The sequence below is a fragment of the Typha latifolia genome, chromosome 5 (assembly GCF_019914945.1).
Source record: "Typha latifolia isolate L0001 chromosome 5, TyphaL0001v2, whole genome shotgun sequence".
Classification (NCBI taxonomy): domain Eukaryota; kingdom Viridiplantae; phylum Streptophyta; class Magnoliopsida; order Poales; family Typhaceae; genus Typha; species Typha latifolia.
In genome coordinates this window covers 11,900,028-12,447,528 of record NC_133090.1, presented here as the reverse complement: position 1 = coordinate 12,447,528, position 547,501 = coordinate 11,900,028, and the positions used below count along the sequence as shown (strand labels likewise).

General features: G+C 37.1%; 76 protein-coding genes, 9 long non-coding RNA genes and 7 other non-coding genes across 137 annotated transcripts in view; 45 read left to right on the top strand and 47 right to left on the bottom strand.

Annotated features, from left to right (window-relative positions):
- The window catches only part of LOC140788046 (calcium uniporter protein 6, mitochondrial-like), a 3,013-nt gene extending 2,008 nt beyond the window's left edge, over positions 1-1,005 (bottom strand). Inside the window, exon 1 of the mRNA XM_073137139.1 lies at positions 477-1,005. Coding sequence (XP_072993240.1) covers positions 477-905 — 429 coding nt within the window. The 5' untranslated portion in view covers positions 906-1,005. The remainder of the gene's footprint in view (positions 1-476) is intronic.
- Positions 1,006-2,471: 1,466 nt separating this feature from the next.
- On the top strand, positions 2,472-5,866 carry LOC140789160 (cation/H(+) antiporter 15). Its single transcript, XM_073138766.1, has 3 exons — positions 2,472-2,711; positions 2,793-3,791; positions 4,435-5,866. The coding sequence occupies exons 1-3, from the start codon at positions 2,472-2,474 to the stop codon at positions 5,740-5,742; spliced, it is 2,547 nt and encodes an 848-aa protein (XP_072994867.1). The 3' UTR covers positions 5,743-5,866.
- A 782-nt stretch (positions 5,867-6,648) lies between these two features.
- LOC140788277 (2,3-bisphosphoglycerate-independent phosphoglycerate mutase) lies at positions 6,649-12,775 on the top strand. 2 transcript variants are annotated; one of them, XM_073137464.1, is made up of 10 exons: positions 6,649-6,828; positions 7,054-7,229; positions 8,153-8,280; positions 8,490-8,640; positions 8,724-8,927; positions 9,708-10,132; positions 10,714-10,906; positions 10,983-11,078; positions 12,029-12,184; positions 12,322-12,775. In XM_073137464.1, exons 2-10 carry the CDS (start codon positions 7,068-7,070, stop codon positions 12,484-12,486), a joined length of 1,680 nt encoding a protein of 559 aa, XP_072993565.1. In that variant the 5' UTR covers positions 6,649-6,828; positions 7,054-7,067; the 3' UTR covers positions 12,487-12,775. The 2 variants fall into 2 exon arrangements, with proteins under 2 accessions (XP_072993565.1, XP_072993566.1); XM_073137465.1 differs by having other exon boundaries at positions 6,747-6,905.
- Positions 12,776-12,972: 197 nt separating this feature from the next.
- On the bottom strand, positions 12,973-14,827 carry LOC140788981 (uncharacterized). 2 transcript variants are annotated; one of them, XM_073138546.1, is made up of 3 exons: positions 14,756-14,827; positions 13,635-14,102; positions 12,973-13,545 (listed from the first exon to the last, which is right to left on the bottom strand). In XM_073138546.1, the coding sequence occupies exons 2-3, from the start codon at positions 14,098-14,100 to the stop codon at positions 13,511-13,513; spliced, it is 501 nt and encodes a 166-aa protein (XP_072994647.1). In that variant the 5' UTR covers positions 14,101-14,102; positions 14,756-14,827; the 3' UTR covers positions 12,973-13,510. The 2 variants fall into 2 exon arrangements, with proteins under 2 accessions (XP_072994647.1, XP_072994646.1); XM_073138545.1 differs by lacking the exon at positions 14,756-14,827 and having other exon boundaries at positions 13,635-14,653.
- A 270-nt stretch (positions 14,828-15,097) lies between these two features.
- Positions 15,098-16,894, bottom strand: LOC140788980 (NAD(P)H-quinone oxidoreductase subunit N, chloroplastic). Its single transcript, XM_073138544.1, has 4 exons — positions 16,486-16,894; positions 15,737-15,853; positions 15,408-15,493; positions 15,098-15,320 (listed from the first exon to the last, which is right to left on the bottom strand). The coding sequence occupies exons 1-4, from the start codon at positions 16,807-16,809 to the stop codon at positions 15,263-15,265; spliced, it is 585 nt and encodes a 194-aa protein (XP_072994645.1). The 5' UTR covers positions 16,810-16,894; the 3' UTR covers positions 15,098-15,262.
- A 1,799-nt stretch (positions 16,895-18,693) lies between these two features.
- Positions 18,694-18,765, bottom strand: TRNAP-UGG (transfer RNA proline (anticodon UGG)). The gene has a single exon. It is a non-coding gene; the product is annotated as a tRNA-Pro (tRNA).
- LOC140789540 (autophagy-related protein 18d-like) lies at positions 18,766-21,094 on the bottom strand. Its single transcript, XM_073139269.1, has 4 exons — positions 20,346-21,094; positions 19,613-19,796; positions 19,220-19,343; positions 18,766-19,013 (listed from the first exon to the last, which is right to left on the bottom strand). Exons 1-4 carry the CDS (start codon positions 21,069-21,071, stop codon positions 18,890-18,892), a joined length of 1,158 nt encoding a protein of 385 aa, XP_072995370.1. The 5' UTR covers positions 21,072-21,094; the 3' UTR covers positions 18,766-18,889.
- A 1,073-nt stretch (positions 21,095-22,167) lies between these two features.
- On the top strand, positions 22,168-24,327 carry LOC140788116 (uncharacterized). Its single transcript, XM_073137246.1, has 2 exons — positions 22,168-24,027; positions 24,115-24,327. Exon 1 carries the CDS (start codon positions 22,960-22,962, stop codon positions 23,905-23,907), a length of 948 nt encoding a protein of 315 aa, XP_072993347.1. The 5' UTR covers positions 22,168-22,959; the 3' UTR covers positions 23,908-24,027; positions 24,115-24,327.
- Positions 24,328-26,186: 1,859 nt separating this feature from the next.
- Positions 26,187-28,238, bottom strand: LOC140788872 (uncharacterized). The gene is made up of 2 exons (XR_012109108.1): positions 28,071-28,238; positions 26,187-26,452 (listed from the first exon to the last, which is right to left on the bottom strand). It is a non-coding gene; the product is annotated as an uncharacterized lncRNA (long non-coding RNA).
- A 2,675-nt stretch (positions 28,239-30,913) lies between these two features.
- On the top strand, positions 30,914-36,489 carry LOC140788871 (KH domain-containing protein SPIN1-like). Of its 4 annotated transcripts, none has more exons than XM_073138351.1 (7): positions 30,914-31,266; positions 31,383-31,477; positions 33,315-33,466; positions 34,404-34,520; positions 34,628-34,744; positions 35,515-35,658; positions 35,949-36,489. In XM_073138351.1, the coding sequence occupies exons 1-7, from the start codon at positions 31,187-31,189 to the stop codon at positions 36,093-36,095; spliced, it is 852 nt and encodes a 283-aa protein (XP_072994452.1). In that variant the 5' UTR covers positions 30,914-31,186; the 3' UTR covers positions 36,096-36,489. The 4 variants fall into 4 exon arrangements, with proteins under 4 accessions (XP_072994452.1, XP_072994451.1, XP_072994453.1 ...); XM_073138350.1 differs by having other exon boundaries at positions 30,988-31,266; positions 34,401-34,520; XM_073138352.1 differs by having other exon boundaries at positions 31,006-31,278; positions 34,401-34,520.
- Positions 36,490-37,018: 529 nt separating this feature from the next.
- On the bottom strand, positions 37,019-40,706 carry LOC140788183 (V-type proton ATPase subunit E-like). Of its 2 annotated transcripts, none has more exons than XR_012108978.1 (6): positions 40,455-40,706; positions 39,069-39,169; positions 38,405-38,561; positions 37,864-38,060; positions 37,500-37,591; positions 37,019-37,330 (listed from the first exon to the last, which is right to left on the bottom strand). XR_012108978.1 is itself a non-coding variant. In XM_073137342.1 (6 exons), the coding sequence occupies exons 1-6, from the start codon at positions 40,554-40,556 to the stop codon at positions 37,304-37,306; spliced, it is 684 nt and encodes a 227-aa protein (XP_072993443.1). In that variant the 5' UTR covers positions 40,557-40,706; the 3' UTR covers positions 37,019-37,303. The 2 variants fall into 2 exon arrangements, 1 of the variants encoding a protein (XP_072993443.1); XM_073137342.1 differs by having other exon boundaries at positions 37,500-37,599.
- Positions 40,707-41,709: 1,003 nt separating this feature from the next.
- Positions 41,710-45,467, top strand: LOC140789762 (uncharacterized). Its single transcript, XM_073139582.1, has 5 exons — positions 41,710-41,897; positions 41,981-42,076; positions 42,689-42,792; positions 42,943-43,079; positions 45,092-45,467. The coding sequence occupies exons 1-5, from the start codon at positions 41,838-41,840 to the stop codon at positions 45,172-45,174; spliced, it is 480 nt and encodes a 159-aa protein (XP_072995683.1). The 5' UTR covers positions 41,710-41,837; the 3' UTR covers positions 45,175-45,467.
- A 747-nt stretch (positions 45,468-46,214) lies between these two features.
- Positions 46,215-48,358, bottom strand: LOC140788536 (uncharacterized). Its single transcript, XM_073137802.1, has 4 exons — positions 48,057-48,358; positions 47,099-47,331; positions 46,668-46,867; positions 46,215-46,571 (listed from the first exon to the last, which is right to left on the bottom strand). Exons 1-4 carry the CDS (start codon positions 48,204-48,206, stop codon positions 46,510-46,512), a joined length of 645 nt encoding a protein of 214 aa, XP_072993903.1. The 5' UTR covers positions 48,207-48,358; the 3' UTR covers positions 46,215-46,509.
- Positions 48,359-48,385: 27 nt separating this feature from the next.
- On the top strand, positions 48,386-53,806 carry LOC140788537 (ubiquitin-conjugating enzyme E2-17 kDa-like). Of its 4 annotated transcripts, none has more exons than XM_073137806.1 (5): positions 48,386-48,493; positions 49,343-49,421; positions 51,039-51,166; positions 52,669-52,773; positions 53,408-53,806. In XM_073137806.1, the coding sequence occupies exons 2-5, from the start codon at positions 49,352-49,354 to the stop codon at positions 53,546-53,548; spliced, it is 444 nt and encodes a 147-aa protein (XP_072993907.1). In that variant the 5' UTR covers positions 48,386-48,493; positions 49,343-49,351; the 3' UTR covers positions 53,549-53,806. The 4 variants fall into 4 exon arrangements, with proteins under 4 accessions (XP_072993907.1, XP_072993904.1, XP_072993905.1 ...); XM_073137803.1 differs by having other exon boundaries at positions 48,393-48,540; XM_073137804.1 differs by having other exon boundaries at positions 48,405-48,618.
- A 991-nt stretch (positions 53,807-54,797) lies between these two features.
- On the top strand, positions 54,798-61,131 carry LOC140788535 (uncharacterized). Its single transcript, XR_012109033.1, has 5 exons — positions 54,798-54,934; positions 55,273-55,351; positions 56,800-56,927; positions 58,426-58,555; positions 61,101-61,131. It is a non-coding gene; the product is annotated as an uncharacterized lncRNA (long non-coding RNA).
- On the bottom strand, positions 61,043-67,633 carry LOC140788533 (cysteine desulfurase 1, chloroplastic-like). The gene is made up of 10 exons (XM_073137801.1): positions 67,241-67,633; positions 66,912-67,045; positions 66,176-66,335; positions 65,799-65,985; positions 64,273-64,418; positions 64,120-64,192; positions 63,919-63,982; positions 63,449-63,548; positions 61,752-61,910; positions 61,043-61,490 (listed from the first exon to the last, which is right to left on the bottom strand). Exons 1-10 carry the CDS (start codon positions 67,499-67,501, stop codon positions 61,329-61,331), a joined length of 1,446 nt encoding a protein of 481 aa, XP_072993902.1. The 5' UTR covers positions 67,502-67,633; the 3' UTR covers positions 61,043-61,328.
- A 412-nt stretch (positions 67,634-68,045) lies between these two features.
- TRNAI-AAU (transfer RNA isoleucine (anticodon AAU)) lies at positions 68,046-68,119 on the bottom strand. The gene has a single exon. It is a non-coding gene; the product is annotated as a tRNA-Ile (tRNA).
- A 2,076-nt stretch (positions 68,120-70,195) lies between these two features.
- On the top strand, positions 70,196-71,649 carry LOC140789276 (probable WRKY transcription factor 70). Its single transcript, XM_073138915.1, has 3 exons — positions 70,196-70,603; positions 70,788-70,892; positions 71,031-71,649. The coding sequence occupies exons 1-3, from the start codon at positions 70,302-70,304 to the stop codon at positions 71,428-71,430; spliced, it is 807 nt and encodes a 268-aa protein (XP_072995016.1). The 5' UTR covers positions 70,196-70,301; the 3' UTR covers positions 71,431-71,649.
- Positions 71,650-75,120: 3,471 nt separating this feature from the next.
- Positions 75,121-83,413, bottom strand: LOC140788034 (glycerol-3-phosphate dehydrogenase [NAD(+)], chloroplastic). 3 transcript variants are annotated; one of them, XR_012108950.1, is made up of 9 exons: positions 83,026-83,413; positions 82,796-82,932; positions 78,599-78,704; positions 78,162-78,363; positions 77,881-77,968; positions 76,976-77,123; positions 76,528-76,672; positions 76,291-76,440; positions 75,121-75,513 (listed from the first exon to the last, which is right to left on the bottom strand). XR_012108950.1 is itself a non-coding variant. In XM_073137124.1 (9 exons), exons 1-9 carry the CDS (start codon positions 83,377-83,379, stop codon positions 75,499-75,501), a joined length of 1,350 nt encoding a protein of 449 aa, XP_072993225.1. In that variant the 5' UTR covers positions 83,380-83,412; the 3' UTR covers positions 75,121-75,498. The 3 variants fall into 3 exon arrangements, 2 of the variants coding, with proteins under 2 accessions (XP_072993225.1, XP_072993226.1); XM_073137124.1 differs by having other exon boundaries at positions 76,523-76,672; positions 83,026-83,412; XM_073137125.1 differs by having other exon boundaries at positions 76,523-76,672; positions 82,796-82,953; positions 83,026-83,142.
- Positions 83,414-83,664: 251 nt separating this feature from the next.
- Positions 83,665-84,771, top strand: LOC140789024 (uncharacterized). Its single transcript, XR_012109126.1, has 2 exons — positions 83,665-83,960; positions 84,344-84,771. It is a non-coding gene; the product is annotated as an uncharacterized lncRNA (long non-coding RNA).
- Positions 84,772-87,371: 2,600 nt separating this feature from the next.
- On the top strand, positions 87,372-93,898 carry LOC140788249 (vacuolar-sorting receptor 1-like). The gene is made up of 12 exons (XM_073137428.1): positions 87,372-88,132; positions 89,241-89,933; positions 90,049-90,137; positions 90,233-90,302; positions 90,382-90,465; positions 90,558-90,634; positions 90,739-90,820; positions 92,420-92,502; positions 92,600-92,657; positions 92,722-92,850; positions 93,289-93,395; positions 93,493-93,898. Exons 1-12 carry the CDS (start codon positions 87,841-87,843, stop codon positions 93,589-93,591), a joined length of 1,863 nt encoding a protein of 620 aa, XP_072993529.1. The 5' UTR covers positions 87,372-87,840; the 3' UTR covers positions 93,592-93,898.
- A 691-nt stretch (positions 93,899-94,589) lies between these two features.
- LOC140788247 (small ribosomal subunit protein eS26-like) lies at positions 94,590-97,396 on the top strand. Its single transcript, XM_073137427.1, has 5 exons — positions 94,590-94,766; positions 94,854-94,946; positions 95,048-95,132; positions 95,228-95,358; positions 97,079-97,396. The coding sequence occupies exons 1-5, from the start codon at positions 94,764-94,766 to the stop codon at positions 97,145-97,147; spliced, it is 381 nt and encodes a 126-aa protein (XP_072993528.1). The 5' UTR covers positions 94,590-94,763; the 3' UTR covers positions 97,148-97,396.
- LOC140789991 (small nucleolar RNA snoR99) lies at positions 96,528-96,630 on the top strand. Its single transcript, XR_012109291.1, has one exon. It is a non-coding gene; the product is annotated as a small nucleolar RNA snoR99 (small nucleolar RNA).
- A 6,073-nt stretch (positions 97,397-103,469) lies between the features above and the next one.
- On the bottom strand, positions 103,470-106,065 carry LOC140788436 (CBL-interacting serine/threonine-protein kinase 11-like). The gene has a single exon (XM_073137682.1). It carries the CDS (start codon positions 105,005-105,007, stop codon positions 103,628-103,630), a length of 1,380 nt encoding a protein of 459 aa, XP_072993783.1. The 5' UTR covers positions 105,008-106,065; the 3' UTR covers positions 103,470-103,627.
- A 3,538-nt stretch (positions 106,066-109,603) lies between these two features.
- On the bottom strand, positions 109,604-109,685 carry TRNAS-UGA (transfer RNA serine (anticodon UGA)). Its single transcript has one exon. It is a non-coding gene; the product is annotated as a tRNA-Ser (tRNA).
- Positions 109,686-116,520: 6,835 nt separating this feature from the next.
- Positions 116,521-120,337, bottom strand: LOC140789600 (uncharacterized). The gene is made up of 4 exons (XM_073139366.1): positions 119,542-120,337; positions 118,895-119,033; positions 118,080-118,155; positions 116,521-116,920 (listed from the first exon to the last, which is right to left on the bottom strand). Exons 1-4 carry the CDS (start codon positions 119,783-119,785, stop codon positions 116,780-116,782), a joined length of 600 nt encoding a protein of 199 aa, XP_072995467.1. The 5' UTR covers positions 119,786-120,337; the 3' UTR covers positions 116,521-116,779.
- Positions 120,338-120,537: 200 nt separating this feature from the next.
- On the bottom strand, positions 120,538-122,159 carry LOC140789599 (protein LURP-one-related 15). The gene is made up of 3 exons (XM_073139364.1): positions 121,674-122,159; positions 121,002-121,229; positions 120,538-120,908 (listed from the first exon to the last, which is right to left on the bottom strand). Exons 1-3 carry the CDS (start codon positions 121,923-121,925, stop codon positions 120,768-120,770), a joined length of 621 nt encoding a protein of 206 aa, XP_072995465.1. The 5' UTR covers positions 121,926-122,159; the 3' UTR covers positions 120,538-120,767.
- A 2,453-nt stretch (positions 122,160-124,612) lies between these two features.
- Positions 124,613-127,184, top strand: LOC140789439 (protein LURP-one-related 15-like). The gene is made up of 3 exons (XM_073139145.1): positions 124,613-124,907; positions 125,574-125,801; positions 126,939-127,184. The coding sequence occupies exons 1-3, from the start codon at positions 124,632-124,634 to the stop codon at positions 126,996-126,998; spliced, it is 564 nt and encodes a 187-aa protein (XP_072995246.1). The 5' UTR covers positions 124,613-124,631; the 3' UTR covers positions 126,999-127,184.
- Positions 127,185-128,640: 1,456 nt separating this feature from the next.
- Positions 128,641-130,049, top strand: LOC140789158 (protein LURP-one-related 10-like). The gene is made up of 3 exons (XM_073138765.1): positions 128,641-129,033; positions 129,136-129,357; positions 129,900-130,049. Exons 1-3 carry the CDS (start codon positions 128,641-128,643, stop codon positions 130,047-130,049), a joined length of 765 nt encoding a protein of 254 aa, XP_072994866.1.
- Positions 129,136-132,683, top strand: LOC140789638 (uncharacterized). Of its 2 annotated transcripts, XM_073139417.1 has the most exons (3): positions 129,136-129,357; positions 129,900-131,921; positions 131,989-132,683. In XM_073139417.1, exon 2 carries the CDS (start codon positions 130,501-130,503, stop codon positions 131,917-131,919), a length of 1,419 nt encoding a protein of 472 aa, XP_072995518.1. In that variant the 5' UTR covers positions 129,136-129,357; positions 129,900-130,500; the 3' UTR covers positions 131,920-131,921; positions 131,989-132,683. The 2 variants fall into 2 exon arrangements, with proteins under 2 accessions (XP_072995518.1, XP_072995516.1); XM_073139415.1 differs by having other exon boundaries at positions 129,900-132,683.
- Positions 131,491-133,806, bottom strand: LOC140789640 (uncharacterized). The gene is made up of 2 exons (XR_012109226.1): positions 133,416-133,806; positions 131,491-131,982 (listed from the first exon to the last, which is right to left on the bottom strand). It is a non-coding gene; the product is annotated as an uncharacterized lncRNA (long non-coding RNA).
- Positions 133,807-139,616: 5,810 nt separating this feature from the next.
- LOC140789635 (SCAR-like protein 1) lies at positions 139,617-150,962 on the top strand. Its single transcript, XM_073139408.1, has 11 exons — positions 139,617-140,024; positions 141,483-141,646; positions 143,940-144,063; positions 144,141-144,270; positions 145,154-145,221; positions 145,307-146,541; positions 146,656-147,069; positions 147,188-150,102; positions 150,206-150,292; positions 150,394-150,498; positions 150,578-150,962. Exons 1-11 carry the CDS (start codon positions 139,870-139,872, stop codon positions 150,632-150,634), a joined length of 5,454 nt encoding a protein of 1,817 aa, XP_072995509.1. The 5' UTR covers positions 139,617-139,869; the 3' UTR covers positions 150,635-150,962.
- Positions 150,963-151,329: 367 nt separating this feature from the next.
- LOC140789639 (cation/H(+) antiporter 15-like) lies at positions 151,330-154,747 on the top strand. The gene is made up of 4 exons (XM_073139418.1): positions 151,330-151,644; positions 151,732-152,333; positions 152,585-152,993; positions 153,275-154,747. The coding sequence occupies exons 1-4, from the start codon at positions 151,414-151,416 to the stop codon at positions 154,478-154,480; spliced, it is 2,448 nt and encodes an 815-aa protein (XP_072995519.1). The 5' UTR covers positions 151,330-151,413; the 3' UTR covers positions 154,481-154,747.
- Positions 154,748-155,204: 457 nt separating this feature from the next.
- LOC140789636 (uncharacterized) lies at positions 155,205-161,596 on the top strand. Of its 6 annotated transcripts, none has more exons than XM_073139412.1 (7): positions 155,205-157,940; positions 158,109-158,208; positions 158,663-158,747; positions 159,584-159,958; positions 160,295-160,511; positions 160,587-160,755; positions 161,135-161,596. In XM_073139412.1, exon 1 carries the CDS (start codon positions 155,225-155,227, stop codon positions 157,712-157,714), a length of 2,490 nt encoding a protein of 829 aa, XP_072995513.1. In that variant the 5' UTR covers positions 155,205-155,224; the 3' UTR covers positions 157,715-157,940; positions 158,109-158,208; positions 158,663-158,747; positions 159,584-159,958; positions 160,295-160,511; positions 160,587-160,755; positions 161,135-161,596. The 6 variants fall into 6 exon arrangements, with proteins under 6 accessions (XP_072995513.1, XP_072995512.1, XP_072995514.1 ...); XM_073139411.1 differs by having other exon boundaries at positions 161,038-161,596; XM_073139413.1 differs by lacking the exon at positions 160,295-160,511 and having other exon boundaries at positions 161,038-161,596.
- A 1,534-nt stretch (positions 161,597-163,130) lies between these two features.
- On the bottom strand, positions 163,131-166,854 carry LOC140789634 (uncharacterized). Of its 4 annotated transcripts, none has more exons than XR_012109224.1 (4): positions 165,894-166,848; positions 164,723-164,806; positions 164,495-164,577; positions 163,131-163,433 (listed from the first exon to the last, which is right to left on the bottom strand). XR_012109224.1 is itself a non-coding variant. In XM_073139406.1 (3 exons), the coding sequence occupies exons 1-2, from the start codon at positions 166,764-166,766 to the stop codon at positions 164,759-164,761; spliced, it is 921 nt and encodes a 306-aa protein (XP_072995507.1). In that variant the 5' UTR covers positions 166,767-166,854; the 3' UTR covers positions 163,131-163,433; positions 164,723-164,758. The 4 variants fall into 4 exon arrangements, 2 of the variants coding, with proteins under 2 accessions (XP_072995507.1, XP_072995508.1); XR_012109225.1 differs by having other exon boundaries at positions 163,279-163,402; XM_073139406.1 differs by lacking the exon at positions 164,495-164,577 and having other exon boundaries at positions 165,894-166,854.
- A 2,033-nt stretch (positions 166,855-168,887) lies between these two features.
- On the top strand, positions 168,888-170,616 carry LOC140788954 (uncharacterized). The gene is made up of 2 exons (XM_073138503.1): positions 168,888-169,799; positions 169,883-170,616. Exons 1-2 carry the CDS (start codon positions 168,964-168,966, stop codon positions 170,520-170,522), a joined length of 1,476 nt encoding a protein of 491 aa, XP_072994604.1. The 5' UTR covers positions 168,888-168,963; the 3' UTR covers positions 170,523-170,616.
- On the bottom strand, positions 170,584-173,068 carry LOC140788955 (probable xylan O-acetyltransferase 10). Its single transcript, XM_073138504.1, has 6 exons — positions 172,706-173,068; positions 172,413-172,624; positions 172,129-172,300; positions 171,853-172,052; positions 171,407-171,565; positions 170,584-171,109 (listed from the first exon to the last, which is right to left on the bottom strand). Exons 1-6 carry the CDS (start codon positions 172,919-172,921, stop codon positions 170,770-170,772), a joined length of 1,299 nt encoding a protein of 432 aa, XP_072994605.1. The 5' UTR covers positions 172,922-173,068; the 3' UTR covers positions 170,584-170,769.
- Positions 173,069-174,858: 1,790 nt separating this feature from the next.
- Positions 174,859-178,798, bottom strand: LOC140788992 (probable xylan O-acetyltransferase 10). The gene is made up of 6 exons (XM_073138559.1): positions 178,394-178,798; positions 178,091-178,307; positions 175,963-176,134; positions 175,682-175,881; positions 175,436-175,594; positions 174,859-175,322 (listed from the first exon to the last, which is right to left on the bottom strand). Exons 1-6 carry the CDS (start codon positions 178,632-178,634, stop codon positions 174,983-174,985), a joined length of 1,329 nt encoding a protein of 442 aa, XP_072994660.1. The 5' UTR covers positions 178,635-178,798; the 3' UTR covers positions 174,859-174,982.
- A 1,981-nt stretch (positions 178,799-180,779) lies between these two features.
- On the bottom strand, positions 180,780-182,735 carry LOC140789901 (zinc transporter 8-like). The gene is made up of 3 exons (XM_073139805.1): positions 181,971-182,735; positions 181,631-181,780; positions 180,780-181,407 (listed from the first exon to the last, which is right to left on the bottom strand). The coding sequence occupies exons 1-3, from the start codon at positions 182,592-182,594 to the stop codon at positions 181,102-181,104; spliced, it is 1,080 nt and encodes a 359-aa protein (XP_072995906.1). The 5' UTR covers positions 182,595-182,735; the 3' UTR covers positions 180,780-181,101.
- An 8,175-nt stretch (positions 182,736-190,910) lies between these two features.
- TRNAG-GCC (transfer RNA glycine (anticodon GCC)) lies at positions 190,911-190,981 on the top strand. The gene has a single exon. It is a non-coding gene; the product is annotated as a tRNA-Gly (tRNA).
- A 1,789-nt stretch (positions 190,982-192,770) lies between these two features.
- LOC140789274 (protein DOUBLE-STRAND BREAK FORMATION) lies at positions 192,771-196,027 on the bottom strand. Its single transcript, XM_073138913.1, has 5 exons — positions 195,901-196,027; positions 195,581-195,788; positions 194,094-194,237; positions 193,317-193,446; positions 192,771-193,042 (listed from the first exon to the last, which is right to left on the bottom strand). The coding sequence occupies exons 1-5, from the start codon at positions 195,957-195,959 to the stop codon at positions 192,855-192,857; spliced, it is 729 nt and encodes a 242-aa protein (XP_072995014.1). The 5' UTR covers positions 195,960-196,027; the 3' UTR covers positions 192,771-192,854.
- Positions 196,028-198,696: 2,669 nt separating this feature from the next.
- Positions 198,697-202,875, top strand: LOC140787992 (ribonuclease MRP protein subunit POP4). Of its 4 annotated transcripts, XR_012108941.1 has the most exons (10): positions 198,698-198,967; positions 199,071-199,106; positions 199,195-199,268; positions 199,367-199,629; positions 200,198-200,266; positions 200,429-200,487; positions 200,615-200,716; positions 201,779-201,945; positions 202,258-202,370; positions 202,529-202,704. XR_012108941.1 is itself a non-coding variant. In XM_073137064.1 (9 exons), the coding sequence occupies exons 1-8, from the start codon at positions 198,781-198,783 to the stop codon at positions 201,916-201,918; spliced, it is 930 nt and encodes a 309-aa protein (XP_072993165.1). In that variant the 5' UTR covers positions 198,698-198,780; the 3' UTR covers positions 201,919-201,945; positions 202,258-202,875. The 4 variants fall into 4 exon arrangements, 2 of the variants coding, with proteins under 2 accessions (XP_072993166.1, XP_072993165.1); XR_012108942.1 differs by lacking the exon at positions 200,198-200,266; XM_073137064.1 differs by having other exon boundaries at positions 202,258-202,875.
- A 1,033-nt stretch (positions 202,876-203,908) lies between these two features.
- LOC140788516 (ubiquitin-activating enzyme E1 2-like) lies at positions 203,909-211,907 on the top strand. 3 transcript variants are annotated; one of them, XM_073137784.1, is made up of 7 exons: positions 203,909-204,046; positions 204,116-204,547; positions 205,269-205,486; positions 208,174-208,968; positions 209,088-209,956; positions 210,444-210,876; positions 211,067-211,907. In XM_073137784.1, exons 2-7 carry the CDS (start codon positions 204,250-204,252, stop codon positions 211,661-211,663), a joined length of 3,210 nt encoding a protein of 1,069 aa, XP_072993885.1. In that variant the 5' UTR covers positions 203,909-204,046; positions 204,116-204,249; the 3' UTR covers positions 211,664-211,907. The 3 variants fall into 3 exon arrangements, with proteins under 3 accessions (XP_072993885.1, XP_072993884.1, XP_072993883.1); XM_073137783.1 differs by having other exon boundaries at positions 203,910-204,046; positions 204,122-204,547; XM_073137782.1 differs by having other exon boundaries at positions 203,928-204,547.
- Positions 211,908-215,298: 3,391 nt separating this feature from the next.
- LOC140788953 (protein MALE DISCOVERER 2-like) lies at positions 215,299-221,099 on the top strand. The gene is made up of 9 exons (XM_073138501.1): positions 215,299-215,690; positions 215,802-215,937; positions 217,069-217,140; positions 218,545-218,688; positions 218,776-218,889; positions 219,222-219,589; positions 219,670-219,860; positions 219,941-220,073; positions 220,278-221,099. The coding sequence occupies exons 1-9, from the start codon at positions 215,588-215,590 to the stop codon at positions 220,847-220,849; spliced, it is 1,833 nt and encodes a 610-aa protein (XP_072994602.1). The 5' UTR covers positions 215,299-215,587; the 3' UTR covers positions 220,850-221,099.
- A 233-nt stretch (positions 221,100-221,332) lies between these two features.
- On the bottom strand, positions 221,333-222,437 carry LOC140789455 (uncharacterized). The gene has a single exon (XM_073139161.1). The coding sequence runs from the start codon at positions 222,427-222,429 to the stop codon at positions 221,422-221,424; it is 1,008 nt and encodes a 335-aa protein (XP_072995262.1). The 5' UTR covers positions 222,430-222,437; the 3' UTR covers positions 221,333-221,421.
- A 2,912-nt stretch (positions 222,438-225,349) lies between these two features.
- LOC140788951 (probable phytol kinase 2, chloroplastic) lies at positions 225,350-228,813 on the top strand. The gene is made up of 6 exons (XM_073138500.1): positions 225,350-225,760; positions 227,352-227,419; positions 227,500-227,631; positions 227,728-227,840; positions 228,164-228,278; positions 228,376-228,813. Exons 1-6 carry the CDS (start codon positions 225,467-225,469, stop codon positions 228,551-228,553), a joined length of 900 nt encoding a protein of 299 aa, XP_072994601.1. The 5' UTR covers positions 225,350-225,466; the 3' UTR covers positions 228,554-228,813.
- Positions 228,814-229,173: 360 nt separating this feature from the next.
- LOC140788952 (uncharacterized) lies at positions 229,174-230,085 on the bottom strand. Its single transcript, XR_012109117.1, has 2 exons — positions 229,585-230,085; positions 229,174-229,459 (listed from the first exon to the last, which is right to left on the bottom strand). It is a non-coding gene; the product is annotated as an uncharacterized lncRNA (long non-coding RNA).
- A 1,721-nt stretch (positions 230,086-231,806) lies between these two features.
- On the bottom strand, positions 231,807-245,748 carry LOC140788949 (clathrin heavy chain 1). The gene is made up of 30 exons (XM_073138499.1): positions 245,572-245,748; positions 245,179-245,383; positions 242,241-242,329; positions 242,057-242,135; positions 241,810-241,937; positions 241,264-241,362; positions 241,066-241,174; positions 240,736-240,815; positions 240,419-240,646; positions 240,246-240,311; positions 239,618-239,734; positions 238,761-238,958; positions 238,511-238,627; positions 238,313-238,372; positions 237,972-238,058; positions 237,750-237,833; positions 237,546-237,680; positions 237,402-237,464; positions 237,219-237,323; positions 237,026-237,138; positions 236,683-236,935; positions 236,275-236,411; positions 235,911-236,189; positions 234,801-235,803; positions 234,194-234,679; positions 233,856-234,026; positions 233,589-233,774; positions 232,688-232,810; positions 232,490-232,600; positions 231,807-232,398 (listed from the first exon to the last, which is right to left on the bottom strand). The coding sequence occupies exons 1-30, from the start codon at positions 245,614-245,616 to the stop codon at positions 232,237-232,239; spliced, it is 5,118 nt and encodes a 1,705-aa protein (XP_072994600.1). The 5' UTR covers positions 245,617-245,748; the 3' UTR covers positions 231,807-232,236.
- A 1,499-nt stretch (positions 245,749-247,247) lies between these two features.
- LOC140789951 (metal tolerance protein 1-like) lies at positions 247,248-251,226 on the bottom strand. Of its 2 annotated transcripts, none has more exons than XM_073139877.1 (2): positions 251,141-251,226; positions 247,248-248,779 (listed from the first exon to the last, which is right to left on the bottom strand). In XM_073139877.1, the coding sequence occupies exon 2, from the start codon at positions 248,777-248,779 to the stop codon at positions 247,547-247,549; it is 1,233 nt and encodes a 410-aa protein (XP_072995978.1). In that variant the 5' UTR covers positions 251,141-251,226; the 3' UTR covers positions 247,248-247,546. The 2 variants fall into 2 exon arrangements, with proteins under 2 accessions (XP_072995978.1, XP_072995979.1); XM_073139878.1 differs by lacking the exon at positions 251,141-251,226 and adding an exon at positions 249,020-249,568.
- A 3,846-nt stretch (positions 251,227-255,072) lies between these two features.
- Positions 255,073-257,777, top strand: LOC140789795 (jasmonate-induced oxygenase 1-like). The gene is made up of 3 exons (XM_073139634.1): positions 255,073-255,588; positions 255,690-256,023; positions 257,433-257,777. Exons 1-3 carry the CDS (start codon positions 255,137-255,139, stop codon positions 257,676-257,678), a joined length of 1,032 nt encoding a protein of 343 aa, XP_072995735.1. The 5' UTR covers positions 255,073-255,136; the 3' UTR covers positions 257,679-257,777.
- Positions 257,778-257,921: 144 nt separating this feature from the next.
- LOC140789796 (uncharacterized) lies at positions 257,922-261,625 on the bottom strand. Its single transcript, XM_073139635.1, has 6 exons — positions 261,084-261,625; positions 259,598-259,726; positions 259,381-259,501; positions 259,209-259,290; positions 258,418-258,571; positions 257,922-258,328 (listed from the first exon to the last, which is right to left on the bottom strand). Exons 1-6 carry the CDS (start codon positions 261,405-261,407, stop codon positions 258,131-258,133), a joined length of 1,008 nt encoding a protein of 335 aa, XP_072995736.1. The 5' UTR covers positions 261,408-261,625; the 3' UTR covers positions 257,922-258,130.
- A 2,419-nt stretch (positions 261,626-264,044) lies between these two features.
- On the top strand, positions 264,045-265,842 carry LOC140788176 (uncharacterized). Its single transcript, XM_073137329.1, has 4 exons — positions 264,045-264,186; positions 264,924-265,091; positions 265,169-265,419; positions 265,638-265,842. The coding sequence occupies exons 1-4, from the start codon at positions 264,090-264,092 to the stop codon at positions 265,722-265,724; spliced, it is 603 nt and encodes a 200-aa protein (XP_072993430.1). The 5' UTR covers positions 264,045-264,089; the 3' UTR covers positions 265,725-265,842.
- On the top strand, positions 265,833-270,692 carry LOC140788175 (uncharacterized). The gene is made up of 8 exons (XM_073137328.1): positions 265,833-266,027; positions 266,122-266,219; positions 266,349-266,456; positions 266,586-266,786; positions 268,153-269,132; positions 269,219-269,330; positions 269,689-269,769; positions 270,389-270,692. Exons 1-8 carry the CDS (start codon positions 265,916-265,918, stop codon positions 270,467-270,469), a joined length of 1,773 nt encoding a protein of 590 aa, XP_072993429.1. The 5' UTR covers positions 265,833-265,915; the 3' UTR covers positions 270,470-270,692.
- Positions 270,693-274,528: 3,836 nt separating this feature from the next.
- Positions 274,529-276,945, top strand: LOC140789527 (uncharacterized). Its single transcript, XM_073139255.1, has 3 exons — positions 274,529-275,003; positions 275,110-275,259; positions 275,342-276,945. Exons 1-3 carry the CDS (start codon positions 274,725-274,727, stop codon positions 276,716-276,718), a joined length of 1,806 nt encoding a protein of 601 aa, XP_072995356.1. The 5' UTR covers positions 274,529-274,724; the 3' UTR covers positions 276,719-276,945.
- A 799-nt stretch (positions 276,946-277,744) lies between these two features.
- Positions 277,745-289,217, bottom strand: LOC140788853 (uncharacterized). Of its 2 annotated transcripts, none has more exons than XM_073138325.1 (13): positions 289,093-289,217; positions 288,660-288,759; positions 288,426-288,553; positions 288,168-288,324; positions 287,956-288,068; positions 284,140-284,223; positions 284,009-284,057; positions 283,828-283,919; positions 281,800-281,929; positions 281,544-281,620; positions 279,828-281,479; positions 278,976-279,092; positions 277,745-278,900 (listed from the first exon to the last, which is right to left on the bottom strand). In XM_073138325.1, coding segments are annotated over exons 1-13 (3,252 nt in total). In that variant the 5' UTR covers positions 289,095-289,217; the 3' UTR covers positions 277,745-278,349. The 2 variants fall into 2 exon arrangements, with proteins under 2 accessions (XP_072994426.1, XP_072994428.1); XM_073138327.1 differs by lacking the exon at positions 289,093-289,217 and adding an exon at positions 288,873-288,969.
- Positions 289,218-290,936: 1,719 nt separating this feature from the next.
- On the top strand, positions 290,937-296,622 carry LOC140789911 (uncharacterized). Of its 2 annotated transcripts, XR_012109269.1 has the most exons (4): positions 290,943-291,108; positions 294,531-294,816; positions 294,941-296,167; positions 296,358-296,622. It is a non-coding gene; the product is annotated as an uncharacterized lncRNA (long non-coding RNA). The 2 variants fall into 2 exon arrangements; XR_012109268.1 differs by having other exon boundaries at positions 290,937-291,108; positions 294,531-296,167.
- An 8,671-nt stretch (positions 296,623-305,293) lies between these two features.
- Positions 305,294-308,878, bottom strand: LOC140788681 (protein TONNEAU 1a-like). The gene is made up of 8 exons (XM_073138056.1): positions 308,706-308,878; positions 308,254-308,386; positions 307,110-307,198; positions 306,878-307,000; positions 306,194-306,327; positions 306,084-306,109; positions 305,857-306,010; positions 305,294-305,635 (listed from the first exon to the last, which is right to left on the bottom strand). Exons 1-8 carry the CDS (start codon positions 308,790-308,792, stop codon positions 305,584-305,586), a joined length of 798 nt encoding a protein of 265 aa, XP_072994157.1. The 5' UTR covers positions 308,793-308,878; the 3' UTR covers positions 305,294-305,583.
- A 963-nt stretch (positions 308,879-309,841) lies between these two features.
- LOC140788679 (phototropin-1A) lies at positions 309,842-334,094 on the bottom strand. 2 transcript variants are annotated; one of them, XM_073138054.1, is made up of 23 exons: positions 333,890-334,094; positions 332,079-332,938; positions 330,558-330,740; positions 330,166-330,257; positions 329,784-330,063; positions 328,491-328,707; positions 328,303-328,373; positions 328,035-328,141; positions 327,691-327,740; positions 327,478-327,582; positions 326,904-326,963; positions 326,735-326,824; positions 325,261-325,337; positions 323,711-323,795; positions 318,404-318,484; positions 317,510-317,613; positions 316,875-316,924; positions 316,212-316,318; positions 315,676-315,798; positions 314,806-314,857; positions 313,025-313,137; positions 311,177-311,317; positions 309,842-310,141 (listed from the first exon to the last, which is right to left on the bottom strand). In XM_073138054.1, exons 2-23 carry the CDS (start codon positions 332,933-332,935, stop codon positions 310,049-310,051), a joined length of 3,138 nt encoding a protein of 1,045 aa, XP_072994155.1. In that variant the 5' UTR covers positions 332,936-332,938; positions 333,890-334,094; the 3' UTR covers positions 309,842-310,048. The 2 variants fall into 2 exon arrangements, with proteins under 2 accessions (XP_072994155.1, XP_072994156.1); XM_073138055.1 differs by having other exon boundaries at positions 309,898-310,104.
- A 2,531-nt stretch (positions 334,095-336,625) lies between these two features.
- Positions 336,626-336,698, bottom strand: TRNAE-CUC (transfer RNA glutamic acid (anticodon CUC)). The gene has a single exon. It is a non-coding gene; the product is annotated as a tRNA-Glu (tRNA).
- Positions 336,699-336,744: 46 nt separating this feature from the next.
- On the top strand, positions 336,745-338,355 carry LOC140789099 (uncharacterized). Of its 3 annotated transcripts, none has more exons than XM_073138705.1 (2): positions 336,745-336,905; positions 337,960-338,355. In XM_073138705.1, the coding sequence occupies exon 2, from the start codon at positions 337,981-337,983 to the stop codon at positions 338,146-338,148; it is 168 nt and encodes a 55-aa protein (XP_072994806.1). In that variant the 5' UTR covers positions 336,745-336,905; positions 337,960-337,980; the 3' UTR covers positions 338,149-338,355. The 3 variants fall into 3 exon arrangements, with proteins under 3 accessions (XP_072994806.1, XP_072994807.1, XP_072994808.1); XM_073138706.1 differs by having other exon boundaries at positions 336,748-336,905; positions 337,970-338,355; XM_073138707.1 differs by having other exon boundaries at positions 336,903-337,037; positions 337,970-338,355.
- Positions 338,356-340,817: 2,462 nt separating this feature from the next.
- On the bottom strand, positions 340,818-341,759 carry LOC140789400 (uncharacterized). Its single transcript, XM_073139087.1, has 3 exons — positions 341,493-341,759; positions 341,205-341,327; positions 340,818-341,122 (listed from the first exon to the last, which is right to left on the bottom strand). Exons 1-3 carry the CDS (start codon positions 341,727-341,729, stop codon positions 340,919-340,921), a joined length of 564 nt encoding a protein of 187 aa, XP_072995188.1. The 5' UTR covers positions 341,730-341,759; the 3' UTR covers positions 340,818-340,918.
- A 6,268-nt stretch (positions 341,760-348,027) lies between these two features.
- Positions 348,028-366,048, top strand: LOC140788791 (SAC3 family protein A). The gene is made up of 13 exons (XM_073138244.1): positions 348,028-348,522; positions 351,622-352,512; positions 353,635-354,066; positions 354,432-354,530; positions 356,843-356,946; positions 358,219-358,396; positions 358,617-359,093; positions 359,237-359,377; positions 359,610-359,669; positions 363,001-363,131; positions 363,927-364,060; positions 364,142-364,371; positions 365,410-366,048. The coding sequence occupies exons 1-13, from the start codon at positions 348,466-348,468 to the stop codon at positions 365,506-365,508; spliced, it is 3,033 nt and encodes a 1,010-aa protein (XP_072994345.1). The 5' UTR covers positions 348,028-348,465; the 3' UTR covers positions 365,509-366,048.
- An 807-nt stretch (positions 366,049-366,855) lies between these two features.
- Positions 366,856-369,279, top strand: LOC140788661 (small ribosomal subunit protein uS8). The gene is made up of 4 exons (XM_073138031.1): positions 366,856-366,983; positions 368,501-368,644; positions 368,718-368,878; positions 369,009-369,279. The coding sequence occupies exons 2-4, from the start codon at positions 368,512-368,514 to the stop codon at positions 369,105-369,107; spliced, it is 393 nt and encodes a 130-aa protein (XP_072994132.1). The 5' UTR covers positions 366,856-366,983; positions 368,501-368,511; the 3' UTR covers positions 369,108-369,279.
- A 909-nt stretch (positions 369,280-370,188) lies between these two features.
- LOC140788788 (ras-related protein RABE1a-like) lies at positions 370,189-378,740 on the top strand. 2 transcript variants are annotated; one of them, XM_073138238.1, is made up of 9 exons: positions 370,189-370,392; positions 370,506-370,614; positions 377,318-377,390; positions 377,531-377,631; positions 377,728-377,793; positions 377,879-377,976; positions 378,099-378,161; positions 378,235-378,327; positions 378,403-378,740. In XM_073138238.1, the coding sequence occupies exons 2-9, from the start codon at positions 370,542-370,544 to the stop codon at positions 378,484-378,486; spliced, it is 651 nt and encodes a 216-aa protein (XP_072994339.1). In that variant the 5' UTR covers positions 370,189-370,392; positions 370,506-370,541; the 3' UTR covers positions 378,487-378,740. The 2 variants fall into 2 exon arrangements, with proteins under 2 accessions (XP_072994339.1, XP_072994338.1); XM_073138237.1 differs by having other exon boundaries at positions 370,205-370,392; positions 370,499-370,614.
- Positions 378,741-380,278: 1,538 nt separating this feature from the next.
- Positions 380,279-387,277, top strand: LOC140788829 (uncharacterized). Of its 2 annotated transcripts, none has more exons than XM_073138298.1 (9): positions 380,279-380,457; positions 380,763-382,346; positions 383,229-383,455; positions 383,550-383,882; positions 384,050-384,296; positions 385,539-385,667; positions 385,749-385,964; positions 386,053-386,176; positions 386,767-387,277. In XM_073138298.1, the coding sequence occupies exons 2-9, from the start codon at positions 380,796-380,798 to the stop codon at positions 387,003-387,005; spliced, it is 3,066 nt and encodes a 1,021-aa protein (XP_072994399.1). In that variant the 5' UTR covers positions 380,279-380,457; positions 380,763-380,795; the 3' UTR covers positions 387,006-387,277. The 2 variants fall into 2 exon arrangements, with proteins under 2 accessions (XP_072994399.1, XP_072994400.1); XM_073138299.1 differs by having other exon boundaries at positions 380,682-382,346.
- A 5,813-nt stretch (positions 387,278-393,090) lies between these two features.
- On the top strand, positions 393,091-394,509 carry LOC140789068 (actin-depolymerizing factor 7-like). The gene is made up of 3 exons (XM_073138667.1): positions 393,091-393,225; positions 393,660-393,925; positions 394,011-394,509. The coding sequence occupies exons 1-3, from the start codon at positions 393,223-393,225 to the stop codon at positions 394,159-394,161; spliced, it is 420 nt and encodes a 139-aa protein (XP_072994768.1). The 5' UTR covers positions 393,091-393,222; the 3' UTR covers positions 394,162-394,509.
- Positions 394,510-396,394: 1,885 nt separating this feature from the next.
- TRNAV-AAC (transfer RNA valine (anticodon AAC)) lies at positions 396,395-396,468 on the bottom strand. Its single transcript has one exon. It is a non-coding gene; the product is annotated as a tRNA-Val (tRNA).
- A 160-nt stretch (positions 396,469-396,628) lies between these two features.
- Positions 396,629-401,175, bottom strand: LOC140789547 (UDP-glucuronic acid decarboxylase 6). Of its 2 annotated transcripts, none has more exons than XM_073139276.1 (13): positions 400,956-401,175; positions 400,774-400,867; positions 400,432-400,518; positions 399,905-399,992; positions 398,784-398,875; positions 398,364-398,428; positions 398,183-398,271; positions 398,015-398,092; positions 397,811-397,904; positions 397,640-397,706; positions 397,472-397,535; positions 397,221-397,261; positions 396,629-397,068 (listed from the first exon to the last, which is right to left on the bottom strand). In XM_073139276.1, exons 2-13 carry the CDS (start codon positions 400,849-400,851, stop codon positions 396,883-396,885), a joined length of 1,029 nt encoding a protein of 342 aa, XP_072995377.1. In that variant the 5' UTR covers positions 400,852-400,867; positions 400,956-401,175; the 3' UTR covers positions 396,629-396,882. The 2 variants fall into 2 exon arrangements, with proteins under 2 accessions (XP_072995377.1, XP_072995379.1); XM_073139278.1 differs by having other exon boundaries at positions 400,774-400,862; positions 400,956-401,152.
- Positions 401,176-402,338: 1,163 nt separating this feature from the next.
- On the bottom strand, positions 402,339-411,576 carry LOC140788792 (uncharacterized). The gene is made up of 7 exons (XM_073138245.1): positions 411,348-411,576; positions 410,157-410,639; positions 409,590-409,732; positions 408,292-408,387; positions 405,019-405,275; positions 403,300-403,520; positions 402,339-402,887 (listed from the first exon to the last, which is right to left on the bottom strand). Exons 2-7 carry the CDS (start codon positions 410,490-410,492, stop codon positions 402,540-402,542), a joined length of 1,401 nt encoding a protein of 466 aa, XP_072994346.1. The 5' UTR covers positions 410,493-410,639; positions 411,348-411,576; the 3' UTR covers positions 402,339-402,539.
- Positions 411,577-412,550: 974 nt separating this feature from the next.
- Positions 412,551-419,478, bottom strand: LOC140789627 (ubiquitin-conjugating enzyme E2 13). 2 transcript variants are annotated; one of them, XM_073139396.1, is made up of 7 exons: positions 419,316-419,478; positions 419,067-419,169; positions 417,865-417,962; positions 417,680-417,780; positions 415,479-415,556; positions 413,059-413,171; positions 412,551-412,946 (listed from the first exon to the last, which is right to left on the bottom strand). In XM_073139396.1, the coding sequence occupies exons 1-6, from the start codon at positions 419,362-419,364 to the stop codon at positions 413,094-413,096; spliced, it is 507 nt and encodes a 168-aa protein (XP_072995497.1). In that variant the 5' UTR covers positions 419,365-419,478; the 3' UTR covers positions 412,551-412,946; positions 413,059-413,093. The 2 variants fall into 2 exon arrangements, with proteins under 2 accessions (XP_072995497.1, XP_072995498.1); XM_073139397.1 differs by having other exon boundaries at positions 413,069-413,171.
- A 1,452-nt stretch (positions 419,479-420,930) lies between these two features.
- Positions 420,931-424,594, bottom strand: LOC140789871 (vacuolar protein sorting-associated protein 2 homolog 1-like). Its single transcript, XM_073139751.1, has 5 exons — positions 424,382-424,594; positions 424,130-424,260; positions 422,761-422,865; positions 421,329-421,589; positions 420,931-421,223 (listed from the first exon to the last, which is right to left on the bottom strand). The coding sequence occupies exons 1-5, from the start codon at positions 424,416-424,418 to the stop codon at positions 421,086-421,088; spliced, it is 672 nt and encodes a 223-aa protein (XP_072995852.1). The 5' UTR covers positions 424,419-424,594; the 3' UTR covers positions 420,931-421,085.
- A 1,259-nt stretch (positions 424,595-425,853) lies between these two features.
- Positions 425,854-430,480, top strand: LOC140789301 (guanosine nucleotide diphosphate dissociation inhibitor At5g09550). The gene is made up of 13 exons (XM_073138958.1): positions 425,854-426,170; positions 426,557-426,619; positions 426,749-426,832; positions 427,205-427,312; positions 427,400-427,572; positions 427,756-427,867; positions 428,153-428,233; positions 428,319-428,381; positions 428,585-428,686; positions 428,816-428,940; positions 429,459-429,669; positions 429,746-429,820; positions 430,207-430,480. Exons 1-13 carry the CDS (start codon positions 426,084-426,086, stop codon positions 430,258-430,260), a joined length of 1,338 nt encoding a protein of 445 aa, XP_072995059.1. The 5' UTR covers positions 425,854-426,083; the 3' UTR covers positions 430,261-430,480.
- A 787-nt stretch (positions 430,481-431,267) lies between these two features.
- On the top strand, positions 431,268-433,995 carry LOC140788028 (uncharacterized). Of its 2 annotated transcripts, none has more exons than XR_012108943.1 (2): positions 431,268-431,516; positions 432,232-433,995. It is a non-coding gene; the product is annotated as an uncharacterized lncRNA (long non-coding RNA). The 2 variants fall into 2 exon arrangements; XR_012108944.1 differs by having other exon boundaries at positions 431,283-431,516; positions 432,210-433,995.
- Positions 433,996-435,997: 2,002 nt separating this feature from the next.
- Positions 435,998-439,179, top strand: LOC140787960 (dof zinc finger protein DOF3.6-like). 2 transcript variants are annotated; one of them, XM_073137005.1, is made up of 3 exons: positions 435,998-436,589; positions 436,784-437,599; positions 438,800-439,179. In XM_073137005.1, exons 1-2 carry the CDS (start codon positions 436,536-436,538, stop codon positions 437,561-437,563), a joined length of 834 nt encoding a protein of 277 aa, XP_072993106.1. In that variant the 5' UTR covers positions 435,998-436,535; the 3' UTR covers positions 437,564-437,599; positions 438,800-439,179. The 2 variants fall into 2 exon arrangements, with proteins under 2 accessions (XP_072993106.1, XP_072993105.1); XM_073137004.1 differs by lacking the exon at positions 438,800-439,179 and having other exon boundaries at positions 436,784-437,864.
- A 3,889-nt stretch (positions 439,180-443,068) lies between these two features.
- On the bottom strand, positions 443,069-444,777 carry LOC140789959 (large ribosomal subunit protein eL36x-like). The gene is made up of 4 exons (XM_073139887.1): positions 444,641-444,777; positions 444,405-444,524; positions 443,556-443,755; positions 443,069-443,403 (listed from the first exon to the last, which is right to left on the bottom strand). The coding sequence occupies exons 2-4, from the start codon at positions 444,504-444,506 to the stop codon at positions 443,373-443,375; spliced, it is 333 nt and encodes a 110-aa protein (XP_072995988.1). The 5' UTR covers positions 444,507-444,524; positions 444,641-444,777; the 3' UTR covers positions 443,069-443,372.
- A 1,649-nt stretch (positions 444,778-446,426) lies between these two features.
- Positions 446,427-450,848, top strand: LOC140788761 (uncharacterized). The gene is made up of 4 exons (XM_073138199.1): positions 446,427-446,903; positions 447,330-447,412; positions 447,905-449,756; positions 450,054-450,848. The coding sequence occupies exons 1-4, from the start codon at positions 446,741-446,743 to the stop codon at positions 450,749-450,751; spliced, it is 2,796 nt and encodes a 931-aa protein (XP_072994300.1). The 5' UTR covers positions 446,427-446,740; the 3' UTR covers positions 450,752-450,848.
- Positions 450,849-451,008: 160 nt separating this feature from the next.
- On the bottom strand, positions 451,009-453,295 carry LOC140788762 (pentatricopeptide repeat-containing protein At4g21065-like). The gene has a single exon (XM_073138200.1). It carries the CDS (start codon positions 453,064-453,066, stop codon positions 451,210-451,212), a length of 1,857 nt encoding a protein of 618 aa, XP_072994301.1. The 5' UTR covers positions 453,067-453,295; the 3' UTR covers positions 451,009-451,209.
- A 120-nt stretch (positions 453,296-453,415) lies between these two features.
- On the bottom strand, positions 453,416-460,726 carry LOC140788763 (uncharacterized). The gene is made up of 11 exons (XM_073138201.1): positions 460,538-460,726; positions 460,370-460,440; positions 460,229-460,286; positions 459,007-459,113; positions 457,790-457,835; positions 455,909-456,043; positions 455,627-455,716; positions 455,364-455,501; positions 455,172-455,255; positions 454,955-455,019; positions 453,416-454,014 (listed from the first exon to the last, which is right to left on the bottom strand). Exons 1-11 carry the CDS (start codon positions 460,616-460,618, stop codon positions 453,828-453,830), a joined length of 1,062 nt encoding a protein of 353 aa, XP_072994302.1. The 5' UTR covers positions 460,619-460,726; the 3' UTR covers positions 453,416-453,827.
- A 528-nt stretch (positions 460,727-461,254) lies between these two features.
- On the bottom strand, positions 461,255-463,083 carry LOC140789157 (glucan endo-1,3-beta-glucosidase-like). Its single transcript, XM_073138764.1, has 4 exons — positions 462,479-463,083; positions 461,971-462,391; positions 461,569-461,875; positions 461,255-461,464 (listed from the first exon to the last, which is right to left on the bottom strand). Exons 1-4 carry the CDS (start codon positions 463,081-463,083, stop codon positions 461,436-461,438), a joined length of 1,362 nt encoding a protein of 453 aa, XP_072994865.1. The 3' UTR covers positions 461,255-461,435.
- A 391-nt stretch (positions 463,084-463,474) lies between these two features.
- LOC140788220 (uncharacterized) lies at positions 463,475-465,858 on the bottom strand. The gene is made up of 2 exons (XR_012108984.1): positions 464,196-465,858; positions 463,475-463,851 (listed from the first exon to the last, which is right to left on the bottom strand). It is a non-coding gene; the product is annotated as an uncharacterized lncRNA (long non-coding RNA).
- Positions 465,859-466,600: 742 nt separating this feature from the next.
- Positions 466,601-489,036, top strand: LOC140789856 (transcription factor MYB3R-3-like). Of its 2 annotated transcripts, XM_073139729.1 has the most exons (8): positions 466,601-467,084; positions 472,367-472,418; positions 472,682-472,739; positions 484,034-484,128; positions 484,215-484,318; positions 484,910-485,038; positions 486,826-488,021; positions 488,604-489,036. In XM_073139729.1, exons 1-7 carry the CDS (start codon positions 466,930-466,932, stop codon positions 487,880-487,882), a joined length of 1,650 nt encoding a protein of 549 aa, XP_072995830.1. In that variant the 5' UTR covers positions 466,601-466,929; the 3' UTR covers positions 487,883-488,021; positions 488,604-489,036. The 2 variants fall into 2 exon arrangements, with proteins under 2 accessions (XP_072995830.1, XP_072995831.1); XM_073139730.1 differs by lacking the exon at positions 484,910-485,038 and having other exon boundaries at positions 466,785-467,084.
- A 388-nt stretch (positions 489,037-489,424) lies between these two features.
- LOC140788877 (uncharacterized) lies at positions 489,425-495,226 on the bottom strand. Of its 2 annotated transcripts, none has more exons than XM_073138364.1 (9): positions 495,027-495,226; positions 493,761-493,920; positions 493,533-493,610; positions 491,797-491,961; positions 491,653-491,693; positions 490,880-490,946; positions 490,578-490,760; positions 489,774-489,895; positions 489,425-489,688 (listed from the first exon to the last, which is right to left on the bottom strand). In XM_073138364.1, exons 2-8 carry the CDS (start codon positions 493,910-493,912, stop codon positions 489,781-489,783), a joined length of 801 nt encoding a protein of 266 aa, XP_072994465.1. In that variant the 5' UTR covers positions 493,913-493,920; positions 495,027-495,226; the 3' UTR covers positions 489,425-489,688; positions 489,774-489,780. The 2 variants fall into 2 exon arrangements, with proteins under 2 accessions (XP_072994465.1, XP_072994466.1); XM_073138365.1 differs by lacking the exon at positions 495,027-495,226 and adding an exon at positions 494,050-494,186.
- A 1,412-nt stretch (positions 495,227-496,638) lies between these two features.
- Positions 496,639-502,278, bottom strand: LOC140789487 (uncharacterized protein At5g02240-like). Its single transcript, XM_073139200.1, has 7 exons — positions 501,956-502,278; positions 500,412-500,683; positions 500,289-500,325; positions 500,114-500,211; positions 498,074-498,135; positions 497,328-497,451; positions 496,639-497,005 (listed from the first exon to the last, which is right to left on the bottom strand). The coding sequence occupies exons 1-7, from the start codon at positions 502,008-502,010 to the stop codon at positions 496,886-496,888; spliced, it is 768 nt and encodes a 255-aa protein (XP_072995301.1). The 5' UTR covers positions 502,011-502,278; the 3' UTR covers positions 496,639-496,885.
- Positions 502,279-502,790: 512 nt separating this feature from the next.
- Positions 502,791-508,671, bottom strand: LOC140788325 (ATP-dependent zinc metalloprotease FTSH 8, mitochondrial-like). 2 transcript variants are annotated; one of them, XM_073137533.1, is made up of 8 exons: positions 508,468-508,671; positions 508,169-508,400; positions 508,021-508,095; positions 506,825-506,958; positions 506,196-506,681; positions 505,085-505,852; positions 504,313-504,540; positions 502,791-503,517 (listed from the first exon to the last, which is right to left on the bottom strand). In XM_073137533.1, the coding sequence occupies exons 1-8, from the start codon at positions 508,525-508,527 to the stop codon at positions 503,035-503,037; spliced, it is 2,466 nt and encodes an 821-aa protein (XP_072993634.1). In that variant the 5' UTR covers positions 508,528-508,671; the 3' UTR covers positions 502,791-503,034. The 2 variants fall into 2 exon arrangements, with proteins under 2 accessions (XP_072993634.1, XP_072993635.1); XM_073137534.1 differs by having other exon boundaries at positions 504,345-504,540; positions 508,468-508,659.
- A 191-nt stretch (positions 508,672-508,862) lies between these two features.
- On the top strand, positions 508,863-511,101 carry LOC140788327 (uncharacterized). 2 transcript variants are annotated; one of them, XM_073137536.1, is made up of 6 exons: positions 508,863-509,003; positions 509,095-509,181; positions 509,279-509,341; positions 509,472-509,573; positions 510,319-510,597; positions 510,716-511,101. In XM_073137536.1, exons 1-6 carry the CDS (start codon positions 508,926-508,928, stop codon positions 510,803-510,805), a joined length of 699 nt encoding a protein of 232 aa, XP_072993637.1. In that variant the 5' UTR covers positions 508,863-508,925; the 3' UTR covers positions 510,806-511,101. The 2 variants fall into 2 exon arrangements, with proteins under 2 accessions (XP_072993637.1, XP_072993636.1); XM_073137535.1 differs by having other exon boundaries at positions 508,864-509,003; positions 510,319-510,577.
- A 1,058-nt stretch (positions 511,102-512,159) lies between these two features.
- LOC140788328 (peptidyl-prolyl cis-trans isomerase FKBP20-1) lies at positions 512,160-517,348 on the top strand. The gene is made up of 6 exons (XM_073137537.1): positions 512,160-512,386; positions 513,256-513,398; positions 516,117-516,250; positions 516,330-516,409; positions 516,510-516,602; positions 516,950-517,348. The coding sequence occupies exons 2-6, from the start codon at positions 513,290-513,292 to the stop codon at positions 517,098-517,100; spliced, it is 567 nt and encodes a 188-aa protein (XP_072993638.1). The 5' UTR covers positions 512,160-512,386; positions 513,256-513,289; the 3' UTR covers positions 517,101-517,348.
- Positions 517,349-518,550: 1,202 nt separating this feature from the next.
- LOC140789753 (transcription factor BOA-like) lies at positions 518,551-519,551 on the top strand. The gene has a single exon (XM_073139570.1). It carries the CDS (start codon positions 518,660-518,662, stop codon positions 519,332-519,334), a length of 675 nt encoding a protein of 224 aa, XP_072995671.1. The 5' UTR covers positions 518,551-518,659; the 3' UTR covers positions 519,335-519,551.
- Positions 519,552-522,406: 2,855 nt separating this feature from the next.
- LOC140789752 (uncharacterized) lies at positions 522,407-525,702 on the top strand. Of its 2 annotated transcripts, XM_073139567.1 has the most exons (5): positions 522,556-523,059; positions 524,216-524,372; positions 524,633-524,665; positions 524,774-524,868; positions 525,257-525,702. In XM_073139567.1, exons 1-5 carry the CDS (start codon positions 522,631-522,633, stop codon positions 525,491-525,493), a joined length of 951 nt encoding a protein of 316 aa, XP_072995668.1. In that variant the 5' UTR covers positions 522,556-522,630; the 3' UTR covers positions 525,494-525,702. The 2 variants fall into 2 exon arrangements, with proteins under 2 accessions (XP_072995669.1, XP_072995668.1); XM_073139568.1 differs by lacking the exon at positions 524,633-524,665 and having other exon boundaries at positions 522,407-523,059.
- An 846-nt stretch (positions 525,703-526,548) lies between these two features.
- Positions 526,549-528,990, bottom strand: LOC140789864 (uncharacterized). The gene is made up of 2 exons (XR_012109266.1): positions 528,494-528,990; positions 526,549-526,902 (listed from the first exon to the last, which is right to left on the bottom strand). It is a non-coding gene; the product is annotated as an uncharacterized lncRNA (long non-coding RNA).
- On the top strand, positions 528,956-532,522 carry LOC140789863 (uncharacterized). 2 transcript variants are annotated; one of them, XM_073139737.1, is made up of 5 exons: positions 528,956-530,156; positions 530,346-531,152; positions 531,261-531,465; positions 531,583-531,779; positions 531,876-532,522. In XM_073139737.1, the coding sequence occupies exons 1-5, from the start codon at positions 529,346-529,348 to the stop codon at positions 531,974-531,976; spliced, it is 2,121 nt and encodes a 706-aa protein (XP_072995838.1). In that variant the 5' UTR covers positions 528,956-529,345; the 3' UTR covers positions 531,977-532,522. The 2 variants fall into 2 exon arrangements, with proteins under 2 accessions (XP_072995838.1, XP_072995837.1); XM_073139736.1 differs by having other exon boundaries at positions 528,956-531,152.
- A 538-nt stretch (positions 532,523-533,060) lies between these two features.
- On the bottom strand, positions 533,061-541,519 carry LOC140789601 (D-xylose-proton symporter-like 3, chloroplastic). Of its 3 annotated transcripts, none has more exons than XM_073139367.1 (14): positions 541,255-541,519; positions 541,065-541,177; positions 540,902-540,980; positions 540,777-540,836; positions 540,618-540,684; positions 539,940-540,064; positions 539,697-539,798; positions 539,245-539,622; positions 538,998-539,045; positions 538,790-538,852; positions 534,797-534,877; positions 534,475-534,573; positions 533,887-534,024; positions 533,061-533,418 (listed from the first exon to the last, which is right to left on the bottom strand). In XM_073139367.1, exons 1-14 carry the CDS (start codon positions 541,462-541,464, stop codon positions 533,284-533,286), a joined length of 1,698 nt encoding a protein of 565 aa, XP_072995468.1. In that variant the 5' UTR covers positions 541,465-541,519; the 3' UTR covers positions 533,061-533,283. The 3 variants fall into 3 exon arrangements, with proteins under 3 accessions (XP_072995468.1, XP_072995469.1, XP_072995470.1); XM_073139368.1 differs by having other exon boundaries at positions 541,258-541,519; XM_073139369.1 differs by having other exon boundaries at positions 541,261-541,519.
- A 3,264-nt stretch (positions 541,520-544,783) lies between these two features.
- Positions 544,784-545,539, bottom strand: LOC140789156 (probable transcriptional regulator RABBIT EARS). The gene has a single exon (XM_073138763.1). The coding sequence runs from the start codon at positions 545,537-545,539 to the stop codon at positions 544,784-544,786; it is 756 nt and encodes a 251-aa protein (XP_072994864.1).
- Positions 545,540-547,501: the final 1,962 nt, after the last annotated feature.

Below are 547,501 nucleotides of genomic sequence, written 5' to 3'. Positions count from 1 at the left end.
ATTTGGACAACCTTAAAGTCAAATTTGAAGATTATTATTAGACAATATTTAGAGAATTGGATAAGTTTTCAGACGCATCTAAAATAATATTGATTAGATTTCAAATGACAAATATATTGAACTAATGTAAGATATTATTATATCTTTGTGATCTGAAATTTGATTAGTATTATTTAAGATGCATTAAAAAGTTAATTCAATCCTCCAATTTTCATGTCGGTTACGAAAGAAAAAGTAACTGTTGCACTATAGTTCAGACTTCAGGGTAAGGAAAAAAGTGCAGACTTCAGTGGTAAAGTGAATATGGGAGTCAAACCACATGGGATAAATTACAAATAACGCGAATAAAAACCAATTTTTTATGCTAGCTGCTGAAAAGACGACCTAAATTAAGCAAAACAGATCTCAGATCTCTTCATCGAACTAAAATTGGAGGAAAACACTAAACCAAAGAGAATGTGGTCAACTCGGATTACCTTCTCCGGGTGGAGATAGACCTTGTCACGAAAGAGTAGCACCACACCGGCCTCATCCAGGACACGCGCGAACGCCGCCGCCTCCTCCCTCGTCGTCACCAAACCCATCTCCTCACACGCGTCCAGTAGCTCTGCGTACCCAACAATTTCCCCAGCCTCAGGCCCAAGCCGCCGCTTTAGCGCCTCGACGACCATCCGCATCAGCCGCCTCGCCTCCGCTGACTTCACCGACGACGCGGCGGAGGCGGAGGAGACGGAGGCGCATCCTCTCGCCGGCTGCGACGAAGAAGGGAAGGAGGAGGAGGGGATAAAAGGAGAGAGATGGGTCCAGAGGAGGATCGGGTTCTCCGCGCGATGATGGCCGGAGAGTCTCACCGCCACGGATGAGAGGGTTCCGAGGAGGGATCGAGAAGAGGAGAGCGTCCGCATTGGCGGTGAGGGAAAGGGAGAGTGATCGGATCCTGAGGGAGATTTTGGGGAAAGGAGGGGATGGCTCTGGGTATGGCTGTAGATTTGAAGGGATATAGCGGGGGTTAACGGTAGTTGAAGAGTAGTAGACTAGTAGTAGTAAGGGGAGGGTGTTTTAGGAATTCTGTAGCATTTCCTCTTCTTCTTTTTTTTTAATTTTTTTTTTAATTTTTCTGGAGAGAGGTATTTTTGAAGTATTCAAAATAAATTACAAAGTGTCGAATAATAAATATTCATATAATAACATATAAAAAATAATAAAAAATTAAAAGAGACATGTTTTTTTGATATTTTTTTTGATATTTTTTTTCTATATAAATTATTACACTTAAAGACCTGAACTATTATTTATTTCTATGGAAACTTCTTCATTTATGTTTTATGGCATATTAACCTTTTTAACTATATAAAACATTTGAAATGCACCTTTGCCCCTTTAATTTTTTATTAAAAATATCATTTGATTATTTTTTTGACATTTTACAAATTATTAGGCCTTTATTTTATAGAAAAAAAAATAAAGTTTCAAAAGTAAGATGATTATATGAATTTTCCATTGGCATCCTTAAGAAAGTAAAAGATATAGATAATTAAGAGAGTCAAAGTATCACGCAAAATAAATAACATAGTCTACTTAAAAATTGGCAATAGTTTAAGGAGTTTAGATATATATATTTTTAATACTTTTAAGTAATAAAACATGAGGCTATTTGCAATGAAAAATATAATAATAATCACGTGATTTGAACAAATAAAAAATAAAATAAAATAAGAGTATCATCTCTTTTTTTTTTCATTTTGCAAAAAGTACTAAATCCCGGCTTACTATATATGAATCTATTAGATTTAATCTAGTGATGTACAATTAGATTGGTTGCTTTGCAAATGAGATGGTACTTAAATAATTAATAGTTAGGACTAAATGTATAGATTTAAGTGTGACCTCACTTCTCTCCAAAGAAAAATAGATTTAGTTACTTTTAAAATAGAAATTGAGTGGTGATCCTATTTTTTAAAAAAGAAAATTACTTTAGTTTTTCATGCAAATAATTCAAATAATTATTCGGTGGGTAATATTTTGGACGACCAACTAGTTAAAAATATCGATGCTAAAGTTCAGAGGATGGTATAAATGTTCGGTAAAGTGGCTAGTAATGTCTTCTTATGTCTTTAGAAAATAAAAGATTACTTATATTTAAAACAAATAGTTGGTTACGATCGTATCATCTTTCCATTCAACCAGTGGACGTAACTATTGGGAAAAAAATTAATTTCTAGGAAAAAAAAAAGAGTATATGAAGAAGGAGCAATGCATGATGTTGGGCTAGCTCTTGGAAATTTATCATTAGTTATATCCGATGAGATCGGACGACCAGCCAAAACTTGGTTAAAGTCAAAGAGATACATGATCTTTGACCATTTCCTCTATCCCTTTAGCTTCTCTCGTTCCTCTTCTCCTTCCTCTTGACCTTCTCCCTGCCTCCAGACTCCCTCGGACTCGAGATCTATCCCCCAACTGCCACTGCCATGAGCGACGATGGTTCCCTCGGCAGCAACGTCACCACCAGCCAGATCGGCGGCAGCAGCACCGTCATCTGCTACTCTCCGACGATGGTCACCACCGAAGGCATTTGGGAAGGTGACAACCTGTTGGATTTCTCCCTCCCACTCTTCATCCTCCAAATCGTGGTGGTGGTGGTCACCACCCGCGTCCTCGTCTTCTTCCTCAAGCCGCTCCGGCAGCCTCGTGTCGTAGCTGAGATCTTCGTAAGTCGGTTGCCACAACATAGCGTGTAATAATATGTGATGACATGATATGAGAGCGAGCTTTATTTTATTAATGTACAGTCTGGGGTGGTGCTGGGGCCGTCGGTACTGGGTAGGATAAGGACGTGGGGGGATGCGATGTTCCCCGGGAAGAGCTTGCTGATCTTGGAGACGGCGGCGCACCTTGGCCTGCTCTACTTCCTGTTCCTCGTCGGAGTGGAGATGGACGTGGCGGTGATCCGGCGGACGGGCAAGAAGGCTATGATGATCGCGGCGGCCGGCATGGCCCTCCCCTTCGCCATCGGCACCGCCACCTCCTTCGTCTTCCGCCACCACGTCTCCTCCAACGTCCACCAGCTTGCCTTCCTCCTCTTCCTCGGCGTCGCGCTCTCCATCACCGCCTTCCCCGTCCTCGCCCGCATCCTCGCGGAGACGAAGCTCCTCAACTCCGACCTCGGCCGCCTCGCCATGTCGGCCGCCGTCATCAACGACATGTGCGCGTGGGTCCTCCTCGCCGTCTCCATCGCCATCGCCGAGACGCACGGCTCCATGCTCCCGTCCCTCTGGGTCCTTCTCTCCGGCGGGGTCTTCGTGATGATCTGCTTCTACGCCGTGCGGCCGGCGGCACGGTGGCTGACGGAGAGGATGCAGGACGGGGAGGGGGTGAACGATTTCCACATCTGCCTCGTCCTTACCGGCGTCATGCTCGCCGGGATAGCGACGGACGCCATCGGAATCCACTCGGTGTTCGGTGCGTTCGTCTACGGGCTCGTCATACCGAACGGGCCGCTTGGGGTGTTGCTAATAGAGAAGTTGGAGGATTTCGTGACGGGGTTGCTACTGCCGTTGTTCTTCGCGATCAGCGGGCTGAGGACGGACGTGACGAGGATCACCGACCCCGTCACGGCGTGGCTGCTCGTCCTCGTTTTCGTGCTCGCAGGCCTGGGGAAGATCGCGGGCACGATTCTTATAGCGGCGTTCTACTCGTTGCCGTTTCGGGAGGGGTTTGCGCTTGGGTTTCTGATGAATACGAGGGGGCTCGTGGAGATGATAGTGCTCAACATCGGAAGAGATAAAGAGGTTCGTAATTAATCTCCTTTTAACTATAAGAGAATTTTGTAATTTACACCCTATATATTTCTCTTATTGTTATTAACATTCTAGTCGACCAAATTTAATGAATACGCTCGTACGGAGTGGTGGCAATAGTGTCGTTTCAGATTCGGATCAGCGTAGATTTAGTTTGAGCCGCAGTGAACACGAACAATTTGTTAAACAGATTACAAGGTCATAAATAGATTTCGTTTTTTTTAATATATAAATTATTTAGATTATAAATAAATTTATTTATTTATGTTATAAACATATTATTCAAGTCATAATTAGATTATCACATATATTGAATCTCCATGTCATAAATAAATTAAACTAAAATTAGATTAAAAAGTATAATCAGGTTAAGACAAGTTAATCCGTTTTTTTTTTATGAGAACTCGATTATATTAAATCTGAATTCGGTCGGGTTAGACAAGTTTTATTTTTTTAATAAAAATTTGATTATATTAAATCTATACCCGGCAGGGTTATCAGGTCGAATCGGAAATTGCCATCTAAGAGTGTTAACGGTAATAAGAATACAATATAGGGTGTACAGTATACATTTCCTCTTTTTATTTGTTTTGACAATTACAATGTGATCCTTCATAGTATATTGCATCGTCAGGTGTTGGATGACGAATCGTTTGCCATCATGGTGCTAGTGTCGGTAGCTATGACGGCGCTGGTGACCCCGGTGGTGGTCACCGTCCACCGGCCGGCAAGGCGTCTGATGGGATACAAGCGCCGAAACATGCAGCGTTCGAAGCCGGACGCCGAGCTCCGCGTGCTCGCCTGCGTACACAACGCCCGGAACGTCCCCTCCCTCATCTCCCTGATCGATCTCTCCAACCCCACCAAGCGCTCCCCGATCTTCGTCTACGCCCTCTACCTCGTCGAGCTCACCGGCCGCGCCTCTAACATCCTCGTCGTCAACAATTCCACCAAGGCCACCCACCACCGCCCTCGTCACCGCCTCGGCCAACAGAACGGACACATCTTCTCCGCCTTCGAGAACTATGAGCAGCACGCCGGCGGCGTGTCCGTGCATACCCTCACCGCCGTCTCCCCCTACCCTACCATGCACGAGGACGTCTGCGCCATTGCCGCCGACAAGCACGCCACCCTCATCCTCCTCCCCTTCCACAAGCACCAGACCGTCGACGGTGGCATGGAGGCCACCAATTCCGCCATCCGCGCCTTCAACGAGCGCATCCTCGCAGCCGCTCCCTGCTCCGTCGCCATCCTCGTCGACCGCGGCCTCAGCGCCTCCGGATCCAGCGCCACCGCCGCGGCCCGCCATGCCGCCCTCCTCTTCTTCGGCGGACCCGACGACCGCGAGGCCCTGGCCTACGCCTGGCGCATGGTCGAGCACCCAGGCGTCTCCCTCACCGTCGTTCGCTTCTTCCTCCTTGACCTCGACTGCCCTTCCCCCACCTCCGCCGCCGCGGCCGCCAAAGACTCCCGCGCCATCACCATCGTCACCGACAGCACCCACGAGCAGCTGCTCGACGACGAGTACGTTAACGACTTCAAGGCGCGCAACGCCGGCAACGGGTCGGTGACGTATACCGAGAAGGCGGTGCGAAACAGCGAGGAGACGGTGGCGGCGATCCGGAGCATGGAGTGCATCCACGACCTCTACATAGTGGGGAGGTCGCAGGGGGTCGCCGGCTCGGCACTCACGGCGGGGATGGCGGAGTGGACCGAGTGCCCGGAGTTGGGGCCGGTTGGGGATCTCTTGGCGTCGTCGGACTTTGCGATGATGGTGTCGGTGATGGTGGTGCAGCAGTACGTCTCAGCGGCAGCGTTGCCAGGTGATGGGATTTCCGCGATGATCGACAGCCCGGGGCAGCAGGCCGCGCAGCAGTACCTCAGCAATGCCAACCAGAGGATGTCCACGGCGGCGTTCAACGTTGGCTGGAGTAGGAGGTGATGAGAAAAATAAATTAAGCACGTCCAAGAATTAAAAAGCAGTGGTTGCATGAAACGCTGTTGATATGTTAAAAATAGAAGGAAAGTTTTGATTGTCTTATTACGCTTCTCTTTTGGATTTGGCATCATCAACCCAAGGTAGAGAGAAACCTCAACTTGGCTAAAATTTAGGAAAGGAATTGATGGGCCAGTGAGATGCAGCTGATGCCCAATTACTTTTTTATTCATTTCCACTCGGTTTTTAATTTGCTCCGTGTCTGAATTGTGTGTGACAATTGAGATGTCGGCTCACAGAATGTCAAAAACCTTAGTACCTCACCAATGGAAGAATCTGGAAGAAAAAAAAAGACTTCGAACGATTATAGAAGTCAGGTCAACAACAACGGAGGGTCGACTACGGCTCTACCGAATTCAACTTTATCGAGAAGGATGTACAATGGAATATCTCACCGCATATCCCAATCACGTGACCGAGGCCGCCATGTTTGCGCGACTTCGGCAGAAGAGCCCCTCTAATTTGACCACCAATGACAGATCCATAATCCCAGCGGAGGGGGTACCTTTCTGTGTGCTCACGACGTCGGTTTCCAATACGGTGTTGCTTCTAACGTGTCGATACACTTGGATCACGTCGTTTTGTGACCAATGGAAAATCGACGTTTGGTGAGGCTGCAACCGATGGATGACAGTCACGTACACCGCTGTTGCGGAATAGCTTAATTAACGTCGCCACCTCAGCCGTTGGTGGTGGGATTCACGCCTTACCATAAAGCGAAAACCTACCATCTCACCGTCCAATTACGTCGAATTCTTTTTTTTTTAAATCACGTTGAAATTTTTAATATGTGATCTGATATAACAACTCCCACTTTTATTTATATAACACCGGGAGATCTCTCTCCCTCTCTCTCTCCTTCGGTCTTGTTATCTTGTTAGAAGAAAAGTTGGGCGTAAGAATAGTTAGAGCATGACCTTAAAGGCTCGCTTCGGAGATTTCTCCGCCTCGCATCGCCTTCTTCTGCAAGGAAGGATCTTTATTATCCCCTAAGTTCGCAGTCACGAAAACCTAGAAAGGCGATTAATTACCGTGAGACATCAAATCGATCCCTTTTAGAGTTTTAATGCTTCTTTCTTTGGCATCGCTTTGATTGTTCTTCGCTATTGGTAGTAGTGATAAGTGCTTTTTATTGGTTTGGATCTAATCTATTACTTTATAAATGTTATTTGTTGGGGTTTTAGGTTAATTTGGGCATATTGGGATGTTTGAATTGTAGAGATCTATTGTTAAATCTTTGTTTTGATTGTGTTATAGGAGAGTTAGGTGAGATGGGTAGCTCCGATTTCTCGTGGAAGTTGGCGGATCACCCGACGCTTCCCAAGGGGAAGACCGTGGCAGTCGTGGTTTTGGATGGATGGGGAGAAGCCAATCCCGACGAGTACAATTGCATTCATGTCGCTGAGACTCCAACAATGGATTCACTTAAGCAGGTATAAGTGTTCTCGGGGAAAAAAACTCCTTTTACTTAGCGATCTGAATCAAAGATGGCTTATTTTTTTTTCCCATTTAATTGCGCATATTTAGTTGGCACAACTTTAATCTGATTTGGTTCTTTAGATCTGTGGTATAGAACATTACAGTGGCTTGTCTGACTTTTGAATCTAGGTAATTTATGCACCTTTAATCCTGTACACACTTGTATTATGTTTAGTGCTAGCTTTGGCAGTGTTTGAACTTATGAAGGAGTAGCTTTAAGCAGAAACTCATTGATGTAATAATTTTGCTGACTGTTGGACATTCTTTTTACGCTGTAGGCTCATTGTATCTGAATGTAGTAGTTCATTGATCTGGTCCATTGTAGATTTTATTTATCTGATACTCAGTTGATATGAGAAACGGGATATAGTAAGCATTTATTTGTAACAATGTATATTTGATTTGTCACTTGGCTTCATGAGTTAGGGTCTACTCACCTTTTTCTCATTTCCTTATTACCTTTTCTTCTAAATCGTCATTATTCAATTTAATTTGACTGTTTTCAACTTTTCATGTCTAGAGGGAGCCTTTAGGTTGCATGGTTCTAAGCTGCAACCAATGCTGTGTATAACTATACCTCCCCCAATTGACCTATAAGTTTCATTGCAAACCCCTCAGACTCTTATCTTGCTTTGGCTAAGAATTTGGCACTTTTGTTTTGAGGGTTGCCCTCAGATGGACATCCTGTGATAGAATTTGTCAACTCTTCAACTAACATTTTCAACATAGAGTTGTTTCTCCAGCCATTCTTATTGAGTTGGGAAAGAGCTTGGATGGATATGTTTTTATTCATTTTTCTTTGTTGGCTATGCTAATGATTTTGCTGATTTATTATTTTCACCTGAAGCATCCTGTTGACTCTTTCTTCATTTTGAAGGGTGCCCCAGAGAAGTGGAGACTAGTGAGGGCTCATGGAAAAGCTGTTGGCCTTCCTACTGAAGATGACATGGGTAACAGTGAAGTAGGCCACAATGCTTTGGGTGCAGGACGGATTTATGCTCAAGGGTATTTTACTTCCCTCATGACAGATTTTTTTTCAGGGCTATATTGCTAGTTTAAGCTGTCTGTCCTTTTGTAATATGTTGATAGCCAAATCGTTCACTTGCTCAACTTTGCTGCCAGACCACCCATTCTCTATGTTTCCAAATTACAGATTTTTAGCATTATTGTTTTATGTTATGTCAATCGGGGTTGGCTTCTTTTTCCTATTATAGTGCAAAGCTGGTGGATCTCGCACTCGCCTCTGGCAAAATATATGAAGGAGAGGGCTTTAAGTACATTAAAGAATGTTTTGATCAAGGTACTTTGCATCTTATTGGGTTATTGAGTGACGGAGGAGTTCACTCTCGACTTGATCAACTACAGGTATGCATGAGACAGTTGCAGATCTTTTGATTAGTATCATTTTATTTATTATAACATTTAATGTTCTTTTTTTCCCTTTTTAGTTGCTACTGAAAGGTGCAAGTGAGAATGGTGCGAAAAGAATCCGTATTCATATCCTAACTGATGGCCGTGATGTTTTGGATGGCTCAAGTGTTGGCTTTGTAGAAACACTAGAGAATGATCTCTTGAAGCTACGAGAGAAAGGTGTTGATGCACAAATTGCATCTGGTGGTGGTCGGATGTATGTTACGATGGACCGCTATGAGGTACTGCATTCTATTTTTTTTTTCAGTTCTATGGTTTCTGTGTAGATTTATAATAGAGATCTAACGAATGCTTAAGTCTTATTGATAAATGCTTCACACCCTCCCATATTTAAATGTTATTGATGAATTTTGGTTGGCTGAGTATCCTAATTTGATACAAGGTCCCGGATATACCTGTTCATGGGAGGTCAAGCTTTATCCACTTTTGGGCAACTGATTTATTTATTTATTGTTTGTGTACACATATAATAGGGAGTAATGGACGGTACTTTATTCTTGAAGAGGAGAATCAGGAGATACCAATTATTTTTTTACTAGGTGGTTATACTTTTATGTCCAAGAAGGTTCTTATTAATTCTGATGAAAAGGAGACAGTAATATGTTTTTTCTTTTCCTGTTAACTGATTCCACTTTTATGTCCAAGAACATGCTCCTATATTTTGGTTCTTCTTGCATGCTTAAAATCTTATTGTTCATATGTTATTCATGGATTAGAATCCTTATATGCTTAAGGACTTTACTGTCAATCATTGTGGCAAAAGACTGCTTTATGGCTACATCTAAAATTGAAGCTGTTTTATTTAGATTTTAGTCATTTGAATTCTATTTTATCGCTGTAGTGCATTATTTTGTCACTATGATTAGATTTCAAAGTTACCTTTTTTCTGTAGTTTTAGAAAAGCGTTGTAGTAGTGTACACTAAATGGCACATCTTTACGCATTTCTCACCGGTTTCATATTGACTACCAACCAAGTAATTTCATGCTGTGAATCATGCAGAATGATTGGGGTGTTGTCAAACGTGGGTGGGATGCTCAGGTTCTTGGTGAAGCACCTTACAAATTTCAAAATGCCATTGAAGCTGTGAAAAAGCTCAGGGAGCAACCCAAAGCAAGTGATCAGTACTTGCCTCCATTTGTTATAGTTGATGAGAGTGGAAAGGCTGTTGGGCCAATAGTGGATGGTGATGCAGTCGTGACAATCAACTTCCGAGCAGATCGCATGACCATGATTGCTAAAGCATTAGAATATGAAGATTTTGATAAGTTTGATCGTGTTCGCTTTCCGAAGATTCGATATGCTGGAATGCTTCAGTACGATGGTGAATTGAAGCTCCCAAGCCACTATCTTGTTTCTCCTCCAGAGATAGAAAGGACATCCGGTGAATACTTGGTGCACAATGGTGTCCGTACTTTCGCTTGCAGGCAAGTGATATCCAAAATGAAACTTCAGTGTTTAATTTGTTTGGCATGAGAAATTGGTGTTTCTAATTCCACTGTAGTGCATATGGAATCTGCCGGAGCTAATATGTTCCTTTTGGTCTATCTCAGTTCTCTCATTTTGTTGATTTTATTATGGAAGTAGTTTTCTTTATAATTGTCGTCATTATTTAGTATTTACATATATAAAAAGTTTTGGGTGGGGCGGCAATATCCTACCTAGATTCCTTAGTTTGCTTTTTTCCTTAGGACCGGTGATCCATTTAGTTTCGAGGATTGTTGGTGCTCCAGGTTGTTTAGGAGGTGTACATTGCTATAAATCCTTGAGTTTATGCAATCATAAATTTTTAGATGTGTTCCATAGCTGATGTAAGGTGATTCTAATGTTTCTATTCTTATCTTGTCACTTGTTATTTGTTAACTGAAGTGGTAATATATAGTTTCACATAATTATTCATCTGGTGGTAACCATTGTCTAACATGTCGTCTCTGTATAGGTTTTTACTTGTACTATTGCTATGTATCAGTAGCATTATCACTTTAGCTTTTCCATGTTTGTTCCACAGTGAGACTGTCAAGTTTGGTCATGTCACATTTTTCTGGAATGGCAACCGATCTGGGTACTTCGATGCAACAATGGAAGAATACGTTGAAATTCCCAGCGACAGTGGAATTACATTCAATGTTCAACCGAAGATGAAGGCCTTGGAAATTGCTGAAAGAACAAGGGATGCTATCCTCAGTGGCAAATTTGACCAGGTACAGAAATATATAGACTTCATCTGGAATTTATTATTCATTTGTAGGTCTATTGTTAAATTCTCTATGCTAACAGGTCCGTGTCAACCTACCTAATGGTGATATGGTTGGACATACTGGGGATATAGAAGCTACTGTGGTTGCTTGTAAAGCTGCTGATGAAGCTGTTAAGGTAAAAGAAACAAATTTGACAGTTTTACTATGTTTTTAATTTACATATCTGTGTGCTACCGATTTAGTTTTTGTCAAACATTAATATTTCCTTTTGTAAAGTTTCTGATAAAGCTATTAAGGTGATAACAATTATTGATGATTTTCACTATGGTTTTGATTCATAAGCTACTGTTTTTTCAAAATTTCATAGTTGGTTTGTTGAAGACCAACACGTCATATGAACTCTTATATTTTCTTAGAATGCCCTTCAAGATTGACTAGACCCAGCCTTTTATTTTCATGCTGGTGTTGCTGCACATTTATGCTATTATACTGTTTTGGTTATTTATAACAATTTATTTCTTTCAAAGAAGATAAGCACACATTTGAGAAGGATGTACGCATTTGACAATCAGCATTTCTAATAGCCATTTTATTCTGTATTAGATTTTATATGTGAAGAAGAAATATAAACGATTCTAAATTATCAACCCGATCTGGGAATGCTTCTTGTTTCCGTCTGACCTTTTGCTGAAAATTAATTTATTTGAGTTAAAATTTTCCTAAAAATTTGAAAGATGGAGACACTTTGCAAGAATGCACCAATAGCATTCCGCAAATTTCTTCCGGGAGAGCTTTTTTGCTTTTTAATCCTCCATATAGTTACTGTAGTTTATCTAAGGAAGCTTGGTCAAAGGCTAGAATTTTGATATCTATTCTGCTTTAGCTGATGATTTCATTCTTTTTTATTAGGCATTATTCCTGTTCTTTATGAATGTTACTAGTTTGATACTATGTGCTTCTGTAATGATCCAGTGAATATCAGAAATAGCTTGATTTTCATTGTTGATAGTAATACCATGTGGAAGCAGGATATTCTGCAAGATATATTAGATGATCCCTAAGTACTATTATTATTTAGATATTCTTAAAAGAAAACTGCAATATAAAGATGTGCTGCTTTTACAGATGATTCTGGATGCCATAGAGCAAGTTGGTGGGATTTATGTCGTCACTGCTGATCATGGAAACGCTGAGGATATGGTGAAAAGGAACAAAACTGGCCAACCCCTTCTTGACAAAGGTGGGAAGATACAAGTTCTCACTTCCCATACTCTTCAACCGGTAAGCATTCTGCGAAAGATCCTCAGCTTCATTAACCCCATATGAATCTATTTGACTGTTTGTAGCATTCATGTAATAAGAACTCTACACGTTGCCTTTCTTATGGAAGTTCTCAATCGTCACATGAAATTTGGCAGGTTCCAATTGCCATAGGAGGCCCTGGTCTTGCTCCAGGAGTCAAATTCCGCAGTGATGTGCCCGATGGTGGTCTTGCCAATGTTGCCGCAACTGTCATGAATCTCCATGGTTTTGAGGCTCCCAGTGACTACGAGACGACCCTCATTGAAGTGGTTGACAACTGAACATGATGGCCAATGAGATTTCAGTAGTAACCATAGTGCTGTAATTCTGGAGCCAATAATATTTCGCCCCAAATAATTATAGAGGGATCTCTCATAATGCTTTTTGAGAAAACATTTGCTTAAGTTCCCAATCAGCCACAAAACGATTTTGATTTGCAAGCTATGACTTGATTTCTCTTATAATTTTATGTTAGGATGTCTCCCAAAGTTTAATCTTTTTGTGCGGTGGAGAAGTTATGTATTGCAGAGAATATTCAGCTTTTTATTGGAAATTGTTAGCTTAATTGAATCGTAGCAATTAGCATATTATCAGGTGTGACTTAACATGCAAATTCTCTTAGCTGGGCATTCAGGTTCAACAACGAGAGACTGGCAGCGATCTGCATAGCCTTTGGGATAAAATTTTCTTTTGGGATAGACGCCCGTAAAGAAAATGACTGGAGGAATAAATTGCAACTTCTTATTAAAATATAATCACAAACTAGCTGATAGAAAAGTTACACCTTGATACAAGGAAAGCTGTTCACAATTGGCTGTTTCAACTTGATAGCAAGAGACACGTATAACTTGAACTACCTGTTATATGTATAGCAATCGCAAAAGTAGTCAAGAATTGCCATTGAAGTCTAATATCTATGGCAGCTCTCTCAAACGCCTTTAAAAATTAAGGTAATGTAAACAACACTCTTAAGCACAGGAAGCCTCTTAGTACAGTACCGCAACATTGAAGCAAAAGTTAAGAATACGACACAATTTTAACAGAAACTGTTGGTCAGCTGACACTGGGTGGCACTCAAAAAAGAGTTCTTTTCTTTTTTCTTCCTTTTAACTACAATTATACATGAACTTGTAAGTATCTTTTTTGCACTTCTACAACTAGTCTTAAGCTTTTGAACAGTACCCTGACTACTGAGTTTCTCAATTTGGAAAGTTGGGTCTCACAGGAGCAACTGGATATGTCTCTGCAATACCACTTAGGAAAGGTAGCAAATTGCGTGTCTTGATGAGTTCAGATGAACTAGGCTCAACTAGCAACTTGGAAGCAGAAATCTCCTGGATCTGAAACAGAAGTGTTAGGTCATAAATGACTTGCAAACAAATTCTACTATCCTCAGATACATTGCTTTCAATATGTTTAATGGACTCACCATGAAGGTCGAAATTTAACTGCCGGCTAAAAAGACCATCTCTTATCTTCACAATCTTCTTAGGTGCAAAAAGCAATTCTTCTGGGCCAGGAGCAAAGGGATCAAAGATGCTGTCCCTTGGAGTCTGACAGCCTGATTCTAAATCTTCCCCACAAATTTCGGAGGCCGATAGCAATACCAGCATCTCTCTATCAGAACTTGGTGTTGTAGGAGCAATATCTATTCCGCGGTCATGTTTGCAGATCGTAATATCTAGCTCTTCTACGTCGCTGGCATTCTTCAAGCAGTGAGTTTCGGAAGAAACAAAGTTTATCGCAGTCTCAACTTTCTCCACCTTAACTTCAGTCCCCTCCAAAACACCATTCTCATGAGCTTCTTCAACTTCAATTTTCTCCAAGCAGGAAGTTTTGGCAGGAATAGAGTCTGCCAAACTGTCTATCATAACCACCCCACATTTGGTTTCCATGCCTGCAGTTATGCAACTTTTCAGAACCCCATTGCCACACTTGGGACAAGTACCAAAATACCAAATCCAGCCAAAGCCCAAACAGTCCACAAGGCTAATTTCCTAGTCCTCAACACACTAAAACAAGAACCAGCTAATCAAATTTCCTAACTAGAAAATACTTTTTGATCAAATCAGAGAGGTATCTCATAAACAAGAAATGGAAACCCTAGCTTGATCTTTACTGACTGAGAGTAACAGGATCTGTAGTTAGTTCACAAAATTCCTCAATCGATCCATTTCAGATCAATAGATTATACCTGTGCCTCTAATCCTCAACTAAGCCAAACCCCTGATTCGATCTCCATACATCAAAATGATGGAGTTAAACTTAAAACTCTAACCCTTTCTCCTGAAATCTAACCCATTTAAGCTACCTTGACGAGCAACTAACCAAGAATTCTCGAAATCCTCGACAGACATGAGATCAGCGCAGCAAGATTGGCTTTTTTTTTGGCAAGAAAAACAACATAAAAGTCATCCATTTCAAGCGACAAATGGTCTACCCTAGCCCTAATTCTTCGATTCCTCAGCATCCAGAACGGTCCCAACAATGATAAACCATTGCAGAGAGATCATACCACATTAGAAACCATTAGGAGGAAGAGGATCGTACCTGAGGGATCTAGAGAGAGAGAGACAGAGACGGTTTAGAATAATGGCGGGAAAACAAGGCGCCGCGTCCTCCGTAGGGCGAGAGCTCTTGTATACTTAAAACAGAAGGAATGATACCCATCCGACGGCTAGTATTGCATCTGGCATGCCAATAGCCATATTTTTTTTGCAACTCACTACCTATATTTATTCTTATTATGGAAAACGTTTTACGTTTCTTTTGTCACATTTGCGAATTCACACCTCAATTTTTTTCATTTATAGTCTATAGCTTGACAAAAGATCAAAATTCTCACATATTTTCCTCCTATAAAATAAGCAGATTTGTGTTCTCGAGCAAATGTACACAAACAAATTTAGCACTTGAACATCAAGTTAAAATTACAAATGTACATCATGTAATTCTTTGAGACTATGTGAAGCATAAGAATGGAAAATGGGTACAAAATGAGACAGGAGACGGTGAAATTTTCGCCAATAATTTAGTCATCGTCTCTCATTATTATACTTATTCGCTCGAAGAAAGACCTGCAATTTCTTTAAGTGGCTTCCAAACAAATTTCCTCCTGCATAGAAAAATATTATCAATTTACTAGAAAAGAAAAGAAGTATTTATCCAAAAAAAATTCTATAAAAAGTTTAAATTTTCTTACCAATTTCCACACTCGGCAATGACTTTAACTTTAGGGCGAAGGCTCGGCAGCAAGGCCAGGAATTGCAACTCAGCCTTAGAGAGGACCTAAGGAGAACAACACAAGAAATAGTGAAGTGTGACGAAGATGCAATAGCTTGAGGTCTAACAAATTATAGCTAGTTCTAAGAGGCATATATTTTATGTAGTTCATACCTATTTTGTTACAATGGAGTATACATAATTTATATATATAATGCACACTAAAATCTATTATTATAAATTAATAAAAATAAATATAATTAAATTGTAAAATTTCTCTAGACTATAGAGGTAAGTAATATATATAACCTTGGCTTCAATGATCCAAAGAACAAGACCTTTGGCATCTGGAGGCAATAAGGAGAGCCTGTAATCCACCTCAGGAGGAAAATACCACCTTGCTATGGGTTGTCTTCCAAGGTGAGGCTGCACTCTTCAATGGTTCAAGTCAGCAATCATAATAATAACAATGGAAGAAGAAAGAAAGAAAGAAAGAAAGAGAGGTGGTTTACATAGTTCATGTAAAACCTTAGATAAATTGCACAACACATTCAATGGTTAAAGAGACTTTAATTTTTTTATTGGATAATTAGGTAAAGCTTTCCAAAAAATATTAGATGAATAGATGAGTTTCCAAAACTATTTGGAAGAATAAGTGCAGATCTGTTCTCGAGTAATGGTATCATATAAGTAAATAAAACGCTGATAAGAAGAACAAAGTATCTTTAGTAATTTAGAACCAATTCTTTCAAATAGTTTTAAAAATATATCTAATTCTCTAAACAAAAATATTTAGGATATAATATTACATCATTATAATGTTATCTAACTACTTTAAATTTATAGGTTAAATAATTATCTAACGGATATTAGAGCTAGTTTTTTCTGGGGACATGGCTTCAAAACCTGGTTAGACTGTTCTTATTTTCCTGCCATATGGTGAGCACAAGTAGTATTATCACGTATCAAATATTTTTTTTCAAAATATAAAAATATATATATATATATATATATATATCTAGAGAGAGAGAGAGAGAGAGAGAGAGAGGAGTACGGACGGGGCAAACGGGGTGTATCTTGGTAAGGGTCGACTCGGGGTCGCCGAGTCCCCGGGCGGTGAGATCAAGGAAGCGATAACCTTGGTAGCGGAGGCGGGTGAGGTACCTCCCCTCGTACCCGCCCTCATGCGGTGAGTACACCGCCAGCGCCTTGTGCTTCTCCACGTCCTCCAGCCACCGCCCCATGTCCGGTCGGATCAGGTCACCGCCTATCAGGTCCACCAACCCGCACTTCACCGCCCCCGTCCTTCTCCGCCGTCTACCTCCGCCGCATGACGAGGGCAGCGGTGAGGCTGACCGCAGCGCGATGGCGGAGGACGACATCGCCTCTGCTAATTTTTTTTTTTAAAAAAAAAATTAGCTCTGAGATCGTCTCGAAGGATTTGCTTCGTGTGGTGTTGTTTGGGGGTGGGGGGGGGGGGAGAAGGGTAGATGAATTGTGGTATGGGAGAGGAGATAAGATGGGCCCACTTTATGACACGTGGATAATTCGTTCTTGGGCTTAATTAATCTGGACAAGCCCATTACTACTACAACTAATATTGAGAGTTAATTACATTTTTGAATCCTTAACTACCACTCGGTATCACTTATATTCGTGGAGGAAAAAAAAGGTGCATCACTAAGCCTGATAAATAGATGAATAAGAATGCCTTTATGGGTGGAATTATAATTTGTCTCAGCTTGGAGCATTCTAGCAATTTAATTGTAATTTTATATAATGTAGCAGTTTATTTCATGAGTTAACTCTTTTTTTTTTCTTCAATTTTTTTTTTATTACAAGGGTGAATTTTATTATCTAAAAAAGGAGACAAAAATGGGTAAAGAAGATCCAGTCCAAACAGAGGAAAAGTGCTGGGTTTTTCTAGGTTGCTGAAACTATTTGCAATATATGTTAGCCTTCTTTCTTTTAACAATGGAAAAAGAAGATAAATAAATGGAATTAATAAGGTAGAAATATCCAAACAAAAAAAAAAGAAAAAAGAAGAAGAAGAAGAAGCAGTGATGGCCCAATGGGTCTATGGGTAACTTAGCTAATTTGTAAATTACCATTTTATGAGTAACTTAATCTTAAGAACTTATGAACAGAAGAACTCTGCTAGAGTTTAAAAAAAAAAATTCCTCTTACTCAATCGAGGGTGCTCCTCATCAGCATTTCTCCTAGGGTTGATGCTTATTTCTTCTTATGGTAGTAGAGTTAGGAGTTATTAATCGTATTTTCTATGGTTCCTAGTTTCGGCCGAAATGGATTGGGATTGACCGAAACAGATCGGGATAAGTCGATCCCTGTTCGGTCGGGTATCGGCCGAATCAGCCGATACCCGATTCGTTTTGGGTTAAGATCGGTCGTATCGGCCGATCCTGCCCGAGACGAGCATGGGTAAGAGAGAAAGAAAAGAGAAAGGGGAAAGAGAGAGAGAAAGAGGGAAAGAGAGGGAGGAAGAGAGAGAGAGGGAAAGAGAGAAACAAAGAGAGATGGAGCAAGAGAGAGTGAAAGAGAGGGAAAGAGAGAGAGATGAAAGAGAGAGAGGGAGAAAGAGATAGAGTTTGGGAGAGGAAAGAAGAGAGAGGGGAAGAGGAGAGAGAGAGACATGGAGAGAAAATAAAAATTAAAAAACTATCTTAAAGAGGTAATAGTTGTTAAGGGAGAGGAAGAGTTTTTAAGAGAGAGAGTTAGTAGAAGAGAGAGTTAATTAAAGAGAGAGAGTTTGATAAGAGAGAATTAGTGGGAGAGAGTTTGATAAAAAAAGAGAATTAGTGGAGAGAAGGTAAGAATTTTTTTTAATTTGTATGGGAGAGAGAGAGAGGGTGAGTGGTAGAAAATGGGAGAAATTGAAATTGAAAAATAATATTTATTTTTTAGTTTTTAGACTTTATATATAAATAATTTATATTTATATCTTATTATTTATTTTTCTAAAAAATTAAGAAATTTTATGTATTTTAAAAATTATTTTAAAATACAGTGCGATACGGATGGCCGATACTATCGATAGTATCATTTTTTTGGACGGCCATCCCGATACTTTGAACCTTAGTATTTTCCACCGTGGGCCTTTTTATTTTCCACTGTGGGCCTTTTTATTTAAAAAACCTTAATCTTTGGATATCACTATATTATTTCAAAAGATTATATATAACTTTATTTAGTAAAATAAATAGAGATGAAGAAATAGAAAAAATAATAAAATGAAAGACTATATAAAAGGGGCGTTGCGAGAATCGAACTCGCGACCTCTTGCACCCAAAGCAAGAATCATACCACTAGACCAAACGCCCTTGTGATTTCTGATGATTTTATTAGAATATTGTAAACTTTAATTCAAATGCTATATAAAGTTCTCAAACAGAACTGGAAATTTTATGCACACTCTCAAGTAGCAATTATGGAAACAGAGTTCGACTAATATCCCCAGAAGACATCATCAGGTGGCAGTAGTAGCTTGATATCGACTTCATTTAAGGAGAAACATTCTTCCTCTGCCATCTTCCCTCCATTTACTGGATCAAAGCTGCACCTGCGAAAGCTGGACACGAAAGAAAGAAAAAAATTTATTATTATGGTATTTGGTCTTTCAGTAAATATTGCAGTAGGAAGTTTTTTTTTCTAATCCACACTCCATGTTTTTACTCTTTGAAAATTGAGTCAGTATTTTCTAGTTTTTGCCTCAAAAACAATGTATGATGACAGTGCCTTCTTATGTCTGAAAGAGTGGGAGAGGAATTTTTTTACCTGCCATCCATGCTGACAATTAGTAGAGTGTTAGATGATCCAAATGCAGCAATGCATTGCTTCAGTTGTGGTAAGTGGAATTGAGAGAATGACCACTCAGAACTGAAGTATTTTGGCAGCATCCCTGGAAAATTTAACAACTTGCATGTAAGATGATCAACCATCCTCGTTTATACTATCTATTATCTATGCAGTTCATAACTTGAATAATTCAAGGAAAATGTTACAAGAGATCTGCACTTTTGTTTGTGATCATCAGAAGTGTAAAATCAAGTAGAAAACATCCACAGTATCACTTAATGAATCAATTCAAATAAGTAAATGTAAGAGTTCCTTATTCTCTACCACCAGCGACAACAAATGCAGGTATTATGAATCAGTATCAATTCTGACCTTTCATAAAAGACAGTGATGAGCTGACGTTCGAACAGATTTTATGGGAAATTTCATCGCTGACTTCTTGAATATTAAGGCTAAATATGTGAACTGTGCCTTTGTCACTAGAAACTGCCAGCCACTTGGCAGTCGGAGAAAAAGTAATGCTGTATATTTCAGCTCTATCTGCTCCCCTACGCAACTGCATTTTTCTCCATTGTTAGAATTAGAGAAGGAATACATGAAAACAACAGCAAGAAAAACACCAGAAGAGTAGAACTCTGGAAGAGCAAGCGCTAATGTATTCAAATATTTGTTGCTAATTGTTTTAGCATCAAATATAAAACTAAGGCAAGTACTTCAGTAGTGCATTCTAATTCCTACTGTTAATCTTAGTGACAATATAACCGGTTTCTCTCTTTCTTTCATATTTGGTACCAGTTTTCACATATCCCTTTAATTACGGTTTCAAGGACTAGAAAGTCATCCAAAAATACTTCTCCTTCTTTTGTTTTTGAATATTGATTCAAAATGAATAGAGAGTTTAAATTAAATAAGTTCCATCTCTCTCGATTTAGGCGATAATTAGCACAAACTCTCCTTGATATTAATTCTTCCGTCCATCGGCTGGCAGATTTGCATTCCATACCCAAAACCTCGGTATGGAAGAAGATCTCTCAAACCAACAAAAATGTTGCAAAAAAATAGGAGAAAGTAGAAGAGGAATAACACGAGATCTCAGACTGCTTACCTCTTGCAGGCAAGTTCCATCCTCGGTGTTAAAAATTCTTATCAACGTACCCTTGGTGCTTGCAGTCGCAACGAGAAACCCATCCGAGCTCAAACTAAGGCAACCAATGTCAGAATCGTGTGCTCCTATGTACTTGGTCTCCTTCCGATTAAGGTGCTCAACCCGAACTCGTCCCCTATGCAGGCCGAGGCAAGCCATGGTGGAGGAGTAGGAACGAGAAGAGACGCTGCAAATTCCCTTGGGATTACTGAAGGTCTCGATTTGGCGAAGAGGCTTCTGCGCTCCAATTTTGTACACACATACCGTGTGTTCATGAACCACGACGAGGTGTCGATCGTCCACTATCTTCACCGCCATTACTTCATGCTGGAGCACGAGCTCACAGGTGCAGTGGCCCTCCACTGCGTTCCAGAACATCACTTTGTTTCGCGCGAACAGCGGACCGGCAGCGACACCGACAAGAACGTAGGTACCCTGGCGTTGCAGCATCTCGACAACTGCAAAGCCACTGTCTTCGAAATCACTCCGAGATATCTCCGCAAAGGGATCGCAGCGGTAACTCCGGAAACCGGTGTTCGTGCCGACGGTAAAGGACTCGTAGTTCTTACTCCATGACAGGCATAGAAATTCAGTTCCATTGTTGTCATCTTTAGTGTCCAGTTGAGGTTCAGATATTGGAACAAGAGATGATGATGATGATGATGATGCCTTCGCCTCTGAGCTCATGACAACGTTATTTATATGACTCTTCAAGACTGCATATTTCAGACGATTTCAGGATTAAACGGAGATAGATAGGACACAAAATATTAAGAACAATAGATCGATCCTGACATAATAAAGCCAACTAAAAATCTTATCTATACCACGTAAAAGTAGTTAGTTCGCACGAGCACAAGTAGAGAAAACCAACCGTATATAGCTCCATGATTAATACCTTTGCGTCTTTAGGTTCAAGACAAAAAGAAAGATTTACCCAAGAATATACTTGAAACAATGCAAATCCGAGAACCGGTCAACTTAGATCGTGTTAAATTGTATTAGAAAAAAAGAAAACAAAATCAAGAAACAATTTATGATGCTGATCTTAACAACCACGAGCATCGAAATCAAGAATTTTCCAGGCTAGGAGCATCGCAAAATTTGATGAACAATGAATATAATTCAATCATATACATATACAATCATAAATTAATAACAATCCTAACACTTAGGTACCTTGCAACAAATCCCAGATTGGGAACTATAAAATCCGTATGTCTACGATTTCAAAGCGTTACTCTTCTCTATATAGTCTTCTAGTAATAGATCTTAATTACCCTTTTTTTATTTTTAATTATTTTCACGATAATTATGATAAAAGTTCAGATGATGCTTTTGCTCAGTGTTATGTTTATCTAAACTCTAATTTATTTATTTATTTTTTTTTTTTGTGTGTGTGTGAGAAAAGGCAAAATCTGCACTGTTTCATGTGTATCTAAACTCTATTTGATTACTTCATCAACCGTAAGATTGAGATCAGACGGCTTGATCTCGCCCGACCGAGAGTAAACTAGTAACCTCAAACTTTACAAAAAGCCCCCTGGAATATAAAAAGGTTTCCAAAGAGAGAGTCCAGTAAAAGGTCTCGAAGGAATCCAGACGTTGCGAAAAGAGTACTCAAAGAAAAAGATAAAGAGAGCACTAACGGCGTTAAGGCGTCAAGGTGACGCCTTCGACCACGTCCGGCGAAAAATTAGGGGCAATTTGGGGATTTTAGGACTCTCCAGTGGGGTTTATGAATCAGTGTTTTATTCGACAAACCTTCTCGTGATTTATTTCACTCACTCTCTCTCTCTCTCTCTCTCTCGCCTCCGAATAGTTTTCCATTTTTGTGGACTCCTAAATCGTTCTCTCTCTGTTCTCTGACGCGACCTACCGAATCTTATCGGTTTATTCGATAAGAAATCGTTTTGATTCGGCCTCTTCGCTCTCTCTTCCCCGTAAGATCTGCGGTGATATTGTTCGAGGCCTCGAGGATCGCTAGGATTTCTCCGACATTGTCGCGATTCGGGTTTGTTCTGGAAGGATATCTTCTTTTATATTCGTGGGATTGGTGGTAATTCTAAGCTTTTGGTCTGCCGGCATTGGTGGATTCTGGAGGTTGTTGGGGGTTTTCTTGAGAAAAAGTTTTTTCTTTTCATTTTTGGAAGGATTTGGGAGCTTAAGCTCTAGTGCAAATGCATTGCTGAGTTCTGAATCAAGTCTCGGGCTATTTAGGGTTTCGACTGAGCTTGATGCAGGTACATTGGAGAAAGATTGGTCTTTTGGCTTCATCTCTGCTGTGACTTATGATGATATCAGTTCAATTTATCAAGGTTAGAGATCGAAGGTGGAAAGTTGATATCTTTCTGTAAGATCATAAAATATTTGATTGTGCGCATTGCCTCGTCTTAGTATCAAAAAGTAATGAACAGGGCCAGCTGCATGTTACAGTAATTGGATCTGTCGATCTGGAGCTTCTCAGGTTCTCCTTTTCTTGTCATGCCCAGATCCCTTTGCTTTTAAAGCCTAAAAGGGATCTGGGTTTCTGTACTGGATCTAAATACACTCTTTTGGAGAACCTTTAGAATCCATGAAGTCCATTCACCATTTCGTTTTCTTCATTGCTCTCATTGTGATTTTGTCGGCGCACCGATGTAAGGCGCAATCACCTGAAGACTCTCCAACACCTGCAAGAAAACTGGATGCACAACTTCAGGACTATGCTTACCGTGCTTTCATTAATCCTCACACTGGAGTCCCTTATGATGGTGAAGTACCATCCAATCTCACTGGCATCAAGATTGCTGCCCTAAGGCTGCGGAGTGGGAGTTTGAGACTAAGAGGATTTCAGAGATACAAAGAGTTTGATATTCCTGCTGGTGTCCTTGCGCAGCCTTATGTTGAAAGGCTTGCATTTGTTTACCATAGTCTGGGTAATTGGTCTTCTTTCTACTATCCTCTTCCTGGTTTTACTTACCTAGCTCCTGTACTTGGCCTCCTTGCATACGATGCAGAAAACTTGTCAGCTACCAACTTGCCTGAATTGAATTTTGTGTCCTCAGACTTGCCAATATCGATCAACTTCACAAATGCAAGCCCAGTGCCCAGTGGGCTGGTAGCCAGATGTGTGTGGTTTGATTTAGATGGTGTGCCACAATTCAGAGACTTGGTCTCCAGCAACGTTTGTTCGACATACCGACGGGGCCACTTCTCAATTGTGGTTAATTCCACTGGCCTTGCTCCTTCTTCAGCACCAGGTGTATTCCCTGGTCCAGGTCCGCAGCAAGATCACCATAAGAGCAGTTCTAAGGTGTGGAAGATTACTGGAGGCATTGCTGGAGGATTTGTTGCTTTAGTTCTCTTGGTTCTGCTAGGGGCCTGGGTTGGTCGATATACACACGATAGGAAGGTCGCAGAAATGGAACATCGTGCTGCAATTGGAGAGACATTGCACATGACGCGAGTCGGAAACACTCAAGCACCTGTGGCATCAGGGGCACGTACACAACCGGTACTTGAGAATGAGTATGTTGCATAATTAGCTGCTGCATAATTTGTTATGTGCTGCTGCCCCACAACCAGGAACAAGCAGAGAATAGTTGATTAAGTGTTTCATATGTGCAGACCTGGCGTGTTGTCATTGATATGTTCCTTTGACGTAAGAGCAATTTATTTGAATTCTCCATTGGGGTTTACTATCTTGACTTTTAGCATTTATTGGGTTCAGATTGCACATTCTTTTTAGGGAGTCTGCCTTGGCTTATGTATTGTCCTAGTCCTGACTTCAAGGCCATCTTAAGGATTCATCTGGAGGAAAGTTCCTACTGTCATGTAAAGCACATCATCGAGAAGAAGGCATTTTCCCAGTGTGTGTGGTCTGAAGCTCTCAATTATTTGTTCACTTGCTGTATTCAAATCCATCCTTCTAATAAAGATAAACTATTATTTGTTTGTGTCATTTGGTGCCTCTTCGGTATGTTTCTCTGCTCAGTTATAATTGCTTATCTCCTTTGTCTAACTATGTCTAAATGCTCTTTCAGTTATTATGTTTGCACATTATCTTAGAATATTCAAGGCAAAGCATCAAGTATTTTGGTAATCTAAATCTAAATTATTAGGATAAAAATAGAGGTCGTTTCCGCTTAATCTATGGCCTGGTTAAAATCTTATAATTATCGTTATATTTGGCCAAGTTTTGCATACCAACATTTCTTGCTTAACTTGGTTTGATGTCATGAAAACATTCAACAAATAGGCATGATTTGAAGGTGGAGAATTATCAAGGATGTCCTCAAGTTTCCATATTACCATCCTTGGAGGATTATCAGAACTCAATACATGCCAAAACCGCAACCTTTTCCTGTAAAAATATAGAAAATTAGAAACATTAGTAACTCTAATTATTGTAGCAATGATGTAGATGATCAATGTTTACAAAAATCTGGCATTGCATTCCACATGATTATATGACCATTCTTCAGTAAAGTTGGAACTAAAATGTAACATTGTAACCTGTGTTTTTCTAATGTGCTTTTGCATTTGCCCATTTATGCATGGATCAGTGGACCTGTAACCATCTTTTATTAATGCCTCCGCAAGCCATATCTCTTCTTCTTTTCCATTCTGTCATCATGAAGATTGTGAGCTTAGATTTCGAGTTCAGGTCTGAAGTTAAACCGGTTGCAGACTAGTGAACCAAATGGAAGAGATGGAAGTGAATGTCTTTCAAATCTCCAAAGCAGAGTCCTGCTATAGAACAAATAACTACTGATGCCAAAAGGAATGGAGAAATTGCCAGCTTCATTCAGTCAATGAGGTATCTATCTGACTTGACAAGAGTTTTGGAATCTTTCGCTGTCATACTTCATTTGATTAATCATATTACTATACACCTTCCTGGTCAGAGAATAATGCATGAAATAGAGCATTCACTGGATGCATCTCTATGTTTCTGTAACTTTACTGTTTCTTTACCTTTTTACTGTTTCCATATTTACTACTCATTTGTTATATGACAACATACCATCATAATAGAAGAAGATGGTTTAAACGATTAAATGCTGACATTTGAGTGTTTTACTAATAGCTGAAGGAAATCGACATGAACATTTTGTTGTTCCAAGGTGAATGATGATGCATAACGATTCTACTAGTCATCAGATGTAATTAAATTTTTATCTTGGGAGTTTAATATTTCATCTATCTGCGAGTTCAAATACTAACTTAATTACTCTAGTTCTCAAACTGCAAGGCCTTTGCAATTTCCCATCTCTCCATCCGGCAAAGAAAGTGGAGTTATAAACTTATTTATATTACAGGGTGACTTCCATGTTCCAGGCCATGTGAATTAGGACATCAATTTTATTTGATATGAAGATCAACGCTTTACTTTACACGATAATATTTTGTTTACTATGGGTATCAAAAACTGCTCACCGAATTAATGCTTTTTTGTTTGTACTAATCTCCGAAAGTAATTTTCTTGGGCATGCTTACATTCGCATTCATGCGGAATAGATCAACTAGACTCGTTACAAACTCGCTTATTTGGTATAATGTTTGATGACGGTAAAGAAATTCAAGAAACTTAATTTTATTTTCTTTTAAGTCTTTGTTCACTTGCTGTAAAATAAAATTTAGCTTCTTCTAGAATAAATCTCTTTATATTAGTATAGCAACTAGACAACTATTTATTCATGCTCTTTGATACGACTAACACTCATTAACCTATCACAAGCATAATACGCTAAGTTACAGCATTACATCCTGAAGTCAGGATCGGAGCTTAATAAGCAGAATAACTGAGCAATGAAACAATTTGATTAAGTAGCATCCCATTCAATGGCCTTGGTTCAAGAAGACAAATTACTAAGAAGAAGAAAAATCTTACAAACGTTATCAGATGTACAAAAGAAGTATAATGCAAATAACGCAAAAGTGATCCTAGAAGAACATCTCTGGTTCCGAAAAGGGAGTCTCTGTTTTCCTCCTAAAAGAGCTTTATTGCAAACAAAGCCATTCCTGAGCGTCCACATCAAAAGAAGAAGGTACTAAAGGTAGCAGTGCTGCAAGATTGCCAGTATCTGAGATCAACAGACAAAAGTGTTTATGTTAAGAAAAGAGAAAACTGCCATGCTTACATAAGAATGAGAAAAAATAAAATCTCTGTAAGAAATTATATAGCAAAGAGATTCTTAAGAAAGATTGCATCTCATTTAGATGCTGAATGCCCAAACATAAAATCTGCAATAAATTTGAATACCCAGATTCAACCGAACTTCTTCCGAAATAGTTCAATAGATTGAAGAACAGAGGAACTTTGACTAAAAGGATCGGTTTGAAATAGAAAAGCTTTCAGCAGTGAGAACCCTTCGGCAGCAGTTAATTTCTAGATCAAAGATTTCAAAAGGATGATTTCAGGATTAGGCGTCATTCGAGATATACTAGATGACATAATGGCATTGCTTCATCTAATGAGTCTAAAATGTATAGGCCTCGGTATTAGAATTATGGTGAAGCATATTAAAAGTCTTAAAGCTTTAAAATAAATGGACGAAAGAGGATATATATGGAAGATGACTTTATTAGAATCAATTGTCAAGGACCACGAAATATTGAAGATACTACTACGCATAGAATTAGAATAAGATAATTAAAGTGGATAAGCACTTCTACACCTTGTGGTGATCATGATGTATACCACATAAATTAGTGGGGGAAATATTCATGGCTGCTCTAATACCGAGTATGCTTAATGTGACAGACAGAGGATAACATTCAGAAAGTGAGTGCAACTGACATAATAATGTTGAGGATGAGCAGTATCACTGTAAAAAATGGAAGTAGAACAAATTGAGACTAAGATGTTAGAAAATAATTTAAGATGATTCGGGCATATCAAACAAGGACCACATAATGCATAAACAAGAAGTGACTCAAGTTTAGGTTGAAGAGGCCACACAAGGGAAGAGAAAGACCATAGAACAATACAAGGAAAGACCTTTCATCGATGAAAGGAATTCATTTAACAGACAGTGAGCATATTATTCTGGGAATGGGCCACTGTGACATAGCGATAGGGTTGCATGGCGCGCAGAGGTTGAAATACCACAGCGTTGGCCAGAACTTAGGAATTGAGATCTTTTTCATCTACTCCGTTGATGTCACTATAACACTTGAATAATATGTTGTCATTGTGGTTTGAACTTTAACATGCAAACAATTACATATGAAATTGGGACAACCTAAGGAATAGATGTAGATGTGCAAATGACATCATCCACTATCAAGAAAAACTAGTCGTCTAAGAATTTGTCAGCATCTATGATAAACATACTAGTGAAGCCAAACAAGTAGAAAATGTAAGGTAAAAAAAATTATTCCAATATCTTTTTCACAGGATGTGTCAAGTGCGCATCCCTAAAGCTGCGATTCAAAATATGAACTATAAGAACACCAACCCAACGACGAGGTTCCGATAAGAAAGTAAACTACTTCAATTGAACATTCTCCCAGCATACCACAGTGGAAGTGATCGGAAATGTTAAATGAGAGAAAAAAAAAAAAGAACACATAATTTCGATATGTGAGTGACATTTTATAAGTCTAGGGTTTCTTCCACATCTCGACCTTCAGATGTAACGAAGTTGAATATTAACATCAAAATAACAAAAGGAAGCGATTTTTTTTACAGGAACCAACCTAGTTCGCGCAAGCGGAGAGCTGCTCCGCGAGCTTCTCGTCCCTCCTCTCCATCGCCACATCCCAAACGTCGTTCGTTACCTATGTGCTTCGGCTACCAATCCCAGAGCGATTCGAATCAAATCCCAAACAAAATCAAAGAAATAATAGAAGGAAAAAAAAAAATCGATTGCCCACTCTTCCATGAGCCGCTTTGTGGATCAAGTATTCGGCGTTGCCCAAATGGGCCCCCAACTCGGCTCATCTCGGCCCATGAAGGGAGACCCCGCACCTCAAATCTCAATATGGCAATTGAAGGATAATATTGTGAACTTAACTATTCACATGATAACTTAGGAATTGAGAACTTAACTATTCACATGATCACATACAAGAGTTCACCCCCAACCCCAAACAGTAACAGAGTAACTTAGTATACTTTTCTTTTTGACATACTGAATGGAATCATGGGGATTTGATAATAAATATAATTATATATATATTGTTAGGGAGGTCGGGGTTAGATGATGCGCACGTGTGTGAATAAATTAAGTAGAGAGGCAGCTACGGAGCCCCCTTTGTGGCAACCACCTCTTCGTATCTGTCCCTTGCCCCCCCTCCCCACGTGCACTGCCTCACACTTTTCTATTACTCCACCAGAGAATCCTATGCTCTCTCTCTCTATCTATGCTAGTACTAGTGCTGCTACTCTCTCACTCTCTTTTCTCATTTAATTATTAATATAATACTTTAATTTTTTTTAAAATTTTATAAATCACATCCTATATTTTATCTATTTTATTATTCATACTCCGTCTTTAAGATTCTTAACGTTGATGTGTTAAACGAGAATTATAAAGAAAAAATAAGGGGTCGAATTATTAAAGACGAAATAGAAAAAATATAAGGTGTGATTTATAAAATATCATATTTTTTATTAGGTGTTATTTGGCTTAATTTCATAAAATTTTTACATACTAGTTAAGATTTGATAAGATTTTAGATAATAATTGATAAAATAAACTATAATATTGTTATAAATAAACTATAATAAAGAGTTTTTTTTTCAAATGTAAGTTGTATATTTTTAATCCTTTGATGCTAAGCACAGATGAAGCATGAAATTTGGGTTTTGCTTAGTTTAATCCCACTGCGCACAGGCTTTTGTTCTCCCTCCCCCACTGCATATATTATATTCACTTTCATACAAGCACTTTTCACTATTTATTATTGAAGGTGTGACCCGAAATAAATATGTAACGTAGGGTGTGAAATGAATTTTTTTCCTTATTATATATTTGCTTTCACAGTTAGGAGTTATCAAACCTTTGTCAGCTAGTGAGCTAAGGACCAGTAAGAGTGGTCCAAAAAGTCGATGCACTCTAATGTACTTCATTTTTAGTGAAATATATGTCTCTTTCTAGGTTTAATTTCATCACCAATTATAAATATATGACTTACAAATGAGCAAAGTTTCGTCTCCTCGAAATAATTTATTTATTTTTATCTTGGTAAAAAGAAATATCTTGTATTTTATTTTTATTATTATTTACGCTGGATATTTATCGTTCATCTCCTGCATAGTTTAATAATAAAAATTCTTATATATTACGTTTTCATACATATTAGGTGTAAAATAATCAAAGTGAACTCGCTGCTTAGTCAAAAACTGGGACATAGACTCAAGATATTTATTTCGTCGGGTCAAATTAAACTCATAATACAATACAGGAGTCGAATGATAAACACCACACCGATGAGATAAATATAAGATATAAATAAATTTAAAAATAAAATGCACCCAAAATTTCTCAACAAATATTATTTTTCTCATATAAATCACAAGAAAAGAAGAGAGGAATAGATATATGTTATGATTTTATCTTAGGTGAGTGGAGCCTGGGCAGGACTTTCATGCTTTCATGTGAGGACATTAAATGCCCTTAAATCACCATACAATTGCTTGCCCCTCTGCTCCTCCTGTAACCCTTCAAGCTCTGCATAGTTGTCTCCCCTTTGAAAACTACATGTGAAAGCTAGACCAAATTACAAGGAAAATAAATTAAAAAGAAAATAAGAATAAATTGAAAGATGAAAACTGGATCAATTTTTTTCCCCCAAATTAAATCCATCAAAAACCTACAGCAGGGAATGTGGAACCCACCAAAAGAATCTAGACCTAAATTTACAAGATTTTTGAGTGATTGGAAGCATGTCACCTAACTACTTTCCTAGAATTAATAATCTATTAATTCCTTACTTTCTTAAAGAAAAGATCTCTTAAATCTTAAATCACTTATAAGAGCCATCTCCCTCTCCCTCTCCCTCTCTCTATATATATCTCTCATGCAGTCAATTCGTAGGGCCAAGAGATACTTTTAGTGCACAAGAGGATACAAGTTAAAAAAAAAAAGAAGGAAAAAAAAGTTTCTCACATTTTATTTCCACCTCTTTTTTCAGAATTAAATCTTATGACTGCTTTAGTGTTCTTTGGAATTCAAATTTGATAAATAAGAGTACATTTATTAAACTCCTTTGTTTTAGAAAATTGCCATATCTACTTATCTTAGTTAAACATGCGTCTTAATGATCTTAATTAAATCATGATCCTCTTTAACTATTTGAGTATTATCCGTCGGCACTCTTTTTAGCATATCTCGAAATCAATTTCTTCTATTTATAATTTGCGCACGATATTTTTCATACAATATATTCATTCTGAAATGAATTGAAGATATATTTATAATTTTTTTTTTTTTTGGGTGTTCCAAATTTTCAAGAAAAAGAGTGATTAATTTACAAATAATTTGTAGAAAGTATTCTATGTAGGCATAAAAGTTCTACCATAGACCTGGCAGGCAGCTGTCCAAGCTTCCATAGTATAGAAGAACCCAAAGGATTTTTATTGACACCCATTTATTAATTTTTACTATTTTCTCTCTTCTTATATTGACAATTTTTTATGGGGTTGCAGGATTGTCCACATTGAACTGGAAGCCTTATTTCAGCACCCCAAAACAAGCACCTTTCTCCCATCTCACCTCCTCTTCCTCTATTCCTCTCTCCCATCATCATCTCCCTTTGCTCCCTCTCTCCCATCTCACCTCCTCTTCTTTAGTGCCTCTCTATACACCGCCATGTCAGGCTTATATACATACAACTTTTCCCCTGCAAGAACCCTCTCTCCCCAGATAAGAAGCGCACCAGATGTAGACAGGTATGGGAAGATGTAAGGGACGCAGCAGATGTTTGTTTAATCTATCTCCTCTCAATTCTCGGTTTTTAGATTGTATCTGGCGTTTATAAATCTTGGGCTTTTCTTACTTTTATCAGTTATAGTCAGTACTTAGTAGAGCTGTTGGCAGAGCATCAAAAGCTTGAGCCTTTCGTGCAGGTTCTTCCTATATGCAGCCGTTTGTTGAATCAAGGTGAGTTCTTTGGTTGGTTTCTTTGCAGCCCTGCTTGAGTTATTGATCTGGGTATCTTCTCCTTCCATGACTCATTGGGTTTTATTGCTGTGTTTAGTGAATTTACTTTTTTACTGCCAGTATTGCCAACTACTGAGCTTTTCTTTGAATTGGGGATCTCGGTTGATCATGGCTGCAGTTTGACCTTGGTTTCTTTCTTTCCCTTCCCATGTCTGGTGTGGCGGGGCGATTCTCCTTGAGATGGCAAACATCTATATGGGCTATAGCATTGGTTGATGTTGCTTGTGTGCTTGCTTTCTTGTTTAACTTTTTGGATTTCTTGGTGCTAATTGGTTTGGCATGTTCTGTTCTTAGCTCTTCACTTCTGTAGTATCTAGCAGTTGCTTTTGAGTATTCTTCCTATTATCTAATTATTGCGTTGCCTGCTTAAAAGAAAAGGATTCCTATAATGGGCATGACCAATCCATAGGCTGTTAATTGTCAAAGGTTTCTTCTTAGGATAAGTAGAGACCAAAATAAGACATGCTGATTGGTTGATGCACTCCAGTATGTTGCCTCGTCAGCTATGACCTGCAGTACTTAAATCTTTGATTACTGACGATATTTTTTATTACTTTTGTTAACCAGACTTTGATATTGTTAGCTGACAGGCAGCTAACACTAAAAGAGCTTCTGGAACTTATGGTTAGTGTTGTTGTTGTTGGTGGGTTTCTGGTCAGATAGTTTTTTTTGCATTTGATGTATGGAAGAACTTTGTTGGTGATCTTTATGTCTTCTATCTGCATTACACATCGAGTGCAGAATATCTTCTATCTTGATACTTTGTTATTCTCTTGTTAAGACCTTCATTAGGGGATAATCTTTACTTACTAAGTTGAAACACAGATGGAAAGTAGAACAAAGGTGAATACATCTCGTTTAAGGTTATCTTGCAGAACAAAATTCTTAGCCAGATATTTGCCATCACCATCATAATATAACTCTCTTTGTAGCATGGACTGTAAGTAGAACTTCAACAACCTGCTTTTATCCTCTATCTGACCTGCAAAGTTGCTTCCAAATTCTCAGCCTAGTCAAAGTTGGAAAAGAAAGGGAACTGCCAGAGATTTACTTGATTTATTGCAGTATGCTCAGGCAAGCAGGGAGGGAGTAAACTGAAATATGCCCTGCAAATTCGAAGAGATGCCAATCTTTTGTAGATAACGCAAAGATGCCAATGTTTTGTAGGCTGTTATCTGATATTCAACAAGGCAAAGAGTCAAATGAAACAAAATCCTGAATATCTATTTTCCAATCTTATTGTCATGTTGAATATATGGGTTAACTTTGTCGTCCTTTTAAGTTTTTTTATTTCTTCTTTCTGAGTATTGACCAACAAAAGATTTCACTGTATTTTGACATATTCACTCTGAAAAAACAGATATAAGACCAAGTATCTTGCTTAAGATCAAGTTCAGATGGATTGCTATTTATCAGAGTGTTGGTGTTTAAAACTTTAAATTTTGTGCATGTGGAAGAGAATGCACTATCCTTAATGTGTTTTATATAAAAGATGATCTAGATTGTCACATTTACCTCGTGGATCCTCTACTTTTTGTTTTTCCCATAGGATAGAGTTACTTCAGTTGTATCATTGAATCTATGCAGATGCTCTCTGATATTTCATTTTGTCATCTCTTATTGACTGTTTTCTATGATAATAACAGCTTGGGTTTTAAATTTAGGCTAGAATTTCATGTCAGAAGAAAGGCTTCTAGCAGTTGGCATAGATATTTATTTTTCACTCCCTCCCTTGAAATTCTGTAACCTATACTGTACTGAAATTATGTGTTATCAGAGATTATGAGAGTCTCAGGCATGGTACCCAACCATGGATGTGGAGATTTTGATAGGCTACAACATGGGAGTCCCAGTCCCATGTCGTCAACAAATCTTGTACCTAATCTCAGTGGGAGTGGGCTTGGTGCATGGAGTGGGACCCACCAGGAGGTAATACATTTTCATCTCTCTCCATTTACATGAGCCTTTACATTAACAATCATCATGTCTTAAACTTCAGGGCTCAGCAGTTTATGCCTCCATTTAGTTTACTTTAAGTTACTTTGTGAACCATACTGATTTTGCTCATTCTGCTTAATGTGATGAGCTTCTGCAGGCAAACCCTATACATGTTTGAATTTCAATAATTTAGGCGGTTCTAGTGGCAAGAATGAGAGGTTTGAAGCACTATGTTAAAATTCTGAAAAGAAGATGGAAACTTACAGTGGATCAACGATGACAGACTGAAAAAGCAAAATGCAAATTTAGATTTTGAAAGCTAAAGCAGAAGTTAGTATTCCTTCATTCGAAATGGCAGAATTTTAGTTATGATGCCATAATTATAGGTCTTTGCCCTCCTGGCATCTATTATTTTCTGAACCATTAATCTACGGTTACCAATAGCTACAAGAGCTCTATTTTTGGACTTAGGCAACGCTAGAAAGCATGACCGAGAGTAAAGACTATCCCCAAGAAGAAGTCATCTTTCAATTGTTGCTAGCATAACCAGTCTGAATAGAATAAAGTATCACAATGGGATAAGAGAGGTATTAGAGAGGTATGGTGGGATTATATGGTTATTTATGTTGTTCTTGACAATGGGAAAAGAGCAGGACTGTTGGTGATAAAATGCTTCTATAATCAGGACAAAATGTTGATTGGAAAGAGATGTAGCAAAGGGAATTGAATGATTGCTAAGGGATTTGCATGGCTCTATGTGACACTGACATAATATTTTGACTTAATAATAATGATGCTATGTTACTGATATCATTAGTTGTAAGCTGAAATTTATTTTTATATTGGACATTTTCTCAATGAATATACTTTTCTATGATTTCTTAAATTTAGCAATACTGTGGTAAAAATCTTACTTAATCATCAGCAGAGGTTAGGTATTCCTCAAGGAATGACTATCGACTGGCAAGGAGCGCCACCAAGCCCATCTTCTTATATTGTCAAGAAGATTTTGCGCTTGGAAATTCCAGTCGACGCTTACCCAAATGTGAGCTTTCGTTTCCACATCAACTAACTTGTTTTCATAAATAGTCTAGAAATTGACTAATAGCATCAAGGTTTTGATCTATTATTTACTCTTTACATTGTATTCAGTTTAATTTTGTTGGCCGACTTCTTGGACCCAGAGGAAATTCACTAAAAAGGGTGGAGGCATCTACTGGTTGTCGTGTTTACATTAGAGGAAAGGGATCAATAAAAGATCCAGGCAAGGTAACTGAAGTTTACTATTTTTTGTCAGGGTGATATTGGTACATAAATTTATGAAATCAGAATCCATGATATTATCACTATTATCTCCGAGTAGCTTAAGATTAAGTAAAATGAGAGACTTTACTTCAATGAACTTATATGGGAGATATCTTTGTAATGTTTATCTTCATACCTCCTCTTCTAACTGATAATTCAGAAACGGGTAGATCCGCTGAGTCATATTTCTAGCTATAAATATATGGCAAATGGTTTGCGCGTAGTTAATATGGAGCACAAGTACTTGCGGATCTTACAACTGTAAGGAAAATATTGGATACAATGACAATTTATTATTCGAGGTCTAGTCATATAGGCATGTTTAAACAGATGGTAGAATGAAAAATGACTTAGATGGTTTGATCAAAACATATGCAGAAGAAGGATGTAGTCATTCAAGTAGAAGGTTCCTTGAGAGGGAGGGAACAACCAAAACTTGTGAAGAGGAAGTAGTGAGAAGAACCTGGCCCAAAACAGAGTTGAATAGTTGAGACTAAATCCTATATTGCTGTATTGTCCTTTTCCGAATAGAGCTGCTCCATTTATGGGTAACATTTCACAATCTTCTCTTAATTTTAAAATTTTGTGATAACTTAGTCAATATAGTGTTCCGCTCTGGCTATGAGAAATTGAGAACCTTCACGTATTTGTGTCTTTTATATAGGATTGTGTATTCTCTCTCTTTTTTTCTTCAGACTGTTGCTGAATACTATTGCTCTTCTTTCTTCTTGTAGGAGGAGAAACTGAGGGGAAGACCTGGCTATGAACACTTGAATGATCCACTGCATATCTTGATAGAGGCCGAGTTACCTGCCAATGTCATTGATGCAAGATTGAGACAGGCCCAAGATATCATAGAAAAGTTGCTAAAACCAGTGGTGAGAGCTTCTTCTAGACAAATATCTTCTCTAGTCATTCTTCCTGCTAGATATATCTCTCTTAAGCATGTTGTGATCTCTGTCCTGAAATGAATTAAGGATGTGATATAACCAATATTATGCTAACTTAATAAGCGTTTATTATCTAAGTCAAATGAATTTGCCCTTTCTTAACAAGATAATGCATTTGCTTGCCGCCGTCCTTTCCTTTGGTTACCGTGTTAGTTAATTTGTATCTTTATCTTTTCTAAGGAATATTCAAGTTGCTTTCAAAATATTTCCCCCTACAGGATGAATCAATGGACCTATACAAGAGAGAACAACTTAGAGAACTAGCAATCATAAATTCAACTCTAAGAGAGGACAGCCCCCATCCAAGTGGTAGTCTTTCTCCATTTGGTAATAGTGGAATGAAGCGAGCGAAAACAGGATGGTAAAGGATCATCTTCTGCGGCAACTCTGGAACCCTTGTCTCCGACTCCATGTTTCAGGTCAAAACATTCATGTCAACTTACTATTCTTCGGCGAAAATCTATGCAGGAGTGATACACCGTGACTACCTGGTGAGTGGATAGCATTTATGACAGAGGATGCATCCAAGTAGCTTCTGTAACTATGTCTGTCTGTTTGCATGATTAGTGATCCCCAATATTGTGTTATAAACCTAAAACATTCATTTTATTCATTATCTACTGTTGATCCTGCTCTGTGATGGTGTATGCATGAGAGAGATTTTAACATAGATATGCAGGTTCAAAGCCTATGCGCCTTTGTAATTTACCAAACTCTTATATGTTAGAAAAATATTTATTCTGGAGTATTAATATGCAAGTATGAGTATCATGAGATGAGATTCTTGTCTAGATTGCATAAAGTTTTAATCCTCCATATTGCCTAACAGAAATTTATCTACAAAGTAGTATTAGTGGCTTCTTTTTGAAGCTATTTCAATTTGCTTTGCTTAGTTTAAGATGAATAATTACACCATTCTTATAATGAGATTCATTCATTTTATTCTAACCAAATGATTATTGCTATAGAGACTTCAAGGCGTAGCTGCAATAGAACTTTCCTCTTTTATTCAGTATTTTTATATTTATCGATTACTATTTTACTCATAAAAAAAAATACTTCAATCAACTATTATTTTAATAAAAAAATATAATAATAATAATTTATACCGGCAATAAGTATAATTATACCGTATAGAACTGAAAGAATACAATGTCACTAGTTAACATATTTCAAAATCACGATGCTCATCCATGTTTCCCAAAACTATACATATCCAATCAACAATGAAACCCTAATTTTACTCAGGAGACAACCAAGTCCAGTCAAAAGTACCAATCAACTCAAATTAATAAAAATGTCTGAAATCATATATATATATTCTTAAAAAATAGTATACTTCCTAATTTGTTTTCCAATTGGAAGTGGTGCATTTTCCATCCCTTACAACATAGGGCTTACATTTTCCTAGAGTTCATGTTTATTTTCAGCAGATAGGAGGGGAAAAAAAAGAAGAAAGCCTTCCACTGTTTTGCATTGTTTTTAAATCAGACAACTTGCAATGCCACAGAAATTTATTAGGAGGTACATGGCTTGTCACTTATTACAAACAAAAATTGAACAAATGGGGCAGCTAAATCCCGAAAAGCCGTTTCCGAATCTGCATCGAGAATAAGAAAATTAGATAGGAAATACAACACTTTTCCAAACTGCCACAATTATGAAAGACAAGTAAATTGATGAGGATATCCAATGCAGTTTGTTATCAGAGAGAATCATTCTCTTCAGAGAAACTCCTGTAAATAAGTAAGTTTTGTAATGAAACATACCTCAGGCAGTTTCTGTCTGAAAACAACATCAAGTCTTGCATCCAATGTGTTCTCACACACAATTTTCCCATCTTGTGATGCAAGGACAACACCTCCAGAGCTGTTTAATCATGGAAGAGATAAGGTCAATGCTAACATAAGTCCATATAGTCCATTATAAAGCATAGCAGTATTGGTAAAACAAACTAGCCACCATTAATCATGGAAGAGATAAGGTCAATGCTAACATAAGTCCATATAGTCCATTATAAAGCATAGCAGTATTGGTAAAACAAACTAGCCACCATGAGAAATCAGTTCATCTGTCAGCTTGCACTAGAAAGTCATATTAAAATATGGCAGGCGTAATAAGTTGAGGAGATACCAAAATAGTTCGTGAGCCTCTTGATCGACAGGAGGTGGTGGAAGATACACTTTTTGATCAATAGTAACAGTGGGCAGATGAACTTTTGCTTTCTCTGCATATTCTTGCTTAGCTTCATCCAAAATGGATTGAATCAGATGACAGTCAATCTCTCTGCACCGCAGCAACACAGAGGGCTCCTTCAGACGCAGTAAGCTCTGAAGATCAAAACATCAAACAAATGCAACTTCTAAATTGATCCTCCTCAGGAAGAATTGGATGACATCAAATCATGCATAGGGCAGAACAACTAACAATTTGCTAATGAAATGTCACAAGACGAGCAAGCGAACATAAGAAGTAAACTGAAGAAAATTGTCATGTAGCATCTTCAGCGTTTTTTCTGATGCCACTTGATCACATTATCTTTCAATCATAAGAAGGATATTTTCAAAAGAGCACAGTCCCATTCAGGTAGACGAGGAATAAATTTCTTAATCATATCCAATCAACAATTATCTTTACTGTAATATGTATATTAGAAGAAGAGAATTGGATTTACCTGAACGATCAACCCTTTCAAAAGCTTTTTGTAGGCACTCGGATCATCAGCGACACATAAAAGCTCCTTGCTAGCAGCATCCCTCATTGAATTTACCAGATCATCTTGTGCTTGCAGAACTTTGAGACGTGATGCATTTAGCTGCATAGAATACTCGCTGCAAGGAGACTCACATTATAGAAGGAAAATTGCTAAGACAATTTCCTACATCTAAGATAACCAAATCTTCAAACAGAGATCATAGGATCACAAAGACCAAAATTAAAATATGCAAAGACATGTTTTTGATCTGCCCAGACTCTTATTACTATCCTATTTCAACAAAGGCGAGGGTTTTGTGCATCCAGACTCAATTGATATCCATGCAGAAAATCCATCTGGAGCAGGTCAAGTATGACTCTGCAGAAATGTTGTAAAACCACCCCTTGACAAAAGTTAACCCTCTAAATCTTAAAGGAGAAAAGATAAATCCTTCCCAAGACAGCTTTGGAAAGAGAGGTCCCATCATGTCTAAGAATGTGAAAAGGGGAGTAACTGTTAAACAAATTCCATCTTATTGAAAGATACCAACAGACCTACAAAATGTTCTCTGCTTTCATCCAAATAGCTAGAGCCTACGTAACAACAGTAGGTTTATGATAAAATGGAAAGAAGGATCACTCACATTTTTCTACGAACTTCCACCTGCTTTTCCTTGCGCTCATATTCCTGTCGAATCTTTCTTTTCTCTGCTTCAACAAGCTGCAATTTTTCTATATTGAATTCCTGAAGGTTTAGAAAAAAGATGAAAGACCAATTAGCCAAACGTTATATTAGACTGCATAAGAGAAAAACAAGTTCCAAAGGACACTTCTTTTTATAAGCCCATCCACTTCAACTACAAATATTGGACAAGATACAGTCTGAATTAAGACCAACAGATCAGAAGTACTAAATCTCCCTTTAATGCTGAGTACTGATTGAATAAACCTTTAGAGGAGATAACAGGCTTCTTAAAAACTTAATTCATCGTCCTAATTAATATCGAATTCCTAAATATTTTAGACATGGATCATAATACAGCTAGCCTGTTAAGATCATTGAAAAAATTCAGTCCCCATGGAGTAGTTCCTTTTGAACACATCCATGAGGTTTCAAATATATTTAAAACCAACTATAGACGAGATAAAATTCAAATACTTTAATAAGTGGACTCTGCCTTCAGAGCAACAGAATTTCCCATTAAGAAACAATAGCGATGAAATGATCCCTTAAAGAGATTACAGGATTTCCCAAGATACAAATATTGTAGAGTATGTATGCTCACCCTTTAACAAAAATAAGAAATACCCAAAGTTGAAACCCAGCAAATACTTGAGAAAGTACTCTTGATTCCCTTTTACTTTACTTTTCTATAAAGGTCAGATGCCAACTTCATTGAATCAGATACACTAATTTAATTACGGAACAAAACAGAACTTAAAGAAACAACCTGTTATAATAACTAATAGTCAAAGCGAACGGCACAGGCACGTACACACTTGATTGAAATTATTACTAGAAAGAACAAAGATAGGATTTTGGTCAAAAGCATCATAAAGGTGCATCGAATTGAACAGTCAGGCAAATATCAAATATAGACGGGTATAGGTACAAATTTATTAGTTCTCTTCAGAAAGAGTTATTGATTCCGTTTTGTTTTATTGAACATTTAATCACTAGAAAAGAGAAGGAAACCTAAAAAAACAAACAAATAACACAAATAGTATAGGTGCGACAAATTAATCGAAATCTATCAACAGAAAGAAGAAGAAAGCGCGCGAAAGATTGCATTTTTACCAAAAGGAACAGATAGCAGCACCAAACCAAATACTAAAAACAGTACAGGTGCGACAAATTGATCGAAGTCTATCAACAGAAAGAAGAAGAAAGCGCGAGAAATATCTCATTTTTTTACCAAAAGAAAAATAAAGCAGCACCGAATTAAACCAATCTAGAGACAGACACAAACCAAAGACAACGTCTAATCGGAGAGACATAGGAGGGACGACAAGGAATCGCGAAGAATGACCTCTTCGGCGGAGACGTATATCTCGTTGGCTTTTTCCTCGGCCTCTTGCCGGATGAACCGGACCATCTGCTGGATCTGCTTCGAGACATCGGCGTCATTCATCTTCTCTCCTCGATTCGAATATCCGATTCCAAAAGCTAGGGTTTCTCACGGAACTCGAAATCTATGGCACGAGTAGTTTAACTTTGATGGAGAGAGAGACAGAGGTGCTTGAGAGGTGCATGGAGACGGAGTGGAGATAGGATCGTGCAACCGGTGGAAGCGGTCACCCGGGGAAACGCTTTTCCAACTAAAGGGAATCCAAAGTGGATAACTATTCTAGATGTACTTTTATGTAAATAAATTTATCATCTAATACAATTTTTTTTTTATCAAACCAATTTCTATACTTATAATTAATTAAGTATAATTCACTTAAATTACTAAAATAGTTCTCTTATAACAAATATAATAAAATAATCATAACAAGGTGGTAAAATATATTTAACCTAATTAAATGATCCCTTAGAAATTATACATAATGGGGTCTATAGATCAAATGGTGTACTTAATATTATATGGTAGCATCCTGAGAAATAATGCACTAAATAACCTCCAAAATAGTTAGTTCGTATTTAGATTGTAAGTTGATATGTTGGTTGGATTGTAAAGTTCTCTACCTGACAATAACCAATTAATAAACGAAAATGTTTGGCCCTAGTTTGATAAGCATTTAAACAATCTAACCAAAATAGGTGATAAAGTGATAACACCTTTGCAACCAAAAAACTAAAAAAATTGTAAATGGAAGTAGTGCAAACCATGACCCATACAAATGCTATCACATCCTCGATTGTTTTCATTCAAAAGTTTTAAAATATTATAGTTAACACTATATTCTTATAGTCGCCTCTTGAAGTTTTTAAATTCTTTCACAATTGCTATTATATTTAATTTTTTAACATAATTAGTTTTAAAAAATATAAATAATTAATTAAAATATTCTTAGTTCGCGAAGATTAGAGTGCAAAATATTTTATCGCATTAGATATCTTCAAACGACATTCTTAAAGAGCTCAATGGTTTGTATGAAAATTATTTATGTAAAGTATCGTAATATAATATAACTCACTAGAATAACAAAAAAATAATAATAATAAAATAAAAGAAGGAAAAAAATTGTCTGTAATATAATTTTAACAAATGATTATTAAAATTAATAAATGATACTTATTCTAGTGGTAAGTGTAAAAATATCATAATATATTAATAACTCACGATAATAAATGTGTCTGTAAACCGAGAAGACGCCGCAGTATCATGTGGTATGCCGACTTCTGAGTAGTGAGATATCACGGAGTGAGCAAAACCCTAAACCCGAGAGAGCTCGAACGAGAGAGAGAGATGGGTTGGAAAGCTGCGCAGAAGATAATACAACACTGGAAGATCCTTCGAGGAGACAACGTATTCTCGATAACTCTCTCTCAGTTTGGTTAATTTTCACTTCGATTTGTAAATTTTATCCCCTGAATTTTTTTTTGCTGCAGGTAATGATCATAAGAGGGAAAGATAAGGGCGAGACGGGAATCATCAAGCGGGTAATCCGATCCCAGAACCGAGTTATCGTTGAGGGCAAGAATCTGGTAATTTATTTATTAAGATCTGCTGATGTGATCTAAGTAGCTATTTCTTTGTCGAAATAACTGTAAAATTTGGAGTTTTTTTTTAGAATTTGTTAAATGCTTTAGTCATTCATGTCTCAAGTTCCTTCTTTTCCCATGAATCACTATTTTTTTTTGAAAAAGTACTTAGAATTCGTTATTTTGATTATTCTTTTGGTTCTTCACTCAGTTAGACAATTCGATATTTTGTTCTCTATTATTTTCTCGTTTATGTGTTCTCACTCTAGTGGAGTTTTATGCATTTATTCCAGGAATCAGAAACTTCATTTGAATAAGGTCTTTCTTTCTAGTATTTCTGCCATTGATAACTTCTCTGATTTCTCTGTTTTCACTTTTTCTTTATACTGATGAAAAGGGAGTCAATATATTTTCTTCATTGGCAGTTTTTTTGAGAATACTCGAGTTGATTGGGATTCTTGATATCTTCTAACTTGCTTAATTATTTCTCATGAACTTTTGAAATTGTTCATGGGTTAGTAATTTCCGCTGTTAATTTGGGATCTAATAATCTCTTTTACTTTTACATTCTAATGCTGGAACTTGGTAGCTGAGCCATTGCAATTCCAATTGCAGGTGAAGAAACACATAAAGCAGGGGCAAGGACATGAAGGTGGGATCTTTTCAATTGAAGCTCCTCTTCATGTCTCAAATGTACAAGTTCTTGACCCAGTTACCGGGTATGAAGCATTTGATACATTAAAACTACTAAATATAAAAAAATCGTATTTAGCTGTTTCATCCTTTTCTTTTCTGCATGCTCTTGCCATTCCTCTCTTTTCTTTTAATCTTTTTGTTGTTGTTTAACAAGTTGAGTGGTTTCCATACAGGAAACCTTGTAAGATTGGATACAAATATCTAGAAGATGGAACCAAGGTCAGAGTTTCAAGAGGGCAACAAACATCTGGATCTGTCATTCCTCGCCCAGAAATATTAAAAGAAAGGAGAAAGCCGAGACCAACCATACGTATGTCTCTTCAAATATACCTTACTTTTGCTCATTCTTTTGTGTTTTTGTGGTGGTGGTGGTTATGGTGGGTACGCCAAGGGCTTCTCTTTAATTGATGTGTCCTCTTGACCTATCTCAAAAATTGACTGCTGAATTCATCCCTACATTCTTTGGCTTCCTCACCTTCTACCTTTGAATTGTAATTAGCTAAGATTGGACATAAACAAATTCTTCTTCTCGTATGATTAGTTGCCTTTAAATTTGGAATATATCAGGTCAGATAGTTTTTTGCTTTGGAATTTATAAACAACAGGCTGCTTGCTTAGAAAGTGCAAGGCACTTCACTCATAAAGTCTTTTCATATTTGCTGCATAAGTCCATTTGGATGATTCTGTTAATAAAAAATTTCAATCTCCTTCCTCATTTGTGCTTCAAATTTTCTTCTTTATTTGTTATATATGGGTATTATTGACTGGTTGGACTCATTCTTCTTCCACTTCTAGATGGATTCTAGGTGTAGGCCCCCTTCAGGAAATTCTCTATCCCAACTTCCTTTTCCCACTCCAAAGTAACCATTTTTTTGTTAATTGAAATTTATTAGTCCCAACTGTTACTAGGTATGTATATCTTAGTGCATTAGCAGAAGAATACATTCACAAATAAATAATCATGAAAGTTACAACAGAAAAAAAAGAGAAGAAAAGAAAAAAAGTAGAACCACCAAACTAACAAGTCATGGCCTACTGTTTCATCCAAAGCTACTCATTACGCTATTTTTTCTTCTATGATAGGTTTTCCGGAACTGAGTTCGGTGGCCTTGAGTAGTACATCTAATGTGCTTCTGTGATGTAATTATAAGCTTCATTTTGGCGAAGAAAAATCTTTGTGATTTTAGGATCTTTGCAATCTACTTAAAGCAATTGGCCTAGTTAGCAAATTGAAGCTACTGTATTATGTTGACTACCTTTTCTCTTTTTAAATTTTCTCTATTATCTACTTTAGTTCATATTTTCTTGGTGCACAACCTATAGTAAGCTTAATGTAAGGTACAGTTATTAACCATTCATTTAAATATTTCACCGCATCTATTTCCTATGTCCACTGACATACCTCCCAACCAAACACCAATTCCCATTTAAATCATTTTACGGCTATATATTATGGCCACAGAATGCTGATTGATAAAATGCACTATTACATATTCTGCATTGTTGTTCTCCGATTCTTCTATCATCATATGTGGAACTTCATTGATTTCTAAATTCAAACAATGCATAGCTATCACATATTCTGCACGTTTTTTTTTTTTTAAATTCTCGTATCATCGTAACTGGAACTTACATTTGTTTCTAAATTGAAACCCTCCATAGTTGGAAGCTAGTGCTTCTGGACTTCTTATGGCTTAGGTTTTCCTTTTCCTTCTGTGATGTCTGTGACTTTTCATGGTAGACGGTAAGTCTCTCAACAGGCATGTTTAATCATGAGGAATCATGTTTTTAATTATGATGGTGGATTTATGCAAAAGGTTGATGAGAAAATTTTCTTTTATGATAGCAACATTGATAAAATTGAACTGAATATATATATATATAGTCTTACAACAGTATACAATTTAGGTTCCTGGATCCTGAAACTTAAAGATGCTTCTTCCTGATCTTCAGATCCTGAAACTTAAAGATGCTCCTAGATCCTGAAACTAAGACCAAGTACTTGTGCTTATTCATAATCATCTTTAAGCCTGATAATGTGTGATTGAAATTGTATGGTAAATGCTTTTTAATTGCTCAAAAATCCTTCTAATCACGTGCGGCATTTGCTGTTTAGTCAGTGGTTTTATAGATGTTTTAAAGTTTCCTTTATGTTCATATGCCTGAGTTATGTAGTTATATTCAAGTTCTTTATGCATGAATTTTCTGATTTTGTGTTTGTTTCAGCTTTTGCCAGTGTATATAGCCATTATTTTTTTTGATTAAACAATATATTTTTGATGATTAATTGGATGACTGAGAGATCTGGCTTTGAATTTGCAGTTGGCCCCAAGGATACACCAATGGAGCTCGTGCTAGAGAAGACTTATGATGCTAAAGCTGGAATTGGGATGCCTGATCTTTAGACACAGTCACAAGTCCCCAGTGTGGTGCCAGCAGGATCTTTGCTATAATAACGCGCTAATTGAAGATCATCCTTATCATGCTTGCAGATTAGCTAATCCCTACAATACTTTTGCAAGAGAGAAATTATCAACTATTGAGCATTTGCTAGCATTTTTTTTGTTATCCTTCGGGATATGGGATTATTCCTAGAACCCCTGTACGTTTATCATGAGCAAGCTCAGGGAATTTGTAAGCTGTGTTGAAAAGAATGCCATGAGAAGATTGGAGCAGGCTCGGTGTTTATTTGATTTAATTATCTTGAACCTTTTCTATTTACTCGTCTGTTACTGCTCGTGAATTTCTTTTAATCTATCGAAGGTTTTACGCTTCATGGATCTTTTTAATAAAACAAAATATAATTAATATTTATTAATACCTATTTGTCTCTCCTCTAATCTTTCATTTACTATTTATATTTAATTATTATTTCATCTTTAAAAAGATATTCTTTTAATTAATTATAATTTAACTATAAAAAATCATTTTGGTTATTTGCCAAAATATTATCTTAAATTAGTTACTTCTTATTGTCTCTGGTTGAAGAATAAGGAATTTTTATTCATTAAATTAAAATTTCTTATTCATAGCGTATAGCTAATATTATCAAATTTAATATAACTAATATTATGGTTAATATTTTTTTAGTATTAGTAATAACATCCTTATACTTATTTTCTCATTCCAACTTAATGTTAGAAGAAGGGAAATGACTTTATCTTAGTATTGCAATCAAACGTAAAAAAATATCTTCTTTAAATCATGGATAAAAAGTGTGCATAACACTACTTATGAATTATTATTATTTTAATCAAATAATACATTAAGTGCAATTATCACACTACCATACACTACTTAACGTTACAATAGCCTAAAGTTGTATAAGCTTTCTTATGCAAGTCTAAAAAATATGGCTAAACTAGTTTAGAAGTTATTCTACAACTAAATACAACCTAAGATGCTAATTTTATAAAGTTAAAAATCAAAGCTACTGATATAATAATTTCTCCAAAACCAAAAGAAGCCATTAATTGTTTTGGTGAGTATCCAAATGTGGCAAAAGGCCAAAAAGAAAAGAAAAGTAAAACAAGAATAATTACAGAACTTTAAATAATTAATTAAAAAAATAAAAAAAAAAGTTCAAATAATTACAACACTTCAAAACTCTCTTCTCTCCTTAGTAAGACGAATAAAACCAAGTAACTAGAAATAAGATGAGATCTACCTCCAGAGTGCAATCTAATATAGCTTCTATAATGATGCAATCATTGGTCATCCTTGAGGAATTAATACATCTCCTACATCTCTTTTCCCTCATTCTTGCCAGGCAGCTCCACTAGTACAATTTCTCCACTAGCACCTAAAGCATCAGAGAAGAACACAAGTGCTCTCATGTGAAGAAGATGGATAGATTAACAAGTAAATACTTAGTGCAATCGGAGAACAACAAACGTACATCTCTCATAGATCTCCAATGCCAATTGCAACTGTGCTTCCATCTCTTCGGCCAGTCCTGCTACCTCCTCACAATCCTTAGCTGCTTCGGCTGCTAGAAATGATTTCGCCTCAGCATCAGCTACTAGATAAGTTGCACTTCTTGCTGCCTCCTCTAAACTTGCTAACCTCTCTTGATCCCTTCTTTTGGCATTAGAATTTCTAGGTGCAAACGAAGAACAACAATAAGATTCTTGAAGTCTTTTTTTCCTTCTTAGAGAAGTGGGCTTGATTCGAAAGGAGAAGTTCTCGAAAGAGACATAAGAGGTGAGGAAAAAAAAAAAGACCCCATCCATAACCGTCAAATCTCAGAGAGGGAGATTCGAAGATCAGTAGAGGCCTTGCAGATGCAGGCATATTAATTAGAAATGCATATTGGAATGTGTGTTTTACCGAGAAGAAGTTTTGCCATCTGTGGAGCTCCTAGCAGGATCCATTGATGTTGTTGTTGTTGTTGTTGCTGTTGTTGCTGTTGTTGTTGTTTTGTCATCCTTAAGTGTGACAGAGATGGCAAGACTTTGAGTGGTAGATACTTGGGTGTCTGAAGGACCCTTCACTTTTGGTGTCCTTGTCTTTTCTCTTGAGCCCTGACCATGAGCAGTGGCATTCATGTTCCTCCATTTGTCCTGAACTTGTGGAAGATAAGTTCTGATGAAGCTAAAGAGCATAAATTCAAGATTGAACAATATCATCTGCTAATACTCATTTTTTCCATTGGAAAATAACACACTTAGACCACTAATTCCTATCTTAAGAACATATAAAGACGTATAACAAGTAATCAGATAATGTATGATATCTAACAATGATGTTCCATTCAATGCTGACTTCTATTCTATATGTTTGCTCTCAAATATCACCTAATATTTGAAGAAAAACAAAACAAAAATTGGCGCAATTTAACAGATTATGAACCTGTAGACTAATTCATAAGTTAAACAAAGAGCTATTGCTCGATATATGTATATGCTGGATAGCTGACCAATCCTCTCATACGGCGCAATCCACCAATTTCTCAGTAGGAGAAATTCTTCCACACTCCGCGCTGCAGTGGTCACCAAAACTACAAATGTTGACTACTGTAACTAAAACATAATCATATCTGAGAATTAAACCATCGGTAATCTGGATTAGAAGAGTACTTCAGCATTGGATTGCAATTCAACTCATCTAACTACATTTGGGAAAAAGACCCATCCATTAGATTCGACCATCTTGCAATTTCCATGACCAAATTCATCTTTTTTAGTGTTCGAAGACTCGATCTTAACCAACATAACAATAGAAAAGAACCACAATAACGGGAAGAGGAAAAAGATAAAGAAAAAGAAGAAGAAGCTAAAAACGAGACCTTGAGATCAATGTTTGAGCGGTTGGCGAGGTAGCGGCTGAACTCGGCGTCCGTTTGGATCGTCTTCCACTTTCCGGCGCCGTGTTTATTAACTCCGGCCTTCAGTGCCGCCGCCTCTTCCGGCGTCCACTTCAGCTTGGGATTTCCCATCGCTCTCACCAACCGGAAAACTTTCCCGGCCGTCTCTCTTCAAAATATACTCCTTTTTAAATCCTCTAGTATTTCGGATTTGGATTTAGTGGGATAACGGGCCGAAAATTTCTAGAATAGACCCGAATCCGATACCAGAAGGCCGTCGCCCCTCCTACTCTTCTCTTCTTCATCTACTTGTATTCTATCGGCTATTCCGAGGTCAAAATTCCAATCACTTCGTAGTTGACCCGCGCCAAGTCGTCTCCTGCGGTTCTAGTCTCTCCTCCGATCGCGAAAAACTTTAGGTTTCGTTTCTTCCAATCGATTCGGCGATTGCGGTTGCTTCACGGATGTACGTGTTTTGTTTCGCATCTGAATTTGGAGCTAATTTTTTGATGCGTCCTGTTAATCTAGGGTTTGGCATGAGTATGTATGTGATTTAAATATTTAATAAGTTCTTCCGTTGTTGCATTTGATTACGGAAAGTGATAGCATGTGTTAGTACTAGGGGTGAATACGGATCAGATAGTGGCAAACCATATCCATATCCACTATAATTTTGATACGGATTGCTTGCTGTATTGAATTCCGCGATATTACTCAAATCTATTGCATAATTGGTACATATATATAGAAAGTGTTTTTTGGATTCACATAAAATACAAAATCAGGTCTCGTTATACTCTTATTTCAATATTTACATTGTATTTAAATTATATGGATAAATGGATTTGGATTGGATAACATTCTTCAACCCCTATCCATATCTGCTGAAGACTAGATATCGAGAACGATAGGAAAATATCGATCCACATTTCATCGGATCTTATTTGACCCAATTTCACCCCTAGGTATTAGGTTTATGTACAATTTCATAATTTTCAGCATATTTAGTGTGTGAGTCATTTTCTAGTTGCTGATGTATTGGAGTTCTGAAAAGTTATGTTTTAGAAAAAGAAAAAAGCAGAACATGTTATTCTTTTATAAAAAAATCTGTACAAGTTAATAATATGTATGGCTTTTACTTGCTTAATTTGTTTATTATCTCAGATATTAGTTCATTTGCATTTACTTTGGAATCTGTTCCTAGATATTATCTTTAAACATATTCATAAGTGTTTAACAATATGAAATCCTCTTTTTTTTATATGCAGTAGCTTATCATGGCATCAAAGCGAATTTTAAAAGAACTGAAGGATTTGCAGAAGGACCCCCCTACATCCTGCAGTGCAGGTGTGTTCGCACTGCCAGAATAGATTGCTTTATTCTATAGATACCCTTATTAATTTCTTCTATTTTCTGCAAAGCACTATGTAACTCATTGTGCACCACTACTAGTTCTTTTTCCTGTTCTTTTTCTGGGTAGTTCAAGAGAACATAATACTGAAGCTTGTATTGGAATTTGGAGGTCTAGTTCTAGTTCTTTCTCCTAGTAGTTCTGTTGTGTTAATACTTAATACAGGGCATGCTTGAAAGCAAGTTAAGTGAAATTTGTATTGCAGCTACTTGTTGGCAAGATTATTTATCTAATGATTTCTGTGACCTTGTTTGGTGGGTGAAATGTAGTCATTATTTATACTTTATAACACTTGTGGGAAGTCAATTTCACATGTTGGTTCTTATAGATTTTGAAATCTAGTTTTAGAGCCATACAAAATATACTTTCTAGTGCAAATACTAATGTTAGCTGATTATGTTAATTATACATTTGAACAAATGCTAACAGCTCCTGGTGTTGCAAAGGCTTTTAGGAGTTATTCTGAGTTAGGAACTTCGGATTAAAAATGTGTTTTGGGCATGGTCTGAATTGTGGTTCTCATTCTGAAGAAGTGGATGAAGAACCTATGGCTAAGATTATGGATAAGGAAGAGGCCAATCCAATTGTCTTGGAGCAATTTTTCTTCACTTTGTCTCTATCATCAACATTCAAAATCATTCAACGCCGGTAGGATGGGCCAGAGCATTTTGTGAGCGACCTACGAAAGTTAACAATGAAGTTCAAAAACAATGTACTACAAGCTTAAATTTATGCTGGACAATTATGTTGTTCTCAAATTAGAAAGAATTGTTAGCCCAAAATTTAGCTCCAATTATGTGAGGCTTGGGCCAGAATGTTGTTATTGATCAGCTTTGTCTAGGTATTTCATGCATGACCTTTCTGTGATCACTATGTTAGAATTGTTACGTAGGCAGAAAATTAGAAAACCAACCCATACGCAAATTGATAGTAGAAGTTCTTTTTCTGCAATGTTCCAAAAAATTGGATCATGATATTGGAATGCAGGTGGCCAAGGTATTGCTGTTATAAGTAGGTAAGTGTCATCCAAATGTATTTTTTATCCAAGTCTGATACAGTTAAGACTTTTTTGGGTATGTTTAACATAGGAAGATGTAAATAGTAAGAAAAGGAAGCACATTAAGAATAAAAAAGAAAAGGATAGGTTGTGAACTTTTGAAGACTTGCTAAAGATTATGTAGAAAAGTAGAAATCATAACAAAGTGTAGACCATGCCAAAGTCTCAATTAACTTAAAGAGGGAACTTGTATTCTTATTACTGAATAGTGAGTTGTCAAATAAGATCATAAATACCTACATTCAGAATTTTATAACTGTGATTAGGTAGCTAGTCATCGGCATTTTGTGTGTAATCTATTTATTTCTACCCATAATATATGTTAGTATGGTCCACTCAGTATCTGCATTATTCAACTCTAGTAAGCTCGGTCCTTTGTGGATTCAGTTTATTCACAATGGTCAAGGGGATGCATTGGCATCTGTGGCAGCATATGTGGGTGCATGTACAGATGTTTTGACCACCACTTTGGTAATTTCTTCTTTGCTTTTCTCAGGTCCTGCGGATGAAGACATGTTTCATCGGCAAGCAACAATTATTGGACCCAGTGATAGTCCTTATGCTGGTGGTCTGTACTTAATAGATATTCATTTCCCTCCAGATTATCCATTCAAACCACCAAAGGTACCATGATCTAACACTATGTATTACGATTTTGGTATTTTGGTTTATTCTCTTGTGCTCATCCACTTGATGAACAACTTTTACTTGGGTTGTACTTTCAATTAAATATGACTCTTCAGGTGTTTTGTTCATTTGCAACTCAATCTGAAGCAGTTCAATAATTGCTAAGACATTCTAGAACATATTCTATCATCTAGCATGCTGATATCTGATCCATGAGCATTTACTTTAGGTTGATTTGCTTACGAGCTCATATTTTATCAGAGATAGTGCATTAGTTGTAAGTTGATCTCTGAAGAGAGACGCTAGCATATCTCTAAAGTTGTCAGGGTACCCCAAGGAATGTAGTATCCATGCAGTAATCCAATCGTTCATTTGAGAGGTTTGGTTATGCAGTGTGCTCCTTTGACATGCTAATTGTTTCAAAACAAGCCTTGAAAGTGCTTGGAATCAATGCGCATTACATGAAGCCAATTAATGTAGACAGGAAAAGACCTGGAATACTGATTATAATCATTGAAAGTTTGAAGCGGCTTACTATCAGCCCAAGTTAGTATCATCTTGCGATTTTAATTCAGTTTATTTTATGGAGTTCTTTTCTTTTTGGTAAACCTTTTGTATTGTAATCAGTGTCTAACCATAGTAGTATTAGAATGGGCAACCTACTAATTACATTATGGGTTGGGTAAATCTCAGTTGAGAGATTTGGCTTCTGACATATTAGGTCGATTCATGCAGGTTTCCTGCAGGACTTAAAATAATGCAAATTGCAATAATCTTTTGTTCTCACAATGCACTTATTAGTTGTATTCAATAAATTTTTAAACGGTAGCAGGCCAGATATACTGGGGCCTGTTTGTATAAAGTAAGAGGTTACTTGGACTGTTGATTTAGTAGTTTTTGGATTTATTTGAACCGAGTGCAACACAGGAGAGACACATTGTGAGTGCTGTGTATCCTTAAGGGGATTGTGAGGAGGGGCCTTGGAGGTGATTTCTGGAGTGCCAGGTAGAGAGAGATGTCTGGAAGAGAGGTTGTGGTCAACACTCATTAGCTGTTAAGGCGCTGAATGCTGCAGGATATCATGCCAATATGTTGGCAGGCATGTGCAGGCAATCGATCAAGATCAACAACATGTTGGGGCCTTTGTTTTAACTTTTTTTAACCCATAATGGCAGAGAAACTATCTATCTTCTCTCTAGCTGGAAATGGAGCCTCCTTTAAGCCTTATACACAGGAACTTTTAATAAAGAAGAGTTGTCTGTTTATCTGATTATTTGGTAAATATTTTTCACCTTTTTGTCTACTTTAGTCCGGATTGAGGCTTGTCTGTTTTGTGTGACAAATGCTGCTTTGTCACCATATTTTCCAACTGCATATAAACTGATGTCACACAGGATCATAATTTTGATCTGTTTAATTGTCATTCAGCTACAGCAAGTTCTATTAATTTTTTAGGTTTTTTCTAAGTAGATACTCAATGCATGAATTCTTTTCCATAGGTTGCTTTCAAGACTAAGGTCTTTCATCCAAACATCAACAGCAACGGTAGCATCTGCTTAGATATTCTCAAAGAGCAGTGGAGTCCTGCCCTAACAATCTCCAAGGTATAACATCAGTTTAAAATAATGTGGTCCTTTTGTGATGCATTTAGAAGAATCATCGGTTGCAATAACTAATATGCTATTTCTCTGTCCTGGTAATGCTTCTGAAAGGAATGATAATTTCTTGAGTCTTGCTTTTTTATTCCCATACCATTTGGATGTTTCGCATTTATAATTGTGGAAACTACATGTATTCGTCCTATAAAGACAAATTTTGTTTTATTACCGTCAAAACAGTCTTCTCTTGTAGCATTCTAATGTCATTTAGTGAAGTCAAAACTTAGACCTTTTGCTCTTCTTTCAACCTAATTCACCTTTCCAGATGAGAAGTCATTAGTACTTTCTTGCAGAATGACAAGAATAATAACTAAGTTATTGAGAAAAGTTCATTCATATAAGTAATGCTATCTGAAGCATTAACAAGGGGATTGATCCCAGCAAAGATATGTTCCTAAATAACAAGGTGTGATTTTTACATAATAGATGCCTTTGTTGCTTACATCCATACAAATGGATGGTCTGTTCTGCTATGATCTCCCATTGCTCAGTATTGGCAATCAAGCCAGTTTTAGAGATGACTGCATTTTTAATTCTTGATTAGATGATACTAATAGGAGAAATTCATAATTTTCAATAGGTTTTGCTCTCGATCTGCTCTTTGTTGACGGATCCCAATCCGGATGACCCTCTTGTTCCTGAGATTGCCCACATGTATAAAACCGACAGAGCCAAGTATGAAGCCACTGCTCGAAGCTGGACAGAGAAATACGCTATGTGATGAAGGTCCTCATCTTGCTTATTCTACTCAAGTGTCGCATATTCTGGTCAAAATTCTTCGTCCTCCTGTTATGGCTTCAGGCAATTTGTGTGACGTTGTACTTGTAGTTAATTCAGGCAGGTTTCTATGTCACTGTGGAGATTCTCATTTCTCTTACATTTAATAAGATACACACACGCTCATGTTCCTTTGGATGGTGATTTTTACTACGCAATTAATATGTATAAATTCAAGGACGTTTTAAGTTGCGATCTCGAACCGTTTTGGCCTTGAATCATCTTTCTATTAGCTAAAGCTATTTTATATTTGGTTCGGTTTGCTTTGACTAAATATTATTATTTTAAAGGTATTTCGGTGTTTCATTGGAGGCAGGGAGGAATTGAACCTATCACTCTGCGTACCTTTGATAGGTTCTCTCTCTCGACCACTCAACGATCTCAATTCACGTACAGTATATCAGTATGATCTTGAGTAAATTTTTTTTGTGAAATAAGATCGCCAATTCCAAGTTTCAGCAAGTAGAATTAATTTTGCAAATTATTATAGGAAACTAAACTATTAAGCTGTTTTAGAGGAATGGGTGCCATGCATGAGAAGAGAATAGCATTCAACCAGACCTTAAAATGACGTCTAAATCTAATGTGGTGTTTTGCACCTAAATTTGGACATCCAAACTTAAGCTATGAGAGACGAATACGATGATATAACTGGCTAACTATAGTAGAGCTCGTAGGTATATTTCTCATGATCAATATTGTGGAGAAATTATTTAGTGGTTTAGTGGCTTGATTTAGTTTAATTTGGTTGATGACTTGGTAGGTCGGTTAATTTAGCAGCACAGCGATTTAGAGTAGGTCTCGACGGCATTTAGTTTGGAGCAATTATACAGCGATGCATATAGCCTTCGGGGTCGATGAATGTTATAAAAAAAATTTTATTTAGCAATATATTAAAAAGAAATAAAATAAAAAGAGAATATGATGATATAATATAAACGTAAATAGATGATTTTGAGGTAGTATGTGTACTAAAAAAAATCAAAATAGATAAGAATGCAAATCTTAAATCGATAGATGACCTTGAGTTTGGAAAAGAAAAGAAAAGAGTCAAAAATATCTTCAAATTTATAAACTGATACGAAATAGACAGGCCTCGTCCTCCTCTCCTCTTCGTCAACTTTATATCCTACTCTTGACTCTTCTTCGTCAACTTTATATTCCATGTGTTTTAGTAATGATAATAATAAATGTTATATTCCATGGGCGATTCCGAGCCCGAGGTCAGATTTTGCAAAATAGTCGACTCGCTCCAATCTATTTCTTCTGTTTCCGGTCTCCACGAACTTCAATCCGATTCTGAGTATTTATTCCGACTCCGGTTGCTTCTGTATGCTCTCTTTGATTGTTTTCTTTTTCGTCTTGTATGAGTTCATTTATTGATGCATTATGTTAATCTAGGGTTTCCTGGTGCGTTCATATGTGATTTAACCCGTCCATGGTTTTTTCTTTTGTTTGTAGTGATTTTAATAAGTTCTTTTGCTGTCGCATTCGAGTAGAAAGAGGTATTAATTGAGTCATTTTCTGGTTGTTATTATCTTCTTTTTTTGAATTAGTAACTCGTTTTGGATTATGCCAGACTTTAATTCATTTGCATTCAGATTTTATCTCTAAAGTTCTTTTACCTAAATGCTTAATTTATGAAAAATCTCTCTTTTCGATATGCAGAAGCTTATCATGGCAAGAAAACGTATCTTAAATGAACTGAAGGATTCGCAGAAGGATCCTCCTCCGTACCGCACTGCAGGTACAGTCTAGATTAATTTCTCCGTATTAATTAATTGTTCCTTCTATTTTCTGCAAAACTATATGTAATTCATTGGGTGCCACTAATACTTAATTCTTCTTCTGGTTGGTTCAAGAAGAAAGTAATATTCAAGTTTGTAGCATTTCTTTAAGGAGATCTATTGTGTTAAAACTGGTCAAGTGGTCATGCTTGATAGCAAATGAAATTTTTCTCTAATGATTTCTGCAACCTTGTTGCTAGAGGAATGCAGTTCGTTTCACATCCTGTGAGAGACCCTTTTCACACCTTGGTGCTTGTAAACTTGGAAATCTAGTTCTAGAGCCATAAGAAACATACTTTCTAATGCAAATCCTAATGCGGGCAGCTTATATTAATCATATGTTTGAGGAAGTGGCCAAAGTTCCTGGAGTTACATAGAAGTTATTTTGGGTTGGGAACTCCAGGTAAGTCCTATCAGATCTTTTATTTAATCAAATTTGAGGTGCACCGTTGAATAGATCCGCCTCACAAAATGAACAGGGAATAGTCTGTTATAAAGGAGGCAACCCAAAAACAGAGCAAATCATTCCATTTCCCTGATTAATGGGAAGAGGAATTGGTATCTGAATTGTGGGTCTGAAGAAGCAGAGCAAAGATTTCAGATGGCTGAGATTGTGAATAAGGAAGAGGTGGTTCGGTTGACCTGGAGCAAAATATTTATCTTGTCTCTATCATTAGTGTGATGTTTCCTGACTGGACCAAAACATTCAACTCCGACGGGATGGGCGAGAGCTTTGTAAGGAACCTGCAAAAGTTGAAATATAACAAAGTAAAATGAAGCCTATTGTTCTCAATGAAAACAAAGGTTATTTCCCATGTTATCAATAGTATATAGTCAACAAATGAGGAAACCAATCTATACAGAAGTCCATGGTAGGAGTCCATTTTCTGCAATATACCAAACTCAGGTCATGGTATTGCAATGTAGGTGGCCAAGGTAGTTGTATAGTGTCTGCAAGTAGGTGAATGCCATCAAACTATATATGTCATCAAGTTCTGATACAGTTAACTAAGGAGTATGTAATAATTGGACAAGGAAATTTAATAAAGTGCGAAAAGAAAAAGGATAAGCCGTAACTTTGGGTACATATTAAAGGTTATTGTTAGAAATCATATCTCAAATAGTCAGTTAGCGAAACAAAACCATAAATATCTACATTCATAATTTTTTAACTGAGTTTATGTAGCTACTCAGTCTACATACAATGCTCAACCCACTTATTTGTACCTATAGTGTATGTTAGTAGGTGACTCACTCAATATATGCATTATGAAATAGTACTATGCTAGGCCATATGTGGATATTCAGTTTTATTCATGCCTCTCAAGGGCGTGCCTCAGTATCTGTCTTAGCATAGCTGTTTAGACTTTAGAACACTGCCTTTTTTGTAATTTTTTTTTCCTCCCAGGTCCTGTGGCTGAAGACCTTTTTCATTGGCAAGCAGCAATTATTGGGCCCAGAGATAGTCTTTGTGCTGGCTGTGTATACTTTTAAGATATTCATTTCCCTCAAGATTATCCTTTCAAACCACAAAAGGTATCATGATCTAACACTATGTATTATTATTATTATTATTATGTCATTTTGGTTTATTCTCTTGTGCTAAACCACTTAATGACCAATGAGTTATACTTTGAAGTAAATTGTGACTCCTCAGGGCTTTTGGTTGTTCACCAATCAATTTTGAAACAAGAAGCAGTTTCTGTTCATCAATATATAGCGAAAACACTCTGAAATATGTTTTATCATCTAGCATGCTGAAATCTGATTAATGAGAATTTACTTTAGATTGGTTTTATACCTGAGCGTATTCAGGAACCTGTTGGGTTTTTTTTTCCTGTAGTTGAGTGGGCATTCTCATCAAAAATATTGTCAATGGCGCAGTTTGTAATGTTCTTAAGTACTATTTCCAATGGGATAAAATCATAAAATATCTTCAGATACTAAAGTATGTTCTTACAACATAAGTCTCCACATGATCATAACAAATATTAGAAATCCAAACACATGAAGGAAGAAAATGATCCCTCTATATTTTTATTGTGCATAAAGTTCCTTTAGCGCTTAAGGTGTATCACAAAGAACAAAGCATCTGTCAAGCAATCCAACCTTCCATTGCAGGGTTTGATAGTCAGCAATACAAAGCTTTCAATATAAAGTCTTAGGCCTCCTATATGCATTATCCTAATATGCTCTTTTGACATTCTAATTATTTCAAAATAGGCTTTAGAGGTACTTCAAATAAATGTGCACTAGATAAATCAATTTTCATGTATGCAGTTAAACACCTGGAATACTAAACATAAATGCTGAAGTGGTTACTATCAGCCCAAGTATTATAGTAGAATTTTAGTTTAAGCTATTATATTTTCTGAGATTTATTTTAGGTGAACTTTCTGTATTGTAATCACTACTCATAGTCTAATTGAGTAGTATTAGAAATGCACAACCTATTAATTATATTATGGTTTGGGTAAACTCTCAGGGCTTTAACCTTTGAAATCTTTGTTGTCCGTTAATGCAAGCTTCCTCTAGGAATTTAAATAATGTAGTCTGTGATAAATTTGTGTGCTCACAATGAGCTGATCTTAGTCGTATACGCAAGTGAAGGCAATTGATCTAGGTCTACGATAGATTAGGACCTCTGCATATACGCATAGTGGTAGAGCAACCGTCTATCTTTTTGTTTCAGACTGGAAACTGAGACTGCTTTAACACGGAAACTTCTAACAACGAAGAGTTGCCTGCACCATGTGGAGGTAGAATATTGTGTAAGAAGTTATTTCTGAGAACTTGAGATTTAGTTGATTATCCAGTAAGTCCTCTTGTCATCTTTTTTAGGCTTTTAGTCTGGATGAAGCTTGTCTGTTTGTTTGACAAATTATGCTTTGTTATTGTATATGTCACCCATATATAAACCGATGACATACAGGGTCTTATATTTAGGATCATTTTGATCCTGCTAATTGTTATCAAACAAGAAGTTTTTCCCCCTACGTAGAGACTCCATACCTGAATTCTTTTCCATTTTTAGGTTTTGCTTTCAAGACTAAGATCTTTCATCCAAACATCAACTGCTTCGGTAAAATCAGCTTGGTGGTCCTGCCTTAAAAAAAATTTCCATTCTCAAACATCAGCGGAGTCCTGCCTTAAAAATCTCAAAGGTATATTGGCCCTTTCCTAATGCACCTACAAGTATAATTTCCTGCAATGACATTTTATCTATCTCGCTATTGTTTCTGGACGGAATGGTGGTGTAAGTTCTTCATTTTCTTCATTCCCATAAGGTGCTCATTTAGATGTTTACTGTTTAAAATTGTGAAAACTACATTTAATCTGCCTGAAAAGATGATTTCTTTTTTACAATTGTCAAAAATCTTATTCTTCCTCTTTTCTCTTGTAGCATTCTAACGGTATTTAGTCAGGTCAAGACCTAGATCTTCAAACTGTTCTCTGTTCAACATATTCCACCTATCTACATATTCCCTTTTCTTGTAGTGTCTTTACTACTTGCATACAAAGATGAGCATGTTCATGTTCCCTTTTCTCTCCCAATGATGTCATATTCCTACAGAATGAAACCTAATCCACACACACTCTACAAACATACTATGCAAACTGTGGCATTATCTTGTGCATTAACGAGATGGTTTTGAGTTGGAGAGAGAAACTATTAAAGAGTCCGGTAAGTTACCACATTATCAACAACATATCGAAATTCTATAAATGTGTTTGTTGCTTATGTTCCTAACAATCAAGCTGTCTAGGTTTTGCTTTCAATCTGGTCGGTATTGGTGGATCTCATCCACTTCCAGATGCCCATCTTGTTCCTCGTATTGCCCATACGTACGAGAAAGACAAAGCCACCGTCCGAAGCTGGACAGAGAAATATGCTATGGATGCTCATCTTACTAAGAAGAAGAAGTCACACTTTCTGGCCAAAATTCTTCACTCTTTCCTGTTACAGTTTAATAACACGGACATGCTCGTCTTTCGTTTGTCATGCAATTCATGTGTCATAGTTTTGATGGACGTCGAGTTTGTGGTCGCGGATAGTTTGACATTAGATTTATATATTCGAATTATTTTAACTAAAAAATCCTCCAACTTTTAGTGCACGTCTACCTTGTTATATAAAGGATGGTAACAACTCTGGATGTGTTCAATTGAAATTAATGAATTGTATCTTATAAGTTATGACAAATATTAATTCGAAGAATATTAAATATTTGGTTCGGTTTGTTCTGACTTTTTTTTAATAATTAAATCTTGAGTCCAAGTAAGTTGACATCTTTATGGGAATTTATCAAATAGTATATTGGTATGAAATCGAGTGATTATTTTGGTGTTGAAATGAGATTATCACGTTGAGATAATTAACATCATCACACCACTACACACCAAAATTCGAAAGAAGAAAATAAAGAAAGAGAGAGAGAGAGAAGAAAAGAAAAATTAGAGAGTTAGAAAGAGTGAAATCTTCGATTGAAGTCAAAATCCGGGAACACACTAGTAGTATAATTACAACCAACAAGTCTTCATCAAGATGAAGCCACATCATTATCAAACAGAGCATTTCTCCGACGTCTCCTCGCCCTTGCCGTCAACGCCCAGCACCGACATCGGCGAGGTCTCGCCACCGAACTCGCCCTCGTCGCAGTGCTCCGCCACGGCCGCCGGGTTCTCGGTCCGGAAGTTAGTGACGGCCTTCGCGCCCCTCATCCTCACGGCGGCGCGGTCGTACGCGGTGGCCGCCTCCTCCGCCGTGTCGAACGTGCCTAACCAAACCCTCCTCCTCTTGACCGGATCGCGGATCTCCGCCGCCCACCGCCCCCACGGCCGCCGCCGCACGCCGCGGAACACCCTCTCCGCTGCACGCCTCGGCCGGCTCGCCGCCGCCGCGGCCGCGGGAACCTCGAGCACGCTCCTCTTGGCCGGGCGCCCCGAGCGCTCCCCGCCGCTCGACGACGAGGAGGAGGAGTCGGTGGCGTCGGCGTCGGCGACGAGGATCCGCACGATCCTCGTCGCGTTACGCGATCTCTTATCGGATCGGGCCATTACCCGATCGACGGACGGGCTCAGAATTCCATTAAGAGAGGAATAAGAGCTTACCTGAGGAAGAGGTCACGATTAGGGCTTCCAGCTAGGGTTTTCGGGCGGGAAATAAGAGGATGAGTTCAGGGGAGAGAGAGAGAGAGAGAGAATAAATCGAGAATATAAACCACAAAGATGCTTCGGGGCGTTTTAGTAATTCCGGTGGGACACGTCAGTCTAAGCTAGGTGGCTTCGCTCGCCCGACTGCGCAGCACCGTGGAAAGTCGAGGGTCTGTGTAACTGTGTTTTATAATGTCGACACGATTTTGTAATAAGGAGCGGGTCAACTATTTTTCAAATCGGTACCTGGAAAAGATGAGAGTGGGTAACTCGCAAATGATAAAAATGCAGGGTTTGAAGTGCAAATTAGCCTTTACGTATACAAACATACGGCTGGAAACTAATTCACACATAATAAACGAGAGGGTAACTTTAGGACCAGTTGCATCTGATATATATATTTTTTTATTCTTTTCTTTTATGATGAGAGTTGCATCTGCTAGTTGAATCGAGCATAAGTAGAGGACATTCAAGTACAAATATCTATACGAGCGCCATTTTCTGGAAACTTGTTCCAAATAACTCATTTGATGCCTTATTTTTGCTCTATTACAGGTTGCCAGTAATATGACATGCTTCTCAATGTACAGTATCATATGTAAACTGTCAGAAGCAGTAAACAAGTTTTTTTTTTTCAAGCAGAACGCAAACTTCTGTAAGTTGCATAAGTGAAGTTTGGATGCAAAAAGTTTTAAATTACAAGGAGAGAAAAGAAAAAGAAATGATTTTTTTGTGAGACAAGCAGTCGGATATCAGTGTATCTGTGTATGGGGCGAACTGTCTTCAAGTAAGGATATCAATAGCCTCTTTAAGTGCCTGAATGAAGATATCCACCTCTTCTTTAGTGTTGTAGAAGTGAAGGCTAGCACGTGCACTTGCGTCGATCCGTAAGGTGCGGTGGAGGAGCTGCGCACAATGATGTCCGGATCTAATCGCTACTCCATGCTGAAAAAGGAACAGCTTGACCATCAAAAGACTTTCTTACACTGTTCACGTTTACTATTCACCAAAACTATTTCACGCGCAATAACAATAATATAACGTAGACACATCCATATTAAGGCCACATGTTCAGCTTTGAATATTTGGGACAAGGAAATTGCTTGATAGTTCCAATTAAAGAAGGCATACAATTTTGAAGAAAATAAAAGGCATATAATAAACAGCACTTCGTTACTAACATCAGAAATAAAAGTTTCCACGTACCAGGTTGTTTACTAATGTTGCAATATCTGTAGGATGAACATTTCCAACATTAAATGAACAAAGAGGAGCACGGTGAGTGGCAACCGAAGGAGCAGGACCATAGATGTGCACATTTGGAACCGACATAAGTCTGTCATACAGATAGTTTGCCAACTCCTTCTGCAAAGGGGCAAAAATACAAATGCAAATCAAATTCATCACTGAAATCAACCATCTCATTCTGATCCAAATGGAAAATCATAGGACACATGACATGACATTTGCAGACACTGCTCTCACAAATATGAGGCCAAAAGGTCGCATGTTTCTCATCATAAAAAAGATCCCATGATGGTAGAGCTAGAACTACCACCAGAAAAAAAAAAAAAAAAGGAAAATGAGCCAACAAGACTAAATTTTATCACCTAATATCATTGCAACAATGAAGCAATCCCGGTGCACAGATCTCACCCACTTCATGTTCAATGGCCATCTTAAATCACTAAAATCAAACAATAAAGTGATAAACCACCACATATCCTTAATGCCAACAAAATACAAAGGTAAAATGACTCGTACAGAAGTATTATTACTTAAACATCAATTATTCAACAAAATTACTCTGATCTCCATGACAGGTGCTCCAATAAGTCAATTGTAGACTTGACATGAAAACAAAATCCAAGATTGATTAACAATTTTGTCACTACTCACTAGCTATACATAATAACGTTAAAACTTAGCTACTTCTACTTTTTTATTTTTATAATATTTACTTTTTTTTCTCAAAATTCAAAAAGCTTCGCCTCAGTTAATTACAATTCACCGAAGACAAACTAAGATCTCTAATCTTCCCTATAAACTCGGAAGGCAGTCACTCAGATCAGTACATATTAATTCACCGAAGCTTTTTTTCCCTAATAACAAAGATGAGAAGGTTACAAAAAAAATTGGCAAAATTTTATGACAGATTACCAACCTCAAATCAACCCTCCAATGCTCCAACCAACAAAAATCAACCAAGGGAACTTGCACAAAGGTTATGAGGCAATAGGTAAGTAGAATAACCTATTTAAGTATAGGTTCACACAATGCAAAAGCAAGCCCTCCAAAATAGTCCTCTAGACATAAAAATAGCCTAGACTAGGATAATGAGGATGACAAGTTTTGATTTAGGGTAGGCCAAAGAGCCATAAAGATCAAACCTATAAGAATTATTCTTGGTAAGTGAACATTCTATATCTATGAGATGAGATTTATCAAATCTGCAGCATGAAGATTACTAACATCCATTGTTTTAAAAATTTCCGCCTTAACGCCTAGGCTTCCATCCTATATAGAATATAACTAGGCTCCGTTTAAGTCCCACCTAGGTGACCGTCTTAGCATCTCATATCATATTTTAATATGTAGATTGACTTTGAAATTCAGAATTAATGTACATATTGATGAATTAGTGTATTTGAATAGCACACTATAGTTCTTAACAAGAATACATTAGTATATTGTTTAGATTGTGGGTATTAATTTTAACTTCTTCGCTAACTATTTCTTTTATTTGTTTATTTATTAACCGTCTTAAGGCTAGGCGCCGCCTAGGCATCCACCTAGTGCCTAGGAGCTACATGATCCCTTGTCGCCTACAATCTTTTAAAACCTTGCTGACATCCATGTTATCATCACCTCAAAACTATGGACAGAATAATAGACATACTTACCTCATAATCATGGATTCTTTGCATGCCAATATTGGATAAATAATCAATTGCTGCCCCCAATCCTATAGCTTCCGCAATTGCAGGAGTTCCAGCCTCAAATCTGCATTAGCCAAAGTATAATTGGAACATAGCACCACAAGGTCATTAGTATTCCAAACTACAGATAACATCATGCAGAGAGTGATACACGTAAAATTAAAAACTGCCTCAAGGGAAAGAATTTGAATGAGCTAATTTGTCTCATACTCTCATGATCCAGCTTAATATAGGGTATGCAGAGTACTTGCTTTTAGGCAGAAAATATAACTAAAATTTGCACATTTCCAACTTATATCTTATCAGTCATCAATGTACTGAAATGCTTTGTTGTTCATGGTGAAACTTTAAAGAAGATAAATTGTTAATTGTTAACTTTGAAACTTTCAAAAAGAAGGATAAACAAGGATATCAGAGATGTAAAGCAAGATAACCTGGAAGGAGGTTCAGCATATGTGGAGTAATCGTTGAACACATCAGCAATCATTTCACCACCACCTGACGAGAAATCAAAATGTTAACCAAGATAAAGCACAAAAAAAGTATATTATTGCTGAAAGTTATAACAGACAAGGTCAACAGTGACTCAACATCCTACTAAAACCACGTATGTGAAGATAATTACATTATCTTACCTAAAAATGGAGGCATACATGACAAGAGCTCGCTTTTACCATATAAGAAACCGATCCCTGTAGGCCCACACATCTGAGAGATATTTAGTCTTTAACATCCTAAGACAGGCTTTTCGGATCTTATTCAAACTAAGTGGGTCTACAATCACAAACCTTGTGTGATGATGCGACAAGGAAATCAGCGCCAAGCTTTTGAACATCAACTACCATATGTGGAACACTTTGACAAGCATCTACAAGAACCTTCGCACCAACCTTGTGTGACCAGACCACAATATCCTCGATAGGAAGTTGAGAACCTGAATACAAAAAACAAAAATAACCACTGATGCTGAAAATTGGAAATTCTATAGTAATCCACCATCTTCTAGTGGTTTAGTTAGAAACTAAAATAGAGATGGAAACTTCACCGACAACCATATTATCCTTTAGTTAATAACCTGGAATGGAAGAGTTCTCAACTTTGAATCATGGAACATGATGATTTCAATTTTTGGCTGAAATTGATATGTTTCAGTAGAGAATGGTTCAAAACCGATGCAAAATTCACTATTAAGTCGAAACCATCAAGATTGTTGGTTTTGAGTCCCTGATTTTGGACTGTTCTTGGTCAGCACTAATTTGCCGAAGTCCATACATTAAATTGTTCTTTCTGAGGATTTAAACAGAGGAACTTTGAATGTCTCCTTTTTCAGTATTTGGTGGAAAGATCCACCTCTCAAAAGTATTGATATGACAGTTAACCAAATTACATGTAAATATATAATATCATGTGATGTTTGTTGTTCCTGCCACCTAGGTGACATCCAGGGCTTTCTCTATTGTTGTAGAAGGAACTTGAAGAAGATTCTTATTTCAGGCAAAAACTGACCAAAAGGCACATCTTATAAATGACAATACTGTTTGGTGATCTTTAAGTCAAAATATTATTTCACAAGGTGGTTCATTTATATCCAATTTATCTATATAGGACATATAAGGCTGACAGGAGTTTTCATTAACACCACCTCCCAGTAAAGTACATACCAACCAAGCTCGTGTAGTTGTTGTATCTAGCTCAGCTAATAGCAGCAATATGCCATTCCATTTTGAATTCCTTGAAACAATCTATGAGTTAAAGACAAATTACCTACCTCAAACTCTAGTCTCTGTCATGATTTTATACTCCTTAACAGCCAAGGAAATTCTTGTAAGCACCTTCTATTTGCATGACAATGATTTGCATAAGCAGTGCTGCTAAATCTCATGAGTTACATAAAAGGTCCACAAGTTTGCCTATATTAATGGTTCACAAAATAGCAACAATTCCACTTTTGGCACAAGAACTATGATTTTAATTTAAGACAAATGTAAGAACTATGATTTCATATACATTGACGACGTTGAGAGCTTTTTTCACTGTCTGAAGTAGCCATTTTGCATATCTACAAATGCAAGAAGTTATTTTCTCCAGATCAAACTGATTGGGGTAGCAATTTCTTATTTATTGATGTATGCAATCAATACAAGTTTCCTTGCTTCTAGAGGGGTGACAAAATATCAAATTAGGTTATCAATACTTACTTGCTTCCTACAGTCTATGTTTAATATAGGCACACACTTTAGTTGGAATTTGGAACATACAATAAGACATTTAACAAACAAACTAAAAGATGCGGCCCCACAAAATATTTACATACCAAGTGCATTTGAGACATGATGAACAACTACAATCTTTGTCTTGTTTGACAGAAGCTCCTTCAACTGCTTGATATCTGGAACCTCTTCTTCTGTCAATCCGACATACTTCAAAGTTGCACCAGTTTTTTTAGCAACAAATTGCCAAGGAACTATAGCACTATGATGCTCCGCAATTGTAAGTAGTATCTAAAGAAGAGTGAGCACACATAAGCACTTAGAGGTGTAAATATAAAACATACAAGGAAGTATACATAATATCTACTATTACCAAAAAAATTAAAATAAACTGAAACCGCCAACCAAGGCCCTCACAAGCTACAATTGCCAAACTTCAAGACTTGATCCTTAATAAGAAGACCGTAAAGAGAAAATGCACCTCATCTCCAGACTTTAAGTTGGATATGCCCCATGAATAGGCTACTAAATTGATTGCTTCAGTAGCATTACGAGTAAATACAATCTCTCTGCTTTCCGATGCATTTACAAAATCTGCAACTTTGTTTCTCGCTTCCTCATATTTATCTGTTGCCTTCAAACTGACCTCAGAAGTAAAAGAAAAATTAGTCAGGACTTTAAAACTATTTGCATCAAATTTAGATATTTCACTTATATTTTATTTTCCATGTTTAAACATATCATATTGCATAAATGAAATTAGGATAAGCTAAAGATCTGGTTAACATATTCAAAGAGGTTATATCATAAGGCAGGTTGTCATTCTTATTGCTTGTAAGACTCCAGAATTCGAAATTGATTTCTAATTCTTATCACTTATAAGACACTGGATTTAATTGTATTAATGATACTTATATACGTCTCCTCCCTTTACGGTTATTTGTTCCCTTAATAATGCTTCTGACATTTAAAATTAAAAGTTCCTACAACCTTAAGATAGTAAATGTAATTCTCATAATCTTTCATAAGTAATAAGGTAGGTAGTATTTCATATTCATATGAAAATTATTTCCCGTATAGAGAACTAACAGATTTAGGGTTCTAAATTCTCTTGTATAATAAAAAGAATAGTTCACAATGAAATACTTCTGCCCTACCTATGTGAAAAGCTAGAAAGTTGTTTACCACAAACAGATGCAACAGAAAGAATATAGTACCTGAGGGAGTGGATGCCTCGATGAACGTTCGCATTATAGGATTGGTAGTACTCATCTAAAGCCTCGATAACACTAGAAGGTTTCTGAGAAGTAGCGGCATTATCCAAGTACACCAACTTTATGCCATTAAACTCCTACAATTCCAACAATTCTCACTTAAATTACTATGAGACAGCTAACCACAAATTCCAAGTATTGATTCGAGAGTAGTAGTAGTTTGGCATCAATAACAACCACTGTATCGATAATGTAGCTCGAAGTCTTAAACAAAGAGATCGATACTGTCGCAAAACAAAACAAAAAAAAAATCCGTGCGCCGATGCGAATACCTGGTGAAGGATGGGGAAGTCGGGCCTGGTGATGTCGCCGAGCGAAGTGGACTCCGCGACGCCGGAAGGGGCCGGTGTGGAAGCGGCAAAGGAAGAGGAGAACCTCGAGAGACGTGAACAGGATCTGTGCAAATTCCAGCTAGGGTTCGGGTTTCGGAGGAGGAGGAGGGGCCGATAGTGCGAGCGAGAGAGCGGGGAGAGAAGCTTCTTGGAGAAGGAGCGAGGGGTTGGAGACGAAGGGAAGTGGCAAAGCGACGCCATACGCGGACGGATTGGAGCGGCGGTTGTTAAATTGCGTGATAAAATGAAAGGAAAAATAGAAGAATATGATAGGAGGAGGACGTGACAAGCGAGCCTCCCAGGGGCACCGCCTCATTGACATTGTATTCCAGTATTCTTGGTCGGTAGAAAATGGTGTTTACTTGAGTGAAGTAAAAATAAATAAATAAAAATCCTTAAAAAAAAGTTAAAAAGAGAAAGTCAAATTATTTTTTTTAATTTATTTTTTGTAATCAGGATAAAGTTGAATACCGATAGGATACGAATCAAATACTTGTAGATAGGTCACCACTTTTACATATCAAAACATACAAATACAATTAATCTTTCCACCGTTCTTTTTCTTTTGAATATATAAGAACTAGTGATGTTTTTATTCGAAATTTACAGACAATTGATATATATATATATATATATATATATATATATTCGTTATTTAGCTTTGTTAAGAAAAACAATAAAATTGATGGCTAATGATATTAAACTAAATAATTTAGTTGTCTAAAAAGATTCAGTTACTGTGAAATGGCCCATGCAGGTCTCGAACCTGCGACCTTCGCGTTATTAGCACGACGCTCTAACCAACTGAGCTAATAGGCCAATTTGCTGTCATTTAAATTTTTTATCTAATTAAATAAATAACAACCTCTTATTCCTAAATATTATAGTACCTACATTCTAAGAATACAAATACTATTTATTAAAATTATATATTATACCACCCAATAATCCAATTATTAATCTATCTTTTAATTTTTATCCCATTAATATATTAAATCAAAAAATATTTATCATAATTTTATAAAAACAAAATTACATTTATTCTATCTTTTATTTCACTTTATATCACATCAAGATAATTATTATACAATCATTCTACATATTATTACCAGTGAACATAGAAATAGTTATTACTAAAATAAAATTCCTATTTTAAAAATAATAAATAAGAATATCTATTCTTGCGATTGTTTTTAAAAGGAAATACTATCCACTTTAGAGCCATCTTTCGTTAACCTAGCTGGGAATCTTGTAACCTTATTGTACTGCAACTACACCCAGAATCTTCTTTGCAGAATATTTTATGTTGAACTGAGAACTAATTTAGAATGTATGTATATATATATATATATGGAGTACGAGGTGCATCTGGAGTGCCACCAGTTTGATTGATAGCTGATATTTAACTAAAATATTTGGACAAAGTAGTCCAACAACTGCTATTAAGTTAATTTCATCACCGATAACTTGGCATTAAATGTTAATCCAGACTTGCACTATTGTCCCTTTGTACAGTACATTAATAATTGCTTGTCCGTTTGATGGTTTAATTGTTTACTTTTCAAAGCCCAAATGTAGACTTTTCTAAGATGCTATGGTTTACTAATATGAACTCTAATTTTAGCTGCTTGTCTTTTTTTCATCTAGTGCAGGTAGTTAGCTTTTCCTTTTCACAACAAATTCATCGTGTCATTAGATTCGAGTTATATAAGTAGGTTGACATTTATTGTGCTTCTCTGGGCCACTGGGATTACCGTCTTTAATTACCCGTTGGGATCTTTAAGAGATGGTAATTAACATGTACGTGGTAATAGATGCAAAAGAAGAATAGCTCTCAGAATAGGATGAATTATTTGGTAGCTTAATTTTGGATCCACATATCCTCTTATTTCTTTCTCACTCGTTAATTTCTTATAACTAATCCCAGGTGAGAAGATTTGACAGATGAAGTTTCCTGGTTGAGAGTGACGAGTTGAATAAGTATACATATCTACTCTGGAGAGTGCAGTCGGCATACTATGTATTCATTCTATCAACCAGTCACAGTTTGAACGGACTGACTATATCTCTATTCCATCATAAATCTTGCATGGTAATGTGAATCCATCGACAGACCCTTCATTTCAAACAGTCATGGACCCTATATCTATATACTTTATGATGTATTGATGTTGCCAACATTGGTATCCTAGTTTTGATATTATTTAGTGTGTATAGTTTAAAACTAATAGATTATATATATAAATTTATGTTGTTTTTTTTTTTTTGATTAATTTAAGTACTTAGATCAACAGCAGGGGAGTTAATTGAAACAGTATATATAAGAGTCGAAGCACATGCTTGAAGTTGCCATGCACTATTGCGACACGAGGTGACATGAGAAGAAGATATCAATTTCTTGGCAGCGTATAATTTGTTTTGGTCGCAAAAATTAATGGACAGATCGATAGCTCCCCGTAACTGATGTAATAAATTCTACGTCAGATTCCGGGCCAAATCTAAGAACATTAGAATTAGCTTAATCACAAGATTATAGCCTGTCTCTCTCTCTCGATCTGTTTGTTTTATTGTCTCTTCTAGCCGACCTCACAACTTCCGTTGAACGAGTAAAATGGCCATACGTATACTTGTTGACTGACCTTATAAGAGAAAAGCCAAAGACTTTAGTACTCGTAAACAAGCCTATCTACTGGAGCGTGAAAGAATTAAAAGCTAAGATTAACCAGAGGGGGTGCAGCCACTGATCACTGGTGCAGAGAGAGGATCTTGTATCCTAGTGAGAATGCGTGAAGTTTTCCCTTTGACGTACTGACAACATCCACATGACCAAATTGGATCAGTTATGTTGATGTCTGGGTAGCTTTATATATTGGAGAAAAGGATCTGGAGCTCTCACATATCCTGCATACATACAGATATTCTGAGGGACACTGAAAATAGATCTGTAGACTATATATATATATATATATATATATATACGTTGCATTCACCATCTCATCTCATGGCGTCTCCGGTTCCGCTGCCGTTTCCTTTCGATCATCTGACGGTGATTGAGGAGATCAACCGGGGGCGAGAGCTGACGGTGGAGCTCCGAGCGCTTGTTCTTGGGTCAACGCCGAGCGGCGACGGGTGCTCGGAGATGGTGAGAGAGCACTTTGAGAAGATACTCAAATGTTGCACGATGGCTCTCTCCCTGCTGCAATCCGATGGGTGCCGGTGGCCGACGGCCGGCGGCGATGGCGAGGAGAGGAGCAAGATTAGTTTGGCGAAGCAAGATAATAAGCTAGTTGGCCATAAGAGGAGGTATACATACATACATACATACATACATACATACATATTTTTATGTCCACCTTCATCATGCAACATAAGATTTATGCCCATAACTTTTGCTCATCAAAAGCAATCTAATTACTTTGGTAGATATACATAACATCTAGTATCTAATTTTTCTTTTTCTCTCCTTAACTCACTGTAAACTAAACAGGAGGCAGGTGGTGTCTCCAACCGTTATAACAACTGTTCCACACTACGATGGCCACCAATGGAGAAAATATGGAGAGAAGATGATCAAAGGATTCAAATACCCAAGGTCAACCATTGTTCTTTAATTTCAATCTAATTAAAATATCCCGATTAATTAGAACACCTAATAATCTAGCTTCCTTCTCTCAACTTAAGAGTACTACTAATTGGAATCATCGATATTGTCATGGCATTAATTAAGCAGGAGCTACTATAGATGCACCTACAGCAAAGAGCAAGGATGCCGAGCAACCAAGACAGTGCAGAAGGAGGACGACGGCGGCAGCCTGCCTAACTTCGCCGTCGTCTACACATCGCCGCACACCTGCGAGACCGACGCCGCCAACTCGCCGTTCGTCGTCGACTCGTCGTCGCAGAACCTCACACAAGAGAAGCAGCAGCAGCAGTCTTCTCCCACTTCATATGCCACTGTAGAGAACCTGAGCCAGTACAGCAGCCCATGTGTTAGTAATGACCAGCAGGAGGTTGATCGTATGTTCTCCCAGTTGACAGTTCCAGAGGAGTTTGAGAGGGCAATGGAGGTGCAGGAGATGCTGGATCTGGTAGAAAACTTCCCCTTAGATGCATACTGGGATCTAATGTGATTAGTTGGACAAATCCATGCAATTAATCTATTAGCTAGCTAGGGGTTTTGTGTTACTAAGAGATGCTTTAGAAGGATATATACCTTAAGAGTTATTAAACACATAATATATCCTATGTTGTTGTTGTTGTTAGTGTTATTGTTATTGTTGCTGTTATTTTTCTTTTTCTTTGTGAGGTTTGATTAATTAGAAGATGAATGAGAATGTTTGACAAATAAACATCAATCTATGATCATGGCTTCTGGGGCCCTATATAAGAATTAAATTTTGGAAGTCTGGTATCCATACTGGATGCCAAGTAAGTTGACTGTTAAGAGATTCTTGCATCACCCCTGCATGCTAATATGTCAGCATGGGTGAGAACTAAGAAGGTGGCATTTTGTCGATTTCACTGCTTATCAATTATTAGTGGGACCCATATAATTAAAAAAAAATCTAATGGATGATACTTTGTTATCTAATGAGCTGGAAGTCGAGAGAAATTATTTCACCACGTATCTGGTAAGATAAGTAAAATTAATTTTGTCTCTTAAGGAAAATAATAATTCAACACTAATACATAATAATACACATAACTCAGTCTTTTTCCATCATGTTAATAATAAAAAAAATTAATTGAAAACCTAAATAAAAAAATAAAACTTCTCAAAATACTCGTAGAATCTGTAGTGTAATTAATATCAAACGTAATTTTTGAGTATATTTAGGTCGCAATCAGATCAAAATAATATTAATTACTATCTGCTACTATGCTTTGAGATTAATCAATGAACATGAGAAACACGAAAATGTATTCTGTCCCCATCGATCATTTAATACGGTTGATGAGTAGGAAACGTCAAACCAAATTATAGTAGCAAATTCTTGATAGAGAGAGACTATGCTATTGACTGAGATAGGTTGGAACCTTGGAAGATTAATTAATACCTTATTCTTTATATAAGTTTGGTCCTAAAATAAATATACATGCTACGACTACACTAATTAATATCTTATACTTTATATGAGTTTGGTCCTAAAATAAAGATACATTTAAAAAAGAAAAAAAAATATTCCCTCTATAAAATTTTCTTCATGGTTGATCCATAGCTCAAAGTACCCAAAGTATATAACGCTTTTAGGATCAAATCCTCTGATAATTAATTAGAAAATATAAGGCATTTTTAAACTCACAACAGTGTATTCCTGGGGGCAATTCGTCCTAGTAGAATATCTCTGTGAAAATTATTCTCACGTTCATGTGAAGAGGTTCCAAACCTTTGAAAAATAAAACCTATAGTTTTGACTCTCAATAAGTGCCTCGTTATCAAAGAGTTTAGAGTACAAACTCTGGTATCTAGAAATAATATAGTCGTAGGCTAGGTTCTCCTATATAGTTTTAACACTATCAATAAAAATAATATTCTTCTCTTATTTTCTTTTAGTAATCCTACTCAATACATAAGATACTTAGGCTCATAGTTATAGAATAAGACTAATATTAATATAGTATATTATAATTTCTTATACTAGCTTAAGAAAACTTATACCAATATAACTTATTTTAATACATAATAATTATAGTTGCAAATGACTAAAATACCTTTTTATAATAAATAAGAAGAAGAAGAAGAAGAAGAAAAATAGTATATTCTTTCTAAGCAACCTAATTTGTAATGATTTTAGATTAAGAATCATTAATTCCGAATTAAGCACCACGCAAGTAATTTGTGTACGTGGGAAAGGAAAGGGAGATTTAGTAAATGGTTTCTTTTGGACCAGGCCTCGAGGTGGGGGGTGATCGATCGACGTCACCAAGGAGAAGGATGCTGACGCAGGCACGGTGACGTCAGGGTGCGTTCGTCATCATCCTCCCCGGGGAGTTTGTCTACTTGCCTGTTATTTAACTTTACCCCCCAACTGCATGAGTATTTTTAATGCATGGGGGCGGGCGAGGTGGGCGTTGGCGTCTTCTCCTTAATATTCTCTCCGGAGTGGGTCGGACTTGCAAGTTGCATGATGACTTAATTGACAGACGTGGAATGTTATGAACAGTTGATAGATGTTTTTTTTTTTTTTTTTTTTTTTTTGCATGAAAAACCTAGCTGGTTTTCGATTTGGCGAGTTAGTTCCGATTTCGATTCTCGTTGGATTTGAGATTTATTTTTCTATATTGACGGGACAGTATAAGATTGAGAAATGATTCCTGACTCTTCTTTTTATTTTCATCTTCTTGTGCTCCTTTTATCTCTTAAATTTTTTTATTTCTAAAATAAATCTTTATAATTATTGTTTAATTAATAATTAAAAAATTAATTAGAGATAATTGTGAGATAACTAAGATTAATTAAATAACAAAAAAAATATATGACTATATAATTATTTTTTGGTTATTCAATTAACCAAAAAATGACGCACCGCATTATGCTTTTAGTCTCTATGATATGAGTTTTTGATCAATCTACAATTATTGATAAAATAATAATAATTTTTTTTGTTATAGTTTGTAAACTATTTATCAAAGTATCAATTGTCATGCAATAGCAACATCACTGGGTTAATCGTTATCTCATAAAGGGAATTAATAAATCGCTTTCTAGGATAGTAATATATAAATTTATTGTTTTTATGATTTCTTTTTATTATCCTAAAGAAATAGTTATCTTTAATTGATAGAAGTAGCTGATTAAGATAACGACCTTATAGATAGCTTTAGATGTGATTCACTTATAAGAAATCTATGTGATTGTTTATTTGAAAAAAATATATATATATATAGTATTAAAATAATAATAATAAGTGTGGGAATATTTAAATTTGGGAAAGAATTGCAAATGGGTCAAAAACACCCTATAATATTCTTACCAAGTGATCTAGTGCTGATGTGATGTTCATGTAATAGTTCTAGATTATCCGGGATATGCTCCAATAATTAGCCTTCCTGTAGTGTAGATCACAAGTAGCTTTAAACATAGATTATTAATTATAAAAAAAATTTACTAAAATATAAGGTAAATTTTCTATTAGAGATAACATTATGTGATGCGTCATTTTATTTTCCAATGGAAGAAACTTTGGCTTACCTGAGGAATAAATACAAAGAGGTCATTCGTTCTAACTAACGAGAATAATTCGAGCTTGACCTTTAAACTGAGTTTAATTGAAGTCTATTTCAATCGAACTTAATTTAAGCCCCTAATTCGAGTCTAATGTAAATCCTATTCAAGGCGGTAGGATCACGCTTTGAATTAAATAAGGTTTAATTAAGCTTCAAGTTAATAGATCTTAATTCAATTCTCAATAATCACAAACCGTCCAGTCTTATCGATTTGACTAATAACATACGGACAAACATCTGAAATAGAATTCTAGGCTACAAATCTATCGAGAAATATGCTCCTGAGGCCTAATCAATCTTGAATTGGTATTCATTATCCGACGAAGCTGAGAGCGATATCCAAGTCTTTGTTCTTATATCCGGTGTCATCATAATTGACAAGAAATAAGTTATAGTTTAGAAGACGGTAGTTTTGACTTCCGTTTGCAATCACATAGTTCAGAATTTGGAATACTTCCACCCGTCTACAAAGTTTTAAATGAATTAAAGCGAAAATAACGAGCATATCAGTACTGACAGGTAGGATTACATAATATTTGTGCATGTTTGAATAATTATTGATTAGAAAGAGTCTGGCATTTAATGAGACACCGTTAAATGCTTGATGCTCTCAACAAAAACACAATTATTGATTAATAAGAGTATATTCCTTCTACAAACAATACTTTAAGAATCATTCATGTAAGAAATGCTACATGTAATTCCTTTTCTTGCTATCCATGCTCATCTTTCCTTCCAGCAATGCATTACAGAGAAGATCAAAGCAAGAGCACTAGTAATTGGCGGAGCCTGCGTTCAAATTCTCAGACGATATTCGGGCAGATAGTATCATTGATGAATCCTATCGACCACTTCATACTGAACACTTGAGATTCAATTCCAGAAAGTTGTGTGGGTGTGTATTGTATGCCTTATATCAATGAAAAGATATATTTATTACCCTGAACTACATTCTTCAAGTTCTTATGAATTCAGACTTCCTCAACCTGCAAGCAGAAGCCACTATTGCAATTCAGAAATCACTGTTGCAATTCAGAAATCACTATTGCAATATATGATAGGCCAATAAGATGTAAAATAAATGATTTACTCAAACATCGACAAATCTAGGGAGTAATCACAAACCATTATTCTTCAGGTAAGTAAAAGCCTAAGGAACTGCAATAAAAAAAAATTCAGGTGCAACTTATCATTTCTCATCTTCCAAGTGTCGTAGACTGAGGAAATTCTTAAGATCAAATTTCTTTCCTAAGGCCACTTGTACTGAGTTACCAAATAGAAATACTTTCTCCTACATTATACAGAAAATAGAAACTAATTCAACTAACTCATCTATATTAATTCTAGGAGACCAAGGTTCTCAGTTTTAGCTTTTGTCCTTTTCTTTAAATTTTTTGATCGTTTTTTCCTTTCCCATACTGTTCCAGCAAAGAATAAGATTGATAGGAGAAACAAGGAAAGAGAACCCTTTAGGACCATGAAAATATCTGTATGTTTCTAACAGTATTCTTTAATCCTATTCCCCTCTCAGTAGGCATGCCAGTCACTTGAAATAAAGTTTGACTATGTACTGATAAGAAATAAGGACCACCTCCCCATATCTTGTAGTCATAATAAGAAATTTACTATGTTTAAAATAGTTCAATGACAGCTTCCTATGCAAACTATAAAAACATTTTCATAATAAATGCTTTTCTTTTCTTTTGGAGACATAATTTCATTAAGATAAGCTTTACAACAAACTATTTGATTTGTAAGATAACCTGTGGAAGGTTCATCAACTCCAGAACAGCCTTTTTGGGAGTCAACTCATTGTCAATTATGCGTGCAACTGCTGTCAGGACTGGCAATTTTACATGATACTTCTGAGCCAATGCGATGACGGCCCCAGCTGTTGATACACCTTCAGCTACCTAAAACGGCATGATGATGTTAGATCATATTGTCTCGCTTACAAGATACAAGTAGTCCTACTACAGGATAAGTCTCAGAAACCTGACTCGTTGAGCTTAATATTTCATCAAGCTTCTCTCCTGAACCAAGACGCAATCCGACGGTTCTATTTCGTGAAAGATTGACAAAACACGTAAGCATTATATCACCAGATCCTGATAAACCAGTAAGTGTTGTTGGCTTTGCTCCCATCTACATAGAAAAAGGATTACTAGTCAGGTAATGAAGGGCAAGATTTTGCGCAGCTTCAACAGACTATCGTATTAAGTGTAAACCTAGAAATTAGTTACAGAAGTACTTATACATTTCCATGTAACTCTTAAATTCTTCATTGGCGCATATGTATTGATGAGTAAATCTAAAATAGAATGAATATAAGGAGGCATTAAGAAAATGTTGTAAAGCAATCATATATAACACTTCTACACTTTTAATCATGAATGACATCTCTGATATCATGAACTAGATTTACTACTTGCTAACACACTTATATACCTTTGTTGCCAACCATCGTATCTCAGAACAACCTTGCGCAACAAGAGCCGCCATACAATTATTTCCAAGGTGCATTCCCTCAACAATACCTGCTGCTATGGCAAGTACATTTTTAAGTGCGCCTGCAATTTCTACTCCTGTTACGTCACTGAAGCATCACCCAGGTTACATATCATGTATCATATAGGGAACTTCTAAAAATGTCAAAATTCCCACAATAAATGCAGTTCTAAATTTCTAATTGACTCTGTGGAGATGTCATTATTTGTATGTTGCATTTTGTGTGAGCTAGATGAAGGATGAAGCCATTCAAATAAGATAAGGTACTAAAACTTATATGTGAAAGTACATTTTAATTACTATAATTGCCTGACAAGTGACAACCCTTCATAGTTAAGATTCAAGAACTTGGACCCTTTTCTTAATTAGTGTTTCTCCTTCCAGCATAAGTAAGCCTATGTTCGAGTCATGAATATGTATTGCAAGAATAAATGATAGGTGCCACAGAGCAGTATATGGCTATATGCAAAATTTATACTCAGGAAAGGCATGTAAGCCTTGTAATTGAGTTCATCGAACAAAAAACTACGAAAAGAGTATTTTGGTGATCTCCTTTCATTCCAAAAGCCTTGAACTCCATTTTTAGTCTCAGTAAGTGATTAGCGAGTTGGCTGCCTCCATATAGCCAGGTGGTAGCCAACCCCAAATAGTTGGTATGAAAGACTTGGTTCTTGTTGCTATTTTGTACATGTGTCTGCTTTTCTTGAATAAAATATATTTCACAAGCCACAAGGAATAAGTGATTAAACGTCATAATATGGTCTCGCAAGATGCAAAGCCAGATATAAAGAAACTTCCACGGTCATCATGAGATGTTAATGAATAAAATAAGAAAGTCTATCTACCTGGATGTGCTTATCCTCAGGTGTGGAGATGCTAACAATTGCTGAACAGCACTAGCCAACTTTTTGTCCTTCGAAGCTACCACCATTGCTGCAGGTCACCAATTAGATAACAGAAGTGTCTCTTAGCCTTTAGAATGAACAAGTACCTACTCTTTGATATGTCTATCTAGGAACTCAAGTCTTAAGGATAAGAAAAATATCCTCATGTTGATACAGTCTCAGCTTAAGAGCCAAATACACAAGCAGTTCATGCCTGCTTAATGATTAATGTCCAAACAAACCTGTTGGTAATTTGTTCATTAACTCCACTGCAAAGGAGGGCCCGGACAGAACAATAAAAGGTTGGCGAGAGTTTCCCAGTGCTTGCGGAATTATTTGGGACATCATCCTTAAAGTATTAAGCTCCAACCCTTTGCTAAGAGAGATGAATGGCAACTTTGGATCAACATGTTGTGAAATTCCCTCAAGAAAAGATGAACTGAACTGCCATAAAATCAATTAGGTTGGTAGACATTTCTGAAGTTCATAAAGAAAAAGTCCATACTACATGACAACCACACAAAAATATGCAGCTAATAGTTTATTATCGACAAAGAGACTACCATTTCTACTTCTATAGTCAGGGAAAACAGTGGAAAAACCTCACGAGTACATCAAGGTTTATAAGAGAAAGTATCCATAACTGCACCCAAGGTTCCATGATAAGAGCTAAGATTACCTGCACTGGAACAGCATGTAAGCAAAAATCAGCTCCAGCTAAAGCATCCTTTGCATTGGTTGTTGCAATTATGTTTTCTGGCAGCTTGTATTCTGGAAAATAATTGCTGCAGTAAAAATGCATTGAAAAAAAAATATTAAAAGCTTTCTAAAAGCTAATGACGTTTTATTCCATTTTTCTGAAGAGACAAACTAGAAAAATTTGTTAATACAGCAAGAGTATCCAAGAGTGTATTCCTTGAATTAGTATGAAATGACATTCTACATTCTTAAAATGGAGGAAGTTCAATTATCTGTTGAGTAAGTACAAATTACATTACCAAGAGCCATGTCATATTTCAGAACAGTTCAATTTAATAATTCTGTCAATTCTCATACCACTTTATCCATACCTCAACGTTACATCATACCTACTTATCATAATTCCTGTAACACAATTATCTTCATGACCTACTATCTACATATGTAAATGCTCAAACATAATCTACTTAAATATTCATCCATCATCACTACATCCAATACCAGGATAGCATGGTGCAATATTTCATTGGACAATCAAAATAATCTATAATTCTTTTTCTCTTCCAATCCCACTTGGATTTTATCCTTACCAGACCGCATGAACTTCTCTCGCCTCTAATAAGTTTGTTCCTTAGCTTATATTAATATCTCATGAGAAGCATGGATAATCTAAACATAGGTACATATGTTGGAGTATAAATAAGTTATTTATCGTAAGTTGGGTTGTAGACTAAAAGAAAGAGCAAATAGAAAGAAGGCCATACGAGGTTGCTCGCATTAACAAAATAAGCATAAACATTTCGAAGGCATCATTAAACAAAAGTGAAACAAGTCTTTAAATTTTAAAAGGTTTTCTGATCAAGGTTTTGCTTTTCTGACAACATGCAACTTGGCATTTGTCCCCTCATGTATCCAATTGTCACCTAACATTTCTCACTCTGAAAATTACATACATGAGTAAGGCTTGCTAAAATGTTTTAAATTATAAAAAAAATAGTCGGCTCTAAATTAGCAAAATAAGCAAGTTAGAGAAGAGGGAGGTCAGGGTAGGTAGTTCAACTACATTTAGAGGGCAAGTTAGGATGAAATGGGAAACCTACTTTTGAAGAAGATTAATTATTGTTAAAAGTATGATATATATTATTGATCTGTTACCTAACAGCTTAAGCTTTTAAATCAATTGGTTATTTAACATGATATCGAGCCTTGTTTTTCTAGAGATTTAGAGTTCGAACTTTATTTCAATGATGGTCGTACCAGTGGCACGTATCGTGCTATGTCACTATTTATAATATTTTTAACTAAATTTTAAGGATATTTAGAGATGTTTTTGGATATTCGATATGTCAATCTTTGATTTTTTATTTAAATATATATATTAAAACCTACATTAATAGTGTTAATTTTTAGATTATTTCTGTAAATGACCTATTTTATTAAAAATAAAGCAATAGCTAAATATAAATATTATACTACACATAATATGATTAAATACATTTATTAAAACTAATATTAATGATTGAACACTCCATAATATAATTGAACACATAATAACATTAAACACATAGTATTAATTGATAATAATTTAATAATTAAAATTAATATATAGTTGAATGCAGAATGACGAGGAGGATCAAAGACTTCATTTGCTGACACAAAAATAACATAAAAATATTGTATTAAATACTGTCGATAATCTTCAAACTCATCCACCGACAGTATTGCTCTTTGTAACATCTCACATAATCTTCATATAAATAAAAATTTTATAATTCTTCTATGACATGATATAAATAGTCAATATGCACGAAAACAATTAGCACCGTAAGCATATGCAAATTATGAATATGGAGTATAATAAGAGTGTTATGGCTCTGGTAGGTGTGATTAATATGATGGTAATAATGATGAACTCATCATCCTGTAGACGCACCTCTCCTGATATTTTGTTATTTACAGTTTCAAGTCCTTCCCTTATCTAGTTGTAATCATGTTGAGCTTGAGATAATCCATTTTCTTTCTTCTATCTCTCATAAATTCTGCCTCATGTTGTCTAGATTTGGCCTCGTAGTCTTGATCTTGGGTGGCATGTACGAAATTTTTCTACTCTATAAAAATAATATATTTTTGAGAAGATTGTGTAGCAGGGACGCATATCTTAATTCTATCTCATTGCCACTAAATTGAGTCTCGTCATTATCAACATCAGTATCACTATCATCATCATTATCATCTCTAGTCCTATTATCATCAATTTTATCTAAGATTTCTAAAAGATCAATTAATTGTGAAGATGATCTAACTCGACTAGTAATTGGTCGTGAAGATCCGACTTCACTAGTGTTAATTGATGATGATTGATGAAAAATAAGAAAAAGTTAAAAAATAGGCTCCATGTGTTATAATATTTGTTAAGAAAATAACTAAAATTGATTTGATAATTCCTATTTTCTATTATCTATTATTGTGTGGTGGGATTATCGTGCCTTTCATTTGTTCATGTGCGTATATAGGCTGCATGTGAGAGGGTGTATTAAAAGTATGATATATATTATTGGTCTATAATCAATTGCCTAATAACTAAAACCTTTGAATCAACTAATTGTCTAACAATTATAAATGATTGGAATAAATCACAAACCTAAGCACACTTCAAAAGACAAATAATGATGAATAGCAAAGGAGATAGGATGAAGGAGGCAATATGGTCTAATTTGGAGGGGAAAAAAGGATGTTTACACAATTGCCACTAAAAATTTTCAAAACATTATAATTACTACTATATTTTTTAAAATATTATTATTGCCACCGAAATCTTTGTACTCTTTCAAAAATGTTCTTCCCTTAGTTAAATTTAACTTATCACGATTAAAACCAAACTTAGAGTAAAAAAAAATTTTGCCCTCGTATAAATTATTTAAAATAATTCAAAAACTATCCAACATTTTACCCAATATCATAGTACAAGGAAAAATATCTTCTTTTATGCACGACAAAAAAGGTTGATAATATTTTCTGCTCTAAACTTCAAGAGAAGAAATTTTTTATCATTTATATAGGCTTATTAACTTTAACAATATTTTATTAGAAAATTTCGTTAAAAACAAACTATAATGGCAATTTTAAAAGAGTAAAAAGATTTTAGTGACAATTATATATGAATGTAATAGCAATTATGATATTTTGAAAATTTTCAGTTGTAATTATGTAAAACAAAAAATATGATGAAGGTGAGCCTTTTCTTTCTTCCAACTCTTTTTCCTTTTCTTGGAAGGCGAAAATGGTGAACTAGAAAGATGCAAAGCAAAAACTCTATTAGGTGCACCTTCTTATTTTGGCCTTCATTTTGGAGGACCGTCTCATAATAGATCTCATACAAGGGCAACCCATGACTTCAGAAAAATCAAGTACTATGCTACTGTTGACAACAAGCGTATATTATTGAGCATTTGGTAATTACAGATTTGGCACCTGCAAGACAAGCAACAACGTTGATAGCAGTCATTTCCCTTTCCTATCCGCAGAAGTCAGTTCTTCCTTACAAAGTCAACTTCCTACGCCATAGAAATAGTTATGGTAGCTGATGCTTTGAACTAAAGGTGCTATCCACTATGAGTGCTCTTGCACTACAGTGCTTGTCCAGTATGATCTTGCTTAACCAACTGCATCTTGTCCCATGGGCATGCCTTTATAATGGCAGATATAAGCATTTACCAAATATATTTACATATTATTCTAGTAAAACATGACCGGCATTACTAGGTTGAATTTCTGGAGGTAGAGCCGAAATGCTGCGTTTTGGTAATCTAGATGTTTTGTTAATCTCCTGGTGGGAGATTAATGTTTATGTTCCAATGAAACGGTGCTTTTGCCTTTTTCAACCCAAAAAAAAAAAAAAAAATGGCCCACATTAGCTTACAACCCCCTAGTACCTTGTCAACAATTATGACCTCCATTTAACCACATGTTGGCCAGGAATTAGTGATAGAATTTTGTGTATGATAACCCACGACATAATTGATTATAGTTATCTCAATCCATCAAATACAACTGGTAAAATAATCAGCCGACAACGCAATAATTGTCACCACCAGTAACCAGACTATGAGTAATAATTCACATATCTCGATGTGCTTAGAGAGCCTTATCTAATAGAAGATGGATTTAAACGTCTCACCAGTTGAAGTGGGTTTCATTAATAGCTCGACAAATGTGAGGATCCCTCACAAGCACGGAAACCTCCATCTCTGCCTTCTTGCTCGCGAGATGTGCCGCCATTGCCGTCCCAAAAGATCCTCCGCCAAGAATCACAACCTAATATCCACCACAACGGCACTATCATTGAAAGATACGCAAGAGATTCCATATTTCCCACACCAAATTCAGACAAAAGCCAAGAAATGAAACCTTTTTGGTCTTCTCGAGGACGTCGCTCTTGTTCTTGGATCGCCACGACCGGGACCACCGCACCAGCTTCTCCCACGCGATCCGCACCGCCCTCCTCCGGTCCCTGCCTCCCTCCACCCTAGTGCTCGCGATAGAGTTATAATTAGGGTTAAGGTTAGGGTTTTCGGCCGCCGGATCAGGGTCTAGGGTTCCGGCGGAGCAGGGGCAAGGGGGAGGGTAAGAGGAGATGGAGAGGAGAAAGGGATTGGGATGGAGAGTTGGATATCTATGGTTAGAAGGGAAGAGGACTCGGCGAGGATTCGGTGAATGGGAGAGGGGAGTGAGGAGAGAAGGCTCAGCGAGAAGAGCCGCCATTTTTGGATAGATGAGGAGCTCTGTCGAGAGAAGCGAGCTTTATCCTTTCCCGCGCGTACGAAGGTCGACTCAACGAGGGATCGGATCGTCTGCAGAAAGGAATGTATGAATTTCCTGCTGCACTGTACTTGTCTTAGGTTCAGTATAATACCTAAAGTGAGGGATTAATATGCAAATACTCGATATATAATTTTCATAATAACCAAACATTTGGGGGTAATATGCAAAAATACATGGAGGAACCGAGGAAGCACTATAAAGAGAACAACTTTCGGATTACATGGCAACGCGTTAATTAAGAACCTTAGCTTCTAATCCATCAATAGAGATTAGAGAATCTTCTGACCATGACCCATAGCTTGTATTAGAGCAAACGCGAGCGTTGACGCAATACTCCTCCAAAAGAGGCAACTTTTCCCTCTTGTTTGGGGGGTGAAAATCTCGAGCAAGATCTATCATTATCTTCTTCTCGTCCTTTATTTCCTTGTCACTTTCTTCCTGTCTCTAATCCGTTATAGTTATCTACTTATCCATCGATTTGGGTCTTCCATTATTCGATCTGAGGCGCCTCTTGGTCGAAGGTAGTGTGGATCTCTCTTCTTCTTCGTAGTATTTGCAGATTCTCGTGTTAATTTAGCAGACCTTGCTCTAATTTCTGGAGAAATTGGATCCATGTTGCTAATTCGATATTAGTAGCTGATAGATTTTGCTCAAATACATGGATTGTTTCATGTAAAGTTCAAGTTTGCAGCAGATGTTCTGTATTTCCTGCCAATTTTTGCATCGAGATGTACCCATTTGTAGGAGAAGTTTTCACCGGGCTTTAGCAAAAGGGAGTTGCCTTCCGGGTTTTTTTTTTTTCTTTAACTTGGAAACAGGAAGTTGCTTTGATTACATTAAGAACACTGGCTTCTATTACTTTTTGTGCTGCTTTGCCTGAATCCTATTTGCAAACTCGTTCCAGGAACATGGGTCACCACCATCATCATGGCCATGACAGCCCATTTGATGATCCCTTGTTGGTTTGCTGCTGCTGCCCATGCTTTCTGGTGGCATCACTTTTGAGGGGTTTTGGAAGATGCATCTATTCATCCTTCTACCCCTTTCTGCGATGCTTCGGCTGGGATGACTGCAGCCATCACCACCATCACTACCACTCATTTTGATTGATTGATTTGGCTGCAATTGGTCTATGTTCTGTGCTTATGAATGATATGATGCTTGCTATGTTTTGCTATGGACTGGATTCATTTTGTGATGATTTCCTTTCGTATGATTAGTCAAGTGAGATGCTGTCATATATTACATCAATAGGAAGTGATGAACTGAATTTACCGAAAATATTGCTGGCTATTTTATTGGAAATGCACCAGTTTCTAGTTGCATTATAAATTCTACTGTCAACTTTAGATCGTAGGTTTGTGGGTTCTCAGTTTGATGCATGCTGTCATGCAGGTATCACTAGTTCACTACCAGTTCGAAGAATCTCGCTGTCACTAGTTTATGTTGCCAGTTTGTCTTGCGTCAATGTTATTATGCTTTTCTTTGATCTATTGCATCAGAATGTCTTTCTGGACTACTAACTGTAAAAATGAAGTCAGATGAGCTAGTGCCATATATTCTTGATAAAAAGTGATTCATGTTAAGTAATTATAACACAGTAATTATAACACAATAATTAGTAACAAATGCAGGATGCAATAATTATGATATAATGTTATTAGATCTTTTTTTGTTTCTTATTGTGAGAATGAAGGGACAGCTTAGCCTTCTTCATGCGAGGTGCCATAGTGCTGGCAATAAAAACTGTCACTTATTCTTGTAAAGTTTCTTGACATGCCTGTTAGGTGTCTTCTTCTTTTTTCTTTTGTTCATCGATAGAACATGTATCTTTGAGTTCATAACATATTTGTCCAAAGGTTGACTACATGAAGCATTCATGCTCTGCATTTTCCTTTGCATTCCAATTGTTGCTAATGGCAAGCAAAAGAGGACAAGTTCTACTGGTTTTTTTTTCTTTTTTTTGTGTGGTTATTTTGAGGACTCCAATATGAAAATTTATTAGTTTTTCCATGTTTCAACAGCACAATCATCATGTTCTTGGCTTAGCTTTTGTTATGTTCTTAGCATAGAGATGCCACCTATGTTGTTGTGGTCCTAATTATCTGGCATGTCAACCTTGTTTATGCATCTATCTTTGAGTAGAACTTGTCTCGATTGAATTAATATATCTTTAGAAAATAATGGTAATTATAACAATAATAATCTCAGGATAAACTTCACCAGAACTGAACCTTACATTCTAAGTTTTCTGGGTTATTGAATGATACTCTTCTTGACTAGATAAACCTCATCTCCTAACTTAAGAATCAGTAGCAAGACAATGGAGCTGTCAATAGCATTATTAGATGTGTATGAAGTGTTCATATATCAAAATATTCCTTGCACAAAATTTTTTCACTACATACACAAGATAGTAATGCTTATATAGAGTTTATGGTGCTCAAGTATGTTACATATAAGAACCTGAGTAACAGATATTGATATTAATATTTCAATGATAAACTGAATTCCATGCTTCCATGACATGGAACAGATCATCAGATTAGTGGATCAAAGCACAAGTTTTATACTTTGAGACCATTTGTTGTATAATAGTTTTGGATATTATCAGTTTTAGTTTCAATTTAGTGCCAGATTTTGTTGGAAAATTGATTCTATTAGATACTTTGCTTTTGTGGGATTCTCAAGACCAAAGCCAATATCAATTATCCAAAAATAATTCAACTCTATAAAGGCGCACCCTAGGAATCTAAACAACTAAATTAAAATCCTAACAAACCAACTAAACCGTCTTACTTATTTTCTCGGATTAAGTCGTGAATACTAAAGTTATAGATCTAGAGATTGATGATTTTATTCAACTGGTATAACTAAACTAAATAACTAAATAAAATAATTAGATTTAATCTATTGAGCCAAAAATTTTTTTTTTATGTGTTTCGATCTGACTCGGTTCCCATCATAATCTGATTTCAAATATAATAAATATATCAAACAAATGTATATTTTTATTATAATTTAGTTATTTAAAATTTAATCAATACAATCCTTTATAATTGTGTCTTTGATGAATATCTTCAAATGCGACCATTACGATCAAATACAAAGGTAAAATTATTTAGATTACGTGAAATCCGATGCTAAAGTTAAACTCGAGTTTAATTATATGCTGTTAAATTGTAATTTAACTTAACAAATATCATCTTATGATTGTAGACGCTAAAATTAAATTATATATATATATATATATATATATATATACACACGTGCCGTTTTTCTATTGGTGGATGGCCTTACATACCTTGATTGCCACCTAACCCCGAGCCCAAGTTATACTTTGGGTCCACTAATCTCTCAATTATTTTGTAAGATAATAATGTACAATAAATCACGTGCTAGTTGCGCGTGGATCTTTCTCGCAATTTCGTGGCAGATAGCACTTTTCTTATTATTTTTATTTAATGCAGGGGACCACAATCACGTGATAATTAAAATTAAATGTCGCGATATTTGGGTTAGAAAACCGTAACAAGATTCATAAAATGAACTATTTTAATGATGATATCGTAAATCTATCGGTGATATTATGCTAATTACGGTTAATTAATAACTGTAGGATAGGAAGGAGAACTTTATGTCTATATGTTAAACAACCAACCTTCATTGGATTCTACTATTTCGCAATATTTATGATTGAAAAATTAAAATTAAAATTAAAAATTCATTTATAGGTTTCTTAGTTGTTCGATCTATATAAGTAATAAAATAAATTTTTTATCGGATTAAAAGAAAAGAACTATCTATTAAAAATATGGACCATTACAAATTAAAATCTCTAGATTAAGCAAGACCCACTAATCTAAAGACCAATGATGAGTCACGCTTGGGGTTGGAGTTTGGATTTGGATTCTTTTCTTAGGAGTTAAAGTAGGTTTTAGCACTAGAGAACGCCACTCTACACTGGGGAAGCTGCAGAGGTAAACACGTCGCTGTTTCCGCTGCGAAATTCCTTTTCTTCCGTCTCTGTGGCGAAACCCTAAAAGGAACCAGTGAGAGAGAAAGAAAGTGGGGTTTTACTACGACCATCACTCTCTTCTATTTCGAATTCGATCCGATTTGGGCACTTTCAAGTGGAAATTTGGCCTTCCGCGATCTGCGCTGTCGTCAAATCCCGAGCTTTCGAAGAAAAAAAAAATTCGATCTTTGCAAGCCTTTTCTCTTTGGTTTACGGCATCGGGGGGAAAATATTACGTTTATTTTTTTTTGTGTGTTAAATCTGGGTTGAACTCAAGATCGAGTTTTTCGGACTTGGGTTTCTTATGATCTAGCTTTTGGGAAATACTTAATTTGCTACTTTTTCTAGAAATTTGTTTGCGATCCTTGGGTTTTTGGGTAAGGATGAGAGGAAAGTTGCTGTTCTCCATCTGGGTATTGCTTCTATGGGGCTCATGTTTGGGGAGATTTGTGGTGGAGAAGAATAGCCTGAAGGTTACTTCACCTGATAGCTTGAAGGGTACCTATGAGTGTGCGATCGGGAATTTTGGTATTCCGCAGTACGGTGGAACTATGGTTGGGTTCGTCGTGTATCCCAAATCAAATAGGAAAGCCTGTAAGAGCTTCAATGACTTTGATATCTCCTTCAAGTCCAAACCAGGAGGGTTCCCTACCTTTCTTCTTGTCGACAGAGGAGGTGAGGGTTTTCCTTTTTTCTGTTTGATTCAAATTTATGCATTTTTTCTTCTAAACAAGGCAATTTCCTTTTTTTTTTCTTTTTGATTCAGATGTATCTGTGCTTGTTAAGCAATACGTTCTTTCTGAATTTTTCCTATGCCTTCGGATCTCAAGATATTTACTAGATCTGTATTTGCATGTGGTATAACTTGCTCAATCCTTCTAACTTTAAGTAGGTTCTGGTAGTGTTGGTTTGTCAATTTGCATGTTTGCATGCTTCATTCGAGTTAGCTAGTGGACCAATGTTTGGAAGTAAAATCAAGAAATTTACTGCAAGATTCTTTCCATTGTGTTCTGATGGCATCTTCAGCTCATCTCTGCTTATGTGGTCTTCTACTCCTTGATAGTCTCTGCTTTTGTAGCGATTTGATTTATTACTCATACTAGCTGATGCTGAAATTTTCGTCCACTTCAAGGTGTCTGGTTGAAGCTCTTTGAGATGGCTAAGTGGATTGCTTTTAAGAACTGAAACTGTGGGATCATGTTTGTTCAAACAGAAAGAATTGCAAGGATGATTTCGTAAAGAAGTTTAGTTTGTTTGGATGCGATTTAGGTGTAGTGACCGATAATGCCGTGGCCATGTTTGGGTACCTGTTGTCAGAGATGATTATCTCCAAGCATGAACTTCATTCTTGTTGTATTCCCTCTGGAGGCACATTATGCTCTTTTATCTATTCTTTACCAGACAACAACATTTGTTCCAGCATGTTATTAGTTGCATGTTTGCGGAGTTTTTTCTTATCTGTCCATGGTCTAAAATTTGCTAAGGAACAGTTAGATTTGCATTTCATAATTCCATTTCAGTTTCTTCATGTTTGCTTATTTAGTTTGTGATCTTCATGTTCTGCTCACCAAGTATATTGACATTTGTGGACATATTGAAATCATATCCTTGAATGTTTTCTGCAGTGGTTGGCTCCCTTGCATTTATTCTTGTAATTTCTTGGATAGTTTACAGCTTGTACCCATTGATGATAGTTATTATGGACATTGAAATTCCTTAGTTATTATTATATCAGAGCATGACTATGAAATAATAATTCCAGATGTCTTCTTGTTATGAACAGATTGTTACTTCACAGCAAAGGCATGGAATGCGCAGAATGCAGGAGCTGCTGCCATTCTTGTTGCTGATGACAAGGTCGAACCTTTAATAACAATGGATACACCTGAAGAAGAGAGTGGTAGTGCAGATTATCTGCAGAACATCACCATTCCTTCAGCACTTATTAGCAAAGGTTTCGGTGACAGCCTTAAGAAAGCATTGGAAAATGGTGACATGGTTAATGTAAACTTAGATTGGAGGGAGTCCCTGCCCCATCCTGATGAGCGTGTTGAGTACGAATTCTGGACTAATAGTAATGATGAATGCGGTGCCAAATGTGACAGTCAAATTGAATTTGTGAAGAGCTTTAAAGGAGCAGCACAAATACTGGAGAAGAAGGGTTATACCCAGTTCACTCCGCACTACATTACGTGGTATTGCCCTGAAGCTTTCATCCTTAGCAAGCAGTGCAAATCACAGTGTATCAACCATGGAAGGTATTGTGCTCCTGATCCGGAACAGGATTTCAGCAAAGGATATGATGGGAAAGATGTAGTGGTCCAAAATTTGCGTCAGGTCTGCTTGTTTAAAGTTGCTAATGAAAGTGGGAAACCTTGGCTGTGGTGGGATTATGTGACTGACTTTGCAATCCGCTGCCCAATGAAAGAAAAGAAATATACTACTGCATGTGCTGAAGAGGTGATCAAGTCACTGGGTAAGTCGATAGCTGCATGCATAATATATGCTGTTTGGCAGGATCTTTATTCTTTAGTTCTTACATAAGCTGATTCATTCACTTGAAATGACTGTACTTGCTATGTATATAACAGGTGTTAATCTCAAGAAGATTAACAAATGTGTTGGAGATCCTGATGCAGACGAAGACAATCCGGTGCTTAAAGCTGAACAAGATGCACAGGTTTACCCTTGTTCTTTTACTAGAGTATTATTTCACATCGTGGCCATGATCTTATTTATTTTCACCCACTTACATTATTCTGGATGTTCTCTTAGATTGGCAAAGGATCTCGGGGGGATGTTACTATCTTACCTACTCTTATTGTTAACAACAGACAATATAGAGGTGATTTCATAATAATGATTATTAGCGCAAAGTGAGATTATGGACTATTATGAAAACCTCATCTCCTTGTTTTTTTCAGGAAAGCTGGACAAGGGTGCAGTGCTTAAAGCAATTTGTGCAGGTTTTCAAGAGACTACCGAACCAGCTGTTTGCTTGACTGAAGGTTGCTGTGATTTTCTTTAATTCATATTGCTATTTGCTGATCTCATCATGTTTCTAAAATCATTTGACATGATTTTGTATTCATCTTTTTAGGCATAGAAACAAATGAGTGCCTAGAAAATAATGGTGGATGCTGGCAAGATAAGGCTGCTAATGTCACTGCATGCAAGGTAGATGCAGTTCAGCATTCTTATACTTCTTGACAAATGTCATAGTAATACGCATATGCACTTATGTTTTTTTTCTTTTTTCAATCTTTCTCATCTTAATGCAGGACACTTTCCGTGGAAGAATTTGTGAGTGTCCAGTTGTAAATGGTGTAAAATTTTCTGGAGATGGTTACACCCATTGTGAAGGTACACTATTGATGCACACATGAATAATGCAAATTTTCATACATGTACAATTTTTATAAATGAATATATTGAGTGTATGCACATGATAAATGCTAATTTGAGGACCTGAGTAGATGACAATTTCAGTAGTATCGTAACTTTTAACTCTAAAGTTTTCTCTTGTTTTAGAAGAAATGTTCTCTATTTCCAAGTCCTATGTGACTGCCTTTAGATGATTAGCAACCTGATTTGATAAAAGAAGGAAGGCATGAAAACTTCTGGGATATCATGATGGAGTTTCAATGGACATGAAATCTTAACTTTCATCCCTGCAACTACTGGTTGACTTAGATGATCGCTGTTAAGATCAGACTAGAAAAAGTGAATGTGCCCCAGCTGGTTTATTTTTGTCTGAGTTGCCTCCTTCTCACTAGATTACTGATAGAATTCAACACAAGAACAAACAATAGGTAGGTGATCCAGCTTGATAAGAGGAAGGCCAACTATAAAATGGCAAGGAGGCAGTTCTTGTAAATTTATGAAAAAGGAGCAAGATGATTTACCACTACAAAATGATTGGTGTACATTGAAAAGCTGGAAAGCTGCTATGGTGAGGAAGTGAGTTATAAGTGATTTTTACAATCATGGAGATATAACTGGAACAGATGTGGTCTACTTTTCTTATTTTATTGCTTCATCATCATTTGTAAATGGTCTTTTATACATTTTTGATCTTTTGAATGACCAGACCTGTAGAATTTTTGTTTTTGCAAACTTTTGCTGCTTTTAATTTCTTATGAATTTTTTACTTTTAGAAAATTGATCAGATTCTTTTATATCTACATTAGTATGATTACTAATTTCAGTGGGCATGTCTTAAAGTCCATGTCTCATTATGTATTTATGTCCATCCAGATATTTTGGTGTTTTTAAGCATTTCATGAATGAGGCACCTTTAATATAGATATGAAAATAAAATATCCTTTCCTGAAATTCTAAAGTTATTCATGGTTCATATAATATACCATAGATGATGGCTACAAATAACATATGATGGTTTTCAACGACCCTCATGGTGATAATCCATGACCTTGGGTTTTCTATGTGTATCATACTATCTTTATTCTGTTCTTGACCTTTGTTATTATCCAAATTGCAAAGCCTTGATAGACCAAAGAATGCCATCTTAGTAGCGTCTAATTTCTATCTGGAAGAGGCTTTTCGTTGTAAAATATTATGCATCTGACTATTTATATTGTCACATACTCATGTCCTCTCTCCAAATGTTATACCTTCATGAGCAACATTAAGATATATTGAATTGGCCGTGATCAGAAGAGCTTACATGCAGTGAATGATGATAGCACAATAAGTTGTTCGCTTTTTTACGCAGGCTCTCTGAAAATCCCTTTTCTTTAATCTGTTTGTCAGCCTGCACATTTGAGGATATTTGCTATCTTACAGTTCACTGTATGATCAGCACTTCGGATGAATTTATAGGAAAGAACCTGCATATACATTTGTTTCAAACTTCTATATATATTTATGGGGGATTAGTACACAAGATATCTTATATAATGTATTGATGCACCTTTTATAAATAATCCTCTCATTTTTCAGCTTCAGGATCTGGCCGGTGTGAAATTAATAATGGGGGATGTTGGAAGAAGACTAAAGATGGCCAGACGTACTCTGCCTGCATGGTAAGTGATTTAACGGAAGGGCTTTGTTATATATTTTTCCTTCTTTCCAAAATGCAGTTACAATTGGAAGATAACCTGTTTTTTATGGCTCATTCAGAATGAAGGATGCAAATGTCCACCTGGCTTCAAGGGTGATGGGGTCAAAGAATGTGAAGGTACATACAGATAGATAGATATCTGAGTTACTTCTTGTCACTTAACTTGCGAATACTATTTCAGATATTGATGAGTGCAAAGAAAGGACTGCGTGTCAATGTTCCGGATGCAGATGTAAGAACACATGGGGAAGCTACAAATGCAGCTGTGGTGGGGACTTGTTGTACATTAAAGAACATGATACATGCATAAGTGCGTATCTTCCACCTTTATCTCTATTGGAACTCATGCCTTCCCTCTTTTTAATTAACTAGTTTATTTTTTCTTATGTAATGATGTATGACATATCTAGTTTGAGGTGTTGGAAATGCCCCTGCAAATCATATTTCTCATGTGGAATTCTTTCTACAGACTTTTTTTTACATGTATACCCTTTCAAATTTGATATTTATGCCTCTCGACCCTGTTCTTTGGATGGATTCCCATTGGCATAACAATGCCATTAACCTGTTTGTGTGTATGTGTATATAAGTACACACACACACACACAAACACGCAAGAATGAGTTTTTTTCTTGAGAAGGATTATTAACTTATTAACTGCTAAAAATGAGCTCCACATAGTTGTAAACTCCTCCAAATAGTTGTCAAAGATACTATTCTTGATCGTCTAAAAATGCTATACATGCAGGTAAGGAACCAACTACGGAGGTGGGCTGGAGCTTCATATGGGTAATTTTCCTAGGCCTGGCAGCGGCTGGAATTGGAGGCTATGCAGTGTACAAGTACAGGATCCGGGTATGACAGCCTTCCTTGAATAATTATGTTTCATGATTCATTAAACGATGTACACATAATGGATTAAATCTCATGTGGTTATGTCCTTCGTCCGCAGCGCTACATGGATTCAGAGATACGTGCTATCATGGCTCAGTACATGCCGCTGGACAATCAAGGAGAAGCTCCAAATCATATCCAGCATGGAGACATCTAAAGTTGCAAAAGAATATAAGAGCTTAAAAAATGTTGTAATTTTGTTGGTTGATCATGTTAACAGAGATGTCAGCCATAGGCTATGGTTATCATGTTTGTAAATTTCTAGCTCATAGATGCCACCATTTTGATTTGCAAACTGAGATAGTGCACTTAGTTGTCTCCACTTGTGCTACTAAATTAGCTGATGAATAATGTGGTTGGTAGAGAATTTGCCATCTTTTTGATTGGAGGTATTCTAGTGGTTTCAAGATTGTTAGCTTTCAAATATTATTCAGTTAATACTTGATCCTCAGAATGTTCTGTCAGATGCTTCAATGTATTTTTCATGTGATAGTATTGTCTGGTTGTGGTTGTACACAGAATTTAAGGATAAGAATACCTGTATTAAATTGTTGTAGATACTTTTGGGTAGTGTTTAGCTCAGGGATATTTATTATGAATTAATTTTTTTAAATATTTAGTTATTTTAATTAAATTTTGTATAAAATAAGTTACGAACTTTTTTTATATAATTAACATGCTTATTCACAGTTTAGTAACTATTAATTTTTATATAGATTTATTTAAACTAATAATTATATTTTATAACTAAATAATAAAATGTGAAGTAAAATTAAAAATATGTAGTTAATTTATATTTTAAAGATACGCGTAAAGTTATTCTTAAAATATTATACGTCTTTAATTTTCATTTCATTCTTCCATGAGAATTAGAACTAAGCTAACAATACGGAGAGTTGCACCTCTCCTCATACAAAGCAATTGTTTAACTGCATGCAAATCATGAATTAAAGACTTAACACGTAAATAAAGTTCTCGATTTAGAGTTGCTGATATGAGAAAGAGTGCATAATAAATATAAGTAAACGGGAATAATATATAATAAAGAGTCCATATAAATATCTAAAAAGGACAGAAAAGTAATATGCATGAAGTGCAAGGCTTAAGTGAAAAATCGCTCATTATATGTTTGTTTGAGAGAGCTAATAGGGGTTTATCTGCAAAGAGAAGAATCCCCTGATACATCGGACGGCTCGGATGAGCTTCCGCTCCCATAACCCCACGATATAAAGGACGAAGTTGTGCGACTCTTCCCCACGCCGCGCATCAAAACCCTAGAAGAAGCGATCCGAGCGGCCGTCTCCTCCGCTACCGATCCAATCCGCAGCCATGGTAACCAAATCCTAACCCTAATCCTGGCCGGGTCTCCTCCTTCCTTCTTCCTATCTCCGTCGATCTGATCCATCTCCTTCTCTGCAGACCTTCAAGCGCAGGAATGGTGGCCGCAACAAGCACGGCCGCGGCCACGTCAACTTCATCCGCTGCTCCAACTGCGGCAAGTGCTGCCCGAAGGTAAATATCGCCATCCCTTCTTTCTAAACGAACTTTAGGTCTCATCTTATGCCGACAAATCTTTGTTGTGTTTTGATCGTACTCGATTGCTTTGGATAAAGGATAAGGCTATCAAGAGGTTTCTTGTGCGGAATATTGTTGAGCAAGCCGCCGTGAGGGATGTGCAGGAGGCGTGTGTTTGTGATGGTATGGGTGCTTTTTTAGCTTTTGTATTCGATTTTGCTTCCGAACTTTGAGGGACTAACATTTACTTTTTCGGTTTTATACTTGTTTTTGGTTAGGTTATACGCTTCCGAAGCTATATGCTAAGATGCAGTACTGTGTCTCCTGCGCCATCCACTCTCACGTTGTTAGGGTTAGATCTCGAGTGGCCAGGAGGAACCGTGAGCCTCCTCAGCGTTTCAGACGCAGGGTATATTTCTTAGGCTCATAATACTGTTTAAATATGTTCTATTTAACATTATGAGTGTATTTGTGTGAATTATCGGTTGCTTAGACTTAATCATTACTTGTTAAATGGAAATCTTTAGTACTTTGCTAACTTTGTTAGCATAAACTCTGTTGGTTTACTCTCTGATTGTCGTATAATGCTGCTTGACATTTTTTTAGTCTTGTTACCATTTGATGTTGAGATTATTATTCTTATTTCTTTTGACAAAAGGCAAAAGTGCTCTGTTTCGTTGAGAATTAGTGGTATATTATGCAGTAGATTTATTGGCGAATAAACATAATTTCTTTAGCATTGTAAACATAATTTCTTTAGCATTGCAAACAGTTTCCAGTTCCATTTATGCTATGCTTTCTGATTGACAACATGGAAATAAAAGGCGACTTAAAAGAGTTTGCTAGCCGGAACCACAAGAATCCTTAGAATGGGATTCCAACTCAACACCTTGCCGGGTGGTATAGTCGTGGAAACACTTGTTTATTCCATATTTTGCTAAGAAAAACTCGTGTTTGGATCTGAAAAACTATGTCGCTTTCTGCATGAGCTGAATCACAAAATAAATCTGTTATGTTGGTTTTGGATGTCTGTCTTGTTAATTGCCACATTTTTATGGGTAGTTGCTTTTAGGCGTTGCATTTATTGGAATTTCAGCTTCCATGGATGCGTCAACAAAAGCATAGATTAACATGTTAATGGTGCAATTCAGGGCTTTAGATATGGCAACCAATTCTTTTGTGGTTGTTTAACTCCTGCTTGTGCTCATTCAGGTTTTTTGGTTTGCTTATATTGGGAATCACCTTTTGATGTGCTTCAGTGATAAATGGAGTTTTCTCTACACAGCACTTGGTTATTTTCCTGCACTGTTGGTGAATTTTTAACACATTATTAGTTGTCCTCGATTTTATTTCGCTGCGGATGCTAATCTGGTCATTTGGTTTTATTTTGTTGTGGCAAAGACTGGCAAATTGGAGTGGTTCACAACTAAAACATAGGATCATTGTTTGTATCTGTGCTTTCTTGGAATTGTTACCAGATTGACTTTAGTGTATTCTTGATATAGTATTGTTCTTTTTCTTCTGATGCTCTCCTTTTGTAATGTGGGACTGGATGTCTGCCCCATTGACTGATACTACGTATCTCTGGGATGATCTGGTCCCTGATATGTGATACCATCTTCTTCACTTTGTCAGCTAATGTAGTTCTGTTCTTAGCTGATCATTTACTGATGGGACATTCTCGAAGAAGAAATAATACTTCTATTTGTCGGAGTGATCACTTTTTTTTTAAAATGAAGGTAAGCTTATATGCTGTCAATATGAAGCGTGGCGATGCAGATATCTTTTGTACTAAACTACATGGACTTATATAACTAACTTCTTCGAAGTCCCTCAATTTCAACCCCAATTTCTTTGAGGGCCCTCTATTCCCTCAATTTCAACCCCAATTTCTTTGAGGGCCCTCTAGTGGACTATGCTATTGTTATGGTGCTGATACTTACAAAGCAATAAGAAAACCACATTTAACAGGAACCATGATTTTACGACAGATATACATCCTGCTTGCTATATCTTATCTATTACTACCCTGTTGCTTGCTGTAAACCATCATTTTTATTTTTTGATTCTATAATGATACAAGAGTAGTTATACTGCAATTGGCTTTGAACTTTTGTAATTGTTTGCAGGATGATACTGTAAGGCCTGGAGCCCCACGCCCAGGTGGAGCTCCCGCGCCCAACGTGGCTCGCACATGATGGAAGCAGATCATTACAACGATGAGTACTGTTTCTTGGGGGGACCTTGGACAATTTGGGCTGGAGTTTGAATCTTTTTTCTTAGGAGTCAATTTTGTTTTGAATACTTCAGCGCTTATTCTATGGCTTGATGATGTGGATTTATTTGTGTTTGGTCGTCATGATCTAAAGACTATTATTTTCTGATGTTCTGAGAACTATCAAGAAGTTGGCCTCATTTATATTCGGTGAAGCATAATATTTGGTGCATCTTTGATTTGCTTTTGTTGGCTTATTCGGATTTCCAAGTTCATACGACAGGATCGTTAATTAATAAATTTGATTAAATGGTGATGGCAAGAAATTGTCAGGTCTTATCTTTCTCTTTGGGTAGAAGTGGAGTAACCTTAAGAATTGATGTTCCCGGATAGGCTTCATTCAAAGGCCAATATAGGTTTCTCTATGTAGGATTCGATATATCATAATATTGTCATCAAAGACTCCAATTTAGGGAATGACAAGCGGAACGTTGATAAATCAATAATAGGGAAATTTGCATTTTACACCCTATTTTGTATGTTGCAGAACACGCTGTCTTAGAACCAAAATTAAAAATTAACTACATTAAGGATATTACTAAAATATCTTTATCTAATATATCAAAATATTACCATCAAAGACTCCATATTAGTGGATGATAAGTAGAACGTAGACAAATCAGCAGATCTAGCGAACAAGTTTGTTGTTGATTGAATTGTCGTGATAGACAATCTATTTGTAACATTACATATATAGATTGTCAACATTACATTAAATCTACGTTTATTTGCACCAAAATTCACTTAGTTTTCGATTTGACAAGTAAAAGTTTTTTTATTATTTTTCTTACACTTGATTTTTTTTTTCTTTCAATTTTATTATTTATGTCATTTCGTACATCATTAAATATTGACCGAATCCTACAAGAGAGAGAAATAACCCTTTACTCATCTTCATCTCTATCTTCTTCATCTTCTTTTATTTCATATGGTGTTAATTTTTCTTTGTTGCTGCTCTTTTTTTCTATCTTATTATTCTTCTTTTCATAAAACTATAAAATTCTAATTTAATGCAGTTTAAAAAAAATTTATAAGATAATTATTTGAAATTCAAATATTATAAAATTAATTGAATAAAATTGGTGGCATCATCATGTACAATTTTTCTTGAGGTGGTAAAAAAAGATAGGAAAATGAGCGACAGTAGTAGAGGAAAAGCCGAAGAAGAAGATGATGAAAAAAGAGATTAGTATGGGTCATTTATCTTTTTCTCTTGAGGTGTTCCGTTAATATTAAATGATACACTAAATAACATAAATGACAAATTGAAAAAAGAATTTGACTGAAAAATCAAAAACTAAGTGAATTGTTGGTGCAAATAATTCAAAAATCTATGTCTGCAATTATATTTTCATATTTTATTTTTATTTGATTTGACCGTGTAGTTTTTTCTCCCATATTCCAACAAAGCTGGTTTCGAGGTTGGTGGTGCTATCGAAAGACGTATATTGTAACGAAAGTGGCTTTGGTCGTGGCATGGTGAAATTAAGCGTGAGCAGGAATTCTGACTTGGTGCGTCACTTCGATTCGTCTATATCAAGTCAAGTCCATCGAGGTTCGAAATACCCAACTCCTCTCGTTCTCCAGTGTCTAATGGCAGAACTCCTCATCTCCAATCCTTCTCACCATGAGACTCTTCCAGAGAGCTACATCCCCACCGTGTTGCAGAGGCCTCGCCTTACCGAAGTGACCACGGGTACCAGCATCCCCGAAGTCGTTGATACCAACATGGATCAAATGGTTCATGCTTGCTCATCCTATGCTTTCTTCCATGCCACCAACATGGATCATCTTTTTGCCTCCTCTCTCTGTTTTACCAAAACTCAATACCAAGCCATCAACGGTTTTGAGAGTTCTCTCTCTCTCTCTCTCTCTCTCTCTCTCTCTCTCTCTCTCTCTCTCTCTCTAATGGAATGCCCGTAGGTAGGCAGATGGTTTCATTATAGCCTAATGAATGATGCAATTTCAATACCAAGCCATCCCACGGTTTTGAGAGATTGAATGATAAATTTTCACCGATAGATTCCAGAAATTGAAAAGATTAAATCTCAAAAGACGACAGAGATTAGCATCCAAATATACCGACGTGTTAGCTGGTTCTGAAAGTTTTAGATATACTTTTCTATGATTCAACTAGATTTGTGGGTCTAGTGATATTAACCTTTTCTTTTTGTAACATTTCCAGTCATCTCAAGTAGGAGGAGGAGGAGGAGAAAATGGCGGAAGACAAAGTGCTGTGGAGGCCAAGCTGATGCGAATCGTATTCTTCTCCTATACCGTCGCTGGAATCTTCTGGGGTTTACTCATGGCGGCTTTCCCAGCCTACCAAAATATAAATCAACCCTTCTCAACTCCGATCTACGTGGGGTTCATCCTCTCCGTCTCCACAGTCCTCTCTGCCTACGTATTGATGAAGTATTCTTTCGATCAGTTAAAGCGCAATCCCATAGCACCAAACCACCTCGTCTTCATAGCCCTCATCTCCATCTCTGGTGTTCTCTTGTTGGTCTCCAATGGTCTCCTCTTAGTCCTCGTAAACCAAAGAAATGCCGTGCTCGCTACCCTCCTCCTCCCAGTCATCGTCATCCTAGGAATCCTTGTCAACGGTGGTACCAGTACTAGAACTACTACTGATCATGATCATCCCAATATTGCCGATCTCGAGGCCTATGAATTAGAGATTAAGACTACCTTCGACCTCTCCCTCTTCATCAATCTCACCGCCTTCGGGCTACAAATAGGAACTATCTTTGCTTACTTGAAGAATTTTCCGAACCAAGCACATCCTCATCCGCGACTCGATCTCTCTGTCTCCTTCTTGACTTCTACCCTTGGCGTCTTCTCCATGATGGTCACTTCCATGCCCCTCGCGTTCAACCGCAGTATCATGAGAGATCGCCTCGTCGCCATTCTTAAGCCTCTCAGGTACGTCATGTTGGCCTTACTGGGCTTGTCGGCCTTCGTACTCTCTACGGCGTTCCTTGACGGAATCACGGTACTCGCCTTCTTTCCCGAGTTCATTGCATCCGTCGCGTACTTCGCCATTAAATTCCGCCGTGGATCACCAGCAGCTGCTTCTCCGGCGGGTGGAGTACTATTCCGCGCCGTCAACTTCAAGAAGGAGCTAGACCAGATCTTTACAGGCTCCACGACGGCCAATTTAGCGATGTTGTCGGTGCTCTACGCGGTCTATACGGGGGGCGAAGGACATAGCTTGTTCTTCAAGGCCTTTGTATTCTTCGTGGTCTCCGCCATCATAGCCGGTCTTAGCCGGATAGCTTTCGCTCTTAAGCCTCCTGAGACGGAAAGCTGGGCTAAAGCAATGGAGCTGTTGACTTTCTTCTCTCCCGGATTGCTGGAATTAGTTATGATCTCCACGGTTGCCATGAATATCGTCATATCTCTCTCCTAGGTTGACGTAGACTTTCGATGTACTTAGTGTCCAAAAGGTGTTCTATAATAATAATAAAAAAATTAAATTATACGTTAAATTGTGTTATATAGCATTTAATTTTATTAAAATATAATCATTATTTTTACTAACTAATTGGTTTGTCTGGAATCATTGCTGTCGTTTTGCACCGTACAAAGTCTGCGCTGACTCTGGATCTCAGTCAGACCTGCCAACCACGTCTAGAAGATTCATGTAAATTACCCAAATTATCATCCTTATGCCTAAATGTAGAGGTTATCTTCTTCTTCTTCTTCTTTTCCAATTATTTAATGATATGATATTTATATACTATGATTAATAAACATTGGTAACATTAATTTATTTTTAATAACGTATGGTTGGATAGCTCATTTTAGATTTAAAACAGAATATATTTATTATTTAACTTAACAATTAAATTTTAGTTTAAATAATTAGTGTATATAAAAAAAATATAAACAGAATTTAAAAACAGATTGTCTATTAAAAAAGTGGGTCAATATTTTAGTGTTATGCTCTAAAATCTCAGTTCGGTCCGCTCTAATTGTACTCCAAATCAACAAAATTAAAGCTTGAGTCTTAAAAGAGGGCTTTCTAGAGCCTTGCTCTAAATTATTATTATTATTATTATTATTATATTACTTTAAATCTATATTATTGAATGCATTGGGCTCTAAAATGTGATTTTCTCTGAGCTTCAAATTTGGTCTCTAAGTATAAAGCTATCCATTAGAGACATTGGAGCAAATTGGCCTCTGAATTTAGAGATTTGGGGTCCCAATTAAGCACAACGAAAAAGGGCTTTGAAAGCTTGATCACTCTATTCCTTCTGTGTTAGAATTTAATTTCTTAGAAGACAATTATGATGTCTGTGTAATCGAATATATGGATCAAGTCAAATGATCCTCTTTCCATCACTTAAAAGCGATTACTAGAGGAGGGAGAGCGGATTCGGCATGGATTAATCCATCCTTAGTTGATTCAAGCGTGCTATTGACTGTAAATCAGCGTATCAATCTCGCATTTCAAATGACATCCCAAAATTGAAATTATTTAGTGGTGCTCATAGACCAGGTCAGGCTAGGTCCGACCAATAATATCGAGCTCGGGCTTGGACAACACTTACTTAGTCCTGTCTATTACTGGACTAATATTGGAAGAGTTCAAGTATTTAATTATTGGAAAGGAAAAGTATGGGTAGACAAACGGATTGGGTCCATAGATAAGCTGTGTACAATCTCAGTTAACTCATTGTATCTAATTTTAAATAAAAATAAAAAATTAATATTAGAGTTTGGAATCTAATTTTTTGGTAAGAATCTTAACTTGTTGGTTTCATTAATTTAAATTCTTCTCTTAATTTATTTTTATTATCTCTTTTTTTATATTATCAATTATGCAAAAAAGAAAAGGTTGTCAAAGACATTTATATTGTAAAGTACGGCAAAATTGTGAAAAAAAAAATTAAATTTTGTTAGAGGTAAAATAATAAATATAAAGGAGTCAAATTCCACAACCTTTTCACCTGGTATACCTTTTTTTAGTGAAAAAAAATCAAACATTTGATCTTTCCAATGTAGACGTAGTGATGGACACATTTGTTGGCATTTAACTCATGGACTATAAGTGATTTAAGAAATAAAATAAAATTTATATCTAAGGGACAAATAGGCCAAGCAAATTATGCGTGGACGAGTTAGGCCCTAATAGAGGGTTAGAATCCGCAGGCTCGGGCTAGGTCAGACTTAGATAAGGTTAACTCGAGCTAGTCCAATAAACTTTTGGGCCGGGTCAAGACGGGTCCAAAGTGGGCTCGGGTTGGACTTTGGTCCAATTTTATTAAGTTGGACATAGACAGGATAGGCTTCAACTCTATGGGCTTTTTGAGCACTCTTATTTGGACTCAAAACCAATCACTTTTATTAGGACTTATGCTTATTTGTCCTAAGTTTAAAGGACAACATGCCTAAAAATTTACCGAGTTAGAGGAGTTACTATTCTATGGGCTCTATGAAAAACTAGAAACAACATGGTGTTGAGGAAGTGTGGAACCTCTCCAAGCTCGATTATCTTGGAGGCAAAAAGGCTGTTGATCACCCCCAGAAAGAGATGTGCCCAATGCTCATGATGAGTTTGAAACTGCATGCATGGACTCGTCGAAGAAGAAGAAGAAGAAGAAGAAGAAGAAGAAGAAGATCTAGTGTGTTGGACGGACGCGGCTTGGAAGAAGAAGTGCTCTCCAAGGGAAACTCTTAGCTTTTCTGCAATGTCTCCAAGAGATAAGTTGCAACTATAAAAGATTGTAAAAGGCTCCTAAGATATACTAGCAATGACTCATTACCTAGCTACGTTATCTTTTCACCACAATGTATGCAAAGTTTGGTCTAGAGTTCCTCCGGAGTGAGGTGTTAATGAATTTTGATTAAATGATTTCTATCTACAGTCCCTCAGTCAAATAATTTCTATCTACAGTCTCAAACTTAAATTAAGAAAAATAAGATACCTCTTGTATATATCTTCTAATATTTAGACATCGACTGGCTAGTAAGTAATTTTGCATTTATACAAGCCTTCTCCATAACTAAGCTAAGTTCCATTAGCATCATTAAGAGTAAATCAAGCATAAAAAGTTATATAAGTTTGTAATATCAACCACAAGGCAAAAGATTCTTATACAAATGTTCAAGAAGCCCATTACTACAAAAAAAAAAAAAAAAAAAAAAAAAAATAATAATAATAATAATAAGGAATTCCTCCAAACTGAAAAATACATCTTGGGTTAAAAAAGAAGAAGAATAAGTATAGAATTTAATTACCCGACAAAACTTTACCAATCCATTCCATCGTTCCATGCCAACCAAAAACAAAAGAAAAAGAAAAAGAAAAAGAAAAAGAAAAAGAAAAAGCTATGCAAATAATGCATTTTTATATTGTTATATTACATAAACTTATATACATTGGCATTTTAATTTACGTACTTACATGGAGCGAATTGGAATCGGCTTCGCTCGAGCTAGCCGAACAGAGAAGCTGCGGCGCGCCAGGTCCTCTGAGAGCCGGCCAAAGCTTCTCCTTCCAAAAATGCCCTCCTCCCTCTTCCCCCTCCACGGCTGCTTCCAACTGCGCCTCGACCACCGTCAGGTCCCGGTTCAGCCGGTAAACCTCGACCCAAACCATGAGCTTCCCGGTTCGCCCTTCTACCGCCGCGAACCCTCTTCCCGTTTTACCCTTCCTTTTAACAATTAATCCCTCCTTATCCGCCACCTTCCCAACCTTCTCCAGTATCGCCTCCACCGTATTGGGCGATACGAACCGCTCCTTCACCGCTATGTTCTCCACGAACATTCCAGAGAGATCGAATCCCGAGGAGAAGGAGATGATGTCGAAGGCGGTGAGATCCCGTTCTCCGTCGTCGCCGTCGAGGTCGAGCTTATTGTCGTCGGTCTCGGGGCGGAACCGGACGATGCCCTCGATCTGGTCCCGGTCGAGCCCGCCGCGGAACCACGGGTCGTCGATGACCCCGTCGACGGTGATCCGCGTCTCGGGATCTGTGTCGAGGAGGCGGGAGATGAGGTGCCGGAGCGGCGGCGAGGTCCACTTGGGGAACCTGAGCTCGCCGCGGCAGATCTTGCGGTAGAGGGCGATGAGGTTGGGGTCGTTGAAGGGGAGGTAGCCAGCGGCGAGCACGAAGAGGATGACGCCGCACGACCAGAGGTCGACCTTGGCGGCGTCGTAGGGTTTCTTGGCGAGGACCTCGGGGGCGACGTAGGCGGGGGTCCCGCATACGGTTTTGGAGAGGTTGATCTTATTAGAGTTGGCGTTTGGGGAGAGGGCGGAGAGGCCGAAGTCGGAGACCTTGACGTTTCCGGAGTCGTCGAGGAGGAGGTTCTCGGGCTTGAGGTCGCGGTGGAAGACGCCGCGGGAGTGGGCGAAGGAGACGGCGGAGAGGAGCTGGCGGAAGACGGGGAGGGTCTGAACCTCGGAGAGGCGGCCGTGGCGGTGGAGGAGAGAGAAGAGCTCGCCGCCGCGGGCGAACTCGAGGACAAGGACGATGCGGGAGCGGGAGGCGAGGACGTCGAGGAGGCGGAGGACGTGGGGGTGGCGGAGGCGGAGGCGGCGGAGGGCGGAGATCTCGCGGAGGACGTTGGAGGAGAGTCCGGAGGAGAGGACGGAAGGGGTATGGAGGATCTTCAGGGCCACGGATTGTCCAGAGGAGAGGTGGCGGGCATGGTAGACCTTCGCAGTGGCGCCGCGGCCTAGGAGGCGACCGAGCTCGTACTTGCCGAAGAGGATCTTCTTTTCGTTGGTGGGGGCGGCGGAGGCGGTAGCTCCGCCGCCGGGTTCCGGCATGGGCGGCGGCGATGGCTTCTTTTTCTTCTTATTCTTCGATTCCGATTGGGGTTGACAGAGGTACGTATACCGTTTAAGGCGCTGATGTCTTCATCTTTTTGCTATTTTTGATGGGATTTTGTTGAGATCGGGCGTTGGGGATTTTGGTTAAAAATGTGGCGCAAGGAGGAGGAGGAGGAGGAGGAGGAGGAGGAGGAAGCGGGATGAATAAGCCTGAGCTCCTCCTTCTCCCACCTCGCTCCCACCTCGCAGCTACGCGGTTTGCTTTCTGGTTTCAAATTTAAAGGGTGTTTTGACAAGGAATAATGCCCTCTTACCTCATATATACCCCCAGAATATACTTCTTTAAAAAACTTCCAAGAACTACGAATATATATACATATTTTCGTTTGCCCAACAAATGTTTTTTTTTTCACTATTGCATGGAATTGTATATCCTCTAATCAATGCTGATTTATTATCATTTGGGTTGATAAAGGTAAAATCATAAATTATGGAAAAAAGATTAAATATGTCAAACGCATTAGCAGGGTTTTAGATTGATTTTTAGAGGATGGGAAGCATTTGGTGGTAAATAAAGACTACTGTATATATAAGATAACTACCCTACAACTTCCATTTCATTTTCTCCTTATGATGATTAGGAGAAGGCAATCAACTTGACCCTTGATGTATATAGAACTCAAATAGGATAGGGGGGCAAAGCTAATTCATTGAACTTATGTCATTATTTGAGCTTTTAGCTTTTATATTATTGTCAACTTTCCAACACACTACTCAACTCAGGGTGATGAGTGAATCTTACTATTGGGAGTAGGCCAGTTGTCAGGTTCATCTAGTATCCCTAGCAATATTCCTTAATTGATCTCATCTTAGCCGGATGATTTTGATATCAACCTATTATTTTCTTTCAACAGTCTTCAAGCATTCATGACATCCATAGATCAAACTATGTTAAGAGTGTATATTACTGTAGATGTATTAGTTAGTTTTTTTCTTCTTTTGTACTTCATTGATAAAACCATACTAGCAGAATAACAATTATATTACTCGTTTTGTAGTTATGTCAGATGTATCAGTTTGACATACTTCATGGTTGTCTTGTAATGCATAATATATTAGAATTCTGGTCAGAAACAATTTTGACATGTCTCCATTTACCTTGTGTGCTTAATATGGTTTACACTTCGTCTTTTAAATACTTTAATTTGAAATTTCCATTTTTTTCCTTTTAATTAAATCATTAAAAATGCCCCACTCAAGGTGTATATTACAACAAACACATAAAACAGTGTGCCTAATTAGATAAAAGTCCTCAAACTATACTAATGTTTCCTTCGAGAACTTTTTGTGGTATGAATAGTACCTTGTTTTGGATAGGAAACTAACAAATAGAAGCAAAATACTATGTACTTAAGGTCACTTCGACAAAAATGTCCTTAAAATAATATGAAACAATTAAATCTTAACAACCTTTGACTTGCATTTATCAAGTTTCAAAATGATATAGGATTAATAAAATGAAAATTACCTATTCGTTAATTAGAAAAACAATTAAAATTTCAATGGCCTTTTAGTTCAAAATTAGATAGGGCTAGTTGTTTGCTGATCCAAGCATTTCCTTTTTCAAGCATCAAGTGGGTTATGGACCTCTTCTCATGAAAAGGACTCCAAAGTTCTGTATTTGCTTACTTCCAAGACCTCTTCCTTTACACCTTCTTAACCTACCCGAGATAGAAATAAATGCATCAATGAGGATAAAATGTGTTGTTTAAATGCTAAACCATTTTAATTTTTTAACTTTTTATTGAATTGTGGCCATTTATAAAATTCTCTTATAAGAAGACTATCTGCTCTGTCAAACAAAAGAATAGAAACCAGATAGGGAGAGGAGCGGCTCTAAATGTCACAAATTATAGGACTACTATAAACTTTTCACATGAATGCAGAGGCAAGTTGCTTCTAGAAAAATAGGAAGAAAAAAAAATAAGAATTATGTTTAACTTGGGTAAGATTAGTGTCCCAACTTTTTGTGCTCTAACATCATTATCCTCATTTCAATTTTCTTTTACTTTACTTTTGATTTAACTATCCATGGGCAGATAAATTTGCACCAACCACATCTGTGCTATAGTGGGCAATCTTGTGGCTGAAGGGCTTTGATCTGGAACTTGGCTGAGAGTGGAAGAAGGTGAAGTTATATTCATATGAAAGTGCCATAATATTAAGATTGGTTTTGTTGGTGATACTTGTATTTACCCAGTATTGAAGGGAATTATATATTTCGGGATGAACAAATCAAATAGGAATATATCCAGGGAGGAACAGTAGATGCTGATATGAATCTGTTAGAAGAGATGGCAAGAATATCCACCAATTAGAAATTCATTTCTCATGCATGATATTGTCATGCAGATATATGAAGACTGGCACGTTGCATGAGGACCTTTTATCTGATATACCTTATATGGTTGTTCTTCTCCACTCCAATCTCCATTGGTTGTAAAGAGGCATCATATCCACAGGTAAGCCCATAGGAATCAGTAAGTTGTTTTTGTTATTTATTAGAATATTGGAGGTAGTGCAATAACGTAGCTTATAAAATGATATCTCTCATCAATTCTAGATTCAAACTATCTAGATGGTTTATTCTCAATGCTGAAATTATTTCAGGCTGCGACAAGTTATCTGATACTCTCTTCTCTTCTTTTCTTTTTGTTTCTCTTCTGGAAGGGAATATTAATAAAGCTGACACAAAAATAGCACAGACATATGTGAGCATGCTTATGCTTTTTAAGTATTCATTTGTCATAATATTAGGCGAAGCATTAGTAATATCATCCGTATACTTTCCTTATTATATTGCCTCTATTTTTTGAAATCGACTACTGTAGGTGAAATTCCATTTTAACTAATTCCAAATTAAAGGTGATCGTTCCTATCTGATCACTACTCCAATATGGCCCATGACCTGTTCCTCACTATATAATGTCTGAAAAGGAAAAGAGGCTAATAATATAAGTTCTTATCCTTGTCCTCTTTCTATGTCCAACTCTAAGGTATATTTATTTGCCAAATAATAGATAGTTTTATAATCTGTGTCGCATGTCCTGTAGCCTTATTATATAGTGATCAGCTAGCACGGGCCTAAACCCGAATTAAGAAGTAAACAGAGAGCATCTCTTCCTAATCACCTCAAACTATCTGTAAATTAAAATGAGATTCACACACTAATTATTCTTAGTCATTCATGACTCCTCTCTTGTCTAAATGTGGGCCTTAGTTTTGTGATGTTTCTGGAATCTCTAATCATGACGTGATATCAAACATATGAGGTCGAATCCTTAGCTCATTCTTAATCTTTTCCAACAACTAACGCATACTTTTGTATAAGATGATTACCTTATAAGTTACAGGACGATCAGAAACTTCCAATGTGAGCATCCTCTTGGTTTCACACTCTTTCAAATCATTGGATTGAACAATCAATACTTATTTGCAGAAGAACATAAAGCTAAATGTAGATCAAATTTGTGTATGATATGCCAAATTAAATGCTTCTTGTTCTTATCACTATTCTGTATCATTGGAGAAAGAGCAGTCAATTGGTCTTCCAAGATGGAACATTATCAAATAAGATCACAATCTAACCGTACAGATCGATATCACTCACTCTATTATTGCCTCATTACTTCTTCCTCACTTCTGTTTGACAAAGAAAGGAGATTAAGACTACTAAGAACATTTGTTTGCCAATAATATACTCTGCTGACGGTTGCAATAGTTAATTAGTACTCTTTTATTCAGGTTATGTAGGATTCTAACTATGATGGGTTGGACACGTAGCCTATATGTGATTTTCTTCTGTCTTAAGCTAAATATCATTAATTGAGGAGAGTTTCTGACTTCTTATCTCGTCAGAACTATCTTTCAATATTTAAGGTACCCCAGAAGCCAGAAGGTCCTTGTGACGCATGATTGCAATTTTTGTGTAGTGCACTACTATCCTATCATTTAAGAAAAGTTATTTATAGGTGATTTACTGAGGGATAGGTATGTCAATTAATATCTAAAACTCCATCAGCTTAGTTTGAATATATGTCCAGCATCTTTTAAAATATTTCAAGCCTAGAATAATGATAATGATAACGATAACGACAATAACAACAACACTAGCCACTCCTATTACTAACACCCACTCATATAATTATCTAAATAATACCTAAAACTACTTTCTTACTCCAATTGGCACAAGGAAAAAGTTAATGGTGGTATTTGGTGCTCTTTCTGACAAATAGAAGTTTGCCCACTTGTGGCGTAGTGCTCGTCAGTAGATTTTGTCTCAACTCTCAATCTTTTGGGTGATAGGGATTTGGAGAGGCTTTTCCTCCGCAAGCTCTATACCTTGGACTTTGACAATATATACCAGTAGGCCAACGTGACAGATGGTTGGATATATTTATATATACATACATACGTATGCATACATAATCTCCAAATCGAACCTAGAGGAAAAGAAATAATCAACAAGCAAAAATATTATATTTAAAAATAATATTTCAGAAACGACAGGTAATTAATTTCTGAAAAAATAAACGTCGACAGCAGGGTTCGAACCTGCGCGGGCGAAGCCCAACAGATTTCAAGTCTGTCTCCTTAACCACTCGGACATATCGACCTGTTAATAATAAATGAAGATATTATACAAATGGCACCATTTATATATCAGGCTTTTTTTAAAAATATATAATACATAAAGATCAAATGAAATTTAAAAAGTACTACAATTAATGTATGCTTTTAGCTGAAAACCAACTTGCTTTATCAATTAATTTAAATGTGAGCCTTAATAAATTAAGAATTAGTTACACTTGAACCCTTTAAATTATGGTCTGTGTTCATACTGACCTTAATTATTTTTTAATGGCACTTAAATCCCCTCAATTACCGAATATCTCTAACCCAGCCTGATGAATTATCGAATATCTTATTTTTGAATTTTCTCTCCTTGTGTTAAAAGAAAAATTAAGGGTAAATTATTCCGTAGAGGGTTTGTTGAGATTTCATTCTCTATGCACAATCAAATGAGAGAGATTATTCTTTTATAGGAAGCTAATGCGAAAGCAATTAACATAATGAAATAATAGCAACACAAAAAAACAATCATGCACTGAGATTTTACATAGAAAACCTAAATTGGAAAAAAAAATCAATAAGTCTTTGCCCTAACAAACATCTTCACTATGCACAGAAAAGTATAAATCTCCTCTAGATTATACTAGAGGCAAACACACATACTTCTTATTAGACAAACATTTGTTTAGCTACATTATCTCACTGTTTGGTGGAACACCAAAAGGAAAGGATGAGCAAAAAAATCTCACCAAACAAATAGTGAAGAGCAAGAAGTGTAGGAACCTTTGGAGAGAGAGCAAAAGATAACTCGAAGAATTGCATGAACACCGACATCAAAATCTCCGTGCAAAGCAGCAACATCTCTTTTAACAGCACCTTCTTCTACTCACTCGACAAAACTTTTCTTTTCTACTTCCATTTTAACACATATGCTCCCCTAAACTCCTCTCATCATCTATATAAAAGAAAGTTATGAAAGATGGGTATATTTACAAGTTTTTCATTAGGTTAACTTAAATATAATCTCATTAAGCTCAAGCCTAACTCGTTATGAGGATCGAACATAGCAAGACATAAATTAATCGTGTGAACTTTCCCAACCGGAAAAATAAAATGTAACAAAATGAGCATTTTGGAGGTTTTACATAGTCAAGAGTTTCGGTGAAAACTAAATTAGTGTGTTTTATGAAAAATTAGCAATAGTTAGTCTAGATGTAATTATCTCAAAAATTAATCATATTCATTCAAGAGGCCCAATTAATGGACCAACAATTCATTCAAGAGTTAGGCCCAAAGGTTTGAGGCTCCCAAATGGATAGTCCGAACCCGTTTACAAAACTCTAGCCCAAGCTTTTGGGGCCCATGGAAATTAAGGTGGGGCCCAACTGCAGCCTCAAATCCAATTATTGTTTAAAACAAAAAAAAAACAATTAATCTACTGCATTAATTTGATACTAATTTATTGTTAGCAACAATTGTAGCAGTATATTGTTATTTTTATCCACTAAGATTAAACTAATTATGGTTGTGGTTAGGCATTAACTTTCAAATCAACTCAGAGTAATATAGTAAAATAATATCAGAAATTTGCTTCTTCTCTTTTAATAAATGTTGATTTTATTTTAATTTTTTTCATAGAGTGTTATCTTTCCACTTAGCTTCCTATTGGATTATTACACATATAGTTTGATACGTCATTGCGTTTCTATACAAATATTGTTGATTTTATATTAATTGGATTACCAATACTTTCTATCCCAAATGAAAGATTAGCAAAATTTGAATACAAAACTTTGATTAATAGTTGTACATCTAGAAAGAACAAGAAAAATATTTAAAGAGATCTTTTAAAAAAAAAAGAAAGAAAATTAAAGAAAGCACTGTAATTTCTTTTTAAAAAAACATGATTTATAATACTTATTTTGATTTTAATATTTATAGGGCCTCATTTGGCATATGAACTTAGAAAGATAGGGATATACATTGTACTTCTATTTTAAAATTAATTATATATATATTATGAGGCAAATTGGGTACAGACCGATCGATCAATCGTAGTATAAACATAAGTTTTAGATGTACTTGGGAGGAACCTACGAAATTTTGCTCGCCTACTGTGTAACGATACTGAGAAAGAGAAGAAAAGAAAAGAAAAGAAAAGAGAAGACAAGAAGGTCTTCTTTTTCTCTTGTCAATATCTCTTGAAGAAGAAGCAAGAAGAAAGAACAGTAAGAGGTATTAAATATATATCACAAAGTTTTCTTGGATGATGAAACTTTAAAGGACAGTTATAATCAATAAGATCTTGGTAGGTTGGATGCATTAATTAGAGTCGCAACTATAGATTGTGTTGATTAATATTTGTCAACTAACCTCTTCATTCATTCTAAGTCTTTTCCATGTCTCTTAACAGTGGTTAATTAAGCTATACTACAAACTCGTCTATATGGTTATGCAACACCTGCATGTTGATCGCTCCATCTTGCATGTCCTTCTGACACGTCATCTCCAGACATCTAGAATCTTTATTATTATTATTATTATTAGTTATTTTTTGTTTAGTTTAAGACATCTACTACTTCACTGGAGTAACGCATGCAATTAATGGACCCACGTCAAATTATAATGTCTATTTTTATAAAGTGAAGGCCATTGAGGATATCATGAGTAGTTGCCTTTGTTCTTCTCTACGCATGCGGATAATTCACGGGCTTAATTAATCCTAGGATTAAGCTGGTTTTTTTTTTCTATTTAGAAAGGATAGGAGATTAGACCCAATTAACACATTATTAAGATGATGAAAATTTACAATATGTATGAAATTAATAGAAGATGGATTTTGAAAAAGCTCCACTTCCAATCAAATGAGTTAATGATTTAAATTTAATCAGTTTCTATTTGCCTCTTAAAAGAAAATCCTTTAAAGTCAAAGATTTTGAGCCACTGAATTATTAAGAGAAGTAAGTTAAAGAAAAATTGTAATATCTTATGTTAGCAATATTAGTATTTAGTGAGATAATATAATATTTTTATTTTTCTCTTTAAAAAAAATTAAGAAGATTAAGTTGGTTGTTAACATTATGGCAAATACTTCAATGCAACTTTAAAAATTAAAATCTTAATCCAACGGCTATAATAGTCAGTTTTCATACCCGATACCGGTTTCCAGTAACGATTCCAAAACCACATTACGTAAGAAAAAAAAAAGTATATTAGTTAAAAAGATTTAATTATGTGTGCCTAATTTCTCAATTTTCTTATTATACTCTTAAAGATCTTAACCATTAGATCTTTATCAAACTAATTAATAAACAATTAATTTTACGATACGGAAGAAGAGCTCTACACTTTTTTTTTCTTCAGTTAAGATTTCTCTCTTAAATATAATTATGCCTTAATTATAGGAGATATTATTTAATATTAAATAATTTAAATTTGATTATTTGGAGATAAAATTTAATTTAAATATAATTCTCTATCTAAATGTAATTAAATTTTCATCAAGTTAATTATAAAAGACATCAATACCCTTATTTTGATATATATACATTACTCTCAGTTAATAATATATATGTCTTTTACTTAATAAAATATTAAGATAATATAATTATCAAAAAAATAATGTGCAAGATTATATATCTAAAAAAATTACCTACTAAACCAGTAATATCTTTTATTCCTATTATACCCTTAAAGATCTTAACCGTTAGATCTTTATCAAACTGATTGATAAAAAATTAACTCTATGGCACGGAAGAAACACTCTAACATTATATATATATATATATATATATATAATTGTTAGCTCATACCAACTGCTATAGTAATATAATTTTTACAACCAAAATTCATTTTTTGTATGAAAGTAATCATTACTTTTACTCATTCATTTTAAATCGAACTTTTAAAATAAACGTATATAAATATTAGAAACTACCTACCTAAATGCAAACTAGTTAATATCTTCCTCTTAATTGCTTATCGTGCAACTAAGTGAGCTTATATATATATATAAACCTAAGTTGTTTTGTTGTTTTCACGATACAAATACTAATAATTCTCTCAAAATTAACAATAAAAACTAATGAAAAAGGAGGAGGCGATCCAATTAAGTTGTTCAATATATATATATATATATATATATATGCTATTTAAGGTATGTAGCTAATTATTGGATCTCATCAATTAATGCTACCTCCATATCATTGACACGTCGTAAATAATAGCCTCTCATCACCTACCTATCACCATCTTCATCAAAGATTTTGTCAGAAGAGAGAGCGGATGGAAAGCCGAAACAGTTTAAAACTTGAAATAGCTTTCATGGGTGTCTCTTTTTTGTTGCAATCTACTGTCTACATTTTAAACCTCATTGCAAATGTCTATAAATGATCAACCCACTAATTATTATAGAATTGATAGGTGATTTTCTCTATTTGGTAGTTAGTGGCTTAATAGTTTAGTTAAACGGCTCGATTTAGCTTCGAGGGTAGGTCGACAAAATAAGTGTCCCTGTATCTAAGACATATCTAGCCTCTGATCGATAAAAAAAAAAAAATATATATATATATATATATATATTGGATTATCTCGGCCCTTTTCTTTAGATTGAACTATATTGCAATGTTCCTATTGAATAATAAATTAAATTCGGTCGAAATTGCGAAGCAAAGATGACTTGGTACCCAATTACGTGTTGCCAGGTGTGCTGGCTGCATGAAGTTCATGAAATCATGTTTGCAGAGTAATTCCATATTCCTGTAGGGTGCCAGAGAATCCGCTCCTTGTATTGAGGCCTGCCTGAAGTCAATGATGTGAAGAGTCCAACTTAACTTCTGTTGGTAGGTCAATTCCTCTGGGTAATTAATATAGTTACTCGGTCACCACCTTAGTTGGCTTTGAGACATTAAATATAAAATACAATACTAATTCTATGGCTTGCTTTTATGATCCAAGTTACTACTACTATATAGTATATATATATATATATATATATATACACATCTCCTTTTGTAGGTAAGCCAAATTAGAGATGCTCTCTAATAACAATAGTTCATCAGATGACAGCAAGAGCCCCCTCTGGGTGAAGCAAGACGGCAAATTCTACTCACGCCTCCTCTCCAAGGAGAGCTCCTTGGCCAACCCTAGCTTCAGGGTCGTGCCGGGCTCGGTCCCCTTCCTGTGGGAGTCCAAGCCCGGCATCCCCAAGGACGTGGTCACCGCCGTCACCATCCCTCCCATTACTCCTCCCCCCTCTTACCACTTCCATCCCAACTCCACCACGACCAACAACAAGAACACGAAGAAGAATAGAGTGCTTACGATGATGAAGACGAAGACTTCTTGTAGGCTAAGCTTCTTTGCCAGTGCTGTATCTCATTGGCTCACAGAGCAGGGTAAATCTTCCCATATCTCATCCTCAAGTAGGTCGATACTATCACCGCAGGCATCCTTCTGTAAGTCTGAGTCCTCCTGCAGCTGCAGCACGCACCCAGATCGCCAATTTTCGAGCTCCAGGTCGGATTACCAAGGCTCCGACGACGACGACTGCTCTCCGCGATCCTTCTTATGTTTTCGTGTTCGTTCGTCGTAGATCTGTGCGTTAATGTCGTCGGTCATTGTTCGTTGGAAGTACGTGTGGTTGTAAACGATCGATGCGATTGCCTTTAATTGTTTTGTTTTGTTTATATATCGTATGTAAAAATAAACAGCAAAGTGCGTCGTACGAGGCGAGGCATACATGACAAGCTGAAGCTGTGCCTTAATCATTTGCATGTAAAAATTGCCAGCTCGTACGTTTTTTTTAGCAGCAATAGATTTCATGAATGTAATTCGACCAATGGAATCTTTGCAGGCCCAACTGCATGGTTTTTGCTCTCTCTCTTCTTAAATTTTTAATCCAAATGGGAGGAGAAAATTATAACTTCTCCTCTTTCTCTCCTTTTTTTTTTTTTTTTTCTAACCATAATATGGTGTTGAAATAGAAGATTAAAATTTTATTTTCAACGATTTTGAAAATTTCCTGTGGGACACCACTAAATATTTATTTTTCTTATAATCTAATAAATTCTTGTGAACCCGATTTCCAATTGAGTCAAGTCTATTGGAATTGGTAAAGAGAAGTATACATTGTTAGTTGGGTGTCATAAATTTATTATATGCCGCACATTCTGTTACGGTGTTATCTACTATTTGTCCAAGTGTGGGAGGTTAAATTTTTGTATTAAATGTGGTTTAAATCGTCTTCTTAATGTTTTTAATTCAACCATAATGTGTTCCGTTGAATTACAAGAAGCACCTTATCACGAAGTTTTATTTGGAAAACTAAGAGTTACTTAATGATAATAACGGAGAAGAAGGAAAACAACGATGGAGAAGAAAGAATAAAGAATAATAAATACATAAAAAAGGTCAATAATGAAAAAAAAAAACTATAATATTTAATTGGATCAATCGTGCTATCCTCGATTACTCCCATGATATCTTCCATAGGGAATGTTCTGTTCTTATATTTCTAAATTATTTTAGTGCGTCTGGTCATGAGCATAAAATTTAGGGCAACATCTCGCTGGATAGAATGCATCTTATGATTTTACTTAAAATCCAAGTAATACCCCAATAATTAATTGATAAGTACTTGTTTAAGGACTTGTTATATTAAAATTGAGCTAACTATAGTTAATAGTAATTTTTTACTCGGCAATGGGTATGCATTCGTCTTGTATTAATTGCAAACTTGGACGTGTCGAATAATCACAAGAGCCACATAACATTTAATTATCTCAACCGAGATAACTTAAAAGAATAGTACCAACAAATCATTACTCAGGGAGAAGACAAAACTTATTGCTAAGGGACCACTTGGTGAGAAAAAGAGAAACAAAAAGGAGAAATCTAAGATTTTCCATGAGACCACTTCAAAGTGCAAACATCAACATACAAGCTCTTCAGCAGGAAATTTAGAATATAATTGATGGAATTGCATTAATATTGATGGCTACATGGGCAAATTTTACATTTGGGTGGCAACCGGGTACTTCCCAAAATCCCCAGTTACTTGATGTGTGAGATGTGCTGCTGTACATGTGTAAGTGTATTCAAGTAGTATTCTTACAGAGGATAGAACCCTCGATGCTTCTAATCCAACTCGCTCTCAGAAACGACCTCCTCCGGTAATTCGAATGCATCGATCTCTGCAAAGTAGGCTCTCTGTTTCTCCACAAAATCTTGAGGTAACAAGGGTTTGTTAAGAGTTTCCGTCATTCTTCTCCGCTGCCTCTGTTTGTACAACAGCAACAGGGAGAAGAGAAATAACATCAAGATGCATTACAGGTAACGCAAGTTCATAAGCTGCATAAGGCTGCAAAGGTAAAGGAAGCCATGTATAGAAGGAAAATGACAACGGAATGTGTTGATAGCATCATATCAATTATAACTGGCAGACACACAAAGCTTCCTACATTATAGATCATGCGATGGATATAGTTCATATAAAATGCACAGATTTCTATAACAAAGCCAATACGTCCTTAGGTCAATCTGTTTTTTAAATACAATTAACAATCGACTACTGAAAATATTTCATACTTTGCTTTGTCACAGGATAAAATTCATAGCAGGAAAGGCAACAGATCTGTGTATAACAACGTATATTAATTTGAGTCCAACATGAATCAATCTTTTACCATTCTAATAGCCACATATTTGATTGGCACACACACGAACATGAGTCTTTAGTCACAATTATGTTGGTTTGACAATATGTATCACTCTTCATTTAATTCTATTTTAAATTTCTGGTTAAATTAAGCATTGTCATTACCTTTTCTTATTAGTTCCTTTGATACCAGTTTGAGTCTTACCCTTCTTCCCAAGAAAACTTATATTTTATGAAAATCACTCCTCCGGACTGGCAAAGCATATTAATTTTGTTTCTTGAAAACTAGTCTGATCTTCTGAGGTTCATATGCCCAAATGAGATCACCCAAGATGAAGTATATCATTTTTCACAAATAACTATTTCAACTATTTTATGATACATATATTTGCAAGATCAGAACAAGAGTCTTATGCCCCAACTTATGTGCCAGCAGTTATTAGATTAAACTTAACAGTTTTCAGGAAAGACCTTCACACGGCATATTAGATAAAGCGGAAGACCTCTAGCCTCTAGGTACTTTGAAAAACTGTACAACTATTCTTCACTATGAGCCACAGGTAAGGAAATTTATTGAGTACTTATATAGTAAATACAATTTGAGTTCTTAGTTGGCATAAGTATTCAACTTCAAGGGAACACCTAAAGACTCAAAGCTTGAAGGAAGTGGTCAGGACAAAATAACTTGATCGAGAACAACTTAGAAGGAACACAAACTAATGTCTTGCCATCCATGACAAAAATGGAATATTACTAAGGTAAAGGAAAGCAAGGGCAAACCTTCTTGGCTTTTTCACAAGGAACCGAAAATGCCAGTGGCTGACCAAAGTTGTCTTCTCCAAACATCCGCTTTCCCCTAATTAAATAGCACTAGATATAATAATCAGACCAAATAAAAATAAGTACTAAGTGATAAAATTTAGATATTTTACACGCAGAATGCCTCTTTAACTGAACACATGCATTATGAAGCATTAACTGCAATCTAAAAATGCCTTCTGACAACTGCTCATTAACTGAACATATGCACATATGCACACATGCCCACCTAATTGTTAAATAGTAAAGGAGAATATGCTACTTGTTCATATAATCATGCTATAATTGAACTTAATAGATGAACTTTTCCTTTGAACAAGTTATCTTCATGGGCACACAGTGCTTAGCACAATGAGACACTCAAACTCCAACGAGAATAAATATGAACAGCAATCCTTCCCAACTTATCAGTGGGAAATGCATAGATCCTGTATTACCAAGGTTCTGTGTTAGGAGAATACATCAACCATCATTAGCCACACCTTCTTATAAAAACTTTTCAATTGGCAATCAATATATGTTGTTCATTGAGGTTGCTCTCAACCTGGTCTAAGTTCTCCGAACAGTCTCTAATCCTGTCTTTCTCATATTCACTATGAAGTTCACTCCTGCATTATCTATTGATTCTTCCATGCATGAATCACAACAAAGGCCACTAGGATTTTGACCAAGCCATACATAAAGAATAGGCGTTGACATGCAAATATGCAATAACGCAACTGTAATAATCTGAAGATAAAGGTGTTCACAATTTTGTGTAAACTGTAAATACTTACTCAGGACTTTTGATTCTTCCAACAGGAGGACAACTTGATTGCCCCAAGAGAACTCCCTTTCTAGTACACTTTCTTCTGAATGTCTTCTCCTGTTTACTAGTGGAAATCACCGACTTGTCAATTTGAGATTCACTGAGAACTGCAAAGAACCATGAAGCAATAGCAAGAACAAACTATGTAAGAATACATTGACCTAATGAACTGTCGTCATAAACATTAGTTCAATTTCAGAGAACTTGTCAACCTCGTTACTTCAAGAAAAGAAAAGTATGGCTTACTATTAAACAAAATATTTTAGAACAAAGAAAGCAACAAATTCAGAAACAGATGGCATTCCATAGTGTCTAGGTCATGGGCATACTCTGAAGATCAAAATGCAAGAATGGAACAGCCGAGCAATAAAAAAGTCCCAAATCGGGAAGAAAGATAGCTGATGTCCACCCAACCCCAGCAAGATCTACTAGAGCTCATAGATTGCCTACTTCTATACATGGCACAGTGATTCATAAGTTTTAGTGACACCAAAACCTAATTTTGCACTTCTCCAGGTGCGCATCAACCCATTTAACTCACGAATCCCAAAACCCAAAAAGCCACAAAAAGTCACTGCCGATAACCCCCAAAGAAGTCAAAAGAAAGAAATTTACCAGAGTCCCGAGAAGGGTCTTTGGCTCGCGGAGTGGAAGTAGTAGGCATGCCGCGATCTGGACCGCTCCCACAAACGGCGGCGTCGGATCTGAGGATGGCTTCATTAGGGTTCGCCGCTTTGGGTTTCCAATTGGGTTTGGACTTAGGTTTCAGGAGGGAAGGAGAGGATTTGGTGGTGTTTGTGAGGTCGGAGAGAGGTTTTCTCTTGAGCCTCGTGCTTCTTTGGGATCCATGGCTTTCCATTGGAGAAGAAAGGTTAGAGAGAGAGAGAGAGAGAGAGAGAGAGAGAGAGAGAGAGAGAGAGGCGGGAATTTGGAGAAGAAGAGGGGATTAGATTTGGGCTAACAAAAGAAATACAAAAATTGGATCATTAGTTTCTAATTGGGCCAAGTTGTTGGCCCACATGGGCCTCTTGGACCATAATAAGATTATAAAGGCTTCGTTTATTTCTGAAATAATTTTTTGCTAAACCAAGTTCAAGAATGTAAATACTATTCATTCAAATTACCTATATACCCTTAATATTTATCTCATCAATATATTTTATATCAAATCAATAAATATTTATCATAATTTTATAAAAAATAAAATATTTTTTTTCTCATTTTTATATATTTATTTTAAATACCAGTGAACATAGAAATAATTACTGTTAAAATAAATCTCTTATTTTGATAATAATAAATAAGAGTTATTATTCCTTGTTTCAATGTCTAACTAATTAGACAAGGAAAAGCTATTAGACAGAAACTAACAGGATTAAAATGAAATATAAGTACTAATCCAGACACTAATTTAGTGTAGGTATGGTCTTGCCCACCAATTGATTTGTTTCCAAAGTTGCAGTCTTCATGCAATAAACATATCTCAGCAAGGAAGTTTACAATCCTCTGTTTCAATAAATCAACATAGAAGTCACTGCAACAAGGATCAACAGTAAGACAAAGTAAGTGCAGAATAGAATTAACAAGTATCAAACTTATTGCACTTCCTGATCAGCATTAATATGTGCTCATTCACATAAAAAGGAAAGAATAATTATCATACAACAATACATAAAGCATGCATGCATCAAAGTGTGCTTCGCAAAATAATCTTTCCGTCACAAGAACTAGAGAAATCTGAATGCCCAAAACACAAATCCTGCACATAATTTTACATCATTCATATATGAACTCAATAGCCACGATCAAAAGGAGTTCGCAAACGGAGGTAAATAGAAGGATCAATCTCGATTGTCTCTGTGAATCTCATCGAGGATCACGATGAGGGACACGATGAAAGCATAGTCGACATTCGGGTATACGGTGACACCAAACGTATCCTTTCCAAGCAATACGTTCTTGACCGTGTACTGGCGGTTCATCTGCAACATTGATACGATTTCATATATCAATATAAATCATCAATTGCCTAACAAATGGAGTTGTAAAGGACTAGTAATAGGAGCATTCCTTACTTGAGCAATGATGCTATTAGATGAGCCAAGGTAGACTATGCATGACCTCTCAAAGTAGCTTCCTTTGATCTTGAAGTCACAACATTGCTCTCCAGTGTTTGCAGATAAGAACACATCCAGCTCGGTTTTGAGCTGGATGAATGATGACTTCTTTACGCTGTAGAGCAAATCTTTGGCGTCGGTGCTGTCTCCTCTGAACACTTGCCATCTATGATGAGCACTCAGTATCTGGAAGATGATTGTTGAAATTAGAGGAAATGGATTGTATTTTTTGCAAGGTTTCAGCAAGCATATATCAGTATCGTCACAAGAATGAGGTATATTGTTATTAGTATGTTACTTAACTATTTAAGCTTTTCAACTGGTTATCTAAAGATATATTAATGGCTTAAGCTTTTTAACCAGTTACCGGACGAGTATAATGATTCAATTCAATATATTTTATAGGAAAAAGCGACAATAAAACACATTCATTTGGGGGTTTCTTCAAATCTATCAACTGGCTCCCAATAATTCGTCGAATAATTTGTCATTGTAAATCTATCTTAGATCAATTTTAGATCATCTCTTGAGATTGATATCTTAGATCAAATTTAGATCATCTCTTGAGATTGAAGTATGTAAAGGTTTAACTGTTATAGAGATGGAGATCGAGAGGAAGGGGCGGTTGACCTTTTCATGCATGGTGACGAGGGGATTGCCGGCGGCGTCGAGGAGGACGCGGCGGTCGCGGAGGCTGAGGATGCGGCCGCGGACCTTGAGGACGACGGAGCCGTTGACGTCGGTGACGGCGAAGTCGCCGTCGGTCATGCTGAGGGCTTTCTTGGTGACGGTGAGGTCAACGGGGTAGGGGGCGCAGAACTGGGGGCCCACCACGGGGGCCATGACCGACAAGGGCGCGTAGGCGTAGCTCGGAGACGCCATTCTCCTGACGGTGATCTTGGTGGCTATCTTTGTCGGCGGCGACAAAATCAGATCCCAAGAGGAGGAGGAGGAAGATCGATGACCTCGCTTGTGCTTCGACTCCTCTCGTGTCTCTTAAACAAAGATTAAGAAAAATATAGATCTAGTGCGGATCACCACGCACGATTAGATCTTTGCGGCTGTCTTGTTGAATGTTGACTGAAGGCTTCGTTTTCATTTGCAGCTGGCATTGGCAATATGTAAATATTCTAGTCATGATGTGATTTTGTGCCAAAATGTTCTCTTTTTCTTTAATATTCAAAATACGGTATTGCATATTTTTCATATCCTTTTAATTGAGGTTAAAAGATAAACTCTATATGGAAATAGATCATATCATCTCTCTTATCTCAAACTCTATCGGTATTGGAATAGATACATTGATACTTCTTGAATTATATCAGATTTTTATAAAACCTCTTAAAATTTTTTTAGGTTATAATGTCACCCCTAAATATTATAGAAATTTCAATGTCACCTTCTGTTAGAGCAACTTCAACCGGGCTCCAAATTCCCGATTGAACTCCAATGGGGCTTTAAATGGGGCTCCAAATTTGGAGAATGGAGCCGAGCTCTATTTGTCATATCAACTTTTTGAAAATACTAAAATTGCCCAATAATTATTATATTCAATAATTTTAATTCCATTTGTATCTTTTGTTAAATAATTTAGTTAGTTAAATTGAGTATATAATTAGTTTTACTAATCAGTTTTTAACAAAAATAATACCATTGGAAAGGTCTCATCGAGACCTTTAAAATGAGTCTAATATTAAATTATTTTTGAGTTAATTTTAATTTTAATTTTTTTTATTTATAAAAATGAGTCTAATATTAAATTATTTTTGAGTTAATTTAAATTTAAATTTTTTTATTATTTACAAAATTGAGTCTAATAAATTATGTATCCTAAAATATAATTATTCAAAATTATCCCCAATGTAAATATTAAAAATTAAAATACATTAGATATGAAATACATCAAACATGAAATACATTAAAAATAAAATACATCAAATAAAAATTACATTAAAATTTATATTCCTTCATTCCCATGCCTCTGCCATAAGTGTTCAATTAGTGCATTTCGAAGTTCAAAATGAGTCTCTCTATCTTGGATCTTTCTATGTCAAGCATGTAATTTCGATGCGTTTAATTAAAAAATTAGTAATTTAAAATTACTTCTAAAACTATTGAATATTAGTCTTATTTTAAAGATCTCGATGAGAGTTTTCTAACCATATATTTTTTAATAAAAAAATAATAACGCTAAGATGATCTATTAAGTAATTTAAAATAGCTAATATAATAATATATATTATATTATTATTTTAATATATATGGAGCCCGGTGCATTGGAGTGCACGGAGCTCTTGCTCCATTTTTGGCTCTTAGTGTGCCGTGAGAAAAATTGGGTGAGTAAGCTTATGTTGCAATCATATTTCTCATAAATGATTTAGATTGCCTCATAAATCCTTTTATTAAATTAAGATAAAAAGATATATATATTATATTTATAATTAAATTTACTTTATTATCAAAATTTACGTCTCTCTCCCCCATCCATAATCACCTACTTCTCCCTTCATTATCGTCGATAGCCCCTTCACCATCGTCGGCCACCGACATTGCCTCCACACTGTCTGCTTGCGACAGCCAAGAACCAGTCAGCCAACCTCCCCCCTGTTGACTTGCCCTCCTCCCCCTTCCTCTGTCTCACCGCCGGCAGCATTAGCAAGGGGCAATGCTAGCGGATCCAACCGCAGAGCTTTCACCAATAGTGATGGCGAGGGCAAGGGCCGAGCTAGCCGAGTCGTTCAGGTTCGGCTTCTTTGCCAACTTCTTAATCGGCCACTTGCGCATGTGCGTCAGCGAGGAGCCAAGCAGCCTTAGCAATCGTAGTGAACGAGGCTACGCTCCGGCCTCGTCTTCTTGATCAACCGCTTGCGCATGTGTGTCGATAAGGAGGCAAGCAATCTCGGTAACGGCAGCAAGTGAGGTCGCGCTTTTCGACCTTGTCTTCTAGTCGACTACTTGCGCATGTGCACCGACAAAGAGCCGAGTAGCCTCGGCAACGGCAACGAGTGAGGCAGTGGGACGGGGAGGCCGCGGCGAACTCCTTGCCGCGCCATGTGGGACATGGAGGCCGCAATGAGCTTGCTGTCGAGCCGCATGGGACATGGAGGTCGCAGCAAGCTCGCTGTCGAGAGGCCACGAGAGAGAAGATGGTAAGATATTTACTATTTTAATTTATATTTTTTAAATTAATAATATTGTGATATATTAATTAGGGATATAGTTGGTTTAGGGGCGTTACCCATTTCACTTTACCCCAAAGTTTAGGGCTGACATTGTAACCTAAAAAAGTTTAGAGGTCTTCGTAAAAACCGGGTATAGTTTGGGGTGTCATTGTAATTAACCCTAGATATTATAATACTTTAGCACTAGTTTCTTTTTTAAACTTTTTCAGTTTATAAGCCAATCTCAAGTACTATCAATTACCAAATAATCCGAATGAAGGAAATCCCTACACTAGGGCATGTATATGATCGGCTCCTCTCCCACGCGTTGATCAGATCAAAGTCAACTCAGTGACCCTAAATTCAAACGAGCAAAATGCTATACAAATCTACGAGGATCTCCTGCTATTCTCGCCCTCATCCTACCATGGCGATCGCCAATAGTAGATCGACCAAGACTCCGAGCAACGCGCCGTCTGCCGCCGGCTTAAAGGCGGTGGTCGTGGGCTCGCAATTCTGCCTGCCCAACCCCGTGCAGCTCACCGTCGCCAAGCAGAACGTCAGCATAACAGACAGCGACTTCGCCGTCACCAACGTAGACGGTGTCGTCATTTTCAAGGTCAAGAGAGAACTGTTGACCCTCCGGGGTCGATGCGTCCTTCTCGACGGCGTCGGGAATCCGGTGGTCACCATGAAGAAAAAGGTGAACATTTGCAAATACCTACTTACATTATAAGATTTTTATCGTTGGAACCTATCGTAATAACTTTTCCCAAAATCCATATCTTTTATAATAAAAAAAGAAAGAATTGGGTTAATTATAACTCCCCTCACTTCTTCAATATATAAGAATCTATAAAGAAATGTTCTATATTATTCAAACTGATGTCTTTTTAAATTCCTAATTTACTCTAATTAATGTCCACAACGACCTTGTGATCACACAATTTTTGTTTCAATTCTTCTCCTTTTTTTGTTTTAATCTTTATATTTTCAGTTTTATGTTATTACATGGGCATTTAGAATGTTCTTTTAGTAAGGATACATTAGAAATTTCATAAATATGGTTGTATAGTGGTAAAAATATGGATTAACTGAATATTTTCACAAAATGAAGGATTTTAAAATTTTCATCGGAATGAAAAATATAAAGATATTATGAAATAATTTAAGATTTTAGAGTAATTAGTGAGTTAAATATATTTTCATAGTCAATAATGATCGATAAGAGTTAAATAGGCGGCGAATTTATCCAATTGTGACTGCTAATAATCTTCTTAGAGTACATATTAATTCTGAAATAAGAAGTTTGTTTAAGCTGCATGTTATTATGTAGATCACTGAATCGTGAATATAAACGATGTATCAGATACGGACTATACATCACAGATGGCGAGTGTTTGGAGGAGACATCAAAGAAGAAAAGAATTTGCTTTTCAGCATGAAGAGGGCTTCAATTATCCATTTGAATGCAGAGTATGATGTCTTCTTAGGTGCTAATACCAGTGAGGAGTCTTGTGACTTCAAGATCAAGGGGAACTACCTCAATAGACAATGCACAGTCTACCTGGGATCATCTAATACCATCCTTGCCCAAGTAAGAAAGAATTCTAAAAATTTTATCACAAATGCCACAAGTTTTGTTGTCTTTATTATCGTTCACACTATACTGTATAGATATTTGTCGCTCGACTCTTCTACATTTTATTTTGAATGTCTCAAAAGTATTATGATATTAGTTATCTTAAAGATCAGTTACTATAGAATGATCTTTAGTACCATTATGAAAGTTTTTAAGGTTAGATTTTTTTTATATATAATTGGATTATATACACTTTCAAAACATCATAATTATCACTAATTTTTAAAAAATATCATATTACTATTGAAATCTTTGTACTTTTTTAAATATGTCGTTAGTTATATTTAACTAATCATAATTAAAACTAGAATTAGCCCTTATGTATATAATTTAAAATGGTTTAAAAACTATCTGATATTTTACCTAATAAAAAATATCCTCTTTTATGCGAGATGAAAATTATTCATAAATATTTTATACTCAACTTTAAATAAGAAAATTTTAAAATATTTTAGTCATTTATATGTGTTTGTTAATTCAAACAACAATCTAATAGGAATATTTATAAGGGTACTCTTTTTTTTTAATAAAAAGCCAATGGGATATTCTCTATGCCGTTAGCTGATGTAAGTTAACTTCTCAGTGTTTTTGATGCAATAAAAGTAACTAAACTATATAAGTTAAATAATAAATATCAATATGGTAGAATGAAAATGACAATATAGGCAAAACTGTAACGTGTTTTTAATAAATTTCTCAAATAATTAATCATAGACGGTACGTTTAACATGATTTTTTTGGCAATAATATTTTAAATTTTACAATTTTACTAAGAATATCATATTATTCAATTTTATGTAAGTCTATATTTGGTTGCCAGAAAATAGAGTTCAACGAGATGATTTTCTTCTTAAGAAAGTTAAAGAAAGAAAGTAAAATTATTTTTGGTACGTAAGAAAGTCACTTATTTAATTTATGTTTTGCAACTAAACATCAACAATAGATAGATATGTGCTAGAAAGTAAATTTTTTTTCCTCTACTTTTTAGCAACTAAACACTTATAAATATAAATTGGTATATATTTAAAACTTTTGGAAGCAGTTGATTGATTAATCCACCTTGATCATATATATATATATTGGATGGTGCAGATGAGTCGTGAGTACACTGTTACGAATGCATTGCTTGGGAAAGAGACATTCTCGGTGTGACCGTCCATCCGAACATTGACTATGCTTTCATTGTGGCTCTCGTTGCCATTCTTGATCAGATTCACAAAGACGAAGATGACTCGAATATCGCATAGCCCTTGAAATTGTAATGCTAAATTAAGTATTTTTGGACTTGCTACGTTTTACTTGATCATTGAGAAAATTCTCATAACTATTTTCAATCAACCACAAGCCAATTGACTATAAATAGATCTAACAATTGGCCAAGCCTCTTAAGAAATGAACTGCTATGAGCTATGTAATAGGCATATGACACTGATAAAAAAATTGATCAAATATTAACTCTTACTCATGGCTTAGTCATAGATATAGATATGTAGACCTAACTACGAGCAATTGGTGTCTTGTTATGCTTTCCTTCTAGTGTTCGAGGATGCTAAAAGAATAATGGATTTTTTTCTTATTTGTGTGATAATTTTTCATCACACAACAATAAGTTTCCACTATATTTTAGTAGCTCACCATTGGGGATTAGAGTTTCATTCATCTCGCAACATGCAATTGATGCTCAACAATGAGATTGCATTGCCTACTGTGCTCACTTTTAAATGTGTAATATTTATTATTAACAACATGATGTTTTGAGTTAACCAATTTCCAAGAACTCTCTCAAAAAAAAAAGGGAAGAAAACCAAAGATGTGAAATTGATAATTCACCTATTAGTCTAAATTCTAAGCTGATGGATAAATATAATTTTATTATTTTTGCCTCTCGGCATCCACTTTCTTTCTGAATTTTTGTTAGAGTTATCAATAGAAATGGTCCAAATGGAAAAGTAGGCTTGGATATATATCGAGCTTATGAACTTGATGCCGGCTTCATGAGTGCACTTGAGAAGAGAGGATACACTTTGAAACACTTTAATTGGTGTTTTAACATTCTATTAAACATTTAGAAATACGCTATAGAATACTTGAATCACATTCCAATATAGGAATTATAGGTACGCAGAATTTGATGATGAGTTAGGCATAGGATCAGTAAATTGTGGATGATGTGTTAGTTTATCCTTGCCTTATATCTAGAGAAGAACATAATATCCACCACATTTGAGGTAACATTCATAAAAAATAATAATTAATTCATAACCATTCAATATGATCAGTAAGACCCAAAAACTATAAGAAATAAATTCCATATTCAAGCATATTCCAGTGCTTGTCGTGCAAGAATATGTTCCATATTCATTTCGTTATGGCCTTAATTTTGCATCACTCGTCTGATTTCTTTGCCTATAGTTCTGCACAAGTATGTGGGCTATAAGCAGCTTGTATTCATTTCCAGCTGGTAGCGTTTAAATATTCTAACGACGATTTGAGATGAATTAATGCCGTGCTGCATTTGTTTATATTCCTTCTTTATTCTCGAGCAAGAAAACTATTTTGTAAATAGACTATATAATATATACTCTCCTCTCTCTCTTATACTCTAATCTCTATGGATGAATATTGAATAGATATATTAATTCTTTACTTGAAAACTACCAAATTGATAGTCGTTGGTGTTACAAAAGCATTGACCTGATCAAAGTCAACTCATCAATTCCAAAGTCAAAAGATTAACCTTTGCTATATAGTCGATCAATATCTTTCTCCCGCTATTCTTCTCGTTAGATCTGCCATGGAGTTCCGCAATAGATCGCTCATAACTCCGGGCAGCGTGCAGTCAGCCGCCGGCCCAGCAGTGGGCCCGCAGTTCTGCGAGCCCTACCCCGCCGGCATAGCGGCGTCGGCGGGCCCGCAATTCAGCCCGCCGTACCCTGCGGCCGTAGCGACGGCGGAGGCGGTGGGGGTGCAGAATTCGGCGGCGGTGTTGGGGCAGCAATTCTGCCTGCCCTACCCGGTGCAGCTCACCGTCTCCAAGAAGGCCCACTGCGTAACAGACTGCGACCTCACCGTCACCGACGTGAACGGCGTCGTCATTTTCAAGGTCAGAGAAGAACTGCTGACCCTCCGGGATCGACGCGTCCTCCTCGACGGCATCGGGAATCCGGTGGTCACCATGAAAAAGAAGGTTGATCCTTCCAACCTTTTGAAAAAAAAAAAAAAAGAAGTAATGCTTATAATATTTTTAAATCAAGAATCTAACGACGACTCCTTAAATATGACGTGCTAGCTATGGACTACACATGAAAGATGGCGCGTGTTCAGAGGAGAGAGCTCGGAAGAGAGCGATTTTGTTTTCAGCGTAAAGAAGGCTTCGGGTCTAAGAGTCAAGTTTGATGTCTTCTTAGCTGCTAATATCAATGAGGAGCCTTGTGACTTCAGGATCAAGGGGAACTTCTTCGATAGAGAATGCACCATCTACCGTGGAACGACTAATAGCATCATTGCCCAAGTAAGAGATTATAATTTCTAATTTTCCCTTTAAAATTAAGAGAAATTTACATGCTGTGATTTATGGAATATGCGCAGAAAACACCCTACCATTAGATTAATTAGTTAAATTTAACTAAATTTGAGTTGAGTTAACTAAATTAATAAATTACAAAACTACCCTCAACTAAGTCATAATAATGATTTTAGTCATTTTAAAAATAATAACATTTTAGTTATTTTAAAAATAAAGTATATTTACTTAACGGAATATTCTAATTAATTTAATCCATAATATTTTCTATACGTATTCACTAAATTATAAAAGTTCGATTTATAAATAGTAAAAATATAGGGTGTTATATATAAATTTCCCTAAAATTAATATTCCACCCCGCCCCTTTTATCACTATTTTTAGAGAAATATTCGACAGTTAGCATATAAACTTACTTAAGTTAACTAATCTATAGAATTATATCATTATCCCTTTGGGTATTTTGGTAATTAAGAAATATGTCACGAAGTCTGCATACATGCTATATTGATCAAATTGGACGGTGCAGGTGAGCCGGGAGCACACCGGTGCGAATGCAACGCGGGGGAAGGAGGCGTTCGGTGTGACCGTCCATCCGAATTTCGACTATGCTTTCGTCGTGGCTCTCGTTGTTGTTCTTGAAGGGATCTACCGATGGGAAGAGAACTCGGACGATTAATTAGTGCGTATTTGGTTCTAATCCCAATAATTTGCACTTATTAGTTGCTGTCTTTTACGGCAGATGATGTGTGTGTGAATTGCGTACGTGTTACCAAAACTTCACTGTTGAGAACGCTTCTACAATAGATGTTGTTGTAATAAATATCAAATTTCTCCTTTTCTACTGGTGCGCATCTCCTAGTTTGATCCTCCAGTCTCTCCCTCTAGGGTTCTGCATTAACTTAAAAGGGGGATTTCCTAATGGTTTCTACCTCCTTAGCAAAGCGCAGAGGATTTTTTTTCCTAGTTTCCTCGCAATGTTGAGGAGTCGGATGTGTGTTCAGTTGTAGTTTATGTGTCTATCACCTGTTCGTTGAAATGTCCCAGTGGGAAAAGGAAGAAAGCTACAGTTCTCTAAGGGAAAAGAGATAAAACCGTCTCTCTTGTTTCTCATTTAATTAGTCTGCAATATGAGGAGTTGGAAATGGCCTCCCTCTCCTTACAGAGGCAAGTGGGACCAAAGCTTCGGCGAGCTGCAAGCATTTGAAACCTTCAAGAAGAAATTGTTGCGAGAGAGAAGCCCTGCTGATAATTTACTCTCTCTCTTGATCGATTGCTTTAAAAGCTACGAGTCCACCCCTAACCCTGCCGCATACTCCTTTGCCTTTAGTTATCTGTTTCGGCATCGTCTTGTTTGTCATCTGCCTCCGATTCTTGATCATCTTGAGAAAGTTGAAAAGATTGATGTCCCCGAAAGGATATTTGTCGATATAATTCAGAATTATGGCAGAGCTGGCATGGTCCAAGACGCAGTCAATGTGTTCTTCAGAATGCCAAGGATCTGGTGCACGCCTTCTGTGATATCGCTAAATGCATTGCTGTTGGTTTTATGTAAGAAAAAGGAGGGTCTTGCTTTGGTTAGAGATGTTCTGGTGAAGACTCCGGATATGAACATTCGACTTGAGGTATCCACTTTCTGGATTTTGGTTAGAGTTCTTTGTAGGAATGGAAAATTGGGCTCTGCAGTAGAGCTCATGAACATGATGCCACTTCATGGGTGCAACCCAGATGAGAGAATGTACTCTTTGGTACTTCGCTCGCTCTGTAGAGAGGCAGGTTCTGCTGAGGTTATGGATTTCTTGGAGGAAATGCGGAATGCCAGTTTCTTGCCTGGCACATTGGAGTATAATTCTGTGATTGATGTGCTTGTTAGGGAAGGGAAAGTAAATGATGCCTATAATGTTCTTACTCAGATGAAACTGGATGGCAGATGGCCTGATGTTGTGAGTTATAATAGAATTCTATTTGGGTTCAACATGGCAAATAACTTTGAAAAGGTTGATGACCTTTTTGATGAAGTGCTCTTGATAGGTCTTTGCCCTGATCGTTTTACTTACAACACCTACATTAATGGCTTATGTAACCAGGGAGAGTTTGAGCGAGCTTGTAGAATGGTTACGTGCATGGAAAGAGCTGGGTGCAATCCTGATATAGAGACCTTTAACATACTTATAGCTGGATACATGAAAATCAGTGAGATAAGGAAAGCAAAGGAGGTGAGCAGCACAATGTGCAGGAAGGGTCTCCAATGGAACTCTCAGACTTATACTATTCTCATTGATGGGTTGCATAGTAAAGGTCAAATAATGGAAGCATATCAGCTGTTGATGAAGATGCTGCGCAAGGGGTTTGTTCCAGGGCCTTCACGTTTCAATACTTTGATACATGGCTTGACTGAGAAAGGCCATTTCCCTGAAGCAATTGAAATTTTAATGGAGATGATCAGCCGGTCTGTTGCTCCTGATGCCAGGTCGTGGAGATCTTTTCTTGATAGTCTACAATTGAGTTATTTGGAAACCTCAATTTGTTTGGAAGGCATTATTACATAAAGGTAACCGTTTTTAGCTAGAAGTCCCTTGTAGCTTGTGATGGCCTAATGCTCTTGTATTGTTCTGCAGAGATAAAGCTTGGAATAAGTTGTCTCAAACATTTTCCAATAATTCTGAGATTATTACATCCTTTGATGCTATTTGGGTGGCAGAAGTCTTCTTATGGGGTAGTGATGTTAAACTGAGCAATCTGCATATTTACATCCGACATTATATTTCCATTGACTGGGATAACTAAACTGTTGCCTGGGCAAGGCTGGAAACTCTTTTGAGGATTTCTTTTAGTATGCGGGCCTTGGGCTATCGTTGTTTCTTAGTGAAGCAATTGAGGTACACAATGAAATGGTTAACCAACAGTAGACTCTGCAGAGTCGGAGGATGGAGATTTTCATAAGTCATAACTGTGATTGAAGTTTGCGGTACTTGAATGTTCTCAAATGATACTCCAAGAGTTGATAAGAGAATTCAGCAGCAGAGTGGAAAGTGCAGGGTTCTACTGCCAGATTATGAAGATCTATATGGATCGCATCTGCATGAGTATCTTCATTTGGGACACCTTTTGCCACCTTATGTCTTTGGATGGCTGCTGGATAGTACTCGGTAATTGCTTGTAATATGCATTTGATTATTATTCTATTCTCTTGTATCGTATCAGAATGAAGTGCCTGATATGAATGTTCCTTGAGGGAACAAAATTACCTGTTGCTCATTCTTGTACACAGAAATATAATGCAAGAATTGCTTCATGCAACAATTTCTCTCAATTCTATAGCTTGTTACTGCATCATTCCCATATAAATTACAAATAGTCCAGTTATTCTTCTCATGTTACTTGTTTTTCTCTCCTATTGATTGGGTAACTGCAAGTATCCTTCTTCAGTCTGCAACAAAAGTTAGAAAAGATCCTACTACTGATTTTGGATCAAAAGGTGCTTATGTCTTTACCTTTCAGTCACGTTCTTATCATTTAGCCACAGTTCAGCATCACGCAGTTTGCAATTCTTTTTCGAAACGATAACAGAGTTATTCTCATCCAATTTTCAAGTTGACTAAGATGAGTTTTTAATCTAAGTGAGAATCTTGGTTTTGTACTCGTCAGGATCTTATCTTATCGTAATGTAAAAATTATTAGCTTTCTTAAAGTACTGGTTCTTCCCCGGATGGTGACTGAGCTACTTGTTCCTTGGCGGCTGTAAAATCCAAGCTATTTGCCGAAGAGCAACCTACCACTTGATCATAATTTTTACTTTTTGAGAAAATTCTACTTTATACAACTTACTGCGGCAAATATAAGAATAAGAATGTATATACTACAAGTACAAAGCTTATGCACTCTTGAATTGTAGAAAGAACCAGAAGATGATAAAGAGCAAGATTCCATATGGATCAAAGAAAATATTGTAGCTACTTGGTGGACAAATACTGAAACAAAAACTGCAAACATAAAGATTGAAAGAGAATGAAAGATAAACATCAAGGGCTTGATAACAACTTACCTTAAAAATGGATATATATTCAAATATCTCTGATTACGGGCAATGTGTGGTTGATTAGATCAGGTGAGGTGGGCTTGGTGGAGAAGATGGGCACATGAAGAACTAGCTAACTCTTGTGATGCTAATTAGGGACGTTAGATAGTAATGCACGTGCCCTGCTTCTCCATCCTGCACAACTCACCTCCTCATGAACCTTGCAAGTAGCTCTGAGAGTGCTTCTGCCTTTCATCATTTATTTATAACTGTGAGTGAGTTTGCACCACCAACCCTTTTCCAACATTCTTCTCGCACAGTCTACATCTTTTCTCACTGCTTTAGATGGTTACACAGTCAGAAAGGAAGGTGAGCACCAAACTTGGTAGAATGGTAGGGTCCATACTGAGATAACTAAGTAGGGCAATATTTTGATCCAATTCTTTTTCTTCTGATGCCACCTTGGACAGATCAATGCAGTGATGACATGCACCTATGGGGAGTTGACATGTCACAGCTGAGAGGATATAGTGATCCTGCAAAAGATAAATGCTGTCTGAGATCCATGGTGTGCTGAATGCAGGACAAGTGATCCATATAGCAACTTGCCACCTACCACACTTGGCAATTGTTATAAAGATTTGTGAATGATGCTTAATTCCTTTAGCAGTAAGCAACTATTCAGAGTAGAAACTCTTGCTGTTTTGCAGAGTGCAGAATGGAATGATATTAATTGAGTTCTGAAATTTATATCACTATGATACAAAGCTACCTTACAAGTTACAACTCACCATATTTATGAGGAGTTCCCATGAGGAGCTTGGGGGGCATCTTTCATCGCAATAAATTATACTACCGAGTAGCCTTCCCTTCAAGATATCTTTTTGGTATCTAATTTTTTCCATACTTACAGGAAACGATATGCCTTTTGGTTGACCAATAAATTGGTAGGAGGTGGTCCTTTTTTTTTTGTGTGCAGCTATGACAGTACGCCACCACCGATGTTTAACCGATATAAGTTTTAGCATGGAAGACTAGAGTTAATAACATTAATGCAGCAAATTACTGGCATAAGTCTTGTATCTACTCTAATGTTGGACATATCCATCAGTATGCATACTCTTTATTTGTTGACAAGATCAAGCAAGATGCGACTCATTAAATCTCGAATGAAGCTGGATAGAGTGCACCTTATTTCCCAAAATTAGAGAAAAAGTTGATGATCTTAGGACCACCACTGTCTGCAACTCAGTGTAAAGGTGGTCCTGGAGAATGAACATCACATGTATATTGCTCTGTCAATGAAAACCTTTTGAACCGGGAACGTGGAGGGATCGGAGATACTTCCAGATGATAAATGTGATTGTGAGCAAACGCTAAAGGACCACTCTAAAAATTGGAGTGGTCCTATATTTCCTTTCTCTGCCATGGTAATAAAATTCTCTTTCTTATGAAAGCTACACGTTATTCATATAAAGTTCTCTAAGATTGACTCAGATTCTTGGCACAGTAGTTGACACCAAATCAAGTGGAGTTTCTCTTGTTTGTAATATAGCTTTTATCATAACAAGATCATTTCCAACTGGAAGACCTGAACAAAAGAAAAATGTTCTGAAATAAATCAGCTGAAAGTGCCATAGAATTGCTATGTTGTCATGCGATCATATCCTTGTTCTTCAAAATAGAATTGCGAGGAGGCTATCGCATGCAATATATCACTATATTACGATAACTACATTAAGTTTAGTCTTCTGAAAACCATGAGCATTTGGAGGTCCACACAACATTGCATCACAACTAACCAAGTTTCTCAGAAGATTACAGACAGAAAAAGGAAATCATGACAGCACGTCACAACATTGGATTTGCGAGATCCATAAACTAATTTGATCACATGGAATACTTTAAAATGATTGCATCAGATCAGAAGGTAGGTTGCTGCGAAGCAGAAACAGAGCAACTGATTACCTACTATTCAAATCAGGCATGACATTCCTATTTGGACCTTCTCTTTTAAGCCACCGGGAGAGGTATACTATACATAGACGTCCGTAAAAAATAGCTTAAGCTTTTAGATCAATTGATTATTTAATACGATATCCGATAGTCTAGTTTATTTTTGAGGTCTAGAGTTCAATCATCATTTGTACTTATTTAATCCCTATTTTATTATCAATTTAAAGGTATAATTATATATTCTTGGTTAATTACCAAACAGTTTAAGTTTTTGAGTCAACTGGTTATATAACAATGAGTAAAATTTTCTTAATGGCATAACTTATTCTATTGCTTTATCTAGACTGGTCAACTTAGTAGCTGATCTCTTGGTTTGAGTAAAGTCTAGCTAAGGGGTGACAAATAGTAGGTGACTGATTCCATGTAAGCATTATTAGACTTCCTTGATCTAATCCAAGTCAAAAACATCATAAAGAATAACAAAATTAAGCCTGCTTCAAGATGCATAAAAAGCTCTTCTTAGAAGAAAATTTAATAGCACTAATCATGCAGATGGAGTTCATGATGCAAAGGCTCAAGAGATGTGTGTAGACTCCACATTGGAATCCAACATGGAGACAAGATTAGTAACAATAGATACATGCAGATCCAATAAACACAATCATAGATTGAGAAGAAAGAGCATATCATGGAAACATTAATGTGCGTGTAATCATTACACATGAAAAATAAAGCAAGTATAGAGGGATGCTTTTAGGACAACTTTCATTCATTCTTTCTCTCTTTCTTTCTTTCTTTCTTTCTTTCTTTCTTTCTTTCTTTCCACTATGTGCATGTTACAAAGTTCAAATCTTTATGAACATGGAGGTAGATAACAAGTGAATCTCAAGTTGCAGTGCTGATGAACTTTGAGGTAGAGCTGCATGACAGTGAAATCCAAAGTCAAATTAAGTAGAATATTAGTATGGAAAAATAGATAAACAATATAGCTTCTCTTATGTAGGCACAATAGATATGTGTACATATGCATGCTGGCTTTTATCATATATGTTTGGATGGAGAGAATATGAAAGGATACAAGAGAAATTTTTTTTATTATTATTCTTGAGAGAGTTAACCTGATTATCTAACTTATATATCAAAAAATCTATCCCCTTCTTCTAACAATTATGAGATCATGATCTAATTAAAACAACTCTATCGTCTCACAAGAGGTTGGCCAAGAATTTGGGCCTTGATCCGGCCCATAAACAGGCCTCTCTTTTTAAAAAAAAAGGTTAAATTTCATGATTCGGAATGCTTTTTAATCAACCACACTACTCTTTGTTTTGGTTTTTAATATATTTCGAATTCATTTTAGAAAATGATGCCTCTTATTCACACTTGGCTTTGGATTCTGGGAGTTATATATGTGCATTTATTTACCAGAGCACCTGGAAGAGTTTATTGGGAGAAGACAGTAGCTTCAAGGCAAGGCAAGAGTCACGTTGCTCTTCCTCACTAGTAGGTAGAAGGAATGATGCCTCACATGCCATTGTTACTATACTTCACTATATAATGAGTGCTTTAGGATTAAGGATCACTAGCTTTACATTTTTATGCTGCTACTAATTAAGAACCTTGGTGTGTAAACAAAGCTTAGAGTAAGGAGCTCATGCATGCAGCTTGAAGTTGAAGTGGTTGCGGGCTTACATGGAATAATGCATATGATTTAGATATATAAATATGTTTAAAACTGCTAATTCACCGACTATTGTAAAACCTTAATTCTATTAGCGAGGATTGAACTCATGACTTATTAAAAATATGATATATATATATATATATTATTGGTTTGTTGCCTTATCAACTTAATCTTTTAAAATAATTGATGAGTTATTATTATAAAAATAATTTTAATTACTCAAGTGTTGGATAATTAGTTGACATAAAAACTTAAATTTATAAAAAAAATAATGAATTAACATGATATAAGAACATGTTTTTATCTAGAGACCAAATATTCAAATCTCATTTAGTCCCATTTAATTTATATTTTATATTATCTATTTTTATATTTTTATCTCTCGACGTGCGGTATATAAGAGCTACACGTAAGGAGCATGTTAAATATATAATCTATCAGCCTAAATTTTCTAGAATAATTGATAAGTTAGTATAGCCTCTGACTCTGATACCATATTAACTCACAGGCTAAGTATAATTCTAATTTAAATTACTGAGATATAATCACCATCATTTATATGCCACATCAAGGAGCACTGCTCACCTTATCTGTGCCAAAGTGAGACATATATTTTATTCATTCCATGGTAGTTCAGAAAACCTAGCAACTTCCTAGTTAATAGTTACTATTCTTCACTAAAAAAAGTTAATATTCTTCAAACAGTTAGGTAATGTGCCTTTTATAAAGAATGTCCTTGATATAATTAAGAACTAGATTGACTTGGATGTCATTAATTAAGTTTAGGTGGGTCAAATGGACGGCCATGATGAAGGAATCCATGGCAAGCAACATGATTGCAGCTAGGGACAAAACACTTTGCTTGCCAGTTGGCACAATTGCACTACTATTTCTTTTTTATTTATTATTTTATTTATTCTACAACTTTATCTAAAAAGATTTGATTTGGAAAAATAATTTTTTTTATTATGCATACTATTTGACGCCATTGACTGATGGCGAAGGGTTGACCCCATCACTTTCACACACACACACACACAAAAAAAAAAAAAAAAAAAAAATCTTAATATTCATTGAGAATTTAAACTCAGTCTTTATCATGATCCGATAGAATTATATCATTAAGCTAAATAAATGATCACATTAACATTGGGCAAGTTTTTTTTTTTTTGTTTCTCATAGAAATTAGTTATTAAAATTCAATTAACATGCATAATATTTGACCCCAATTTCCCAAATATTATTTCACTTCTCTACGAAGGAAAGCTGATGTCCAGACTCAATGACTCTGGCATGCTAAAATATGAGGCCTAATTGTTCCTAACTTTACCTAATCAAAGAGATCATGCAATTTCACTTTATATCCATCTTTGTTCATCAATACCTAAACTTTATTTGAAGGTTTGGAGTAAAGGAGTTTCCTTGAATTCTCTGGCATTTTCTTTTAAAATTCCTTTTGAGTGGATTTGAAACTATATATATATATATATTTTTTTTTTTTTGTATTATTATATGACAATGAAGCTTGTTCTGTTTTTATATGTCTCTGTACTGATAGATCTGAACAAAGAATATGGATTCTAGTGCAACACCCAATAATGGATCTGGAGAATTGGAGTCTTATCTCCATACTTTTTAATTTTTAATTATAATTTATGATTTTTTTTATTAATTACTGACGATGAGTCGAATGTTTTAAATAAGATATATATAAAAAGACAGTTGAGTTTATTGTGGCTCCTTGTTTATGAAAAAAAAAATCTCCAAAATGCTAGAATATGAAAAGCAAAGATATGTGAAAAAATTCAGACTATTTACTTCAGTTTTTTTAATTGACATAAATAGGCCTCCCATTATCGAATTATAATTTTATGTCCTTTTTTTTTATTAATTTAGATTAATTTATATATTCTCTAATTTAACACAACCGTTTATTATCGATGCATATATTGTTAAAAATTAGAGTGTTCGTTTTACACGAGCGATGCATAAATTACATAAGTGATGCGTTGCGTTTTTTTTTAAAATTTCGATGTGCAAATCGTTGAATATATATTATCTATGTAATGCGTGATATATTTTTTTTAATCTTGATGCACATATTGTTAAAAATTAGAGTGTACATTTTGCATAAACAATGCGTATAAACTACATAAGTAATGCATGATGTTTTTTTGATTTATTAAGATTAAATCAATAAAAAAAAATCTGAGATTATAATTTGGGCCTATTTGTGACGATTAAAAAAATGAAGGAATTTTTGTGTTGCAAATCGCCCAACAAATTCTAATAATCTTTTTCGGATTGAGTATTTTCAGTAATTAAAACAAATAAATGCAAACAAAATAAAAAAAAAAAAGAAGAAGAAGAGAGAGGATCCAGTTGTAGTTCGCCACGACATGAGGAAGCGTTACGTTGCCTCATGAGATGGCGAAATTAATGGGAAGGGCTCCACCATATGCTAACATACATATATGGTGGAGCCGCTCCACCATCAATTTGCAAATTAACCCCTCACACTTAATTCCACTTTACTCCCTATATAAATACATATTTATATGTTCATCACTCTCCTCTCTTCTCAGCTCCCACTCCAGTCCGCCCCACCACTTGCCCAGTGAATATACACTCATTAAAGTCCCAAAATCTCCCCCAAAAAGGAAACCCAAAAGGCCCAGAGAGAGAGAGAGAGAGAGAGAGAGAGAGAGAGAGGGAGAAGAGAACTCCATTTCCTCTCTCTGTTTCTAAGCTTGGTTGGAGGCTCGAATGGCGGAAAACTAACAAAGAAAGAGAACCCATTGTCCCAAATCGAGGTGGGTCTTTTTCTCCTGGGCTGGAAAGATGCCTATGGTACGGTACCAGATAAGAAACGAGTACGGCTTAGCGGATCGGGAGCTGTACGGAGCGGCGGATAAGGATGATCCCGAGGCGCTCCTCGAAGGGGTCGCCATGGCCGGGCTCGTCGGGGTGCTTCGCCAGCTAGGGGATCTCGCCGAGTGAGTTCATCTGTCACGGCTTAGTTGGTTTTCTCGCTATGTGTTAGCGTTAAAGTTGGGATTTTTCGAGGGGATTCGAGGTAGGCGGAGATGGGCTTGTGGGTTTCTAGTTTGATCCCTTGGAGTTGATGCGTAATCGTGGGCGGGTTTGGTAGGTTTTGACAATTTGGGGTTTTTATTTAAATTGCATTTTATTGTGATAGATAGGTATAGCAACTTGTTATCTTTTTAGTTCTATAATGCTCCACTATATTGAAAGTTTACTAAGTCGAGTTAGCTAGATAATGTGGGGACCTGCACCATCTAGGGCAAAATAAAGTTTAATTGTGATTTTTGGGCATCTTACGAACTACTAAGGAAGACGATGACCTTGGTGGTAACTACTATATGAGGACTGCTTGAATCAACTGAGGAAAGGTTTTAATTCTTCAAGAAAACAAGCCAAGAGTGCTACAAAGTTAAGAAGGGGAGCAGAGGGGCCTAGATCTTCCATCCCTATTCTTAGTTATTGATTGGTGATTCTTCTTAATCTTGTGAGAATGGTGATATTTGTCTAGGTCTTCCATATTCTTACTGAACAAAATAGGAAAGAAATATGAAAGGTCTGGACCAGTCTATTGTTCACGTCTTCACACTACAATGCCGTTAACAAAGATTATCATCTTAAGGTCATAATTCAACTATAAATGATGTAATCTAGTAGGTGACTACATCCTGGCTGCTTTTATTTTGAAAAAAGAGCAAAAATTCTGTTTCAATCTGGTGGAGTTTCCCTAAGAAGTTCTCAATTATCTTTCTCATAATCACTAATTTATCATCTTCTTGGCTCGCTGACTTCTTATTGGTCAAGTCATATAGAGCATACAGTTTAGTTGTATGTTATAACATATGATGCAGCACTATTAAACGAAATGAATGACATTATTGTTGAGAGCTGATTTATTGTTATTTAGCAGTGTCAACTGGTAAAAACAATACTGTTGAGAGCTGGGACAGTCAAGCTGCCTTTTTCTAGCATCTTTTGCCTGTTTTAGTAGTGAGTAACAATGACATTCTGAACATAGCACTGATTTTTCTGTCCTAAAAATAATATGAGGGTTTCATGGTTTTCCTTGGAAGCAATATGACAAGCATAACCCCTCTTTGTGAAGGATGTTGCAACATTTATGATAGAAGTGGAAATCAATATTGATAAGATGGGACTTGAACTTTAAGTTATATTGTGAGATGAAGCTTTCACATATATTTTATCTGTAAAAAGAGGATGAAAGAAACTCCTGTACTTGATTGGAAACTTGGTTATCTATATACATCTTATTCTCAACCACAAATGCTTCTCCAGAATCTGTTTCCATGTTCATTTCAATACCCTTTGACTTATCATGGATATATGAACAGTTCCCTATGCTGCACCAATAAATCACGTATTGATGTGATTTTTTACTTTCTCTGCACTAGGTTTGCTGCGGAAATTTTCCATGACTTGCATGAGGAGGTGATGGCTACTGCTTCTAGAGGCCATGGATTGATGCTTCGTGTGCAGCAGCTAGAGGCAGAAGTCCCATCAGTCGAGAAGGCCATTGTTTCTCAGATTAGTCGTTCAAGTTTCACCAACAATGATGGTTAGTAGGAATATAAATTCTCTTTTTTGTGGAAAGGATTTAGGTACCATGTATTAGAGAATGACAAGGTTGCAATGTTTATTCTCATTTAAGTTTGCATAGATCATTTTGGCTTCCATCTTGTAGATATACCCCTTTTAATAGCAAAAGGAACCAGTGAAGTTCAGAGACATGCAAAATCACAAAGATAGACCATATATTAGTTGAGACTTTAGAATACACTGAATAATTATTCAATACTTTACTTTGTGTTTAGCTAAAGCATTAGTAAGGAATTTATCATGTATATTTGTAGCATGCATCACCATTTAGTGTAATATCTCCTTTTTGGTTTGATTATTATTTATTATATAATATATGATATCCAGATATCCATAAGATACAAATTGCAAATTATCTGTGAGAAGATTCACGTAGATAACATGTTCATGATAGATCTATGAGTTTTGCACAACCATATGCTTAAAATAATTGTATTTTCATATTTTCTTTTTTCCTTGTTTCTTTTATGTTTTGAATTGGGCCCTAATATTTAGTTTGAGCATAAATGTTATGACTTTTGCTTATACATAATGTATATGGCCACCTTTTATGAGTCTCGTTATGGATTTACAGTTTACGTATCATTTCTTGCTTATTAAGAGAAGTTCTAAGCGTATCTTAAAAGAACTTTTATATAATGTCATTGCCTACTCTATTAAATTGGAACCCATATTCTGAAACTTAGTAGTGGGATCAGCCACTAGAAAAAATGATACATATTGATTGTATTGACTGTATCAGTCGTATTACTTATCCACCTTAGATTTGACTATTTTTAATTACATAAAAATTTAAATATTATTTTAAAATGCAGGAATTTTTAAGAATTTAGAAAAAAATAACTGAAAAATAAAAAATAAAAAATAGTCAAATATGAAGCCTAAAATATATAAAAAAAAATTCACTCAAAATCATGATTAAATTTCGAACTAAATTTGATAAATTTTATACTTGTAAATTGCTATTGCAGAAGAGATAAAGAGAGAAATCTATCTCTTAACTACTGTTATGTGGTAGTAAGAAAAGGAGAATTAAAGAGTGAGTGAAAAAGTGAGAAGAAAAATGAGGAAAAAAACAAAAGAGAAAAAAAAAAAAAACTAAGTTCATGAAAATGTGGAATAGCTAGAGGGGTTCATTGGATCAACTGCCGGATGAGCTCGATGAAATGTAAGGAAAGAGTAGAGAGTGTATGTGAGAGATAGAGAGTAAAAATTAAAAATGTGAAAAGAAGACAACTGAAGATATTAATTACTAATGTCTCATAGGTAAGATCCATTTTAAATTTGACTTGAATATTAAAAAAATTAGTTTCGGCTGATCCGATCGATACGACCCCAACTAGCCGATCCCAAATTGAAATCAATTACTAGATTGATTTCAGGTCAGGATTGGCGAATACAACTTGGGATTAGTTGATTTTGTGAATCATGGTTGGAACTAAATGCCTGATTACTAGGATTCCTCTAAACATTAAGGATTCAACTTAAATATTAGTTCATTAAGTCCACAAGTCTAATAGATGGAAGTGTTTCATTCCTCCTTACGCGTCCAAAATAATGCCCAACAATCATTTCTGTCACTTGGAAATCCAAGCTATCACCTTTTACCTGTCAAAAGTAACTACTCTATCCCCTCTCCATCGGCTCCTTATGTGCATGAGTCCCCTCTCCTTTGCAATCCAAGAAGGACCATATCATCCACGTTTCCATTTGTGTAATCCTCTCGTATTTGCGCTATCTACAACTGTGGTCTGAGGCTCTGAGCTATATATAAGAGGGAGAAGAAGAGAAAGAAAAACTCTTTCTGTATACTAGCCAGTAGATTAGATGTTTTGTCTATCACCAAAATCCCAGATGCATTTGACATGGTAGTAGGCTTTGGCTAATATTTCCTACAACTAAAGGTTCCTAGATCTACAAGATAGCTGTACAATGATATGGTTACAGGTCTTGTGGCAGTTCTGTTGGAACGTGAACTTGATTTTCAGTAATTTGCTGTTTTTCAACAGCATGATTTTACAGACCTACTTTAAATAACATAACCCTATAAAAAAGATAACTATAAGTTTTCTCCCACTTGTAAATAACCTGCAAATTTTCTTTGTATATTTCCCATTACTAATTTTCTGCCAAATGTACTAGAAGAGGATGTCTTGCAAATTTAATGGGTGAGAACTTATCTGCACTGGAACTTCATCTTATAGGTTTGCACATGCTCTTAGTTTAAGTGTTCTTATGGAATCCTTGTGCAGGTATTGAATGGCATCCGAATCTTCGAATGGATCAGAATCTAATCACCAGAGGAGATATGCCCCGTTTTGTTTTGGACTCATATGAAGAATGTCGTGGTCCACCACGTTTATTTACACTGGACAAGTATGATGTCAAGATTTACCAATTATTTTCTTTGCATATAGGGAAATTTTATAGAGTGGTTATTCTCTGCCTTTCAGGTTTGATGTTGCCGGTGCTGGTGCATGCCTCAAAAGATACTCTGATCCATCTTTCTTTAAGATCGACTTTGCCGCCTCTGGTATGATGGAAACAGATGTTCCAAGAGAAAAGAAAGTTCGTAAGATCAAGGTAAATATACTAAAAGAGAAGTTTAACATAATAACTGTCATATCTCTCTGAGATTTATTTGATATTGGAGGCCTGCAATATTCTTCTTTCTTATAGTTATCCTTCTTATTGTACGACAACTATTTGCTTATTCCACAAAAAAAAAAACTACTGTTTGTCTCAACTACTTTTGGTCGGCTATATATGGATCCTTTCCTCCATTAGCTGCTTGTTCCAACTTCCACATGCAATAAAAATAAGAACAAGAACAACAACAACAATGACTACAACTAGTCAACTACAACAAGAAGGAACTTTTAAGTCCCAATTATAAGGGGTTAATAAGATGGATCGTTTTCCTCCATTTGACTCTGTTTTAGGTCATACGCTAAGCGAAATGCCGTCATGTCTTTTCTCATATCTCTTCCCGCATAATTTTTGGTCTTTACCTCCCTTGAGCACCTTCTACTTAGATAGAAACGCTCTCCTTGCTGGTTCCATATATGGTTTTTTGGACTTTAACCTACCAAAAACATTTTCTTAAGTACCTTGAAGACGAGGTATCTGCATAAAGTTTGATAACAATGCCATCTGCTCATTTTAATCCCATGCTGTCTCCGGATTATTCTATGGCACTCCTTGGTTTTATTTAAGAGTCTTGACATATGGGTACCTAGACTTCCTTTGCGGTAGTTGAGTTCACCTATCACCCTTCTCTGGAATGAAGTGAATATTAATGGTTCTACTTAGGCCATATAAACAAGTCAAGTTAGTGGTTTACTGATATGCAACAGATTTCCTCTGGGACTATGTTGCTAATATCTTTGTGATCATCACACGTTAAAGCCATTAAAATACATCAGTGCCCTATAATATGAGTACTCACCTTTCTTTTGTCTTTCAGAAGAAAGGACCACGTTGGAAGAAAGGTGAAACTCTTGAGTCTCTATTGATTTCAAATGTAAATTCCAAGTAAGTACTTTCTTTCTGCTTAAATTAACAAGGTAAACATGTCAACATGCATAATTTTAAGAGATTATTTGGTTGATTACTACAGTTCGCCGCCTATAGGTTCAGATCAAGTTTCTGAAAAAGCTCCAAGAAGGACTGTAAAATTGAAATCTAGGGACTTGCAGGATTCTGATAGAGTTAGTGGAAGAAACTACAGGGAGCATCTTCTTGAAGTTCTTGCATCTCAACAGAAAGTTTTGTTGGAAGATTCTAAAAGGAAGGTTCCCATCAAAAGAAAACTGAATGGTTCAAGTGAATCAGCACCTGCAGTGCACAAAATTGTGAGTGGTACTTTAGCTTACTCTCAGTCAGACAGAGATGGTAGTCCCATTCTGTCTCCTCCCAAGCAAGAAATGATTATGGTCCCCATAAATGGGTTAAAGATGCGGAAATCAAATGATGCAGAATTGTCCGAAGGACCAGCTCAACAATTTGGTGTACAAGAGACATATAATAACCTTCAAACTTTTGAGCAAGACAAAGTGATATCTGAATCAGAAAAGATATCAGAAGGCAGTACAAATACATACAATAAAGCTGAAAAGAATTCTCTGGAAGTGACTATGCTTGATAAAAAAGTAGTATTAGTTGATTCTGAATACACAACAGATGGTGCTGATGGCTATAGGTCCGATGACATTCGAAGTGAGCAGGAGAATTTTGTCGATGCTCTTAATACATTAGAATTGGAAATAGAAACAGATTCGGAAAGCAAGGTTAAATTAGACCCTTGTTTATTAAAAACAGAACCTTGTGCAATGGATTCTGAGATTGAGGGGCAACAAGAGTTTCTAGTTCAATTATCAGAACCAGATTCCGGGAAAATTTCCAGTAAATCACTAGGGCCAGACAATTTGTTCAACAATGCAATATCAAGCTTTGTCTCAGAGTCTTTGAGCGATTCTTCTGTTGTGCAACGAGATCAAGAAATCAATATTACCTCCAATTCACCTACTAATTTGGCTGTTGGCCTTGGTGAAGCTGATGATAAGACTTACAAAGAGCCATTCCTGGATGATGAGCTTATGGAATTGAGTTCATTATCCAGTTCACCATCTGATACAAGTTGCCACTTAATGGAACCTAATGATCCTAGTGTTCTGTCAGAAGCCAAGGAGGGATCATATAATTCTTGTGATAAAACTCTAACTTATATTACACAAGACTTATCTCCCCAAATAACTGTTCATGAAAGTCAATTAGGAACTGCAGATCAGAATGACATATTGTTTTTCTGTGAAGCTCAATCAGGCAGCAATCAGATACCTGAAGATCTGGATCGTAAGTCATAATTCATTCTATAATCATCTCCAGAAACTTATAGTATTATGTTAGTCTTGTCAAAAACTCTTATCATTTTTTCTGATAGTTTATGGTCTTTGCATGACATGGCAGGCTCACCTCTTCAAAGTAGAAATCTACCTGAGCAAACTCATTTAGCAGAGGATGCTGAAGAGCTTATTCCAGATGATACTGCAGAAACATTAGAAATTCCTAAAGATCTTTCGCAAGAACAGGAGATAAGCATCTCCAAGGAAGTTCTTTTAAATCATGTTGAAGATTCTCTGATTTTGTTAACCTTGCCCAAAGAAGAGGAGTTGCTTAAATCAACTAAAGAAGATGAAGAGTCATCTCTAATTGGCAGGTCACCAACCAACCTTGCTCTTTCCTGGGACAACAATTCTGCTATTGTTCAAGCTGATGACAATGTCATGAGGATGGAGAATTGTGCGTCCCTTGAGGATTTAGTTGGTGAGCTATCCTCTAGCAGTGTGGAATGCGCTGAGGACATTCATAAACATTTGGATGGTAGGTTAACATGCACAGATATTTTTATTTCCTTAGGGACATCTTTCTTGTTAGTTTTCTGCATTTATTTAGTTTTACTGTTGGACTGATATAATGTTTGTGAAAATTGATCATGCAGAGGTAGATTCAGAAGATGCAGAAGTCCAATCTGACAACCCTTATAATTCATCTCAAACACAAGATGGGATAATGCTTGATGAAGATCATACACAGCTTACTAAAGATTTATCACTTCCTTTAAATGTGCATATGGGAGAGAGGCAAAATTCAGTGAAACAAGAAACAGAAGCTTCTTCAAGTGGGACATTCTCACCTATAGAAAATGCTGCAGTCCCATCCGGCAGCCTTGGTATTTGTTCTCAGAAGCACATCAAAGAAATCCCTTTACAGATTAGTGAAGATCTATCACTTCCTTTAAATGTGCACATGGGAGAGAGGCAAAATTCAGTGGAACAAGAAACAGAAGTTTCTTCAAGTGGGACATTATCACCAACAGAAAAAGCTGCAGAGCACATCAAAGAAGTTTCTTTACAGATTAGTGAAGACCTGCCACTTCCTTTATATATGCATTCCATCAAGCTCCAAAATCCATTCAAAGATGAGAAAGAAGCTTGTTCTAGTGCTATGCCTGCTTTTACTCCAGTCATCAGCAGTGTTCTTGTGCAGCCTGATGACTTAGCTACAGTTGCAGAAGAAAATGTCAATTCTGATGGTGATTTAATTGACATTGAAGATACTGAAACAATCACTGTGAGAGATATCTCACTACCTCATGTGTTACCACCTGAAATTGAGCAATCAAATGATGAGAAAGATTGCCAAAGGTGCCCTGATGTTGAATCAACAGAGTCTATGCCTATGACCTCTGGAGAGGAAAGTTTTCTTTTTGATGCAAAATTGCAATCTGATGCTCCTGATAGTTTGGAAATTAATTCTGCTATGCTTGTTGCTGAAGATTCGAAATCTGCAGATGAATCTACAGAAAAAAATTCTCAGAATAATATACTGCACATAAATGAACTCTCATGGAGCAGTGATTTAGCTAAAGATACTGTTATTGTAAATGATAGCTATTGTCATGATCTTTCTTCAAACTATTCTACTGAAGCATCTGATTATCAAGGGCAAATACAAAAAGATCATAGTGCAAGTTCCTGGGCTTTCTATCAGCCTAATTTGGAGGCCAATAGCACATCACATTTGCGGAATGCAGGACTGTCAGATGTTACTCTCTGCACGTCTTCCACTTCTCAGGTGGAAGAAGAACAAGCAGCTAGGCACATAGATTCAGATTACGAGTTACCTATTGAGGATTCATGTGATACTTATAAAGATCATTGTCATGCAATGGTGCACACTCAAACAGATTGGACTCCTAGTATTGATGATTCACTGTATTCATTAGAGGATGAACAAGATTTTAGTTCAAAAGTTATGGTGCAAGATGATAATGGGGGAGAAAACAAGGACAAATCTCCACCTACTGATTTTCTCTGGGAGCCTGCTAGTCCACCTGATCAAGAAGATTTCCAGTCACAAGCTAGTGCTGAATTCTATGTTATGCCATACCATGTTAATGAGGTAGCAAAAGAGGATGAATCTCCAGCTGATGATTTTCTCTGGGAGCCTGCTAGTCCACCTGATCGTGATGCCTTCCAGTCACATTGTAGGACTGAACTTGATGCAGCATCCTATCAAGAGGATCAGTATCTTGATATGGAAGTCCCAACTTACTCTATGAACCTCAATGATAAACCAACACAACAAGATTCAGAACCAAAGTTTCATTCCTTTTCTAGTGATGAAAAGGCTAATGAATTGGAGATACCTCCTCAAAACAATTCCATATCAAAGGAACAAGAGCAAGAAGCTTCTGTTTCTTCTGACCCTCAACTCTCTCCAAGTTCGTCAACACCTAACATTTCAGCCACAATACCAATGCCCTTTCCCAGCAATCTCATTGGTACTTCTGAGAACACCTTTCAACTTTCTTCTATCCCACAGTCTGAAGAACCAATTTCCACTGTTTCCTTGGAAGATCTCGAAAAACCACCACCACTTCCCCCTCTTCAGTGGAGAATGGGAAAGCTTCGACCCAGCTCTTTGCCAGCAAATGATAGCTTCTTTGAACCTGTGAGTGGAACAAATCCATTTTCAGAACCATCAGGCAGTGACAAGAAGCATGGACTTAGTTTGTTAGCACAAGGTGAAATGGTCCTGTCAACAAAGATATTTTCATCTCTGCCTGCGCTGGAGGTTGAGCATCTTCAGCATGGTTTACTAGATCCAGAGGGAGAGAAGACACAGCATCTGAGGTTGTCTGAATTTCCACCAATTGTCGATGTTGAGAGTCGTCAACAAGATAACCTATTTCCAGAGAGGAAAATCGAGCATCCTATGGAAAATGAGAAGCACATATATGATTATGATGCATTGGGTGGATTGGCTTTGCAGCCATCAAACCCGTTTATAGCATTACCAGCACTCCAAGATGAGAATAGTCAGCATCTGCCGTTATTGCAGGGAGAAGAATTTCCAACTTTACAGGATAAGAATTCTCATGTTGATCTACTGTTACGTAATTCAGATTTAAGTAGCTCTCAAGATTCCCAACATGACGATAGAGAAAAACTTCCAACCTTAGAGTGTAAGAGTTCTTATCTCTATGTATCTTCAGAGGCAAAAAGATCTCAAGATTCCTCAAATGATACCCTAAGTTCGGATAGAGAAATTACGCAGCATCTAGACCTGGTATTGCATGGTGTGGATTTAGAAGATGGTAAGGGTAGCTACAGCACTGGGGCATGTGAAGGGCCAATTGGGCAGCATCTGAAGTCATCAGTATCTGGATGGACTGCTGGACCTCAGATGCCTTATCCTGGTTATGCAACTTCAATAGAAGAGAATCCATTTGCTCAATATGATGTTGTACCAACAACAGAAGATGAGAAATTAAATAAGAAGCCTTATTCCATTCGCAACAGGCCGAGAAATCCCCTAATTGATGCTGTTGCTGCTCATGATAGAAGCACGGTAAGAATGCTCATTGAGAAAGTCCCTAGGTCTAAAATTTATGAGTGACTAAAACAAATCCTACTATTGCATTTTTTCACTAAATGATCAATGATTTTTGCAGTTGAGAAAGGTATCTGAACTGATAAGGTCTTCCGATAAGCCAAAGTCAGATGAGAGAAATTCATTGCTAGAGCAAATCAGAAATAAGGTTATTACTTTTATAACATTATGCATGTCTCTTCTTTTTTCTCGTTTTGTATCGGAGTCTCCTCTCTCTCCTTCTCACTTTGAAGTTACATTCTTTATCAGTCCTTCAACCTCAAACCAGCTGTTGTAGCAAAGCCAACCATCAAGGGCCCTGCGACAAACCTAAAAGTTGCTGCCATCATAGAGAAGGCAAATGCAATCCGCCAGGTTGTTCCCTGATTAAATATATCTTAATCTCCTTTTTTTTTTAACTTATCTCCTCTCTGACATCTAATTTATGCGATAGGCATGTGTGGGAAGTGATGAAGAAGATGGTGATGAAGATCGATGGAGTGATTCGTAAGCAGCAATCATTTGTCGTCTTTGAAGCAACTCAAACATATGGGTTCTTTCCTACAGGGTACCGACATAGAGTCCTCTGGAGGACAAATTTATACGGAAATGTGTTGATATATATATACATATACATATATATATATCTTTCTTTCTTTCGTCCAAATGTATCTACGTTCATGTGCATTAGGCCAAACATCTAGAATTATAGTCGAAGTCGCAAAAGGACCATGCTCTTGCAGCTGTATGTAGTTTAAACTTTTTCATGTCTATTTTTTCTTTGTAAGTGTACAAAGTTTCTTGCTTACAGTCAGTGTTTCCTGGGTTGTGCAGGGTAATTACAAGCTAAGGAGAAGTAATTGCTGAGCATAAATAAATATAGAATGTACAAGAAAAGAAAGATATATCTTCGTCCTATCCGGTCTCTTATTGTATGCTAGTCTAGTGATTACATTTGCATGCGGATATATTTCCTACAACCTCCGGGTGTAGACGATCTGTTTCCCCTGGTAACTTGGAAAAAATCCTTTTTAATACTTTTATTATTGAACTACTCTATTGAGGTCAACGTTCCATAAGACAGGAGAAAAAGGAATTACTCCTTGTATCTCTCCCATCCCTTCCATGCACTCTGTTTTACGTCCAGCCACATCTAATTATAGACTAAAGGCTTTTTCTACCATCTCTTTCTTCACCGCACTCCAATTCCTCTCTTCCTCTCTCTTCCTCTCTCTTCCTCTCTCTCTTCCATCCTTCTCCATTCCACCGTTGCAATAGCCGAACGGATCGATGTCGCTCACCGTACCCGCCGTGGTTAACTTGACGGCCGTGAAGCCTTTGAAGACGGCGTGCTACGACAACAACCTGGTCAACTCCCAGGGCATCTTCCTCGGCGACAAGCCGCTCAAGTTTGCTCTTCCCCTGCTCCTCCTGGAGGTCTCCATGATCTTCTTCCTCACCCATGCGGTGCATTACTTGCTTAAGCATCTCGGCCAGTGCCGCATCGTCTCGCAGATGCTTGTAAGATCCTACTCTCTTGTTTTCTTTCGTAGGACACTACATAACATGTTTGAATTCTTCATGCTGACATCACCGGTGGTGTTGCAGACCGGCATACTCCTCGGCCCGTCGGTGCTCGGCCAGTGCGTCGAGTTCCGAAAGACCGTGTTCCCGGAGCGCGCCACGTATATCTTGGAGAACCTCTCCCTCATCAGCCTCATCCTCTTCCTCTTCTCCTGCGGCATCAAGACCGACCTCGGGCTCCTCAAGAAGCCCGGGAGAAGGGCCATTATCATCGGCGCCGCCGGCGCCATCCTCCCCTCGATTCTCTCCCTCGGCCTCTTCTACGGCTTCAACCACGCCTTCCCCAAGGACCTCCGCCAGTCCACCCTCGTCTTCGACCTCGCCACTCGCCTCTCCTTCTCCTCCTTTCCCGTCATCGCCGAAGCCCTCTCCGAGCTCCACCTCCTTAACACCGAGCTCGGCCGCATCGCCATGTCTGCCTCCCTCATCACCGACGTTTGCAGCTGGTTCCTCCTTGCCGCCTTCCTTGCCTCCACCCTTATCATCAACGCCAGCAATCCCACCACCGCCGTCGAGATCGTCATCTCTTTCCTCGCCTTCACCCTCTTCATCGTACTCATCGGTCGCCCCGTCACCATATGGATAACCAAGAAGCGCACCCCTGCCGGGGAATTGCTCGGTGAGGGGTAAGTTTTTTTTTTAAAAAAAAATTCCTAAAGAAAAGTCACAAAAAAGGCAACCTTTAATCAAAACTAAAAGAGAGTATCCCGACCACCCTGTGTATGAACAAAACAGAGAACACCACTTCATCATCCAGCACCACTGGATTCTCTAAATCCCCCTCCTGAAGCAGCCAACATAAAAACTGTGCTTTATTATTAGACAAAAATTATAAAAACGAATATACCTGATACTATGATCATGCATCTTATAACAGATACTTCATAGGAATGCTGATGGTGGCTCTGTTATCAGCACTTGTGACGGAAATGATCGGGTTCAAGTACATACTAGGACCTTTCATGCTGGGGCTGGCGTTGCCCGGCGGGATGCCACTGGGCGTGACGATGACGGAGAGGCTGGACTCGTTCTTCACGGCGATGTATCTGCCGGTGTACGTCGTGCTGGCCGGATATAGGACCGACTTCAAGGAGCTGAAGTCATTTAGCGGGTGGGGGGTGTTGGAGCTGGTGGTGGTGCTCTGCTGCATAGGAAAGATGGTCGGCTCCGTCGCCGGATCGCTCTACGTCGAGATGCCGATGAGGGACGCCATCTCCCTCGGCCTAATCCTCAACATCAAGGGGATCATCGAGATCGCGTTCATCAGTAACTGGGGTGACTCCGAGGTTTGTACTTAATTTGTTCATTTGGTTTACTCATTAATCTCCATCGTATAAGGAAATCTTTAACTAACACCAACACCTTATATTTTAATATTTTTGTGATTCCGCTCTTTCTTTATAATTTCCACATTTTAGAAGTTAATTATAGTATTCCTACCAAAAACTATTTGTGATACTAATATTAACCTGGAGCCTACGAAATGAAGATATAGGCAAAATAACAAAAGTATTGAAATGAAGGATGTTATTTTATATGAGATAAATTGGTCGGTTAACTAATGCAGAAAGCGACGGCGGCGCACTACTCCGCGCTGACCGCGTCCATGATGTTCATCACGGCCTTCTGCTCCCCGTTGATCAAGCTCCTCTACAACCCCTCCACCCGCTTCGTCGCGGGCAAGCGGCGGACCATTGAGCACGCGAAGCCCAAATCCGAGCTCCGCGTGGTCGCCTGCCTCCACTCCGAGGATCACGTCGCCCCTCTCCTCGACCTCCTCGAGGCCTCCCACCCCTCCCGTGACTCCCCCATCTCTCTCACCGTGCTCCACCTCACCGAGCTCGCCGGCCGCTCCGCCCCCGTCCTCCGCCCTCACAAGTGCGGCCGCTGCAACAGCTCTCCTCCCTCCGCCTCCGATCGCATCGCCAATGCCTTCCGGTATTTCGAGCAGCAGTCCGTCCCGGGCACCATCTCCGTCCACCCCTTCGTCTCCGCCGCCCCCTACGCCACCATGCACAACGACGTGTGCGGCCTCGCCCTCTCCCGCAAGGCCCGGATCATCCTCCTACCCTTCCACAAGAACTCTGATGGCGGCGCCAACGAGGCCGCCAGCAACGTCGTCAGGGAGTTCAACTCCTCCGTCCTCCGCTTCGCCCCCTGCTCCGTCGCCATCCTCGTCGACCGTACCCTCCCATCCGGCACCACCTGCGCGCACACCAACAGCCTCCTCCAGCGCGTCGCCGTCTTCTTCCTCGGCGGCCCCGACGACCGCGAGGCGCTCGCCTACGCCTCCCGCATCACCGGGTGCTCCGACATCTCCCTCACCGCCGTCAGGATCTCCCTCCGCGAGGACGAATCCGACGCCCCCAGCGTCACAAAGGACGTGAACGCGCGTGACGAGGCGATGATTGAAGAGTTCCGGCAGCGGCACATCGACAACGAAAGGGTGGTGTACATCGAGAAGACGGTGGCCGACGGGGAGGGGACGGCGGTGGTGATAAGGTCGATATGCGAGAAGTTCGACTTGCTGATCGTAGGGAGGAGGAAGGGAAAGGAGTCGCTGCTGACGAGTGGGTTGTCGGATTGGAGCGAGTGCCCAGAATTAGGGGTGATAGGGGATATGCTCGCCACGACGGACTTCGGCGGTAAGGTGTCGATATTGGTGGTGCAGCAACAAGAGAGGATGGAAGGAGTCGGCGAGAGGGAGGAGGAGAGATTTCTTCGTTCTGGTGTTGGTGGTGGTGACGTTCGAAGGGGAGGGGAGGGGAGGTAGTGAAGAATGGGTTGATACCTCCTCCTACTAGTTACTACTTACTAGTTAGGATGATCAGAAGCGGATCTTCTACGACCCAGGTTGTTGGAAATTCTTTTTTCCTGTATCAATTGATTAATGTGGCAGACTTTGATTTTGGATTGGTTAGCCTAGATGAACTGATTAAAACATTTTGTTTTTCTTAAATGTAATATTGACTGTGTATCATGGTGTGAATTGGATAATATTTTCATCTTAGAAAATATTCACACGACTTTGGGCTTGCAAGCATACACTATGGCAATTCACGTGATATCTCTTCTTTCTCATCTAACACATTAATGCCACTAATGTTATTTGAACACCTAAATACTATCTTACTTAATTTTATTATTATTATTATTATTATTATTATTATTATTATTAAAAACATGCTCATGTTGTATATGTGTTATGAATTCGAATCCTTCACATCATTAATTTTAATCAGGACAATATTAAGTTTTCATTTCTGTTTAATATATATATGTATATAACCTATCCACTTTGTCATCAATTAATCCTCTGATTCCTCTTTCAAAACCTCTCTTCCACCACATACGCTTTCCATTTCTCAACCCAAACGCGTCATACACTGAACTCGTTCAAATCCAAACTCGTTGATCGAATCTCAGCCGTCCATTCCTTCTAATTCCTCCCCCGCTAATAATAATATTACCACACTCCCTCTTTCGTTTTCCTCTCCCCTCTCCTTCCCCGGCCGCCATGAGGCCACCCCCTCTTCCCCTACGCTACCCCAACAAACCCTTACCCTGCGCCCGCTTCTTATCCTGCACTCCCTCATCCTCCGGCGGCGACCGCTCCGCCTCCCTCCGCCGCGATCTCGAGCACCTCCTCCTCCGCCGCCACCTCGACCCTTCTCTCTGCCGCGAAACCCTCTCCCATATCTCTCCTCCTATCTTCGACTCTCTCCTTTCCGATCTCCACCTCTCCATCCATCCGAAGCCCTTGCTTCGCTTCTTCTCCTTTGCCGCCGACCGCCTCGGATTCCGCTTCACTCCGCTATCCTATGCCCTCCTCCTCCACTCCCTCCTGCGATCCAATCTCTTTGCCCCTGCTCGCCTCCTTCTTATCCGACTCCTCGACCCTGCCAATGGCGTCCCCGTCCACGTCACCGATGCCTCCCGCCGCGTCCAAGAGTTGCTTCTTGCCATCGCCGATGCAATACCTTCTGAAGACGCTCCTTTTTCGGTGGCAATTGACGTTTTAGTTCATGTATGCTGCAACCAATTCAAATCCGGTGGCTTAGTTCTCGCTGTTGAAGCTTTTCGGACCTTTGTTAATCGCGGGCTCTGCCCGTCTATTAAGACTTGTAACATTCTGCTGTCATTTCTTGCGAAAACTGGTGATGAAGACAATGCCTGCTTGGTGTTTGATCAAATGCGTAAGTATGTTGCGCCAGATGCATACTCGTATACTCCTTTGATCTCTGTCACTTTCAAGAAAGGGGATGTTGAAAAGGCTGTTGGATTGTTTAGGGAGATGGAGAAGTCGGGTGTTAGTCCGTCCGTTGTGACTTACAATGCAATGCTTGATGGTCTTTGCAAGAATGGAATGTTGGATGAGGCATTCCGGTTCAAGGAGAAGATGATTAAGAGCTCAGTGAGACCAAGCATTGTTACCTTCGGTATTCTGATCAATGGGTTGGTTAAGTCTGATAGAATCGAGGATGTGGGCTCTGCTCTGAAGGAGATGGAAGAGATGGGCATTGCTCCAAATGAGTTTATTTATAATTCTTTGATTGGTTGGCATGGTACAATGTGCCAGTGTACAGAGGCTCTTAGGTTACTCGATGAAATGGATTCTAAAGGGTTGCAACCCAATTCGGTTACTTATAACTTGCTCGTTAAAGGATTGTGCAAAGCAGGAGAGATGGAACATGCGGAACATATTTTCAAAGAAATGTTATCAAAAGGGATGACGATACATGTTGGTCTGTTTAATACTATTATTTTCTGGCTTGTTGGTAAGGTTTTCAGATTGGATGATGCATTAAGGCTCTTCTGGAAGATGCTGCAGAGAAATTTACGACCAAATGATTCTCTTATGACGACATTCATTGAGGAGCTCTGTAAAAAAGGGAAGCATCGAGAGGCAACAGAGTTATGGTTTAAGATTTTGGAGAAGGATTTTGGTGTTAGCATAATAACTTCCAATGCATTAATTCATGGGCTTTGTGATTCAGGACAAATGAAAGAAGCGGTTGGCCTACTAAGGGTCATGCTAGAGAAGGGATTGGCATTGGATAAAGTAACATACAATACTTTGATAAGAGGCTGCTGCAAAGATGGAAAGATGGATGAAGGGTTTAAGCTTCGAGACGAAATGGTCAAAAGCGGGTTTACGCCAGATATTTCTACTTATAATACATTGATACATGGCTTTTGCAATTTAGGTAAAATGGAAGAGGCCATTCAGTTTTTGAATGAGATTAGGAATGAAGGTTTGGTTCCAGATCTTGTCACGTTTGGTATCATAATAAAAGGATATTGTAAAGCAAAGGAAGTTCAAAAAGCGAAAGTCTACTTGAAGCAGTTAGATGATTGGGGTTTAGAACCAAATGCAGTCATCTATAATTTACTTATTGATGGATACTGCAGGGATGGCCATATTTCTGAGGCTACTAATATTTTTGATGATATGCAGAGTAAAGGCATTCTACCAACTAGTGTGACCTATTGCACCCTTATGCATGGGTTGTGCAATGCTGGTCGTGTAGAAGAGACCAAGACAATTCTTGGGAAAATGAGGGAGAATGGTATGGAACTGGATGTCGTAAGCTATACGACATTGATTAATGGATATTGTAGAGTAGGTCAAATGCTTGAAGCAAAAAAGTTATTTCAGGAAATGCATTCTAGTAATATAACACCAAATAAACTCACTTACACAGCTCTGATGCATGGGTACTGTAAAATGGGAAATACTGAGGAAGCATCTAAACTTTTAACTGAAATGGTGCACAACTGTGTTACTCCAGATGCTGTCACTTATAACACATTGATGTCAGGCTTTTGTGCGGAAGGCAAAATGGAGGAGGCTTTTAAGATAGCCGAGGAGATGTCTCAAGGAAATTCGACGTTGGATGAATTTTCTTATACTACATTAGTTCATGGAATGACTAAAGATTGGAGTCAGAAAGAAGGCTCACCCAGTGCTGAAGGTTCTATTGTTAAGCATGGATTTGGACCGTAGAATGTCAAATTCTTTATCTATGGCACCTCTCAGACGTGAAGAACAGACTAAAGGAATTATAGACATCTACTGCATGTTATGAAATGCTAAGAGTCTAAGACTGATGACTAGTCATTCTTACCATGAACTTCAATCATTGATTTTATCTGGAGGGGCCTGTTTGCAAGTAACATCACTGGCTCTCAGTGCCTGTCTGACAGGAACATTTGCTGGCTCCCATGGTGTGGTAGGGGCTATATTTCTATACGTTATAAATCATTATTAATTATTCTGTTTAGTTTGTTTTTTACCCTCACTTAATTCTATGCATATATGATGTTTCTGTAGTTTATATTTATGTTGCTTCTGTAAAGCAGCTAAGCTGTAAGTAATCTAAGGTGACTATTGCCTGCAGGCTAGTATTGCATAAACATCCGATGCTACAGTGATACAGATGAAGGAGACTCTTTAGACATGATGCCTCTCACAAAGATACAGAAGAGCTCAGTTTTAGAGTATGTGTTCTCTTATCTCTTTCTGTTACATTTAACATTTCATTGAAAAAATTCTTGGACCCACTTCTCTTTCTTGGAGAAGTATACAGAACTAGTACGTAAGATGATAGTAGGCTATAAGTTTCTCTAAAATAGTGCATTAGAATTTAGTAGTACTTGTTATTTCTTCTCAATTCCTTCTATCATAATTGTGCTTGTTCATTTAATTCTTCTTGTTGGTCCCATGCTCGAGTACTGCATAAGTCGTAGGTATTATCATTTTTATGGTTGACTGCACTTTTGCCAAATTGCTTTGCTTAAGAAGACATTACCAAATTTTTGTATGGTTGTCATGATGCTGACCAGTCTCTTCTCACGTTAAATAAAATAGTTTCCTACTTTCCTGACCAAATTACTTTGTAATGGTAATTCTGCAGTTCTCTTTCTGGAACTTACTCCTGGCTTTTATTTGCAGGGTGGTATTTCCAATGTTTTCAACTTGTGATTTAGTGATAATTGAGTATTGTTAATTCATTAGTATCTCCAGTGCTGAATAGTTGGTGAGTTGAGCTATTCAATTGTTCTAATTTATCTTCTGTTTTGCTTATTAATATTGAACTCTTGTGTCTTTCTGGTAATATACAAGGAGTTGTACTTAGCTCAGCAATTTTTTTGATTATATATTTTCTTGAATGAAAGTGCATCATTGGTTAATTTATACTCAGCTTGTTCGAAGGTAATATCAAGGTTCAGTATATTTTCTATTTTTGGCTTTGATTAGCCTTGTCGTGTTATGCTATTGGCAGTTCTCAGTCTAAGTCTAAATTGAGAAGGTTTCACAAACTCTTTAAAATAATATTATAAAGTTTTGGTAGAACCTGAAATATAAGCTTCACAATATTGATGTATCAACTATCAAGGGGTGATGTTTCAGAAAGTACTGTTGATTTTAGTAGTTGGTATCAAGTAAGGTATTTATGTAAATTAAGGAAGTTACTGAAAGTGATTATTAACACAATTTTCTATTTGTCGTTCTATTCTTATCATATTCTCAAACTGGCAACCAGAAGGAGATTATATAGATTTTTGATAGTTCTAATTAGGAGTTAGTTTTGGTCATTTTAAGCTTCATTTATAGTATCAATCACTGTTTCATATCAGTTCTGACATCTGCCCCCATGCCACTGAGATGCTTTAATATCCAAATCAACATCATATAATTATAGATGCATCAATAACTTTAACCTATTTAAGGCTTTTCTCTGGATTTCTCACTCTCCATACTTAAGAGTTCATTCAGCATTGGATAATGTCACCTTAATTTTCTACTTTGTTTCACTATTTTCTGCCCAATAGGTTTTATCTTGCAGCTTGTTAATAAGGTTTGTTATGGCAGGTTGTCTACTGCTCAATCCTAGTGTCCTTTGATGAATGAGGGTGATGATCTTTCCTAAAGATTATGTATTCGGATTTATCCAGATTCTTATCCTAACAAAGTAGGCTGGAGCTCTCTTTTTGAAATAAGCGATCTATATATATGGTGGTGAAGTGAAGAAATATGCTCGCATTACATGAGGCTTCTGTCTTTGTGGGGTCTGGAGGGAGCAATATATGTGCAGTTTCACCCAGGAGATGTTCTTCCTGCAGCTCAAACCCACGACTGCTTGTAGTTGGCAAGGAAGCATTACTGTTTACACTAATTGATGCCTTCTCACATAACAATAAGGTTATGAATGATAATAGTGGTTATGGATTTACTGCAACCATTGAGGTACAATTCAATTTTTTGACTGATCTAGTCCTTCACATTTTCATTTCTAACCCACAATATGATTGCTCATTCTTGTAATTATTCAAAAGAATGATGTATGCAATTATAGGGGGAAGTTTGGATTTTAGTACTTGAGATTGCCATTATGAGAGTATGTAAGCAATTGTTGTATATAATTGTTATAATAAGCCCTGTTGGTATCCCATAGGACCTCATATGTTTTTAAGACAACATTTTGTCATTTCTTATCTCAGTTACTGGATTGTTTCTTATCCCTGAGTAAGATGTTTTTATTCATCACTATCACTTTCTAAGTCTGTTTCCTACTATTGTAAGTCATAGGACAACTCAAAAAGGAGAGAAGGCTCTGAAAGAATTGACAAATGTTATAACTGGCAGCCAAATTGACATCAATCCGCTACAAATTGGTCTAAGTTCTCAGTATAGAATTTCAGAGAAGAGGTGGATTTGCCAATTGTTGTTGTGCAACTTACAACCATAAGGTTAACAGGATAAGTGCTAGCATACAAAAGAGGCACCTCTCAGCATGATGGTATTTCAAGTAAACTATGTAGCCACATTTAACCTAAAATTTTTGATTGAGGTCCAGACAAATCTTTTCTTGCAGTCAGCTCTATCTTTGACATCACTTGTCCTTTGGTGCTCCTGTTAATGTCATGGCGTTGCAAGAGGTCTGAATGGGATTTACATAAACTGATTGTTGCATCCAGCTGATGGCCTCTAACAAGTTTGCATCTAGTCAACCGTATTCCAATTGCACACCAGAGTATGCAAAGGTAAATATTGTATTCATCTGTGAAGCTCTCTAGTCCTAGATGTACCTAGGGTGGTCTTAAGCTTTTTGTCAAATAGTATCTGATTTAGTAGGGAGACCTCTAGATATAGTACTCCAGAGCTAATCAAGAATCTCATTGCAACTGTAGATCATGAAATTCAGCTATGCTCTTTCATGATCTTGGTTGCATATTGGAGGATCTATTTATTATATGCAGTTACTAAATTAATTATGAGTTAGGACATCATGTAATGAGAATGTTGCTTCTTGCAATCTGTGACAGGGCATGACAGCAGATCACTAAATTTGAACAATCTTCAAAGAGCTTTTGTTTGTATTTGCTCCTATCTCCTGCTTTCTCAGGGACTTGGTTTCTTCAGGTACATTCGTTCTTTGGTAACATGCAGCAAGGTGGATGAAGATTTTACAGCAAAGGGATGCATTATTCTAGGCTTTGGATGTTTTCCATGTCCACAAGAAGTTGGAGTATTTCTTGCCATACTTGAATAAAGTGTAAACTGGGATATTGATCTGGCCCTTCAGGCCTGGTGGCTGGTTCAAACTTCTGACATCAAGATGAGCTTGCATTGCATGGCCTAAAGCAGAATAACATCTAGTTTGACTCATTTCTAAAGCTGCTTCACAGGTTTTGCCCCATGCTTACTGTACCTAGTCAATCTTGGTGTTCTGATTTATCTTAGTTTTCTTTCACATGTTAATAATACATGTAGCCGTAGAATGGTATTCAAAGTATTGAGGCAATTACCGTCAAATATTTGTCTTACCACCACTTATGATCAGGACTATTTGTTAGTTGAAGTGTCCCTTCAATTATTCTCCCATATCTGTCTCTTGTAGTATTTAGTTGTAATTTTTTGGTTTGAACCCTTACTCCTTGAAAGAATCCAAAAGTCCTTGCATACCATCAGTCACTTCAGAAAGGATCAAGCATAGATTCAAGGTTAGATGTTTTACAGAGAAGATGTGATAAAAGTTAAGCTTTGTTCTCCAACTCTAGTCTTTGCATTTTTATTTTGAGGTTCAGAATGAAAGACACCAATTGGAGACCAAGCTTCTTTTTCCCACAGCTCCTCAGGAATTTCCGCCTATCTTCTGCATGCTCCCGTTTTGCAGGGCTATTTAAACAGGGATCTTCTTGAGGTCTCGTTGAGATTGTTGGCGTCCAGAATAGTACAGTTGGAAGAGTAGAAATATTAAAAAAAAGGTTTGTACAGGCAGTAATCTAAGTATTATTAGTCGGGGCATTATCTATCTTGCAAGACATGGGTGCTTTACTTGCAGCCAGTATTTGCCACTGAGATCAACCGAGAAAAAATATCATTCGCGATCAAACCAGATTTAGGCATTGTTTAGATGCTCTTTTAAACATGACTTAGTCATTTTAGCGATTTAAAACAAACCGTAAGTCATTTTGGTGATTTAAAACAATCCATCTTTGTCTTCCCTATTTTTCTTGTTGTTTGCCCATTAATTTTTCTTTCCAACTTAACTAAGATATTTTATTTCTTTGAACATGTTTTCTCACAGTGACATGGATTTCCTTACGGCAGGCTTACCTGTATACAAAGTGTATCTCCACCTGCCAGTATTAAAGGATGCCATGAACCATATCATTGCTTATGTTATCCATTTACTAATTGCAACATATATAGATTGGTTGGACATTGTGTGTTGTTGATATGGATCTGATTGTGGAGCTTTTGCAAGTGGTAAATGATGTCCTTCAATAAGAATTCGTTTGTTCTTTCCCTCCTACACAATCTTGTAATGCCTCCCCATCCTCATCTATATTTAATAGAAATGAAGTTTCCTGAATGAGACGTTTCAGCACAAAGAAGGAAAAGATAAAATCAAATCAACCCTTGTACTAGCCATTAATGTGTCATCTAATGTCAGTAACAGTTTTTTCGAGTGATGAGAAATGGACAATAACTGAAAAGTGAAAGAATAAACCTTGTTATCCACTAGTTAGAGTAAAGCAAATTCAGCTGAACACCAAACAAGCTCCAGCTTAGTGCCGACCTTTTAACACGTCCCATATTTTCAGTGGAATTTAAAGACAACAATGATGCAAAAAATTTCATTGTCCCATTTCAGAAATGCTACAGGCTAAAGCTGAAATTTGATAACATAGTAGCTAAACAAACTTGGCAGTGGTGCTTAATCTAGTTTCATCAAAGACAAATGACAACCTTCTTTACTCTGCTTTAAGGTGCGGCATCAACAGGTACCAGCTTAGGAGTGTTTAGGAATGTTTAGTTTCATTCAGAAACAATTCTAGCTTTGCTGACAAGAATAAGACACCAGCAGAACTTATCCACTTGGACGCCTCAACAGAAAGACAATCCAAAGAAATAACCAACAGATTAAAACTTCCATCCATTAAAGGAGTTTAATCACCATATACAGATAAACTAATAATCATCTGTCCTTCATCCACACCTGAAGTACCAAATGGAAGTGTCTGAACCAGTCACTCTCCTAATCTCTGTGCATACATATGACATAAGAGAAGTGAATAGCATTGCTGTCATCCAACAATTTTCTTATTACTTCAACAAAGAGGAGCAATATCATAGCATTCCAAAGGTACATCTTTACTCCATTGCCACGCTTGAGTCCAGTGTCTAGCAACCAGTCAGCACTGTAAGAATAGAACTGAAAAACAGGAAAAAAGAATCTATGGATATTATATATACATATACAATTAAAATTTTTTGCTAGTTTCGTTAGGTACAGGTGTAGTAAACTCAGACTAAAAAGGCCATAAATTTAAGTTTTACTCTATAATTATGTGACGGTTTCAAGGAATTCCCCAAATTCCTCCTTTTGGTGACATGAGTAACAACGTATGGTAGGAACCTCACCCATGAGCCATGATAACTGACCTTCATGGTTCATGGTTCACACAGACCACTTAAAACCGCCCATGACTATGCTATAACAAAATCATATGAATATTCCTAGCAGGTATTGAATCATCAGTCTAAGTAAAAGTCATCAGTTGAAGAACTGGGATCTCACAGCTGTTTATATCATTATTGTGATAGTATGTAAACAGTGCAGGGGAGCATGCAAAATAAGAGGACGTCCAAATAGCCAATGTGGCATATCCATCTAATTCTATTTTCTCGTCCTGTCCAGATGAATAGCTAGTTACAGTCCAATCCCAACAATCAATTGATTTTTATGCAAAGGAATTCCCTTCTTTTCAGAAAACAAATTTTGCATTTAAAACTTCCACAGACATCCTTGTCCAATCAGAGAAGAAAAAGAATCTTAGTACAATCCTAGGAAAGGAAAACTCTGGAACCATTGTAGAGTATGACAGTATTTTTGAGCCTCACATAGGACAACCTACTCTCTCACCTCTCATTGTATACATAACTCGGAAAGAAAACAGTCAAAAGCTGCCAAATCATGCATGTTTTGCATTCTCCTCCATGTACTAAGTTGTTACTTTGTCTCACTGATAATATATCAACAGCAAGGAACTTGTGTATTAGTTCTTTGTGAACTCACATCTTTATATCATTTTCTTGTGAGACTAAAAATAAAAGTGTCTTTACAAAGTTTTTCTCTACTGCGAACTTATATTGATTCTTGTTTTTTGGGGGAGAAAAATCAATCTTCAAGCTAGAATTTTTTAAAAGGACTTCCTGGAGTACAATGTTCCCACTAACATAAGGTTGGTTAGAAAAAGATGAAAGCAGCATTACCTTTATCACTAGAGTTTTCAACGACAAATTCGTGCCACCAAGGCAATGATGAAAATTCCTACCAACACTTAAAGGGGATGCCCCTACCATGCACAAAAATGAATGAACAGTCAATGCACCAAAACAACCAAATAGTTCTCTCAAGTTAACTGTATTTGATTGATATATCTTAAAAGAAAATCATCTAGTATATGATGCATCAAGCAAAGACCATATAAAAGATGATACCTTGTCCAGAAAAAAAAATTTCCATCTGATGCATCCTCATTCCAAACCTGCTAATTTGCTTCGTAGTAATAAATTTCGGTTTTCCTGTCAAACATGACAAATATACAACTGCTTAACACAAGGAATTATATCCTAACACAAATCACCTAGAAATCAGTAAAAGGCACTTAGAATAGAAAATTATCAAGGAAAAAATAAGCATAATTGATATCCGAGCCTTGCACTTTGTACTGTTTTAGCCAAACATACAGAGTACTTCTTTGCCAACCAAAACATATAATAGCCGTGGATCATAATTGAACAGCAATATATCATTCCACATGCATTAATTTTCTTTATTTTCCAGATATGATCCAAACAAGGTTGTCCATGTTCTCTATTAAGCTTTTTAATTGACCAACCCTGCATTAATTGGTGTTGATTCCTAAGCAAGTAACTATCATAACCGGAAAGATCGCTTGTGAAACCTAATCATCTATATCGAAACTTGAAAAATCTACTGTGGAACCAGTAAACTATTAAGTCTGCCACCGGAAATCTCAGGTAGCGTCCAAGTAGAATATAATCATATATATATATGTACGAGAATCCAACAACCCAATTTTGTGTCATGCAGCACTCTTAATAATCATGGAGCAATCATGTCAGAACAATCTCAATGTGACATTTCTTCTTCTTAAGCCAGACTGATTTTGACCCTTTCTCCAAGTGCGTCACTTTCTAGCTTCCAGCTTCTATCTTATTTCTCCAGTGACAAGGATCATCCACTCCAAACTCCTTGACTTATGATCATTTTTAAGCATGAAAGCAAGATAGTTCCTAAATCATCCACAAAGCATCTCGTATGATTACCATGCCTATCTTATCACTACGAAGAAATCGATCTGACAGACAAATTATCAAGAACATTCCAACCCTTCACTTTCATCCCTCTAAACAAATACTCACAAGCTTCCCTTCCTATTGAACAATCAACACGAGACCAGACATGTACTCTCTTTTGGTATAAGTAAATTAATACATTCAGCCATTCCATTGTTCTACTGATCAAAATTTTAATGAAGCGTGATTGTTACCGCAACAGAACTCAAGAACTGTGGTTTCTTTCTAATGGGAGATAGAGCACCATAATCCCTCTGATACTAGCTACTTAAGAAAATGTGAAGCTCACCTGCTCAAGAACCCTCGCCGAGCTCTTCTCCACGAGCCGTGCCAATCCCTCAAGCTTAACCAACATCTTGCCATACAAATCCTCCAACTCCGCCGTATACTCTGCTGCCCCTGGCCCAACCATCTGCCCCAACCTCTCAATACCAAATCCTTCTGCCGATGCATCCAACAACCTCTGCTCTGCCGGCCCCGCCGCCTTCCGTGGACTCCCAAGACTCTCCCTTCTCTTATTCCTCCTTTCGCCTTCTCCTTCCTCTCCTCCTTTCCTCAACCCGCACGGCATCCACGGCAGCGCCGACTCCGGCGAGAAAGAACCGTACTTCTCCCGAAACGCCGGGCCCACATTGATCACATCGAGAGATCTCGGCTCAAGGGAACCATTAGGCATGAGGATGAAGGCGCGGTAGTCGTGGGAGTGGATGGATCGGTTGGGGGAAAGAGAGGAGGAGACGAGGAGGAAGACGCGAGGACAAGGATCTAGGGTTAGGGCTAGGGTTTGGGAGACGGCGAGCTCGCGCATGGAGGGGCGGAGAGGCGAGCGGCGGCGCGACGAGAACCAGCCGATGAGGTGGCCGCCAGCGCCGGCGGAGCGGAGGAGGACGGGGGAGGAAGGGTTGATGCGGCCGAGAGGGTCGTAGAAGGACATGGGGGAGCCGGAGAAGAGCAAGGAGGTGATGGATGCGGAGGAGGAGGGAGGAGAGGGTGAAGGGTTTTCATCGTCGATGGGGTCAGGAGGAGGAAGGAGAGAGAAGTGGCCGAAGAGGAGGCCGTCGGAGTCGCCGGCGGCGGAGGAGGAGAGCTGGAGAAGGGAGGCAAGGGTGGCGCTGGAGATGGAGAGCTTTGCTACGGTTGGTGGGAGCTCGCCACCCGCCATTGGAGGAGAAGGTTGGAGAAGGAGACGATGACGAGGTCTCCCTAAATTGAGCTTTTTTGCATGCAAGTCCTTTTAAAATATCTTATTTGTGTTTACTTCACATGTTAGCGTATTTATAGTTTTAACTAAACTATAAATATAAACATCGAGATACAAAATAAACATAAATAATACTACTTTTATTAATAAATATGTATTATGAGATAAAGTTTAGGATGATTTACATCAAATTGGTAACAATCACAGCGTATCCGATGCAATTTATCTTTATAAAATATCTTTATGAAGTGCAAAATTCTAAACTAATAGGAATTCATGCTTAGATAATTTACTTTCTTACTTTGAGAGTGTATTAGAGAGTTTTTTTTTTCAAAAAAAATTTAGAAGAAAGGGTCTCTTGCTGATGAGTTACTCGGCATTTGAACGCTCTCTGTTTCTATTAGATCTCTTTAGGGTTTTTAAGTACTTAGGCTAGCATATAAATATGTGTCTATATGTCTTTTTTTTAATCAGGAATTAGATATTTAGTTGAAATTTATTTCTCTAACTCTATTTTTCTCTAACCCTCTAAACTCTTCGGCTTGGGTTGTTCCCTTCAATCCTCGAGGCTAATCAACTTCTCCTTCTTCGTCCTTTCACTTTCAACAACACCCGCAATTATCTCACAAACTCCATTAACGTACTTTCATAATTTATTCTAATTTATCACGTAATATTTAACCATCAATACTAATTACCAACGCATTCCTCTTGTTCTCCTCATTAATTTAGCTTACTCATACGCCAAATTCTGCCACCGAAATTATATATTAGGTTGTCCTAATTAATTAACTATAAACTCCAGATTTAAAGTTGAGATAAATTCGAAGACCCGTGGAGAATGTGTTACTCTTTGAATCTTGCTCCTTCCAGTAACAGCCGAACTACTTCATAGTTAACAGAACCATCGACTCTGATATTAAACAAGCTCAAGAATCTATATAAATCTTTTAACCTTTTGAATCTGTTTTCAATATGGTCTTTATATCTGATACACCAACAGAATACTAATGGGGTTGGGAGAAGATGGTGAGATAATGACTTTGCTAAGAAGATTTTAGTCCACTATCATGGTTTTGAACAATCCAGACATGAAATTTAATGTATCGGTCATGAAGACGCAAGTAAAATTAATTAGCCTGTACACTGGTGGTTACCTTCAAATTCATTGGTGGGCTCTAACAAATATTCCAGATTCTCTACCAGAAAAAATCCGAGAAGGTTGGGTAATACTTCACATCTACATCTTGTGAGAAATTAGACTAAACATCAGTAAAGCAACCCTAAATTTAGTAAGGGAAATAACGTGAGGACTTTGGATTCGGCTCTGGAATGTCCTTTCCTGGAAGACGACAACGTCAAGTAGTCTCATGTGAATTCGGCGATTTCGTGTCAGATGAATGAGTGATTAGCAAATGCAGCAGCGACTACTGTAGAAACTGAGAATTCTTTTGCTCTCAAGTCTCAAGCTCTGCTTCGTTCATATTCTTTTGCTCTCAAGTTTTTGATTAATTAATTCTCCTATGCTGTAAAAAAATTTAAAAAAATGAATCATCGTACTTAGATTGGAAAAGAACTGAGAAATTTTTTAATAGGAAACTAAAGTTAAATGTCTTATAATTGCAGTTTGCAGAAGGTTGTAAATTTGCCTTCTAATACCAAACTTCGGAGACAGTCAGTTCATATTTGTCATATCCTTTGCAGTAGCAGCAAAATGGATAATTGAGCCATCAGGAGAGAACCAGTTACCTGAAGACAGCCAACTTTTGACTCAATATAGATCTCTTGCATTTTGGAGAGTACCTAAAGGAAAGCCATCAGGTTAATGAATTCCACAAGTAATCACTAGTTTAAAGAAGAATAGTTAGGAAGTACACAGAGTAATTGAAATGCATGCTAAATGCTTGGGAAGTAAGTTATCTCAACTACACAAAGTTGTCTCTCTCTTTGGTTGTAAGTTTCCAAATTAAGAAAAGTTGAAGAGAATATTGTGTACACACAACTAATCAATCTGTCTTAATTTGTTAATCTCCTTCTTCAACTATAGATGACTAAGTTTGCATGATTGGGAAAGGAGAGTTTTAGTTGCCTTCAACTTCATTCCTTTTAAATTCCATGGCGAAGTGGGTCAATTTGGCAAAGCATTCCCCTCTCTCTTATGGCTTCTGGTTCGATTATTGATGTCTGGGGATGGATCAGAAGCCTTCCGCCAGTCAATCAATGGAAGACAAAAGATCCACATTCTCTGAATATTTGTACCTCTCAAGAAGCAAACCAATCTCTCAATCTGTTGATCAACAAAAGCTCCACCTCAAGATTCAATTTCTCCATCTTTGCCGAGTCCTACATCCCCATCGCCCTTTGGACCTCCAATTCATTCCAACAGAAAGCTACAGATGACGGCATCTTAGATGAAGAGACCATGCTCCAATTCTTTTTCAATATCATCAGTGGTGTACTAAAATATGGGCATAATATCAAGTCTCCTTTCAGAGAGTCAGCTATACAAATCTGTGATGATTTTGATGTTGTGTTCAATGTGGCATTCCTCAATCTTGTTCTCCTGGTCTGCATCTACGAAGTTCCCTCTGAGCTACGTTGCAAGTTTGTAGTCGCACTGAGGATGCAGTTAACAAGTTCGAGTTCGAAAGAAGCATCAAAACAACTGATGCGTGTCCTCGGATCAAACCTCGAAGAGCTATGGATGCGATCCCTGAACCTTGGCATCACCAATTGGATAATCGAAGTCCAGGACACTTTCATGTCACCTTCTCCATTGTTTTCGTATGCTCTTTCTGCAAGCAGGCTATGGAAAGTGCAGCTCTATTGCCCAATTGTCGCCATGAGCCTTGAATATCCAAGTAGTACTCTTAAAGATAAAAGGCTGCAGTTCTCGCTAAACTACCAACAGTTCGAAAGTGTGATCCAACTCTCATACAAACTCATCTTCAACGAGAATTGGATCGATGTCATGGTGAACGTTGACAACATAAGGTTTGTTAAGTTATCTTCGTGCACTAGGATCGATGCTCTTTAATTTTTACGTAGAATCTTGACATATTTTACGGTCGTAATAGGTGCGACATCAACCAACTTGTGTCTGAAGATCTCATGGCGAAGCAAGGCTATGGGTCTGAAGAAAAGCACTTCCTTTCGCGCATATGTTTGCAGCTGACTCCAACTCTCCAGTCTGATATCTTGTCGGTTTCGGTGAACAAGTCTACCGAGAATCCTATCCACGAAATCGGCCTAGAGAAGGGCTTCGAGGGCTCACTGCAACCACCCACCTCTATGGGTCTGAGTGTTTCAGCCTCTGAATCAATCACCATGAGCTTGAAGCCATGGAGGTTTGAGCAATCGGTTTACGGAGATAGCACGATATTGAATTGGTTTCTCCACGACGGCGCCAACGGGAAGGAGGTCTTCTCGTGTAAACCGCGGAAGTTGGCCCTTTGGAGTCCTAGATCATGGTTTAGGAACAGGTATACAAGTGCCTACAGGCCATTTACAAGACAAGGAGGGGTTATATTTGCAGGAGATGAGTACGGAGAAAGTGTTTGTTGGAAGGTCTGTGAGGAAGCTATAGGGAAGACAATGGAGTGGGAGATTAGAGGGAGGATTTGGTTAACCTACTGGCCCAACAAGAGGAGGAACTGTCATAGTGAGACTAGGAGATTAGAGTTCAGGGAATCGCTCTATCTCACTATAGAAAAGTAGCATATAGAGCACTAAATTAGTTCTTCTCTCTCTGTAATTATAGTTCTGAGCCTTGAATAAATTGAGCAGAATTCCACTGCAATTGAAAAGCTAATAGCTATTAATATGATTTGGTTGTACATAGGTGCTAAGAATGCACAAGAATGCCCAATTTGGTGTTTATCCTTTAACGAAAGCTATCTCTATATGGTCCAGCGCTCACTTAGTTTACGGACTCCATAAAAATTTTCAAATAAATAAAAACCACCTAAGGGAAGAAGAGCTTGGCATAGAGCAGCTCATTCCAGGTATCATGCAGACCAGGCAAACACCAATGGACACAGTCTGCATAGCTCTCGGGGTTAGCAAGCTTCTCAGGAGGGATGGGAGCCCACTGCTTCTTGTATATTTGTGTGTGTGCATCCCTGCGATATTCAGAGAGCTGGGTGATGTTAAGAAGGGTGATGGGAACTCTACTGGTGCTGAATACATTCTTCAGCACTCTCATCATGCTCTTGCTGCTTCCAGGCCCCCAGTATGATGGATCCTTGATGGGTGTTGTTTGATTGTAGCAGTTGCCATCTTCCTCTCCTCCCCAATCTTTGCTCCTGACAAAATTAATATACATTTTAAGCACCAAGTATAACTAGGAAAAGTTTATACTTGCGTTATATAAGCGATTACGTAATAAACCAATGGCGTTTGTCATATCGTAACACGCCTTGTATGTGACCTCCATGCACTGCTTATAGACAAATGTTGGGTAATAGAAAATAAGATTGGCGAGGATTGACTTAAAAGCTTAAGCGGTACAATGTATATCTAATCTTAAGAATAAAAAGTTGAATCATTCTATTATTTTCTTGGTAAATGTCGAAACTAATTGTTTTTCTGAGTCAACTCACCTCCTATGAGTGGGTGACATGCTGGTGAAGAACACCCTTGTCTTGTGAGGATCCACGTTCTTCTCTACCCATTTCACCATTCTCCTCAATGCCAAACTATAAGCTTCCTCGTTTTCCATCTCTGTTATTTCCTTTGTGTCATCTTGGAAGGACCCTCGCCTGAAATCGAAGAGATCATATAGTAATGGCAAATTGCAACTGTTAATCTGTCACTACTGGAGATGTAAAAGGACTAATTTCCTTAAGACTAAATTATTCTCCCAAAGAAATTTAGTTCGATTTGATTATAGTAAGGGTACTCTGTAGTTTAGTCGTTTAGCAATTTAGTTTATAAGAGTAAGATTAAGCTAAAATCTAAAATATTTAGGAGTAAATTTAAGTTAAAATTGAGCCAAACTACACCCTTATACAAAGAGAGAGACAGACAGACAAGAACAGAAACTTACAAAATCTTCGTCTTGTCATGAGACATCCACCAGAGATACGTGTTGAAGACCAAGATGTCTACTCCCTTCCAATGCTGAGCATGCTTATAGATGGAGCTCACTCGAACAACGGTACCATTGCCCTTGGGTCCGTCGAGTGTATCAGAATTGGATTCGACAAGGAAGGGAGCCCAGTAGAACTCAATCGACGCATTGTAATCCTAAGATATTAATCCAACAACCATTAGCTCATGAACTGAAGTTTATATAAACGAAGCATAAAGCAATAGATGTTACCTTAGCTTTAAAGACTTGGTACGTGTAGTTGCTTTCCATGGATTTTGCACTCTCCGGGATGATTCGATGCAGGAGACAAACCATGGAAGCAAACTGCCCACGGTTCAAGGAATCCCCAACAAACATCATCCGTTTGCCCCTCAATGCCTCCATCATTAAACTAGCATTGAACCTGTGGAGATGGACAAGAAGCCCAATTGAACATCGACGTCTAGTAGTTTGTTCATTTCAGCATTTGCATCGTTAGTTTTGTCTGAAGAACAGAGAGATTAAGTGCCACATACATGGGGAGAGAGCAACCATGAGGCTTCCATCTCCAATGCTGGTAACCATTGTCCGGTCTACCATAGGCTTGGCATGTCAATTGCGGATGGATGTATGGGCACTCCTCCTCGGAGTACAGCGGCCGCGACTTCTCGTTGTAGACCCACTCCCCGTCAAAAATATCACAACCCTTCTCACTCTCCCCGACGGCGAAGGCCGCCACCTCATGGTCCTTCTCTAATCAAACATCGAGTTAGCACACTGAACACAAGATTTATACGTTGCACTTACATGCTTTTGTGGCATCTCCTACATGTTGTTGTTGTTGTTGTTGTTGTTGTTGTTGTTGTTGTTGTTGTTGTTGTTGTTGTTGTTGTGTTGGATGCTTTAATCCCTGAGGGTGAAGAAATGGCTGCCGGAGGATGCAGCTGAAATCTTCGGTGTAGAGGACGGCGACGAAGATGATCAAGGAAAAGGTGAGGAAGTAGAATGTAAGAGAAGGCCTTCTGTGGAGGAAGAGGGGCTTCATCTTGGCTCTAATTCTTAGGATGCAATGTGTAGTGTGACTTTGGTCCTCTGGTTAGGAAGTATTTGAAGGCATTAAGCTGCGGAAGAAGTGGAATTCACGGTTAATTAATACAGGAGAAGAGCAACCTTGTGTGCTGATCTCATGTTTGATAGTTTGAGCGAACAGCTATAATTATAGTTTAGGTACTAAAAAGATTAAGCAATGTATTAATAATAACCTGAAACACGTAGGGATGAATGTAATGCGATTCACGTTTAATTAAATTAATTCACTTGGTTATATTCAAGAATCATCATCACCTAATGTTACTTTTACTTCACATACTTTGAATTTCTACAAAAATAGACGTCCAACGTTAATACCAGAAGCTACATCACCCCCAACTTTCTCACTATGGTCCAAATTTAAATTCTTTCTTACCTAACTCTTCTGATGCGACTCCACATTTGCAAGTTGCTTCAACATCAATTCAAGCACTTCCAAGCCATAGTGACACACCAACAACACTACCTTGACAATTCTTAAAAGTCCAAACCACTTCCTACCAAATTGAGACTTTTCATCGAATAGTAGTGATTAGATCACCAACTAGTTGTCTAAGACTCAAACCATAACCTGACTTCAAATTGTTTTACTAACACTTTTTTTAGCTTTATCCTCTCTTACTTTACCATCTAAACCTTTGTGTTTTTCGAAAGCAATCAAAGATAGAATTGACATTCTGCAATGCAAGTTCACTTTGAAGTTCTCTTAGTTAATCAAACTTAGTCTTCTTATGTTCTCCACCTTCTCGCAATAGTACCATTTGTAATAAGTGGGCTTTTAGAGTTAAAACAAAATCAGATAGTACACTTGATCTTTACAAAACTAGGTTAATTGCCAACGGCTTTGATAAGAAGATGAAGCGGATTGCTCAGGGAGATTTATCCCTGTTGTCAAACCGACAACAATTAGATTGATACTTATTTTGGCAGTACAATTTGTTCAACCTATGAGATATTTGATATGTCTAACACATTCCTTCCTGGCATGTTAGAAGAAGTATTTAGGGAACAACCTCAAAGCTTTATAGATTCCAAACATTCTAATTATGTGTGCAAATTATACAAATTTATCTATAGTTTGAAACAAGCTCCATGGCTTGGTTTGTTCATCTATCGAATTGTTTATTGGATATTGGCTTTGTGGCTTCTATTGTTGGTACATCTTTTTTTACTTTCAAAAATATATTGGTGCACATGTTTGTCTTAGTTCATGTAGATGATATAACTGTTACAAGTAGCAAATTATCCCATGTCTTCAAATTAATTACAAGACTACAAGAGCACTTTTCCATGAGTTCACGAGACCAAACAAAAAAAAAGGTCTTCACCTTAATCAATTAAAATATATTATTAGTGACCATGTACATCACTCAAAAGCATTCTCTTGAAGATACTATCACATTAAGACACATTACTGGTGCACGACAGTATTGAATAATAATAAGGCCAGAAACTACATTTAGTGTCAACCAACTATGCCTTCAGTCGCCCACTACAACACATCTATTTACAGCAAAATGAATGCTAACATACTTGAAAGGGACACGACCAGACTTTTATATGCCTATTTTATAAAAAGGAAATTACATCTTAATGATCTTTGTATTATTCAAGATATATAATTAGAGTCAACTATAACAACCCAACAACTGGAATCTGCTACAATAACCCATCAATCCCATTGATATTTCTTTTTGTTCGGACTCAACCATTCAAACATAAAATTTCTTTTGTATTATTCAAACTCTACTATGAGTGGCGTACATGCATGCATGACATGTAAGTTCTCTATAACTACTGGAACGAAGCTAGAGCTCCATAGTGTCCAGCATTCAAAGGCATGTTCCAACTTTTCTCACACTTAGGGGTCGGGGGACAAGATGTAGATTAGAATTCCAGCAGAAACAACGTTAGTACGTGATGTATAAAAAAAATATATACTTGATTCTTTTTTCTTTTTTTCAGAGTAGGGAATAAATGGCAAGTATAAATAGACAAAAAAGTATAGAAGCATCCTCTATGGGAAGAAGAGCTTAGCATAGAGCAGCTCATTCCATGTATCTTGCAAACCAGGCAAGCACCAATGCACGCAATCTGCATAGCTCTTGGGGTCGGCAAGCTTCTCAGGAGGGATAGGTCCCCACTGCTGCTTGTATATCTGGGTGTGTGCATCCTTGCGGTACTCCGAGAGCTGGGTGATGTTGAGAAGGGTCATGGGGACTCTACTAGTGCTGAATACGTTCTTCAGCACTCTCATCATGCTCTTGCTGGTTCCAGGGCTCCAGTATGATGGATCCTTGATAGGAGTTGTTTGATTGTAGCAGTTGCCCTCTTCCTCGTCTCCCCAATCTTTGCTCCTGCCAAATGAGTGCCATGGTAGATTCATAAGTAGGAAATTAGTTTAAACTTATGTATGCATGTCTCTAAAGGTTAAAAGTGATCCATGCATAGAGCTGCATCAGAAACTCACCTCCAATGAGAAGGAGACATGGTGGCGAAGAACACTCTTGTCTTGTGAGGATCCATGTTCTCCTCCACCCATCTCAACATACTCTGCAATGCCAAGCTATACGCGTCCTCTCTTTTGATCTCTGTGATGTTCTTCAGCTCATCATGGAAGGAGCCTTGCCTGAAAACGACCAAAAGATTAAATCTTTCGTTCTGTGTCAGCTTAAACTTTAAAGGAACTCAGAGAGAGTGAGAGAGCTCGGCATACATGATCTTCATCTTGCCACCATTCATCCACCAGAGATAGGTGTTGAAGACCAAGATGTCAGCTCCCTTCCAGTGCTGAGCATGCTTATAAATAGACTTCACTCGAACAATCCTATCCGTTACTCTGTGAACGACCGCGTCGTCGGAGTTGGACTCGACGAGGAAGGGAGCCCAATAGAACTCGATCGAAGCATTGTAATCCTAAGAGAAATCAACGGGCATTAGCTCTAGACATTAAAGTAAAAAAGAATTGTAAATGAGGCTAACGTACGTAGTCTGTACCTTAGCTTTGAAGACTGTGAGTGAATCGTTGGTTTCCATGGATTTTGCACTCTCTGGGATGACTCGATGCAGGAGACATACCATGGAAACAAACTGTCCACGATTCAAGGAATCCCCGACAAACATCAAGCGTTTTCCTCGTAGCATTTCCAGCATTAGAGTGGCATTGAAGCTGTTCAAATGGAAAGTCCACAGTGAGAGAAGTTTATATTTTACACACTATATTCTGCTCTTATTAGTTTTTTTTTTTTAAACCCCCTACTATATGAGCATTTACCTTGCTTTTATTGCCTGCCTCTAAGAACATCCTCCTACAATTAGTCACTAAAATATTACTTAATTTACCTATACTCGTTCAAGTGCTAACAGGGGCAATGTGTTAGGGTAGCCGGTGGCCATATGTAAGTCCTCTCGAGTCTTGACTCTTCCTCTATATAAGTCCTACGGAGAGGGAAACGTAAAACTGTAAAATTAATTTAAACCCGATATTAAAATAACATATTCTTATTAAGATAATATTAATAAACGTCGACCAAAGGCAGCAATTAATGAATCAATGCACCTAAATTTGTACGATGCCATCCCGTGCTCGGTGCTCTTATTCTTTGAATCGAAGACCACCGACCCATCTCTGCGTGCGTTGGTCTTAGAAGAGGTTAATATAATAATACATGGGTCGATCGATTTGACGACACAACCAATTAGCCGAACGCAACGTCCCCTTCGGTCCAATCGAAGACACGACAAAAGGCCAAGCATCGATGTTGAAGAAGAGCATGCCATGGGTCATAAAAGTAAGTGCGTGCATAATGCAGTGGCAGGATGAGCACCGCATGTGGTGCATGTGCTGATGTGCATGTACACCATCACATGACATGCACCGACACGGACAGGACTTAAATGGTGTTGTGCTGGTCGGAGTATTATCATTGGAAACCTATCTTACTATTTTTCGAAAAATTAATATATATATATATATATATATATCGGCAACATGAAAATAGATTAATTAATCACACAGTTACAAAACGCTCCAGAAACGTACAAGATGGGCCCAGAAGCTCCCCTCCCATGTATAACCATAACACATGATACCAGTAGCATTTGTAAGCTAATCTGCAGTTTAGTTTTAATATTAGGAGAATGATACTACTATGTACACTGCCTTACATATGTATCCATCCATCCATCCATATACACTGCAGGTGTTCTCCATATATTTATATCAAAGTACACTTGGACCCTAGCTAGCTAATAATCGAACAATGTGGTGTCCCAGCTCACCAGTCCTAGGAATCATAGCTTCCAGACTTCAATTCTGGCACTTGAAATCGAAGTTACTGGGTTCTTTTTCTCAACAAATATATATATATATAATCTTTTATAGATGCAAGTAGGAAGAGACGTGTGGGGGCATTATTGACTTCAAATGCGGACCTATAGAGTTGGAGGATGTCATGTAGTATATTCAATATATAATATAAAAAAATGTTTCACTTTCCCAATGGTCCGGTACGGTGTTTTCTCGTAACTTTTAGTTAGAGGAAAGTAATTATAAATATCCATACATATTCATCCCTATAGATTTTAAGAAGGTCTTAATCAAGTATATATTCATCCCTATAAACCACTACCTTTATAATTTGTTCTACGGACTCAAAATTTCGAGAGGGAGAGAGAAATTTTAATTTAATTAAATTTCGAGATAACAAAAGAAAAAGTTTTTAAAAAAAAAACCCCCCCACGGCTGGTTAAAAGTAAAAAATTAATCAAATCGATCTAAGTAAAACCTGAATAGTGCTCGATTTAGGAAAAGCTTGCTATTCGTTTCTAGGTTTGGGCAATGGTGTTTCATTACTTCTCCAACCGGCCTTAGTGACACCTGTCGAATCTGGACCACCTAGTAAGCTTCTCAATCGTCAAGAGGAGTAGAGACATTTTTGTCCAGAAACAAAAACAAATTATGACAAGAAAATAAGGACAATAATTAAAAGGCTCCCTGCAGCTGCCCAACAAATTTGGTTGAATTGCTAATAATAATAATAATTAATTAATGAATAAGAGAGAGAGAGAGAGAGAGAGAGAGAGAGTATAGCAAAAGGAGGAGGAGGAGGAGGTGGTGGTGTACCTTGGAAGAGAGCAACCATGAGGCTTCCATCTCCAGTGCTGGTAGCCATTGTCCGGCCGGCCATGGGCTTGGCACGTCAGCTGGGGTTGGATGTAAGGGCACTCCTCCTCCGCGTACATCGGCCGCCACTTGTCGTCGTAGATCCACTCCCCTTGGAAGATATCACAACCCTCCTCATTCTCCCCAATGGCGAAGGTCGCCACTTCATGATCCTTCTCTATTCAAACATCAAGCTATTAGCACGCCGACAACTCCAGTATCCAAATCTAAGGTGCCACTCTACCGGCACGCATCTCTTCTTACCTTTATTATTTGATACTAGCTGTTGTTGTTGTTGTCCCCCGGGGTGGTGCACAAGAGGGTGACAGAGGATGTAGATGAAGTCCTCGCCGTGGAGGACGGCGACGAAGATGATGAAGGATAAGGTGAGGAGGTAGGAAGTGAGGAGATGAGGTCTTCTATTGGGGGAGAGAGGCTTCATCTTGGCTTCACGCTCTTGAGAAGGAAAGTAGAAAGACTTTAAATTGGAGTCGATGATATCCATAAGGGAAAGAATTAATCTCTCTCTATACTCTTAACTCTCCCCCCCTCCAGACTCGAACCCAAACTCGAGCCAGACCATTTAGCCAGATTTGACCAACTTGGTCTTAGGTGTCATACAATTAAGTTATTGAATTTGTGAGGCTAGAAATGGGATTGGAGAAGTGCAATTCACGTTTTTAGGAGTACAGGAAAGGTACAAAGTAAAGGTTTTGAATCCGCTGTCATAGAAAGCAATTCAACAAACAATTAATTAATGCAAATTTTTATTCGGCTTTGCTGTCTAATTCTTTCAAGTTTCAACCACTCTTCGGAGAGGGGAGAGGGGAGAGGGATTAATGTTCGGTGAATGAGGAAAGAGAGTATTAATGATAAAAAAAATAGAGATTAAAAAGAGATTTGGTGAGATATCAACCTCAGCTGTTGGGAAAAAAGTGACATGCCTCTCCAATATCACCACCCACTCCCACACAATGTCCAAAGAGTGGTTTCAAGCTTTAACCCGATGATAAAATAAACTACTGCCATCCACCAAAACAAAAAGCTTAATCTATTGATTACAAATCGATCCTCGTGGAGGAGGGCAGTTGTTATCATGGGCAAATTTCACAAGGGGTTTGATCAACTAATTGAGATTATTCGGTGATTGCTTTAGAATGACCATAATTGCTGGGTCTTCCGGTGGGAGAATACAACTTCTACTGGTCTCTGGATCTCCCTCTCCAGAAATTGGAGGAGGCGAATGAATGACTGCCTTTATTCTCTCCTTTTTTCCCTTGTTTCCTCCCATGTCATTGAGATCATCTCATGCATTGTTTTTATTTCCAGCTAGAAGTTTGTGAAGATCTGGTGTGGTGACATGCCTTCACATAAATACTTGAGTAAGACCGCTTGATTAATTAAAGTAGGAATCAGTCTTCATAACAAGTTTAGTGGTGAGACAATCATGATCGTTCTAGTTGTCAATTAGCCTTCATGATTAAAGATTGATGCCCATGAGTTGAATACTTCCATACATCCTATAAGTGTGTTAATGGCCCCTAGCATTGATGCCAAAGGGATTGGGTGGGCATAGACTAGTAGATTCTTTATGACGGATTAAGACACTTCAACATAGCTTATAAATATGCTAATGGTCCATAACATAGCACTAATAATTTGTTAAGCTTTCCCTCCAGGCTCCAGTTTAGTGTGCTCCCTAGAACTACTCCAGCTTTAGTCGTTGGAGAATGATCTAATCTTTTATTAATCATGTCAGACTCAAAGCTTTTCTATTCTCTAATGAGATAGTTCTTTTTTGGTAAATATACCCATAAAAGGTTTCCATTCGCGAGTATCTAAATCATACTTATAAGAACTGAATCGAATATTGACTTCTAACCGGATCAATGGATTGCCGGTTTATTCAGTGGGTCACCTAGCATATTGTTTTGTTTAGAATATATTAAATGTTTAATAATATATTTATATGTTAAAATAATTAAGATTTATAAAAATATCTATAAAAGCAATACGATTTTATTTCTTCTATTATTTAGTCATTTCTAATTAATATTTAGGCTAAGCAATCTAATCACTTTTAACTAATATTTAGGTTTGAATTGATATGTCAGTCAGTTTTTACTATGTCAATTATATTTCCGGTCCTATAACAAAATCATACTGGCTTGATGGATAGTTCACCGGTTTGACTACCTAATTCGATCCGGTTTTAATAACTATAATGTTAGAGAATTTCTCACAATAAATCTAAAAAGTAGGTAGATATTTCTAGAGTGAAAAGCCTCATACGAGTTAGTTTGATACATTGCCCATTGGGCCAATTGGGAAGCCCATTACAGCACATAGCTGGACAGTAAATCTTTATTTATATATTTATTTTCAATCACAAACCCGTAAGTTATAAACTATAAGTGAATTTACCTATTAGAGAGATCTCCGTCATGGGTTAGTAAGACTGAATTACTGAGCTACAATGATAATTTAAGCTTAAATCTTTATTTTTCATACTTAATCTTTCTTTGGTACTTATAGTTACTGTAAAAGCATTGTACCTAAGTGTTACTTTAATAGTCAATTAATATCAGCAAAGCAACTGTAGAAACAAGTTTTATTGATGGTTAAAATTCAAAGAGCAAGCCTCCACTAATTTGACAATATAAACGGGATACACTAAGCACTATAATCTTTCAAAATTTCAAACCCAATTACAACTTATTATACAAGAAAATTTTAAAACAGTAATCACACTACAAATGATGTTTAAAGCCCATTGGGCCAAAAGCAGGATCTTCAATTTAAGACCATGTTAAGAGAATAATAAAATCGGTAATGGGCCTTGCTGAAGCCTATTAGGACCAAAAGAAGGCCCATTTAATACGAGTTGAAAGGATAGACAAAAAGCATTGCTACATTTTTCTTATTTCGCCAGACTCTTGTTACTACATTGTGTGAATCAATCTAAAACCCATTCAAGCCCATTTAGCAAGGAGAGACATTAATCCAGCTCCTATTAGTAATGAAACATTTATCATAAGCTGCAACTTTCCCTTGTTTTGCACCCTTGGGTTCATGAAATCTTCTGCGAGGAGGTCGACAAGAGCCATGTAGATTAGAATCCCAGAAGCAACGGAGTTAAGAAGCCCTTCGACGATTAGCGCCGTCGGACTATTTTCGTTGTAAACACTTGATATCCCGATGCCCACCGCAATTCCAACGGGTGTTGTAAGCGAGAAAAACAATATCATCGTAACAACTGATCTAACCTTAAATTTTGCCTGCGAAAGTGATACAGAACGATAGTTGAATAAGACTTAGTTTATAGTTTACTTAAATTATGCTCTAGAAATATCTCACTCCTCGCAAAAGAAGTATCAAATACCATCTCTCTCTCTCTCTCTCTCTTTTCCTTTTCTTGAGAATAACACCGAAACTTATCGACTTGGTACCGATCGAGACTTAGCACCTAAAATTTAATAAAGCGTAGGGGGGAATATATACCTGTACGATGCATCCTCCGAGGCCCATGCCTTCGAAGAACTGGTGGAAGCTCAAGGCGGCTACGAGGGGCCTAATAGTGGAGGGGCTCTCAGATGCTCCTAATGATATCCCAATGATTACCGAGTGAACAATTATGCCCAATTCCAGTACCTAAATAATTCACCAACCGACTGCAGTGAGATGCTGAAGTAATAATTAGTTTAAGATAGATGCACTTTTTACGGATGGTAAGATATGCTATCCTAATGACCAGTAGATATTAAACAAAAATAAAGGATTGAAATTTCAAACTTCCACGCGTTGCTATCACCTTCTCCGTACTACTTGTAATGAGATATACCTGAGAGATGACTCGCTGCCGGATGAGGGGCTCCGGGCCGCTGGCGGCGGCGGCGAGTACGCTGGCTCCATGCGCATGGCCGTGCGTGGCATGCGTGTGCACATGGCCATCGTCACCATTCTCCCTGTCCGCCTTCTCCATGTCGACTGTCTTCACCACCGTGCCCACGGCCGCCGCCGCCTTCTTGGACTGCAACCGGGTGAAGTAGCCGGTCGCGACCGTGTCGACCATGAGCGTGCCCAGGGCCCCAATCATCGCGGCGAAGCCGGCGAACGGGAAGTCCTGCCACGGTTTGTCGCTCAGGCACGGCGACGTGAGATCGTCGAAAGCATCGGGGAGTATGTGGATGAAGCCGGTGGCGAGGATCACGCCGGCCGCGAAGGCCTTGATGACGAAGAAGACGTCTCTCTCGGGGCTCAAGGCGGGGATCTTCTTGCCGAGATTCGGGATGCTGCAGCCGATGGCGCCGCAGATGAGGATGGAGAAGAAGGCGGCGATCTTTAGCGGCCTGGCTTTGGCTTTGTCGCGGCCGGCCTCGTCGGCGGCGCAGTCGCAGTCTCCGCGGGCGAGGAGGGGAACGAGGGAGAGGGCGAGGAGTAGGAAGGCAAGGTTGGTCGTCTTCATCTATATCTATTAGAGAGAGAGAGAGAGAGAGAGAGAGAGAGAGAGAGAGAGATGAGTGTAGAGGAGGACATATGAAGGAACTATATAGAAGTTTTTCTGGGAAACGAGAAGTACGATGCTGTGAAGGTTCCAGTCAAACGTAATTAGCCGATTCTAAAATGACGTATTAATAAGTAATGCTGAGAAATGAGCGAGATAATTCTTTCGTTAATTGATCCTCGTGATAGGAGGGAGAGAGTAGGCATTTGGCAAGTTGTCAATTTAATGTCGACACTCTTCCGGTTGGAAGATAGCGAGGAGTAGCGAGTTTAACTACCGCAGTATACGAACCATAACCATTTTCACACGATTGGGAGATAATTAAAAGGGCAGGAGGATAGAGACTAATGGAATTACGAAAAATAAGGAAACAAACGAAGGATTGACACGCGGCAGGAAATTCTATGATCTTTGACATTGCTTCTTGTTATGGCGAACAACCAAATGATATGAAAAGATTTTTTTTTATTCATCTTTTCTAATCGCTTAAGAAATCGTTTCCCTCCTCCAAGATTTTTTTTTTGTTTCGTCCTCCTCTCTTAAATGTCTATCATGGCTTCGCACTGGTCCACGTAGTTGATAGTCAAACTATTAAAAAAGACCTTATTAATTATAAAAAAAAATTTAAGTATAACTTTATTGACATCTCTTAAATATATGATTTAGTTGTAAAAACGTAATGCTATGTTATTTTCTCAAACTTTAGCGGAATTATTATCTCTACTGTTAATTTATTATGTTACTTGTTATTGGTGAATTGGATTGGGCTTATCTTTCATATCTTCTCTTATTGTATTATATCAATTATTACTAAGGTGTCCGGCTAATCATGCAAAAAAATAAAAATAAAATAAGGATCATGAAGGGTATGCATACTACAAAGGGGTATAAAAGCAGAGTACCCAGTGAAAGAATATCTCTGTCAGGGAGAGCTTTCCTTTGGATAACAGTAAAGGCAGAGGAATGCATTTAATCAATTGGGATGTGGTCGCTTGACCTCGTAGTGCTGGAAGCCACAAGGGGTTACGAGGCTAAAGGTGGTGAAAACTGCTTTGCTTGGCAAGCATGTCTTCCAAACGCTTAATGGGGGTGCGACGACGGAACTGGGGGTTGGCAGTGGTGCGTACCCTGGTGTTGGCATCCGAAGGTCATGCACCATAGACTGTTAAATGAGAATCTGATGATGGTGGAGGTACTCAGTGGGGGTCTTTGGAATGACGAGAGACTTATCAGTATGGGAGGCGAGGAGCTTGCTTTTAACGTCTCGACTCTCCCCGGTGGGTGATGCCACCCTATCAGATGCGTGGATTTGGTGGCCGCGCCCAAAGGGGGAGCCAAGGGCAAACTCCATTTATTCTTTCATGGCACCGCTTGAGGACTCTTGGGGGTGGGTGGAAGGAGCTTTGGAATATTCCGGTGACGCCGAGGGTTAATTCAATCCTTCTGCTCTAGAAAAGGCTCGATACCACCGAGGCTTTGCTGCTTGCGGAGGAGTACTTCACGCCGGTGGGGAAACGTCAACAGAAGAAGACAGGGGCGGTTGAAACTGAACACTGACAGAGCCCTTCAGGGTTTTGGGGTACCAAGGTGCATGGCGTAGGGGTGGTCATCCTCGATGAATGTGCACAATAACTCTGTGTCACACTAATTACACTTGAGAGTATATACGGTATGAAATAGAATACATGGTATTAAACTATAATTTTTTTTTCACTAGAGAACACAAATGTGGACGAACGATAGATATCATTCTAGCTGATTCTTTTGACCAGTTAGAACACGCATGATAAGGACGAAGGAAACGAATGGCTTGTAGAGCAAAGCTAGTTGTTACTTGATGCGAATTGGTTGTCAAGAATCACCAATAATTAGTCCAAGATTACTATTCATTAAGTACACAGTTGAATCCTTCTAAAAGATCATAACTAAAATGCTTGCATAAGAGTACGAACTATTGCGTTCTTACAAGAAATAGAAGTTTCCGTTCTTTCAAGCACTTCTTTATATAGGACTACATCGAAAACATGAGGTGGAATAACCCCTCCAACTTAAGTTAGGATCATTGAATTATTGGATAAGCTCCAAAATTCAAGATTGGAGAACCAAACTCTTTCTCGCTTTCAATTGAGTAAATGAATATTTGGCTTATTCCCCGAAAGTCATATGCACGACTTAGAGGGAAAGTCTTTCATATCTTTCGAGATCCACCGTGCAATAAAATCTATAAAGCCAAAATAAGTCTCTATACATGTAAACATTCTGCATAATAGATTAAGATAAATGTCTGGAAATATTATGCGTAGTAGTTTATTTAATTTCTAATCTATTGGATCTCACCAGTCACCACTTTTAATGGCAGATATGACTTATATTATATCAGAGCTTAATATTTAATTAGTTCTTTCTATTAGATACCACTTTCTTTTGATACGACCCATGCATGTTTGCTTCCCTCCTCAGGTACAGATGCAACTGGGACAGGGAGTGCCAAGAACAAGAAGGCCACGTCATCGAGTTGTCTTTGGCTGCTCGAATTCTTATAAAATGTTTGTGGGTCCAAGAACTACCATAGCTTCGTCATCCACCTACATTCTTAAGGGGGATAATGTACGCCTCCACTCACAGGGATGCCATTAAGAGAGAGAGAGAGAGAGAGAGAGAGAGAGAGAGAGAGAGAGAGAGAGAGAGAGAGAGAGAGTTATATTTCGACAACCCTTTGACTGGAATTCTGTGGGAGTTTCCTATGCCTTGGTAAGGTAGGGGAGGGACCGAGAGGATGATCAGTTTTAGCGAAGGAATTTGAGCAAATTCTTCGGTTAAATTTAAGATTTTATATCTTTCGACAAATCCATTGATGTCACAGCAAGGATTATATAAACAGGCAGGCAGGCAGGCTCTACTGCTCCTTTATATTAAAAAAATAAAAAGAATCCCAGCTGCAACTCGAGCTGGGCAATGAACTACGTCTGCATTTTGATAGCTTCCAATCCTTGTCATCAGACAAGCAAATTAGCTGCAGGCATCGACCAACTTCATCCTCCACTTAACTTCTTCACGCGCTGGCTGGCGAGGGATGAGTGATTATGACATCTTGAATATTCTCAGTTAAAGTTTCTAAGGTTTGGTTAATGTCGGGCTGTGTGTGCTCGGATCAGTGGAGATCGTTGTCGAGCTAATGGAAGTCGGACCCTTTTATGCCTGTATTGCGGTTGGAGCTGGGTGTTACAAAAATGAGCTAATTATTCGCACAGAAATATAATCTGGTTTAAGAATGTTATAGATAGTTTCGTTATTTAACGAACTTGTTTATGTTTGAAAATACTAAGATCACTAATAAAGGAGAATAAGTTAAAATGAGGCTAAATGATAACAAGGGAATGACGAACGTGGCCTAAAGACTCCACGGAGAGAGAGAGAGAGAGAGAGAGAGAGTTTTGGAATCTTGTAATGGCAGAGTGGTAGGGGCCAAAATATTCGGCATTTGTGGACTCCAACAAAAGAAAACCAATGTAGAGGGATAGCAACGTAGAAGAAGAGTGCAGACAAAAAGCAACGAAGTGAGGGACCAAAATCGAGTGCGCTGAGTTACTTCCAGCAGACTTGTGGATGAAACAAGATATATATATATATATATATAGAGAGAGAGAGAGAGAGAGAGAGAGAGAGAGAGAGAGAGAGAGAGAAGGCACAAGGCCTGGAATGAAAATAATCAAGCCACTCGAGCTCAGTTTGATTTACACTTTGGAAGAAAGCTCAGGTGAATTTAAATGAGTCAAATCTTGATTAATCTAATCATAATACCAAAGCTACCTTTCCCAAAGCTCATGAGCTTGTTTTACTTTTCTAAACTTTTAATATTGTGGTATGGTGAGTCATACATCTTCTTATCTATCGGTTGTTTATGTCTGATATTATTATTATTATTATTATTATTATTATCTATCAGCTATTTACATGTGGTATTAAGAGTCAAACATGAGAAGATGTGTTAAAGACATTACGTATATTGTTGATATTAGAGTTAGTTTTACCAGTATGATAGGCCACACAACAACATGTTATCTCTTGTTAATCTATTACCTAATAACTTAATTTTTTTAAGGCAAAATGATTATCTACTCAATTGATTTAATCAAAATTAAATAAAGCTCGATTAAACACCACCTCAGTGATTTATCTCACTATTGTTATCCTAAGCCCGAAATTAATTCAAACCATGCTTGATAGGTAGGCTCCTATCAAAGTTCGGGTCGAGTACACACGGAGTGCACACTAGAATAATAGTATGAAACGTAAGGCCAAAAGGCTGAAGGCCCCAGCGGAGAGTCAAAAAGAGAAGGAATCTTCTTTGGCAAAGGTAGGGCAAATGACGCCCGCCCCCCTTCTATGACTATCTCTCAACTGCTGACAGCGAATTTTGACTTAATGAATGCCACTGATATTTAATAAGAGGAGTCAACCAGGAGACTTTGACCTAAGCGGTGATCAGGAGTAGTTCTAGTGTGTCAGTGTGTGTCATTCTTTCAAGGAATTCGGCCCGATTGGGGAAACGCTTAGATACATTCTTCTTTTAAGGAATTCCTGTTGTTATAGGCTACTAACTGTTCACCTTGTTTAATTGCAAGGAAATGATATATATATATATATATATATATATATATATATATATATATAATTGTGTAGGTATGTATACAGTAGGCAAAAGTATCTTAGCGGCCTTTAAACTACGACTCCATATCACATAAGTCTTCTGAATAAATAAAAACATATAATTTTATCCTTCAAATTGTCCAAAATGTTATAATATCTGTCTCTCTAAAATGTTAGACTTTGTTTGCTTTGAGTTTGGAGACTCTCTAATCTAGTTCAGTAATTAAATATTTTTTAATTTTTTGATATCTAATTAAATTTACTTTTTTTAAAAAAAATAAGATTAACTAATTGAGTTTGAGGCTGAGCCTCAAACCAAACAAATTCTTATATACTATTATATTTTTAATAATATAGTAAGTGAATTATCTTCTTTTATTCTTTCGGAATGTAATCTGATAGTATATCAGGGATGAAATATACTTTTAACATATTTAAAAGATTCATCGAACCACAACGAGAATGAGCTAAGCCTTCGTCATGCTCATCAGTCATATATAACAGTTGTATTCACCTCGTTTATTTTTTTCACGAGGAAATCTCTTCTCCTTTATAAGAAAGATTGACAGGTACGAGAAAACTTTATTAAATAGGGAGATTGATATTATCCGTAATAGTACCTTTTTCTATGCTAATCGTACTACCTTTGTAAGGATTTTAATATTTTATTAGAAATATATGATTACAAACTTATCTCTAATTTCTTTCGATTTATTTAATAGTTAAAATTAACGCAGAGCAACGATAGTTTAGAAGTTCTATCTATCTAGCAGTCCAAAACTTGATCCTAAGACTCTACAGAGACAGAATGATTAAAAGATCACCCACTCGAAACACAAATTAAAAAGAAAAAAAACCAAACGACACTCTAATTCTGTAGGCATGCATTCGACAAGGAGAAGAGATGCTGCGACGGCAGTGAAGTGCGACGAGGTGCGACAGTAGAGAGCAACAAAAGGAGAGGCAACAAGCTTGGATTTAGTGGAGAGACAACAACCAAGCACAAATCCAACAAGGGAAGGGAGGAGGAGGAGGATGGCAAACATAGTGAGGATTGACGGAGAAGAGCAACAATAAGCCGAGCTCAATGAGAAAAGCGGCAATGGGCGAGAGGTAGCGTTAGGGTCCGGGTAGGACGGCGTCCAAGCACAGATCCAATAAGAGAAGGGAGTAGAAGAAGGATGACAAATACAGTGAGGGGCAGCAAAGTGGAGTGACATCGACGAGGATTTATGGGATGAGGGCATGGCAAGGAAAATCAACTACACCGAGCAGCGTGGAGTTAAGCGGTAGCGACGTGGAGGTGAGAGAGGAAGGGAGAGTATTGAAGGATGACATCGAAGGGAATGAGAAATGGTAACTTTGAGTAGTAGTAAAGGAGGCTTCTTATAATATAAGGGAGAAAGAGAGAGGGAAAAAGAAGGAAGAAGCAGTGCTCCCATCCCCTAGCCACGAGGGGAGGGAAGGAATAAAATATCTATGCCAAATCATAGTAGAGCTAGGGCTGACACAGAGCTATATCATTATCCACTTGGACTTTCTTTAATTGCACCTATATAAAGGAAAAAGTCTTAAAGCATGGGGCTAATGCAAAAAGATTATATTTTGAGGTCTAGAATAATTTCTTAGAGAATTTTCTACGGTTAAAAAATCATCAAGAGATAGATTTCATCAAAAGCTTTGGTTCGCCGTAATTGCCTTTCATTAGAAATTGATGCTTTTATAAAGTCACTGAGATATGACGTTAAATCTCAAGAGTTACTGAAATCTATTAATCAACTACAAAAATTAATTCATCACAAGTTCTATTCACCGTTATTGCCTTTCATTAGAAATTGATGATTTTATAAAAGTCACTAAGACATGAAGTTTAATCTCAAGAGTTACTTAAACCTATTAATCAACTATGGAAAGTAATTCATCACAAGTTTTAACAAGAAAATTTTAGTTTAATGCTATTGTACGCTTTATTTAGTTTGAGACCAAACTCGATCAGTTAATCTTATTTTTTAGTCTTGATTTTTTTAAGAATAAATTTGATTAAATATAAAAATAATAAAAAATATTTAATTATTGAACTAGTTTAGGAAATGAGTTTAGGAGGTGTCCCTAAACTCAAAGCAAACATGACCCATTTTTGTAACTTATTATATATATATATATGTGTGTGTGTGTGTGTGTGTGTGTATTTCCCTACATTAGGTTATTTGATTGGGTCACAGTGAAACTTCAACGTCCGCCTTTAGATATTGGATAAGATGGTGACACGTGTACAATCTCACTAAAGGGTTTGTTGAACTTCATCTCGGAAATGACTTCGTCATGTCGACACTAGTGGAAAAAATGGCATACCTTTCTAATTAATGCTCTTTCGCATTGAAGGATGGAAAAAAAAAAGAGTTCTAATTAATGCTCTTTCGCATTGAAGGATGGAAAATAAGAAGGATGGAAAATAAGAAGGTTGGGTATGGAAGTGATCCCTAACTACTTGTTTAGCCTATTGATTACGCATGATCTATTAAAAAAATATATCCAGATTTGCATAGACTCATAGGTATAAGAAATTAGAATAAGAGTTAATTACTTCTGCACATCCTAAATTATATCCAGTTTTCATAAGAATTCTCTAAACTTTTTTAAATTACAATATTCCCTTTAAATTTTGGAGCAAAGTAAAACAGCTAACAAGAGTGATGAAAAATATTTAATAAAAATTATATTTTTAATAAATTAACAAACTCATCAATTTAGCCGGTAAAATAAAATAAAATTATAAAATATTAAATACTCTCAACTAACCTATAGTTATTTTAAGTTTATTTAAGACTTTATTATCCTGCGCCATATCCGCTTTCTCTCTCTCTCTCCCTCTCAGTCATTTTCAATTTCCAGGAAGTCACTACAGCTTCAGCAAGTGTGCCAAGGACATCGCAGGCTCGCGGCTCAACTGACGACGAGCTCAAGTAACTCTAGGGCAAGGCCAATGCCGAACGCTGAAGGAGGGTAGTGGCAATGACAGAATTTGCCAGAAGGATCGCGATGTTGGATCTACACAGTCATATAAAGCCGCCTGCTCCATGGTAGAGCCAATGTGGCAACACAAACGTAGAAAGCGGTGCTATAAATACAACGCCACTGTCATGCCATTCAATCGTTGCTCCACCACATGTCGTCGTCTCCTACTCATGCACCATTGTCATCGTGGGCAATAGCATTGTCTAGCAGGGAGAGAATAGAGCCTCGCGAATATTGTCCTTATCGTCCTTTGACCTGATGCTGTTGTTGAATTAGATCACCACAATAAAGCATCGTCCTGTGGCACCCAATGGCTGCTCCACCGTGCCCCATCGCCTCTACTCATGCGTCATCATCAGTCGTCGGGAAGGAGGGAGAGAGAGAATAAAATGAAGAAAAAGAGGAATGAGAAGAACAAGGAAAGATAAAAGGAGAGTATAGTCATCCATTATTATTAGGCCAAAATATCAAAAAGAACTTCCCAAGAGCATCTAATTACACATAAGCTAACTCGTCCAATTTTTATAATAGTACAGTAATAAAATGATGTATTAAAATTTTCTCGTAGTTTTAAAGGAGACTATAAAGGATGTTATAAACCCTCCGAACACAGCACCAGTGGTCTAGTGGTAGAATAGTACCCTGCCACGGTACAGACCCGGGTTCGATTCCCGGCTGGTGCATGGATTAATTTTTCCGGTATTAAGTAACTAGTAACGTGAAGCGAACGATTATTCTTTTGGTATTAAGTAACGAGTGAAGCAAATTTCGGGTGCTCCTCCTCTTCATAACTTTCTAGATCAAAAATACTGCTTTTATCTAAAATTTCTCAAAGAACAAATAATAAAGATAACTATAGATGTAAAATAATCATAATAATTTTGAATAAGTCTTTTAGATTATGTAAAATTAAAAAAAAAGTATATTTTAAAGTCAATTAAAAGATATTTTATTTTTAAAGTAATAAAATATTCTTTGTCCTGTTAATGCTGTAAGAAAAATATTAACCTCACATTGAATACTTTGTTAGGTAAATTTTCAGACCTACCTTTCTAGAGGGAATGAGATTCTGCACAGCCTGCTTCTCACCCTTCTTTTCTTCTCTAGCCATCTTTGATTCCTGCTCCCTCTTTTCTTTGTATAAGTATTAGGGCGTTTGCCTAAATATTTTCCCCTTTCTATTGAAAAATCTAATCGGGCTAATCTCGCTTATTCTCAAAAACAAAAACAAAAGTAGTAGCATCAGAAATGAATATCCAATAACAGAACCTTTTCATTACAAATATATTCTAATATATTATTTATAGTCACTTTATAATTCAACAATTTAAATAATTATATTATAATCACATAAATTGGTAAATATTATAATATATACTAGAGGCAAAATTCTCTAATTCATGAGGGTAATTTGATTTATGTACTAGTAACTAAATATACACATGCTAACAGTCGGGGTTAGTCATAGGATACTAAAAGTTTAGAGAGTGATCTGTATGTTTTTATCACAAGGGATGGTAAAATAATACTGAGATACAATTCAGGGAGCAAAGTATAATTGCGCATTAGAGTAATTTATGCAAGCATCCAACATTGTCGACCTTGTCCTTGGAGAGAAATGCGCTTTTAGTCCTTAAATGCTGTGAATGGCACAATAGGATATACGTTGCACTCCCAATTGGCAATTACTAGGATATTATCGATGACAGTCTATAGATAGTCATCAAAAGAGATGCTCAAACTTGAAAATTTATGCATTAAATAAAAGCAAGTTTGAGTAATAGTGGGGTCAGTTAAGGGATTGAAGAAAGCCGAAGTTTATCAAGAACTACATATTATTCTTGAGGCCAAAAGGAAAAACAAAAACACGCCTAAATTACATCTGACAGAAATATCCTACTTAGGCTGAAGTATTCAGATGAGACGTAATATAAGTGGATGAATAATGGATACCTATAGTCTACAGAGACTTCAATTTTGTCACGAACTAGATGACATGGCAGTATCTTATTAGACTGGGCGAGGGAGAGGAAGAAACCACCAAGAACAGAGATACTGACGCATCATCCAATTTAGTTAGTAAAGAAGACATGGCATTATCTTATAAACAACTCAATGCAGATTTATAGGTGTTACACCTAACCTGAACTTGAAGCATTGAAACATAGAGCTGCATCAGTTCGAAGCATATGGCACCTCTGGTCATCAGAAAAAGCCCAATCAGATGAATGTTTAACAACAAAATAATAAGGTTCTTTTTTTAATCTTATTAGATCAAATGCTGCGCACAAAAAGCTAAGGTGATCGGTTGCCCAGTACATCTTCATGCAGCATAAAAATAGAACGAATTACAACCTAGGAAAGTTTAGCCAGCAAGGAAGATCAACTTTTATATTCAAACTACAAATAAAGCTGGATCGTCAATCACAGATTAGCAGGAGCCAATTGGTGTCGATATGACGAAAAAAAAGAGAAGGAAGAAATTATAAGTTCATGAATATCCAATATGAAAAATCACATCAAATGCATACGAGTTGAGATACTGAAATCAAGGATCTAATTGTATGGACCACCAACATCCCGATTCAAGCCTCGGCTATGATATAGTTTTTGAATGTTCCTCTTCCTAATTCCATATCTGAACATTGAACTTGCAACACATTTTCTGTTCACTGAGGACAAACTGCAATTTTGATATACTCGTGTGGCTTTTCTTTGCAGATATTGAGCAGACTCTGTCTGAACTGGTTAGTCCCAAAAGTAATAGCATTAGAAATCAAATTTTACAACTTAATGTTTTTGATTAAAACACTTAATAGTAGTTTGGTTGTACCACATAATGTAGATGAATACTACCTAGTTTGTTAACGTCTTAGTAGCAATTTAAATTGTGTAAGCTACCTCAAAGTTGGATGAAAAGAAAGTAAAAAGTAAATCTCTAAAATAATGTCATGTTCAAGACTTTAAGTTTCACAGCTAGAAAGTACGAAAATGCTATAACAATAAAATGATACTTACCAGAATGTGACGCAATTAGTCTTGTTGCCATGTCTCGAGGCCCTTTAATTTTGTTAATAGTATGATCAGCAGCAGTTCCTGAATCTACATTTATATTGGACTGGATGCATAACATTGCATTTTCAAATCCCTAAAGCAAAGAAAAGGACAAGGTGTGAGCTAGTGATAGAAGGAACTGATTCTTGACCTTGATACAGAAGGGAAACCTCTAAATTAAAGACAAGAAGTAGCATGATTTGATGAGTGAAGAGGTTGAACAGACTATATGTACAAGCAGAAAATGCAAATATAGTACAAAACTGAATCTAGCAACTTGACACACTAGAAATTGATGGCATATTGCATTCATCTTTTTATGGAAGATAAAAAGATGCAAAAGTTTCCCAATTTATGGTCCCTTGCTAACAGTAAAATAAATTATGTTGTGGATGAAGAAAGTTAGATAATGCAGAGAAAAGAATAAATGTAGAAATAACCAAAACAAGAAAAACAGTAGTTGTGAATTTTAATCATCGGCATTTTTTAGTTTTATGTTCTCTGTTCTCAAAAGTTGCTGAGTTCCAGATAGAAAATGTGCTTAGCTGGACCTATCTTTTATAGTTGGATGTTTTCTAAACTATAACTTTGTGTCAGTAAGATGTTAGAAATTATAAAATATGGCCAACCCTAGTTTTCATCTAATGGCCAAAACTTTATTGTGATTCATGGAATTAAAAATTGTGGTTCTGATTTGACAGTGATCAAAACTGAGAAAAGAGGGATACATATCAGATGTACCTTGGCAGCAATGGTATAAAATCCATTATCAAGTGAGTCCTTCGCAAAAGTTATCCATTCCTCATATGCAACTTCCAAATCATGATCTTTCAGATATTTACTCTCTCTCAGAACCAAGGCTTCATACTTCAGAACCAAACAACTCTAAAAGAACAAATATGCAAGTCTTAAAACAATCAGCCATATATATTAGGCAACTATATTAAGTAACTTCTTATACCAAGTGACAAGAAATTAACTAAACACACATCATATGAGTCAAGATGTTCTTATTCATTTCTCCTCTTAAGTACCTAAAGAAGATGGCATTTCTTTGAGTTCTTAATTAGTTAATTCACCATTATCCATAGTATACAAGTGGAATCCCTTCTTATTTCTTATCAATTCGCAAATCCTTTTTGGCAATCTTTCCTTCAAAAGATCAAAGGAACTTGATAAGTGAAGATCTCGAATACCTGGTCCAACATATTCTCCCCATTTAGAAGCCAAAATGCTTCTGAGATTAACCAACAGTTTGCAAAATGAAGCTATGCTGATTAATGCTTGATGGATTTACCTTGAAGAAAAAAGGAGCATCCTCTACTTAGATAATGCAAAGCAGAAATAATTAAATAAAAAATATGCACAATTTGAATTTTCCCGAGTTACAAAACAAAAGTTGAAACATATGGACATAACTCATGGTACATACATGAATATTCTTCTAAAACAGTTCCACATGATCATGAACCCACCGACAGCAAGACTTCAGATGTTCTTCAATCTATCTTTGATTTACAAGCACATAACTTAGCAATCCAAGCTTCATCAGTCCAAAACAACATGAAATATATCTTAGAAATGTGAAAATGCATCTAATGCATTTAAACAGTGCTATTGTGCACATTTCTTAATACAACTAGTTGGATGAGATGACTCGATCTGATGCACATATATTTTTCATTCATGAATCTCTTTTAAAGCCCTTCAGCAACAAATATTTTATTTCACAAAATCCATATCTCATCATAAAACTGTCAAAAATCTACCGAATGAAGCAAGAAAGAGGCATTTCTTAATTTTGTACTAACATCACAAACCTAAACTTTTCTACTGGCCCATTCCAATCAAGATTCATTTTCTTCAGGAAATGGGAACCAGAAGGTAGGATTAACTGTCACTTCCACATCACTAACAAAGCAAGTGCTTTAACAGACAACATCAAGGCATATACTGCCGTTGCAACAATCTACTTCACACATTTCTTAAGACAAGAATCTATTTAGAAGGCCCACCGTCCAGATGAATTGCTTATCAAAACTACGTCAATTACATCATAAACCTAAGCAAATATGCACTTCTTTACGTTAAACTGCTCTTGCCCTGGTCGACTAGCACGACTAGATTAGTAGAGTTCAGTCAAAACTTCGAAAACAATCTACTATGATGCAAACCTAGATCGCTCGGCAAAAAGAAAAGCAAGGACAGAAGTTGAGATCAAATCTCACCTCCACATCTCCAACTAAAGCAAATGCTCTGACGAAGAATTCGACTATATAAAGCTTGTGATCGGCCGCCTTCTCCGAGATCTCTCCCAAGGCAGCCATGGCTTGGGATCGAAGCAGTTCTGACAACGCCGATCTAGTCTCGAGAAGGGACGGTACATCTTTGGTGACCAAGATCGCCTCCAAGATTTGAAGAGTTGCGGTGCTAAATCTGGTGGGAGAATAAGGGATTGAGATTCGCGGGTAGCGAGATCGGAAGAGATCGATAGGGTGAGAGTAGAAAAATTTAAGGGAAGAAGAGGGAATTGGGGGGTTTTCGTTACCTTCGGTTTTGGACCTGGGAAGCGAAAAGGGCGACTCTCTCTGCCATGGCTTCCGCCATTTAAATTTGAGATGACAAGAGACGAGGCGGGATAATAACCTAGACTTACTTGGCTTTATATAGAGTCGGAAATCTGATTAATTGGGAGCCCGCTCTTCTTCTTTTATTTTTCAAATGGCTTGGCAATAGATATTTTCTGTTTTATTTTATTTTATATTTTATTTTTCGGATGTGAAGATTTTTTTTATATATATTCTTCGTCTTGATCCTACTGGTGTGAATCAGGCCATCCTCTCCTGCCTTCCAAATCCGGATTAATCTCTAACTAGCTAAGGTCCTGTGTAAGAAGTCATTTGACATTCAAATTCTCCTTATTTTCTAGTGGCATGCTCAGTTATACTCATATTTCAAAAGGTGAGCTGAGCTTCGACATTCTATCTTTCATTAGAGCTTTAGTTTGTATTCGTATCTAATTAAAATTTATTATAACCAATTAAATTTGAACGTGAATTGAATACTATTTCATTTGTATTTTTTTAAAAAAAAATAGAGCTTGTATTAGCTTAAGAAAAATTTGACTCCTGCCCTAGTAACCAGGGGTAGGAGTCTACAACCAACAAGTTACATAACTCTAAGAAAAGAGCTTTCTGGCCCAATTACAGATTTCATAATTCCCATTTTTTCCCAGTGGGCTGCCCAGTCAACTACCTGATTACAACTCATATCAATACGAATCACCTGAACCTTCCCCAATCCCTTAATCTATTTGAGACACATATGGACAAGGTTTCTCACCCTCCATGGATAAGATATCTCTCTTTTATGATGCCTATTGCCGCTTTCGAGTCCGACTCAATGGTTAGTTGTTGCGCTCCTTCCATTATTCTAAGACCCATCCGTAGAGCCCACAGTTTTCGAGAACAATGCTGATTCACTAGGACAAGGCTCTCATATTACTAGCTTCACCAACCCATCCTCCTTTCTAACCACTGTGCCCGCTCCATCTTGATAATCACCTTTAGTGAATGCTCCATCAACATTCACTTTTAGCCAGCCTGATCACGGTGATATCCACTTCTTTGTCTCTTTAGTCTTCATTTTAGGAGCATTCGATGCTTGGTAATACTCTAAGGTGAGCTATGTCGCTCTCATCGCCACCACCTTTAGAATCGTTCTTTTGTTTCGGAATGCTACATTGTTGCGCTGCTTCCAAATGGTCTATAAGGTAGATGCTATCAAACATCTAGTTTCTCTTGGTATGCTCAACTTTCTGGTGGATGTTTCCCATTAGCCAATCCTCTCCTAGGTTGTACGTCATCCTCTGGTTTTGTGCATGAAGCTCCTCCCCAACCTGTTTTGCAAACCGGAACGTGAAGAGAAGATGTGCCACTGTCTCACCATGCAACCCATACACTACGCATGAGTCATCCAAAGCCATTCTCAGTGAGCAAAGGTAAGGCATTGTCGGCAATCTAATCCTACATACCTTCTAGCATAATGTTTTTATGCGAGGTGCTATCATCAAGTTCCATAGCCTCCTCTATCCCGGCCAACTCTCCTCTTCGTACCCATTCAATACTATTCCATATGTATATTTTTTTTGAATAAATAGAGCTTGTATTAAGCTGAAATAGCCTCCGGATCTGCAGTGCAGCGTCTGGAGTCTAAGGCCAAAATATTACATAATTCTAGTGGGAATGGACCTTTAGGCCTAAGCATACAAAAATTGGACCCGTATCTACCCCGATGGGCTGCCCAATCAGTCGCCTGATTGCCTCTTCTAACAGTGTGTTGAACTTTAATTTTGGCTATTCTCCTGATTAAGCCAATACATTCAATAGCAATATTCCTCATTGATAACTCTGATCATTTCTAACGAGTCTGTCTCCGCAATTATACCCATTTCTCTAGGAATCAGCTTTAGCCCCATACAGAGATCCCAGAGCTCAAATAGCAAAGCCGACTCGCTAGGGCAAGGACTATTGCACCCGCTCCCCTTGGTAGTGCCCTTCCACGAAGGCACCATTAGTGTTGAGTTTAAGCCATCCAATCTCCGACAGTTAGACATGATCAAATGGCCCAGCCCGCCCGTGCCCGGCCCGGTTTGGACCGGGCTAAGCCTGGCCCGGACCCGATTTAGGCCCAACCCGGCCCGAGCCCGAACTACCCATGGGCGGTACGGGCCAGCTCTTTGCCCGCCCGACCCGGCCCGAAAGCCCGCCCGTCTGCTACAGTACTTTGCCCTTCTGCTACAGTAAAAATATTTTGGTATTATACCATTTTGCATTATTTTAAGCACACATTTAAAATTTTTTAATTTATTTTAATTTTTTTAAAATAGAGGAATATAAATATATATTTTTTAAAATAAGCTAATAGTTAAAAATTTCTAAAAATAGCTAAAATATGGGTTGGGCCAAGTGATTGGTGGGTCAGGCCGGCCCGGCCCGACCGGTTAGCCCGATCTCTCACGAGCCAACAAGCGGTAACGGGCTAGATTATTCTAGCCCGGCCCGAGTGATTGGTGGGTCGGGCCATGGACAAATACTTAAGTCCGGTTGGCCCGAAGAGTCCGGCCCGCCCGATGATCATGTCTACAGACAGTTCCCACTTGGCTTCAGTGGCTGCGTGGCACTTCTGGTTCGAGGATGTTTGGCCGGTTTGAGATATTCCTTCTGACCGAGGGTTAGGACTCAATGTTGAGCGGTAGGATGATTTTGGGCCAACTTTAGGGGGTAATTTGTAATTTACCTTGGTTTTTTCTTCTAAACATTCTGTAACAATAACTTCAAGAATCGGAATAGGGGGTAATTTGTAATCCTCGGATCTGTTCGGCTGTTCCTCTTCTTAGTTTCGAATACTTTCCTAGCTAGAAGCCTCCATGGCCGCCGCGAACCCGGCCCCCGTCTCTGACCAGAAGAAACGCGCCTTCGAAGCTCTTGAGCGAAGGTTCGCTGGCACTAGACCCGAGCTCCTCCGCGAGGTGCACGACAAGACCAAGAAGACGAAACCAAATCCCAAGCGAGATGTCGACTCCAAGCGCACATCTCTATCTTTCTCCAATCAAGGTTCATTTACGGTTTTCTATTTGCATCTAGAGTTTATAACTTCTCTATCATGGAATCTTCGCTTCCGGTCAACCCTAATGTTGTTGTTTTGGTTTGTTCTCAGCAAGTCCTTCGTGGAAAACTCCCGGGATTTCGAGCGGTACGAGACTTAAATCCCTCTCCTTATTTTTAATATTAATTGCGCTTTCTACAGCAAAAGAAAGTTAGTTTCTTTTTATGCTCTGTAGATGCAGAAGCTCACCCTGTCTACTGCGAGCTCCCAGGAAAATTGCATGAAAATTTGCTGCGAGCTGGTGCCATGGTAGTTTAGTTCATATTTCTAGCTGTTTTACAGTAAAAACCGTACTTTTTTAAATATGGGAATCAGCAGGAATAATTTGATTTTGGATTTTGCTGAAGGATTCGAATAGAAAGGATGTTGTACACAAAGTTGTTCATGATATAATTCAGAAGGGTGAAGAGGGTGGGAAGTTTGCAAGGGGAGCCAAAACCTTGAAAATGGACAATTGGGTTCTTCTCGATAACTTTGTAGCAAAGGGAGATGGGTTGAAGGATGCCCGCTCGAAAGCTTTGGTGAGTCACTCAAAGCGGTCAAGGAAACACATGTCTATGAAGCAGCATCGGAAGTGCGGATCGTTCGACCTACCCAAGGAGTTTCATAAGTAAGTTTTTGGTTTGATGGAAAATAATCTTGATGACTCTTTGGAGATAAGGTCAAAACTCAACCTGTATCGGTGTAGTTTTATGAGTTTCATACTGTTAATTTACTTGAATTGATGTTTTGGTAGAGGCCAAAAATAAATGTCCACCAACTGGAGATGTTCATTCTTCTTAATAGCCAATAAATATCAAATTGGATAAATATGAGAAAATGATGTAGAATGGATCATAAAAGTCTGGATCCACTAGTAAAATCAATGCAAACAACTACATGCAAAGCAAAGGTAAATTCTATGAATGGCATTGAAATAGAGTCTCAATAGTAATGGTTTTACACAGGCATCAAGAGATGTTTGATAGAGGCAATTATTCGAAAGGAATATTAATAATTATGGTGAGATGGAAAAACTAAGGTACCTAGATCCCCAATCTTTTCCATTATTCTTCTGCCAAACAATGGATTCTAATATGATCTGAAGATATTTTTAGTTCTCACTGCTTGACAACCTGTAAATTTCACTGATTTCTCTTGAAATTTTTTACTTTTTGATGGGATAATTATTTATGCAGCTTTGATCTTTTTAAGCCAATGCATGAAATGTGGAAAGAGTACATTTTCAAGCTTACTAAAGAAAATGGGTATGGTCTTACTTCATATATATGAATCGAGGATTTTGTGGTTTATGTTTATTTTTTGGTTACTCCTTTGTCCGTCTACTGGTTTGCTACCTTCCCCAGTCATTATCAATATTTAGCACTATATCTATATGTCCGTACTGAATTCCTGTACCAATTGTTCAGGAAAAAGCAACTAGCTGAGTGTCTTATCACTGCAGATTTACATGGCGCCTTTATTCTAGGTAAACATATGTTGAACTCTGATGAATATATTTTGTAGTCTAAAGTTCCGTATTCTTCGTGAGGTTTGTTAATTTCATTATTCTGAATTTGTCCGTGAAAGGAACTTATTGCAATATGTTTCTGCAGTTGTTGAGTGCAAAGTCACTTCCTTTAAAGGTAGTGCTGGTATAATGATAAGAGAAACTGGAGAGACATTGGGAATAATTACAGAGGACAATCGATTCCGAGGTACTCCCTTCTATGTCTAGGGAAATGATATTTTATTATCCTTGTTTTTAAACTTATATATTGCTTTAGTTAGTTGGATATTGCTTCCAGAAATTCGGTCTTACTCACTTTAACTTTTGTTGCATGAGATGTGATACGTGTATCTTTGAATACAATCTAGTTCCATCCCTCATTTATTGCTTAGACTCATTCAATATTTCTTTTCTCCTTGTGTGCTCCAAAATTGTATCAGAAATTCAGAACACAATGCAAATGGACTCGAGGTTACAAGCTTTTAATCAAGACATTCGAATGCGCCATGTCTACGTTCGAATGCCAATGCGGATCTGCAACATATATGATTGTCTTGTGGCCTCTTTTAAGTAGCTTATATATCTTATCTTGAGGAGGTATATAAGGGTAATAAACCTAAACCTAGGGAGTTGTCCATCATTACCTTTGAGAGACTTTTGGAGAATCCTAAACAGTGTTGAACGGAATGTGGTGAAACTTCTATCTACACATTTCAAGTTCATCAGACAAGCTATATTAAGAATTAAGAATATATATATATATATATATATATATATGTCAAAGTCAAAATTGACCTTGACTATTTTCTTGGTGATTTATTGATGATACTTTTATTTAGAGTTATCCAGATAATATTGTCAACGTCAATATTTTATCTGAGACTGAAAATCCTTTTGGACTTTTTTTCTTTTGGTAACTAAATGGAACCTGAAACAACTTCTGCAGGTTTTGTGATATGTCATCTGAGGAAGCACACTTAAGAGTCATAATTTTTCATAATTTATATTTTCTTGTATTCCTTTTCTGGTGACATGTATTGTATGCTGGAGGTTTAGACATCTTGGAATTACAAAATAGGATTTGTAGTTCCTGAACTTGGTATGGACATAAGTATCTCAACATGAAGATGGATGTCTATGTTTTTGAGTGTTCATTATTGTTGAATTCGTGTAGTTAGCTAAGATTACAGATTTAATTTTGTTTGAGTTGAATTCTTGACGCTTTTTGCACTTATTAACAAGTAATAATAAATGTTTATTTGATTTGCAGTTGTCCCTAAATTGGGTTCAGTTTTCATATTCCAAGCTGGCTCTTGGAAGGTTACATTGTATGGTGACAAACTCTCTCTAAAGGCTACATCGAAGGAAACTCTTGCCCGGCAGCATCTGCAACATCTTTTAACAAGATGAATTAGGACTTCGCACAGTTTTTTATTGGTACAATATCCATCCGATGATCTAAATCAGGATATATGTTTTGCATCAGTTATCTTGCCTTCACATCAGTTAATAACCAGTAAAGCTGTCTTATGATGCCACTGTGCTTTCCATCTCTCTGGTCAATCTAAATCCTCTTATAGATTGTCGTTGTTCAATATGATCTTCCTCCTAGAGCTTGTATTACATACACATTGAAGGAGAATTGACTTCATTTTTAGGTTTATTGAAGCCAAACTGGGTGTTCAGTGTTAACCCTGTCAGTTCTTGGACAGCATTTCAAATCTAACCTTTTCTTTTTCCTTATTGCAGGCAAAATTCAAGATCAAGTCAATTGTCATAATGGTTGCGCCTCTCTTACAACTGATTGAAACTTTGGCTGGCGTTGACATATCATCTGTTTACAATGAAAATAACCTGACAGGGTAATCATTGAACACATCCCGAACTCTTGCTACTAGGTTTCTGATTTACACATTACTTGTTGAATTCTGTTTGCCAAACTGCTGCCCAAGATTTTCGTGAACATAGGGTGCAGATAAAGGGAGAATGTAGTTTGTGATAAATGTCTCGTTGCTTATAGGTGATGTTGCCGAATGAGCTTGAAGGATTATAGGTTGGCTAAATTGGTTTTTTCCCAATACTGAATACTGTAATCTATTTGCTTTAAGTTTTCTTTTCATTATTTATTGAGTGATGGAATCACACTCCTTTTCCATGTAACTATTCATAGGTGAAAGTTAAAAAGTAAGAAGCTCATTAAGGGGTGGCTATTCTTTGCGTGTGTCAAGTTACATTCAGGACGTTTATTATTCATTTTGCCAAAATTCTTGTAAGCGAATTGTGTGCAAGAGCTTGTAGATTCTTTTGAACTCCTTTTCAATTGCTGAATACATTGAACAGAATAGGCTCACAGATTCTTATATTGTATTTTGACATGTACTTAAAATGAGTATGTTTGGCAGCTTTTTAGATTTAGTAAATATGATATTTATAAATGCATATGTACCCTGATACAGTATGAGGAACTCTATGGGATGTATTGAAGCATATCAAGCTAGATTCTAAACTTCCCAGTAATCATATACTTAGGGAAAAAAACCAAAAAAAATTACGTTTCTCTTTTAAAGGCGCAAGAACTTTCAAAATTTTCTTTAATTTATAAATTCTTTGAAAAAAAAGAGATATGGAAAGAATTGTCTTATGAAAAATTTAGTGTTTTTTTTTTCTTCTTTTAGCCTTTTCTTAGAAAATTTACATATAACACTCTATTTTTAATAAGATCATGGTTTACATTTTGCATTTTCTCTATTTGAAAATTAAGCTTGTACAAAAAATACTCCGCTGATAAATTTGTTACTTAAACTTAACCAAACCTCTGGATTAAATTAATTATACTAATAAAATTATAAAAATACTCTTAACTAAGTTATTCTAAGGATATTTTAATTATTTTATAAATAAAATATTTATACTTAACTAAATATTTTCACGTTATTAATTTAAATTTAAAATATTTTTTACATATATTCACTAAATTATTAAGTTTGATTTATATATAGTAAAAATATAGAATATAAACTGTAATTTTATTAAAAAGTAGGAAGTTAATTAAGGAAAGAAAAGCACCCTGTAAAGATAGTTTTGTGATAGTTCGTCCATATTTATACTTTCTTAAAAAAAATCCCTACGGAGAATAAATGAAAACCGCCTTTCCCTTTCGCCACCTAGAAGGTCCCAAACTTTGAACCAGATTCTCACACCGACCCACAACCCACGACTACCTTTCATCAAGCCATCACCAAACCAGTCCAACGGTCCAGATTACTTTTAATCTATCTTCGGATACGTGGAGGGTCAATTATTCCGTAAAATGCAATTATTCAAGTAAAATCTCTCCATCTCCACTCCATCATGTACGCCACTCCTCCTCCCTTCGTCTCCATTTCCTCTATAAATATCACGCGAGATCGGAGAAAATCGGATCGAATTTAGTGTTCTCCACTTCTCGTTTCCCCCTTTTTTCAAAACCCTAGGGAAGAAGAAATCCTTAAGAAGAATCCAATTGGAAGCAAGGGAGCAGGGGAGAGATCAGACTGAGGTACGTTCTTCTCCATCCTCTCCCCCCTTCGTTTGTTGATCCGTTTGATGGCGATCGGGCTACGGTTAGGGTTAGGCTTCGGGCTCCCGGTCCTCCTTGGGATTCTTACGGCAGCTCTCGCGGTGGATCGCGATCTGGCTTTCTCTCGCCATCTCTCGCTGGTTGTCGTCGGATTGGGGTTCGCGGGTGCTTTGGGCGGCTGTATGCTCTATATGCGTCCGAGGAAAAGAGGGGAGGTTGAGGACCAGGTCACTGGAGAAGAAGACTTGATCAAGAAGACGAGAGCGGAGAGCTTGATCCCTTCGGCGGTGGTGGAGAACGAGCGCATGGCAGCGAACAAGAAGGTGATGGAGTGCGATGGGGTGAACGGGAGTAGCGGGGTTGAGATCGACGAGGATCTTCACAGTCGGCAGTTGGCGGTGTATGGGAGGGAGACGATGCGCCGGCTCTTCGCCTCCAATGTTCTCGTCTCGGGGATTCAGGGCCTTGGTATCGAGATTGGTAAGTGTTCTGAATTCTCTCTAAGTTTTTCAGTATTTTATATGATCTCCCGCGAGTAATTTCGTCTTGCTTTGGATTAATGTTCTTCCTATTTTCTGATGCCATGGAGGAACTTTTAGGGAAGTACCTCTTCCTAGAGGTTGTGCTTGATTTTGTCAATCTTGTCAGTACTTGTTTAATTGTGCTTGCACCATCAGATTTGAACTATAGTTCAGCATTAAGCAATTATATGATCTTTAGTGTTGTGAGAGCGACCTATGTGAGTTATACGCTTTATAGATGGGACTTGGCGGTTAATGTTGAGATTAAGTTGTTGTAGGCAGTATATTAAGTCAAAAACACAAATAAGTTCTATGTCGTCCAGCTGGGGAACCACGAACACATATTAGGTTGCATTCTATTGTACAGAGACTGCATAAATAATGTTTTATGCCTTTTTAGCAGTAGCATAAACAAATGCACTAATTTAGATGTTATTAATAAGATATAGGTTGCCAAAAGTACCATCAACTCTACTCATGAATGTATGTGTGAACATGATGCTTGGGGTTCAGATGTATTTCCATTTATTGCTCAGACATGTATTTTGGGCTGAGTAAAAAGTTATATTTCGGGCTGCAAAGAAGTGCATTTTTTCTTTTGGGGATTTGTTTTGTATCTTTCCTGTTACTCATGAGACATGCAGTTGTGGTCTGAGTATGATCTGTCTTTATTCTTTCAGCAAAGAACCTTGTTCTTGCTGGTGTAAAGTCTGTGACCATACATGATGAAACGGATGTTGAATTGTGGGACTTATCTAGCAATTTTTTCTTCTCGGAGGATGACGTTGGTAAGAACCGAGCTACTGCTTGTGTTCAGAAGCTCCAAGAACTCAACAATGCTGTTATGGTATCTACCCTTACTGGTCCTTTGACGAAGGAGCAGCTTTCCAGTTTCCAGGTTTGTACTCATATGCCAATTCCTTCCATTTTATTTTGTTGTATGTTTAATTTCTTGATGCAGCTTTTGCTTTATTAGCATCTGCATGCTGTCACACATTTGTTTCTTCAATGTGCATTTGTGTGTTGTTTTTGTCTTCTTTTCTTTTCATAGATGTAAATTAAGATGCTGCGAAACTACTGGTAATGGTATTTTTAGGTGCATCTTGGTGAAAAAAGGCAATAAGAAAAATAAAAATAAATATATATATATATATAGGCAGTTGATAGAAAGTTTTGTACTGTAACTATGTATTATTTGATGTCTAGCACTTCTGCTCTTAAATGATCAGATTAGCTAGTTCATACTTCACTTGTATTTTGCATGCCTTCTATGTTAATAATGAATTTAACCTTATACAGAGTCTAGATCTGACTATTAAAATAGGACCTAATCACTCAAAGTGCTTACTATGGTACAAGAAAAGAAATGCTCAAAACTTCTATTTAGTTGCAACTTCTAGAATTGTGATGCAAATTTTGACAGATAAGGGCCTCATATATATATATATATTGGTCAACAATTTGTGTAAACATTTAAAAGAGGCTCCCTGAGATGATGGTATCCAAGTATCTTTTCCATGTAGCATATGAATATTTGGAACTCTTGAAGATCCATCCACCTTTTTAGCCACCTCCTTTTAGCTTAACATGTGAAGAGAAAAGGAAATTACTGATTACTATATCTATGTTGATGTATATTTTTGTTTGCGTACACATAATACATATAGTTATTGAAAAACTTCGAACTTTTTCGTCGTATTTAAAATTCTCATATATTTTATTTATGTTGAAGTCATCATTCAACTTATGGAGTGAACGTTTGGTAAAGTATTTGGTCAGTACAAGTTGAGTTCCGAATGTCTGTGTATATGTTGAATGTGCAGCTACTGAGAGGTTGTTTCGTTGAGCTATACCACTAATTATTAGGTGGTTATTATTGTTTTTCCATATAAAATCTATGTCATCTTGCTTCCTTGAATAACAATGCATTTGACTTAGATTAAATTGAGTTGCAAATTATTATATCCCTTATTCTTGTATAGTATGCAAAGTATGTACATATCATGCTAGTGAATTATCGACATCGATACTAAGAGAACAAGTTATCCCTCATGACCACCTATTTCAATGTGTGCCACTAGAAATTGGTTCTATCTTACTTAAAACAAACCTAATTTAGCATGTCTTATAACCCTTTTGATAATTCCAAGATTTGAAAAATTGAGATTGGGATTGGCCTCATGATAAAATGATATGTATCAGCCATATTGGCCATTGGGATTGGATTAGATATTATTTAAAAATATAGGAAAATTCTTATTTTTTTTAAATGACAATTATTAAAAAAATAGCTACTCACATATAAAGCCTAAAAACTAAAAAAAAAAATAATTTACTCAAAACTGCTGCAATGAAGAAGGGGGAGAGAAAGTGGAAAAAAAAAGAAAAAAATTTGCCGCAGTGAACGAGAGAAGAAAAAAAACTGTAGTGAAAAAAAAGAGAGAAATAAATAAATAAATCATATAGTTGAAGTTGTCAGAATTGGATCTGCATTGGTGGAGCTTGCCAGAGCTGGATTTCTGCGTTAGCCTCTATACTAGCACTATAGGAAAAACAAATATTAAACCTCAAGGGCAAACACATTCTGAATGATAAACACCCAAAATATCCAAGCTTTATTGCTAGTACTGGCTTCCCTTCAATCAAAAATAGATCATGAAGCATTGTAGCTATAATCTACTAAAGCTAAACCCAAATAAACACGACACACAACGGCCTTCAACACATAGAAATGGGACATGCCTAGCCGAAACCCAAAGCCATCAGTATCAAACAAGTCAGACTATGACCAAGGCCAATGGAAATACTCTGACCAAGCACCATGAAGACTTGGGCAATAACTATGGTAGAGAGAGAAACAGTGAATGAGGGAAAGAGAGAGAGAGAGAGGAGAGAGAGAGAGAGAGAGAGAGAGAGAGAGAGAGAGAGAGAGAGAGAGAGAAATAGTGGAAGAGATGAGGAAATTTGGAAATGAATTGGCTCGAGTCGGTTGGTCTAGGTTGAGATCAGCCCGGATTGACCGATCCCACCAATCCTAGTGAATTGATTACGGGTTTGGTCAATCTCGGTCCGAATTGAGATGAATCGATCCTTCAAAATTATTTTATTGTGACGTTTGATCTATATAAAATTTTACTTTAATTCTAGAAATCAAAGGGGAATTTTGATTTTATTAAAGTTATTTGCCCAAACTTGAAAGATTTGAGAAAAATTGGGAAAAATGATAAGATTAGAAACTATTTGCATATGCTACTCTAAGATTGAAGGACTTCATATTAGCTCTTAAAACCTATTTGAAGGCCCTAAAAAGGTTAAAAGTCTATATTTTTAATATTAAGATTATTCGGTGCGATAATGACACACCGGCTTAGTTCGGTATGAGACATACCGATATGTACCATGCCTAGCCAAGGTTGGCACACTCCATGTCTTTGACACGGCAATTCTTGGTATGTACTACATTTCCTTTAAGCATCATTGATTCATATGTTATGTCCTTCCAATGTCCTGCTTGTATTAGTATTACATCCTTACTTGTATTCTTTGTTTTTTTTAATAATCCACTCAAGTAAGTCGGCTTTGCAGGCTGTAGTCTTCACTGACATCTGTTTGGAGAAGGCGATTGAATATGATGATTATTGTCACAATCACCAGCCACCAATTTCCTTCATTAAAACTGAAGTTCGAGGGCTTTTCGGCAGTGTATTTTGTGACTTTGGTCCAGAGTTCACTGTTGTAGATGTTGATGGTGAGGAACCACACACAGGTATAATTGCATCTGTTAGCAATGACAATCCTGCACTTGTCTCATGTGTTGATGATGAACGGCTTGAGTTCCAAGATGGTGACCTTGTAGTGTTTTCTGAAGTCCATGGAATGACAGAGCTAAATGATGGAAAACCAAGGAAAATTAAGAATGCAAGACCATACTCATTTACACTTGAAGAAGACACCACTCACTTTGGTGCATATGAGAAAGGTGGTATAGTTACACAGGTCAAGCCACCCAAAGTCCTGCAATTCAAACCATTAAGAGATGCAATCAGAGATCCAGGGGAATTTCTTTTGAGTGACTTCTCAAAATTTGACCGCCCACCTCTTTTACATTTGGCTTTTCAAGCATTGGATAAGTTTAGAATGGATTTGGGACGCTTTCCTATTGCTGGATCTGAGGATGATGTTCAAAAGCTGATACACTTTGCTGTCAGTATTAATGAAAGTATGGGTGATGGCAAGATTGAAGAGATTGATAAGAAACTTCTGCACCATTTTGCAAATGGCTCCAGAGCAATTTTGAATCCTATGGCAGCCATATTTGGCGGTATTGTGGGGCAAGAGATTGTGAAAGCCTGTTCAGGGAAATTTCACCCTCTTTTCCAGGTGAGTTATGGGTATCTCTTATCCTCCTTTATCGTGCAAGGATTAATCTTGAATATATGATTTTCTGTTTACTAAGAGTTATCTCACACCCTTACATGTGTATCTTAATTTTTTGGCAGTTCTTTTACTTTGATTCAGTTGAGTCCCTTCCTACTGAACCATTGGAGCCTAGTGATTGGAAGCCATTAAGCAGTCGGTATGATGCTCAGATCTCTGTATTTGGATATAAGCTTCAGAAGAAGCTTGAAGATGCCAATATTTTCATGGTAGGATCTGGTGCTCTTGGATGTGAATTCTTGAAGAACCTAGCACTAATGGGTGTTTGTTGCAGTCCAAGTGGTAAGCTAACAGTAACAGATGATGATATCATTGAAAAGAGTAATCTCAGCCGCCAGTTTCTTTTCCGTGACTGGAACATCGGACAGGCTAAATCCACTGTTGCTGCTTCTGCTGCCATGTCAATTAACCCTAAACTTCATGTCGAGGCTCTTCAAAACCGAGCAAGCCCAGATACAGAAAATGTGTTTGATGATGCTTTCTGGGAGAGCTTGGATGCTGTTATCAATGCATTAGACAATGTGACTGCAAGAATGTACATAGACTCTAGGTGCTTGTATTTCCAAAAGCCACTTTTGGAATCTGGGACTCTAGGCGCTAAGTGTAACACACAGATGGTCATACCTCACTTGACTGAGAATTATGGAGCCTCCAGGGATCCACCTGAGAAACAGGCGCCGATGTGCACGGTCCACTCATTTCCTCATAACATTGATCACTGCTTAACATGGGCACGGTCTGAGTTTGAGGGTTTGCTTGAAAAGACACCTAGTGAAGTAAATACTTTCCTATCCAACCCAAGTGTGTATACCTCTGGAATGAGAAATGCAGGTGATGCTCAGGCTAGGGATCTGCTTGAACGTGTTCTCGAGTGTCTTGAAAGGGATATATGTGAGACATTCCAAGATTGTATCACCTGGGCACGACTGAGGTAAAGTTCAAATTCGTCTCTCTTGTTTCTTTTTTGTCCTTGTTCATTTGGAGATTTTCTTATATCTAGCATTGGCATTTGGTTTTTATATGCATGAAGTTTTGGGTGCATAAAGGATTTCATCTGTTTTGGGTATATTTGTTTCTCAAGTTTGAACCAAATATCAACAACCTTCTTTTAATTTATGCTCCCTTTAAGGAGTTTTTTTTTCTTTATTGTCCTTTTGGAATTTAAGCTGATTGATATGCATATTTCTTTCAGATTTGGGCTGGAAGATATCCTGCTGTTTTCTTTTTTTCTTTTATGCATGGTAAAATTGTTCAATGAATACATAAATATAGGATAATTGTAATTAAGTCTGGACTTAAGTAGCTTATTGCAGGATATTAATAATTTCAAGTCTTTTCCGATGCTCTTAAGTAGGCAAATCTCTTGTTCTCATTAGCCCCTTTTTCCAATTACTGACATTACATCTTTATGCACTCAGGTTTGAGGATTACTTCTCAAATCGTGTGAAGCAGTTAACCTTCACTTTCCCTGAAGATTCTGCCACCAACACTGGAGCTCCATTCTGGTCTGCTCCTAAACGTTTTCCGCGACCATTGCAGTTCATGTCTAGTGACCCTAGCCATCTGCAATTTGTTATGGCTGCTTCAATATTAAGGGCTGAGACATTTGGTATTCCCATACCCGACTGGGCCAAGAATCCAAAAAAGTTGGCTGATGCAGTCGATCATGTATTGGTCCCGGACTTTCAACCAAAGCAGGGAGTCAAAATTGTTACAGACGAGAAAGCCACTAACCTCTCGTCAGCCTCTATTGACGATTCTGCTGTAATCAATGATCTCATAGAGAAGTTGGAAGAGTGTGCCAAGAAGTTGCCACCTGGATTTCGGATGAACCCAATTCAGTTTGAGAAGGTCCTCTATTTTTATTTTTCTGAAGTAACAAACTTTTTCCTTCCAACTTGAATGAAAGCAGTCTTTATTAATATCTTCTGATACTCATCTTTTCTTTTGTTGAAACTTACTGTTGTCCTGTGATAATAAGAGAATTGTCTGTGTAGTGAAACATGTGTAATTTGTTACATCTTGTTTGCTGAAATTACAGGATGATGATACAAACTACCACATGGACTTCATAGCAGGTCTTGCTAATATGCGTGCAAGAAACTACAACATCCCAGAAGTTGATAAGCTGAAGGCCAAGTTTATTGCTGGAAGAATTATCCCAGCAATCGCGACCTCTACAGCTATGGCCACAGGTCTAGTCTGCCTGGAACTTTACAAAGTTCTTGCTGGTGGGCACAAGGTGGAAGACTACCGTAACACTTTTGCTAACCTTGCACTCCCTCTATTCTCTATGGCGGAGCCAGTCCCGCCAAAGATTATTAAGCACCAGGATATGAGTTGGACAGTTTGGGACAGGTGGGTTGTAGAAGGGAATCTTACTCTCAGGGAGCTCCTGGAATGGCTGAAGGAGAAAGGATTAAATGCCTATAGCATCTCATGTGGTACATCTTTGCTTTATAATAGCATGTTCCCCAGGCACAAGGATCGGATGGACAAGAAAGTTGTCGATCTAGCAAAGGAGGTGGCCAAGGTAGAGGTGCCCCCGTATCGACGCCATCTAGATGTCGTGGTGGCTTGCGAGGATGATGAGGATAACGATATTGATATTCCACTAGTATCCATTTACTTCCGCTGAGCTGGAAGTTATTAGTGGAACTTCACCTGTGAAAAATTTGTTAGTTTGGAGTAATAATTATAAGATTCGTAGAGTGCTGATGATATTAAATGAAAACAAGCGGAAATGTACTTTGTTGTGACCTTATTTGATTCTGGCTAGCCTGCTGGATCTCACTTTCTTGAAAGGCTTGGCTGCCGCTCCTTTACTTTGTTATTTCTTGTACTATAACATTTGCATCAACAGCTGATCATTTTTTTTATCATGACAACCTTTGTATCATTGCCATTTATGCAGGATCTTCATTTACTTATTTCTTGGACCCTGAGTTGGAATTTCCATAATCTGCATTTTGTATCAGCACCCAATACTTAGTTCACAGCATGTTAATGCTACAACTTAGAAATATGCCTTGAGTGATATCTGCTATCTAAAGTGACAAAATGATGTATCGGATGCCTGATTTGGATTTGTATCTTTAAGCTTTGCTTTCTTTCTGTTATGGAATTGTCGTACTCTCCCCTTTGCTGGCTTATCTTTTAATATATCAAATGCTTTCTACAAAGTTCTATTCACTCTATCTAACGAAAAGATGGTTGGGAAGTCTGCTTTTTGACCTTGTTATAAATCTGAAGTGTTCACATTTTAACATAATGTTCAAATCTTTAGGTTGCACCATTTCTGATACGCAATCAGCAGCATGCATTGGTCAAGCTTTCTTGGTGACAAATTCATTCTGGCACGAAGCTAACTGCCAGATTGTGATGCTTTATTCAATGGAGGACATAGTTAAAATAGTTTATTGATTACAAAAGCGTTTGTAGTCCAACGGTCTTCCAAGCAATAGACCCGGGTTCGACTCCCGGCAAACGCATTTTTTATTTTATTTTATAAAAATAATAATTTCCCCTATTTTGTCAACCTCAACCAGCTTTTCTAATTTTGAAAAAGTTTAACATGCTAAAATCCTTTTAAACAAGTTATTTTCCCGACGAGAAGTTTCTGGCTCCATGGCTTCAAGACTCAACGACGTGGTTAACGTAAAACGGTAGAAATAAAATTAAAATGACCCACTATACAAATGAGAGTCACTCGACTTCCTCACGACAAGTCATCGCCACGTGTACTGCTCCACGTCACGACAGAAGCCCACGTCACCTTGAAAGGCACTTGGCCCCACACCATGAATGCTATAAGACAAACATGCCAAATAGCTGAAAGCCAAGCCACCAAGCCTCTCTTCTGCGTGAAAGAATACGATTCACAAAAACAACGTTCCTTAGGAGACTCATTCAACCTTCTAAGACTCAGTCTTAGCTATCCCCCTCACATGACTCCTCCATTTGTCATTGGCAACTGTTGACTATAAAAGTAAATAATATTAATGTTGACATTGAAAAATTATGATAAGGACAAAGCCACAACAACAACAATTAAATTTAAACTCGACAACAAGTGTATTCTTATTTTATATCTTGCATTACCGTCTCAAATATATATATATATATATATATATATCTCTTTGCAACATCCTGCTATTCTAATATCACTATCTACATTAAATATGTGGTGGTGATTACTCAACTAAAGACTAGAATAATTGAGAATTATTCCATTTGCTATAGAAACTGATTGTTATTTAGCTGATGGAAGAAGCATTATAAGTTGGATATTTGAGAGGTTCACAAACTGATTATATACTAAAATTGTTACCAATTACAGTACATCTATTTTTTTTTAAAAAAGATTATTCTGGGGAGGAAACTTCCTATCTTTCAAGGTGTAATAGCCTAAAATTAATAAATTTTAGCAACTTACACTTTCTGAAAGGACCCGTTCATGGTTGATCGAATTGAAATTAAATACCCATAGGTGATGGAGAGCAACAGGAGCATTATATTAATCTCTGATACCATTCTACCATCAATTCAGTCCACTTCTTTCTTCTTCTCCTACACCATTCCCTAGAAGTTTTAATTGGACATTTAATGGCTTTTGGTTTAAGATAGTGGTGTTAACAAAACAAATAAACTAGGTTTGATAATAGAAAAAAAAAATACTTTCTTCTTACTTCATCTTCACACTCCAGGACTCAGCTATGTAAACAAGTTTACACAACAACATAAACACAAAATGATTTGCAAGAGAATTTCATTTTATAATCACATTAGCAATAGTGGACCAAAATACATTTTATGTGCAAACAAGCATTTTTATTTTCTTGACCTTGCGGCATGTTATTAGTATGTATCATTTATGCACAATATTTTTATAAAAGGGTTTTTATTATTTAATTTTTCATTTATAATAATAAATTTTAATGTTTACTGTATATATAAATTGTACGTCCTCTATTATAATAAAATATATATCAACTATTAAAAATATATACACTCAATTTTATATATGAGACTAAAATTCTAAATACAATTAAATTATAAAAGCCCTGGTTTTATAACCTCTGTGAATATTTTTTTAGGCATATAAATATAATTGCAGTAAAGTAAATCTTGTTTGGAAGCACACAAGTTATGCCTATGTTTGCTACTGTCAAAACACTTGATCATACCAAAAAAATAAATAAAAACTTAATAATATGGACGGCTTAATATTCGTGTTAAGAGCGTTAATCTACATATTGCCATTGTAAAATTATTTTCTGCATTATTAAATACTGCCTGCTGATGTGGCTTCGTCCTTTTTAAGATGGTTGATGTTTTTGAAATGGCCAGTTTTGACTTTTACTATTTTTTATAAATATTATAAGTTTAATATATTTTTTTGTGAGAATAAAATTTTTTTTATTAGAGAGATTTGTCTGGCTTATATTTGAAGAGGATTAAGCTAATTGTCTAACTTATGTATCATTTAGGAACTCATAATCTATATATAAAAAAAATAGGTTAAATAATATTTTTATTTTTCTGTATTTAAATTTAAAATATTATTAAACTTCATAAAAACTCAACTTTAATAGAATTTACTATATAGTCGGCATAATCTAAAAAGTAACATAAATAAACACACGAGTATTCTTCAGAGAATAAAATATGCTTATATAAGAAAGGAGAAGAAATTAACTATATAGTCTATATAATCTAAAATGTAAAAGAAGAAAATATATGAATATTATTGGAAGAAAAAGAATGCTTATATAAAATGAGAAATATTTTTGTCCGTAAAAATTAGAAATAGAGAGATTTCAGCACGCTATTTATTAATTTTTGAAATTTTTTAAAATTTACAGTGGACAGAAAAATTAACAGTCTCACTTTAATCATAAGTATGTAGACATGTTTGAGACTTTTTAAAATACAGTGAAATAAAATAATTTTGAAGGGCATAAATATATAGAAGTAAAATATATTTAACCCTAAAAAAATACTTTTAAAAGTTTTTAAAAACCAACATTTTCAATGATTACTAAATTTATATTTTTATAATAAAAATTATGTAATTTACGCAAGTGATAGACACAAGTAAGCTTATTTTCACTATTTTAAAATTTGAAGAATTTTTTATACAAATGACCGCTATTTGAATCTTACTTTATTTCTTTATTATTATTATTATTATTATTATTATTATTATTATTATTATTATTATTATCATCATTTTCTCCTATAACTTAGTCCACACCCTTTCTACCTCTTCTTCTGAGAAACAGAGGGGAGACCAAACCAAAGTAAAGCCATGAATGGAAATCAAAGACTAGGAAATTCCGATGAAATTATTACTTCTTTCCCTTTTGGGAATCCCATGTCGAAATCACAGCTTTTGATTCCGCGTGCCTCCACCCTCTAAACAAGCCCAAAGTTCTTCCTTTTCCTAGCCTTTTTATCCTTTCCATATTCAGCTGCTTTTAATTCATATTCTTCTTCTTCTTTACACGACCTCGAGAAAAAGCAATTGGGTTGCTTTTGAAGGGAAAGAAAGAGATCTTGCATGTTTGATATGGAGAAGTGGAGACTTCGGATAGTCTATTTCTTCTTGCTGCTCGCTTTGGTGTATGAGAAGTTCCAGCTTTCCGCCTCTCTCAATGCTGAAGGTCTGATTTTGATTAGTCAAACGGCTTTAGGATTGATGTCATGAATTGGGTTCCTGGCATTGTTTGTTTCTATCGAGTTTGTTTGACTTTCTTGGTTGTTTGCACACATAGGGAGCGCTCTTCTCAGATTTAGAGAGAGAATAGAAGTTGACCCATATGGTGCCTTGTCGAATTGGGAAGAAGGGGCTCTTGATCCTTGTTCTTGGGCTGGACTTGAGTGCTCAGATGATGGAAAAGTTGTGGCTTTGTAAGTTACTGGTGAAAGCTCAGTCTCTTTCCTCTAGCCGCCCATTAAGCATGAGTTGTTTTGCTACTGATTTTGATGATCTGCGTTCTGCTATGCTATTTTGGTTTATCTGATGTTATGAGCAATTTGGTTGGGAGAGCCAGATTTATTTGCAATTTTGCGCTGTGTTCATTAGGCTGACATCTCTCTGCTCTCTATCATGTGGCAAAATTTTCGTTGGATACCAGATTTAATCCCTTAGATCCTTTTCTTTTTACTGCTTCTTGCACCTAAAAGCTAGAAGGACAATGCTTGAGAGTTCCTAGCTTTGTCCAGGAGTAGTTTAATCTTGGTATTGTCTACGTTAAAGAATGCGAGTTGGAAGAATGCATAGATTTTATAGAGTTCTCCAACACGTAATATTCTGCAGCTTAAACATCTTAACAGCAGTCAATAATAACATATCGTTAATTGAAGATCATATGGGATTTTTCAGAATTCAGTTATTAAACTGTATCATAGACTTACCATGTTGTTTATGGTCACATGATATGGACACTGGAAATCTGTAATTCTGCATACCAGGAAAGGGCCGATTAGGAGGCTAAAGCAGCATGAAGTTATGCATATTAGGCCGCAGTTACCCCTCAAGTTGAACTAGCATGAATGAATCTTGCAAGGATATATGAAACATAGATAATCTCAGTTACATTTCAAACTTTGAATATGAAAAGAAAAAGTGAAGATGTGAAAGATGTGCTTTACCAAATTTGCTCTAGTAACTATGGAATGCTCCTAATACTGACTCCTGCCATCAAACTGATAACATTTTCCTTTGTATTGTGTCTGAAATGTAAAGAACAAAGACTCACATGTTTTAGTATGTCATAATGACTTTCGGTAAATAAAAGAAATGCCAAAGCAAGTATCTTGTTCTAGTATTCTTTCTATTATTGTTACACAATTTATTGTCAGTATGGTGATTTATCTCCTCTCTCCAAAATAATGCACTTGAAGAAAGTGCTTAATTGCATTGCTCAGAGAATTCTACCTTCATTATAGTCTTCATCTCTTCCAATTTAATGTGGAAGTGTTCTTTTCTTTTATGCTGATAGCTTTTCTTTCTAATGTTTAAATCATTGTTTTGTTTAGGAATTTGAAAGATCTTGGTCTCAAGGGCACGCTTGCGCTTGAACTTGGGAAGCTTATTCATCTAAGGACTCTGTAAGCCTTTCTTTTTCTTGTCCTCTATGTGTTTTACATTTCAATTTTTTCATTCAAGTTGTTGTTAATTAAATCCTCCAAGCTAGTTTACTTTGAATGGGAACTTTTAAACTATGTACTACCTAAAGATAATGTGGAATTTTTAATTTATGATCTACGCAACTTTTGGAGTTTTTGTAAATTAGTTTTTGCAATGTTTGAAATGTTTAGGGGTGATATGTTTGAAATGTTTGAAATGTTTGAAATGTTTGAAATCCTCCAAGCTAGTTTTTGCAATGTTTTTAAGTCCATGTTTAGGAGTGCAATGTAATAAGTTTGACATCTTAGTCTTCAACTGCCCACTTTAAATGTTTTGTCATGAAAGATAATAGTAGTAACAAATAGAGGTTACTATTTATATTCATAGCATTACCCACCTTAACCCCTGAACTTATCTTTCTCATAGCAGGAAGGAACTTGGATCTTAGGGTTCATCCCCTTAAGTTCTCCAAGTTAAGGGCTGAAACCACCTTGTAGGTTTCCAACTTTCCACCTAATGGTAAGAAGGTAGGTTAGCAGCTCATGATGTTGCATAAAACTACATTCTTGTGTGCCTATGCTGCCTGAAGCCCAGGTTATCATCAGCAATGATTTAAGTGCAGGGCTGCATATTTTGTGCAGCCTATCACATGCCATGCCACACATAAAATAAGGTTGATATACAAAATATTCGCCACTCACGGTGCCATTAGTACACCCGGTGGCACTATGTGGGTGTTGGCATCTCCTCCATGTCATTGGACTTACTCATTCTAGTTCTCTATGGTATAATTTATTGTTGTATACTTGTATTACTCTAGTAGATTCCCAAGTTGCAGATCTCTCTCTATTGTTCTAGTTCTTCGTGATATGCTAAAATTTGTTCTTGGAAAAAATCGATTTTATTTAGGTTGCTGATATGACATGCATAGGGGCATCATGCAGTTTTGTTCTGTCATCTTTATACATTATCTTATGTTTGTTGGTAAGCTTATGTGGGGATGTGGGGTTAAGTTTGTCTCTTGGCAATATATCATGTGCTCCTTGAATGCATTCTGTTTTTTTTTTTTTTCTAATAGAAGGTATTTTCCTATAAAAAAATGTATTGTTTATATCACGTCACTCAAACATATGTTGTATAAGTATTTATGTATTTATGGATGCATGTAATTACGGTATGTATCTAGGAGTGTAGCTATGTATGTATAAATATAGGGTCTATCATTTGAAGTTTCAATGTTCTGTTGGAACCCAATTTACATGATTACTTTCTTTGTACATGTTATACATATGTCAATCGTGTTGAAGTCCTATTGTATTTTGTTTCAGAGATTACTGGTCTCTTGTATATCTTTTTTATGCTATCCTCCTTCTATCTTCATGCAGCAATTTGCACAACAATTCGTTTTATGGTGTCATCCCTAGAGAGATTGGAAACTTGCAGAAGCTGGAGGTATTGGATTTGGGACACAATAATCTCAGTGGAACACTTCCATCAGATCTTAAAAGAATTTATTCCCTGGAATTCCTGTGAGTAGAAGCCACAAGAAATATGCTAATTTTTAGAATTCCATCTTTGAAAAGATAAGCAATTTCCATTTCATGATATTATTGCAGGCTGCTCAGGGGCAATAGATTTTCTGGTGTTATGCCACCCGAATTGCAAGTGCTCAACACGCGTTCTGGGATTATAGTAGATGAAGATCTGGCAGACAGAAAATCTACAGCAAGGTTTTGCTCTTCATCTACCTCTATAACTGGCTGCGTCTGATTTTATTTTTGAGCTCTAAAAGGTCTCATCTTATCATAGTAGATAAGAGAAATAGTCAAAGCATGTAAGCACCCAAGTTTTCCTGAGCTAAATTTTAGCATAACATGAATTTGTTCTTATAGAAATTATACCATCTAAGAGAAAGCAAATATTTATTCTTTACTGACAGGCCTTAGTAAATGACAGCTGCAGATTGTATGCTTGTCCATAATTAGTTTATAATTCCAAAAGAAGTTACTCAGGAAAATTTAATTCCCCAAGCTGATATTCCAAAACCCTTTCATCGATATAGGAGTCTTGGAGGTGACACTAGAAGGAGATTGCTAGCAGATCAACAAGACAATCCACCTGCAGATGGAGCAGGCACCAATCTAGCCCAATCTCCTTCACCCTCACCTAATGGACCTCCTCCACTCTCACCAAGCTTCCCTGCTCCTCCTCAGCCCAAGGCAGACACCCCTGCTAGTTCTGGTGATACACAAGCACCCTCAGGCAAATCTTTTGCCACTGTGTATATAATTATCGGGTCAGTTGGAGCAGTTTGTTTTCTTGTTGCCTTGACAGCCATCTACTTCCTTTGCCTCCGAGGGGACAAGGGTGATGTTGTCATGCCTTGGGCTACAGGTTTGAGCGGGCAACTGCAGAAAGCATTTGTGACAGGTTAGTTTATCTGTGCACATAGATTTCCAGACTGACTTTCATTTATGTCCATTGGCTTGATGACGCATTTTCCATGACAGGTGTGCCTTCACTCAGACGATTAGAACTTCAAGCAGCTTGTGAAGATTTCAGCAACATTATCGGTACTTTATCAGATTGTACATTGTACAAAGGAACACTCTCAAATGGTGTGGAGATAGCAGTGACCTCTACTTTGGCTACATCTGCTGCAGAGTGGTCAGATCAATCTGAGGCTCAATTTAGGGAGAAGGTAAACTCACAATTTATTGCCTTTCTTCTACTTATTTAAATTGATACACGTTCTAAACTCAGGCACTGGTTTTGTTTTAGATCTCAGTGTTGTCCAAAGTAAACCATAAGAACTTTATGAACCTTCTGGGGTACTGTAAGGAAGAAGAGCCATTCACCAGGATGATGGTATTTGAATATGCTCCAAATGGGACACTTTTTGAGCATTTGCACAGTGAGTATCCAAGTTTACCTAGTTTTATGCTGTTCTGCTGCCTCTGCAGTCTACATAACTTCGTAAATTCTCTTACATGGATCAAAATTGTCATGAACTTAGAGCCTACGTGGAGTCAACTTGTTAATGACAATAGTTTTCTCTAGTCAGTCATATCATTACCATTATGATTATTCTGATGTAGAATTTTGAATCTGTGTGCAGTTAAAGAAGCAGAGCAATTAGATTGGCCCGCACGCTTAAGGATAGTAATGGGTGTAATATACTGTCTCGAGCATGTGCACCAGCTCAATCCTCCTGTAATTATCAGAAATCTCAACTCATCGTCAATCTATTTAAGTGAAGATTATGCAGCACATATTTCCAATATTGGATATGGGACCGAGGCAAAAGAATCTACAGAAGATTCAGAGAGCCCGGATCAAGAGAGCATTGTGTACAAATTTGGGATACTGCTGCTTGAAATAATCTCCGGAAGGCTTCCATTCTCCGAGGACGATGGCCTGCTTGTACTCTGGGCTTCGAGTTACCTCACCGGGAAGAGACCCCTTAACAACATGGTTGATCCAACACTGAAATCAGTCCCAGAAGAGGATATCGCTGCACTGTGCGATGTGGTACGGTCATGTATAAAGCCGAATCCGAAGGAGAGACCAACGGTCATAGAAATTGCAAGTCAGATGAAAAACATTACATCAATGCCACCAGAAAGAGTAACTCCAAGAGCATCTCCGCTCTGGTGGGCCGAGCTCGAAATTATTTCAACAGAAGGGTAGTTATGACTTAAGAGAGGAAGATTGTGGAAGTTGGTTGGCTGACTCCTCTTTTTCTCTACCCTATTTGCATTGCTTTAGCTTGTTATTCCTTTACACCAACTTCTTGTAAGTGTGCTCCTTGTAAGTTATATCTCTTGTGGTCACGGGTGCTTGTGCTATTTCTTGTGGATGGATTTGAGAAAGGAAGATAATCTGTTGCATGGATGAAATTGATAACATATAAGCTATCTATCTATATTATTTGATCCTATCAAGCAAGACCAAATAAATTCCTCGTTTTTTTCAATTAGATGTTAAGGGGTAGGATCTATGTAGCAAAGTTGTTCCTCTTGATCTTGGAGGAGTTATATGGTAACCAAAATAGGTATCCTTGGCTAGTTGTAAGCTCAAATAATATAGAAGTTAAGGAAAAAAAAAGCTCTTATATACTGAAAGAAGAGGATCGCATTAATAGACACTTGTACACTGTAATGATTAGTTCATACAAGTCCAACATCTTCTTCTTCTTCTTATTAGGCAATCCGCAATCACAATATGCATGAGATATAATTAATACCGCGAAGATAGCTTAATTAGCTTCTCCTATTTTTAGAGTTTAATGCGCGAAGGAGCCAGGGATCTGAGGGAGGTTTGAGCTGAGGCAGACTACAAACTTTGTCATCCCTTCTATCTTGGTTTCTTTCACGTCCACCTTCTACTTCTCCTGAAACCCTGTGAGCGTTTGCAATATTCCTCCTATCACTCTCCCTTCCTCTTGCTCTACATCTACTGTAATCTAAAAAGGACAACCCCCATCCTGGAGTTTGGCTTCTCCTACTACTTTTTTTTCCATCATATTTCTCTGACGAGTACAACTCATGACTAACATCTTTGATGATGGTCCTCGGCGTTCGAATGCAGAGAGGGCTGTCGAATCCGCACACCGCGGGCTTCAAGCTCCAAGGGAAGAAGAGAACCAATCCACAAGCCATTGTGGATGGCCTCTCCCCATGGTGAGCAAATTCCATTTGAAGTTTAGTGTCGGTCCTTCGGGGCGTACTATGACGAGCGTAGGGCGGTGCTGGCGGCGTCGAATGCTTCGCATTACCGATGACAGAAGAACTGGCGATGGCATGCGCCGCCGGGAGAAACCGATCCATGATAAAACTCGGAGACTGCCTAGCAACCTCTCTGCATCCAATGCCGGGTGTCTCGGACAATGACATCCTATCCAATGCATCCATGAAAGATCCATGATCGCTGCTTTTGTCGCTGCGGTGATCATCTGCAATACTGCATTCTGCTCTCAGAGGACCACGTCGAACAGGTGGTGGCTTAGGAGTGAGTGCCCCATGACTGTTGTTATAATTAGAGCAATGTTGTGTTCTTCCTGCGCCTTTCGGCACCCCAGGAGAGCTCTCCCAAGAGAAAGGAATCCTGCTGCTCGCGTCTGTCGATGTGAGGCGCATCGTAATCGCGTCGGAGTTTTTCCCGACGTCGTTCGTGTCGAACGAGCTCCACGAACGCCTCGTCGACATGAGAGGCGCGTCGAGGTCGAGCTGGCGGTGGATTCTCACCTTGGAGTACCGAGCTGCTTCCATGAAGTGAGGGGGGGGGGTGGGGGTGGAGGAGAAAGGCCACAATGGGTTAGCGGGGAGGTTGTGGGCTAAGCTATAAGCATGCAGCGTGTGCAACAAATTAAAGAGAGCATTGATCAGTACTGTTTGTGGCCCAGTGATTTCGTGCAGCCTTTAGTTGCAGGAATCTCCTGATCCCCTAGCCAATGTGAGTTCGCCACGGAAACGGAATTCCTGCAGCTGGGGCTGCAAAGGATCTGAAATTTTGTGGGTAGTTACTGGTTGAGGGTGAAGTAAGGACAGTGGTCGGGAGCAATTCATGTGAGGTTCTTGAATGCATTGATGAAAAAGTTGTGGAATGCATGCACTCTGCTTGATGTATGTAGATGGGCGATTTTGGAGATGCCATTTGGCAACGGAGTAGATGGTTAATTTCTGGAAGATTTGTAGGCCCGATCGAGGTCAGGCTTTGTTCAACCTCATCCAAACCGTCGAGAAACACAAAAACATCTTAATTCATCAATAATATTCTCATTGTCTTTGTCATTCTTTTTCTTTTTCCTTTTTTTTTTTTTTGGAGGAAAAATAGAGGGACCATGTTTTGATACAAGTCTCATATTTGGCTATAATAATAAAATATTACTATAATAAAAAGCAATATAACAAGCTCAAGTGCACAAAAAAGATAACATAAAGTACAATTTTGAAGAAGCACATAACCAAAAGATCCAAAGTCAGTATGTGGCTCAATTGGGATCTGGTTGGGGAAGACAATAACCTTTCTCAACCTATAATTAAAATAGAAATATAAGAATAAAACAAACAACATTAGAATTAGAATTAAAAAATTGACCACATGCAAAATTTCGAGCTACACTAACACGCACCACCGATGACAATACCATAGCACCGTAGGTTGCCACTACGAGACAAGCGAAAAGCCAGAAAGGGAGGAGCATAGGTCAAGTAGAGCATGAGGCTAAGAGAACAAAGAGAAGGGGAGAGAGAGAATAATCACGACAATGGAGAGGAGACATGCAACATTTGGAGGTGCATCTGCAATAGCAACACAACAGTGGAGGTAAAAAAGAGAGGTGGTGGAGGCGCAACTACGGCAACACGATAGCAGTGAAGGAAGATGGACACAAGCAAAGAAAGAGAGGAGGGATGTGGATAGTGAAGGAAGGGTGCGGAATTGATGAGACTACAGAGACCAATGGAGAGGGAGAAAAGTGTAGTGTCACAGTATAGATCCAGTGGGGGCCAAGGAAACCCTAAAAAATTGACGAGTAGAGGAGGACGGTGAGGGAGGACAAACCACAGAGAGAAAGAGAAAAGGAGATAAACATGGAAAAGCTCCTAGGGAAGGCAAAAGACCCTTAGAGAGGGAGGCAAGTAGAGCTAATTATCAAGCGGGCCACTGTCATCTCGGGCTCGGGTCAGGCTAGGTTTAGCCCGATTAAAACCGGTTGAGTTCGAGTCGAATTTAGACTGATCGAGCCTAATGATCACCTCTCGGGGCAAGTCACTGACGATGACAAGAAAGACTCTCAAGACAAGGTGGAAGGATCCGAAACCTAACAAAGGTCTCTCCTAGGGCCAGCAAAAGTCATACAATAAATTTGCCAGTTGTACTCAGAAAGGTACCCTAAGAATTTGTTATTCTTGAGTTCAATTTTGTAGTATATTATACAAACATCTGAATTAAAACAGTAGGATCCGGATCCAATGAGCAATTGTCATCTGCCTGTATATATATATATCCACCATTGCACATGGCTCTCATTATGAAAGGATACTTTCTTCCCATTACTATCCAGAGTGATCTTCCTACAACCACTTATGTGGCGTTGCATTAATTTGTCGACTCGTCCAGTTCTTGTATAGTTGGCCTTAAATTACTCTTTTTCTCTCTATCGTTTAACGCGAACAATCTATGTGGTTTTGCTTTTCGCACTTTACAGAGGCACCTAATTAACTCTTTCAGATCAAAACCAAAGTTCTTGTCTTCTCTTAGAAAAAGTACTGTGTCTACAAGCTGACATGAAATGCCAAAGAGTCCATCTGGATGATTCGGCAATGGAAAAAAAAATTACGGTAAATACTCAAAAATTCAAAATCACATAATACATTTTTAGTGCAAAACACTCCTCTTATTTCTATTGGAAATTATAACATTGATATTACGTAATGTATTTTACAGTAAATCTCAGGAGTTCAAAGGAGGAGAGAGAGGAAGGTGGAGTCCATATAAGACTGCAGCTCATCAGAACTCATCTAACTTAGCATCTATCAGTCCATGTTGGAACTCAATGTTGGTCAAGATAAAAGTACAATATAAGAGAAGATTAGTGAGCTTAGATTGTATATGTATATAATTATAACCTTCGGCAGATAAAATATCTTACACATTAACAGAATAATCCCACTCATTCATCAGAGCTTCTTTTTTTCTTTTTTTCCAATCTACAGAATATAGTTGAAACCAAACTGTCGAAATGAATCTTTTCTTGTTCATTTTGAGGGAAAAAAATTCAGCAGCTAAACTTTTTTAGGAGGGAAATTATAATTTACCTCTGTTTGTGGTTGGCTCGATTTTAACAAATTTAAGTAATTAATCTCTCTAGACTAATATTATATCATTAAAAAAAAATTTATCATTAGCGCTAATATTTTTAACATAAGTAAGTTGCTAAATAACTAAACTATTCGAAACCCATTGTATTTACGAAGGTAAATTAGTTTTCCTGTATTTTTGTCAACTGGCGACTATATTTTAAATCGGATTAGTTAGTATTAGGATAATATAAATATAATTATATTTATTAAACGGATTATATGAATAATAAAAAGATTCATCACATTACTCTAAAAAAGGGGTTAATTAAAATTAGTCAAAATTAGGATGGATAATTGTAATATACTCTTTTCTCTCTTATTAAAAGGGTTTTCGAAGTAGGTAGCGAGAAATTCCAGCCCCATCACAATCTCACTCCCTTCTCTCTCTCTCTTCTTCTTCTTCTTCTTCTGTTACTATAAAGTAAGTGGTATAGACGAAGGAATGGTCGCACAAGTCATCGTCTTCTTCTCATCCTGCTCCTTTCCTCCTCCGGTCCGGTCCTCGCTGTACTTGAACCGGTCCATCCTCTCCCGCTCCCTCTGCCCCTCCTTCAACCTCCTCCTCCGCCGCCGCTTCGCCGGATCTCACCGCCGCAGACGTCAGCCCCCTATGGCGTCGATATCGCTCCAGAGCCCGCTTGTCCACGACGTCGGCTCCGCGGCGGTCACCGCCGGAGCCGCCCTCGCCCTCCTCCGCTTCTGGGAGGAGCTCGCTAAGCGAGGAGTCTTCGAGCAGGTTCGGGATCTCTGCCTCTGCTTAGTTGAGTAGCCTTAAGGGCCGAGATATTTAGGGTTTTAGCTCGATCTTGGAGGAGCGGAAGGTTGGAGGATAAGTAAAAGGTGTAACTTGGAGCATAGATGGAGACAAAAAGGAGATTTTTTTTCAAGAAATGGGACCTATAGCAGGAAGAATTGGAAGTGGATTTGGATGTGGCTGTGGCCTGCGGGTGTACAAGAGTTGAAGTAGGAACGAGTTCTGAGCTGTACTTATAATAATTCGCATTAAGGTTCACAAATGCTCTCATGATTCAATAGAGAATGGGGGATTCAAGATTCTTTGAAGAGAGGAGCCGAGGACTGAAATTAAATTTGGCTAGAGGGCTGGTGAATTCACTGTTTTCGAAGAGTTAAGCAAGTTAGAGAATTTGAAAATAGTTAAACGGATAATGCACTGCACATGCAAGAAGAATAAGTTCTGCCAAGGTAAGCATGAATTTCATTGATGAGTTTGGTGAAGATTTTAGTGTTGAGAGTGGGTTTAAGATCTTTATTATACATATATGGTGGTGATTAGTGAAGTTGCTTGTAGAGTGGTTTGCAAATATAAAGAAGAAGATGTGATGCAGTGAGTACAATTGTATGAACAGTGAGTACTAGGTAATGTGATTTATAAATTAGAGAGATGTGACTACCAAGATGTGAGAATCTATTCTGATAAGGACCATGCATCAGCTAATTAGCTAAAGTGTCTGATCAAGTGTTTTAAGACATCAATTTCTTAAGGCTTCTTCCAAGAGGAGTTATCTCAGGCCACTGATTATTTGAAGATTCAAAAAGAAATTAAGCTTTCACAAAGGAGTTTTTCTATGGAGTCTCACGTCTATAAGCTGGATAAATTTACTGCCTGAATCTTTCCTCTCGTTGATGCAAACTTGCATGTCATTCCTATACCTGAGGAAGATATCTCTAGTAGCTATGACCCATCAATTTCGTCGGGAACTTTCATCTTATGCTTCTATGTGAAACTGCCGGATGTTCAGTAGATGCCATGTTGGAGATAGGGTGTCGTTAATTCTAATTATATTATTAAAACCTCCAAGATACCATAGCCCTATCTGGACTATCAGTGCAGTTATTCTTCTTGATTACTTTTATTTACAAGTCAAGTTTGCTACTTAATGCTTACTGTTAGATAGTTTTCCACCTTCTTGGTCGTGTTGAACTTTATCTATTTCTTCCTTGAATGATTCCCAACTGTCATATTAGTAGCTTAAAATTGTGGGGAAGCAGATGTATCTGGATGCACGTTGCTTCTTTTGGTGCATATAAAATGGTTATAGAAAGCATAACTATAGTTCAATGATTGGGTTTTATCAACCCATGACAGAGGTTGTGGGTTTGATTTCCCCCATAGACATTAGGATTAATATTTGATAGCTTTTCCATTATGTGGCCCATTTTTTGGGTTAGTCCAATTGTGCAATTCTATATATTGCAGAAGGTAGCCCTTTTGGTAATCTATAGGCTATGGGCTTGTGATCGATAAAAAAAGAATGGTTATAAACTTACTATTAAATGATGATAGTTCTTCTGTTTTTGCTTCCTAGAAATTGAATCGCAAGTTTGTGCATATAAGCATTGGGTTGGTGTTCCTACTTTTCTGGCCTCTTTTCAGGTAAAAAGATGTTTGAGGAACCCTTTTAGTTTTCATCCATTTTTTATTTTATTTTATTGACTCTATCCTGCTCAATGCAGTTCAGAAAGCTATGCTCCATTTCTTGCAGCACTAGCACCTGGAATTAATATCATAAGGATGCTTCTATTGGGACTTGGTATATGGAAAAGTGAAGCTATGGTCAAATCAATAAGCAGGCATGGGGACTACAGGTTGCAATCCCACTTTTCTTAAAGATTTGTAGTATTGTATTTCAGTAATCTATTTTCATAACTATAGCTTGCAATATCATTTTCTCTGCCACCTAGAGAACTTCTCAAGGGTCCATTGTACTACGCTTGCACTATTACTCTGGCTACTGCAGTTTTCTGGCGATCTCCCATTGCAATAGCTGCAATCTGCAATCTGTGTGCTGGAGACGGTATGAAATTTAATCCTTGTTATCCGATATACTACTTTATTACTGAATCAATGATTTACACTATTACTTGTTGATTGCTGAATTTGACTCATTAAATTAGATTCTTGGTGAGAGCTTAGAGAAGCAGGCTTGAGATGGCATCTAGAAGATATGAAATTATTTTCCTTGTCATGATGAGAGTAAAATAGCATCTTTCGTAATTTCAGACATTGTAGATGTTATTGGGCTTTTATCTTCAAGTTCTAACTGGATATTCAGGAAAACAGACACAAAAATATCCCTAAATTATATAAGCAATATTCCACCTTTGTGTGTGCTGTCAGGTGTGGCTGATATAGTGGGAAGACGATTTGGAAGGGAAAAGCTTCCTTACAACCCTAGTAAGTCCTATGTCGGCACCACAGCAATGTTACTAGCTGGTTTCATAGCATCAGTTGGGTAAGCAAACAGACTAAGTAGATCATTTATTTCCCAGCAGCTGCTTTTAAGACCTGAAATTTCAATGATTTTTAATGATGCTTACTAAAATTTCCAGGTACATGCATTATTTCCATTTGTTTGGCTTAATTCAGGAGAGCTGGTGGATGGCCCTTGGCTTCTTTTTTGTTTCTCTTGCAGCAGCCATTGTAGAATCATTACCCATCAGTACAGAGCTGGATGACAATCTGACTGTCCCTGTGACCTCTCTATTAGTTGGTGGCCTTCTCCTCTAAACTTTTTCTTGGAGGGATAAGGATCTGATGTTGTATGTCCAAGTAAAAATTGATTATGTTAGTGTCAAAGAATTCTTTGACAAATTGCAATTAGATCTGTGCATGTGGATGGATGGCTAGAAGATCAAACCATTGAAGCACTGTATACTGGTGATCTGCATAAGATTCGGAAAGCCCAGATTTAACATTTCTTTTTCTTTTTCTCACTGTATTATGATATTATCGGACAGGTTTAACAACAAGATCATATGTTCCAAAAAGTTTCTCTAGCTGTGCTGGTTTCTGAAGTAAGTTTGTGCAAGTGCAACAAATAAATTACGAATACGTGGAGAATGGAGATACAAAAATTTGCTTGGGAATTAGCTATTCATTACTTGATAGCCTTCAATTCACATGAACATCAAGTTACATCAAATTTGCACTGGAAAACTACAAATTTCTGGAGATATTCAAACTTTTTCAGGAATTTCCTGCCGTGGGGTTACTTGGCGCCGCGGTCTATTTTTTCTCTGCCAAATTAATCATCCGTTAGTTAAATTCTTTCTAAGAAGGAAGTTTTTAGCATAATTCTTGTTTTCTTTATCATTCGTGAGTAAGCAAATTAGACATAGATTAATAAAGACACTTAAATCACAAAGTATATTAATAATAGTTGGATAATTAGATCGGTCTTTCTATTAACCGAGCCACAGACATGCTCACCATCGTGCTAAAGCCAATGCCCTAAACCGTTCGTTCAAAGTTCTAAATATCATTTTGCTTTCGAATTATTCTTTCTCGTCCAAACCAACACACCACACTGCTGAGTGCTGAGCTGAGTCGAGTTGCCTCTTATCAAATTCATCTTTGACCAGAGTTGACCTCGCAACCTTCCTATAAAAATATCGCGGTGTAGTATCTTCCCATCTGCGCCAAGAGTGAAGGAAATTTTTGCAGCGGGGATTGTAGAATTGTCTGCTGCCTTATTGGAGCAGCAAACTATCAAAATAACAAGACTAAGGAGAGAAGAGACTCATCGCAAGAGAACTTACTGCAATATCGTGTGCTAGTGCCCATATGAAGAAGCTCTCTAACTCCCAAGCATGCTTGGATGTAGATGGAGGTAGCCATCGTCTCTACGAATCCTTGCTCATTTTCGAGCCTCTACGTTCTTTCGTCGTCTCTGAGCGTTCGAAGACGCCTCAGGTAGAGGCAAAGGAAGAGAGAAAGGAGGAAGAGCGCAAAAAGGAACACTATAACCATGAGTGCTATCTCTCCATGCATCTTGTAATTTTTGTCTTCTGTTAACTCCATCTCAACTAGTTGCCGAGGAGCCATTGCAGGCCTTGCAGCTAACAATAAATAATGCCTGTTAGCTCTGTGTGGTCTTTGTCACTTCCCTTATCCTCTTGATCTGTGGATGAATGAGAGAGACAACCAAAACCTTTTTTTTTTTTTTATTCTTTTCAGAGTCAGGATAGTTCTACAGACTTCATCGGACTTTCGTATGATGTGGGAAAGACCGGAAGTTGGCACTAAAGGAAAACTTCGATAAAAAAGAAAGAGATAATTCTACTTAGAACTTATAAACTATCACTGTTTAACTATTTTTTTTTTCATATATACCTTCTGAACGGAAAAGAAAAAAAAAGTTTAGAGATCTTATAGATATTTTTCTTACTTCAGAGGATATGAGTAATAAAAAATTGCATGAATTATATGTGTAAAATAGTATTAGTTCAGAATCCCATGTAAAATTATTTTTAAAAATAATATTATAATTAGTACAAGTGAATGAAGTCTTATCTTTCTAATGAAGAGGCTAGAAATTTATAGCTTAGTATTATATAAGCATGGCTTGGATCTATTATAGCATATTAATTAAGAGAGTTAGTTCAGTTGTCTAATCGAGTCATAGGAGAGAGTGCTAGGAGAGAGAGAGAGAGTGCTAGCCATTCTGTTTAGTCTATTATTAGCGGGCTCATGATATATAAAACAAAGAAGATGGGAATGGGCAACGAGCCATCGCTCTCTCTCTTTAGTTTTGTTTTTTTTTATAAAAAGTATCACTATCTGAGGAGCAGATCAACGGATTTAGCAGCCTCTAAACATCTGCAAGATACTACACTGTAGATTCCCCGATACTGTAATTGAGCAAGCGATATCTGCAGAAGATGCACCCAAATTTTAGGGCTCGTCTCAGATTTCTTACCTCCATTATAGCATCAGATTGGCATCCAATCTGAGAGTTTTTGATCAAATGAGCTCTATTTTGAAATTTGTTTATCAAAATAGACAATAAATAAACTTACATACCAAGAGGAATCTATTTTACTGTAGTCATAACTTAGTATTTTAATAAAATACTTAATTATTAAGCATTTTTTTCTAAGTAAAGAAATTTTTTAGGCTAAACGTTTTACTTTAAAAAAAACATTGATGTTATCAGTGTTTTATTTAAGACTAAAATAAACTAACTTTAATATTTAAATTTGTATAGTATTTATTTAAAAAAATAAATCTATTTCTGTCTGATGCCACCTAACTCCATTCATGTCAAGTAGCGCAAACAATCAAACCTTGTAAAAGACTGCCCCATCCACGTCATCCATGTCAGGTAAGGCAGACAATCTAACCCTGTAAAAGACTGCCCCATCCACGCCCAATGTCGCAGATCCTCTGCAAGACCCATCCTTTTTGTACAAGTATATTTGATGAAACGCAACATTATTTCGTTACGTAATAGCCTAATAATCGATGAATATTCTATCAGATATGCGAACGAATGGTTTAAAAGGATTGATCCAGTTTCTAATCTTTATAATGCCAGCTCTTTTATCTGGACTATAAACAATATTTTGCTGATCATATATAAAATGAAAATGATCAGCCTGCAGCACACAAGGTGTAGATTCCGTTCGCAAAGGGTAAATACGCCGAATTAAATATCACGACAAAGTTTCATCCAAACAAAACAAAAACAAAAAAGAAAACATCACGTCAACAAAATTAACACAGAAAAATATATCTACTTCATTATTTCTCAATTTAGTAGAAGTAATAGAACCTGAATTGAACAACGACTAAACCCTCGGGGATATTCCAGGAAAACTGCGGGGGAGAGGTACGAGCTCGCTGCCATCTTTGTACTGTACTGCTTGAAAGGAGATTTTTTTATATCTCATCGACTAGAAAGAGGGGAGTGAAAATCTACCCCATGAAAGCAGGCTTTACGATTTTCCCCTAAACAATTTAAAATACTTGTTATGCAAAGTTAGAAACAAGATAGAATATAAAATTACAAATTACGGTATCCAATACATGCCTTCATGAAATGCAGAGAAGCAAAACCGCTGAATGGTACAAGAGGAATGACAGTTTATAGAGTAGAAACAAGAGTAGACAAGTCTAACAAACGTATCAGGGGAACCTATACAAATGGCAACAGGCAACAGGACAGTCTGTAACAGACCTGATCACACAATGCTCTAATCATTTGAAAATACGATCATCATCGAGTCAGCTCAGCCTCGACATGGCAGACAAAATTGGCCTGCAACCGAAAGAATATTAAGGGGAACAACTGAGATCACACCTAAACTAAGATATTTTGAAGCTACTACTGGTGTTCAACTTGCAGCACCACCGGGAAGAAGAGACGGACATCTGATGCTAAATCTTTTCTTATGATAGAGTAGTGAGGCTCAGTAGCTTCCCATTGGGGGCATGCCAAATGGCGGCATTGGAGGCATCCCCATCCCACCCATCGGAGGTGGTGCCGCAAAAGGTCCACCCATAGTTGGTCCGCCCATGCCAGGCATTGGGGGAGCTGGCAAAGCAAGAGGCAGCAGTTGTGCATACATATTCTGTGAAAACATGCAGTTCAGTTACTCTACATAAAAAAATTGAACACTAGAAAAACATGAATATCTGAAGCAACAAGAAAGCCTTAAGTACCTGCTGAGCAACCATATCTTTCTCTTCCTGCTCTTTAGCTTTCACCTCAATTTGTGCCTCAATCTTGTCCTTCACAAGTTCGTCTACTTTGCCAGTGTACTCACGAATAAACTGAACAGAACCAGATGTTTGTTATAATGATGTATTAAGTTGACACATAGAGAGTATTAGCAGAAGTAGAAAATAAGTAATGCTCACCTGCAAGAGGTATGGGAAAGCAAAGTCTATTATATTGTTCATCCAAGCAAGCTCAAGAGCAACATCAGGCCGGATCAAGTCATAACAGATGAAGAGACAAGAAGCAAAACACTCTTTCTTCCCCTGCAATATAAAATGAGGACATCATCAGACCTCTTCTAAATTGGACCATGAGATGCCCTATCATTGATAATTTCTTAAGCAGCAGAAGTACAATTTAACAGTAAAATTGTTAATCTTTCACTAGTTATGATGCATGATGGCAACATAGACTGAAGCCACAACAAGCAAACATTCTCACTTTCACTTCAAAATGTGCAAATTTAGTCCTCGACCAAACTCTGGAGCACACTTGTACTTCAAAAGGAGTACCAAGCTAACAAAGCAACATATAGTCAAGTATTTTGTACTGATTACTACAGAATTAAATTCCTTCTATAAGTTCTAATGAACATATTTATATTGAAATGACACAATAACATCTACTTTAGAATTAACTAATAGGCAGTAAGTCCACGAAAGCTTTACCACCATGTGTTTGAAAATCCTGAAGTATTCCTTGATCATTTTCCATCGGGTCACTCTAAGTTACAGATAGCACTAGGGCAGTATCCTACCAACATGCAAGTTTTTTGTATCATATGGATTGTATGCCTCTAGTACATATGCATATATTTACATTTCATGGCCCACAAATTGTGAAGCAATGATAATGAAATTCTAGCAAAACTATTAACATGAGAACAATAACTAACTACAAATTGATTCTCACGATATCAGCAACGGGTACAAGCATTTAGTGTTGTCAACTAAATAGGCAAGAAGCTCACGGTATTACAATATCAGCAATAGGTACAAGCATTTACTATAATATAAAAATTGATTCAACCAATTGATGTACCTTCTCAATGAAATAAACAAGCAATTCCTCAGAGAGCTCACGGTCACCAGACTGCGAGCATGTCTCCATAGCATCTTTGTACAGATTGTCTTTCTTGGACAGTGCAATGGACTGCTTCCATCTCCCGGCTTTCTTGTAAATATATGCAGCAATCCGCCTCATTTCAAGAAGCTCGTGCTTCTCGATCTAAAGAAGGATAACATAATGGTCAGGAGGAGACTTAAGGGTAAAAATGAAACTCATAAATTAAGGATGAAACCAAATTACCTTTTGTGCAAGACCTATCTGGTCAAAGTTATCATGCATATCCACTGATTCACGTAGCCTGTCATAGTCCTCCTCTTCAACATAAATTTCATTTAGTGCTTCATTCACAGCAGCAACATTGTTACTTTGAACTGCAATCATGTAAGGCTTCACCAAATGCAAGTAGCCAGCCTGAAACAAGCAAAGGAAACAGATTAGAGAAAAGGGGAAACAAAGAGAAACAGAGGTAATCTCAAAAGCAAAGAAATCCACATTCATGTTCCAACAACTTTCATAAGCCTACAAAAAGACAACCTTAACAAGAATCCTAAAATGGAGCCCTTGGAACAGATGCAAACCTTGCGCATTATGTCTACAACACGTGTATGGTCCACACGCAGGGCAAGCACATTAAGAAGATCATTGATAAGATCAGGATGTTCCTGGAGGTAGAAATGCACTGCCTTGTAATAGAGCTCGACATTAGCAACTTTGACGGCAACATCTTTAAACTGCATGTGATCCCATGCATCTGGAGAATGGTTCATAATAGTGGTGGCTGCATTGTCAAATTCATCGTATTGTATATAAAGAAAAGTGAGCTCCTTCCAGTGCTGTTGCTCATCACAAACACGGATAAGTTTAGGAATGTTGAGACGGGTTGAGAAAAGTTTGATGTGCTCCATAAGTTTTTCTGGCCTATATCTAGCATATAGGACTCCCAACTCCGTAAAGATGCCCATGTGTGCACGTTCCAACCCAAGGCCACTCTCCATCAGAGAAATTAGTTCATTAAAGCATCCTCTGTTCTGGTAATAATCACTGACCTCTTCCAAGTCATCCACCTAAACATGTAAAATCAATTGATTATGACAAAGTATGAACAAAATCAGTTAAAAGATCTAGCAGCAATAATTCTACAAAAAACACTGTAAAGGTTGTTCTAATAAAGGAAAAAGATGTCACCTGTATTATAATATTCAAACCACATATCTGTGCCAAGCGGAACTCCTCAGCATCTACACAAGCAAAACAAACCTCCTTCCATGTCTTTGCACTGTTTGCTTTGCGAGCTGCATCCACTGCACCTTGGAACTGCCTCAGCTTAACTAGTGTGCAGGCTAGCTTAGCCCAGTTAGAAATGAAAGCAAATATTATTTTAGCAGCTTCATAAAGGGCATCATCAAACAACCTGTCTCCGACGCCTTGGAGGTTAGCAACATTTGGCATAAGAATGAATTCTTCTATTTCACCTAGTCTATCAATCTTTGCATATGCATAAATGAGTTCACTGTCCACTTTTGGCTCTTTAGTCTTCTGCCTCACCATCAGTAAGTATTTCACCAAATCATGGTAAACATTTGCATCCTCAGCAGCACGAATGACATCAAGAAATTGAGTTGCATCATCTGCACGAATGAAAGATTCGATGGCATCACTTACTAACCCTTCTCGCAACTGAGCCTTAGCAACCTGGCTCCAAACATCATCTTCTTCAACACGAAATGCAAATTCTACAGCTCTCTCTATACTTCGGATGTTATCCAAGAGGACATTTACTGCCTGTACATTTAAGTTAAACTTCTTGAAGATGGCAAATGCTTCCTCATATAACTGTGCTTCAACAGCAACTTCCCCAACAGCAGGCCCGTCAAAGTTGTCCAGCCTATTGATATAATCCATGACCCTTGATGGATCTGCTTTAATGGCTGTCAAGATGAGCAGGTTTTGCAGATTGAAGTTACCACTAAAGGCTGAATTTTGTAGCACAATCTTTTCAAGAAGTTCAATTAGTTCATGAGGAAGATCAGCAGTCATGAAAGCTTTGACAGCTGCAGAAACTTGCTCAGGGCTCTTGCTTTCAGGTAATGCAGTAGAAACAACTTGATCAATCAGTTGTCTTCTATATTCATTATCAGGAAGAAGAACTTTCTCCCAGAGATCAGCATCCATTCTTTCAACAACATATCTGTCATCAGAAAATGAAATCATTAATTTTCTTCCACCATATATGAAAGGGGGAAAAGAGAGAAAGATGCATCACATAGTAAGGGTTTTTAGAAATTATTGACATACCGAGCCTGCAACTTGAACAATGAATTTTTGTTTGTCACATTAATAAGTTCATCATCGCATTGCCCACGTCTATAAGCAACAACAGCAAGGGTAGGATCCCGCTTTTCACAATATTTACCCACAACACGTGAATCATAATATGGATTGGTAGTTAGAAAATGTTCAGGATTGTTGTTGCTATCTATAATGATCTTCCCTAGGGCATTGTGAACATGCACATCTTGGCTCCCCTCACTCACAAGATGCTCCAGGAATTGTGTAAGCAACCGAAGGCGGTTCCTGTTTCCCAGATGGTATTGCATGTGAAAGACATTAGTAAAAATTGAAGGAATTAAGATTGACAGTGGGAGGAGATGTCACAGACCTCTTTTCACATTCATCCACAAGTGGCTCAACAGGGAGGAGAGAACGAACAGAGAGAATAAGGCCTTTAATGAAATCTTCAGGGCACTCATCATCTAGTAGTTGTCCTACGACCAAAGGAGCATTGCCAGGGTTCACCTATACAAGAAAGCCAAGTTACAAATTTCAGAAATCGATAGAATGTGGCTTCTTCTATATGTGTATGTATGCTCAGGCAAAGGAGAGAAGCAAGCTCTTATTTTGGCTGCAACCATGCCTAAATAATCTAATTTAGCTTGCTTCCACACATGCTTTGCATTCTGCAGGGTTGCCCTTCCATCTCTATAAGAAATCTCAATTTACTACATATTATGTGAATAAATGCAATGATGCAGAATATAAAATGATCATTTCAAAAAGAAATTCTTACTTTTTGAACATAGCCTTCAATATACCGAAGCATGTTGCTGGTATACAGATAGTGAGTCAGATCTGGAACAAAACCAAAACGGTCACAGACATTTATCAGGGGTCTTGCATCAGGAAGTTTTGCCTCCATCAAGAAGTTCTTTGTTTTCTCAGGATCATAAAAGTTAGATTCTCTTGTCACACGCTCTACTTCTTTAATTTGTCCAGTCTTCGCTGCCGCCTCGATATATTTGAAATGAATATCCGGATCTTCACTGTTTCAAGAAAAAGCGTAGGAAAAGATCAATTAAAGTAGCAGTGAAGTAATTGCCTCTCAAAAAAAAAACTTCAGTCTCAGGAAGTACCTGGAACTCAAATATGATCCCAAGAAGAAGTAAAGGCCTTCATAAGACTTAAATTGCTCAAATAATTTTATGCATGCATCCACACCTAACTGTTCAGAATATTCCTTGGCAGCCTGCAAAAGTATTATTGTTATAAACCTCCAAAAATGTAAGAATCAGATTGACAATAAAATAACAAAAGAATTTAACTTACCTGAACAATTATCTGAAGATTTCCTCTCAGATTGACCAGTAAAAGGTCTTTCATGCACTCTAGGGCCCACTCTCTTGAAAGGGTACCAAAGAACTCCACCAATGACTGAAAGCATTGTCACAAAATTAGAGCAAGAAAACATAATAAAACAAAACGAGAAAAATATAATGCAAGGTGACAAACCTGTGGCTCAATGGCATGAGTATTCACAATGACACGTTTAATATCAGGAAGCTCTGAATAATGCTGCAGAAAAGAAGATGGGCTGATTAACTAAATTGCAGACAAAGGGAACAGTTATATACAGATAATTTATAAGCATAAAACCTGAAGGGCTCGCATATAGAGTCCAGCCTTTTCACATAGTTGGGCTATCCGAGGACGGTCATAATGACTAAACATCCCATTAGCTAAAATAGCATCTGCCACATTTGGATATGTCACCAGATTGATCTCCAAAACCTAACAAAAGTGACAAGTTTATCAGTAGTGACAAAACAACAGACGACCTGCCTATTATAAAAAAATTACCTTGGTTTGAAGAAAAGCATGCTCAGGTAGATTTGGCTTCAAAACATCCAAAAGAAAGGCTGTTGCCTCTCGAATCATGTTTCTCTGCAACAAACGTCAATGCAAAAGTGCAATAGACACAAGTTAGTTCACTATCTAAAAGAGAGCTATTAGGAAGTAAACAAACCAAGAAACAAAGATATCTAAGTCCATGCATTTATTGGCCATTATAAATAGAGAGACCTGAAGGAAGAGATCAGTGATTGTATTATAATCCACTGGACAGCCACCCTCCATTTGCGACATCATAAGAGCAAAATTAACAGCACCCTGTCATACAACTATTATTAGCAACAGAATCTAAGTGACAACCAAAAATGAAGTCCAGAATATACTTGAAAATAAAGTCCAGGATTTACATTCATTTATGTAAATAAAATAGAATCTCAAAACAAACAATTGAAGAACCAGCAAAATATTGGAAGACTCAAGTGCAGCTTTTTACCAAATGTTCAAGTGATGACATATCATATATATAAAATACAGCTATAGACCTCAAATTTTCAGGAAACTAAAGCGTTTACCTGGGGATCTGATCTCAGAATTGTTTGCAGAAGGAAAAGATAATCTGGAGTGTAGCCAACCTGTATTAAAGAATAGACAACATTCCAGTGACAGTTTCAGTCAAAGCGCGATACATATATGTTATCCTTGAAATAAATTGCAATACTAAAGTTGAAAGAAAGAGAAAGTATAATATATGTTAATGGTATTGGGGAAACCTGCTTCGAGTAAATAAGAATCTTGTCAAACTCCCTTCGCTCAGCAAAAGCAGCAACTACTTTAGGTGTAGCCCTTGCTTTTATATAGATTTTCAGTGCAAGATCATTGTCCACAGTCTACATAGAGGAGGATCAAAGTTTCAGCAGTAAAGAAAAAGAAAAAGAAATATGGCCAATGAAGAAGGACAACAGTAGCATATATAATAAGAAAATAATATGTGAAAACTCTCCATTAAATTTACAGTTCTACCTTGACAAGATCGCCAAGTTCTTCGCTGCACTCAAGCTTGTCCTCAGCTAACCAATTCTCCAATAGATTCTTTTTGTTCTGATTCACAACAAGGCGAGATAACTCTAAAGACTCAAAAGCGTTGAGCTTCCCTCTGGTTAACAATGTTCCAAAATACTGTAATAGTGGTGGTGTTTGTCCAGCTTGCACAGGAACACTCTGCATTCAATATAAACACCAAGAACTAATTAAGATCAGGTTCTCTAGCTTGAAGGCAATGTTTTCAACAATGGAAAACGAGAAGAACTTTTGGCAAAGAGTACCCAAACTTTATTTCTGCAATGAAACGTTCAGATCCAGTTCAACATACTAAAAACTCCAGGATTGAGTTCCATTTCTTTGTTACATTTATTTGCACCTTACAGAATAAAGAATAAAATATTCAAATCTTTCTCTTCCTCTTGAACCCTTCTACAACTGTAGAAACTTTTGGAGAGTTGCTGCTAGGATGTGCAGGCACTACTACAAGTATGCAACCAATATGGCAGAGTCACCTATTAACCGACCTCTCATATATTTCATGGTAGTAGGTACCTTACTCTCTTGCCTAATTTTTCAATGTTCGCATTTTGGCATCATTTTACAGACTTGCCATCAGGATGACACGCAATCACAGAAATAGTCAATTCTGCTAGAAATTTAGGATCCAGCTCAACTTTGATTCAATCCTCATAAAGTTGAGGAAAGGGCTAGAAAGCAACGCTAAGTAAAATGAATGACCATAAACAATAAATTGTAAGGCCATACAAGCAATTAAATGTACAAGCTATATAGTTACAAACAGAACAAACACCAAAGCACAGAAGAGAGCTAGTTACCTGAAACTTTGCAACTGTCTCCGGAGTTCTAAGGATTCCCTGTGGAGATTCAGCAGCTAGTTCAGCAGCTTCCTTGTATTTTGTCTGTGAGAATAGTTCCTGGAATCTCTGCACAACCTGCTCGCACAAGTATAAATAGCAACATTTCAAAGATTCTGTCCTACATATAAATGCCTAGTAATTGCCAAGGTGGAGTCGCATCAAGAAATTATGCACTCACAGGTACAAGTATAAGCTAATAAAATAAATGCGGAAAGCTATAGAGAAAGATGACAGAGCAAAAAAACAAGCTCAGCACCCAGACACATCATAGTCACATGTTTCTTTCCACAAGAGCCAAATCCACCAGTATGATCAAATATCAAAGATTTCCCTTGCAGCGTTTACAATGCATTTTGTTGTATGTTAACATCAACTTAACATTGCATTTGCACATTGAAACATTCAAATATCCCGCTGGTACTTGGTTCAAAGATTTTCAAGACCTCAAAAAATATTTGGCATGACACTGTTTCCTGAAGCAATGATGGAGAAAGAAGGTCTACAGAAACAAGTCCAGAGATCATTCAATTTGGTTCAAAATTGCTTCAGGAATGTCATAAAGTGAACCAAAGCTTAAATAGCTTACCAGGTTCTCTGCCCCAGGAAGATTTGCTCGTTTAGCAAGGTTCACAGCAAGCTCCAGATTGTTCAGCTGGAAAGGTCACCATACAATAACTGTAATATTACCTTCTGATCTAATTATGTATTGTGTGCGTATATCTGAATATATTAATTCAAAGGAAATTGTCTTTGACATACCTGACCACTAACAAAGGGCACAATAGTTGCGTCATTGACATTGGCAAGCAGAACTTGTCCTCTCCTATTAATAGCATAAAACCCACCATTAGCTGAAGCCTCCGCTGTCAGAAAAATTGGATCCGGACTAATTCGGTTTCTGTAGACTGCCGTTGCTGTCTCCAAGTCATATACAAATAAAAGACCAAGTTTTGTGATCACGTATATCAGGCTATACTTCTGTGATATCTGCAATATAAAAATCAAAATCATTTGCTCAGTAACAACAAAAAGAAATGCTCCATTTTAGCTTCAATAAAATATCTTGAATATGCTACCTGCATTGCAACAGGGAAGTCATCGGCAAAATCTGGTGGGAAGAATAGGTCTGCTTGTTTCTTTGAAAAACCTGGCTTCCCTGATAAAACCAATCACCCACCGAAATGAGAGGATCAAACAAAGGGTTAAAAGCTAACCTCAAAGATCAACTCAATAACATTAGATGATAAATTAGCAGATCAAATGGAATTAAAGAAGAAATATATCTAATCAGAACATTCCTATTCAGAAAAGGAAAAGTGAAAAAAAGAGTAGATCACTTGCATTCTTCACATAAAAAATAATGGAACTCCATGATTGAAGCACATGCAAGGAACTATAGACACAACCTGGTTGGGCACCAAGTTCAATGACATGCAACTTTGAAGTAACCTGTCCAGCATTAGTGGTCTTCGAAGCGAAACAAATTAGAATGGAGGGGTTATCATTGCCAACAGCCTGAACATACAAAGCACACAGTCAGACTTAAGGCACAGGAATAGATGCACTCAAACAACATAGAAGAAACCAGGATGAAATGAAATCACCTTAAATGTTGCAAAGGATGCAGCATGTGCTTCAAGTGCTTGACTGCGCTGTTGGTCCACTGAAAATAGCTGCATGCTTCCTTTGACCAATTGTGGCCTCTACAGTTAAGAACAGATTAAGATCCAACGTCATGAGATTCCACTGAATTAGGTAGCAAAGTTGTGTTAAACTGTTAATAGCTATTCAAACCACAAAAGATCTAAAGAATTAATTACAGACGAAATACAAATAAGGGAGAGAATGAAGAAAAACAATAAGAGGTAAGTAAGAGCAACATAAGCAACAAAAGTATAGGCAATCCTGGTGATTAAAGCTTAAGTGACAAAGAGGACTGGTAATTTTATTTCCTTTTCCAAGCTGACCAGTGACTCCATAGAATGTGTGTCCATTCAAACTAAGAAGACATTAATGTGTACATGTGTCCGCTAAAACTAAAACTATGACAACAAATCAATAATAGAATGCAATAGATTGACAAGGCAGGCAATGTAGAATCTTCAGGTCATTCAATTTGACTACCCAACCATTTTTTTCAGTCAGCATACCTCTGGAGAACCAGGTGCGATTCCAATTAGAACTAGCCATTTTTCCGTGGGATCACACCGGTAGTTAATTATCTGATTATTCGCCAAATTAGCTGTCCTATCAAACATCTTAACAGGCTCCGAATCACCTGCATTTCAATTATAACAACATAAACCTTAACTAACATTACTTGAACCACAGAATATAAGATGTGGCCTCAGCAAACAATATCTGGAGACAAGCCATGTATTACTGAAGATGAATTACCTTCTATCGACCAGTGATACACTGAGGTTTGTGTAACCAAACCCAACATTTTTGGCGTGATCCACTTCCAAAATACAACCTGCAAGTTTTCCAAATATTTAGGTATTAAGTCAATTGACAATCAAAAAAACATGACACCTACACAAGAGAAACAAGCCAAACGTTAGAAGTTTAGCATGATTACCTGCTCAGGCATCTGATGGGATTTCATTTTAGCCTTCATTTCGATGTTAAATATTTGTAGGTGATCCTGAGTAGTTCCTGGTATTTGAGCTACAAAATTCGAAGAGAAACATTGATAGTTAATTAAATGATCTCTGAAGTAGCAAAGGTTATAATGAGGGAACTAAAATAAGCTTTGAGAATGTGAAGAAAAATCAATTAATCAAGTACTGCACCAAAAAGTTGTGGATGAAAATTTCAACAATCTTCCACTGAGTGTTATGCATGTGTGACTAGTGGCCTCTAATATGGTCAAGGAGAACTATACCAAAAGCAGATCCATTAATGTGCAAAGATAGGTTACCGGTAAGATCAAGTGGGATAAAGTTACAGGGTCACTCTTTGCATACAAATCTTCTAATATGGTAGCTTCAGTAGCACTCATTCTTTTAAATTACTTTGTCACTGCTTAATCTGTAGTAGGCATGTGGTTCACTGCTTTCTACAGAGCACTATGGCTTCCAACTTCTGTGGTTCCCATTGCTACGTCATATAGTTCATTAGTTACCAGTCCCAGTCATGTCGTTAAACTTTCATTGACATCATTGATCATGCTAAACTTACTAGCGGAAAATGGAAATTATGCATGTAGGTAATGTTCCATGATTCCATCTACAGTTGGATAACTCTTCCATCTTATATGAATATTTGACTCCAGTAGCATCTAAAAGTAAATTTACATAAAATTATTCAAAAGAGCAAATAAAAAAAAATTAAGCACAAGTTTAGCTTTTTAAGGGCTGAGATTGGAGAAGTGTAGATATGTGTAACAATCACCTTCCTAACACCATGATTAATGTGAGTCCAAATCCGAAGACGAAATTGGATTTCGACTCATGAGCAGAAAGTTGGGATTACCGCGGATCTCCAAAGTTAAGATATAACTTTAGATCAAACGGTTCGACGGTAGATTACTTTTGAAATTTAAATAGACTTAGGATGGAGAATGAATCTATCAGAATGAATTATGGAAATGGAAGGCTGAAAAGGCGTGGTGGTGATTGGCCTAGGGTTGTCGTAAGGTGGTAGAAGTCAAGATAGTCGGTAAGAGAGAGATAGAGAAGAAATAGGATCGTTTCTTAGGGTCAAGAGAGTTCGGTCGGACGATGAAGAAAGCAGCAATGAAGATCCTAGATGATGACTAGGGTTTCAAAGTTGGAAGGTAGTCGAACAAGGAGGAAGAAGACGATCTTGCAAATTAATTTCAATAATTCAAAATGAAAATTCAAGTGCACACCCTATCTATTTATAAATAGCTCCCTGACTCAACTAGGCTTGGCATTAGGATTGAACATGTTCAAATCTTATTGCCTAACATAAGCAAAAACACTTAATTAAAACACAAACTAGAGTTCCTTGTCGTCGGGCGTTCGAACGCCAATTTATTTTTTGACTCTCGGAAAAATACATTCAAATGACCTTGGGGAGTTCAAACACCTATTGATTCTTCTACTAGTGGGAATTTGTGTTCGAATGCCTGTAGGGCCATTCAAATGCCTATTTAATATTCTACTCTCGAAAATTTGCATTCGAACACCTAATTCCGAAATAGATTTTTTCAATAGTTGTAATCTTTATTTCCTTCCTAATCAACTCCTATATAACCATTACAATATGCCAAACGACTTGCTATAAAAGATACTGTAAAGTGTCACGGTAACTTTATATTTATGAACAGCAGATGAAAAATCAGTCACAATAACCCCCTCTCTGACTGACTTTATGAATCAAACAAACTAACCTACAAGAGAGAATTGTCTTTGATTCTTCACATTTTCTATTGATTGGTTTTTTCTGGCCATGCACACCTAAATATACTTCCTGACAAATACCCAGTAGCTATCAAATGAAAACAATGTCCTCAAATCACTCTGCTTCTTCCTTCTTATTCTAATCGTGCATATTACAGATGTTATGCAATAATTTATGAAGATTATTCATCATTTGAACTGCTGACATAAGCAGGCTGTCGATACTTAGAATTGCACTACAAGAAACAGTATCCTCAAAATCCCCTTGCAGGCCAAACTGCAGGACAAATGAAGGTACAAAAGTCTCGGCACATTCCTGAATCTGATTAGAACATATAAGAAATGTATCTTATTCAAAAAGAATTAGCAGATCTGTCTCCTAAAGAGATCATCAACTAGTGACTGAAATAAATTCACTTCTCACTAATTATGCCTTAAATCATAAGCACATCAGATAAAGATTCTGCAGCATCATCCAACTAAGCAAAAGAATTTCTACCCCAACCCCTCCACTCAATCCCCTCTCCCCCATTCCTTTTCCTTGGCATACATGACTGTATGCATGTCATTTTCCTTACAACTAAACAAGAAAACATCTGCAGCAATACAAGTGAAGAAATACCAGTGTAACATGCACTGCCAATTATGGTAACTAAGTAGATACTGTTCTATGAGTCAATGTAATCAAATAGAATTTTAAAATTAATAAATGTAGAAAGAAAAACAAAAGATGCTGAGAAGAAGCACAAGAAAAGAGATTTTATGTAGCAATTTATAAATCTAGCAATTCGGAAAGCATCTACTATAGATGATTTTTGCAAAGTACCAGTTAACAGTACATAAACAAAACTAATAAAACGTGCTTGTGGGAACAACTGAACAACTCACAAAATTCATTCCACGGTTCCAGTAAATAAAACATACCAAGTTGCATAAGAAATGAGGAGTTGATTCCAAGGGCATCCAAAGAATAATATGAAGCGTTATAATAATAAGTTTTACGAAATACGAAATAAAGTGAGTGAAACCATCACGCTCGCTACGTAGTAGAAGGGAGAAAATATTTACACAACGTTGTAATGCAAATCAAATTGCACTGGCTAGAGTAAATGCTAAATAGTAGTGCAAAAAAATGAGATCAGTCGAAACCTTTAAGAGCAAGAATCCTGCTGTTAGGATTCATCAAAGCCGAATCTGCCGTAATAGGCCTTCTAAGCGGCTGCATCGGCATGCTCATATCGATGATAACAACACTGTTCTGTGGCGAGGTCTCCCTGACGCAAATATACTTCTCCGATTCCATAGTGACGTGCGTGAAGGTGATAAATTGCGGATTTATCCCCACACTCGGCAGCTGCAATCGAAAACGAAGGAGTCAGATCAGATCTCCTCCCACAGATCGGAGCAGATCCGATCACTCTACCAAGAGTCGAGCTCAACGCGAACTAGAATTCGAGATCCAGCCCTAGCCATAGCTCTCGTCTCCAACCGGATCGGAATTCAAGTAAAAGAAACTGATCGAAGAGAGAGAAAGGTGCTCACCGTGAGGGCCTCGCGCATGGTGATCGGAGCGTTCGCTGCCGCCATGGCGACCGGATCGGAGAACGCCGGGAGATCTCGGATCGGAGTTCCGGCGAGGAGAGAGTTTGGATCGAGGTAAGATCTGAAACCCTAGAGAGAGGAGGGGAGTGGATCTGAGGAGAGAAATGGAACAAAAGAAAAGGAGAAGAGAGAGAAGTAGATGCTTCCTTTATAGTTGGCTCTGCCGTCAATAGAAGATGGAACGCGAAAGGACGAGCGTGGATGAGCTGGAGGACAGATTCGTAATATTTCGGCTTGTGAGGACCGTTGGATCGATGAGATCCGAAAAGTGTTGAGAATTTTAATTTTAAGGTGGGATTTAAAAATGAAATTTAAACGAAAAGGATCCTGTTCTTTGTGCTTATTTTACTTTACACCCCGTTTTTCCCATATTTTAATTTAAGCCCTATTTTTATATTAAAAATTTAATTACACCCGCACCGAACTATTATCTATTTTAATATAAACCTTCTTATTCATTTTCTGAGACATATCGACCTCTTTAATCATGTAAAACCTTCTAAATGCCTTTCTTTAATTGTTCGTTTAATTATTTTTTTTAAATATCACATGATTGTCATATGAATAATATGCAATAGGGATTATTTCTCTTATTTTAGAGAGAAAAAATATTAAAAAAAATAAGAGTAAAATAATTATTTAATGATTTTAAATTAACATCGGTAGAGAGATTGTCATAAAAACTATATAAAAATAGGCAATACGTAGTTGAATTACAGAAAACATCCTTTGACTTGGGAAATCATGCTTATTATCACAGTTCTTTTCAAGTTATTTGTAGTGCTAATGCAAGTAGGAGTTCTAGGAAAATTATATGGTTGAATCAATTTAAAAAAAAAAACCAAATGATATGTTATTCTCCATATCGCCACTTATACTAGGTCTCCCTCTCCCTCTTCAGCAACAAGTGTAGCAGAATCTCCTTTTGTTAAGATGAAATATGCTTCTTGGATTCAATTTTAACTACAATTATCTCACTTTGCTTATCAATAGAAAAGAAAAAGGCCCAACTAGTTTATTTTGTAGTTGACTTTAGCACAGAAGTTTTGCAGTGTGCAGTTTATACAGTCAACTGCTGCATGGGTTGGAATTGTAGGTAAACAGTATTAGTTTAAGTTCACAATACATATTGTAGCTGTTGTCTATTCATGTTTTATGCTTGTGGAGAGTTTTTGACTACTCTAAGTTTGGACAGCAAATAATGTAAGATGATTTATACACGTATATATTGTATCCAAAAGTTATTTTCCCCTATTTCATGCCCAGACTTAGAATGGTCAAAAATTCAGCTTCTGGATATAGAAGACACTTTGCACCATTGGATTGCCTGGCACAACAAAGATGAATTGGACTGAGTGTTTTACCCTCTTTTGTTTGAGAGGATATAATAAAGTACTGATCAAGAGCAAGCACCTGACTACATAAAAAAGAAACAAGTTGAAACTGCTTTGATTTCAGATTCTACTTTGATAACTAACAACAAAACACCACACAAAATCCTGGTTACGCTTTTATTTTTTTCTTCTCTTGCTGAAGAAAAAGTTACAGTCTCATTCATATCGATATGTGCAGTCTGCCAAGATTGAGCGAGTGCCTTCACTACAAAAGCAACAAAGTGAAACTAATACGCTTTCTGATTCTAAAATCATTTGACAATAACACATAAATCACATTCATAGTTACAACTAAAATTACCGAGTCATGAAACTGGTTCTGAAAATATACAAGCACTTGTGCCAATTCTGATGGCTACTCAAAAAATAGGTCAGACTTTGGAATGACCTACAAACCTTATTGGCCAAAAGAATTGGATCAGAGTAACCTGAAGAACATAAACTTCAGAGGAGCATTTGGAGATGACAAAATTCGAGTAGAAGGCTGTGATGATGTCAATAGCTTTCACCAAAGATCAAACTTATTGACGCTCTATTTGAATAGTTACATGACTAATATTATACTCCCTTTTAATATATCTGATCACCTTATCCAGCACAAGATCAGCATCTGCCTCTGGTGTGATTGTCACATGGCATGCTAGGAGAACTTTCCCTACAGTGATAGCCCATATATGAAGCTCGTGAATAGCCACAACACCATCCAACTCACACAGGCCCTTCTCAATCCTGGTTGCATCGATCTCCCTTGGAGTGCTCTCCATGAGAACCTCGAGTATGTTCCTCAGCATCTTGATTGTAGTTAACAGCACAATAAAAGAGAAGATGAGAGTACACACAAGATCAATTACCTTCCATTGAGGTTTATACCATATGATTGCCCCACCAATCATTACTCCTGCGCTCTGAATGCAGTCTCCAAGCACGTGAAGATAAGCACTATGTACGTTGATGTTCCTTTGCTTTAATTTTGTTCCTCTTGAGTCAGTGTTCTCATTTGGAGCATCTTTTGATTTGTTAAGCAGCGGCTCACACTTTTCCGTGTGTTTACCATCTTTTGAATGATGGTGATGTGTTGTAATGCTAATTACACTGCTGTGTCCATGTTCCATAACATGTGCATGGTCGCTACCATGGTCTTTCGGATTGTGGCCATGGCCGTGGTTTCCATGACTATGTCCGTGTCCATGGCCATGGCCATCATGATCATGGCCAAGAAAGATAGCCATTATAATGTTAACTATCAAACCAAAGGCAGCTACAGCAAACATCAGGACTCCCTGTACTTCACCACTTCCATAGATTAACCTCTCAATGGCCTGATAAACTAGAATTCCAGTTATAAGCCATATTGATTGGATTGAAACTAATGCACCAAGTATTTCTAATCGGAAGAAACCATAAGACTGACGGGGAGTTGCTTCCCAACCTGATGCCCAAATGGAAATTAAGGAAATGGCAAAAGCTGCAACATCTGTAAGGAGATGTGCAGCATCAGTTAGAATTGCAAGGCTATTTGCTTTCATTCCACCAACCACTTCTACACTCATAAATATGATGCATAGGATAACAACAAACAATAGCTTCCTTATAGAAGTAATCCTCTCGTTGGCATCCTTTGAGCTAGCTGCAGAATCAGAGAAATCACAAGTCGTGCCAGGACAGATCTTGGTACTACCTATGCCAGGAACACCTCCTTGAATATCCGCAATAATATCGATGATCTGAGACGACTTAGAGGCCTTTGCTTCCATCTGCAATGACAATGCAGAACTATTCTATAGTAAACAAGAGAAGTAGAAAAGGAGCTCTAAGCAAGAAACCAAGAAAGGTGAACTATTTCTTTTAGACCAAGATAAGTAAAAAAAACACAAAACCAAAAGTTAAAAGGAAAAATCTAGTACTTTGAAGTTTGAACTAGGGATAAGAATTTTATCAATGAAAGATATAAAGGAATAACTGCTAGGTCTCAGAGTTCAAGCACAACTACCTACCTACCAAGTTATCAAATTGCAGAAGTTCCCATTATCAAATAAGTGCTGAGGATACATGTTCAATAGTCTATTCATCAGTTCGCCCACAAGAAACAATTGCTGGTCTTTCATCAGACACCATATAGAAAAATGAGACTCATGCAATCCACATGAACCCAACCATAAAAGACTTTCTGCCATCCCTTCGAGGTAAAATGATGGAAGAAGTGATGAGACTGAATAATAATGTGTGCGAGTGTATTAGCCTATTAAGCCCTCTAGAATAAGATGACGTATCCAACAACTTATAACATAACCTTGTCGCGCCAAGACTTACTATTACAAAGGAAGCTGAAGTAGGCATAATCATTAACCTTTTTTAGGAATAAAGATATGGATATGATATCATGTAATAGAATTTTACAACAACATTTTCAGATCTGAAATTGTTGAGATTATTCAGAGAAAAGGAGAATAGATCAGAGTCAAATCTGATTTAAGAAAGATGGAAGAAAACCATTCAACATATTACAGTTTAACCTTTTAGGGTCTAAAACTGGTGTGAGAAAAGGAGAATATATCAAACTTATGATAATCTGGCTTGTTAAAGAAGCAAGAGAACCATTCAACTTAGTTCAGCAGCCATTTTAGATTTTAAAAAGACATTCAAACTCTTCCTAAATTATATACTACAAACTTTTTCATATTTTCACTTGAATTTTGGATCACCAGAACATTGACTTTTCTAATCTATCATAATTACTTATTCAAATAAGAACCAAACTCCTTTTCAAGGATATCTGCAGAGAACAAAACTCACTAAATACTTTCATAGTTTTCAGCCCACATATAAAAATCCCAGAAACTGCAAAAGTTACTACTGTGCATGGCTGAAATGTTACAAGAGAACTGAAATTATCTTTTAAGATTTTAGAGATCTTAGAATGTGCCTATAAACTCCCATCACTTATTTGCCAGATGTCTCTCGATTAACTGGGGGATCAGGTATGTGTCCTACATTGATTTGAATCCCACCCGCTAAAAGCTAACTCATGCTTGGAATAATTGTTTCAAGTTCTGGTTCTGGTTTTGACCTTGAAAGGAAATGAAAATTTTGTGCCAAATTAGATCAGTTTCAGCTGGTAGTGGTCTGAAACAAATGCCAATTACTTTTCAATAAATTGCAGTCAAACTGCTCCTTGTTGAACGGAACTTCAAACCATGGTTGGAACATTTACATCAGATATATGATAGGCAAATCGTTATATCTATCTACTACTTTGTCCACAGTTAGAAAAGATTAAACCGGAAAAAGAAACTTTGACTAAGTTTAAATAATAAAACATGTCGTACATGAACACTTAGCCATTTGACAAGAGTTTACTAATATCACTTGAAGCTCTAACAGGCCTGATAATGTAGATTAATCATTTTGGATAAGCTGTTCGTGAGCACTTAACTATCTAAGTCAGCTGTCGCATAAAAGGCATGATTTGGCTTAGTGGGCTTTGTCTTATTCACGCAAAAGGACGCAATATCATGCATCAAGTGAGCAGAGTATGCAAGGTACCCATTGTGCTATAGTATGTATGTGGCTATGTGCTGTGAAAGTTGAATATTCAAGTTAGTTCATCTCATGAACAAGAATAAACCCCAAAAAACAAGCTTTCCCCCATTCTGAATGGAGACAATCACCAAAAGTTGCTTTTTCATTAGATTCGTTAGCTAGAAACAGATATACTTTGTTCCATTGGTTGATTGTCATATGATATCTCTAAATCAAATATCTGAAGCAGAATAAGCTTTACCATCAATGCAACCTGCTTTTACTTGAGCAGAGGGATTCAAAGATTACCAGGTGGGGATTTTAAGATCAGGAATTATTAAGAAACCACAAAGACCAGCATTGTGGCTCCGATAAAAGATAAGAGATAATCAACAATATAAATAGAAGTTTATCCATTCTTCCAACCCAAGCTAGAAAAATTACTAAGCCAACGAGGCCAAACTACAAACAGATCAACCCCCAATTCCCAGCTCATATAGAAAGCGACTGATCTCTAGAACAGTCAAAGGCAAACGAATTGGTTCGGCGATATAACCACTAAATTCAGATTAAAACCCAAAATCAAAGAAAATTACCTCGAAAGACGCGAACTTTCTACGGCCAGGTAGGGGAGAGGAGAAGGGAGGACGACGCGAATTGGGGGATAGGGATGTGAATCGAGTGGTTCAATTTGATTGGACCTTTAAGATTCGGGCATATCCAAATGGATCAGATCGGTCTGATCGTCTGCAGACCCAGATGTACGAGTTGCCCACATCGAGGTGCTTTAGAATTTCTTTTTCTTGGACATGACAGCATATTGGGTATTACTTTAAAACTCCAAACTTAACCATGTCCTCCACTCTCAAAATTTTATTCCTCGTCTAAATAACATTATCATATTAGCTCAGAAGGTGGTTCAATTGTCAGGAAAGAGAAAGAAGAAGTGCCCATAACAGGGCTAGAAAAAAACCTTTAAATAGAGACAGGCAAAGTGGCCAATTCTATAGTTTTTTATTTAATTTCTCGTAGAGTAAATCTAACTCAGATTATTTAAAGTATGGTGTTTGTGTTAACTCAGAATTTGATCTGACCCAACCTGAACCGGCTCAATTAACACTGTATTATTTGTTGAGAAGGTATCATAGTTAAGATAACAATTACTTGAATAAAGTTAGAGGAAATGGCTTTATTTTTTTTTAATATCCATTGTTGTACTGATCAAATGTACATGTCTCTTGACCCTTTAAAACTTGTGAGGTAAAAGAAGAATTATGATTAGAATAAAATGATAACTTACTCTGGAATAAAGTTTTATCTCAATTTTGATGTGTTTGGTTGGAAAAAAGAGGATAAGCTTGGTCTATGGACTTTAGATTAGAAAAACTAGAAAAGAAAAAATTGCTCTCCCAATCGGTCATAGATTAAAAAAACGTAATCGTGAAGAAAGACGAGACAGTTTCTAAAAATCCATCATATGATCATCAATCAACATGATCAAATCAAAGTATATAATCAGGTAATTATTGTTATCTTGTTAGAAATTTTATGAACGTTCATGCACTTATTCAATTATTGTGATTAGTTATAATCTTTTCATTTGTTGATTTAATGATCATGTGTTAAGTTGAAAATTATATAAAATTAGTTTTTATTTTACGCTTATTAATGTCAAGGGTTTCACTTATTTATTGAATGGCTGATCGCATTGAAATTGATGATAGTGAAATAAATGTCTAAAATTATCAACTGGTTGAGATAAAACTCTAGTTTAGTCAAATTTACAACAAAAAAAATTATTATTTATTGATAATGAGCATGTATAAAACCTGCTTGGTTGGTATTAATAATTTTTATGTTTATCGTTTTAAATATTTTAAATATCGTCCCAAATTTCTTAATACAAATGATTCATAGTTTTGCCTTCTATGATAAAAAAAATTAAAAAAAAAAAACTTATCTCCTAGTGCATTATATTACTTTTTTTTATTTGTTCACGTGCATCCGGTATGTATGGACTGTATGCGAGGGGTATATTAAAAGTATGATATATATTATTGGTTAGTTATATATTTATTTGAGTCACCTAATTATCTATCAGAAACAATTATAATAATAAATAAAATTAAGCTAATCACAAAAAATGGAAGGAAGTTACTTTATCCCCTTCCAAACACATGGATCGACTAACTAGGGTAACTCTAATCCACAAGTTTTGCTCTTTTACATCATCTATACTCCCATCCTCATTCTAGAAGACAAGTCCCCATATATATTTATATGGACGTAAAACTCTAGCTAATTTAGTAAAATTTACAATTTTTTTTATTATTTATTGATCATGAGTAGGTAAAAAGCCTACTTGGTTGGTACTAATAAAAATTTAGATTTGATGTTTTGAATATTTTTAATGTTGTTCCAATTTTTTCTTTTAAATATAAATCGTGAATTGATCGTTTTGCTTCTCATGATAAAAGAATTCTTGCCTTCGCCATTGCACTCTATTATTATTTTTACTCATTTATGTGCTTTCAGAGTTGCAGTGCATATAGACTGCAGTTGAGGAGCATATTAAAAGTATAATGTATACTGTTAGTCTGCTACCCATTTGGATCACCCAATTATCTAATAGAAACAATTTTAGGAACGTAGAAAATTTAAAGCTAATCACAAAAGAATAGAGGAAAGTTACTTTATCCCCTTTCAACCACTTGGGTAGATTATCTAGGGTAAGTTAACTTTAATCCACAAGTTTTTCTCTTCGGAATTATGCACATGTTATCTCGTGCAATTTCAAGCTTGGCAGATTAGATAGTAGATACGATAGCCTTTTCTTTTCAAAAGGAGAGAGGGAGAGAGGAGAGAGAGAGAGTAATGCTTTAAAACGTGGATTAATTCGATACTGCCATTTTCATTCTAGAAAAGTCCCCATATATGTATATATATGGCACTTATAGTCAAGGCATGAGCCCTTTCTTCAAACTCATGACACTTTGATGTATAGTTGCGAGAAGAAAAGATAAATAAATATATATATATATATATCAGGAGACAAGGACAGACAGTGAGGAAGAGCCGTCTCTTATCTTTCTTCTTTTTCTTTATATAGCGAACCCATATATACATAAAGGAACTTTTGCCATGTCTCCCATCACCTTTTCTTTAATTATATATGTTATTGGATAGGTTTTGACTTGGTTTGGGTATATGCATGCACACCATTGCTTCATTTGCCACCCAAACTGCGCATTCCCATGAGACTTGCTTGTAGAAAGATGAGCACTGTTAGATCTTGTCCATAAATTATAGCAGAAATGTTTATCTTATTATTGTTTTTTTGGGCTAAAATGAGCAGAGAAAAGTCCATCTACGTACATTATTTGAGCCAAAATGGCACCGGATTAATAAAAGATGACAAAGTTTTTGAGGGATGGAGGCATTAATATCCTCATGTTCCAATATATACCAATACCAAAATAATTTTTCTATGTCAGCTGCCCAATTAGCAGCCGAGTTTCTTTGTCTTAATGCCAAATATACTGAAGCTTCTTGTTCAGCATCCCCATAACGCTCAAGAGACTTCCTCCATTAATCCTTTTTGTCCATTAGAAGATCCACCACGTTATTAGTTCAAGATTTATCCATAAGATATTCTTTTTTTTTTCTTATACTCGGCTTCAATTCTTTCTTCCTCAGTGGAAAAATGTTATCAATGTTGTCGACCAGATACCTACAACTTTCCCATAAATGAAGCTAAATAATACGCATGCATGACGTAGAACTCCTTATTCTCAAGTATAGAATAACTTCTGAACATACAGTTGTAAAACTGCAGCTCAGCTGGCTGGCTAGGTTTGAGACATTAACAAGAGTAATGCTAATTAAGGGTCCTTGATCATGCTTAATTAATAAAATATATATAGCATAACTCTAGTTCTGGGACAAAGTGAGTAATCAACATATGAAGTTGGATCCTGCCATGCATGTACATTCTCAAGCACCTCATGCATGCCTCCATCGTACTCCATCCCCTCATCCCCCACATGGCAATCACGAGCCCGACCATCTCAAGTAATCGAGTAACTCGTCCGACATGACCACAGATCCCGTTCCTAATCGACGTATCCCAACAGACAAATGGAGAGATTATTACTCTGCAAGACTGCAGCTTTGCAAGTTGTAGCCCAGGCCGGATTTATAACACGTGCGGTTTTACTTCTTCAAGAGGTGGTACGCTTACGCAGCTACTTACGCTCGTTCCGTAGCAGATCATCCGCGGCGCCGTAGTCAGGAATTTAATGCGCCGCAGGGTACTAGGCAGCCCGTGATTGGCTCCTTTAAGTTTTTCTTATCTCTAATATTGATCAGTTGCCTTGTAAGTATTAGCTGCACGAAAGACGAGGCAATCTTCAGGCCTCGGTGGTCGTTCCCCCCCATCCACAACTTTCTCTGCTGTCGTTTAGCTCCCACTCTTTCGCTTGTCCTGCCCTCTCTCTTTATATAAGTTGCTGGATGGCATGGTCTTGGCAAGCAGTTCTTAATTGTTATTGATCAGCTGCTGTTGTTGTTATTACTATTATACGACTGTTACAATGGATCATTTGTGGCCGGAGCCGGTGGTTCGCGTCCAGGCTATATCGGAGGCCGGCACGCCGGTAATCCCTGAACGATACGTAAAGCCGCCATCGGAGCGGCCGTCACCGGACACGCCAGTGCCTCATCTGAGCATACCGGTCATCGACTTAGGGGCGCCCGTGGGTGGTGCCCAAGCGATACCGGTGGCGTGCCGGGAATGGGGGTTCTTCCAAATCGTCAACCATGGAGTGAGCCTGGAGCTCGTCAGGAGGGTCCGAGATGTGTGGAGGGATTTCTTCCACCTCCCCATCGAGGCGAAGGAGGCCTACGGGAACTCTCCGGTGACCTACGAGGGGTACGGCAGCCGCGTCGGGGTCGAGAAGGGCGCTGTTCTTGATTGGGGCGACTACTACTTCCTCCATCTCATGCCGGAGTCCTCTAAGTGGCCCATGCAGTCCACTTATTGCAGGTAATATATATATTATCATCATTGATTTTTTTTTATTCTTGACATTCGATACTATATATGCTGACGTGCATTTCATCATTTTGCATGGTGTATATATATAGGGAGGTGACTGTGGAGTACGGAATTGAGGTGATGAAACTATGCAAAGTGTTATTGAGGGTGTTATCATCACTGGGCCTGGGAATGGAGGAGGATTTCATGGAGAAGGCTTTTGGAGGAGAGGAGATGGGATGTTGCTTGAGGGTGAACTACTACCCAAAGTGTCCCCAGCCTGAGCTCACCCTTGGCCTATCGGCTCACTCGGACCCCGGTGGTCTTACCGTCCTCTTGCCCGACGAGCGCGTCAACGGACTCCAGGTGAAGAAGGGAGACGTTTGGGTCAATGTCGACCCACTGCCCAATGCTTTCGTTATCAACGTCGGTGACCAGATCCAGGTCCCCCGTCCCCCCTCCTCCCCCAACCTCTCTCTCTCTCTCTCTCTCTCTCTCTCTCTCTCTCTCTCTCTCTCTCTCTCTCACTCACTCACCAGAGCCATGCATCAATAGTAAAGGGAGCTATCTCAAAAATATCTATGAAATAAATCATAGTTCAAAAAGTTTAAGTGGAGTTATCTCAAAAATGGGTATTATATTCCGACAAGATTACAACTGCATTAGGATATTTAACTAGAATCCGTTGCATCGACTACCTTCCTATGTATTACACTCTTTGCCTAATAATATTTATCTCATTCCTGTATAATACACTCTTGCACTACTTACCAACCAGCAACATTATAAAAGGCATGCATCATAGTATGAGCATATGTGAGACGAGACCCATGATAGCTAGGCCTCCGGGAACCTTTCCTTTTTAAGAAATTAACATGGGCGTTCATATGCGGGCAGTGGGGGCCATGTATGTATATATTAGTGTATATGGCGTTTATGCTTTATGTTGCTTTTTGTAGCTTGAACGGGTTCTCACTAATATATAGCATAAGGCGCGTAGATATCGAGGGAGTAATGGTAGTAGTAGTAGTATAAACTCTATTATAAGTTGATTAACTTCATTCTTACTACTACTTTCCAAAGACCTTCTATATATAGCATAACTATATATGCAAGTGAAGCCAAAGTTTGAAACAGGTACGTACTATACTCTTTTAATTGTTTTTTTTTGTTGGTGTTTGCTTCCACATGAATTATCCCATGTGATGTTATGTTGCCTACCATGCGTCACCTAATACAACCAAGAACCCATCACATCGATCCCATATCATGGCATTAATCCACTCCTAACTTTAGTTGATCCTCATCCATATCTATTCATCCTATTTCCCTATATCTATCATTTGCCATGCATGCATGCCTGCCTTCAGTTTGTCTCCTTGCTTCATTCTACAAGCTTCAAGTGAGTAAGTACCGTTCGTTATGCCTGCATGTCCATCTTCTCGTCTTATATATTCATGGCCGACATTATTTATTTATTTCTTTTTTGCCTTCTCATGACATGTAGACCCAACTCAAAGCACAATGGCATGTGATGTAGTGATGTACCACATGATCACCATATCGATAAAGCACACACGGCATGCTTTTTTTCCATCCTAGAGTAATTAACAAATAAGTAGCTCATCTTGCTTCCACAAGCGAATCCAAACAGATAAATAGCTACATGTATATATTAATGCTATGCTTATAAACATTTATAAATATAAGTACTTGATCATTTCTCTCCTCGTCGCACATTTGTTTATCATGAATGTGAAGGATTATGCTAGATTAGCATACCTCTCGTCCAATATTAATGCATTTTGGTAGGAAAAAACCATCTAAATTGTACTTTTGCTTTTGGGTCTTAGGTGCTGAGCAATGGCACATTCAAGAGCGTGGAGCACCGAGTGGTGGCGAATGCTGCAGAGGAGAGGCTCTCCCTTGCTCTGTTCTGCAACCCAAGAACTGACCTCCTTCTTGGCCCGGCAATGGAGTTGGTGACTCCAGAAAGGCCACTGCTTTACCAGTCCATGACCTTCAGTGAGTATCGCATGTATATCAGGAAGAATGGCCCCAAAGGCAAAGCTCAGGTGGAGTCTCTTAAGGCTGTTTGATCCAAGAAACCGTGTACCAATCTGTGATATTTAGTCGGTTTGTACTTGATCTTTATCTGTACTTATTCATGCTTCATGAAATTAAGTGTTGTTCCTAAATCAACCGTCTTCTGGAGGAACTCTCATTACCCTAGTCGACTTGTATAAAGCTAAGTTATGCATGTTTTTTCTATCGTAGCCGTCATAAAGTCTGCTTATGCTAATACTGAATGCAATTATCATCTTATTCTCGAGCCCACAGAATTGCAGTTCAACTGCCATTTGTGATCTTATATAATTATGCAAACAATTACAACAATGAATTGAAGTTAATCTTCAGCTACATAAATACAGTTCTGATGTCTATCTGAATTGCTCTTCGACGTATATCGTTGAACTGGTCCAATATATCCTACTCTCTACTGAATTTCGACTGAACCATACAAGTAATGTACAAAAACAGTTTGGCAAAATTATGCCGAAGTAACAGCCTTTTCATGTGCTCCAATTAGCACAAGTTCGATCCTCCCTTGCAAAGTTTCAGGCTCATGAGACGGAGGGATCCCATGGTTTTGAAACCACTCGGGCATCTGAAATATTTCATGCAATGTAGGCCTGACATCTTTTTGGAGAGAGAGATGCTTGAGAAGTGGAAGTATAACGTTCATAAGCTGAAAAGTACATAAAAGCATACTTGTCAATTGTCATCACACTTTTGCTGTTGAAATACCTTATATTTAGAAAGTTCAGTTTCTTATACCTGTTCATCCTGAGGCTGTCCAGCAGAAAATGGGACGCATGGGATTCCATTCAATGGTTGCAATAAGAAACTGAAGGGGTTGTTGTCAACAATGACAGTTCTGCAGAGATCTTTCGACAAACAAGAAAGATCTTTGACATGATCCCTTAACTCCCTGATGCATTGAGAGGAAGATATAGCAAATAATGCATTAAAATAAGGCAAGTAATGACCCCACTATCAACTTGTACAAGTTGTAGCTCCTAAAAAACGTGAATGGTACATCAAAATCATGTGCTAGAAATTTTCATTGCAAAGCAGTACATAGGTTGCATTTGAAGGAGCTACCACATTAGGTAAAAAAAAATTATAATAAATCAATTGTATGATTATACCAGTGAAGAAGTAAAAGTAGCACGAAAGATGAGAATAGAAAACAGACATAATCATATAATACACCTTATATAGAAGGAAAGATAAATTATGGCATCTTTTAAGTTTGAATTCCTCAAACTTCCTTGTCATGGTAATTGGTCAAATTTAAATCTCAAAGTCGTAAATCTAATAAGCCTATCACCTAAGATGTTTGCTTTTCATCCAAAAATGTCAAGAAACACTAGACAAGGCCATTTACAGAGCAAGAGTGTAGGCACCAGCAACATAAGATAAGGAGTAACGATATGTAATAAGTCAAAAGAGACTACAGAGGTTCAGATAAAAATGTTTTTGACAAATGAAGGATTCAGTACAATGTACTTTAACATGAAACATGTTAGTCGTGACTAGATGCAGCTGCTAATAAGATAACTTACGTGCTAACTGTTGCAGGGCGGTAAAGACGAAGGCTAAATTTATTCTCGACATCAATTCTATCAACAAGTGGTCTAGCGTAACCTGAAAGCCAACACAACGGTGACCAATGAGATATGAATTAAGCTGATTATGAAACAACGGCACATGGATTCAAATGCAAAAGAATCAAACCTTCTAAACCAGCTGTAAAGAGAACAAGGTCTGCAAATTCACTGGTCTGCTGCAAGAACTCGTGCAAACCAGGACGTTCAAAAACAGTTACATGATTCACCTTTTGATTTCCTTCAATTTCCTTCAATAGGAATTTCAGTTCCCATAACTTCCATTAGATAAGATTTGAACATTTTTTTCTTAAATAAACTGTAGCTAGTATTCACAAGTGAATTACTTTATCGGTTGATATGCATTCCAGCTCAAAACACTTCAAACCTGCTTCAATAGCCTGGCAGCATAACATAGCAGGCAAGCTAGATGTCTCGTAGGCACAAATTAAAGTTTCATCCAAGTCAAGAACTACCTGCAAAATGAACCCAAAAACATGTAAACAGGAGATTGAAGGGACTACATAACAGATTCAGCATTGTTAAGTATAATATTAGATAAATTCAATACCAAGGGCAGCTCTATGTAAAAGTAGGGAATTGGCATTCCTGTTCAAGTGAAATGATTCCATTTGCCGTGGTTGCAGCAAAGTTTATTATATCCTTTAGGTTATAATAGTTCCAAAAGGTCAGTACTCAGCAGCTTCCTACACAAATCTGTATCTTCAATTCACAATTTTGTGAATGAATCACATAACATCAGTATGCACTTGTGCAAAAGAATCACACATTAGTTGAGTTTACACGTGAGGACATGAAACTCGCCTGCCCAAAAATAGTTGATGCTCTCAATTCCCTGATTAAAGCTCTCTTGTCAGAACTCCAACTGAACCCATACATCACAAATGAAGTGACTATGAGATGCCATATCAGTTAAGAACTTCTGCAGCAAATTGGACAACATCATTTTGCCATTAGCAAAATCCATACATTCTTCCACCAATTCAGTAGCAAGTGAAACATTGGCACTTGAGGTTGCTTACACAGAAATTTACAACATTAATCATATAACCACCACATCCTAGAAGTTGTTGAAGAGAATTATGTAAGAACTATACCAACCTAGACAGCTCATAAGTCATAAGTCATAAGTCATAAGTCATATTTAATAGCAGAATTCTGACTCTTGATCATCAACGTCAAGGCATTACAATGAACTGGTTATCATCAATGGTCATTCATCGTCATTCTAACAGCAAATCCCTGTTTAATTGCTCTTTACTCATATATACACCAGTCTGAACCACTGTTAATTCACACAAGATCCAAACTTTCCGATTTCAAACGTTCTAACTCTCCAGAAAGGCCAATCGTTCACCTCGACCACATCTGAAGATACTGATGCCATCAAAGGTCACTCCTTTTTTAGTCCATAAGTAACAAAAAAAAGAGTGTTTCTTTTCGTCAGTTGTCATCGATCTCTGCTCGAATTTGGGAACACACAAAATTGCTAGGTAAAACAAAAGGATTAAGAAGCATACACTAAAAGGTTCTCATCAAAGCATAGAGAAGATCCAGGCACTTGAGAATTAAAGAACGGATCTCTGTTTAACCGCTTCACTTATATACACCAATCTGGACAACTATTAATTCCACACAAGATACAATTTTCCCAAATAAGCTAAAAAAAAGAGCCATTTTTGCCCCGACACCATCAAAGGTAGAAGTTTTCCGATCCAAAGCCATCAAAAACAAATTTTGACTAGTTCTCATGATAGACCACCATACCAAAATCAAAGAGATGACCTGCAAAGAGGAAAAAGAAGAGCGTACCGTGAGCTTATCGAGGGGCTCATGTGAAGGAGGAGGAGAAGCTGGGGATTCGACGGGGATCTCGGATGGAAGAGGCTTGAAGGCGATGGGAGAGGAGGCGGAGGAAGAGAAGAGAAGGGGATGGCGGAGACCGACGGAGGAGAGGAGCTGCGCCAAGGATGGGATCCCACGTATGATCTGGAGCAGGAGATGGAGCAGGAAACCCAACCATCCGACCGCCGCCGCCCGCCACGCCTGTCCCGCCGTCGTGATCGTCTTCCCCGAAGCCGCCAGCTCCGCCATGGGGCCCGCCGTAGCCGCCGACGAGGAGTTGACACGTGTCATCGGCAGATTACCCCGGCGGATCTAGAGAGTGGAAGAGACGATAGAGAGGAGGGCCAAGAGCAGGGGGGTAAAAAGGAGGCTATGAATATGATGCTGCAGCGAATCATGGGGTGGGGTTCTCCCACGGTCCCACCCCACCCCAGTGGGACCCGCCGACTCCGTGGTGTTTATGGCAAGTATAATCCTTTTCTTTTTCCCTCCGTTTATTTTTTATTTCTAGATTGCGGAGGGGGGATTCCAAGTTCCAACTTCCAAGGCCAGTGACGGACGGGCTGTCGTGAGGACAGCCGGGGAGAAGGGGGGAAAAAGAGAGAATTCTTTTTGCAATTTACACCCTCTTTTCACCATTTTTAATTGACCCCTTCGTTTAACTAAAATCATAGAAATCCCTACTTAGAGTGGCTTTTGGAAATCTAATCACATACATAAGACTGTCTCATTGCGTGTATACGACGGTCTCGGCCACACTCACGTGATCGATCCTAATCGAATGTCAATACTTTGCCCACTTAATTGGGTGCTTTTCGCATTTTTAAAGAGAATAAAACACATATGACCCGAACTAAATATAGTGCAAAAGAGGGGACGTAAACCATAATATCACATAACATCGGATGCAAATTGTGAAAATCCCCGAGAAAAAATTAATTGCCAAAATTACCCAATGATATTAATTAAAATTACTTTTCGTGTAAAAACTAATCAATTATTCTATCAATTTTTACATAATTGCCACTGAATTGTGAATCTAAGGAGACAGAGAGAATTTTGGAGCACAACATTATGTTTGAATGGTGGAGGAACACATGTTGGAAGACTTCTCCTGTCTGCCACCCAATGGTTGCATGAAAGACGACGTGTACTACCTGGGGTCACTGCATACCTTTGCATTGGCTTTACATCTGGTTGCTGAATGGATCTGAGAGAAGTATTAGATAATTTAGATGGACGTGTCTTCGCCGTTAATAGAATCCAAATGAATGTTGAGTTTTTGACCAAAATGCTGCTACAGTGAAACAAACTATTTTTTAAACTACTACATACAATAGGAAAATATAATTATTACATTACTTAACCAAACATTATATTAGCATACTCTAGATTCTAAGTCTAATTTTAAGAGTAAGAAATTAGAATAACTACTCTAAATTGTTTCTTAGTCGCAAATAAAATGAGACTTATAGACCTTTTGTCTAGCTAGAGGTATAAATGAGCTGAGTCTGAGTTAGGCTAAAAATTAATTTTGGCTTGGCCCAAGTAGGTCTATAATTTATAATTTTGCCTAGGCTTGACTTAAAATTAATTTTAAGCTGAAATTTTTATTAAGGCTCAGCTTAGTCGTAAATGGACCTATTTTTAGGCCTTAAATAAGCCTATTTTTCGAGCATAATTTCAAGCCTCAAAACAAGTGATTTGGCTCTAGCTTGATCTAATAGTCATAAATCATACATAGTATACATATAATTTGAGCTTCAAACTCAGTTTGAGTGGCTAGCTTAGTCTTGAATTACAAGTCATTTATTTTTGACAGTCTTATGTAATTTTTATTATTATTCAAGAGCTTAAAAATTAGATATAAAATAGACAAAGAGCCAACCTTCCCTAAATAGAAATGCACTTAAACCCCACCAAAGTTTAGCCAATATTTTGAGTTGCATAGTTTAGACTTCAAGTTCTATGCCTCGTTGAACTATTACTCCAAACTAAATGACATCGAGAAATTGCTCAAAGCTGTAGTGCTGCCAAACTACTCATCTAGTCAACCGTACCGTCGAACCATCAACTAAGTTAAGCTGAACCATTGAGCCAAACCACTAAATAATTCTCTCTACAAGAGTTGGTTGGTGTGTTTATTTTTATTTTTTGGATCATTCAAGAGTTTGAAGGTTAGATATGGGCTGGACAAATGGCCAGCTCTTTCTAAACACGAAGGGACTTAAGCCCTACCAAGATTTAACTAATATAGTAAGCTACTCAGTATAGAGTTCAAGCTGTGCGCATCATCGAAATATTGCTCCAAACTAAACACCCGCAAAACCTGCTCTAAGCTATCACGCTACCGAGTTGCTCTTCCAAACCAACTACATCGTCAAGCCATTAATAGAGTCAAACAACCAAACTACGAAATAATTTTCCTCACAGTAATTGTTTAGAGTTTGGAGTCGATCTTATGACTTAGTCGATGATACTTACCAACTCTATAAGCCCCATTTATTTCAGGACTAACTTTTTTCTTATTATGGAAGGAATCAAATAATCAATTGAACATCGTAATAACTTAATTTTAAAATATAAATATTATTCATCAAAATTATATCTTATATCGCGCACTAACCTAATTATTAATTTACTCTTGATATCTATTCCATCAACCTTTTTATATCAAATCAAAATATATTCATAGTAATCTCATAAAAAATAAAACACAGTTTTCTTATTTTTAGTTCATTTTGGAAGGAGCTCTATTTTTTTTCGTGAGAAAAAGCTTGGCTTGGATACATCTCCACCAGATCTCCTACAAACCGCATTTGCAGAGGATCTGTCTTGTATCATTTTTCCCGTATCCACCCACAGCTCTCCACGTGTTTCATCGATCTAATTCACGTTTCCCTCTCGCAGCGCTTCAAATTTCGACCGATTTTGAGAGAGAGAGAGAGAGAGAGAGAGAGAAGAGTAAGAGAGATGGGATCTCGTTCACCCGATCTCCAACTCTTCCGAGTGGATGAAGAAGGCGAAGCTTCTACCCTAAGATCGCCCATAGTGGACGCGGCCGGATCAGGTTAGCTCGCTCATATATGGTTAGGGTTTCGTCGAGTACGTGCAGATTAGGTTTTGCACACTCGAATCCAGGAATCTTCCACCAAAAATGCGGATGGTTGTTGATCCCCTCTCGCAATAGTCTTTTCCCCCTATTTTTGGATCCTATTCTCTATCTCGGTCCTCTGAAGTGCTACTGGATGCGTTCAAACCTTCAATGGGAGTTAAGGAATTGATTTTGTTAATCGCATGACGTTCATATGGCCCTAATTTTCGATCCAATTCTCGATCTAGGTTCTTTAATTACATGGAACTTTTTATTTGATTTTTGCGCTTTCCATTACGCTCATAACTATATCGGACCAACTTGATCACTGTGAAGCAGAATTTACCCGTATTGTATCATGGAGATAGTGTGAACATCAGTATGATGGATCTGACCAGGGAACTCTAATTGTGTCTTCATCATCATAACATTTAAATCTAATCCTTTACAAATGTTTTTATGTTGTGTTGGTTTCACTCAGCTGCAGAAACACACGCTAATTATTTCGTTATTATAGATATTTCTTAGTTTGAGAGCTTTAGTCTTTGTTGTTTTCTTGGTGTTAATAGCGATTTTACTTTGCTAGTAATGTGGTTAACATTGGTGATTGTATTATTTTAAGTTATTTAAGTTAGAAATCCCTTATGGCCTTATTTTGTTACTTTAGTGGCTGTTGAAAGTTGCCAAATTATGCATGTTAATCTAAAACGTAGGATCCATGGAAGACAATGCTGAGCTTCGACAATGTTTTCCTCCGGCACTGCAAGACATTGACAACAAAGAGAACATTTTTAAAGTTCCAGCAAGTAAAAGAAAGAAGGCTGGGGTTTGTAATATGAGAAAAAGCTTGGCTTGGAACCCTGCTTTTTTTACTGAAGAAGGTATTTTTATTCTTACTTCTCTCCTTGAGTTTTGTTTTTGAGTTGGTAATGCATTTACATTTTGATATACTTTGCAGGTGTCCTGGACCCACTGGAATTGTCAAACCTTGGTGGGTCCCTCACCAATCGAAATGGATGTTCTATATCTCAGTCTGATGGAGAGATGACCCCCTTAATACAGTTGCAGAAATCTGGTGATAGACATGTACTTCATGATGCCAAAGGGAACATCTGTGGTAAATCTTATAGGGAAAGAAAGGGTGTAACAGGTGCTAACTTATTTTCTAATCCAGAAGTTTCAACTCAGGAAGAACATCAAGAACATGTGGTGAGTGAATTGCTAGTGGCAGAGTTTGTTTGTCCTTTATTGCGTTGCTTTATGAAATTTGAAAAAAAATCTGGTCGAATCAATTTGAAAAAAAGATTTGGTCGAGTTGCTATCTATGTGTGTTTGTTTGCGTGTGTTCGCGTATTCCTTAGCCACCAACCAATCAAGTATTACTTTTAGGTATTTACGGCTTCCAATTGCTTATGTGCTGCCTGCAGAGCTTGGGGAAGATAAACTCTTGCAAACGCATCACCAGAGGCATTCCACGATCACCGGCTGCATATTCATATCCTTCCTTATTTTAAATAAGTATGTGGCGCTTGTCTATTAAGGTTGGTAGAATCAAGATTATTTTTTTATTTTTCATGAGATCTGTTTGCCAAACTATATGTTGTGCCACTATGAATATTGTTATCCTTGACTCTTTTCTACACAAAAGAGGGTTGCAAATACAAATGTGACAAATCCTGCATCAAAACTACCAAAAGTCACGCCCATGAAGTCAGAAGTTTCTTCTATTACCATGACTTACAGAAGTACCATTTCAACTACAAAAAACTCCAAGGTCAACCACAATGTTACCACTGGTAGTGGTACCAGTAATACAGGTCACTTTCTGATTTCCTATACATTGAAGCAGTTTTGATTCACTGACTATATCCACCATTTTTCATTATTGATAATAGAGTGGCTTTCTTGCAGTTAGTGGTGAGCAGAGCCTTGATGTGAAGGGATTCTCATCAAATTTGAAAAAGTTGTCATCAGCTAAATCTTCTGAACACAGTCTATGCAAGCGTGTTGTGAGGACTAACAATCTTCTTGGGATACTTTATTTAGGAATGATTATCTGATTCATGCGAAGAAGTTTGCGGCTACGCATTAATAATAAGGCATTTTATAGTAATTAGCATTGTTAATTTTTTCTGCAGGAAAAGCAGGTTGGCTCTAATGTTACTCCAATTGCCTTAAGTTCAGTTCAGGTGCAGGAAAGAATTAACAGTGTCGTCACTGCTAAACATGATCTATGCAAGCGTGTTGTGAGGACTAGCAATCTTATTGCGATATTTATTTAGAAATTATTATCTGATTCATGTGAAGAAGTTTGCAGCTTTACATTAATAATAAGGCATTTTATAATAATTAGCATTATTAATTTTTTCTTCCAGGACAAGCAGGTTGGCTCTAATGTTACTCCAATTGCCTTAAGTTCAGTTCAGGTGCAGGATAGAATTAACAGTGCTGTCTCCGCTAAAGCATTATCTTCATATGCACTAAATGGCCATGATGTTTCTGGAGGTCCTCCTGCATCCCATGTAAAACCATCAGCACTTCGAATGCCTTCTCCATCGTTAGGATTTTTTTGCCAGGTAGAGATGTTAAATTAGGTTTTTCAGGATTGTCATATCAACTATCTGTAGCACCCTCTGGTCTTGTCATTGTTTTGAAGCTTGCAGAGCTAGGGATGGCAGTTTAAGCACTCACTTGTGATACATTAATTGGTCCTTCTGATGCATTAAATGGGGGAAAAAGAGTTCATTTATGTATCTGTTTGTATCTTTTCAGAGCAAGTTTTCCTTGTGGAATAGAGAAGTCATATGTCATAACCATCACAAACGTGGATGTGTGCTTATGGGCGACAAGCAACTGGCTTGTCCACTGGCAAATTACTATATGGTTATTTTGATGGGAAAGAAGTTTATCATATCTGTACATACTATATAAACCAAGTTTATCATATCTTTACATAAGATATTAAGATATATACACACTTTAAGCTTCTGGTTGATCTGAAAATGGAAACGTTATCTCACATAAAGGGAGTAAAGCTGCATACATCTTGCATCCCCAAAACCTGTATTGGCATGAGCATTGTGCAATAGTGAAATGATGCAAAAGTAGTAAGCTCAGAACCAATTTGAAAAGAGCAGAGTACACGAGAAATTTTTGCTAAATGTAAACTTTGGTCTCCTTCTGCTTCTCATGCATCCCTCTAATTTTTATCTCTTATGCTAGTGGTCATACTTCCGTAAAGGACCCATTTGAAAAGTGCAGAGTACACAAGAGATTGTTGCTAAATATAAACTTTGGTCTATTTGTGCTTCTCATGCCTCCCTCTAATTTTTATCTCTTTTTCTTGTGGTCATACTTTTTTAAAGGACTTAACTATATGAAGATATTTTACCACATGCACTGCTTGCATATTTGTTTTCTGTTTTAAGTTTTTATTGCATTGGCAGCTACATGGATTTTTCTGTATTATATTAACTGACACTGGGAAGCCCTCATTTCTTTTGTTGTTTAAACTTTTATTCAAAGTTTCGGGTTTAAATGGAGAGCAAAATGCTGTAAGAATAATTTTTACTTCAGAACCTATTTGCAAAGTTTAAACATCACACACTTATGTGCAGATATTATGACTTAATGAGAGTGAAATTATGCAAATATAATTGATCGTTTAGATTTTTAAAAATGCAAAGTAGATAGGAAGTTTTTATGAAACATGAATTGTGATTTCTTTGTGCTTATCATGCATTCCTTTTCTCTTAGCATTGTGGTCGTGGTCTTGAAAAGGGCTTAATTAATTGAAACATTCTACCACAAGGTTTGAATTGCAGAATCACAGTAAGTAGTTTAACTTGAACATCAGTGACTGCTAGCATTTTTGTAGAACTGCCTGGAGAGCTACATGGATTTCTTCCTGCAGTGCTGACTGCTTCATCAATATTTTTGTAGGGAAAAGTTACCTCTTCATTTGACACTGATTCTCGGAGAAACATGGAAAAATCCCTATCAAATGTTCCTCCTAGAAAACCTATTAGTCTGAAGCAGACAAATGACTCAAAACCTGTTCATGTTTCTGCTGAAGGAAAACCTGTTGCAGTAAAAAGATGTGCCACTTCTATACTTTCTGGTAGCTCAAAGTCCTCTTTGATTGCAAGTTCTTTGCCCTCTTCTGGTCTAGCTGTTGATATACATTCTTTTGTGGGGAAATCATCAGTGCTGCAATTATGCAGAGCATCTGGAAATTCTAGTTGTGTCTCTAGTAGTCCGGAGCCATCCAAGTTTGCTTGCTTATTAGTTGATAACAGTATAAACTCTCCCGGTTTAGAGAAGCATGATGTTGGCAGAGTTAAGGTACTGTATGAGGATAATAATACATTGCAGGTTGACAGCAGGATTCCTGTCGAAGAAAACACTAGTATTGCGCAACCTCTTAAGCAGAAGCCGAGCAAAAGACCTGATGGCAATAAATTTCCATCTGAAAATGTTTCGCTGGATATATGCATTCCAGAGGTCAGGTGTGAAAGACAGTCAAAGTCAATATTTGAAGGTGATTCAGGAGAAAATAACTTTACTAAGAACTTACCTGTGGGAGATGCAAGAGGCGAGAGTTCTGTTTCTTTAAGTGAAGGGAGGCAGTCAGCTGAAAATTCTAACTCAGTGCCGGCTATAGGATCTCAATGTACTTTTAGAGATATTGAGTTGGCCAGTTCACTGGAATTGTATTCATCTTTCAAGCTGAATAAGGAACAAACAGCAGTTGTGGGTACCGTTGGCAATGAAAGGTCAGATTGTTTGTTAGGTAAAAATGTGGTCATGCCTGCAGAGAGAGCAGATTTGAGCAGTACTTCATTGGAGGACAAGAATTACAGATTGCAATTTGACAAGAACAATCCAATCTCCTTGAAGAATGACGAAGCTTTTATCCCTATGTAAGTCTTTGATGTGTACATTAACTAAAACTTTCTTATTGTATCTTCATAGGTGCATCAAAATCTGTGTCAACCTTGTATTGCAGAAAGAATGAAACAGTGAACAAGTTCAGGGCAGAGTCTCTTCCACTGAAGCATCAGCAGAATTTGATACCTTTCTCAGATGAATGGCTTGCTGCTCGTGAAGCCTTTGGCAAGGTTATCAATCAAATAATAGAGTTTCTCATGCCTTAACTGTTTCTTAGTTCATTTATTGTCAAAGTCATGGATCAGTGATAAATTTGCTACTGGTCATTTACCCTTTGTACTTGACATAATGCTATCTTTCCTTATTCGGCATATTGTTCATCCCATCCCAACCCAACGCAATCACCTCTGACCCACCCAACCCGTATATTTTTGGAAAAAAGAGTGAATCTTGGTTGTCACTTATAGTCTCATGTATATCTGTGCCCACTTCATCACAGTATAATGAAAAGCTAATTTAATTTCTTTTTGCGTATCATATTTTTCACGAAGCTTGATATCTTAGTCTTGCCTGTTTTTCTTATAACAGGAAATTCTGGAATTGAAAACAGGGCCTGTGCAACATTCTCCAACTGAAAAATCTATTCCAGAGCCTAGTCCATGGTCACCGGTATAATACTTCTGCAGTTATCTTTTCAATATGTTTTTTAGGTTAAAGTAACTAAATTCCTCGATGAGATATCCAGCTTATATTTTATGTTTATCACTTTATCTCAAGCACGAAATTGGGAGAAACTTACCAATTGCTAATTGTATTTTTCGGCAAGGAGACTATCTTTTAACGTACTACAGAGTGAAAGACAATTATCAATAAAATGTTGCACATGGTATATTCTTTATGGTATTGGCTTGCAGGCATGCAGCAGTGGCTTCAATTGAAAGATCTTGATAAATGTGAGATATGATAGGCAATATACGTAGGTTAATCATTTAATAATTCAACGTCACTACCTATGTATCATGTTGTGGTTATAATATAGAGGAATATTAACTACTTTTCTTAGCTTTTCATTTCATGAATTCTTTTTAATATTACCTTTTTACCAACAAAGAATTGCTGGACGATGGTAGACACTGCGTACTACTGAATTAACATCTTCTACAAGAACGGAAAACTTTCACCGCTTGACTTTTCCTTTTTGTTCTTTTCTTTCACATAAGTTGATCATCTATGTGATTCAAACATTTTACTTATCGTCCTATGTTCTATGTCAATTTGTCACTTGTAGGTGAAACGCAAGCATCAAGAGGTTGGACCATTTGACTGTACCAAATACTCCAAAGACCCTTCCACTTTGGACACCCAGTAATGCTCCCTACTATGGATTCAAATAGAGGCAACTGACCTTTTACTATAATTTCCACGAGCTCTTCTTGATGTCTTAACCATTTACCTTCTACATATGCTTGTACAACATTTTAGACTACAGATTTATGATTTGCTGCTAATTCTTTTTGGTGCAAAGCAATTCCAGACTACAAAACAGAGTGCCATTTGGAGAATAAAACAACATTTCTTTTGATCTCCTTAAACTATTTGATTTGAATGATTATATAGTTGCATGTAGCCTTCTTCCATTTTCTGATTTTTAATATTTACCTCACATTGTCTTTCCAGATGCACTTTGCTATTGATGAAAGACATGGGAGCACTACTTCAAAAACCACATATTCCTGTACTATTACTTTTCCTCCATTTTTTTACGTCTCATTTGATCCAAATGCACATAACAAAGTGAAACTTGTCTTTGGTAAGATTTTAACAAAAAAAATAAAAGTAAGGGAAACTTGTTATGGAAAGAAGGTTTTGCTTACATTAACTTGTCAATTCCATTGGCATGCCTCCTCTTCAAACAGCTGCTTGCATTTGGAACCTGATCAATGGCAAGAAGCCAAGAACCGACTAAATGTGAGTCACAACTTTGTATGTCTAGGTTTGCAAACGGATTTAAGTAGTAGATGATGATGCACTAGTTTTTTTTTTTTTTTTAAATTTTATTTTATAGGCATTGTATTCCAAGAGGGTTAGTCCCCCATATTGTTCAGTCAAATTAGCGTACAAGCTCCGATCACTAAAATGAAAAGAGAGCTGAGCCGGTTATCCAACCTTAGCCTATTGATTCTAATGAACTGATCAACTGTGGCTCCCTGCAGTTCTCAAAACTATCGAATTTATGGAGACAACCATGGAAGAAGACATATTCTAAAGTGCCACCATTTCAACTATCGGTTGCATCTTTTAAAAGCCTAACATGGATAAAGGCTTCTTAATTAGGAAGTCAACGAACACGTACAAAAATAAAGCTGGCGATCCTTCCTCTTCTTAAGATAAACACTTCAATATTCAATCCCCATATGTTAATTTAACTGAGGCCAACTCCTCAATTCTTCTTAAAAACATTTTTTTCCATATGTAAAGATTACAAGCAGCATGACAATAATTAATGAAAATAATGGACTTGGAACTACTAGTTTTTAGAATTAAAAATGGCGCCACTTTGAGGAAAAGAATGTAATTCGGACGAACAAATTGCTACTATCTCACCATAGACTTATACGAAAGCAATAGCAAAAATTAATCTCTATTGAAGTATTAGTTCTGGTCATACATGAAAAACAAAGCACCAGCCTTATATTGTTATGGAAATATCAAAAGATATATATATATATATATATATATATATATTGGCGATATATGTAGACATTCTTTTTTATAAGAACTATCCTAGTGGGTTTTTTTTTTGTTTTTGTTTTCTATCGGACTATAAATGGGTTAGACGAAGCACAAATCCTCCCTAGACATAGACTCCACCAAGTTTTAGCCAATATGTTGCTACTATCTCACCGTAGACTTATACAAAAGCAATAGCAAAAATTAATTCTATTGAGGTATTAGTTCCGGTCATACATGAAAAAAAAAAGCACCAGCCTAATCCAAAAGATATATATATATATATATATATATATGGCGATATATGTAGATGTCAAAGATAATGCAATATTAGTTATAGGATAGATATTAATGTCAGAGATGAGGAGCACATTAAATACTGGCCATCCTAGTAGACTTAGATATTAAGGTCAGAGATGAAGGACATATTTAAAGTAGACATTCTTTTTTATAAGAACTATCCTAGTGGGTTCTTTTTTTGTTTTTGTTTTCTATCGGACTATAAATGGGTTAGACGAAGCGCAAATCCTCCCTAGACGTAGACTCCACCAAGTTTTAGCCAATATATTGCTACTATCTCACCGTAGACTTATACAAAAGCAATAGCAAAAATTAATTCTATTGAGGTATTAGTTCTGGTCATACATGAAAAAAAAGCACCAGCCTAATCCAAAAGATATATATATATATATATATATATATATTGGCGATATATGTAGATGTCATAGATAATGCAATATTAGTTATAGGATAGATATTAAGGTCAGAGATGAAGGGCACAATAAATACTGGCCATCCTAGTAGACTTTTAGATATTAAGGTCAAAGATGAAGGGCATATTTAAAGTAGACATTTCCTTTTATAAGAACCATACCACTAGAATCTTTTTTTTTATTAGAATAGAAATGGGTTAGACAAAACGACAACCCTCTTTATATACAGACTCTACCAAGCTTTAGCTAATATAATAAATTGCTTAGTCTAAACTTCAAGTCATATATATTATCGAAACCGTTTAAACATCAATTAAGTCAAATTATTAAGCCAGGCCACAAAACCACTATAATTATTGAGGGTTAGAGTCGATCCCATTTTTGTGCCATCCTAGTAGACTTTTGTTTTAAAGGACGAGCTATATTCTAACTATGCTGATGCGCCCCTCAAATTGAGGTAGCTTCAGTTCTCAAAATATTATAAAATTTGAACGGAGTGTTATCATTTGGGCCCACTGAAAATGTGACTGAGGACTCCATCCCCTGATGGACCGCCCAATCGGCCACCTTGTTATAGTCATAGAATGCATGGACAACTCTGTATTTCTAAAAGCCTTTTTAATTAAGTTAATACATTCACCAGCCAAGATCCTTATCTACCAGGGTCCAGGGACTTGAGGTCTCTTTTTTGACGACATTCACAGCCTTCTCCACCATATTAAGTCCCAAACTAAGAGCCCACAGCTAAGTAGGGAGGATTGATTCACTTGGGCATAACACCCTTGTTGCCTGTAACAGAACCCTGCTATCATTCCTTAGGACCGTCCCGGCTCCTCTTTGGTACGTGTTCGACATCCAAGCACTATCCATATTTAGTTTAACCCATCCTTTGCGTTGTACCATCCTAGTAGACTTTTTTAATCATTCAAGAGCCTAAATGCAAGACATGAGTTGGACAAAGGGTCAACCAGAGAAAGAATCAACATTCATTGATCTTGATTTGACTTGCTGAGCTCGCTTCTACACACGCCTTGCATTCTGCACGATTGCCCTTCCATCTTCCCTTCTTTAACGGTGGAGGGCGAACCCTGCTCCTGCTTAGATAGAGCAGGAGCCCTGCCAAAACTAGAACATGCCTTTAATATATCTTTGCTCGAAGGGCCAAAGGTGGGGAAGGAAGAGAACAAACAAGGAGCATGCCAGGACTTCTTTTGTTTTTTTAAACCATCCTAGTAGACCAAGTATACTATACAAGACAGGGTACCGAGAACAGGGAGCAGATACTCTGCAGCCTTACTGCAGGAATGTCGTGCAATCTGATACTTGACAGCCTCTGATTGGTTGCAAATCTCAGTATCAAACTCTACCACTTCAACAATTATTAAAGCAGTACTTCTCTTATACGCAAAAAATAGTAAAAGTTTTAAGAGCTACTATGTACATTAAATTTGTATCCCCTTACAGTGGCTTGCATCCTGACATCAATGGGGGATAAATGGAATTGGTCATCTGGCCCATCTATAATACTTGAATAACCAACCATAATGCTTGAAAAGAAGTATAGTTGTAACGCATTTGTTAAATAGGAAGCCAGTAAGGAATCATAAATAAAAAAACCGATCGTTGTCCAAACAAGTACCCAAGCTTGGAATTGGTAAAAGAAAGTGAGCTGGAAGGGATCAAGGAGGTTATATTTCTTGTAATATGCACAATATCCTAAGAGACTCTTGTGAACTAAACAGTAGTCTTGAAACTCTTCTATAATTTTATAAACATAAAATTCCAACTGAATTTTTTTTATAGACAAATTCATCTTTTGTTTAATCTGAACCATTATAAAGATTGTATCCGTTCGATCCTCTCTGTTTTTGGTGGGTTTAGTCATTGGTATGTGAAGCCCACATTCTTCAGCAATGCACATTTAAATTAGAATGTGATCTAACACCAGATAACTATATAGATATGCAGAAGCTGGGCATAGTCTTTGGTTGATCAGGTCAATATGTCCAATAAAGAAGCCCATCAGCTTATATAGGAAGAAATTGACTTGAAGCAGTCCTAATTCTTGCAGCATCACCTTCAACAAAGAATCCTATTTCATCCATGCTGTTGTATATCAAGTGAGAAATTTTAAACACCAACGTACCAAGATCAAAGTTTTGGTCTGCTCCTCCTCCCACCATGAGGTTTCAGCTTCATCTAATCATCCAAAATATTGAACATTTACCTGTAGACAAGTTAGAGGACTGCAGCAGAAGTCTGATGGTTGAGATCAAATGGAGAGGAAGTAAAAGAATAAGTGATTTTCTGCCCAAAAGCTCAAAGAGGATTTGCACTTCTAAGCAACCTATCCAAGCCAACGGCATTGTGAGGTGGAACGAAGAATTTGACCATATTGGCAAGCTCAAAAGGATCAAAAACCAGGGTTACAGAAGTTGGAACATCAATATATATGTTCAAGTAAGTTAATCTGTTTATGAGTTTTGATTCATCTATGCTTCTATGTTCCATTTTCTTTGATTTTGATATCGGAGTTGCGTCTTGTTATATTTTGCATTTCAATCAGGAATTTGATCGGAATTCGAGAGATAAATTGCTGAATTTTCCTAAGGCCAAGATAGACATCAAGGAGTTTCTCCCAGAAGACAGTGAAAAAGTCTTCAGAATTCCACTCAACTGTAGAATCGGAGATCATTCTTCAGAGGTTGTACTCGAGGTAATTTTGCGGTAAAATTGAGAATATAACACTAATCTCATCCATGATTTCTACCTATATCTCATCTTGCACATCTGAACAGGTGAAGCTGCAAATCACTGAGCTACAGCTGAGAAGCAGCAGTTTATTTTCTCTGACAAGAGCTTTAAGTTTACGCTCTTTTTCGTGGATTGGGCATCAGAGGCAATACCATAATCCAATTCAGAGTGGTAGTAGACCTGGCGATGAGAGAATCTCTACTGGTAGACCAAACAATAGTCCTCTTGCAGAATTGTCATCAGATGACGAGCCTGAGTGTAGGTACAGGAATTTGCAACTGACTAACATCCTAGTTGATCAAAATCCTTCTCAGGATGAAGACACAGAGGACGGAAGAGAGATTCATGTACACGTATCTCCTTCCCGCAACAGCCAACAGCCTTCTCTGGGGAGGCTCCTTTCATGGCACAAAGTCTACAAAAGACTCGCTCATTCGAGAGAAGTGCCTCTCTTAAACAAGTCATGCAGGGACATCGGCGGCGATGATATTGACATGGAAAGGCGCTATGCGTTGAGAATTCAGTCGTTCAGGCAATCGCAGAGGACTAAAGTGCACCCTGAGGGGGAACCTCAGACACCAGCAGGATTTGAGGATGACGGTGGCTTCCACATCGGAAGCTGGGAGACTAAGAGAATTCTCAGCAGAGATGGACAGATGGAGCTCGTTGCCGATGCATTTCTTGCGTCTATCGATCAGTGCAGCGAGAAAGCCTCAGGTGAGGGTGCCTGCACAGTTCTTGCAGTCGTCATTGCTGACTGGCTGCTTAAAAATCCAGAGACACTACCACTGCGGTACCAATTAGATGACTTGGTGCGCGAAGGATCCTTGCAGTGGAGAAAGCTCTGCGGAGTTAAGAGTCTCAAGGAGAGGTTCTACGACCAGCATTTCGATCTCGACACTGTACTAGAAGCAGAGGTGAGATCATTGAAAGTAGCTGTGGACAAATCCTTTGTAGGATTCTTTGGCCTGGATGACATTCCTCAGATCGTCCAATTCCTACAAGGAGCAATGTCATTTGACAGCATATGGGATGAGCTCCTATCCAGCAAGGCGTCTGAAGAACAACATATATACATTACAAGCTGGAATGACCACTTCTTTGTTCTCAAGATAGAGAGCAATGCGATCTACTTAGTTGACACATTAGGGGAGAGGTTGGTTGAAGGATGCAACCAAGCATACATTCTTAAGTTCAGCAAAGAGAGCGCGATACATAGAAACCAAGCTGATAGTGATCATGGATCCTCTCAAGAGATCATCTGTGAAGGATTAGAATCATGTAAAGAATATATCAAAGGATTCCTTGCAGCTCTTCCAGTGAGAGAACTCCAAAGTGACATTGAGAGGGGTCGAATTGATCAATCTACTTTGCATAGGCGTCTGCAGATAGAATTCCATTATGTATCTCCTTGCATTTGATGATCAAATGCACAGGGAAACTAGGTGATATTGTGCAAGCATGTAGGCAAAAAAAAAAAAAAAATGCTGCCTGATGTTAGCATCCAGAAATGAGATGCAAAGATATGCTGATTTTAGCTGAATTTTCTTTTCCCCTTCTCTTTTTTCAACATGTGGTTGAATTTTTTTTACAGAGAATGTAAATTTTGAAGGAGATTTGCTTATCGAAAAAAAGAGAGTCTTGAATAGCCATTATATTCTTGTATGAAGGAGCAATGTCTTCCAGATGATACGAAGAGAATACAAGAATCAGATATAAATGAACATTCCAGGAGATACTCTCGTGACCAAAAATAGACTATGGGTTAGATAGTAACACTAGCATTGCAAACTTGCAATCGAGCTAAGTCTGTCCAAATATCTCCCAATGAATTTCTCAACAGACGTTAGAATATGAGAATCCTCTGAGAGAGCAGAATGTAATGATTTCACCCTCCCAACTCTTCCTGCCCTTCAAAATTCCCAGCCCAACACTGACAAACAGAGTCTGGCCCTCTCAGGAGGTTGATGTTGGTCAGCGTAGCGTTTCGATTGAGTTTAAGATTTTTACGTAAACCAGTTTGGCGATCGCTAAATTAGTTTCATATTCAAATAAAAGTTCAAGGTAATGAATTTATGAGCAACCTACTTAAAAACTTATTGTTCTCTCCTTTTTTTCATCCATTCAATTATTTTACATTTACTAAGAAATCTAATTACTCTTTTTTGCCTTTGAAGATACACCACTTTAATCGACTAGGAGCAGATGCATCCTTTATATACATTGAAAAATAACTCCGCCCATTAGTTTAAATCCATGTCTTAGGCTTATAGACTGAGTACCACACTATCAATTAGTTACGGCTTTTTTTATTACGAGAATACGGTGATTTAACAAAAGGCAAGCCATAACTGTCATCAAATGCTGTCCTTTATAAAAATAAAAAAGTGATATCCTTTACAGTCTGATTCTGGAGTCTGAATGAGACATTCATGGGTCTGCTGAGATTCAAGTAAATTTCAATATATTGCAGAGAAGTTGTGAAGATCAAAGCCAGTCTGATCCATCAGTGATAAAAGCACAAATAGACATGCAGTTCATCAAAAAAACAATGTCCGACCACATTGTCAAGAACAAAACAAGGTATTGGCGTATAGCCACAAAATCATGCAATACATGAACAAAGTATAGTTGCTCCAGATTCAGAGCTCCACAGAAATATATATATTTCTCAGCGAGCATGATAGCCACAGGTAAAGAGTACTAAAAAAATGTCAAGAAACAACAATATAACATTCTATTCTGTGCTGGTACTGCTAAAAAGCAATCAGAGGCCCAGGGATCCTCCGCCTCGCACATCAATCAAGCAGGAGCCACATTATAAGAAAGTCAGTGCTGCTGTTGGAATGCTGTAACAGGATTGGAATATAAAAATACCTGTTACCAGAGAGGGGCTACTGGGGTTGAACATTGAAATGCTCTCCTTTGATCTCAATCCATCTTCAGGATTCCAGTGAACAGATACCCATCAACAAATAGGCGAAGATCGGCACTCCAGAGAACCAAATCTTTTCCATTTCCAAAAGTGCCCTAGGCAGATGGAAGACTAGAATCACATTCCAAATGCTCTGTAATAGAGATCACCTGAACTTGGTATGTGAAACTGGCGGTCCTCATTGCTTGGATGCAAGTTAAGCCCAAATCTATCATTCCTCAAGATATCAGTAATGCCCATGTTACTGCTCGTCCTTACATCACTCCACCCATCCCACTGGCTATTAGCGAAGTGTGAGTTTCTAGGTTGTTGGTATTGCATCTGTGCGAATGGAGACAAACTACTATTGGTTTGCGCTAAGAATCGAGATGAAACCAAATTATCATTAATAGGTAGGAACCTATCCCCAATGTGATCCAGTCTACTAAGGTTTTGATGAGAAGACACAGACTGCTGCATCAACAGTTGAAGCCTGTGGTCATTATTTGATGTATGTAACTGTGCAGGAAATGCAGATTTCAATTCCAAGCCTGAATCATTTACTCCAGGAATTCTCCCTTTGCCCACAGCCAGTATTGCAGGATCAATAAATTCTACATCATCAGAATTCTCTGATAAATAAGCTTGATGATAACTTCCAAGTGAAGGCTTGCCAAGTAGACAATTTTCTGTTCAGAGATTAAATATATAAGCATAAAAAGACTTGGTGTTAGATACAGAGCATATTAGGAAAGCAGGCAAACCTGAGTTTGTCATCTCATACACCTGGTTAAGTCTACTTTGAGAAGAAAACCCTGGAGGGGGTGCTTTACTTGGTATTGAAAATCCAGGAGGTGCAGATATTTTAGCCTTTGAAACACCTGATGGAAAAAAATCTCATGTTGTAAGAATCAAGTTGCACAACCATAAAGCAAACCAAGCAGCCAAATATTTTAGCCTTTGAAACACATGATGAAAAATAAGCTCATGATTGTAAGCACATCAGGTTGCACAACCATAAAGCAAATTAGGCAGACAAATAGGATCATTAAGGTAACAATTTCTTGAGAGCGCATTCATATACACATTGGAGTTTTTACATGCTAAGTATATCTTATTTCATTTTTTAAAAGTTTATTTATGTGACAAAATTTCACCCAAACACCATTATCTGCCTACAACCACCACTTTGCAGTGTAGAGGAAAATAAACAAGACTTTCCTTAGAAGCAGCATTTTTAAGAAATGGAAGTCAGAAAAAGAGTGTGAAATCAAGATCCCTTACAGATACAATTTCACACTTAGGACTTAACAATGACGACGATCAGGTAAAGATACCAAAACAAACAACTAAAAGTGCTTATATAAACATGAAATAATACATCATGGACAAGCTTACGACCTATCGAGCTGTCTTCATATGCAAACAGATTATGGTAAAACCATGCTCATGAACATGGTGACAACCAATCACAAAAGAGAGAAAAATCCAAGAAGATCAAAATTATCTGAAACTTGTAGAAAGAAAAACAAACAGCAAAAAGAGAGGTAAAGATGGAAATGACATCTCTTCCTTACAGCAGAAAGAAGCCAAATGAAAACAAAGGCGACACTCACCTGCAGGCCTATCAGATGCAAAAGATGGGATGCTGTGCTCCATTGTACTGGGTCCTTCAGAAGTATGGCATAAAATACCATTTTGATATCCATTTCCATAAGAATTTGCTGACAATGAGCTGAGTCTATGTTCATGGCTGTTAACTGTTGGAGAAGGTTCTAAAAGGTGACCTTGACCTTCTTGCCTGGCAAATGAAAATCTAGACTGGTTGCTATTTTGTGATTTCCAAGAGTTTGATAATTTAAAAGGTCCATCGCGTTTCTCAGATTCCCCAAATATGTTAACGAAGTTGTTAGACAAGGATAAGGAGTCGTCCCACGGATCAAACTCTAGTGACAATATATCAGAAATGATACTGTTCTCTCCTCTATCTACAGTAGCAGCTTCGCCAAGATTACTTCTGTTATCAAATTGTTCTGCACATTTTGCTGTATCTTCGAAACAATCCAACCCAGCATGTTGAAGAACCGTTGTAGGTCTACAATCACTGATAATCTCATTCTCCTTGTATCCATTGGATAGTATAGTAGCATCACCCTTTGAAGGGAACACCCTTGTTTCTATCTTAGAATTTAATGTTCTAGAATCACCAACAAATGAAGAGTACTTACTGCCAAGAGTAGCAATATCACCAGGATGATGATAATAAGATGTAGATGATGTCTGATCACTGATATCAGAATATCCAATTCCGTTGGTATCAGCCACAGAAGTACTTCCCATTGCAAAGCCTTGCTTTTGCAATTCCGAATTCCAATCAGATACTTCATTGGAACCGAAACGGTCAGAGAATAAGTCATCTTTGCTCACTGGCGGTAAAGGTAAATGTTCAATATGCTGGGAATAAGACCCTGAATCTTGTTTTAAGGGCATCTCAGCTGAACAAGTATTTAAAACTGAAGTTTGATGTTGGTCCCTCTTCAAAATATGAACACCCTTATTCCTGTCTAAACTTACTGAATATAAATCCATGCACAAAGTCTTTATACTTCCATCAACAGGATTATCACCTTCTCTTACTTTGTCATAATCAGCACTGTTAGATTGCTTACTTAGGCCTTTCTGGTTAGGGCTCGCCCTTGGAATTGCATTTCTTCCGGGGAGACCAAGATCTCTTTCATTAAATTCAGGTGTGGGATCTAGAGGGCTAGATAAGCAGCTTGTTGTAATTTTAGAAGTACATGTAACATCTGCAACAACCTCGGATGATGCAACTGATGTAGACAGATGGTTTACCCCGCCATCAATAAGAGGTTTTAAAGGATCTAAGCACATAGATTTCCCATCTATGTCTGCGGCATGTCCTTCCTCACATACTTTAGATGCCACAACTGCATCATCATTCCAGGCAGAAAGTTCAGAACTTAAATCTGGATCTACAAAAGCCTCTAAGGGCATTGCTGTTTGACACTCCTCAACACCAGGTGTGTTGGGTTCCAAATGTCTAGGTATATCACTCAGTTGTGCCACTTTCTTGCTTTCAGGCAACATAAGTGTTGTATTTACATTATCATGCCACGCAGAATTCTCTTTGTTGCTAGCAATGATTGGAGAATGCAAGATTGAACTACTATGTGTCTCCACCTTTTGTTTGCTCCGAGAACATGTTACACTAGCAGTGGCAGCCCTGGGATTAGAACCACGCAATCCCCTGCATTTGCTCAAAGTTTAGCAGCAAAATCTCTAGCAAGATACACAAGATTAGAGTGACATACCAAGAAGCTGCCGCTGGTAGAGTAGACTTCCCAGAGGTACTATTAGGATGACAAATTTTGGTTTGGATTGATGTGCTCTGTATGAATAATTCATCCAATTAATACAAGAAAAGAAGAACAAAAAAAACGATAGAGAACTAACACTTGCCATCATTGGTCTGATCCAAAGAAAATCTAAGAAATTGAAAGCAGGATATACATTTGAAATCTTGAACTAAACCTCAATAGATCAAAGAAATTGACATGAGTATAATACATTTGGGGCATTCTTGCTTGCATGTTTTCCCAAAAGTGCTCCACCATTAGAGAAATCATCAGTAGGAGGAGGTAATATATTTCCTGAACGTCTCTGCACGGTATTTGATGCAATTTGTGGAACCCTACTCCTAATAAGACGTATGAGAGGTAGATTAGAGCATGATTTAAACTACAATAAGCCAAAAGCCATATAATTTAAGGAGAAGCAACATGTAAAGGCATCGGATGATTTGCACCAGAAACCAATTCAGCTTTCCCTTTTGCATTTGTACCCAATTTAGATCACAATTGTACCTTCAGCAAATCTGACAATAAAATCACTTTAGAGCCTTTTTAACTTACTTTGAGAAAAAAGGCAGTCTTTTTTTTTTCTAAAGCAGTCATATTTAATGTGCAACATTTAAAGTTTGGCTCTCCATTTGGTTTCCTTTGTATTTATTTAATGTAAAAGGAATGGCTCCTTACACAAGAAAAGATGACACAATTTTGAGGGAACAATGTAAAAGAAAGAGGTATAAGTTTGCGACAAAGTATATTTTTCTATAGATTGTGTAAAGTTCCGACTTTATTGTGAAAGGAGCCATTCCATTTACATTTAAAAATACAAAGGAAACCAAACATTAAGGTCCTGTTTAGTAAGGAATATTTTCTGTAGGAAATTCCTCATGTAGGAATTGGAAAGTGTTATTAAAGATCCTATGTGAAATTTGTTCTTTGGATTGATTTAATTTATCTTGTTTGGATAGTATAGGAAATTTTAGAGAAAAAAATTAGTAAATTAGAAAGAGAGAGAAGGAAGAGGGAAAAGGATGATGAGGAGAAGGTAGTGGTGGTGGTGAGCAAAGGAGGAGGTGGTGGTGAGAGCAGAAGTTGGAGAAGGTGGTAGCGGTAATGAGGTGGGTTGAGGAGGTGGTTGTGGGTGAAGAAGGTGGTGGAAAATGTGGTGGTGGTGGGCGAAGGGGGAGGGGGAGGTGGGGAAGGTGGTGGTAGTGGGGTGGGTCAAGGAGGTGGCAGGTGGTGGGCGGGCAGGTGGTGATGATGGTGGTGGTAGGTGTACGAGAGAGGTGGTTATAGAGAAGGGAGAGGGAGAGAGGATGAGGAAGTGAATGCAAAAGAAGAGAGGGAGGGAGAGTGTAGGAAAAAAACAGAGGTGGGAGTTATTTTTTTCCTTACGAAATGGTGTTTCCTAAGGAAAATAATCCTTCAAAATTTTCATCTAAACATCCACTTACGGAAAAAATACATATCCTACAAAAATTTCTACGAAAAGCCAAATTTCTCCAGATACTTGCAGGAATTTAGGCTATCCAAACACCCCCTAAATGTTGCACATTAAATCTGGCAGCCTTTTGTTCTCAAAGTTAAAAAGAGCATTAAGATCATTTTATGGGTAATCTGGATTGGTACGTACACAAAAAGAAAAACTAAAGTGGTTTTTGGTGCAAATCGCCCAAAGACATTTGGAAAACTTCAACCAAGTTAAAAACAAGCCAATATAGTCTGATCCAAAAATAGAATTTGTCTGCTAAAAAAAGACTTCCAAGAATTTTATTGTTATATCACACTTGTCCACATACTATCAGGACAGGTCAGAACTATGAAACATGAGTTGTGAAACATTTCTTTGAAATAGTGTTATATTGATAAATTTCATAGCATAACTATGTGATAATAACTGGATAGAAAAATAGAAAACCATTAAAAAAATCATGTTTTAAAACTAAATATCCACTGCAGTTGTGCAATATCTTTAATCATAATGGTCTGCCCCACACCATTACTGCTATCTAATCTTTTTCAGTGAATCCATTATATCTATGAAACGATTACCGTACTATGAAACAAATAATAGGGAACCAGCATATGAGTGCACTCAAAAGTCAGAGGATGCTAATATATACATCATGCAGTGAATTGTTAGTGTGTGATGCTAAGTTCCTAAATGGTGGTGTGAGTGATACTACAACCAGCTGGAACAGTAGAACAGAACAATATGTGGTACATAGGAAAGATAATGCAAAATCACCTAGTATAAGCTGAAATAATCTCGTCTTTAGTAAAACTATCCTCCTGGCAACCTTCGTCATGTAGATAGAGACAATCTGGATTGCTGCAGGTCTAGATAAATATACATGCAAGTTAAATAGATAGGAAACTATAACTCTCTCTAAGTAGATAACCGTATGCAAAGACATCAATTCTCATACCATGTTTCTCAACCATGCATGACAGTACTTTGTAGTACCAAAACATGCTCTGCAGTGTGAAAAGAAAGTGTCATTAGAATGATGAAATGGCAGAATATTTTAATTTTGGAACAAATCTAACAATACTATACCTTAAAGATTTTCCTTCCAAGACAAAATTATGTACAGCTTGAATACATCGAACAGCTTCTTCTTCCCTGGCATAAGTAATATACCTGATCCAACATTCATAAAAAAAACAGTCAATAACAAAGAAATTTGGGAACATAATGACCAATTCAGTTAATTCAATTGCATCTAATGATCATCCAAATAGATCAAGATTTTCCAACTAAATGCCGTTATAGTTATACATGGTACCAGTTGTCGTTCCATTGAGATTACTTCATTAGTAGTTAGGCAATTCAACTTTGAATTCGCTTCAATAGATAAATAAGGCACAGATTAATTTGTCAACAACAGAATCCTTTCTTTAAATGAATTTACCGTATGTTGTTCTTCAAACTGACCCTTAGGTTTGAAAGCCCAACTTATACATAAATAAAAACACCGTATAAAAAATTTCGATGACGCAAAATATTCGATATGCCTAATGTGTTAATATGAAAATATAGAACTAAAGTACCAAACCAAAAGCACGAAAGCAACCTTTTGAACAGTCCACCTTATCATCCAAACATGTAATAGGGAAGTGTCAGGAAGCAGGTAATAAGTGAAGCACACGACATCTTTGTAGGGGGAAAAAAGGGAAAGAAAAAAATGCTGTTCGAAAAGCATACTTCTAAGAAGCAAAGTACAACAAAGAAACTAGCAGACATGGACAAGTAAGTTTGACTCCAAAACAAGAGAGAAAGCCAAGAGATTAAAAAATTACACGCAATCAGAAGACAAGAAATTCAACATGTGATCACAATTCAACAAGAAGAGTTCTGAGAAAAGATTCTAAGGCAGTCAAACACTATGCCCTCATCCCAAAGAAGAAATAAAAAAAAAAGCCCATTAACCTCTCACAACACAATATAATTTCAAGTAACTCAACAACCAACAATAATACAACCTTCTGGCATTAAACTTCATATCCATACTTTGCAATCAGACAGAAGTTTTCAAGATGGTGTTCAATACTACAATGTTCTAGAGATCATATATATGCAAAAAATTCAGTACCTCAAGTAAATGGAAGTACAACTGTGCGTCATTCCATTCACAAGTCCACAGGTTGGTTCAATATGACCAAGCAAATATATTCCTATTTCACTTGGGAAACCTAATCCTTTCTCTGGGTTGGCCCTAATTATTACACAAGCAATGATTAGTCTTTTCCCATAATTAGGTGGATATTTTTGACCCCCCTTCTCTCCTACTTTTCACTCAAATTCCTCTTTTAATCTTCTGTTGCTGGACTGCTGCAAACTGATGCAGATTTGGGAGGAAAATCATGCATAAATAAGTCTACTGATGCCTAGGTTCCTTCCTAACACAAGTATAATCCTTTTTCTAAGTCTATGTCTATCTTACATGCTGATTCCAGTAATTCAAAAATTTCCACTTTACATTCAGATTTTTTGTGCTAAATTTTTTATTAGGGGGAAATTTTATTTCGCCCTCTCCCTTTTGCGATATTTCAGTTTTGACCCCTCTTTTTTCTTTACCTGTCTAAATCAACCCCTACCGTCCATTGTAAGTAATTAAAAAAGCCCTTGGATTAACTCTAAGCCAAACAGAACTGGACGGGAAGACATTTTTTTAATGAATATAATTTTGTTTTTAAATTATAACTTCTGAAATACCGAAATTTTCCATGACATTTTACTAATTCAGTTGTATATCTTTTCACCCTTATCAATTCTCTTTAGGGCAAAGAAGAGCCGTTGGGAAAGTACTTTAGAGAGACTGTGACTGAAAGCATCCATAACAATTTTCATTTTGAATAATAGCACAATTGGGAAGGAAAACTTAGAGGAAGGTTTGAGAGGGTTCTCTCCAGTGAAAGAGGAGCATGGTTAGAAAGAAGCACGATGGTGGAGGAAAGGTTTGGTCGGTTTTCTCTACTGAATAGGAGGAAAGAATTGGGGAAAAATGGTTTGGGAGGATTTATTTACTTTAGTAAATGGGTTGGGTTTTACTAACGGGTATGGATATCTACGGGTGTATTAGTAATTTGAGTACCTGGGTTAGTTTAACTTGAAGATTGGTTAGCCTCTGTGATGAGAATTAACACAAGGGCCCCATTCACTTGTGGAATGATGCCAATTCTAAAAGAAGTATTCTAATTTTTAATATCAGAAATAGAAAGCTAATATTAGTAATAAGTTATTCAATTATTTAATTGAATACTAGTAAATGAGTAATAATTACATTTTATTAGGGGTGTAATCAAGCTTGAACTAAAATTAAGTTCGAGCATATATTTGTGATCAAGCATGAATTGAAATTATTTTAATTCAAGCCAATTTCGAGCTAATTTTCGAGCTCGAGCATCTAAACGAGCCGGTCAATAAGCAATTTCAAGCTTTAATCAATTCAAGCTAAACTTTGAGTCTGATCAAGCTTGAATTGAATTACACTTAATTTAAGTTTGAATCAAGTTTAAAATAAGGCCTAATTAAAAAATATAAACTAATAGAGATATTGATGTATTTAGAAAGGATATGATAAGATATGATAAGAAAAAATAAGATCAAAGTTTAGAACTAAACTCTATAAAATCAGAGTACATAACAATCCAATTAAGTAAATCTTAGAATAGAATAGAATTCTAGTATAGTATAGAAAGTAATACTCATATTATATGTATATAATAATAATAACAATAATAATAGTAATAGTAATAGTAATTTTGATTATTATGAAATTAATTTTTAAAATTCGCATGGAATAAGAGAAAAAATGACGAATTAGTATATCAGGAAGAAGCTAAGTTATTGTTTAGTTACTATACCAAAATAAAAAGGCTTATTAATAAAAAAAGGTTATTTATATTCCATAAGTGAACGAAGGCAAGGAGTTTAGTATATAATAAATGTAAAAAATAGAGATTAATTTAGACAGGTGAAAAAAAAGTGAAGGGTCAAAAACAGAAATAACGCAAAAAAGATAAAGCGAAATAAATTTTTTTCCTGTGGTTAAGGAGATGTTCCTTTCTATATTTGGTTCTTGTGGTGCTCACTTCTCTTTATAGAGAAACTGTCCCTGCACCAAAGGACCCAAGCAGCAACATAATCCAAAGTTATATCAATTAATCAAGGTCATTCTAGTCCAATGCACTTCTGAATATAGACACCTTAATTACATATAATGCGCAAATCAGTTAACTAGGTTTTATTGCATTTGAAAGCAAGTGCTTCCTGAAAAAGAATGGCATGAGTGGCATTTGTTAAAGATAAAAAAGAAACTAGGATGGGTGGTTATGCCCTCAACTATCCAAGACTTTACAAAACATGCTCCAGTACTACATTGCATAAAATTTGAGAAGCATTCAAATAGTAGACAATCTATCTCAAAAGAACAAAAAGCATTCTAGCACATGAAGCTCCTGCTGGAGGGGGACCTGTGGAGTCATAAAGATAACTTTCCCCATTATTAAAGGTTGTTTATTTGAATCAAACTCATGACACCAAGTGTCTTGCTGCCAAGACATATCATCACAGTAATTGTGTGCTCTATGTAGCAAAATATATTCCACAAAACAATACCAAGCAAATGCATTAAATCCACTCAAAAGCTCCATGAAATGCAGCATATGCTCATTATAAAAGGGAGATAAGAATATTCAAATGCAGATGTCCATTAATGATTTATAAATATCCATCAGTATCAGTGTCCATTAATGATTTATAAATATCCATCAGTATCAGCTAACGATTACCTTATGTGCATTAAGATACTAAACTGAATTATATGAGTAACAATGTGACATGTTCTTTTAAAATATCAACTAAACTTACACACTGAATGTTCCGTTTACTGGTGCTTGCTGTCCAGTTGCACTGGTTGAACGAGAAATCGATACCTTCAGAACTTTCCCGTATTGACCAAAGTATTCTCTGTGTTCTAGTATCTGTTCAGAACCAAAGTAAGAAGAAAAAAAGATTAAAAATTCCAATTATAATTGTGAAAAAGCAAATGAGTAGAAAGAGACCATAGATATGCTACGCACACTTTCATCACATAAATTAGAAGGCAGTCCAATTATGTACACCAGGTTTCTTTGAATAACTCTGACACCACTAAGATGCTTCCTTGCTTCTACCAATGCCTTTGGCTTTGCCTTTTGAAATTTCTGCCTTTTCTCAGCATTAATCTCAGCCACCATCCTACTTGTAGATAAACAAAAGATGTAACAACATACTTGTGTAGCAATACATGGAGAACTAGGTAGATTTATAAATAGGGAACTTGTCAACTGATGTTAAACCTTCCACAGCTAGCAGCCATTCCCACAATTCTTTCCTTGTCATATGGTGTGCGACAAGCAGGACACCGCCCTTCAGTGTCTTCTTTCTCAGCCATTTCCATTATATGATGCCAGCACCAGACACATACCTGCAAAACAAGTAAGAATCAAAACAAAGAATTTTGGGCACACAAAAACAACAAATTCATAAGTTTTTGCTACCATATTGATCTAAACCCAAATCTAAATACAAACCTCATATCCACATTTGCAAGGTTTCAATTGCTGATCAGTTAGGTCCATCTCCTCTGTGCAGAGAGGGCACATCCTGTCTCCATCATCACTCATGGTCGTCCTTCGTACAAAGAAAAGCATTGGGGACTAAATCAATCAGAATTACACAGTAGCCCTAATGACATAAACATAATCAAACCCTAAAAACCCCCCTTAACCTCCGAAATTCTCTACCTTTATAATCCTAATCAATTGAAATCAAGAAATCTACCCCTATCCAGCTTTAGATCAACAAACAAATACAGAGAAAAAAATTTCCCCAAGTAATCCGCCAAGATTCCATTTCTATACCCAAAAAATCCGTTCAAAAAGGAGAACGGATTCGCGAAGCACAGAGAAATCGAAGAGAGAAATAGATTTGGGGATCGGGGAGATAAGGATTAGATGAGATTACATTGGGGACGGAGGAGGCGATCGGGAATCCGAGCTCGATGAGGCGATAGAGAGAGAGATAGCGAGAGGAAGCAAATTGCGAGGAAGGAGAACCACGGGTCGATAACGAGCGGACCAAACCCACTTAACAATGACAATTTTATTCGCCGCTGTCAATTAAATAATTGTCCATGGACAAAAGTGGAAACTACCCCCCTAAGTTCACGAAACTACGAGTGAACCCTAGGAGGATCGCACGTGGAATCCACGTGTGGACTCCTGTATATATATATATATATATATATATATACACAGACCCTTCTTCTCCCCAATATTTATATAACTACTACCGAAAACTTTCAAAATATCATGATTTCTGTTACATTCTATAAATTTTGTTACCGAAATTATTACGCTTTTTTTTAAAATACTATTTCATTCTAACTAAACATAGTTAAGCTAAACAGATTAAAGAGGTTTTAAAGCTAATTAATATTCTGCATAATGTCATAATATAATGAGAGAAGATTCTACACTAAAAAATGGTACTCTAATTATTTAAATTTGTTTGTTAATTTTAATAATAATATGTTAAAATTATTTTGCTAAAAATTAATTATAATGACAATTATTAGATAATGGCGTCAAGTTGAGCTTGATCAAGCATAGTTCTGATCAAGTTTGAATTGAACTAATTTCGAGCATGTATTTGTGATCAAGTTTGAATTAAAATTATTTTAATTTGAGCTAGTTTATAATTATTTGTAAACTTGCATTGAGCTCAAACCTAAATAAGTTGATTAATAAGTAATTTTAAGCCTTAATTAATCCAAACATAAATTAAGCTTAATTTAAAATTATTTTGAGCCCTATCAGGATTATTTGATCAAGACGACTCATAGTCGAACTTGGCTTGAGATTATATTCGAGACTCTTTTAAAGAATGAGCGAGCCTTATCCAGCCAGCTTCATTTTTTTGACGGCCCTATTCCTAAAAAGTTGACAAATTTTAGTAATAATTTATATATATCATTTAAGAGTCCACGAACTAAATATTAGTTGCTTAAAGGGTCAATTATTCCTAAATACAAATGTATATGTATATTGAATTATATGAGATAATAAGTTGGACAACTATGTCGACCTTCTTATTAAACAAGCCACACATGAGCCATCTCAATCGACTACCAAGTTGTACACCTGCACTGCATTGCCAAATAAGATTTGGGCAGCTAAGTCCGAGTCAAACTAGCCAAGCCAAGCTACTAAATTTAGTTGCACTTGCACAAGCTAGGCACGACATACTACCTCTTTATTGCGAGGTGGTATCTTCAACTGTGGGTAGTAATTATACATAAAAAAATGCAAATAATTATAATATATTTGAAGTTTTCGATCGCTATTTGACGTGATTATCAGATGGGTCGGACCATGCTTCAGGCTAATCGAGTTTAAATATTTATTCATGGCTCAACCCATCAATCACTCAGGCCGAGCTAAAATATTTTAGCTCGTTACCACCCACTAGCTCATTTAATATTGGGCTTGGGTTGGATATAATAAGTTTAATATAATGAGTTAAATATAAAAAAATATTTTATCTTATTTGATCAAATTTAATGGGTTTATTTAAAAATATTTTTGTTATCTTTTATAGGAATGTACTTATATATTAATATATAGTTTACTAAATATTTAATATGAGACTTAAAAAATTAAAAATATATGCATGTACTGTGAGTTGGTCATAAATGAGAATAATGGATCGGACTTTCCGACTGAGTCGGGCCTAAATCAGGCTCGGGCCGGGCTTAGTCTGATTAAAAACCATGTGGGTTTGTAAAAACCCTTTAATTATACCGATGAGATTTCGCTCTTTGATAGTGATTTCCAGAGCATTTTGATTCCTCCCTCGTGCCCAAATGGGGGTTGATTGCAATACCCAAAAGTCAAAATTTTCATTGATTTGGATTCCGGGGAGAGAAGGGGAAGGAAAGAGAGAAGGCGAGTGCCGTCAGCCAGCCGCAAGTTCTAGTTGGTATGGATTCTGTATTTATGATTCGTCGGTCGCTTATCTTACTTATTACTGGTGATATTGGTCAAGGATGTAAAAGGTTTAGAATGCATGTTTTCACATGTTAAATGTTGGAGAAAGGGTGAAGAGGATCTATCATTAGACTAATCCCATGGTGTCTTTATTACCATCAAGAATGATCTTTATTAGCCCTTGTTGCCATTGTTCTTTGTATCTGATTTATTATTTCTGTCGTTTAAGAATAGTGAAAGATTGGAAAAGGTTGTCATATCAAAGAAGAAAAATGTGACCAAATAGACAGAAGTTTTATGTTGCTTTTAGTAGATCTTTTTGTCATTTTTATTGCTTTGCATCTAGGATCTTGTGAGGGCAGAAACTCAGGTGTTTTATATTCTTTTCTTTTTTGATTTATAGACTATGTAAATGAAAAAAGAAGAAGTAAAAAGTAGTTTATGTATCATTATCAATACAAGTCTTCCCTATTTTAATCAAATTGGATGTAGTTGAGAATTGTCAGCTAGTTTTTCAACCAAAGTTAACAAACGAATCACAAGTTTCTGAGTCATGAAAGACTCTAGATGAAGGAAAAAGATAACTTTTCATTTATGGAACTGTTTCATCTCTAAGGCAGCCCACAAATGAAACATAACACAAATCCAAACTGCATCATAGCCACAGTTGTATGTATCCATGCATGCCTCTATGTATGTAGGCTTCTGCATGTGTTTTTAAATTTTTTTTCATGATGCAAATGGGATCCAATATTTTTGGATCTAATAAAGCAAAAGATGAAAACATCAAATCCATTTTATTGATCATCTGACTCTCAATTGAGAGCATTCATAGCTAAGTGAAAGAAATTTGGACTAACTTATAAGTAGTACCCTTATCAGTTCTTAACCGATAGGTTAATATAAAGTAAAGAAGTATCTAATGTTGGTTCATGCTTCCATGCGAGTTTTCTCTTGATGTTATGATCGGATCAAAGGCAAATATATTACACAATTGCTGCATGCCAAATCAAAGAGATCATCCAGGCACTCCCATTTCCTAGAACTGATGGTCTAGCTACTTTAGTAGCCACCAAGGGGGGAGGGGGAGGGGAAGAAAAATAGTTGAATGGCAACATATGTAGTCAACTACTGTAGTACCCCAAGCAAGTATTTCATTAGTGACAGAAATTATATTTTCATTTATTTAATTTTTATTCTCAGATGCATTTTTATAAAAAAATATTAGATTTGATTTTAGAATGTCTAATTTGGTTAAAAATCTAGAAGATTTGATTGTAAGTTTATTTTGAGGTAAGTTTATTAGGATTTGGTAGCTTTTTAAGTTAAAAGAATTATAGGCTAGTTATATATTAGATTAGAAAATATCTGAATAGGATCAATTGTGAATTGATGTAATCTCTTCTTTTCTATATATAGTGGTGATGGAAATTCCGAAATGAAAAAAAAAGGATGGAAATTTTAGAAGTAATATTTTTGTGGACGATTCCATTTTTGTCCTTCTTTTCCTTCCTCTTCTCCTATTTCCTTCTTCTCTCTTTTGTGGTGGATTCAACGCTTCCTTTGTCCCCCATAATATGTATGGGTTTGATTTTCTTTCGCCCACGACTTCATGGGTCATCTTCTATTTTTCTATCTATTTAGCCACACTTGTATAAAAATAGTATTTGGAGGCAGATAAAGAAATTAGTAGTACCCTATCTTTTCTCCTTAGTGTTGGATCTAGGGTTCTCGTTTTATTTTGTGTTGGCATGTTTCCTCATCCCTAGGCCACATCAATTAGGTAATAATCTCACATAAATGCTTATCTTTTATTCCTATAATCCTTTCTCAGCCCGTTCTTTTAACATAAACACACATAGCTATACCTCTCCATGTAGATAACTCTGCAAATTTTGAGCTATTAGTTGCTACGAGGAGATTCCAATCAGCTAATTAGTATTTTTTTTTTTCTTTTGGGTAAATTTTAAATTATCCCCTTGTGGTTATGCCTAAAATCAAACTTCCATCTAAATCTTCATTTGTATCATTTTGTCCATGTTCCACTTTGTCCATGTGGCTAAGACTAAGTGAAATTGTTAATATTTTCATTCAATCTTGACAGAAAAAGTACACATAAATTATCATAATACCTCTATGATATTAATCATCCTATTGTTTGTAAAATATGAATCTTCCATTTGTATTTTTAAGATGATTGAAAATTTTAATTTCATCAACATATATTTAAAGGGAGAAGGAGGTAGACAATTATGATATTTTAAGATTCATTATTGTGAGAAATTCTCCTTGTTACTGTGGGATGTTGTGACAGCAGGCTAATGTTGGACAAGAGAGTTTCTAGTGCTCATGATAGCAAGTTTTTGTATAAGGATGGGAGAACATTTCAGGTTTAAGAACTTACATTTTTGTTGGTTATATTCCTCTCCATGTGTCTTCTTTATCTTATGGAAGCATCCAGTTATAAAAAGTTGATAAATACAAGATGCTGAATAGCACCTTTTTCTGTGCATGTTGTTCTTTTCTACTATATTTTTCAAGGAAAAGAACCTGTTAATTGTATCTGCTTGCACAGACCTTTTGACACTAAGTTCCTGGTAGTATTTGATTTGTAAGTTTCTAAATACTTTCTTGAAACATTAGAGAAGTAATGACATGGTTGGTTTTGGGTTTTCCAGATGATGGGAAGGAATGTCATTATAAGCCTTTCTTGATATGTGCTAAAACACAAATAAGGGCTTTACTAGAGGAAGATATGAAAGATATATACATAGAAAAAGATCTGGTGATTTCTTGATAGAGCAGGCTTTCGTTTTCGGTCCATGACTTTTGTTTGTTAATTTGCATGAAGCTATTCTCCAATGGTAATTTTTATAATATTTAACTCTAAATATCATGTCTTTTTGATAGATGTCATTTCTTGAATTGAATCCTTTTAGTTGCATTTGGATTATAGTTTTATTGTTAGAATATAAAATATAGAAAAAATATTGTTTTCTAACAGTATAAGCTTTTAGAATAGTTAATCAATTAATATAGTATCAAAGCAGATGTCCGGATTTGAATCTTGTCAAACACACCTATAGTTTAAAAACATAAAATCTCCCCCCACTTAATTTAAGTTCATTTATTCAACTCATTTAAATATCTCAAGCTCAAAAGTGAGAGGGAGCGTTAAAACATAAAATATAAAAAAACTAGCTCAAGTTTTTAGAGTTGTTGGCGAGTTAACACTTTTATTTCTCGAATGAGCTCTCTTCATAGACCAAGTATTGAGAGACTAAATCTTGGCTACGAACTGGCTCTATATCATGATTGTATATCAGTTCTTTCTTTGTGTGCCTGCAAGCTTCTTGTTCTATGTGCTGATTGAAGTAATATTGTATAACCTTGGAATCTCTCTGTTTCTCCTAGGAAGACCTAATGTTTGTGATGAGTTCACACACAATAGCTGTACGTTGCAACGATGGATGGTGAATACAAGATGAAGAATTCAAGTAAGGTGGAAATTGTAGAGACATACGGTTGGCACTTGATGTTAATGCTTATCTCATGCTGCCATGCATCTTGGTGACATGAGTTTGGGTCATTGAAATGAACTCTCTGGCTTCTGTGTTGCCCCAAAACGGGTTGTTAGCTCTAAGGATTGCCTCGATGCAATCCTCATTTGTACCACTGGGCACTGCTTATCAGCAGTCTGGTATCTTCTTGACCTAAATGTATCCATCCTTTGAATGACCTTTAACTTCATTATGGCTCTGAGCATATTAAATGATCATGATATGGATAGACATACTTAATTCATCTACCATTTGATGAAACAGAGCTAGTTTGTCCAGAAGACTTGTTTATCAATTAATGCAATAACTGCAAGAACTAAGAAGGTAGTAACTCCAGAGTAGTAGCAACTGGCTTGTGGAGTTAGTAAGTTACAGATCATTTAAAATCTTTTCTCTCCTCTTTTTGTCTTGTTATCAGTAGTGTACTTATTGAATTTATGGTCCCTAGTATCAGTAAAAAGGGAAGCAATCGACCTTAAAGTACATCCTCCTACATAGTGGAATTAAATGATCCTTGCAAAATGCAACAACAGTGTCGAGAAAATAAAAGATTTATTAATGTATAAGAATCTAAACAACCATGATTAAGGATAGTAGTAAAATGATATATGGAGAACATAATCTAATTTCTCTGCTTCTCATAACCAATGGAGGAGTAAGATTGACTAATGTCAATTAAGAATAGTAGGAAACTAGATATGTGAATATGTGATCCATGAACTACAAAAGTTTATCTAGTTTTACACTTTTACTACCAAATATCTATGCAGGGCAACTGTATATCTGAAGCACATACTCTAGTACAAATGTTCTTCACGTTATTTGTCTCCAGGTTTATATGCTGCGTCTTGTGGGCATTTTTCTCCTTTCTTTGGTGCACTTGAAATGAATATACTGGCCACAGTTTTGGCCATCTGAACTTTGAGCTGTCCTCGCTTCGGTGGGATTGTCTTTTGCATTTATGCAGAGCTGTGCAGCTACAAAAGCAAGAAGGCTTTGAGCAGCCTTGAAGGAAGAACGCCTCCAAGAAGGATTGGAGTCAAGTATCCTGGTGAACTCCGCAAGTAGAACCACTGAAGAGAAATTAAAATATGATTGTATTTATAGGCATCTTCTTTTTTAGCATCTTTGAAGTGTCAAAATAGCACATATGCGTAAGGAACTTGGATGACTTGACCAGCTAAATATATTACAGTGGATTCTATATGCTTTTGAGAACAAAAGATTGCCCAAGATTTTACTTTGGTTGGTAAATTAGCATGACAGATACCTGCAATTACTACCAAGGAAAGTATTATTGACATCATGTGTGGCTGTAGCCCAATCTTTTTGTTATTTGAATTTTAAAGAACTCAATTGTTTGAATGGAAATTCACATAATCTTCAATTATCGTTTTAAAGTATTATTTGTTTCTCTTTGCAGGATCTGGATGTCAAACTCAGCCAAATTAACCAAAGGCTATGGTTGAAGTCTGTAACTCAGGCCACAAGGTTATTAATTTCAAGTTCTTCAAGAATAAAAGAAAAAAAAAAACGAAGTGCAACTTAGAAATAGTGAAATTAGAAGGATTTGCTTTAGAATACTGCATGAGACACATGGTCAAGGAACATTCAAAGCATCCCAGTACTCTCTCGTTCTGTGGTTTGAAAGCTTTTTACTAATTTACTATCTTGTCTGCAGGGCTCTGCATAACCCCACCGCAGAAATTTGCTGCAACATGAGTACTTGGTCATCTTCAATTGGCTGCCGAAGTTAAAGATATGTTGTATTAAGCAGCTCAATCATTTACTACTTGAGATGATTTAATATTTTCTTTACTGCAATCTGCAGTTGGGGATGCAGGCAATCTGCTGCCTCTATAGACTTAATGTACGAGTTATTATTTGAGACAAGAGTGCAGCTCAATCTAGCTTTGACATATGAAAGATCTGAGAATTGGCAGGTAGTGGATTGTGTAGTTGTTTTCATGGATGAGATGGCAGATCATCATAAGTGAGTTGGATCTCCCGGTCCACATGCAGCAGAAAATTGATACTGTGCTAATTTTTTGCAGGACCTCATTGGACACTTTTAACAATAAAATAAATAAATTATGATGAACTCGATCTAGAGATCGAAATTAATAAATAGGGTGTCCCAGTGCACTAGGACTTCTAACAAATACTAGGCCCGATAGGGTAACATTAATTTTACCTCGAAAAGAAAAAAAAATTCTTTTTTTTTTCAAATGGTTCGAATTTAATTTGTAGCCCTGTTCGCATAATTTTTTTTTAAAATTTTGAAATATAATTTTTTATTTCAAAATAACAGCTAAATAATATAAAATTCTATTCTACAATACAGATATTATTTATTAATATTACATCTTATACCACACATTAACTAAATTATTAATTTACTCTCGATATCTATCCTATTAATTTATTTTATATTAAATTCAAAGATATTTATCGTACTTTTATAAAAAATTAAATATTTTTTCTATTCTAATTTACTTTATATTGTATTAAAAATAATTATTACACTCTTATTCTATAATATAAGTAAACATTTGAATAATTATTTATGAAATAAAAGATATTATTTTGAGAATAATAAAAAGAGATACCTATTTTAGAATTGACACTATTCTAAACTAAATGAGTTAGGAACGAGGTCAATTTTAGAATAAGTATTTCTTTTTATTATTCCCAACGTGAGATCTTTATTTCAAAAATAATTACTCTTATGTCTCTTTGTACTTTGTAATAAGGGTATAATAATTATTTTTAATATAATATAAAATAAAAATAAAAGAAAAATATTGATTTATTTTTTTCTAAAATTATTATGAATATTCTTTAATTTGATATAAAATAAGTTGATGGGATAGATATCAATATTAAATTAGTACTTAGGTTAGTACGTAGTACAAGATGTACTTTTGATAAATAATCTTTGTATTTTTAGAACGAGATTATTATAATATTTAGAGGAATAAAAATTTGTATTTTAGAATAAGAAAAAAGTTATTCCTAAATGAAAGAGAATCTGTTTTATGAATTAGGATTTAGGATATAATACAATTATAAAACATGTGCAAATTTAGAGGCTGTGGCCAATAGCCTCTGGCAGCTACTACAGTGGTTTTTTTAAAGAATGAAAACAGGTGGATATTTGATCTGAAAGAAGTTAGGACCCACACTGGCATATTTGCATCTCACTCATAGATTTGGAGGTGGTGGAGGACCTTGTTTCATGATTTCTTATTCCCCTCACAATTATTCTCCTCTCTCTTTCTCCCTATTTTAAATACTACATAACTAGGCTTCGCCCATTCTTCTGGAAAAAAGAAAAAGAAGAAGAAGAGAAAACGTGTGCAAAACTGGAGTGTAGCCTAGATGAAGATGGTGAGTTAGATGAAGATGGTTATTCTAAAAATAATGGAATAAGAAAAGGGTATATGATCTGATATTAGTCAGTGATAGGTACAGTGGTTTGGACAAGTTCAAGAAAGGACCCAATAATGTGCCGGGGAGCAGGGTGGAGGATTGGTTTTGCTAAAATACTACAAGGCATTTTTAGAGAGAAGACAATAACAAAACTGCTGACTTAGATGTAGCAAGAGATGGCATGATAATCACCTGTTACTATTGTTGTCCTATTATATCATCTACTAAAGCAAAATGATCATTAATTAAGCATGAAGCTAATGCACATCTTTGTCAACTTTATAGTCCAATGGTAAGAGGATTCCTTTCTGAAAAAAAACTCATAGGTGATTGGCTTTGTTGGAAACTACTGGCAAAGGGAATATAAAAAATAGTTTGCTGCAATTGTCTCCTAAACCCTGAAGGACATTTGTATATCTCTCCCCCTCTCCCCCTCTCCCCCTCTCTCTCCCTCTCTCATAGTACTCAAAGATGGAGAAACTACAGAAAGAAGAAGGGGACGATAGACTTCTCCCTCATAGACAACATCTATTGACTTAATAACTTTTGAGAATGCAACTGTGCAAGCCTCTTAAAATGGCCGTGGTTTCTGGAGCCCATGTTGTTGTATTATACTGTCCCTATTTACTACCAAAAGCCGACAGGATGAGGCAGAAGGGACTCTGGACACTGTCGCAAACTAATAAAGCTAGATTATGTTTTCCAGAGGTAGGAAAACTAAAGAAATTAAGCAATGTTGGACATAAGTTCTATGGTAGAAACTTATAATTTATATATGTTTATTTGCATAAATAAGTTTGGAGATATACTACTCTATATATCATTTAAATGTTAGTAGTATCAGATTAAGGAAAGATTTATTTTGATGAGATAGAAAATTTTAGTTATGGAAGAACACTTCATAAATTAGGACTAAATGGATGTTTCTCGCCAAATATTCCATTCTTGTGGGCGTTGAAGAGCAACTTTCACAGCATTCTGCGTCGGTCCGTCTGTGCAAACACACTATATTTTTCATAGATCTAGCAAAGTGAACACAATATGTAATGTTTTATACCAAGTTTGATTAAATGAAATATGCCACGATATATGGAATTTTATTGGATATTGGTAGATTGAGTGATAATTGTGAACAGTGCGTTACCTTCTATTGCAGTAAAGGTTTATAATATATATATATATATATATATAAAAAGATCTCAAGAACAACCAGATATAGGATAATAATAATGTTTAAATCTTGAATAATATTTTTCTTGTAGACTAGTCAATAGGAGAAAAAGAGTTGCTGAAATATCTGCAGTCTTAAAAATTCCATCTCCTTTGGATATCCACTACACTGGTGGATATCAAAAAAGACCCAAATAGTTGTACACTGGAGACAAAAGAAAGTATGATACCTCAAAGTATCAATTTCATGAGTTAAAAGTTTCATGGAGATCAACTATAATAGATAAATAAAATAAATAAAAAAATGGAAGGTTTATTCATTGCAAAAATAGTTGCTTCCTCATAGCACATCATCTTCATTTGTATATGGAAAGGGAGCATTAGAAGAATTTAATATCTGAAGCCATCAAGTAGAGGTAGTATTATGGTAATGGTGGATGTAAATGGTACCTATCAACTTCAAGTACCTTCCACCTTTTGAGCTTTACTACAAGAAATTAACTGTGATGCAGCTCTGATCATAGCATCAACCTCCTTTTCTTCCTTCCTTGAAAACTAACGCGATGAGCGATTTGAACAAACGTCTAAAAATCTTGGCTTTTATCTGCCCTCTCCGTGGCAAATTTCTCCCTTGTTTACCTACTGAAGTATCAGTAACTCCTTTTGCCATCACTACAAGCTGTTGGTAATCTGAAAACAGACGAAGACAATAATTATAGTAAAATACTCTTAAGTTAAAAGAGGAGGAAGAAGAAGGACCAAGTCTATCACATCTTACTCAAAGGCAAAAGTTGTGTAGGTTTTGTCAAAGAGGAAGAGGATGAGGAGCTGGAAGAGCTATGCTTCTTTTTATATATTCAAATGTAGCTATTACCTGAATCCTTAACTGATGTCCAAGTCTAAAGGGCAAAATACTAATACATACATCAAATGTATACATAACTAAAAGAGGCATCATCTCATTCCACCTAAGGCTGTAAAGCATAAATGAGCATCATATGATGCAGAACAGCTATCAAGATAAAATGCATGAATGACAAAGACATTTCAATATCACCTAAATGATGGATGGATGGAGAAAGCTTAGGACCACACTCAATATTGATCAGTTATGCTTCAGCTAGCCTCATTTAATCCAAAAAATTGCACCTCCAAGTTTATACATATGAATAAATATATATATATATATATATGCATATGCTGAGCATTGTTTAATTTTTGTCAGCTTGTATTTTAACATGATAACTGTCGAATGGAGCCCAACTTCCTATGTCTGTCCAGACAATGGCATAAAATGGGCTGGGGAAGGTATAAGTATGAAAAATCTACATCTTAGTCTCCTAATTAGTCAAACACAAGAGGCCAGACATCATGACAGTGTGCTGCTGTTGGCTTCTGAGTTACACAAGGAGATGGATTCTAGTTCTGTGACTGAAAACTTAAAATAGGATGGGAAATAGTTTAAGGTAAGGTTTATGAGTATTTTGAAGAAAAATATCTTCCTAGCTCTTCCATTCGCTTTTCGATCACTATGCTAGTCTGGGTCATGGGCAGATGCAATAATGTTCAGTTGGAATGCAAAATTACATAGTACAAGTACTATGTTAGCTTGAAAAGATCTCTCTGGCTAAGAGCAACTTATTATGAACAACATCTGATGAAAAAATTAATTGAAAAGGAAAAAGAAAGAGAAAGAAACATAGTCCTGAAGGCAAAAAATTGTCCTCTCAACTGTTTAAAATTTGTAAGCATTCAACAAAGTTGTTAAGGGTTTGTTTGACAGAAATGACTAGTTTACATCATTCTCCTGAGTTTTGAGGTGAAGAGGGACCAGTGACAGTGAGAAATGCATTAGATTTTTCTTTATTCTCATAGTTCTGTCAGGAGTTTGAGCCAGAATATTCTGAAGACAATGTGATACATATTTTCCCTCACTATGAAACTGTAGTATGCAGATCGAAAATTAAAGCCGTGTTAGTTGCATCCAAAGAACATTAGACTTCAAAACGTCTTTCCTGACCTTAATAATTTGACACGACGTAAGACAACCTCAAATTTAAACTTTGACTGACGGCAGATTCAAAGAAGATGGCCGGCATGATTATCTACCAAAGATAAATGCCTTCTTCTGAGAAGAATACGGTCATTGAAGATGTTTGAAGTGAATCTCATATGACAAAAGCCTCCCAAATTTATGAGAACTCTCTCTCTCTCTCTCTCTCTCTCTCTCTCTCTCTCTCTTGTTAAAAGGAAAATTTTGTTAATCATAAAAAAGGTGGGTGCAAGATTTCATATAAATAAATAAAAAAGGAGCAAATAATGCCAAATAATGACAATTTTATTTGTTAAAAAGAAATTTTCACTAATCAAAAAAGGGGCACAAAAATATTTCAAGTATTTAAGACAATACTTGGTGTATGTCTCTGTACAAAATTTTTATACAAGTCAAAAGGAGCAAATAATGACAACTTTAACTAGGAGCCTCTTTTCCTTCTGCCCAGCTGAAGCTCCCTAGTTCCTATTTTATTTATTTTCCCTGATTTGGTCACACCCAGTGCCATAAAATGATTGAGAATGAATTAAGCATGCCCTAGTTTTACCGGCCAATCTACAACATGATAATAGACACGAAGGAGGCGGATATATGGAGAATGTTGCAGTCTTGCGGTTGATGAAATTGATAAGAGAGAGAGAGAGAGAGAGAGAGAGTACTACCTTGATCCATTATATGATCCCAATATTTCTTCCTATGCTACATAAGCCAACAGCACAAAGATCTTTAACATAAGATTTGGGGTGCAAACGACGATTTATTCCAAAGAGTGCGAGCTCTATTAGGATTTAAATATCCTTCATCGATCACACACAAAGAAGCATATATACTCTTATCTCCTAATTATTAAGTTATAATTCTAACTCAAGTGCACGAGTTTAGAGATTAAGATAGTTTAATGGTATATATATATATTAAAAAGCTATAATAATACACGAGCCGCCTATTAATGAGGAATCTCGTGAATTCAAAGCTGTCATCTACTGCATCGGATGGAACGAGATTTTGCATTGAAGTACTCTTAATTAACTCCTAATTCGCTACTTCACTTGTTAGTTTTGGATTGTATTAGTTTATGATATTTATCTGATCCACATTGGAACATCAATCCATCCTCCTCTTGCATCAATGGCATTCATCTCTCTACTTCAGGAGATGAATGTCATTTGCTAGACCCATGTTTTTATGGGTATACATATTTCTAAAATATTTTATTTACTTATATGTCCATCTAATATATATATATACCCCTCAAAACATATTATATGAATACTATTTGGAGTTATCTAAGGGTTAAATTTAAATGTAAAATGATAAACATATTATTGTGCTAGTTTTCAAATATTTCTCTTAGTTAAATTTAGTTTTATCTTTTTCTAATTAGATTATTCTAACTTAACTTGAAAAATAACCAAGACGATGCAAAAAAAATATATTAAGGTTAAGTACAAATATCAATTTTAGAAAAGCACACAAATAAATAAGAGATCTTTTCTAAGGTCATAAAGAAAAATCTTATGGTTTATCTTATGTAATATTATCAGCCCATAAGTGCCGACCCTAGTAGAGCTCCTCTACTAAGATTGTAAACTTTCTTTTTTCTCCTCAATCAAGATTCTTTCCATGGACGTCGTTGTCAATGGTTTCCCCTCTCTTCCGTCTCCTAGCATCTTTGGCTAGGAGAAGAGAGAGACATTTCCTCCTCGAGAGGATACACTTCTCATTTTCTTTCTCTATCCGTTTTTAACTCTTCACATTATTTCCTCTTTTTTCTCATTTTCTTTCACTTTGTTTTTCGTCGTCATTTTTTTTTTCTGGTTCTAAAACAATCACCAGACCCCTATCACTAAGCTCTGCTGCTCCCTGCATTATCAAGACCTTTATATTGTCGCTCCCCTCCTCTCCACCGTTGCCACCGTCAATCTTGAGGTGCGTCAATGGGACCATTTATAATTATAATGAAAAATCATCGGAAAGAGAAAATAGGCGATTATAGTAGCTTGGGCATACTCTTTACTTTATTGTTAGTGTGCCATTAGGGCTTGACATCATATTCTTCTTGTTGCATTATTGTTTGATGTCAAACTAGTGGGACCTTTTTAAAACTATTTCTTCTATTTATTAGGTTTCTAATCATATGATTAAATGAATGAAAATATTACCTATGTTGCTTTAAAAAGAAAGAAAATAGCCCATTGTATTGTAGTATGAAATTTATGGCCTCTTCAACTTAGATTGGGGTAACACGCCACCCTAAGATTCTGATCATCAACCCAGAAAGGTAAACAGAGGATTGTTTTGCTTTTGTTTTTTCTTTTTTAACTCAGAAAAGTACACAGAGGATTGTTGGGTGGAAACACCAAAAAGAGGAGTAAACTACGTAATGTTGGACATTGGGATGAATGGAATATATGGACAAGTTATCACGTGGCCGACAAATATACTTTTAAGAATTAAATTATCTTTCTGCGCATATCGAAAGCATATTTTTTATCTTATAAAAAGACCAGGTGAAGTTCTGATTCATCCGCTAAAATATATATATATATATATATAGGTCTCCTAAGCCAAACAGGTGTTAATTATTAATTACTACGTTCTTTTTCTAAGTACTTGACCGACTTAACTGTTGTCTATTATTCTTTTGTATACAATTTTATTTATTTTTTTTGTGATAATTTGGCCCCCTCAGATATATATATATATAACTATGCACTATCTTCCTTTTCTTTTTCTTGTTTAGAAATAAAAGGTTAACTTCAATTATATTAATATCGAATTATATTAAGATTGATAGAATGCATAAGGTAAGAAGGATTACAGTAAACTTATAATTGGCAAATAAATGAGAAATCCTCAAAAGTAATCGAGCTTTTACTCAGCTAGTAAACTTATAGTGAACTATATCTCAAAGGTAAACTTACATTGAACCATCTCTGTTTTTGGTGGACTGCAGTGAAGATTAGGTTTCAAGATTTTAGGTTGTGGTCTTGAATTTTAGAGTTTTATTAAGGTTCTAAAAATTGGATTTAAGGAATGAAGTAGAGGTGTTCTTTTTATGGTTTTAAGTGCTGCAATTTTACAGGGTTTCTTCAATAATAGAATTCATTAACATTGACTAATCAAGGAACATTCATTCTGACCCTAAATAAAACCATCATTTCCAAAAACTTAAATTAAGAAAGTTTCAGGCATTAATCAAACCATTCATTAGAACAAATTAATGAAGTTGCACCAAGTTTCTTGGAGGGGCAACTTCTTTGAACAGTTCATTGTATAAGTAGTGAGTAGTAAGAATCTATCACATATAGGAAGCAGCAAAAGTCTAGCAATATGTCAGAAAAGATTTAAATCTCTAATGCAATGGTTGGGTCATGAATAAATTGCATTAATAAACAGCCAGTCCCATACAATCATAAATTGTAAACCTAAATATAGTAACGGATAACAAAAAGAAATAAATAGCAACTCAAGGAGCAACCAACTTGGCAACTGTCGAACAAATATAACCAGAAAGCACCACAATCTTGAGACACAATGGATAATATGATAAAAAGTCTCGGATTATTCTATCCAAAACCCCTAAAGCATAGTCAACCATAAGTGATCCTATACGATCTTACAGAATATCAACATTGAGAAGAAAAAAATAATGCTCAATCAAACAGTAGATCTTTTGTAGAAATGCTATTCATCTTTTCATAGGCCAAAGAAGGTAAGTCATCCAGCAAAAAGGTAAAACTGAACGGTAGAATTATAAACGCCAACGTGAAGTCACTTGCCAATCAAAACATGCATGCCCTGTTTTCAAGTTCTAAGACGTAGGTGAACCAAGTTCATATAGGAGGATATAATGCAGCAAACCTGTTAAATTGAGAGACAACACCCGAGGCCAATAAGTAATAAAGATGCATACAGCAAAAAGTTTGTGGCCTTGTTAATCAAAGTGCAGCTAAATACCATTGTGAAACTATAACATTTTGCAGCAATACAACTATACAAAATGTTACATACAATAGAGATTACAATGATAACAAATAAATGAAAGCGTCAGAATGTCCTAACTTGTGATCAACAGCAGAAATTAGCTTCAGGATGCAACATACCATATCTAGGCAGCCATTTGGACTTTGAGATGTAAAAGAAAGAACAACAGCACAAACTACCACCTTACAAGTTACAGTACTGCTCAATACATTCTAATATTGTAGCTCAGATATGGAACAGCTAAAACTGCAACAGAAAATTTACATTAACGATGACCCCTGCTGGCATCATCCTCCATGATGCCATCACCAGCACGCCTGCAGAAATCATGAAGCATTTTTTTAAAGGAGGGACTTTAATTACATAGCAATCCCATAAGTATCATCAAAGAAATACTGAATGGATAAGGTCTAAATTAATCTACATTGGCATTTTGTCAGTATATAGGTTTGTATGTGCCACCAAATTTAAAATGCATGATATTGTACACATATAGAAATGAAAAAAGTAAAGGGAAGAAAAAAGATGTCAAAGTTACCTCCAAGATGTAAAATTACGAGCTCTTTTGTCCAACTGAATGTTTTCTAAAGCATTTGAAGCTCGAATTACATCTTCAGAGATCTCATCAGCATCATACCTCCAGTTGTAATCATCCTTGCAAATAGTAGGTAGTGAAGAACCTAATCTTCGATCTGAATGCCAAAAGGTTTAAACAATGGGCCAGTAGAAGAAAACTCTAGCAAGAAACGGCAATTGATCAATTACCTGATGACTGTGCAACAGCAGTCGGCCTAAGATATACAAGAACAAAGCATTTTAGAAGTAAATTATCCCAAAATTTAGTGGCAATACAAATGAAGGCAATAAGCATTTACCTTCCCAAAGGAGGCAATCCTCCAACAGCAGATGAAGATGATGGCCTTCTGACATTCCTTGATTCCATGTTCGGCAGTGACTCAGTTTCTGAATTTAGTGCTCTCCTTCCTGCCATCCTTGTTTGAGACAAATTCTGTTTAACAAGATTCATATTAAAAGATAGAAAAAAGAAGACCAGCATATCGCAGTTCTAGACAAGAATTTCATTTATCAAACAAGATTAACCTTATTTTGAATATGAGGATAAAGTCACGAAGTAGTGATGTAAGAAATATTGGGTGAATGAGCTCGTCAAGCAACAACAACTTACAGTATATTAGGAGCTTCCACTTGATTAAGGACAGCGGAAATTATGTATGTAGATGGGATTTATCTAAGATGTAAACCATACATAATTTGCAATAGAAACTAAAGTTGTTTCCCTAATCTTCGATTTTTTTTTTAGAAAATCTGATCCAGAAAGTCAAACAAAGGTAGATAGTGTATGACCTGCAAAAAGGAAGAACATATCAGAGGATCACTATTTCACCAATATTAACTACTGGCACAAAGCTATGATAATCATATTCTTAGTGGTTTACCTATTTAATATATATAATTGCTTGAAAACTGCTCGCCGGCCTCATAAATTTCTGCACCATGCCTCAAAACTAAAGCAGTTAAAATAAGTGCAGAATTCGAACCTCATATTTCAAGTATCCTTCAAGAACGTCAAGAAGCATTGGACCACTTTCACCGGTCCTGTTTATGTCAGTTACATCTTTGCTACTAAAATCCCTTAATTCATTTTTCCAGAAGTCCTTTGGCTGAATTCCAGATTGCCATGGGAAAAAAGGAACTAATTATTATCTTTCTCTATGTAGCTAAACGCCGTAAACTAGCACCACTGGAAAAGTAGAAAGATTATATGATTACCAAATTACACTCGGGCAAATAAACTTTGAGCGTGTGACCTAGCTGAGCCCATTCCAAGTACTCACATATTAGTGCTGTCAGTAGCCTTCCTGTAAGGAATAGCTACTCAGCAACATTGAATAGGGGACTACACATACTAAGTAAAATTTTGAATTACTTCTCATTGATAAAAACATATAGATGCAACATTACAAGGTTATTCTCCCAAAATACCATAAAATCTACAACAGAAAATTGTGGATTTTCAAATGTAAGTGTGTGCATGTTACAAACCAACCAAAGATTAGTTAAACCGATGATGAATACTTCATCATATATGATCAAGACATAGTAAAAAAAGACTCAAGTAAAAGACCATGATACTATGGGAACAAAATACACAAAAATGCGATCTTCATGTCATAGTATTCAGCAAAAGCTGGAAGTTGAAGACATAGACAATCCAAAGTGATTTTCCATTGTTCTCACAAACACATTACTTGCCTCACAAGGGAACAGAGTAGACTTTAGCTATACTATTTCCTAGTCCTCCTCAGCAAGTCATGATAACAAGCTAGATATAAAACATTAAGAAACTTGACCAAATGTATATACATGTCAAAGCTTGCCGAGGTATAGAATGCAACCCATTTAGGACTACCAATTCAAAGAACGGCTGATTTCTATTGAAAATATCTATAGTAACCAACTCAGTTTCCTTTTATCAACATCACAAGCATAAAGAGCTGATGAGCAAGTGAGAAACTTATATGATATTTGTGAATCATGAAGCCACAGACATTGTTGGTCTCTTATGTGGTTGCATTATATTGTTGGTCTCTTATGTCCTTGCATATCTATTTCAGCTATATTCTCCTCCTACGATTGAATGACAAGCTCTCTCATAGACAGAAATGGGTTGCATATGTGGACCAACAAGATGAAATGCTTAAGTGGACACAAGTACTTGCCTACTGCACATGAAACTCTGGTATATTAATCTCTAGAAAAATGTGAGCAGCTTCTAAAACATCGATAGAAAGACTTTCCGCACCAATAACAACCAGGCATTGCTGAATGTATGAAAGAAGGAAAGCCACCACTGAAGCACATAAAGAGATTCACAATAGTTAATTAGACGCGTTAAAGAAGATACAAAACAAACCTGAAGGAGAGGCATGCAATTGCTTGGCGCGATCGTTGCAGTTACCAAGTAATGCAGGAGCTGATCCCTCTTCGTTTCCAACAACCCGGTCCTCGTCTTCTATGGCCTCAAATAGACTTGCTCTAAGCTCAGCCTACAAGATGTCAAAACTTAAAATTCACACAAACTCCTAAAAAAAATCGTCCATGAGGTGCATCTGCTTGATGTAGCAACATAAGAAAAGCATCAACCTGGAAAACAAACTAGGTGCAGGCTATCAACGTATTTATTCAAAATCCCACGAAGTAAAACAAACTCCATCCCCAAGTCCACCATTTCAAATTTCTAGGATAAATTGAGCTCAAGATCGTAAGAGACAGATCTGAGATGAAATCGATAAACGTCGGTCGGAGAAGAGATCAAAGAAGATTTAAAACCCTAGCTCAGTAGAGGGGGAGAGGAAGGGGGGATACCCTAATCTTGGCGAGGACGCCTTTCTTCTCGAGGGATTGAGTAACGAGGGTTTTGAGGTCCATCATCTCCCTCGCGTAGTCGTCCATCTTACTTCGCTCTTCCTCTCTTCTTTTCAAGAGGTGGAGAAAGGAAATGGCTAAACCGAAACAACCCTGCCCTTTTATTACTACTACTACTCACTTCATCGTCCACTGAGAAGGAGAAAAAAGCCTTCTATTTTTTTTTAAAATTATTTTAAAAACTCATTATTAACTTAATGACGATTTTAAACAATTTACACTCTGTTTGGAATCCTCAAATCAGATGAATTTTTGAATTCCATTCCAAGGAAAGCACGGACAGAATGGAGATCTCTAATATTAAAAGCCTGCAATGGTTTTGTTTTTACCAGCCATAGAGAGACCCTTAAATGAATAATAAACTTGTTACAATAACTGCATCTTTGGTTGCTGAGAGATAAGAAAGAAAAGGGATTCACCGTTTTTTCTGAAAGTTAATCACTCTCCTAGACCCACTCAACACCGTCCGATTTCCCTAATTTTAACTTGTTCTAATTCGAAATGACCATTTTCTTCTCTCTCTAGAGTTTCATTTCCTATCAACTGAACTGAAGACACCCTAATTTAAACTATCAGGAGCAATTCTACGATGTTACGACGTTACATATCACAGAGATCCTAGTAACCCCAGTAATGGCAAAAGAAATCTGCAATTAGTTAACTCGAACTAGCATTATGCTGTCATTTTCTTAAGTTGCAATTATCAACGTAGTAGTATTCATTGAAAATTTTCTTGACCAATGCAAGGCTTCATTTTATACTAGTATACAGAAATGAAATGCATGTTATTTACAAAAGTAGTTTACAGTGGAAAATCTCAAAAAAATAACCCATGAAAGTGGACCAAATAAGTAGTAACTCGTGTCAGACGAGAAATTTTTTTTTTCTTCTAAAACTGAAGCATTGCTTGACCGTTACTTATCCAGCTCTGTTAGCTTCTAGTCGTGCGTAATTGCTAATAGTGTCATGAATAACATTCAAGTGGAAATCAGGAATGTCATACGGAACCAATCAAACAAAAAAGTACTAAAAAGCTGCACCATGAAGTTGAGAACTTCTGAACAATGGCGTGATGCTTTTGACGAAAAGCAGCAGATCTTGATGAAATAAATATGGAACAATGATACAAAGGTTGCACAAGAATCCAGATTGAAGAAAGAGAGGCACTGTGTACATTCAAAATGACTAAAGCAAAGCTGTATGAAGTCAACAACGCTAAAAGTGACACAGGGATATTCGGATAAACTTGGAGATGGCAGCACTTTTGGAATCTGCATCTACCCTCAGAAGACATCTGTATGATTACTTTCGTCTGCAAATTTAGCTCCCTTTGCTACATCTGTCTCAAATAGTGGTGCATCAAGCTTAGGAGGAACCTGATCGATGCAAAGGCACTATCCATTGGAATCACAAGAACAAGCAGATGGTATAAAGATAATGTAGTTATAAAATGTCACATCTTCCTCTCTAAAAATGTCATATCGCGAAAAATCACCCTATAAAGCCCATGCACATGTTATGTTGCATTCCCTTATCTTTTGAAAAGAATGGGATGACAGCTTACTAGGATTTCTTGTTTCAATTTAAACACTTTATGAAAAGAGTCCAAATGTCTGAAAAATCAAGAGGTGCCTATCTCATTTAAGTTGCTAATAAATCATCTCTCTTCATACTTATGCTCGAATTTTGCATGCTCAATGCCTATATCATTCTATTCAGAACCACAAGCTCAATACAGTAGAACTCATTGTGTTCTCCAAATTTACAATATGTTCACTTTAGCAATGCCTTCTCTAGTACTTCTCTATTTCTAACTTCCAGGCCAACTTACATGGCCTTATCACTTTAGAAGTGCAATTTTTGTCAATAATGCCTTGACACTGCTTATGTACTTATTTCTTGTATCATATATGTCCCCGAAGTTCATACATGTCTTAAGCCTCTTTTACATTGGTAACTAGGGATCCAATCCAACCACAGAACTTTATGGAATAATAACATAAATTTTAAATTCCAATCCTATGTGAAGTTAATATGCATGGATCAAATTTAGGTTCAATATATCTAACATATTCAGAATTTCAAATATCGAGTAGATCTGGATTCTGCAAATGCTGTACCTGACCTGACATACATACTCGTATCCTTAGGCACAACGCAGGTATTGTTTCTTTCCAATTTTTTCCTAGATTTAAGGCAACCTAAGCAGTGTATCCAGAAAGGCATTGGAGTTTCTATTTCATCTGGCCTTCAGTATAGTTAAGGACAAGACGTAGAATTGTCAGTGAACTTATCCGCATGAAGAATAGAGAGAAAAGCTTTCTGTGAAGCAATACAATGTTGTTACTGATGGATTTTTTTTTTAAAGTACTTTTATGAACTGAATTTTAATTTATGAATAAGAATCTGACCGTGCAGCGAACAAGAGCCCAATTGATGCCCCGAAAAAATGGATGCTGTTTAATCTCATTTGCTCCTTCAAAAGAACCCAATCTGTTTCTAGGATCCCTATGCATCAAACGATACATCAAAAGCCTTGCTGGAAGACTTACCTGCACAAAAAAAGAAAAGGTGTTATTAACCTGCTCAAGACTTACCTATGATCTATTGTGCAGTGAGCAAACAACTAGGGAACTTATCCTACAGTTTGAGATTACAATCCAGAATAGTTTCTTATGTGTACAGAAACTGCAGTAAGGCTACAAATGCCTCAACTTAATAAGAAAGTATAAAACACTTGCACTAGAAAGCTCTTCAATCACTGTACATTTTGTCCTTCCTTTTATTTTACCATGTATAGAATGCAGAAATTATTTGATGCGGACATCACTGACATATTACACAGGCGCATATATCAGTGCAGTTTCTCTTTCAGAAAATTAGTCTTAAGTCAAGTATTTTTATTATACATTTGTTGTTTATGGTGTTTAGAGTTATATTTGCTTTTTCGCAATTGTTTAGGATGTTATTTGCTTATTGTCATTTATAAGGTCTATAAATAGGACAACTGTTTACTCAATTGGGGTTAATGAAGAAATAGAATTTTTTTAAGATCACCAATGTGAGTTTTGAGTGTGAAACCCTAATTGAGAATAGAGGTGTGAAACCCCATTCTTTTTTTTCTTTCTTTCACCATCATCGTTCCTGGAATCCTAACGATCCATTTGTTTCACATCATTATTATTCATGTCTAGGATAAACTGCCAAAAAAGAAACTTGCTGATCTCCATTGGAACACATAGAAGGTATAAGAGATCCATCACAAAGCTGCCATGATTGATGCACAAGTTGAGAACACCATATTTGTTTGGTGGTAAATAAGCCATGGAAAGGATTGCCATGCCACCCGCATGACGCAGGCCAACCACCAACCATGCCGCAAGAACAGAGGATCCACTGCTGGCCCATGCAAGAAAGGAAAAGAAAAGGAGTGGGAGAGAGAGAAAGATAGTATTTTATTGCCACCCTCACTGTCGCTGCCCTCGCCAGCTGCTCTAGCCATTGCCGCCCTCACCACTGCCATCTCTTCTCATTGATTGTGCCCTAGCCTCGTGGAGAAGATAAGGAATAGTAGGGGGTCGTAAAATATAAATGATCTGCGGATTTGAGTTAGGATCTGCAAAGCAGATCTAACTTAGGAAACGATTTGCTTGGGCAGATCATCTTCCTCCTCATGCTAGATGCCTCGTCAGAGGGTGTCCTTCAACTTCAATTCACGATGGCACTCAGGTTCAGGTCAGACACTTTTCTGGACATGGCCTTCTCTATCACTTCAATTACCACCTTTCCTATCCTCTTCACCATCGTCTCCTCCACCCTTCCACCAGCTAGAAAGACCTCCTCCGGCCACCCTCCACCATTAACCACTTTTGAGAGCCTTTCACAATTGTGGATCACTGCTAGGAGGTCAGAGGAGGGGTGCCGTGCAGCACCCCTCATGCCACGTGCCAATACTGCACCGGCACAGCAATCCTTGCATGGAAGCATATCTAAATTCCAGTTTATGATCTCTATATCAGCATAAGTGTTGGATGAATTTCCAAATTTTAGTGAAAGAATTATAGCTAGAAAATCATCTCATCATAATCAGAACAGATATCACATCATACAAGGAGGTAAATGATAAATTAGATGTAATTCTTTTCTATTTTGGAGAAGAAAAAAAGAAAAAGAAAAGAAAAGAGGAGTACCTGAGAGCTAACATGTTAAGCATAACAGAGAAATATATTATGTACTAAAAAGATGATGAAAATACTCACTGGAATACTTCCAGGAAATTTAAGATCTTTATGAAGAATATTAGCAAATGTCTTCTGCCTTGTTTTCCCTCTAAATGGTGTATAGCCATAGAACATCTCATAAAGAAGGATCCCTGTTATGGTAGTCATTTTGAGAAAAGAGAAAAAGGAAAAAGAACTAGCGTTAGAATCAAATATGATAACTTGGATAATTAAACAAGACTAGCAGATGATTGCAACAGAGGTCAAATTAACAGTAACTGATGTAAAAAGACAATAATAAATACACATTGCAGAATATTGAATATACATAAGCTTCAAGAAAGAAAAAAGAAAGGAATCTAGGAAATAAAGAGTACTGGTATGACCTTTGGGACAGACAAAAGTATGAGCTTACCACATTATAAAACATATGTTCAGTATTGAAATCTTTTAAAGATTATGTTTTCAATGAACCAAACATATAGTGGAAAATATCAAGTACTGGTAAGTGGTAACTGCTACTAGAGTGAAGCTCACGGAACCATATGAATTGCTTTTTATTTCTGTTAACTTACTATTTACCCTAAAATCTTAAGTTGCTACAGAACTATGATTTTTATATTTTATATTCCTAACATTTTTTAACACCCCAAGAAGAAAACTTGTCTTAAATAGGTGAAACTTTTATTTAATTAACAAGGTAGACCTAACAAAGTTCAAACTCAGAAACTACTGTTGTGATACCATTTTACGAGAATAAAGCTTTCTTGTGTTCTTTCTCATTAAGAGATGAATATATATATTTTATAATACAAGGAATATTATCCCTCTCACACAATATAAGGAATGCATGACTACATCGACAGATGCAACCTATGAATCATGACGTGGAAAGAGGATAACAATGCATATGGATATCTCTACAATATTTATATACCATCTTTCACTATTCTCATGTTGCGCTTAAAGAAAAAAAGAAATCTAATTAAACAAAATTCTTTCCAGAATAAGATCTTGATTTGGACCTGAAACCAAGATCGGCTAGTTTTGACTGTATCGGTTGAATCGGTTGAAACTAAAACTTTTTAATATTCAAGTCAAATTTAAAATGTATCTAACTTAGGAGACATAAGTAATTGATGTTCTTCACTACATTCTTTTCAAATTTTTAGTTTTTACCATTTTTTTGTCACACACACTCTCCTCCCACTCTCATATTTCATTGAATTTATTCGGTGGTTGATCCGGTAAACCCCTCCGACTACTCCATACTTTGGTGGACTTAGGTGAGTATTTTTTTTCTTCTCATTTCTCATTTTTCATTTCTCTTCTTCACCTAATTTTTAACTCATCTTTTATTATTGCTACAGAACAACATTAAAGAGAGATCTCTCTTCCCAGTTGTTCTGCAGTAGCAATTTACGAGTATAAAAATTTATTAAATTTCAACATATTTTATTATAGTTTTGAGTGAGTTTTTTCTTTAGTGTTTAGGCTTCAAAATGACTAATTTTTATTATCTCAATTTTTTGTTATTTTTTATAATTTTTTTTGTATTTTAAATTATATCTAGAATTTTACATAATTAAAAATAACTCATCTGATATGGGCGGCCAATACGACAAATACATCCAATACGATTAATATGTATCATTTTTTTCTAATGGCAGATCCCTATCTTGATACCAAATTTCGAAACTTTGATTTGGGTCCTAGTAGTGTATGCAATTATCTCAGAATTAGAACAATAATAGATCATACAATTAGAGCAAAGCACTTTGTTATCAGACAGCTTAACATGTTTAAAGTAGTAAACTTACCAAGCGCCCACCAGTCAACTGCACTTGTATGGCCAGATCCAGTGATAATCTCCTGCATGAACCTTTACATATTAATAACATAAGAAGGCTAAGAAATCAGAGAGAGAGAGAGGATGTCAGCATTCCTTGATGTTCCTAATAGATGAATAGATGCATACTGGTATATGCACATGCACTCTATACTCATATATGAGACATCAAAATGTTTTTATGCTTCAATTCCTATACAGTATAAATTATGTTTACCCAGCATATTTGAGTTTTTACTTTTTAGAGATGAAATAATGAGTTTTGAAGAAATAATTTTTCATTTGCAAGTTTCACTATGCTCAAACTTCAAACTGTATGTATTCTCTTATCGTGATACAACTCTCTTGTTTTCATGAGGGATATCTTCTCATTCTTGCATCTTCCAAGAAGGTAACACTAAATACTCCACCTACTGACCTTTTCCAAAATGATGGTGGACATGCTTACTAGTGTCCCGTCGATGTACCCTAGAAATGAACCGTGTGAATCATGTTTGCTGTGGATTATTTCTCTGTTGTGTTTTTCTTCCAATTATTGTGTGGTTTATCATTTGCAGATAAACCACGCTGAAGCAGCAAAGGTAGAATAAGGAAACCATATGGTCCATATCTATCATGTCAGGAAAAGAAGGTTAGGACTAGTAAATGTGGAACAATATTAATAGGACAAGTGAAAGCACACAGAGCCTGCCTTTGTAGTGTCACAAAATTTGGCCTGACCAGGAACTAACTTATTGCACTAAAAAATATGAACTGTTTCAAAAATGACAATAAGAATATTGATAAATAAGTTCTATTAAAAGATTAAAAGAAAAACTATTTAAAAGGTGGCAAGACATACTGGTGCAATGTATTCTTCAGTCCCAACGAATGAATTTGACGCTCTTATTGGTTCAGCTATGAAAACCGGAGGAATTCTTCCTTTCGGTGCCTTTTTCTTAATCTGCACGTCTGGAATCATGATCTAGAAAAGAATTATGGTGGCATTAGTGTAGCTGATAGAAAAAAAGAAAAACATATAGGAAAGCTGCAAAAAGATGGCATTTTCTCAATTAGTTGAAAGTCCGCCATCTGGCAGAAAATATTCAACAGCAATAATATATTTAATGCAACAAAGAGTTCGATAGAAACACACAATATCATATTCAAAAATACAATCAACATGGAAGAGTGACTTAGAGACAATACTTTCAATGGCATTTGGTGTCAACTTAAACTTAATGTGTCAAAGCAATTTATGATACCATGCAAAAAGCTTCAATTTCAAGTATCCATGTCATACATAAGTTTGCAAAGTGTTAGCCGTTGAATATTACAACATAACATCTTGAGAGAATGAAAAAGAGGCAAGAACAAAGCACCAGAGTACTTAAGCACCTGTGGTTTGCATGATGTCAAAATTGAGAGATCGAAATCTGTCAGAGAGATGTGCCCATCACTCTGAAGTAATATATTTTCTGGCTTTAGGTCGCGATAGATTATGCCTGCAAAAAAGATCCAAGCCATCAGATACCAGACTGGTAGGCTTCACTATTGAAATTGATTGTTACCTTGTCACTTAAAGCTTCTAATTCTGAGTTTCTGACTGAATATTACTTTGGTAAAGCGGAAAACAGGAGAGCTAATAAGAGGGCATTTGTATTTAACAAGGAAACAAATTTATAAACATTGAGGTCCCAGGTTCCAGCAATCAGACAAGAAATTTGTAAACAATCAAAAACTGCTTTATTGTGGGATGTCAATTTAGTAAGCTGTTGGCATGTGTTAGCACGTCCCTGCGCCAAACAAACCAGTATATGAACAGGCTGCTGACTTGATCAAGTTCGCACAAAATTGGCATGACACTGATGCACGTCAATACAAGGGACTAGTAAGATATTTCTGTGCATCAAGTGCTGATATTTTCAATTTTCATGTACCCGCCGGCACTGTTCAGCATGGCCAGAGCTTAGCCATCTATAGTAGTAACTGTTGGTAAATTTTAGGCACATTTCTCTTTCTATACGATAATCTAAGGCTAGATAAAACAAGGTTCCCTACCTTGACAGTGTAGATACTCAAGTGCCACAACCACTTCTGCCGCATAGAATCTGCATTCATCAAAAGTTTCCACCATCAGTCATCGATAGGAAAAGTACTTTGTAATCAAAATGACAGCCACAAAGTTTTAGAACCAAAATTCTTGAGTGTCCTGCTAAACATGTGATATTCAAGTGAAATACCTAAAATAACTAGTCAGATATATGGGTATGATAATGTATAATAGTTCAAAATGCAGATCTTTTATTACATACATGACAAACTTGTCAATAGAATGAGAAGTGGAAATTTTTCCTTATATGCATGAGGAGTGGGAGTTAGGTAGTTAGGACTAGGGAAGCTATGTAATAAATAATATCGCTAGAATTGTGACGTTGAGGAAATAAACAAATAAAAAGAAAAGTAATAAATGTAAAAAAAATATAAATATAAGAAAATGCATCCATTACAACAAGAAGCCACAACTCCCAATCTATTAATAACACCTATTTTTATCACGTCCATTATCCAAATACAGAGTTATGAAATGAGTTCGGCTAAATTATGCATGATTTGTTTTACTTGCTGAATGCCACAAAGATAACACCAGATATTTTATCAATCATTGTATACTCATTTGTAAGGAAAAGCACCACCTAACAGCATCCTCCCTGAGGACCTTAAGAGGTTGCCTGTCTAGTAGCAGAAAGAGCTCTCCACCAGGGCAATAGTCGGTTATTAGACATATATGTGTCTTAGTCTGCAAATAGTACAAAAGTAAGCTTATTTGTAACATCTGAGATAAAAGTAATTGCCTTTGTAATGATGAAAGAAATCTGTCAAGACTGCAGTTTAGTCAAACTGAAAAGCTTAAGATTAAAGAACAGAACATGCATTAATGAATGATGATACAAACATTAGCAAAACTTGAATCTTATCAGAAAAAGTTCTAGTTTATATAATGCCAATAGTTTCTCTTATCCCTAATTTTCAAATTGGCCATTATATGAAATTCAAATCCTACTGCAGAACAATTAAGCTCCTAAGTTGTTATGCACTCTATCTAATGCCTAGCTTCAAATAGGCTTAGGATATACACCTTACTATGGATTATATTGAAACATAGAATGGTTATTGGAATCTTCTCCTTGCCAATTCCACTTTCTCTACAAGTAAACCATGTACCCAGTCTGTGATAGCTTTATTTCTAGCAATTGCAAGAAAAGATGATGTCGTCTCAATGTAGATAGGGCATCATTATAAGAACATGCCATTTCACAATACTTAGCTCCAACTAGGTAAACCAAGTATACAAAATGTCGTTGAATAGCCTGCAAATGTATTTTAGCCATAAGAGCCTACACGATAATATAAAGAGTTTTTATGCAGAATTCCAATTGATGGAGCATAATTAAAATCTCAATTTGTTAAGAAATAATTGTATCTAATTATCCATTGAAATGACCACGCAATATGCTCAGACAAGCAGATAAATTAAAGGCTCAGTTTTTCTTAGTTAAATAATATAAAAACACGCAGAACTAACAAACCTGAAAAGATGCATATAATGTAGGAAGGAAAGGGTGATCCAAGATATTAAGTATTGCTCTTTCCGCAGAAGCTCTATGGACCTACAAAAAAGACAAAGACAGTTCAGTGAAAAACAATAATGCGCCATGACTAGCATAAATCATTTAAGTGTAATAATCATACAAACAATAATGAGGTCAAATATGATAAGCAACGAATACATAGAAGATTTGAAATAAAATTGAGAGAAAGGATAACTCTAGTAGACTTGCAGACTCGTTAAATCCACCAGATGACCACTAGCTAAAACTAAGATTAACATGCAACCTGAGAAATGCTAGCTGTTTACTTAATCTTAAAGAGACTGAACAAAAGTTTGTAAATGGTTGATGGTCTACAAAATTTGGTGCCAGACTCCTGATAGCAGTCTAGATTCAGGAGCACCAAATTCTAGATAACAGACAGAGACCATAAATTTGTCAAGAAGATGCATGCACTACTGAAAAGTGAAACTTAAGAGTAGGTATTACTACCTAAAGATAGTACTGTTACTTAAAAAGGTCAAAGTAGAATAATGCAGCAATCAATGTTTCATTTGGTTCTTAGTTTATTTGTTTCTTGCAGAGAAAAACTAGTCTCTATATCAAAACAATCATGTTTCTCCTTTGTCTAGACTTAGACTCCTCTTTACATCAGGCACTTTTGGTGGGTTGCTCCTGATAGCATGAGTCTAAATTGCAGTAAGGCAAAAAAGAAAAGGAACTTTCTCATTTCACACACAGCATTATTGACTCATTATGCTTCACACTTCCTTTTCAATATTTCTAATATGAAACCTGCATTTCCCTATAAATAGTCAGATAACACCTATAATTTTGTTTTGCTAATAGTTTTAAACCTTAGACCTTGGTTAACTTGCCGTAGCCAAAAATACCCCTGCTCTAACCTGATTAGGACAAAAAAAAAAAAAAAAAACTTGCTTGCCGTAGCCAAAAATACCCCTGCTCTAACCTGATCAGACTTAAATCAGACCAAACCCATCTAAACTGAGCATTCCAACAGTTATTTGAAGAAAGAAAGAAGGACGCAATGGTAGGATTTTAATGAAAACACAAGCGCAAACTGGGTTTGTGAATATATAAATTCAAAATAAATGGAGATTCTCTTTTTTAATACCTTACGGTTATAATTTGTTAAGTAGAGTTGATCTAGCATGTTATTTGATCATTTTTATGAAAATAGAGGGATCACTTTAGAAACAGTGAAAATGAGAGAGTGTTAAACAAAATTTCCACAAAAGAGAAAAAGACAACTCACATTGTCTGTCAACTAGGATTAGGTTCACGGCAAGGCCCTCTCTCTCTCTCTCGCCCATTTGTTATTGGTCAAGAACCAAGTACTAAATTCTATAGGTTGTTGCTGAGTTGATAGACAACTAAAAATCACCATCAATTCTTCCATGGAATCTTCTCAATTTCAAGGGTTCAAGTTGTGCTTCAGTCAACCACATTGTTAGGAAAAGATCCTGAATAATGGTGACTCATTGTCAGACAGAATTTAACAAGACAATAAATATTTTTCTAATATTGGGGCAAATGGAAAAATGGTTGTAGGTGTTCATGGGTCCTGCATAATATTTTAATAAGTTTCATAGCAAGCCCCTATTTTGACTATTATTCTTTGTCATATTTAATTTCCAATGTATTGAAAAGCGGAAAAGGCGGCCGCCATGGTAGGGCGGCGCACCAGCCGCCCCGCCACTCCACCTGGCGCTCATAGAATGCGGTCTGCCGCATTGGCGGGCCACCTGAGGGCCAAAAAGCGCTAGCAGGCCGCGCGGCCCGATAAGGCGGGTTGGCGCTTTGGCCCGCCAAACCCACCTTATTGAGTTTTTCTATAGTGGATCGGATTATCCAATATCCACTGAAAAAACTAACCATTAACCATTAATATACATCGTTCTTCTCTTTCTCGCTCGCTGCTCACTGCGCCCTCTCTCTCTCTCATTAAAATCCCTAAATCCTTAGTCTCTCTCTTGCTGGGCCCTCTCTCTCTCTCGCTGCGCTCTCTCTCTCGCTGCGCCCACAATCGCTGCAGAGGTATGGGTCTCTCTCTCTCTCTCTCTCTCTCTCTCTCTCTCTCTCTCTCTCTCTCTCTCTCATAGTTTCACTCTATCTCACACCGAAGTAGTTAAGTTTTTTTAATTTTCAATTTTCTGTCTAAAGTAGTTAAATCTTAATCTGTTAGATCTTAACTTGGGAGATGGTGACAGAAGCATCAGGAGCCGAAAAATATTTAAGATCAAGGAGGAGCACTAGATATACTCAAGCTACTACTAGTAGCACTCCTTCCACTTCTCTAGATGAGCAATTAATTGAGTCGGATGAAGAAACATATGATGAGGATGATGTTGAGCTAGAATTTGATGATGATTCCGATGATAATCTTTTGGTAGATGAAGTTCCTCCCATAGATTGTGAAGAAGATTAGAAGATGGCCTTTATGTTATAGTTGTGAACTTGTTATGAACTTGATAATTTTGAATTTTTGATTATATGTTATTTGTTATGGACCTTATGATTTTGATATGTTTTATCATATTATTTGTTATGATTGTGAACTTGTTGCTAGGAACTTATGGTTGTGATAATTTTGAATCTTTGATTATGTATTTATGTTATTATAGTTGTGAATTGTGGTTATGTTATTGTAGTTGTGAATTGTGATTATGTTATTATGGTTGTGAATTGTGATTGTGTTATTTAGTATTTTATTTTAGAACTTGTTGCTATTTATGTATTTATGTTATTATGGTTGTGAATTGTAATTATGTATATTATATATGTTTATTTATTTATTTATAATTTTTTTATATTAAAAATGCTAGACCGCCTTGTCACCCGCCTTGTCGCCCACCTTCCGCCTAGGCGCTAGGCGGTGGGGTGACTGCCCGCCATCCACGGCTGCCTTTCAAAACATTGCTAATTTCTAAACATTCAATACAGGTTGGCAGGGAATTCTTTGTGTATCTCATTTCCAAACATTCGATACAGGTTGGTAGGGAATTCCGAAATCAATTGATTCAATTCATTCAGCTGAACCCTCTTCATTGTCATCAAGCAAGGGAGGGCCTGCCATGAAAGTTTGGAATGTTGGTTATATAATAGAGCTACAAAAATTACTGATCACACTTTTTTGTCTCTTCGCTTTGCTGCCTTAGAAAGTAGAGATGCTGATCCATCTCTCTACTTCCCTCTTTTTCATTTTTTTCCTATATTTTCAGTTTTGCCCTGCTATAAATGGATGATAGGCTAGCATTTGAGAGGAGTATTGAAGGGTAGTATGGGGATTTTCTAATTTTATAGTTTTTTATGATCTCAATAATTGTTAAAGGAGAAAAAAGATTAGTTATGATCCTAAATTTTTAGCTACTTGTAATCTTGGTATTAATTTTGTTGCTCTTGTGATTCTAGCTATATTAGAATGTACTATACATCATATATAATTATTTTAATTTTTTATATATTAAAATATTGCACCACCTTGGCGCCCGCCTTCTGTCTAAGCACTAGGCAATGCCCATAATATGCGGCCACCTTTTAATACACTGACAAATCTATACCGCATTTTCCTCTAATTGAATTTGCTTTGTTCCCCACCATTTTCCTGACTATGTCAAGCTATAGATGGTGCTACTTAGTAGAAATGATGGTCGTGTCAGTGGCATGCCCTACCATGCCACTAGCATGCATTTATAATATTTTTAATAAATTTTTTAGAATATTTAAAGATGTTTTTGGATCTTCGATATGCCAATCATTGATTTTTAGTTTAAAACTTTAAATATATATATTAAAAGTTCAAAACCTACATTATAATGCTTTATCTTTAGATTATTTTTGTAAATAACTTATATAAAAAAAGGAGGTTATTTGTATTCTTCGGAAACCCCCGTCCACATTACCATTTCATATTTCTTGACCTACTATTGACTAAACTACTGAGCACTAGGTCCAATGTGAGTAGGATCAGAGATAGATCTTTGCTTGCTAAGCAAAAAAATAGGAAGTTACAAATTCTATCTCGATATGACATGTATTTCTAATACTATGAAATTAATAAATAAGAATGAACTAGTTAATGGTAAGATTACCATTATCCTTAAAGATAAAGTAACAATTAAATATAAATATTATTCAACACATACTATGATTGAAGACATTCATTAAAACTACTATTAATGATTGAACACTCTAAAATATAATTGAATACATAATATTAATTAATAATAGTTTAATAATTAAAATTAATATCTTATTGAACATAAAATGATGAAGATGATCAAATACTTTATTTACCGGCACAAGAATAACACGAGAATGTTGCATTAAATACTATCGATATTCTTCAAAATTCATTCATTGATAGTATTACTCGCTGTAAGGTCTCACATAGTCTTCCTATAAATAGAAATTTTATAATTTTCTTATGATATGATATGGATATTGAACATATACAGGACTGAACGACATCCGATAGGCACAGACTCTATTACTGGCACAGCAAGTGCCGATCGGCACGGGGCATGCTGACCGACACGGCTATCCATGCTTGGTAGATCCTTGGAGGGAGGGATTATGAAGTAGGATTTACAAAAGCAAGGGTGCATAGTTTCTGCCTTTCTGGTGATGATTCACATAATTATCACAAATTCCAGCAGGTTACGCTGAACCCATACAAAAGTTTGCAGTCATAGGATCACAATCAGAGGGATAATAGTTAAAGAAGCACCACTCGTCCATTACAAATGCAACAAGTATTACAAAAAAGATAAAAGAAGAGCAATTCCTTTGCTACTGTCCAAGTTAAACAAGGAAAAGAAGAGCAATAGCTGAGAAAAAAAATGATAGCATCATTTCATAATTCTTTCCAAAATTTATTTTGAAACTTATAATTGAATTGTCAAGCACAAGTAAGTACTTTCCAATATATTAAGAAAACATATCTGACTCTATAGGGGCTACAACTCAGTTGGAGTCTAGGACTATAATTTGAACATGCCTTCTTTAACCAGTCTAGGTAACGGGGATATGTACCATGGCATATATTCATCCTGATATATGATAGCATGAAACTTGTCTAATGGATCCATTACAATTCTAGAAATCTGCAACTTTGATGGTTCATGAATAGAGTCATAGACATGTCAATAATCAACTAATAATGCTGGCTTATTAGTTTAAAAATTAAAATCCTAACACTCCAGAGTCCAGATACTTTTAATCTTCCTACAATATGATAATCATAAAAGCAAAAAGTCTCCAAACCTTGTTGCGATTAAGCATAATATTTTTATCCATAGCCTTCATCGCAAAGTACTCCCCTGTTTCCAACAACTCCACCAAGTGCACGCTGCCATTTCAAGGCAAACAACTTATGTTCGATTAATCAATCAAAATGACTATGTACCATCTCAATGCAGAAAAAAAGTGTAGCTAAGCACATATCTAAAGTATGAAGAATGAATTTGTATCAGGATAACAAGATCGGCAAAACATATACACTGCATAATATTCTTTGGTGGACAGAAGCAACATATCACTCTCCATATACCAGCAGCTAATAAGGATACAGCATAGGATAAAACAATGTAAGACAGCACAAATACCTACAGATGCATAATTTATTTTGTCTATAATGGAGTTAAGTTTCATTGGGATCTTTGGTAACTGGTTTAAGTATGACATAAAATTATGATTATTTTGATTAACAGCAAAGCAGGAATATCCAAGGCTGACAATAACCCAAACTTTTTCCAATTAAACCAAGAATAGACCTGAAACCATAGTTCGAAGTTTCGGTTTTGGTTTGGGTTTCGCTTGGTTAAAAAAACAAAACATTTCGGTCAATTTCAATCTGTTTCGGTTCTAGTTTCGTTGTGTCGGTTTCACACTTCTTTTGATAAATAGTTTTCTTTATCTTATTTTTTTAATACATCACACAAAATCCAATAACATTTAAGCATTGAAAATGATATGGTCAAGTACAAGTTGGACTCAAGTCAAATCCAACTTCGAATTTAATACATACATTGAAAATTTATTGTTATGGTTGTTTCAATTGAATGCTAGTTTTGGGGGAGAGTTCAAGATCAGATAGGACCAAAATGCAAAATATAAACAGATCAATTACCAACTAGGATCTAGGAAGTACTTTCATAGTCCACCAGTTGATTAAGGCAAATATTATTGCATTATTGATATACATTGCATAATGACCATAAGCTCCTTGTGCTGTCAACATAAATAAACTCCCAGCACCACCATATCCAAAAGATTTGGAGATTTTTCAAAGTTCCAGGAAGTCTAAGAGATAATATAATATATGTTAGGCTCTAAAAAGATGAGAACTGTAAGGGATCAACAGAATAGTATAGATTATAGAATGCTTGCCAAACAGCATTTCACAGACTTCACTTATCACAGCCTTCTCGGGCATCTTAGTATAAACACTACAAAGATTAAGTTTCTATACATAAAGAAATTTAATTATACATTACTATGACCAAGTAAAGAGATTGATTTGCCACTCAGATCTTGTTGAAGATACCTATACTTAAGCACAAAGTATGGCAAAGTAACATGGATACACCTTTCCTATAACAAAACTTAAAAAGAAAAAATCACGCTTCTCAAGAAAATTTTAAATGTTTGCCAACTTCTTCACCCTAAGAGTCTAATCAGTAAATTGTCTTTTATGTTACATATACAAGTGGCACAACAAATTCTGCTGGGGACACAGTATTTTTACTACAAATTTGTTTATTTCAAGGTATAATATGGTACAATATTTCAACAAGCAGAGATAATTGCAATACCTGCCAGTGTCACCAGATCCTAGTGGTTTGACAGGCCTAAAATGTTTCAACCCAATCTTTTCCCCACTCTCTAGAACCTGTAATAATATTTGTCATTTGAATCTTTCTGAAGGAATATTCTTAAACATATTAACAGAATGTTCTCGCAAAACCCAACTAAAACATAGATCAGATAAGTAAACTCCTAACTTATATTCTTGGTCCTCATAGCATAATATCAAGGAAAGTTATTATTTAAAGGATGACCAAGCATATGATATTCGTCTTACTTAAAAGTAATTCAGCATAAAAGCAAAAACACAATAGATATATTGCTAGTGGTGCTTATTATTGTGAACAAAGTTTAGGACAACTTTTAAATTTAAGTTGAAGACCAACAAGAGAAAGAAGAGGAAAGAAAACCTCTGTACCACCTGTTGTTAGCTCACCAATCACCATCTTCTTAAGGCCTCATTTGGTTGATTGGAGTAAGGGGGGTTATCCGGGATAAATCCCCCTTTATTCCAAAAATCCTTATCAAACAAGGATAAGTAAATGGAATAAGAAATCAGAATACATTTTACTTATCCGGATATTTTTATCTCAGCTTTTAGCTAGGATAAGGAAATTGAGATATCGATTTATCCCAACTTTTTATATTACCAAATTATCCCCCTCTCAAAAAGTTAAATTACCAGATTGTAATGAGACTATTTAATATATATATATTTGAAGTGACCATAATATATTAGAATATATTACTGAATTATAATGTGACTATAACATAATATATTATAACATGCCCGTAGTGAAAATGTTTTAATATAAGAAGTCCATTCATGATAGTCTCTATATTGTGTAAATTATAGTGAATTAAGTTAAATTATTTTTGGACCAGAAAGTCTAAAAATAATCATGATATGATAATATAGTTGTTGTAAAATATTTCACAATATCTATTTAATTATAAGCCTAGTTCCTATCTTTTTTGGAGGAAAAAAAAAAGAAACAATAAATATCTATTTACATTAAACTAAGAAAATGACAATAATATCAATTTGATTTTTTTTAATCTTTTATCTCAACTATAATAACCAAACACCATCTTATCCCATATTTATCTTAACATTTATCTTTCTTTTTGCAACCAAACACCAAAACAAAATATTAGAATAAAAACTTCCTTTATATCACGATAAATCCTCATTTTATCCCTCCAACTTTTCCTTATCTTGCCCAAATGGCCCAAAAGTTTAAGTTGTAATAAATATAAGGTTAAAGTAAAACAATAATCATGCATGTGCCATTTATACTTCTTTTGCCAGGAAGATGTAATGCAGGCACAATTCCAGAATAATACATTATCACATTTCATTTTCAAGCCTCAAAAATCATGTAACACTATCCTTTACACAGACGATCCTTGAGAGTAGGAATATGAACTATGACAAAAATTAATGATACTATATAAATTAAAGCTCCAAGTATTACATACTTTCTGGATAGCTCTCCATGATGAGTTGTTCTTTTTATGAGGCTTTGGTAGAACAGCCTTAGAGTGATTAGCCCATAGATCCTCAGGTTTCTGAGCATTATCAGATAATGTCTGAGACTCTGAGAAATATCTCATTAAAATTATTAAAAGATAAATATAAGAATATTACCAGATTAGCATCTGGAAGTTCTCTGACGGCTTCATCAACATTATCTGCAGTTTCCTTCACCTGAAATGTTTAATTGACACAATGCAATTATTCTTTAAAATAATGGCTGAGAGAAATCTATACTGACTGGTAACAATATTGGCAGAAAATATAAATTGGAAGACCTAAAGAGTAAAGACAATATTAAGATTGTCGCATATCTGAATCCAAGCCCAACCCGAAGGAGTAGCTATTCTGAAAAAGCTTCACGATTTATATGTAGTAATTGAATGAAAACCAGCATTGATCTTACAACATTTGAGATTCAGATCAAACTTGTAGAGTAGCCTTCACTATCTCTAGTAACCTGATGTTACTTATGCAGCATAAGAGCAAGTTACTGAAACATTGTTGATGAGTCACTCTAGAGAAAAGAAGTGAATAAGGCAGTATGAAGTCTTCATATTTTCAACCAACCGCCAATGATGTGATATGAGTGACTCTATCTCTCTAGGGCAATTATTTTCAGTAAATAACATGGTTTACCAAAAATTCTGGCTAATACTAGAAGGGTCCAAGAAATGAGACTACAAACCAGCTTTGAGCTTTCTCTTGCAGTGTCCTCTGGAATAGAATTGTGAAGTGGCTCTACATGCTCACTGCCATCCAACTGAACCCCAATGAAATACTGCACTTCACCCTGTTTATGGAATATGATAAAGAACATGGGTCACAAATCATGTGACGAAGTAGCCAAAGGAATGCCCAACTACTGAAGCAAGGAAGATACAAACTCATTATATTCTACCTTGTGGTCACGCATTGGTTGCAAGTGAAAAAGGTTCCAGAACTTTTTACCTGACAAGAACTCATGTGATTCCACAGGAACAAAATATGGAAGCAAGAATAACTTTTAAGTTGAAGCATTAAGAAGTTCATAATATTTGCAGCATACTACCTTAGGTTCATGAAATTAGGAGCAATCTTTCTAAAGTCCCTCTAGAGTCTAGCTTAGGAATCAAGGGAGAAAATTTGGAATCTATTTAGTATTTTCTAAAGCAAAATTAATTCAAAGATCTAAATGAAGCTTAATCGAGAAGCAGACATTACAGATTTGGTCCAAGTCAAGTGTCTTAAGAAAGGTTGTCATACCACTTTTTGTGTAATTTATCAGCTGGACAGTTACGTCCCGCTGGTTATCTATAGCTTCCCTTATCTTCTTAACTGTCTCTCGGTCAGTTTCAGGGCCTTGAAGAAATCTACAAGGTTACAGAAAAACAATAGTGAAAAAAAATAAGTTTGGGGATTCTGCGGAATTTCCAAATAGCTGAAGCTAGTGAGATTCGAGATTAGGCAAGGGAAGATAGTGCATCAAGGGCAGCACTAGTCAGTGAAATATTGCATTCAGATTATCACAAACCTGCAGTTCCTTCCCAATATCTCTTCACGACTATATTCAGTTAGTTCCAGAAAACTGTCTGACGCAAATATCTGAAAGATTGCAAGAAAAGTAATCAGACTCTTCTGTATACCTCTGAAATCATAATGCTAGCAAATACTATCAACATAGAACTAAAATAATAAAATTAGAAGTTGACTGAAACTTACAATAGGATTGTCAGGCAACCTTGGGTCGGTGATGACGAAATTTTTCTCAATGCGTTCCAGTGTTGTAGCCAGATCAATACCCCTTCTCATTTCTTTTTTCCTTGTCTCATCATCAAAACTCTCTGGTCTTTCATCGTCACTTTCCATTAATGGGCCTTCCTCCATTGGAACTTCCATGTCATGCATTTTCACATTCGCATGGCCTATGCCAATAAGCCTGCATACCAGGAAAAGGAAAAGAAATGGGCAAGAGTAAGAAGTCCTACAGAACAACAACGTGCAATATGCTGGTCAGAGGTTCCCTTCCTAGTGGAGAGGTATAAACTGTTGAGGAAATTTGTTAAGTAGAGTGGAATCAAAACAGAAATCTAGATTTTTTAGGCAAGATGCTAGAAGCTTCCTTTAAGATAGTAATTTTTCCACCAAGGTACAGATGGACTTTTGAAAATTTTATCTCCAAGATATAATGTCCTCACAATTAAGTTTCTAAGGACTGTACTTCCAAAAAACTTAGGGACCAATCACCAACCCAAAAATCAAAAAGAAAATTAAAAATCAATACTTTTGTATGAACAAAGGATGATCGAGAGTATGATTATTTTCTTATACTTTAGATGCTTTCTTCCTCTTTATTTAAAGAGTTTTTTAAGATGGAATAAGCATCTCTTTGTAGTAGGAGAGATCCTATTTGAAATGGCACCTTTTGGACCAAATAGTGTCGTTTCTTTCAACCAAGAAAAACTATTTTCTGAAAATCATTCAAATGGCTTTCGAACATTGGATAGAATTTACTCTCAATAAAATCTTATTCGATCAGCTTAATCTCGTTCGAATAGATTCAAATCTTGTTCGAATGGATTTCCAACAGTTTTTCGTGCAACACTATTTTTTTCAATAAAACAACACCATTTAAGCATATTTTATTTTATATTATTTATGAAAATACCCTACATAAACAACTACTGCATATTAGAGATCAAAAAAATATGAAGTCAACGATCAATGAGACTAGGAGCAAACCAGATTTTCCTGCAATTCTAGAAAACATTACAAGAAAAGAATCATGCAGGCTACTAAAGCACAGGAAATTGTTTATGCTAAAGCTAAAGTCAATAATCTAAACACATATTTTAACAGTATAACCACAGAAAGCTTGTAAGCATTAAAAGGATGCCACAAAGTGCAGAAAGTTTATCTTAAGTAAAACTAATAGCCAAATGACAAGAACATGAGAGAAGAAGAAAATTTTAGCATGGATAACATAATTGCTGATGGCAGTGCATCAAAGCCTACCCCATAAAAGCACGTAGACCTGATGTTCTTCCTTTGTTCCCCCTTTCTGGTAGTTCACTGATCTTTTGCAATGAACTTCTCACTCCACCACGTGAATTGCGTCTAGCTGGGGTGGCATTTTCCGAGTTTCTCCTATCAGATGATTCAGGTCTTAACATTTCTCCAGCATCTCCAGATTTCCTTGGGAAAGGATGGTTTGAAGATTCTGAAACTGCACGAGGATGCTTTACGGCCAATACAAGCTCAGAGACTGAACTGTGGGCCTTATCCTTTTGCCTTGCTGCAAGATTCTGTGTTAGAAACTACTTTGCTATGGACAGTTATTTAGAAAGTGATAACTAACATCTTTTATTCTGGGGTAAAGACTGAAATCACATGATACCATCATATCGGATCAAAGACTCCGGCAATCCATTGGGGCGGACCATTGTATCCTTATTCCCTTCAGTGTATTTACTAACCTCTACTTGCATCCTGCAAGAACCAATTGATAATTAATGACCTGCTTTCAAGATAAACAGTTTAAGGCTTCACTATCACACATAAAAATTGATAAATTCCCTTGTACACTGTTATTGGACTGTATTCATAGGACACAAAGGTAGAAAATGGTTTTTGTTTTTATTTCAAAAAAACAAAATCATTTTCTTCTACCTTTCTGTCTATGAACACAGTCCAATAACGGTTTTGTTAAGTAGGCAGCGCGACGTTATCCCAATAAGGGATAGGTTATCAGGAGGGTCAACTAGTTCTATACTTCCACCAGTTACTCACCCAATAAACTTGAGAACATTCCCTTCCTCATCCTTGATGGGTGCAATAGTTAAAAGATTCCAGAATGGTGTGCCATCCTTCTTATAATTCAATATGCGGCCACAGTAATTTGTTCCTGCTGCCAATGCTTCTTTTATCTTAGCAATCTCTTCGAGGCTGGTTTCAGCTCCTTGAAGGAACCGGCTGCAAACAAGTGCTCTTAAGATATAAATATGAAACAAAAAAGATGAAGAAAGAAGTAATAAATGGCATCAAAAACTCTTTCAGATGCTACTAAATTAGTTTGTTATGAACTACCAGGAAATTTTATTTTAGGGCTCTATACTAGAAAAGAACATGAAATTCACATGCAGGAACTAAAAGTCTGCAACAATCTTTAGTTCACCATTAAATGGCCTCATATGAGAGGAAAAAAAATGGTATGTGTATTTTAATTTGTCATAAAGAAATGTTATGTCTATGTTAAGAGAGCAACCAATAACCAGAACTTATATTGCAATCATACAGAAGCAAAAGCACACAACGTAACTAGAAAGGAAACTCAAATAACCCAATGAGATATTGAGCTGTAATTCTGGTTGATCTGATGCAATGGATTATCTTCCTTCATAGGTTTGGGTAAGTTTTTCGCCAGCATAGCAATATCATAATTTAGGGTAAATTATAGATTACCCCCATGTAATTTGGCTCAATTTCAACTTACTCCAATGTACTTTAAAATTAAGTATTTAACCCCTTGTGATATGGACCAAGTTGCAACCGATTAGTTAAGCATTAATAATGATGTGAAAAGATTTCATTATCCTCATAAAAATAATAGTCTGATTTAATGATGATACAGATAGTTTCATTATGTGGCAACTTATTTATGGGAGAAAATATTAGCACTAATAATGGTTCAGATAGTTTGGTCATTTGTACATTTAGTTTTGGATATAAAAAAATTAACAATTGTAACTCGGCTTAGACCATATAGAGAGGTTAAGTGCTTAAGTTTGAACTACATGAGTGTAAGTTAAAATCTAGTCAAATCAAAGAGAAATTTATAAACAAAAATTACATTCATGGACCACCACGATGGCTACTGCTCAACACCTCTTCCCAAATATCTTCATGGCTATTTTCTAGGAAAACTTCATTTCAAATCCTAACTTTTAGCAATACAGGTCGTTCATACACAAGCTTAACACCCTAAAGTTTGTTTATTCGACCATGGAGATGGGATAAGTTATTCATGCATAGACAATTACGAAAGCGCACGCAGCCTGAAATAAGGTACGCATTTCCCTAAAGGGAAACTTGGTAATCAACCCAAAATACCAGTTAAATTTGAATTGAAGAAAAATATTATCATTGCTAAAGGCTAATGCCTTATGCCAGTCCCATGAGTCAGATTTAACAGTGGTTTCTTGAGCGAAAACTCAAAAACAGAGGATTGATCTGTAAATAGTAGACACGCACACTGCCGATGAATCGAGTAAAAGAAGAAACAGTAAACTAAGATTAGGGAGTAGCAATTACCAGTTACGGCCGACGACCTCCTTGGAAGTGTATCCAGTCATGTTGAAGAATCCGGCGCTGGCATACATGACGGGGCAATTGGGCTTCGTGGCGTCCGACACAACAAACGACTGCTGGAATGCCGAGAGCGCCTCGCGCAGCTCCTCCGAAACCCTAGGCATCCCTCCTCCCCTCTCCTTCTTCTCTCCTCCTCCGAATCCTCCGTACTCCGAGTCCTCCGAGCTCCGGTACGAGTTTCCCGAAACCCTAACCCCTCCCGCCTCGTCGCCGGATCGCCGCACAGTGACTCCCTGCGGCTTCCCCGTCTCCTCATCGGTCTGCAACACCAGACCCCACTCCGCCGCCCTCTCGGCCGCCGCGCCGGCCTCGACGGCGGCAGCGGCGGAGGAGGTGGAGGTGGAAGTGGCATCTTTCTTGGCCGCTGCGTAAGGAGGAACGGGAGAAATGGCCATCCATGCTGGCGTGATGTCGTCGGCCGGCGCTGCGGAGGAGAAGGTGGTGGTGGAAGTGGCCGCTTTCTTAGCCGCTGCGTAAGGAGGAAGGGGAGAAATGGCCATCCATGCTGGCGTGATGTCGTCCGCCGGCGCGGCCGAGGAGGAGGTGGTGGAAGTGGCCGCTTTCTTGGCCGCTGCGGGAGGAGGAAGGGGAGAAATGGCCATCCATGCCGGCGTTATCTCGTCGGGAGGAGGCGGGGACGAGTCGGGGAGGGAATGCCACGTCGGGAAGGAGGAGGCGGGGCTCGGGTGGGGCCGAGGGGAGAAGGTCGAGGGGTTGAAGACCTCGAGGGAGCCACGGGAATCTCGAGGCAGTTGCGGGATGAGAGGAGTCGCTGCGGGCTTGTACGGACGATCTTCCATTCTCTGCTGCGTCAGAGAGACATTAATAGGACTAGAAAGGGCAATTTGCACATAACACCTTTATGTTTTGAGAAAAATCAGAAAAATCCTCTTTGTTTTCTTCTTCCAAGGGATTAAGAATTCCACTTCGGTGCATCCTTTGAACTTGTATATAGTACTCTTCATGAAATATGATCCATTGAACTTAAGATAAACATGGCTCTACATGTAATAAAACAAAAACTCTTCCTACTGCATAACCACATCATTCTAGTTATAGAAACAAGTTCTAGATCATTATAACTATAACATTAGTTTAGATCGATCATAACAGACGGATTACTATTTACTAATTTTTGTCATGGGAGACCTATATAATAAATAAAATAGAGATCATGCGAGACTCACCTAGTTAGATTGGACAGTATCAGACACTAATCTCCTCCGGTTGTATTCAGGGAAACTAAGCAAGCTATGATCTCTAATATATACTATATAGAATTAAAATGTGACATAATTAAGTGCGGGCCCGCACTTTACCTCACTGGATTAGGACGGAATCCGAAATCGATGCACGGACCAATACGCGGATAATAAAAATATTCACGAATTATTCCCCCCCTCAATTGGCACGTATGCAGATAATTACCACCCTAATCTCCACGTACCTTTCCAAAACAAGTATTCGGCCAAAATTGCAATGACGATAACACCCCTGGATACGCAAGAGAAAGGAGGAAAGTGACACGTGGCTTTGGGAATTAGACCTCCTCACTCCCCTCGGCCATTCATCTTATCTAGTTCTGAACCCGGAGGCCGGAGCGGATCCCATACTTACCCTTACTGAAGGAATTTCTCACAGCCGGGCATAAAGAAGAAGCATTCGGAGGCCGGACTCCTACTAGAACCTCCCAAGCCGAGCTCGGAGTCGGAGCTAAAACTAGATGGATAGCGAAGTGAGATTTGGATAAGTACCTCGGATATCCTCCTCCGTTCTATCTCCGATAGCTGGCGTCGATTGATCGCTTCTTCTTCGCCTTCGACGAGCTCAGTAGCGAGATCTAGTAGGCGAATTGGAGAGGCGAGCGGATAACTTTTTTTTTTATCCTATCCGGGGAGCAGGAGACATCCCACCGTCGCCGATATGGCGCGCGATCTGCGTAGCTGTGTCGTTTTATACAAGAGAAGGCTCGAAAAGGTAACTTTGGTTTCGGAGGGGAGGCTCGAATCTCGAGGCGGATGAGGTGGGCCCGACAACATGGCTGTTGCCTCGTGGCTGCGGGCCCACTCAGGCCCAAATGTGAAGCTACGAGTGATTGGGTCTGGTTACTCCCCCGGTATGGGCACCGCCGATGGGGGCCCGCGGTAACCGTGAAGATGGAGATATTTGTGTTCAAAGGGAGATGATCACATTGATTCATGTCAACTAGTTTAGGTGTCCGTTTTATTAAAAAAATATAATTTAGGAGTGAGCTCAGCTTTTAAGAGTGAGAGGTTTCTCATAATTTAGGAGATCAATATTTGTCGATAGAAAATGAGAAGATGTAAATAAAATCGGCACAAGTTCAGCTTTTAGTGTAATTATTTCTAAAAATTAACTAAACTACTAATATATACACTATATATATATATATATATATATATATATAATGATTCTTTGTAAATTACCTATTGATTCTGGACAAGAAAGTTGATTTGGATAGTGATGCAAACTGAAAGAAAATATTTAGAACTACTACAAAATCAAAAGTCATCTTAATTTTTTGTAACTATTTCAAATATAATTTAAGCTTTATTTATGTTCGGCTATTATAAATTATTAAAAAAAATTATGGCCATAGAGATTGGTGCTGCTTTTTTTTTTCTAATTAAAAAAGAAACTAGAGTTACTCTTCTTTTGGCTGAAGTATTTGCAAAAGACTTCTTGCTGCTAGATTCAAAGTCCAGCAGAGTGATCCTCTAGCCAGTGCTATAAACTCAATTATTTTTCTTCACTTCAAAATATATGCCGTTTGCCCAAATCTTCTTCTTCTCGAGAAGATTTTATGCTGTCAGTTTAACACCTTTAACGTTTTCATGTGAAACAAAAGTATCTCCTGACCAAATTGAATAAGAATCATGTGAATACCTTCAAGGCCTTCATTTTCCCTTTAAACTGAATAATTATATCATTATTATATCATTCATATCCTCACATATGAATAATTATCTTTCAACTTTTACATTCTTTTAATATCTCAAATGTACCTCAACTTAATTAGCTTTAACCTAAAAATAGTAGCCGATAGAATTGCTAATATTTCATTACTTGTGAAAATTAAAAAGAAAACTGAAAACCTAAAATACCTTTATTTGATTTTAATTTTAGTTCATTTTTTCATTTTAACCGTCGTCAAAAAAATTAGTCAATAATATTAAAAGTTATTTTGCATATATAGTTAATTTAACTTATCGAGATGATAATAATTTATTTGTACTAATATAAAATTTTATCATTCTACCTCTGTATGTTATTTTTAATATCTTAAAAATATATTTAAAAAAAGAAAAAGAAATAGGGTGTTTATGAAAATTTTACCCTTTTCTCAGTCTAAGGTAAATACCAAGCAACCACTTGAATGAGACAATGGACGAAGGGAGCAAAAGGAACAGCTAAACTTTGTTTTGGTTGGCACCTTATCTATTCAAGTGGGTCCCATCGCATCCCACCCCATGTTGGCCTATTGGAGCTAAGCTTCCCGGTGGGCGCCACGCCATTCGGCTTGTTCCTTAGAACATGGCGACCTTGATGAAGCCCAGACCCAATTGCCAAATTGGTTTCCATTTTTGGATGGTCGGAGTCGGATAGCGTAGTGATGTTAACGAAGCAAGTGCAGTGAGAATAGTATGCTTATAAGAAAAGGATAACTTTGTCATCTATTCTAGGTATAGTCGCCATTGCCCTATCTATTTCTCTGATACGTTGATATCTATCAATTTTCATAGATAGGGTCGAATAAAGAGACTCTCATAAGACCCCCAATAGTGATACATGAGTCAAATGAAGCTAATTGGATAGCTATGGATAAGTAGATTAGGATTCCTCTTAAGCATGTATCTAATGTAATCAAGCCTTAAATCAAACTTTTTATATAATATGTATATATCGAGCCTAATTAAGCCGACTCATGAAGCTTTAACTCTTAATCAGCCTAAGATATTTTTTTGAGAGAAATTTGCAAATAATACACTATTTTGCCTATTTGTAGTTTACACGTGATATTTTTAACATTTATAACTCGAGCCTTATGATTTTATAAAGTACTTTAAGAAAATACCATACTAATGAATTAAGTTTAATATTTAGCTGAATTTAATCTGCTCTTTTGACTTTTAGATTTTGTCTAAGGAGCTAGATTTAGTCTTATTATGCACTAAAAAAAGAAGAATGAAAAGGATAGATGTATTATTAATATTTTAGCAAAGAATATTTGGCGGTGGACAGAATATTTCTATCTGCCATAATAGGACTAGTGTCAATCTTATACAGAGAGTTTCCTATAAATATTTGGTAAAAATATAAAACTTAATTTATAAATATTAGAAATATAGAGTGTAAATCATAAATAGTTAAAAACGTAGGGTGCTAAATGCAAATTTTATTATTATTATTATTATTATTTTCTTTTAAAGAATACATTTAGAATGAAAAAGAAAAAGAAATAAAAAAGATTCCGTTGCCGGGACTTGAACCCGGGTCTTTCGGGTGAGAGCCGAATATCCTAACCAACTAGACTACAACGGAAGGTGTTTAATTGGATTTAAGAGCTATTTTAGATATCTATTATTCTAATATCCATTTCGGCCCCCGCTCCATGTTGCGTTTGACCGAATCTCGAAGCTTCTCCCCTCTTCTTCTCCGGCCCCGATACAGAGAAAGCAGCACCAGTCGATCAAAAGGGGCGAGGTGGCGCACAGAACCCTCCTATCTCTTCAAGAAGCAAAGGCGTAGGTAAGCTTCAAAAGTCGTGGTGAAACGGATTCGTCGTTCTCTCATTTGCTTCGATCTATTTTTTTCGTCATGAGCGACGACGGTTGCTGATCCCTTGTTCAGTAATTTTTTTTGCATCTGTCGAAGCCATTGGTTAGCGTTTAAATTTCCTATTCCCTTATTCTTTCTTTTTTCCTAAATCAAAGAGACTGAACGAAATTGGTCAAAGTTCCGATTTTTGAATTGATTGTGAAACATGATTCTGAACAGGGTAGCGCAAAACTATCAAATTGAAAGGTATAGATAGTGGGATTCTTGCAACATAATGCAGTGACTTGTATGGCATATGCATGAGTAGGAATCTGATGGGATTTGGAGGAATAAATTATGAGAAAAGAAGAGTGGAGAAGTAGGATTACAATCTAATCTTTTCGGATCCATACAAAACCTATAAGATGACAACCAGCTTAAACTCTTTGATTGATTGTAATTCTTAAGGCTAGCTGAAACCAACTAGTATCTGTTCATTCATATCCGAGGAGTTTCTAACACACTGTCTTAAGTTACTCATCATAAAACCAACACAATAGTGCCACTCTGATTTAACTCATTTATTTGAGTGCCTCATTCCTCTTCCATTCAAATTTGTGATGTTTACTTACGCCATTATATATTTCCAATTTCAACAGTTAATTCACCACAGACTATTTCTGAAGGTACAATGATATCTGTGGTTTTATATGTAAAAGAAAGTTTCAAAAACTTCCACCTTGTGAAGGTGGAAGTATAAACTTGAGTTCTATTGCAGCAAAGCCTTCAGCGTTAATTTCATTGTCAGTCATGGCCTGGTAAGAGGAGTTTAAATTTTATAGTTTCGGGCTTTCTGCAATTTTGACTTTTGCTGGTCTCAGTGAATTTAGATAACTAAGAAATTTTCAGATCTGCACCATTTCATGGCCGCCACATACTCCTTAGCCTAAAACTCAGATTGGGTTTCATATTTGCTCCTTATTGCCGACTATGAACTTTGCATGGAGGTATTCTGATGAAGCAACTAATTACTTCTTCTCTCAAGTTTCTTGCAGAGCAGCTGATAATGGGGATAATCAGGAGCAGCTTCTCATTTTTGTTGGGAACTGGTTGTGGCATATACGTTGCTCAGAATTACAACGTCCCCAATATAAAGAAGCTCATAAATACATGGATGTTTGTGGCAAAGCACCTTGAAGAAACTTACAGAAAGCCAAAGAAAGATGAAGACTAGTACTTGATATTTCCATTCTTGTGCCTGATCTGAATTAAAGAAGGCTGACTATAGCTAAGCGGATAGGTGCGGCGATCAATTTTTTGACCCATAGTTCTTATGATTGAATTATTATCTCATTTTTATTTTCTTTGGTGCTATATGTGAACTTACTTTTTTGAGAAAAATATATTTGAGCTTACTTGCTAAGCTACTTAATTCATACAACTGTTTGATCTTTATGCTCTTTTATCTGCTGAGAACATTGAGAGGCAATAGGAGTCGCACATATGGTCCCCATTCTCAATCTAAGGAACTTCCTTAATACTGACCCTGTAAAAGTGTCTTTACGTGTGCTAATCTTTAGCATGTTCTTCGTCACTTGATTCTAGTTACTCTCTGATACTTCTACGCTGTATGATTCGATATGATTAGTACTTTTTGTGGTTAGATTCCATTCTTGGAGGACTGATTCTGAAAATCTACACAGAATCTCAACATATTTTAAAACCCTATTTACTAATTGAAATACCTAGTCCAACCTATCAAGTTTGGCTGCGATTATATTTTCATTAATCATGCATAAAGTAACATGATCTTTAGATACAGAAAGAATGATCTTTGTGATGGGCTAAAAGCCTAAGTGGGTGTTTCCTAGCATATCTTCTTGCAGCTTGTCAAAATTAGCATCCATAGGTTCACTTTGTTGCTCATAGGGTGTCTTTTGCTTATGACTTTCTACATAAAAAGGGAAAAACAAGATAGGAAAGCGAGATTACTATTCAAGTTGATGACTCCATTGCTTCCACCTGAAGGCTTCACCTTGTAGGTGGCCAACTTGCAAAAAAGTTGTGTTTGTGCAAATTGAATAACATTTTTTTTTCATTGTGTAGCCTATGTAATCTTTGACTTATGCTAGTCTTGTTTAGAAAATTGATAAAAAAGGATCAAGAAAGCTCTCTGAGTCTTCTCACTAGCTTTCAGTATATATAGATTCCTAATTGCGTTTGCAACTTGTGGTATTTCTTTAGTTTGATTAAAGATACTCTTTATAATTCAAAAGTTCGTAGATGGGACAATAAAGCCGATTCTTATCGATACTTATAGGTTAGACAACTAAGACAAAATCGTAGCAATTTGCATTAATGGAGAGGGTAGTCATCCTTAGAGGCCAACAAGGAGCCAGGTGGCCACAAACCCTAGAGAGCCTCCATGCATGGCTTCCTTAAAGACACTATTATAGCCTTTACAACCTTTGCCTAAAGTAAGATTCCATGAGATCAACTCTCTGCAGTTATGGATGAGATCAACTCTCTGCAGCTCCATAACATTATTGAGGAATAAGACTTATTGTTGATGTCATTCTTTTCTAAAGCCAATGGTATGTGGAAAGGCACCCTGTCCCAGTGGAAGGATTCACATACATGTATACATGATGGGCTAAATTTAGTAATTGCAAAGATAGGCTCCTAGAAGTTGAGTGCAATTATTTTCTATATGAGATACATATTAGTATTTAAAAAATACGCACGAGAGTCCAATCTTGCAATTATTAAAATTTTTTGATGCAAATATCTCCAATATGGCATTTATGAGAGTATCAATTGACTGGATTTTGTTATTGGATACAAAATTTTCTTTTTCTTTCCTTTGGATTAATTTCTAACGCAAGTTCATGCATGAGAATTTATGTAGCGGTTTTAAGTTTGACCCTCTCGATTAGTTAATTCCGATATCTCACTCTCGGGGGACGAAAAAAGTCAAACGATAATCCTTTTTTTATTTAACGTCAAATAATTATTTTACTCTTAATTTTTTTTCTATCTTTTCTATAAAATAAGATTAAAATAATTTATAACTAAAAATCAACGGTATAATTATTCGAAGGTTTTATATAATTATGAGGGTCAATATGCCGTGAAAACTAAATGTTGGTGTTTTAGGAAAGATGGGCATAAATTATCTCTGTGTAATTATTCTTTAAAAGCATAAGTTAGAGATAACTTCCCAAAGTGTTATTAGAAAAATCCAATTTTTTTGGGCTTAATTATACCTTACTGCAGTGTACACTTATTTTGCACCTTTACCCACTAGACTTTTAAAAAACTACATTAGATACCGTTAACAAATGTCTTAAAATTTATTTTTTATTCTTATATAGTTAGAGAAAAAAAATTTAGATTTTATTAGCTATAGATGAAAAATTACCTATCTTACTATTAGACAACATTGATTAGAGATCATAAGAATAACTCTTAATTTATAATAGCAAAACACATGGTCAAGTGAGACTGGTTTGAAATTATTATTACTCCTACTAAAAATGAAGAAATAGGACGAGACAAAAACCTTTTTAGTTCAGTTTATCTAAGAATTATTTTTAAATTTTTATAATCATAATTTAGTCTATCTGCAAATCATAACTTTTAAATAACGGAAGGCTAATAGATATATTTAATTGTAGATCTTCAAATTTTGAAGAAGGTATTTATATGGTTTTATAGCATAGGAAAGTGGTAGAAGGGCAAAGTGGCTTTTCTTTTCCTTAGATTCCTTCGACCTCCAAATCGCATGAACCAACGTGTTACGACTTATGACCCGTGAATCCGTTGACTTTTTTGGGTGGACCCACTGACTTCCACTAAAATTAATTGATAGCGATTCCAAGAGTAACGTCAACTCGAAACATGTTGAAAAAACACTGAGCTTTTCTCCAACCACACTTCATTGTATGGAAGCTAATAACAACAGAAGACAATTAAAGCGCGCTCTCTCTCCCTCTCTATAACTTTTAAGAGAGAAGATTCATGGAGACGACATCAGCAAAGTTAGCCCACAAGTTCTCCTCTTCCTGCATTTGCCAGCACCACTCGTCGTATCCGCCGCCGTTTACGCCGCCGCCGCTCTCCGCTGCCTCTCCTTCGCCCTCTCCGTTCCTTGCGAACCGACCTTTTACTCGCGGTCGGCTATCCGCCAACGTCTTCCTGCACGCGTACTGGAGGAATAGACATAGAAGTAAGAAACCCAAATGCTTTTGAATCGATTTTTGACGATTTTTAGGGAGAGAGGATACGGACAGTGATCTTTCTGTGGAAATTTCGTTGGATTCGCTTGCTCCGATACCGCTCGATCCTCTCCTTCCTCTCCTCCGCGTTGTAGCGAGTTGCTCTCTCGGAAGAAGCCGGCAAAGTGTTCGTGCTCTGTTATCAAAGCCAAAGATTAGATTCTTACAGCGGAAAAGGAATCAAAATGTGATTAGTTTTTGAGAAGTAAAAGGTAAAGTTTCAATCTTTCCATCCCAAAAAGCGAACCAAAATGGGATTTTGGGAGATGGGTCGGTGGAAAGGAGGAGACTTTCTGTGTACCTGCAGGAGGTCGCCGGAGCTAAAGACACCCCTCACGGGGTCGGAGTTAGAGTCGCAGGAAGAGGAGGAAGGAGAAGAAGAGGAGGAGGAGAATAATGGGTTGCTTTGGAGATGGTAGGAAGGCGGAGAAGAGGTGTGGCGATAAGGGAAGGAGAGATCGGCGTCGGAGTAGCCATGAATGGTCTCGTTCAGGTGAAGGGCGTAATCGCTATAGGAGGAAGAGGAAGAATGGAACATGGCGATGGAAGTAGCTGTGGGTGAGGAAGGAGAGGGGGGCAGGGTGGAAGAATTTATTGGGGTCGGACTTCGGAGAGAGGGGTAATTATATGCCCACAACCAATCATCATAGAATGACATGGAGGATGACGTGGCACACGACAAGAGTTGACCACTGTCGGGGCCCACCGCATGAGTGGGCCCGGAATCTTGGATGGGCGGCGACCCACAAGGGATTTGATGGGGATTACAGGTTGAGTGGTTTCCCCTGGTCCCGTTTTCAGATTTTTGGAGAATTATATTGTATTTTAATGCAAGTGGGAAAAAAAAATCTATAATAAATTTTCTTTTTGAAAAAATTAATAATGAAATAAGAGAAAAAATAATGATATACATTGTTGAATTACCTCACCTCCCTCTTCCACCGCTCTACTTTCTTCTCACTCGTAGCCTCGGAGGACTTTGTATGTTTTACTCATATAGTCTTCCGCTTTCGGTCTCATTCTCTAGGATTTCTCTCTTTATTTTTTATAACTCATGATTCATCTACGGTATAATTAGTAGTGCTCTACCTCTCTCCATAGTGTTGCTATATAGATAAATGCCATCGGGGGTTCTTTGGCCCCCACGGATGTTTGCTTCCACCTGTTTCTAGTGGTTCTATGAAGGTGGGTTTTGGCAACTCTTAGCCAATGTCAGCTCTGCCTATATCTTCTTTTTTGTGGATGTTTGTGCTTTTTTTGTATTTTCTTTATAGTAGTATTGTTGTTATTGTATGAAAATTCTTCTATAGCTTTTCAAGTTACGTCCTATTATGTATCTTCAACTTTTGGATCACAATGGAGTCACAAGCTAACCTTAGGTCTTTTGCACCAACATACCCTTTTAAGGTTATGTTTTTTTGTTGCATTTTATCTTTGTCTTTGCGCTTCACACTCTACTTTCATTGTTGTGTTGTTTACTATTATAATGTCAAAGGGTGTCACCCTATCTATCTACTCTATTTGTGTATCAAGTCATTATTCAATGAAAGAAATATGTGCATATCGAATTTCTCTTAAAACAAAAATGATTGATTGATTACCTAAAGCCTTGTTTGGTTTAAGACTAAACTTCGAACTTGATTAGTTAGTCTTAATTTTTTGAAAAGTAAACTTGATTAGATATGAAAAAGATAAAAATATATTTGATTACTGAATCAGTTTAGGGGGTCTCTGAACCAGCTTAGGAAGGTCTGTAAACTTTTGTATCAACTTTATATTTGGCACGGTACCTAAGCAAATCCTATGTATATATATATAATTAGTTCATTTGTTAAAATTTTACAAACCATTGAATGAGACTAGTGTTTAAAGTATGAATATTAAAACTGTTGCCTTGGACAAATATAAGCTTTTGATCAACTTAATTATCTAACATGATATCGAAGTTTAAGCATCTAAGTTCTAAGTATCTTTCTAAAATTAGGTTAGTCGGGGTTGGGATTAGTAACGGACTTATGCTGAATGCAGATGAACTACAAAAATATAAAAGAATGCATATACATAGATGAATAAAAAATAAATAAATATTGAAGTGGCCCAGCGAATGAGTCCACCACCCGTCTCTTTAGTATCAAACTGTCTTCGACACTTGGATAGAAGCTTGAACCCTGAAGCAAGGTACCCACGAACCATTTGGGTGAGCTGGGAGCCTAAGCAAACTAATAAGGGGTCGAAAATCTTTACAAAAAATTTATAATACATTGTTCTTATCAGTATTTTATATGTAACAATTTTTCTAAAAAAATTTAGTCATACTTAATTGAACCTCTCAGCATTTCTTTTAAAATTTTCTAAATAAAATGCTAATAATGTTAGCATTTTTATTTTATTAACTTACAAATATAAATGTTGAACTTATTAACATTTTTATTTAAAAATAAAATATTGATTTTATCAATGTTTTATTGTTTTATTTATAGCTACATTGAAACATAACTATTCTAATATTAAGTTTGAGGATAGTTAAAAAGAATAATTGAGACAGGACTTGCTTGTTGGTCAAAACCTAACTGCTCCATCAACTCAAGGACAACATTTGTAAGAGTCAACTCGTTGACTTTAATTCGATCTGACAGGAGTACTTTAGTCAACCACCTAAAGAGACGAGGGAATGCCCAAACCACCGACTACCCAGAAAATTCTTGTTAATGGGCTGCGAACGATCTACTCTTCCTCCTTGTGGTAGTCAACTGGGTGTTCGGATAACGAGGTTCTAATAAAATTAAGCTTGACAAAAACTTTGAATCATTATCCAACTCAATTTCTTAAGCTATTAGATGAAGACTCAAAAATCTATATCCACTCTTCTTGGCATCCAATCTACTATTCTTGATTAAGCTTTTATCTCAAAATTTATTTTTTGATTGAATTATTAGCTCTGATAACTATTGTTAGAGACTTGGAGGGGTCACATACTGTATATTGTGCTTAATTTCTCTTTCGATCACCGACCAACATTTTGTCCGATAGTGCGAGTAGAAGCCCTAGAGATTTTGAATTTTTAAATTTCTACAAGGTGAACTGTTTTTATTTGTAAATAGTTTTTTTAACTCTCCTATTAGCAAAATAAATCTTTGAATACTATACATCTTTTTTTTTTTAAATATATATATAATTTCACATTAAATAAGCGAGTGAGTTCGTCTGCAATGTCCAATTCAGAGGACCAATGTGGAAATCATTCAGCCAGACAATACTAAGTTGGCTTATCACTACTTATCCAGCAGTATCCCATACCCCTATTCTCCATGCTTGCTTTTAGACTACCTAAGCTATTCCACTTCCATTTGACCACTACTTCAACAAGAAGAAAGGAGTCTCCACCACTATCCCCCCATCAACCAAAAGAGAGGAGTTCCATCAACTAGCATCAAGTGTTTATAGTTTGATATATAAATATCAACATGATTTATGGTATTCTTTTCTCGCTTCTAGTTACACTTCACTAATCAAAGGTTAAGTAATTTTGCAACATGTGATATTCAAAAAGACAGCTCCAAAGAGACATCATCTATCATTCTGGGCGGCCACATGATTTCTCTTTTGAACATTCCTGCCTGCACGAGCACAACATATGTATCGTAAAAGCGATCTGGATATCGATGTTGTTTTCGATCGATGCTGTCTCAATAGTTGATTGGTTTTGCAAAGCAAACAGCAGCAGTGTTCAGAGGTTGATCATCATCTCCTATTTCTCTACAGTCTCCATGAACACCACCACTTGCAGGCCAATTACAGAGTTACATATCGCGTTTGATGTTACATGACAGCGCAAGATCACCAACTTTGAAGTGGGAATGGCCAACCAACATGATAAAGTCCATGAGCACTAGCAACATAATTGCACCGAAGAACTATTTGACTCCTTTCAGGCAACAATATGAAGATCATACTTGGAGAAAGAGCTTAATTTGTGGCCTGCAGAAAGCATTACATTGATGTTGTAGTTGTTAAAACAATACAGATTTCATTTGTTGTTCTTGTTCTTCCTTCTATGGACTCTTGTAAATTTAGGCTATCGTTGCATTAGATCAACTTGGAAAATATACTAATAAGTAGGCTTTTGGTAATGCCTCTATAGTCCTCAGTTTTGGTACTGAAGCCTGAAGGTGTAATTTGTTGGCAAGCTGCTTGAATGGATAGACTGCAGCATATCTATTGAAAGTGGTCAGGAACTAGGAGATGACAGTGACAATAGGATGAAAAAGAACTTCTTTTCTCTTCCAGTGGTATAAACACTAGTAAATGCAATTACTGGTGTCTATTCCCTGTAGAAGATAATCTTATTTTCTCCCCTCCCCTAACATCCTGTCTCTGTGTGTCTTGATTTTGAGAGTTTGCGAAGGCAATGATTGCGAACCTTCTAGTTTCTTCATCTTTTCATAACAAAGAGTTTCTCATGGCGACGTTTCAGTACTATATGACGAAGCTCGACTAATTCATGTCTCCTTGAATTCCTTCAGGAGCCCAAAGGTACACTTTACTTTGACACAAACTTCAAAATTGAATGCAAAATTTGAGCACAATACCCAGAGTATCGATCGAGTCGTGTAAAATAATGATGCTGTTAAATTTTAACTACTTAATTATGTGTCAATCACTTCTAAGCAATCTTAGTGCCTTAGTGGTGCTTCAATTCTTACATCCATGGCCCAGGTAAGTACTGAGACAGTTCTTGCTGACTTGAATTGTCCATAATTACACAGGGCTGCAACTGTCAGTCAAATGAGTAAAAGTTCGATTTTTATTCAGAAAAATTGGGATTTTAATGCATGGTCACACATAACACCAGAAGTTGATGATTCCATAATCATAACAGCATATCTTAATCATCAGAGAAAAGCTTTGCAACCTTACAGTCATAGAAATATCTCACTCAAAATATATGCCATCTGTTCAAAGGATTGCGACAAAAAAGACTCCTTTGTTGAGTTGGAGATCAACAGAGATTGCATTTCATATACCCTTATGTGCGTTATAACTCAGTGATAATACTTGCGAAGCATAAGGTTTAGCCTTCTATCTTAATCATCTCACTCGACTCCACCAATATACATTTCGACTGCATCAGTTAAAGCTCCTTTTACTTAAATAAATAAATAATATAATATGTAATACATATGACTAATATGACTTTTAAATTAAGATCCATGTTCATAATATTTCTATATTAGTTCATATACCTTCACAATAGAATCAAGTTTTATTTCAAGCTTGATTAAATTTAAGGTTGATTAGACTTGAGCTCGAAATTAAAATTATTTTAATTTAATCTTAATTTTAAAATTATGCTAAAAATTTATTGGGAAAAAATAACTTGCTTAATTTTCAGTTCCATGGCCTCCAATTACGACATGAACAGGAATATAAGATAACAAGAGCCATGATGTTGTATTACAATTCTAATGTTGGGAAGCATGGAACGTTTTGGGGGCAAACACGAGAGGTTGAAAGATCGAAAAAAATATATAGTTACTGTTCAGTAATTAACTACATGTCTATGAACTCTGGTATCCTCTACTTGTAATCGTTTGTGAGAAGAAACTAGGTCCTATTTTGGATTACTTCTTGGGCTCCTCTGTTAATGGAATTGCCACCTAAGAAATCACTGAAAATTACTGATTGAGTTAGCTCAGGATCAATCATAACTCAAAATTAGTTTGTTACGAATGGATCGTTCTAAATTAGTTTGTTACGAATAGATCATTCTAACGTCTGCTCTGATACTAATATTATTAACCAGATCTAGAATGATTCGGACGTAAAAAAAAATTATGAAAATTTAGGAGGTAGCCTCGTGAGTAAGGATTCTAATGACTCTAATTTCACCTAAATTGGAGTTCAGAATAAAAGATTAAAAATAAAAGAGTGGAGATAGGTCAGAAAAGTAGAACGATAAAATATTCGATGTTGCGACGGTCGTCTAGGGTTTAGAAGGTTGAGATATTTCTACGACTATGATTTATTCTTAGAAAGATAAAAGCGATCTAAAGATAAAATACGAAAATAACTTGGCTAAATTCATATTTCTTCCATTCAATTCTATTCAATTCTTATTATCAAAACATGCCCACTTCTATTTATAGAAGTAAAAATTTTTAGTGAATCGAATCCACATGCAGATTATTTAATTTATTTTAAATTTAAATAATAAGATAAAGCTAACTAATTTAGACTAAATCATTCTTCTAATCCTTCGTTTCTTCACCGCAGATAGATTCCGAATTTGAAAAAGTCGTGAATACCAAAGTTGTAGATGGCCATCTTATCTATTTAATTTGATATTATTCTGACGACCGTAGAATATTTTGTAAATATTTTTTCGAAACTACGCAAAGCTGAATTATTAACTAATAAATTCTAGCTTAATAAGACTCTAATTAAAGGAAATAAATAGATAAGATAACTAGACTCAATCTATTGAGCCCAAATATTCTCTTAATGTAATTCGATCTGATCGGGTTCGCATCATAGTTTCAAGTCTATTTTGCAAGTCAAGCTTGAATCAAGTCCTTGATTATTTATCTGAACAACTTTTCCTTAAGAAACAGGATTAAATTCTCCATAATAAATCAATCTTTAAAACGAAACGATAATTTTCCAAATTATTAAAAGAAAATTCCTTTCCATTATGAGACATTCCGGCCCGTTTCAGCCCAGTTACCATCTGACATCGACCTACAAAACGAACGGCCAGGATCGTATCATCCGATGCCTCACCATCCTCACCAACTAGATCTCAGCCTTAAATCCCAGGAACTTAGCCAACTATGGTCGGTTCCGACTCGAATTGTCATCACTATAAATCGCCTCCCCCAGCATTAAAACCTCGCCCTTTTTTTTCCTCCTCTCACTTTGTTTCTACTCCTCGTCGCTCGTGGTCGAGTCGACTCGTCAATAAGTCTCCGGATTCACTCCATTCTAATTTTTTTTTTGTTCTCTTTAATTCTCTTGCTTAGAAGAAGGAATTTATTGTTTTCCTCCAATCTTTCTTCTTTTTGCACCGATTAAGTGGAATTTTTTCCCCCTTTTCTCTTGTCGGATTCCTCTACTGCTGCTTAATTCGCGTGTCGATCTAGTGAGAGACGAATTCGATCCGAGATCGGGGTTTGTAGGAACTTTGGAGGTGATACTTTCTGGAATCTAGGGTTTGGGTTGAAGCCTTCTCGTTTCCAGTGTTCATGTATCGTTCGAGGCACGATTGAGTTGTTCGGATGGCGAGTCAAGGCGGCGGCGATCCTGTCTCTGGGTCGGGTCCCAGTTCCACCGGGGTAGGCCTTTTACTTGAAGAGCACTTCCTGTTTTCCTACAATCTTGACTTTTTGATCTTTGTGAAGTATTTTTTTCGTTTTGCACTACTGTTAATAGCATTAGATCTGTAGGAATTTAAGAAAGTGATGGGCTTTAAAAGCATGTCTTGCTATTGCACAAATATAAGCCAGTTTGAACGTTTATACAGCATAGTGGTGTAAATGTCTTTCATTATTTATGTTTAGATATGTAAGCAGCTTACTTGTAAGTAAAGCTCTAAATAGGTGTTGTCCTCTTCTTCACATTGCTAGATGAGCACTAATTTTGAGGAAACATGGTTTGCTTTATTTGGAAGAAAGTTAAGACCTTATCAATCTGAAGAAGATAGGTGTGGGATATGCATAGATTGTGGACCTGACATATCTCCTTGTTTTGTTCTCTGCCTGTTCTGCCCTTTGATCTGAATAGTGGTGTCATTACAAAATTGGTAGAAGTTTCCATTATCGTTATATTGGCTATAAATCTAGAATTTGATGTTCCATGTACTGGTGATTCATGTCATCTATTTACATAAATGAAATATAATTACTGGTAAGCTTTAATTGCACCCAGTAGCCGAATCTACTATCCATTAACAGTTTGTCTAGTTAATCAATATTCTTTTGTCGTATTTGTTGCCTGGTGTAGTTGGAATTGTTTTTATCTAACCTCTAGTGCATTCATGGCTATCTTTACGCATTGAACTTCTGCGGTGGTTTTTCTGATGTATTTCGAGAGACTTTGTTGGGTTCTGTTAATGTGAGACTGTAGCACGCGTAAATGGAAGGTTTGGTAAATGTTGATTTGGCATGTCTTGGTAATGGTTCTAGAGATTAAATTTAATAGCAACGACACAAATTAATGCTATCATTATTTGAATTGGCTAAATTATCATTTCTTCTGGCCTGCTATATTGGGATCTGTGCGCTTCATCACTCGAAGGTGTAAAACAAGGGATGGCCTAATCCCAACCATGTAATATGCAGGAATTTTAGTTTTTATAAAAATCTCTAAGGCCTTGTTTGCTTTGAGTTCAAAGACTCTCCCTGAACTAGTTCAAGAACCCTTAACTTGGTTTAGCAACTAAATATCTTTTTTATCTTTTTTATATTTAACCAAATTCACTCTTTAAAAAATTAAGACTAAGAAATAATATCGACTATCAAGTTCGGGGCTTAGCCTTAAACCAAACAAGTCCTAAGTTACCTAATGCAACATTTATTAGAGGGTTTGAATCTTTGAACGTGAAACCAAAAAGAGACCGGTAATTATTTATTTTGGAGTTATATGTAAGGAAGATGTTATGAGAGTTATAGATTAAGGGTTAGCATGATTAGTGAAATTGATATTTTGTAGCCTCTCAGGTGTTGACATCTATCATAAGGTCTATACTAGGGGTGGCTATGATTGGATTTGACTGATCCATAGCTTGACTGGATCAAGTAATCAAACTTAATAAGCCGATAACTAATTAGAGAGCTGTATCTAGTATGTGAACTTGAGTCTCTAACTGATTGGCATGGGTTATTTAATCTGTTCATCTTACAATTAGGTCATGAGATAATGGAGATTATTGCTACTCATAGAAGTAATCTCCATGTTGATGGGTATCATTATTATATCTTGACCTTTTTGACTAATTACGGATCTTTGTCATAGATGCATTTATTAGTTTGAAAATGTGGTTCTTAGTAGTGTAGAAATTGAATTCAACATAGAAACTATAGATAAATGTGAAATAACATATTTTTCACAAGAATAGACCTCTGAATAGGGAGATCGACATGTTTAGATGGTCGCTGTTATATGCGGGATGACTCTTCCATACATTGTAATAGAAGGCTCAAAGCAACTTCTAACTTCTGATCACGCACAATTTTGTTGGTCAAATTGGACCTACATCGTACACTTAGTATTCAACATTCAGTATTCATGGCTTACTATATGTGCATTGAACTTTGCAGCTAACCTCCCCTCATTCACATTTCGCAAGATGATATGCCTATACGGAGGGACTCTCAAGATGATTTCTAATAGCTGATAAAGAAAGTGCTCTTATATTGGATAAGGCATTTAGCATCATCTTTTCATAGTAGGGTGTAAATGAATATACTTATGTTGCATCTTCCGTATCCTGATTCTCTTCTGTGGATTCTTCCTCTTTTGCCTTGGCTACTTCTCTAGGTTCTCACTTTCTATTCTTGGTCTTCATTGTGATGTTGCTGTTTCATTATTCTTTTCCTACGCCTTTTCTGCTCTAACAGCCATAGCAGATGTGCTTTTGCAATCAATTTGTCATTGGATATTCTCATCTTCCTTTAACTCTCTCTGTCTTATAGTTAATCTTCTTATCGAATCTAACTTTCCTTGTTAAATAGTTAAAGCTCTCTCTCTCCCTCTCTCTCTCCCCCCCCCCCTATATATATATATATATATAAATGTAGATTGTCATTCCCTCACAACCCAACCCACACACTACCTCAGTTAAACATTTCTCTTGCATACATATTTCTTAGAACTACCCCTTCTCTTTGAACTTGCAATTAGTCTTCCCTCGACCTACACCAGTAACCAATCTGTTACTAGCCTTTAAGATGTTCACTACCATTACAAAAGAGAGAAGATATGTTGAAGTAATCCTTTACATTGTTTCCTTTGGACTTCAATTCTTTTACTTATTCACGTTTCTTTTATTTTATGATACATATTCTATTTGCTACTCTCTTGGAATAACTTGGTACTCATTTTGTGCAATTAATTGTAATTTCTAAATCTGTATTTTTTTTTGGTTTTTTTTTGTTGTGTTTTGCCATTTGCTTTTTTGTTATCAGCTTTGTGCTTTTAGATATATTAGAATTCATATTATATTTGCTTTACCTTCTATTAGTATGTGAGTGTATCTTATTTTCAATTTTCTTGAACTCCTCGACCATGTTTCATTAGTGCCATTTTTTTTACTTTTGAACTTCACATTATCAATATTTGAATGCTAGAGCATTATGTGCCCTGGTTTTGTATCAGGACAGTGATAGTACACCTAACAGATGTTCCCTTATTATTGTTTTTATCTGAACTGTCAGGTTGGTGATGTTGGTCAAGGGCATGCATCTTTATATCCATCTTTTTCTTCTGGGCATCACTCCTGGTCCTCCTCTGCTGGGCCAGTGACAGTCTCGTGGAATTTGAGGGAAGCAAACCCGACTGAGAATGGGTATTCGTCAACTTCTGGATACTATTATGATCCACAAAACGATATATCTGTTTCAGGAGGTACTCAAAGTGGGGCAAATTCTGCATCTCAACAACTTAACTCGTCGAGTCAGGCTACAACTGCCACACAAGACTATGCTTCTTATATCCCCTACTCGAGTTCTACTGTTCCCTATGGCTATAGCAATGCGGAATACCAAAATTATTATTATAACTACCAACAGCCTTCCAATGATTCTTCCTCTCAGCAAGTAGGAGCAAATCAAAATCCAGGTGCAGCTTATCAGCCTCTTAGCTCATTTCAGAATTCAGGGTCTTATGTTGGCCCTACAAGTTATTTAGGCACTTACTACAATGCTGGTGATCATCAGACGGTTCAGACCACAACGGGTTACGAAAACAGCAGCTATTATTATCAGAACAACTCGTGGAACGACAGAAGTTACACAACTAATCCCTCTCATCCTCACTTAGGCTACCCATCATCAGATACAACTTCCATCCAGTCTTCTACTACCATTTCTGCAAATCCTTCATATTATCAACAGCAATACAATCAGTGGCCTAGCTACTACAATCAGTCTGTACCTTCTTCTGGTTGTACTCCAGGGACAGAGCACCAGTCTACTACTGTGACTTCTGCTGCTGCTTGTCCAGCTGTAGGTGTTAGTGGCTACTCTTATATGAGCAGCCAACCACCACCACCTGGCACTACATCATGGAGAAAAGATGCTGGAACCTCTGCACTGTCTTCTTTGCAGGTATTGCCTTTCTTAAGATGACTGTACCACATACTTCAGTGTGAAGGTCTCATGCTATGTGGTTCTGTCAATTACCAAGTAGCAACTACTTTCTATGTTGTTTTGATGGAATCTTTAGGCAGTTTAGTTTGTTTACAATTCCTTTACTCATTCATAGAATTTTGCTGGAATTGGAAACCATTACAAGTCTCATTTTACGGTGATTGCTGTATTAGTTAAATTTCAGTGTTGAAGTTGGAGAATCAGTGGTGCTAAATTACTATCGATTAGTGCTTAAGGAACTTGGTTTCCGTTACCAGTTCTGTATTTCTGTCAATTAATAGTCTGGCTTCAGAGCCTTGTCGTAAAGAATAATGCTTCAGATGCCTGATAATGTCGCTGAAAATTCTATTGATGTATAGGATTTTCTAGGCAGGGGTAAAAGTGTAATATATGGTAAGTTACTAGATGTTAAAGTATGCTACATTGACAGCAACAACCCTTGTGGCCCTGTCCCGTAATAAACCTAACACATCAACAGCATTCTCAGATTCGTCCTCAAGTACCTCAAGAATTCTGAATGTAAATGTATGCTGTAGCATACAACATGAAGGTTATTTTAGGAGGATTAAAACTGATCCTTGCTTAATTCATCTATAGTACAGTAAATATCCAATAACTGTACTCTTCCTTAATTAGGAGCATTGCTTTCTTACAAGTACATGAGATCGTGGATCATTCTTTTAGTCTGCATATTTACGAGGATCTCATGTTAATAACAGTTCTGACTTCCTCCCTTTTACTTTTGAGTGTTTTAAAAATTCAGTTGTATCCTATTAGGTTTCAGAACAAGTACATGATGTGCTTTAAAATGATGGGGAATTAGTTAGAGGAGGTTTCTTATTTGCTTTATTGAATGTCTCGATCATCTATAACCACTCCTTTTCATTTGATTGCCTCATCAAAACAATCATGCATTGCATGTCGTGATAGATGACTAGGTCATCTGATTATTCTTGCATTAGATTTGTCATGTGGAATCTAAAGCATGCATGCTTTGCTGCCTAACTTATTGAACTCGGAAACTCTTGATCCTTGTTGTCAATCTAGTGGAATTTATTATCATGGTTTAATCTATTGCAGGAAAAAAGCCATACTGCAGCTCATCCTCCAACTGTCAATCAGGTAGTCGGGGATCCATGGTACCAAAACCACCTTCCCAGTCAAGTTCCCTCATACTCACAAAAGCCTGCGATTCTTTCTCCATTGCCAGCAAATAACCATGAAGATCAACAGAGGTTCACATATCCTCAAGCTCCAATCTTAAATGTTCCTTCATCCATTCAGGTTCAGCAACCGATGCATACAACCACAATGTCTGATACACAGCGGGTAAGCAAAATACAGATTCCAACAAATCCTAGAATTGCTTCAGGTTTGTCCTTCGGCATTGTCAAAAGCGACAAGGAAAATTTAGTGGCTGATACAACTCCAAAACCAGCCTACATCAGTGTCTCAGTACCAAAGAATAATACAAAATCATCAGCTCCAGAAGATAATGATGCCATCATTAAGGTGACTAGTTTTTACTTTTCCTTTCAAATGCAAACTTTGTTTAGGAAGAAATTGATTATGCATATGTTTACGATATTTTTCATGATGGAGCTAGGCACTTGTTAAGCTGTGAGATACACAAACTAGATTTTCCAAAGCTGAAATCTCAACTCTGCACCCCCTCCTCTCCTTCTCTGTTTCCTTCCTTATTCCTATCTTATTCTCCCACATGAATATTGGATATTTGGAATATCTTGATTGGACCTGTTATGCAAGTATTTTTTTCTGAGTTGTCAAATCTACTTATACTAGAAGTTATAAGGGAAAAAGCTTGGGATCTTGTAATAGTTATATTTTCTAAAGTATATATTTGTTTTCTATGTTAGGGAACCATGCCTGTTTCGCTTCGTGCTTACGTGGAGAGAACTTTTGTTCGTTGCAAGAATGATGCACAAAGAACTGTCAATCAAAGTATAATGAAGGAGGTGAAACTTTTATCTTTGATATTCTTAACATTTCTGATTTGGTTGCAGTAATGCTCTATTTGACTTCCTTTTATCTTTGTACCTATAAGCATTCTTATTTCTCCCAATAAGGCATAGTGTCTTGCTTGAAGGCATGTATGTTGGTAATGAAGTTCCAATCACATTGAGTGAGATCGATTATAAGAATAACTGTTTATTTTTGAGTGAATGATCTTACACATTAACCTGTGCTTCTTGCTCTTTAGTGGGTAGAGAAGCACTGAGAATCAATTTATTGTAGGGTATCACAAATATGACTTAGATTACTGATGGAGGATTAAAGTCTCAAGTCTCAACTGCAAAAGAGAATATGGAAAAAAAATTTGAATCTTAGCCGGCCAACCATATAGCACTTTCGTAAGTTGAAAATCCACCATTGGACACACCCTATTCTATGTGAAGTTAGCTCTCTTGTATTAATCTTGACTAATTTTGAAAGCACATAGCATTCATGATTCTTCACTGGCTATGTTGCTATGATTTGGAATTTAAGGTTTACGAAAGTTGAAGATTCAGGAAGAAAATGAGAAAAAAGAGCAGGATGGATGTTTCCGATCAGGTAATGTATGGGAATATATGTTTATCAAATATTCTTTTAAGGGCTCTACTTATTGAGCTACATCATATAATGGTTTCAGAGATTCGTTCAAATAACTTCAATAACCTTGTATTGGAGTTGTTCCTGGCATGCTCATCTCATCCAGAATGCATCACATCAGTTATTGGGATAAGAAACTTAGAAAGCTAGACTTAGAAGGTATATTAGTATGTATGGGCAATGTTCTGAAAGGCGGCCGCGGATGGCGGACGGTCACCCCACTGACTAGCGCCAAGGCGAGCGACAAGGCGGGCGACAAGACGGTCTAGCATTTTTATATTAAAAAAAATAAAAAAAATTATATATAATATATTTATAATTTTTAATACTGATATAGTATATATAAAATTTGTAATGATGCACTATGCCACAATATCAAATAATGTAATTACAATTCACCATTCACAACTATAACAAGTTCACAAACAAATTAGCAATTGATTCCTCTAGCATAGCAAATTAACAATAATTACTAATTAAGCAATTAGAAAACTAACAGTGATAGTCAGTGTCCGGCAGTGAAAGAATTTAAATTACTAATTACTGCAATTAGTTTTCTAATTACTAATTAGAATAATAATCACTCTAATTAATAATTACAGTGATTGTCAGAGTGTCCGACAATGTTAGTTTTCTAATTATTAATTAGAAAACTAACAGTCGGCTTTCTTATCTACCAATTAGCATTTAGCAAACTAATTAGCTCAATAATCATTATTCATTAATCAACTATGTTGAGTAAGGAATCATGAGACAGTGAATTAGTGAATTGGTGAGGGCGGTATTTGAGTTATAATGAGGTGTTGAAGGAAGAGGATGAGTGCTTAAAACTCTATGGAATCGAAATAAATAATGTGATGCAATTTAGCTTCTAAATTCTTGATGCGGCAGTCTTCTCATTTTTAATTTCTTGCCATGCAAAAAACAGAAACACAACTGGAAAATGTGTGAGAACATACTGCCATAACTAGTTCTTGTGTGATTTCTCTGACTCTCTAAGGTTGTAACATGTCTTTTGGGGATTATTGAACTGTTATGAAGCTCTGCCTGGTTATTGTCTTGAGAAGTTTGGAAGTATTAGTGGTGCAAAGAGATGATTGTTGCTGTCTCACTGAGATTTGTATTTTAATATGGACATACTATCCAACTGCAAATACAAATTTAGAAATGATAAAATATGAGGAATATTAGGAGCTGCACTGAAATGATTTTGATTAAAATTATAATTAGCATTTTTTATCACCACCAAATATTGCCTTCTTTTGTTGAATTATGAGTTTATGTGCATAAAGAAAGATCCAAACAGAATTTCACAATGATTTCAGAAGTTATATGAAAGTAATGTAGAATTTCTGTCACCCTTGATGGGACTAATGGATAGTTGATGATACATCTTCCTGAAATAGTTGGTCCTAGCAATGCGGAAAATATTACTAATTTATGGACAAGCACTATGTAATGTGTCTCTTCTTATAGCATAGAAACTTATACAGCAACCGAACTGTAAGAGTCATCATCTTGTCCATAGAGTAGGCCACTTTCTGACTATGTATTGAGGTTCTTATGATTGTATATTTAGTTTGATCACTATGAATTTGTTTATTCACTCGCTGACTTATCAGAACATCCTACTATGTATTCTAAAAATCTTTTAATTTTTTTTGTCTTTCTTCAGATGATCAACAAAGCATCTGCTGATGGAACACTTTTTACCAGGAACTGGGATATAGAACCACTTTTCCCCTTGCCAAACACTCCATTAGATGCAAATGAGCAGAAGTATGTATCAATCTTGTTATATTATCTTGGGGACATGACTTGCTTTTCATTTGCTTATGCTTTACAGCTAATTCATATGGTTGTCCGGCATAGTAATTAAATTCTTGACATAAGATGTACACATGAGGTGATTTAGGACTTAAAGTTTCAAAAAAAGGACAAGGATTTGCTTAATTTTGATAGATTCTCTGCAGATATAACTCAGAACTATTTCTTGCTACTGTTTATTTGTTGGTCTCATGACCTTCACCATAGCATGGGCCATCTCTTTCCGAAGCACATAAAATGTTGCTTGGAAATGGATGCAACTGTCAGAATAACATGCAGATCCTTTTTGACAATGCCGCAAGGGTGAACCTGTGAAAGCAAGTGTGCAAGATATAGGGATGCATGGAGTAAGCAATTGTATCACAAATAATCAGATGTTTCAGCATTACAGTACAGGAAATAGTAGTATCTCTTTTTAGTCATTAACATTACATCATTAAATAAGTGGCAAATTAGGTATATTTAATTTTTTTAATTCAATTACTCAGAGTTTATTTAGTTTACATATTGAAAGACTAAACTATATGAATGGATCTTGTGATTACTCAAATTTCTATAAATAAGAATGATCAGATGTCAGGTATTTTCCTCTGCTCAGTTTTAAATGGATGATATTATTTTCAACAATCTATATCTGTAACCATGCAAACATTGTATTATCCCCAGGGAGTCAGTTTTATCAATTTATGACACGTGAAATGTGTTGACCTTGCTTTTCTGAACTTTTTCAGATTTTCTTATCATAGGATCTACCTTAAAACATATGCATCATTGTTGGACAAATCATACTCTTTTAAGTAATCTTGAAAGACTAAAATTGAAGAGATGATCCATGTCCAAAGTCTTCAACAATATCTGACACGGGTTTACTTGTGAACATGAATTTTCAAGTATGGTGAAGTGGCTTACTACAATAAGAAGCTGAGATTTGGATCACTTGAACAAATTATCACTGTGAAATATCGGTCCAGAAAAAAAAATCTAGAATGAGAGGATGTTTGATCGACAACTATGCTATTCTTATTGGCCTCCTCTCTTCCTCTCCCTCTCCCCTCCTCGCCCCCCCCTCCCTCCCTCATCTTAACAACTGGGGTCTAAAGATAGGCTATATCAGCTAAGAACTATTGAACTCAAATATGTAATCTATTGATTTAGGATCATCGTACATTTATAAGATTGTTTGATGCCCCTAAAAGTATATATTTCTTTTCCTTTTTGCTCCAGCATTCTATCAAACCCAGCTCCTGCGACCTTGCCCAAATTTAAGAGAAGCCCCAGTAGGCGTCTGAAAAGTCGATGGGAGCCTGTAGCAGAAGAAAAGTTGGTTGAGAAGCCTGAATTGGTTACTAATGATTCATCAAGGGATCTTAGCTGGGGTCGTCTTCCAGCAACTGAAAGACCGGTAATCCATAATCTCTGATTAGGTCATTTGCTACATCTGCAGTGACACTGGGAAATTTCTTTTTATAATACATCATTGTTTAGAAAAAGTATTGGAGTTATTTGTTTCTGCTCATGCTATTAGATTACTACTTGAACACAATTGATTGGTCTCAGTAAGGACAGAATCTTGTACTGAAGTAATCACCATAAATTTGCTCTCTTTCTTGACTAAATTGTAGGCCACCAACAGTTGGAACTTCGTGAAATTTCTTCCATCTCAACAGCAGACACCACTAAAATTTGGTCAGGGTCCAGCTAAGAAGCCAAAAATTGGTGATCCCACTCCTACCAGTGTAACCAGAAATGGCGATGCTTCAAGTGATAGTGATAAGGAGCAAGGCCTGACGAAATATTATGCTAGTGCAACCTCTCTATCAAATTCGCCAGAGGAAAAGAGACGCCGTGAGCATCGATATAAGCGTTTTGAAAAGGGGCAGGATGATCAGGCACAAACAAGACACTTCAGACCAAAAAATGATGTCTCTGGGAGTATATCCTCAAGAAGAGCAAGTGCTGTGCTTCTTGCCAAAAGTTATGAAGATGGTGTTAGCAGGGCTGTGGAAGATATTGATTGGGATGCCCTCACAGTCAAAGGGAGCTGCCAGGAAATTGAGAAACGTTATCTGCGTCTTACATCTGCACCTGATCCTACCACTGTAAGTTACCATTTCTACTTGTGTTGTAGGGCATATTAATTACAGTTATACTTCTTTTTGGTGCTAGATCTGTGATGTTTTAGTATGTTTCCTAATGCCCTTCAAACATTGCTTCTTCTTAAGTTAAAGCCATTCTTTTTCAGGTTAGACCAGAAGATGTCTTGGAGAAAGCTCTTCATATGGTTCAGACTTCTCAAAAGAATTACCTTTATAAATGCGATCAACTTAAGTCTATTCGCCAAGATCTTACTGTACAAAGGATTCAGAATGAGCTAACTGCCAAGGTTCCTCTTTCAAGTTCTGTTAAATTAGTATTAGCATTTCTCGTATTACGGCTGTTGATTTTATTTAGTAACTGTGTCTGCAGTAGATTGAGGTTATTTTGATTTTACAGGACAGTATACTGGAGATTTGTGTTTATTTTTCACAAGACATTATCATTCACATTGGTCCTCAGCTTGTTTTTTTTGAAGTTTAATTCTCCTAGCTTCGTATAAATTTGATGCCTTGTCTCAGGTGTATGAGACTCATGCACGATTAGCACTGCAAGCAGGGGATTTACCTGAGTATAATCAGGTATGTTCATTTCTTTAGGCTCTTGTGTTTATGTAGTAAGCTACTAAGACAAGAATGGAAGTATTTGCCAGTATTCTTTCTTGTTTAATTTAATTTTCTTGTTTGCTTGTTACATAATTTTGAGCAATTATGGTTTTCGTTGTCATCAAATCGAAGTGTTGGCATTATTAAAGCCACAACATACTTAGGCACGCTTGGCATCATTCATGATTATATCAAGGTTCTAAAAATCGGTATCGGGATCATGATTGACCGTCCGAAAAAACGATACGTATCGGCTGTATCGGCCATATCGGCCGTCTCGGCCGCTTGTATCAGATCGGACTATTTTAATTAAATAAAATTCTAAATATTATTAAAAATATTGAGAAATTTTTAAAAATTTTAAAAAAATTATAATAAAATAAGAAATAATAATTACTCACATATAAAGCCTAAAAAGTAAAAATCTATTTTCCTTTTTCTCTTCTTTTCTATCCCTCTAATTGTTAGTCTAAAGTATCCATTCTCTCCCACACTTCTTTTTTTCTATCTTTTTTTCTCTCTCTCTCTCTCTTTCTCACCCTCGTTTTTTTTAATCTTTCCCTATCCCTCACTCTCTCTTCCTTTTTCCCTCTCTCTCTCTCTCATACCCTCTTTTTTTTTAATCTTTCCCTCTCCCTCACTCTCTCATCCTTTTTCCCTCTCTCTCTCTCACTTATACCCTCTTTTTTTAATCTTTCCCTCTCCCTCACTCTCTCTTCCTTTTTCCCTCTCTCTCTCACTCATACCCTCTTTTTTTAATCTTTCCCTCTCCCTTACTCTCTCTTCCTTTTTCCTTCTCTCTCTCACTCATACCCTCTTTTTTTAATCTTTCCCTCTCCCTCACTCTCTCTTCCTTTTTCCCTCTCTCTCTCACTCATACCCTCTTTTCTTAATCTTTCCCTCCTCTCTCTCTCCTTTTTCCCTCTCTCTCTCTCTCACTCATACCCTCTTTTTTTAATCTTTCCCTCTCCCTCACTCTCTCTTCCTTTTTCCCTCTCTCTCTCTCTTACCCTCTTTTTTTAATCTTTCCCTCTCCCTCACTCTCTCTTCCTTTTTCCCTCTCTCTCTCACTCATACTCTTTTTTTAATCTTTCCCTCTCCCTCACTCTCTCTTCCTTTTTCCCTCTCTCTCTCTCTCACTCATACCCTCTTTTTTTAATCTTTCCCTCTCCCTCACTCTCTCTTCCTTTTTCCCTCTCTCTCTCTCTCACTCATACCCTCTTTTTTTAATCTTTCCCTCTCCCTCACTCTCTCTTCCTTTTTCCCTCTCTCTCTCACTCATACTCTCTTTTTTTAATCTTTCCCTCTCCCTCACTCTCTCTTCCTTTTTCCCTCTCTCTCCCTTTCTCTCCCTCACTCTCTCTTCCTCTTTCTCTCTCTCTAGACTGCTACTGCTGCAGGTGGCTGCACAGGCCGAAACCGATCGGGATCGGCCGAAACTGGAATCCTTGGATTATATATTTATTGTTTATGTTAACTAAATGTAGAAATTTAGTCAGTTGCAATTTTTTTTACTATAACTTATGACAGTTTGTTTGCAAGCTATTGATAGTGAAAAGAACTTTCTACATCTTTTTCTCCTTCCATCACCGAGTGTAATTTAACACTATATATCCTCATTCCTCTTTATGAGAACAAAAAACTATTCCCAAACATATTTCTTTTCTTTGTTTACATTTTTTGAACATATGGGAACAAATAGAACAGGATGCCGGCTTACAAAGGAAAGTAAAAAAACATAATCAATGCCATACGTGTCCAATGGGATCCTTTCTACTTTGAGGATCACATCCCTGTGAAATCTTTTTCTATTCACTGAATTTCAAGATTTGTTGCTCATACCAAACTGGTAGCAAATTGATTTAATGCTCATACCAAGGAAAGGAGAGAGTCAAGGGAAGAGAAGAGAAAGGCGATGAAAAAAAATCCTCAATTGATGCAGGACAAAGTAGTAGAGAGAGATTAGAGAGACAAGACAAAGTAGAAGATGGAGAGAATAAGACTCGAGAGAAACACAGATTAGGGTGAGAAAGAGAAAAAGGGTGGGGGTGGGAGCTTTTATAAGAAAACACTCAATTATTCATAAAAAACCAACTATTAATCCAATCAGACTCTTTATAGACCCCTTTTATAAGAAAATACTAGATTATTCGTACGAAACCAACAATTAATCTTTTGGACTCCTTAAGAAATAATCATCGGTATTTTTCACTGCTACAACATGCTACAGTAAGGTCAGAAATAAGACTTAAAAATTAAAATTAAAATACTAACTGTGAATTCAACACACTTTAACCTAGATATTCATCCTTCATTATCCAGCATGCTTGGGATTAGTGGGAGAAGTTGTACATAATATATATATATATATATATATGAGAGGCTGACGAGGCAGTTCTACATTTAGTGAGTTGCGTAACTAGCTAATCTTCTGAACTTATCAAAATGAGTGTGCCAATAAGCAGCTTTATATGCCATTACATAATCCGGCTGCAGATAGCAGGCTGATAGATTGTTCATGAATTGAGTCAGCTGTCTGAGGGACTACATATTCTCATGTGGTTATGATGACTATTTTTCCATTGTATTTCATGGTAAAAGCTATTGGCTCCTTTAAAGTTAAATTACCCTTTTGGTAGCCACTTTTTCTAGTAAACTATTGTCATATATCATGATCAAAGACATTTTTATCCATTTAAATAGTCGTTAATAGAGTTGTGAAATATGTAATCATCATAGGACCAATCTTCTCCAAATTCATGGCATCTAAAATCAGACTAATTGTCAGCAACACTAATATTCATGATTAGGTAGATCGACAATTAACAGCACAAAAGCAAGCAGCATGCACATAGAGTAAGGCATGCTTGGCAGTTATCAGGACAGATCTACCTCAACTCTTATTTGTGACACTCCGGGGTCTTATTATATCAAAGATATAATATAATCTTTGATTAGTTCGGAAGAATTGCCGAGCTGGTGAGTCATTGACAGATTGAATAGTCTTGTTATATCAAAAATATAATCTTTGAGTCGAAGGGTCTAATGAAGCTTGAACCCATCCTTTTGAGAGATTCATCTAAAAGAGTATTAAATTGCTTTTTCTTATTTCATTTTATTTTTATTGGTTCTTTTCATATGTAGAATAGATGAAGCCTGAGGGTCATTGTTCATCTTATAGATGCATTTAAGGAGTATAATGATTCTTTCAGTTTCTTGCTGGCAAAAGTACACTGGTTGAAAAGTTGTTGCATAGAGATACAATCACCTGAATCTTATACTGAAATATCTTTGGTGCAACTTGCAGTGTCAATCACAATTGAAAAGACTATATGGTGAAGGAATCAAGGGGTGTCACATGGAGTTCTCTGCTTATAATTTGCTTTGTATTAACTTACACTCCAATAATAAAAGAGACCTATTGTCATCTATGACAAGGTATATGCAGCATGTGACATTTTTCAGCTTACTGTTTTATAGCTTTCTTCTTATATTGGTTTTACATAATTGGTTGATTAGGCATGATCTTTTGATGATCTTGGTTTCTTCCTATAAATGTATGATTTTGGTCAACAATGTGGTGGTTGCTTAATTTTTTGGAGATACAATGTGCTATAGGAATGCATTTTATTAAATGATACTGTTCCATGATTAGTTCCTATCACGTGTGATTTCTTAAATTATCTGGGCTTCTGTGATGAAAAACTTTTCCATTAGATCTTAATGTATTTCTGTAGGTTCATATTGACTAGATCTACCTACAGAAACATGCAAATCCAAAAATCACTTCTGAATGTTAGGAATGGTAATGGGTCCTAATCATATTGCTAAACAGTATTGCCTGCTGGTTGTTGACTGGCCATAAGTATTCAACCTGTTAATTAATGTTCATCTGCATGACAAGGTTGCGTCGTTAGAAGAGAAATGGTCAATGTTTTGATGCATAATTATTGAAAGTAAATAATCGGGCAGACTCTTCTAGTTCCATGTCAGATCAGAGTAGTGTGTTGTAAGTGTTAGTCTATGTTCTCTTTGTTACTATGAAGTAAAATCAGCTCATCTAACCTGATGTTTGTTATCTTCAGGAGATGGTAACACCAGATCACCATTTCGATAAATATTTTGCTAGAAGAAATGCATGGCATACATAGTGAATATTTCATCTCAATTTCATTGCTGCATATACTTTTATGTCATTTCTATATTTTAACTTGTCAATGGCTTCCTTTTCAGATTATCAGTTGAAGCAAAAGCTGATGAAGCTGTTAAGCATGCTCTTGCAGTTCACTCTGCTGTTTCATCTGGAAATTATGTTCTATTTTTCAGATTGTACAAGACAGCTCCGAATCTGAATACCTGCCTTATGGGTACCTAAAGAATAAGCGCTTTGCATTATGGTATCAATTTTAGTGGCAGCGTTCATGTACTTGCAATTCCTTGTCATGCAGATCTTTATGCAGAGAAGATGCGATTTGAGGCTGTGAAATGCATGGCTAAATCATACCGCCCAACAGTTCCTGTTAGATACATTGCGTGGGTTTTGGGATTCTCAAGAACTGCACTTGGAGGAGATGGTGACTTTAATGACACAGATAAACTAGAAGAATGTGAAGAATGGTTGCGGGCACATGGTGCAGTTCTTATTGCAGACAATAATGGAATGCAGATGGACGCCAAGGTATGATGGAATTTTTTTTCCTTTCTTCTTTTGAGTGCAGAACTTAATAGCCACAATCTAGCTAGGTGAAAGTAGTTTGTAATAAAAGTGTACAATATTTTGAAAGACGACCACGCTGCATAGTGCATAGGCGATATTTAGTGTTTAAAAAATAAAAATAATTTTATATGATATATAATATATACTATTAAAAATTAGCAATAATTTCTTTAACAAAATAACATCTAATCCACAAACAATAATTAGCAGAATAGCAAATATATAAACTAGTAGATTGTAAGCACAACTATTAATCCACAAATACTAATTACATACTTGCAGAAAATAAATAGTAATTCACAAATAGTAATCGATCTCATGCTCTCAGCAGAATAACAATTAGCAAACATACCTGCAAAAAAATAAAAATATAAATAACATTTATTCTGTTGATTGAACAAATAAATGAAAAATTCAAAATAACACTAACACTGCCAAAATTGCTGCAGTTTGCAAAACTTAAAAACTTAACAACCACAATCTGCAGCACACAACCATCACTAATTTTGCTCATCCTTTTTATCATCTGGCTGCATATATTTATCTATTGCTTGACCATGCTACTACAATACTACATTTGTACTACGAAGAGCAGAAATGCCTGAATATTTTCTGCCTTTGGAACTACCTGTAGTTTCCTCAATTCTAAGTTGGGTCACTGTACAAGAGGAGAGGCCTAGACATTTAGCTCTTCCTAATGGACATGCCAGGTGGTTGAGAATATATGCAACCCATTCTTTGTATCGGTTTCCAACCGCACTTGTTCTTTTAAACCTCAAGTTTCACCTTAAGATTGCTTTTCTAGGCATCCATGTGTAAGGGCAGCAATTTACTCATATCATCACAACCAGACACAAACACACATCAGACTCCAATCTTGGAAATTCTGTCCATTTCTGTTTGGTTCCTTGCTATATACAATACGAGAACTTTGGAATTTTTATCTATTTCTCGTCGAGTTTCTTTCTGTTTACTGATTTGGAGCTTATTCTGTCACAGGCATCTGCGTCCACTCTTTTCATGCCAGAACCAGAGGATGCTGTTGCACATGGAGACACAACTCTTGCAGTTGACGATTTTCTGACTAGAGCATCATAACAATGCTAAGACTTGTTGTATTCTTTTGTACAATACAGGGGAAGAAGCAAGGACTTGCTTTTCTCATCAGTAGGGAGGAGGAAATAACAGTTATCTCCTCAGCAATTTGTTGGTTGCCAAACAAACAACTGAAGCTCAGAAGAATTGGATCATCTCGTGGACAACTCCAGCCTGTCTTTTTCTGGAGTAGCTAGATTGGCTAGGCAACAATCTGGCTGGAGCCTTCAGCATGTTACATTGTCCTGAATCTATGACATGCCTTACTCGAGTTTAAGGGCGACATGAGCATGCAAGTAGTGTTGCACCACTTACCAAACCTTGTACTCAGATTAGTTAGTAGAATTAAGGCTGGCCGAGATAGTTCTGAATTCCATTCAAGTCAGATGCAAGTGTAAATGTCCATTTAAGTGGTTAAAATTTGAGTATTGTGTACAATAATTTTACTTATTTCTTGGCAATGGGGTAATTTGTGCAACATATATACCGGTTCACATTGGAGTTTGGACAGTGATGTTGATAAAACCTAGCTTCTGAACTCTACCTCTTTGAGTATTCCAATATTCCTCTAATTGCATGTACATTTTTCTGGTTATATGTCAAAAAGCTCTACAAGTATTACTTTGCGTAATTCTATCTGTTATCTCTGAGGTTTACTCGTAGAACTAGGTATTGGATTACCTTTGGTATATAAAAGAGTATTCTTTTTTGTCTTTCTTTTGTTTGTATAGAGGGGATGACTTTGCCCACATTGAAAGTATTTTATGTTTTAATTCACACTAGGTTTGAGTGCACACTAACATGAGAGGGTATGATCATTTATCCAACTCGAAAGAAAAAAAATATAAAGTTTGATTGCACACTACTAATGTATAGTGAAAATTTATAGCCAAGTCTGCATAATGGTAGGCCTAGTCGTGGTCCTGCAAAATGCCCTTGACCATCATCTTTTTTTTTTTTTTTTTTAAGATTAAAAACTTCCTTCTAATCTATGAGGCATACATCTGCAATCTGATTTGATATTTACCACATAAATGTCCATATAATTGGCTTATTCCAATTTAAAGTACTAAAAGGGTTTTTTTAGTACATAGGTAGGAGGAATATATTATATATATCATAATATTCTCTCGTTAAACAAACAGTTAACCTATTGAAAGTAGAGTGAGTCAATTTGCAGATGAGAAGTTGAATTAATTTAAATGGGCTGTCAAATGGATGCCTATGGGCCTGCTGCTTAATGTCGCATAATTTTGGGCTTAAAATTGGTTAAGGAGCAACCGTCCGTACAAATCTAGGGCAACGAGAGCCGAACTGATAGATTAACCGTCGGATGATGATCTAACGGCCAGAGATGATCAATAATCTTGGTTTTAACCTAAGCTCTCGTGCGCCTTCGTCTCTCTTCTCCGCCGAGTTAGGGTTTTAGCCGCTCTCCAAAAGCTCTCGCCTACTCTTACTCCAAAGAGCTTCGATCCGTAAGCTTGTCCTTTATCCTTCTCTTGATCTGATTGCCTCGTGGTTATTTTAGTCGTGTTCTAGGACCTTAGGTTTGTTTTTGATTTGCTTGGAGTTGGATCTCTGATGTGTAATTTGATTTGCGTTACTTGATCTTTAGTCTCATCTCGTTCATCATGTTGAGTCCTAGCTTTCGTATATTTATTTATCGCGTGTAGGGTGGGAGCTTCAGCATTCTATTCATATAATCTTCTGCAGCTATAGATACCTGGATCACTTGAGATGAATCTTGTAGATACCCTTACATTAATTTGGTTTCTTTTTAGTGTCCTATTTTTATGGTGCGTAATCCGAATAATTTCATAGTTCAGTGAAGCTAGCAGCCTTTTGATCTTCCTTGCCGTTTTCTTTGTTAGAAGATAAATCAATATGAACTAACTTGGTCTATATGTCACATGCCAATAATTGGTGATTATAGAATGCTTGCACTTTTTTGAGGGTTGTTACATCTTTTGGGTGGTTTCAGAGGTGAAGGAGACGATGTTGATGTTGAATTGGCATCGTCGTACAATATTCATTAAGTGCTTTATTTTTCTGCTGAAGTATATCTTGAGTTGGGAAAACAAGTGTGTATGCTGATCTCTATTAGACTCTCTTTGGCTGTCCCTTCCTGTTACCCACCATTGTTTTGAGTAAACATTGTGTACTTATTTAATCAATTAGATTATTGTTTACTAGCTAACATAGTAATACAACTTCTCTATATCTTATATAGGATGATTGTTAGGCCATGCTATACTCATGTCCTAACTTCAGACTTCATTTGCTTTTAATTTGCTTCTCCTTAAGAAGAAAGTGGTGAGATGCATGGTTTAGATTTTAGATATTTCATTTTCTCAGAGTACTTATTGACATCGCATTTCTGTACTGCTTGATGATTCTATAATCCTAGGTTTTATGGAAAAAATATTATTTGATATATGCGCTTTTACTAAACTAAAAATGAGTGGAGGCATCTTTAGATTTGCCGTGGACCTTATGTCATTCCAGTCAACCATATATTTATGTTTCTTTTATCTTGGTTTACTCTTTGACAAAGATAAATTTACACTCTGAGCAAGTGTCTTTAAATTACTGAAAAAAATTAGTTAAGGAACTTACTGGGTGGAACCTTTGTTCTATGACCAAAATTCTGCTATATTTGGATGTTGGAACATATCTTACCTACCATCTCATAATTTTGTATTCAATATGGTATTACGGATTTGCATTCTCAATTTGCAAATGTCATTTTGAGAGACCTTTTGCGATGGACTTATCTTATAAATGTGCATTTTCTTTGGGCTTGTGCAGTGTGAGCTGCAAATTTATTGAGTTTCTGTGATTCTTGAGTCGGTCTGTTTGATGTTGACTTTTGATCTTGCATTTTGGCTTTGACTACCTGAATAAATAGAAACAGAAAGATACAAACATGAGCAAATCTCTAGTCTGTCTAGTTGCTTGTTCTTTTTCTTTTGCTGATCCTTTACTTTTCCAGGCTTATTGAGGATGGTGAGAGTCAGTGTTTTGAATGATGCTCTCAAGAGCATGTACAATGCTGAGAAGCGTGGGAAACGGCAAGTCATGATTAGGCCATCATCAAAAGTTATTATCAAGTTCCTTCTGGTTATGCAGAAGCATGGTTAGTGCTGTAATAGATTTATTGTTGATGCTTCAAGCATGGAGCTGATTAAGTGTTTCAAATGGTTCTGTAGGATATATTGGTGAGTTCGAATATGTGGATGATCACAGATCTGGTAAAATTGTCGTTGAGTTGAATGGGAGGTTGAACAAATGTGGTGTTATCAGTCCTCGCTTTGATGTTGGTGTCAAGGAAATTGAACCCTGGACTGCAAGACTGCTTCCTTCACGTCAGGTTAGTTGTGTAATGCTAGCTTCACTGTTGTTTGCACCAATTTTACTAAATTATGAATCCCACTGCAAGGCTCCATGTATTTATTTTAAAAATTAATGTTAATGTTTACTATTTCTAAATTGATGTGCAGTTTGGTTACATTGTCCTGACGACCTCTGCGGGTATCATGGATCACGAGGAAGCTAGAAGGAAGAATGTTGGTGGCAAAGTACTTGGCTTTTTTTACTGAGTGGGTTTTTTTATGGAGCAACAGGAGGCTTAGTGGAGATTTTATTTTCATGATAAACTAATTCAATTTTGAACTCAGATAGCTATTTCATCTTTTGTTGCCTGAACCGTCTTTTGATATTGAAGAACTTTTGCATGCATTAGGATACATTATCAAAACTCTATTTTGGATATGAGCATGCTTTTTCCGTGATAGTGTCTCCCTTTTCATCTATTTAAAAAAAAGCCCTTAATGTTTTATAAATTATCTTCCGATGACAATGACCGTGATGATGGCAATCTTAGCTTGGTGATCTTGGCTACCTTACTATTGCTGTAAAGCTATGTTCTTCAAATCTTCCAACCTAGTTATATGCATGCTACAGACCAAAAAAAAAAATGCTCTTTCTCGTCTATATGTGGATGATTATTTGGGAAAAGGAATGTTATTGATTCACTTTAGGATCTAAATTGCCAAGAGATTGCTGGTTGTTACTTTCGAGTACTCTGATCTCTTCCGAGGGTGTGGATGGTAGGAAGTAGGAAACAGGTTGTTATAATGTCAGCTTCAATTGCTGGCTATTTGTCTCTAATTTTTCTTTCTGGTTATTTATTGTTATCCTAATTCCATAAAACTTGGACTGGATTGGAAGTGTGAAACTCCCCTTTCTCTCTCTAATCTTCTTTGTAGTTTTGTAGACGTGTCCAACACTCCCTTTCACCATTGCTTACACGTCTAGAAACAATCATAGATATGGCTTTGACTTTTTATCTTCCCAATTAACAAAGTGAATTAAATGCAACTCAACTTCCCTAAATTAATAAAATTAATGCTAAAACACGTAATAATTCCATATTTTTCACTTGATTATAGCAAAATCGATTAAAATAAAGGGTTGGATCTCTTCTAATAACTTCTCACTGTTACAATGAAGTAGTCTGACTCGGTTAATTATATATACTACTAAAAACTCGTGTTGATAATTTCGGCTTGCTTCGATTTGAATACTCGTGTTGATAAAGTCCAGGAGGAAGGGTTCTAAATGCAAATATCCATAGGAAGTAAATTGTAAATAGCGAAAAAATAGGGTTTAAAAAGAAACATTGCTTTGGAAAGAAGAACCGATCAAGGCATGTGTTTGAATTGTTAAAAGAGAGAGTTCGTCAAGACCCCTCTTTTATTTCTCTCCCTTCAAATCCCTCAACGGCCGAATCAAAAAGGCCTACGGAGAGAGAGAGAGAGAGAGAGGAGAGAAACCAATCTTTCTCTCACCAGCTTCGTTGGATCCATTTCGCATCTCGATCCGGTAGTAGATTTGATCCTTTCTCGTTTAGTCTCCGTTTCCCTCTTTGATCTCTCTCTCTCTCTCTCTTAATCGATCGTTTGGATCCCCGTGTCTTTGTTTGGGATAGATATTAGGGATCAGAGTTGTAATTGTTTGGCGTCTTCTTCATTATGGCTGCTCCACCTGCTAGGGCTCGGGCGGACTACGATTATCTCATAAAGCTTCTCTTGATCGGTGATAGCGGTAAGGGTTTTGGTAGTTTATATTTCAAGCTGATAGATTTGTGATATTGATTCTTCTATTATGATCGAGATCTTGTATTTTGGTTGAAATGACTATCGATTTGTCCTTGTTTTGATGGTTTATGCGACTGCGGTTGTAGTAGCTTTTATTTGGAGATCGTTGAAGATACTTCCGGTTAAATAGTTGTGGAAAAGGGCGGTTTTGTTTCATTTGGATTTGCTGTTAAGTAGTTGGGAAAGGGGCATTTTCGTTTCATTGGGATTTGATTGGGTTCGTGTTGGTTTTTGTGGGATCTAGATTTTTTGTGGTCTTAAAGCGAATGGCCTTTGGATAGTAAGAATTAATAAGTAAGTATGATAGCCGCTGATGACACTGACGCTATGATAAAATTGTAAGTGCTTAATTTGATGCTTGCCCTGAAAAAGAAGAAGCTAAATTCAGTTATTGTATCCTTGTCCTTATTGTTTACAGAGTGACTGTGTAAGTTTCTTTGTTCTATGTAGGTTTCATAGCAGTAATATTCCTTTAAATTTGTAAAGGCATGAATTTTTTTAAACATTTGGCAACATTTATTATGTTCTTAATTGTTTTTTCATCTTATTTGGGACCAAATTCTTTGTGACAACACAACTTTCCTGGGGATTACTGCAATAGTATTCATTCGTCTTTGTAAACTTTGGAAATACTTGAATCTCATGATCCTTTCTTTCCTCTCTTGGTGCACTAGCTTTCTTAATGTTCATCTGTATCGTTTCTAAATTATAATCCATTCTATCTTTAGTTTCTCTTTCTTATATTATTGATGGCAAATCTTATCTGAGTTTGTGCTGAATAGAGCTGAATGGAGAAGATAAACCTTATAGCTGAGCCCAAATATTTAGGTCTAGCAGGTTTTCTTGATGCAAGCTCTTGTATTGTATGACCTGTTATATATTCACTCATTCAGAAATGAGAAAAACAAAGAAACAATGGGAAATGCGATCATATACTGATTTGTCGGACATCAGTGGTTTGGGTGCTGTTTGTTGTACCATGATTATATTTGTATCAAGTAATTGCAAATTGTGACGAGGGTAATTTTGGTGATTGTAAACAGGTTTAGCTGGTAGACACCATTTATCTTTACAACTGAAAGGCTTCCAACATTGTTCATTAGAAACCTAAATTTTCAATAATATTACTTCTAATGAATCTAATCCCCCCTAAACTGCTTTCTTTTTGTGATATCACAATATCATCGTTAGTTGATCCAGCTGCTTTATTTTATGTCAATCTGGTACTGAATGGTTCTAATCCAATATATTTTGGTTCTGTACTGCATGTTCCGAAGATATATTTTCTTTTGATTCTGCCCTCTGTCTTCTTGATCAATACTGGATTTTTTTACTTTCTTGATAGGGAGAGATTGATTGTAATAAGAAGTTACAGTGTAGGCCTGCTTTGCGCCTACTTTTTCTCTATATCTGCCTATCTGGTTATCTCAACCTGTCCAAACAATGAGCAATTGAATTCCTTACTTCCTTTTTTTGTTCTTTCATCTGTTTATATGATTTTAGCAAATTTTTTGTTTCAATTTTCCATTGAGTCTTCTTTCTAGCAAGATTCAATCTATGCTGAACACACACTTTGATGAAAGTTGATTTGTTTGTTTAGATCCATTTATTTTAGGATACATTCTAGTATTTGCTGGGAGGCACGAACACCTCTCCCAGGAGAAGGTGTCCGCAGTTGTGTGGCGGCAAGCGATGGACGGCTGCGACGAATGGCGAGGTTATCTCTCTCCCTCTCCGCAAGCAGCTTCTTTGCTCTGCTCTCTCTCCCTCTCTGCAAGCAACTCCTCTCTCTCTCTCTCACTGCCTCTCTGCTCCTTCTTTGCTCCTTCTCTGCTCTCTTTCTCTCCCCCTGCAAGCAACTTCTTTGCTCTCTCTCCGTTCCCTTAAGCAGCTCCTGTCTTTCTCCCTCCTGGCAAATAGCTCATCTCTTTTCTCTCTCACTGCCTCTGCTCTCCTTTAAAGCCTTTCATAGTTTCATTTTTCCTTTTTTTTACACCAAGAGGGCATTAGGGCTTAAATTTAAATATCTGTTGTTTATATTAATTCTAATTAGTGTGATAAACTTATTATATTAAATTTAAATATCTGTTAAATTATATTAAAGCCTCTCTACTCTGTTAAATTGTTAAATTTCTAATACATATTTCTTTTTAAATTAATTCTTACAGCTTGATATATACTTCTTAGTTTTTTGAATGATACTTCTTAGTTCTTATAGCTTGATGTATGTGTATTTAATACTATTAGATTACAAACTTTTACTTTAGATGTATCAATAATATATATATATATATATTTTATTTTGCCGTGTCCTATGTCATGTCCGTATCCTATATTTTCGAAATTTTCCATGTCGCCGTATCCGTATCGTGTCGTGTCCGTGTCCATGTCCGTGCTTCATTGAGTATTTGACATCTCTAGTTTCTTGCTATAGATTTTGGTTAGCTTCTGCAATGATTATGTAGATCTACATCTATGTATTTAAGAATTTGAAGTGGTAGCTGCACTGGTAAGTTGGTATTCTTCCTGATTTTGTTTCTGATAGAAAGAAGTGGGCATGGACCATTCATATATCTCTTACTTTTTTGTGTTCCAAATAGGTGAGTCACTTGATCAGTGGACATGATTCACTTTAATATCCATGTCACAACACACAAAAATCAGCAAATGGGATTAATCGAACAGGAGAGGCACTTGAAACTCAAATTTCAGAGCTATAATGTAATGGTTAGATAGGAGTTAATTAGAAGGAAATAATGTTTGAAAGACCCAATTTCGGGATTAGGCGTTCAAACGCAAATACTCGAGAGTACGGGTGTAAACGAGCCGAGCTTGAACGAGTTGGGCCCAGGTCGGCTTGACTCGAGAGGTGGAAAAGCTCAACTCGGCTCAAGCTCAATTTGAGCTGAAAAAGCTTAGGTCGGCTCTGCTTGTCTTCAGCTCGATGAGGCTCGAGCTCGGCTCGATGGCTCGTCGGATTGCAATGTTAATGAGAACAAAGAACTTTCTGAAATAGAATTGAATAGCAAAAAAAAAATGGCAGCGAACGTGATAAAACTCACTTGCGATAAGAAGTTATCTAGGTAACTAAGAATCGGTACAAATATTTGTTAATATGTTCAAAAGATGCTACATCATAGTCTTATAGACAAAATGACAGCACGTCAAAGTAGTTCAGGCTTGAAAATTCACATCAAAGTGCTTAGATCAATAGGAAGAATCAACTTAACACTTGTTATAAATTCATATCTAAACTTTTCTCCTCACTCTAAAGTTAAACTAATACAAGAAATCTTTATGGATACCTGGATGTGCCTAGGTGAACAAAAATCTTTGAGCAAAAATTAGAGTAAATATTGGAGCTTAGAGATGGGAGCTTGGAGGTTGGAGCTTGGAGATGGCCTATCAGAGCTTGGAGCTTGGAAATGGCCAATCAGAGCTTGGAGATGAGTTTCGGTGGAGATGAGCTCCATAGTGAAGATGGAGATGGGTTTTGGTGGTGAAGAAGATGGGTTTCAATTGGGAGAGTTTGGGGAGGGATATCAGTGAGGTTTAGGGTTTTTAGTTATATACACTTCATACTATCCGTTGGATCTAAGTTCCAAAGGTTCTAAACTTATTATATATCTATATATAATATAATATAACAAATGAGCCTAATCAAGCCAAGCTTGAGCAAGCCAATGCTAGCTCGACTCGGCTCGATAATATATTCAAGCTCAAAATATCAGCTTGGCTTGGCTCATTTAGAGCTCAAACTGAGCTCTAAACGAGCCGAGCCCATAGACTCTTTTGACAGCCCTACTTGAGAGCAACAGAATAAATTGGCGTTCAAACGACCCTTTAGACGTTCAAACGTATTTTCCTGAGAGCAAAGAAAATAAATTGGCGTTCGAACGCCCGAGGGTGAGGAACTCTAGTTTAGAAGTTTTAATTAAGTGTTTTTGCTTATGTTAAGCAATAAGGTTCAAGCCTGTTCAATCTTATTGCTAAGTCTAGTCGAGTCGGGGAGCCACCTATAAATAGATGTAGTGTGCATCGAGATTTTTATCTTAGATTACTGAAGTTAATTTGGTCTCCTTCCTCTTTGTTTGACTACCTCTAAGCTTTGGAACCCTAGCTACCATTTGGGATACTCATTGCTGCCTTTCTCTTCATCTAGCTGCACCTCTTTGACCCTAAGGAACGACCTTACTTCTTCTCTATTCTTTTTCCACCGATTACTTCGACTTCCACCATTGTCATCTCCACCATCTTGCCATAACCGTAGGCTGTCACCACCATGCCTCTTCGGCCTCCCCTTTCCACGATCAATCCCGATAGATTCGTTCTCCATTTTGAATCTATTTTACTGTATTGAAGGGCGGTCGTGGATTGTGGGCAGTCACCCCACTACCTAGCATCTTGGCGGAAGGCAAGTGCTAAGGTGGACGCCTAGGCGGTCTAGCAATTTAATATATAAAAAATAAAATAATATATATATATTAATATAGTATCTATAAAATTTTAATGGTACAATTCACAACCATAAAAATAATATATTATAAATTTATAATTCACAAATATGTATACATATTTTATTAACATCTTAATAATAAATTATCATGATCTGAAATTAAAAGCATTAGTTGGTGGTTTGAAACGTATTAATAGTTGGTGTCTTTAGTGATTTCCAATGTTAGCATGAGCCAGGCTCTCTTTCCCACATGGCCTCTTTCCCACCACTCTCTCTTCCCCGCATGGCTCTCCCTTTTCCAACTCTTTCCCACCACTCTCTCTTTCCCATGTGGCCTCTCTATCTTTCCCAACACGCTCTCTTTCCCACTGTTAAAGCATAGAGAAAGAAAGACAAAAGAAAAAGTGGGTGGTTTCGATGCTAGAGAAAAAGAAAAGAAGAAAAAGAAAAGGAGGAGGAGGAGATGAGGCAATCGACAATCCTCGGCCCACTACGCGACTTGGCGGCCCACCAAGTTCACCTAGACAGTCTGGCCACCAATGGGTGGCCACCATTCCTGTTGGCGGACGACTAGTGTGCCGCCATGGCCGCTTTTCAATACAGTGATCTATTTCAATATGAAAAGTACTTGGCCATCTAACCGTTTGATCTTGAGTTACATATTAACTTTAGAGACCCGCAGTAGCCTTAACTTTTTGTTCGTGAGTCAGAATCTAATTCCATTTTCGGATTTGGACTCGTAGTGACCGTAAGATTAGGAAAGTGATCGTTACATATAACTTCTCGTTTCACGTTACAGTGTTGATGCCATAACCATTGGATAAAAAGGTGTATTTTTATGCTCTAATGTACTTGTCACAGTTTTCTTTAAATAGAACAAATACTGAATTCATGGAGGAAAATCTCCATGGATTTGCTAAATAACATAGTCTTTAGATTATGTAGCTTGACAATATCTGGAGAAAATTCTCATTGGAAGTTTAGCTTTATGCTGTCCGAGTAGTATTGTTTTTTCTGTTTACCATTATTCATTTTCAGTCTTGATGGCCATCAAATGCATAATAGAAATATATCCAAAATATTTGGACAAAGAAACTTAGAAAATCCTAATAGTGCCATAGTAAGGAATATTGAAGTAGGGTCTTAGTTGGAAAATTTATTGCTCATGAAGGAAAAATGCTTTATAATACTCTTATACTTTGAGTCAGGTGCTCATGGACTTATTGAACCTAAACTAAATGGGCAGAGAATTTTCTTCCACTGTGGAGGAGCAAAAACAACACTTCTTTCTTTTAGCTTTCAGTGAAAAGAGCTTTATCTAGAATTCTTATGTATTGGTGGTTTTTGCAGTTCTGGGAAATGATTACCTCCTAGTTTCATCTGCTTTTGTGACTTTAAATTTCTCAGAATTAGTTAATCGTTGTTATATTTATACTTTCTCATATCTGGTTCTTTCTTTTAATATATAGTAAGTTTTCCTGGAAGGACTAATCTTTAGAAACTTTCTTCTGAAGTTTTCTCATTTGCTCTTCTAATTTTATGTCTTTTACTTATTTGCGCTTTTACTCTTCCTAAAGCTGCTACTTATATACTATGGAGGAAATTGAAATGTCACTTTAGACTATAAATGTAAACCCAAGCCTTCTCATTGACTTCTCCATCTGGTTTAAAGGACTTATGTTTGCTTTCTCTTTAGTCATCGTGATGGTGCTGGTGCTGGTGCATTGCTCCTTTCATCAATGATCTTAATCCCTTAGAAATTACTGAAAATGTATTATGACCAAGTGCGTTTTGGATTGTCTCATATCTTTTGAATGGTGTTTCCCCAATATCTCAATTTTCTTTCATACAAAGTGCTTATGGATTCTTCACATAGTGTATGCTTGAAGTGTTCAGACTTCTTCTTATGCACTGATGTAAAAGCAGTTATGTCATTGAGTGATATCCAATTATGGGAAAAGTCACATAGTGAGAGTTTGTTTGGAATGGAAAGGGCATGCTATTTATGAATCACGTACTCGAAAGTTATTGAGAAATTGTAGCATTAATCTTTTCTTATATTTTCCTCTCTTGGTGGATATGTGGATGCCAGTCTGGGAAATACTTAGGGTGTCTATTAGTTGAGATGCTGTGTATGCTTTATCCTTGTACTACGTGCAGTTAATCACCTTGACATAGAATCCTGCTCTTGTAGGTGTTGGTAAGAGTTGCCTCCTCTTGCGATTCTCGGATGGCTCTTTCACAACCAGCTTCATTACCACAATTGGGTGGGTTATGCTATATAGATTTGTAAAATCAGTAACCTTTTGCTCTGTTTGACTTTTTCTTATGTTTTCTGTTGAATGTTATTATGTTGAATTTCTAATTATAGGCGATCTCACAAATTTGATCTATACTATTTACACAGCATTGACTTCAAGATTAGAACAATTGAACTGGACGGTAAGCGGATTAAACTACAGATATGGGACACTGCTGGTCAGGAACGTTTTCGGACTATCACAACTGGTACGCTTGTTGCTTACTTTCATCTTCAATGACAGACCTTAAAATAGACTGTTTTGTCAAACTTCAGTGGAATAGCTTCTTAAACTTTCAATGCAGCTTACTATCGAGGAGCCATGGGGATTTTGCTTGTTTATGATGTCACGGATGAGTCATCTTTTAACAGTACGTGCTTCATACTATCTTTGCTTCCATGCTATGCAGTCAAGATCTGTTTCTTTCATTATTATTGTATTCTTGTTCTTGATAGACATAAGAAACTGGATCCGCAACATCGAACAGCATGCGTCTGACAATGTGAACAAAATTTTGGTGGGCAACAAAGCTGACATGGATGAAAGCAAAAGGGTATGTTCTGCAATGCTGCTATTTGCTTGACATGATTTCTGTTGAAGATTGAGTTGCATCTTAACTTTCAATTGCTTACTGGATATTCATCTTTTCTTTTATGTGAAATGTATTCCATCCAGGCAGTCCCAACTGCAAGGGGACAAGCACTTGCTGATGAGTATGGCATCAAGTTTTTTGAAACTGTGAGTAGCAGCCCTTTGTCTTTATGAAAGTTCTGTATTTTTGTCATTTTTTGACAGAGTATTATCTATACAGAGTGCAAAAACAAACTTGAACGTGGAGCAGGTGTTTTTCTCCATAGCTAGAGATATCAAGCAAAGACTTGCTGAGACCGATACAAAACCTGAGGTGGAAGAATGTTTTCTTGTGGCAATACCATTATTATCTTCCAAATGGAGTCTAAACTGCTTGTTCTGCTTGCAGGAGCGGACAATTAAGATCAACAAACCTGACCAAGGGACAGCTGAGAGTTCAGCAGCTCAGAGATCAGCTTGCTGCGGTTCTTGAGGAACTATCAATGGCAATGGTGAATGTTGGCTCTATTGGGAACTAATTTGCTTGTTATAATAGGCGAATGCTATGAGCATTGTTATGTTGTGGTGATGCTTATAAATTTTTCTTTTTCCATTCGTTGCAACTACTACTACTCTTGGTCTGCAAATGTAGTTATTGAAATTATTGGGATAGTGTTTCTGGGCTTGGTTCACTTACAATTTTAGTTGGCATACTTGCCTGGACAAAACAAAGTATTTTGCTGGTCACATTTTCAGAGTCGCTTTCACATGCTACAGAAATATCTACTGCAACAAGATGCACTACAGAAATATCGAAATTGTAGGACTTTTATAGCTCCAATTTGCATTTTTGTTCTTCTTCTTTTTGATATATTGTGGTGGTTTTGGTTGCATATCTAACCATCTTAAAAAGGCCACCAAATGTGGTTGTAAATACCGGGTTATTTGTCAGCATCCTATTGGCTATCTTATACTATCTTTTAAAGGATGATTACACTAAGAATTTTTGAACTATTATTTCCTCTTCTTTTTAGTGCGTATGGACCTCTAAAAATATAATAAAATTTTCATCCTTTTTGACGGTGTTAATGAAAACGTCAAACGGTCATTTACTCATAAAATTAGTTGTTCATACGACACGTCAATTTTTTTTTTTGACAAAAAAAATCTAACAAATAAGTAACAAAAGGATCATTTCAGAGGTTATTTTATAATTACATGTGTCATCTAAAAAAGAGAGGGTTAATGTGATCGAATAAAAAGGGAGTCAATGTGTTACGGAAAAAAAAATAAACGTGGAGTCCAAGAGAAAATAAGTGTAAACTGTAATTATTCATTTTTTAATATATAAAAATTGTGAGAAGGGAATAATATTATTAGAGAGCAAAAGTGTAAAATTACACAAAAAAATGTTGCAATAATTGCGGCGTATCGAGTTTTTATAATTTAATTGTATTAATTTTTATTTATTTATTAGATGAAATGAGTGTATATATATCAGGTGAGTCCATTATTATCGTTTTCCCTACATAATTAGGAAATAAGGCTTAATTAGCGAAATCACAGAGATTAGGATACGCCTAGTTGTCGCATACCATATCTCACCACTGACGTGGATCTTACCTCACCACTGACGTGGATCTTATTTTCCATCTGGTTGGCTAAAATATATATTAAGTTATATTACCTTGACTTACTAGATGACGTGGCAGCTGACAAGTAGTAAATTCTCTGCTGCTGTTTCCATGCGGAGGTGTATCTTGCAGTAGGAACCAAAAATCTACCCAACCATACTTTAACCGGAAATTTTAATATCCCATTTGCATTTTTAACCTTGAATCTCTTGGTTTTACATAGATGCCCTTCATAAGAGCTCAGAGTTAGAGAGTTTCTTTTCTTCTTTTAAATGGTTCATATTTTCAGTATTTTGAGGGGTATAAATGCAAAAGAGACTAAACGATTTTGTATCATTAAACTTAAACCCGTTAATCCGAATATTTTATATTAATTAATAAAATATAATTATTATTTTGCTCTTTAAACACATCACTATAATTTATTATCATTTCAATAATTCTCTATCCCTTCTCCCTATTCTCTCTCATCTTCTTATTTATATATTATAAAGAGTATTTTAATAATAATATCACTATTTTAATTTACAACCAAACACCCAATTGCTCTAAACCCATTTCAGATACCTTCTTTTACTTTAAGAAATGCTAATAACTAAACTAATTTCGTAGATTTGGGTACTTATTGTGGTGAGTTATGCGGGTAAGCTTAGAATCGACGTAGAGAAAGGACGAGATAAGATGAGATGAAAATGGAATAACGCGACCAGAGAGATCCGCACTCTTCCTCTCCGAGAAGAGAGGAAAGCAGAGAAACAAAGACAAGTAGCGAGGCTCGAATCCCTAAGTCGTCTAAGAAGCCAATAGAAGCGAGGAGATTCCAACCGCAGGTGCGATCGCCAACTAAATCCCATGATCTCTTATTCTTCTTTTTGTTTTTTGTTTTTTTTGTTTTTCCTACGATGTCAGTTTGTTTGCGCTCAATTTCTAGTCCTTAATCGATCTTTCGTTCGCTTCGTGATCGATGATCGAGGAACCGCCTCGAATCGCCTTTGTCGTCAAAGACAGTGACGGTTTTAAGTAATCATCTTCTATTCCTCCTGTACTTCTGCAGGAATCGGTAGTGATCGAATCAAAAATAGATTTCTTTTTTCAGATTGTGTTAAAATTTGATGAAGTTTAATACGATTCACAGCATTTAGTTCGCTTCAGTAGAGCTTTGCTATCAATGGCGTGGTTTAGAGCTGCATCAGGTGTAGCTAGATTAGCCATTAGAAGAAACTTAGCTCGGACGCCTCATCACCTCGCCGGAACCCGGGCAATTCCATCTCCACCATCCCGGTTTTTCCATTCGACTCATCCAAGGGCCAAGGCCGCGCCAGTCCCCCGCCCCGTGCCTCTTTCGAGGCTCTCTGACAGCTTCCTTGATGGCACTAGCAGTGTCTACTTGGAAGAATTGCAAAGGGCTTGGGAAGCTGATCCGAGCAGCGTCGATGAATCCTGGGATAACTTCTTTAGGAACTTTGTCGGCCAAGCTGCTACGTCGCCAGGAATTTCCGGCCAGACAATTCAAGAGAGCATGCGGTTGCTGCTTCTCGTCAGGGCCTACCAGGTCAATGGGCATATGAAGGCTAAACTTGATCCTTTAGGTCTGGAAGAGCGAGAAATTCCAGAGGATTTGGACCCCGGTCTCTATGGATTCGCTGAGGCAGATTTGGATAGAGAGTTCTTTCTTGGAGTTTGGAAGATGTCAGGGTTCTTATCCGAGAACCGTCCAGTCCAGACTCTTCGCTCTATATTGGGCCGGCTTGAGCAGGCTTACTGTGGGACCGTCGGGTATGAGTACATGCACATTCCAGATCGCGAGAAGTGCAATTGGTTGCGGGAGAAGATTGAGACTGTGAAGCCAAGGGAGTATAACCAGGAGCGCCGTGAGGTCATGCTTGATAGGCTCATTTGGAGCACACAGTTTGAGAATTTCTTGGCTACCAAATGGACAACTGCCAAGAGGTTCGGTCTTGAAGGTGGGGAGACTCTAATACCTGGTATGAAGGAGATGTTTGATAGAGCTGCTGATTTGGGGGTGGAAAGCATTGTGATTGGAATGCCTCACAGGGGCAGGTTGAACGTTCTAGGCAATGTTGTTCGGAAGCCACTGCGTCAGATTTTCAGTGAATTTAGTGGTGGAACGAAGCCTGTGAATGAAGGAGAGGGATTATATACAGGAACTGGTGATGTGAAATATCATCTGGGGACTTCATATGATAGGCCTACTAGAGGTGGGAAAAGGATCCACCTTTCTTTAGTTGCAAATCCAAGTCATTTAGAAGCAGTGGATCCAGTTGTGGTTGGAAAGACTCGGGCGAAGCAATACTATATTAGTGATGCTGATAGGACAAAAGTTATGGGAGTGTTGATCCATGGTGATGGAAGCTTTGCAGGACAGGGTGTTGTATATGAGACGCTGCATCTGAGTGCACTTCCTAACTACACTACTGGTGGAACAATTCATATAGTTGTGAATAATCAAGTTGCATTCACAACTGACCCAAAGTCTGGGAGGTCTTCACAGTATTGCACAGATGTGGCTAAAGCATTAGATGCACCGATTTTTCATGTAAATGGTGATGACTTGGAAGCAGTGGTTCATGTTTGTGAGCTGGCAGCAGAATGGCGCCAGACTTTCCATTCTGATGTGGTGGTTGACGTTGTTTGTTACCGAAGGTTTGGGCACAATGAGATTGATGAGCCTTCTTTCACACAGCCTAAGATGTACCAGGTGAAAGTTATTGTTTCTTCTAGAAATTTTGGTGCACTCATCTCTTTTTATTTCCTCATTTTCTTTCCATAACTTCACATGACTCTTTCATTCTATCTGGTTATATGTTATGAATGTTAGATGCTAAAATGAAAAAGGATTGTCGTGTTAGTGATTTGACTATTGTCACATGCTGTGCTTAGTTGGTGCTCCATTGGCAATTGAATGATCTTGACATCTTGGAAAGCAATCTCTAAACTTTTTTAAGGCCTTAAAATAGGTTTTATGGGCTAAATAAAAATCCTTCAACATTATATATTAGTGTAACATATGCAATTAGATTCTAATATTACGATTTTCTCAAAATTTTCAGATCTTCTTTGTTGGGGCAAACAACTTAGTGAAAACCAAAATTTCCTTTTGATTTAATTATAATTTATGTAGATCAAGCATGAAAATGCAAAATGTATTAAAAGGAATGAAAGAGACCTCAATATATATATATATATATATATATATATATATAAAGTAAGCTATTCTCAATTATAGTGGCATACATCAATGAGTCGTGAAGGACTATTGAGATACTTACCCCTATTGATGTCGATAATTCACTGGCTACCTGTGTCGACTGTGTCACCAGCACAACAATCTATGAAGATAAGTGCTTCATCTTTTACGCAAAAAATAAGAAGGACCCTTTGGAATAACTATTGCCTGTACTAGGATAGCCCAAAGTCTCTATAGTTAACTCTAGGTTTTCCAGTCAAAAAACAGCGTCGATGAAGACGTATAGGTGAACTATTACGTGGTGGGGATTGCAATTTTCCATGAATTTCCCATTTTTCACTCAACAATGAAACTTTGCTTATTTTTTTTTAAACTAATTTTCTGTTCACACAGGTTATCCGTAATCACCCTAGTGCACTTGAGATATACCAAAATGAACTTTTACAATCAGGGGAGATCTCAAAAGAAGATATCGAAAAGATACATAAAAAAGTCAATACAATATTGAATGAAGAATTCATTAACAGCAAAGATTATGTACCGAGGAAGAGGGATTGGCTTTCAGCATATTGGGGTGGATTTAAATCACCAGAACAGATTTCACGTGTACGAAATACTGGGTATGATGGCTGATTGTTTTAGTTGGTTTCTATTGTTTCCAGCACATGCCTTTGCATAATGATCTTACTTTAATTGGACGACTGCATCATCCAGTGTCAAACCTGAGATATTAAAGCGTGTTGGACAAGCAATGGCGACTCTTCCTGAAAATTTCAAGCCTCACAGAGCTGTCAAGAAGATATTTGAGCAACGTGCTCAGATGATTGAGACTGGAGAAGGCATTGACTGGGCAGTTGGGGAAGCACTTGCCTTTGCCACCCTCATAGTGGAAGGTAACCATGTCAGATTAAGTGGCCAGGATGTTGAAAGAGGTACATTTAGTCATCGGCATGCTGTTATTCATGATCAAGAAACTGGAGAGCAATACTGCCCTCTGGACCACATTATTATGAACCAAGATGAAGAGATGTTTACAGTGAGCAACAGGTATGGATTTCAAATTTGATATCTGGGTAAAAGCATTTTGTGAAACAGACTACTTTTGCATGCTTTACTATGTATGTGACAAGTGCAATGATACCATGCCTCCCTGTGCTTGTGGAGTAATTATCTGCTTGACCATTGGCTGATTGAGTATGCTTGTTATTTGACAGCTCTTTATCAGAGTTTGCTGTTCTAGGATTTGAGTTAGGTTATTCTATGGAGAATCCTAATTCATTAGTTCTTTGGGAAGCCCAATTTGGTGATTTTGCAAATGGAGCCCAAGTAATTTTTGATCAATTTCTAAGTAGCGGTGAGTCAAAGTGGCTTCGCCAAACTGGGCTTGTTGTTGTGCTTCCCCATGGTTATGATGGCCAGGGACCAGAACATTCAAGTGCACGACTGGAACGATTCCTCCAGGTATGGTGTGGAATATGTTGGCAGTATGCGTCACTTAGTAGTAGAGTTCTTTGAAGCATTACCAGAGAACTGATAAATTACTTCTACAATTTAACTACTTTCTGGTTTGGTTATCTCTGCCTACTTATGCATGTAAATCTTGCATGTCTTGTTTACAGTTGGTGTTGAAAATTTTAGATCCTATTCATCTTAGGTAATAATTGGGGTTTCTTTTCATCTTCTTAAATGAATAAGATGCTTCCTGTTTACCTCATAAATCTAGGCTTTAACTATAGAGTAACTTGTTGCAACACAAGGGTTGGCTATTACCGTAGAACATGCTTTGGTGTTGAGCATGCTGACTCTTGCTCTATTAATCTACCTTTTGTGCAGAACCCATCGTTTATCATACAATTATTATTGCAGCATAGGCTACAACACTTGAGTATAGGTCAGTATGGTTGGGACATGCCATTAGTGGTCATCAGCATGGAAACCTGTGGCTATAACTGCTAACATGTAATAATATTGCCAAGTGCAATTTGTAGAAGTCTGCTAAATTTAGTGGAGCTACAGTATCTGCTTAGTATTCTTTGTTTCTCTTTGTTTGGACAGTTTGAACTTGAAAGTAGGTGGAGTCTAAGCAGTTTTCCCAGTTTAGCTTAAAGAATGAGAGAAAATTTATACACTCAAGTTGCCTTGTCGTTGGACTCGATTAGTTGGCTCACTAGCTGAGCCAGAGCTTGTAAATTAGGTCTTGACCCAATTTCGCACCTAGCATATAAAAATGTATATGGAGCTTGCTCCACTCTTTTGTAGGTCTATGGAGAAACCATGATTTTGAATTTAGCTTCTGCACAGCTCTGGACACTCATGTACTGTAAAAACATTTCGGATATCAGTGATGAGTATTGTATTTGCTTTCATAAGTTATATCTCTTGTTGTGTGTACTGTGTAGCACAGTGATCATGAATTTTTTTTTCATTTGACATTCCCTCCCATTTTGGAGAAGTTAATGCCAACCCTTTCATTGTAAAATGAGTGTTCATAAATACAGTTGTTATGTACTGTTAAGAAGTGCCATACTGACTGACATACTGTAGAATATGCCTAACATGCTATATTCTGATCTGTCATATAATTCTTGTTTTACCATATTGCCAAGGCATTGCTGTATACATTCATATCCAAAACCCTCAAGAAAAATGTAAATAAGTTGTCAGAAACTCATTTTGTTTACTGATGTGTTCACTGTTTTACAGATGAGTGATGATAACCCTTACGTTATACCCGAGATGGATCCAACACTCAGGAAACAGATACAGGAGTGCAATTGGCAAGTGGTGAATGCCACTACACCAGCAAATTATTTTCATGTTCTGCGACGGCAGGTAATATACGTGCACTTCACTTTGGTTCAACATATATTAGATTCTGCAAGACTAACTACTTTGTCTTATGGAATGTTCCAGATACACCGAGAATTTCGCAAACCTCTAATCATAATGGCTCCAAAGAACCTTCTTCGGCACAAAGACTGCAAATCTCATCTATCGGAATTTGATGATCTTGTGGGCCATCCTGGCTTTGATAAGCAAGGAACACGGTTCAAGCGCCTAATAAAGGACCAGAATGACCATAAAGACCTTGAGGAGGGTATTAGTCGTCTTGTTCTATGCTCTGGGAAGGTATATACTCAGATGACTTAGTAATTAAATTTGATGTTCCTCCTTTTCAGAACATAAAACATTGATGCTGCTTCTGTTATCCCTGCAGGTGTACTACGAGCTCGATGAAGAAAGGAAGAAAAGGGATCGCAAGGATGTTGCTATATGCAGAGTTGAACAACTTTGCCCATTTCCCTATGACCTCATCCAGCGGGAGTTGAAACGATATCCCAGTATGTGAAATTATATTCTACCATAGTAATCGTCCAACTTGTCTAACATGAACATCCACATGAATTTGTACCAACATACACTAAAGTACTACATACATCGCTGCTAGTTGTCTTTACATTACAAGTACATGTTGTAGTATACTTGAGGGACACAAATTACATACTTTAGGCATATATAGTGTAACAGAAGTCTTGTCAATAATGGTGTAAGCTCTACCTGGAAATCTTAAGCTGCAGCATGCAGAAGCATCCATGATGATCCAAAGCCTCTTTCCATCTTATTGGAAGGCAAAGACTAGCTCAGCAACCTGAATTTCATGTTGGTGCTGGCACACAACAATTATATCTGGCTTGGCTATTGATGACTCAATATTTTTATGGGCTTGGGTGATTGTTGCTTTTGTACCGAGTTGTACATGGCATATTTATGCCGGAACTTAATAACTCATTTCATCACATAGCACAGGACAGCTACTGCCATGTTTGTTTAGATTATAAAATTCACATAGCTTTGACTGATCGAAACTACTTCAGGTTGCAAATATGATTATACTGTACAGCTAATTTATCTCCCGGAATTCTTATTTCAGATGCAGAGATTGTGTGGTGCCAAGAGGAACCAATGAACATGGGAGCTTATAGCTATGTTAACCCTCGTCTACATACTGCTATGAAGTCTCTTGGTCGAGGCACAATAGAGGACATTAAGTATGTTGGAAGGGCACCATCTGCTGCCAGTGCAACAGGCTTCTACTCAGTTCATGTGCAAGAGCAGACTGAACTTGTCCAGAAAGCAATGCAGCCAGATACAATCAGATACCCATACTGAACTCTTCCGCATACATATGGAAGTTTCTCGAAACATATACCTGTGGAGTATTTTCAGAATCGTCTGTTAATTTACTTCCAGATACTTAACTGGCATGAACTTAATTCCTTTTTTATATGGGTGCACATTGGTTTCTGCATTTCTGCAGTCATTTGGGTATTTGTTACTGTTCCAGCCCTATAGATTTTTTAGCGATGGCACAATAATCATATACAAGAAAGACATTCTCTTGTGCAATAAAACATGATAACCTAGCCAACGCTATTCGAATATACTTTTCTTCTGTGTATTCTTTTAAACTCTTCTAAAAGTATTATTAGACCCCTTTGGAGAACCATGCTCTGCAATCTGATGCATTTCATGATATATCAGCTTAAATCCCATCTGATTCTGTAGAAAATTTCAGTTTGTGATGTATGAATCACCATTATGCATGCTGTAATATTCGTGCTGACTTGTTATTCTCTTGGCTGTTTTGCATCTGTGTAGCATCATTGGTAGGGAATCAGAAGCCTCTGCATCTCTATTAAGTATGTCTATGTGCTGCTTTCTTATTTGTGATTCTTTTGATAGCCTGCATGAACCATGCTCTTATTTTTCTCAATGTCAATCCACACTTTGCCATCTCTCTTTCAACTTCTTTTGTTTCTCCAATCTTTCTTAAGTTTTATTATCCAATTTGATCATCATCCTGTCATCAACTTCAAAGAGAAAGAAGACTCGTACATACCCTTTTGTGTAATTAATCTACGCGCACAGGATAAGATCAAGTAACACTCCTTAAATATATCCTCGAAATCAAGATTTAGAATTAATCAACGCACTATATTAAACTCCATCTTTGCTTCCCAGCAATGGTCAACTCGTCCAACTCTATGGTTATCTGTAGTGTGCTGTGGAAGAAATTAAAATTACTAATGACTATCTTTCTTATCCGAACGGAGCATATAGTTATTTAAAAAAGGAAGAAAAATAAAACTAAGTAAACGCCAATAAGAATGTGCAATATAATTACAGATTGAAAAAATAAAATAAACTCGCATTAAAAATCAAAATGTCGAACCATTAATAATTAACCTGTCCGGTTACTTAAAAGAAAAACCTACGTGGCAAAAGTTGTTACTATACGCTTTTCTTTTTTACCACGTAAGGAAAATCCTAAGTACGCTTACCAAAAAGATATTATTAGCGAAGCTTCCGAAAATCTACAGCACTGAGACTCCGTTCAGCTATGTCGTTGTCTCCCAGAAGTCAACCACGTAACATTTCCCTTATATAAATCTACTATTATTATTATTGTCGCTGTTGTTATTATTTTTAAAAACTACTAAAAATATTTCAATGTGTATATGAGTACAGAGATCATCGATACACGTACTCCCACACGCAATATTACTCCAGAAGGTCAACGGAAGGTTAAAGTCAAAGAAAGCTACTAATGACGTGGCGCGCTATGATTGGCAGAATAGATACTTCCTTCCCAAGGTAGTAGTGCACCGACTTGCCGTGCACGTGTCATAGAACCCTAACGGATAAATATACCTGATAAGAGTTACGAGTAGTACTACTATTCCTTTTTGAGCTCAAATGAAGCGTATGAGAGATCGAGAAGAAGAAGAAAAAGGAGAGGAAGAGGAACACGTGGCCAATCTCTTGCTCTCACTCTCATCTAAAAGTACCATAATCGAGGAGACAAGCACGGCGAACAAGGATGCGGCCGATGGCGGCGGCGCTTTCAAATGCAAGACGTGCAGCCGCAGGTTTGCATCGTTCCAAGCGCTCGGCGGCCACCGGACGAGCCACAAGCGGGCGGGAGGGCACGCCGATGAATCGGCGGCCAGCAAGAAGGCGAAGACAGGAGCCCACGAGTGCTCCATATGTGGATTAGGGTTCTCCATGGGGCAAGCTTTAGGAGGCCACATGCGGCGGCACAGGGCGGCGCCGCCGGAGGACGCCATCTTCCGGGGACACCCGGAGGTGATAGACTTGAATTTGTCTCCTTCCGATGAGGATGGCTTCCGTGGGGATTCTAATGCGCAATTGCTTGAGCTGTTTACATAGAAGATGTTAATTAGTTTAGTGTTTCTAATTAATTAAAAAGCAATACTATAGATAGCTTGATGTTGGGCTGTAAACTCTACCTAATTGGTTGGTTTGATTCTTTGTATATTTATTTTTTTGGTACATAATTCTTTGCTGTTCATGCATAGTCACCTGGATGGAATTAGCATAAGTTATTCTATCAAGTAATTCAATCAATTTCAACGTTAACACGGTGTGAAATATATTATGCTTTTAGAGTAGACAAACACTTTTTAGTATTTCTTTTTCAAATATATACAAAATATTTACTAATTTAAATCAAGTCTATTTCTCGAGCTTCTCAAAATATCCAAGTCGAAGAGTAACATAGAGTGAGAATATAAAATATAAAATTTTGTTATTATCTGACGGCAAAAGTTTTTAGAGCAATTGTCACACTCTCTTAAGAGACGACATATTGATGTAGTACACTCATGAGACAATATAGATTCTGAACACCTCTATAATTTCTAGTTGAATGATAGAGAAAGATGAATACAGTTAGTTTATAGTATCCCCCCCATTATTAGCTTTTTTTTAGCAAATTTTTTGAAAATGGTGCACTTATGTAGCTTCATATCGACAGTATAGTATTTTAGCAATATTTATCTATTTGTCAGTATAGTTTCTGTCCAGCATTTACATAATCACTGGCATAAAATTATAGCTTTAGTAGCACTTTGCAAGCATTGGTTTTTATTTTTAACGCTGCTTCTCAACTGCCGGTATAGGTTTTTTTTTTTTAATGACATTTATCTTCATGTCAGTATAATTCTTTTAGTGATATTTAATTATTGATTTATATTTTAGAATTACAATTAATAATCAAAACCTACCCATTGTACCTAAATTACAAATTAAACAAGTATTAAGAATTTTGAAATATAATGCAAGCAAAGAAGCTCATTGATCAAATTAAAAGTTACTATACCACTGATTTGATACCCCATAGTCTTGGTCTCACTACTAGTGTCACTTAACAAAGGCCAAAATTATGTGACCTAAAAAGCTCCTAATAAATTGTGATATAGTCTTCATTAAAAATGAAGATTTACTACATTCACTAAGAATATCTTTTATTTCTCACATAATATATACTACCCTTTGAAGGATATGCATATCTCTAGTAGTATGCTTCATTATACCGTATCTTAGCAAGATACTTAATATTTAGCATAGAGTAATGGTAATCACCAAACTATATCCAAGTATATATATATATATATATATATATATATATGCAAATAGACAAGAAAAGCAACTCACTGTATGATCCCACTCATGCGTTACACCACCTTTTCCGCATCGTATTCCGGAGAGTCTCCTATTTTTAATTTAATATTAATATTTTGGACATAACTGCCCTTAGGATTGTCGCCTTAAAAAATCCCCATTTCTCCAAAAAAATTATTCTTATAAAATTAATATTAAATAGCAGAATAATAGTTAATTGAAAAAAAAAACATTTATTTTAAATCACAGAAACCTTCTTTGATGCCAATATAGATAGCATGTGTTTAATTTGAATTTGCTCATGAGTTTTATGAAATTAGATAAATATATTTTATGGAATAGGTTGATGATTGCAAATTAATAGAAGATTAAAAGTGAATATAAAAAAAATTAAGCTCACATTTAATCATAATATGCTATCTAATATTTATGTGTGCACTATTTAAAATAAATAATACTTTACCGACAAACATTTTACGTAGCTTTTGTAACTAAGAATGTTATCGATTACCGTACCATGCAACTGATGCATACCATCAATAAGAATATACTGATACTCCAAACCTTGCTATTTATTCTCTTGATAATATTGTTACTCTCTTTTGATCATTAAAAATATATTATAATGCACTGATATATCCCAAGACCCACCCCCACTTGTATTAAAAAATAAAAAATAAAATGGGTAATTTTGGTATTTCATCCCAACAATACAAGACAATTTAGGTAACTCCACAAGAGAATATGGACCCATTCATTCATTAATGCACTCACTTGCTAATTCTCCTCTCTCTTTTGAACATCTATATAAAACTCTTCCAATATAATCCCCTTGTTGCCTTAGATCTCCAATATCTATCCATCTCCTTGGAAAGATGTCTCAAAAGCCCCATGGCCATCGAAGGAAACCATCACAGTACGTGTTTGATCTCCCCAAAGACCTTTGCACCATGGACGTGTCTGAGAAGGAAGACGAAGGCGAGAGCAAGAGTGCTGGGCTGGAAGATAAGAAGAAGCCAAGACCTTCAGAAGGGAAACAATTAACTTCGCCTGTTGCCGAGTATGAGAAGCCTATTGCTGAAGCCGATGTGAAGAAGTCGGCAAACTGATCTCTCTCTTTCTCTCTCTCTCTCTCTAGTTGGTGGGCTTGTTGGTTATCTCTCTATTTGTAGCATGATGAACCTCTCAGAGGGGTATTATGTTTCAAATGAATAAAGGCAACAGTTTTCATATATATATATATATATTCTTGCGTGTTTACTACTAAGTATTTTTTTTCTTTTTCTTTTTTTATGATCAGTATTTGCAGTGTTATTTAAATGCAACCGATGAGTAATGATGTCGTGCATGGATAAAAGCGTAATACATGGAAGGAGACGGTGATTATTAATTAAAGCAGATAGTCCACTGTAAATGTCATGTCGTATATAATAATTATATTTAAACTCTTGAACTATCGTTTATGTTTACATGCACTTTCTAAACTTTTTTTTCTAGATATATGTAGATCTCATAAACTATTGAAAACTTTTCAAAATTTCTTCCGTTTGCTATTTTTTGTTACATTTTTGTCCATAAGTTATTACGTGATTAACACGCGACTAAATTCGTAACCTTTATACTCTTATTTTTTAAGGGAAAAATAGAAATATTAATATACTAAAATACTATTATAAGTAGAAGGGCATTTTTTTTTTCAATCTTTCCCATTGACAATGTCAAAGAGGTCAGAGATTTCTAATAATTTAGAGCTCTCTGTGTCCCCCCCCCAAAAGGTTTAGATGATGTATGTGAAAATATTGAAATTGGCAATAGTTCAGATAGTCTAAAGTAGATTATCTCTACATCTCAGCTCAGCAATTGCATTTAGAGAGACACTACAAAGAGTAAAATGAGGTTTAGTTTAAAATAATCAATTATAAACTTTAGTACATTTCACTCTTCGGTTGCATCCAAAGGAACATTTTTGCACACACTTGGTGAAACTTATCATGACATATATATTCTCGCCACATTCGCGCACGAATTCAAACCCTAATATCTTAGTTAGGAAGGTAAGATTTTAATCACTTGTGCTTGCCGTTAACATGAAATAGGCATAGAACATTTACAAAAGGATTTAGGGATCAATCCATGTATATATACTAAAATCTGAATTAAAAGAGGTACTCACACAACCCCAATCAATTCAGTTACCTATCATGATGTGCAATTGAAACCACCTCTCCTCACTGATAACAACATGATCATTGTCCAATCTTATACTTGGATTGGGCCTGGCCCATCTAAGTAGGCCCATATCCTCATACGCATCGAAACCCGTGGTGATTACTTTGGAAAATATGTTCGGTGACAACTGGAAGATATTTAAGTTGGGAGAGGATTCTTTGCAGCCTAGGATGCACGAAGTCGTTTTTTTTTTCAACTCGAAATTTCTTTATACAAAATTGAATTTGAACCCCCTTTGGCTGAGCAATATACTCGTGCATGCACGAATTCTTATGCATTCCACTGCATTACTTACTTGCTGAGTAAGTTGCTGAAATTCTCAAATAAATTTGGAACTTTAATCTGAGAAGAATAGGTGGCGGGGGGACAGAGCATAATAATGAAAAAATGGACGGAGCAAATTTCTGTATCCAGGACTGCAGAGGATCTATCTAAAAAATCGCGGTAAAAATCCCGACGCCGCAGATTCCTCGCGTCCGACTTTGTACGTGGCGCGAAATGATTGGTGGTGGTGCCCCACAATGCGGTAGTATTTTTTTTCCACCGTCCTGCGCCAAATCCCACCACTCTCTCTCTCTCTCTCTCTCTCTCTCTCTCTCTCTATAAAATTCCCTTCCCGGAATCGACTCCTTCGCAGTCCACTCTTTTTCTCTCCTCCGATCGCTGTTAAGAAATGGTACGACTTCCATCCGATCCTTCCTCTAATCTCTCTATTTCGTTGAGATGTTGCGTTTTCCTGTTTCCTCTTCCGGATTTAGGGTTAGATTACTCGGAGTTTGCTGGATTCTATTAGGGTCAGTGCGTAGATCTGATTGGATCTTTCGAGTCCCATCCTTGATCTACTTTATCTCAATTCTCTCCTTCCTTCGTATCGATCTCGTTCTCCGCCTTTAGTAATTTCGTTGGATTTGTGTGGGAAAACTTAATATATTTATCGAAATTTTGTTTTAGGTTAGATTACTCTGGGTGATTCATTCTACTATTTTGTAGATCTGCATTTTTTTAAAAAAAAAATTGGTGTAGTTTTATGAATTTGAGAGCTTTAATTAGATCAGGCTATAGGCAAATGTTTCCCTTTGATCTGTTTTGATATTTGGTTGATTCAAGCAGGCTAACGCGGCGTCGGGAATGGCGGTGAATGATGATTGCAAGCTCAAGTTCTTGGAGCTGAAGGCGAAGAGGACTCATCGTTTCATCGTCTATAAGATCGATGAGAAGTTGAAGCAAGTCATTGTGGAGAAGGTCGGCGAGCCGGCTCTGAGCTACGACGATTTCACGGCCAGTCTCCCTGGGAATGAGTGCAGATATGCAATCTATGACTTTGACTTTGTAACTGAAGAGAACTGCCAGAAGAGCAAGATATTCTTCATTGCATGGTATCCCTTTCTTTTCCGTGTTAATATTTTTTTTATTTAGCATAAATACTGATCGTGGATGGGATTTATTTGGAGTGTCGTGAAGGTCCCCTGACATCGCAAGAGTGAGAAGTAAGATGCTCTATGCGAGCTCGAAGGACAGATTCAAGAGGGAGTTGGATGGTATCCAAGTGGAACTGCAAGCTACTGATCCAACTGAGATGGGTATCGATGTCATCAGAGGACGTGCCAATTGAGCATGTACCTCAAGGCTCTGAAAATGGGGGTTTATTCCTGCAATTGTGCTGCTTCTGTGCAATGTTTTTAATTTCGTGGGCTATTGTATGTGCTAGATATTATGGTCGTTTATTGTTCAGGTTACTATAATATGATCTCCTTTGTCATCAGATACCTTGATTCCTTAATCTGTGGAACCCTCTATATCAGGTGTTATCTTGTAGAGAGATGTCTATAAGCTTAAGGATCTGCAATTGTTTCGTGGGTAGTAGCTGGGTAGGCAAGACAACCTTTGTTGTTTGTGAAATGGTTTACTATTCTTGTAATGTTCTTTTCTTATTCCAAGCATATTTGCATTTTTTTTTTCACCTCGCAAATATCCATGATCATCTAGCATTATTAACAACTGTTTTAGTTTCTTCAGATCTTAAGCAAGGCTTAAGATAGTAGCATAATATTTGGCAATATTCTACTAACTCTGCCATGCCTTTTTTTTTTTTAATTACTTTTATTCCTGAAACTTCTGAGTTAGCTCGGCATGTTATCTCATGAAAGGTTTTAGTGTTGTAAAGACTAAGAAGCGACCATATATGAAATTCTTAGGACAAAGCGGAAGTTATGTATTAATTATTTGAGGGATGACCTTAGTTAGAAAGGTGATTTCTAGCTGAACATCTTGCTCACCAGAAATTGCATCAGCTTTCTAAGCAGGGTTTTGACTAAGTGTTTAGATTTTGTTTTGGTAGGCGCAAGTGCTGAGCCATTTGGTTCTTTTGATTCTGGATATCCAGGTATGTATTATTCGATAGCATGCGCTACCTGTTGGATGATCTAACCAAGAATAATTTTGTGGTATGCTAAACAAAGACACGAATACTTCCTAATTATAGATAAAATACCTGATTCCATTTGGCGGAATGGTAGGAGGAAGATGATCAAGAACTGTTGCTTTCTCTGGCAAAAGCTCAAGATATTTTTGGTAGATATGCTATAGGGAACGTGAACTGAACTTATCGATGAGTCTTAAGGATGGAGGAAGAGTTGATATAGTCACACAATGAGAGCTTATCTGCATCTTTGTATAGGTTATTATGAGATAATGACATCAACAATGTTAAATATATCCAAGGGTTGGCTATTTCCTTTTCTTTTTCCTGCTTTGCTTAACTACTCTATGCTGTTATCTTCTTTCCCATCTTTATCTGTCATTCTTCTGTAATCTTGCTCTGAATCTCCTGAAGCATACTAGTTGCTTCTTCAAGAGACATGAATGATTGGAATTGTATGCAGAGTTCAATTTTTATGGGTGCTCTGCCGCCTCAATGTCAAACTAGAAAAGGGGAAATAAGTAAACTGGCGGTTCCATGGAAAATGGCATTGCAAACATTGTGATTCGTTTGTGTTGTTGCCTTGTTGCATTCTTTTTTATGGACCGGTAGACTCTGGATCTGATTATATCCAACTTTCGACTTCTCTGGAATTCAATCATCATTTCTCTTTACGCCTAAAGAGCTGCCAGGTTCTTGTTATTCTCTTGTTCCTGTTTTTCTTTTTGGCTGGTTTGTGGAAGCAGAATTTGTTATTGCGCAAGGAGGTATGTTTTGGCTTGAGGCCTGAAGAGGATTGTCATAGACTTATAATAGTTCGCTTATTTAAAATGAAAAAAAAAAATCCTTATGATCGAGATGTATTTGTGTTAACATATCAGGGTCGGAATCACCTCCTTAGGTTCTAGAGCGTAATACAATCCAAAACAATAATCCAGGGGTAGTTTTGGGTTTTTTGTATTCAGAAATACAGTTGAATCGAAATAAAAGAAGAGAAAAGGAGGAAAGATGAATTAGAATTGAGGATGAAAATGAGAGAAGATTAATTAGAGTTGAGGATGAAAATGAGAGTAGAGGAGAGAGATAGGTTGGGGTTGGATTGGAATCAAAATAAAAGAAGAAAAATAGGTCTAAGTTAGGATGACTAGATACAGTTTTTAGCATCCATTTGTATCAAATGAAAAAGACTGTATCTAAATCTAATTAGCTTATTAAAATACTTTTTTATTAAAAAAAATTAGTATATTAAATTAAGTAATAATTTTTGAATTAAATACTATATTGATTAATGCAGCATATTACATATAGAAAAGTCGTCAACCAAACAACTCCTAATATTCTTAAATTCTTCCAACGAAAAAAAAAATTTTAGATTCCAATAATCTGCGTTGTAACTTGTGCAAAAAAAATAAAACATTAGTTTTATTGGCGTCGCCCGGGTTCGAACCGGAGACCTTCAGTGTGTTAGACTGACGTGATAACCAACTACACCACGACACCAGACGTGAGAGAAGGTAATTATCTTTCAAAATATCAACATTAATTTAAATATTTCTTCCCCTATAACCATTAACCGAACAGACGCAAAGCAACGTATCATCTGAAGCAAAGTAAGCAAAAGGTTGAAAATTGAGATCCACGACAAACGAACAGCCAGACCTGAGAGATATTATTTCTAACTTTGCATAGCATTTTAAAATATAAAACATAGTGTCAAATACTCGATAATCTGGGACAAACACCTTTGAAGAAAAACAATGGAAAACCGCCATTTTTGTCGAACACTAACTCCAAGTTCTTTTTTATCTAATACCTTCCAGCACTTATTCTCTATCGAATTGAAAATGGAAGCAAGCAACACAAATATATAGCTGGTGCACCGTAGCAGCTTTGATTCTCTGAAGATGTTAGATATTACGCTTTCTTGGGCACACCAAGCCGCTGCCGGAAATCATCTTCCATGAGAGGCAGGCCCTGGCGCAATGTAACTTTCGGCTCCCATCCCAGTAATTCCTTAGCCTTGGTGATGTTGGGCTTCCTCTGGCGTGGATCATCAGGTGTGTTCTCTACTATTTTCACCGGCACCGCAGGATCAATCAGCTGCAGTTTTATTTACTGTTAGTCATTCCTTTAAATTCAGCTATCAATTACATAGCAGATGCTTTACTACCAATTCACAATAGGATATCATTGTATGAAAACATTACAAGAATGTTTGAGAAGGGAAAGAAGATGGATGCAAAAAAATTTACCTCCTTGACGGTCTCCGCGAGTTCCATCATTGTGAATTCACCTACACAAGAGAATGTCAGTTATAGTGTGAAAGACAATAACAGAAGGCCTTTGCTAGGTCTTAGGTAGCTTCTGATTCTCAGTTCATTAGGTAGCTTCATAGTCAGCGTCAACCATTTGCAAAGAGAACTATTAAAATGGATCCTCACAGAATTAACATCTCATTGACAAGGAAGAAAAAAAAAGCTTTTGTGCAAGGTTTGAGAATTACCAGGGTTCCCCAGGTTGATAGGGCCTGTATTATCTCCTTCCATCAGCCGAATAAGGCCATTAACCTGAATATTTATAACGAAGTAAGGAAAGAGTTATCTTGAAGTACTGAATCTACCAATATCAGAAATGTAAAAAGGTAACTAAACATTTTATTAGGCAATATTACCATATCAGAAACATAGCAGAAACTTCTAGTTTGTGTTCCAGGTGCTTGAACAGTTAAGTGCTCACCTCTACAAAACAAAGTTAACTGTAAGCAAGTTATCTTGCAAGGAACGGATAACTGATGTAACATCACAAAAGAGAAAAAAAAAGGAAAAAGAAGAAGAAAAGGTACCTAAGTGCTTGAGCTATGAAGTTACTGACAACACGACCATCATCGATGTTCATGCGTGGTCCATATGTATTAAATATCCTAGCAATCCGGATCTCTGCAGAGAGAACAGGAGTAAGAAAAAGATGGTAAATGCTGGCATATGCCAGAACTGAAACTGCAGAATTGAGAATCCTGATTTTCATCTGAAAGAGAAAGGAAATTCACCTATGCCATGCTGCCTATGATAATCAAACATCAAAGTCTCTGCGACACGCTTCCCTTCATCATAGCAACTTCTGACTCCTAATATACAAAGAATATCTTGAATGGATAACAAACAGAGAAAAATCTAATACTTCTTACTTCATTGAAAAACAAAAGGGTAACTCATACCAATAGGGTTCACATTTCCCCAATATTCCTCCGTCTGAGGATGCTCAAGAGGATCACCATAGACCTCTGAGGTTGAAGTCAGCAAAATCCTTCACAAGAAGAAAAAAATACAGAAATAGTATAGTCATCCTTAAAATATCAAATTAGAACACAAAGGTTGCACAGGGTCTCCAGACCATACCTTGCTCCAACCCGCTTTGCAAGCCCCAGCATGTTCAGTGTGCCAATGACATTTGTCTTTATTGTCTGTGACAAATAATCATTTGAAATCATATAATTTTCTAGCATATGTTGATATCACTAGATGAGCATGCATACAGATACATGTGGGGGAGCATGAGGGGCTGTCATTGGTGGGCAAGAAGCTACTATATACAAGAGAAATATATATCTTGCAATGACCTCTCCCACAAAAGAAAAGTATCTCAAACATTAAATTTTGGTACTATTCGCTGCACAGGAGAAAGGAAAAAGGAAAACCTTGCTTCAAAATGATGCAAAAGTTTGTGAATAAAACCCTATAAGAAAACTGTAGCATGAGCATAGGCATCTTCATGACAAGCTAAGTATGACGTCCTGGAATTTGCATTGGAAAACACACCTTCACAGGGTTATATTTGTAAAAAATTGGAGAAGCAGGGCAAGCAAGGTGATAGATTTGATCAACCTCAACCAACAATGGTTCTGTGACATCTGAAAATAGAGAAATGTCTTGTTACTTAAGACCCCAGACAAAACATTGCAAAAGAACCTGTAAACCATGATGAGAACTGAATATATTCGTTTAGGGCACTGTAATAACTAATAATATTGTAAAAGACAACGATTGAAGACATAAACTATGACGAGAACTGAATAACAGAAGCAAGGATAGCCATGGTGAAGGCGCATGCTGAAACCCTACGTGCTAGTGGCACACCTCTAATATATTTTTTAGGATCTTTATACATGTTTTTGGTTAGAATATACGTATTAAAATCTATATTAGAATCTTTTATCCTTAGATAATATTGTAAATGACCTATTCTATTAAATATATAGCAATAGTCAAATAGAAACATGATTGAATACATTTATTAATTAACAATAGTTCAACAACTAAAACCAAAGCCTAGTTGAACATAGTCAATCTAACATGTTTCTATATTAAGTTTGACCCAATTTGAATTTATTAAAATTTAGAAAATTTGTTGATGAAAATTTAATTATCCTGAAATTTTAGCTAAATACTACAAAATTTGGGTTCAAATCAATTCATATGGAGTTAATTTAATACGTTAATATACCAATTTGACCCAATTTGAATGAAGTTGACATATTAATTTTAAATTGTTCTAATTTAGGGGACTTTTGGGGGAAATCAAAATTTTCCTTTGAAAAAGTATTTATATATATATCTAACAAAATTGAGCTAGATCTATCATTTGTATTACCCCAAAAATAGTTTTTAAAGTATAAAACGAAAAAAAATCAAACAAAAAAATCGCCACGAGTTGGCACAAGGTCGCGCCCTTCGGCATGTAGTCACACTTGTGCCAACCAGCACCGCTTAGCATGCCCCGGCATGGGGTTGTGCCACTAGCATAACTCATGCCAAGTGTCAATTCTCCATTGGCATGGGGCATGCCGACCTACGCGACCATCTTGAACAGAAGAAAAAAAAGTTCTATCTTGTCCCAGTTGGATAATTAGTTACAAACGACATAAAGTCTAGCAACTTACCATGTCGAATCAGCTCAAATCTTGGATGACCAATCCATTTTCTTAGGTTGTCTTTTGAACCGGTGAAATAGTTGTCTGCAACAATTACCTAGAGACAAGTAGATAATCAAATGACAATGTCAAATAAATTACAAATGCTTATTTCTGAATTCAAATTATAGATCTGATGTAGTACACTGATCAGTCAAAAAGGAGAAACAGCTAGCACATTATTAGAGTAGAAGCCTAATCACATGATTGGAGGGATCAAAAGGAAATATGACTAACATGTAAGATAGGATGCTAAAGATTAGAAAAATAAAATGTTAATAGTTGTCTCCTTTTATTACTGACAACTTATGATATGGCAAACATATTATCTCTCATCAGCTTCACTGCAAGATCCTTCCTTGTTTCTAAATATCCAAAGGCATTTCAAATTAACCAAAGTATCAATTTTGTCTTCCTAAATATCCAAAGGAATTTCAAATTAACCAAAGTATCAATTTTGTCTGCCAAAAGAGTTCAAGTCCACATTCTGTTCTTACCTCATTCTTTTCATTTTCCATCAGCTTGTCCACCAGATGGGACCCAATAAATCCAGCACCCCCCGTCACCAAGATCCGCATATTGGACTGTCAAGCAAAGAGGCACTCCAAAAGAGTTAAAAGAACTAATCCAGGACTCTCGGATCTTCTAATGTTTATAAAACTCATTCATTACAGCTTCACTAATGGATCAGAACAAGCCAAAAGCTCACGTAGATCTGATCGCCAGAACGGGGGAAGAAAAATCCCACCTTTCCTACTGACTCGAACCCACATTGCAAGATCTCCATCATATCCCATCAAATCTGATCAAAATTCGGGAAAGAAAAATTCAAACTCTACCTTAAAAAATTTGGAATTTCTCAGAGGCGAAGGGCTCGGAGGCGGCTTCGTCACCCCATTAGACAATTCCTTCGCCATTAGTACAGATCCTTCACTTAAAACCCTCAAAAGAATCAGATCTCGCGCACTAAAAACAATAATCTTAGAATGAAAAAAAAAAAAACAATAATCGAAGTGTTTACAAGTTACAGATATAGAGAGCCTTTTCTTTATCTCGCCTACGACACAATGCAGCAACCCTGGAGATCCAAGAGCTTTAAATAGATCGTGTCAACCACCTCTACCAGACTACCAACCGATATGATGGTCTACCGCAAGACAAGATTATATCACACGCAAAGTTTTATTTTGGAAAGAAGGTGTTTTGACTCTTTGGGTTAACAAAATTAATCCAACCGACACGACTTTAACTAGTAAACGGGTTTACGTTTACTCGTTTAGAATAATTAAGTTTAAACGTCATAGACTCAATTATTACTTCATAATACATCTCTATATGTTAGAGTGTTTTTGTACTCTGAATCTCTAATCTAAGTTATATATATATATATATATATTTGCATCAAATATAATTACCATATTCTCTGGATGTTATGAAATTCAAAAATAAATACAAATATAATTTGATATCTTATGAGTGTCTATACTCAGCGAATATAGTAATTATATTTAAAATTCCAGAGCATAGAAGTCATGTTTGATCCTTGGTTTGTGAAATATAAAAGTCGAGCTTGTCTTCTTCGCCGGCAATGTTCGTGGCTTCGAAACATTGTTAATTACTAGGGCGAATTATAATTTATTTTTACTAGGTTTGATCCGATTTTAACTTATATCTCTTTTAATTTAGAAGACGACGTAACTTATAAGGGTTGCATTCCAATCCTAGATTCATCTGCACCAGTTTATATAATTGCTGGTGATGGAGAAAACATTTGGGGGACTGGCAAAAATGTGAGAAGCAACTTCTGAGTATTACAATCTTTTGAGTTGTAGCCCTAATTAAGTAGTTTCCTTGTCCTTCTGAGTTGTAGCCCTAATTAAGTATATACTTCACTGAGCCTCAACCTTGCTACTCAGCATACAGGGAAGCAACTTTTGGGTATTACAATCTTTGTTCTTTGTTCTTTGTTTTTTTGAAACCACAAATATGTTATAAAGAATTATTATATTTTTATTTTTGGAGCCCTTAAACAGATCTTGACTCAGTAGTCATGTATAGTGATTTCATTTTATTACAATTTTATTTTTTTTATTTTTAGAGAGATAAGTGTTGATTGTATATAAGCATATTATATGGAGTGTTTGAACAAATTAATAAAGATAAGCTGGTAAACACTGCCTCTTTATATTGAGCTTGATTCGAGTAAGACAATTAACTGCCCCCTTAAGACAATGATCACTATTCACATGACTCCAATTTTAACCTCACGAATTGATTCAACCAAAATAATAATAATAATAATAATAATAATGAAGGGATATTATAAAAGAGGGATCATTAAACACAAGTAATCTCACTATACTGGAAAAAAATTATTGAAATGCAATAAAATGCTGAAAGCATATGAAAAGAAATAACACCCATTGATAACATCATTACATGCACAGCCAACTACGCTACGAGGAGCGATAACACCTATATAAACAGCTTCTAACTATACAAAGAAAGCTTAAAATCACCTAAGACATAATGCGTAAGATTATTATGCGACTCTTGATGCCTGAGTTGAATTAGCGACAATTCATTAGGGCAACAGCGATAGAAGTTAAGGATCATTCATCCCAGCAAGAAAGGCAATGTAGATCCATATCATGAGGAAGGCTACTATGGCAGACCTTAGGACATGGTCACAGTTAGTCTCCAAGGGAAGTTCAGAAGTAGTCACATGATTAGTACCAGCTGACTCATCATAAGAATTATCCCGAACAGTTCGCCTATTGTTACCAGCCTCTGTTTGGACATCCAGATTGGCAGTAACAAGTAGTTGCTGGCACTGTGAACAGCTGCAGTTTCCACACAGAAAGGCTGGAACAGTCTGCAAAAATTCAGTCAAAACTTTCTGGTATGCATCTCCCTCAACATGCAATTTCTGGCGAGTCGCAGGCTTCAAGACCTAGTAAGCATTGGAAACTTAGTATTACAAGTATGCTCTAGGATTCATGTACCATGCAATATAATTTTTTTCTAAAGCCTCATTTTTTATTAAAAAAAAAGACAAAACAATCATTTACTCATAAAATGGTAGGAATTGTGGGTGTGAAATTATCTAGCATCAGCCGAGTGAATGGCCAAGAAAGAAGTCAAGTGCAATCTTCGTTCTTTATACTCAAATCTCACAACCTAAATGAATGGTCACTAATGTAATTAACACTTACAATCAGCACTTACAATCAGTGCAGAAGCAGATGATGCGTACATGTTACAGTATAAAGAATGAGAGCCATATAAAGAATGAAGATTGCAAAGCATATAAAGTATTCTATGTCCAAGATAGTCAAAGCAGGTATACTTTCGTGTTATCTTACTTGGATAAATGTCTGTGCAATAACTCTGACAACCCGAGGAAGACGTACAACATATAGAGCACCAAGGCGAGTTGGATAGTGCTCCTGAACTAGAGTGGAAAATGACCTCATCATTTGCATAGGAAATCTGAACGGAGACAATCCTTGACAATCCATCAAAACCGTAATACGTGGATCTTCTTCATTGATCAAATGCAGGACACCATGTTCTATTTGAGAAACTGTAGCATCACAAAAGGCCAATATGAGATCATTAATAAGATTATAGACCCTGGTCACAAAATGTCTTGCAGCAGGTGTTAATTATAAATTATTCAAATCCAATTTATTCAATTTATTTGAGGTAGAAAGAGTATAAAAAAGTCGTGCTTTTTCAAAAGGTCAATACAGATGAGGACTCAAAATCTTAGTATGAAAGATATATTATCAGTCATGACAAATACGACTTATAAAATAGCTTCCAAGGGAAATCCTTTAATAAGAAACAAGAAAAGAAGTTCCAGAGCAGCTGCTTTAAGGTTCTTAATACAAGCCAAGATTTTTGCAACAAATGTAATGATTTATAGGTTAGGTTGGCCAGGGAAGTTGAAAAGCAAGTTTGTAGAAATGTCACAGAATACAGAACTTATAATCTACACCGCAGACCACTTTCGAAGTTTAGATAAACTAAAAGGCATAAGCCACCAGTGCAGATTAGACAGGGCAAGTTAAGAATCATCTATCATATATTAATTCATACTAAACTGATGCCAAAATACCAACTGAGGAGAAGGCTTGATGGATCTTTATCAGCCATTTCCATAGAGGACCGACATAATGGTTTGAGAGGTATGCTTGTCTAAACTCACAAAGTTGGTATTTAGCTAAGACAAGGATATGAGCATGTACAGAAAGGAATGCAATACTAGTACCATGAAAATTAATCCATAGGATGCCTAGATTAGACAGAGCAAATTAAGAATCATCTACCATACATCCTGAATTCATAATAAACTGATGCCACAATACCAACTAGGATAAGGATTTGTGGATCTTTATCAGCAATTTCCGTGGAGGACCAACATAATGTTTGGAGAGCTATGCATGTTGAAATCAACAAAGTTGGTATTTAGCTAAGACGAGTGATATAAGCATGTACAGAAAGGCATGCAATATAATACCATAAACATTAATCTATCGGATGTCCCAGAAGTTTGCCAAGTGTCCAAAGAACTCCAGATACCAACTTTCAACTGATTTGACAAAAAGGATGACCTATGCGCCTCAGTATCTAGGTCTGCAATCTTATAGTACACAAGAATTCCTTTGTAGTTTGTACTGCATAAGATTCTCATTTACTGGTGCAGAGTTTGGTGGGTGGGTATGTGAGCTACAGACGGGACAAAAGATATAGAGACAATTGGTTATTGCCTATGTAATGATAGTCTGGACAAGGTTTTTTTTTCCCAGAAAAGTAGTTACCCATTTACCAATAGAATTGATATTGTTTGAAAATTCTACTGACACAGAAAAGGAATAACCGTAAGTACCCAACATGGACATATACTTATACATTCGACTCATTATATCTACATGTACAAACTCTAGATCCATTTCATGCTTCTCGAATTCTCCTAGATAACAAAAGATACTACTACTTGGAAATCCGTCAACTTCAAAATGGAAACAGATAATTCATAGAACAGCCTTATACATAGGTGATTCAGAATGAAACCATACCGACTGCTTGAGCAAAACGTGGCCTATCATGAGGGAATAAGCTAGAACATGCAAGTCCAAGGCGGATGACAAGACAAGGTCGAAGCATCATGTCAAATCCATGCCAGAAAACTAAATGGGACCACATCTCAAGTTCCTGAAGTGAAAGTATATGGAAAGTTTCCCTCCACCGAATGGTCCTCTTCAGTGATGACAATAAGCAAGAAAGATCACCATTCGCGGCACTGTGAAATCTGCAGAGTTCATCCTCATTGAACCTGCACAAACTCTAGATTCTTTTCAATTGCACTACCTTTACGATAAAATAAATAAATAAAAACAGAGTAACTTAATATTAAGTGATCTGCAAAGAGAATAAACTTAATGTTAATTCCTCCAAAATTCTGAATAGCATTCCAGATGGCGGCATAGGTGGAGACATTCCCATTGAAGCTATATAAAGATTTGACTTTCCTTATAGGCAGCAAGGCCTTGAACAAACAAGGCCAAGTTAAGTTTGACTCCAATAGATGGGAGAACCTGGTTTCAAAGAGATGAGGACTCAACTTTTTCTATATAGACTAAGAAATAAGAAGACCGAAACCTGGGTCATCAAGATGGGAAAAGTTCTTCTGTATATGGTTATATCGTCAGATCCACCTAATAAAAAAGTAACACTCTTTCTCTCGGCTCATGCGGTCATTTATTCTTTCAGGGGTCTGCCTTCAAATGAAACCCGGAGCCCGTCCTTCCTTTCAAGCTTGATCCCACCCTGGATGGTTGAAATCGATAATCTGACTGTCAGGGTTTGATCTATATTTTCATATACTATACATAGCAAATACTTAGGATCAGCCATGGGTCTGAACAGACATTTCTTAGTCGTAAAACCCCCCTCTATCAAGCATAAATCTTTTCAGGTGATATACTTCAGAACCTGATTTGACTTAACGTACAACAACAAAAGCACAAAGAGCAAGAGAAGAGATATTCAGGAGCAAGTAGTGTGGCACCAATCAATGCCTCAATATTAAGACTTCTTCTTCCCCTCTCCCAATAGTTAACCTAAACGTAACCCCACACTCCGCTCTCTCTTTCTGTTTTGCTCTGCTGTTGCCTATATGACAGCAAAATTCAGTTTTTCATGCCATCAGTTTGCTGCAGCCTGACAGAACTATGATTTTGTTAGTTTTTCTATCTTCCCATTTGATAGGTTCCAACCCGACAGAGCCTCATCAAGCAATATCACAGCAAGAATAATAGTGAAAAAAATCACAAACCCTAGCCTTTTGGACTTGAGAGAGAAAAGAAAAAAAAACTTTATTGCCTATCAAGTCTAAGCAAAACAACCTATATAAAGTCCACTGTCTGGACTAGTCACTTAAGGAAAGAAAACAAGTCAAAACCTAATCAAACACGAAATTAACCCTCAGGCATTCGAACAGCCTAGCTTGGAAGGCGTTTGAACTCATCGGCGAAATAGACAGTTGTTCGAACACCAGGACGACCGTTCGAACACATCCAGAGAGGCTATTAAACTCTCGGTCTCTAGCGTCCGTACGCCAAGTGGCCGCATTCTACCATAGGCAATTTTGCTCTCGGGTTCAAGTGTTCGAACATGGTGAAGGCCATTCGAATGCTGATTCCTCATATTCCTTGTGCTGCTGCTGCATCTTCTGCTTCTCTTCCAGTCTTTGCACAGCGTTGTCTCCATTGATAAGTAACTAGGAATGGAGCTATTAGACCTCCATTCCTATCACCATTATTACTTTCCATACTCTTTTTTGAAATTTTAATCTACAATGATATAGAAATTAGTTACAACCCTCCAAGACAAGATGTATGCATCCGCTGCACATAAACCCCTTCAGCTGCATACAACACCCACCTCTTAGGACATCAACTTCTTTTATATAGTCAATAAATTGTCTTCTTATATTCTTGTTCACCTCTCCATTGACGTTCAACCAAGATAAGACAAAAATCCTGTGTCACCAGTGTCCTAGTAGCTAAATAAGATGAAGTTAATACTTGATAAAAATCAACAAATCCAAACCAGGACAGACAATAGCTTTCTGTTAAAGTCTATAGTCTAGCTGATAAGATGAGCGTCCCTTTTAGCTTATCAAAAGTAGTTTGGCCATGCATACAAAAGACCAACATTAATAAACATTAATCTGCCTTTAAGTATATGCAAACAAACATGTGTATTTATATCTCATAGTTGCATCCTTTCTGCTTTGCTCAAGAAAATTTCCATCAATTTGTCTTTTATCAAGAGCTTTTTCACATTCTAATTAGATAACATAATTGCGGGAGCACTCAGGCAAAGATAGAAGATGAATAGATGATTAAGAATAGTTTTCTACCAGCATATTCATATGGAATACTTGCTTGTCACAAGTAGTAACCTTTCATAATTATATGTTCATCACAATCAAGGTTCATCAGATTGACCGATCCCAATCCGTATCAACCGGTTTTGATCAAATCGAGTCAAATCCATTATGGATCTAACTCAGATCCAACCCAGAGACATCAATTATTGATATCCTCAAGCTCTTTCCCTTTCTTTCTTTACTTTTTTCTTCTCACTCTCTCTCTCTCTCCTTCTCTTTTCTCTTTTTATTCACTCTCACTTTCTAACGAAAAGATCTAGCTCCAACGAATCCAGCGAACTCTAACGAACTATGGCTCATCAAGTATTTATTGTTTGGAATAATCATATGATCCATATGGCAGTTATTATCCTCCTCAGTATCTTCAGTTACACGATCCATATATTGCTTATTATTCTCCTTAGATTCAACAAGATCCATTTGATATAAATAATATGATACAATCACTCTTTGGAGCACCAGACCCTAGACACCATTATTTTTAAACTTATGATGATTATGATGACGACCACATAGATTTACTAGAGCCAATTCGATATTCATCGAATTTTCACTTTTGAGTAAGCACTTTTGTTTAATTTTTAAGGATCTTTGTGAATAATTATTATTTTATTATTTTGTCATATTTTCAAAAAATTAGAAATTTTATTGTATTTTTAAATAATATTTAGAATTTTATGCATAAAAATATCCGATCCGATTCAGGCGACCGATCCGGCCGATACGTATTTTTTTTCGGAAGGTCAATCCTGATCCTAATTTTTCAAACCTTGATCACAATTACAAATAAATCAAACAATGAGAAGATTTGCACAGCAAGTTTGCTCAGACATCCTAGTTAGAAAATTATCATGACTAGCATAAAGAAAGGTATGGAGGATAAACAAGAAGATACCTTTCCGGCAAAGTAATGCCCTGTTTCTCCAGCTCCCTAGAAAGTTGAAGCAACCAATTGTCTAGTACGATTTCTTTAGTAGGTTCATCAAAATCCCTAGAAAAAGAACAGTGTTTATCAACAATCTAAGAAGGCATGCAGAGATCCAAGGTCAACATATTCCTCTTAAAATGGGAATACAAAGTCACTGCATGTATGCCAAGAAAGAAACAATGCTAGTAATTTATTATTCTATAAAATTTTCTTTCACTAACAACCAATAAATTATTCCCCTAACTAGCAACGTTAGAACTAAAGCTAATAAGGCACAAAAGTCAAGTACAAATTAGAAGCTTTATCTTGGTTATTTTGAATTGCTCTGTAAAATCTTATATGCAAGAAAGTATGATTAAAGTATAAAATACCCATCAATGAGCTTTTGTCTAGTATTATTCCAACGGAATATATTCTCTACCAAATGCTACTCACAGCTCACTTCACACTCTTTCTTATAAAAGAGTATGTATTCAGAAGTCAGAACAACCACAGACACACACACAAAAGATTTAAAAAAAAAAAAAAAAAACAACAACAACAACAACAAGAAGCATGCAGAGTAGCACCTTGAACAAACATTAAGTTCAAAAATATGGGATATATATTGCAAAAGAATAGGTGTTTTGGGTGTTATTAGAGAAAATAAATGAAAAAATTTGGACCATGCAAAACTATCAACAGAGAGGCAAGCACAAATAGGACATGTATTGATAGTGCATATAGTAGAAGCATCATAACAACTTGAGAATGGATGCTGAAGTATGAAGTATCTAACTGCAGAATGGGTTACTGCAGCTTAAGAAAGCTCTATGGAGGCAGAAATTCTAGTGAAGTGTGTGCGTGTAACAACATGCTTCTTTAGCCATTTGGTGTCTTTGAACAACGAACAAGAGAATCAATAGCTAAAGAAAGGATTCACGCAAGGCCCCATAGAAAAGAAGCAACAAATAGGAGGAGCTGCATTGAATGCTTTTTGTTAAAGGTTCATAGCCATCACCACATAAATGAGAAACTAAGGATGAATCCAGCTTCTGACAAAAAGAGAAGATCACCTTAAACTATTACTTTACACCTTATCCTCGCAGGACTGGCATCCGGAGAACAAGGACATGTTCAGCAGTCAGAATCACCAAATAATTATTTCAATATAACACAAGATGTTTTTTCAACCATAAATTCACATTACAAGTAGAGTAGCAAAAGATACATTAAAACAATTTATTCTTTTCAAGTATCACCATTCTCCAGCATCATTAACCTACCTTACATCAGAAGATGATGATCTTCTAGATAATTCGGAATGCGGTTGAGAATCTTCTGTACTATCAGTTGCTCTACTACAATGTTCAGAATGATCAGAGAAAGCTGTCATGACTGAGAGAAACAATAGTGGCCGTGAGAGTTTCTGCATGTATAAGCATATTAGCACCAGAATGCCAAGAATTGTGCAACCTCTAAGAAACTGCAAACATTGCACATTGATCTTACACAGAGACATGCTTCTAATTTTTTTCCACCATTTAATATCTCTCCCAGAGGGAAAAAGCATACTTAGGCTACACTAACTGATTTTGAGTCACACAACAAAATGTTTTTTATTAACCACCATTTATTTGGGAAAGAAACAGAAGATATCTAGATGCAAAGAGATTGATCAAGTGAACTGATACAATCAACCAAGAGTCCCAGATTATCCTATACAGTCAGTTATCTTTTTGACGTTTGCATTTTATAGAAGAGTCATTGAAAGCACAAACTATCTGATAATTAAGAAACGAAGAAAAAACAGATAAGGCCGGTAACTTTATAAGTATTATTCATAAAATTACCTGAATGCCTTTGACAATGAATTTGAGAGGTTCCCATCGTTGAATCCATTTGCATGGAGGATATCCAAGAACTTGCAATGCTTGAACAGTTTGCCATACAAATGGACATCTTGTTTTAGAGAATCTTCTTACTGTTTCTAAAGCTGCAACCTTGAGTAAAAAGGATACTACATGACTTGTAGATCCCCCTCTGAAACTAAGATCTTTTGAAGGCACCATTCGCTTGAAAGCCTTGGGAAAAATGGTTCTTGGTGAAGAAGCTACTAAACTTTTTTGGGACATCTTTTCAGTGGAGATGTCACTGACAGTCTGATAGTTTTTGCTTGGAGCAGACATTACGAAAAGCTCCAATACACATTCACTCGAAGTTGAAGTAAGACAAAGTTCTCAGTCTCCAGCACACAGGAACCATAGAGCAATCTTGTACTGCTTACATTTTTTAACATCTCAAATTATGAGGCTACATGTGCAAAATTCTACCGCCTGCATGATGAACAATTAAGTAAATCAAATGAATATAGCTCTGACCTTAAACATGGAAAGCATTCATCCACACTCCCAATTCATTCAGATAACTATTTCTAAAGTTTTTCAAGTCTAATTCAAAAATTACAGTAATGATGTAATGTAAAACATATGAAGCTTTGCCGCAGAAGCATCACAACCTACTTCCAACAAAAGAACGTGTTCAGAAATTAGCATCTCATTTATGACTCCTAAGACTTCAACAGTGCACATTCAATCCTGTCCACTCATCTTACAGAAATACTGATGTTAAAGCAGTTCGATAATTGTCAAAGAAGAAGGAATAATCCCCCATTTGACAAGGTCTACCCGGACGAAGGAGATGGAAAGAAGAAGTGTACAAATCAGGAATTCTAAGGGTCCAATCTGTAACACCTTTCTATTACAACTGCTTCTTCATGGAGGAAAGCAATATGTAAAGCATTCTAATTTAGTAGCTTACATGCTTACTGGGTTTTTTTGTTCTCTTGAAACTCTAGTATGCATTCTAAAAGTTGAAATCAGTGATAATATATCAAGGAATTCCCTTGTTCTTCCAAAATCCAATTAATTGACCATGTAATCAAATCTCTAAGTCGATCTGATAGTATTTATCCAATAATCTTGCAAGAGATCCGTGACACCAAATCCAAAATTTAATCGGAATCAGGGTTTGTTTCGACTCACCTATTTCGAAATGGGGAGCGATCCTTCCGGACGCGTGCGGATCTATCGATCTGACAATGATACGAAGAAGAAGAAGAAGAAGAAGAAGAAGAAGAAGAAGAGAGAGAGAGAGAGAGAGAGAGAAGAGAGAGAGAGAGAGAATGAAATAAAAAAATAAAAATAATAGAACGGACGACGGCAGTGCTTTGCCGCCTCGAGGTGGGGGGGAGAAATGTGTGCGTTTTTGTTTGGCTCATTCTAAGAAGAATGGCGACAGAAGTGGACGTGACTTGCACGTGACGGGAAGGGGAGTGGGCCATGGGGGACGAGGCACGTGTCGCGTTTTGCTCGACTTGACCGGACTAATAGAATCAAGCAATTCGACACATCATTATTCACCTACAACAGAAAAGAGCGGTATCGAGTTATATCTACTAAAAACAAACTTAATTTTCAATTCAGCGAGTCAAAATATTTTTTAATTTCTCTTGCACTTAAATTTTATTTTATTTTTCTTATAATTTTACCCTATATGTCCTTTAGTATATCATTATATATTAACGGAACGCTATAAAAGAAAAAAAAATAGCTCCATACCCTTTTTTTTCTTCTATTCCATAAGCTGCTGCATATGACAGAAATGACACTATTTCTTTCTCTTATAAATAGTAGCAGCATATGAAAGTAAAAAAAGACAAAGAAGATGAATAAAAAAAAAAGAAACGATTCAATATTTAATAAAACATTAAACGACAAAAATAACAAAATTGGACCCAAAAAAATAAGTAAAGAAACCTCAAGGTACCAAAAAATTATAACTAGAAGAGGCTAACAACACGAGGTACCAAAAAAATAAAAGCTCCGTAACTTGTGATTCACTTATTTATATATATATATATTCACCGTTACATCAAGACAATCTTAGTTTCGGGAATCAACTCATTCACGCGATTCAAACAATAGCAAGACTCCAACAATGCTTACTAGTCTCCTATCATTCATTGCTAGTGAAATTTGGACGATGGTATAGTTAGTATTTGTTGGACTATAGATGCGAAAAGACTCCGAAGAGAATAAATATTTATAGGAAATTGGTATGATGATTCATACCTCGCTCTATTGCAACATTTTAAGCCACTTAGCTCATATAAAAGCAAATTCATCAGCTGAGCATTAGTATCACTGCTGAGCCCTTGCAAGTGATCAAAGCAAAATGCAGCTATCTACTGAATGGAATAATTCTCACATAAATCTTAAGAAAATGGTTCTTTCTGGAACCAATTCCATCCGATCATCTGCAGATATACTCTGCGAAATTGTCAAAACTAAGCAAAACAAATGATTCAACCCAAAATACAAAATCGCAGGAACATGACATAGATAAATAATTAGCTTAGATACATACAAGGAACCCATCTTCAAAAAAACCATGACAGAAAATGCCTGACAACAAACTGATCATACAAGGCCTGAGTAAATATATGTGACGAGAACAGAAGGTTGAAGCAGTTGAGACGTGTTCTTTACGCTCCATAGTTCAATCCACTCACCAAACCTACACTAGGCAGAGCACATCCAACAAACATTTCTTGAGGCAAATGAAACCGGCACTGTGAGATACTGAATGAGAAACATCCAAACAAGTTCCAAGAGATTAGCATCAGATCAAAGCAAATCACAAACATCTTCATGCCATTACAGAGGCAGGATAACAACTGTATTTGGCACACACATGATCTTACACATGCTTTGACATTTTTCAGGCTCTCACAGCATTTCCTGAGATCGTCTCACTATTCTGCTGACCTTCTTCTTGAACTCATCCCTCTTCTCTCTCCATTCCTTCTGCAGTAAGGAATATATTGCTTTAGATCAAGTCCAGATATCAATTATCAAGATTAAGGACATGATTGCACAGGCAACATATGGGAGGACACACACAGAAGAAAAAAAAATGATTTACCAGTTGAAAAAAAAAAAAAAAACAAAAAACAACAAAAAAAACCTCTCAACCAAGGCAATCAAACTGTGTAGCCAAAGATGGAGACATTAGTTCTAATGGTCAACTCTTATAAAAGGACTGAGTTGAGAAAGTTAAACTCAGCAAATATTGGGTAATACTGAAGGACAGTGCTTGGTGACAATAGTTTGTCTGTTTATTGACAAATTCTTATAGAAAGAAAAAAAAATCCATGACATTCAGGATAAAATTAACTTATTCTTGAATTTTCCCAGTAAACCTCCGTGGTGGTTACAGTCTGTTCCACTCAAGACCGAAGTCTATATGCAATCCTCTTAGAAGGAAAACCAGAGGAATTGGCCTGACATGACAAAAGAAACTTTCAAGCTATATATTTTAAGTATGTAAATTCCAGGAAATTTCTATTAAAAATAGAAGCAGGCATTCCATTTTCGTTGCCAACAGTACACTTCACAAGAATGAGATGAATAAGATAGGTCACAGGTGAGCATGCTTTGTGCTTAGAGAACATGTGGTGAACATTGAACAATAACCTATAAATTGCTTTAATTAAGGGCATTTTTTTCTTTCGATTCAAGTAACAATAGGATCTCATACATTATGTTTTAGCACAAGCTTTGACTCCAGAAGTACATCAGATAGATAAGATGTTCAGAATCTGGAGCTCCAATGTCTCAAAATCTATTTTAGCAGAAGAGAACAAACAGTCATTGTATAACTCATTTCCTTTAGCATGTCTTGTGTAAACAATTAAACTTATGACTTAGGTAACATTTACGAAAATTTAGACCCATAAGTAGCAGATTCACTAAACCAATATGGAAGAAACATATAAATGCAGAAAGTGTTGAAGATAAAAGTATGACTAGACTATACTTGTAGAGAGACTGCATCAGAAAATCATCAAGTTGAAACCGATGTCATTCGTTAAGGAAAAGGCTAGCTTTTCCTTAAAAATAAATAAAAATAAATAAAAGAAAAATCCAAACCTGCACAGCTTCCACAATCCATAGCATTAAAACCGCCGCTCTTTTGGAATAACAATACATCAAAATAAAAGTTCCTTCAAGTATTTGACTTCATGTAAAATTGTAAATCATAACAACTACTACCTGCTCATGAATTATTATCTAACTTCACTATTTATTCATTGTTGTCATCATTCACGTGTGTTCTCTTCTTATAGATGCACCCAAAAAAAAAAAAAGAGAGAACACAAATTCACTAGATGTATTCCTTAGCATGGAATTTGAAGTTCGCTAATTATCATCACATGCAAACAAGTCAGTCTCATGGGTTGCACATTGTTAGATCAAAGTCTAAAAGAGTGTCTTGTTTTGTGAACTTACCCTTTGTTACCATCACTTGATTCTAGAACTCAAAACACCTCTGAACTATTGAAGTTTTATTATGAACAACTGGATTATGATGTAAGAAACCAAAAGGTTTACTTCCGATCACCTAATCTATCATAAACCAACTTTAATTATATTCCTGTCTCATATTCATGAACCAACATTTATAAGGATCGTGTAGTGCAAACTAGTGCACGAGTGAACTAGCCATCAAATAATAGAACTGCATAAACCAAACTTTAAAAATAAAACATCTCTCAAGAATGGGAAGTTAATCACTTGAGCTATAAAAAGCAAACAATGGCCAGTTTCTACTTCAGAGTATTAAACAGGAGGCTTCATCTGAGTGATTCCAAAATAAGCATTTCTTAAAATAATTCAGAATTGCACATGAGCAGCATATAAAAGACCAGCAGTCTGTGGAAGAGAAGAAGATTAACACTAACATCTTGCACTAAAGTTTTAATAACAAATGCATTCGAAGCCAGCAAAAAGGGCTCACGAGTCAAGACCTAGAAATGATACTAAACAGATAAAAGGTCATGCTAATAATCCATTTAGATAACAGTTACTTATATCTTTTCTCTTATCTTGTTCATTCTGCATCAGAATACTTCTTTCCATATGAAGAAGGGCCAAAGGGGCATACAGGACATTAGGAGTTTATCAAACATTTATCACTGTTCAATACCAGAAAAAACAAATTCACATTTGATGGAGAACGACTTTAACAGTAAGATAGAGTAAGATAAATCTCAAGTTGTGTCCAAAAAAATAGTGAATAAATATCATTAGAAGTACTAATATTTCACTCACAGCAGCTTCAATGTTTGCAGGAGATTCATCATTCGGACTTGAGAGCATAGAAATTATACTCAAAACTATACTCTCAACCTGCACATAAAACACCCCAATTAAACCATTAGTCCACTAGAATTGTGAAACTTACATTGGAAAATTATTCAAAAAAAAGTCAGACATTCTCAAATAGAAGCCTAGAACTTCAAGGGAAAATGCAGTTACATAAATGTAGAAGAGCTAAATATTGCAGGTAGAAGTAAACATGACTGTGAAGAAGAACAAAACTTCTGATGTTTTTACTTTGTAGAACCTACCTTCTTAAATAATAGTGAGACAAATATTAGGCCAGTAGGCAGTTAGATATCAAATCACCCTACAATTTCTTCATGCTAAAAATTCAACTAAGAAAATGATCATCCTCCAGACAGCTCTGAAAGTTCTCATCCTTGGCAGAGAAAAATGAGGTTGAGGTCAAAATCTAGAATCTCCAAAAAATTTTGATAATTCTGGTAACTTGAAAGAGAAAAATAAGGTGCAGTAGCCAAAATGAGGTTCAGTGTAAACCTATCTTGGATTGACATTAATCTCTTCTCTCTAACTTATTTTTACTTCACAGCAAAACCCATGCTGCCAACTTGGTGCGCTGATATGGAGTGTCCTCATGTTCCAACTTCAACAACAGCAGGAAAGGGGGAAGAGGGGAGAGATGGAGGGAAAATATTTAGGAGTGAAGTGATGATAGAGAGGTGGCCGAAGAGGAGGCCTAGATAGTGTGGGCAGAGGGGAGCTAATAAAATTGCAAATGCAATGCATTGTCTGCTTTCACGGGGCTTGCTAAGGCCAGAGAGGTTGCATAGTAGGAAGGAACAAATAAGTCAGTGGGATAGGTAGATTAGTGGGGAGATAACATAATATGGAGATCAAAAAGAGGGAGGATGGATGCTGTAATTGCTAAATGAAACATATTAAAAAGAGGGAGGATGGATGCTGTAATTGCTAAATGAAACATATTAAATGGACCATTATGTATATTATATCGTATATGGAGGAAAAAAAGGTGTCAAGTGTAAAAGCATAAGTCTCAAGCATATATATTGTTCTAGGCATTCATTCAATCATTGAGTGATGAGAAAGCAACATGTAAATCAGAGCCATCCATCAGTCATTCAGGTTTTCCAAAAGTGACAAGGCGTATGGTGGATCAATTGGCACCAATTTTTTTTATTTTTTTTTGCTTTCTTCACCCAGAGTGCTAGTAAAGCATCTAACCATTCTTTAAGACTTTATCTGTTTCTAAAGGAACTCTTGGTGATTCTGAAACATAAAACAGTATGATACAAAATTCCACCTGCTGTCTGGCCTTACTATATTTCCTCAATAGCTCATCTCTCAAATGAATTCGCCGGCCATATGGCAATTTTCAGAGGTTTGACATGCGGATAATTTAAATGTTTCAAAGTTCTTCAAAAGGCATCTCAAAGTTGACAGGCTTTATGGAACGCTTGACAATGAGGATGAGTTATATGGGAGCATTCCTGAATAATTTAATAACATTATTAACTTATAGAAACAACCAATAGCCAAAGGAGTTTCAAGATAGCCAAAAATTGTAGATGATTTACTTTACTTAATTAATGCATGGTTCCTAAGACTATGTAAAAAAGAGTTCGCTAGCTCGAAGACATTCCTCACCAAAGGCCAGTTATGATCTTCCCCCTTTTCCAACAACGAATGAAGGATTTATGGCTCTAAGGTGGAAATATCTATCTTATTTGCTGCAGTTTAACCTTATGCAACCAAGGAACAAACCTCCATACTTTATTTGCAAATTTCTAGTGTGGAAAAGTTACATTTTAAGGTGCCTCATTGCCTAAGTTCACCTATTTCAGGATTAAATTTTCGTGAAGAGTCATCGGAAAGACAACAATTAAAATCCACCGATATCTCTCACTCCAGATTAAAGATTTTAAAAATATGAAGATATTATGTATCCACGCCTAAACACATTGGAATGCATGATGACAAAAGAAAGAGAGTAAAAAGCACAATTTATAATAGCATTCACACAAAGATGAAAATTAAGTCTCACAAACAAATTGAAAGGTATTTTGATAATATTAAATTCTATAATAATATAAGCTTAGCAAGTATAACAATTAATGTTCCTTTAAAATGATAAGAATGTTAGAGCAGTAAAAGCAAGCAAATGGTTGTACCGTATGAACAGGTGTCCAACGTTCGCTTGCAAGTTCATAGCCATTTGGGTCATCACCAGGTGGGTGAAGAATTGAAATGCAAACGCGTCCATCAGGATAAACTAAAATAGTGAAAATATACATAAAGACAGTTACAGAAGGTACAATGAGAATACAACATTAGGTCAAACTAGTTGATGAAGTACCATTTGGATGCCACATCTCTGATGTAAATCTGACAGTCGGAGGACTATTAGGGTAGTTAGGGGGAAAGCTCATAATTGCATTAAAATAGCCACCATCACTGCAGTAATTGAACACAAATCAAAGTTAGCATAATCAAAATGCTCAAAAATTTTGCATAACATTTGGAAGAAAAAAAGTCTGTTGCAAGTACCATATGTTGATGTCATGGTGGAAAACTGGAAATAACACTAATCTTCTGAAGCCAAATCAGAAGTAATAATAATAATAATAATAATAATTTATTATTAATACTGAGATATTTCAATCGTTCAGATGATCATAATTCATAACAAGACTGCAGAGCTCTCACAGTGACTTGAGAAAGATTGTAAATGTTCTAAGAAATGATCATAAATTCTCACTTGAATCAAATAATTTAGTTCCATATCATTTGTTTATCTCCTTTTTATTTATACTTCTAAACTTTGTGAAGAGAAACAAAATTCCCTTCTGAAGAAGCACCTACATGTTCTCATTCTCCATGACTTTCAAATGCTATATATCAATAGAGTGACCTAAAACATTATGTAGTCCACCATCACCGGGATCTTAAGTTCCCTTGTCCTTAAATTCATTATTCCTCTCGTCCTCAACTCCAGTCTTGTGGTAAAACTAAACTTTCACATCACACATCCTAAGATAATCCCACTAACTGACCAGAACCATGGCAATTGTCACAAAACATCAATGTCAGACAAAGATAAGAACATGCATAAAAGACATTAGTTCATAACATGAGGATCGTGCTAATTTCAATTCTTGTTCAAGGAAAACCGCAAAAATGGAAGATATATTTAGGAACTAAGAATGTATAAAATAGTCAAGTCTCTTAGGTAGGGATAACTATCCAATTACCACTGAAGCAAGAGACCAGGATCTCGTCCAACAAGAAAATCAATCGCAGCCTCATTCAACCAAAAGAGAAAGCATCTTTGAGGAATAAAAGGCAAAAAGAAAAAAAAATCATTTCTTCTCATGCCCAAACATGTAAACCCCGACGCGACGGAACAAAACCCCTAAATTTCAAGACATCCACCAGGATATCAAAGGAATCTCAATCCCCATGCAACCTAAAACCAGCAACAAGGAAAGACCAAACCGGGAATCCGATGCCCAAAACATAGAGAACCAAAATTACGCGACAAGACACGCAAGAACTCACTAGAGCGTATCGGGAGGGCCGATGATGGTCACGTTCCATTCGAACACGTTGCTGTCATCAACCAATCCGGCGGAGAACCCATCGACGGGCTTCTTGGTGAGATCTGATCCAAGAACAGCAAAAAGAAGCGTAATCCCCGAACGATCCACCACAAGAAACCTATCCCCATACGAAATCATTCATAAAAGCAAAAAAAAAGGAAAACCCTAGGGCATCACCGAGACGGCCACGGCGGGATCGTAATCGTACCTTTGAGCTGCTTCTGGAGCAAGAGGCACGCTTGGCTCGTTGACGTCATTAACGAAAGAGCGAGAAGGGAGTCCCTCGCTTCTACTCGAATGGGCCGCGAGCGACGCAAATTGGAATGTTTCTAGGGGATGAGGGACAGGAGAAAAGATGTTTGAGAATTTAAAATGGAATTCTGAGAGCTAATTCGGATATTTAATAACAAACATTTACCAAATCAGTCCCCATATTTTCAAGATTTATAGCTATCATCTAAATTTTAATAAATCGAATTAAATATAATTTACACTTTGCCCTTCTAAACTTTATTCTGTATCATAAATATACCTATATGCACTTTAATTAAACTACAAAAACAAATGCCATTAATAAAAGTGATAAAATTTAAGTAGTCCTGTCACCTGTGCCTCTGTTAAATAAATATGTCTTTAAAGGAATGTTCAGGCTTACTGATGCAAAAGAAAAATATAAAAAATATAAAAACAAAATTTTGTTCAAATTGATATTCTTAAATTTAAAAAATACGAACATTATTAATATTAATTTTTTTGAAAAAAAAACTCTAATAAAATTTATAGAATTGGTTCTCTTTTATTAACTACTAAGTCTAAATCTTACAAATTACGCATCCACAAAAGTAATGCAAACCACATGGATCTTGAATAAAAATCATACAGAGGGACCATTCTACAAAATTGCGCACACAAGGGTGTTTTCAGTAATTCTCCCGACAATAACCAATGTTATTATGTTAACTGGTGTGAGCCAGGACCTGCCAGCTTCAATGTTTAGCGGGTAAATTTACTATTTCACCCTTACGGATCAAGCATAGGCCTACTTTTTATTCAGTTTGCCCTTCAATTTCGTGATATATTATATGGGGCCATCTTCCACAGCATGCAAGGATGCTGGAATAAGGAAGGCAGTGGCCTATATCAATTTGCCGTAGTTCGATTCCTGAGGTGGCACAATTATTTTGCAAATAGGCCATCCATTTTATTCTTTTCCCTTTTGGCTTGTGTTGATCACAAAAGAAAAAAAAGAGAGAGAGGATACAAAAGAAGAAATGGAATCGAATTCTCTATCACAAAGCATGCAAGGTATGTGGATTATAAGTTATGTGCTGGTCAACAATAAATCTTGGTTTCCATTAATAGATTTGGAGGGACTGGAAGTTGTCTGTCTATGGATCTGTTTAGCCGGGACACTCATAAAGAATAAATAATGGGATTATGCGCGGATTAATTGAAGATATTTGTATTGTATGAGTGTTTTCGAGTTTGAATCACAGGCCGCAATAAAGTTTCACCTCCTTAATATGTTAACATGCACACAAAAAATTGTAAGAGTAGATGGACAGAAATTAAGGTCTAGAAACAACTCAAACAAGTAAGAACTACTTTTGTCAACACCAACTATGGAACTACTTTAATTTGCGGTGTATATCTCCATCTCTCTTTGTCATTACAAGAATGGATGAACTATTTTTCCAGCTAATTTTACGATATCGAGTTACATAACATATCATAGCATAACATAATGTAGTTTGGAGGAAAAATCACAATTATATCATCCAGCAGATATTTCCAGTGATAAGTTACGAAATTCCCAAATCGGGTAGGATCAACAAAATGTATGATTTAATATATCAGCACTATCAAAACCTCGTGTATGGATGTATACAGAAGAAAATAAAAACATATATATAAATACACACTATGTATGTCGATATTCGTATACAATATATGGCGCAATAAACACTACATATCATGGTCACATTTTCCGCAGATTGTCTAATCTTGCCTGTAAATCATTATCTATTCCACTGTCTTCACTTCCAACTGCTTCAGCTTGAGCAACCTTAGCAGCTGCAACCGGTTTAGCTACTGCAGATGAAGGGGCCTTGACAAGCTGTGCATATAAAAGACCGAAAAAGGATCTTAGTACAGCTCTCTTGTGGGCATTAATACAAAGAACAGTAATTTCAGGGAAAGAAGACCACATATAGGAACATACCGCTGCGTTAACATCGATTCCAATTTCATCGAGGACCTGATTCACAAGTTCTTCTGTTTCTTCCTCTTCCTCATCTCCTTCCAATGCATCATCTATGGCATCTCCCATCACCTCACTGACCATTTCCATCTTCTCGTTTTCCCGCTCGAATTCTTGCATTATCTTCTGTAATTGTGGTAGATTCATCTGTCTGTTCATCTGTTGCATTGCCTTAGTAACACCTTTCATGGCCTCTCCCATAGTTTGGGTTGACTTCATCGTCTGTGAGCATTGGAAAAATTAACTGCCGAGGTCACTAATTAACTGGCTATTGCAAGATTGAACTCAGGAGAAGTGAACATAACACAAAAAATTTGCTACAACATCCACCCAAAGCCTATAGATCTAACAACGTATCAAGAACTTTGAACTTGAACTTCAGAGAACAACTCAGTTGTAGATCCTGAAGTTTAAGATTATCTAAACTTATATGCTTTCTTTTACTTCAAACAGAATTTAGACAAAAGGAAAAGATGCTTTAGGAAAATAGAAAGGCATCCTAAAGTTGCCCAGGGCTATCCTTCATCATTAATCTTTCTAACATAATAAAACATTTTAATTATCGGTACTCATTAGCAACAAGCTTGGATGGTTTTTGTCCCACCGATGAAGGTAGCAGCACATCATTACATAGTTGACGTCAAATAACCCAAAACAAGACTAGTGAAGTTCAAATCAAGCAACAAATTTTCTCAATTGCGATAGCATACAAGTGGAGAAGCATGATTATCATTTTGTTTAGTAGAACTTATTACAGCTTTGTCACGACAAGAATAACTGAATTACCTATTAATTGTTGGAGTCCAAACTCCAAACTTATGTAAACAACAGCAAGATGAACCAAAGAAGCAATGTCCAACTAAAATAGAGCAAAGTTCAACCTAAAATGTAGAGCCTTATTTACTTCAAAAATATGATCAATTCTAGAATAAGTATTCATCTTCGTTATTTTCAAAATGAGGTCTTTATTCTAAGAATAATTATTCTTATATTCACTTGTATGCTGAAATAAGAGTACAATAATTAATTTTGATGTGATATAAAGTGAAAGAAAAAATAAGATAAATGTGTTTTATTTTTATAAAATTACTATAAATACATTATGATTTGATATAAAGTATATTGATATGGTAGATATCAAGGGTACATTAATAATTATGTTAGTGTGTGGTATAAGATGTAATTTTAATAAATGGTATTTGTATTCTAAAATAAAGTTATTATAATATTTAGCTGTTATTCTGAAATAATGAATTGTATTTCAGAATAAGAAAACAGTTATTCCTGAAGTGAACGGGGACTAGATAAGCCAAAGTCCAGCAGATTGCACTGCTAAATTTATTGTTAACCTATATTATGGTTGTAACACAAGGAAATGGAGAGACATTATTACCTGAATTCTAAGAGATACTCCTTGTAGCTGTGATTTAAGTGCATAAAACTTTGTGATCTGATGTCTCGTACGAATGAGGTCCTTTGCCATTACTTTTACAGCTCCCTGTAACAAAACATATACAGAGAAAAAGAAAATCTTATCATTAAACAATAAAGTAGAAAACAAGATGTATAACAGGCATTCATCTAAGCATATGGGACTGCAAACTAAACTATAACTTATGTATTTCAAGTACTTTTATATGGTCAGTGGTTGTTATGTTAAAGTGCCAGTTTTACTCTACAAATTTTTAAATCTAAATCTACTCCAACAGGTTCCTTCTAAGAAAGGACAGAAGCATCTCTTTAGGGCCGCCCAGCACATGCAATATGAAAACCTAAACCCTCTGTTGAGGTGGATAAATGGCATGTGAGGCACCAATACTTTAACCCAATGATATCAAACTGCAAACAAGCACTCCCAATTTTTGTCATTTAAGTTTCATCCAAATCTACTGACAGGATAAACATGCCTAAATTACTTACTTGCGGGAAATAATAATGCACACACCAGAAAACAGACAGAGGCCAACACTGCTCTCAATAGAAAAATGAATATGAACATGCGAATCTAGTCATTTCAATCAGACTTTACAGATCATTCATTTCCAACTTCGATATCTACAAAATAATTAAAACAACTTAGACTGTTAGACATGGTATAATACATTTAGGTCTAAGATCTTAACAAAGACAGTGGTAACCAAACCATCACATGGATTCATAGTCATGCATTGTTTTAGATAACTTAAGAGGAGTACAAAGTTGAGGAAGAAATTAGCACTAATCCTTAGCAAATCTTTCTGACCTTACCTAAAGAAAAATTTGAAAGTCAAAACAAAGGACCAAACCCTCAATTTGTTACTGCTTATCCTAAAGCACTCATGATAATCCAAAATATTATAGAATAACTTAAAGGCTATAGATACATAATGCTTCCAAACAGCAAAATTGGTAAAACTATAATTCCAAATCAATTGAAATACACAGATTTGGTGATTCCAAACAGAGTGTAAGAAAAAAAACTTCTCTCTTCCACATGACATTCTTGCTCCAGTATTCACCTTATAAGCAAAATAGCAATATTCAGAGCCTCAACTTAACTCTATCAAGTACCAATCGAAGCTCTTCTTATCACAATCCAACCCACTTTGTATCTAATGATTCCCTAAGGAAGACGAACAACAAATTCTAAGTACACACTATGGAGGTATAGGATGAGATTTAACCCAAAAGATAAAAAGGAATCAACTTAGCAAGTTAAGAACAAAAACAAGATCAATACTAATTGAATCAAAATTCTAAATTGTAAGGATAAATTTATATACCATCTGTCCTTGCTTGGCAGTTTTCTTGATCTCAGCGATAAGCTTCTTCTCCTGCGTTTGCAGCCCTTGCCTCTCCCTTTCTATCTCCCTGATAGATTTATCCAGCATTCTCTTATTCTCCCTCAGTAGCTCTACACCAACAAGAACAAATTAACGTTTAATCAAGGAAAAATCCTACAAAAAGGAGGCTCCTTTTTTAACACGAGATTAGAATAAGCGGAATAAGATCGACGTTAAAGGGGGTAATAGTACCGGCGGGTGTCTTCTTCTTTCCCAGGAGGAAGCTCATCTTGGCAATTAGGGATTCCCTTCGTCTTCTTCGATGGATCCAGCGAGTTGATGGAGAAATTGGAGGGAGGGAGGGAGGGAAGGAGGTGAAGCTTTCCTTCGTCGTCTAATCTTTCTCGCGGAGGTTTGCTTGGTTTTGTTTAGACTTCAACGCGGTAGGAGACGAAATGGGCTTCCGAGGAATACTTTTCCTCGTGACAGCAATGTAAATAGTAGATTGTATGAGGAGTTCCATGCATAAATTCGCTTACTTAGCCATTAATCTTCTGTATTTTATGATGTTCCAAAATATTTCTTTCTTTTAAGAAATAAAATATTTCATCTATGTGTCTTTGAAAGTATATTATTATTTCGGGTTAATTACAATTCCAATAGTCCACAACTTTTCTCTATTATTTTTCTCTAAAATAAAAATAAAAATAGTCCATAAAGTGTCTAAATTGACCGCATAACAGTCGTAGAAAAATAAACGAACAATTAACAACATTTAAGAGGGTTAATATACTAAATAAATTAAATATGGAATTATGTAAAAATTAGAGGGCGTAGGTGTAATTATTCTGAAATTATTTTTTATTACCTCTTGGTCCGATCTGGATCAGTATCATATTATGGTATTTATTATTTATCGACGTGCGATAAATAGATGGCATATTTGAGAGAGTATATTAAAGCAGGCAGAGCCGTGTAATATACACCAGGAGGACATTCCCGGTTTAAAAAGTTTTCATATACTCTCTTGCTTCTGAAATAATTACATTCTACTATATTTTTCTAAGATAATACATTCTACTATTAAGAAGTAAAATCTTTTAGACATATTTTCTCCTTTTTGTACCTAAAAATATTCTTAATTAGATTACTATAACGTAAATATTTTTCACAAATTACATTTAGATGATTAGAATAATTAGCATCTCAATCAAAATTCGCCCTTGTAAAGCATGATATATTAATAATCTAAGAAAGGCTAATTAAAAAAATATTAGATTGAAGCAGCCGTTAAAACTAATTATCTATCTCTGCAAATGATTTAATAAGAACTATTAATTTTTCTAAATCTCTTAATTAAATAGTTGAGATTAAATAATATTAAATAAAATTAATTGAAAGTATTTATTATATGAACCGAGAGTGTCGGTCACTTTTCTAAATTGTATAGATAAATTAGTCATATTTTATTTCTCTCTCTTAGTTATCTATTTTTTTATAAAAGATAAAATTAATAATAATTGGTAGAAATTGGCACTCCTATTATTGAGAAAACCATTATAAGGATAGCAATAAAAAGATACTTAATTTTTAATTTTTTATCAATTAATCTAGTCATATATGTAAAATACCTTATATACCTTTAATTTATTAATAGATAAAAATTATTTTTAATAACTAATTGGTTAGCATAGAATGATCGCTCAAATTCCTGAAGCCATTCTGGCGGGAGACACGTGTGCTGACCGTTATAACGACCATTACCAGTGAACTCGCCTGAAGACTTGCTCCTGCTCTCCTCCTCCTCCTCCTCTTCCGTCTCTTTCGTCTTAGCTCTCCTATTTCCCTCTCCCTTCCTCTCCTTCTTCTTCTATTATTTCTCTCTATACCTCCTTATCTCCATTGCTCGACTTCTCTATCCACATTTGCATCTCTCTAGTTGATATCCGACATCATGGATGAAGAGTACGACGTCATCGTTCTCGGGACGGGACTCAAAGAATGCATCCTTAGCGGCCTCCTCTCCGTCGATGGCCTCAAGGTCTCCCCTCTCTCTCCCCTGTTAATCGTGATTGATTGTTTGAGCTATCTAGGAACAATTGTTTTATTTTAGGAACAAAATTGATTAAAACTTTGTCCTTTCTTTGCCCTAGTTACAGTACCGATATCTGAATAAAGCTGAAGTCGTTCATCTAATTATGATGTACTTTAGGTCAAGCTAATGAAAATCTTGTAATGAAATGTGTACCTCATTGGCTTTATATTATTCGTTAATACATAAATATGCATTTGTTTTGTTCAGCAACAGAGTTTCTTACTCTGCTGCATTTTACTGAAGATGATGACTTTGTCAATTTGTACAGAGAAACTTAATGCATAGTATACATAGACGTCGAGAGAAATTTAAATCCTTGGACTTTTATACAGGTTCTTCACATGGATAGGAATGATTACTACGGCGGAGAGTCGACATCACTCAATCTTGTTCAGGTGTTCTTGTGCTCATTATATTACCACTGTTCTTCCCACTGAATCACACCTTTTTCTTTGGCATTGTCTTATCGAGAAGATGAGTTAATACTAACTACGGAATTTAATTGTTTGTCTCGTGAATCATAGCTCTGGAAGCGCTTCAAGGGAAGTGATAAGCCTCCAGAAAATTTGGGTCCAAGCAAGGAGTACAATGTTGACATGATTCCTAAGGTACACATAATTACCACACAAATTGTTTCGTTATATTATGAACAAATAGAATTCTTCTCAAATTCAAGTTCCATGGAATGTTGACATGTTGATTTGATGCCATGCCTGAGGTTCCAAGCCGAGGACTAAATTTTGGGGGACAATGAGCTCATGTCAATTTACATATCTTTCCAAAAGATTAACATGCAAACATTTAAAAGTTTTGACAGATACTAAAGTTTGGAGCATGGAACACCATATGCTAGGTTGTTTTCATTGTTTGAGTGTATTTTTAATCCTTTCATCCTTTGGTTCATCTAAGGGTAATTTTCCACCTTCTATCTCCTTTCCCTTTTCTTTTTTCTTTGAAGCGATATCTAAATGCCTTCGCAGTTCATGATGGCTAATGGTGCTCTCGTGCGTGTCTTGATCCACACAAATGTTACTCAGTATCTAAATTTCAAAGCTGTCGACGGTAGCTTTGTTTACAACAAGGGAAAGGTATGTCCTGATGTTTTTCTTATTGTTTTCATCATTTTTGGTAATTTCTTAAGCACCATTACCTCATCATCTGGATGAAACATTCAGATATATAAAGTACCAGCCACAGATGTAGAAGCACTAAAATCCACTTTGATGGGGCTTTTTGAGAAACGTCGTGCCCGCAAGTTCTTCATTTACGTACAAGATTTTGAAGAAGATGATCCGAAGTCACATGAAGGGCTTGATCTCAACAAAGTCACAGCAAGAGAAGTCATCTCGTATGCATTCCTTCCTTCTCTTCGATTTAAATAGTTTCTTATCAACCAAATTCATGATACAGAAGGTTCAGCAAATACATAATATTTTGCCATGTATAGGTTGCTAAATTTTTCCAATGGAAAGTTGTTTCAGTTTGCATGTCTAAATTCATACTCCATAATGACAGTTTTGCTTTGATGTAGGAAATATGGGTTAGATGACAATACTGTCGATTTTATTGGTCACGCACTGGCACTTCACAGGGATGACAGCTATCTTGATAAGCCTGCAATGGATACCATAAAGCGAATGAAAGTAAGACACATATCGTGGTGCTTCTAAACAAAAAAATCTTGATACTTTCACCGAATAATTTGGAATGTGCATACTGCGTCAAAATCGATTTTTCTCACAGATTAACTTGCATTTTGTCTATCCATACTCTTGAAATCTTTATCAATATTTGTCTTCAATCAAACTGCCTGAGGGCAAGGATAACTTGTGGATAATATGTCGAATGCTTCATATGTCTCAAACTAAAGAGAAAAAGAAGGAAAAGAGAAGATAGGCTAAATATGTTCATTCGTCTGTGTTGGATAGCTTTATGCAGAATCTTTGGCACGCTTTCAAGGAGGATCTCCTTACATCTATCCTTTATATGGGTTGGCAGAACTTCCTCAGGTTGGTTTGCATGAATCATCACCGATCAATAATGAAACTACCAGTGCCTTGAGGCCCTTGACATATGAATTGCTCTGACATGCAGGGCTTTGCTCGTCTGAGTGCCGTTTATGGCGGCACGTACATGCTTAACAAACCACAATGCAAGGTAAGCTTCATTCTTCGTGAATTATAGAGATTTTGAAGAAGATCATGGATACACGAAGTTAATACAGACGTTTAACTTCTCCTGGGATCTTCACAAGTGACTAATTTATTGTTCAAGAACATCCACTTTGTTGAGTAGCTAACTTACATTCCTGAATTAATCATCTGGCAAGCATCCAATTAATAACTAAAATCTCATGACAGGTGGAGTTCAATGAAAATGGCAAGGCATATGGTGTGACATCTGAGGGGGAGACTGCTAGATGCAAGAAAGTAGTGTGTGATCCTTCATATTTACCTGCCAAGGTAAAAAAAAAAAAGAAGAAGAGAAACTATCCACACACACTTCATAGAGGAATTCCATGATTAAAACTCCAGTGAATAATTTTTTGGTGCACCTTTTTTTTTTTACCTCGAGATCGTTAATTGGAGCAGGTTAAGAAGGTTGGAAGGGTAGCGAGGGCCATATGTATAATGAGTCATCCAATTCCAGATACAAATGATTCGCACTCGGTGCAGATTATTCTTCCCCAGAAACAGCTGGGACGTAAATCAGACATGTAGGTTTGCTTATTTCAATTTGTTAAGTTATACAAGTAAAAGAAATAGTGCCAGTATAAATCTTTTCTTTAAAATTCTCAAACATATATGCTGATTCACTGTAGTATTTATTATCACTAGTCACCTAAGATTCCTAAAAGGAATAAGAGGAACCACAATCTATTTACTGGAGAAGTACATTTTCTAGTAATTCATAACCGAAATGATACAGACCTCTGAATGTGTTGGCAATATACTCAAGCTGCTAATCTCTCATTGTAACGGCAAATTGAGTTTTCTAGGATCTTCATGGAGTTTTTAGATATATAAGCATTAAGCAACTTATTTGTTGCTAACCTTCTTATAACTACGTTGTAAACGAACAATAAATTTGGATGGACCGCAACGTCTTCACATTTACTCTATCTTATGGAAAGTTATGATTAATGTACACAGTGAAGTAAAAAAAAATTATATATATTTTCAACTAGATTCTAACACAAGAATTAACGGAAAACTTGATTTCTTACAAGTGCAGGTATGTATTTTGTTGCTCGTATGCACATAATGTTGCGCCGAAAGGAAAATACATTGCTTTTGTTTCAACAGAAGCAGAGACTGACAAGCCTGAGGTAGAACTTAAGCCAGGAATTGATCTGCTTGGACCTGTAGATGAGATCCTGTTTGACATTTATGATAGATATGAACCCATCAACAATCCTAGCGAGGATAATTGCTACGTGTCTACTGTAAGTATGATAGATAAAAATTTCAATCAATTTAACCTGAAGTTGAATTTCTAATTGAATATACACTCATTTGCAGAGTTATGATGCAACTACTCATTTTGAATCTACAGTTGCAGACGTGCTCAGTATGTACAGTAAGATAACTGGGAAGGTAAACATTCATTTTCCTGTCTACTGATATCATTGTTTTCTCAATCTTATGGATATTTGAAAGAGAACAAGGAGGGCCAAAATCATAAATGGAATCGATAAGGGAGGTCGAAAGATTCCTTTTTTTTTTTTGTTTTAGAAAAGTATAACTGCAGTAAGATTAAAATCTAATATATAAACAATAGCTGATTGCCAATAGACAATACAAAGGTCTCTTGATCATTGACTACAATAGTATGCATTTCAGCTGTTATGATTTCTCGGAAAGCTATGATACTTAAAAGAAATCTTCACCTGTTGTCGTAAATTTATATGTTGAGACCTTAATCCATTACAATGTTCAGAAAATTTGCAGTAATTCTTCCTTCCTTCTATTCCATGCTGCAGGAGCTCAACTTGACAGTGGACCTCAGTGCTGCAAGTGCTGCTTCTGAAGAATGATATGCTTCGATTTCCTCCTCATTCTTTAGAATATTTAGAAAAGCTACATGAATGCTGCTTATCATTTAATTTCTGTGTTACTATTTCCCAGTTCTTTTGCCTGCCATGGCAAACAAAACTCTAAATTGGTGCAGCCATGGCAGAACTGTTGAAATTATATTGCTAGGAAACAAGCGATTTTGTGCTAAGCTTAATCATTAAAAATCACAAGTTAAATCAAGTCCCAGATGCTCTTGTGGAGGTTCTTTCTGCTTGATGGTTTCAGGCTATCATTGCTGACTTTTAATTTCGATTACTATCTTTATCAACTTGAGGGTTTAAAGTTAAAATACATCATATGGAACTCTAAAATGATATTGAGCTGTTTATTTTATACTGCAAGATACATGATAAAATACCATGGTGATAAAGATAATGAAAATAACTTCAGCAAGAAAGTGAGTAAAATTTCTACAAGAGTTTCACAATGGGCTTCAAAAAGGTTTTCTGCATTAATTTTGATCAATCATAATTAGACAATATCTGCACATAAGCAAAATTATGAGGCATTAATTTTACTCAACTACTTTTATAGTTCTATAATACTCACAAATTTTGATTAAACAGTTGCCTCATATTTATTTCTCAAAAACCAATTAACATATGCTTCTAAGAATTTTATCTATTATTCTCTTAAAGCATTAACAGAGCTCAAACCATCTTTTATTTCCCTGTGCTTCTATAAACTCATTTTTTCCAGGTAAATTTGCAAAAAGTTCCAAGCTTTTTCCGATTTGAAGTAGCAAGATATGAGGATAGATTTATTTTCTCATTATATTTATTTTCTTATTCTCATAATTCATAGAAGATAGTTGGTGTTATAATGTTGTATTTTAAAATTCAATCTTCTTTCACAAAATTTAAAAAAAAATCAACCGTCCGATCCACGATGCTCCTCATCTTTAGGAGACTCACGAATCACCAGCCGTCCAAGTTTATAAAACGATTCCAACCCAACTCACCGGAACATTCCAGAACACTAGAACTCTCTCTCTCTCTCTCTCTCTCGAACTCCAAGGAAGCAATGGCGGGGAAAGGCGAGGGTCCCGCGACTGAGATCGATATCGGCACCACCTACTCATGCGTCGGAGTATGGCAGCACGATCGCTTTGGGGACCATCGCCAACGAACATGGGAATCGCGCCACCCCTTCCTACGGAAAGGCATACTGGAGATGCCACCAGGAATCAGGTCGCCATGAAACAACTCCGTCTTTGGTGAGTTCTCCGCTCTATTTTTCGGATTAAAAGATACGGATTTGAGCTTGTATTACTTAGGTCTCTTGTTAATTCGATGTATGATAGATGTTTAGAGTAAGGAGATCCTTTTCAATCGTTCTGTATCTTAGATTCTGGATTTGTTCAACTTTGCCTACATTACGGCGTTTCTCTTTGGATGTGTGTTAGTAATCTTTATGAGATGTCTTCTATGATTCTTCGCGATTCTCGGTGCCAATCCGTATGATAGTATCTACATCGTGGAACAGATTTATGTGCTTGAGATAGTGTTGACCTTCTTTGAATATTTTAGTATCCACATTTTCTCAGAAAATAAAAGTACCCTTTTGTATCTGCCGCAGGAAAGACACTAATTCTTGCATGCTAGAATTATGCCTTTGCATATAGAAAGTAGCATTGCAATTGATACACTTGGATTTTAATTTACACAGTTGGTCCATAATATGAATTATTTGATTGAATCAATCCAGAGTAATTGTTAATTAGGGAGTGGTTTTTTGTTATTACTAAATAATCAATTTAGTATCACTTTTGTTTCTCTTCCTAAAGGAGTCTCTTTGTTTTTATTGATCATCCAAATACTCGATCTGTCTAGGTAAGTAGTTATTGTTCTTCATGCTGTTATTAAGTTAGTATATCCTGCCACTCTTGTTCTTGAACTTTACTTTGCAGATGCTAACCGTCTGATTGGCAGACGGTTTTCTGATGCTTCTGTCCAGGTGATATTAGCTTTGTCCCTTCAAGGTGATTCCTGGCCCTGGGGGCAAGCTAATGATAGTTGTCCAACACAAGGGTGAGGAGAAGTAATTTGCAGCTGAAGAAATTTCTTTTATGGTCCTAATGAAGATGCACTGGATTTCTGAAACTTACCTGGGATCTGCTGTCAAGAATGCAGTTATCAGAGCTGCATATTTCAATGATGCTGACAGGGAGGCAACCAAGGATGCTAGAGTTATTGCCGGTATCAATGATATGCATATAATCAATGAGCCGTCTGCTGCTGCTATTGCATATGGTCTTGATAAGAAAGCTGGCAGTGTTGGTGAGAAGAGTGTTCTTATCTTTGACCTCAGTGTATGGCACTATGATGCCTCTCTCCTCATGATCGAGGAAGGAATTTTTGAGGTCAAGGCGACAGCAGGTGACACTCACCTTGGTGGTGAAGACTTCCTGAAGACATCCTGCGAAAGGGCCAAGAGGACACTCTCTTCCACAGCCCAAACTACAACTGAAATAGATTCCCTGTATGAGGGCATTTTGATTTCTACTCCACCATCACCAGAGCAAGGTTTGAGTGTCTGAGGGATGCCAAGATAGACAAGAGCAGCGTTCATTATGTGGTATTTGTTGGTGGTTCCACCATGATTCCCAATGTGCAACTGTAACTGCAGGACTTCTTCAACTGGAAGGAGTTGTGCAAGAGTATCAACCCTGACAAAGCTGTTGCCTGTGGTGCTTCTGTTCAGGCTTCAATCTTGAGTGGGGTGGGCAATGAGAAGGTGCAGGACCTTCTTCTCTTGGATGGGACTCCTTTATCCCAGACTAGCGACTGCTGCATGAGTCATGACTGTCTTAATCCCAAGGAACACCACAATTCCTTCCAAGGAGCACGTCTTTCTCTGCCTACTCCGACAACCAGCCTGGTGTGTTGATTCAAGTGCATGAGGGTGAGAGGAGCAGGACCAGGGATTACAATCTCCTTGGCAAATTTGAGCCTTCCGGCATCCCTCCTGCTCCAAGGGATGTTCCTCAGATCACTGTCTGCTTTGACATTGATGCAAATGGTATCTTGAACATCTCCGCTGAGGACAAACTACTGGCTAGAAGAACAAAAGTACTATCACCAATGACAAGGGCAAGTTTGAGCAAGGAGTAGATAAAGAAGATGGTCCAGGAAGCTGACAAGTAGTCCAAGGATAAGGAGCACAAGGTGAATGTTGAGATGAAGAATGCCCTAGAGAATTATTCTTACAACATGAGCATTACTAGTAAGGATGACAAGATCTCATCCAAGCTAGACGCTGCTGAAAAGAAGAATATTGATGATGTGATTGAGCAAGCAATCTAGTGGTTGGATGGCAACCAACTAACAGTGGGAGATGAGTTTGAAGGCAAGGTGAAGTAATTGGAGAGCATATGCAATCCCATCATTGCCAAAATGTACCAGAGTGCGGGTGCCGACATCTGCGGTGAAATGGATGATGGTCCATCTGCAGGCAGTAGCTATGCTGGCCCCAAGATTGAGGAGATTGATTAAGCAAGTGTTTCCGTTAGCAAGGATATATTATTGTCTCCAGGTGCTTAATAACTCCTATTTTTGGATATTATGCATGCGATAGATACCTTGACTTCTTTTGTATGGATGGTTCTTTGTTATAGGCAATGTACTATGATGGACGACCCTATTATTCTTATTCATGCTAATGAATTAGAAGCAAGGTTACCATTGCAACGATTATTTTGTTTGCAGAACTTCATCCTGAATTGAGATTCATTGGTGCAATTTTATGAGAAATTGCAACTTAAACTGTTCTCTGCTCCCCAGTAACAGATGAGTGTCTTCTGCTTGCATGTGATATATTTTGTTAATAGATGTTGAATTATTAAAGATGTGCTCTTGATGGCTTTGATGATTAGGATGGCAAATGTAGGCGATAAATCTTGCTGTCATTTCCCATCGACTCGAACTTCTTATATGAAGAAGTAAAGCAACCTTGCAAACGTTTATCTTCTTTATTGTATCACAATAAGTAGTGAATATTCTCGTGGCAATATCTTGTAAACAAATTAGCATTCCTTTTCCTGGAAAGACCCTGGAAAGGAAAGGGAATACTCATTTGACCAACCTGCCTACATATTCCTTGAAGTGCTTTGCTTTGCAGGTCCTAACTACCCAAATGCTTTAGGAATTCAGCTATGGTGATGGGGATGGTGACTCATTTGACGCAGACGTCCACAATTTGATGTAGCTTTCAATGAGCACTTCGAAATTAGGAGTTATAGTTAATTCTAAGTATCTAACTACCACGGCAAATATTTGAGAATAATATTATAAACATCTTACATTTTACTTTTGTTATTTTTTTACTGAATATTTATTATTTGACCTATACATTTTGCTTTTAATGCCTTAAAATATCCTCAGTTAACTTTTAGCTAACAACAACTAATGGAATAAAAAATGTTTTTACTTTTAAGGGTTTTATTACATAATTTTCACTAAAAACTTTCAAAATGTCACAATTGCCATTATATTCTTTAAAATATAATAGTAAACACTGAAAACTTTTGAGTCTTTTAGAATTATCGTTGTCGATAGTTATTAACATATTCGTAACAGATGATTATTAAAATTAAATAGATTTTTTTCTTGAAGTTTAGAGTATAAAAATATCTATTAACAATTTTTTCCTTGTATAAATAAATATATTTATCCTTGTATTATCATATTGGGTAAAATATTGGATAGCTTTTGCACAATTTTAAATAATTTATATAAGGGAAAGATGTTCTTTTTTGAATTTAAGTTCAGTTTTAATTATAATTAATTAGATTAACTAACAAAATATTAATATTTTTAAAATACACAATCATTTCGATGACAATTATGATATCTTGAAGAATGCATTGGTAATTATGATATTTTTGAAAGTTTTTTAATGGAAATTATTTAAAAATCCCTACTTTTAGAAATAAAAATTTAAAATACCTAAAACACCTGTCAGTTAATCTTAAAATTTCACTCCCCTTATACTTTACCTTAAACTTTAAACAACTTGCTCAAGAATATCAAAATTGTTTTACATATATAGTTAATTTAACCCATCTATACATAGCTGTCTATTAAGAAAATTAACATCATAATGTTTCTGAGGTACTAAAAGCCAAATATTAACTTATAACAAACCAAAAGTTTGAAGTTGGATTTTATGTTTGTACTAAGTATTCTAAATTTTATGATGATCTCTTAGTTATATAATTCAGAACAAGCTGTAAAGTTATCCTATCATAAATATATGGAGGCATGAATTCCTAATACAAAATAAAGGCATATACATATATATTTAGGTCATGAAGTATCTACTTATGTCCCAAATAATATAAAAAGTTAAAAACAAAGCTATTATAGCTCAATAAGTGTAGCTCAGTGGTCAGGTCTTATCATCTTACGACGAAAGTTATGAGTTTATTCCTCACGTAGAAATTAGGATTGATATATAGTTATTTATTCATCCGAGTAGTTCATCATTTTTTGGAATGGTTAGCTAAATTATTCAATTTATATATCAAACTAATTAGCACATTTGTCTAGCTTATAACTTTCGACCTCCATATCAATAAAAAAATGAAATTTTTTTGAAAGAAGACATGGACAGTGAAAAGAGCTAGAAAGAAGTTAATGGATCACACACACAGGTTTCACACAGTCCATTTCATGCAAAACAAATCATTCACAGAAAAAGAAAAAGATCACACACTTGAACCAGACAGACAGAGAGAGAGCGAGACTAGACTATTCCACACCACTAAAACACGAGTAGGACCAATCTTTCCCTTTCTTTCTTTATGTACATATATATGAGGATATATGTCTAGGCTTCTTCACATGAGGTAGATCATGCTCAATTAGGGTTTCCATGGCCTCTCTTCCCTTTTTCTCCTTGCAACTTTTGCCATGCATGACCAGCTAGCCACTAACCCTCTCCCTCAATTACACTGCTCTCTCCTCACTCAACTCTCTCTCTCTCTCTCTCTCTCTCTCTGCAACAACAGCACTTTGAGAACCCTTAGAGGCTAAGGAATTGCGCAACTCTTCAACCCAACCCTACCATTAAAATACCAAAAAGACATAAAGTGAGCAAATGAAATAAACCCTATCTTCTTTACCTCTTCATCCATCTACCTTTCTTTCCTTCTCTCATAGCAGCTGATCAAGAATAGTCAGATAAGCTCACCAAGAAGAAGAAGAAGAAGAAGAAGAAGAGGAAAGTGCCTGCCATGGTTTTTTCCTCAGTTCCAGCTTATTTTGATCCACCAAACAGCTGGAACCAGGTAAGTTTCTTCTTCTTCTTCATCATCAAAAAGTTTTAAATAACTCAAAAAGAGAAAATATTCTCACACTTTACTTTCTCTTGTTTTTGTTTTTACTTTTCCTATCCATTCTTGAATATTTATATATATACCATACTATTTGTTTTAGTACTGATCTCGGCCTCTATTTTGTGATGGATTGATACTATATATAGCAACAAGCGGTACATGATCATCCCCCAGGTGCTAGTAGCGGCGGCGGAGAAGCCGCCAGGCCGGGCTCGATGTCGGACCGGGCCCGGCTCACGAAGATCGTCCCCCAGCCGGCGGCGGCTGAGCCGGCCCTCAAGTGCCCGCGGTGCGAGTCGACAAACACCAAGTTCTGCTACTTTAACAACTACTCCCTCTCCCAGCCCCGCCACTTCTGCAAGACCTGCCGCCGCTACTGGACCCGCGGCGGCTCCCTCCGCAACGTCCCCGTCGGCGGCGGCTGCCGCCGCAACGGCAAGCGCACCAAGTCCGCCTCCGGAGCCTCCTCAAAACCAGCCGCTCGCCAGCCTGGCACGTCGACAGCTGGCGGCAGCGGGGGCGGCGCGAATCTAGTACTCCCTACCCATCATCAATTGCCCCTCATGAACTCCTTGCACCCTTTGAATGATTACAGCAGCAGTGCTTCTAATCTTCACCTAGGCTTTCCCGGGCTCGAGCACGGCGGGGGTAGCTCTGGCGGCGCCGGGCTCGAGCACTGGAGTAGGGCGGCGCAACAAATGAATAATTTCCCTTTTCTAGGAAGGATGGAGCCGCCGCCGGTGGCCTTACCGGTGCCCGGACTAGTCATGCACGCGGCAGCGAAGGAGGAGGACAACTTGGAGCAGATGAGTTTACCTGGCAATGATCAGTACATGTACTACTGGGGAGGTGGACATGGAAGTGGGTGGACTACACCTGATCAGATCCCCGGATTCAACTCCTTATCATCTGGGAATTTCCTGTGAATCAATTTGAGAAGTACTTTAGTCACTACTACAATGGTAAGGTTAATTAAAATTAGCAATCTTTTGTTTTCGATATAAATTAAGATGGTAAGTAATCAATTAGCTTCTTCTTGCATGCATGTTCTTGAGATTGGTTTTGTTTAATCATCATGTGTATTTCTTTCCTTTCTAGTTAATTAGTTGACACCCACCTCTGACTACAAGGAGATAGTTGTTGTTGTTATATATCGCAACGAACAAGCTAGCTATAGTATGATGATGAATGTATCTTAATGATAATGAGACTTTTGTTAGATCTCCATTAATTGCTTTCTAGAACAATGGCAATGATGACAATGGAACATTACAGTTATTTGTACTCATGAATGGGTTTCAAAGTAGTACTGTTCTGAGTGTAGGGTTGTTTCCTAGGTTATCTTCCCCACGCACTGATTCCCACTGGAAACTTTCTTCTTGGTTTGTGATCAATGTTCGTTCCTACGTTGGAGGCTGGGAAACATTCATACCGATATAAGCCATAAAAGTAACAATATATATACATATATATATGTATATATATTTCCTTAGTCATTGTTGTACTAAAAAAAAGAAGTTATCCTTTCACTTGTATCGAGGCTATCTTTAGACTTCCAAAGTTTATATTCTGCCATTGACTGTTGAATGATAGCTTCAAGTTGGGTCGCTTTGATAAGATCTATATGATCAAGTGATCATGACTGTCTTCTTTCAGTATATGGATAAATTAAATAGCGCTTAGGTATCGTAGTTCAGTAATCGAATTTTATCATACTATAATAAAGGTTATGGGTTCGATTTATCTATAGATATAGATATTTGATGGATTTTTTAGTATTATATATGCATAATTATATGGTTTGAAATAGGACTTGTTTTTAAAAAAGAGTTAATTCAGTTGTCTAATTTATATATCAAAGAATGTTATATTTTTGTTGTCTAACTTATAATTAGTCTACAAGCTCATAATCTATTAAAAATAAATAATACTTATTATATTAAAATTTATTCATTAAGTAGCAAAACATTTTCTACTCTCTAGAGAAAGAGGATTAAATTGCTTCTTATCTTCTTATTTCTCACCTCACTAGACGAGGTAAAACTTTATTTTTTTTTCCTTTTTATGGCGCAGAAACAGCGAAAATATATATACATATATAACATGCGCAATACTTATCTCGACTTCGTGTGACACGATTCTTGAATATTTCACAAATGCAGTGACCCAAGAACAAACTCAAAAGAGCACAGGATGTGAGAGACAAAGAGACAATTACTTTATATGGGCAGATGCTGTTTAGATTTGGTTTGATTTATGCCTCAATCAAATGTAACCTTTTTGTTTATCTTTCCTAAGTGTTCTCTTAGACTCAAGGATTCAAATATTCATTTTGACTATCTGACGACTAGAGAGATCAATTGGTAGTAGCTAGTCTGGTATATAGAGATGCTTGGCTTATATTGAAGCGGCCATGAATTCCAACGGGTGGAATTTATTCCATAACGAAGATTCAACGATCTAGGTTTTAAGGTTTTAAGATCTATAAGTTTAGTCGAGATTCTCTCTCTCTCTTTATATAGAAAGATTTCACAAGTTTTTATTTTTTCTTGTCAAATTAAAGAAAGAAAAAAGAGAACCATAGCATTCATGTATCCTTAAAGAGATTTCAGGGATTCGATGTGGGTCGATACATTCGTAATGATCTGCATGTCTGGTCTGATAAATTTGATTGCATTCGAAATAAAATGCAGAGAGATAATAGAACATGCGATTGATGTATTTACACGTATTTGAACTTATATTGTACCAAGTCAGCCCAAGGAATCCCGGGTCCACCTGAGAGAGAGAGAGATTAAAGCCATATATTCATAGTAGGAGACATGCATTGGAAGTAGCAAAGATAAAAAAAAAAAAGGGCAGAAGGGAACAGGGAGAAGGAGAAGGAGAGGAGGTGAAATCTCCAGAAAATCCTTGCAGGGAATCTGGTTTCTCGTCTGCTTTCGCCAAGTCCAATGCAAAGTCTTCCGCTGGAGAGGGAATAAAGCAAACCAACCCCCCGTATGCATCATACTAAGAGCATTGGAAAAACAAATATAGAGAGAAGAGAAGAAGAGAAAGATAGATAGATAGATAGATAGATAGATGGAGATCTTGCAGTAGAGCAGATGACACGAAGGTGTACTGGATGGGAGATAGTTGCAGTAGAGCAGATGACATGAACGAGTACTGGATGGTACTTCCAAATCTGACTGCATGAAGTTCGTGGCAGCCTGACAAAATTGGATCAAATTAGTAGAAAATATATTTGGCAAAAGTTTTGAGGGTTTAATGAAACAAAAAAAAGTTTTAAGGTGAGATCTAGAGAGAGAGAGAAGCTAGAGAAGGGGGAGGCAGGCAGCTTTAACTTTTAGAATGGGTCCTAATAGAAGAGAGATTGAGTGTGGTATAGTTGGGTCCTCCTCCAACTCATAGTAGTAGCAGCTGAAACAAAAGAAAGGAAAAGCTAAAGGAAGGGACTGCAGATTCCATACTTGGCTCACGTTGCCTCACATGATCATCTCAATCATGCCCATTATCCTCTGTCATCATCCATTTACTCCTTAGATTCCAAGTTGATGTGCCATGCACACCTTCATAATTAATCTGACATGCATCTCTATGCTTAACTCTCTCTCTCTCTCTCTCTCTCTCTCTCTCTCTTTTTTAATACAAAAGTAGCTCTAGCAAACACTCATACTGCTGCTAGGCTAATTAATACCAATGCTATGTAGCTAATTTTAGGTCCAAAGGCAATTCTTCCTACAATTAATTGGAGTCCACAAGCCAAAAATGAGAATTATATAAAAAGAAAAGACACAAGATTTATGTGAAATTTTTTTGTCAAGATAACCACGAATCCATCAACTAAGCAAATACAAAATCCATGCATGCACTCACTCTCAAAACTCCCCTTCAAAACCAAATGCTGCAGTACCTTTCCTTCTTGTTCCCTCTTTTATAATTTTCTTTCAATGTCACAACTAATGTTTCAAACCAAACCATTAGTAATAAAAGGATTGGCAAAGAAGTACTAATCAATCACATATTTCCAGGTATCCCCAGACGTAGTACACCACAAGACAACAGCTGAAGGGATTCCATGAAGCTGTCCTTCCAAACTATCAGAGCGGTAAATCTTTCTTGTCCTGCTTCTGATCAAACTTATGTTCTCCAGCAACTTCTGGACTCTTACTCTTGTCTCTTGGGGAGCAAAAATTCCATGTTGTGAAGATATGTACTTGTTATCCAGGTACAACAGCATCCTTCGTACATATATTTGCACCAATTTAGTACAAACAGTTCAACTCTACACGTGCAGAAATGGCGAAAAAAACAAGAATTTAAAGAAGACAGAAAGAAGTTATTACCAGTATTAACATATGCCTTAGATACGAATTTATGTTTAATCTACTATCTCTCTTATGAATTCAGAGGAGTTAAAAACTAGAGATTAGTCCTTTTCTTTTTTGTTCGTTTGAGATTTTTTTTTAATTTTTTCTTCACTTTGAGTCCTTCTAGAATCTTATCAGGCTTTTTAAGTATTGGATGGGATTAAGGCTTGGATGCTGTCCTCTACCTGTCCCTATTGATTTGGATTGTGGAATCTTTGGTGTCTGATTGATTGCAAAGTGGTTTCCACATTGATTTGGTCTTTGATGAGGCCCTTTTAACAGAGATGCCAACGTGGGAGCTTTCATGGCTTCAATTTTGTCAGTGATGGGTTGTTGTTATTTGCGTCATGAATCACTAATTGCAGCAAATATTTCACCTTTTCTTCCATTCAGTTGCTGGGACAAAAGGGATGGTTTTTAGGATAAACCCTCCTTTTGTTTCAAAATAATAATAATAATGAAACTAAAAACTGAGATAAGAAAAATAAGATGGGGAATAAGAACTTTACTCTCTAAAACCCTTTATCTGACTATTTATGGTGATGTATTTTGTCACATTTTGAAGATTCAATCCAATATTGTGATGGCTTTTGTGATACTATATGTATTGTATGAATTATGATGAATTTAGTCAAATTATTTTTGGGGCAGAAATTCTAAAACTAGTAGACAGTATAATAGTTTTCTATATGCAAAATAAAATTAATTACAAATATCTACTTCTATATCAAACTAAGAAAAGCAATTAGGTCAATTTGACCACATCTATTTCTTATCCAAATTGTCACAACTAAACATTATTCAGACACTAAAAAAAAGAAAAGATAATACCATCCCTTATCCAATGATAAGTTTATATTTATTCTAATTTTAATTTGTTATTATGCTTATTGGCTTCTGGAGGAAATCATTGCAAACTATTATATAAATAAATAGTTCATAAGGTCTTCAAAGCATTTTTCTATTACAAATGTCTGCATGAGAAATAAAAACACAAAGTAGTAGTATGGATATATATCACACATCACATCATACTAAAACTTTGGAAAATTTGTATTTAATATCCTGACTTTTCACTTAATTTTTTATTTACAAATCTCCGCATAACAAATAAAAAGACAAACAAGTAGTAGTAGTTTGGACCATAGAGATATCACATCATACTACAACTTTGGGCTAACACCCTAAATTTTCGCTTATCTATCAAATCAAACTCATATTTTATTAAATATTTGTAGAAAAGATTCAGGCAGATTACAAAAGAAAAAGAAAGAAAATCTCTTCAACTATAAACTATTCCTTTTTTTTAAATGCCTTAAATACCTCTATTAACCTTTAGGATTTGATGGAACTTTAGTTTCTTTAGTAGTCGAAATCTTAAAGTAAAAGGAGCAAGGCCAAGCAAGACAAAAATATGAAAGTCAATTCTTCTTCTCCTCGAGCCTCCTCCTCCACATTCTATTCTCCTCTAGCTTCTCTTGTCGTCCACCCAAAAATGCATCATTTTATCTTGGATTGAGTAAGCAAATTTCCCTACAACTTTACAAGTGGAAAAAGAGAAAAAGATACCTCCAATTTGGTAGGTTAAGGAAATTAAGTAGATCAAAAGCTTCCATATTTGACTCCCAACAAATATAGATTACCTTCACCAGTGAATTGAACCGGTCCAGAGCACAATGAAATAGACCTTATCCTCAAGAAATGGTCTAAGAAGAATCACCTTACACAATCTCACTGACAATTATTTCTCAATCAAAACTCCTCGTGCATTGTACAGACTTTGAAGGAAAGAATGCATATACACCAAAAATGTGCCTTAAACAAAAAGGCCAAATTTCCCAATGCCTACATGAATCAGGATAGAAAAGATGAGATTAAGGATAAGGACTTAACACCCACCTTGATTAAAAGCATATGTCATCGATATCAACAAGGAAAATAACACACTTCTCATTGGATCTACAGCAGTATAAAATCCTTGAGCTGCTTAAGCTCCATTTATCAATAAGGATAAATAATTACATTCGAGATCACAGTCGCTATTCACCAGGCACTTAGTTTGAATGAAACAGTGATTTCTAGAACCCCAAAAGAACCAAATATCAGGCCTCTTTAGTTCACTCAACAAGCTGTAGCACCAGATATTATCCTGGACAAATTTGCTGGAAAAAGTATTCAATACAAGCAAAAATCATAATAGTCGAAAGCCACATATAATTAGTGGCAGGCACTTACAAAGATGAAAATTTTGAGAAAATTTTGCAATGAAAAACTAGTAAATATCTAAAACAAGTTCAAACTATCAAAATTCTGCAGTCAGGTTCCATCATGCCGAGGGAACTTCTCAACCACCTGCAGAGTTTCATTTCTTCTTCTCAGAGACTCCAGCAGATCTGTAAAGAGGACAAACAATATATATAGATGACCATAAGCAACTCTTACATAATTGTTGATGTATCATCGACATGAAAAAGAATTCATAAACAATTGCATTAAAATGAATACGCTCTAAGAATATCATGCGACAAGAAGAACAGTGAGTTACCTCATCTTCCTGAGAACATTAGCCATCTCCTCACGCTTCTTCTTCGCTCGCTTATGTGTACCAAGCTTTCTCTTTGCTACCTTCAGTGCACGCTTGTCCTTTCCAACTTTCAAAAGCTCAGTGATACGCTTCTCATAGGGTGCAAATCCAGCAACTTCCCTGATGAGGTTCCTCACAAAATGCACCCTCTTGCTAGTTTTCTGAAATATAACATTTCACAATCTCCATCAAAATTTAGACCAACCAAACAGAATAACTTAACAGCACTAGGTTCACTGGAAGGACATAGCATTACAGGAGAATATCAAGATCTCTTCCAGTAAGCATAAGATTGGTCTTTGACATATGAAGAACCAAATAATGTGGTTGTTTAACAACCATCCAGTATTCACTGGTGGGTTCTCAGACTCCTAAAATATTGCTTCTAAGAAGACCCACAGCATAAAGATTCTGGCCTAAGCACCTCATCTATTATAGCAGACTATGAAGAAAAATATACAAAAAGTTAACTTCGAAGCAAAATGTGGTTAATTCTCCATGTCTACCAGCTTAATGGGAGATTATATGATACCATCGACAGTGATCCCAACAAATAATGAACAAAATGAGGAAGATACTGTTGCAAATATGCCAAAAATCATGTACTTAAGGATGAAACTATAGATACTAAAGATCCAATTTTTTTTGTTTACAGAATAACTTTCCAGTGCCCTAAACGCAATCTATCATCATACACTAGCAAATAAACTAATTTAATCCGCTCTGCTCATCAAAACAATGCAAGAAGCGTAACGGAATACCAAACAAAAAGAAGACTCATTTCAAGTAAAAGGAGTGTTCTAATCTTACCCCTTTTCTGCTGGAAGGACGAGGAGGAAGCTCCCGCTTAGTAACGATGTGCCCTTTGTTGAGCCCAACGAATAGCCCAGTGTTCGGCTGCGAAGGAGCCATCGCGATCCGCCAGGAACTCTAAATTCACAAGTTAAAAACAAATAAAATCATAACAAGTAACAAGTAAATGCTTCAAGGGAGCAGATCTACGACTTCCCTTCATCATGATCGAGATCGGGAGATCCGCTTCTTACCTCAAACTCGCTAACGACGGGAACCCAAACCCTAACACTCGGAGCCGATTTTGCCAAAAACCCTACTGCGATTTAATAAATTGAAGAGGCACCCCGGATCTCAAAGGCTACGTGTCGTATATCGGACAATACCTGACTGATATATAAATTGGCAGAGCCTAGAAATCCAAATCCAATAGTGGTGGAGACAAGACAAGAGGTGATCATCGGACAGGCTGATCGAGTCTTAAGTATTTTAATTATAGCCGTGCTAGAATATTATAGCTCATTATCACCCATAGCTAGAGAGATATCAGGCTCTAACCAAGTATAATGACCATATTGTATAAAATATTATTAGCCAGGTGTAATGACCCAATAATCAGGTCTAGCTAAGACATGAACATTTGCATGGACAAATCCTTAAATTTGTACCTCTAATTTAGAGAAGGGTATTTGAGGAGTAAGAATATAGAATAATTAGATTTTTTTTTCCTAAATCTCAAAAGTAGATAGGATCTTAAATTAATAATAAGATTGAGATTTTACTCATATCTCCTGTATAAATTATATACAATATGTGGATCGGTGAGACTTGTTAATTCTCTTATAATGATTTCTAGGTATGATTTCAGAGACCGCCAACCTCTCAATCTCTCTCCCTCAAAATTGCGCAACAACTAGCCTTTAGGGTTGGAGAGCCCATCGATCCCCTCGTAGTAATCTCTCAATTCTACCCATCGGATGAGAATCATCCGAGCAAGAGTAAAGTTGCTATATCTAAGCTGCTCACTCATTCGCTAGTGTGAGCCGCGAGGTTCAAGTCATGTATGAAAGAATTAACGAATGAATGCTTAGACATTGCTCCTCCTGCAAGAGGATAGGCTAGCCATGAGACAGAAATATTGCACTAACAACATTGCCCTTGTCAAAAAGATTGATTGCCAACTATATATGCATGCCCTACTCAACGAGAAGGTGACGGACATCTTGGTTGGATGCTTGGTGCTACGGTGGTGACTTTTATTTTGGCTAAGCCTCTCTTCATTGATAATTGTGAAGTTGCTCTACAGGGTTAAACCACAAGGTTACTAACAACCATGCAATCACTCGATTGCCAAAATCGATAAAGCGGATAAGTTAGCTCTATACAACGAGGATAATGAGCTTCGCAACTGGAGAATCTCTTCTCTTATTTTGGATCGTAAAACGTGGATGTCTACGCTTTCTTATTTAATTTAGTTGCGGCTAAACAACCAAGTCGAGTCTAGAATAACAAACACTATGCATCAAAATTATATTTTATACCACACCAACCTAATTACTAATTTATCCTATCAATCTACTTTATATCAAATCAAAAGATATTTATAGTAATTTTATAAAAAAATAAAAGATACTTTTCTCATTTTTTTCCTTCACTTTATATCGTATAAAAAATAATTTTTACACTCTTATTTAAGGATACAACCCATTTTAGAGATAACAAAGAAGACTATTTATTCGAGAATTAATCTTATTCCAAAAGTAAATTAAGATTAATTATGTATGCAAAACTTTTCTATAAAAAACTATATATTTTAAGCTCAATTTTGACTAAATTAAATAAAATTGATTCTTATATATCCACGGTCGTTTTACTTGAACACTATTAATTAGGCGATGTGGTACTAAAGGATTGTATTACTCACTATTTCGGTTGCAGCAGTTGATAGGTATAACTGTATAAGGCGGGAAAAGCGGGATATAAAACACCGCTGGGATTTACGAATAGAGAAAAAAAAAAAGAAGGGAACACAAACGAACGAAATAGAAAGGCAAATAGAGATGGGTAAATTAGAGGGTGAAAAGGAGAGGTGGAGCATAATCCTCTCCTTTGGGAGAAAGGTAAAACAAAAGAAAAGAAATCTCCCTTCTTGCCTTTCAAATCTTTAGAGAATCGCCATTTGGTTTATTTGTTAGTATTTTCTTGGATTTGGAGGATTGCGTGGTTCTTTGATTTGGTATTGCCTGCTCTTCCGTTGGTTCGTATTGGATGATATGGTATAGCACATCAGGTGTTCTCCTAATTGCCACATAGAGGACAGCTGGTTGCATGTTCTTTAGCTTTTTGTGTCACAAATGGGTGAGAGTTCACGATCCGAGAGGTCTGAATTGCCGTTCGAAAAGCACCATCCTGGGTGCATGGAGAGCCTGTTTCACTTCCTTGCCTTGCATCATCATCATCATCGAGTGAGGAAGATGCTCGCGTACCGTAAACACGTACATGGAGCTCGAGATGGAAGTAAGGATCTTTTCTGCTTCTCTTAGCCCATTCGCAAGTGATTGGTATAATCTCCTGGTTCTTCTCAATGAATGTAGCCGTTTTTTTTTCGTATGGTTAGAAATATTTGTAATATTGTGAAAGAACCGAGAAAAGAGGACATATGAAGAGAAGTGCTTTAGGAGACCTACTTCAACCCAGATAACCTGGGTCTGTTGGTCCATAATTAGAACCAAACAAATTCAGCATTTAGACATTTGCAATTAGATAGAAAGCGACTAGGATCTGAAATGATTCAGCAAGAAAAATCTCTTACTCTGTTGCAGCATGAACACATTCTGAACATTTGACTGTTTGATGCAGATCTTTTCTAGTATTAGTTTGTTCACTGGTGTATCATATGCTTATTATCGTGCCTATCATGTTTATCACATTTCTCTTCTCTAGGACCGAAGGTGATGGGGACGAATTACAGTGTTCCTTCAACCAGGGAAGCACCTTGCTGTTCAGAAAAAGATGCAAACTTCCTAGTGAGTTAGATAACCTTCCCCCTCTCTTTTAGTTGCAAAGAATGTGTTTTTTATTCTGATATTAGCTAGATTTATACTTATGGCTTTCTTTATGACAACATTTTTCAGTTAAATTTGATGTAATTAACCTTCTGCAATTCCTTACTGAGCAAATCATAGGAAAAATAATATAGCCTTCAGTAATTTCTTTTTTGCAATGTAGAGGCATGTTGCACGATCATGAAAGGATTCCAAGTAAAAGAAGTAACATCTTCTGCAGAAGAATCATCCTAATGGATTTTCTTTTGAGCAGACTACTATTTGCTCCTCATTATATGTGGCACAGCTTACGATATTTCATTGGTTGATTCTTGCAATTGGGCTTGGGCTAGCAATACATGTGTTTTAGGATCTCTTTGGCTTTAGATCTTTTTAGCTCATCATTGTATCAGTACTTCGTTTCTCGTTTCTTTGTAACTTTGGATAAACATATATTATATGATGCTTTTCTAGACGAAAGGTAAAGGAAATGCTTCAAGCAGAAGTCTCGTATCCAAAAGAAGATCTAGGGAGAAGGATAAAAGAAGAAAGATGTCTCCATTAGCATCCCAGTTGCTTCGAACCATTTCCATTCATCATTCAGAATCTAACTACTATGTTCTTCATGACGAACTAACTTCTGGTCATGAGATTCCATCTGAGATCACTTCACATGAGGCAGATGCTTCATCCAGCTACCAACAACCAATGGCCGAGACTCTTCACCAAGGGCGATGTGAAATGTGCGGAAGCATTAACACCATAAGAGACATGGATAACGACCAGATTGATAAGCTTGGTAGTCAGTTAGAGGAGAAACAATCAATTCTCCAGGAGAAGTTAAATGAAGCAAAGGGAGGCTCAGTAAAGCAGAAAGGAGACTCTCCAACCGAAAAAGGAAGCAATGTTTCAGTCTACCAGTCACAGGAGTTCATGGATTTGATAGAATTGTTCAGAGAAAACCGAGATTTATTTATGAAAATTCTTCAAGAACCATCTTTTGTGTTAGCAAGTCCACATGAACAACAGGCCTCCAGCGAACAAACTGAATTATTGGAATATGGAACAATTCCTGGATCAGGATTGCCAGGACATAGTAGTGCTTCGCATGACCAAGATGTGAACTTCCAAGTACAGAAAATAGTTTCACCTCCTATAACCAAGGACAATGGTGAAAAGGATATTGAATCAATGTCAGGCAAAGAGGTCAATATTCTCAAACCAGAAGTTGCTGCAATTCACAGTAGTGAGATAGATAGCAATATTGAGCATATACCTGGTTCTCGACATGAATCAAGAAAAGGAAGCAATGTTAGAACTGAAGAAAAGGGTACGGACTCAATTTCAGGCAAAGAGGTCAATATTCTCAAACCAGAAGTTGCAGCAATTGACAGAAGTGTGACAGAAAGCAATATTGGGCACTTACCTGATTCTCCAAGTGAATCAAGAAAACTAAGCGATGTTCGAACTGTTTCAGATCATTTTAAAGTCATCAAACGAAAGATAAAAGATATCATAAAGGAGAACAAAAAGGAACATACTCGAATCTCTAAGGATGGAATTCTTCATAAAATCCCATATGGGCATAAGGTGACTGAAGTGGCAAACAACTTAAATGTTCTGCCTAAAGGACGAGCATTTGATAGAATTCACAAATACAACTTGAGAATTAAATATGGGAGAGAAGGGCCTGCTTTATCAAACAGTAAGGAGGTGCTGAGCATGATGAGGAGATCGTCCTCTCATACTGAATCCTTGGGTAGGTACTCCAATTTGTTTGAGTCTAATTCAAGAAAGGTCTCCAGAAGGTTTTCTGCGATTTTAAATTCCATGGAAGAAGGTACCACTTCACAGGATAAAAGTTCACCAAAAGCTTTTACAAGACTATTTTCTCTTCCTGAAATTAAGTCACACTCTTTAAGCAGTAACAACCAAAATGATGTTTCTATTGCTTCTAAATCAGTGAAGATAATGTCGGACCTGGAATTAGATGATGCAGCATCTGGCCACTTTATTTCCAATGAGTTTGAATCATTAGATACTCCTGTATGTGCAGATGGAAATATGATATCGGAGACACTGGTAGAACAGACCATAGAAGAAAATTCAAGTGAAACAGTTTATGAAGGTTTAGGACAGCTGGTATCACTGGAAGAAAACAATCAGCATGGAATGTTCAGTATTTCAGATGATTTAATGGCAGAAGATGGTCTACATGGTTTTGGGCATGCGGAAGTCAGTGAGGTTCCTACAAGTTCAAGCCCAATCTCCACTCCGGCAATCATTCAAGAGGACCAGATGAGTTCTGCAAAGCATTCCATCTCAGGTCAAGTATCTAAAATCAGAAATAGATGTCTCTACTATCAAAAGCCTGAGCTTACATTGTCTAAATTTCTTAAAAACTCTTAAGTCAATATGTAGGTGAATTTCTCTCATCATCTGGCCACCTCCTTCTCTCTCTTTCTTTAAATTGATTGGATGCTAAATCTACGGAATTACTTCATTAATGTTCGAGGGAGGAAGACAATCAACCAAGAGCAAATATAACTGAACATGCGTGCTCCGATATTTCAGGTCTTTCACTCATGACAACAACTGTTTGTCTTTTTACCTAATTTGTCAGGTCCAGAGCTGAAATTTGAGCAAATACATTCAGAGGAGCTTGAATTGTCAATCATGCAAAGGAGATATTTGGGTCTGGATTGTACCTACAATAAGTTAGAAGATATGGAGGTGGAGCTAGATGATATCAAACACTTGCGCGTTCACGTGGATGAGAAGGATGAAGCTGAATTCCAGTATGTGAAGGATATATTGACTAAAGCGGGATTCAGTGGCAAAGAGTTTCTTGGAGAATGGTTTTCACCTGATCAGCCGGTGGATCCATTACTTTTCGGAAAAACAGAAAGCTCATCGCTTGAGTTTAATATTTCTGGTGATGAGCCTGGCTCGACTCGGAATCATTTGCTTCTGTTTGATCTAATCAACGAAGTGTTGCTAGAGATACATGATGATTCTTTTGTCTCCTGCCCCTGGTTCTTATGTTCTGATTCTCGTATTCGGCCGATGCCCATTGGCTATCATGTCCTTGAAGAGGTCTGGGCAAACATCAGTCACTATCTCAGCTCTCAATTGCAGCTGGATCAAACTGTGGAGAATGTTGTGGCACGAGATCTCATGAAGACTGATGGATGGATGAACCTCCAATACGATTCCGAATATGTGGCCTCGAAGCTGGAAGATCTGGTATTAGATGATCTTCTTGATGATGCTATTGTTCAGTTACGGGACATAGTACTATCTCAGTACATCTGTACCTAGTTGCTTCCATGCAGTGTGCATACAACTCATCATTCTTTTGTCATCCTGTCATAAGCAAACTCAGTAGAACAATTCACTAATTTGTAAATTTAGTTCAACGAGCTCTTTATAACTAATTACTTCAGTACAGTGTCATGAATAAAAGTTACTTTACTGAGCCTGAAGGAAAAGAATTTTAAAATATACAAAAGATAATAAAAAGTAAACATAGCAAACTAAATGTTGCAAATGAAAGATAAATATTTGCTTGAGATCACTTGCAATCCTAAATACAAATTTAATTAAGATCTCTATCAAATGAATTCCTTGCAATGTGCTCCTTTGTGGGAGTTTACAGAATCTATTAGCTGAAAATTTTACATGGATGGGTGCTACACTAGGCATCATGCAGTTCCTTGTAGAGTCGTAGTGGACAGAATCTTGTTCCTCAGAAACTAAGACCTAGCTCTTCATTTCTATCACCAAAAATCTTTGCAAGAGCACACCCCATTCTTGAAACAGTGAAACCGACTCCGATCCCTTACCATGATCTCCCTATCATACACAGTGGAAATAAATTTCATTGCAGAGTGGCAATCTGCACACACTCGCAAGTTTTTGACAACCCGAATCTGCATCCCTGGCGGAGTCCTCAACAATGCAAAAGCAACGGCCAACTTCTCGCTATGCCAGTGGAGTGCATCCTCCTTATCCTCTTCATCAATGTCAATCAACACCTCCGATGTTGTGGGAACATACCCTGCTCGCTTCAACTTTCTCCCAATCTCCTCAACCATCTCATAGATCTCTTTATACTGAGAATGTGTATCATCGCCAGCAATGAACTCATAAATCTCACCGTCAAGCTCTACTAGACTGCATCCAGGAACCTTCCTTATCCCCCGCTTGCTCATTGCTTTCCTTATCTCCCACTTTCTGTCCCACCTTCGTGTTAATGCGTAAACATTGGATAACATAACATAGTTTGACTCATGCATCGGCTCCTTGGTGAGTAGGTCCTTAGTGATCCTCTCACCAAGCTCCAACCTGCCATGAACGCGACAAGCACCGACAAGCGTCCTCCATATCACCGTGTTTGGCTCAATAGGCATCATTTGGACGAAGTCCAACGCCCGTTCAACCATCCCTGCTCGACTGAACATATCCACCATGCAGCCGTAGTGCTCAATCTTGGGTTCAATTCTATAGTCCCTTCTCATTGAATCAAAATAGCTGCAACCCTCATCGACCAAGCCTGAATGGCTACACGCAGTGAGCACACCAATAAAGGCAACATCATCAGGAGCTATATCCGCATCCTTCATTGCCTCAAACACCCTAACTGCCTCTTTCCCTCGGCTGTGCATCGCGAGCCCATCAATAACTGCCGTCCATGACACAATGCTCCTCTCCTTCATCTGCCCGAAGAGAGCCACTGCACCATCAACATCCCCACACTTGGCCAACGCATCGATTAGTGCATTGCACAAAGGCACAGCCTTCGGAATATTTTCCCTCTCCACATAAAACCCGAGCCATCTAGCCAGCTCAAGGGCGCCCAAGTCGGAGCAGGCTGACAGCACCGTGATAACAGTCACCTCATCGGGTGGCACCCCACATACCTGCATCTGCCGAAAGAGGGCCACAGCTTCGTTAGACATTCCCGCCCGAATATACCCGCCAATCATAGCACTCCACGTGACTGGGCTCGTTTTGGGCATTCTATCAAATATCTTCCGGGCAAATTCCAAACCACCAAAGCTAGCATTTAAAGCGGAGTACATATGGATGAGGGTGTTCTGGACATACGAATCACCACCCAATCCGAACTTGACGGCTGAGGCATGGACCTGGGGCCCGACGAGGATGCAGTCGGGCGCCCCAGCACAAGCCTTGAGGAGGAAAGGGAAGGTGAATTTATTCGGAAAAATGCGATTTTGGAGCATGCGGGAGTAGAAAGAGACGGCGTGAAGCCGGTCTTCGGGGCGGGGGGAGAGGGCGTGGGAGCGGATGAGGGTGTTGAAGAGGAAGGCATCGAAGAGGTGGGCGGAAGAGAAGGCATCGGAGAGTTCGAGGAGGGAGACGGCGGCGGGGAGAGCGCCGAGGGCGGAGGAGGTGGACGTGAACTTGGTGAGGACGAGAGGGTTGGATTGGAGGCCGGATTTGAGGAGGTGTGCTAGGGTTTGGAGGAGTTTGGGGAGAGAGGTGGAGGATAGAAGAAGGGAGAGGCAGTTCTGCTCTGCTGCTCTACTTCCAGATCTTATAATTACGGGATTGGAAGGAGGGAGGAATAAGGAGGGGGTTTTTGAAAGAGGCGAGGAGGGAAACGCCACCATGCTCAGTTGAGTCAAATTGGAGGAAAGAAAAAGAATTGGGGCTAGAACGCTAGGTTTGTTCCTCTTGGGGATTAATTACATTTGGAAACTATTGTTCTTAATCAAATAGATCCTTTCAATTATTTTATTTTCACACTTAGATCTCTCTCTACTATCTAATATCTCTCACTCACTCACTCACTCACTCCAAATAGATTAAAATATGAAATAAATATCTCACTCCAAATAGACTAAAATGTTATATTTAGGAGGTATTATATGGCTCAGGAAGTTAATGTGCCAAAGAGGAAAAATTATATAGTAGCTTATCCGTGATCATCCAGAAATCGTGCAGCACTCTGTTACCAAGTTATCAATGAAACCAGAGCATAGGCTCAAAAAAATCATTTAATCTCTGCAAACATTTGTTGTTCCTGAAAATGGGCAAAAATACCTATACTACCAATTGGAAGAGAAAATAAGCAATCTTTCTCCGTCACTTTTCAATACCGAAAAAGGAATTTCCAAGTTTTCACATTCTATCAGTATAACCCTCCATTCTGGTACTGTTATAACTTGAGCCTCTCCAACAAAAGAATTCCAGTATAAACTAACCATGGAAATGTAGATAGATTGGCTGAAGGAGATGCAGTTGCCTTGTAATATTAGCAGGCTTCAAAGCTTTTCAAGTACCAAGCTAACTCTATCTTTTGATCTTCTGATTGCAACAAAATTAAGTTCCTCCTTTTCCCTCCATTGGAAGAAGAAAAAAAAGGGGGAGATCATGTGTGAATTTTCCATATTCCAAGGCCATAGCCTAATCGAATCAGAACAAGCTCAAATAGCATGTGCACAATGCTCGTCAGACGTACTTTGGATCCAGGTATTTCACACCAGTTAACAGAGACCTCGATCATTGGGATCCCAAGACGTTTGCATAAGTACACAAGCTCGACATCAAAACACCACCTGCATAAAATTAGTAATGTTAGATTAATAAAAAAAAAATAGTAACGTTAGGAGTACTTGCTGATATGGGATCAGTTTACTTTAAATACTGGTAAGGAATGAACCAACTTTGCAACAAAGAACATGGGGGATATACATAAGGACAACTATTAAGTATTAACCATGTTACCATATTCATGAATTATCAAAGGTGGTACAACATTGTACATAGCAAGGGCTATCCAGGGCAATCCAATTAACCTGATATAGAATAAACAGAACTCTTTAAGTTGTATCAATATTTTCATACCAGACCAACACTTCGTAGTCACCATTTTGTTTCTCAATTTTTTGAGATGCATTGCCAACTCATCCTTCTATAAATCACAAGTGCAAATGAACTTACACAATCTTCATCAAAACAATTGTGATATCACGTCAATACAAATCCAAGTTAACCACTACTCAGGAAGCCTGATCCTTGATGTACATCAAAATCAACTGGTAAAACTAAAACCTCCAGCTTCATAGACTCTGTTTAAAAATCCAAGTAGCCCATTGCATATTGTGTAAGACTTCCCCTCCCAGAAAGCAGAAATAACAGAAGCAAACAACCTACTGTCTCATCTTAATTATCTCATCTCCTTGAATCAGTCAATCAATCCTCTTTGTTATCTCAAATTTCATCCTAATTTCTGCCTCATACTATTTAGTTAATGTTCTTCCTTGTAACACTTATCTTAGATCATAATTTCCACATAATTATTCTATAGCCATTTTGGCATCTGGACAGCAAATTACACATATTTAGAACTTGCAATTATAAGAACAATACCTGATGCCAGGCAACAATATTACATTTCTGTACGTCAAGATTTTCATTGAAAGGAAAACCATGTAGAATCTAGGAAGGCTTCAAGGAATAAGAAGAATTCATCTATATAACAGATAAAGAAGATACCTCTTCAATCTGATATTTGTAAACAACTTCCGGGCGGCAGATCTTGTAAACATCTTAAAGCCACACTGTAGTAGGCCGCAAGTCACACCAAAAGTAACAGAACCAAGTATTAACAACACTTCAGAAGCTTGTAATCAGGCTCACAAAAAAAAACAACAGTAATTACGGCACCCTCACAACTAAATAAATCTGGCCATCTAGTATTGTACAGGCATACCTGTGTGTCTCGAATTCCACGACCTGCAGTAAATAAGACTACCAAATGGAAACCCTTCATAAGAAAATTCCGGTACCATTTCCTCTGAAATAATAAGAGAGAATCTTAACTACAAGAGAATGAGATCTTAAAACATATGAAAAATAGGAAAGTTTTGCATTAGTTTCAGAGTAAGATAAAGAGGAAATGCACCGTAGCAAGAGCTTGCTTCTCAAGATGGGCACGGGAACCAAATGCAGCAATTTCAATGTCAGAGAATTTCAGACTCAAATCACTAGGTGCTGCAGCCACCGAATCAGGTTTCTTAACCTTTTTAGCCAATGCCTGTATCTGAAGAAAGGAAATATGTGAAAATAATAATCAGGTTCCCCATCTTAATGACACCAGAGAATTTCATATTCAACATCTCATATAAATTTTAAACTGGCATTTGTAATGTTGATGCTCCTACAGACCTGAGATTCAAGTTTTTCCAGGTCGGTCACCTTAGTTGCTCCATCAGCATCAAGCATTAAAAGTAGTTCACCACGCGAGTGGAGCATTCCCTGTTAAACAATGCTTTCACAAAATCAGAAGCATTGATCAGCTTTGAACTCGATTTACCAACAGCAGGAGTATACAATTATCCAAAATTTTCTAGAAGTTCCAAAAGGAAAATATAGAAAGAAAAAGAAAAGATTGCATTACCATCTCCAAAAATCCAATAAGAGAAAGAAAAGGTACTGAAGGAGACTCACTTTTCTAATAGCTTCTCCTTTTCCATGGTTTTTTCCAAGTAGAATAACCCTTACATTTTCAATCTTGTACTTTCGTACAAAGTCAAATGCTACTTTTGATGTCCGATCAGTACTTCCATCATCGACTATCAGTACCTATTCAGAGAATGTGAATTACAGAAGAGATTTCATACTTCTCCCAGAAATAGTGGTTTGAAACTTTGAATGATGAAGAGAATAAAAGATATGTGACTCGAATTCTGGAAATATGAAAAAGACTAAGAACTGCAGACATTTAACTCAACAATATCTTTAAACACTTAAAGCTCATAAGGCATGTGAAGATAACTTTAACCCCAATGTATCATTAGGTACTTTTTAGCTACATTAACTTTTACACAGTCGAAAGATGAGGAAAAGTTATTTGTGCTACATCAATTTTAGTAAGTAGGAAAAAATCAGTCTATTAAAATTTGCTAACAGAAGGATCAGATTTTCATGGCCATACTATTTTCCAACTGTACATGGCTTTAGATTAAACCTCTAAGATCCTAGATGATACAGTGATAACTTTATTATTCACGCTGAGTAATTCAAAATTTAATTTCAACGAGGACTTTCTCCATAAACCATCTAACCTTCTAGATGAATTCTTCTTAAGCAAGTCAGCCTTCTATTTTAGGATGCCTGTGCCATAGGCACAACCCATGTTAAACTGGGGCATGTGTCGTGGCGACACATGGCGTGGCCGGCACAACGAAAATTGTGTCTCACCCGTCAAAAGGCTTTACAAGCCTTTCAAAGACTGTAGTCGACACTTCTTGTGCCATGTGCTGACCTATTGTCGGCATGGTAAGTACTGACCGGCACGATACGGCCATCACTGAAGTAAGTTTTGCTAGCAAAAGCTTCTGAAATTCCATTAGAAGCAATAAATTCAAGTTACATTACATAATTCTTTGCTCATCTTTGATTTTCCCTGCAGCTGGATTTTCTTGAACTAAATTTCTTTGGTCATATATCTGATAGAGGTGCAACAACTTCCTTTTTAGATAAGTTTTTATAGTAAAGCACTTAGTTTGTGCCAGTTTCTCCAGACATTATACGTTTTTTGACTTACCTAAGCATTTTCATAAAGGTTGAGACTTGAGACCAATATATTTTAATTACAAACTAATTGGTAGAAGGTGAGTCCATAATAACAAGTTCATGAAAATCACCCAGCTGTTTCCTGAAGATCCTTATCTACATCTTCTATCAAAATGTCAAATATTGTAGAACCCTCATTCAGAATATCTCATGTTATACAGATTTACATTTACTCTTATCTTCTTCCTTTCTCATGTAGAACCAAGTACAGTGCCCCAAGTTATATCACCTTAAGGTAAGCTTCCTTTTGTTTAATAGGACATTGGGAGGAAATCCTACAATTATACGACTCAAGAGCCACCTTAAGATGTCTCAAGTTTGTGGCAAACTGAGACCAAATAGTAGTCTACATTAGCACGTAGCAAGATTGTATCTGATGGATCCAAATATTGATCTAATCTTAATTTGAATTTTAGCCATCCCATCCTAATTAATATTCTCCAACTCCTTTAGGACAATATCCATCTAACTTATTACTTTCTTGCCTAGATGATAACGAATTTATATGAGGAGTGTCTACATTTCTTACAACAGTCTAGGTGAGAAAGACCATCACACAAGTGGTCTAGGTGAAGAAAGATCATCACACAGGCAAAGCAGACCTTATATTTATGCATTAATGCATGTATGCATACAGAGATACATATATGCAAGCAATCACATGGACGATGAAACTCTCAACTTGATTTCAGGAGCATGATTAAACAAATGAGTACCTATCTGGTTAGTTCACTCTTCCAAGTATCTACATACCTCATAAGAAAAAGACTTCTCTGCTGCTGAACGCTGTTGCAGATAGCTGTAAAAAGAAAAAGGAAACGACTCATTAAACAGCAAAGCCAAAGATCAAGTGACAACCTATAAAGTAATTTTACAATACCAAATTAGTCTTATGATTAACAATTTAACATAGTTTTTGCAAAAATTAGGTTTGCCAATATATCTTCTGAATAGACTAACTTCCATGGTAAACATTACCAACTTGATATACTATAATGCAAAATAAGGGTGATATAGATATGAGAATTCTTACACATATACATGGATACTGTAGTTGCTTGATACCTATATACAAGCTCTAGGAAGCAATAGATATTACAAAAGAAAATTCATGGCCATACATGTCTAACTGTCGAAGTTAAGACATATATGTAATCAGTGAGGATTAGAGGGAACAAACCTCTATGCATACTCAGAGCTCAATATAAGAAAATACACAAAGTTGACATCATTATATCTACTCCAAGTTAGGTTTGCTTACATGAGGAGATTCCCATGATAAGAAAGCCAAAGTATTAATTTCAATAATACTACTAAGCAAATAAATTAAACCAAGGATGGCCGGGTAGGCACTTGCCGTGCCGGCGGCGTACCGGCACGTGGCACGAGGGGTGCCGCATGGCACCCCTCCTAATAGCTTCGCCATCAATCTCGTCGTCGAGCTCGCTGTCGCCGTCGCCACTCACCGACGCTGTCACCGCTCGCCCGAGCTCACGTCGGGTGCCCTAGCTGAGGGAGGGGAAGAGAGAGAGAAAGAGAGAGAGAGAGAGAGAGTTTATCGGTTAAAACTTAAGTTGCGAATCCAGGAGAAGGCCAGCGACGACGGCGACGGCCAAGGTAGTACATTTTTCTCTCCTTTTCTTACGGTACGGCCGGCAAGTGCCGTGCCGGCCAGTGGTCGACACGGGCAGTGCCTGTGGCACGACCATCGTTGAATTTAACTACTACTCTCTTAGTCAACCCTCAAAGATCAGTTAAAGATAATGTTTTAGAACTTTATATATGTTGTTTTTTAAAAGAACGTCATAAAAATTGAGAAGTATAACTATTAATTTCCTTTTTAGCTGACATAAAAATGGAATGCTTATCATGAAAGGAGAAAAGCTTTAGAATGGATATTCCTCCATAAAAAAATAAAGAGAATGTCATCAGCAGGATAGAAGAAATTTAAAGGAATGTCATCTACTGACTTGATTGTCTCAACAAGAGCTCCAGGAAGCCTATGCTCCTCATTGTATGCAGGAATAATCAATGAGATGTACTTCTCAGCAGGATCAAAAATTGAAGGACAGGGAACCTGGCATATATGTGATTCAAGTATAAGTTCAAAATAAGCTGAAACATTTCATGAATTATTTCAAAACTATCCAAACTTATTTTGAAATCTGGTAATGCAATCAGCGGTCAACTGATCGCCAAAAATAAAATAAAAACAAAGCTGTCAGGATGTATAGTGAGTAAATAGCATAGAGAAAAGAGTATAGACTCTGCTGTGAGAATACTAAGTAGATCCAGCTACTATAACAAATAGCATTTGTAATAAAGGATTACATCTAAAAGATAATAAGTGAACTTAATATGCGTCCAGTATACTCATGTTCAATCATTTTCAGCAGATTCCTATCCCGGATTCTCTACAGTTACACAATCCCTTCCTTTCTTAACATTTAATCCCCCTACATTAAAAGACAAAGAAAGCAATAACTGGTGTGAAGGCAATGCTGGTGAAGCTGGACCCTGTGGTTGCAGTTCAGCCAATAAACAACCTCTCTGAAAAAGAAACATTGTGTACGTCTTACTCTACTAGCCTCCACACAATAAGGAGTCTTTTAGAGTCCAACTGCCTGACATCCTTAAAGTAAAACTTTGTAGTTTAGCCTTTAAGGAACTTCTTCCAATATAACATAAAAACCACAACACCCATCTCCAACCACATTGGGACAACTCTCAGGTCCACCCACCATCCTGATGGAGAATTGTAACAAGTTAAAGGATCTAGGGTCATAGTTATAGAATTCACATGCCACTATTAATACATAAATCTAGATATGATTTCACATAACTTTTCATTCTTGCAATGTTAACTGTGGCCCAAGTACCCACTGATCTGATTCTCACAGAAAAAAAAGGAAATAGAAGTACCTCTACTTGATAAAAGAAAAACTGAAGTTTCAAAAAAGGGAAAAGTAGAGTACTTTCAGATCAGATGTTGGATAAAAATTAATTCAACAATACGGGATAGGATAAATGGTATAAAGAAAACTAATGCTCATTAAATAAATAAAAATTCCCTTTTCAGCTCATCATGATCAAAGTCTACTAATTTTTGATAGAATTCACGACGTAAGCATCAACCGATCAGTAAATCCTAGCAGCAGGCTTCACAAAAATATTAGCTTTCCAATTTCTAACCTTCTTCAGCGAGTTAGGATCCTCGAAGAAGGAATCCGACATGGCTGTCCTCTCGAGCCTGAAACAAGATCGGAAAATTTACACCCCAAATAAGAAAATCCATCGCGGATCCAAAACGCGAGGGAATCGGAGTCGACTTACGAGTGCGTGCATCCTATCTTCCTAACGTACTCGAGGAAGAAGGCGGCGACGCCGAGGGCTAGGATCAGTACCTGCTCGTAGAGAGGAGAAAGATTAGGGTTCGGATTTGGAATTAGGGGAAAAGAGAGAGAGAGGGAACGAGAGGGAAGGGAGGTGCGAATGGTCTACCACGGAAGAGAGGAGGAGGGAGAGAGAAAGGGAGGAGGAGAGAAGAGGGGGACTGGAAGAGAGAAGCGAAGGCCACGCCATTGGCGCCGTCGCCGGCACGATACCAACGATTTCCCACAGATGATGTGATGTCGATGGACTTACTCGTTGCCGAGTTAGTCAGTTTGGTACGGCGCGAGTGCTGGGTTCGAGCCTCCATGTGAGCAAGATAACCAACGAGTTTCCTATGCTACTTTACCTTGAAAGAAATAACCTTTGCTATGGTAAATACTAAATATTAGATACTACAACTATATATATATTGCTATTTTCCTCTTATCCCTTGTTAATAGTAACTGTCACCTTCTCATATATTAAACTCATAAATCTACCATGTAGGACATTCTAGCTATAAAACAATATTATAAAAGACATCTTAGATTGATAACGGTATCTCTAATTACATTTACATTTGCTCAAATTTTACAACCATTTGTATTCTTTCTCAGACATAATTGAAACCATTAGATATATATAATTTATATATTATCGTGTATCCAATATGCGGCCAAATCAATCTACACCAAAACTGCACTCACATAGATATATATAACTATTAAATTTTCTCTTAATTTTCTCTTTACATTTATCCTGCAAACCACTCATGTTGAATATCTACAGTGATGGCCTTTTATCACTGAGAGCCTTCTTATGTTCTTTTTATTTATGTCTTCAATGTGACAACTTTTTCTTTTTAATCAAACATATACGAGACAAGTAAACGAATAAAAGAGTTACAAGTTAGATCGGCCTAAATCCATGCTTAGTAAATCAAGCTTGGAATTAAAAAGGCAGTAAAGCTGACGACGTCAACGGAGATAAGTCAGCCTTGAAACCCCGACCTCCGACCGTCTTCTCCTTACGAGATAAACTTGCAGTGGCGATGACCTTCTCCAACAGCAAAAACAAGTTATTATAGTTAGAGAATTTACTCTTTAGAAAATGAGGAATTATTTTTTTATATATAATTTTAACACCAACCACATGCGTACCTGGGTCGGTGGTGGTGATGATGCCGGTGCCGGCAAAGTCGCAGCTGACGGCCTGGCGGCCGCTGGCTTGGTAGTAGGCGTTCATGGCGTAGGCGGCGTGCGCCTGCAGGGTGTTGGGGAGGAAGCACGGCCCACCGTTCTGGATGGGTTTGCAATCCACCAGCTTGCTGCCGCACGCGTAGTTTATGTTGTTCTGCAGCGCCGTGTTACTCACCTGGGCCTTTGGCACGCACCACCGACCACTGCTCGTCCTCTTCTTCCCTCTCCTCCCTCCTCTTCCTCCTCTCGATCTTCCTCTCGATCCAGACTAAACCCAACAAGTTTAGATAACATTTTAGACATAGCAAAGAAAAAAAGGTTCATGATTGTAAAGCGGATTTTGACGTTGAATCAATCACTTACTCCATGCCGCAGAATCCCGGCGTTGTAGACGGGCGTCATATTGGGATAAAACAACCCGAAATTTCGCTCGGCAATCGGCCCGGGCTTGAGGTTCTCGTTGAAGAGCGCGAAGATGTAGGCCTCGATCGTCCGGTTCGGCATCAGCGGCGTCCCTGCTCTCGACCGGAGCCACTTCACCAGGTTCCCGTTATAGGCCGCCGCGTCCGCCGCGCTCACTCCGCCCTGACCCGGCTCCGCCTTCGACGGCCACCCCGTCTCGCCGATCACGATGTCCACGTCCTCGAACCCGAGCCGGTTCATCGCCGAGCGCACGGCGTCGAGCTGCGCCGTGAGCATGTTCGTGTACCTTAACCCCGTTGCCTTGTCGCGCATCCCGGGGTTGGGCCGGAATTGGGCGTAGGCTAGAGTTTGGGGGCTGTACCTGTTTGTAAAAAAAATACCGGATGGTTAAAATTATAGTGAAACAAATGGCGAAGTTTAATTCGGAACGATTGTAAGATAATAGTACCCGAAGTAAGGATACGGGTTAACGACGAACGGCGATCTTGTACGGCGGAGCAGCTCCAGCATCGGTTTAAAGAAAACCCGGCCGTATCCGCGCCGGAATTGCCCCGCCGAAGGCGGGTCGGACGCAGCGAGGATCCCGAGCGAATGCGGCGTCGAGACCCGGATCTTGCCTAGCCCGGAGGCCGCGAGCGCGACGGCAAGTTGCCGCATCGCAGGCACGAGGTTGAAGATGAGGTTGCGGTCGGCGGAGTCGAGGATCTCATTGCCGACGAGGACGAGGGAGATGTCAGTGGCCGGGTAGAACGGTGTTACGTGAGCGGCAACGAAGGCGGCGGCGCCGCCGGGGCTGGCGAGTGAGGTGATGGCGTCGTCGGGGGCCGTGATGACGACGGAGATGCCGGTGCCGGCGAAGGCGCGGATGAGGTCGGGATTGGAGTCGAAGATCTTGACGCGGTTGATGCGGGTCCGCTGCTTGAGGAAGGCCGCCACCTGGGCCGGCGGCGGGAGGTTGTCGCCGAGGGTGCCGTAGTTGACGCCGATAGCTACGGTTTCATGAGGTAGGAGTTGGAGAGCGAGGAAGAGGACGAAGAGGGGAAGGGTTGCCATTGGAGGCGGATGAGAAGGCAATGAGAGAGGCACAGCTCTACCCAGTTTATACTTGCGGGGATACCAAATTTAGTAATGCATGCACGCTATTCTTAGAAATGGGAATAACGATATCATCTTTGTCCGTCCTAGCTTGTTCTAAGGTTGTCCGTGAGATGACGTTGACTGGTTTGACCCCGGGAGCGCGGGAACGTGGCGAAGCGAATGGTATTTCTCAAATGCTAGGGAACTCAAAAGGTATACTTTTACTGGTGTAGGATTCTCTCCGTATTGCAGAGTAAAACGGGAAACACCAATGGTGATATTAATTAGACTATATGAACAGTTCTAATCCCTGCCAAATAATGAAATCTTATGCGAATATAAATTGATATCCTGCAAATCTTGCATATGGAAGCTGAATTGGAATAATTTCACCTCTAAAATCAGTAGATGATCTAAAATGTGAATATATAACAGGTGAAGCATTGCCTGATTCCACTGATTACAACGCGAGGTATAAACTAAGCAACTAATCAATGGAACTGAGTTCCAAATATTGATGAATGATTAAGATGCAACTTCTATTTCTTCCTTGCAAGATGAATCTTGATATGGTCTCTTCCGGCTTGTCAAGAGACTTCCATCTGAAGGTCTCCACACAATCAGAGAAGCATCTCCCAACCAGTGACTTGTAATTCCTCAACCTGCTTCTGAAGAGATTTCCATCTGAAGGTCACCACACAATCAGAGAAGCATCTCCCCACCAGTGAGTTGTAATTCCTTAAACTGCAAGATGACACCGAAGAAAGAGTAAATATGTGCACTAGCCATTGCTTATTTCCTCATCTAATCAGATGTGACTGATAAGAAGACTAGAACATCCGAGATGAAAGACACAACAAACTAATCAGCAGTTTGTGTTTCAAAATGACCGGTTTTGTTGTTGTAGAAATAAAATATCCACACCATGAGCATAAGATAGATAGTTGAAATTTGATATCCGGACACTTCCAATAGATTATCTAAACGAAATAAGAAAATTATATATAGATTGTCATAAATCTGGTAGACTTTTTGTGTTAACCTCTCGAGAATAATAACGACCATTGTTCGGTTTTGTATCCAGTTACCTCTTGGCATGCAAAGTTTTGCAGCAACCCAGTGTGAGTCTCAAAGCTGCAACATCTGCCAGTGATTCCCCGTTGGCCATTGTCTTATATCCCAATATTTGGTTCAAAGATCAAGTGTTCAACAACAATCTATTGACGTCAAGTTCCAAGTAACAAGAGCTCAGGATCATTTGAATGAAGAATTAGGAAAAACTTTTCCATCCAAAAATACTCTTAACTTCATCAGCCATATAAGGCTCTTAATCTATACAGTCAAAAGTGATCAAGCTAGAAACTTGATAACCTTACCTACAATTTTCTGGTTTACAGTAGAAAATACTAGAGCAGAAATGACACTGATTTCCTACCCAATTCCTCCACATTGAAACACCTCAATTTTTACATAAGATTCTTCACTTCAACCTCAATAGCAGACTGATGAATCCATCAAATCTCATATCCACTGAGTAGCCAGTACTCCTTTATAACTAAATACTAAATGCAGTCAGTTCACTTGCTTGACTCGAAGTCACTTCATAAATGTAGACTAATTCAGATGAACTTGGTTCAAACTTGGCCATTTGACATCAGTATAAATGTGAAACTGATACCAGCAGTAGGACCACATAATGGATGCAGCAATCAGTTTTCCTTTTCTTCGAAACAACAAAACTTACAGATCTTTTCTAGCTCTCTCTGTGAAATAAATCACTCATTCCAAAACGTAGCCAGTTCGATCACTTGAATTCAATTAACAGCGCAAATGAATTCAGTCGCATTCGGTCCAGACTTGTGCAATGAAACAACAGACAACTGTAAAGCTTACAGCAGCAATTAGACCACAATTGGGTGCAATAAGTTCTCTCCTTTTGCTTCCAAACAGTAAAACTGGATAGTGTTATCAATTTTCCCTTTTCTGCAAAACAAATAACTCCAATTCCAGGCCAATTCTAAACAAATCTTGCAAAATTGATTACTACAAAGAGAGGAGAAACCCATATGAAAGTAGCACACATTTTCTTCTGAAATTTAAAAAGAAAGGGCAAGAAAAGCAAGGGGGGGATCTCAGTGCCACATCTTAAGCGATAAATCCAACAAAATAAACCCCCTCGTCTGCAAGTTTATGCCAATATGCTAAAATTTAACAGATGTATTAGTACAAGAAAAGTAGCGTTCGATCACCAAAGTGAACAAAGTAATCCCACTACCAATTGTTTGCGTCTCCAGATTGACTGCCAAGGTATCAGTCCTACTAACAGATTTCATTCGTAGTGAGAGTAATTCGTAATTCTCAGTGAACACGGAAGCACCAGTCGTGGATTTGGAGCTGGTCGATCACGGCCGACATCCTCATCTTCCCCTCCTCGGGAAGCCAGTCCATATCTCCGAGCATGCTCTTCTATGCTGCTTCACCTCTCGCTCGCTCTCTCGCTCTAGGGTTTTGGATTCTGCAATTAATCATCTTGCCCAATAAATCTGTCGTGTCGTCTCGAGGCACAAAAAAAGATCGACTTTTTTACTTCTTTTTTTTTTGGGATGGTGAGTTTCTAAACTCCCCAATGAGCTATTATGTAAGAAAACATTATTATCATTATCAATTACCCCTAAAATCCATCACAGGGACGGAGGCAAGTTAATTTTCTTCTTTTTTTTTAACATAAAGAGCAAACACACTAAATTATTTAATCTAAGTTCTAAACCATTGAGCCGCTGAGTTATTCCTCCAAAATTAATAAATTATTTATATATAAATAATACCGTAATAAATTTGCTTGAAGTTAACACTGTGACCGGGTACCCTCCAGGTTGGTGGCACGGAGACTAGTTTTAAAGATAGATGTTAGGTCCAACTGTCATACAAAATACAATCGAAAATCCTCTGCTGCTCCGATGCAGGAATTTGCTGCATCCGGCATACTTGGCAGCTCCTGGTTTGTCATCCAATAGCTCAAAATATTTTCAGTTTTTTGCTTCAGCTTTCTAGTTTAACTACCACTACAGGATGCTCCCTCCTTTGACAACGTCCGATTAAAGGTTTAAAACCCTCCCTCAGCTGTCCAACGGCTCACGCTAGCCTGCAAAAAAATCGACGGCTCTAAACGAGCCATCATCCCGTAGGTAGCGGTCATAAAGAACGAAAGAGTGCACCGTTTGAGTTCAAACTTTGATTGCAACGGTAACTGGGCGCCGTCACGAACCGTTATCTACTCCTCCTCCCTCTCCTCTCTCAGGGAGAGATTTGACGGTGCCGTTAATCTTCCATCACGAGTCCCTTTCCCTACTCGTTCCTTCTTTTCGTAAATGTATTAAAAATAATTTCTCTATTTCTCTTCTCTCTCTCCTTTCCTTCAACGGGCGACGTATTTTTGAAGGGAAACGCTTCTTCGAGTTGTTAGAAATAGAGAAAGAGAAAGATTGGGAGATTTCTTCGATTCTAGGGTTTGAAACGTTTTCTTTTCTTCCCTCCCTGCTTGATTTCTCGATTTCTTTTGGATCTTTCCATCTCTTGTCCTCCTAATTTGGGTGCTCGCCGATTTGAATTGCCACTGAGCTCGTCGGATCGCTTCTCGATTCGATTTCTCGGTTTCTGTTCATCAGGAACCCGAGGAATCGTGAGGTTCCGTTCAGTTCCCTATGCAGCCCACTTCGTTTTGGGATTGTGGAGATCTCTTTGGGATTTGAATTGAGATTCGAACGTTGGGATTGGAGTTAGGGTTTTGGTTGGGTTAGGGGAGGATGGAGTTGGGGAGATGAGATGGAGGAGATGGCGTGTGCCAAGATAGAGGAGAGCTGCGTGGAGAACAAACAGTCGGCTGCTGGTTCGAGCTCGTCGTTGTCGGAGGGGAGCTATGGGTTTTTGAGGATGTCGCCCGTCACTTCGAGCCCGGTGACGACTTCCCCGAACCATAAGTAATTCCCAAATTGCTGAATTTTGACTCAGGCTCTTGTTTTTAGTTGTTTTTAGTTGTTTTAGTGTGATGCTTTTCACATTTTCCATCTGATATATTGTTGCTGATGTTAGTTTAAAAATTTGCATTCTTTTTTTGCTGTACTAGCAATTCAAGTCGTGGATTCTGTTGCGGAAAGGCCTTAACTAGATACGACTGCGCTGTTTTTTTCTCCTTAGTACTACTGTACTACTACATCTCTAATTGCAGATTAGAATATTTACATTTTAGGAGGCAACATATACTGATTGAAACTGTGGTCAGCGACAGCGTGAATTAAACTTTAAGAAATTATTTGCAGGAGAATAAGTACAGCTCCTCATGATGCATGTAGTTCTTTAGAAAACTCTTAGTTTTCTATTGGTACTTGTCTAATTACCTTAGACAGAGTGGAATCCCAATCTTCATGCCCAAAATGCTATTTAGTTTGAATGAGATATCTATTTTCGACCTGTCTTTGCAAAATGATTGGAACTTCTAGAAAGAACCTGCGTACCTCTGAAAGATTTTGGAAGTCATAAAGCTGAATTGTTCCCTTAACGTAACAACTTTTGGATATATCATATTACTTTTAAAAGCAATCCAATCATCAAAATAGCTAATTTATGTGCTTACGTCAGTATCAGATAGACTTTGTCGACTTTTAGGCTTCGTTTGCTTTAGGAATAAAGTCAATTCTAGAAAAGGTATTCCTCTTTATTATTCTCAAGATAAGGTCCTTATTTCAGAAATAATTATTCTTGTGTTCACTTGTATTATGGAATAATGATATAATAATTATCTTTGATATGATATAAAGTGAAAAAAAAATAGAAAAAATATTTCATTTTTCATAAATTACTATGAATACATTTTGAATTGATATAAATGAGATTGATGGAATAGATATCCATAGTTAGAGGTGATCATCAAGCGGGCAACATCGGGTCAATCAGGCTTGGCACTGTGTTTGCCAGCCCGTCTGCGAGTGAGTTAGGCCAAGCCGGGTTTGGGCCAAGTTAGAATAGTCTAGCCCATTACGACCCGCCGATTCATGAGAGAGCGGGCTAGCCGAGTCGGGCTCCACCTTCTTTCTTCCCCACTCTAGCTTCTTCTTCTTCTGCCTAGAGACTTCGATTCATTCTATATTTCTCTCATCTGCATCGTGATGCTGGGTCATAAGATCTACAAGATGAAACTATGTACTCCTCATCTATTCCCATCACGATTCGAACCTCTCCGCCTCCTCCCTCTCTTTCCACCTCTCGTCAAGATCATAGCATGGACCCAGAGGTGGCACACTCCAATTACCTGATCACCCAACTAAGCGATCAAGGTCGCTTGGCTAATCACCTAGCTAAGCAGTCAAGGTCGCTTGTCTTGGTGGCAAAATAAAATAGCAAAAAAAAAGGACACAGATGAAGAGATGAAGGAGAGCAATTTCTTTTTGTCTAAACTTTGATAATAAATTGCTAGTTTATGGTAAATTTACCAGGCTAGTGTGTGCATAAAGAATACAACACTCTGCCTAATTTCATTGCTTAGAAAGATGAGTGATCTATTGAGATGGAATGAGAAAAACCCATTGGTAGTTCCAAACTGGGCTTTCGACTCGGGTAGATAGGTAGGCTTTCGGGCGGGGCCGGGGCGAGCAAAGGGCTGGCCCGTGCCGCTCATTGGTAGTTCGGGCTCGAGCGAAGCCAAGCCCAAATTGGGTCGGGGTCAAGCTTAGCCTAGTCTAAACAGGGTCGGGCACGAGCAGGCTGGGCCGTTTGATCAACTCTATCTACGGTAAATTAGTAATTGAGTTAGTGTGTTGCATAAAATGCAATTTTGATGAATTTTATATATATTCTAGAATCGGATTATTCTGATGTTTAGCTGTTATTCTGGAATAAAGAGATATATCTTGAAATAAGAAGAAATTATTCTTGAAGTGAACAAGGCCTTAAGGCTACATTTGATTTACAATTATTTTGTTGGATTCCCTAAACTCACATTCTTTGGGGTCAAATTGTAAAACATAATGTTCCATTGATAAATGATGATTTCAACTATTCTACATAACACAGAAAATGTTGGCATTATGTCTAATGTTACAAAATGCATGCCACCAAAAATAATTGGCATGCAACATGAGGCTTTTTTTTCTAGAAGTAATTACCTGAAATTTTGATTGAAGTTTCCCAAAAATAATAAGTAATTTCCATATAAACTGTCTACCTAAAATCTTCTATCAAAAAGGAAAAAAGAAAAAGGAAGTTGATATCTTGGGCTCAATCACATTGTTGCAAGAAAAAGTAAGAACGGTAGAGGACAAATATGCTTTCAAGTATATATTTGGCTTGTTAATATTAACCTAAGTTTTATTATTATTATTATTATTATTATTATTATTATTATTATTATTTTATTACAATAGACAAGCCCCAAGCCTATGACCTCTTTCCTGTACATGGTATTAGGAGTTTGGAACAATGTAAGCATATGTATTAGAGTTATTAGATTATATATTATTTATTTATCTTATTTTATGGTGACCTTGTATAAATAGGGCTTAGCCCTCTCTTTTTCATTATCAAGAAATATATTCACTAAAATACGAGATAGACTATGAGGAGACTTTTGCTCCAGTTGTTCTGATAATTTTTGTCCATACTCTTCTTGCTGCTGCTTCCAGTTGCTTGTGGTTTTTACATTAGATAGATGTGAAGAATGTGTTTCTTCATGGTCTTCTTGACGAGGAGTTTACATGGATCCTCCACCTAGTTTTTCTCTTTCTCTATGTCACATTTATTGACTGCGATGAGTTATCTATGGGCTCAAGCACTTGTGCCTAGTTTGATCGATTTCTTAGTGTTCTCACAGCCTATGAATTTCAAGAGAGCCCCTCTGAGACATCTATATTTTTGCAGTCTTTTGTTCAAGGTTGAGTCATCTTTCTTCTATATGTCGATGAGATGAAGAATCTCAGTTTTTTTTGATATTTTTTGATATCAAAATTGCTTAGTCATTCTATTAGTTTTTTGTTGTCTCGACGAAATATATTACCAGACATTCTTAGTCGTGCCACCATCACTGATACTCGTCCCGCTACTATCCTAGTTGAGCTTCATGTGAAGCTTTAGCCCAATGATGGTCAGCTTCTTTCAGATTCGACCAGATATCATCAACTATTTTGGGTACTCGTCTATCTGACCATTACCTAACTTAATATCTCTCATGTAGTTGGTCTTATTACTTAGTTCGTATAGGCTCCTCAATTTGCCCAATGTGCTGTTCTTATATATATTCCTTAATACCTTTGTGGTACCATCATTTGCTCTCTTTCATGCCATTGACTTTCATCTTGGCTTTACGAGCTTATTCCGATGCATATTATGTTGTTGACCAGTCTGATCGGAAGTCTATAACTGACTTCTGTATTTTTTCAAAAGATTCCATAATTTCTTGGCGTAACAAGAAGCAAAATGTGGTCTCTCTCCAATTCTGAGCAAAAGTATCGTGCTATATATACAACAATTGGAGATTGTTTGGCTCTATCATCTCCTTATTGATATAAGTGTTCTCTTACCCTTCTTAATTTCTCTTCATGTCAATAATGATAGTGCTAAAAAGCTAGCTGAAAATCCTATTTTTCATGAAAAGATGAAACACATTGAAGTCAATATCCACTACACTCGTCAGGAGTATTGAGCTGAGATCATTTCGCTCCATTGCCTCAATACTATAGAGTAGATTGCCAACTTCTTCACGAAGTCTCTTCCCCTTCCACGCTCATTTAGTTAGCAAACTCTTAGTTTATAACCCACCTTAAATTTGAGGAGGGGGAGGGGATATTAGAGTTATTAGATTATATATTATTTATTTATCTTATTTTATGGTGACCTTGTATAAATAAGGCTTAGCCCTTTGTTTCATTATCAAGAAATACATTCACAAAAATTCTCTCCTCTCCTCTCTCTTGTCTCCAAACCATTTTTAGGCTTGGATCTTCTATTGTTACAGTTAGTAAAATTCAAAGAGAAAAATTACTAGGTATGGACTAGCCAGAGAGAGAGAGGGAGAGCTTAGTTTTCTTTACTAGGCTTGGATCTTCTCTGTCGACTTTGGCACCCTTTATTTTGTGCCTTATTCTATGGTCATATTAGTGAAAATATGCTCCTTTTGATATTCAAAGTCGTAAGAGCACTTATGATTGCTTTTATTTGTAGTTCTTTATTAATATATTTTATGCTTGGATAAACTAGTTGCTGATGAGCCAATCTATTGTCAAAACATACGTGTTTGATGTTCAACTGAACTGAATTAATATTATCATGCATGCTGTGGATATGATTATAAAGTTCTTTGGAAGATGATTTATATGATGACATCGCCAGAAGCGAAACCATGTTCTCTATGCTAACTTTTTTGCTTGACATATGATTTTCTTCAAGCCTGTAAAACATTACTTAGTGTCTTCTTTTACTAAAAAGTCCACATTATGCACCATTTCTCCAGCGTGTACTGTAACAGGGGTTGCTTACCATCCAAATTCCTAAATGTTCAACTTTGCCCCAACTATTTGCTTCAGCTTTATCTTCTGTCAATCTGTCCCCTTCAAGTAATTGCAATTTTACTCTTGAATGGGAATTTCTTTTGATTCTTTTAATTTCCTGTGTTCATTCCTTATGAAGATAATAGCAATGAGACAACTGCAGTAAGTTTAATGCTCATGAGGTTGTACTAATTGGTAATTAATTTGAGTTGTTTCTTTCTATGTTATAACACTTTTTATAAGATGATTGAACTAGAATTATATGCAGTTCTGATACCTCTAAGACATGCATTCAAGTGGCATATGATTATTGAAGTAATAGGTTTACTTCCATGCCACTAAATAGAATAGTGTCCACTTATTATCATTGTTTTGTTTGCCAGAGGACTGGTATAAAATAGTTCCACATAAGGAATAGTAGACTTCTAGTAATAATCTAAATGCAGGCTATTTCTCCTAATAAAGACCATCCCAACAATCTATATGCTCTTTTCCATATATAGAAAACTGAACATGTGATTAGAACTTCTCCTGTGTGTTTACCAGATTATGAGAACCTAAACATCAAGAAAATTAGAAGTTATCTTATTTCCTGTCTCATTGATTATGACTTGTGCATTAGCATTACCTCAGAAATTTTGCACTGTTGTGCACTTTATATACTTGCTTGCTCTCCCCTCTTATTTTTTTTTAACTAGAAGTAATCTAATCATGCCTAAATTTAGGAGGACAACTGGCCCCATTAGGCGAGCTAAAGGTGGTTGGACCCCACAAGAGGTCAGCACTTCATCTCTTCCTTTTAACATCTCTCTGTTTATCTCCATAGTTAATGTATTTATGCAAACACAGATAAACTCAAGCTATCACAATTACCTCTTATCAGTATGCTATGCATCTTGAGCCCTTCTAGTGCTTAAATAGCTTATTTATGTTATTTATCTCAAATAACACTTTTAGAATTCCTACTAATTGATACCAGAGAAAGAAAAGTTTCATCAACGTCTTTGCCTTTTTTTCATCATAATATATATATATCACAGGATGAGACACTGAGGAAAGCAGTTGGAGCTTACAATGGAAGATGCTGGAAGAAAATAGGTAGTCATTCTCCTTTACATTCTTCTCATGTCTTTATCTATTGAAACAAATCTGGACATCTTCAATTCTATTGTCTTGTGAAGGATCACACATCTGTGATTGCAAGAGATGGTAATTTCCAGTCTGATACCACATAATTGAACTACTTGTACTTAAAGTCTTCAACAAAGCATGCAAACCAAAACCAAGAAAGGCATCAAAAGTATAGCCAGAAAATTATTAATGTTCGTAAATTTGGATGTTATGGAAGCCAGGTCATACAACTATTCATACTATTCTAAGTACAACATACTCTTGCCATAATCTGAATTGTACAACTGAATGCTCTATATAACTTCCAACGGGAGTAATTCCACGGGGCTTTTTGATGAGAATTAGATTTTTATTTAGTTTTTATTTTTGAATATACTTTTATCTAAAAAATTAAATCTGGTTTCAGAGTGTCTAATTTAGTTAAAACTCCTAAATTCTAGGAGATTTAATTGTTAATTTGTTTTGAGGTAAGTTTGTTAAGATTTGATTATTTTTTAAGTTAAAAGTGAAACACCCAAACCTCCAAATACATGTGTAAACCGCGTGGATAATTTCCCCCACGCGGTACATCACATGACCTGTCAGTACAAGGATTTCACAAGGCACACAACAGCACAATTTCACCATAAATAAACTCAATTATAAGAGTCCGGATACAAGTCCACAGGCCACAACAAGCCTTCCAAGTATACATTCAAAATACTATGTTAAAGTCCAAAAAGATACAACGTCATCATCATACCCTCGCGGGGTTTAATACAACTAAAATACGTACTAAAAGAAAGAAAGCGGCTACTCCTCGCTACCCGCACTGCGTCCCCTAGCTCTGAAATAATACGCCACGAGGGTGAGCTTACGGCCCAGTAGGATCCATACAATTTAAAATAATGACATCACGGTGTATATCCAATGTATGCCTATATTTGCTAACGATAACGACATGCTTATTAAAATGACTTACCATAATTTACTAAGTCAATGCGGTTGATAAAGATTACCAATCACTATCTTGGAACATGCTAGTTCCTAAACATATTATGATAAGTTCACACGAGATATAAAGTTTGAGACAATCTCTTATTCGTACACATCTCAATCATAGGTTTACATATTATGCATAGCAATAAAATAGCAGGTTTAGTCACCTCATGTCTACCAAAGCAATAATCATACTCATCGCCACCGAGCTATTCACCACACGGGGTAAATACTCTTAAGAAACAATCATCCATCATCTAATCATCCATCACATAATCATCCATCATCTCATACATCGAGGGGGATATATACACATCTAGCGGTAATGTCACCTACACGTGTATGGCGACACTACATGTGACCGGGTTGTCTGTGGCCATCGGACTCGGGACCCCGGGCCGTAAGCCCATATCTCACTCTCTCTAAATCATCACCGCCCTCGGCGGGAGAATCGGGAGCCCTCGGCTCATCAACGACGCCCAACCTGCGCGTCGTCGGGTACCGCTAGAGTTATATCCCCGCCTCACAATCATGTTCTTCTATCATCATAATCTAGTCCTAACTATGCGGTATAACTACTGAATGCCACACGAGGCTTCCCGACCTCGGGTGTAGGCCGCTAATAGTATAGACATATATGATACACTCGCCCTTAACCCCGGGCCGAGTGAGTAGAATGGTACCGCCTAGTCGAGAATCGACTACTAATGATAGGTGGAAGTGGTGCAGTGTTTATGCGTGTATAAAGCATGTTATAGTCATCATGATCATTACAGTCCATAATCACAGCAATCATACATCTATGCAACGGTATACCATACAGGACACATGTAAAGCATTATCATACACATTAATATTCTCATGATACTATGATGAACAGGTTATAAATAACTACATATGCAAAAGATATAACAGGGAGTACCAACTGCATGCATTAATACTGACATTTCCTACTGTATCATGTTATTCTAGATTTGTATAACTCTACTCGCCTGGGGGGGTCTCCACGGTATGGTAAAACTCGTCAGTTAGTCCGGGATCCCAAAATCTTCCTCACGCGGTGCCAATCCTATTAATTCACGCAAGTAAAGTCATTAGCGAACTAATAAAATTAATTATCTTATTAGCACATTTATGTTTGGTACGAGTCAAGGGTATCCTAGGAATCTTGTATCATCCCAAAATTAAGGATCAGGCTAATCAAATTAGGTGAAAATGGTAAACATGGTTATAGGGTCCAAATGGCCCCAAATGGGCTAGGCTAGAGGCAAAAAGGGGGGTAGGCCCAAACCCAACCCACAAGCAATAAGGCCTTGGTGGGTGGGGGGCCCGGCCACGACCCACCAAGGTTGGAATAGTGGGCTGCAGATGGCTGACCCACTCCACATGGGCTAATGGGCCGCGGCTGCAGCCCACCGGATAGTCTTGGTGGCCGGCTGCGGCCGCACCCACCAAAATGGGCTGGTGGGCTGCGATGCGTGCACAGCCCACCCCAATCTAGGTGGTGGGCTGCGTGCAGCCCCACCCCAAAGGATTAGTGGGCTGCATGGTGCGGCCCACTAAAGGAAAAATGGGTGGGGTTTAACCCCACCCCTCCACCTCCTCATCTCCTTCCACCACCGATGGAAGGAAGGGAGGCGGGAGGAAGCGCCCACGAGGCTGCGGGGACGCGGGGCGCGGCGGGGCTGCGGCGGCGCGGCACGGGCGCGAGCGGCGCGCGGGGGCGGCGGCGCGCGCGGGGGCGGCGGCGGCGGCAAGAGTCCGGCACAGCACGAGGCCGAGGAGGGGAAGGAGAAAGGGAAGAAAGGAAGGAGGTTTACCGGAGGGGGAGGGGTCGGCGAGCTCGGTGGCTTCGGCGGCTGTCGGCAACCACGAGGGAGAGAGAGGAGAAAAGAGGGGCTGCGGTGAGGGGGAAGAGATGAGGGAGATGGGGAAGGTGGCGTGCACGGCAAGGAAGGGAAGAGAAGAAGAGAAGAAAAGAGGGAGGGTGGCAGGGTGGCAGGCCGACGCACGTGCTCGGCACGTGCGTCGGTCAGGAAATTTTTTTTTTTTTTTTTTTTTTTTTTATAAAAAAATTTGGGGTGTTACAACTATCCCCAACAACGGGAATTTCGCCCTCGAAATTACGCACTGAGTCGATAAATAAAAGAGGGTAGGCGGGGCGAATCTCTTCCTCGGGTTCCCATGAAGCTTCCTCTACTCCATGATGCGCCAAAGGACCTTGACCGGTGGTACGACTCTTCTTCGGAGCGTCTTCACGCATCTATCAATGATCCGTCTTGGTTGCTCCTCATAGGACAAGTCCCTTTTTAGGCTGGATAGGTTCTTCCCTCAAAACATGTGACGGGTCATATAGGTACTTCCTCAACAACGACACATGAAATACATTATGAATACGTGATAGCTCGATGGCAAATCCACCCGGTAAGCAACCGGTCCGATCCGTGCCAAGATCTCATAAGGGCCTATATAACGAGGGCTCGGCTTGCCCTTCTTCCCAAAACCGAAATACCCCTTTCCACGGCGAGACCTTGAGGAAAACTTTGTCCCCGACTAGGAACTCTAGGTCTCGACGTCGACGGTCGGCATCAACTAACTCTTACGTCGACTCTGGGCAACCTGTAAGTGTTCCCGCACCTTCCGCACTTTGTCCACGGTCTCCTGTATCAGCTCTGAGCTCTCTATCTTCCGTTCCCCCACTTCATCCCAACTGACAGGTGTCCGACATTTCCGTCCATATAACGCTTCATAGGGGGGCATCCCAATGCTGGAGTGATGACTATTATTATAGGCGAACTCAATTAGGGAAAGGTGTCGGTCCCAAGCGAGTCCGAAGTCTGCAGGCGAGGCACGTAGCATGTCCTCCAAGGTGCGAGATCGTCCGCTCCGATTGGCCAGTCGGTCGAGGATGATAGGCGGTGCTAAATTGCAATCACGGTACCCAGACGACTTAGCAAAATGATGCCACGACCTAGAGGTGAACACAGGGGTCACGGTCGAAGTAATGGAGGCGGGTGCCCCATGGCGAGCAAAGATCTCATCCGGAATAAAGTGGCTCGATGATCCATAGAATCGGTGGTGCGGCGGGAGGAAGTGAGCTGACTTCGTCAATCGATCCACAATCACCCATATAGAGTCCTTTTTCTTCAAGGTCCTCGCGCGGACCCACCACAAAGTCCATGGTGATATGCTCCCATTTCCACTCGGGAATAGGTAATGGCACAGTGTCCCAGTGAACCTCGATGTTCAATTTTGACCTGCCGACAAATCAAGCATCGAGCTACAAACTGCAATACTCTTCTTCAATCTGGCCACCAAAAGTATCTACGAACATCATGGTACATCTTCGTCTCCCAGGGGTGCACACATTGTAAGATGTCTGGTGGGCTTCCTCTAAAATCTCCCGACGGAGTCCGCCCACGTCAGGTACACAGAATCTATCGCCAAACTTCAGGGTTCCCAATCCATCAAGGCAAAAACCCTTTTTACCTGAGTCTCGAACCTGCTGGAGGACTTGCAGTAAATAGGGGTCTTCTGCCTGCACAACTCTGATCCTCTCCGCTAGAGTCGGCCTCACAGTTAACTGGGCCAGCAGTCCAGTACCCACATCTTTGGCTATGATGTGCACGTCCATCTTCTGCAGTTCTCGAAGGATGTCCTGCTGCTGCGTAATCAAACTAGCCAAGTTCCCCATCGACTTTCTGCTCAAGGCATCTGCCACTACATTTGCCTTCCCAGGGTGGTAGTTAATAGTGCAGTCATAATCATTCACCAGCTCAAGCCACCTGCGCTGTCTCATGTTCAGCTCCCTCTGGGTGAATAGGTACTTCAAACTCTTGTGGTCAGTGAAGATCTCGCACTTCTCCCCGTAAAGATAATGCCTCCAAATCTTCAGGGCGAACACTACTTATGCTAGCTCCAAGTCGTGGGTAGGGTAGTTCCGCTCATGGTTCTTGAGCCGCTGGATGCATAAGCGACAACTCCGCCCTCCCTGCATGAGCACACAACCCAAGCACAGTATGAAGCATCACAGTAGACACAGTAGCCTCCTCCACTGCGAGGAACTACAAGGACGGGTGCAGATGTAAGTCTCTTCTTCAGCTCTTGGAAGCTCTCCTCACATTCAGCCGTCCATTCAAAACACTGGTCCTTCCGGGTTAGCTTAGTGAGGGGACTGGCAATTTTCGAAAATCCTCCCACAAAGCGCCGATAATACCCGGCCAAACCCAAGAAACTACGGACCTCCGAGACGGTACTCGGTTGCTTCCAATTGAGAACAGCAGTGATCTTGGATTGATCAACCCGGATGCCCTCTCCCGAGACCACATGCCCAAGGAACACCACCTCCTCCAGCCAAAAATCACACTTGGAGAACTTAGCAAATAACTTTTCTCTCCTTAGCATCTGTAGTACCAAACGAAGGTGCTCTTCATGCTCCCGCTCTGAGGCAGAGTAAATCAAGATGTCATCAATGAACACCACCACGAACCGATCCAAGAAAGGGCGGAAGACTCGGTTCATCAAGTCCATAAAGATAGCTGGTGCATTGGTCAAGCCGAAAGGCATAACCAAAAACTCATACAACCGTCACCGGGTGCGGAAGCGGTTTTTGGGACGTCCGCTTCCCTAATCCTCAGCTGATGATACCCCGATCTGAGATCGATCTTCGAGAAGACGCGCGCTCCACGCAATTGATCAAACAAGTCCTCAATGCGAGGCAATGGGTACTTGTTCTTCACGATCAGTGGTTCGATTCTTGCCGATAATCAATGCAAAGGCGGAGGGTACCATCCTTCTTCTTCACAAACAAGGCTCGGAGCGCCCCAAGGAGATGAGCTAGGCCGGATAAGTCCCCTACTCGGGAGGTCATCAATGCTCTCTCTCGGCTCTTCCATCTCCTTCGGAGCCATACGGTAGGGTGCCTTGGAGGCGGGTCCCGCCCGGGATCGGGTCAATGATGAACTCAACTCCTCTGTGCAGGGAAGCCCCGGAATGTCCTCGGGAAAACATCTGGGAACTCCCGCACCATCGATCGGGGTTTGGGTCCCAGTGACTCGATAGACATGATTGCCACCAAGCGTGATCGGTCCACTGTCGATCCTTACACAATCGACACTCAATGCCATAATTAAGGCGTAAGATGACCTCCTTTGCTGTGCAGTTGATGCGGCATGGTAGGCGGCTAACCAATCCATCCCCAGGATTAGGTCAAAGTCCTGCATCTCGAGGGGTAGGAGGTCCGCCTTAAAGTCCCACTCGCCAAAAGTCAAGGTGCAAGAGCGATAAACATGGCGGACTTCCAGGAAATCTCCAAGTGGGGTGGCTATGACTAAGGGCTCCACAAGAGGTCCCGGCGCCACATCCGCATTTTCCAGGAAAGACGTAGAAATAAAGGAAATGGGTGGCCAGGGGTCAAATAAAATCCTAGCGGTGTGTGCAAATAAAGTCATAGTACATTACGTATATAAGCCTTAACTAAAAATAGGAAACACATTTTTTTACAATATGTAAATTGCATATGGTTAGGAAAGAGGATCTAATATTATGTATGAATAGGACATACGCAAAACTTAAAACATGCTTAATTTACTCGGTTACTGTGGGCCACGTCATTGGATGCTTCGGCATCCCGCAGGGTCATAGCAAAAACCCGGCCGGTACGTCCGCCCCGCCTCTGTTAGGAGGTCCGTCCCGCGCCCCCCGACCCCCTACTCGCGGCGATGCGCTCCGTGCTCCGAGATATAACGGGCGTGGTAGGAGTGGGCGGCGCTCGCCAGACACAGGGACCTTTGCGTGCGGATATGCCGGACTCTCCACACCGGGAAACGCGGGTAACTCGAGCCCCGAGGCAGTCACGAGATATGTGACCCCTCTTGCCGCAAGCAAAACAAACCCGACCCTCAGGGGTAGACGGTCGTGCAAAACCACCACTGCCCGCACTGCTCGAGACTGCTGCCGACCTCCCGCCACCAACTGAAGGTCGGGCCCTACTCGGCCCGCCTGAACCACGAGGGCCGGTCTACTCGGGGTAGCACTAGATCCGCGCCACCCGCATAAGGGTGACACCTCGGTCGTAGGAAGGTCCCACCCAGGAGAATGGCCTCACGTGGACGCCCGTCAAAGCGGCCCGTACGACCCGCTGCCGCTCCCGATGCCGTGAGCGCTCCTCAAGTAAGTCCTCTCCGCTATCCCCGCATTCTCTACCGGTTACGCATATGTCGGGTTCTTCGCCCATGTTCACCCGCTGCGGATCTCGATTCGGAGGCCCATCTTGAACTGGTCGGCCCTAGCGGTATCATCGGTATAACTCTAGGGCGGCGAAGCGGGACAAGGCATTGAATCTGTCCTCGTACTGAGCCACTGCCATATCCCCCTGCCTCAATTGGGTAAACTCCCTCGTCAGCTCGAAACGCAGGGATGCAGGGAAATATTTCTGGTCGAAGGAGTCCGAAAATGCCCTCCAAGTGATGTACTCTCCAGCCAGGCGATCTGGCATCAGGCGCTCAGTGGCTCTCCACCACTCTTCCGCCTCCCCTCGGAGAAGGAAGGTGGCAAAAGTCACCTGACGACTCTCCGGGCACTCAAAAGCGGTCAGGATCTTCCGTACATCCACCATCCACCTATTAGCCTCCATGGGGTCTGTCGTGCCGCTGAACAAAGGGGGGTTAAGCTGCATGAACCGGTTCAGCGACCGGGCGGACCCGCCTCCCGGTCTTAAAAAAATGCCTGACGGCTCCCTCGGTATGTGCATCCCAGACATGGCTGCCGTGCGCTCTCGCACTAACTCCTCGATAAGCCTCTCTTGCTGTCTGACAAGTTGTTCCAGGGCCTCCATGCTAGCTGAAGCACCTCCATGGGTTCATTGACGGGGCCGGGCAGGTCCACGACCGATCGCACGAGCAGGGCAGAGCACGTCTAGGTGGCATTCTGCTAAGTTCAAAGCGGTTTAGCTCTTAATTCACAAGTATAGCACAAGTCGTGAGTGACTCTATTATCCATTACTCCTAGTTATTCATTATTATTATTCATTTCCTATGCATTTGAATGATATCTAGGAAGACTTGCCGGATTTATGGTGAACCTAGGCTCGATACCAAGTTGAAACACCCAAACCTCCAAATACATGTGTAAACCGCGTGGATAATTTCCCCACGCGGTACATCACATGACCCGTCGATACAAAGGATTTCACAAGGCACACAACAACACAATTTCACCATAAATAAACTCAATTATAAGAGTCCGGATACAAGTCCACGAGCCACAACAAGCCTTCAAAGTATACATTCAAAATACTATGTTAAAGTCCAAAAAGATACAACGTCATCATCATACCCTCGCGGGGGTTTAATACAACTAAAATACGTACTAAAAGAAAGAAAGCGGCTACTCCTCGCTACCCGCACCCGCGTCCCCTAGCTCAAATAATACGCCACGAGGGGTGAGCTTACGGCCCAAAACAGTAGGATCCATACAATTTAAAATAATGACATCACGGTGTATATCCAATGTATGCCTATATTTGCTAACGATAACGACATGCTTATTAAAATGACTTACCATAATTTACTAAGTCAATGCGGTTGATAAAGATTACCAATCACTATCTTGGAACATGCTAGTTCCTAAACATATTATGATAAGTTCACACAGATATAAAGTTTGAGACAATCTCTTATTCGTACACATCTCAATCATAGGTTTACATATTATGCATAGCAATAAAATAGCAGTTTAGTCACCTCATGTCTACCAAAGCAATAATCATACTCATCATCGCTCACCGAGCTATTCACCACACAGGGTAAATACTCTTAAGAAACAATCATCCATCATCTAATCATCCATCACATAATCATCCATCATCTCATACATCGAGGGGGGATATATACACATCTAGCGGTAATGTCACCTACACGTGTATGGCGACACTACATGTGACCTTTGTCTCGTGGCCATCGGACTCAGGACCCCGGTCGTAAGCCCATATCTCACTCTCTCTAAATCATCACCGCCCTCGGCGGGAGAATCGAGCCCTCGGCTCATCAACAGACGCCCTAACCCTGCGTCGTCGGGTACCGCTAGAGTTATATCCCCGCCTCACAATCATGTTCTTCTATCATCATAATCTAGTCCTAACTATGCGGTATAACTACCCGAATGCCACACGGCTTCCCGACCTCGGGTGTAGGCCGCTAATAGTATAGACATATATGATACACTCGCCCTTAACCCCGGGCCGAGTGAGTAGGGTACTTGCCTAGTCGAATTCGACTACTAATGATAGGTGGAAGTGGTGCGTGTTTATGCGTGTATAAAGCATGTTATAGTCATCATGATCATTACGAGTCCATAATCACAAAGATCATACATCTATGCAACGGTATACCATACAGGACACATGTAAAGCATTATCATACACATTAATATTCTCATGATACTATGATGAACGGGTTATAAATAACTACATATGCAAAAGATATAACGGGAGTACCAACCGCATGCATTAATACCGACATTTCCTACTCTTGTATCATGTTATTCTAGATTTGTATAACTCTACTCGCCCGGGGGTCTCCACGGTATGGTAAAACTCGTCGCTTAGTCCGGGATCCCAAAATCTTCCTCACGCGGTGCCAATCCTATTAATTCACGCAAGTAAAGTCATTAGCGAACTAATAAAATTAATTATCTTATTAGCACATTTATGTTTGGTACGAGTCAAGGGTATCCTAGGAATCTTGTATCATCCCAAAATTAAGGATCGTGCTAATCAAATTAGGTGAAAATGGTAAACATGGTTATAGGGTCCAAATGGCCCCAAATGGGCTAGGCTAGAGGCAAAAAGGGGTAGGCCCAAACCCAACCCACAAGCAATAAGGCCTTGGTGGGTGGGCTGGGCCCACCACGGCCCACCAAGGTTGGAATAGTGGGCTGCATCGCAGCCCACTCCATTAATGGGCTAATGGGCTGCGGCTGCAGCCCCACCCAGTCTTGGTGGGCTGCGCCCGCAGCCCCACCCAACTAGGCCGGGTGGGTCAGTGGCCTCCAGCCCGCCCCCCCAAGATTAGTGGGGCCGCAAAGTGGTGGTGCGGCCCACTAAAAAAAAATGGGTGGGGTTTAACCCCCCCCCCTCCACCTCATCTCCTTCCACCACCGATGGAAGGAAGGGAGGCGGAGGGAAGCGCCACGAGGCCGCGGGGGGACGCGGGGCTGCGGCGGCGCGGCACGGCGGCGGCGCGCGCAGGGCGGCGCGCGCAGCGCGCGGGCGGCGGCGGCAAGAGTCCGGCACAAACACGAGGCCGAGGGGAAGGAGAAAGGGAAGAAAGGAAGGAGGTTTACCGGAGGGGAGGGGGTCGGCGAGCTCGGTGGCTTCAATTTCAAGCAACCACGAGGGAGAGAGAGAGAGAAAGAGGGGCTGCGGTGAGGGGAAGAGATGAGGGAGATGGGGAAGGTGGCGTGCACGGCAAGGAAGGGAAGAGAAGAAGAGAAGAAAAGAGGGAGGGTGGCAGGGTGGCAGGCCGACGCACGTGCTCGGCACGTGCGTCGGTCAGAAATTTTTTTTTTTTTTTTTTTTTTTTTTTTTTTTTTATAAAAAATTTGGGGTGTTACAAAAAGAGTCATAGTATAATTATATATTAAATTATGAAAGATCTGATTAAGATCAATTTATGATTGATGTGATCTCCTCATCTTTATATATAGAAGTGATGAGAATTCTAAAAAAAGAAGAAAAGAAGTTGGAAATTTGATAAATAATATTTTTGTGGAGGATTTCATATTTATCCTTCTTCCCCTTCTCCTCCCTCTTCTTTTACTCCTTTCTTGTCTCTTTTGTTGTAGATTCCATGTTGTCCCTCATAATCTATATTGGTTTGATTTTCCGTCCCCCTCTGCCCGGTCAGGTTTACTTCTATCTTTTCTATCTATATAGTCATTCTAATATAAAAGTGGTACTTGGAAGCGGATGAAGAGATCTATGTATAGAGATGAGGAGATCACATCACTTTTCTATCTTTTCTCCTTGGTAGTAGATCTATGTATCTCCTTATCTTTTTTTGTATTAGCATATTTCCTCATCCCTAGGCCACATCACTTGTGTATGTATGGGTATTCCTCATGCATACAGTTTATATGGCCCTGATTTTCACATTAGAATATTTATATGCTTGAAGAGGCTTTTCCACCCAATAACCTGCTATAATTTTTAAACTGTAATCTATGTCAACATTTTGAGTTGACCTTAACATTGCTTCCCCTTTTCATTCCGGGTGCCTACACAGCTGAATCTTTCCCTGATAGAACAGAAGTGCAATGTCTGCATAGATGGCAAAAGGTTCTCAATCCTCAGCTTATTAAAGGTCCTTGGACTTCAGAGGTTTGTTTTTGAAATCACTGTCAAATTAAGAGTAAAAAATTAGCTTTCACACATTAGTATTATACCTTTAATGTTCTTGTTTTCAGGAAGATGAAAAGATCATCTATCTTGTAGATAAGTATGGGCCAACAAAATGGTCTGTCATCGCAAAATCTCTTCCTGGCCGCATAGGAAAACAATGCCGAGAGAGGTGAATTTTGAACCTTCTTCTTAACAAAGTATTCTTTCCAATTGGTTTCAGGAAATCAAAGACAAGATATTTTGTACATTGACATATTGTACAAGACTACAAGGTGCTCTTCGTTTTATTCTATTAAGTATCAACGTGGACTTGAGTTTCGTTACAAGTCAAAACAGGGATAAAATTAAGCATAGATAGCGACAGTCTCATGTTAGGTGTGTACTAATATTGTCCAGTTAAGGTGATTAATATGTGGTACCATGTTACTTTGTCTTGAGTAAGTTCATTTTTTGCAAGGGTGCATCTCAAAAGCTAACTAGCTAATTGAGAAAAAAATTTACGATATTCACTAATCTTTTTCTTCTCTTTTATCCTTCAGATAAACTAAGTTATTTAGTTTGGTTGCTCTCTATTAACAGCATGCTTCTCAACCTTCTACTATACCAACTTTGGAAACTTTTTGCTAGTTTCTAATGAATAGCTCTTTTATGCTTCTCAAAAATTGAAGTTAATAAAACATAGATTTCTTGTCATCATAAGTTGTCATAATATTTCATTACATTATTTTTAGCAGCGCAATAAGTTTAATATCTTCTATAGGTGGCATAATCATTTGAACCCTATGATAAAGAAAGATGCTTGGACTTCAGAAGAGGAAATTGCGCTTATCAATGCTCATAGTATATATGGCAATAAATGGGCAGAAATTGCAAAATTTCTACCTGGAAGGTATAGACTTTTATGAATATATACCTGTGTGTTTGCCTATTTGTACAATTCATTTCTGGGTGAAGCACAGTTGTCACACCTTATATCCTCACTTTTACTGTCATTAGTATAATAAATGTCTTTTTAGATTGAACACATTCTTTTCCATGGTAGAATCTGTTGAATATCTTGTAGATCCATAGCTCCTCATGAAATTATATTGATATTTACTAATACTACATCGTTACATATATGCATGTGGATGTCCTTACATATATGCATTCTGTCTTCTTTTCCAATGAAACAAGATAATCATTTGAATCGATGAGATCATTAGTTGAAAAACAGTCATATCAGTCAAATTGAAAGGTAGCAGCCTAGCAGGGTTTTATAGGCACCTTCCTCGGCAAGAAATGAAATGATAAATTGAGAAACATAGAATAGGAAAAGTAGGGATATTGCAATCACCATAAAGAGAAAAACTCTTATTGCATATGCCCTCTGAAATATGTAACTGATAAGCTTGTGCACTGCATATAATCCAGACACCTCAGATAGTAGTGATCTCCTACAATTTCCTGTTATTTTGGTCGTGGATTCTAAATGTGTGGCAGTGCACTTTGTAGGTTTATGCAATCTGTCAATCATCTCTCTGACTGTTCGGCATTATTAAAGGATTAGTACATTTCATTAACTTAATTATCAATCTTATCAACTTTTCGTTAAGAAAATATCTCATAAATTGGGTGTTCTAGAATCACATTTTACTAAAGTTTGGGTTTTTATAAGATTAGGTTTAAAAATGTTCATGTTGAAGATCAAGGTCTTTATTTGTATTAAAGCAAAAAAAAGAATAGCATACTACAAGCTCCTACCCCTGTAGCTTTCTGAATTCTAATTCTCAAAGTATATTTACCTATACAACCTTCTTTCTTGTATGATACTCACATTTTCCCCGCTTTGAACCCTTTTTCTTGATGATGATTGTGAACTTGCGTCTTAATCAACTCTTTATGTGTCCTCCATGTTTCCTTCATCAACTAGGTGAAACTCATTTTTAGCATTCACATGTTACAATACTCTGCCTATTTAAGGTTATGTAGAAATGACAACAGGATCTTCCTCTTGCTATTTATCAATTTATAAGACTATATTATTTGATTTAAATACTTTTAGAGTTTTAGTTTGAGTTTTAGAAGTAATAGAAGAGTGAACAATATTATATTTATACTAATAAGGGTTTTGGCTTTTGTCACAAAAAATAATTACTAATTGTTTTTAGTAGTTTTTACATATATCTTATTGGCACAAGATTTTGAAATCACATTCACCACCTCTAAAAGCTTAGGCAATAGAGAATGATTGTTTTATTCTTTTACTGTAACACAGATAGGTGTTTTGTGCAATAATTGTAAATCGATGTTGCATGCTCAGGGATTCTGTGACTTGTAATTACTTGTCTATCATTAAGTTTTTATGATTCTGTGACTTGTAATTACTTGTCTATCATTAAGTTTTTATGATTCTGTGACTTATAATTACTTGTCTATCATTAAGTTTTTATGATTCTGTGACTTGTAATTACTTGTCTATCATTAAGTTTTTATGATTTGTTCCATTCCAAGGATATCGTACTTTTATTGTGCTTACCTCCTTTGTGCACTTCTCTGCCTAGGAAATATTGAAGATGTGTTATTGTCCTTTTCTCTGACAAATAGTTTCGTTATGTTATGTGGACGTTGGAGCCTGTTTGAACTGGCCTTATCTTGCATCTCTGTATGCCAATCTGATGTATTTTCTTTGTATAGGACTGATAACTCAATTAAAAATCACTGGAATAGTTCTCTGAAGAAAAAGTTAGATTTTTACGTGGCAACAGGAAAACTTCCATCAGTTCCTAAGCCTACAGTCAATAATGTTTCGAAGGAAGTAGCAAAACTAGCTAGTGGACTAGTCAATATTTGTTCCAATAAAGGGTTGGACGAAAAAAACAAAGTTTCACTGGAACCTACTTGTTCAATAAAGTCTCGACTGCCTGTGGAATCCTGTAAACTGGAAAACCATGAGGACTGGTTGGAGCCCTCGGCTGTACACATTTCTCACCCAGAAATCTCAGAAGGTGTATCAATAAGACAACCTGATGATTCCTCTGTTAATTGCATAATACAGAATCAGGAAGTTGATCGTATCAGCAATCAAGCTGATTCAGAAGAAGATTTAGGGGAATTTAGCAACATGGGTAGAACTGGTCAAACCAATGAAAGACCTGGAGAAGTTTTACACGCTCAAGATTCTCCTTTCTTTGGCTCTCTTTACTATGAGCCACCTCAAGTCGAAGATCTCGGTGTTTCTATAGCTTCTCTCTTTTCAACATCTACTCCCGCACATGATAATTACAGCTTGGAGGTGATTCAATCACCCATTGGTTATCTGACACCCCCATTGGGGGATGAAAAGGGTTCAGGCCAGTCAACTGCTGAATCCATACTAAGAAGTGCAGCTAAGAGCTTCCCTAATACTCCCTCCATATTAAGAAGAAGGAAGAGGGAAAAACAGTTGTCTTTTCCTCCTGATAGTACTAAGCAGATGAATAAAGTAAACGACCATGATATCTCCTGTACTCCAGTAGAAAAGAAAGCTGGAAATAGTTCGGACACATTCAAATCTTCAATATCAACCTTGTCAACAAGTCCTTATAGAGATGGTGGAGTTGTATCATATAATGGTAAAAGTGATAACATGTCCCCTCCATATCGACTGAGGTCCAGAAGAACTGCAATCATCAAATCTGTAGAGAAACAACTTGATTTTACATTGAGGGATGATGATACTGATTCTAATACCAAATTAATGAGCTCTGCTTGAAGTTCTTGTGGTGCTAATTCCAGAATTGATTTTTCAAGCTCGCAAGAGAGCAATGAGTGTCCATTTCATTGCAACATCGGAGAGAACAACAAAGGACTTCATAAATACTGCTAGGATGAATCTAATACAAAATATGAAGGTAAGTTTGGACTTTGACTTATGAAATAATTAAATTTTGTCAATTGGCGTACATTTCTTTATATAGGCATTTGATCTAGTTCAGATACTTTCTCATTATTAGAAGGTCCTATCCAGCTGTTTTGCAAAAGTATAAACTCTGGTAGTTTTTCAATGATTATTTGTCTCTATCTTTATTATTTTTCTTTATCTTTGACTTTGATGTAAGAAATTGGATTAGCACTACAAGTTTATATGGGAACCCCAGACTAACAAAAGATGATTGCACTACAAAGTAAGGACTTCATGTCTGAGTGTTCTTTAACAACATGGTACAACTAGTGCTACACGCCTACAAACTATTTATATGAGAACTCCAGCCCAGACAGAATGTCGCAAATCCTCCATATACCCCATTAAACACCCACCTCCCTTGTACTCTCTCCAACAGAATGTATTTGGTAGGCTTCTTGCTGTTCGATAATCATGATGCATTACTAAGTACTTACGTATCATCTCTATTTTGACTTGATAATCGCATTGACATTTGATACACGAGATATCATGTCTCTCAGACAGCTAATTTCTCTATTTCTTGGTGTAGGTATCATGTCTCTCAGACAGATTCAGCACTAGGCAAAATACATGAGGTTTCTCCATCAACAGCTGCGGGGATAGAAAATTTAGAATTAGTGTAAATTTGACACCATATTTGCTATCATTCCGCCAAGTCCGTTCCTGCATGAAACAGGAGTGTTCAGAGACCAGGGTACCAATTTACCATGCATGCATTCTTGTGAAGTGTACGGATAAATCTTCTTTTCTATCAGTTGACAAATAGATTCCTCACTGCTGTGAATTCATCAGTGTACATAAACCTTCTTGGAGCAGTTGTCTAGAGATTTAAGCCGAATAAGTTTCTGTTTTATCTTTCTCAAAAAAATCTTCTCCTGGTGCTGAGAATGCTCATCAGGTGCCCTCAAAATGTATACTTGACATACGTGAATTAGTCGGGGAGGTGATCATTTGATGTCCTATCGAGTATTGTTTATCCGGTATTCATACTATGTATGCTACGATAAACGTCATCTTTATCGACAACTACCTAAATTTTCCAAGGATATTGTTATCCATACATGCTAGGATGTGATTCTAAGTGGTTCGATTCAGGTGGCTGCTGCTCATTGCGTTGGCATAGTTTCCAACAAAACTGAGCTATGCATTAGCTTACGTGAAGTCTGGAGTTATATACGCTGTTCTCTGATCGCCCTAATCAAATTGCATAATAATTCGAAAAAGGTTTGTTAATTGTTATAACGTTTCTTCCATTTCATAGTTATGCCCCCCACCCAATGGAGTAAAGAATACTACTAGTCGCCCTGATGTTGCCCCGTTCATCTCATCTAGCACACGAAAATTAACACATGATGAAAGTCTCATCCCTAAGGCTGGCATAGCAAAAAGAGGCCCAGAGACTCAAAACATTCATGACCAAAGTTCGAAAGCAAGTAATATTATCTGCTACACAACACTGATCAAACAGCACCGAGACAAATAACTAGTACACACCATAACTAGTTCCAGGTAGTAAATAGCTTTTAGAAACTTAGTTATCCATGAAGCTTTGAAAGTCCTAACAAAGTCTTTTTGCTGAGGTAACACCCCAAAAATTGCATAGAGCTCCATAATCTGCAGAACAAAGGAAATGCAAGCAAGGCATCAGCTACTCAGGAGAATAAACCATCTTATAGCAAGACAAAGCATTTTTACTTGCCTTCAAATTACTTGCTGCGGCCAGGGGACAAGTCAGCAGACCTTGATCGCGATCCAGGAGGTGAACCTGAGGTACGCCTTGGTGACCTCCAGTGGGATCCCTCAGCACCACGTGGAGACTTTCTGTATGAATCGCCACAAAAGAATATAACAAATGATGCAAACAAAAAAATCCAAAAGAGTAAAAATAGAAATTAAAAGTTAAAAAGGAAAAATTGAAGAGAAGAAAAGGTTCGTGATTTTACAGCGTATACAACATATATACTCTATATCCACTGAATATGCATATGATAACAAAAATCTCTATTGAAAATTGATGGACTGAAAATTTTCATCTCTCCACTCCATATTTTTTTCAGCTGTTTGTGAGTGTTATTAATACTTCCTGGTGCTTTATTTATATATCTATCATGCTGTTTGTTAAGTTCTTTTGGTGACAACATTTATTCTAATGAACTTTATTGAAATTGTTAGATCTCATTGGCTTGTTAGTTACTTAGTTAATCATATGATCCTAAATTGCCATTCTATTCGTGAATACAGTTATGATTAAGATGACTGCCCAAATGTCACTGGCCATCTTTAGTCATTTATACAGTATGCACTTTATGTATATTAAGTATAAAAGTACAATAAATAAACAGTATACCAGAAAAATATGTAGACATTATAACTAAAATTCAGCAACAAGTTTGACTGTATGCACTGTAATCCAGATAAGTGAAGTAACAAAGATCGAGATTAGTAGTTCACTACCCACAATTACAAGAATGTAAATAAGCATTTTGAAAACATGAAAACTTACTCATTATAACCATTGTCAGCTTCATGTCTATTAGCGTCACTATTACTGGGAGAATATGACCTGCGGTTTCTATCGTCATCACGATCTCTTGGCTGATCCCGTGGTGATTTTGTATGACGTGACTGCTTTCTGCGTGGGGAAGCAGAGTAGTCACCCCGACGTCTTGGTGCAGGAGAGTATGATCTGTTTTCCCCCCCAAAAAAAAAGAACGAAGATATAGGATGAGCTTGATGATAGTCATACTGGGACAAGTCTCCAAGTAAATGTCAGCTCATATTGTAAAAAATTAAGATCCTCCTAACCTTGACTGCTGGCGAGCCCGAGAAGCTGATGAATAGCGAGGAGAGCGTGAACGAGAACGGGACCGTCCTGCCATATTGACCAGCCATTCCCAAAATGAGCAAACTCACAGACAGTTTACAATTTTACAGTATTTACAGTTGCAACAACAATAGAATGTCTAGCAGTGAACGGCCTAGAAAACATAAAGCAAAACAATGTGAGGGAAAAAAAACAACTGTAGGCATGTGAAGAATATGAAGTGCAAACACCGTAGAGAGAGCTGGCACATATCCAGTACCAACTGGCAAAAGAACTAGAAAAATATATACTTCCATGATAGCAAGTGATCTGAAGTTCTGCGATCAAACTCTTGAATCATAATCAGCAGAAATGTTAATGCTAGTGAATTCCTTGCGAAACCAACATAAAAAGGAAGAGGTAAACAAGGAAAAAGCAACTCATGGGACAATACAATAAAGTAAAATTTCCAGTGCTCATAATTTTCTGCCATAAGAATATAAATGTGAAAAACCAGAAGCTTTCATCAAGAATTGTTTTTCAAAACACAAGATGCACATTGGATTAAAGGGAGAGGTGATTAGGTGACAAGTTGCAGACCACTGGCAAACAGAAATCTACTTGACAATTAGGATTAGCAATAAATAATAAATTCATAATGTCAATCAGAAACTTGCATAACTATCCTTGTACTTAATGAAAAAGGGCACAACAAAGGCAACAGTACTATCTAACCCTTCCAACATAATAACAAATAGTGCAAACAGCAGATTACCATAATGAGAAGAACGATGACCATCATGACCAGAACTCCCCCTGTACAAAATGTGTCATCACATGTGAATCGCATTCAGCGGATGCATCAATACAACATAGAAATCACTAACAGATTTACTTAATCTAAGTGTGTTGAGCATACCTAACTCTAGATCTAGTACGCATTTCCTCTGGTCTTTTCCTTGACTCAGCAGCAACAACAACAGTAATCTCCCTACCACCAAATAGTTGGCGATTCATGTGATATTGGGCTTCTGATGCATCACAAGGGTCAACAAACTGCACAAATGCAAATCCTCGAGGCTCCCTGCATCAAATTTCAAAAAAAAAAATCAGGAAAGAAAAGCAACACTACAGAAGCACAAGACCATCAAATGTCAGATAATAATATGTGCTTACTATTTCTACCATCACAATAAAATCACTCAACATGCTTCAATAGTTCTTGAGGAAGCACAGAAAACAACTTACTAACTTTTCCATCAAAATTGTAGTCAAGTGTCACAAAAAGCAGTTAGCAGTCCAGGCTCAGAACATTTCTTCTCTTATTCATATCTTCATATATTTCTTGACTTCAAATTCTTCAATGATTGAAAAAAATATCAAGCACTTGAAATCAACTTCCCTTGAAATTATCTTCTCATCCAATCAACTTTCCAATAACTCTATTCTATCTTCTCTTCATGAAACTAATTTTGTTGAAGAATCAAAACTTCTCTTGAGACAGAAACTTCTCCATTTGGACAAGACTCTACCCCATCAACCAAATGAATATGCTAGGAATGATAAACAGTGGTCTTCAGCAAACACAGGTCTTGTATTTACTTCAAACCAATAAACACCCTGAGAATAATTTCAACAAACAACTTATATTGAAAGTAAATAGAGAATAGGTATCAAACAAGAAACTTGCCACTTACAAAAACCTTCTAAATTCAACGGAATCATCCAGTATACCAAGGAAAGAGCAGACATAAATGAATTGTGTGGACATAATTGTCATTCTGATGTTACCCACCTTCAAACAAACCAAATGCGCTCAATGAACAAGAACTAACAGGTCATGCTGACCATATTTTGATGTTTAGCCCTAAAATCCAAAAGTAGGGTCTGGATTAAAGCATCTACATGTCGATAGGCAATGGTCCAGAATAGATTATTCAATTATTTGCAGAAATTTAGTGGGCCAAAGTCCAAATAATTACCACAAAAGAATTATTCCACACGGTTCGATTCATTTTAGGAGATTATCATAGCTCAGCTTCAAATAGAGATCTACCAAATGAGGTCTTACAATCTGTGAAATGGGCTGTCCAAATTCTTAAAATAAATTGATTTCAACACACGAGTTTCGAGTATTTCAGCCTCTCATAGTAAGAATATACAAAATACAAAATAAATAAATACCAAGATCTACTGTTTAGCAATATTCAGAACATTCATGCACAAGGTCAAGGTTTTTGTTTCCAGAGGCAAATTGCAGATAAGTAAATCATGTTCAAAACTTCAAATTATCTATATGGTTTATATTTCACATCGGACCACTTAGATGTAGGGATATAAAACATAAAATACTTAAAATGCATTATCATTCTTCTAGAGGCATTACTCTGTAAACCACACACACAACTCAAATCCGGTACACTCAGTCAAAATTCCATAACCCGCAAAACCATCATAAAATCTGATTCTTCAAACTATGTATCGGCCATACTTCCAGAGGAAATATCAATATCAGTGGCTGTTAACAAGAAAATAAAATCATGCTTTCTATAGAGGACACTTGGAACACCAGAAGTTGGTCAAGCGAATAGACAAACAGCCCTTTGGCAAATAATAAGACTTCCAACAAGGAAGTCAATCAACAAAAATTCTCACCCAGTGTAATAGTCCTTTGGCAAATAAACATCCCTTACAGGACCAAATCGTTCAAAAGGAGCTCGAAGATCCTCTGATCTGCAAAGAGGAAAAAAGATAAATCATTTGAGGAAAATGAAAAATCAGCTAAGAATAAAAAAGAAATTTAGTTCCACAAAACTTACTAACAAGAAAATAATAACATGCAAAAAAAATTTGGGCAACCATTGAGTGAGATTAGAGGACTACCGGCAATTCAAGGGAATATTTCGAACCAAAAGACTTCCGTTGTTTTGTTCCTTGCGTCCATAATGCCCGCCGTAGCCCCTCCTTGGTGGACTTCTTCCTCTACCACCGTATCCCCTCCTTGGAGGACTACGATATGGGCTGTACCTCCTCATTCAGAGATCTGATAAAAATTAGAAATATGTCATCTTCACTAAGATACTAGGCTAGATGCAATGATGCACAAAAGGAGATGACATGTATGTGGTCTTCATACAGAAACAACAAATTGGAGAAAGAGATAAATGACTACCTCATCATCAACTGATCAACAAGCATTGTATGGCCTCATAGTTTCCTATGGCTTTTGACATTATTTGTTATTTATCTTCCTGAGTCATAATGGAGGAGCACACTCTGAACTCTCCAAAATTTCTTTCCCAGTGTTCAAATTTGGGTGTTTAAATGTGTTTTACAAAATTCTGGAATCTCAAGTGCAGATTGAATTCATTATCCATTAATAAGAAATTTAATTGAGTGGAAATAAATGAAGATTGGAAACGATAAATAAAAGGGACTCTTGAATTCTGGAAAAAGAAATCTAGATTCGTTTTGGCAAGGAGTAGGCTTACAGTTAAGCCATATTAACCAAGATGTTGACTTGGCTTCCCGGTTACTTAAAGCATGAGTGCAGTTGAAGAGAAGGGCAACAGTGGCTCTTAAAAAGTTCAAGAAAAATTAAAAAAAGAAATTTCTTTTTCAAGAATATGGCTATCTAGCATATCTGAACAAAAAGAAAAATTCAACGAGACCACATTCTGAGATTAACAGCAAGTCCCTTCGGATGAATTAAAGTGTGTCTTGACATGTATAGTACGTCTCTAATACATCATAACAGATGGTCGTTAAATCTAACAACTCGTAGCAACGAGCAGATTAAATAAGATAGCAAAAAAGTATCATAACAAACACCATCCAAAGCTCTCCGAACCAAATATTTCAACAGAAGATTCAATAAAATAGCAATTCAATCGAAAGAAAGATAGCAGCACCATCTCGACATGCAAATACTTTCTTGTTATCTCTCTTCAAATTCAAGCAATTATATTCACAGATGGCTAAATCTCAACAGGAAACATCAAATCGGGAAAAAGACCGCAGAACTGGATGGCATTCGAGAAAGAAACTCCTAAGAGGAGACGAGACCCATGCTCTACGAATCCGAGAGACAGAATAAGAATAAAGTTGGAAAACCCTAGATTTTTCGATGCAAAGTAGTATGAGACGTACCTGAGAGAGAGAGAGAGAGAGAGAGAGAGAGAGAGAGAGAGAGAGAGAGAGGAAATCTAGTTCTTCCAAGATTGGCGAAAGGATCAAGAGAAAAAGAAACAAATCCTAGGGAGGACGGCCGAGCGAAGGGAGTCTTGAATCGACGAAACCCTAGGCTGGAGAACACCACAGTGTCGTAAATGGGAACGACTTTATGTAATATATTACTTAAAAAGAGGGGTGTTACACTGATACGACGTGTCGACACAGGATCGTTACGGTGTATGCTGTTACATCCCGAACAGCAACGGGAAAGTATTTTACTTTTTGTTTGTTTGTTTTTTCATGTACAACCCGTATACCTTCTAAATTTCGTATTAACGTAAATACCCTTCAAAACCTATTATTTTTTCATATATTAATTTAATCATTTAATATATGAAAATACTTGAGCCAGTTTATAACGGTTGAAATAGGAATAACAATTCCGATTTATTATTATCAAAATAAGAAATTTATTTTAGTAATAATTATTTTGCTCTAATATTTATGAAATAAGAGTGTAATAATTATTTTCGATACGGAATGTCATCTTTAATATTTGGATCGGTTGCTGAGAAAAAATATTCACCAGATATTCTCCCGTAGTTAGAAAATTATGAAACTAAGGATGATCGATTTACAACTTTCTGATCTACGTTTTTGGTATTTTATGACCATTTCAGATTCGGACTATAACTGGGATGAAAATATGCAAGAGTAGGAGTGATGGTGGTGGTGATGGATAGAGATGATGATAGAGTTATGAATAATAATTGAGATGAAGTTAGATGGTTGATGTAATTTAAAAGATAAGGATGAAAGAGGAGAAGTGGCCCAGATCTCAAGGAGGAGGGATGACTCAATAGACGAGGGAGATTAGAAGATAGATGTGACCTTGCCAACGGTTGAAGTGACTGGTTAGTGAAGAAGGAGGAGGGAAATTATGATAGAGAGACTAGAAAGATGATAGAAGAAAATAGAAATCAAGTTTTATTCATCATAATAATTTTAGTAATTTTGGTTGCCATCCACACCTTTTAAGAGGTTAATCAATAAACCAAAATAACAATTATTAACCATAATAATAGTAGACTCTCGTCAATCGCGTTCGAACACACCAAAAGTATTCTCTGCTGATGTAAAAACGCACATTTTACGTTCTCAAAATACAGATTTATTTATTAAAAAAAGATTACTTTATTATATTTATTAATAATATTTATATTTACAGTTTAGATAAAAATGCAATAGACGCAATGATGTAAAAAAGAATCTAAGAACAATGAGTAAAATGTAAAATGTATTCAACCTTATTCTACTATGGGCAGCATCAGAATGATTCAAAGAGCTCAACACTAACAGGATAATCCTCTGGCTTATTCTTCATTAGGAGACAAAGGATTTATATATATATTACGGGGCATATGTTTCAATAAAAGGAATTCTATTCACATCTGATCAACAATCATACAGGAAAGAAGATAAATATGGTCGCATAAAACACAGCAACAAGGTTTAGATAAAAAATTCTTCTATAAAAAGGTTTAGATAAAAAAAAAATTGCTTGAAAAAATATAAGCCATCCACAATCTAGTGTAATCTGCTGTGCTAACATATATTTTATTTTAAATGATCATGAAGTGCTAGATCTCAAATTTGAGATATAATGTCATAAGAATTAACAGAAAATAGAGTATGACATTGTACAACAGTCATCTTCTTTCTCACCTCCTAAATATGAATATTTAGGAATAACATTCATCAGCTTCAACAGCAGCAACAACAATTAAATGATCAGTTATGCTCTTCTTGCTGCACAGTCTACCATCAGGGAGCTATCAGAATCGGCTGGTGATTTGTGAGAAAAGCTGCTTAAAATCTTTTGTTGGTGTACCTGCACCCTCCGGTTTCGATGCCAAATCAAATGCCTTGAACTTTGACTCCTCAAAATGAAGTGCCTGTACAAATCAAAAGCTAATTTACAAAGGTGCTTCTTTATAGCCTAATATGCACTTAGGATATAATGAGTCCTAACAAACGAATTCATACACTGGACTAATAAAGCACAACAAATTGACAGCATTCCATCGAGTACTCATATAGAAATCTATGGAGAAGCAGAAAGTGAGTACCACCACTAGATGAAGTTTATCTTTGCTGATGAAATTAATAAATCCGATAGTCATGACAAAGCAAGTTTATGCATTGCTGGTTCAAATTCAGGTAGTCAGATACATCAAAAAATTCTAGCTACTGTAAGTCAGTACCAGGCACTCATACCTGAATGCAGACTTCTGCAACATCGGCCCTTGGGACTGTCTTTGTATCAGTTTGGAGAAGTTCATCGTCCTTTCCCACAAGCAACTCCCTTATGCCTCCATCTTTATCTTGCAATCCTCCAGCCCTATCACAGACACCAGAATAGTAGAATACTGGTGGGTTAGTCCTAATGTTACTTCAACAGTATTATGCTTGAGTCTATCTGAAACAGTACCAAACCTAGGGTTTCACCGGACAGAAAATTAAAAGGTCTTCTAACTAACGGTGGGATTTCTAGAAACAAACAAGATTGTTTCCCTTAATAATGTTATCATAAATTCATAGTATCATTTCATGCAGAAACCCACAACGAATGGGTAATATAAGACATGAGCACCTACTCTTCTACTGGAAGGGTCATGCAAGGTACATAGTATATGTTTCTGGTTAGGCACTAACATTTTGGCAGTATTCTATTCTGTTCTTGTAAATGAAAAAACATCTGCAATGATGGATGTCTTTTTAGAATGGTATGAACACTATCATTCATGACTGATCTGAACCTCTCATGGTCGATCTCCTGCTTCTGAAGGGACTGAAAATTACCAGCATATAGAACAAAAAGAGTAAAACACCATCAATCAATTCTCAGAAAAGAAAATATCAAAGCTAAATTATCATGGACCTAAAGTACAATATATAACCAAATTCTATCCTGATATATCAATATCAGAGAGCTACCTATTCATTTTAAAAGAAAAAGCTACCTTACTATTGTATAAGGTACCCCTGAGTCTGCTAAATACTGTTCTGCCTTGCGCTTCCATACCTGCAAGAAAAGATAAATATCATCATATAAGTGTTGGCATGTGCGGTTGGTTTACTACTCTGAAAAAATAAATATAAAAAGACTCCTGCTACGATTTATGACTCAGTTAGCTTTTCTTTGAGGAAGAACTATAGATAGGCCAATGGATTGAGCTCTGGGCTTCAATTGGTCATGGGAAATCCTGGATTTAAATAGTAGCTGCATTTAGCAAAATTCGCTATGCAGTATGGGTTTTGCATGCCAAAATGTGCCCAAATAATATGGGCAAAGACAAATTGAAGATTATGTGAAGCCACCAGCTGTGTAAAGTTAGTATGAGTGGTGCAAGAATTGCATAAAAACTTTAGTTTCTATTGATTACTGTAAAAAAAGTTCATAAATAACACAAACTTGAAATGCTGTAGAACATAACATTCCACCCACCACCCACCAAATTAGACATGCAACGGTGAATGTGCGAATTTTCATCATGCACTCAAATTCAGAAACTAATAAGGTGCTCTCTTTCTTATGATGATTCTAGAGCCAGAGGTAGACAATTTCGGAAACATCGACCATAGGATTTATCATAGACAAATTAGTCGAGGCTTTCTTATTTATTTATTTATTTAGGGGGCAGGGGGGTTTAAATACAATTTTATTCTTCTGTACTTATTTCTAAAATCACTTTACTCTTGCGTAATTCAAAAAGTCACGAACCAATCCTTACACTTACGATTAAAATAAGACAGTTTTTCTATCAAAGTTAATAGAGCACGTCTAAATGACCAAAATACCTTATTGTGTTTATACCCAAAATAGATGGGGTTTTGATTTAAATTTTTGTTTAACCCATATTCGTCTTCTTTCTAGATATGATCTAACTACTAAATTTCATAAAAACTCAGGTTTAATAATACTTACTATATAGTTGACACAATCTAAAAAGTAAAAGAAAATATTTGAGTATTCTTTGAATAAAAAGAAATAGTTATATAAGAAGGAAAAGACATTTTTGTCCATAAAAAAGATTAGAAATAGAGGGAATTTATTCCGCTATTCAATTTTAGATATTTTTTTGGGCGCGCTCAGTTAATTTAGATATAAAAACTAACGGTGTCACTTTAGTCTTATGTATATAGACTAGTTTAAAACTTTTTAAAGTACAAATGAAAACATAATTTTAAGCATAAGTATGAGGAAAAAAATATTTAACCCTTTTTTTAATCTCATGGATATTTATTTCGTGTATGGAAGGTACTTTGGTGTAAGTCATGGTATATATGGACTATTAAAGCTGCAGTATGTCATTTATAATTGAGAACATCTCATAAATGATATCTCAATTCAAAGGGGGTAAATCTGAAAAGGAGCAGGCAAAGGACTGAGTCCTAGAACTAGTAGATGCACATCAAAAGTGCATTACAGACCCACCCTGCTAGAGGTAAAATTAGATCTCCAGAGTTAATGCTGACAATTAGATTGCCAAACCTTGTAGTCTTAAGTGAGTGCCAAGAAAAAAGCTCCAGCGAATTTGTCAGAAGTATAAATTGAGAAGTACCTTGCAATCTCATTTCAATTGTCAGTTTGTCAAATTGCTTCTTCTAAATTACATCATCTTTAACATATCTTAAGACTCCATGGAGGCCTTAAACATCTCAAGGTTTTGTTTAGTATCAAAAACATCTTCAGAACAACGATAAAATTTTCTCATTCACATTCAAGCACAAAAGAATCCAAATTCTTTTCCATTTGAACCTAGTAAAATTCACTCGAACACAAAAATTCAAATAAGGTCTCATGCTAGTGCAGTTTAAGAATTGTGTTCTCAAATTATATCTTAAAAGATAGATGAAAATATTCAACCTAAATCAGTTCATTGAAAAATACAAGTGGAGTCAAAACAAGAAATGGGAACTGCAACAAAATATAGACAATTTAGGGAAACACAAAGGAAGGACAATTCTTAAGTCTTTATAAACCAAACCCAATTACTTACCAATATATTGCCATTTCCAAGGCTATTCAATGGATGGTTAGGGTTTGTTCCTCCCATTGATCCAACCAAAACTATATGCTTCACACCAGAAGCCTTAGCTGTACAAGACAAACTATTTAACAAAGCCTGTAGCTAGTACAGATGGAATCATGACTCAGGAAAATAAGAATCTTACCAGAATCAATCTGATTCTTCTGGCCGATCCAATCAACCTAACACACAAAAGACTAAGGTGATCAGTATTAGAAGAAAATCCAAGCAAAAAGAATCTTCACAAGAAATAGGCTGTGCAAGTTACCTGTTCAGGGTATAATCCATCTTCATAATAGAACTCAGGCCTTCCACCTTTGCTAGGGTCAAACCCAGGCTTCATTTTAGGAACAGCACTTGTGAGAATGATGAGAGCATCAATGCCTTGAACAGCAGGGATAAGACGATCTGCATCCCTTATATCAGCTATGTAAACATCATCAGCTCCCCCAACCTTTTCTTTGCTTTCCTCTGTCCTGACTAGACCTCTAGCAATATATTGTTCAGATCTCTCCTTCAATTTTCTATACACAATTTGGCCTAAAGGTAAAAGAGGGTGTAAATATTTAAGATAGACATAAATGCAAACCTTATATTCTGTGGCAGAAAAAGAAGCTTGATCAACATGTAATACTCTAGGAACTAATGTTGTAATGTCCTAGCCACTTAATTATAGTATCTTGGACTTAAACACCAGTACTGTCGTATTCCTAATTCCAACCAAAAGACACAATAAAGCAATGTCAGGTTGAGCGAAATTTTGGATAAAAAAGAAAATCTTACAAACCTATAAACCTAAAGGTACTAACAAAAAAGCATGCCAACAAATAATAACTGAAAGAGGTTCAAGTTCCATTTAATATAAAAGGTACCAAATTCATGCTAGGTAGGTTATACAAAAAAATAGGTAAGTTGCTTGGTGCTAACTGAAGATTGACGATCTACTAAAGATTCATCTTTTGACTCATCTAAGCAATCTAGAGAAGAAAAGGGGAGAAAAGAAGAAAAAAGGCCTCAATCTATGATTAGTGAGCAATTGAGCATTCACCGGTCTAAATTTTACGAAATAGTTTCACATATAATCAACAATTTTCAGGCCTCCTTTTTGACAAAATAAGATAGGCTAGAGAACAACTCAAAAATAAAGGGATCCAAAAGAATTGACAAACTTATAGCTGGTTGTCAAACGAGACATTAACCCACTAGAATTGGTGCCAACTTCCAGACTAAAGCAAATTCACACAATATATATTTGCAAAAAATGCCAAAGGACCAATCACAGGTTAGTAATATCTAATTGTAGTTGCAGTTTAGGCTCGGAAACAACCCCCTCTAGAAGTCCTCTCGACACGAGAATAGCCTAGATGAGGAAGAAAGGTGACACCTTTAATTAGAGGATTTCTTCATATGAAGGCACTTTCTAAAGCTACAGAACCAAATAAACCACAATCCCAACTTATCTTACTTCACATTTTCGTCCCATTCGTGTAAACCGACAAACACTACTTATAAGCCAAATCATCTTGTACGTGAAGGGTTAAAGTTCAACCCTCCTCTCATTCCGATTCCAGTGTTACTATTATCTCACTTTATAATTAGATGCATTCGACCTCACGCAAGGTCGTTCCTTTCTTAATCCGGATCCAACTAAATAATTTCCCTGTCGAACCCTATCTTCTAATGACTCGTCCAATGCATCCACTCGATCTTAACGAGATACCGACAAAGTCATAAGCCCTAGAACAGAGAGAGAAAGATCCAATCCAATCGAGACAAACTATTCTCAGCAATGGTGAGAGAGATAGAGTTGACCTGTTCGGCCGCCGGCGCCGGTGACGAGTACCGTTCTCCGAGAGGCATCCGCCATGGCCACACTATCACTCGATACACACGAGTGGGTGGGTGAGAGAGAGAGAGAGAGAGAGAGAGAGAGAGAGAGATGCACCGGAAATGGATGTCTCTAGAAAGTTGAACAAGCAGTGGTTACGATGCTATGGGCGTGGGCGTGGAGGGAGTTGAGGACACGGCTCGGTAGATATTTACGAAAAATCTTGTGCGGTCAGTGCCGACGTTAATCATAATCATGCGCACTGGGAAAGTCGTCGCGCCGAGATACGTAGGTTGCCGAGATGTTCATTAAACCAGTAAAACATAGAGTTTTTAACTACCCCTGTTCTAAATTTCTTTTACCGAAATAGGCTACTCATTAAATTTATTATTAAATATAATTTAATTCACTGCAGTTCTAATAAAAATATTAAACTGATTAATGTTATATATATATATATATATACTTAATTTTTAAGATAAAAAAATATCTAAAGATAAAAATACTGAACTAATCAGTATTTTAAAAAATATTAATTATGACTATAATAAATTAGACCCTATTAATAATAAGTTTAATCGGCAAAATATATGCTTTTGTGTTTGCTTTCTTTCTTTGATTCACACGTATATAAATGTTGATCTGGATAAACTAGTTGACGTCATAAATTTTCGTCAGGCTTGCAAAAAATGAGCAATTCAAAGATAATTCATCTGACACCCACATCCAGATTTTCCTATTGCCCGGGGAAAAAAATTTATCACCATTAATTCTGAGCCAAAAGATATTGAGACAGGAATTATGAGGGTGGCCATGATATTTCGAAAGCTTTTCTAGAATCAAATATATATATAAAAAGAATAAGAAAAGAAAGAGAATCCCTATTCACATTATTAGGTCATACTGCGAGCCCAACTCAACATTTAGGTTAGTTTCTAAACTATAACTATTCCTCATTACACCTAAAAAAAGTGTGATTCAAATGTGGATGTTCATTCTGACAATATGTTGAGCTGCAAGGAAAACCAAGAATAAATACTGTACAAGCACGACATTATCCCTGTTACGTCGGCACAACATCGTCGGTAAGCGGTGGTGATTCACCATCTGCTATTGCAGCACCTTCTGTGGGTTCTTGGCCCTTATTTTGCTCTTCATCTTGGAACCCTAGCTTGAATGTATCATAATTTGTTGGCTCATTTGATTTGAATGGCCGTTCTCCCAGTACGCGGACCAAATCATCCTGGTGAAGAACTTCCTTCTCGAGCAGCAGCTCTGCAATCTGGACAACATGGTCCTTGTGCTCCTTTATTAGCTTGATGGTTCTTTCATAGGCTTTAGCGACCCATTCTCTCACCTCGCTGTCGATGATGGCTCCAGTCTTGCTGCTGTAGGGCTTGCTCATTTCATAACCATCCTCTCTCTGAGGAAAGGAAAGGAGCCCAACCTTGTTGCTGAAGCCATAGACTGCAACCTGAGCATAAGTCATCTTGGTCACCTTCTCCAGGTCGTTCTGAGCACCAGTAGATATCCTCCCAAGCAAGATCTGGAGACCAATTCAATGAAAACATCAACTTGTATCCTTATGAATGACATTAAAATTAACAACTCTCTAGAATTTCATGATCTCCATTAATTTGCAAGCAAAAATGAAATTATGCCATAAATAAATGGGACAGAGAAAGAAAGATATGCAGAAGTTTCAATATATTCTTCAAAATCAACAAACAGCTTAATTGGGTGCATAGCCTTCTTTCAGATGGACATAATCAGTCTTCACACAAAAATGTTTTTAACCAACATGAAGGCCAGGATTCCTATGCTACCAAACAATCTGCTTTCATAAATGTATGAAGATGTAACAGAGAAATGTTAACCAGAAAAAGGAATGAGCAGCAGAATATCGAATATCAGCAGGGGGCACCATGTAAAAGAGTGACATTAATATGTTTAGTCTGAAATGAATTTCTGTGGTTTGTTGTGATCAAGGTGGAAACATTTGCGCAGAACTATCCGTGATCAAAGAAAGCAACATAAAATATATTTCCAACAGGAACCTGTGAAAATTGAAGATAAATAAAGAGCACAATCTTTCCCATTCAATCATCTCTATGGTACTCTTTCTTTCTTTCTTTTTTTGAGAAAATATTCTCTTTTAAATAGGAAAACCTGAAAAACAGTAATTAAGAATTAATTTTTGGGATGTACTGAATCAGGAAAATGTTTGTGTAAACAAAAGTTCCAAAAAAAGCATGCAGTTACACACACAATGCAACACTACATGCCCATGTAAAATTTTATTTATCAATTACTCAACAAAAAACAATATAGACTACTTAACCTCTTCAGATGCACGACCACCTAATGTCATACATGTCATGTCAAAGAGCTGCTCTTTGGTCATAAGAAGGTTCTCATTTGGGACGTATTGAGCAAAACCCAGAGCTGCAGTTCCACGAGGAACAATTGTAACTTTAAGGAGGGGCTCTGCATGTTCTAAAAACCATCCAGCAACAGCATGGCCCGATTCATGGTAGGCAACAGTTCGGCGTTCCAGCTTGCTGATAACCTGAAAAGGGTGACATATGACTTAGCCAATACAGCAGCCTGGAAACATTTGACAGACTCAAACCTAGATAAGACAACAATTTTATAATAAGGCAAACATTATCTAGGATGAATTTTAAAACTTAATCTCTCCCTTTAAATCAGTCAATGAGAGTAGAAAACGTCTAGCACTGTCCAACTCATGCTGAGCATGAGAGAAGTATATGTAAAGTCAGTAAGCCATGCTAGAGTGAGATATCTATCAAGACAATCTGATAGTATATACTTGCAAATAGCATTCTGAGAGTTGCTCCATACAAATAATAGCAGCAATATGACTTAAAAAAAACTAAAAAAGACAAGCATAAACTTACTAAATAGCATTCCTTGTGCTGTTCCACAATCACAATAGCAGAAATATTAATATGGAGAAAGACAACAGGAGAGCTACAAAAGTTTGTAAGCTACAATATTACTCCATATGTGCATATATATATACATGTTTATGCATATATGTTTCGACAATAGTTTATGGAGAGGTCAAACTGAATATGATGGAAACTTACCCTATTTTTCTTCTCCAAACCACCAACAATCCTATCAATAGCAGCCTCAAAATGCTGCATTGTAACATGTGTTTCCTCACTTCTCACAGCTATCAAGGCAGCTTCATTACAAACATTTGCAATATCAGCTCCAGCAAACCCAGGCGTAAGGGCAGCTAGTCTTTGAGAGTAAAACAAGGGCTCATTATCCAGTCTGATCTTTTTAAGATATATTTGGAATATCTGGTCACGACCCTTTATATCAGGTTTATCAATTGTTATTTGACGGTCAAACCGACCAGGCCTTAGCAAAGCCTTATCCAAGATATCCGGCCTATTGGTACCAGCAAGTACAACAACTCCAGCAGTTGTTCCAAATCCATCCATCTCTACAAGCAACTGGTTTAGGGTGCTTTCACGTTCATCATTTGAACCTGAGAAACCTCCTCGGCCTCTTGCCCGACCAATTGCATCAATTTCATCAATAAAAATTATACTAGGTGCACACTGTCTAGCTTCTTGAAACAAGTTTCTCACTCTGGAGGGTCCAACACCGACAAACATTTCCATGAAGTCTGAACCAGAAATAGACAAAAAGGGCACAGAGGATTCCCCTGCAGTTGCTTTCGCAAGAAGAGTCTTTCCTGTGCCAGGAGGACCTACAAGAAGAGCACCTTTGGGAATTTTTGCTCCTAATTCCTCATACTTCTTGGGATTTTTAAGGAAATGGACAAACTCCATGATTTCCTGTTTGGCTTCATCACAACCAGCGACGTCCTTAAAATATACCTGGATCACATATGGAAATATTCTGTGAGAAAGACATGACATAACAAGTTTGTTTTTTCTTATCTTCCTGAAAAAGTATATAAAAAATCAGACAAGCATAAATTCTAGAATCTAAACTGGCAAATCCATGCATGTGAAGAATGCTCATATAATGAGATGATTCATGCAAACTGAAACTTATCTGCAGTTTATAAACAGTATAGAAAAACTTTGAATATTTTAATACAATATTCTTATCCAATTGAATAGACAACTATGTTTCTAAGAGAATTTCAACAACAGCAGAAGTGACAACAAGAATTAAACAACCTGAATGAGAATATGAATGGAATAAAAGCCCAACCTTATTTTTAGAGTTCTTATCCATCTTTGTCACGTGAGCCTTTCCAATGTTAAATATTCCACGGTTTCCCTTTCTGGCACCACCACCACCACTAAAACCACCTTGGATTCTTCTACCCATTAGATACATAAGTCCAACAAGGAAGGCTGTAGGAGCAAATTTCAGCAATTCCTGGTACCAAACAACTTCCGAGAGATAAGTTACAGGGACATGGTCATGGGGATCTATACCCAAAGCTTCTTGGGCTTCCTCTAATTTTTCCTCAAAAGATTCCACACTTCCAATATTGAAGTAGTACTTGTATTGACTAGGAGCTTGTCGAGCAGGAATATCTGTTGTTGCACCCTGAAATTCATTGTCCTGGGTTTGATTGATTGGTGGAGGCAAGCTCTTGACATAAACTTTTGCAACTGATTTGTTGGATACAACAATGTGATCGACTAAACCAGGTTCCAGCAGTTTATTTTTGAACTCTTGAAAGCTAATCTGGAAATGACAGCACCCAAATATTATGGCACTAATATAATACTAATGCATTCCATGCACCTGATCCACACCCAATCATTTGAACAGTAGACAGAGAAAAGGTACTCAGTAATTACAAAAAACATAAATAAAATAACACTGACCTCTTTCTCCTTAAATGAACCACCAGATAAAGATGAAAGCAAGAGGCCAATAAATATAAGAGGAGCAAGGTAATTCTGCAATTGCTTCATTAAATTCTCCTGGAAATTCCATTGATCATCAGTACTTGAATCTTCTGCAGAAGAGAAAAAGAAATGAGATTATGAATTTGTGGCATGAAATTTAAACTCTATTGCAACCGAAGGATAGTTTACTTCATTAACTCATGACAATGGTCAAGGATGTATCAGTGGCATGCTAGTTCATGTAAAAAGCATGCCTAAGGATGTCGTCTATCAAGAAAAAGCATGTCTAAGGATGTGGTCTATCAAGAAAAAACATCTAGTTGAGAAACTTCTGTACTATTTAGGCATGACACCTCCCTGAATCAAACAGAGCAACTAGTGACAGTCCTATTTGAAATGTAGTCCAAACACTTCCTAATGGTTGAGCATCTTGAGCATGTATTGACATCACTCATCCATCTCAACATTGTTGTCCTCTTGGAGCAAAATTCATATTTGATAAGATGGAAAGAGTCACAAGATTCTAATATTGTATGAGAAAACAATCCAACCATCTATAAGTTCTCCTAACATGTTGAAAATAAACAAGAGAGCCCTTTGTCATGAAATATGTAAAAGTATAAAGCCAATCAGCAGGTAGAATTAACATCCATTGTTTGCAGTTTAGATTATCCAATCAAGGAGCAACACTTCAAAGTTATTTCAGATTGGGAGGCAATAACAGGAAAGTTTGTACCTTTTAAGATAAGGAGTTACATACTTCCTAGAGGAATACGTAAGCCAAAGAGAAAGACGGAATGCAATTGTAAAATATTATAACCTTATTCGCAGTTCAATCTTTAACTTCTAAACATCTTGCTCCAACATAGAAAAAGGGGATTTATACTGTCCTATAAAACTCCTCTCTAAATCTAATCGGTTCACTTTAAAGTTTAAACTTCATTTATATTTTCTATTATCCACTTAAATTAAGTATGTTAAAACAAAAATAAGATAAAATGACAAACAGAGTCCCTAACCATTGTGATTAACCACTGGCAAACTATTCAGAAGTTAAGTGTCAATTTATTACCTGGGCAAGTATAACATCAAGTGGTACCAAAACATACTTATAGTGTATACACGAGAATTCAGATACAACATTGAAGAATGAAATATAAAAGGCTTCATACCCTTTGAATCTGATTTATTATTCTGATTCCCTCTGGGAGTTTCCTCCTTCTCTTTTGGGTAGTATTTCTCATAATCTACAAAAACCAAATAAAAATTAGCTTTTTTTTAATCAAAACTTGGTAAAACCTTGACAACGCACAAACTTACTCTTCTTATCTGGAGATTCATTGGAAAAAAATCGCCTAAAACTAGGGTTCGCTAGCAGAAACCGACAGTTTCCCAGTTGATTCCCTGCCGCAACAACCTTATCCGCTCCAATGGAAGTCAAATAGCTTCTAAGAAACCGTAACCCGTCATTACCGCATCGAGAGCAGGAAGACGGCACAGGGATTTCGATCAAAAGGCCATTCCTTGCACCAAATCCACCCAAAAGAGAACCCTAAAAAGCATAACAGTTTAGATTTTACTGTTCAAAGAAACGATTACGAAAGAAGAAATTATCTTACGTTTTGGGATCGGGTGCGAGCAGATCGCGATAGAGAGCGCCCGAGGCTGGAAAAACTCATGCTTCGATTGAATGGTGCATAGAGTGGTAAATCCTAGAGAGAGAGAAGATTCGATGGAAAACCTCGGCGGAGAAGGGGGACCGGAGATGAGGAGGAAGGAGTCGGGTTTTTTTTTTTTTTATAGTGAAAAAAAAGGGTGGAGTCGGAGGCAGAGAGGAGAGGTAGAAGAGTTTGAGTTACGCAGTGGTAGTTGATCGTATGAGGACCCGGATGCAGGAATGTTTATTTAATAATAAATGGGCCTGTTTTCTTCTGGTAAGCAGCTCAGATGTATCCAGTTTCCTACAACTAGATCTGCAGGCAATCTACTAAGAAAACTTGACTAGGGTTTTAAGCATCTCCCCTCCCATGGCCGAGTTACCCCCCAGTGCAGCTTCTGAGCTCTCGTGGAAGAGGAGATGAGCGGCGTCGGATCGCCGGATTTCTTCTACCGCGAGGCCCAGCGCCTCGGTTACGTTGCCCGTTCTGCCTTCAAGGTCAATAGCTGTTTCAGTATCAAAGTTGGTTTCTTTTTTTTTTTCCTTCTTTTTCCGGCTTATCCATGCATAGGTCTATCTTATTCTGCAGCTAATCGAGATACAGAAGCAGTTCAAGTTGATAGCTCCTGGGTCCTCTGTCCTCGACCTTGGCTGTGCTCCTGGTGCTTGGCTTCAAGTACCCATCTGTTAAAAACTCCATTTTTTCTAGGAGTTGAGTTCCCTTTGTTTAAAAGAAAAAAAAAGGTGATTTTTTTACTGTCATTTGCATATAGGTGGCTTGCCAAAACTTGGGTCCTCTGGAGAAGGGTGGTGCAGTTGTGGGTATTGATCTTAAGGTAAATCTGAGTAGAAACTAAATGTGAAAAGATGGCGAAATGCTTCGTGAAGTTTGTTAGTAATTGGTGGATGATGATATCATTTGTTTTATGGTTTAATTGGTCGGTTTTGATGCTGGTTGCAGAGCAGAAGGTGAAGGTTCCTTCTTCTCATTGCGACTCCAGAGTGAGAACTCTCTGTGCTGATGTGATGTCTCTACTGAAGAAGCAAGCTAAGACGCTATCTCCTCAGGTTTCACCTTGTAGTATATGATGAAACTGATATAAAGAGTTTAGTTTGTTAATATCACTTGCTAAGTGCATAACTAAGACAGAGAATTCTTTACATTAATCAGCTGGATTTGCAATGCTATTATCCATTAGCACTAGAAAAAAAGGAAATGTTCAAATCAAATTAATCTAAATTCGCTCCATTCATTATGGCTTGGGGCATCTAAAGAGCCTAAGCACCAGATTTGGAGTTGGTTGTGGAGGAACATCTTACACTGATCATTGGATCACTAAATGAGTGACAATAAATACTGGAAGACACAAAAGCTATATCACCATATTGCAGAGCTTTACTATGACGTATCAATTAATTTTACATAGGTACAACTAAGATATACCAGATAAAGACATTAACCTCACTCATGTATACATCTATTTTTGTTTATTTTTAATCATTCTAGCCACATTTTTTTGTTGTATGGTACTCTATGATTCTATTCTACATTGCCCTTAATCTTTATTACATACATTAGGGAAAAACTCTCAGCCTCTGAGCTCTTCTAAAGAAGAAAAAGGTTACCTCCTCTGCCAGTTTGTTGCTTTGCTTGCTTGATGTACAAATCCTAGTGGTGTTATGTGGAAGATTAATGCTATATTCTATTTTAATCCTGGATATCTGTACATACTGGTAGTAATCAGCTCTTCCTTGTCAGTTTTAAGTATTGAGACTGTTGGTGCTTACAACTTGGTAATCTATTGTGTTCCAGGAAAGGGGTTTTTCTGTTGTATTATCAGATATGTGTCCAGTGGTTTCAGGGATAACGACAAGAGATGCGGCTTTATCCTGTGAACTGGGTATGCGAGCACTCTCGTTGGCTGTTGGCAGGGTTCATTTACCTGGTTCAGCGGATGATACCAATATAGAGAAGTTTCTGAGCAGTTCAGAGCCTGATGCTGATGATGACGGTATTCTAAGACCGGGGGGCAACATTGTGATTAAGTTTCTTGAAAGTGAAGATACACCAGGTCCTTTTCCATTCTCAAAAGTATAAAAGTGGTCGTCTTCTTTTTCCATTAGTTTCTTTATTATACATTCTCAAAATATGAAAGTGATATTAAACTATACATAATTTATTTGGCATTCAATTGGTTGATTTGCTGCAGGTTTTGGTAAATTTTGCAAACCCCGATTTAAGAAAGTATCGTGGTTGCGGCCTAAGGCAACAAGATCTTGCTCAAGAGAGATTTATTTGATATGCCAAGGTTTAAGGTAGAGCGGGCTACTGATTCCTAAGAAAATTGGCTGTGTGAGAAGATTGAAGACTAGGTTGCTAATGCATAATGCTAGCTCTGAATGACTGAATGTCCTTTTTTGACATCAAAGGTGATAGCAAGGTGCTCAAATTAATATCTGAATCTGTAAGTCAGTGAAAGGATGAACATCCAATTCAACCATGACTGTCCTGTTTCAAAATGTATCACAATCTCAATCAGGGCAGAACTACTAATTTTTTTTATCAATGATATAAAGATATGTGATATTTTATACATTATGTTATGACAATTTAGATGAGCTGATGGTATCCTAATTTTTTTTACACCTATGATCGAAGTTTGACTTCATATATGAAAACTGATCGATTTGTGTACCTTTTGACTTCCCCCCCCCCATCAAGTTCTATCTAAGGGAAAGCAAAAGAATATGATCAGATAATTAATGGAAATTTGGTTATTTGAAAGATAATGAAATTGAAATGAAATCAATCTAATGTTTGGAAGGAATTAAGAAAAGTGCAAATAAATTCCATCTAGATTTAATGGTGCAAATCTGAAAGTATGAAAAAAGTAAAATTTTAAATCAATTGAATTCCATAGACTTTGGGTTTTCAAAAGGGTAAAAGCTTTTTTTTTTGTTTTTTTTTGCATATGTGTACCAAAATCATGAAATAGGATTTTATACTCCTTTAGGGACTTTCATACTAACTAAATCAACGACTTATAAAAAAAAATTTAGTTCTCTACAAATTTATTAAGTTTTAAGAAAACTTTATTTTATATAATTCATTTTTAATTTCACGATTTATAAAGAAATCTTTTCCTTGCTCTTAGACAATTTTGTTTAGAGAATTTAAATTTTTTATATAAGATATTTAAAAGTTGCTGATTAGTTCAGCGAGTTTTTAAAAATATATAATCTCGTATTCAGAATTTAAAATATACTAGACTTATAAAATAAATATTTAGCAGGACTAGTTTGATCAAAAACTGATGACTACTCATGCAACAATTGGACTCGACAAACATATTATCTACTACTACTCCTGTGGTTGCCTTCTATCGAGCTGCCGGACTGACTACAAAGACAGTTGATAGAATGAAAGAACTAGACTTCTTGCTAGGGTCTTATTAGAGTTCAATTGTGGAATAAGTTTTATATTTATATTTATTTATTATATTTGTATAAAAAAATTATATCAGTATAAAAAATATTTTTGGAAAGAGAAGAGGAGGAAAAGAAAATTAGCAAATTATTATTTTACTTCATAATAATATTAATTTATAAAATTATTTATATCTATAGTGCAGCTTTTGCTCTCCGACACTAGTTGAGTTCTTTCTTTGTTAAACCGTGATAGTTAATCTATTTAAAAAAGTGCTGTTTTTTTTAATAGAGCTAAAAGACCAAAGACCTGCAATTAACCCTAAGAAGAATATAGAGGGTCTGGGTCCAAAAAAAGTTTTATCTTTTTGTACCTCTGCGTCGCCTCCTCCATTGCCCTCATCTCAGCGGAAATTCGTAGTCGATCGTCTTGGAATGTGTACTTCGAGCTTGAGGTGATTAGTCTTTGTCCTTCTCTCCGTCCTTTCTCTTTTGCTTCTCTGGAATTAGTGCTTTATTCTGCATTTTCGTAGATATGCCGTAGATTGTGATTTTTTTTATTTGGAAGCAAATATTAATGGAGTGGGGTTGATTCCTTCTGCATAGAAGTCAAATTTAGTTGGAGTTTGGAATTGGCTTCGTTTGTTTACAATTGGATAGAATTCAACTGGATTGTTGATTTAGTTAAGACCTAGTCAAGATGAGAGTATGAAACTAGTGTCTTGAACAGAAATTGACACAGAAATCAAATTGTCCAGTTGATAGCATTGATCCGGTGGACAATTGGACGTGAATAGGTAGAGAAACTGGAAGTTGAGTTCTCACTTTTTTTTTTTATTGGGAACTCTATAGAATTTCTCACCTGAAAGCTTGTATAGCCTATACAATCGAGAAGTCATGTGGTAGCATAACGTATTTCTTCCGTTTTTTTCTTTTTCTTTTTCTTTTTACCATTTTAGATCCTTCTTTTTGGTAAGTAATTAATCTTCTCCATCTTCACTTTGTATTAGAGCTATAATGAGAACCAACCAAAATTGTCTATTATGATATCTTGGTTGAGATAATAAGGACTAGCCTGTTGGGAACATCATATCGGTGGATTTTTTTCTACTTGTAAATTCTGATATCTTGTCTGAAACAAATGACAGACAGATGAAAACTATATTCTGCATCCTTGGACTTGAATAGTGCAGTTATTCGCTTCCATCTCAGAATCCTAGAAAATGCTAATTAACTTTCATGCTTTGTATGTCCATTTTAGGCCAGCCCTATGTGAGCTCAATTATGCATGTGGATTTCTTCTTCTTTTACTTTCTCTTTTCAGGTGTCTCTTCGACAGCATATAGAAAGAGGCATCAATGGCTGAGGTCATAGATTTAACTGGGGATGGAGGTGTACTGAAGAGAGTTATCAAGAAAGCAAAAGATGATGCTATTACTCCATCAGAGAACCTTTCCCTTGTTGATGGTATTGAGAACTACCCATTTTTTTTCAAATAAAGCAGAAAATTATGTTAAATTGGTAATATAGATCTGATCTGCATTTTCCAACATTAATCATTGATAACTAACTAATAGTAAAGTTTTGCTCCCCTCTGATAGTAAAGTTTTGTTCCCCTTACTTTCTTGCGAGTAAAAATGTAAAATGGATTTTAGGTTTTTTTTTTTTTTTTCTTTCTGAATTGACCTTAACTTATGTAAACTTGATTAACAAGGAAAAGGAACAGTTATGAGAAGCTTTAATGAGAAACATTGAGTTTTCACAAATAAATATTTGGTAGGATCAATGTGATAGCAAGGGAGCAGCACTTATGTACTTTCACTGAGATCCAAGAAGTGAAGTTGGGGTTATGTCCCCAGGTGGTCCAAGTATATCCCATGCATTCAAATGTAGGGTTTTTCCCTCTCAACTATCGCAAAAAGAGAAACTTTAGCTAGACTGTTGGATGTTATGACCTAAAGATAACCTTTATTATGATATATTCATCAAGCTGTAGGAGGTTATTAGTTTGGTCAACCAAACATTTCCATCTTCCGATTGAAGGTTGCATGTAATAATTACACGAGTTTCCTTAATGTAGTTGTAGGCAGCCTCAGTTGCATATGTGACTTGGAACTTAATAAGTTAATATCATGCATATTATGTATGTTAGGGATCTCAATGTGAAAGAGGAACAACAATCAAACTCCAGCGGCACCATTTAGCATAAGTAAATTTTGATTCAAGACTTCAGAACTGCATATGTGAATATAAAACAGTTTACACTATGTATAGTCAGTATAGATCCATGGATTTCCTTGGGTCCACTATTTCTCTTATTATTGTATAACTGGAGCGAATACATGCGATTACAATATACACTATATAAGACCCAGGTTACACTTATTTTTAAGACTTTGAGCTTATGGTGAACTTGGAAGTAGTTAAATGTTAATTGCAGACTATATTGTCCTATATATTACAAGTTCTTAAAATCAAATCACTAAAGGAACCGGCACTTTATAAGAGGAAATGACAATGTTTGTTGAAACTTGCCAAACATTGTCATGGTCAATTGCCAAATATAGAAGACTTTAAATTTGAATCACTGCCTTCTGAAATTCTCTTGATGTAACTCGTAAATATTATTACTTCCGAGTTCCGATTAGTATGCATGTGGACTTATTTCAGGCTTTTATGATATTCTAGGAGTTCTTTCGAATAAGTTACCACTATAATATTGCATAATTTTTGTCTGTTGATGATGTGATGTTAGTCACCTTTCTCGCCAAAGCCAAGGAACCCAATAGTTTATATTCAAGTCCAAACACTCACATTGTTTTTGTTTTTCTAGGCCCTTAATTCTTTAATAGTTTTTGTACCATAATTGTCTTAATTTTGGGAGCCTAGTATGTGGAGACAACGAATACCAATGGAGCTAGGATTTCATTTTCATGAGAATTTTTAATATTTATCTACACCAAGGTTCCGTAACAGATATGGGATCGATCAGCATATCGGCGGTATCAACAAAATAATAAAATAATAATTACTTACATATGAAACTTAAAAATAAAAAAAATGTATTAACTTACTAAAAAAAATTCTGATTTTTTCCTTTCTTATCTCTCCCTTTTCTTTCCTTTTTCTTTCTCTCTCTCTTCCTCTCTCTCTTACTGCCAAAAGGAATTTTTTTTCTAATTTTTTTCCTTTCTTCTCTCTCTCCTTTCTCTTTCTCTCTCTCCCTTCCTTTCTCTCTTACTGCCAAAAGGAATTTTTTTCCTAATTTTTTCTCCTTTCTTCTCTCTCTTTTCTCTTTCCCTCTCTCTCTCTCTTCCTCTCTCTTACTGTCGATCGACAAGTTCTTGTTTTTTGATTTATTTTCTTCACACTCCACTCTCTCGTCTCTCTATCTCACTTTTTGTTAATAGAGATAGAGAGAAAAATAAGAAGAGAAAGAGAGGGAGGAGGAGAGTGGAGGAAAGAAAGAGAGGAAGAGAGAGAGAGAGAGAGAGAGAGAGAGAGAGAGAGAGAGAGAGAGAGAGAGAGAGAGTAGGGAGGGTTTGTCGGAATCGGAGAGAGAAAGAGAGATGGGTGTTGGAGAGAAAGAGAGATGGGTGTTGGAGAGAGAACAAAGAGAAAATATATTAACCTGAGGACACCGAAGATCGAGCTTGCGGATCTTCGTTGGAGGATGTTGCCGAGATCTGCTCGTGTGCCACCGGTCTGGGGGGAGAGAGAGAGATTGGAATAGGCCCGAGTTGGATACGTCGGATCTGACACGTATACAATAGATCCCATCCATATCAGGTGGGATCCAATCAATATGGCCGATCCTGACCCAATATGGATCGGGTATCGATCTGGCTGGCCATGATATGGTTGATTTCGATCCATTTTGGCCGATCTGACTTGGGATCGATTGAAACTAGCATGATCTATGCAATGCTGATAAAATGAGCATGCTTAAGACTTGGATGAGCTCCTTTAATCTACGAGCTTTATAAGCACATTTGTTTCTCTTTCAGTTAGTGCAAGATTTGTGCACATCATTATAAATTGATCTGCTAATGATAAATGTTAGCTGATAGCCCCGAGGATATTGCAATAAAGATCTAGTTACATGTCATGATATTCTTTCCTCCTGCTTTATACTGTTGTTTCTCTACTCATTGTTGCAATTTGCCTTGACCATCTTCTTGGCAGTTCATTATGAAGGTACTCTTGCTGAAACTGGTGAAGTTTTTGATACCACTCATGAAGACAACACTATTTTCTCATTCGAGCTAGGGAAGGGTACTGTTATCAAGGCCTGGGATATTGCATTAAAAACAATGAAGGTAGAAAATACAGTGCGGACTAATTAGTTTATGCTGATTGTGTTCACAAGTATGCTATAGCTAATTTGGACCCTTGAAGGTTGGGGAGATTGCCAAAATTACTTGCAAGCCAGAGTATGCTTATGGAAGTGCAGGTTCACCTCCAGATATACCACCAAAGTGATGATCTGTTCTTTTAATTGTATTCCTTCATTCCTTGATACTTCTTCAATTTTATTATTCTTTTTAAAGGCTAATACCAGCAGGTTTTGGGTTTCAGTTCAACACTTATCTTTGAGGTGGAGATGGTGGCTTGCAGGCCTAGGAAAGGTGCAACTGTTGGTAGTGTTTCAGATGAAAAGGCCAGATTAGAGTAAGACTATTGACTTTCTGTTGATTTTGTCTTTGATATCAGCTTTTTAGCTCCTTCTCTTGATGTCTTTCTGCTTTGACTAGGTTATAAAGGAATTCATTGACAAGCAATAAAATTTATAGGTGCATGCCTTTATATAACCCCCAATAATATATAGCCTGTAGTTGTATAAAGGATGGGTACACAGATCTCAGAGAAAAGGTCGTTGTCAACTATTTAGTTCCCAACCAGATTAGGATTGTTGCTTGATTTCATGTGTCAGACTCACCTGCATGAAAGTGGCTTATCGTATTCTTTTTAATGTACATGGCCTTTAGCTTCTATATGACAATGCTATATTGAATTAGGGAGCTGAAGAAACAGAGAGAGATTACTGCAGCAAATAAAGAGGAAGAGAAGAGGAAGAGAGAGGAAGCAAAGGCTGCTGCTGCTGCTCGTATTCAAGCCAAATTAGAAGCAAAAAAGCAACAGGGAAAAGGGAAAGGGAAAGGAAAATAGTTTTCTGCTCCTTTCTAGTAAAACCTTAGAAATGATTCCTGCTCAAAGGCCTCAGGAAGCTAAATAGTTATTCTGGTCACAAATCCAGTTAAATTGCTTCCGAAACTTTGTGATGAATTCTGTTGTTCTCTTGGAAGACATTATCTCCATTCAAAATAGTACTTTGATTGATATGAGCAATAGGCAAACTGCATGTTTGTCCTTTAGGAGTCATATATATATATTTACTTTTGTGTGTTCTTAGATAATTGCTAGTGTTGCACATTTGTTCATTATCTAATATCCAGCAATATTGCTTTGTTAATTTTGATTTCTGCTTACGATATAGGCCAGCTTACACTAACTAAGGTTTGATCCTAGCGAGAAAAATTTAAGCCTGAATCTGTTGTACTTGACTGGCATGTCTGATATCATGCCTCTACATCTGATTCTTTTGAACTCCTGATTCCATTCTTAATGATGTTTCTGTGTAATTGCTCAAGTGAACAGCTTATTACTGCATGGAATGAATTACAAATGTGCCCAATTCTGGACCTCTGGATTTGTCCAGGCCCTGGTGCCTCTATGTGATCCTTTTCTTAGGTCATAGATGGATATTATTCTCTGGGGATCTCCATTCTAATATTTTTAAGAGAACTTTACAAATATTTTATGATTCACATCGGTCTTTAAAATTTTTATAATCTGATTTTTTTTTCTTATAATTCTTATTAAATACTCTTTATTAATTTAAATAATACTAGTAAAAAAATATTTTATTATAATATATAAAATAATTTATAATTACTTAAATTACTCATGTTTTCTTCGGAGGAAGAAAAATAATAGTGAGGATATTTTAGTAATTTGATCGATATTATTTGGTTAAAATAACGCTAGAGTGTTAAATAAAAATTATAATAAAAAAATAAAGGATTAAATTACAAAATTGTTAAATACAAAATATAAATCATAAATTAGATAAAATATAAGATGTGATTTATAAAATACCTAATTTTAAATGTGATCCACTTGCCCACTTGCTCACAATCCACTTTCATAAATCCAGTGTGCTAGCAACCGGATTTATACCAAAATCAGCAGGAAAGAAGCATGGAAATCTAGAAACTCCTGCAAACACTTCACCAATCTGTCTGAATATGGAATTATTTAGATAACCAAGCAAATACTCTCCTTATTACGACCATTGCAAAACTAACAACCAAAATAAAAGGATAAATAGAAGGAGGAGAAGAAGAGAGTTAAAGTAAGAATGGTTTCTATGAAAAAAAAAAGGAGAAGAAGAAAAAAAAAAAAAATCAAAATGAAATCTAATTTCGGATATTACCGACGACTCTTATTATCCTACAAGGATGGATAAATATAAAATATCTGAAAAAGGCCCTCGGCCTCTCTTTTTGCGGGACCCACTTTGTCCTCCACAAAATATCCAAAACTCCAGGCACACTAACCACCACCGATCGACCACCGCCTCATCTCTCTCCTACCTTCTCCATCGCAAGTTCCGAACAGTAATCCCCCCCTCCTCCCTCATCCAGGAACCCTGACCCTAATTCCTAATGGGCGAAGAATCCTACACCAGAGACTACTCCACGGAGGAAACGGCCTCCGCCTTCGCCGGCGACTGCGACGACGGCCACGTCCTCGAGTGGGAGATCGGCCTGCCGAGCTCCGACGACCTCACCCCTCTCTCCCAGTCCCTCATCCCTCCCGATCTCGCCTCCGCCTTCCGCATCCCGCCGGAGCCCCCACGGACGAACCTCGAGGTCCACCGGGCGTCCAGCGCCACCGTATCCACCCTCTTCTCCCCCTCCTCTGGCGACCCCTCCGAAGACTCCCCTGCGGAGACCTCCGTCGATGATGACCACCACCCCGATCGAGCCCCTTCGAAGCGGCCTCGCCTCGTCTGGACCCCGCAGCTCCACAAACGGTTCGTGGAGGTGGTGGCCCATCTGGGGATCAAGAACGCCATGCCCAAGGCGATCATGGAGATGATGAATGTGGAGGGGCTCACGAGGGAGAACGTGGCGAGCCACCTCCAAAAGTACCGTCTGTATCGGAAGCGGATGCAGGGGACGGTGGCCGACGTGTCGCCGTCGTCAGCGCCGCCGCCGCCGCCGCCGCCGATGCGTTATGGATCAGCTCCGCAGACGATGATGATACCGATGCCGTTCTATGCCATTAATGGTGGTTTTGGTATGCCGCAGCAGCAGTACGGAGTGCTTGGAGGATGACATCAAAGAGAGTAGTCTGCTATACTGGGTTTGAATTGCTTTAGCTACTTTAATTTTTCATGTCGCAGCTGATGTGGAATAATTGTTAATTTTGCTACATTGTCCTGCTTCATTTATTGATGTGAATTCCTTACTTGTATTACTTTGGTGAAGAGCAGTTCTGAGTACATCTCGATTCTAGATTTCTTTGGAATATAAGTTGTGATAGCTTATAGTCTTTTTGATGCGTAATTTATTTACCACTTCCATATTCCTGTGCAACATCCTGTGAATTTACCTTACAGCAGTTTGCACATTAAAAAGATTAATTTGTAATTTTGCTAGCTCCAAGTATCTATATTATTGAGGTAAGCCAAGATCCTGCAAAAATAATAGCTATCACAAGGCACTGTTGTTGTATGTACCATTTAGATATCCTAAGCAGCTACATGATGGGGCATTTGTACAGAAAAAAAAATCTTTTAATTTTCAAAATAGTAAAAATAGGCCCTTGTGTATACTTGTACACATTTCTTATTTAAATTGTGCGTATTTTATAAAAATGTATGCATTTAGTGCATTCACTTTCAAGAGCCCAATCTTCCTTTTTCTCCAAATAATATGGAGCTATAATTCTCAAATCATACTGTCTCCTTTGCTGACAAAGCGGCAGAAGGCAGGTACGTTACTGCTTATATTCTGTAATATTCTCTTTTCAGCTGACATCAAGGGCTTATGCAGATAATTTACTTAGCACTTTTCTTGCATTCTGAAAGTACAATATTGATGCAACAACATAAGATAGGACATATAAGGCATGAACACTTTCATTAGATCACTTGGAACTTCACATTTCTTCTGCTTTCGTTTTATTTGTTTCTAATGTGCAATAAGTTTGAGCACATCAGAATATAGTCTTTATAGTTTATAGTACCATGAGAGCTCCCGGTCCCTGATTCATGTATATAAGGATATAACACCAGCACTGCCTTTTGTGACCAGATAACCTGCAGAATTACTTTCACCCAACCTCTCATAAAGTTGATGGTATTCCTGATATAAGAGAGTTGGCTGGGTAAGAAATTATGTTGGCTTCTGACTTTTGTTCTCACTTGTCGAGCTTCAAAGGTATGATGCTCTCTGTATCTATTTGGTCCCTTTTCTAGACACTATGCTTTCAACAAAATAAGCCCAAATATTATCAAGTTTACTCAAGCTTATCTGCAGACCTAATTTTATTGCAAGTGCAAAAACCAAAAGCCATGACCACATTGCAATCCGAAAATTATCTTGTCTTGCCACTTACCTGTTATGCTATATTTTTTTCTCCCTATTCGGAATTCTGGTTTGCAATGTGGTCCTGATGTTTTTTGGTCTTTGCACCTGCAAGAAAACTTGGTTTGCAGAAGAGTTCTGATAATTTTGATAATGTTTGGATTATTTTATTGAAAAAATAATGAAGATAGTTTGTTGTGCAAGCTGAACTCATTGAGGACCTTGTTTGCTCCATAGATGGCTGGATGATTAGATTGATTTGTAGAAGGAAGTTGTTAAAGTAGATATGTGTCATCAAAGTGTAATTATTAGGAGATTACATCATGAATCACTAAATTGGCAAGAACGATATTCATGTTGAATGAGCTACTAATGCACACAGCCTAAAAGCTACTGCTCATGTTAATTTCATTTCCCACAATGCTGGTTTTTACTTTTAGCCGAGTGAAGCATAAGGTTTCTTACATTAAATGGTTTCATTTCTGAGAATGTGTCATACCTAATCTAAAATTACCCCTGAAATCATCTGACCGGAACAGATCTAATAATAATTTTATAAGTACGTTTTAAAGTTGGATTTGTCTCGGGAATTTTGTTTGTTAGTTTTCAACACCTCTTATGGTAGTTAAGTCTTTCTATCTCTAATCTTCTACTATATAGTTTTCAGGAAAATTAAGGTGGAACTCTCATTAGGCTGGCTGAATGTACAAAAATTGAACATCCTGTTTTTTTGTGTGCTTTCAATAGCAACTCTACTTGTTGAATTATGGTAGCTATGCTGATTTGCTGAATATTAGGGATGGTATGCAGGAAAATGCTATCTCATGGTTTGTTTCTGTGTGACAAACTTTTCTGCAATAAAGAACTAAGAACTAAGAGAGTTTCAATATGCTCAATATTCATTCTCTTTTACAATAATTCAGTTTCTTGAACCTGGCAATATTTGTCAGTTTTATCACTCGCAGAATCCAACTGTATCTTTTGTAGATCTCAGATTTCATGTTGCCTACAAGGCAATCGCCAAAATCCTGGTGGGCAAGCTGAAGCTGCTGCTTCCTAAGCTTGCAGGGCGGGGTTGGTGGTGTTTGTGGCTGGTAAGAGTATCCAAGGTAATATTCTTGCCCCTTTTGCGTGAATTACTCCCCACCGTGGGCTCGAATAAGGTGCGGCTATTTCCCTACGTGTTCATTTTGCGTTCTCAAGCCCTCGCAGATATTACTTTCTGCAGTGCTTCATTTGTAATTTGGATTACTCTCTTAACCAGAACTACAATAAAGAACTGTATACTTCTGTTTAGTGTTGACATAGAAATTATTTGCACATGGAATTCTCAAGATGTTTGCAGAAGCTTGTCCAGCAGTAGTCAGACTGCACCTTGCCCCTATTACGAGTAATGAAGTTCCAGGATCTGGTTAGAGATGTCAGATTGATGTATGCTGAGTAAACTGGGTGTTACGAAAGTGCAGTTGATGTTGCATGAGTGATTATCAGATTTGTTTCTTTTGGAGTATCTCTGCTCCATCGATTAACTTTAATTATTTTCTGAGTACTATCCAGATGATTACAATTCTTTCAGTCTTAGATATCTATTCAAGTCTTCAACGAGAAAAGTGAGGGAGGACTAAAAGGGCAGGATAAGTAGTTGGCCCTCTTAAATACTATCCTTATTTTGTCGCAAAGATGTAGGGCTGCGAATGTGGCATATGATCGATCCCTTTCTACTTTCTAGTACATGAGACTCCTGCTATGCTAACGGTCCAACGGAGAAACTCAGGAGAATGAGATCTATAAATATAGACTTGCCTTGGCTACAAGAGTGTGTTTTTTATTGTTAGAAGAACAAGGCGCAAAGTATAAGTTTGATCTCCAAATAGATTAAGAAATCTTCTAAAGTTGTTGTCAAGATTTTTCTCCTTTTAAATTGACATATTGATTAAAAGAATTGTCCTCTTTCATCTTCCTTCAAGCAATGGGTTTATTCTCCAAAAAGTTATCCATCATTAATGTCATTCTTATTCACCACTGGATCTCTCCAGTGACCTATGACATGTCATCTTCTCAAGACATGCGGTTGGAATGGAATCCAAGCATCCAAGATAGCCATTTTTCACATCACATATCTTATCGCATGGCTCATCCATTGCTATGAGCCTATGACCCTCTTCCTCCTCCGTCTCCTCCATGCCTCGTCGTCCCAGACAACTCGACTCTACCGCCCACCCCTCTCCCCGCCTCCCCCAGCTCCCTCCCTCCATCCCCACGTGTCCTTCTTCAACCCCCCGGCGAAGAGCCCGGTGCGATGGGGGCCCAAGAAGCGGTGGGGCCGCGCCGCCACCCACCTGAGGCCGAGGGCGAGCAGAAGAGAGTCTCCCTACGAGGCCTTGGGCGTCTCCCCCTCCGCGACGCCCGAGGAGATCAAGAAGGCTTACAGGAAGCTCGCACTCAGATACCACCCAGATGTCAACAAGGAGGTTGGCATTCTTTCTTGCATCTCTAATGTTTGTCGAATTGCTTGAGCGAAATACTCTCCTGGGAGATAATTATACTTTAATATCATGTTAGTTTGCATATATACTAAAGACTGAATTTTTCTGTGATGCTTGTGTTGGACATCTTATTACATCTATCTAGCGAGGATCTCCTATGTACAAACAGAACATTCAATGACAGCTAGATACTACATAATCGAGTTGAGAGTCCTGATACGAATCTTAATAAATGAGTAGGAAACATAATTTTGTAATACTTTTCACAGATGAAGGATAAGGGTGAAATAACAGAAAATGCTATACAAACTTACGGAAGAAACAATTTTACTTCTCTGATTGTGTCATGTAAAAATAAAGCTGAATCTAGGATCTATAATTATTACAGTGCCAAAGTGCATATTCAAGATTCATTTGTGGCTGTAGTCTTTAAAAGTATGGTTGAAGATAGCACAGGAAAACTATTACAGCTCTAAAGTAAATCTGCCCTGTGCATACTTAATTTACTGAACAATTAAGGTCAGAAAAGGGTTAGCAAGGTAGTATGTTTTGTTGCTCTATGGGAGGTTAGATGTGCAGCTTGAGGGCAAAACTTAACAGATAACAAACAGATCATATAGTTCCACAGTCCAACTTCAACATATTGATATTCGTTTAGTAACAGTATCAAGAGAAAGCAAGGAGACATTTAATTATATGACTGCTCCTTGAAAAATTAACCCTAGTAATCTTGATCTCTAGGATAGTGAGCAGCTTTTATCTCCCCGGCTTAGGAGTTATCATTTGTTATGTTATACGATGTTTTCAAGTACTTCACTGAATAAGACTTAATTAGAGTGCAATGTTTCACAGTTATGTTTATAGCTTGGCAAATGTCATCGAGAAATTTGTATGACCAGCAGAACTTTGTGTTCTGTCCTGTTGTAGTAGATCTTCATCTTTGTGAAGTTGTAAAACTGCAAGCTTCCACTCATTACTGTTTTTCTTATGCTTGATTTTTCTAATTCTAATTCTGGCTTATCTTCTTACTTCATGATAAGTTTCTGACTGGCTGGAAAGCCCTATAAAGTATATTTCTAAAGGGTGTCTAAATATTATGGCGGTGATGCTTTGTTCACTAATTTTGCTTAATATCTGACAGGTGAATGCTCAAGAGAAATTCATGCGGATCAAGCATGCATATAATACCTTAATGAATTCAGAATCACAATTCAAATATGCAAAGAATAATTCAGATTTTTCAGGAGCTTCCAATAAGAAGACATCAAGGGCGCCAGAAGAGGAATTCTATGGATTTGGTATGGATCTTATATTTCCGAAGTATTCTCTGCTATTAATAGAGTACATGGTAGTTGTCACATTCAAAGATAAATTGATGGTTTTAGAAAATGAGTTATTCATGGATTTTGAGTCTTTTAAAATCCTGTGCCTACACAATATCATAAACTGCGTCTCTGTTTTTGTCATTCAACTATACAAAGTGTGATCATTAGTTAACCCAATACTATGGATAGACCATTCCTATTGAAGACCTTATATAACCCCATTTATTCTGCAGGTAACTTTATCAGAGATATTCAGATATCAATAGGTAGCTTTGCTCTTCTGGGTCACAATATCACCAACAAATTTGTCTCTGTAGTTCAAGTAAACCATGCTTTCTACCTATAATGAAGCTACTAAAATGTTGATTTTGCAGCGGACTTGTTTCGAGATCTCCAAGCAGAATATCAGAACTGGGAGGGAGGTGTAAATTCACAAGAGAAACCTAAAAGCCTGTGGGAAGAGTTGGCTGTAAGCTTTTTTACTTTCTAATTTCTTTGTTAGAAGAGAGTTATATTTTTATCAAACCTCGGTATTCTACCTAATACAGTGGCACTTAGTATGACAGTTATGATTTTCCCTATGCACTGGCATAGATTGCTTCGAGCTTCGAGTCACAAAAATAATAGTTTTCCTTGTTGAGGACAAAAGTTTGTAAAAATCCCCTCATCTCTAGACCTCTGCTTGGGGTTGTTTTTATGGCTAATTGGAATCTGACCAAATGCACTAGAGGGTGACTTGATACGTTGACTTTAAAATTTTGGATTTTTATCTAATACCGTATACGGACTATGGTGAGCTGTACATATCTATGGGAAAACATACTAATTTAGAATTATCATTTGCTTTCGCATGTAAGGATATTGGTGAGGAGTTTGTTGAGTTTCTAGAGAAGGAGCTGAATATCAATGATTTGAATTTTGAACAAGAGAGAGCTACCGATGAGTCTTCAAAGGAAAAGCCGTACACAAAGTCTGAGGAGAAGCAGAAAAGAGATAACCTTAGAGACAAAGGGAACAAAGGGAGCAGCATTGAGGATAGCATTGACGAAATTGAAGCTGCTCTTGCTAAACTGAAGAAGGAATTGGGACTCTAGGGTGCATGATATTAAGAGAATATTTCTTGCCTCAAGTGGATGTACAGTAATTCACCATTGAAGTCCTTCCATTTTTTTTTACCGAAGCTACATCTGAGTACATATTCATGTACCTATATTACCTTTTTTTTTCTAACAATTGGGATAGTGATCTTGTAAAAGTTCCTTTTAAAGTATGATGAGATGTACATGCATTGCAAGTTCTATGATGCCCTCGGCTTCACATTTGCTTAATATTTTTCTTGAAAGGTTAATAACCCCGTCGAGCATGTGATTTTACTCTAATTAACAACGAATTATCACATACTTAATATTTTCAAGTGTTTTAGCAAGTCCGCGCGGCACTCTAACTTCTTCGCAAGATGAAGTAAGCCTCGAACTAAAGTTAGTATAGAAGTAAGAAATTGAGAAAACTTTTACTAACATAGAAAAAAAAACTTAGCTACTAAGTTATCTTAACAAATATTTTTCTTAGATATTTCGAAAGCAATGGATAAAATCAAAGAGATATCGTCATTTATCTTTATCGATCTAGCATTGGATAAGCATGAAGCCTGTCCAGTAGTGGATAAGATCGAGTCTGGCTAAAATATTGCAGTATCCTTAGAGTCAGGCTTTGCTACTGCATCGCTGACGCCTTTAAACAATCATGACACTTCAGTTTCAACTAAAATTTTGATAAGACATCACACAATGCTCTTGCTGTGCTTAGCACCTTTTAAGCAAGCTGCTATAAATAGTCTTCAATGTCCATTTTGGATGCACATCAGCGCTCTTATTTGAAACTAATCACATGCTGAACACGTGTTATGGTTGTTTCTGATAAAGTACCATATATACCCAAAATATCCTTATTGATTGAAATTTAAAATTTTGCATATCTGCCAATGAGAATAAGGAAAGTTAAAGGTACTCAAATCATGTACCAGGTCTTTTCTATATTCTACAATTATTTTCCTTGCTACAACATTCAACGGTGAACAATGAACTACTGACCAAAGTAAGTAACATCTAGATAGCATTCACCAAATAAAGGAAGTTATTAGACAATATAATTAAACAGAAGAGTAGAATTCATACTCTCAAAATTTTAACCAGACCAGGCACATTAATTAATGATTGTCAATGTAATACAATAGAGAGAAGTGAAAGGGACTATTGACAGTAAAACAGAACTCTATGGCTTGGCTTTGGCTGTAATTACAGACAAACATTCACCAGATTCTCGTAACAAAATTAATCAATTCAATTGGAACAAATACTGGAACTGCATCAGCCAGAAACATAGCATACCATTATTACAAGGTTCATAGACAAGCTACTGAACACGATATCTAGGATCTGACATTCCCAGTTCCACAGTTTTCAGCTTATTTTGAATGGCCATAAGTACAGAGAAAATAACTTTCCTGCAAATATTATCAAACAAAGATCATGATTAGATACAATTACTTGAAAGTCATTATCAAGTCACCAATTAGTAAAGCAAAACTATGATTTAGGAGAACATAAAAATACAGAATCTTGGGTGTCCGTTTCACATACGACACTTTCCAGTCTATAATATATCTTATAAAAATGACTAACATATGTCTTCACTGTAGTTTCAAATGAAAAGCAGGTTCTTCTTACATACTACTATGAAACGAGCAATTAAAAATAGCACCAAGTGGTTGTTTCTAACATTTCAGCATGAAATGAGCAGTTAAAAATGGAAATAACATGTAATAATCTCAATTCTAAAAGTGCACCAGACAGACTAATGGCAAACTATCGTGGTACACATTCTTTACACGCTTCCTAAGGATATGCTAGTCATTCCTGCAGAATGACAGGAGTTTTCCAATAACTTAAAGATTTAAACATTCAAGAAATCCAAAAGAGTTCATGAAGCAGAAATGGTACATTAGGTTTGGGATATTAAAAAGTTATTCTTCTTGAGATGATAAGAAAGACAACTCAAGTAGTGTGATGAATCATAAATCAATATGATATCCCTACTTCTCCCTGTGAGATAGAGGTTACAAAGCCAGGTGTACGATTGCAGGCAAGCCACCAAGATAGTATACAATGGATAGAAAAATACATGTCAGAGAAAAGCATAGTTATCTAAAGGAAAAAAAATGGACAAAGAGAAGACACTGACGACAAAGAATTCCCAATAACCACCACTTTCAACCTTGTTTCATTAGCAACATAATTTGATCAAATTAAATGATAAATTTTGGACCCATAACCATCAAGAATTCAAGATGAGATGGTCTCTGAAGATTCAGTTCAACAATCGACACTCCTTAAAAACCATCAAATGGACAAAGCCAGATATACGCCAAACTTACCTATATGATGAGAAAAGCAATCTTATCGGTAGACCAGTGAGACATACAATTTGCACGCATTTCTGATGAGAATTTCACGCAGACAAGCATTGACAGATAAAACAATTGTCCGATACTATGGAAATCCATGGATCCAGTTCTCTAGAAAGGCTAAGCACTATGTCAAACTTGCAGTCGCATTGATCAACTGCATTGCATAAAGGAAAAGCAAATACCAGATTACCTGCATCTTATAATGCTATGACATCTAAGCTCAATAACTCATCGAGACTGTGTTGCTTCTAAATTCATAAGCCAATGCCTACTATGCTGCGAGACACTTCGTATGAGGTGAAGCACATTCCACGCATTGCACTGAAACAATACTAGTCTTAGATCTTTTTTGGTCTCACCATTCTTATGCAAAGATTTCTAATGTAAGCGAGTATTAAACGTATCTATTACAGATTGCAAAATACATCCTACGGAGCTCAAATCCCAAACAGGCAAGTCTGCAAAAATTAACCTGTATGGCTTCCTACCTGCGGATAACCCCCTTTATCTCACCCTTCTCCTCAAAATAAGGGCCAACTGACTACCGCAACTTTCATTCAATTCTTCTTGAACAACTACGAGTATAGAAGAGCAAAGAGGAAATTAAAGGAATACATAGAGCAATCACCACAAAAATCGAAGACGATAGAAGATCCCAAGGTTGTCATTCATCGTCCCAAGCTCAGAAACGAAGATGAACAAAGGAATCCCAACCCTAATTCCAAACCCTAACCCTAATTCGATAACTACACCAAACCCAAACATGCGAGGAAGCAAAAGGAAAGCGCCTTCTTTTCTTCGAGGTGTAGAAAGAGGTGGGAAAAAAAAACCGGAGACGGAGAATAAACAGCGGCTCGCCGCGACCGGCCTGAGCCGGAGCGGAGGGCATTGGCCGAACCAGAGCAACCGGTAATCCCGGGCCTCGAACCCGCGGGTTGACCGGATGGACCCGGTCGACCGCGAGCGAGGAAGGGGCACGAATCAGTTCGATCCGATCCGCTAACCGGTTGAGCCGGTCAAACCCAAATCAGTACCCAAGGCTATAAATACCAAACCGGACCGCTTCTCGCCTCTTTGGTTTCTACAAATCTCCGGAGGCGAAAAATAAAAAGCCATCGAAGTGGGAGAAAGGTTTACACGTCCTCCGTTTCGTCCCCAGAAAAATAAAAAGCCAAGTAAGTCACAAAAATAAATATATTCTTTTTTTTTTCCCTTCATTTGCTTTTGCCACCTACGTGTTGGGCTCGGTTCAGCAAACTTCGTGGCTTGGAGATTGGCACGTGTCCTAAGTGGGCCACACTAACTTTCCATTTCCGGTAATATGGTTGAGTGTCTGTGAACTGCTGCAGCCTTGCATCTCATGCGTTGGCTATTTGTTATGGAATTGTAGCTCTCGCTGCAGGTAGAAATATTTAGTCACTTTAATGCAGCATATTTGATCGAGCATTGGAAGTTATTGGTATTTAAATCAATTAGCTGAATGGCGTCTCCTTCGGAGATCGTACTGCCGATTGGTACGCAGAAGCATGATCCTGCATGGAAGCACTGCTTAATGATTCGGTCAGGCGGCCGAACTAAGCTGAAATGTATGTACTGCTTGAAACTTTTCCTTGGCGGCGGTATCCATCGGATCAAGGAGCATCTCGCGCGGCACAAGGGCAATGCCTCCTGCTGCTCAAAAGTTCCACCTGAGGTGCAAATGGCTATGCAGCAGAGCTTAGAAGGCGCGGCAGTGAGGAAGAAGAAGAAACTTAAGCTTGCGGAAGAAATGAAGAAGCTTAACCCTTGTACTAGTCAAACAGAAGGCTTGGAGCTTGATGGTGCGCTTCAAATGATCCCTTTCAATGAAATGCTCGATTTGGGTGCTGTTCAGGTGGAGGTGAAGGAGGAGGGGGCTGTGAAGACTCAAGAGAAGGGGAGAAAGAAGAGGGCAAGACAATCTTCTCATCCTCCACCTCTTCCATCTATTGCCATTGCCGGAGATATTGGAGCGCCTGCGAAGTTTAATTCAGGAGCAGTTGTTGATAAGGATCAGATATATATGGCAATTGGTAGATTCTTCTATGAGACTGGAGTGCCTCTGGAAGCAGTGAAGTCTGTGTATTTCCAGCCAATGCTAGATGCCATTGCTTCGGCAGGATCAGGGCTCGAGTCGTTCTCGTATCATGACTTCCGCGGTTGGATTTTGAAAAAGTCAATGGAAGAAGTGAGTGTGCAACTGGATTTCTACAAGACATCGTGGAATCGGACTGGATGTTCTGTGTTGGCGGACGAATGGACTACTGAGAATGGTAAGACCCTGATAAATTTTCTGGTGTCTTGTCCTGAAGGGACGACGTTTGTGAAGTCAGTTGATGCAACGCATATTATCACTTCGCCCGACACTCTCTATGAGTTGCTTAAGCACGTCGTGGAGGAAGTTGACGAGAAGAATGTAGTTCAAGTAATCACTAACAATTCGAAAAATCATATTCTGGCAGGCAAAAGGATGACTGAGACCTTTCCTACCTTGTTCTGGTCGCCATGTGCCTTTCAGTGCATAGATGCAATGCTAGAAGATTTCGGGAAGATGGATGCTATAAATGAGATCATTGAGAATGCGAAAAGCATCACAGGATTTATCTACAACAATGCATATGTGTTGAATATGATGAAAAAGTATACACATGGGAAGGATTTGTTACTCCCTGCAGAGACACGTGCTGCCATGAACTTCATTACATTAAAGAACATGACTAGTTTGAAAGAGGAGTTGAGCAGTATGGTCACATCTGAAGAGTGGATCGATTGCCAATTATCAAAGAAACCTGGAGGAATCGCAGTGACTAATCTAATTGGTAGTTCAACATTCTGGTCTTCTTGTTCTGCAATTGTCCGTATGACAGAACCACTTGTAAGGCTTCTTAAATTAGTCTGTAGCAATAAGAGACCAGCAATGGGCTACATCTATGTGGGTATACATCAAGCCAAAGAAGCAATAAAGAAAGAGTTGGTGAAGAAGTCTGATTACCTGCCCTATTGGCAGATTATTGATTGGAGGTGGGAGAGACAATTGCCTCGTCCCCTTCATGCAGCAGGTTTCTTCCTTAATCCTCACTTCTTCGAAAGCATTCGAGGAGAGATATCAAACGAGATCACATCGGGGATGCTGGATTGTATAGAAAGATTAGTCCCTGAGGTGAAAATTCAAGATAAAATTCAGAAGGAGCTAAATTTGTATAGAAGTGAAGGAGCAGGAGACTTTCGAAGGAAGATGGCTATCAGAGCAAGGCGCAGTTTACTTCCTGGTGAGGAAATGCATTCTAATCAAATGGAATCCTTTTCTCCTGTGCCTAGTATATCAACATAGCCATTTTATGTTCTTAATTTTTACCTTCAATTAATGCTTGCTGCAGCTGATTGGTGGTACACATATGGAGGAGCTTGCCCAAACCTGTCACGTTTAGCCATTCGCATCCTTAGTCAAGCTTGCAGCGCCAAGGGATGTGATCGGACTCGCATTCCTTTCGAGCAAATACATAATCAGAGAATGAACTTCTTGGAACATCAGAGAATCTATGATCTCACCTTTGTCCAATATAACTTGAGACTGCAGCAAAAGTAAGCATATTGATCCTAAGACATAGAAGTGTTCAATATTTTCTTCTTGCAATGACACACTACTCAAGTCTAGTGATATGGGAAGTAATCTGGCTAGCTTATTGATGATATACACAGGCAACAATTGAAGATCAATGGATTCGATCCAATTTCTATCGACAACACCAGCACTGTTGATGACTGGGTTGTGGAGAAAAGTGCGATGCTCTCTGGTGCCGCTGAACCATCCAACTGGATGGACCTTAATCAGCCAGTTGTTGAGGGAATATCTCCCATAAATCTAAATGATGAGGAAGTTGAAGCCTTCATTGCAGGTGTATATCTTTCTTCATTTCTATCGTGATGTTGAGATCTAATCATTGTCAGAATGATAGAATGGAAAGCTGAAACTGTTTTTCTTCTTCTTGCAGGACTTGATGATGAGGTCATTCAAGGTGCTGGTCAAGACACTGGCGATGATGATGATGACATCAAGGATGAGGATGGAAGTCGTGCTTTTACATGTGACTGAATTCACATGTAATTTAGTCGCCAAAAATACACAATGATGGTTCTATATTGAGAACACCCTTCTTATACAAGGTCAGAAGAAATTACCTGCCAGTATAATGGGTCATCTGAGCAGTAAATATTCATTGTAAATCTCTAGGTGGTCTGAATTTAAGAATTTAGGTGGACATTAGAAATTCAGAATAAGTGTGACGAGTTTTTGCATGGAGGATTTGGCAAGTTTTTGCATCCAATGATAAGAGTAATTCTCATGATTGCACGAAGCACCTGTTTGAAGACTGTTTGCGTTAGCAAGCAACGACCATTTTACCTAAACGTATGAGAATATTCTTTTTGTTTTATGCATAGAATGATAGAAGGAATCCAAATATGGGGATAGGATGAGATCTAAATTGAGATAAAAGTTCTCATTTTTTGGCTCTTTCTTTGGCATTGCAATATGAGAGGATCAATGACGATGCAGCATTCAGATGTATTGAGTTCAGTAATGTCTTACTGAACAACATGTAATACTACAACTGCTCATAATAAATTTTAGTGTTGAATATTTTCTTCTATTAATCATATATCTTCATGCTAAAATACCCTGATATGGTGCAATACCAAGCCAGCAGCGTCCGTTTCTGACGAAATCTCAAGCTGGCACTTTACTTGCTCGAGTTCGGCCTGTTTACACACTTAAAATTTAACTTCAGCTGAATGAATTTGAAATTGCCCTTTGTCACTCATAAATATACTTGGCAACAGCAAGTGAGATGATATATATCATATGTAGAATATCTGCACAAAAGATTTCGAGAAAGATGATTTGAATGGCTTGTGCACACCATTTATAGCACAATTAAGGATAGGTGGCTTACTGATGCCATTGATGGATGGAGATTTGCATTTACTTCTCGAGATTGGGAAGGAATTGAAAAACATTGGGCCCTTCTTATACAAGACTCTTATCATATTTCGGACACCATCTCAGTGTGATTTTGAACATTCTTTCACATTTCAACAATCATAGGGTCACAGTAACACCTTGGCAAATCAAACATGCATGCCGTACCAGGGGAAATAACACGTAAGATGAAGAACAATTCAAAATGAAGAATAATTTTATTTGTGCACATTTTATAGTCTACATGTACTTTTCCACAGTAAATATATCCACGGTAAGTAGTATATAATGCAAAAATTGAAAATCTTTACATAGAACACCAAGTTTATCAAGTACATTGATGGCACTCCATGGATGACCAAAGATTTGCTGAGGAGCAAGTGATCATAAGCAAGACTGAGATGTGTACATGATGTTGTATTTCATTTTAAGATCTTGGATTCGATTTCCTCCAAACTCAATCCTTTTGTCTCTGGGACGTTGAAGAGAACAAATAACAGAGAGAGCAATGCAATAGCTCCAAATAGGATGAAAATGTTTGCTGGTCCAAGTAGCTCCTGTTACATGAGGTCGAAAATCTCAAATTATAAATGATAGTTGATTAAAAAGTGTTTTTTTTTCTCAAAGAGGCGCTATTAACACATTCACATGACAAAAAGTACAAAAAGGGTAAATAAGTAGCAATAATTTTATTCAGTGCTGCTGTCCACTAAAGGAATCAACCAGTAGGAAATTGTGCATAGCTAATACTTATTGAAATAAGTGGATCGTAATATAAAGATTTAAGGTAAGTTCCTAATAAAAAATAGAATGAAGAAGCAGTTATATATTAGAAACAAAGTGTCCTATCACTCAGTGCATAATTCTGAAACAACTGCAAAAAGGAACTTCAACGATGATTTCAGATATTTAAACATATGTGTCAATGATGTGTAATTCTAGGTTAAAAACCTTGCTTGAGTGAACTAGTATCTAACATCAAATTTGGATAACTGGACCATAAGGAAGAAACTGAGTATCGATACCTTCAATGGTGAGAAAGCAAATGTTACTAATGCATTAGAGCCAAAATTGATGAGGACAGCAAGACTGATTCCACGTCCTCTTGTCCGCAGAGGGAAGATCTCTGATACCATTAGCCAGCTTATTGGGCCAAAAGATACCTGAAAATTAAATACACACAGCATGATGACCACTGGTAACAAAGTACATTTCCTCCTACAGTACATATAATATTGGACATGATTGCATATGCATGGTAAAAATTTATCAAGGTTCTGCAATCTTCTCAAAGGGGAATATGGTTTTCCTGATCTTCACTATCATAAAGATTACTAATCAAAGACATAATAGTGATGAAAATGTATATAAAAGAGCTTGTAAATGAAAAGCATCTGCAAAGTCAATGTACCACCTTCACTGAACTATTACAGGAGCTTACAGCAACAAAAAACTAGTTAACTACACAATAAAAATTAATAATACACCACTCACCCAAAAACGTACATGCAAGCAAAAGAAAAAGTATTAGAGTATTGAACTACATTGTAAAGATTAAGAGGCCTTCATCAATCACCAACCCACCCATACACACATCCACTAAGGAAATTTACCTGGTAGGAGCCAACATACAGAAGTAAAGCACCTACAGCAACCAGTGGGAAGCCGGCTAGAATCTTGTAGTAGGCTGCAAGAAGGAACAATGATAGCACCTGCATCACTCAAAAAAGTGGAAGAATTAGATTATCTACTACGTGTATAGTACAGTCATATGTATAATAACACTTTCTTCCCTAAATACAACATGTTGATCACAAATTACTCTATAACAATAGCATGTAGAATCATCACTAAAAATGAACTGCTTAAGAACATAATAAGTATGAAATACAGAAATGTTTAAAAGAATAATCATGAAAAAATGAATTTACGCACAATTCCACCAACACCTCCTATCAGTAATGGACGCCTTCCAAGGCTGTCCACTTTGAAAACAGCTATCCCGGTCATCAACAACTGCAGGAAGAAAAGAATACCTATGAATGAGGAACCAATCACAAAATTGAAGGATATCAACTAAAGCACGATGACACAAGGCCGAAATGTAATCTGTTTTTGCAACATTATATGCAATAAAAGTAATGTGGTCTCATGAAGAAAACAAGGAATCAGTATGGAAGGTTATTCTTATCAAGGATGTCAATTTCAGCCGATTACGATCCAGGTTAGGAATGGGTCGAGTGGGATCCAAAATGGATTTGACTCAGGGAGACATCAATAACAACTGTTTTTTTTTCACTTTTTACTCTCTCTCTCTCTCACTTCTCCCACACCCTCACACTTCACTGTTGTACACAGCGGTGGGGACCGAAGCGGTGGGCTTGGGATGGTGGAGGATGGAGGAGTGGAGCTGAGATGGAAGGGTTCGAAGAGTGCGGTTGCAGCGATGGAGGTTGTGGGCGGTTGGGAGTGATGATGGGCCACGGCTGTGGTAGAGTTTGAGGGAAGGTAATGGCGGTCGAGTGAAGGAGCTGATAGAGTGATAGAGTGGGGAAAGAGGTAGAGTGGGGGAAGAAGAAGGCTAAAGCTACAGGGGAAAGGAGGAGTGTTCAGCTGGTGGTGGTCATGATAGGAGCGCCGCCAGCTGAATAGACTAAGAGAGAGAGAGAGAGAGAGAGAGAGAGAGAGAGGAAATTAGGGTAACTTTTTTTTATGCCTTAGGGTGCTTATTACGTCTCATTTCTAGTGGCTACCCATTTTAGATGACTTTTTCTCCAAGCAAACTTAAACTAGACCCAACCCACCAAATAATTTCATGACTCGACTAGACCAACTATGACTTGACTAGACTAACCAGCTCTAGGCTGGTTCACAACATTCACTCATCGAGCTCATCTGATGGCTGATTCGGTGACTCCGCACTCCGGCGAGTATTTTTCTCTTTTGGTTTTTTGATTTTATTTCCATTTATTCTCTCTTTCTCTCTCTCTCCAACTCCCCATTTCTCTCTCTCTCTGTTCAGCAGCAACTACACAATGTTTTTTTTTCTGTACTCTTTTTCTCTCTCTCCTTTTTGGGGTTTTTTTTTCATCTTCTCTCTCACTCTTTCTCTCTCCCACTCTAAATCACCCTTTCTCTGCAGTAACAAAGAGAGAAGTGTAGAATTAAAAAGTGATTGGAGTGAGTGATTGTTATATTATAGAGCAATTAAGGAGTGATTGTTTAGAGAGAGATTAGAGGGACTGAGTAAATACTAGAGAGAGATAGATTAATTGTGAATTTAATATTATTTTGTCTTTCATTTTTTAAATTATATTTTGAATTTGATCTCTATTTAAGTGTTTACGCTGAAAATTAAAATGATTCTAAAAGAGAAGCCACAAGATAGCGACATTGAATAACAATATTGTGCCATTATTGGGTAAGATAAAACATGTGTCAAATACAACTAGTGTAAAAAGGAAAAGAGTGATGGTATTAATAGTATAAAATAACATTTGGATAAACTACAAGAAAATATAACAACTTGCATTCAAATGAGTTTGTAAGTGAAAAGGTAAATACTTTATCTAATTGCCAAATAGAAGAATAAACGATCTGCAAAATAAAGAGAGTCAATAGTCCATCAAGATTTGATGCATGACCCTATAGAAGAGGTTGATAATAATTGCAGTAGATAGCGTAAGGAGGATGAGCAGAAGCAAACGAGGATGGTAATGAAAATGAACATACATATGTATAGAGAAGAGGAGATGAGAGGTGATGGCCATAACTTTATTAAATCTAAGATTGTTCACATATAGAGAGAAAAAGAATACAAAGGCAATAGTTTTACGACTCATGGTATTCTAAGAGAGTTTAGAACATTGGACCAATAAATACATATCTTCACAAATAAGAGGTTGTACACAGACCACTATCAAGATAACTCTCAAAGGGATAAAAAAATACAAAGCATATTAGTAAGTTATCTCTAAATTTTTTCTTCTACAAGCATAATCCTTTTAATATAGTTGATAATCTTTGTTATCACACTATAGTATAGAATCAGTAAGGTTTGGTGTTCTATCTTCCAGCTTAAATGATATTACTACGAAATATTTTGAGTCATACGTAGATGAGCTTCAACACTTACGTTGAGATATTTTTAATCTATTATGATGATTTTGGTTTAATGTTAATGTGTGATGGGTGGACTACAGATAATGAAGAATATAATTAATTTCTTAATGCACTCGGGCATGACAGTATTTGTTGAAGTTTGTGGATATAACTACTCAATTTAAAAATACAAATTACATTTTTGATTGATAAATGATATAATATAAGAAATGACTGAAAATTGGGTTGTCCAAGTGGTTACTGATAACGAGAGAAAATTATTAGACTTTTGGACAATTACTTATGTTGAGGAAATTATATTTGTATTGGCCGCCATGTGTTGTACATTGTCTTAATATTATATTAGAGAATATTGTCAAAGATTCTAAAATTGACAAGGTAATACATGAATGTCAGAGGTCAACAAACTTTACATATAATCATAATGAAGTTCACAATTTACTGAGGCAAATGACCGATGAAAGAGAGATTGTCAGATTTAGCCTTACTAGATTTGTCACTCATCTTCTAGTATTGGAGAATATTATACGATATAAAAATAATATTATGCAGATGTTTACATTACAATTTATAAGAATGATCTATAAAATTAAGAACACGAAACCTAAATGCTTATGTAAAACTTTGAAGAATGTAATTCTTGGAGATACATTTTAAGATAATATCACAATTGTCACCGTAATATTCGAGTCTCTTGTCAAGTATGACAACTTGTAGACGGTGGCATGAGATGACTTTCTTATATAAGGCTATGTATATAGCAAAAGAGTCAACCAAAATGTGAGCGAAAATTACACGAATGGTGAGAATTGATTCATTATAGGTGGATCAGACAGCTATATCAATATAATACCACTATGATATTAATAATTCCATTGTTTGAGTAAATATGAATCTTCTACCCATATTTTTAAGATGATTGAAATTTTTAATTCCATAATCATATATGTAAAGGGAGGTAAACTGTGATAGTTAGATCGTAACTAAATTTAATAGGATAAGAAGGGCAATTCTGATATATGAGGCTTGTAGTCATAGATAAGAGAAAATTGAAGAGATTGAAAGTGTATTTTATTTTAAATTTGAAGAATAAGATATTGTGAGTAAATTTAATAGGATAAGAAGGGCAATTCTGACAATTTAATATTCATTATGGTGGGAAAATTCTCTCTAATAATTTTTTAAATATCTTTGTTAAGTTGGATATGAGAGGCAAAGTGATACAAATGAAAGATTATGAGGTAGTTTGATTTTAAGACTTCTCCTTTGTCATAGAGAAGTGAATTATGATTTAATTACTATTTGTTTAAATTTCAACATAATAAGTACTATTAAAGTTGTTGCAGTTTTATCTCACAACACTCTAGCTGAATGGTACTCAATTTACGGATCAGATGGTGCACTAAATTTAACACTAATAGCAAAGATCTTAAGTCAAGTTATATTTTCATCACAGTATGAAAAAAAATTGGCAATTTTTTCTTAATCCACAGCAAAATACGTAATAAATTGACAATGGGGAGATTGAAAAAGTTAGCATTCTATTATTATCATATAAGATTGAAAAAATTAGTGTCCTGTAAGGGGATTGCTCTAATGATTGTATATAGTACAATTTAAAATTGCACCGGAAAACAAGATGACTGTTAGCAATTTTCTCATCTGGCATAACATTGAAAATCAGCTGGAATTTTAATAAGAAGCATCTTAAGGCTATTTACTCACCACATCCTTGAGGAAATTTAACATTTCAAACATCAATTAGAATTTAGCAAATAAAGATCAATGGAGGAAACAAAATTGTACCTTGAAAAACCCAATCACAACCGAAACCCTAGCTGCATCAGATGCAGCCGAAAAGCCAGCACTCTGCAAACATAGTATATGAACATAAACAACAAAATCAGAATGACAGGAACGAGAGCCTTTTGAGTTTTGACATCAAAATATGGTGCTTAAGGCCACTTCCTCCAAAAAGAGTTCAATTGAAAAGACAAATCAACCTTTTAAGTACCTGAAGAATGGAAGCTGCATAGTACAGAACACTAGGTTGGCCTGTTATCTGTCAGAATTGAGTTCAACACTCAGCAAAAATAATTCACTGATATCTGTTATAACTTTGAAAAATAATATTTAGCTTGGCCAGCCTATAATTGAAAAGATGATGAAAAAGGAGTTAAAGAAGAAAAAGAAGCTAACAAATGATAGGTTGGAATCTGAACTGAATGGCACTGAAATATATGTAGATAAAAAAATATAACCTGCTGGAAAAGAACCAGTCCTCCGCCGATTTTGAAGGCCTTCAGACTAGGTCCTTGAAATACCTCCCAGAAACTGCCCTCAGATTCTTGTTCAGCATATGCAGCCTTGAGAGAGATCAGAGTATCATCTATTTCTCCCTCAGATATCACATCACCAGCTGGACGACCCCTCAACTTTCCCAAGGCAGAAATGGCTTTCTCTTTGTAATCCTCCAAGGATCCTTTCCCCTGAACTGCTCTGAGAAGTAACCATCTTGGAGAAGGTGGCAAAATCAACATGCCAATCCCCATTATCGCTGCAAGTGGAGCACTAAGACCATACATGTAACGCCATCCACCAACAGCATTAATCTGAGCACTTCCTACAAGGTAACCCAACTGCACGAAGATCAAATGTCAATTAGCAAATGAGAGAACATTATACATTAAAGTAAAGGGGGAGCAAACAGCACCAGGATCCCAAGTACGATGAAAAGCTCCTTCAGAGATATCAATGTCCCACGTATCTGTGATGGGGAAGTCTCTGCAATATAGAGAGGAGCACCATGCATTGCCTGTAATAGAGCACCACGAGTAGTCACAGAGGCTAATCAAAAGCTCCTTCTCTGTCATCCTTTTTCTTTTCATTTTCCTCTTTTTACTGTCTGACAGAAATTAAGAGGCACAACAAGAAGAATCCAACCAATGCTACTCACCAGACCAATACCAATCCCATATAGAAGTCGACCTACAATCAGAACGGCAAGACTAGGCGCATATCCAGTAACCAATGCACCGGCAATATACAATGCTGAAGCTGTGATAAGTTCTACTCTTCTTCCTGCACCATGTCGAGCAAGTTAATGAAAAGAAAGAAGCTAAGAACAAAATCATTAAAAACAATAAGCAACAAAATTAAGAAATTAAAGGAAGTTGCTTACGTTAGACTTTCCTTTGTCATTAAAGACACAAAAGGTTAAAACCCCACATTTTCTCTAATTCCTGGGCAATGCACCATGTGTATGTTGCAGGCTTTACTCCATATTGATATGGAATCCTATGGAAGGATTCTATCTATAACACTAAAAATCTTCTTGAGCAAGCATTCTTATCCCTCTATTACCTCTCTCTCTCTCTATACTCATATCTTCAATCATTATTTTAATCGATGTCACTCGTACAATTCAATTTGACAGAGACACAACTCAAATTGCACCTTGCAGGTGATCAGATGATCATGACCACATCAGAGGACAGAGAGTGCCTTTATCTTCAGAATAATGCAATCACACCTCCTTATCTTAATTTTCTATTATTAACTTATTAATAATTGTTTTACTAATGCTGTTAATTGCAGTCAAGTAGTGGCTAGGGCATGATTTTATAACAATTACCAACAATATCTGCAACTGGGTATGCGGCAAGAGATCCAGCAAGAGCTCCATAAAGCGAACCACTGACCTGAATTCAATCCAAACAGATAGTTTAGAGCACATCAAAATCAAAACTTGACCCAGAAAAGCACTTCCATTTTAGACAAAGCGAGGAATTACCACAAGCCCTAATTGTATCGCTGAGAGATTGAACCAATCGGTACCGCTGAGATCAGCAGACTGGAGACGAACCTACTGTAAGCGCAAAACCTCCTTCCAAAAACGAATGGAAATACACAACTCACTTGCAACGAGATCGTCGCTCCGGAGGTGGCGCCGATGTCGTACCCGAAGAGGAGGCCGCCCAGCGCTGGAAACAAGAACCTATCACGATAGAAATTACTCGATTAGGCAACAGTTCGAGCTCAATTTGCTCCACGAACACATTTTTGACACGCGTCGGCTTACGGGAGGAGGACGGAGGCCCAGGAGAACGTCTCCTGGACTGGACCCGCCGCATCGCCGGAGGAGGACGAGGAGGAGGAGAAGGAAGAGGACCCGAGCTGCGCGTTACTTCGAATCTAGACACGAGAGAGAGAGAGAAATGAGAGTGAGAGAGATGGAAAAAGGAAAACCCTACAAGAGAGAGAGAGGGTACCACTACCCGGTGCCTGGGAACGGAGGAGGAGGGGAGGAGAGGGGTAGCATGGGATATTTGAAAGGGCTCCATGGTCTTCTTAATGGGAGGAGGAGAAGAAGGGGAGTAATTGGGGTAATTGTGGGACCGAAGCGCGGGGCGGGAAACGGCGGTGGTCGGTCGAGACGGGAGGAGCGAAGCGAATGGGGAAGGCGAGGAAAGGATTGCCATGGCTTCCACTTAAAAGCTTCCCCGGCCGCACGTCGGATCGTCTTGATGACAATACTGAATACTGTTGTCTCGAAAGAAGTAAAGGGCTTTTACGTAAATTTCCCGTTAAATTTTGTTTTTGAGAAAATTATAAATAATACCTTGCAATTTCTTATTTTCAACTAGAACCCTCATTTGCTAAAATATTCTATGCCACACAATTAAATTTAACTTTGCTATCAGGTTAGCTTTAAAGTTTAAACCTAGGATAAAGGATTATTTTTGGGATATAAAATTCCTTGCAACCAAAACAAATAGACATCAATTTCCAGCATAATAGAATCAAATTAAACCTCAGAAATACTAAAATCTTTATCTAAACACTTACATATTAGAGGAAATAAGAAATGGTAACTTTGTAAATATAATTCAGGTGTGATTCCATATTTCTTCACAAAGTGAGGACTCGATTTTGTAAATAATAAAAAGAGAGGGTTTTATTTGTAATTTAGTCATAAGGCAGGGTGTCATTTGTTCTTCTTCTTTTTTTTTTATCTTAAAAACTTAAAGCATGCTAAATTTCAGAAGAAAAAGGATAGTATTTTGATCATTAAAATAAAATATCTCCGTTGACCTAGTGTTAGAAATACTCCATGAATATATATATATATATATATATATATATATTATATATTCAAAATTAACCACTATGACATCCGTGTAAGAAGTCCAATAATTTTAATCAAAATTATAATCTTTTTATGTAATTTAATGGCAACTATGATATTTATAAAGAAAAGAAGAGATCGAATGAGAATTGTAACCAGTACATAGAATAGTTGTGGTCCAGCACGTAGTTATTACAGTAGAAAAAAAAAACAATCAATAATACGTATAAAGGTATGTACCCTGAAATGTATTTATATTTGACTAGTAGATCTACGTATCAAAGAGTCACTCTTTATCAAAAGAATGATATATAATTTAACGTGTCAACAGGATCATGCAAATTACTTATAAATATCAAACACCTCTAGAGCATTCCTTTTCTTTTTTATGCATTGTGAGCTCAAGAACAAATTATGGGCTAGACAAAATACTTAGTCATCTTTAATATATAAGTTAAATAATTAAATTATTCTCAGTTATATCCATTTGTAATTTTTTTATATTTTAAATAGATTCAGTTGTCAACCTCTCTCTCTCTCTCTCTCTATATATATATATAGATAATTAACCTATAAACTTATAGTCTAAAATAAAAATGAAATGATTTGGGCCTGGCCCAAAAAATTTATTGGACTCAACACATAGCAATGCTAAGTATGTACAAATAATAGGATGGTAATTAATTCGTAATTTAATCTATGCAATTCATCTGCATATATTAGGCAGATGTAGGCACACCAAAATAGCTGTTATCTTGTAAGTTTGATCATATCATATAAGATATTAGATGCTTCCGCATTCATTCATGGTTATGTACCTCCTTTATATGCTGCATCTTATGTTTGAACTCTTGAAAAATAGTGGCCATTTCTTCTGCTAGAGAGAGAGAGAGAGAGAGAGAGAGAGAGAGCAACATCCTCTAACCTGTAGATGTGGTTTCTAGTTGTGAGATGTCCAAATTGAACTACTAATAATTTATTAACTATATGATCAACATGCAGGTTTACACTTCTGTGAAAGAATCTTATCATGTCTAAAATTATGAGCCAAAGCATGCACCTTCACAGTGCTTTCAACAACCAAGTCCCAGGAAAAATTCCTCATTCTCTTTGCTGAATTCTATAATCCCTTTCCCATGTGCTCCCATTCAGACACACTCTTCTCATCTAAACTTCCTCACTTTTCTATCTTTTCCTCTCTGAGCTAACCTGTCTTCAGCCCAACAACCAAACAGAAGAAAAGACAGCCCTCCTCTTTTGTAGATGACAACCTTACACAGAAGTCAGAAGTAGTGGTGTTTCCAAAGAAACTCAATAAAAAAGATGTAGAGGGTTTTTCAACTCTGATGGGTTCATTTTCCCTGATCTGCCTTAAGTTCTTCACCTACCTATTAATTAATCTCAAAGTTTAACATTAGATTCATGATCATGACATGCATAACAACTTTTGGACAGTGAATTAATGACCCTGCGCATCTAGCTATAGCTAGCATTAGGTTGTAGACGTATGTTCAAGTCTATAAGGATGCGGGAATTATCATAATGTGTAGGTGATTCAGTAGATGCAAATGAAGGGTAGAAAGTAGTGGGCTTTATTCCTTTCTTACATCATTATTGGGTTATGTGAGAACACTATATTTAATGGTTAAATGATTCCATAAGGTTGTTGGCTTTCCTCTTGGGGAGTACTGGAGAATTAACGTGGGGAAAAAAATACATGTGGAGTTATGCTAATACTGGAATAATATTGGATAAAAAGGAATCCATGGAGTACTTGTGCAGTACATAATATATATGTGCTATAACAGTGCCTTCATCTCTCTCTCTCTCTCTCTCTCTCTCTCAAGTAGTAGGAATCAAAGACTAAATGTGATCCACTGACTAGAAGAACTTGATGAGTTTGATATTAATTTTCTTGCTTTGTGTTAAAATTTCAAAATTAAAGATTGCTATACAATTCTACTAGTCATTTTATCTTGTTAAGAAATCATTCTACACCATGGACTACAAGACTACACCATAACAAGAGAGACTAGCAAGAAGAACACATTTGAAAATTTATCCATTTTCTGACTCAGAAGGAAGTAGTTATGCTCTCCTAGTAAGGAGAGTGAACTTTGGGAGCATAAACGAATGCAATATTGATGTAAACAAAGAGTACTCCATATTGATCATGGAAGTTATACTCGATCCAATCTTCCTAGTCATACAAATTGATTTTTCAATTGAAGCAATATTCTTTCTAAAGTTTTCTACAACTTAGTGAAATGTAAAAAAAGAATGTCTCATCCTAAAATGCCTTCTAATTAGAGACATTCTTATCTTTTGTACTAAAGAAGCAACCTAAGGTGTCATACTAATTACAATCAACAAGAACTTGTGCACATGCATGGTCACCTGGGAATTGCTTTCAGACGATATATCCATATTTTAGCAGATGAAACTTAGATCATATGCAACCCAAATTTCATTTCAACACATGTAAGATTGCCAAACAGCTTATCTGAGTTTATATGCATGATAGAATTCTTGATAGATTACATGAACAAGACGAAACTGAAATGCGAGAAATAACTATAGAGATGCAGAAAGACCTTTGGCCAAAAGAGGGAGGAAGAAGATAAGTGAGGAAGCACGAGCACAAATAAAATAAACAAATTCATAAGGAGATCCTAATTAACCTTTGAAAGGCCAAGCCTAAGCTCAAGATCTAATTCTTCGACCGGGCTGGTGCTTGTTTTCAGTAGCTCAGGTTGTAGCAGTTGCTGGTCACCAGGAGAGAAGCTCAGTAAGAAAGGAAAAGTTTCATCCCCACGCCGCCTCTTTCTACTGACGGCCTCCTCATCAGCGTCATATAGATCTCCTGACATGCGATAACAACCTTCCCTTTGCTTCAAATTCTTTCTCCTAAGATTGAAGTCTGATATCACAACCTTTTTAGCATATGCCAGTCTAGTGATGGTTTGAGTGTTAGGGAGAAGGGATTCCACTGGATTCTCTTTAATGATAGATGAAGAACAGGAAGATGGAGAGAACAAGGTGCGGCTACTGCCGTCTTCAAGTTTTGATGCTGCTGAAACTATTGGAGAGAGAGATGCTGCTAGATCACCAAAATTAGGGTTAGATGCACAAGTAGTTTGCTGCTGCTGGTGATTCTCTTGATCATTCTCGATGGTGAAGCTTAAGGATTGTTTAAGCCTCGCTCGGTCCCTCCGGTGTACGTTCATATGACCACCCAGAGCTTGCGCCGATCTGAATTCGCGTCGACAAAATGTGCACGAGTAGGATCTTGGAGGCCAGACGCAGCCGCCTAGGCCGCCTGCAGCATCCTTTGCGAAAGCTTGTTCTTCCCATGAATTATTCGCAGCAATTCTATAGATAGAGGAGCCAAGAAGTGGCCTGTCACTCAATTTCCTTGTAGCCCACATCCAATACTTTGCTTGCTCTATTACAAATCTGTGCATGTGGAGAGATATGAGGCAAGAGTCTAAAATTGGACAAGCTTTACAGTCATGTTGTTTGCTAGGAGCTGTTTAAAAGGAAGTTGGATACAGATAGAAGGGATTGTCTCCATAGCCAAAATGGTATATGAGAATCTAGCTTAGCTCAGGAGTCTCTTGTTGTAGGTAGTGGGTGGCCATGTATATTGGCTGATATTAGTGAAGGTTCTTCTAATTATGTGATATAGTATACAGTGGACTTATAGTCAGAAGACATGCTGTTAATATCCCTTAAAAACTTATACTTCATTTTGTATTCCATTAAGTTCTTATGTAACGATTGATGACTCATAGTGAGAAATTCTGATAATTAGTTTCGTAGTTAAGAGAAAGTTCTATAAAATCTAAGGACTTGTGTTTATGAATAAATTGTTTCTCTATGGTTCCGTACTTTAATCAGTATGACTTCAATGAGTTCGCATGGATGACTCGGTAAACTATTTACTACTTGACTTTGTTAAAAGTAGAGAAAGAATTACTTGTTACATGGCCAAATGTTTAATCACTTTGTTTGTTTCAAACAGCACTGTGGATGCAATAAACAAATGAGTAACTTCTGCTGCACAACCTCCATTTATGGCGTTTGTTTTGTCTGTCAATTGAATATGATAAGAATCCTTGCGTCATTTCTTCAAGATTAGGTCAATGCAACCGGTCTCCGAATTGTTTAGAATAATTACTGCTTGCTACTCTTCCCCTGTCTTGTGACCCTTGTCTTCCTTCGCTGTCATTCTCTTCCTTCTTGTTCAATCTATCTAGTCGTTTGCAGAATAATATTCTTAGACAATCATCGATAAATTACAATAATTGGTCCCTCATGCATACGATCAATGATTGATCTTAATTTAGCTATGAAAGGAAGCAAACAATTAGTATAACCTTATGCCGAATGTCGAAACACAATTAACCTAGTGAAAAAGCGCAATAACAAATTTCAGATTCTAAAGCTTGCTTACATAACATTTCTCGAGTTTCCAGAGGAAAAACCAATCTGATTGTGTGTGATTATGAATGTCAAATAGCTAAAAGGAAGAACAGATGACTTCCATCCCAAATGGAACTAGACCATCATGCATGTCAGACTTCGACCTATCAAACAGCTGATAAAGGATAAATGCTTACCAAAAAGAATCAGTTTATTAGTTCAATGAAGACTTGTAGACTTGTCTGTTAAAAAAATTCCACTTCAAAAGGTCCTCATTCTTCACCTGCTTTATAAGAAGATAAGATCCGTAATTTCTTGTCTCCATTTCATAGTTCCCCACATCCATTATACGCTTATGATAGAAGTGACGGAAAAAACTTAAAATATTATGACTCAGTTTATTTTGGTTGTGGCTGACACTGAAACACAGACAATCTGTACTTGTTTAATCTGATTTGCATAACAACAAAGTAATCATTCACTATTTTAATGTGTACTACAGTTACAAAATTATGTATACACCATTCTACCTTACAATTTTCTAAGCATAGGATTAAGCAAAACTATCTTCTTCTTTTTTCCCATTTCTTTTTATCCATTTCGCTCATAAACTTAACTGATTGAGATATTTCTCACGCTATATATCATACAATTAATAGTACTTGTGAAAGAGACTTTATACTTTAGTATCAATTTATGGTTTATTTGTTTCTTGAGTAACTGTAATATGGTAGTCCCATGCATCAAATCGAACGAAAGAAAAGAGTTCACAAGCATAGGTTCAGATTTCGCACCTCTTTTATACTGCATAAGTTAGAGAAAGCCTGAGATCAGTTCACATCTGCCTAAGTCGCATTATCAATTGTTTACATGGTATTCGTCACTTGTATGTTTTCAACACCACACTATGACATTTTTATGCCTATAATTCGAGACTTGAGTCTTTGATAGGGTATCTATCAGGA

What these genes read in the sequence shown, in the direction of transcription:
- LOC140788951 (XM_073138500.1), top strand. Translation starts at nt 225,467, where the DNA reads ATGGTCGCACAAGTCATCGTCTTCTTCTCATCCTGCTCCTTTCCTCCT. An exon ending in AGCGAGGAGTCTTCGAGCAG is followed by an intron (nt 225,761 to 227,351) that starts GTTCGGGATCTC and finishes TTTGCTTCCTAG; the next exon opens with AAATTGAATCGCAAGTTTGT. An exon ending in CAATCTGTGTGCTGGAGACG is followed by an intron (nt 227,841 to 228,163) that starts GTATGAAATTTA and finishes GTGTGCTGTCAG; the next exon opens with GTGTGGCTGATATAGTGGGA.
- LOC140789856 (XM_073139729.1), top strand. Translation starts at nt 466,930, where the DNA reads ATGGAGGAGATGGCGTGTGCCAAGATAGAGGAGAGCTGCGTGGAGAAC. An exon ending in AAGATGCTGGAAGAAAATAG is followed by an intron (nt 472,740 to 484,033) that starts GTAGTCATTCTC and finishes GTGCCTACACAG; the next exon opens with CTGAATCTTTCCCTGATAGA. An exon ending in AAGGTCCTTGGACTTCAGAG is followed by an intron (nt 484,129 to 484,214) that starts GTTTGTTTTTGA and finishes TCTTGTTTTCAG; the next exon opens with GAAGATGAAAAGATCATCTA.
- LOC140788853 (XM_073138325.1), bottom strand. An exon ending in ATGGCTGCTAGCTGTGGAAG is followed by an intron (nt 288,325 to 288,425) that starts GTTTAACATCAG and finishes ATCTACAAGTAG; the next exon opens with GATGGTGGCTGAGATTAATG. An exon ending in CAAGCAAGAATGCCCCAAAT is followed by an intron (nt 281,621 to 281,799) that starts GTATTATACTCA and finishes TTATTCATACAG; the next exon opens with AGCACATCAATCCAAACCAA.
- LOC140788763 (XM_073138201.1), bottom strand. Translation starts at nt 460,618, where the DNA reads ATGGCGTGGCCTTCGCTTCTCTCTTCCAGTCCCCCTCTTCTCTCCTCC. An exon ending in AAGGAGAAGCTATTAGAAAA is followed by an intron (nt 455,717 to 455,908) that starts GTGAGTCTCCTT and finishes ATTGTTTAACAG; the next exon opens with GGAATGCTCCACTCGCGTGG. An exon ending in TGGAAAAACTTGAATCTCAG is followed by an intron (nt 455,502 to 455,626) that starts GTCTGTAGGAGC and finishes TCCTTTCTTCAG; the next exon opens with ATACAGGCATTGGCTAAAAA.
- LOC140788183 (XM_073137342.1), bottom strand. Translation starts at nt 40,556, where the DNA reads ATGAATGACGCCGATGTCTCGAAGCAGATCCAGCAGATGGTCCGGTTC. An exon ending in TATACGTCTCCGCCGAAGAG is followed by an intron (nt 39,170 to 40,454) that starts GTCATTCTTCGC and finishes CTAAACCTTCAG; the next exon opens with GAATTCAATATAGAAAAATT. An exon ending in GTGGAAGTTCGTAGAAAAAT is followed by an intron (nt 38,562 to 39,068) that starts GTGAGTGATCCT and finishes GTCTCCTTGCAG; the next exon opens with CGAGTATTCTATGCAGCTAA.
- LOC140788034 (XM_073137124.1), bottom strand. Translation starts at nt 83,379, where the DNA reads ATGGCGGCTCTTCTCGCTGAGCCTTCTCTCCTCACTCCCCTCTCCCAT. An exon ending in TCCTCGAGAAGACCAAAAAG is followed by an intron (nt 82,933 to 83,025) that starts GTTTCATTTCTT and finishes GGTGGATATTAG; the next exon opens with GTTGTGATTCTTGGCGGAGG. An exon ending in CTGAGGATAAGCACATCCAG is followed by an intron (nt 77,124 to 77,880) that starts GTAGATAGACTT and finishes GTGATGCTTCAG; the next exon opens with TGACGTAACAGGAGTAGAAA.
- LOC140789752 (XM_073139567.1), top strand. Translation starts at nt 522,631, where the DNA reads ATGACATGTCATCTTCTCAAGACATGCGGTTGGAATGGAATCCAAGCA. An exon ending in ACCCAGATGTCAACAAGGAG is followed by an intron (nt 523,060 to 524,215) that starts GTTGGCATTCTT and finishes AATATCTGACAG; the next exon opens with GTGAATGCTCAAGAGAAATT. An exon ending in GCCTGTGGGAAGAGTTGGCT is followed by an intron (nt 524,869 to 525,256) that starts GTAAGCTTTTTT and finishes TTCGCATGTAAG; the next exon opens with GATATTGGTGAGGAGTTTGT.
- LOC140789439 (XM_073139145.1), top strand. Translation starts at nt 124,632, where the DNA reads ATGGCGATCGCCAATAGTAGATCGACCAAGACTCCGAGCAACGCGCCG. An exon ending in TGGTCACCATGAAGAAAAAG is followed by an intron (nt 124,908 to 125,573) that starts GTGAACATTTGC and finishes ACGATGTATCAG; the next exon opens with ATACGGACTATACATCACAG. An exon ending in CTAATACCATCCTTGCCCAA is followed by an intron (nt 125,802 to 126,938) that starts GTAAGAAAGAAT and finishes TGGATGGTGCAG; the next exon opens with ATGAGTCGTGAGTACACTGT.
- LOC140789547 (XM_073139276.1), bottom strand. Translation starts at nt 400,851, where the DNA reads ATGGCGAAGGAATTGTCTAATGGGGTGACGAAGCCGCCTCCGAGCCCT. An exon ending in ATTTGAGCTGATTCGACATG is followed by an intron (nt 398,876 to 399,904) that starts GTAAGTTGCTAG and finishes CTCTATTTTCAG; the next exon opens with ATGTCACAGAACCATTGTTG. An exon ending in TCTGCTATGTTTCTGATATG is followed by an intron (nt 397,536 to 397,639) that starts GTAATATTGCCT and finishes ATAAATATTCAG; the next exon opens with GTTAATGGCCTTATTCGGCT.
- LOC140788981 (XM_073138546.1), bottom strand. Translation starts at nt 14,100, where the DNA reads ATGGAAACCAAATGTGGGGTGGTTATGATAGACAGTTTGGCAGACTCT. An exon ending in GTTAAATTTCGACCTTCATG is followed by an intron (nt 13,546 to 13,634) that starts GTGAGTCCATTA and finishes CTTCTGTTTCAG; the next exon opens with ATCCAGGAGATTTCTGCTTC.
- LOC140788788 (XM_073138238.1), top strand. Translation starts at nt 370,542, where the DNA reads ATGGCTGCTCCACCTGCTAGGGCTCGGGCGGACTACGATTATCTCATA. An exon ending in AGCTTCATTACCACAATTGG is followed by an intron (nt 377,391 to 377,530) that starts GTGGGTTATGCT and finishes CTATTTACACAG; the next exon opens with CATTGACTTCAAGATTAGAA. An exon ending in GCATCAAGTTTTTTGAAACT is followed by an intron (nt 378,162 to 378,234) that starts GTGAGTAGCAGC and finishes TTATCTATACAG; the next exon opens with AGTGCAAAAACAAACTTGAA.
- LOC140789795 (XM_073139634.1), top strand. Translation starts at nt 255,137, where the DNA reads ATGGATCATTTGTGGCCGGAGCCGGTGGTTCGCGTCCAGGCTATATCG. An exon ending in ATGCAGTCCACTTATTGCAG is followed by an intron (nt 255,589 to 255,689) that starts GTAATATATATA and finishes GTATATATATAG; the next exon opens with GGAGGTGACTGTGGAGTACG. An exon ending in ACGTCGGTGACCAGATCCAG is followed by an intron (nt 256,024 to 257,432) that starts GTCCCCCGTCCC and finishes TTTGGGTCTTAG; the next exon opens with GTGCTGAGCAATGGCACATT.
- LOC140788327 (XM_073137536.1), top strand. Translation starts at nt 508,926, where the DNA reads ATGAGCGGCGTCGGATCGCCGGATTTCTTCTACCGCGAGGCCCAGCGC. An exon ending in TTGCCCGTTCTGCCTTCAAG is followed by an intron (nt 509,004 to 509,094) that starts GTCAATAGCTGT and finishes CTTATTCTGCAG; the next exon opens with CTAATCGAGATACAGAAGCA. An exon ending in CTCCTGGTGCTTGGCTTCAA is followed by an intron (nt 509,182 to 509,278) that starts GTACCCATCTGT and finishes ATTTGCATATAG; the next exon opens with GTGGCTTGCCAAAACTTGGG.
- LOC140788247 (XM_073137427.1), top strand. An exon ending in GCGGCAAGTGCTGCCCGAAG is followed by an intron (nt 94,947 to 95,047) that starts GTAAATATCGCC and finishes CTTTGGATAAAG; the next exon opens with GATAAGGCTATCAAGAGGTT. An exon ending in GGAGGCGTGTGTTTGTGATG is followed by an intron (nt 95,133 to 95,227) that starts GTATGGGTGCTT and finishes GTTTTTGGTTAG; the next exon opens with GTTATACGCTTCCGAAGCTA.
- LOC140788954 (XM_073138503.1), top strand. Translation starts at nt 168,964, where the DNA reads ATGGCTTCTGGTTCGATTATTGATGTCTGGGGATGGATCAGAAGCCTT. An exon ending in GTGAACGTTGACAACATAAG is followed by an intron (nt 169,800 to 169,882) that starts GTTTGTTAAGTT and finishes CGGTCGTAATAG; the next exon opens with GTGCGACATCAACCAACTTG.
- LOC140789157 (XM_073138764.1), bottom strand. Translation starts at nt 463,083, where the DNA reads ATGGCAACCCTTCCCCTCTTCGTCCTCTTCCTCGCTCTCCAACTCCTA. An exon ending in AACCCGTATCCTTACTTCGG is followed by an intron (nt 462,392 to 462,478) that starts GTACTATTATCT and finishes TTTTACAAACAG; the next exon opens with GTACAGCCCCCAAACTCTAG. An exon ending in CATCACCACCACCGACCCAG is followed by an intron (nt 461,465 to 461,568) that starts GTACGCATGTGG and finishes CTGTTGGAGAAG; the next exon opens with GTCATCGCCACTGCAAGTTT.
- LOC140789753 (XM_073139570.1), top strand. Translation starts at nt 518,660, where the DNA reads ATGGGCGAAGAATCCTACACCAGAGACTACTCCACGGAGGAAACGGCC.
- LOC140789871 (XM_073139751.1), bottom strand. Translation starts at nt 424,418, where the DNA reads ATGAGCTTCCTCCTGGGAAAGAAGAAGACACCCGCCG. An exon ending in CTGCCAAGCAAGGACAGATG is followed by an intron (nt 422,866 to 424,129) that starts GTATATAAATTT and finishes GTTTTGTTACAG; the next exon opens with GGAGCTGTAAAAGTAATGGC. An exon ending in GAGTATCTCTTAGAATTCAG is followed by an intron (nt 421,590 to 422,760) that starts GTAATAATGTCT and finishes CAATGCTCACAG; the next exon opens with ACGATGAAGTCAACCCAAAC.
- LOC140789762 (XM_073139582.1), top strand. Translation starts at nt 41,838, where the DNA reads ATGGGTTGGAAAGCTGCGCAGAAGATAATACAACACTGGAAGATCCTT. An exon ending in TCGTTGAGGGCAAGAATCTG is followed by an intron (nt 42,077 to 42,688) that starts GTAATTTATTTA and finishes TTCCAATTGCAG; the next exon opens with GTGAAGAAACACATAAAGCA. An exon ending in GTTCTTGACCCAGTTACCGG is followed by an intron (nt 42,793 to 42,942) that starts GTATGAAGCATT and finishes GTTTCCATACAG; the next exon opens with GAAACCTTGTAAGATTGGAT.
- LOC140787960 (XM_073137005.1), top strand. Translation starts at nt 436,536, where the DNA reads ATGGTTTTTTCCTCAGTTCCAGCTTATTTTGATCCACCAAACAGCTGG. An exon ending in CACCAAACAGCTGGAACCAG is followed by an intron (nt 436,590 to 436,783) that starts GTAAGTTTCTTC and finishes TACTATATATAG; the next exon opens with CAACAAGCGGTACATGATCA.
- LOC140788877 (XM_073138364.1), bottom strand. Translation starts at nt 493,912, where the DNA reads ATGAGGAGGTACAGCCCATATCGTAGTCCTCCAAGGAGGGGATACGGT. An exon ending in CCAAAGGACTATTACACTGG is followed by an intron (nt 491,962 to 493,532) that starts GTGAGAATTTTT and finishes AATTTGATGCAG; the next exon opens with GGAGCCTCGAGGATTTGCAT. An exon ending in GCTGACAATGGTTATAATGA is followed by an intron (nt 489,896 to 490,577) that starts GTAAGTTTTCAT and finishes CGATTCATACAG; the next exon opens with AAAGTCTCCACGTGGTGCTG.
- LOC140789455 (XM_073139161.1), bottom strand. Translation starts at nt 222,429, where the DNA reads ATGGAAGCAGCTCGGTACTCCAAGGTGAGAATCCACCGCCAGCTCGAC.
- LOC140789636 (XM_073139414.1), top strand. Translation starts at nt 155,225, where the DNA reads ATGAGGCCACCCCCTCTTCCCCTACGCTACCCCAACAAACCCTTACCC.
- LOC140789274 (XM_073138913.1), bottom strand. Translation starts at nt 195,959, where the DNA reads ATGGCGGAAGCCATGGCAGAGAGAGTCGCCCTTTTCGCTTCCCAGGTC. An exon ending in CTTTAGTTGGAGATGTGGAG is followed by an intron (nt 194,238 to 195,580) that starts GTGAGATTTGAT and finishes TTGTTCTTTTAG; the next exon opens with AGTTGTTTGGTTCTGAAGTA. An exon ending in TTTATACCATTGCTGCCAAG is followed by an intron (nt 193,447 to 194,093) that starts GTACATCTGATA and finishes TCTTTGCTTTAG; the next exon opens with GGATTTGAAAATGCAATGTT.
- LOC140788661 (XM_073138031.1), top strand. Translation starts at nt 368,512, where the DNA reads ATGGTGAGAGTCAGTGTTTTGAATGATGCTCTCAAGAGCATGTACAAT. An exon ending in TCTGGTTATGCAGAAGCATG is followed by an intron (nt 368,645 to 368,717) that starts GTTAGTGCTGTA and finishes ATGGTTCTGTAG; the next exon opens with GATATATTGGTGAGTTCGAA. An exon ending in GACTGCTTCCTTCACGTCAG is followed by an intron (nt 368,879 to 369,008) that starts GTTAGTTGTGTA and finishes ATTGATGTGCAG; the next exon opens with TTTGGTTACATTGTCCTGAC.
- LOC140788792 (XM_073138245.1), bottom strand. Translation starts at nt 410,492, where the DNA reads ATGTCTGCTCCAAGCAAAAACTATCAGACTGTCAGTGACATCTCCACT. An exon ending in GGCATTACTTTGCCGGAAAG is followed by an intron (nt 405,276 to 408,291) that starts GTATCTTCTTGT and finishes GAGTTTGTGCAG; the next exon opens with GTTCAATGAGGATGAACTCT. An exon ending in TTGCACAGACATTTATCCAA is followed by an intron (nt 402,888 to 403,299) that starts GTAAGATAACAC and finishes AATGCTTACTAG; the next exon opens with GTCTTGAAGCCTGCGACTCG.
- LOC140788791 (XM_073138244.1), top strand. Translation starts at nt 348,466, where the DNA reads ATGGCGAGTCAAGGCGGCGGCGATCCTGTCTCTGGGTCGGGTCCCAGT. An exon ending in ATAATGATGCCATCATTAAG is followed by an intron (nt 354,067 to 354,431) that starts GTGACTAGTTTT and finishes TTTCTATGTTAG; the next exon opens with GGAACCATGCCTGTTTCGCT. An exon ending in TTCCAGCAACTGAAAGACCG is followed by an intron (nt 358,397 to 358,616) that starts GTAATCCATAAT and finishes ACTAAATTGTAG; the next exon opens with GCCACCAACAGTTGGAACTT.
- LOC140789068 (XM_073138667.1), top strand. An exon ending in AAGATATTCTTCATTGCATG is followed by an intron (nt 393,926 to 394,010) that starts GTATCCCTTTCT and finishes AGTGTCGTGAAG; the next exon opens with GTCCCCTGACATCGCAAGAG.
- LOC140789099 (XM_073138705.1), top strand. Translation starts at nt 337,981, where the DNA reads ATGGGGATAATCAGGAGCAGCTTCTCATTTTTGTTGGGAACTGGTTGT.
- LOC140788533 (XM_073137801.1), bottom strand. Translation starts at nt 67,501, where the DNA reads ATGGCGTCGCTTTGCCACTTCCCTTCGTCTCCAACCCCTCGCTCCTTC. An exon ending in TTGTCGCATCATCACACAAG is followed by an intron (nt 64,193 to 64,272) that starts GTTTGTGATTGT and finishes AATATCTCTCAG; the next exon opens with ATGTGTGGGCCTACAGGGAT. An exon ending in CAACATTAGTAAACAACCTG is followed by an intron (nt 61,491 to 61,751) that starts GTACGTGGAAAC and finishes TTCCTTTTTCAG; the next exon opens with CATGGAGTAGCGATTAGATC.
- LOC140788992 (XM_073138559.1), bottom strand. Translation starts at nt 178,634, where the DNA reads ATGGATATCATCGACTCCAATTTAAAGTCTTTCTACTTTCCTTCTCAA. An exon ending in GGTGGCAAGATGAAGATCAT is followed by an intron (nt 175,595 to 175,681) that starts GTATGCCGAGCT and finishes GGTCGTTTTCAG; the next exon opens with GCAAGGCTCCTTCCATGATG. An exon ending in ATGTCTCCTTCTCATTGGAG is followed by an intron (nt 175,323 to 175,435) that starts GTGAGTTTCTGA and finishes CTCATTTGGCAG; the next exon opens with GAGCAAAGATTGGGGAGACG.
- LOC140789487 (XM_073139200.1), bottom strand. Translation starts at nt 502,010, where the DNA reads ATGGCGGATGCCTCTCGGAGAACGGTACTCGTCACCGGCGCCGGCGGC. An exon ending in ATGGATTATACCCTGAACAG is followed by an intron (nt 500,326 to 500,411) that starts GTAACTTGCACA and finishes TTTGTGTGTTAG; the next exon opens with GTTGATTGGATCGGCCAGAA. An exon ending in GTACCTTATACAATAGTAAG is followed by an intron (nt 497,452 to 498,073) that starts GTAGCTTTTTCT and finishes TGTCTGTGATAG; the next exon opens with GGCTGGAGGATTGCAAGATA.
- LOC140788516 (XM_073137782.1), top strand. Translation starts at nt 204,094, where the DNA reads ATGGCGATCGGGCTACGGTTAGGGTTAGGCTTCGGGCTCCCGGTCCTC. An exon ending in GGGCCTTGGTATCGAGATTG is followed by an intron (nt 204,548 to 205,268) that starts GTAAGTGTTCTG and finishes TTATTCTTTCAG; the next exon opens with CAAAGAACCTTGTTCTTGCT. An exon ending in AGCAGCTTTCCAGTTTCCAG is followed by an intron (nt 205,487 to 208,173) that starts GTTTGTACTCAT and finishes TCGGCTTTGCAG; the next exon opens with GCTGTAGTCTTCACTGACAT.
- LOC140789158 (XM_073138765.1), top strand. Translation starts at nt 128,641, where the DNA reads ATGGAGTTCCGCAATAGATCGCTCATAACTCCGGGCAGCGTGCAGTCA. An exon ending in TGGTCACCATGAAAAAGAAG is followed by an intron (nt 129,034 to 129,135) that starts GTTGATCCTTCC and finishes ATGACGTGCTAG; the next exon opens with CTATGGACTACACATGAAAG. An exon ending in CTAATAGCATCATTGCCCAA is followed by an intron (nt 129,358 to 129,899) that starts GTAAGAGATTAT and finishes TGGACGGTGCAG; the next exon opens with GTGAGCCGGGAGCACACCGG.
- LOC140788762 (XM_073138200.1), bottom strand. Translation starts at nt 453,066, where the DNA reads ATGGTGGCGTTTCCCTCCTCGCCTCTTTCAAAAACCCCCTCCTTATTC.
- LOC140788175 (XM_073137328.1), top strand. Translation starts at nt 265,916, where the DNA reads ATGAAGTCAGAAGTTTCTTCTATTACCATGACTTACAGAAGTACCATT. An exon ending in ATGATCTATGCAAGCGTGTT is followed by an intron (nt 266,457 to 266,585) that starts GTGAGGACTAGC and finishes TTTTTCTTCCAG; the next exon opens with GACAAGCAGGTTGGCTCTAA. An exon ending in GACGAAGCTTTTATCCCTAT is followed by an intron (nt 269,133 to 269,218) that starts GTAAGTCTTTGA and finishes CTTGTATTGCAG; the next exon opens with AAAGAATGAAACAGTGAACA.
- LOC140788328 (XM_073137537.1), top strand. Translation starts at nt 513,290, where the DNA reads ATGGCTGAGGTCATAGATTTAACTGGGGATGGAGGTGTACTGAAGAGA. An exon ending in GAACCTTTCCCTTGTTGATG is followed by an intron (nt 513,399 to 516,116) that starts GTATTGAGAACT and finishes TCTTCTTGGCAG; the next exon opens with TTCATTATGAAGGTACTCTT. An exon ending in CCTCCAGATATACCACCAAA is followed by an intron (nt 516,410 to 516,509) that starts GTGATGATCTGT and finishes TTTGGGTTTCAG; the next exon opens with TTCAACACTTATCTTTGAGG.
- LOC140788249 (XM_073137428.1), top strand. Translation starts at nt 87,841, where the DNA reads ATGAGAGGAAAGTTGCTGTTCTCCATCTGGGTATTGCTTCTATGGGGC. An exon ending in AGAGGTGATCAAGTCACTGG is followed by an intron (nt 89,934 to 90,048) that starts GTAAGTCGATAG and finishes TGTATATAACAG; the next exon opens with GTGTTAATCTCAAGAAGATT. An exon ending in TGGGGTCAAAGAATGTGAAG is followed by an intron (nt 92,658 to 92,721) that starts GTACATACAGAT and finishes ATACTATTTCAG; the next exon opens with ATATTGATGAGTGCAAAGAA.
- LOC140789627 (XM_073139396.1), bottom strand. Translation starts at nt 419,364, where the DNA reads ATGACGTCAACGAGCCAAGCGTGCCTCTTGCTCCAGAAGCAGCTCAAA. An exon ending in GCTCCAGAAGCAGCTCAAAG is followed by an intron (nt 419,170 to 419,315) that starts GTACGATTACGA and finishes TTCTTGGATCAG; the next exon opens with ATCTCACCAAGAAGCCCGTC. An exon ending in CTGCAAACATTGAAGCTGCT is followed by an intron (nt 413,172 to 415,478) that starts GTGAGTGAAATA and finishes TCCTTACTGCAG; the next exon opens with AAGGAATGGAGAGAGAAGAG.
- LOC140789301 (XM_073138958.1), top strand. Translation starts at nt 426,084, where the DNA reads ATGGATGAAGAGTACGACGTCATCGTTCTCGGGACGGGACTCAAAGAA. An exon ending in GGTTGGCAGAACTTCCTCAG is followed by an intron (nt 428,234 to 428,318) that starts GTTGGTTTGCAT and finishes TCTGACATGCAG; the next exon opens with GGCTTTGCTCGTCTGAGTGC. An exon ending in CTGGGACGTAAATCAGACAT is followed by an intron (nt 428,941 to 429,458) that starts GTAGGTTTGCTT and finishes TTACAAGTGCAG; the next exon opens with GTATGTATTTTGTTGCTCGT.
- LOC140789156 (XM_073138763.1), bottom strand. Translation starts at nt 545,539, where the DNA reads ATGTGGGCTACAAGGAAATTGAGTGACAGGCCACTTCTTGGCTCCTCT.
- LOC140789796 (XM_073139635.1), bottom strand. Translation starts at nt 261,407, where the DNA reads ATGACACGTGTCAACTCCTCGTCGGCGGCTACGGCGGGCCCCATGGCG. An exon ending in AATGCATATCAACCGATAAA is followed by an intron (nt 259,502 to 259,597) that starts GTAATTCACTTG and finishes TTCCTATTGAAG; the next exon opens with GAAATTGAAGGAAATCAAAA. An exon ending in GACAGCCTCAGGATGAACAG is followed by an intron (nt 258,329 to 258,417) that starts GTATAAGAAACT and finishes TGTACTTTTCAG; the next exon opens with CTTATGAACGTTATACTTCC.
- LOC140789638 (XM_073139417.1), top strand. Translation starts at nt 130,501, where the DNA reads ATGAGGAGTTGGAAATGGCCTCCCTCTCCTTACAGAGGCAAGTGGGAC.
- LOC140789951 (XM_073139877.1), bottom strand. Translation starts at nt 248,779, where the DNA reads ATGGAAGCAAAGGCCTCTAAGTCGTCTCAGATCATCGATATTATTGCG.
- LOC140788536 (XM_073137802.1), bottom strand. Translation starts at nt 48,206, where the DNA reads ATGGGAAATCCCAAGCTGAAGTGGACGCCGGAAGAGGCGGCGGCACTG. An exon ending in GCTCAAACATTGATCTCAAG is followed by an intron (nt 47,332 to 48,056) that starts GTCTCGTTTTTA and finishes CCACAAGTTCAG; the next exon opens with GACAAATGGAGGAACATGAA. An exon ending in ATTGGAGATCTATGAGAGAT is followed by an intron (nt 46,572 to 46,667) that starts GTACGTTTGTTG and finishes CTGATGCTTTAG; the next exon opens with GTGCTAGTGGAGAAATTGTA.
- LOC140789863 (XM_073139736.1), top strand. Translation starts at nt 529,346, where the DNA reads ATGGCGTCTCCTTCGGAGATCGTACTGCCGATTGGTACGCAGAAGCAT. An exon ending in AAGGCGCAGTTTACTTCCTG is followed by an intron (nt 531,153 to 531,260) that starts GTGAGGAAATGC and finishes TGCTTGCTGCAG; the next exon opens with CTGATTGGTGGTACACATAT. An exon ending in AACTTGAGACTGCAGCAAAA is followed by an intron (nt 531,466 to 531,582) that starts GTAAGCATATTG and finishes TGATATACACAG; the next exon opens with GCAACAATTGAAGATCAATG.
- LOC140788325 (XM_073137533.1), bottom strand. Translation starts at nt 508,527, where the DNA reads ATGAGTTTTTCCAGCCTCGGGCGCTCTCTATCGCGATCTGCTCGCACC. An exon ending in TAATAAATCAGATTCAAAGG is followed by an intron (nt 506,959 to 508,020) that starts GTATGAAGCCTT and finishes TCTCTTCTGCAG; the next exon opens with AAGATTCAAGTACTGATGAT. An exon ending in GTTTGGAGAAGAAAAATAGG is followed by an intron (nt 504,541 to 505,084) that starts GTAAGTTTCCAT and finishes CACCCTTTTCAG; the next exon opens with GTTATCAGCAAGCTGGAACG.
- LOC140789601 (XM_073139367.1), bottom strand. Translation starts at nt 541,464, where the DNA reads ATGGCAATCCTTTCCTCGCCTTCCCCATTCGCTTCGCTCCTCCCGTCT. An exon ending in ATGCAGCTTCCATTCTTCAG is followed by an intron (nt 538,853 to 538,997) that starts GTACTTAAAAGG and finishes CTATGTTTGCAG; the next exon opens with AGTGCTGGCTTTTCGGCTGC. An exon ending in TAGGAGGTGTTGGTGGAATT is followed by an intron (nt 534,574 to 534,796) that starts GTGCGTAAATTC and finishes TGAGTGATGCAG; the next exon opens with GTGCTATCATTGTTCCTTCT.
- LOC140788953 (XM_073138501.1), top strand. Translation starts at nt 215,588, where the DNA reads ATGTTTGATATGGAGAAGTGGAGACTTCGGATAGTCTATTTCTTCTTG. An exon ending in GACAGAAAATCTACAGCAAG is followed by an intron (nt 218,890 to 219,221) that starts GTTTTGCTCTTC and finishes TCATCGATATAG; the next exon opens with GAGTCTTGGAGGTGACACTA. An exon ending in GCAGAAAGCATTTGTGACAG is followed by an intron (nt 219,590 to 219,669) that starts GTTAGTTTATCT and finishes TTTCCATGACAG; the next exon opens with GTGTGCCTTCACTCAGACGA.
- LOC140789599 (XM_073139364.1), bottom strand. Translation starts at nt 121,925, where the DNA reads ATGGCGTCTCCGAGCTACGCCTACGCGCCCTTGTCGGTCATGGCCCCC. An exon ending in TCGTCACCATGCATGAAAAG is followed by an intron (nt 121,230 to 121,673) that starts GTCAACCGCCCC and finishes ATCATCTTCCAG; the next exon opens with ATACTGAGTGCTCATCATAG. An exon ending in CTAATAGCATCATTGCTCAA is followed by an intron (nt 120,909 to 121,001) that starts GTAAGGAATGCT and finishes TCAATGTTGCAG; the next exon opens with ATGAACCGCCAGTACACGGT.
- LOC140789635 (XM_073139408.1), top strand. Translation starts at nt 139,870, where the DNA reads ATGCCTATGGTACGGTACCAGATAAGAAACGAGTACGGCTTAGCGGAT. An exon ending in CAGCTAGGGGATCTCGCCGA is followed by an intron (nt 140,025 to 141,482) that starts GTGAGTTCATCT and finishes TCTCTGCACTAG; the next exon opens with GTTTGCTGCGGAAATTTTCC. An exon ending in AAGTTTCACCAACAATGATG is followed by an intron (nt 141,647 to 143,939) that starts GTTAGTAGGAAT and finishes ATCCTTGTGCAG; the next exon opens with GTATTGAATGGCATCCGAAT.
- LOC140788277 (XM_073137464.1), top strand. Translation starts at nt 7,068, where the DNA reads ATGGGTAGCTCCGATTTCTCGTGGAAGTTGGCGGATCACCCGACGCTT. An exon ending in CAATGGATTCACTTAAGCAG is followed by an intron (nt 7,230 to 8,152) that starts GTATAAGTGTTC and finishes TTCATTTTGAAG; the next exon opens with GGTGCCCCAGAGAAGTGGAG. An exon ending in TTACGATGGACCGCTATGAG is followed by an intron (nt 8,928 to 9,707) that starts GTACTGCATTCT and finishes TGAATCATGCAG; the next exon opens with AATGATTGGGGTGTTGTCAA.
- LOC140788681 (XM_073138056.1), bottom strand. Translation starts at nt 308,792, where the DNA reads ATGGACGACTACGCGAGGGAGATGATGGACCTCAAAACCCTCGTTACT. An exon ending in ATTGCATGCCTCTCCTTCAG is followed by an intron (nt 307,199 to 308,253) that starts GTTTGTTTTGTA and finishes TATTCCTTACAG; the next exon opens with GAAGGCTACTGACAGCACTA. An exon ending in AAGGATACTTGAAATATGAG is followed by an intron (nt 306,328 to 306,877) that starts GTTCGAATTCTG and finishes CTTGTTAAACAG; the next exon opens with AATTTGTCTCAAACAAGGAT.
- LOC140788955 (XM_073138504.1), bottom strand. Translation starts at nt 172,921, where the DNA reads ATGAAGCCCCTCTTCCTCCACAGAAGGCCTTCTCTTACATTCTACTTC. An exon ending in CATGACAAGACGAAGATTTT is followed by an intron (nt 171,566 to 171,852) that starts GTAAGTTTCTGT and finishes CTTCGATTTCAG; the next exon opens with GCGAGGGTCCTTCCAAGATG. An exon ending in ATGTCACCCACTCATAGGAG is followed by an intron (nt 171,110 to 171,406) that starts GTGAGTTGACTC and finishes TAATTTTGTCAG; the next exon opens with GAGCAAAGATTGGGGAGGAG.
- LOC140789160 (XM_073138766.1), top strand. Translation starts at nt 2,472, where the DNA reads ATGAGCGACGATGGTTCCCTCGGCAGCAACGTCACCACCAGCCAGATC. An exon ending in GTGTCGTAGCTGAGATCTTC is followed by an intron (nt 2,712 to 2,792) that starts GTAAGTCGGTTG and finishes ATTAATGTACAG; the next exon opens with TCTGGGGTGGTGCTGGGGCC. An exon ending in ACATCGGAAGAGATAAAGAG is followed by an intron (nt 3,792 to 4,434) that starts GTTCGTAATTAA and finishes TTGCATCGTCAG; the next exon opens with GTGTTGGATGACGAATCGTT.
- LOC140788871 (XM_073138352.1), top strand. Translation starts at nt 31,187, where the DNA reads ATGTCAGGCTTATATACATACAACTTTTCCCCTGCAAGAACCCTCTCT. An exon ending in GTAGACAGGTATGGGAAGAT is followed by an intron (nt 31,279 to 31,382) that starts GTAAGGGACGCA and finishes TACTTTTATCAG; the next exon opens with TTATAGTCAGTACTTAGTAG. An exon ending in CAGTCGACGCTTACCCAAAT is followed by an intron (nt 34,521 to 34,627) that starts GTGAGCTTTCGT and finishes CATTGTATTCAG; the next exon opens with TTTAATTTTGTTGGCCGACT.
- LOC140788949 (XM_073138499.1), bottom strand. Translation starts at nt 245,616, where the DNA reads ATGGCGGCAGCGAACGCTCCGATCACCATGCGCGAGGCCCTCACG. An exon ending in TCGCACCTGGTTCTCCAGAG is followed by an intron (nt 241,363 to 241,809) that starts GTATGCTGACTG and finishes TCTTAACTGTAG; the next exon opens with AGGCCACAATTGGTCAAAGG. An exon ending in CTTTCCCATACCTCTTGCAG is followed by an intron (nt 232,601 to 232,687) that starts GTGAGCATTACT and finishes GGTTCTGTTCAG; the next exon opens with TTTATTCGTGAGTACACTGG.
- LOC140789901 (XM_073139805.1), bottom strand. Translation starts at nt 182,594, where the DNA reads ATGAAGACGACCAACCTTGCCTTCCTACTCCTCGCCCTCTCCCTCGTT. An exon ending in GGCAGCGAGTCATCTCTCAG is followed by an intron (nt 181,781 to 181,970) that starts GTATATCTCATT and finishes TGAATTATTTAG; the next exon opens with GTACTGGAATTGGGCATAAT. An exon ending in TCGGAGGATGCATCGTACAG is followed by an intron (nt 181,408 to 181,630) that starts GTATATATTCCC and finishes TCACTTTCGCAG; the next exon opens with GCAAAATTTAAGGTTAGATC.
- LOC140789276 (XM_073138915.1), top strand. Translation starts at nt 70,302, where the DNA reads ATGGCGTCTCCGGTTCCGCTGCCGTTTCCTTTCGATCATCTGACGGTG. An exon ending in CTAGTTGGCCATAAGAGGAG is followed by an intron (nt 70,604 to 70,787) that starts GTATACATACAT and finishes TAAACTAAACAG; the next exon opens with GAGGCAGGTGGTGTCTCCAA. An exon ending in AAAGGATTCAAATACCCAAG is followed by an intron (nt 70,893 to 71,030) that starts GTCAACCATTGT and finishes TTAATTAAGCAG; the next exon opens with GAGCTACTATAGATGCACCT.
- LOC140787992 (XM_073137064.1), top strand. Translation starts at nt 198,781, where the DNA reads ATGGCCGCCGCGAACCCGGCCCCCGTCTCTGACCAGAAGAAACGCGCC. An exon ending in AACTCCCGGGATTTCGAGCG is followed by an intron (nt 199,107 to 199,194) that starts GTACGAGACTTA and finishes TATGCTCTGTAG; the next exon opens with ATGCAGAAGCTCACCCTGTC. An exon ending in CTACCCAAGGAGTTTCATAA is followed by an intron (nt 199,630 to 200,197) that starts GTAAGTTTTTGG and finishes TTATTTATGCAG; the next exon opens with CTTTGATCTTTTTAAGCCAA.
- LOC140789600 (XM_073139366.1), bottom strand. Translation starts at nt 119,785, where the DNA reads ATGGAAAGCCATGGATCCCAAAGAAGCACGAGGCTCAAGAGAAAACCT. An exon ending in AGACCCTTCTCGGGACTCTG is followed by an intron (nt 119,034 to 119,541) that starts GTAAATTTCTTT and finishes GGTTCTTTGCAG; the next exon opens with TTCTCAGTGAATCTCAAATT. An exon ending in CTTGTGAAAAAGCCAAGAAG is followed by an intron (nt 116,921 to 118,079) that starts GTTTGCCCTTGC and finishes TTGTACAAACAG; the next exon opens with AGGCAGCGGAGAAGAATGAC.
- LOC140788980 (XM_073138544.1), bottom strand. Translation starts at nt 16,809, where the DNA reads ATGTCGTCCTCCGCCATCGCGCTGCGGTCAGCCTCACCGCTGCCCTCG. An exon ending in AGATACACCCCGTTTGCCCC is followed by an intron (nt 15,854 to 16,485) that starts GTCCGTACTCCT and finishes TGAAGAGTGCAG; the next exon opens with CCTCACCTTGGAAGACAACC. An exon ending in ATTGCCGAGTGTGGAAATTG is followed by an intron (nt 15,321 to 15,407) that starts GTAAGAAAATTT and finishes TTTTCTATGCAG; the next exon opens with GAGGAAATTTGTTTGGAAGC.
- LOC140788829 (XM_073138298.1), top strand. Translation starts at nt 380,796, where the DNA reads ATGGCGTGGTTTAGAGCTGCATCAGGTGTAGCTAGATTAGCCATTAGA. An exon ending in CACAGCCTAAGATGTACCAG is followed by an intron (nt 382,347 to 383,228) that starts GTGAAAGTTATT and finishes CTGTTCACACAG; the next exon opens with GTTATCCGTAATCACCCTAG. An exon ending in TTCATGTTCTGCGACGGCAG is followed by an intron (nt 385,668 to 385,748) that starts GTAATATACGTG and finishes GGAATGTTCCAG; the next exon opens with ATACACCGAGAATTTCGCAA.
- LOC140789639 (XM_073139418.1), top strand. Translation starts at nt 151,414, where the DNA reads ATGTCGCTCACCGTACCCGCCGTGGTTAACTTGACGGCCGTGAAGCCT. An exon ending in GCATCGTCTCGCAGATGCTT is followed by an intron (nt 151,645 to 151,731) that starts GTAAGATCCTAC and finishes GTGGTGTTGCAG; the next exon opens with ACCGGCATACTCCTCGGCCC. An exon ending in GTAACTGGGGTGACTCCGAG is followed by an intron (nt 152,994 to 153,274) that starts GTTTGTACTTAA and finishes TAACTAATGCAG; the next exon opens with AAAGCGACGGCGGCGCACTA.
- LOC140789959 (XM_073139887.1), bottom strand. Translation starts at nt 444,506, where the DNA reads ATGGCTCCTTCGCAGCCGAACACTGGGCTATTCGTTGGGCTCAACAAA. An exon ending in GTCCTTCCAGCAGAAAAGGG is followed by an intron (nt 443,756 to 444,404) that starts GTAAGATTAGAA and finishes GTTATATTTCAG; the next exon opens with AAAACTAGCAAGAGGGTGCA. An exon ending in AATGTTCTCAGGAAGATGAG is followed by an intron (nt 443,404 to 443,555) that starts GTAACTCACTGT and finishes TCCTCTTTACAG; the next exon opens with ATCTGCTGGAGTCTCTGAGA.
- LOC140788176 (XM_073137329.1), top strand. Translation starts at nt 264,090, where the DNA reads ATGGGATCTCGTTCACCCGATCTCCAACTCTTCCGAGTGGATGAAGAA. An exon ending in TGCTTTTTTTACTGAAGAAG is followed by an intron (nt 265,092 to 265,168) that starts GTATTTTTATTC and finishes TATACTTTGCAG; the next exon opens with GTGTCCTGGACCCACTGGAA. An exon ending in AAGAACATCAAGAACATGTG is followed by an intron (nt 265,420 to 265,637) that starts GTGAGTGAATTG and finishes TGCTGCCTGCAG; the next exon opens with AGCTTGGGGAAGATAAACTC.
- LOC140789400 (XM_073139087.1), bottom strand. Translation starts at nt 341,729, where the DNA reads ATGTTCCATTCTTCCTCTTCCTCCTATAGCGATTACGCCCTTCACCTG. An exon ending in GCTCCGGCGACCTCCTGCAG is followed by an intron (nt 341,328 to 341,492) that starts GTACACAGAAAG and finishes CTTTGATAACAG; the next exon opens with AGCACGAACACTTTGCCGGC. An exon ending in ATTTCCACAGAAAGATCACT is followed by an intron (nt 341,123 to 341,204) that starts GTCCGTATCCTC and finishes CTATTCCTCCAG; the next exon opens with TACGCGTGCAGGAAGACGTT.
- LOC140789527 (XM_073139255.1), top strand. Translation starts at nt 274,725, where the DNA reads ATGAGGTTTCAGCTTCATCTAATCATCCAAAATATTGAACATTTACCT. An exon ending in ACATCAATATATATGTTCAA is followed by an intron (nt 275,004 to 275,109) that starts GTAAGTTAATCT and finishes CATTTCAATCAG; the next exon opens with GAATTTGATCGGAATTCGAG. An exon ending in CTTCAGAGGTTGTACTCGAG is followed by an intron (nt 275,260 to 275,341) that starts GTAATTTTGCGG and finishes ACATCTGAACAG; the next exon opens with GTGAAGCTGCAAATCACTGA.
- LOC140788537 (XM_073137806.1), top strand. Translation starts at nt 49,352, where the DNA reads ATGGCATCAAAGCGAATTTTAAAAGAACTGAAGGATTTGCAGAAGGAC. An exon ending in CCCTACATCCTGCAGTGCAG is followed by an intron (nt 49,422 to 51,038) that starts GTGTGTTCGCAC and finishes TGCTTTTCTCAG; the next exon opens with GTCCTGCGGATGAAGACATG. An exon ending in ATCCATTCAAACCACCAAAG is followed by an intron (nt 51,167 to 52,668) that starts GTACCATGATCT and finishes TCTTTTCCATAG; the next exon opens with GTTGCTTTCAAGACTAAGGT.
- LOC140788679 (XM_073138054.1), bottom strand. Translation starts at nt 332,935, where the DNA reads ATGGAAGATCGTCCGTACAAGCCCGCAGCGACTCCTCTCATCCCGCAA. An exon ending in GGTCTACGTGCTTTTATGGG is followed by an intron (nt 328,708 to 329,783) that starts GTAGGCTTTGAT and finishes CCTGGTATGCAG; the next exon opens with GCTTATTGGCATAGGCCATG. An exon ending in TTATGCTTAATCGCAACAAG is followed by an intron (nt 318,485 to 323,710) that starts GTTTGGAGACTT and finishes TCTTTTTTGTAG; the next exon opens with GTCCATAGAGCTTCTGCGGA.
- LOC140789634 (XM_073139406.1), bottom strand. Translation starts at nt 166,766, where the DNA reads ATGGCGGGTGGCGAGCTCCCACCAACCGTAGCAAAGCTCTCCATCTCC. An exon ending in CGGCGAGGGTTCTTGAGCAG is followed by an intron (nt 164,807 to 165,893) that starts GTGAGCTTCACA and finishes CATGTTTGACAG; the next exon opens with GAAAACCGAAATTTATTACT.
- LOC140788761 (XM_073138199.1), top strand. Translation starts at nt 446,741, where the DNA reads ATGGGTGAGAGTTCACGATCCGAGAGGTCTGAATTGCCGTTCGAAAAG. An exon ending in ACATGGAGCTCGAGATGGAA is followed by an intron (nt 446,904 to 447,329) that starts GTAAGGATCTTT and finishes TCTCTTCTCTAG; the next exon opens with GACCGAAGGTGATGGGGACG. An exon ending in TGCAAAGCATTCCATCTCAG is followed by an intron (nt 449,757 to 450,053) that starts GTCAAGTATCTA and finishes CTAATTTGTCAG; the next exon opens with GTCCAGAGCTGAAATTTGAG.
- LOC140788436 (XM_073137682.1), bottom strand. Translation starts at nt 105,007, where the DNA reads ATGCCGGAACCCGGCGGCGGAGCTACCGCCTCCGCCGCCCCCACCAAC.
- LOC140789540 (XM_073139269.1), bottom strand. Translation starts at nt 21,071, where the DNA reads ATGAGCTCAGAGGCGAAGGCATCATCATCATCATCATCATCTCTTGTT. An exon ending in ATGGAACTTGCCTGCAAGAG is followed by an intron (nt 19,797 to 20,345) that starts GTAAGCAGTCTG and finishes AGAAAAATGCAG; the next exon opens with TTGCGTAGGGGAGCAGATAG. An exon ending in ATTGTCAGCATGGATGGCAG is followed by an intron (nt 19,014 to 19,219) that starts GTAAAAAAATTC and finishes TTTCGTGTCCAG; the next exon opens with CTTTCGCAGGTGCAGCTTTG.
- LOC140788116 (XM_073137246.1), top strand. Translation starts at nt 22,960, where the DNA reads ATGAAGTCCATTCACCATTTCGTTTTCTTCATTGCTCTCATTGTGATT.